General features: G+C 39.0%; 26 protein-coding genes, 1 non-coding gene and 1 pseudogene across 56 annotated transcripts; 17 read left to right on the forward strand and 11 right to left on the reverse strand.

Annotated features, from left to right (window-relative positions):
• The first annotated feature begins 886 nt into the window (after positions 1 to 886).
• laptm4b (lysosomal protein transmembrane 4 beta) lies at positions 887 to 19,032 on the forward strand. Its single transcript, XM_047384662.1, has 7 exons — positions 887 to 1,175; positions 4,521 to 4,638; positions 6,957 to 7,030; positions 7,104 to 7,226; positions 7,482 to 7,580; positions 9,840 to 9,935; positions 16,630 to 19,032. Exons 1-7 carry the CDS (start codon positions 1,083 to 1,085, stop codon positions 16,702 to 16,704), a joined length of 678 nt encoding a protein of 225 aa, XP_047240618.1. The 5' UTR covers positions 887 to 1,082; the 3' UTR covers positions 16,705 to 19,032.
• A 4,735-nt stretch (positions 19,033 to 23,767) lies between these two features.
• On the reverse strand, positions 23,768 to 27,828 carry rpl30 (ribosomal protein L30). Its single transcript, XM_047382948.1, has 5 exons — positions 27,725 to 27,828; positions 27,569 to 27,617; positions 26,984 to 27,129; positions 25,387 to 25,517; positions 23,768 to 23,867 (listed from the first exon to the last, which is right to left on the reverse strand). Exons 2-5 carry the CDS (start codon positions 27,587 to 27,589, stop codon positions 23,815 to 23,817), a joined length of 351 nt encoding a protein of 116 aa, XP_047238904.1. The 5' UTR covers positions 27,590 to 27,617; positions 27,725 to 27,828; the 3' UTR covers positions 23,768 to 23,814.
• Positions 27,829 to 31,940: 4,112 nt separating this feature from the next.
• Positions 31,941 to 41,210, forward strand: si:dkey-284p5.3 (uncharacterized protein LOC557830 homolog). The gene is made up of 4 exons (XM_047383219.1): positions 31,941 to 32,148; positions 35,571 to 35,855; positions 40,962 to 41,003; positions 41,102 to 41,210. Exons 1-4 carry the CDS (start codon positions 32,058 to 32,060, stop codon positions 41,113 to 41,115), a joined length of 432 nt encoding a protein of 143 aa, XP_047239175.1. The 5' UTR covers positions 31,941 to 32,057; the 3' UTR covers positions 41,116 to 41,210.
• Positions 41,211 to 41,767: 557 nt separating this feature from the next.
• rida (reactive intermediate imine deaminase A homolog) lies at positions 41,768 to 49,907 on the reverse strand. 2 transcript variants are annotated; one of them, XM_047383218.1, is made up of 6 exons: positions 49,751 to 49,907; positions 46,252 to 46,357; positions 46,051 to 46,105; positions 45,875 to 45,943; positions 43,564 to 43,619; positions 41,768 to 42,067 (listed from the first exon to the last, which is right to left on the reverse strand). In XM_047383218.1, the coding sequence occupies exons 1-6, from the start codon at positions 49,813 to 49,815 to the stop codon at positions 42,011 to 42,013; spliced, it is 408 nt and encodes a 135-aa protein (XP_047239174.1). In that variant the 5' UTR covers positions 49,816 to 49,907; the 3' UTR covers positions 41,768 to 42,010. The 2 variants fall into 2 exon arrangements, with proteins under 2 accessions (XP_047239174.1, XP_047239173.1); XM_047383217.1 differs by lacking the exon at positions 49,751 to 49,907 and adding an exon at positions 49,489 to 49,646.
• A 159-nt stretch (positions 49,908 to 50,066) lies between these two features.
• stk3 (serine/threonine kinase 3 (STE20 homolog, yeast)) lies at positions 50,067 to 59,920 on the reverse strand. The gene is made up of 11 exons (XM_047383216.1): positions 59,572 to 59,920; positions 58,868 to 58,948; positions 58,639 to 58,767; positions 58,348 to 58,462; positions 57,957 to 58,121; positions 57,298 to 57,465; positions 57,056 to 57,193; positions 56,843 to 56,968; positions 56,563 to 56,764; positions 54,400 to 54,593; positions 50,067 to 53,113 (listed from the first exon to the last, which is right to left on the reverse strand). Exons 1-11 carry the CDS (start codon positions 59,592 to 59,594, stop codon positions 52,955 to 52,957), a joined length of 1,500 nt encoding a protein of 499 aa, XP_047239172.1. The 5' UTR covers positions 59,595 to 59,920; the 3' UTR covers positions 50,067 to 52,954.
• Positions 59,921 to 63,301: 3,381 nt separating this feature from the next.
• On the forward strand, positions 63,302 to 65,076 carry polr2k (RNA polymerase II, I and III subunit K). Of its 3 annotated transcripts, none has more exons than XM_047383220.1 (4): positions 63,302 to 63,391; positions 63,630 to 63,696; positions 64,742 to 64,834; positions 64,952 to 65,076. In XM_047383220.1, exons 2-4 carry the CDS (start codon positions 63,636 to 63,638, stop codon positions 64,972 to 64,974), a joined length of 177 nt encoding a protein of 58 aa, XP_047239176.1. In that variant the 5' UTR covers positions 63,302 to 63,391; positions 63,630 to 63,635; the 3' UTR covers positions 64,975 to 65,076. The 3 variants fall into 3 exon arrangements, with proteins under 3 accessions (XP_047239176.1, XP_047239178.1, XP_047239177.1); XM_047383222.1 differs by having other exon boundaries at positions 63,362 to 63,414; XM_047383221.1 differs by having other exon boundaries at positions 63,363 to 63,487.
• Positions 65,077 to 67,014: 1,938 nt separating this feature from the next.
• Positions 67,015 to 81,734, forward strand: spag1a (sperm associated antigen 1a). The gene is made up of 7 exons (XM_047383261.1): positions 67,015 to 67,460; positions 69,162 to 69,261; positions 70,601 to 70,753; positions 71,865 to 72,022; positions 76,490 to 76,631; positions 77,354 to 77,480; positions 77,558 to 81,734. The coding sequence occupies exons 1-7, from the start codon at positions 67,139 to 67,141 to the stop codon at positions 77,690 to 77,692; spliced, it is 1,137 nt and encodes a 378-aa protein (XP_047239217.1). The 5' UTR covers positions 67,015 to 67,138; the 3' UTR covers positions 77,693 to 81,734.
• Positions 81,735 to 82,647: 913 nt separating this feature from the next.
• Positions 82,648 to 106,027, reverse strand: LOC124879009 (E3 ubiquitin-protein ligase RNF19A-like). Its single transcript, XM_047383260.1, has 10 exons — positions 105,872 to 106,027; positions 96,189 to 97,041; positions 91,934 to 92,142; positions 91,296 to 91,440; positions 90,434 to 90,596; positions 89,512 to 89,626; positions 89,146 to 89,304; positions 88,153 to 88,372; positions 87,750 to 87,893; positions 82,648 to 86,057 (listed from the first exon to the last, which is right to left on the reverse strand). Exons 2-10 carry the CDS (start codon positions 96,779 to 96,781, stop codon positions 85,286 to 85,288), a joined length of 2,520 nt encoding a protein of 839 aa, XP_047239216.1. The 5' UTR covers positions 96,782 to 97,041; positions 105,872 to 106,027; the 3' UTR covers positions 82,648 to 85,285.
• A 2,963-nt stretch (positions 106,028 to 108,990) lies between these two features.
• Positions 108,991 to 126,623, forward strand: ptpn2b (protein tyrosine phosphatase non-receptor type 2b). 3 transcript variants are annotated; one of them, XM_047384080.1, is made up of 11 exons: positions 108,991 to 109,244; positions 111,665 to 111,755; positions 111,858 to 111,958; positions 114,426 to 114,524; positions 115,705 to 115,842; positions 117,261 to 117,470; positions 118,689 to 118,850; positions 121,302 to 121,510; positions 122,990 to 123,085; positions 125,552 to 125,645; positions 125,880 to 126,623. In XM_047384080.1, exons 1-10 carry the CDS (start codon positions 109,158 to 109,160, stop codon positions 125,598 to 125,600), a joined length of 1,242 nt encoding a protein of 413 aa, XP_047240036.1. In that variant the 5' UTR covers positions 108,991 to 109,157; the 3' UTR covers positions 125,601 to 125,645; positions 125,880 to 126,623. The 3 variants fall into 3 exon arrangements, with proteins under 3 accessions (XP_047240036.1, XP_047240037.1, XP_047240038.1); XM_047384081.1 differs by lacking the exon at positions 125,552 to 125,645 and having other exon boundaries at positions 108,992 to 109,244; XM_047384082.1 differs by lacking the exon at positions 111,665 to 111,755 and having other exon boundaries at positions 108,994 to 109,244.
• Positions 126,624 to 127,022: 399 nt separating this feature from the next.
• Positions 127,023 to 133,555, reverse strand: psmg2 (proteasome (prosome, macropain) assembly chaperone 2). Its single transcript, XM_047384084.1, has 7 exons — positions 133,342 to 133,555; positions 131,078 to 131,249; positions 129,182 to 129,240; positions 128,353 to 128,471; positions 128,081 to 128,260; positions 127,459 to 127,579; positions 127,023 to 127,351 (listed from the first exon to the last, which is right to left on the reverse strand). Exons 1-7 carry the CDS (start codon positions 133,396 to 133,398, stop codon positions 127,268 to 127,270), a joined length of 792 nt encoding a protein of 263 aa, XP_047240040.1. The 5' UTR covers positions 133,399 to 133,555; the 3' UTR covers positions 127,023 to 127,267.
• A 1,534-nt stretch (positions 133,556 to 135,089) lies between these two features.
• On the reverse strand, positions 135,090 to 152,953 carry zgc:136493 (uncharacterized protein LOC692276 homolog). 7 transcript variants are annotated; one of them, XM_047384206.1, is made up of 7 exons: positions 152,815 to 152,953; positions 144,682 to 144,721; positions 137,656 to 138,034; positions 136,206 to 136,377; positions 135,954 to 136,132; positions 135,785 to 135,881; positions 135,090 to 135,661 (listed from the first exon to the last, which is right to left on the reverse strand). In XM_047384206.1, exons 3-7 carry the CDS (start codon positions 138,029 to 138,031, stop codon positions 135,505 to 135,507), a joined length of 981 nt encoding a protein of 326 aa, XP_047240162.1. In that variant the 5' UTR covers positions 138,032 to 138,034; positions 144,682 to 144,721; positions 152,815 to 152,953; the 3' UTR covers positions 135,090 to 135,504. The 7 variants fall into 7 exon arrangements, with proteins under 7 accessions (XP_047240162.1, XP_047240159.1, XP_047240163.1 ...); XM_047384203.1 differs by having other exon boundaries at positions 137,656 to 138,037; XM_047384207.1 differs by lacking the exon at positions 152,815 to 152,953 and having other exon boundaries at positions 144,682 to 144,982.
• Positions 152,908 to 166,482, forward strand: LOC124879563 (neurocalcin-delta B-like). Of its 6 annotated transcripts, XM_047384211.1 has the most exons (5): positions 152,926 to 153,111; positions 158,558 to 158,841; positions 164,393 to 164,824; positions 165,287 to 165,392; positions 165,500 to 166,482. In XM_047384211.1, the coding sequence occupies exons 2-5, from the start codon at positions 158,812 to 158,814 to the stop codon at positions 165,592 to 165,594; spliced, it is 663 nt and encodes a 220-aa protein (XP_047240167.1). In that variant the 5' UTR covers positions 152,926 to 153,111; positions 158,558 to 158,811; the 3' UTR covers positions 165,595 to 166,482. The 6 variants fall into 6 exon arrangements, with proteins under 6 accessions (XP_047240172.1, XP_047240171.1, XP_047240167.1 ...); XM_047384216.1 differs by lacking the exon at positions 158,558 to 158,841 and having other exon boundaries at positions 152,908 to 153,053; positions 164,396 to 164,824; XM_047384215.1 differs by lacking the exon at positions 158,558 to 158,841 and having other exon boundaries at positions 152,914 to 153,053.
• A 2,225-nt stretch (positions 166,483 to 168,707) lies between these two features.
• Positions 168,708 to 197,176, reverse strand: grhl2b (grainyhead-like transcription factor 2b). Its single transcript, XM_047382759.1, has 16 exons — positions 196,763 to 197,176; positions 195,200 to 195,389; positions 193,248 to 193,315; positions 188,813 to 189,185; positions 187,297 to 187,355; positions 186,956 to 187,112; positions 184,922 to 185,033; positions 180,091 to 180,185; positions 177,215 to 177,373; positions 175,113 to 175,170; positions 174,771 to 174,910; positions 173,095 to 173,132; positions 172,922 to 173,013; positions 172,482 to 172,567; positions 172,323 to 172,387; positions 168,708 to 169,520 (listed from the first exon to the last, which is right to left on the reverse strand). The coding sequence occupies exons 1-16, from the start codon at positions 196,780 to 196,782 to the stop codon at positions 169,406 to 169,408; spliced, it is 1,827 nt and encodes a 608-aa protein (XP_047238715.1). The 5' UTR covers positions 196,783 to 197,176; the 3' UTR covers positions 168,708 to 169,405.
• A 9,487-nt stretch (positions 197,177 to 206,663) lies between these two features.
• Positions 206,664 to 211,578, forward strand: znf706 (zinc finger protein 706). Of its 2 annotated transcripts, none has more exons than XM_047382934.1 (3): positions 206,664 to 206,818; positions 209,368 to 209,503; positions 210,839 to 211,578. In XM_047382934.1, the coding sequence occupies exons 2-3, from the start codon at positions 209,369 to 209,371 to the stop codon at positions 210,932 to 210,934; spliced, it is 231 nt and encodes a 76-aa protein (XP_047238890.1). In that variant the 5' UTR covers positions 206,664 to 206,818; position 209,368; the 3' UTR covers positions 210,935 to 211,578. The 2 variants fall into 2 exon arrangements, with proteins under 2 accessions (XP_047238890.1, XP_047238891.1); XM_047382935.1 differs by lacking the exon at positions 206,664 to 206,818 and adding an exon at positions 207,711 to 208,051.
• Positions 211,579 to 216,754: 5,176 nt separating this feature from the next.
• On the forward strand, positions 216,755 to 224,315 carry LOC124879492 (14-3-3 protein zeta/delta-like). 3 transcript variants are annotated; one of them, XM_047384105.1, is made up of 6 exons: positions 216,755 to 216,898; positions 218,735 to 219,030; positions 220,126 to 220,249; positions 221,900 to 222,063; positions 222,412 to 222,507; positions 222,940 to 224,315. In XM_047384105.1, the coding sequence occupies exons 2-6, from the start codon at positions 218,740 to 218,742 to the stop codon at positions 223,018 to 223,020; spliced, it is 756 nt and encodes a 251-aa protein (XP_047240061.1). In that variant the 5' UTR covers positions 216,755 to 216,898; positions 218,735 to 218,739; the 3' UTR covers positions 223,021 to 224,315. The 3 variants fall into 3 exon arrangements, with proteins under 3 accessions (XP_047240061.1, XP_047240062.1, XP_047240063.1); XM_047384106.1 differs by having other exon boundaries at positions 216,880 to 217,017; XM_047384107.1 differs by lacking the exon at positions 216,755 to 216,898 and adding an exon at positions 217,101 to 217,266.
• A 3,755-nt stretch (positions 224,316 to 228,070) lies between these two features.
• On the forward strand, positions 228,071 to 240,541 carry LOC124879404 (polyadenylate-binding protein 1). The gene is made up of 14 exons (XM_047383961.1): positions 228,071 to 228,789; positions 231,018 to 231,211; positions 232,958 to 233,073; positions 234,634 to 234,773; positions 234,871 to 234,965; positions 235,083 to 235,220; positions 235,489 to 235,584; positions 236,554 to 236,920; positions 237,012 to 237,122; positions 237,240 to 237,379; positions 237,465 to 237,549; positions 237,703 to 237,833; positions 239,962 to 240,061; positions 240,155 to 240,541. Exons 1-13 carry the CDS (start codon positions 228,597 to 228,599, stop codon positions 240,052 to 240,054), a joined length of 1,899 nt encoding a protein of 632 aa, XP_047239917.1. The 5' UTR covers positions 228,071 to 228,596; the 3' UTR covers positions 240,055 to 240,061; positions 240,155 to 240,541.
• LOC124880011 lies at positions 235,265 to 235,401 on the forward strand. Its single transcript, XR_007041207.1, has one exon. It is a non-coding gene; the product is annotated as a small nucleolar RNA SNORA5 (small nucleolar RNA).
• A 184-nt stretch (positions 240,542 to 240,725) lies between the features above and the next one.
• LOC124879405 (type-4 ice-structuring protein LS-12-like) lies at positions 240,726 to 244,762 on the reverse strand. Its single transcript, XM_047383962.1, has 4 exons — positions 244,698 to 244,762; positions 242,386 to 242,454; positions 241,360 to 241,477; positions 240,726 to 241,088 (listed from the first exon to the last, which is right to left on the reverse strand). The coding sequence occupies exons 2-4, from the start codon at positions 242,432 to 242,434 to the stop codon at positions 240,866 to 240,868; spliced, it is 390 nt and encodes a 129-aa protein (XP_047239918.1). The 5' UTR covers positions 242,435 to 242,454; positions 244,698 to 244,762; the 3' UTR covers positions 240,726 to 240,865.
• Positions 244,763 to 254,826: 10,064 nt separating this feature from the next.
• Positions 254,827 to 264,642, forward strand: lix1l (limb and CNS expressed 1 like). Its single transcript, XM_047384485.1, has 6 exons — positions 254,827 to 255,384; positions 258,748 to 258,911; positions 259,098 to 259,238; positions 260,553 to 260,648; positions 261,212 to 261,289; positions 262,466 to 264,642. Exons 1-6 carry the CDS (start codon positions 255,042 to 255,044, stop codon positions 262,715 to 262,717), a joined length of 1,074 nt encoding a protein of 357 aa, XP_047240441.1. The 5' UTR covers positions 254,827 to 255,041; the 3' UTR covers positions 262,718 to 264,642.
• A 1,486-nt stretch (positions 264,643 to 266,128) lies between these two features.
• Positions 266,129 to 273,661, forward strand: sf3b4 (splicing factor 3b, subunit 4). The gene is made up of 6 exons (XM_047383070.1): positions 266,129 to 266,246; positions 267,696 to 267,824; positions 268,649 to 269,191; positions 269,303 to 269,461; positions 270,917 to 271,066; positions 273,352 to 273,661. The coding sequence occupies exons 1-6, from the start codon at positions 266,213 to 266,215 to the stop codon at positions 273,492 to 273,494; spliced, it is 1,158 nt and encodes a 385-aa protein (XP_047239026.1). The 5' UTR covers positions 266,129 to 266,212; the 3' UTR covers positions 273,495 to 273,661.
• A 2,677-nt stretch (positions 273,662 to 276,338) lies between these two features.
• On the forward strand, positions 276,339 to 300,125 carry LOC124878844 (synaptic vesicle glycoprotein 2A-like). Its single transcript, XM_047382980.1, has 13 exons — positions 276,339 to 276,490; positions 283,460 to 284,192; positions 285,853 to 286,033; positions 287,372 to 287,523; positions 288,404 to 288,537; positions 288,669 to 288,758; positions 290,242 to 290,349; positions 290,802 to 290,890; positions 290,993 to 291,157; positions 292,390 to 292,523; positions 296,207 to 296,413; positions 296,496 to 296,655; positions 298,050 to 300,125. Exons 2-13 carry the CDS (start codon positions 283,586 to 283,588, stop codon positions 298,231 to 298,233), a joined length of 2,211 nt encoding a protein of 736 aa, XP_047238936.1. The 5' UTR covers positions 276,339 to 276,490; positions 283,460 to 283,585; the 3' UTR covers positions 298,234 to 300,125.
• Positions 300,126 to 307,020: 6,895 nt separating this feature from the next.
• LOC124878702 lies at positions 307,021 to 310,772 on the reverse strand (annotated as a pseudogene).
• A 3,206-nt stretch (positions 310,773 to 313,978) lies between these two features.
• Positions 313,979 to 332,843, reverse strand: LOC124879804 (procathepsin L-like). Of its 5 annotated transcripts, XM_047384547.1 has the most exons (9): positions 327,573 to 327,600; positions 327,325 to 327,454; positions 320,001 to 320,124; positions 319,795 to 319,917; positions 317,025 to 317,177; positions 316,714 to 316,938; positions 316,229 to 316,394; positions 314,705 to 314,810; positions 313,979 to 314,623 (listed from the first exon to the last, which is right to left on the reverse strand). In XM_047384547.1, the coding sequence occupies exons 3-9, from the start codon at positions 320,121 to 320,123 to the stop codon at positions 314,524 to 314,526; spliced, it is 996 nt and encodes a 331-aa protein (XP_047240503.1). In that variant the 5' UTR covers position 320,124; positions 327,325 to 327,454; positions 327,573 to 327,600; the 3' UTR covers positions 313,979 to 314,523. The 5 variants fall into 5 exon arrangements, with proteins under 5 accessions (XP_047240503.1, XP_047240502.1, XP_047240504.1 ...); XM_047384546.1 differs by having other exon boundaries at positions 327,325 to 332,843; XM_047384548.1 differs by lacking the exons at positions 327,325 to 327,454; positions 327,573 to 327,600 and adding an exon at positions 324,827 to 324,945.
• Positions 326,939 to 336,697, forward strand: LOC124879803 (leucine-rich repeat and immunoglobulin-like domain-containing nogo receptor-interacting protein 1). Its single transcript, XM_047384543.1, has 2 exons — positions 326,939 to 327,211; positions 332,850 to 336,697. Exon 2 carries the CDS (start codon positions 332,862 to 332,864, stop codon positions 334,689 to 334,691), a length of 1,830 nt encoding a protein of 609 aa, XP_047240499.1. The 5' UTR covers positions 326,939 to 327,211; positions 332,850 to 332,861; the 3' UTR covers positions 334,692 to 336,697.
• A 1,909-nt stretch (positions 336,698 to 338,606) lies between these two features.
• Positions 338,607 to 345,075, forward strand: vps72a (vacuolar protein sorting 72 homolog a). The gene is made up of 6 exons (XM_047382932.1): positions 338,607 to 338,960; positions 340,821 to 340,973; positions 341,552 to 341,672; positions 341,819 to 341,995; positions 343,452 to 343,596; positions 343,936 to 345,075. Exons 1-6 carry the CDS (start codon positions 338,844 to 338,846, stop codon positions 344,324 to 344,326), a joined length of 1,104 nt encoding a protein of 367 aa, XP_047238888.1. The 5' UTR covers positions 338,607 to 338,843; the 3' UTR covers positions 344,327 to 345,075.
• A 12,286-nt stretch (positions 345,076 to 357,361) lies between these two features.
• LOC124879749 (ras/Rap GTPase-activating protein SynGAP-like) lies at positions 357,362 to 449,052 on the forward strand. 4 transcript variants are annotated; one of them, XM_047384475.1, is made up of 21 exons: positions 357,362 to 358,236; positions 358,412 to 358,489; positions 371,869 to 371,972; positions 400,505 to 400,593; positions 400,681 to 400,802; positions 408,980 to 409,133; positions 412,013 to 412,111; positions 412,186 to 412,437; positions 412,520 to 412,855; positions 414,116 to 414,260; positions 415,799 to 415,943; positions 417,263 to 417,499; positions 420,226 to 420,427; positions 421,139 to 421,329; positions 423,106 to 423,313; positions 425,080 to 425,670; positions 431,392 to 431,901; positions 432,049 to 432,195; positions 432,871 to 433,082; positions 440,929 to 441,001; positions 445,083 to 449,052. In XM_047384475.1, exons 1-21 carry the CDS (start codon positions 358,217 to 358,219, stop codon positions 445,119 to 445,121), a joined length of 3,954 nt encoding a protein of 1,317 aa, XP_047240431.1. In that variant the 5' UTR covers positions 357,362 to 358,216; the 3' UTR covers positions 445,122 to 449,052. The 4 variants fall into 4 exon arrangements, with proteins under 4 accessions (XP_047240431.1, XP_047240432.1, XP_047240433.1 ...); XM_047384476.1 differs by having other exon boundaries at positions 412,198 to 412,437; XM_047384477.1 differs by lacking the exon at positions 440,929 to 441,001.
• A 4,885-nt stretch (positions 449,053 to 453,937) lies between these two features.
• Positions 453,938 to 458,886, reverse strand: LOC124879631 (relaxin-3 receptor 1-like). Its single transcript, XM_047384320.1, has 2 exons — positions 458,807 to 458,886; positions 453,938 to 458,020 (listed from the first exon to the last, which is right to left on the reverse strand). Exon 2 carries the CDS (start codon positions 457,879 to 457,881, stop codon positions 456,667 to 456,669), a length of 1,215 nt encoding a protein of 404 aa, XP_047240276.1. The 5' UTR covers positions 457,882 to 458,020; positions 458,807 to 458,886; the 3' UTR covers positions 453,938 to 456,666.
• Positions 458,887 to 474,386: 15,500 nt separating this feature from the next.
• LOC124879554 (zinc finger protein 516-like) lies at positions 474,387 to 512,086 on the forward strand. Of its 4 annotated transcripts, XR_007041049.1 has the most exons (7): positions 474,387 to 474,674; positions 498,855 to 500,334; positions 502,479 to 503,741; positions 504,575 to 504,626; positions 505,084 to 505,126; positions 505,278 to 505,342; positions 510,340 to 512,086. XR_007041049.1 is itself a non-coding variant. In XM_047384185.1 (5 exons), exons 2-5 carry the CDS (start codon positions 499,029 to 499,031, stop codon positions 510,388 to 510,390), a joined length of 2,685 nt encoding a protein of 894 aa, XP_047240141.1. In that variant the 5' UTR covers positions 474,389 to 474,674; positions 498,855 to 499,028; the 3' UTR covers positions 510,391 to 512,086. The 4 variants fall into 4 exon arrangements, 2 of the variants coding, with proteins under 2 accessions (XP_047240141.1, XP_047240142.1); XR_007041048.1 differs by having other exon boundaries at positions 504,575 to 505,126; XM_047384185.1 differs by lacking the exons at positions 504,575 to 504,626; positions 505,084 to 505,126 and having other exon boundaries at positions 474,389 to 474,674.
• Positions 512,087 to 576,716: the final 64,630 nt, after the last annotated feature.

A 576,716-nucleotide genomic window follows, 5' to 3' on the forward strand; every position in this document is an offset into this window, starting at 1 on the left:
GAGTTAAGCAGCAGGACAATGATCCACAGCACAAGAACAAGTCCACCTTTAAATACCTCAAACCAAACAAAGTTAAGGTTTTAGAGTGGCCTAGTCAAAGTCCGCACTTAAATTTGATTAACATTTGTGTCATGGTCTTAAAGAGGCTATTCATAATTAAAATCACTCTGATAACTGCATTTTATATTTACTCATGTTATTCTTGACTGATATTAAAAATTATTTGATGATGTTAAAAACAAAAATGGGAGAAATCTGTAACGGGACAAATATCCTTCCATAGTACTGTATGTTTTTATTGCTGTTAAAAAAAAAAGTTGTTTTATGTCTGTTATTTTATGTTTGTAGTTTATTGCACTAATTCCCCCAGAGACATGAAAGCTGATCGGAGTTTATGGAAAGATGGATGGAGCTAAATACAGGATGGAGTACAGAAAGATGGAGTCTGCAAATGGCTTGAGACCAGGGTAGAGGTTCAACAGCAGAATGGTTTGGATCAAAGAATATTTATCTGTTAAAATGACCCAGTCAAAGCCCAGACCTACAATAAATCCAGCTATGAGTCTGTGGCAAGACTTGAAAATAGATGTTCACAGTTGCTGTCAATCAAAGTCTGATAGTTTTTAAGCTATTTTTGCAAAGGGGCGTGGGTTTATCACCACATCCCAATAAAATACATTTAAATTCGTGTTTGTAATGTGACTAATGTGGAAAAAGTTTAAGAGGTACGGAAGCTTTTGCAGGACACTGTATTAAAAAAGGAAAGGGCAAAAAAAAAAAAAAGGATATTTGTGTGATTTTAGTACATCATCATCATCTTTCCTCTCATTTTGGCCCTAGAAAAAAAAAAATCCTCGGCTGATCACGTGACCGGAGGATAAAGCAGATTAACGGTTCCCTCTTCCTCTGCCTCTCCGCTCGAACGACTCTCCTCTCTGGAAGAAAAACACTTCAAACGTCCGCTGGATGCTGTGTCTGCCGCTTCACCTGATTCTGTCGCTGTAGCCTCGGCGGTCCCTAATAATTTAGAAGGGGGTGGGGGGCGCAGTATTCATGAAATAAACTCCAAACGTTAGTAAAAGATGATTTCGCCGTGGGATCGGTGGTACTCGACGAGCTGCTGCCTCTGCTGCCATGTACGGACGGGCACCATTATTCTGGGCATATGGTACATGGTAAGGTCCAGTTTCTTTCTTCTCTCTCTCCATGTCAGCACCGAATGTGTAGCACAATTTGTAGTAAAAATGTTTCACAAGTAGGGTAGTAGCTGCCAACCGCACTTGCTGATAAGTTTTCTTTTTTCTTTTTTTTTTTACTTTGAATATTTTCGGATGCCTTCGGTTTAATGAGCCGAAACGCCCGTTAGACGCCGAAGTTAGCCGAAGGTATTTCCCTCCATTGAACGAATCTGGGCTATCTTTGATCCAGACTAGCCCGAAATTTAAAATAATTTCAATGGACCAACTTGAGCTGGAATATCTTATAGTCACTACAGATTCTATATAACGCTTTGTTTGTTATATGTGTTTATTTGTTAAACCTTTGTTCAATTTGTGGTGATTTTACATCTTTCTTTTAAGCTTCACCACATTAGATGGGGTCCTATAAAACCTAGAGATGTGAGACACGGACACAATTTTTATATTCTAATGACAGATACTGTTTTTGGTTTTTGTAAACTTTACTCAATTTGTACAAAATGTAAAACAAAATTGTAAAAAGTGTGATTTTAAGACATTTTTTTTTTTGTGTGGCTTCTTCACATTAAATGGGATGCAGCTTGAAAACTACCTAGACAAATCAAACCTGGACAATTATGTTCTACATTAATAATAATAGGTTTGATCAAATACAGCTTGTGGTTTATAAAACCCATTTTCAATGTGTGAAAACTCAAACCAGTCGATTTTATGTCTTTTTTTTTTTTTTTGGCTTCCTGGCCACATCAGACGTTTTCAGGCTAAATAACTACACTGGTTGAACCTGGACATAAATTCTGATGACACACTATAAAATACAGTTTGTGAAAGCTTTATTCTATTTGTGAAAATTGTGATTTTCTTATGCGTTTTTCTGGCTTTTTCCCCACGTTTGGGGCCTATCTTGAAGACTACGTGGTGGGAAAGCGAAAAAAGGGCTTAAAGCTGAACATTTCCTGTTCAAGCTTCACCTATGCTTAGGGAATCAGCTAAAATGTCACCTTTCCAGTAGGGTTAGGATATGAACTTAAAATTTTATCACGATAGTTTCTTGTGACGGTAAAAAAAAGTATTTACAACACCCCACAGCGTGATTATCCTCACTAAACTGCACACAGTACCTGCTTTTAATTATATTGTCAAATTTATTGAAATTTATTGATGCTCTCATATTCTCAGTAGAGAAAATAATTAAAATTAAAATCCTGACCATACAGCTAGTGTTTGGGGTTTTCAAACATCATTAATTGGAATTTATTGTTGTTACAATAAATCATATTTGTTATCATGATAAGAAAATCTTCACAATAACGATAAACAATATGGCCAATGGCCACTTCTACTTTCATGTCTGATTACTTGGCCTTTTAAGTATTTAACTCTGGTTAGTTTCGTCAGAAACTTTAAGCTGGTTTGGTTGTTTTTAGAAATCACGTTGCCAGTTTTTAATTTGTCCTACATTTATAACAAGTTAAATATAGTTTTTACTCCTAGGATAACCTGTAGTTTTAAACATAGTTCAGTAAGCTCTGCAAATCCTTGACCTTTGGAAAGCCTCTTTCCCTCATTCAGTTTGACCCTACCATAGTTAACAATGCCTTAATATAGAACCAGGGGTATAAAAAGAAGTAATTACTTCCTATGAGTACTTTTACTATTTGAGCGTCTTCAGAAGTTTATTATTAATAAATAAAGTACCTTTCACAGATTGTAATCAAACAGTTCTTCACAATGTAAGACAATAAAATAAATGTAAGAAAATTAATCAGAAATAACCTACAAAATACCATAATGTAAAAATATTTATTTATTAAGGCAATCTAAGTTTATTTGTGCAGCATCATTCATACACAAGGTAATTCAGAGTGCTGTACAGGAAAATAAAGGAACAGGAAATCACATTTAAATCACAAAATACATCAAAAGGACGAAAGTAAAAAATTAAGCATCATACAAAAAGATAAACAACACTTAAAATGCAACTTTAAAATAAACAAACAGCCAAGACTTGATAGAAATGAGCAGGTAAATCAATCTTTGATCCTTATGGGAAAGCTGCAGTACACAGTTTTCAGTCTTGATTTAATGGACACACTTATAAGAACCAACAGTTGACCAAAGTGTCGTACAATTCATAAAACATAAAAACATATATCAAATTTAGTCACACATAAAAAAAAACACAATTAACAAGCATTTAGTTAGGTTTAGAAGTTAATGAATTAAAACAGATTTAATTCAATGACTTCAAAGTGTTTTAAGAAACGTTGTTGAGATCCTTATGAGTAGAAGCATTTATTATTATTTATGAGCAGCTACTGCAAAGGCGTAGGTTCCTCTATTCTTTGACCGGTATCTGGACCTGGGAACAGCAAGAAGCATTTGTTCTGCAAACCTCTGTGATTTGGTTGGAATACATACAGTTAAAGGATAACTGGAGCAGTGAACAAGCAATAACATTTTAAACCTAATTTCTACAATGGGCCGCGTGGCATCATAGCCCTGCTGCCCTGTAGCAAGAAGGTCCTGGTCCTGAATTTCGGCCGGGCCCTTTCATAATTGAGTTTGGGGTTTGCATGTTCTGTCTGCGACAGCCCTTCTCTAACCTAAAGACCTTTACAGTAATCCATGCAGAAGGAAAATAAGTTAACCTTTTCAAAGTTACTAGAAGAGAGAAATGGCATTTTAAAAAAACTAAGAGCTTGACACAGTAAGAAAAGCAAAAATCTGCATTTGTTATTTTTAAACTTTAATGGTCTCATTGGGTTAGATAAAGTCTATCTGGTCAAGTTTCTTATTGACCAATGAATGTGTACATATGAAAAGCTTTGCATTATGCCTCTGCTCTTCGGGTACAAAAAATATGTGTAAATTTGTATCAACAGTCCTCAAAAATGAGTCTGGAAATATAAGGTATTAATCACAATTCAAACTATCTCCAATTTTTTCTCTAACATTTGCTAAGAAAATTAAAGAACAGATCTAAAACATAACTCTCGAAAACTAATCTTGGTATTTCTTTAGTCCTAAAGGTGAAATATATGAATGCACAGTTTCAGACGGTCTCTACAGTTTGTTCATCAAGCCAGATGGTACATGCTTGCACCGTATTATTACAATGAAAATATTTCTTATTGTGAGTTCAAATTAAAGCAATGACTTAGAATAGTAAAATAAATTTTTAAATGTTATTTGAAATTTCACCCAACTTACTGAAAAAGTCATGTTTTTTCTACCTGTACCGTACCAGGCTTGATGAGCTCCCACGTTGCCTAAAGATTTACCCACATCATTGTTATTTGTTTTTCTTTCCGCCCTCAGATAATCAACGCGGTGGTCCTACTCATTTTGTTGTCAGCTCTCTATGATCCAGTTCAGTACCGGTACCATCTTACCAGCTCCGAGTTGGGAACTGACATCGACGTCATGGATGATGCTAGTAAGTGCCATGAGTTTGCTTTGTTTTTGAGTCGAATGAGATTATGAGACTCACATGATGTGTCCAACTGCCAGACTTCTGTGAGAGTGCTGCCCTCGGCACAGACGTAGCTGAGTTAGCTGCGCAGCACAGAGACCAAATCAGTGTGCATGATGTGTATTTTCAGTGCTCTCCCTGCAGCAGCCGTCATCATGACAGTCGCCTCTTGAAGATTTCAGAAACTGTCCCAGGCAGCTGATTAAAAATGACTGCTTTAATTCTCAGATTAAAACGGCCATCTTGACTAACTGCTGCCCCGACATGTTTGTTCTGCATTGGGCAAAGACTGAGGGCCAGCCGGGGTGTGTGGACAAAAGCTTCTGATATTGTTTTGTTTTCTTTTACCAGATAGATGGACATTTCTGATGGTTGGGTGACATTTTTCCTTTCTGTTTTTAATACAAAATTTGGGAGCTTGTTGGTAGGTGTGTGTGTGTGTGTGTGTTTGTGTGTGTGTGTTCTTGTACTTGTTGCTGAGTGAGAACCATTTTTCGTATTTGTATCGCAAAGTGAGGACATTTTGACAAAGTGAGGACATTTTGACAAAGTGAGGACATTTTGACAAAGTGAGGACATTTTGACAAAGTGAGGACATTTTGACAAAGTGAGGACATTTTGACAAAGTGAGGACATTTTCCTGGTCCTCACTTTTTCAAATTCCGTTCTTGGGACAGGGGTTAGGTTTAGGACTAGGGTATGAATTGAGTTATTGTTAGGGTTAGTGTTAGGCACTAAAAATCAAGGAAAATGAATGGAAGTCAATGGAAGTAACCGAAAAGTTCTCATAACAATAGTAAAACACGGATGCGTGTGTGTGTGTGTGTGTGTGTGTGTGTGTGTGTGTGGATCTGCATGTATGCAGTGATAGATTTGAAACCAAAAAGACTGTGATGGATTTTAGAAACACTTTTTATTATTATTGCAATAAGCACCACCAAACATGGTAATAAAATGTTAAGTTCACATCGTCCTTGTTGGTCATTCTTGGGGGAAAAGGCTAAATAGAGTTATTTAAGCTAAGGGGGTTATATGCTTCAGTTGTGTCATTTATTTATAACAGTTCACATGGTTTTTGAAGTCATTCAGAAAAATCCATTTCAAAATGACTAGATATAAATCTGGATTTAGGCCTTTATCTAACACAGTTTTACAGACATGAAGTGATGCTGTGTCTAATGTGACAAGACAGGCAAAAATGTCCCGAACACACGGATATATTTGGACATTTAGGTGTGGAACAGAATGGAAACTTGACACAGAGAATATGTAGGAACTCTGTCAGTGGGTGGTTTTAGTACATAACTGAGTGCTACACTGACAAGTGTAGGGGTTCATCAGTGAGACCTGAGAGGGTGTTAGATTTAGGTACACTTAGCACCTCTTACATAATGTTGGTTATAGACTGAGCATAGCAGACCAAGGACAGCAACTCCTTAAGGTGTTTTGTTTTGTGGCAAGCTTTCTTCCTGTGGGGTTGCACATGTTAATGGAACAAATGGACTGATTCTAATAGCGCTTTTCTGGACCACGCAAGGCGCTTTTACACCAGACTCATCCACTCCAATGCTTATACAGACGCAGATTGGTAGGTAACACGGTTCAGTGTCTTGAAATGTTGCCATGTGGCAGGGGGAAGCTGGAATCAAACCTGCAACCATTCAGTTAACTTTTTACTTTTCAAACTACAGTTTAGGGAAAAAATTGACATTCTTGTTTTCAACCTTGGTAAATGTCCTTGTAAGTGCAAACCTTGGTTTTAGGCGTTTTGCATAACAAGGCAGGGCTCATTTAGGAAAATACTGATTTGAGAAAAACATACTTGACAACCTCTGTTTTTTGTAAAGCTTTGACCTGCTGATGCAGATTTTAGCCGATTATGATTTCTGATCAGCACCGGTATTTTAGGCAGAAATAAAAACAGTTTTGGAAATAGCCTTCCTGTTTGCACTGGTCTTTAATTCACAGGCAACATCACACTACCTGTGCTGTAAAACAGTTTCAATAGTATAAAAATAAAGGTTACAGAGTGAATTTTTAAACTCGCTTTAAGTCTTAGCAGCTAGCGTGTGCTAGTACACTAAACAGCAATCTGTGATTTGTAAAGAGGTCGCTAGCATTTTCAAACCCAACATGTTCCAATGCAGAAAGCATCTAAAAGCTTTACAAGATAAAACAGAGCAACTTTGCTGTAATACATACTTAGGAAAGTATGAATTTCTTATTTTTTCACTTGTAAACTATACATCTAATGCTGTTTTGTCTTTTGTCTTCCCCTGCAGATATCTGCATTGCAACTGCAATATCCCTTCTCATGATTCTTATATGTGGCATGGCAACATATGGTGCTTACAAGGTAAACACGCAGTCATCAGTTTGGATTTGATGAAAATGACTTTCTCTATTTAATCCTAATCTCTCCCCTGTAGCAACACGCTGCTTGGATCATTCCATTCTTCTGCTACCAGATCTTCGACTTTGCCCTTAACACACTGGTGGCCATTAGTGTGGTGGTTTATCCCAACACGGTGCAGGACTACCTTCAGCAGCTGGTGAGCAGATTTTCATCGAATCTTAAACACCTGCTGTACATATTGACGTGGTTTTGGATGTTCTTGTATTATGTTTTTAATCAATAAAAGGCTCATTGCTGTCGGGTTGCAGTTTAACTGCTTAACACGCTGCTCTGATTTTATCGCTTCAGGAAACATCTGAATAATTTAGAAACAACTTTTTTTGTTCTTTTTCTTCTAGATTTATTTTTCTGTTTAAACATTTATTGATCTTTCTCTGTTCCTCCTTTCCAGCCGGGGACATTCCCTTACAAGGAGGACATCATGTCCACAAACAATATGTGCCTAGTCTTTGCAGTCCTGCTCTTCATTGGCTGCATCCTCTCCTTCAAGGTAGGAGGTCTTTGAATCTAAAATAATCTGCCTGAAAAAAGATAATGCACATAAAGCACCCCTGAAATCCCTTAAACTTTTTTAGTTTTGGTCACGTTACAGCCGCATGCTTCAGTGTATTTTATTGGGATGTTATTGGATAGACCAACACGGAAAAGTAACAAATAAATGTAAAGTGGAAGTAAAGTGATCCGTCCATGCAGCCATTTTCTATCCTCGTTTAATTATGGAAATAGGACAAGAAAGAAGGTACCGTTTAAAGGAAGCAATTAAAAGTACCTTTGGCAGTTTGCCAAAAGCCGTTTAGAGGACACAGCAAACATGTGGAATGTGCTCTGGTCAGTTTGTCCACACCATATAAGTGGCAAAAGGTCATACTGCATTTCACCCTTAACATACAATCATCTCTGTGAAACATGGTGGTGGTAGGATCATGCTGTGGGGTTGTGTTTATTCTTTAGGGACAGGTGAAGTGCTCAGAGTTGGAAGATAGATGCAGCTAAATGCAGGATGAAGCCTGGAATAAAACGTTGTGGAGTATATTTATGGGTTATAATGGTTCTAATCTTTGGCTTGAAAACTGATGTTCAGAGATGCTCTCAATCCAACCTGACTGAGCTTGAGCTATTTTACAAAGAAAACATGTAAAAAAAAAAAAAAAGCCTTGCAGCAAAGGTTAGTTCTTCTCATGGGGGCTGATTGTAAATGCTGGCCACACTTTTCAGGTACCTGTTTGAAAACCACATCTCCTTGTGCTCCCACATCACAGTTCTATTGGTATAAAATTCTAATAAAAATCCTTGGAAGTGTGTGGTTGTAACGTGACAATGTGAACAGATTTAAGGGGTATGGATACTTTGGCATAGGCACTTTAGGATGTTCATTTGGCATGCAATAGAAAGAAATTAAGTCTCACACACTGTTCACCTCTCATAGCAGTTTGAAGTATATCACCTTTATGTAACCTGTCACTGTGGAGGTTCTGATTGTCAGGGTTCTTTGTGAGGCGGTCATTCAGTCAAAGAGCAGAGGGTCACGCATGTCAGGAATCCGACTCTTGTCAAACCAATTGTCCCTTAATGCATGGATGACTCTCTAGGCGCAGCTACACTCCCAAGGCTCTTGGATGAGATGGGGCAGAAAGTTGCAGTCATCTGTACAATCAAATCAAGTTGTTTCTCCTCTAAGCTCAGATTAGAATTGTTCTCGGCAGATATCCAAAGCCGGAGCCCTGGTTTTTATGACAGGAAGCAGCCGCTGGAAAACAGCCCACAGTCGAAACAGTCATACATTTCGTGTCTTTGACAGGGAACTTTGTTTAGTTTATGGAGTTGAGGCTCAATAATTATGCAGTTATGCCATTGACCACAGGATAATCGCTGCCGTTCTTTAAACAGAGCATCACTGAGACCCCCAGAAAGCACCAGATGTTAATGCTCAAGGACTCCTTCGTCTCTCAGGATGGAGTGAACACCTGCTGACATTACTCGTCAAGCCAACATCCTTCACTTCACTGCACTTGGCACAGATGATACAGGCAGATGGGGAAAAGAGAGAACTGGGTAGAACAGATTAAATAAAAGACAATTTGGGATAGAAGAAGATTTAAATGGCTGAGTGATTTGGCTGAAAAGAGTTACAGATATAGAAACTAGAGAAGATTATTTAGAGTGATGCATGCCCAGCTCATGAGAAATTTATCAAATGCAAGCCAAAGGAAAGCAAATTTACATTTGTATTGTGTATAAAATATTCTTTAAATAAAAAATAATGAATGGTGGAGAGCAAAGCAATGCAAGGAATAATAAAGTGGTGATCAGCAAGGCAACATTTCATAAATGTGCAAACTGATGCTTGACTTGATGATTAAGCTGACCTTCCACTTGTGATGCACAGAGGAGGAGGTCAGCTCAGCAGATGGTAAAGTGATTGGCTTGCACTCTGCCTGGCTTCCTGGTTGATTGCTCGAGCTGCTGGCAGGGGCACTGACTCAGCAGGCTAATCACACACAAACACACACACAATGGAGCTCCTCTTCTTTTGCCAAGTCAGCGACCACCCTTTCATGCAGGCGTTGCCTCGGTGAATTAAGAGATGCCTGTTAAGTTGCCTCTGGTAAAATGGAGAAGGCTCAAAAAGAAGAACAAAATTGTCCTGAATGTCCTTATAGCTGTGTTACACAGTACAGTATGACTGAAGTATTTAAAGCTCACTGTGTTAAAACTTTATTTCATATATCTTTCCACTTCCTGTGGACAGGCCTACCTGATTGGCTGTGTGTGGAACTGCTACAGATATGTGAGTGGCAGAGGCACCACAGAAGTCCTGGTTTACGTCACCACAAACGACACCACGGTGAGTCCTCCTATTCCCTCACCTTAACAACAGTCTGGCAATGCCTTCACCGTCTCAACGTGTTGGGATTACATTTGTGCAGTAAGAGCGTTTACTCTTTTGCCTGAAAGGGCCTTCAGTTTATTGTGTAATCTGTGATTATTTTTCAGTAGGATTCAGATGCAGTGCTCGGTTTAGTGGGGTTATGATGAAAATACACGAGTAAACTGAATGTATTTTCAGAATTTAAAGCACTACTAATACCTCCTCTGGTAGGGATGTGTAAAGAGCTCAGAAATAATTTCATCTTTGGTAAAGCTGGTATTATCTCACACAAAAAATTATGACATGATAAAATACAATGTTTAATTTCAGCACATTAATTCAGAAATGAAAAATATCCCCTAAGAAAGACACTGTTTACCAAAATAATAGGTGGCATAATTATTGGCCACCGTAAAAATCTCCTGTCAGGTAAATGTAACTGAAGCTTTTTCTGTTTAAGCTTTATGAATTATTGTTTTTGCATGAGATTTTTCCCCACTGAAGGAATGTACTTATGTTAAATGTCTGATTTTATCTACATGTTTTCCATGTGATTTCTGATCTTTATCAGAGGTTCTAGTAAATGTGTCCAGCACTCTATATTCCAGGACTTGCTTTTTCTTTTTCTTTTATTCTATCTGCTCAATAAGGCTTTATTGCTCAGACAATTATATTTCCCCTGTTGTTAATAATAATTTCATCTTTCACTTCTAGGAATAACAATGTATGCTTTGGTTGATTTCCTGCTCATTATTAAACATTAAAAGCCAAATTATTCAGCCATCCAGATCCTATTTCCTTTAAAACAAATCTACAGTCCATGTTTTAAATAATAACCCAACAGTAAAATGGTGTTTTCTTATTAATTCACTTTGGTGCAGTTTTATGAACTTCAGACCAGGGTTGTCCAAAAACTTTGAACTTAACAATACTCCTTTAAAACTTTGACAACAGATGGGTAACTAATTTATTTATTAAAACCAGGAACATAAATCACTAAGAATTGTTGTTTTATTTGAAAAAAACAATAAACTCTAATTACTGATGTTTGCCAACTTAAAAGTCAACATTTTATTCACTGTTGGTTCTTTGAGAACATCAATAAATGCAGTTATTTTGCGTTGTTTAGTGTTGTACTGAAGTAGAACATATAATGGATAAGTTTTATTTTTAACATTTGTGTTTAGGGGAGCGTATGTAGTGATGGATTTAAAGCCAAACAGATTGACGAATGTCTAAATACCCTATAATCACTTTTATAGTTACCCCAAATTAACACCACAAGATATCTCAATAAAGTTTTTAATCCACACCATCCATCCCTAGTGGCAACTTTACATGACGTTTGATTCGGTGCTGAATGGCTGCTGTAAGCTGAGGGATATTTTGGGACAAAATATGCAGAAACAGTCATCAAAATGCCATGCCCTCTTCATTCTGCCACTAGCAATTTCTTAGAACGTCAAGCATAGTGTGAGTACAGCCAAATTAACACTGCAAATGTTGTTAAACTGCAAAAACGAAGGTTTTATTAAAGACAGCAAATACACAAACACATATACAGGTCCTTCTCAAAATATTAGCATATTGTGATAAAGTTCATTATTTTCCATAATGTCATGATGAAAATTTAACATTCATATATTTTAGATTCATTGCACACTAACTGAAATAATTCAGGTCTTTTATTGTCTTAATACGGATGATTTTGGCATACAGCTCATGAAAACCCAAAATTCCTATCTCATAAAATTAGCATATCATTAAAAGGGTCTCTAAACGAGCTATGAACCTAATCATCTGAATCAACGAGTTAACTCTAAACACCTGCAAAAGATTCCTGAGGCCTTTAAAACTCCCAGCCTGGTTCATCACTCAAAACCCCAATCATGGGTAAGACTGCTGACCTGACTGCTGTCCAGAAGGCCACTATTGACACCCTCAAGCAAGAGGGTAAAACACAGAATGAAATTTCTGAACGAATAGGCTGTTCCCAGAGTGCTGTATCAAGGCACCTCAGTGGGAAGTCTGTGGGAAGGAAAAAGTGTGGCAGAAAACGCTGCACAACGAGAAGAGGTGACCGGACCCTGAGGAAGTTTGTGGAGAAGGGCCGATTCCAGACCTTGGGGGACCTGCGGAAGCAGTGGACTGAGTCTGGAGTAGAAACATCCAGAGCCACCGTGCACAGGCGTGTGCAGGAAATGGGCTACAGGTGCTGCATTCCCCAGGTCAAGCCACTTTTGAACCAGAAACAGCAGCAGAAGCGCCTGACCTGGGCTACAGAGAAGCAGCACTGGACTGTTGCTCAGTGGTTCAAAGTACTTTTTTCGGATGAAAGCAAATTCTGCATGTCATTCAGAAATCAAGGTGCCAGAGTCTGGAGGAAGACTGGGGAGAAGGAAATGCCAAACTGCCAGAAGTCCAGTGTCAAGTACCCACAGTCAGTGATGGTCTGGGGTGCCGTGTCAGCTGCTGGTGTTGGTCCACTGTGTTTTATCAAGGGCAGGGTCAATGCAGCTAGCTATCAGGAGATTTTGGAGCACTTCATGCTTCCATCTGCTGAAAAGCTTTATGGAGATGAAGATTTCATTTTTCAGCACGACCTGGCACCTGCTCACAGTGCCAAAACCACTGGTAAATGGTTTACTGACCATGGTATCACTGTGCTCAATTGGCCTGCCAACTCTCCTGACCTGAACCCCATAGAGAATCTGTGGGATATTGTGAAGAGAATGTTGAGAGACTCAAGACCCAACACTCTGGATGAGCTAAAGGCCGCTATCGAAGCATCCTGGGCCTCCATAAGACCTCAGCAGTGCCACAGGCTGATTGCCTCCATGCCACGCCGCATTGAAGCAAGTCATTTCTGCAAAAGGATTCCCGACCAAGTATTGAGTAGCATAACTGTACATGATTATTTGAAGGTTGACGTTTTTTGTATTAAAAACACTTTTCTTTTATTGGTCGGATGAAATATGCTAATTTTGTGAGATAGGAATTTTGGGTTTTCATGAGCTGTATGCCAAAATCATCCGTATTAAGACAATAAAAGACCTGAAATATTTCAGTTAGTGTGCAATGAATCTAAAATATATGAATGTTAAATTTTCATCATGACATTATGGAAAATAATGAACTTTATCACAATATGCAAATATTTTGAGAAGGACCTGTATATGGACAAGAGCAGCTTTACTGTAAATGTAATCGTATTTAAATAGGATGAATGTGGGCAAAGAAAACAGAAACTTTTCACCCATAAATAAGCTGGTTCAGACCAGACACAAACGTTACGTGATGATTCCGTTATTATGCTAACATTGTTTTTAAATGAACGTCAATGTGCGTATTCCGTCTATAAATATTAAACAGTGGCGTCTGAACAGAAATTTGTTTTAGGTTTAACTCAGGCTGGAATTTATAACTAGATCTAGTTGTGAAAGAGGTGAAAACTACAAATAAACAAACAATATCTTCTAACCGTTCTCCTTGTCACCAAAACAGCTCCTGAAAGGTGTTCTTTGGGACGTTGGCAGCAGGTTCTCTTGAGTCTGTGACTTTGTTAATCTCCTCCAGTTGTTTAATGGGAGCTTAAACTGGAGACTTTGGAGAACTTGTCAAAATTTCTTGCATATTAGGGTTTATTTAATATGTAAGGAAGCTTTTTGTTGTATGTCTCCCCCAGCAGCAGTATTTAAAGCCATAGTGATTTAAATAGTATGTTGTGTTTCAGATGAAATGTGTTGGATGATTATATCGAGTTCCTTCCTGTAAATAGTAGCGCAGCACTGTGCACTGGAAGCTGAAACTGTGGTACAGTTGGGCTCAGTGATCTAACATTAGTTGAAGCGTTTCTGTAGGTTTATTCAGCTGAACCGACCCCGGTGCCGTCAGTTCCCTGAAGTGTTAACTCTATTTGTTTCTAAGAGGCTTTAGCAGAGTCATGGTTTCCATGTGTCTGTCGTGTTTATAATCCTCCATCCCAATAGGAAAGACATTAATCTGCCTCACACCTCCTGTCGACCTCATGCGCAGCACTTCATCTGTCACTTTGTCCTTGTGCTCCGGTGGCCACCCTTCATGCTGATGACGCTTTTCCTCTTACCTACGAGACTCCGTTTACAGCCGCTTACCCAGCAGGCTCTGATGTCACACTGTGCATCATATGGCCCTGCAGCTAACGTTCGAAATGTGACGTTTACTTTCTTCACTCCGGTGTCAAAGAAGAAACGCAGTTGGTCTTTCAGAAACTCATTTTTGATTATTGTATGGAGCAAATCCACACATCACATGCAAAGCATCTTCTGTGCAGTAGACAGTCACAGTAAACAGTGAAGATGGCAACAGGGATGCCTGAGACCCAATGAAACTAATAGACTAGATAAAAACTAGTTGTTATAGATTTGTTTATTAGATAGGGACTATCGACAGTGTTAGTGTGTGATAATCCAGCCCAGATTTGACTAGCCCTAGCATAGATTACAAACTAAACTGAGCAAATCTAAGATGGTCGAGATGCGAAGAAAACTGTGAAATTTACCATTAACACACTTATCAGCTCGTATCTCCTGGCCATAAAAAGGATCAAATAATGTGCATAATTTAATACGGTCAGATTTTCTTTTTTTGAAAATGTTATTATACGCCTGATTTATATTGGTTCCGGTTCTGATCCCAGTTAGATGTGACCCTAATCTAAGCCGAATCACAGAACCACATTTCCTTACACTAGACAATGAGTATATTACAGAAAATAACTTCAAATAAATAAAACTTGGCTACTCAAATAAAAACAAATTGCAAAAGTATCCCGATGTGATTAAGGTGTGTTTTTAAAGTGCATTGTTTTCAACATACTGATGATCCTTTCTAACTTTGCTTGGGATTTTTATTTGTGAAACCTTCTTTTGCACAAGAAGGGAGGAAATGCATATAATTGAATCATTTAAATGCATTTATTTTAAAAAGAAAGTCGGTTTGTTAAATGTATTAAAAAGAGTTTTTAACTGCTGGAGTAACCGGGCCAAATGAAGGCCGGAGCATCTGCTGCTTGCATTTTTATCACAGAGGTATGAAAGAGCCGTTAGTTTTCGAATGCAGCAGATATCTGTGGCAAACCGCAAGGTCAAACCTGTTTTAGACTGGACAAAAAAAACATGCTTTTATCACTGCATTAAATCTGTCCACTGATAAACAGAGCGCTCTGTCTTTACCATTAAAAAGCAAAGAATGCGTTCAAAAGGCTTTTTGCAGCCTTCGGACATTAAGTGCCCAGCTGCTTCCTCCTATCTGTTGTGCTTTTCTATAAATGCCATGAAAATACACCAGGGTCACCCCCCCACCCCCCTCTTTTTTCCCCTCCCTCCTCTTCTTTCTACATATCTCTTTCTGCGCTCCCTTCTTCTGGAAACGTTACATAACCTGTCTGCTTCATTTCAAATCCTAGCTGTGATGCGTTCGCAGGGCCGCTCTGGCTGTTTCACAATTTCATCCCCTCTGAGAGCATACTTTCTCACTCACTGAATGAGTGCTGGTTTTATAACTTCGCTTATAGAGAAAGACCTCTGACGGAGTCTGTGTGTGAGCGTTCCCTGGAGCTTGTCATGCTGTTTGTAGGGATGGAATAAGGGGAAAAAAGATGGGAAGAAGAACTATATGAGGTTCTGGAAAAAGTTTGGAATCTGAATTTTGTTTTAGGATTTGAAAATTTGTATTTCCAGACTGTTTCCTTCCCCATTGTCTAAATGTTGTGTCCTTCCTTCTGTTTGTTCTCCTTATTTCTCTTCCTTCTGTCCTTCTTTTTTCCTTCCTTCCTTGTGTCCTAAAGTGTCCAAAGTGTGTAATGCAGGTCATTTGTAACACTAGGAATCAGGGGTGCACTGATTGCAGTTTGCTGGCCAGTCACCGATTACAGATCTTTGAAAAGCCTGACCTGCCAATACTGATTTTGGCCGATACCAAAAACATTGAACGATACCCGTGAAACAATACAAGCCTGTTTTACCTGCACATGAGGCAGTGCTATAAATAAATGAAACATTTGGACCATTGCAGTTCCTTTAGTCTTTTATTTTTCACATTTAAAAAAAGAACAAAACTAGACAAGTAGATAAGATCGGTGGATAAGATCGGTTTCACGTGTAAGTGTCGGCCGATCTCCCAAAATTAAGTAAATCGGGGCCGATTAATCGGTGCACCCCTACTAGGAATGGCCCAGAACTTAAATTCAAGTAATCTGCCAGCACAAGTGGTTGATCCAGGTCGACAACTTTTTCTAGCACAAGATCTTCCAATTGCAATATTCTTAAAATGGAAAATGTTAGGTACAGCACAAAACAATCATCTCTTCACTATTCTGGCCCGCATTGGTCTGGAGGAATCAAATAACACCATCGCTTTAGGCAAGCGATGCTCATGTTTTTTGTCCAGAGGCTGGGTCTCAAATCTTCTAGAAATTTTCCTATAAATGAATTTCTGTGAAGGTGATTTTGGTAAGAATCAAAACTCAATACCTTGGTAAAAAAAACAGCTTTGTAGGATGGATTTAGTCTCTAATCAAAGCAAAAAGTTATTTTTTACTTACAGTTTATAATGTCTAACTAGATTAAATATAAGGGTTTCTTTTAAACTGAGTCACTGAGCTACATTTTGGTTCTTTGTTGCAATGCAGGTTCTGCTGCCACCATACGAGGAAGCAGTTGCCATCCCACCGAAGGACCCACCTCCCCAGTACTTGGAGGCATGAGACACGGCCTCACTGCTGAATTATACACACCAACTCCTTCCACATCTACTTCTCAACAGTAGAATCCCAACTCAGGCTGCAGTAACAAGTCAAGCCCGTGTTTGTAGATGCAGGTTTCAGCCTGGACTCCTGTCAAGTTTAGATTAGATTAAGGTGACCCTGGGGTAACTCTGGTCCCCCTCCACTTCCTCCTGCCACCCAGTTTGTTGTGATGCATCGTCCTCTCCAACGACAGTGTGACCATCCCCACCAGCGCTCCCTATAGGCAGCTGCTCTTCGCTTGAAGCGCCTGAACTCTTGGCACGCCCAGATCGCTCTGACCCAATTTAATGTGAACTCCTTTGTTTTTGCTTTAATTAAAAACTGCATCCGTTTGGCCACCAACTGTTAAGCCCCAATGCTGTGAATTAACCCTGGTGTCTTTGAATGGAGACAAACTACATGAAGGTCAATGAAGCAAAGAAGAGTGTGAATGAAAAAGCAACAAATGTTATCAGTAAAATAGCACTTTTTAGGAACAAATTGACAAATTTTCTTCAATGAATGTAATGTTGAGGTATTTTTGTATGACTTTTTGTATTATGGTAAAAAACCGATTGGGGAAACGTGAGAAGTGTTGTGTTGGATTATTAACATGTATCACTCATCCTGTGGGAAGGGATACAGAAGAAAATACACCTTGACTAATAAAAAAAAAGAAATGTCTTCTATGTGTCTACCCATCAACTGCCAGTGAAACCATCATTCAAGCCACTTATTTCTGTCCCGATATTCCAGTTTGCCTTCCTATCTTTTTTCCGAGATCTAACATGATCATCCAGTAAAGCCTGCATCCGAAAAGCTGTTTACAGACTGACCCCTTACAGGTCCACATCCAAACAGGGAGTAGAATAAGAAACTAAAGTGAGTGCATGTGGTAAACCGCTGTCTTTCCATTGCAGCAGCATTAACTGGGTCTCTATAGCTCGACTTTTGTGTTCCCGAGAATCAGTGAATAATTTGACCTTTTTAATCAACATGGCTTAGCTGGACCGAGGGTATTTTCCTGTAAAGACCGCATGACGTGCTGCTGTACATGCATCCTTGTTTTTCTTTGCGCGCTGCACATGTGATGTAATTTCCCTGTCTTCAGTACATAGTAATATTTCTGTTGCACATCCTGCAAAATGCAAAATGAGATGTTGAAGTCAGCTCAGCATCAATGTATCTGGTTTGTTCCCTTGTGTAGATGTTTAACTGTTGCGACAGACAATTGGGAGGCAAAAAGTAATGTGCAGTAAATAATATAGTCCTTTTTGTCTGAATTACAGATATTTATAAGTGCATCTCAATAAATTAGAGCATTGGCAAAATGTAATTCATTTGTAAATCAATTTAAAAAAGAATTTTTAGTAAAGTTAAACAGTTATCTTATGACCTACACAATCATGAGGAAGAATGCTGCACTGACATTTTGTGAAGCTAGCAACAGGTCAATGCTAAAGAAGCTGGTTGTATCCAAACAAATAAGCGGAAGGTTAAGTGAAAGGAAAAAGTGTGGTACGTATAGGGCAAACGGTTCTGATAACCACAGCCTTAAGGAGCATTGTGAAGCAAAGTCCATTCAAGAGTTTGTGGATTATTCTGAATTAAAAATATATTTATTTGTCTAATCTAATGTTATGTTTTGAGAAATTACATTTTGGGATTTTATTAGCGATATTTCAGTCATTATAATGAACAGAAATAAACACTCACTCAGTCTGTAATGAATCTATATGATATAGAATTTCACTTTTTTTATCAAATTACTGAATTAACTTTTCAGGCATATTCTAATTTATTGACATGCAACTAACTGTATCACGCAGACTATGCAACTGTGTGTTCATCAGCTCATTAGTCTAGTTTTATTCCATTTGATACTTGAACCCTGTTCTTATTATTGCTGTCCTCCCACCATCATTTATTCCAGTATGTAAAATCTGACCAATGCCTCTGCAAACCCTACAGTACTCCGAATAGAAATGCACTTTAAAGTCAGCTTCAGGCCACTGGAAACTGATCTATGTGGTTTAGCTTGTTTTACCTTACTATGCTGTAGCTAGGTGTCTCCTAATGTGACCCAGTTACAGTTTTCTGAACTGTACAGGCTTATTGTTGGAGATACCATAAATCAGCGTTTGCATTGTGGGAAAGTTGCAGAAACGACAGATTTTCAGAGGGATCTGAACCACTTCAATGCGGATGCTAGTGGCTCATTTATCCTGTCAGGACGTCTGCCTCCCCTTTTGTTGGATCTGCATGAGCTCATGTTATCAATTATAAAGAATAAAAGTTTAAATCACTTGTGTTGATTATTATTTATTGATTTATTACACCTGTTTATAGATTATAGAGTACAAACGCTGTGGTTGGAGGTTCATATGGTACTGGGAATGTGACTTTCATTTTTATACCAATAACTGCAACCTCCAACAGACTGCCCCAGATATTAGAAAAGCAAAACAAAATAAATATCCACTTTTTAAAAAGAAATCAAGGTGTTTTTTTTTTAAACTCCTTTTAATTCACAATTGTGCCCAAACGTTTTGACCCAGACAGAATTGTTTTTTGTTAATAATTTTGCTGGTTCAGTGCCATTAGATCTGTTTGTTCTCTGTTTCTATGGTAAACTGAAGTTCCATTAAACACATTTCATACGTTTCAAAGGCCATTAGGAAATACCTCAGGTCTATGCAAAGCATCAATATATATAGCATGAAACTTTTGTTTTCAACACTTCTGCAATTTCTCCCAGCATACCGGAGGCAGGGATGTCTCCAGAAGATTTTTCAATGGGTGGCCAACCTTACTGGCATCCATTTATAGAATACCAGGGGGTTTTATTATATTGCTGCCACATACCGTATGGGGTGGAGCAATAGACATTCAAAGTGACTCTAAAGGGGCTGTAAAGGACTAAAATGATATGAATAAATCAATATTCTATTATTGAAACTTGCCTTCTGCTCTCTTAAATTCATATTGATACAAATATGCACATGGTTGGAGGAATCAAATTTATAGAGGCAACCATTGCCCCTCCTGGTACCAGCTTGGTGGTGATATGATTTTCTGAGATGAATTCTAAATGATGTTGACCCATTATTTCCTTACTAGTGTTTGTCACATTGAATATAAAAAGCATTTCTCTTCTTTTCCAATAGTTTTTTCAATAGGGGTGAGATTACTTAGTTTATCCCTCTGATATTGTACTGCTTTCACTTAAAACTCTGTTCTCACACGCTTTGCTTGCGTACAAACATGCTCTCCAACCTCAAAAGTACTTTTTTACACTTAGATTTCATGCCTTTTGAGCAAGTATCGCCTGCTCCTGTTTGACCCCTGGGCCTCACTCTTTAACTTCCTCTGTTGGGATGAAACCAGCGCTCTAGAGTCTATTCTTTGCTCGTTCTTAGAACAAAGAGTGGTGGTGTGACCACTACCGTTATCTGGGTGTACCTGTCGCTCTGAAAGAGATCACTCCAGAGAGATCCATGAACACAGAACAGAGCACAGGTTTTACCCAGGAGCAGAGGAAGTGTGAGCGTGATTTAACCAGCAGCAGAAGATATTTGTGCACGAGGCATTCAATCAGAAACAGTCTTGAGAGTTGGCAAAATATATTTGTAATCGATCAAACTTTTTTTGAGTGTAAGAGCTGAGCTTTGTGGGAGAGTTAACAAACCTGTTAACTCATTAGCTTTGAGGGACTGATCCTGGAAACAGTGCTTGCACCCTTCTCTAAACTGAGTCAGCTGAATGGAAGTGCTTGAGTTACAGTATCTTTTTATAGCGAGGATATCATGGGAAACATTGCTCAGCAAAAATGAAAATGCACCAAAAGCCTAATTCGAGCACAAAAGGCCTTAGATCCATTTTGGCCCCAAAAAAGGTCATTTGGGGGTTTTCCCTCAGATTGTTCTGGGGAACAGCAACAGGTTACCGCTCTAATATTGCTTATGGAACATAATGATTCAAAAACTACCCTGTTGCCTTTATGGTTTTCATAACTCGTATTTCAGAATAAGTGTTGATGAAAACTGCTTGGTTAAAAGACCAGGATTTAAAGTGCTGCATCACAGAACGACAGCTTAAACCCAGACAGATCTACTTTCTCCCAGTGGGACGGGTCAGGAAAAAAATGGGTCACATTCTGTCTCTTCTTGCTGAGATGGTTGTCAGGAAAAGAAACAAGATTACAGGATAATACTAGCTTTAAACCACTGGATTTCAAGGGAGGACACTTCTATCTGTATTCCTCTGAAATTAAAATGAAAGCTTGGGATCTGGTGATTTCTGTGTAATATTCAGATTAAACACGTGTGATAAAGGAATTTTGTTTAACCATCAAGTCTGCTTGAATATTTTTTAAGTAAAAACACAGTTTTACCTAATAGTTTTATGAAAAGCTGCATAATAGCAGCAGAACAAGCTTTCTATTTATGGGCAATGAGACTGTTTGCACTGGTTAATTCCGATGCTTTTACAGAACTTCTGCAGATATTGTCCTGATTTCCCGCAGGGATTCTGTTGTACCTGAATCAGATTAGCAGAAATGATTTGAATGTAATTGGAAATCCAGGAAGCAGCTTAGGGATGTAATGGGTGGAAAAACTGGGCCAAACTGCCCAATGCATGATGAGGTTTGTCTGCCCGATGGCTCCAACTGCTGAGGGCTTCTCTGTGTTCATGAGTTTGTCGGGTTACAACCACAAACTTAAATGTGGATTTTTCTTCATAGACAAATACAAAGTAGCAAAATTGAATACATCATCAGAAAATGGAAAGAGTATGACACAACTGCAGACATACCAAGACCATCCATCTAACCTAATGGGTCAGGTAACTTCACACCGGACCACAACCTGGTTTCTGTTTCACCTCAAGTTCCTTTCATTTAAAAATAGGATCTCGGACTGCTGAGCATCAGTCCAGTCTTTTTACTTGCTACTCCAGGTGTGTTGCTTCTGATGTGTCTGGTACAGGGACGGCTTAAAACAAAGATAAATCTGGGTGCTAGATCTTGAAGCTTTGACTCCAGCTAAAGTCCACAGTTTGTAAATCTCTCCCAAATTTTTTAATGGGTTCCTTTTTAAGGCTACCAATATGCCTGTTGATTGAGCATGTTTTCTGCCACACTTTTTCCTTCCACTCAACTTCCTATTAATAGGCTTGAATACATCACTGAACATGCAGCTTCTTTAGCAACGACCTTGTTTGACTTACCCTCCTTGTGGACTGTCGGTGACTATCTGCTGGACAACGCTTAAATCAGCAGTTTTCCCATGACTCTGTATAACATTGGAATAGCATAACATTTCTGAAACAAAAATCGTTTTTTGTTGCTCTTAATCATCCATAATCATAAAAATGAACAGAAACTACTAAGATATATCGATTTTTAATAAAACATAGATTTCAGTTTCTGAATGGAATTACTGTAATCAGCTTTTAGAAAACTCATTTAAGATTTAATTGTATACTGGAAAGTTTAGATCAGGTAGTGGCCAAAGTGCGGCCTTCGCATTGATTGTGTACAGCCCATTTTTATTGCCGAGAGCATTTAAAATTTTGCTCCAGATAGAGAAAATCAACAATAAAAAGCTAGAAAACCATAAGATTTTCCCTTAATAAGGCAACAGTGCAAAACCCTTTATGTTACAGATCTACAATGATGTATATATCCCTATTAGAAATTTTTTTTAAATAACGAGGTAAATATATTCTACAGTAATTTGTTCATGTTTTTATAAAAAAAAAAAAATCTTTGGTCCACTAGTACTCTTACTGACAATGTTGGCATGCCTTTCAAAAAGTCTGGACAACACTGGTCTAGATCTAAGCATATCTATGTATTAGAATGGCCCAGATAAAATCCAGATGTAGACTTGAGAACTGATGATGAAATTAAACATCTAGTTTACCTGATCTTGAGCTCATTTGCAACTAATTGGCCAAATTTGCAGTTCCTAGATGTGCAGTTTGAGACATCAGAGGCCAGAATAAAAGTCCCCACATTTGTTTTATTTATAAGATTTTGATAAGCATTGATCCATCGCACAAAAATAGAGGTTTGTTAAATTATTGTTAAAAGATGATGAAATAGACACTATTTTGCATTTCTGTTAAAAATCAAGATCATTGCATTTGATATTAGTGCTGTTTTTTTCGGCGACTTCATAAACCTTTACATACGAGTATCTGCAAGGGCTCCACATTAAGCCACTAAATGGTTGATTTCATGAGAACCGGCTGCAATGAGGATTTTATTATTTAGCCAAACTTTCCACATGTCCAGACCTGCCCCCCCTAATCCAACCTGCTGGCTGACCAGCCGCAGCAGATTGGCAGCTGTACTGAAAAAAAAAATAATGCTTTGAGGCCAAGTTGATGGCATTTATTGCACTCAGCAGTAGTTTTGCCCCTTTTTCAGTCACATCTGGTTAAACAGCTTCTTTCACAGATAAACAAATGGCAAACTATGCTGCTTAGTAAGGACATTCATGCTGCTAGCTTTAAAGTTGAACAAAACAGAACCAGCATTTGTAACAGAAGCTTCGAGGGATCTAAGGTCAACACTGACCTGTCTACATTTTACGTGACGGATCAGCACTCTGTAAAGCCCGACTGTGTCTTTATACGACTGCAAGCACCAAATGTACACAACACATCCAGTTTTATAGTTTATGTAAGTGTTTGGAGGAAGGAGGGGGCACGGCGTACTGAGATTAATAGTTGCATCATTCGGAGCCGTTACATCCCCATGGTTAACACTGAAAGCACTAATCCACTTGTGATGCTGTTACACAAGTTTCTAAAAATAAAATTACATCTTTGAGGGATTGTATAAGGATATTTCAGCTCAACATTTCTGCTGGCCACATTCAAACAACCCCACATAAATACCTCACAGAAAATATTCCTTGAGTCATGCTGGGAAGAAATAAAGGAGTACGGTGTTCTCTAGGAGTCCTTAAAAGTGCTAATATAGAAGTTATGCTGTTTTTATTCGATAAAAAAACCCAAACACACGAAAAAATTGTTATTCTCTCTTTTTATTTATAACAACATGGGTGGGGGACAGATCTACTGGGGCTGCTGCTGCTGATCCGGCATGCTCCTGATGATGTCAGAATCGCCTGAAGACAGAAAGCAGAGCAAAGTCAGGAAAACAAATAAATGTCACATCTCATACAGTTCAAAAACCATGCAGTAAACTCATTGCTGCTAATCTGCAGAAAAAAACTAGAGAGTAGGAGGAGAAATGTTACTTGCAAAGCATTTTGTGAACTGGCCAAAAGGCAGGGGCAGTTCACTCAAGTGCTCCACATAGCTTTGATCTAGCGAACCACTAGTCCTGAACTGGACCACTTTGGCACCCAGGTCCATCAGGGGCAAAAAACTTTACTTTTAAAAGGCAAACAAGTCAGTAGTCAGCTCGTTGACGGTGCTCATGTAAATTCAGACATTTACAGCAGCCTGAGCCAACTTTATCTGGCTACTTTGTAGAGACACTTGGACTAAATTCATATTCACAGATGTAGTGACTAGTTTTCCAATTCTTTACACCAAATAGAAAAAGAAGAACCAAGTCACACCTGGAAGACCAATATTGCAAAAACAGGAGAATGTTTAGAAATACAATGCATTTAAATTTCTGTTCAAAAATAACAGTCCAACATCTCTAAGTCATTCAAGTCATCATTCAGATGAACAGTGAACCTTGATTAGAAAGCTGAGCGGAGCCTTAAAAAAGGAAAACTATCCGTCCAGTGGTTAGAAGCAGGAAAAGCTATTTTAAGCTTTGATGAGCTGCAGGCCGGACCTACAGTTACCTGTGAGTACTGTAACAACAAACATCCAAATAAAGACAAGTCTTCGGCGCAAACTCCCTTTGTTTGAAAATAAAATGACATACTGCGGAGAGGTTAGTACTGGCCAAAAACACACTGACTGGTCTAGAGAGAAAGGGGAGAAACATTTTGTTCAGTGATGAAAGAAATACTGTTCTTTTATGGGATTTTTTTGGACCCCAAACACAACAGCAAATGAGCTGCATTCTGGTTCAAGATCAACAAGATTAATCCTATAGAGTAGTCAGCCCAAACCTGAGGCCCTCTAATAGCGGAGACAACTTGTGGGGTGATAAACACGCCGTTTCTGAGGCAAAACCAAAAAAGAAAATGCAGAGCAAATGAAGTCTTTTCGTTCTGTTCTGGAATAGCTATTCACATGGGCCAGAGGTTGGTCAACTCCATGTAACAAAGCAACTAATTAGTTCAGTGTTTCACAGGAAGATTAAATGTTCAAACATGTTCCGGTTTAATTTGTGAAGAGAAACGGAGAAGTTTTTTTTTAAACTATATTCATTGTTCCTCACTTTCTGTAAACTGTTCTTCATGTTTCGCTTTGGAGAAAAACAGACCATGTTCCTAATGTATTTGCAAGTATGCAAATAACTGATACACAGATTTTGAACTTTACCAACTTCTATAAAAACCCAATTATAAGAACACAACAGTACATTTTATCGCCAGGTGATGACCAGAGCTATCGACTCCTCAGTTACATATCTGACCCAAGACCAGTGTGAGTTAGCTGCACAGAACAAGCTTTTGCTCATCTGCACAGAGCAGATGAGAAGATGCAGGTTCTTACCGGGGTCAATGATGGCCAGTGTGCACACCCTGTAGTACTTTCCGCAGGCGGTGCCAAGCTCAATGTTGTTTCCACTGTAGTGGTGAACGCCGGTCTTGGCCAGCATGGCGTAGTACTCTATCTCAGATTTCCTGAAGATGAAAGAGAAAAAAGCAAAGTGAGTCAAAGCAGCCGACATTCAATGCAAATAATGCAAAACTGACGAGTGTAACTCACACGCAACATAAACAAGTCCTTTCACAACTGAAGATAAATCGTTTGTGCAGACTTTAATTACTAAAAAAAAAACAATCATATCACTGGACCTTTATTTAAATGATATTGGTAATCTAAATAAAATTCAAATATTCAACAAAAATTTTTTATATCTTCATATCTTTACATGATATGAAAATTAAGGTTTTAGCGGTTTAAATTTTGATTATTGGAGGGTTTGTTCTGGGAGATTTCTGTCTGTATTAGCAGTTCACTGGAGCATTTACAGAAACCAAGAGCAAAAAGATAAAAAAAAAATATATCCACAAACAGTGAATATGCAAAAGGGGCAACTTCAGGTGCAGAAAATGACAAAAGTGACTATCATTTCAGGTGTGTTTATATGGCCCGGTGCTTTCCCTAATATGATCAGGGTAAAAAAAAAAAGAAAAAATAACTAAAAGACACCAAAATGTTTACCCCACAATGCACTTAAACAAGCTCCATTCTGTATCACAATGCCAGTTCCTAGCCCTGCTGCTATTGAGTACTTGCATTTAATTTTTACTTTGCCATCCTATGGTTCCTATTCATTGATGGATTACTGATAGCCGTTCCTGTATTTTTACAGCACTTTGAACAACTGATGCTGATTATACTTCTAAACACGGTCACATTTATCTGAAACAACAGAAGGTGTGCACGTGTATGTTTTTACACTATAAATTCAAGAACAAGATGATACCCCCTTAAAAGGTATAAGGCAACCTGGTGTTCACTGATGCCATTTTATGTCACCTCTCATTAGCATTTCAAATGTGTTGGGACAGCTACCTTAAAAGCAAATTTTTCCACTGGATTCACCAGCGTTTTTCAGCGTTAAGAAAATGCTATGTAATAAAATAAATATATTTGCTTCACTGCATTCAAATGTCTAGGATTGTACTGAGTTTGTCCAAGCAGCTATGCACGTCTTGGATAGTGAGAATAACTTTACGTATTACAAACTTGTGAATACATTAAGAGAAGCATCAATAAATCACTTACAGATCAGAATCGAACAAATTTCCTTGGATCGGCTGACATTGGTGATCTGTAGATCTTGCAGCGAAAAATCTGATTTATTCCCTCTTATTTATTAAATGCATCTAAACTAATAACCCCCACCATTATCAGTAGACCTTGTAGTGCATTTTTCACTCTATGTGTAAAGTCAAACATATATTGATATTTGTGCAATAAAGGGGAATAACTTCAACAATTTAAAAACACTATCCCACTAGGACTCTGTGCTGGCCTATGCCTATTCAATGACTTGGAATAGAGTACTGTAATGCTATGCTATTCTATAATTGACATGTCATCAATCGCAACATATTCTCAAATCTATTGAGTTATGTACCTAAGAGCAGGGCAGTTGTTGGCCAGAATAACCAGCTTGGCTTTTCCCTGACGGATCATCTTCTGGGACTGCTTGTAGCCCAAAACATACTTTCCACTCTTCATCACCAGTTGGAGACGAGAGTTTATAGACTCCATGGATTTTTTCTGAACAGAAAACCAAAAACAAAAAAAAGAAGAAGTCAAAAGGGATGGCACAGCGATAACTAAATTAAACATCAAAACGATTACAAAAATGAGATATCACAATCCAATGGGCTAACGTAGATTAATGTAAACAAGTGTCCACGTTTAAGCAGTTTTCTCGTGTTGCATTTAGCTAACTAGCATCAGTACCGCTGCAGATTGAATCGGGTTTTCGGGACACAACCCGAGTCATGTGAATAAAGCTGAATGGACAGCTAAAAGAAAAAGCATATGCGCAATGTTATATCTAAATCAAGCAGTGACAATCCAACTAAATTCCACAAAAATTCAAACATTTCAGTTTGTTAGCCACGATGCTAGCTAGTAGGCCACGACGGAAACAGGTCTCCACGTGAAGCAGCCGCTTAGCCTGCCGCAGCGCGAGAGCAACACCACTCACCGTCTTCTTTGCGGCAACCATATTTGCGGTTTAGTCCGGACCGGCCAACCTGCGTACGAATAAGAAGCGGGAGAGGAATACAGTTATGGCTTTATCTGTGTAATAACGTTCGGAAAATGTGAACAATTTAGTGTTAAAAGTCGGAGCTCGACCTACAGTGAAATCACTCCAATATGGCCTCGGAGAAAAAGGAAGTTACGTAGTTTGTTGCGTTGGTTTGTTCTGTTCGGTGTGCGCCAGCAGTTACTGCGCAGACCGCTTTTCTGTTCTGTAGGGAAATAAAATAGTAAAAATAAAAAAAATAATATAAATATATATTTTTTTAATTTAGCTAATATATGATGTTTGACGAAATTATATAAAAGCTTGCGTAGCCTTTAACAATTAGCAGATCACACTGGGTTTATGGCTTGGAATCATTGGGAGAAACACCTTTCCTATATCCAAGTTTCAAATTTTAAGCTAAATAAAATGCAGCACAAGGTTTATCAACAATCCCAACGTCAAAATCCAATATGGCTGCCACTCTTCGAATGTAATGAATTTAGGAACAAACTGTTTATTTAAACTTCTACGGCAACCTGGAACTGACATTGGGGAAAAACCCATATAGCGTCCACACAAAATACTAATTTGTCCCCACGAAATACTAATTTGTCCCCACGAAATACTAATTCGTTCCCACGACATAGGTATAATGTGATAACGAAATACTTAAACAGCGCGCTTTCTCAAACATACAGAGTAACAAGGCAACGACTGGATGGACAGGGATAGTCTGCTCGAGTTTTATTTTGGGCAGGGGAGGAGCTACAAAGAGATTCTGAAAAGTCTGGCATCTCAATGAATTCTCAGAAGTAAGAGGCATTTAAACAGAATATTGAAACCCAGGTGTTAACCCTTCCTGCTTCCATTTCCTGACCGTGGTCGGGAAACACAGGGGAGATGCTTCCTCTAGGGCCGAAATGGTTGCTCACTTCAGGGTTAACTCCCTGTACCTGCGTGTCATGGGGGGGTGAGACTTCTATGTTAACGAAGGGACCGGATTGCTGAAGCTGGCTGAACTTCCTCCCCGGTCACCGTCGTGAATACTGCCAAACCACACAACCGCATGCACACTCCTCTTCTCTCTCTGCACTCTTCGTGGTCCCAGTCTGACAGCGCACAGCACAACCTCACATATGCACATGTACACTTTTACACACCCACCGTATATTGAGCTCCATCACCTCTGAGTTACACATCTCCAGCAACACAGGTCACTTGATGCCTACTTTGTGGGAATGAATCAGTACTTTGTGGGCACACATTAGTATTTCGTGGGAATTAATTAGCATTTTGTGGGCACAAATTTGTATTTCGTGGGAACGAATTGGTATTTTGTGCGCACACTATATATTTTTTACCCCATGTCAGTTTCAGGGCTCCGTAAACTTCAGATAGGCTGTAGCTTAATATATCAGTCATTTACATACAGTATAACCTTCATTACTGAACCTATAAATAGGTTCAGTAATGTATGAAATACTGAGAAATGCATTATTTACTTGCATTGCTAACTGTTAGCCTGATTACTAAGTACATTCATTTCCAAATCCTACTTTTTGTTCATTTGCAGCAGAGTTGAGTGTCATAATATCAAGCTCACAGTTCTAGTTTTCCTGACAGAAATGCAGCTGGAAGATACCAATCAACCCCAACCTCAAAATCCAATGTGGCTGTTGTGCTAATAAAACTTTTTAGAAGTTGCAATAAGACTTTATTTGCACTTCTAACTGTTTGCCTCAGTATCATACATGGTTCCTGTTCAGACCTCGTATTAATATGCATTTCTGGCTGGGCCAAATGAAAGTAGGCTTCACTGATCATGAACTACATGTAGCCATGTCACACATAAGCAGTCAGCAACAATCAGGACAATAACAGGTTTGCTGATGTTTCTGTAACATTACATGGAACACTCAGTCCCGTATTTAGACATTAATACAGATGAGATTCACCTCAGTCACAATTTTGTAGAGTTTAAGTGTCAAAACCCTTGATTTGTTTAATTATGCGGCTTAACAGCGATATGAGAGGACTGCAGGAATTAAAAAATTGTGAGACTTCGAAAAGCTCACCAACAACACACAGACACTAAGGATATAAAGCCCTAAAACAGGAGTACAGTAAAACACTTTTGCCTTCAGCAGCTCTACAACCATTTATAGTAGACACGTAAACCACTGAATCAAAGTGAGTGGACATTTCGCACACCTCTGTTGACAGATTATGTGACTGGCAAGATACATTTATTAATACAGAGTCAACGACATGTACAATTAGCTCGAAAACGATCAAGTCAAATTATATAGCACAGAGAAAAAAATTAATAAATCACCCACCTACTCTGCTTAATGCTATCCACTTATCAACAAACTAAGTAAAAGTTGTGACTTCTTAATTAAAGAGATTTCCAACATCGAGTTTATTAAAACTGAACAGAAAAATGTTGGATTTTTAGAACATTCCCTCAGACAGCTATGTATTGTTTTAATTAGCTGTCAGCAGTATCTGAGTTTAACAAGGCTGTTTTTTTCCCAGATTAATAACTGCTCTGCTTGAAGGGATTCATGTCAGGGGATACTTTTTGTGTGCTTTATTTATACTGTGTTCAGTAAAGCAGATGCAAAAGTCCAGACCAATTCTGAATGTGGTGTGCAGAAAACGGTCCTCTAAACACTCATTCACACCCGTATGTAGTGCTGTCCAGATGTAATTGGACCACCCAGCACAGACATTAATGTCAGATGTGAATGAGGTCATGGATCAATTTGTGTATAAGCTCCTTTGTTTCTGAATGTATAGAGGGGAGAAGAATGTGATAGTCAGTCTGGTCATTGAGCAGAATAAATCAGCGAATTACATTGGTTTTCCAACTTGCACACGTAACATGGTTGGATTAAACATTGCATCACTTTAAGGTCTGACCTCTACTTATGCAAATTGCACATGGCCTGTGATCCATGCCTTCCATATTCCTCTTCCTGCTAACACCATCCCTCACACTGTTTTTCAAATTACTTTTTTACATTTTTGTGTGGGTGGGATTTATATTCCTATTTTCAAAACCAATTTTTGTCCAAATTACACTTGAAAACATTTTATTGCAACATGCAGGTTCTATGCAATATTGTCTCAGTTCAATCAAGCATACCATTAAATAAAAACAGAAGATATTTTATTAAAAGGTAAAATAGATTTTTAAATGTAATCACTCAAAGGACTTCAGTCTATTACTAAATATAAATCTAAATTCTTAAAAGTGTTTATGCCGCTTGAACCTTCTCACATTTTGTCACGTTTCAACTGTGTATTTTTCGGGATTTTACGTGATAGACCATCACAAAGTAGTGTATAATTGTGAAGTGGAAGAAAAATTATACTATGTTCTAAAGCCTTGTTACTAAAAACAATCTGAAATGTGTTCATCAAATTCTGATACTTCCAAATAATTTGGTGCAGCCAACTGCCTTCTCATATAAACTACAAAATAATCAACTTATATGTATTTGAATGACTACTACAAAAACCAACAACTTGAAATCATAAGGAGTGATGTTGCAAAGAGATAATTATATCATGTAGGCCATTCCAAGATTAAATATTATGATACTAATTGAAAAATTGATACAAAAAAGTGCATGGGGTGAACAATGTGTTATTTCTCTTTACGTCTATACAAGAATTATACACTTTTTGTTTCAGTAGAACAGCGCGGTCCCAAGGCACAAGCAGACTAAGCTGCTGCTTAGAGCCTCCAAACCATCAGGGGCCCTCTAATAAGTGCTTAAATTTCATCACAGACAATGGAAAATGAGAACGCTACTTAAATTTGACTTTCAGCATAGATTAATCAAAATATTTTAAATTGTTTAAAATTACTTTTTTAGATCCAGTGAATAATAACTAATTATCTGTGATTGCTTTAAAGTTTAGTCAATTATATCTGAGCCTCTATTCTTCATTCCACCAATCTGTATTTAAAAAGCTGAATGGTGGAGATGATCTCAACGGGAAGAGGGGCCCCAAATTCTGTTTAAGGCCCCATACAACCTCGGGCCAGCCCTGCAGTAGAAACAGCGACAGTCTCCCTGATTCACCTTCCCTCATTTGGTGCCTCTGAATAAAATATGTTCCTCTCAGCAGTCTGCTAGAAACACAAAAACTAAAAATAAAATTTTACTTCAACTACGTCGAAGCTTGAACATACCACTGAAGGAACCTAAAAACCCAATTTCTCAAACAGGAAGCATTTGCGCCACTGCGCACGGCACCGGAGAACCGATATCAGCAGCTTGTCTTTTGGCCTCTCCCACCAGCCGGTGTTTTGAATTTCCCCATTTAGACAAGGAGACGAAACAATGAGCGCAGCGTCATCGCCGCAGCTACAGCCCGTTTGCACCTTCTTAGCGCGAACTCCTCCATTCTTCAGTGCGCACTTTGCAGGATGGGATGCTCCACCAGCTCTCAAACTTCAGCGGTAGACACGACTCGACCCAACAGCAAGCCCGAGGAGAGTAACGGAACCAGCACCAAAGGTGATTAAATAAAGAGAAGTTATTAAAGCTTATTAAGACATGTATAAATGCAGAAGACACGAGTTGAGTGTGCAGATAGTTTTGACATAAATTTTTTAAGGAGCTGGTATATCAAATTCATAATAATTTACTTTAATCAGTACTAACAAAGAAGTATAAAGGTAATAACTTAAAAATAATTCTGGGATGAGCATGTATTACCCATAACATTTATGTACGCCTTAAAACCAGTTGTCCTCCTCAAATCAAATGTATAAATCAATAATAAAACTTCAATTAAAGAAATGCCATAAATAGCCCTGAGTGTGTCTGTGGGAATGGTGTCAGGTTAGAAGTTCCCCACCTTCTCCATATAGAGGTCAATCATATCATCTAAAACTGCAGTGAATATAGTTTAGATAAGGGATGCAAATTGCTGTCAATGTTATTTATCTGGCTCCAGCCGGTGCCTTTTGTGTTCACTAGGAGTGAGCCACATCTGAACAGGGACAAGGATAAGAAAGTTTATTGCCATTAGTTAACAGTGGCTTCTGGCTATGTCCTCCCAGAGAGTGACACCAGAGCAGATTTGATGACAGTCTACGGTTTCAGAAGGAAATGGAGAAGCAGAGCTGGGCAGGATTTTGTTGTGGGTCAGAGGGGGCACCTGCTTTGGTGTAAGTTAACACTCCTGTCACGGTGGAAAACAACCTGGCTCCAGATTGTGCATTTTTTTTTGGAATGAGGGGAAGTTATGCTATTAGGAAAGCTATGTGTTTGAATAGAACGTGTGCAGTTCGTCAAAGCAGCTCAGACAAGGTAAAATATTCACTAAGTGGGACCTCCTCTGAGCTGAAAGCATGCAGACACAACACTTTAAAGAGCACACAATGTCACATAGGAAGCTGGGAAAGTGTCTCTGACCTCTCTGTGGAGGTCGCAATCAAAATGACATCCGTCAGCATAATCAGAATCAGAATCAGAAAAGCTTTATTGCTAAGTACGTTTTTGGACATACAAGGAATTTGTTTTGGCGTAGTCGGTGCAATACAATACAAATTAAACAGTATAAACATATCTACAATATAATATAAATATATGTGCACAGTTTTAAGTGAGTGAGAATAAATGTAGAGCAGTATAAGATGCCAGAGCGGTACAACAGTGCAGGTGATCATTGTGCAAGTATGGTAGTGCAAGTAAAGCAGGAGTCCAAGCTGAGCGTTAATGTAACAATGTAACACACCAGTTAATGTAATGTCATAAAGGTCTTTCTTTTCTTACTGGCTCTAGGTTTGAGTTTATCCCTGTCTTCTTGTTATAACTATCTTGAAGGTCAGATGAAAATTTGTCAGGATGTCTCCATATTTTTGCATGCATCTTATTTTACTTCTCCGGATGCCTGAGAAAGATAAAAAGAAACACTTTTTAACCCAAGGCTCGCCCTTCTTTAAGATACATTACCCTAATGCCAAATCTTTTAGTCAAGTCCTTTTAATATGACATATTTAGTCTTGATTAAAAACATCTCTGTGGTTTTTGGTTGTCAATCAGCTTTGTTTCAGCTAACCCTTATAATACTGAAACCTGAGACTTAGGACTTATGTGATCCATGCAAATTACATTAATGCAAACCATTCCGCCCCAGAAAGTCTACAAGGAAGTGATACAACGTATCAGCAAGATATACAGCATCTTGTCCATGGCGCAGTCAACTGTGCTGTTAGTGTTCCTAAACAACAGTCCTCATAAACATTAACTTAGGTTTATGTGTGAACAGAGGTCCTTTAAAAGACATCATCTCGCTTTTGATCTAAAATCTAACAAGTGTAGCAAATGTTAGGAAGAGGAAAAGGTCCAAACAACGCTTTGCTTTCCTTGGATTTGTTTGTTTTATTGGCTTTTATCATTTTGGTGAAAGGGGGATTTTTAACTGGTTTCATGCTCAGAGTTTGCTTCGCAGAATCTGGCCCGATTTCAGCAGCCGTCACGATTCTTTAAAAGTTAATATTGTTCTTATATATCAACAACAAATCAATGCATTTTCAAATCATATGTGTGGAAAGTCTTTGATCCATTGAAATACAATGCAGCTACAACATGTTAGTAACAGAAACTGGGCATATTTTAACTCTTCCTTCTGGTTTTGTATTAAGTGAGACCAGTAGCTTCTACGTGGGCAACACAAACATGAAGAACACACAAGCAAGCAACATTACTGTTGCTTTTTCATGCAGACACCTAGAGCCTAGGCCCTTAGTGTTTCTGTTTGTGCTGGTAGGTGGTCCAAGGAACCACAGGTTCTACCACTTACCTGTGTTGCTGTGGTTCAGGACATCAGTTTGTTGAAACAGGAAACTGTAGTGTTCCTCTTCATGGGGATATCCGTTAATGAATTTAAAGTCGTAGAAACATGTTAACCCCTGACCCCTGCTGTATTATAGTTTATTATGACAAAAGACTTTCGGATTTACTCTGCATCTTATCTGCACTTTGATGACACTGGAGGTTAAATTACTTTAGGGACATCAACTTTGTTTGATAGTCCACACTTCTAGACATACTGTAACTGTCATAATATAGGCATTGCATTTAAGGACATAGATCGTATAAACATGCAAGCAGAAATATAAAGGAGGAATTATTTTGAATTAAAACACAAAAATATGACTACATATTATCCTGGACACATCATTCCCACAGTGAAACACGGTGGTGACAGCTTCATGCCGTAGTGATGCCTTTCTTAAGTAGGAACAAGAAAGCTGGTTTAAAGTTGGAAGGTAGATGGAGCTAAATACAAAGCAATCATAGAAGAACAACCTGTTAGAGGATCCAAAAAACCAAGACTGGGGCTGAGATTGAACTTCAAGCAGGACTACAAACCTGAATCATACAGGCAAAGCTACAATGAAATGGTTTAGAGCAAAGCATATTTATCTGGATGGTCCATTCAAAGCCCAGACATAAATCGAATTACAAATATGTGATAAATGGTGTTGACAGACGGCGTCCATGCAGTCCTCAGCTATTTCGCAAAGAAGTATGGGCAAACTGTTAGTCTTTAAAAGTACAAAGTTGGTAAAGAAATATCCAAAAGACCTGCAGCTGTAATAATATGTAATGGTGGTGGTACAAAGTAGACTCAGAGGGGCTCGACAGAAATGGACGCAAAACTGATATTTTTATTTTTACAACTGATGTTAGAATTGTGAAAGTCTGTCATTTTCTTTCCACATCAGCTATGCACTACTTTGTGTTGTCTTTCACATAAATCCCATGTAAAATATGTTGAAGTTGACAAAGTGTGAAAAACTTTAGGAGTATAAAGGCATTGTATTTTGTGATACAGCACTCCCAATTATTGAATATAATGTATACACTGCGGATCTACTAAGATATTCTTTGATTCTGTGCTGAGTCATTATACATGTGCCTAACAGGGGCGGCCGAGGAGAATGGAACGGTAGCCGAGGACAGTGAGACCATTCCAGACCAAGCACCAGCTGAAGGCAGCAATGCTAAACCTGAGAGCAAAGCTACTGCAGCAGCTACATCTACAGAAAGCTCTCCTGCAAGCCTCCCAGCAGGGCAGGAGTCCCCGCCTTCAGCAGACACCAAACCGGCAACAGCAGGAGGAGCAGAAGATGCACCAGTGGAGGGACCGCCTGCAGACAGCTCTGCTAAAGCAGAACCTAGCTCCCCAGAAGTTGCAGCTCCAGAGCAAGGTGGGTTAGAGTTAAAAATAATAAGCAGCGACATGCACAGGGACTTACTGAGAGTTGCTATATTGTGCTACAAACATTTCAGCAGAGTGTAAGCTGCAGAAAGCTCACTTATATTTGGATTCAGCTTAAATTCTTCTGAAAATTTTCATCTAAACCTTCTCTATATTCACTCTTCAAATTGAAGATAACTTCCTTAACAGATTCTCTTTTTTTTAATGCAAATTACTCCTGATATGCAAATCTCCTTAGACAGAGTGACTGATTACAGCCTTGAGACAAGTGTCAGGCTGACTTCTTGAAGTTGTGAAACAGATGAAATTGTGGGCAAATCATGCACCCATGTGCTTTTTTTCTTTGAGAACTCAGAGCAAAATTTAATATTTGAATAGCTTGACTTCGGTGCCACTTGTCACAAAGTACGCTCAGAGTTTTTGCTTCCCAGTGGAAGGAAGAGATGTGCAGATTTTTCCGCTGGGCAGGTGTAACCGTGTCTTTTATATGTCCTTGTGGAGGTACATAATGTCCCATCTATGTTTCCCCAGACCATCCCCATTCCCTGTGCATTTCCTGTAACCAGGTAGTATCCAACAACAGACCGATACAGTTTCAGCTTTAATAAAAACACCAAGTTGGCTGCAGGAATGTGTTTCCAGGCCGCACTTCTAATTATTTTGCTTGAGCTAAAGAAACTGACCCGGTGTCAGTTTGCTGGATCCCATTTCAGTGATCGGTGGAAATGCTTTCATTTTTATTATGTACATTTTTGACCTTTGACCATAAATAGGGTTTTATTGGAGGCTTTAGGTTTGGTAGCGACACAAAGCAATGCATAGCTAATTGTGAAGAGGAAGGGTAATTATATATGGTTTTAAATTACATTTTTAATCTCGGTATAAATCTCAGCTGTTCTGAAAAGGCCGGCAGAGGATTCTCAGAGAACAATCCAGTACAAAGGTATCAGGAAGACTAATGAACACAGCAGACAGGACAAAGATGACGTTGTGGATAAGCTTAAAGCAGAGTTAGGTTAGGAAGCAATTTCTCAATCTTTTTGAACATCTTGTAGAGTTCAAAACATCATCTGAAAATGAAAAGAGAATGGCACAACTGCAAATCCACCAAGACATGGCCATCCACCTAAGCTGACAAGCGGGGCACAGAGAGTGCTAATCAGAAAAGCTGCCAAGAGGTCTATGGTATATCTGGAGGAGCTGGAGAAATCCACAGCTCAGCTGGGAGAATCTGTTGATAGAACAACTATTAGTTGTTCGCTCCACATATCTGGCACAAACTGAAGAGTGTCGAGAAGAAAATTTGCCACAAGTCCTGTAGGGGACACACCAAACACTTGATTTGGTCAGATGAAACGAGAATTGAACTTTAAGGCCTACAGGCAAAACCATTATTGCACAGCATCCTAAACATATAGTGAAACATGGCAGTGACTGCATCAGGCTGTGGGAATGCTTTTCCTTAGCAAGGACTTGAAGCTTGTCAGAGATGATGGAAATATGGATGGAACTAAATACAGGGCAACCATGGAAAACAACCTGTTAGAGGCTACAAAAGCGACTGGAGCTGAGGTTCATCCTCCAGCAGGACAACAACCATAAATACAGAGACAGAGATACAACGGTATAGTTTAGATCATTGGCATCTTGAAATCCTGAGGAAATACTTTAAGATTTGTGGTTATAATGTGGCAAAATGGGAAAACTTCAAGCGCTATGAATACTTTATTATTCTTTATCATCTGACTATAGCCATATGTTAAATGCTAATTGCAAAATGACAAACCTTTGTGTAGGACGAGTATTTTATCAGATGTTTTTATTCTAGATATTTTATCTTAAATAGCAGATCTGGGATCAGAAATTGATGGGTGTAACCAGACTTTTGAGATTAAAAAGATACCTTTAAAATCAACATATTTTAACACTACAGAGTTATAACTTTGACACAGACTTAGTTTCTAGAGAACATTTCAGGTTTGTGCAGAGATGATTTCCCTGCTCTTATGTCCACATGTGTACACTGAGCTGCATGATACAGTGCAGTTTTCACTGCTATCAGCTCTCAGTGATGCAAATAACATGTAGCGAGGTCGTTTGCTCAACAGGTCAACGCTTCATTTGTCCTCTTTGCTGAATGCAAAGCATCCAGCTCTGTAACAACACAGGCCAGTGAGGTGAAAGCTTTTAAAGAGCAACACAAAAGGTTTACTCTTCAAAAAAAATAAAGAAAAAGAAAAATTTAAGTATTGGCCTGAAAAAATTATTGAATATATTTTGAGATTATCTTCAAATCTGTTATATTTCCAAGTGGTGCTGAAAAAACATAACAGAAATGAAAACAAGGCTCATCAGCAGGCATATCTTCAAGGAAAGGTTGGGGGGAAAAGGGCATCCACAAATCAGAGACTTACATGCTTTACACAAAGCACACCTCCACCACTTTTAAACAGCACCACATTTTTTTGTTTTCACCCTCTATGGTGTCCAACTTGACTCGTGCTCAGATCCGGCTGGACCACAGCTCTGATCAGATGTTCGGCAAATGTGATTTCAGCACTTTGTTGTCAATGCGGCTCCATTAAATTGCAATGTGAGTCCACAGAGAAACCGGAGCACTTTAAGGGGCTTCCACTATGTCGGGCAGCAGAATGAATCTTATTTTCACAGCCAACGCAGAGATGATAGTGTGTCGCACAAGCAGAGCAAACTGAGAAACTCAACCATCTCTGAGTCTGTTAGAGCACAATTTTAGGGCTCATTTGTTGGAAATCTTCAAACAGAAGCCTTTAAAGAGAAACAAATGAAATGAAGCAAGTAACCAGGTGATGCATGTTGCCATTCATGGGATTTCGCACTTACACTATTACAAATATTAGCATTCATGTTGGAATTTATCTTTATTGTACTCTAATTTCTATGTAGAAAACAATGTTAATTTATATTTGGTGAAAAAGGGACTAAACTTGTAAAAATGATTAGAAAATGATTTGCCTTCCACTTCACAATTATGGACCGCTTTGTGTTGGTCTGTTACATAAAACCCCTCAAGAATATGTTAAGATTTGTAATCGTAACATGAAAAATGTTAAAAAGGCGCCATATAGTATGTCCAAATCTGGATCATCCTTAAACAGTAGTGTCGCAACTCTGGCTCGGGGCCATTTGTGGCCCTTGTTTTTCTGCAGCCCCCTGACCCAAACCCAAAAATGACACAAATTGTTGCACCGGCACAAGCAGTTCTGCAGAGTTGAGACTTACCTATTAAAATCTGCTCAAAATGGAAATTACTAAGTAAAACACAAAATGTTGTTCTTGTAATAACCATGTTTCTTTTGCTTTTATTTTAATTTCAAACATCCCGCTAAATTTGCTCAAAAGCAGACATGGACACCCCCCTTGATAAAACTCGGTAAAATACATTGAATGCTTTCAGAGAAAGCATGACCCTTATATCGCCCTAGTTGCTGAGAATAGGCAATTAATTATCCAAAGAAGTAGGAAACTGTAAGACCCTTTCCATGTTTCACATCTACAATGATTTATAGATCTGTTTTCTTCAAAAATCGGACTTGTTTTAATAAAATATAGCATGTTTAGTTTATTGTTGAGGAGGCTAAAATAAAACATGTTTTTAAGTTATTAATCCATGTGCCTGTGGAGACATCCAAACAGAGGACTGGCAGCACTCATGGTTTATATTTGGATCCTCCAGTTGACATGCAAACTCTTGTAAATCAGGGCTTGTATTCACAAATATTCTCAGAGTCCTCTCAGAGAGCTCCTATCTTAGCCTAAAAAGTCCTGCCAAGGAGTCTTAGCTTAAGAGTGATTCAGTTCGCTGCTAAGGGGGACTCTGAGCAAGGAGACCACAGAAATTCTGATCTTAGTGAGGAGGTGTGGTTGACCTTGTTGCTAGGTGTGACGCTGTCTTCTAAGAGCCGTAATTGGTTATTACACACCCCCCCCCCCCCCCCACACACACACACACAAGAAAGACTAATGCGTTCCTATTAATCAATGGAGAGAACTTAATTAAGAAATGTATTAAAATATTAAAATTCAGTATTTTACTGTGATCTTCTTGTATAATGAGGTTTAGTTTGGTAAAATGACCAAAACAAAATGGAGAAAGAAAGGTGGAGAAAACCAAACTGAACAGAGGAGCAGAGCCTGCTGGTGGAGGAGAATAGAGGAGTGTTGAAAGGTAGATTTGGTCCTGGGATCACGGTGCGAACAATCAGGCACTCCTGATCAGATCAATGCGTCGTTCCCTCTGCTTTCAGCATCAGCCTGGAATGTGAGCAGCTCTGGTTCCTGCTGCAGTCAGAAGCTAGAGAGGAGATAGCAGCAGACCAGAGAACTTCTCCACAGACGGGGAGCATTGCAGATGACCATTTAGACTCAGGCTACTGACATCATCATGTACTATACAGCAAATACTTATTCACCTCATTTACATCTTTCTTCTATTTGTATAGCGCTTAGACTATTGTATTGTATCTGATCTAGAGTGTATGTATTTTTTTGTTTTTGTTTTTCCAATTCTTTCCAAATTTAGTTTTTTTAAAAGCATTTTAGTCTGTAAATATTTAAATAATTCGATTTTGTTTGTAATTTTGTTCACTCTTTATTCATGGTTATTTATTATTGTATCTAATATTTTTTTATTATTCCTAATATTTCATTACTAGAGGTGCACCTTTAATCTCTCTAATTTCCCCCTAGGGGGATGATAAAGTTTATCTTATCAATGTATTAATAATTGTATGATTGATATAAAAGTTTGTGTTCGTTTATTTATTTGTTTAGTGGGTAGATCCCTGCTTGATGGAGCCAGTAGCGTTTTAATAATTTGCTGTTGTATGGAAGTATCTCTCCTTTCTCTCTATCTTTCCTTCTTAAGACACTCTGAGGCTCACTTAAAGTCCTCTTCACTACTCTTAACATTTCCTCATGTTAGAAGCTCTCTTAAGGCCCACGATGCTTCGTGAATAACCTATCTTACCGAGGGAGTCTAGTCTTAGGATTCTTTGTAAATACAGGCCCAGATTATAATGTGGTTGCTTAAATTCGTTGTCTTTGTCTCCACAAGGCACAACGACTGATTCAGAGCCCCAACCAGAGGTGGCACTGGGTGAGCAAACCTGCATTTTTATTACTTTTCTTTTATATGATATACAAAACAATACAGCATGCGCTCCATTCTTACATGCTTTTCCTCTGTGTTTCCAGCACCCAGCGAGTGAAGCATGACATGCTTGACCACACAGATGGGTTTGCTGGAAGAGTCGCTCCCTGTCTGTATGCATGAGTGAAAGTATGTCTTAGTGGGAGTTTGAGGGAGTGTGTGGAAAAAATATTGCTTTGTTGCCAAGATGCTGAACTTAATGACCACTTTTATTCAGGGTTCCTCTGTCACCATCCTTGATGACGTACAACTACAGTTTTTACTGTACATACTGTAGATGGAGGATATTATCACTGGAGAGATATTTAGATTATTAATTCAAATCAATATTTATTATCTGTATAGAAATATGTTTAACTTAAACTTAGGGTAAGGATCAATTCAGATTTTTTTCTACAAACTATGTTCTGACAAAAACCAAAGTTTATTTTAAGCTAGCCTGCTGTAATTTGATTTACTGTAGTTGTTATGAGGTGCTGCCTTGCAGAGTTAAATAAGAATATTCTTATGTGTCATGATGATGAAAGCCTGAAATCTGTTATAAGCTGTGAACTGTCACATAAACTAAAAAGGCAGCATTAAAAAAATGACACCTAAGGCGTTTTTCTTTTAATCAGTATATAGTGACAATTAATGGGGAATAGCTGATTTATTAGTTGCTTCTGTAAATAATTTTAGGTGCAAAAATGACAAACAAAAAGTAACAAAGAGCCAATCCAGAAACTGCTTTAATCAATCAACACTTGTGGGACTGGAATATATCACACCGACAGATTTATGCCATGGTTACACTTTGCATGATTTAAGCTTTTCAGCATACTGAGCAGCAGCAACCACAACCCATTGAAGCGCTGCTTTAAACGTCGGGAGACATGACGACACCTCCACAGGTAAACATGAAGCAGGGTCACCTTGTCGTTTCGCTACAACTTGTTTGGGACGTGCTCGGCCAGTCAGGAGTCGGAAAGAGGGCCAAGGACGGCGACGGCCTCGATTTCCACCAGCGCGTCCTGAGGAGGCAAGACCATCCAATCAGGATTCCATGAATTCAAACATTTCTAAAGGATAAAAGTAATTTAGAACTGATTTAAACTAAGTTTGATCAAATCTTGCAGCTCGGATGATTTATGTTTAAGCTTTGTTTAAAAGATTCACTCTAACACTTATCAAACAGCTAAAACATATACTTATGAGTACATAAGTTTGTAGTGCAGACTTTTTCAATTAAGCCAGTATATTGTTTTAATAACACATAAGTTTGGGTCAGCACTATTAGGAACCATTAAGGAACTGATTTAATTTAGCGCAACACTGGTTGACATTATTTCACATTTAAAATCTTGGTCCACAAGGAAAAAAAAAAGTCGTCTTCTCAAAAACTGCTGAAAAAAATATTTCACATATATTTTTTCCACATTTCAAAAACGTTTGGCCTAAAATATTCATATTAACAATATTTTGGGTTTTTTAACCCTTTAGAGGCAATATATTTACATAGTTCCACTGTTTATTTTCATAATAAAATACTATTATCTCCATAAAATACAGTTCAGGGTAGATTTGATATGAGATTTGATATAGATTTGTTATTAGTCTCTGAGATGGGTCAATATTTGGCAGAAACATTTCTTTTGATGCATCATTCATTATTTGTTAAATTGAAAATCTTGAGGTTCTTTTGACAAAAACCACAATCTTCCTAAAATATGCTGTAAAAATGAGTTAGATTTATGTTCTGCTTTAAAACAAGTCAGTGTGTTATAACTAATTTAGCCTGAAATATACATCTCAAAACTTAATTTTAGTTTCGGGATTTTAAAGCTTTAAAAGCCTGTATATTCAGATGGCTCAACAGTTTAAAATAATAACATACAAAAAAGTTCAAACTAATTAAAATAGCTAGTACTCCAAAATCCTATAAATGTAGGATCAAAAATGATGTTTTAATGGTTTTCAATGGGTTTGCAATGCAGTGTTGCCATTTCAAGCTAAATAAAGGAACGGACACAATTCAAAAATAAAAAAAAGTAGAAAACCATAACATATCGGGCAGATTTGAGCCATATTCTTTAAACATACTATAAATGGCTGGAAAATGTAAAAAGGAGTGGCATAAAATGCCTCCTGAAGGCTAAAATGACTTGTTAAATGAACAGTTTTTTCTCCATCCAGGGGTCTCAGGTTATTCAGCAAGACTGGCAAAGGAAATCCACATTTTAATCTAAAACACCTACTACTCATGAAAATTTGAATCTTCACACACATCCCCTCGAAAGTCAATGTTTGGGTTAGTTTTAATCATCTTCAGAAAAAAGAACAGCTTAAATGAGCGTCTCTAAAGCTGCTGCGGTACTCTGAATAAAGATCATTTTGTTAAGAAACCAGTTAAAGAGGTTTAAAGGAAGGTAATGGCGGAGATGAATAAACAAGCCAGACCGTTAACTCTGCTATTGCAGTGATATTTAAAAATAAACCACAAATGTCTGCTGGTTTTGTCAGTACTCACTCTGGGCAGAGCAGCAACCTGGTAGGCAGCCCTGGCAGGGAACTTGGTGCTAAAAACTGGAAGAAAGGAAGGGAGGGAAAAAAGAGCCTAGAGTTGCTTGTTAGGGATGTTTTGTGTCTCCCAAAAAAGTTAGTTTGTGGGATTTCCTGAAGTTGCAGGTGTCTTTGAATACAAGACCAGATTTTCCTAATAATCATTTAATTACGCTACCAATAATCCATACTTCAGCCTTTAGCTGTACGTGTTTCACTGTGAACTCAGATTACCAGTTTGGCTGATGTACAACGCTAGATTAAGGCTGTTAAACACATTCCTATATGTTTCATAGGATAGCGAGGCTAAAATGTTTAGGCTGCCTCCATACTGGAGGAAAATACTAATATAATTTAATATACATTTAATATACATTTTTTACTGCAGCTTTTTGTTTGCTTCCCTATAATATTTTTAAGGAGTTGTTCAGATTATTATAACTTTGATCAATATTGGAGTATTTGTTGGCAACTTTGAGTCACACTGGATGCTTATCTCCCGCCTCCTGCCAGCGGGGTCAGGGAAAGTTGCCCGGTTTGTAGGGTTGAATAGCATCTGCAGGGACGCAGGAGCTCAGACGCGTAGAGTCAGCGTCCTGAGGAGCAGTGGTTGCTGGGAAAGGTTGGGATACATCAGCGTGCCTATGCAGCGGTGTCCACTTACAGCTCTGTGGACTCTGCAGGTTAAATTACAGCAGATTGTTGTAATCCAGGAGGAAAAGCCCAAACACCTTCACCGCACTGACACAGCAGAGGAGGAGCTGAAGCAGCCTGTTTGCAGGGTCATCCTCTGACTCAGGAGTCACTCTTCAGCTTTATTGAAACCTTTTCATGGATTTAGTGATGGATCATGAGATGGAAAAGCAGTAATTAAGTGTGCCACTCACATAAATAAAATACTATCAACTCTTTACAGTTAAATATTACCAGCAATAAAGACAGTTTGACAAGAGTGTTTTTTTTCATATTTCTGATGCCATTTACACAAAAACTTGAGCTTTCAAAACAAAAAAAACAAAAAAACTGCTGTCATGGTTTTAGCGGACACTTTGACCCACCCCTGAAAACATGTTTGGGTTTGGATTAAATCTTCCTCCCCATTAAAGCCGTTTCCCTTCACAAAACAGCCTTTAATTCAGCAAACAGCATCAATTTCTTGGATGTTAATCTTTGTCTAATAATAATAATAATAACAGCATATTGGCCCAGTTGCTAACACTAATGCCTTGTAGCAAGAAGGTCCTGGCTTCATATCCTTGCCTTAAGTGGAGCTTGCATCTTCTCCCCGTGCACGTGTGGCTTCCTCCCAATGTCCCGAAAAATAAAAATTGGTTATGTTAAAACGTTGTGTGCATGGTTGTTTGTTCTGTGGTGCCATGTGAAAGACTGTCCAGGGTGTACGTACCTCCTACCCAATGTCCACTGGAGATAGACACCCCCCCCCCCACACGCAACCCAGCAAGGACAAGTGGGTACTGATGATGCATTGATGGAATAATACCACTAACAACATATTAAACATACATTAATAATAGTAATTATTATTTTTGGTATTATAATAAAAATGAATGTGCAATAAATACATTTTAAAAATGCTGTTAGACGAGTTAAAGCCTAGTTTATATTATGAACATTATTACTAACTGAAAATAAACGTAATACCTAAATAAAGTAAATAACATGCTGGCTGTGTGAAGGTTTTAAAAGACAAGAAATACATTTCATCAGTCTTCATCGTTTTGGCTAAAAACTGCCCCCTTGTGGCGTATTTCAGACACAACATGCGTCTGTCCTCAGAAAGGTTGCGTTGAAACAGAATTTGATCCCATTTACACAATAATTATTCAATCATTTTTAAGAAATTGGGTTCTTTTATCAAAATGAACAAAACAAAACAATATTTTTTAATAAAATTTGAAAATAACACAAAAAAAATTATTGGTGTGTAGTGGAATGACTCCAAGCCTCTTGGTATTAAATAATGGGTCTGTGACATCTGATTGTAATAACATCTTGTGTTAAAAACAGAGTTAAACAGATATAAGTATATTTTTCACAGCTCATCCTTAAGGCATTTCTTATTTTGGTTTTTTTAATGTAAATGTTCAGAATTGACCAGAACCAACAATAACTACAATTTAGGTATTAAGCAGAGCTTTTTCCATTTTAATGGATTCCTTATATGCATTCTAAGTTTTCAGACAAAGAGTTAGTTGTCAGGAGATGAAGTTATTAATGGGATCTAAATGTCGCATCAATAGTGTAAAGTACTGACTCACATGTCTTGTAGACATCGTTGACAGAGTTGAAGTCGTTAATATCCTTCAGCAGCACGGTGGTCTTCACCACTGAAGTGAAACAATTTGAGTTCAACATTTAAGTTTAATATTCAAAACAAGCAATAAAAGTAAGAAGCAGGCAACTAACTGATCAGCCTGAATGTGTGAATTTTCACCGTTACTGTAGTCACACCCTGCGCCTTTAAGGATCTCCCCCATGTTGCTCAGAGCCTGAATAAAAGGGAGAAAAAAAGACTGAACAGGACTTATGTGTGGATTGTTAAACCAGGGGTCTGCTCAACATATTTTTCTGTTAAACACTTTGGAAGTAAAAGTCAAAAGGGGGTTTGAAAGAGTTCAGCTCCTGTATGGGTCACCTGTTTAGTCTGAGCCTGAACTCCTCCGTCCACCAGCTGACCAGAGGCCACGTCCATCCCAATCTGACCAGAGATGTACATAGTTCTGTCCACCACCACTGCCTGGCTGCGAGGGACACACAAACACAGATACACATGCAGAAAGTATGCAAGGATATAAACATTTTAGCAGAGAAAAGGTTAGATAGACAACCACTGTTACGCCAGTATTTCGTATTTTTGCAGAGTACTACCAGTTTGTTTTTTTTCTTCTTTCTGCAGCTTCAGCAGATGAGTACTGGGAAACTCACTGCCATAGGAGCTTTTATAATCTTTATTTAGGTCATATTAGTCTTTCAGGAGGACAAGCAAAAGGCAACATGGTAAACCGGACAATACGTATCAACACAGTTCTGTGAAAAAGTATTTTTTTGCCTTCCAGGTGTCTTTTGTTTTTGCAAATGTTTCAGATCAGACTCATTTTAATGTCAGACAAATATAATCTAGGGTTCCTGAACCCCTCAGCAGATCCACTGACTGATCTCCATGCCACACTGCACTGATGCAGTAATTCATGCAAAAACAGCCCCAACCAGGTACCAGTGGCATGTACTGTACACTATGTGGACATACGTTTCAGTTAGCCAGCATTTGTACAATAAAAGACCTTTTATTATTGACCTTATGTAAAATTAATATTTTCTGAGAGTTTTTAATACCTGTAAGCCCAATTAACAGAAAAGAATGTTTGAAATATACCACTGTGTGTGATGAAACTACAGGGGTTGGACAATGAAACTGAAACACCTGGTTTTAGACCACAATAATTTATTAGTATGGTATAGGGCCTCCTTTTACGACCAATACAGCATCAATTCGTCTTGGGAATGACATATACAAGTCCTGCTCAGTGGTCAGAGGGATTTTAAGCCATTCTTCTTGCAGGATAGTGGCCAGGTCACTACGTGATACTGGTGGAGGAAAACGTTTCCTGACTCGCTCCTCCAAAACACCCCAAAGTGGCTCAATAATATTTAGATCTGGTGACTGTGCAGGCCATGGGAGATGTTCAACTTCACTTTCATGTTCATCAAACCAATCTTTCACCAGTCTTGTTGTGTGTATTGGTGCATTGTCATCCTGATACATGGCACCGCCTTCAAGATACAATGTTTGAACCATTGGATGCACATGGTCCTCAAGAATGGTTCGGTAGTCGTTGGCAGTGACGTGCCCATCTAGCACAAGTATTGGGCCAAGGGAATGTCATGATATGGCAGCCAAACCATCACTGATCCACCCCCATGCTTCACTCTGGGCATGCAACAGTCTGGGTGGTACGCTTCTTTGGGGCTTCTCCACACCGTAACTCTCCTGGATGTGGGGAAAACAGTAAAGGTGGACTCATCAGAGAACAATACATGTTTCACATTGTCCGCAGCCCAAGATTTGCGCTCCTTGCACCATTGAAACCGACGTTTGGCATTGGCATGAGGGACCAAAGGTTTGGCTATAGTAGCCCGGCCGTGTATATTGACCCTGTAGAGCTCCTGACGGACAGTTCTGGTGGAAACAGGAGAGTTGAGGTGCACATTTAATTCTACCATGATCTGGGCAGCCGTGGTTTTATGTTTTTTGGATACAATCCGGGTTAGCACCCGAACATCCCTTTCAGACAACTTCCTCTTGCGTCCACAGTTAATCCTGTTAGATGTGGTTCGTCCTTCTTGGTGGTATGCTGACATTACCCTGGATACCGTGGCTCTTGATACATCACAAAGACTTGCTGTCTTGGTCACAGATGCGCCAGCAAGACGTGCACCAACAATTTGTCCTCTTTTGAACTCTGGTATGTCACCCATAATGTTGTGTGCATTTAAATATTTTGAACAAAACTGTGCTCTTACCCTGCTAATTGAACCTTCACACTCTGCTCTTACTGGTGCAATGTGCAATCAATGAAGACTGGTTACCAGGCTGGTCCAATTTAGCCATGAAACCTCCCACACTAAAATGACAAGTGTTTCAGTTTCATTGTCCAACCCCTGTATTTATTGTAGCATAATGGGTGTGATGTTATTCTCCTTTTAGATCATACACAGAGTAACCTGCAGCACTTTGTGTTGCTAAAGAAAAGTTTTATTTCTCTACAGACTAAGAGCATGACCAGTTGACAAAGTTAGACTCATTACTTTTATGACAGGTTAAAGCTCAATTAGACACTGAATCATGGTGATGTTTTATTTAATGTGATTTTAAACTAAAAGATTCTTTTTATAACAAAATGTTTATTTGCTATGGCAGTTTTCACTGCTGGCTTCTGCCAATGAATTCTGTGAAATGATTGACCACTGTGACACTGAAGGTCACAGATCTACAGATGAACCAGGTACCTATCCTCTAAGAGCTACGTAGAATACCAGAAAAGATGAGGGGAGTTTATACTTATGTTTCTTGATAGTAAATACTTGAAAATATAGATTAGTGTGATTAATAATAAAATGAAACTTTGAATCAAGCAGTAGCTTCAGGGGATTTATTTTCTAAGAGCTGGGTTGACGTGTCCTTATCTCTGACCGAGACATATTGCAATGCTGAGAAACGGATTGACTGCTGGGCTTTTAAATTGAGAACATATAAGAATCAGACTGACAATGAGATTGTTTAATTATTGGTGAAATTTATACAAGTTATTCACCCATTTATATTACAGTGTGATGCGATTTAAAATAGTGCTAATCCACGCTGCATTGTGAATTTCAGTTTTTCAAATTAAATTACTTGAGATAATCAACTTTTTAAATTTGTTGTATTAAGAATAACCTTTATAGTTGAATTAAGTTGCGATGATTTGCACTCGCCACAAGGGGGCGGTACAGCAAATGTTTGCAAATTCAAACACGACTAAAGAATGAAATGAATCAAGCCAAGTTTGAACATTTTCCACAACTACAGTTCAAACTGGGCTCAGATCTGATATTATATTTAGCTTCATCATAAAAAAATAACTTCTGCCATCAAAAAAAAGCACCTGATTTAATCTGACATATTTACAGGTCTGCCAGTCCACCCACTAACAGCTGATTGGTCAGAGAAGGAACACCCTTCAGTTTATTCAAGCGCAACTAAAAAGTATTTGTTCTATTCACTATTTTTTTTTTTATTGTAAACATTAATTAAAAACATAAAAGAGTTGCGTTTTAAGCTTTTTTTCCCAGGTAAAACATACTAAAGTCCAATCAGGGGACAAGGCCTTACCTATAAATGCCCTGTCTCACCGGGGCTTTCGGTGTGTAAATGATTTTCCGAGGAGTTGCTGCCATTTCAAGCGTGTCTCTCAGATTTTTCTCTACAAAGTTAAACTTTTGCACCTTGAGCCCCATCTACAGGTGGGTTCACTGGACAGGAAGTCCCGCCCCTGAACAAACACGTGGCTGTCCTAATTTTCTACACTAAACCCCTCCACATCCTGCAGGAAGACATGAAACGGTGCAGATTTCTTGTTTTGGACTCGCCTTACCTGTACGGACCGATGGCAGCTGGAGCTGATGTGGTGTAAACGATCTTTCTGCTGAGTGAGGACATGGTTTTCTCTTTGTAGTGCAAATCAGAGCAGCTGTGGTTGAATAAAATGGCTGCGCAACAGCTTTTGGGAGGACGTCGGCTGTAAAATATGCCGTAGAACCCAAATTAGCAGCGCAGCGAGGGAGTTTATAATGGATGAAAGGCATGCATGAAATGGCTTTGCGCCTTTAGAATAATGGTTACTGTATTAGAAATAGGTCGCAAAGGTCAAGTTCAAAGTTCCTTGTAGACAGTCATAGAACAATCCAAGGTCTGAGTTCCTATATGTAACTTTTAATAATTATTGCAGGTTCTCAAAGGGTTACAAACAAAAAATAATAAATTAAAAAGGTTTAATGCTTACATTCCACTCTGCATCAAGTCAAAACAAAGGAGAAATAATAACGAAAAATAAACACAAACTTGATTTTAGAATCGCACAAATGAGGGGGAAAGCCAAATCAGTTTCCTATTTGAGATTTTACAAAGTTTTTAATGAAATCAAACATATAATAATCCATCTTACATATTAACCGTGCGCCTACTAGAATAACCTCTCTAAAATGCAAACATACATAGTCAAAAAAGACAGATCAAAACGTGTTTGGCCCAAGGGGAGAAAGTGTCAACAGCCAAGATCACATTTAATAAAAGCTCTTAACTCAGAATAATCATATTCCTATGCACTTTATTGCAGTCCAAACCGAAGGCGTTAAAATTAAAGGTGATATTTTGCAAATGACATGATTCTCTTCAATTAGAAGGGGAAAAAAACTGAATAGATGCAGCTCTGATTTACATGATGCAGTACTGATCCTGTTTAAACTGCTTATTCCAGATAAGTCAGTGAGACTCTGAACAGATCCCTTCATTTAAAATAAATAGGCGATCCACATTCATATGTAACAGAAACCTGACAACACGCATGTACTAGATATGAAGACGGTCATTATCAGGAATAATTGAGAATCTCAAACTTAACAAAAGGCAAATATCAACAGCTTCTTGTTGAAAGGACCAAGCTTTCAAATCACTATATATGCTTGTAGTTTTGATATCGTTTTGAGAGTTTAGCCTGAAAATTTTAACAAAACCTTAAATTTTTAGAAATGCACCAATCAGGCCTTTCCAGAGCCGATACTGATCACTGGTTTTCTTTAAGCTCCGACCTGCAAATTAACCTTTTTGTTTTCGTGACGACTAGATGGCATTTAGGAAGAAAAACTAAGCTGCAGCTTCTTTGAGAGATCGAATGGAAACAAACAGAAAATTAAAGAATATCACCAGTATTTATGCATTATGGGGCACTAACAGAGTTAAAAAAAGGCTTGTTTCTAATTCAATATTTGTTGGCTATGTTCATGATAGGTGTAAGGAATTCATATTTTGCATGCTAATAAGATATTCAGCCTGATGTAGTCTCACTGCAGTTGATGACACAGATGGTGACTAAAAGGTTCTGGTCCTGGACCGGCAAACAGGAAACAGAAGAGGGAGGAGAGGGGCAGCTGATATCATTGGAATATCAACATAATTTCCTAATATTGTGCAACCCTAGTTCCTTATCTTTATTTGATTTTATTAAAAATATTTAATAAATGCACATCAAAGTACATGCTATTGGTTGATGCAATTTATGAACTGAAAGAAAATGGGAGTCTGGGGTTTTAATGCATTTAATGAATATAGGGGATCATTTTTCTGTTGGCAAATGATTGATTCTGATCTCTAATCTTGATCATTTACCATCAATCCAGTTTTTAAAGCGGTGTTGTAACTCATTGTCACTCCAGGAGGGTTAACACTGACCCTTACAGATTAACTTTGAATGTATCTCTCCCCTCTGGCTTAATAACAGCAAAAGAAGAATATCTGCTGCTGCATTGCAGTTTCAATTTTTCCAGCATTAAATTATCTATCTGTGACTCTTAAGCACAGAAGCTGCTACTGTTCTACTAAAAAGGGAGTCCAACACGTGTGCAAACAGGTTTGCACATGTGTATTTTATCCCAAAACACAGTTTCCTTCATGGAAAGCAGAACTCTAAATACAAAGACGCATTAAGCACAGTTATGCACCACTGCTGCAGGGAGAATATGGAAAATACAGCATCAAAGAGCCAATTAAAGTTTAACCACTGTGGTTAGATGTGATGCATCTGACAACTTGCTTTTAACAGTTTAGCTTAATGTGTAGCAGTTCAAGAAAACCTTTTTTTTAATTATAATATTTTTTATAAACCTCAGAAGATTTTCAACAAATAAGAATCAGGAATAGCTTTTGGTTTAGTTTTACTACTTGGTATTCCATTTCTGTGCAATCCGTTTTCATCTGGATCAGTTAGCCGAATCAAGGCTCTAATTTTGAATGCAAATCGCCACTCTCGGCTAACGGGATGGCGTGTTTGTAATTGACCTAAGAGGCACTACGATACATGAGGTCTGTCAATGCAGACGGTGAAGCAAAACTCAAAAACCAATCCCAGTTTGTGGTCCGTGTGAAAACATCCATAGTCCAACCACATTGTTTCCGTTGCAGCTTCTATAGTTTTCCTCCAACCGGTCTCGATGTTACAGAACAAGGTGCAAACGTCCAGTTACTTGGTGGTTTTATTACATTGCTCATTATTTTAAGGCATTCTCAATGTCAGCATAATTCTGATTGTCTTTGGTCATGGACGAACCTCCACAGCATCGGATGGAGGTTATTTTTAAACTAGGCTCTGTGCTATATTTACATTACAAGTAAAAAGTCTGAAGGGAAAAAAGCACTTCATTAAATCTGCTGCACCTACAGCTGCTCCCGCTGGAGGACTGACTTCCTTATGTGCTGATGGTGACTCCCAGCGGGTGCTAAGAATGAGATGGCAAGCAGTTCACTGAGAAAAGAGGAAATTCCTTTTTTTAAGATGGCCTCGGGGGTTACTTCTCCTTTTTTGCCCACAGTCCTGAGCGGCGTTTACCAGAAAACGACTTCGCTGCAACTGCAGAGAGATCGTCATCCAGGAAAGAAAGCATTCAACTTCATTCAGAGGCCAGTTAGCAGTTATTCAGGACATTAGAGAGGATTTAGATAAGAACAACATGGTGGTCTTGTTCTCCTGCTGAGACCTAAGTTTGCTGCTGGCTTTGGGAAAAGGAAGAGGTGATTGGAGGAGCCCTTAAAAGTTCTGTTGTCTTCGCTTTTTAGCATCCATTGCATCCAGGATGGGTTGCCTCTTGGCAGTGTAGCGCTGCCTGAGATCCTCAATCTCCCGCTCCATCATGGGATCCAAGGCACTAAGGCGCAACTGCAGCTCCTCAAAGTCCAGTTTCTTCAACTGAAAACACATAAAAAAAAATAGATGAACCCCAAACTTTACCACTCTTTTTTAAGGGTTCTCAGTCCTTTTAAAAAGGCAATCCAAAAGTTCACTGAATATATGACAGATATTTCGACGGTGATCAAGCTTTAAAGATGGAGGTTGAACAAAACATGATCTGAAGGGATGGATGGGCGAACAAAGACTGACAAATGGACGGTCGAGTGGCTAATGGACAAACGGAAAGGCTGACAATGGAAAAACAGACTGAAAGAATGGAGGACAAATTGATATATGGACTGATGGACAAACAGAGGAACAGGCAAATAGACTGATGGATGGACTGTCAAGAAATGTTAACATACCGTAAATTCCAGATTATAAGCCGCTACTTTTTTCACACGCTTTGAACACTGCGGCCTATACAACGGTGCGGCTAATGCATGTTTTTTTTTTCATGCCGCCAAAAACATTTTGCCTGGTAACAGTAGACCAATCAAATTGATGAGTAGTTCAAAGATGTCCAATGAACTTGTGCGATAAATCAAGAGCACTTTCACAATTCAATTACCGGTATTGTAAATCAGATATTTATATTCACCCTCATCAACAAGGAAAATCACCAACGGGTTTCGAAAGACTAGACTGCTGCGTGATTAAGGGGACCGGGTTTGCTCAAGTGAGAGCGTCAACGAAGAGGTTGAAGTGAGTGACGAGATCCTGAGGCTCGTCAATTCAGACTGAAGAAATGGACTTTGATGGTTTCAGTGCGCAGGAAGAAGATGAAGAAGGCGATCAATGACTTTTGACCCGGTAGGCTGCAGTGTATATCAGTTAGGAGATATTGGAATGTTGTTTTTAAACTGTTCAGTAAAAAAGTATCAGCAACGAAGTTTGTGTGTTACTGATAACGTATGTATATTTAAAGGTAGCCGTGTTATCCACTGTTTGAAAAAAAGCATTTGCAATATGCATTTGTTTATAATTACCATACGGGTTAAAAAATCCTCACATGTAATATCTTTCTGTGTAAATATTTCATATTACAAAGTGGGACACCCGCAGCTTAACATCTGGTGCGTCCTATACAAGTATAAAATTGGTTTTCTTTCTAAAATTAGAGGATGCAGCTTTTAATCAGGTGTGCTCTGTAGTCCGGAATTTACGGTACTTTGTTTCTCCCCTGATACTCATCAAAAACTTGAAAATGCTCAAATCATATTCCATGCCTCCCCAGCCTCTGAAGGAACCCTGAGAGAACACAACTTCTGCCATATCATGTCTACCAGCACCCAGACACTCACAAAGTCAAAGTCTCCATCCTGCGGGACCTTCCAGTTATCAGGAAAGACACTTTTGGACTGGATGTGGTAGCCGGGCTGCTCCGGCGGCTGGTTGCGGTTGTAGTTTTCCTGCTGCTGAGCTGCCTTGTTGGAGTCCTGCTTATCAAAGTAGTCCATAAAGGAAGGGCGCATGGGCTGCTGGGGGGTGGCGTTCCCTGTGAATGAAAAAGAGGATCTAGTATAACGTCTTAGAAAACAAAAATTTACAATAAAATCTCAAACAAGCCAAACCTTTGTAAACAGTGCCTTTCTATCCATGTACTGCCAATGCATAAACACACAAGATCCAATGTACAACACCAAAATGTGGATGATTTATCTTTTCGCTTCATGTTAGGGTGACTTTTTGATATAAAATTTTGTAAGAGGTTGAGCAGTTTAGTTTCTGAATGCAGAAGAAGCCACTGATGACGACAGAATGACCTGAGAGGTTATATTGAATGTAAACACAGCTAAATCTATGGCACATGTGTTCAAACTATGAATTATGATTCTATCATACCATCATGTTAGGTAAAACAAGACAATAATGTGCAAAAATGGTATCTTGAAAACATTACTTCCTTGTAGGTTTTTGGAGACAGCGTTTGGCATTCCCAGAACATGTAAGGACTTGTAAATGAAAGCTGATAATTGAAGACTCGTTTACAGAACCATGCGACTACCCACCACTTACATGGTTTAAACTGGGACCATGAGATAATCTAACGCCCTGCTCGGTCCCCGTGCTGTGCACAAACACACAGATGTTCGTCTAACTGTAATAGCTGTCAGCTTCCACCAGAGGGCAAAAGCCAACGGAAAAACCTCAAATGTGAGCTAAACCCCAGGAGCTGCTTTACAGAGGAGTACAGCGAAAAGCAACAAACTGGTCTCAAAGGGACATGTTTGTTGCGTCAGTGGACACAAGCTGGATTTATAAAGCCATGCATGGTGCTTTGCTAGTCTTATCTTGCTGAGGGGTGGCTAATTCAAAGGTTTAATGGACATACAAAAGCCAGTACAACCAACTTCACTAAAACATCACCTAACTGGTAAATAGAGTCCACCTGTGTCTAATTTATTCTCCAGATGTTGTGAAGATGCATCATGGAGACCAAGGAACACATCAGACAGGAGAAGGAGGAAGTTCTGGAGAAGTTTAAAGCAGAGTTAGGTTATAAAACAACTCAGACTGTTCAACCCATCATCCAAAAACAGAAAGGTATGGAAGAACATCCACCTAAACTGACAAGATGGCCAAGGAGAAAATTAATCTGAGAAGCAACCAAAAGGCCCACGGTAACTCTGGACAAGCTGCAGAGATCCACAGCTCAGGTGGGAGAAATTGTCAACAGGATCACTATTATTCATGCATTTCATAAATCTGGGGGAGGCAGCATGAAGCTGCTGTGTTGCCATTATTCAGCTGGGACAGCGAAGCTGGTTAGAGTTGGTGACAACCCTGGAGGAAAACAACCGTCTACACACCTGAGACGAGGATGGAAGTTGATGTTCCAGACAACGACTCTAAATCTACAGCCAGAGCTAAAATGGAATGATTCAGATCAAAGCATATTCAAGTGCTAGAATGGCCCAGTCAAAGTCCAGACATAAATCCAAAGAGCAAGGTTCTCGCCAGCGTATTTCAGCATAGCCATTTATAATGTGCATTTTCCATGGAAATGCCTACATTACATAGAACATAACATAAATGCACATGAAAACATACAAAATGCACATTACATAAAATATATTGAAAAACATACCATCTGATATTCAGCTATATAAATGTTCATAAATAAGTATGTTAAAAAGTACTACCTGGAAAAAAAAAGCTAAGCAAAGCTTGTAGAAACATAACTAAAATAACTTGGAGCTGCAAATCACCATTATTGTTTTGTTTTTCTAAAAAATAAAAACCATGTTTTACTCCCACTTTACAACTATGCACTACTGTGTGTTGGTCTAATACATAAATCCTAACTAAACACACTCAATGCCACAAAAACTGACAACAACCAACAGAAATCGGCTTTTAAACTGAACACTGGCTGAATCTGACCGGTTTCTAAACAGAGTCTTGGAGAAATAAAGTGCCCCCCCCCACATGAATTCTTTAATAAACAAACCATGTCATCTTACTTCTCATTGACCCTTGGTCCTCCTCATCCTCTTCATCATCACTATTGATGACCATAGTCCCCAGATCTGATTCTAGCATGGTGCTGCCATGTTCGATCATGGTCTGCGCCCCGTCGCTCATAGTGCTAGTGGCCCGCATGGTCCCAGCACCCTCGGGGCCGGACTTCACCATCGTGTGGGAGTCCACCTCTGTCTCCTCCTCCTAGGAGAAAAAATAAAAACATGACGGATTATTATTATTCTGGAAATATGATGTCTCATTCGGACTCGGCACACATACAGAGTTGTCATCCTCCTCCTCCAGCTCTCTCTGCTGCTCCTGCTGCCTCTTGGCTTTCATCTCCATGGCTTCGGTTATCAGATCTCTGAGGATTGTGACAGGTTTCGCCTGGCTGATGAATGGATGCTGCATAAGAAAAACAAAAAAAGAATTATTTTTAATTTATAAATATGTTCTTGTACAGTTGTGTTCATTTTTGTCTTCTGCTCCAACCTGTAGAAGCTGTGTTGCAGTTGCTCTCTGCTCAGGGTTTTTGACCAAACATTTCTTGACAAAGTCCGTGAATTCATCTGACCAATGCTCCGGCTTCCTGAACGTAGGAGGTGGGTTGGTGGGAATCATAAATATAGCCTGTAGGGTAAGATGCAGGATTGCAGAGAACAAAGAATTATAACAGCAACCAGGTGCAAGCAACAACTTATAAAAAAAAAATAAAAAAAAACTGTGACACTCACTCTCATTGGGTGGATGTCAGCATAAGGAGGTTTACCCTCTGCCATTTCTATAGAAGTGATGCCCAGAGACCAGATGTCAGCTACACAGTTGTAGCCGATCTCCTGGATCACTTCTGGAGCCATCCAGAACGGAGTACCAATCACAGTGTTTCTTTTCGCCATTGTGTCCTTTGGAACAAATATATAGCTATCAATCACTATCATTTGCATTGATAAAAGCTGGCAAAAGACTAAAAGAGTCTAATCAAAGTTGTGACACATTTGCAATGAAACTAAAGCTGTGTTTACCTTGAATTAAAACAGACGGCAATTACAGTACCCGGCTAAAGCGTTCATACCTCAAACCTCTTCTCATATTAACAATTTACAACCAGAAACTTCAATGTATTTTTTTGCAGCAATAGAGCCCTTATTTTTTGATAGTAGGTAGACAGGAAAGAGAGGGACACATTCTGCAAACATCGCCGGGTCCGGGGCTGGAACCCGGGACAGCCGCACCACAGACTATAGCCTCTGCACGTGGTCACACGCTTAACCCCTACGCCACCACCGCCGCGCCCAACGTCAATGTATGCTATTGGGATTTCATGTGATAGACATGACAAAAAACGATCAGCTATCCTGCAATTAATGAATCTCTTTCAGTTGTTTTGTTTTACCGTTAACTGCCCCGCAACTCCAAAGTCAGCCAGTTTGGCATGACCCTCCGTGTTGAGAAGGATGTTTCCTGCCTTGATGTCACGATGGATCTTTCTCATAAAATGAAGATATTCAAGACCCTTGAGAGTTGACTTCAGGATGGTGGCAATCTCATCTTCTGTCAGCTGGGGTGAGAGAAAACCAAAACCAGTGTAGGAATGATAAGATAAACGTAGAGAAGCATTAAAATGAAGCCCAACTAGAGCAGAGACACATCTGTTCATACATTTATTAAATGAGACGATGGTGTGCCAATAAATAAGGGATTTGTTTAAAAATTATTTTAAATCACACAACAGATCAACTACATAAACTGCTATGTGGAGCAACTATAACTTTTTGTAAACACACAGTTTTGTTTCGCAGTCTGATGATGTCTGAAACAGATCCAGCTCCACAGTACTCCATGACAATCCACAGGTCTGTGTTCTTGAAGTAACTGCCGTAGTATTTTACAACATAGGGACTGCAAGGAGAAAGGAAATGGGGTCAAAAACAGCTTCATTTTGAACAGTAAGAGCATTAGTTAAAGAAATTCTATCCCTGATTAGACCGTTGGCTGCTAAAACGTTGTGTGCAATATTGATGATTTGTTTCAGCTACATATTGGATATGTTTAGGTAAGCTGTGACGTTGCACCACCTGTCACACTGCTGCATAATGGAGATCTCCTTGATGATTTCCTGCAGATCAGACTCCACAGGAACCTGCTTGATAGCCACCACCTGTCCCGACTCCTTATGAATGGCCTTAAATACGCTGCCATAGGAGCTAAACACACACAAACATTTTAGAATTGAAACTAGTAAACATGCAACAACCAGAAGTGAAAATAGAAGTTAAAAAAAGTGGAAAGCAGAACACTTCTTACCCTTCACCAAGTTTCTCCAGAACGTCAAACACTTCCTCTGGTTGTTTGGTCAAACTGTCCTCACTCAGCTTTTTCAACTTACTGCAAAATGAAGCAGGTCATCTTATGATCTCAGAAATCTTGGTGCCATTTACTTCATTAACGACAAATCTGAACTGTTCGGGTTGATACAATACCTTAATGACAACTAAAACCGTACATCTTTATTATAGCATTTTTACTTATTCTACTGGGGAAAAGTCTAACTGAAAATATGAAGATGGTAATGGTTAACGACCAGATTTGTGAGAAGCCCAAAAAGCCTGACTAAAAAGATGTAATGAAAGCAAACCTTATTAAAGCAACACATAAAATCTGTTGCAACCGACTATGGTCTCCACAACTTTAAACAAAATGTAATGACAAATAACGTGACATTTTGATTGCGCTTCAGTAAATGTATTTTCCTCGAATAAAAACGAAAATGAAAATCCTACAAACGACCTCACCTTCGATCCTTATTTTAAAAAAATTAACGGGAAGCACATTAACCGTTTAAAAGTGGCATCTGTGTTGCATTTCTGATCTTTTGTTGTTTTTCCGAGTTGAGACTTTCAAATAAGAGTGAGGCTAACTAAGATAGCTTAGCACCAGCTAGCCGAGCTACCGCGTACATTAGACAAATTTAACAGCTTTTAATTAAGGTTTCGGAAATGTCTACAAACCTTTTCGGTGCGGACGACTCCATGACGTTCAGACTTTAAAAAAAATAAAGCACAACAATAAATGAACTTATGAGGCCGGTTAAGTCAGAAACAGCCAAGATACGGACATCGTCGGTAAAGCAGCCTGTTTGTTACAAACTAGTGAAGGGCCAGCTGAGGGGGAGCTCGTTAGATGATGGACACCTTTGCGGTTTTAACGGCACCACATCGCCCCCTTTCGGAAAGGAATGCAACAACAGACTCACCAGGGGACACGCACACTTCGAAAACACTGATAATTTGATTATAACAATAAAAACCCTGAATTGTTTGCTTATATCTGCTATCTAGTGAAAATATAAGAATGTTTATCCAGGTCAACCGCAAACCAACTTCCTTCCATCTTCTGTTGAGAAGCATTAACTGTACAGGGGTCTGAAAGAATCCAGAGCCTTCCGCGATGGCTCTTAATAACTTTGGGTAAAAATGATAAACAAACAACTAATGTTATTAAATATAGGTATAATAACAAATGCAGGTTTAAGCATTTTTTGTGTGAAAATAATTGCATTCAATTTCCACAACAGAATGGCACTCACAATACTAATAACATTTTTTAGATTTATTGTCCTTGTCATTAGGTTGGAAACTATGTGCCTTTCTTTAAATCGTTTTCTATAAATATGAACATTTCATTTTAAAATTAGAAATAAAGTGTTGTTCTTTTTATATGACAGCTAATTTCCTATAGTAGGAAATAATTTGATCAAAAATTATAAGCTCTTTTCATAAGGTCATGTAACAACTGCTGCTGTAATGAAGTTTTATTTAACTGGACTGAGGGCAAAAATGGCTCTTTGGACTGTAAAGGTTGTAGACCCCTCCATTAACAATATTTCACAATCAGAACCGTGCCTGGAAAAAGAAGGACAAAAGCAGTGCTTGCATACTGTTTTAGTTACCGTAGGTCTTATAACTGATTGGAGTGAATTATTACTGTATCATTTTAACCAGAAACTTTGGGTCTTTAAACAGTACCTTGTAAAAGTATTCACAACCTTTTACTTTTTGTTTTTTGTTTTGTGTTTTTCCATCCTTTTACAACATGTATTAACATACTTCATTGAGTTCTTTTGGTGTAGACCAACACAAAGTAGTGCAAAATTGTAAGGCAAGAAACAAAAATGTATATTTTTTATAAATATTTTACAAATAAAAGTTTAAAACATGTTGCATACACTTGTAGTCAGCCTAGTCAATACTTTATAGAATAACACATAGCTTCACGCACAAATGCTAGCCTTTTATAGTATGTCTTGTGTGTTCTTTGTTCTTCATGATGCTGTTTATTCACAGATGTTCTCCACCAAACCACTGAGTCCTGCACAGAACAGCTGTATTTATACTAACAATAAATTACACACATGTGGACTCCATTTAGGTGACCTCTGAACACAAATGGAATTTATTTAGGGGTCAGTCAGTCATTTTCTACCGCTTATTCCATAGTGGGTCACGGGGGAGCTGGTGCCTATCTCCAGCAGTCTATGGGCGAGAGGCAGGGTACACCCTGGACAGGTCGCCAGTTCATCGCAGGGCAACACACATACAACCATACACACACTCATTCATACACCTAAGGGCAATTTAGAGAGACCAATTAACCTAACAGGCATGTTTTTGGACTGTGGGAGGAAGCCGGAGTACCCGGTGAGAACCCACACATGCACGGGGAGAACATGCAAACTTGTCACAGTAAAAACGATTGAATCAGAATCAGTTTTATTGCCAAGTTCGTACATACAAACAAGGAATTTGACTCCGGTACACTTTGCCCTTTGGTTTTGTTTTTGCATTACAGAATATACATATTTACAATGTACAATATACACATATATAATTAAAAAGGTGCATTTGCAACATCTGTATGCTGTTGTTTTGTACTCTATTAAATGTTCAACAGAGAAACAGCCTGGGGGAAGAAACTGTCTCTGTGGTGCCTGGTTTTAGTGAACAGTGCTCTGTAGCGGCAGCCTGAAGGTAAAGCTCTGAACAGTTTATGTGCAGGGTATGTGGGGTCTGCAGAGATTTTAGCAGCTCTTTTCCTGACCCTAGACCTGTATAAGTCCTGGATGGAGGGAAGGTCAGCTCTGATTATTCTCTCTGCAGTCCTGATTATTCGTTGCAGTCTGGACCTGTCCTGTTTTGTGGATGAGCCAAACCACACTGAGATGGATGAAGACAGGACAGACTGAATGATGGCAATGTAGAAGATGACCAGCAGCTCCTGTGGAAGGTTGAACTTCTTGAGTTGCCTCAGGACGTACAGTCTCTGCTGGGCCTTCTTTCAAACAGTGTCTATGTGTGAAGACCATCTCAGGTCCTCAGAGATGGTGGTTCCTAAGAACCTGAAGTGGTCCACAGCTGACACGGTGTTGTTGAGGATGGTGAGGGGGGTGTATGGGGGTGATGTTCTCCGAAAGTCCACCACCATTTCCACAGTCTTGAGTGGGTTCAGTTCAAGGTAGTTCTGACTGCACCAGTGTACCAGCTGATCCACCTGCTGTCTGTATGCAGACTCATTACTGTCCTGGATCAGTCCAATCACAGTGGTGTCATCTGCAAACTTAAGGAGTTTCACGGACGAGTCCGATGAGGTGCAGTCATTTGTGTACAGAGAGAAGAGGAGTGGGGATAGAACGCACCCTGTGGGGCACCAGTACTTATTGATCTGGATCGGGAGAGGATGCTCCCCAGTCTCACCTGCTGCTGTCAGTCCGTCAGGAAGCTGTTGATCCACTGACAGGTGGAGGCTGGGACGTTGAGCTGGTTGAGCTTCTGGTGGAGGATGTCTGGTATGATGGTGTTGAAGGCCGAGCTGAAGTCTACAAACAGGATCCTGGCGTACATCCCTGGGTGGTCGAGGTGTTGCAGGATGAAGAGTAGACCTAAGTTAACAGCATCATCTGCCGACCTGTTTGCTTGGTAAGCAAACTGCAGGGGGTCCAGCAGGGGGCCTGTGATGTCTTTCAGGTGCTTCAACACCAGCCGCTCAAAGGATTTCATGACCACAGACGTCAGAACTACAGACCTGTAGTCATTTAAACCTAGTATGGTGGGTTTCCTGGGAACCGGGATGATGGTGGATCGTTTGAGGCAGGAGGGGACCTCACATTTCTCCAGTGATTTGTTGAAGATCCTTGTGAAGATCGGAGCAAGTTGATTTGCACAGGCTTTCAGGCATGAAGGGGAGACGTTATCAGGTCCTCCAGCTTTCTTTGTTTTCATGCGCTGAAAGAGCCTGTTTACATCTTCCTCGGAGATCTTTAGTGCAGGCAGAGGATCTGAAGGTAGGGGATTGGTTACTTTAGTACATACTGAGTACATATGCATGCCACACTTTTTAGAGTTACATTTCAAACTATCTTTATTATATATGTATATTTATAATACATATGTAACTTTATACAATTTTCATTTCCAATTCAACTGTGTGTACCACTTTCTTTTTGGTCAGTCACCTAAAATCCCAATAGTTTGTATCCCAATTGTATGAATAATTATGTCCCACCAAGTGAGATATTATTAAAATAAAGCTGTCTGGTGTTTTATCTGTGTACTCAAAAGAATAATTAGGATATACACCATTTGTGTCCTCTAGCTTCACTGCTGGAAAAATATAAAATTTAGCAAAAAAACAAATTCTGTTAAACTCCTTTTCTACTGTCTGTACCAGTTGGTGGCGCAAATGCCTCTCCAAGATAATTTGCCGAAAAGGGCGAAGAAGAAGACCGGAAACTACTGTGACGTCACTTGTGCGCATGGAGTGAGGAAAACAGGGGTAAACAGTTAGCATATGTTGAAGTAAACCGAGATTTTGTGTCATTATTATGATTTCTTTTGTCTTTTAAAGGTGTACTTCGTTATTATTTCTTTAGTAAGTCCATATAAATAATTGTGCAGTTTAATAAATGAGCGAAGACTGACCCTATCGGCAGCACCTCGCTGTTTCTGTTAGCATGCTTCGCTAAATCAGTTGGTATAAGGTGATATTAGCAGGTTTCCTCCCTGTTTTGCAGGATAAAATGGACGCACAGAAAGATCTGCAGCCGCCTAAACAACAACCGATGATCTACATCTGTGGAGGTAATAAGCTGTCGGTAGAGGCTGCTATCACAACTACTGCTAACAATAAACGCTGTTCACTTATATATAGTTGTACATAAAAGTGTTGTGAGATACAGTTACATCTACAAGAATTAGAATATCGTCCAAATTTGTTTGTCACTCATTTCAGAAAGTGAAACTCGTATATAGATTTATTACACATAAAGTGAAATATTTCAGCCTTTATTTCGTGTGGTTTTGATTATGATCTGCAGACAATGAAAACCCCAAATTCAGTGTCTCAGAAATTTTTTATATTACATAGAGTCAATAAACAAAGGAAAATGTAAACAAAAACGTCCTTCTTCTAAAAAGAATGTCGGTGTAAATGCACTCAATACTTGGTCGGACCTCCCTTTGCATGAATTACTGCATCAGTGTGGCGTGGCATGGAGGTGATTAGCCTGTACTACTGAGGTGTAATAGTAGCCCAGGTGGCTTGATTGCAACCTTCATGCCATCTGCATTGGTGGGACTGATATCTCTCATCTTCCTCTTGACAATACCCCATAGATTCTCTATGGGGTTCAGGTTAGGCCAGTTTGCTGGCTGGTCATTAAACCAGCTATTGGTACCTATAGCAGTGTGGGCAGGTGCCACATCCTTCTAGAAAATACAGTCAGCATCTCCATTAAGCTTGTCAGCAGGAGGAAGCATGGATTGCTCCAAAAGGTCCATGTACCATGGGACTGTTGTCTGATGGTACATCCAGTCCTTGTTGGAAATTCCTTCAGCTCCTTCAGTGTTGATGTCAAGTTCTTGGCAGGCTCCCAAACCAGTCCTCAAAAATCCCCAGTTTTTTTGTTATGGAGACCGTTGTCCTACTAAAATTACCCTTTACTGTCCTTAACAGACCTTGGTTTTTGCACTGTTGCAAAACCAAGTTAGTTTCATTTATTATCATTTATTAGCGTTGAATGCATCAATTGAGTGTTCGGTGTTCACAGTGATGATTGATGTTTTTGTGTCATGCCTCAGGGCATGCTGGAGGATCTGACCAGACTTTTTCTGTATTTTCTTGCAGAATGTCACACTGAGAATGAAATTAAAGCTCGTGATCCCATCAGATGCAGAGAGTGTGGCTACAGAATCATGTACAAGAAGAGAACGAAGAGATGTATCCTTTTAGTGTGTGTGAGACCAAGCCACATGATATCTCTTTCTTCATTTTAAAGTCAAATGTGTAAATCTAATGCTACTCTGTTTGCACATTTCCTTAACTCTCTGATCACAGTGGTTGTTTTTGATGCCCGATGAAGAAGAGCAGAGCGACAGATTTGACTTCAGTTGTTGTTTACTGTTTTTGTAGTGTATCGCCATGTAAATAAACAGTCTTTCAGGCTTGGCTTCAACTTTCAATGTTTTATTTGTCTGCTATGAATTTCTTTTTTTTTTTTTTTTTTTTTTCAGAAGTTGATAAAATGATTTTATTAAAAGTCACAAATTGTACTTTGTTGTTCTCATAATGTAAAGTGCAATGGCTTTTCTAGTCTTTTTAATAGGAGATTTCTTATGGGCACATTTAAAACGGTTACAGATACACATATAGGAGCATTTCAATACCTTAGAATAACAGACATTTTTATTTGAGTAAATAATTTTAAAAAATGAAACTTGTATAGATGCACAGTATTACAAAGTGATTTCATGTGAATTTGATTTAAATTTTATTGTAATAATTATGGCTAACTGATAATGAAAATCTAAAAGTCATTGTTTTAAAAAATAAAGGAAAATTACACAACAATTAAGAAGAAAACAAATGCCAATGATGGTTCAGGTCAGGCAAGTTTATTGAGTTTATTGTTAAATGAAGCTTATTAACACCTTTTGGTACCTTCGGCAGTGTGGGCAGGTGCCTAGTTCTGCTGGAAATTGAAATCAGTATCTCCATAAAGCCTTTCAGGAGAGGGAAACATGAAGTGCTCTGAAACGTTCTGATAGATGACTGCACTGACTTTGGACTTGATAAAGCACAGTGGACTAACACCAGCAGGTGGCATAGTAATAATATTAACAAATTTTATTTATAATACACTTTCCAGCAAATCTCAAAAGTGCTACATGATAAAACAAATGCTAAAAAAAAAAAAAAAACAGCATAAAAACAAGTGGCTCAAATCATCCTTGACTTTGGAAACTTCCTGCTGGATCTCAAGCAACTTGGATTTTGTACCTCTCCTTTCTGAGTGCTTTATGTCACAATCATCTCTAGGCTGCATGTGCACATTTTTCTAACAGAGTTTTTCCTTCCACTCACCTTTCCATTACTATGCTTTTATTTGGCACTTTGTGAACAGTCCACATCTTTCGCAATGACGGTTCTGTGGCTAACCTTCCTTGTGGATGATGTCAGTAACTGTATGCTGGACAACTGTCATGCCAGCAGTCTTCCCCACAACAGTGTTGTAAAAATCCGCTTTTAAAATTTGTTTTGTATAAAATTCTTATTTTTATGTTGGGTTTTCATTAGCTATACGTTTTATTTTTTTAAATATATAACTGATTAATCTACATAGTATACATGTCTCACTTTTTGAATTTAATTGCAGAAATAACTTTATGATGACATTTGTGTTATTGAGATCCAATAGTATATGACATAATAATGCCAAAAAACTATATTTTGCATTTCTCTTTCATAAACTACATAACTATAATATCTGATTTTACCTCTAAAATGTTTTGAAAAGTGGTTGCCCAGATGGTGCCCATTGATAAAAACCAACAGTTTTATTAGGCTACAAGTGCCACACAATAAAAAACAAAATCAGATAGATTAAATATTCTATAAAGAAATACATTTCATAAATCCTCTGCAACTAGGTTAAGCAGTTGGTGAATCCTTGGCAGTTGGGTTGGATGATTTGGTGCAGAATTCAAGGACTCTTTTGGCCTTTTAAGAAATCTAATCTGCATTTGAGTAAAATATTTCATGTTTAACTGTTCAACTCTGTTTTCTTTTACTAAACAAACCTTAAAAAAATGATTGAGATTTATGAAACATTGATTCTATTTGTGAAAACACAAAGACAGAATTTTCCCTGCTTTTCTGCCATCTGTCTTCTCAACATTTATTGTATTTCTTCATGTTTCTAATTAGATGTATAATAAAGAGCTTTGGTTGCTAAGTGAGTTTCCTCTGCGGGGTGATCCTGTGTTGACAGAGGGGCGCGGATAGGGCCCCGTACGTGCTAGAACCGCCCCTGCCGTCAGCTCTGAGGTCCAAGCTGTCTTCCTGCTGCAGCAGCTCTGCGCCGCTGTGGCTCTTCCCCCCACTGTGACATCACTTCTGACGCCTCAGACTGGAGGTGTGTCCAGCAGAAAACCCCCATCACGGATGTAGCTGCGGTGCGGAGGTAGACCGAGAAGCGCAGGGAGGGAGGAAGAGTTTGGACGCACTGCGGAGGGGAGTGCAGCCATGGGGAACGCGCAGGAGAAATCCCCCGGAAGCAGCGGAGGAGAGAAGGCGAGACGGGGTCAATCCGGCGGTAAGGAGAGAGCTCCAGGACAGAGAGGTGCAAACGGCGCTCCGAGAGAAAACAGCCCTGCAGGTAAGGAAGAGGAGCAGCAGCAGCCGGATAGTTCTGGGGTGGATAGGAGTTACCTGGATGCTCCGGCTGGAGCTTTGCCTCCTCACCTGGGCCGGCTGAAGAATGAAGGGAACTACCTCTTTAAAAATGGCCAGTTTGGAGACGCGCTGGAGAAGTACTCCCAGGCTATAAATGGATGTTGTGAGGCAGGTGAGGAACAGCTGAACCCCAGATTTCAACTCTTCATCACCTTGATTAATTGTTCTTATTTGGACTTTTAATAGCCCCAAGTCTGAACACAAGTGTTCAAAAAGGCCTAAATTGCCTTAAATGGTTTAACAATTCAGATATTTTTTTATTATTATTAAAAGGAGATTGACATTTCTGCCGTTTCTTCTTGAAAATTACTATATATTTTTTTTGCTGTAACAGTTTAGGTTGCGTTTTAAAACAAGTCTATTTTCATGCAGTGCTATTTATTGCAATTACATAAAAAGCATCCTGCCACGGAGTCAGTAACAGCAGCAGATGGGTAGCTCACTAAAACGCTGAAAACATCTTGTAACCTCCCAATGGCAATGAGATAAGTGTTGGCTCTCACTATAATTTGGCTCCCCTAACTCACTGTATAAAACATTAGTTTTGCTTGTATTGTATGACGCTGCTTGTCTTAACAAAGCTGCTCCACCCTGCATTTAAATACAGAGTAAAAAGGACTCTGTGGTCACGAGGACTTATCAATGCAGATGATTGTGGCTGCTGATAGAAACCATGAGATGATGGATCTGGGCTTTTAGCAATGACCATAGACTTTATACACAATGCCTTCCAAAAAAATGTTCTGCCTCTTGAACATTTTCATATTGTGTCATGTTAAAACTAGGAACAGTATACGGTTTTAAAACCGCTGGAAAAGATTGGTCTGCATTCTAATTTATCCCCCTTTACCTCTTTATAAAATCCAGGTAAACCAGTTGCCATCACGTCACTTAGCATTAACTCTGCCGGGGCTACAGAGATACACAACTCAAATGAGAATAGGTCCGCAGCACAGCTATTGGTCATTGCTCTACATTCTTTTGCAGACACAACAAACATGTGGGAGAATGTCCTCTGGTCAGATTAGATAAAAACTGAATGCTTTGCACTGCACACAAAGGCCTAATGCTGCACATCACCCTAAAAATACCATCCACATTATGAAATATGGTGGTGGCACCATCATGTGGTGGGGATGCCTTTCTTCAGCAAGGGCAGGGAAGCTCATCAGAGTTGATTGAAAGATGGATGGAGATGCAAGCCTGAATGAAAAACTGTTGGAGAGCATGTCAAAGCAGATTCATGCATTAGAATGGTTGAGTCAAAGTCCAGACCTAAATCCAGTTGAGAATCAGTGGCAAGAGTTAAACATTGTTGCCTCTTTCAGAGTTTCAGCTATTCTGAAAAGAAAAATTGTTAAAAATGTCAGTGTACATGTAAAAAGTTGGTAGAGACAAACCCCAAAAGACTTGCAACTGTAACTGTAGCCAAACATGGTTCTACAAAGTACTGTACTTAAGGTGGCTGAGCAGAAATACACGCCTCACTTTTAAGATTTTAATGCTTAAAAATGTGAAAGCCATGCATCATTTTTCTTCCATGACACAATGATGTACTACTTTGTGTTGGTCCACAAAAACCTTAATTAAATACTTTAATTACTTTTGGTTGTAGCGAGACACAATGTAAAACAGTTCAAGGGCTATCAATACTTTTGCAAATCTCTGTGTTTACTGTGAACACTCCTGTGGCTGTTACTGGAACATTTAGAAGAAAAGATAGTGTTTTTATTCCCAGTTTTATCCTTGCTTATAAGAACAAAGACATAAGTCTGGTTTGTCAAATGAGTTGTTTTGACTCTCCTCCTTGCAGGCATTGATAGTCCAGAAGATCTGAGTATCCTCTACTCCAACAGAGCTGCCTGTAACCTGAAGGATGGAAACAGCAGTGCCTGCATAGAAGACTGCAACAAGTGCGTGACCAAATCTACATGGTTTTTATAGTTCTGTTATCATTAAAGGACAATTCTCTTATATAACCTCACGCTAATAGGACAGAGTAATTAGGTAGTTATTAAAATTTTTTTTTTTTACAATGCTGTGAAACAGTGTTTGCCCCTCACACATTTCTATAGTTTTTGCTTTTTTAACACAATTAAATGTTTCAAATAATAAAAAAAATTAAAAATCTAACAAAAATAACCCTTCACAGTACTTTTCTAGGCATAAAATCATAAAGTACTGAGCAACACGCCATGGCAACAGGAAAAAAAACCATTAACATTACTCAGGAACTGGCATCGATGATTCCCAGAAACCTGGTGAGAACCTTAAAGGAATGTATGATTGATTATCATCTGCATAGAAGTGATGGGAAATGCCAGTAAAAAGAGTTTAAAATGTAACAAAAAGGTAACACGTACAGCAGAAACTCTAGTGGCCCAAATACAGAACCTGGAGGTAGACCATAGCTGAGTGGACTTTTATAGAACCTGTGATTTTACAGAAAAGGATTGGTTGGGTATAAATAACATTAACCTGTTTTAGAAGATACTGATACACCCATCAAATCAAAAAGTCATTCAAAGTTTGACTTTTGAAAATAACAACTGTAGGCGCGGCCCTGATGGTGTAGGGGTTAAGGGTGCGACCATATACGGAGGCTACAGTCCTCGAGGTGGCCGTCCCGGGTTCGAGTCCCGGACCTGGTGACATTTGCCGAATGTCTCCCCCTCTCTCTACCCCTCTTTCCTGTCTGCCTACTGCCAAAAAATAAAAATAAAGGCCACTAGTGCTGAAAAAATATCTTTAAAAATAAAAACTGTAGAGTTAAGTATTTTTTTACCACACTGAAATTTCAGCAATTTTGGCTTGATATCTCTTAACCATGGAAAACAATCTATAATTTAAAATAGAAGATGAGAACCTCGGTTGCCTCTGGATTATTTTTTTAACCAGTTTGCTTGCATGTCAGTGATTTTTTTTGTATTCATCTTTTGGTCTGTTATTTTCAGTGCTCTTAACTCATTTTTCTGATTAAATCTGGATTTAACCGATTAGGTTTGAACCTGAATTTTGTTTGAACTAATACAACACTATCTCTGGCAAAATACTCATATTGTTTGTACTGCTTTCTAGAGGCATAATTTACAATTTTGGGTTAGGTTCCAGATTAAGTATTTATTTAGGGTAAAGGTATGCTTTTGCTCATGAATAAAAATCACCATCAAGTTACACCTTTGACACGAACACAATCACACACAGTGAAGCACTTGATGTGATTCGGTCTGTGCATTTCTCTAATCCTCTTAGGGCTTTAGAGCTACAGCCCTTCTCCTTGAAGCCCTTGTTGCGCAGAGCCATAGCTAATGAGTCACTGGAGCGCTACGGGAAGGCCTACGTGGATTACAAGACGGTGCTGCAGATCGACACCGGGGTCCAGGCGGCTCATGACAGCGTCCACAGGTTGGATGAACATAGACGCAAACATTTCTGAGTCTGTTATGTTTTAACAGGAGGTTTGAGGTTCAGAATTAATTAATTCTGTATTTTTCCATTTTACATCTGGTTTTAATAGGTAAAAACTCACAGTTTTTAATAGTTGTTTTAAACGGAACTAAAGAACGCATCTAATCAGCTTTAAATGTATTATGTGGTCAATTCAGAGCATCTTTTCAGTTCATCAATAACTAAAAATGCTGATTTCAGTCTTCGGCATTTACTGAAACAGGCAGTCGGCACAACACAGAGCTATGCTGCTGTTGGACACCAATGGGTCCTTTGGCAAAATAACCAGTGGCCTTCAGGCTGCAGCTTTGGGAAGATGCATTTGCAATAGAGGTCCTGAACTTAGCCCATGTGAACTCTTCTTGTGGTGTTAGTAGAAGATCTCTTGAACAGGGTTCTCTGCCAGACATTGTCCTCAATACTTGTTAAGATTGACAAGATCCTCCTAGAAGCTTCTCCTCATACCAACTCACCAATCACCGTTCTTTCCAGTCACAGCTGCATTAAAACGATGGGTTTTCCAGTTGACACCTCTTCCAGAACATTGTTTTTGAAACCCTAAAAAGGCTGCACACTCTGAACTGCTGTTTGATGTATAATCACAAAAGAACAGTAAGAGGTTTCCCTTTTGAAAATTAAACCAGTAAAGAAGCAAACCTCTCACTCACCTGGGAGAACCTCAACCCCAAGGCACTTACAGGGCACCTCCAGGGAGGGAGAAAGTCAAGTCCACTCTTCAGGAATTAGTTACCAAAGCTAAAGACTGTGTGGCTGAGTCCAACTCTAGTTGTTATCACTCAGACTCACACAACAGCTCTGTTTACATCCCTGATAGTGAGGTGACATACCACAACTTTAGAGTCAATTTATGACACCACCCCTGGCCGGACACCTGACTTACATGGAACCCTACCAGGAACTAAAGCGTGCCGTGGAAGACCATACCAGACCCAAATGCCAGCTATGAAAGTTCCTGCATTTATCAATGCTGATCCTATAAACCCAGTTTCAGTGTTTGTCTACTAAAGGAAAACACTTATGTGGCGTTGCTCTCCTTGTTATCTGCCAGGATCACAAAGGTGCTGATCGAGCAGGACGGGCCTGAATGGAGAGAAAAGCTACCGGAGATTCCTGTTGTCCCTCGGTCCGTCCAGCAGCAGCACAGGGAGAAACCCGTCAGCATTGAGCTGGCACAGGTGCGAGTTGCCAGGGCTGCACAGGAGGAAGGTTGGTTACATCACTTTATCCCTGCCTGGATCTTACAGTTAATATTGTGTAAATATGATCAGCAGGTACTAACCTCCATTAATTTGGCCCTGAAGAAATAAAGCACCTGCAGTAAAGTGGAATGAAATTTACAAAAAGAATCTATTGAATCATGAGATTAGAAAGCAGCATTTACAGAGAATGAGTGTGTAAATGCAGAAGGTGCTCCAGCTGACAGTGTGTGTGTTTAGAGTTGTATCAATAATGCAGAGAGAAGCCGATCCTCGACTGTAGTGCTGCTGTAATGGAACAATCCAGGTCAGGTTTCCTCAGGGTTCCGACTTTTCAAACAGCCCAGACGACTCCACACAGAAGCTGAATGAAACTGTATTTCAATATATTGTGTGTCTCTAACAGAACTTACACAAACATGCGAATAACTTGTGTTTTTTGTGCTCATTAAGAAAATAAAACTAAATCCTAAATGGAGGAAGTCCCTGAGACAGATGATTTCATGAACAGTTAATGAGTATCCTTCACAGAACAGCTGCTGCTGTTTCTGAAGAATCACTTTACTTTTCAGCCTTAAACAAAACTGGGTAGAAGTCTTGAATCGTCCTTTAGTACTGCATATTTTGCCTCAAAGTGTTTCAAAATTGAATCTAAGACACTTTGAGCTGCTTGACTGTGGATTGTTTAGGTACCAAGACTCAAGGTAGGAACCAGTGTTGTGTTTGCATCTAACAATCAACTTACAAAGGTCCAACTAAATAAGACCTTTTATATCTAAGATCAAATTGGAATCTATGTCTATATGACTGGATTGAACTGACTGTATATTTCTGAATATAAACTGTATCTTTGTTTTTTGTAAAGTGCCTTGAGACAACATTTGCAGTGACACAACATACAGGTCCTTCTCAAAATATTAGCATATTGTGATAAAGTTCATTATTTTCCATAATGTAATGATGAAAATTTAACATTCATATATTTTAGATTCATTGCACACTAACTGAAATATTTCAGGTCTTTTATTGTCTTAATACGGATGATTTTGGCATACAGCTCATGAAAACCCAAAATTCCTATCTCACAAAATTAGCATATCATTAAAAGGGTCTCTAAACGAGCTATGAACCTAATCATCTGAATCAACGAGTTAACTCTAAACACCTGCAAAAGATTCCTGAGGCCTTTAAAACTCCCAGCCTGGTTCATCAGTCAAAACCCCAATCATGGGTAAGACTGCCGACCTGACTGCTGTCCAGAAGGCCACTATTGACACCCTCAAGCAAGAGGGTAAGACCCAGAAAGAAATTTCTGAACGAATAGGCTGTTCCCAGAGTGCTGTATCAAGGCACCTAAGTGGGAAGTCTGTGGGAAGGAAAAAGTGTGGCAGAAAACGCTGCACAACGAGAAGAGGTGACCGGACCCTGAGGAAGATTGTGGAGAAGGGCCGATTCCAGACCTTGGGGGACCTGCGGAAGCAGTGGACTGAGTCTGGAGTAGAAACATCCAGAGCCACCGTGCACAGGCGTGTGCAGGAAATGGGCTACAGGTGCCGCATTCCCCAGGTCAAGCCACTTTTGAACCAGAAACAGCGGCAGAAGCGCCTGACCTGGGCTACAGAGAAGCAGCACTGGACTGTTGCTCAGTGGTCCAAAGTACTTTTTTCGGATGAAAGCAAATTCTGCATGTCATTCGGGAATCAAGGTGCCAGAGTCTGGAGGAAGACTGGGGAGAAGGAAATGCCAAATGCCAGAAGTCCAGTGTCAAGTACCCACAGTCAGTGATGGTCTGGGGTGCCGTGTCAGCTGCTGGTGTTGGTCCACTGTGTTTTATCAAGGGCAGGGTCAATGCAGCTAGCTATCAGTAGATTTTGGAGCACTTCATGCTTCCATCTGCTGAAAAGCTTTATGGAGATGAAGATTTCATTTTTCAGCACGACCTTGCACCTGCTCACAGTGCCAAAACCACTGGTAAATGGTTTACTGACCATGGTATCACTGTGCTCAATTGGCCTGCCAACTCTCCTGACCTGAACCCCATAGAGAATCTGTGGGATATTGTGAAGAGAACGTTGAGAGACTCAAGACCCAACACTCGGGATGAGCTAAAGGCCGCTATCGAAGCATCCTGGGCCTCCATAAGACCTCAGCAGTGCCACAGGCTGATTGCCTCCATGCCACGCCGCATTGAAGCAGTCATTTCTGCCAAAGGATTCCCGACCAAGTATTGAGTGCATAACTGTACATGATTATTTGAAGGTTGACGTTTTTTGTATTAAAAACACTTTTCTTTTTTTGGTCGGATGAAATATGCTAATTTTGTGAGATAGGAATTTTGGGTTTTCATGAGCTGTATGCCAAAATCATCCGTATTAAGACAATAAAAGACCTGAAATATTTCAGTTAGTGTGCAATGAATCTAAAATATATGAATGTTATATTTTCATCATTACATTATGGAAAATAATGAACTTTATCACAATATGCTAATATTTTGAGAAGGACCTGTAAGTAAAATCCAGAATTCAATTTAAACAGCCTGTCACGTTTGCATATCTGCCTCAGATTTGAATACATGCAGCTTTAAGTACATAATGTTCCGGTGTCCGCGTGCTACACTGATGATATTGTAGCACACGCAATGCCATCTCCAGCTAAGCCAGAGTGCCGCTGATTTTTAAGACATCTCAAAAAATTCAGTGGTATGAGCATTGTAAATTAGAGATTACCATATATACCAAACACACGGACCCCCACAGCAGAATTTATGCAAATGCAACAGCAATGACTAGAGGATAACATTACTTAACCACATTCTACGATATTTGCATTCTTTCTCTGCACTGATGAAGATTCTCTCACCTCGGCATGCTGAATTCTTAAAGCGGCTCCAACTCCGACCTCTTTTTCTTATTAATTTATCTAATATTTATTTGACCTCTTTTGGGCGCTCATAGACTGGGTTGAAATTTCATCCCAAGATGGTCAGGCAATTTTTAAGTGTGAAAATATCCTAAGAGGTTAAGACCACAGCAAACGTAACTTACTATGTGCTGACGCAGTAGCAGGATTTTGACTTCATACCCTCCATCGCAAAACACGCACAAGACAAAATGATAGAAATGTTTCTTGTATGGACTATTGCTTTGCATGTAGGCAAGGTATGTTCATTTGTATAGCAGATTTATGACCAAAACACATTTTTCTTACTACACAAAGGAGCATGGCAAGATAAGAAACAATGTTAAAGCACGTTGTCACAAAGACACCATTTGATCCCATTTCTTTAGATAAATCTACAAAATTAGTAAAGATAAAACAGTCTGATGGACATATAATAATATTTTTTTACAACTAGGAAGGTGATTCTTACCTGAAAACTTGGCATACAGTGTATGATCAACTGAAGGATGACGCATCTCTCAGGTCCTGTATCAGGTCTTTGCTGAATTTCTTTGCACATAGCTGTCACATACTTTTCATCTGCTGTAAATAATTATTTTGCCTTTACACTGTTGTCCTCCAGTTGTCTACATTGCTCATTTTGAACACACTGCTCAACATGCTCTCATGATTAGCTACAAGGACTTAGAGCACATCGGGAAGCCCAGGGATCATGCTTAAACATTGATACAGGCTGTACTTTGTAAACACAAACATAGAAAACCATTGAAACCAATAAATTACAACCTACTATGGTTAGAGACTCACAAAATCTACTTCTGTAGCACGGGATTGTAATTGTATTTTTATGGACGATTGTTTTTAGAATTGCCTCAAATTTTGGAAAAACTGATTAGCTTCTCTATTATACTGTCACTGTTTGATGAATTTGTTTTATAAAATAATTAAATTGTTGGTCCTCTGTTTCATCTTATGTCCTTCAAATTTATTTGCAAGAATTGCAGAGGTAATAGAAGCTGCAGGGAGTTTTTACAAACAGTACATCTGAAGCTTTGTAGGCTCCTTTCAAATGTTCAAACTGGCTAGAAAAGCCTGCTTTTGAAATGTTTGCAAAAAAACATTTTTAAAAATCCAAAACTTCGATTTTAAATTGTCTTCAAACTCTGATGTGCTCTTGATACTTGAAAGTGGTTTTTCATAAAGAGTGATGAGTCATGTTGTTCTCTAACTACATGTGAGCCTGTGGCTGTTTTAGTGGCTGCGTTGAGGATTTTCATTAGTTGTAGCAGCTTTCTCAGCACAGCAGACAGCTAGCTCAGGAGGAATCGAACTCATCTGCTCTGCTCCATTTATTGATAAGACCTGAAATAGTCTAAACAGGCTTCTTAAGTGAAATCCATTAAATAAACTCATCTCCTGAAGTGTAGAAGAAAAAAAACAACCTTCAGTGATGAAAACGGACCCTTCATGAAACATACCTCTGTATTAATCAGTCATGGGAGTATTGATTGGCTTTTTATTTACTTGTTTATGTTTAAAGGTTTTCATAAATTTGCTATTTCTCTGTCTGCAGCCAGGAGAAAAGAGGCCCACTTTACTTTACTCAAACACGAAGGCAACAGTCTGGTGAAGAAGGGTGTCTTCCAGGAGGCTCTAGAGAAGTACAACGAATGTCTCTCAATAAAACCTGATGAATGCGCCGTTTACACAAACAGGTCAGTCCAAAACAACACAGAAATATTAATGCTTCTTATCTTAAAACATGTGTTTGAGAGACACAGTTACAGCTTGATTGCTGAAAATGTACACTCATCATGAACATGAATGACCTTATAATTTTAGACTTTTAATTATTTATTTCAGCAGTTCCTTCCCTTAATTTATTGAAGATTTTCTGCAATCTGCATAGGGTCAAATTTTAAACTGGTTTGTTTCCTTTAACAAACTTGGCTTTTAGGCAGAGTATATACATTTGTAACAGAGTTGACATCAGGTCAGCTGTTAATTTGAGGGGAAGTTGAAAATTTAGTAAGGATGTTCTTGGTGTTCATTATTCCTCCACTGTGAACAAGGCGTTTTAGGAGATTAAATGTTCTGCCACAAACAAATGCAGCTAGTTTTTCTGACATTTTCCTCTTCAGTAACTCTATTCCTAGACAAACAGTAGAGGGCACCACATTTTTATCAAGACAAGAGCAGTCTTATTTATAAACTTAAAATGTGACCGAAAACAGATAATAAAACTACAGCCCTTTACAAGAATTTAGCAATAGATACATGTAAATGAAGAAGTTAAAAAAGTTACATGGAAACTTCAGAGTTGAACCACAGTTTTGACCTTTTGTTAGCAATATGTATAAATACTGACGGAATGGAAAAAAATATTTTAATAAAACTGAGAATATTTGAAGCGGGAACATTTTTCCTCTCCCACTAGAGCCATTTGTTTCCTGAAACTGAATCAGTTCGAAGAGGCCAAACAGGACTGCGACTCGGCGCTGCAGCTGGATCCAGCAAACAAGAAAGCCTTCTACAGACGGGCCCTGGCTTTTAAGGGATTACAGGTGCCGAACACACTACTACCACTGATTTATTTGTTTCTGCTGTTTTACTGATGTTGTGTCTGTGTGATCACATCCAGGATTACCTGTCGGCCAGCAGCGACCTCCAGGAGGTCCTCCAGCTGGACCCCAAAGTCCATGAGGCTGAGCAGGAGCTTGAGGAGGTTACCTGTCTTCTGAGGCAAAGCTTGATAGATAAGGCAGCACACACATGAAGTGGAAGGGTAGAACATATTTTTAATAGCACCAACACAGCTCCACACATTTGCTGATGGGTGTGTAGTATAATGAATAGAAATAAGTTTATACATCAAACAAAAGAAAAGAAAGGTAACATTTGATTAACTCCCGCAGGGTGGAGACTGCACAGTGGCATGCTAAATGTTGGGTTCTTCAGGTAGATTTCTATTTTCTGTATTTAGCTGACCAAGTGGAGGATAAACTGATCTTCAACTCAAATATAGTTTAATATTCAGCATTCTGTTCAACAGTTTCATGAAAATAAGCAGTATATTTCTTTTTACATTTCTAAAGTAAGAAAAGAAAGAATCACAATGAAACATTGCTGCAACACCTTTACCACAGCCTCAAACATTTGTTATCTTGTTAGCGCTTACAGTTGAAACCAGATATTAATACAAATAAATATATATATATATATATATATATAATATAAATACGCTTCATAAAAAGACACGGGAAATTTTCCTCTCCGTCTGACATTAAATAAGACTAAGGTTTTTTGTTTTAGGTCATTTCTGATTATCATTATTGCTATTCGCTAAACTCTAAAATGACCAGAGAGATTTCTTTTACATATATTTCTTTGATACTTGCTTAAATTACCTTGTATTGTATGACTTAAACATGTTGCGTATCCCTTCAGAAGGTTCTCACAATAATTTTCTGGAAGTTTGGCCCATTCCTTCTGACAGAGCTGGTGTACTTGAGTGAGGTTGGTAGGCCGCCTTACTCACACACCTTGTCAACTCTGTCCACAAATTTTGTTTGAGACTGAGGGCTTTGTGATGGCCACACCAAAAAAAATGTTTTGCTGCATGCTTAGGGTCTTTGTCCACTGTGAAGACTAATATGCGCCTAGCAGGCACTTCAAAATGCAGAAGCACTTAAAAGTAGAAAGTTAATGGCAGTAGTAACTCCTTTAGTGACTTCATCTAGGAGAGAAACATCAAAACAGATACGCTTTGAGCCAGTTTTCAAGTATATAGGCTAAAAGAGAGCATACACAGTCACAGCAATAGCTCATTGAATTGCTTTGTCTAGGGGAGAGACAGTGTTAAATACTGAAAGACAGGACTAAGTGTATCATCTATAGGAGTACATGAAAGATGTAACTTATATGAAGAGAAAAAGCAAAGAGAGAACATAAAGTTAAAACCTGAAAAAATGGCAAATAATGCAAAATTGGAGAGTAGTAGGAGAATGTAGCAGAGTGTAGAAATGTGATTATTATGTCCTCCAGCAGCCTAAACCTATAGCAGCATAACTACTGAGGATAACCTAAGCCACTCTAAGTTTTATTATAAAGGAAAGTTTTAAGCTTAGTCTTAAAAGTAGACAGTGTCTGCCTCACGGACTAAAACTGGGAATTGGTTTCCCAGGAGGGGAGCTCGATAACTAAAGGATCTGCCTCCCATTCTACTTTTAGAGACTCTAGGAACCACCAGTAAACCTGCAGTCTGAGGAAGAAGAGCTTGATTGAGAACATTTGGAACAATTAGATCCCTGATGTATGATGGAGCTTGATCATTAAGCACTTTATATGTGTGGATATTCCATCTTTGAAGTCAGTTAATGTTTTGTTCTGGAGCTGTGAGCTATATAAAGTACCAGACATTTGGCCCCAGTTTTGTATGCCACACTGCAGCAGCCCTTTTCTGTTCATCAGTGGTGTAAAAGGGGAAAATGACAGACGTTTACCCCTGACTGGAGCACCTTGAAAAACCAGCTTTTCAGCTCCGTACCATGAAGTGTGTCTGGTAAACCACTGCTGCTCTGCAGAAAACCCTATGTAACAATATGCTTCATTTAAAAAGGCAAATGTCAAGGTACATGTAACTTGCTGGCAGTAATAATAATTATGCCCATTGTGATGTCATATATTGTAAATAGAGTTACCTGTGATGAAATAAGGAAGGACAGAGTGGATAATGTGTGCCTTATTGAGATTTCTACCGCGCTTAGAAAGATATATGCCAAGATTAAAATTTCGAAGTCTGTTTGGTTTTTGGTTTTAAAGATGTTTGATTCCAAACTGAGCTGGGAATTAAAACAATGTATTGAAACTAATCTGACATATTTTTATGTTTAAGATGCATATTGTTTTTGGCACAACAAGACAACTGAACAACTGCATTTCATTCGGCAATGTTAGAGAAAGGGATTTTTACTGCTTTTCCTTGAAATTTTGGTTACAGGTCACCCGACAGATTTTAGACCTTCAACTATTATGAGTTTGTTTTAGATAGATGCACCATCAACATTATGGTAAATGTTCACTAGTTTTTCCTCATGCAGATTGCCATAAAGACATCGGATATCATTTAAATCATTTGGTGTGGCTTTTACAGCCACCTGTGAAACATCATGGAAATTGTAGACTACATATGTTTTTTTTTTTTTTTTTTCATCTTGCGATCCTGCCTTTGTGTCATTATGGAAGAAATATGCCCCTGAGGACTCAAGTTGGCTGGTTTTTTATATTTTGCCAGGTGAATTTGTTAATGTATTCGTGACAACTGAATGTGGGTGCATTGAGAAAACGCACAGGTATGCAGATGACAAAAAGAATGCTTAGTATTTAGGTACTAAAAATGTTTCAATGAGACTAGTGTCACCAGTTAAGCCCAAACGTTTTCATACCCCTTGCATGATTTTCATTCAAGATAATTTTGTTTTGCACTGAAAATTCAGTAACATGCAAAACATAATTTGGACAACCATCTTTGTCGTTTAAAAGACCCAAAACCTACCACCATTAATCAAACAATTGACAAGCTTTAGAGCTTTTACATCTCATGTGAAAAAATGGCTCGAACACAGAAAAATTCGGGAACCCTGAAACTTCTGAACTGCTGAACAAGTTTTATGCATTATTTGAATCAAAGTTGTGGGTGTTTTTTCATTGAAGTCTTATTTTACTGGTAATTTTAAATACATTTTTTTGCAATATGAGTTTGATAGGTTAACTTCTGGATTGCAGGGAAGTTTGTTTTACTGTGGGCCTGCGAATTAGCCTTTGGCTAGAGGGCAAATAGGACAATGGTTTATTTTAACATGTGACGTCTTACCCCTGATCAAATAAATTTTAATAAAAAAATGACATAGAGAAAGATAAAAAAGGTGCATTAATTTTGGGAAAATAAGTGAATTTGCTTTTTTGGCATGTTGGAAATTATGTATACCCTTATTTATACCCTTTTCATTGGTATTGCAGCAACCACACCGTTCTTATCTCTCATGTTTCCACAGGTATTTTGACAATTGATCTTTGATGATGAACTCTTAAGTCTTTGTCATCTCCCAAATCTTAAGCTCCCTCCACAGATTCTCTAACACATCCTTTCTGTCACTGTCATCATTCTGGACCTGAAAGTCACAATATATAAATTAAGTTTCAATCACCCTGTGGGAACCTTGGGACCCACTTGTAGCCACCTTTTAAATTTTTAATATAAGGCAAATGGCATGACATTTTCCCATAGTTAATGGTCTGGATCCATGTTAAAAATTGGCACCTCTCTTCTCATCCCACCTTCACTGTTTAAATGTTACTCGTACACTGGCCCAAACAGGTCCCCATTGACAGCCATTCAAACAATACTTTTGCATATACTTTAATGAATCACATAAAGCTTTTCAAACGTCTGCTGAAGTCGATTAAAAGATTTAAGCTTTAAAAGTACACCCCAGAGGACTAAAGTGGACCCAGAATTTGACTTCTTTAAATCGCATCTCATTTCTGAGCACGGAATATCTCTTAGTGGACTAACATGTACTTAAAACAGTACCAGGGGTGTAAAATCTATGAGAATATATGTAAACTCTATACAACACAATGTGCCACTTGTTTTATTTCATTAGGTTTTTCTTTGATGAATCCCTTCCAATAAAAATGAACAAAGCTCAGCTCTTTCTGGAAATGTTTTTTTTTTATTGCATCATGGAATGTAAAAGCATGTACTGTATGTAAATAACCTAAAATTAATGTAAATAAATGACAGTTTGAATGCTGAATTTTTTGATGTAATTTGTTAGGGTTATTCATGTTATGTTATTGTGGCGTAGGCCTCCCTGGTAAGGCCTACGCCACGGTATTGGAGAGGAGAGTCCAGCCGATAGTCGAACCTCGGCTTCTGGAGGAGCAGTGAAGTTTTCGTTCCGGCCGTGGATAGACAGACGGATCGGTGCGGCTGCCTCAGTAATGGGGACACTGTGCCGGTCCATTGTGGTATAGAGAGCTGAGCCGAAAAGCGAAGCCCTCACCTATGGCCATCTGGGAGGGGCTCGGAATAGAGCTGCTGCTCCTCTACATCGACAGGAGCCAGTTGAGGTGGCTCGGGCATTTATACTGGATGTCTCCTGGGCGCCTTCCTCGGGAGGTGTTCCAGGCCCGTCCCACCGGGAGGAGGCCCAGGACACCCAAGAGGAACTATATCTCTCGGAGGGCTTGGGAACGCCTTGGGCTCCCCCCGGAGGAGCTGGAGGAGGTGTATTTTGAACATGTTGAAAAATTACAAATATGACATCAAAACTATTACCATTTAATCTGTTCAAAAAGCAACACAAGTGAGGCAAGAAACTAAATGTATATTTCCATATCCGAGTTAATTGGCCTATTGGCCCCGTCCGCATGGAGACAAGCTCAGGTGCATCCACGGAGATATCATCATTCAGGCGTTACGTCCACATGGATCCGGCACTTTGGGAAACCAAAAACCATGATTTTTTTTAAACCGGATAAATATTTCAAAACATGTGTTGTTTCTAGTGTGTACATGTGAAATGCATGTCGTAGCTCCATCCCACATGCCTCTTTGCCACCATGTTGCTGTGTTTACCTCGGATGAGATGTCTGCCCAGCCAATCGATGTATTGGAATGGTTTGCTGGAAAACCTGAAAATGTTCTCCCAATAAACTGACACAAACTGCTTGATTGCGAGCTTTATTGAAGGATATGCATTTACATGCACATTCAGACACAAGGAATCAAAATACACAAGTTTCTAGATAGCATAAGCCTCTTTTCACCAAAATTAGAGAACAAATATGACACCAACCATCAAATAAAAAGAGGAATTAAATATGGAGTTCTGACATGTAGAAAATAAACTGTGGGGTTTATTTAAAATAGAGAGATAGAAAATCCAACTTCAGCTGTTATTGAGCAGTTCAGAAAGCAGCTGGTTGATGTCATCTATAAGTGTCCAAGCTGCAAAACTCCAGATGCAGCTTTAGTGTCACGGCAGTCTGGCACCATTGATGCAAACTCCTTTGGAGAAACATACATTTTACCGCCAACCTGTGCTGATTATTCTTCACAAACTTTGGCGGCTTCAGGGGAACATTTTAAAACCTCAAACCAAACGAAAAATTTGGTTTAATCGTGGTTAATATGGAAAGTACGAGCAACTCCCGAACAAACAGGACCTGAAAGTAGTCTTTGGTAGGCCAAAACAGCTCATAACTCATAAGGTGGTTTATCCTGAACATTTTGTCTATCTGGTGCATTGTTTTTGAATAGGTAGAAAATTATCCAACAATATCACACCAAGACAGAATGAAATATAATAAAAAAACACTATACACACAGGAAAATCTTCCAAGGCACTGTAGGTTTGTCAAATATAAAATTATCTGCATCAATCATTTGCAAAAAGGGGAAAAAAAAAAAAACAAGAAAAATGTCTGCTGTTAAAGAACGCCCAAAGTTTAAATTCAGAAAGTTTCATTTAGATTTATACAACAAAAACAGTTTATTATCATTACTGTACAGTCACTGCTTAATATTGAATGGGATAAATGTGCTTGGATACAGAAGCAGGCTCTCATTGCACAACATAGTTTCAAATAAAGTTGACACGTTTCCAGAGAAGAGAGATCATCTCATATTGTATAGTCTCCTTTAAGCTTATTTTATCATTGCAAACACATTGTTTGGTTGAATTTCTGCCATTTTATTACCATAAGCCCTGTTTTTGTAAGAAGTGCTACACATTTGTATTTAGAAACAGGGCTCTGTTCCTATGATTTAAGTAACTGCGTTAAATTAACCTTTCATGCTTCAACTGCACTCTGAAGACGAAGTGAAATCTAATAAATCAGCAGACACAATCGTCCTGTTTACCAGTGCAGGTAGAAGATGGTGGCTTCGATCCAGAACATTTAAACGTAAAAATCAGTATTCATTTGCTTAGACCAAACACAGAGCTTCAACATTTTAAACGGTCTCCCTCAAAGTTTTATAGACAAATAAGCAAATATGTAGGACAGAAACACGAGTCACAACTTAAACTAAATATATCATTTGTTTCTATGTCTGATTACGGAAAATCTAAGAAGCTTCTGTATCATGTGGTCCCAATATTACAGTCGAGGGTCATTTTGACAATCCAGAGGGAATCTGAGAGTAAACTGGCGACACAGTGGTGATACCAGATCATTCCTTGATTACCACTAAACAAGAAAGACTACATGTCTACAGATTAAATGAGAAAAGATTTATGTTTTATGATAGCAGCTTATATTATTTACTCCAAACCAGCATGAGGAAAACCATGAGAACTCGGGATGTCCCAATCAAGGCGTTTTGAAATAATCGGCAGGCCATGCACTCGAATCTGGGTTCCCCCAACAATCGAAACGTTTTTCACCATTTAGCTTCCCATCTTTTACAACTTCTCTGTGCTCAACGGACCGATGTCTGTGTAAGAAAAGCGGCACAGAAAGCAGCTGAAACACTGCTCATTTTATTTTATAACGTTCAAAGCAAATCGCTACATCAATCAAGAGCCACTTTTTCAGCAGGTTTGTCTGCTTGATTGAACCGAAAAGTCACTGAAATGAAATACGCCGGGTTATCACCAATTGGAAATATCAAAACAAAGTAAATATGCTAGCGTTAGCCAAGCACTTCAGCAAACTCGGTATTAAAACACCCTTAGCCCGACCAATGCTGGGAAAAACTGTTATTGTCAGAAAGGATGAAGCAGTGCCCTGACGTCATTGGGAAGTAAGTTAAATGGGGGACAATCACAACACTAACATAAACCATAGTGTGTTTTCTTACTGTTTGCGAAAGCTGTAGTATTTCAGGAACACACAAAGCAATAACATTTAATAACTTATCCATCTGGGACATTCCTAAATGACTCGGATTGCCATTTAGGACAAAAGAATCCCGATCGGGACATCCCTAAACACTGGTTTCAACTGGGTTCTGTAGGATACTGTCTACACTGTGCAGATCATCACAGCTCAAGCAGAATCTCAGCAAGCTCAAAAACTGCTCCAAACATGTCCATTCAAAGCTAATGGCAAACAAACACACTGCCCTTCTAACAGACTGAAACTCGACAAAACCAGGGATCCAAATGATTTTCTATCCTGCGTATAAACATATCCATAAATCTCCAGCGTACTTCCACCTCACCTTCTGTTACTGAACAGCTTAACTTCGCATCCATAACCCTGATCTTCAGCTTCCCAACTTTAATGAAGTCGAAGTTTGATAATAAAGCTAACAGAGCTTGCAGCAGTAACACAGCACAAGGACAGGAGGGAACCGTCAGATATCTGTCTGTATGCAGCGCTTCCTCGTGGGGCTCACAGGCTGTGCGGCAGTGTTTCTGGTGGTTTCTTTAACAAACCTCTCTGGCTCTGCGTTTTCACCAGCGCTCTCCTCGCTGATGTGCAGGAACGTCCCGCTGCTTCTCTCTCTCGGTGAAGCGGGTGGGGATGAAGACAGCAGGCGGTGGGTGAAGGCTGCGTGGCCACTCTGAGGCGGGAGATGCTCGAGGCGGTCGTGCTCTACCTCAGGCAAAGGTGTGATGGTGGGCTGATGGGCAGGAGGGTCCATCTGGGCAGAACTGGGCGAATGATTAGGTTTTAAGGTTTCGGGGTCGGAGCAGCTGAGCTCAGATGAGAAGTGGCTACAGTGTGAGTCGGCCACTGAGGGGAGGCTGCCGCTCAGAGACGGCGATTCAAGCTCGGAGCAGTTAGCACTCCGCTGCTCAGGAAGCTGAGCATCAATGTCGCCTTGTGCTTCGTTTGTTCTACTTTCTCCTTTGCCGCTGCTGCTACTTGCTCTTCTCCAAAGCTTACTTTTACACTTTTTGCCCACAGTAGTGATAGGGTCCTTAGACCAAGAGGACTGGTTGTTGGGCTGCCCACAGCTGCATGTGGAGGGACACGAGCATAAACCTCCATCATCGCTTGCTCCTTTGAAGCCGGCTGAACTGCTGCTGCAGCTGGCCTCATCCATGCTGCTGCTGGCGCTGCTGTGTCTCACCTTGTCCTGTTTGGGCTCAGAGTCTGCAGGAACCTCCAGGCTGCTGTCTCTGCAAAATAACGTTACACCAACTGATTTGTAAGTTTTTCAATGGGAACTTTAAAACACATTTCAGGCATTTTTAACGGTTACTTTAAAAAAAATACACATACTGTGCTGAAGTGCATATCGTTGCTCAATTTGATGGTTTCACTTCCTTTTCTTGCTAAATGAGATGTTTTTGTGATGTCAAGATCCAAATTTTTGTTTTATATATTTTGGTTCTTTCTTCCTATTTTATTTGCTTAAGAAAAGTATTTGTTGAATAACCTGGGGAGTACTTTTGGTATTTTTACTTAACAGTTAAATCTTTTCTTTGATTTTATTTGAGTCGGACCATTTTGATCCTTAGTAATTAAGAGTTGTCGAAAGTAAATCTCTTTCCTTTCTTTAGGAATAAAGTAAATAAAAAGAACAAGCTTTTACAAAATGTGTTCAAGTTATTCTCTTCAGATGAAACCCTCATTCTTCTCTTTTTGTTCTATCATATGATCAATATGAAAACTGCAGACTTTAAGCGTTTTATTTAAAACGTAAGCGCACTTTTAAAACACTGAAAACCTTGTTAAATTCAAAAGACATTTTTTAAGATTTCATGAGTAAATTTTTAAATGTATAGTCTAAATTACTTTTAATGATAATCTTTAATTATCATCTCTCTTCTGGAGCTAATTTTTACATTATTCTGCACAATCAACAATGGGTACATTGGGTCATTACCTCAATGACCACTTAATTAGTCATACCCAGATTATTCCTTGTCAACATAATCAGCCAATCACATGGCAGCAAATCAGTGCATTCAGACTTGGTGGAAACGACTGGCCGAAGTTCCCACCGAGCATCAGAACGGGGAAGAAAGGGGATTCAAGTAAAGCTGAAAGTGGCGTGGTTGTTTGTGGAAGATAGGCTGGTCTGAGTATTTCAGGAACTCCTGATCTCCTGGACTTTCCCACACATCTTTCAGGTTTATAGAAAATGTTTCAAAAAGCAGAAAACATCCAGTAAGCAGCAGCAGCAGCAGCTGTGTGGATGAATATGCTTGTTGACGACTGATTTGTGATCACAGAAATCAACAGTAGCTCAAATAACCACTCGTTACAACCAAACTGGGCTAAAACTAATGATTATTTTGCTAATTGATTCATCTGTCGAATATTTTTTCGATTAATCAATTCTTTTTCGGTTAACAAAAGATGAAGAACAGAATTTGAACCAGTTGAAGCTAAACTTATGCAACTTGAGGAGTTCTGGATAGAGCATATTTACAAAGAAGGTTTTTCATCTTAAATGCAAAAGTTATATACTTTTTGTACAATTTTGGCCCGGGTTACTGCTCTGAGTGGGCTGTTCTTTCAGCAAATGGCATGTTTTAGAGTCTCTATACTCCAGTTAATGATTAATCGATTACTAAATTAGTTGAATATTTCAAAAATCGATTAAACAAATTAACTGTTTCAGCCCTACAACCAAGTTATTAAGAATATAATCACTAAACACATCAAATCTTGAATCTAGTCCCGCATGATGTTATCATCTTGACATGGACCAAAATCTCTTACGAATGTTTCCAACAAGTTGTTAAAGCAGTTCTAAACTAAAAGGAGCTCAAAGTCAGTACTAGCAGGGTGTACCTAATAAAGTGGCCGGTGAGTGTGTGAGAAGCAATTGCCTGCAGGATGGGTGTGATGTGAACGCTAACCTTTCCAGCGGCATGTAGGCATTGAGAATGGAGCCCGCCATGGCCTTGGTGCTGGCGTTGTCACTGATCGTCCCCAGACTGACGGTGGCCGACTCGCCGCTTAAACTGCAGCGTTCCTTCTGGACATCCGCCTGCACCTCCATCCTTCAGGAAACAATAAATAATTAGTTAAAACTTGTTAATAGTCAAACGCAACTGTGTAAAATAATTCAAGAACCCCAATTACAGTTTAAAACCCCCCCAGAAAATCTTGTTACATCATTTTGGCTATTATTGAAATATAAGAGCTGGAAGTTGAAAAACAAGATGCATTCCTTCCAAGCCATAAGGTATGGTTTATAAACCATTGTTAAGAGTACTAAGGTCGCCATTTTAACAATGCAGGGACCATCCAGTGTTTTACCGGTTGTAGCAGCTGCCGGAGAGGCTGCCAGTTATGCTGGTCCCAGCGAGCGCCGTGGTGCTGGCGTTGTCGCTCATGTTGTCACGCTGAGCGGAGCTCACGCCGCAGCGCTCCATGTGGGTGCCGCTGACGCTGAGGCTCAGGCCGGTCAAGCCACCGACGCTCGCTCCGTCTCCGAGGCTCGGGTTGTTGAGGCGAGTCTCCGCCACAGAGGTCGTGTCTGGGAGGGAGATCGGGAAAAGGAAATTTTATGTCACACGAAAAGCTTTGGCTACAGTAATAGAAATTACTCTGTTACTGGGTGGGCGAAATAAAAAAGTGAAAAAAACAGTACCGATAAGATACTATGATGGCCATGTAAAAAAAAAAGTAAAATAAAGGTATACAAAATGAAAATATATATCAAAACTATTCAAAATAAAATCATATGAGAATATGTCAAACACATGCAGGGTTAAATAGATTAGACAGAAAATCTTAGATCTATAATCAAACACGATTGTCTCATCCTGTTTTTAACTTCGTGTACCCAGGACGGTTGGAGTATCTGCTGTCATTGTGGTCTTTCATCTTAACTCTCACTGTTGACAGCTGCTGAGAAAAACATGTTGTCTCTCTCCCGCTCAACAGCTCCAAGGAAACCTAAGCAAGCTCGACCTCACACACACCCAAATATTTGTCCTGGGTCTGGCCACAGCCTTTTGCAACACGTAAGTAATCAACCGCGTTACAACAGCAGCTGATGTAGGTATGCTCCTGCGAACCAAATACACTCGAACATTATGCTTCTTCTTCCTCAGAAGAACGCAGCCGTTTCACTACTATGCTTCTTTCGGGAACGAAAGACTGAAAACAACTTACAGTAGCTGAAGATTATCTTTAGAAAAACAAGATAATCTGGAAATTTGTGCCCTGTAATTTCCTGGCTTATGGCGTTCACAGATGTTCTTTATCTCTGGTTGAACTTTGCTGTGTTACTTAGGAGATTCTCACCTGTGGCTACAGCCCCAGTACCTATGTTGTCATTTTCGTCATCAAACTCGATTCGCACCCCTTTTCCGTTGCCAGTGGAAACTCCACAGCCTCCACTCCGACATAGAGAGATTGGGACTACTCCGTAGACGTAGGCGAGCATGATGGGAACACCGATACCTAAGACACGCAGGAAACAGGTTACGCTCGATGCAATTAACATTTCCATCCTATGTCACATAAAATAAAGCAGGATTCAGGAAAGAATAAATAAATATAATTTCCCCCCGTCGTACTGGAAGCTCTTGACATATTACAAATGTCGTTAAGAGACAGTTTGTGAAATAAAGGCAAAGATAAGGAAAGGAAAGAGACATGATCTCTTACCAACAGTGACTGCAGCAACCACAGGAGACACCATGATAGACAGTGTCACGCCACCAGCGATCACCAAGTTCCTCTTGTGTTTCGAAATGTCCTTCCCTTCGTAGCGATTATGAATCTGATGAAACAAGTTGTTGGGTAGAACAAATTTATTGTTTGGTGCAAAAGTACGGTATAACTATCTTAATAAAAGAGAAATAAAATGTAAAAAGGTATTTTAGTGAAGAAATTTGATTCAAAAAGGAAACACACACACATATATATATATATATATATATATATATATATATATAAAATTTAGATTGTTTACACATAGTAATATTTACAGTGTTTATTTAGGAAATTGTGGTTTGCTGATATTAACAACCCAAAATTCAGTTTCACAGAAATTTAGGCAGTATTGTATATTATAATATAGTACAAGAAATAGGATAATAAAAAATATATTTTTATTAAAGAAAATGAATAAAATGTAGGGAAGACGGTTGCTTCCAAGTCCTCTAAAGCTGCCATTTTTCTAGTTGCTTTTGCTTGTTTTACTACCATACTTTTTCCTTCCACTCCACTTTCCATTAATATGCTTGCAAACAACACTCTAAGCAAATATCTTCTTCAGCAATGACTTTTTGAATTGATCTAAAGTACTAAAATAAATGATCTTTCTGATGATATCTATTTTATTGACATGTATCAGTATTCCTATAAACATAAATAAACCTTCCTACAACAGTTTCTGCGTGGTTTCTTATGTATTCTGTAACACAGATTAGGATATAATCATCTCTTTCTCCATCCAGATAACCCTTTAGGTTGTCTAGTGATCAAACACACTATTTTTCTAGTTCAGGCATAAAACAACCACTACTACATTAGAGATCTTTGAATAAAGACAAACAAGAATTAGTTGTGTGATGGGAATTCTCACCCTTCTGCCCACATAGACCGGGATCCCGATGATCATTGCTGGGATGGCAATGCCAGCAATGAGAGCGATGCCCACAGGCGCTCCCACCAACGTTCCGAGCTGCCAGAGGATCTTTTTTTTCCTGCTCCAGGGCTTCTTCCCCCAGAATGTGCAGCCGGATGGACTGAGAAGATAGCAAAGAGAAAAAGGTCCTCAAACAGAAAAACTGTACAAATTATTACTGTAAACTAAAACATATTATCTATCCCTGTGAATTCCTGTTGAAGGGAATAACTAAAATGTCGCTGTTGTGGAAAATTCCTTCAAGGTGCAAGATAACCAAAAACTCTAGTGTTGACTTGCATGTACATAAACTTGAGGACATTTGAAAGGAAGGAGGTCAACAAGTTCTGAAGAAGCCTGTTAATGATCCATTACTTTAAACCAGGTGCTTTGAAACAAGCAAACGTCTTAAAAACGCAGGGCCGTGTGCCCTGAGGACCAGGATGAGAAACACTGCCTTGAAGGCCAATCCGTATCAGAGCAGCTGAGTTTTTTTTTTTTTATCTTTCTCTGTTAACCACTAAATGCAGGACCAATGATTTTGTTTTCACTGAAGGTTGAATAACTAGAAAATATTTTCAATACAACACAGAGGAAAAGACGAGCAAAACTAACAGATCTTTTGCTTGATAACATACATACTAAGATGACTGACGAGGTGACAGGACCGTCTTTTGTGTTGATGAATACATCAGATTATAAAAATAGGAAACCGTTTACTGGAGAGCACTGAAATCAAACGAGAAACTAAACTAACAATGCGCAAACTTGATATCAAAACCGTGAATAATAAAAATGATGTCCAGCATGTTTGTCTCACCTTAAGTAGTGCAGGTCAGAAATCTCCTTCATGCACAGCCAACAGAACTCACAGCCGCAGACGGCGCAGGTCATATGGTTACAGCTCCCATCGTTCATCTTAATGATATATGCAGAGCAGCGAGGGCACGGCTTGATGTCATCACCTACAACAGGTTATTAAAGGCAAAATAAAAAGTTATGTGATGAAGGTTAGAGACCACTGTTCTCACTGGGGATTTACGTTTTGTTTAAATAAAAAAAATGGCATTGAAGGCATGTGTTTATGTGTAATATTTGAGAAGGAATTTAACAATATGGGTGATTTTATCAAGAAAGAAAATGAAACAACCTCAGCAAAAAGGTGGGAGACAGTTGGGTGGAATGGCAACAAATACTGCAAACAAAAACCAGGACTGACTAAATAGAGACAGAAGCTCATTGTCTGTTCTGGTGTGATCTCTGACTTCAGGCCTTAACGATGAGCTCAGGTGGGTTAAACGCCCTTTAAGATCTCCTTTGGACTAATAAAACATAAGTTCATGAGAGAATGGGTCAGTGAAGGAACAGTAAAACCCAGTTAAGGGGAAATGTTGAGTGATACCGAGGACTTAGAAACCAAAGAACAGGTCAGAGCAGTGCATTTGTGATCAGTGTTACCTGCTGCTCCGCTCTCCTGGCTGTAGCTGAGGGACGACGACCTGAAACTCCTCAGCCGGAGGCTCTGGGCCCTTTGCTGCCGCGCCGTGTCACATGTCTGGTTGGGATGCCACAGCTGTTTGCAGTGGTAGCAGAACTCTGTACCGCAGCCATCACGGCCACAAGTGATCTTTGGACAGCTGGCACAGCCAAAAGCAATGACCGCGTACCTGGGGGAGAGAAAATACGTTGGTTTAGAGCTCTGAACCAACAAGCATGGTACTGGACTATATTTAAAGAGCACGGTTTATTCACACACTCTTATGATAATTCAAAAAATAAAAGTTAAATGGAAATAAAAGTAAAAGCAGCCTGCAGTTGGTGCTGCCTGAAATAAATAACATTTCCATCAATGACAAGCGGACTGGTTTATGAGTAAATAAATCCTGCTGGGTTGACGCATTAATAATGGTTCAGATAAAAAGAAATCCTCAGACAACACAGATAATAGAAAAATGTCGCTTCACTGCAGAAATAAAGTTGTTGCTAAGATCTACCACTTCACATCAGGTGCGTCTCAGGAACAGACGGAAAAGGAGAAAACAAACGCCGACATGAAAACCTGATAGATGCACACGTATTGTGAAAAGTATTTGCTACATCAGCTGCTATGGGCCGATGAAAAAGCTGTTTGAAGTGATCTCGTATCAAATCAAATCTTGAAGTATTTACTGTAATACGCATGCTACACGCATACAATATCTGCAAAGACAAATGGAATAAAGACAGACTTCGTCTGTGACAAAAATATTAAATCAGAGGGGTTTTATTTGGAAATTGCCCATTAAAATAATGAAAGGCATAGTAAACATTCAACCAGTGTTCCTAAAACAAAGCTCTAAAGGTAAGTTTTGAAAAGAACGTCAGGAGTTAAGAGTCTCAGCTTTCCATGTTAAATACAATTAGGAACAAAGTATTCTCGGGTGACTCATCTATTTAACTTGCGTATTCGAGCTCACAGTTTTCATCACTATGGTTAAATAGGACCCCAGAGATCCTCAGTTTTAGTTTCATTTCTCCTCAGAGGAAATTTAAAAGAAACTTACAGAGGAAACAGAACCGAGAGTGTTGAAAATTTAAATATTTTGTTATACTGGGTTTTTTTTTTTTTTTTTACTTAAAAACCCTCATTGCATACATGTTTAACAGCTGAATGGCAGAGGTTGCCTGTGGCTACAATAAAAGTCAGTCTAGACATCTGGACTAACACTTCTGTGTGCAAACTAATGATGTTTTGTGTAAAAGTTGAACACACAGATTCCAAATGGACATTATGACCAGTTCACTCCCCCGTGTTTCCTCACACCCGAGCAGCACACTAGCAACATATTAACAGCTACAGAGTGACAACGTGGGGGCAGTCATATGCAATAAAGTAAAAGTGATTTTTAAAGCTCATATAGTTGTAGTCGATAGTGCAGTGATTGAAACTAAACATCTGGATGCACATCGCACTCCAGTTGCAGGTGTGCTCATGTCCTAATTTACAGTCCGAAACGTCTCAAATGTACACTGGATGTGATCATGGTACTACTGGCAATGAAAAAAGATTTAAACATAATCTTGTACAAAAGCGCATTTTTAAATCTTCTATTTTTTCATAAGAGAAACCTAAATGCTGAGAGACGATGCTCTCTGTTTTCAGGACTACGTTTTGGGCTTGATTGACTAAAAAATCCTGACATTTTTTGTTTTTTTATTTTAGAAAACAGCTCCTTTATCTCTGCTTCTATGACCAGTCTTAGGTCTGGTCTCTATAATTATTAATGTCATGAAACAAAACGGCACTAATAACAGAAGAGACATTTACAATAAGCAGGGCTTGGCAGATACCACTGCACTTTTTTGACGTATATCAACAATGCTGCTAAAGGGGTTACTGATTATTTGATAAAAAGGATATTTGCGCCAATTAATAATTCTATCTAATGGTACGCTAAAATAATAAAACCTTACTTTTTGCCAAACAGAAAATGTACATTGATCACAAGAGGGTTATACGGGCCAACACTGCAGCAAAACAACGGTGGAAGCACTTCATACTCTGAGATCAGTCAAACATTAACCCTGGCACAAAGAATTATTCTGTTTATGCAACACAAACAATTTATTACTCGACCAACTTGTCCTACTAAGAAACAACGCCTAACTTAAAAACCACAGATATGCAGCAACAAAAACAAAGAGAGAGAGTTTTACCCAGGGAATAGTTTGGCAGTGAGTCAAAGAAGAGTTATTTAGGGCCTGAGAGCAAGACGATTTGTGGCAAGCTAACGATGGAGTCATTATTGCAGCAGACAAGGGTCAGCAGTGTTGATGCAAAAAAATCCAGGACAGAAAATTTAGGTTATGGGGAAAATAACCAGAAAGACGTGAACTTTCTGAACGAATTTGACCAAGACTGTTTCGTAGGTGCATAGTGTGGTGGAGCAGTACGAGTGCATTGTGTATAGAGTGCTTGTTGTGGCCAAACAGTATGGTCTGTTGTGGTGAAACCAAGAAAGCAAGTACGCAGGGTCAGCACTGTGTTAGTCACAATCTGGCTCCCTGTGAGCAAACCGCTGAATCCCTCAAGGCTGTAAACAAACAAGTCCCCAAACTGACCTGGACCTGGTTATCTCACCACCATGTAAAGCAGAAAATACTACAGCTAATGAAAGCCAGCAAAGCTTCATCTGACAACAACCTCATAATTTAATTGGTAAATTCTGAAATGTTGAGTTAATCATTGTTTTTTGATTTTATAACTATTTTAGTACGTCCTTTATATTTTTTCTCTTCAAGAACTGGTTAAAACTGAAGTTATCATTCTGGAGGTCCTATGTAAAATCTGTTTAAAGTTATCTTTATAAGACTATCAACTTTGGTCATATTAAACAACTTTTAACTCCAGTTAAATACCTAACAGTGGACTTTAACTTTCAGTAGATTAGTGACAATAACAAAGAGCCACAAACATTACCATCTTCGATTAATTTAACGCCGATTCATGACGCCTATTTTTACCTTTTTTTATGTTTGGCATGACAAAACGTTTAACGCTGAATTATTTTCCAACAATTTACAATTGGACAGACTCATCAGAATGTGAACACATCCTGCTCACATCTTTTTTGGGTGACTCATTAGATCTACAAAAATAAAACAGCTGCATTGAAACTCTGAGTTATTTTTAACCTAAGTATGAGTGCCATACTGGGGCTGATTTTACAGAGCCAAATCACAGCCCTGACATCTTGTTTGTAGCTTTTTTTTGGTATATATTTCAGAAAAACTGAATTTCTATACAGGTAAAATGAGTACAATGTTACTTTGTTAATAAGGATGTAAAATATTCATGCACCTTAAACTTTTTCACATTTTGTCCCTTTACAGCCACAGACTAAAATGTATCCATTAGGGATTTTATGTGATAGAACAACACAAAGTAATGCATAATTATGATGTAAAAGGAAAAAAACAAAATTTATGGTTCTTAAATTGTTTTTATAAAATCTCAAAGTTGTGGGATGCATTGGTAATCAGTGGAGCTGCACAACATATCAAATTGCGATAGCTGTTGTAATATCTATGTGTGAAATTCCAGCTCTGCAAAGGACTGCTCGGATGCAATAGTTGATATGATATATTTCCAGTGCCATGCATGTAAATTCTGCATACCAATAATTAAATTAATCAAATTTTGAGCATAGCCTTCAGAGGTCAATTCATAAATAAAGCCAAATGTGTGCAATTTGGTCTCAATACAAATCTAGATTTGTTAAGGGTTGTTGTCCTGCAGGAAGGTAAACCTCTGACCCAGTCTTAGGTCTTTGATCCAGACCTGCCCTTTATTTTGCCCCTTCTGTTCTGACCTTTTTCATGGTGGGTTCAGGGTGATGTGCCGTTAAGTTTCCCACCGCACAGTTTTGCACACGGAGGCACATTTTTCAGTTTTTTTTCTTATTAAATGGTAAAGCTTTTTGAAAATAACGCATCGTTTTGCTTTCACTTCACAATTCTGTACTAAGTGCTTGTCAATCACATAAAATCCTGATTAAACAGAATGAAGTGTGTGGTTATAACATGACAAATAGTGGAAAAGTTCAATACTTTTTTTCCATTTCTTGTTTAATGGAAAACTTGTGTTTTGGAGACTGAAAAACAGTTTGTTTGAAGAGCTGTTGATTGATATTTTTCTGAGGAGACTATATGATCTCACCGCACTAACTCTTACCCGCAGTCAGGGGCAGGACACCAGCGACAGTCTGACTCGGACACCAGCCACCTCCTCAGCATGAACTCCTCATATTTCTCCATGAGGGCTCGGTCTCCCAGGATCATCTGGATGTCGTGGGGATTGAAGCGCTCTGAGCACTCAGGGCAGGTGATGTTGACGCGGGACTCTGAGATCTCAATGCGCAGATACTGTCGCAGGCAATCTGCGCAGGAGCGGTGGTGGCAGGTCATGATGTCTGGGAAGCGATCCCGTGTCTGGCGAAGCAGGCACAGAGGGCATTCCAGCAGCTCTGACAAAGACGCCATCCCCGTTGATGTTGACGCTACATCCGATGGCGGCTGGGTGGAAGTTTTGTCAAGGCTGGTCTCAGTCTGCACACTTTCAACGCTGACGATGCCGTCCACTCCAGAGGACAGAGTCCTGGACGTCCGTCTGGAGTCCCGTTCAGGTCTGAGTCTCCGTCCGAAGAATGAGTGGAGAGACAGACGGTGCTTTTTAGGGTTATTTCTAACTGAGGGGAGGCTAACAGATGATGCAGCAGAATGAAGGTCTCGCTCTGAGCCTGTGCTGCCATGCTGCAGGCTGCTCATTACGCCAGAAGAGGCGCTACCGGTGCTTAAGTTAGAAGTTACCGCATGGGGTGAGGAGATGGAGGAACGATAAATGGAAAAAGGGAATGAGATCCAACAGACAGGATTCCCAAGGATGGGAGTGAGTCGACTTTCAGCTACAACATGTTGGCAGAAATCTAAAGACAGAATTCAACAAATCAGTAAGAAGGTCGATTCCTTTAGATCGCAGCAGACTTCTGGTGAGGCTGAGGTGATGAGGTTGTGATGTGCACACGGGCCTGGAGGAAAGAAAAAAAAAATCATGATGACAAAACAACAACAAATAAAAACACAATATCTGAAACTAATTGTAGAAATTTTACTAGGTCACCAGGTAGAATGAGTCTTATGTCTGCAGTTAGCTGTCCTTTCTATAGCAATATCATTTATCCTAAAGCATGATGGGACAAAGGGGGAAGAAAGACAAAAGGGTATTTTTGAGGCAGCGTCACCAGGTAAATCTGTGTTTTCTTTTTCCGTGACGGATCATTCTGGAGAAAAATCCAAAGAGAACCAAGAGGTGACTAATTAACTGCTGCAAACCCAAATTGAAGCAGCAGTTTTACACGCCTAAAAACCTCATTCTGACTGGCTGTGGTTTTTCAGCCCTTGCAAGGGTTTTTCTAAGTAGAAGTGAGCTGTCTGCCTTCTGCTTTATAGCTGCAAAACAATTATAACCCCCCCCCCAAAAAAAAACACATTTTCAGCTGCACAGCCTCAAGCCACATTCAGTTGCGCCATGGCTCTTCATTTCGGTGCTGACTCACCTTTCTCCAGCTTATGAGGGGGCATCTGGGTCATATAACATAATGCACTGGATTGTCTCTGTAAAAAACACTTAGAAGCAAGTACACTAAAAGTTTACAGTGTGGAGTTTTAATGGAAAAAAGCACGAAGGCATCCAACTCTGCTCACATTTCGGAGATGGAGTACTGTAGTCAGAGATTTCTTTTAGCTGCATCATTGTTCCCTTCCTGCTGTACTTACCTCTAAAGAAAAGGTTGAAAACCGAGCAAAGATAAAAAAATTTAAAAAATCACATTGGAGTCTCTTTTTATACAGATATATAAAACAGGTAACGATCGTGGGAAAAACAAACGAAGACAATATTACCATCATACACAGAGAAATCAGCTAGTGATTTTCTGCCTGAATGGTAAGCGACCAGTTGGATAATCAAAAATACGACCTTTATTGCTAACATCTGCACTCCTTGATGTGAAGCATCTCACTGAGGGTGAAAGAGTCAAGTTAGCTATTTACAGAATCTGTTAGGTGCTTTAAAAAGGACATCAGAGGAAGTGTAGGGAGTGTAAGAAGCTATTTAAAAAAGGAAACTGCATTTTCTACGGAGCCATGTTAGCATTTCACTCTGGCTGCTACAGAAGACTTTAATTCCTACCCGCCGTGGAGACTTCATCAAATTGGCAAACACACTGAACCCAACATTAGAACAAACCAAAAAGGCCTTATGTTTTACCGCAAAATTTATCCTTTTTGTTTTTTCAACCTTTGTCTGTCATGGGATATGAAGAATTCAGAGAGGTTGGCAGCCTTTTGGAAATTTCTGTTAAAGTAAAGCTCAAATGCTTACTCTACTAATGCTAAAGACAGCTTAAAACGTCAACTCTGCAATCATTTGGTCTTTGTTTTTATAGAATACTTTTAACATAAAATTATTAATGATCGCTCACAGCAGACATGCCAGTAATAAAATTTTTGAATTATTGCACTTAAACACAAATTAGAACTAGCTAAAAATCAGTAAAGATTGGTTCAAGTTTAAGAAAAACTGGAAATCAAAAATCAGCCCCAAATCTTTGATCTATCTCTAATAAATACAGGAAACTTCCCAAACAAAATGGCACATATACCCGCGATATCTGAATATTTCTCCAAGTCATTATGCTATTATAATTGGAAAATTAAAAATATCCACTAATTATCAATAAGATCTAAAAACCTGCATCACATTTGCAGTGACTGTTTTTTTTCTCAAACATTCCCTGCGGGATCGGATAAAGTTTCCCCCTAACATTTCAAATTATTACCAGCCTGTTACTTTATGGTATCTTACAGTAAATATGACGTATTTTGGCAGAAGTAATCAATTTCAAGATGCATCGCTGAGATTAAAAGCACTGAAACAGAACAAATCTCCCTTTGAAAACATCGTCCACCACAGTGTTCAACAGCAACACTTTTAAAATACAACTAAAAATATAGTGTCTTGGTAAAAAGGAAAAGAAAGGACAAAAAACTAACTAGCCTAAGGGATGCTATAACCCTATTATTCAACTTTATAACAAGGCAGGTTGATTAGTGGAATGAACTGACCAACCAACCTACAAGTTTATGTGAAATTACCAGGCAGTGGCGTGATTAAACTGGAAAATCCTGCCTATGTGATGTAGAAAGACTGAGTGGGACTTTCCATGTGGCTGAGGTCAGAGCATGTCTGTGTTTCCCGTTCTGTGGCTCAGGGGGAACCACAAACAAATACACTTCATACACTGGGATGGTGTCCCAGTTCTTCCGACAAGCCCCCGGGGAAGAAGCTTGCAGTAGCAGAATAAACACTTTCAATCTTCTGCCAGCTCTTAAAGGACATCACACAGGTTACCTCAGCTTTTTCTATACAGCGGAATGACTGACGCCGTTTCCAACCAAAATGTTTCTGCTGGGGAGACAAGTCATAGTAAGATCACACTATAATTTGAGTCAAAATGGAAGGGGAAAATAGTAATAAAATAAGTCATGTGGAGCAGCAGAGGTAATGGTTTTAACAACTATAGGATATAGCACCAGATAGCAATAACACACAGGCACACAGGAAGTAATAAACAAAATATTCCCGTTTTTTTCTTGCATGTAATTCTGCAAACAGACAATTAGATTCACAACAAACCGGCAGGGAAACATTTAACATCAAACATGGTGCCCTAAAAATTTCTGATCCTATTACTAAACCCTAAAAACAATTGTGACCATACCCAGTTAAAAAACCATTACTGAATGTTAATATTCTTCCACAGTTTTTCTTCTACTTCCCACTTCCAAAGCAAATACAAGCAGGCAACAATAAACCTGTCCTCACTGAGGTTTCAAACAACTATTGGAGCTAATTTTGAAAAATGTCAGGAACATTAATTGAACAATTACTGTATGCATCTTGCCAAGTCTCCATGGGCAGGGAAACTATTCCAGTGCTGCTGTGATTTGCTGGTAACCGTATTTGTCAGATTTTCCAGTTGATCAGCACTGACCAGTACTCAGCTACTGGAAACTGAAAAATCGAACCGGTTAAGACACCACACTAAGCTCTACCAGAACGCGCTGACAGTAACACTGTTTGGTGTGGATGCTGTCACTAAGGGAAGAGAATGCGATGTTAGCTTCTTTTAGTACAGGTAAGAGGTTCAAAACAAAGTCAAAGGCAGCACAGAGATATAAAAAGCTATTTCAAAAGGAAAGCAGTTTTTCCAACAAGGAGACATCTGCGGTTCTTTCAGGCTGCAAAAAAGCAAGCAAGAGCAAGACTTTCAGCAGAACACAGGAAGGCTGAATGGAGTGCAGAAATGTTGCTCTGTTTTATCATTTTGACCTTTCAACCTCTTTCAGTCAAGGAACATCCTTGATGTGGAAATGTTGGCAGCCTTTTGGAAATCTCCGAGTTAAGATAGGGCTCTACATTCTCCAGGGAAGACACATGGAGACGAGCCATACTAAATTCCCTAATCAATATTATAGGAATCTAGTTAACATTGTCAACTTCTTGATAATTTATTTTGCTTTAAAATATTAATAAAACCCTGTCAGAGTTTGGTTTTTCATATAGCGGCATGATGTCGCCTCTAATCCCAATATAAACAGATAAACACTTACGTAGCCGAATGCTGTTAAATCTTCTCATAATATAGTTCTTACAGAAAAAACAGAGTCCTCACATTTTAATTGTGCTGGTTACAACTTTTAAAGCCACTTTGTCATAAGCAGGAGGTAGATACGTAGACAGCTGGGGCAATTAAAGAATGTAAAAAAAAAAATAAAATCAGCTGCAATAACGACAAGCAGCAGAATGTCAATACTGTCACAATAAGTAACTGCGACACTATTAGTATGTACTAGTAAATGTAAAACTGACTTCCTTCAACCTTAACCTATTCAGTTCTGTGGCAAAGAAATTTACTGAACATTAGATGAATGTCACAATAGTTGTGGAGTTTCAATAGACACAACGATCATCATAGTTATGTCATTTCCTGTATGATAAATTCGGTCTTCCTCAATTCACTTCTCAGTTTATGAAGAAATCCCCCACTTGCGTGGCCTTGAAAATACACCATTTAGGGCTATATATTCAGTCACTTAAACCTGTGAATTTTTTTAATTAAAGACCAGATTTAAGTCATAAAACATTGAATGTTTCTTCAGTTGTCCTCCATCCCACCAAGATCAATTTTCTATGACTGGAAATGGCTGTCTAAAAATGTTCTTTAGCTGCGTTCATCACGTACGCTAATTTCCGGTGGCATTCCATGTTGAGGACAGATTTCCTGATTATGACAATGCTTTCAGTTCTTATGGCTTCAGACCAAGGGACAGCCTTGACAAACCTTAGCAAAAAGGTCTTTTTTTTAATATAGCTTTGTTTACTAAGCATGTTGAACCGTTGGTCCTTTCTACTGCAGGATGTTCACTTAAGAATGCTTCCCCCCCCCCCAAAAAAAAGGAAAAGTAATCCAGGACTCATCAGCCAGCTACATTTCCATGTAACTTGATGTATCTTTAGCTTGAGTATTTTCAGTAATAGTGACAATAAACAAACGATACAGAAACGAAGGCCTCAGATGCTCCTCTGAGTAATGTTTACTAAACAGGAACATAGCAGCCAGGAGAGTTAGGTACTTTTCCACTTCGAGCCACAAAGTCGGTGTAATAAAAAGGTGCAAAAATGACTTGTCTATAATAAGAGTTTATCACATGATCAATAATTTAAACATCTCCATTTAGCCACACCGAGACAACAAATAAATAAATACAATTCTGGTATGTGTTTGAAGGTGAGGGAGCGTAAAGAGAAACGGTTTATGTAGATGAGCGTGATTCAGAAAAGAATGAAAAGGTACTAAAAGCTTCATAACAGTAATAATCTTTTTTATTACAATCTTATCATTTTGATTATTTCTCTCTTTATTTGTGTTCATTAATTATTTAATTACCTTTATTCCACTGTAATGTACTTTTCCTATTATGTCCCTTTTTCATGTACAGCATTTTGAATTGTCTTGCTACTGAAATGTGCTATTTAAATAAACTTGCCTCGTCTTACTAAAATCCCTGATTTCAAGCGAAAACTTGTTAAATACACACTTTCTTGTGACCTAGTAAAAGATAATGTAACAAAAGCGTAATTGTCCAAACATACCAGAAACCAGTTTCAACAGAAAGCGCCTTTAAATATCAAAAGAACTGATAGAAGCAGAATTTGAATGAAAAACTCAATTTAAGATGTAACTAAATGTCATTTAGGCCCTCGTGTGGAAAATCTTGACTTTTTCAGACATATAATTAGAATAAATAGAAGACTTTCTACGACTCTGCAAAAACATTGTTATTTCAAGGCAGCATTCACGCTGAAGGCATGTTATAAAGAAAATTCCAAATAGGACTGTTCAAAAGACGTGTTATTAAGAGTTCCCATGCAAAGCAAAAACAGGAGAGTAGGAGCCACACATTTACTGCTGACACTCCCAGTTGCTAAAAAGGATGCCAACTACAGATAATTTTCTGGCTTCCATCTGATGAGATCTGATAAAGTTGACCTCTTTAAACAAAACTGAGCACAAGCACGTGTTTAAAACCAGCTATTTTATCATTTCTGTACTGTAATCTGTCTTTAACATTTTTTAATATTCTCTACGGCAGATGTTTTGCTTTCTTCTCCTTTCAGGGTCCATGATCTCCCCCCCCGCTCTGCTTCTAATTTATTAGTTTTTGTGCTTTGTTGATTACGAGCCAGCAAACCAAATTCTTTTTAGAGCGGAAAAAATGTTGCCAATCGATCAAAGTAGGGCTGGTCTTTTCTGGAACAAAAGGATGATGAAAACATATTTGGAACAACTTCCATGAGGCCTGTACTTACTGCTAAACACATAGTCTATCATGTTTAAAAAAGGGGGGATATGTATTGGGCAAAACTACTGAAAAACTGAGGCACCATGGATACAAAAAAGAAATGGTTTAAAACCTTTGCACAATGTTTTTTGGACACATTAAAACATAGACAAGATAGCATAATAGATAAGACTCAGATGTTGCACAAAAAGCACTAGGAGTCAACGATTTATTAATATAAGGCAGCGGGGGATGCAGCAGGACACACAGACTTCAATGAAAGCAGCCTCTTAAGAACGCTTAAGATAATACAATGTTTCTGGGAACTGGGAGTTAGAAACCCACACAAGTTGAAAAACAAAAGTTGAACAAGGTAAAAGTCAAGTTGCAGATTAATTGATGCCATCTTCTAAAGAGCTTTTAAATTGTGAAAGGTGAAAAAGACAAATGTTGTCATTTATGATGAAAAAAGTCATAACTCAGCTGTAGAATGGTACAAGTTGAGGAACTCTAGTTTAAAGAATTAAAATGTCTTTTAGTCAGAGATCCTCACCACGATTATAGCAGATACTGCAGCACTTAAATGGTCTGCCATATTTTGAAGAAATATGCAGAACATTAGCATGACAGGCTAACAATTACAGTACTTTAGTTATATGGATACTGCTGGTCTATTTTAATAATCAATTGGGTACAGGAGTAGGTAGTTTCTATTGAAGATCTAAAATATGATGGAACAAACCCCAGAAACATCTTCATGTTAGCTGAAATTAGGGCTTTGCAATTTATCGAATTTTTGTCCCAATCCTGATTTTGGCGCCATCGCATAGCAAAGGCAATGTAACTAACAAAAAAATCATTGTTGCTGCAACTGCAACGTGCTTCCAAAATCAATGTGTAATATAGAGTTCAATAATGTTGATTTTATGTGGACCAAAATAACCATAGAGATTATTTTCTCCTTAAATGAGCAACAATAGCAAAAGAGGTTGCAATAGGGGTGGGTAACACATCCCTACCACATCTCAGGTCCTAAATAAACACTTTATACTTTAGACAAAACACTGCTTGAGCTATAAACTGTATGAAGAAAATATCTTAGTAACATCTGCCTTCAAAAATGCTGCCATGTACACAAAGGGGAAACAGCCCAGTTGCGTTTCGAGTCCTAATGTCAGACACATCAAGAGCTATTCACAATGTGTGAATGGCTGAGGCTCGAACCAAATATTTATATTGATTCTGTTGAAAAATGACTTGGGCAATGTGAAAACCTCTTTAAAACATTCTCCTCACAATAGATGTTTTTGTATCTACAACTCTAGTTAGGGATCTCAATTATATATTTTATATTTATTTGAACCTCTAGACTTCAGTATAACCTATTTGAGATGTATGATCTTTAAAGTTATGGAAACTGACAGAGGTCAGCTGAAGACACAGAAAATCTGGAGAAACTGGTAATTGTGGACAAGCAATAATAAAGTCTGTTTGCTTGCAGATAAAAGGAAATGATGCAGAAGAGTGAGTTTTGTTTCTTTTCACAGCTCAGGGATCTGCAACAGGACTGCTTTCTCCCTTTTCAATTACAGTAATGGTTAAAGGACTGATGATCACTGTGTTGTAAAACTCTGGCACAAAATAAAATGTTTACTTAGACTGTGCCCCAGAAATCGAACAAACAAATCACATGTTTAACTTGATAGGGAACATGAAAAGACACATAATGTGGCTTTTCATGTTCCCATTCAAGTTCAATGGGAACGACTTTTGTTCAAAAATAAATAAAACAGAAATGATTAACAATGTATTTTTATACAAGCAATGTTAATTACCAAACTATTGGTTTATTTTATGTTTTAAACCAAAAAGGGACTAAGATATGAGTTTACCAGTCCCTTTGACCACCATCATATTTTTGCAAACAAGACAAGCGTTCTCCAAGACAGCAGAAAACAGCTAAAGTCAAAATGTGCTATTTGGGTAGCAAATACAATCAGTCACAATCAGCCATTTCCCCATTGATCAGCTCTGATGGGTAATTGTCAACTAAAATGCTGCAAAATTGGACTTTTAGAAAATCCGTTAGTGTCACAATTAAGAATCAAGAAACCTGCAGCACATATTTTACTCTTTTAAATGTTCTAGTCATAAGAAAATGTAAACAGGCCCCTTGAAATGATCATGCAAACGGACCATGGTCATGTTATATTTGGTCTATTTTGTAATGAAGGACATTATGTAATTTTGACACAGAGAAGATGGTTTAGATTACTTCTGAATGCTGAAAAAGGAAGGGCAACAAAACTGATATTTATCTAATGATTGAAATATTGACTTAACGTAAAACTACAGGATGTGTGTTTTAAGTGAGATGGTAGGTCAATATGCTTTCAAAAGTAGCTTTTATCTATTTTGTCCGAATTTACAGTTGGAATAATGTGTCTCTGAAACCTTAACAGTGTGAGAACTGGAAATGATAAAAAGCTACAACAAAATGGCTAAATAGCAAGAGAATGACTACAACAGTATTAAAATAGTTCAAACAAATATCAAAACCTAACATAGGAAATAAAAATGAACAACTGTTTACACCTCCCAGCCTGCTGTTAGCTTCGACATTAGATTCGTAGCAGGAAGCTAATGCTGACTAACTTTGACCGTGCCTAAGAGTTGCTGCTGCTAAACAGCTTTGTGGCGAACAGCTTTCACCACCAGCTTTTACCACTAAAAGACTAAATTCAGTAAACAATTGAATCGTGTCATTCCGAACTACAATAAAAATATAGAGAGTATGAGAACGTGTTTTGTTTTTTTTTGTTTTTTTGTTGTTGCGGAGACAGAGTTGAGTTTGAAGAAAACGGACCTGCTAACTAAGCTAGCTTCTAAACAGCCCCAGAGAGAAGGAAGTTGTTATTTAGACCTTAAAATCCATTTTGATCAGATACTTACTGGGTTTTTTTCGTCCAGTTTCAAATTACTTCACGACAGAGGAGCGTCCTGCGGTCGCCATTACACAGAGAGTCGTGGTAGAAAATGTGTAACACAAAACTTCAGCCAAGGTACATTCCCCGAGTCCGCCGTCATCAAGCAACGTACGAGACTAAAATAACAAGTACACTTCCGGTTGAAAATTGCATTATTCTTTCAAAATAAAAGCCAAAACAAGCTCCGTTTTAAGGAAATCGGTCAGTCATTTTCTACCGCTTATTCCATAGTGGGTCGCGGGGGAGCTGGTGCCTATCTCCAGCAGTCTATGGGTGAGAGGCAGGGTAAACCCTGGACAGGTCGCAGTCCATTGCAGGGCAACACACAAACAATCATGCACACCCTCATTCATACACCTAAGGGCAATTTAGAGTGACCAATTAACCTAACAGGCATGTCTTTGGACTGTGGGAGGAAGCCGGAGTACCCGGTGAGAACCCACGCATGCACGGGGAGAACATGCAAACTCCATGCAGAAAAACCCCAGGCCGGGAATCGAACCCAGGACCTTCTTGCTGCAAGGCAACAGTCCGACGCGCTCTTCATAGAAAAAAAAAAAAAAGAATCCACTAAGGTCGAAAGTAAATGCATTTTAATTACGGTATTAAGGAAAAACGATCAACTCAGAATAACGTGTCCAAAAATATGACTTAACATATACAAATCTCAAAGATCTCGATTGTTAGCGGTCAACAAAAAATACAGAGGCCCACACACCCCCTCTCCTCCCTCTTGACACTCAGGCAGGTGTGTTAATATGGCCAATCACCTGAACTCCGCCCATCTCCAGTTGACCCACGCATTAACAAACAAACAGCAACAAAAAATATAAACAACAATTCCAAATCCAAACAATTAAACATCTTACAAAGCAGCCCAATTTCATTTATGGCTCCTACAATATATATATATATATATATATATATATATATATATATATATATATATATATATATATATATATATAGATGTATCCCCCACTGCCAGCCATAAGAGGGTATAGCAAATAGATGGATTGTATAATGTAGTATAAACATTGCCAAAACTTTTGATATTTGTATGTAACAAAGAAATAAAAGGCTATCGATATTTAAAAAATTAAACATGATTTATTTTGAAATTAAATGTATGTGTGAAAATCTTTGACTTTGATTACCCCCTTCCAACTTCCAAGACAAAAATAACTAATTAATGAAAAATGCATTTGAGGTTTCTGACAAGGATAAAAAAAAAAAAACTGAAGCAAAATGTGCGCTTTTATTTGTGAGACAACTTGTTAAAGCGGAGCACGTTTTCCTGCTAGTAGTCATTGGCTTGACCCTTGCTGATGTTTATGCGGTGACAAAGCCTCCTAGCGGTCCCTGGAGAATATAGTTTCCCCGAGCCTTTATTTAGGATTAATCCTTAAGTAACCTTTAACCTCTGCTCAATCCAGAAGATTGTAGCATTTTATATGTCTGGTAAGGGATTTTAAAGAAGGTTCAAAAGAATAAAAAATCAGCAAATGCTCTGGACAGAATATAGTGTACAAGTGGGGGATATTTGAAACTACTAACAATAATATAAATACATTTTAAAGTAAAACAAAAGAATTTAGCAGATTTGATACAATTATATTTCTCTTTTTTACTATGTTTTGGATTTTCAGAATAAGGTTTCTGAAATAAAAACCTAGAAATCAAATCAGTTATTATCAAAATACGACTCTGTTAATAGTCCGCTATGATTGCAAATCAACAGCCAGGTTTGACCCTAAACTTTCAGGTCTCTGATCTAGAAAGCTGAATATCAAGAGAAATCTTATTTGTAAGCATATATGAATTAATCTGTGCAGACATCCAAATAAACAAAAGAATGACTTTAAGATAAAAAAAAAAATCAAATTTTGGAATGGGCTCATCAAAATACAGAGCTAAATTAGCTAGAAAATCTGTGGGATCTCCTGAAGAGGACTTTGGACAAGAAATGTCTTCACAATCTAAAAGATTTACATGAGGTAAGCAACTACTGCCAAATAAAAATGTGGGATGCTGACAGATTCCTACCAAAGCAGACTGAAACACTTTTTGGAATGATAACTAACATTTTTTATTTTTTTACATTTTTAAATATTTTTACCCCTAAGAGGTTTATTTGTTTTTCAGTTAAATTATAGAAAATAAATGTCAAATTAAAGGCAAAAAATGTTTTCAAAACAATATATCATAATTTTATTTGTATACATAACAAAACCCTGTCGTTTTAACAAAGTCTGTAGACTTTTGAGAGCCAGTCGATGTTGATTTTTTGCTGGGTCTCAATAGATATTGTAGGGCAATTACCTTGGAGTCATCGCGTTACTTCCAGACAATCATATCTGGGACCATTTCCTGCTGTGCCCAGTTTGAACATGTCAGTTGGCTGGTGCATTTGTAAATGTGTCATGTCATTCAAGTCTCTTGGGGCCCTCTGAACAGCAGGGAGTCCTAAGCAATCACAAAGTTGGCTTGTACTTTGGGCTGGCTTTGACACACAGTATATTAATGGACTTAATCTGCAAGATTAACCGGAATAATTTTCTTTGCTTTTATTTGGGTGTTATATTACACAATTGTCAGGCACATACTATTTTAGCTGTATGTCAGTCTCTACAGCACAAACTAACAAAGTGAGTAGCAGATCAAGCAAATTAAAGGCACTGATAGTAAATGATAGCTTCTTTGCTGAAGTTTCAACAAGCTTCTGTAATTTTATAGAAGATATCTCCAAACAATACAAGAAAAGTTATTCGTACATTTACATTTATATATAAAAATCTTTATAAAACCATTCCAAGAAGCAATTTTTTCAGTTAGATACAGGTTTGATAAGTGGATTTTTTTTACATATAAATCTTTATCTTTACCCCATAGTTTTAAACAATATGACCCAAACTAACATAATTACCTCAACAAAAAAGTTTAATACAAACCCTTTAAGCCATCCAAACTGAAGACAGTCGAAAGAACACACTCTTGTTGGTGAACGGAGCCAAATGAATTGAATCCCGGAAATTAAACGCAATTCCAAGTGACAGCCAGAAAGACACTTTTAGCAGCGCATGCGCACGGGGCTGTTCCCGAATGACAACTTCACCACATAACGGACAAACAGTCGGCACAGACAGAAGCCGCTGCTAAAGCACAGACACTCAAGTCTTAGATTAAAACTCGTCTTAATCGGGCAACGTTATGAGGTAGAAAGTTAAAAATTGAAACAAAACCAGCTTCGGATGGAACAGACAGGCGCTGCCACCGTGAAAATGGACCAAGAGTTTGAAGACATGGACTCTAAAGGCCGGTGGCAGAAGCTTTACTCAGTAAGTATGTTAGCATAGCTAGCACGGAGCTAGCAGTGAGTATTGAGAGCGCGCATTTTATTTTGCTGCCTACGCCGACTCTGACGCTGTTGTTTACTGTCATATTTTCACTTTTTGTTTGGTACATGTCTAACTTTGTGTGATGAGAAGATAAAGTCTCCCAAGACGCTGTACTATTAACTTAGTCTTTTGACACGAAGCTCAAACTCGGCATATGGGGTTTAGGTCTTTGTATTCAACTGCATTATGTTTCCCCTTCTAGACTCTACACGTTTAACGTTGATATGACGTCGTTTGTTTATCTCTGTTAATTAGAATTAATATTTCCTCCTCGTTATTGTACTCATTTCCCATTTTGTTTACAATTTCATCGTTGACTAATGGATTATTTATATTTATCAAGATTATTAAGCAACCACCTTAGGTTCAAAATATAGCCTGAAAATGAAGAGATTAAAAGTTGCATTTGGGTTTCCAGTTTTTCTGGGTTACTAATGGCATAATTTAGTTTAAGTTTAGTTTATTTATATTGCGCCGATTCACAACAAATGTCATTTCAAGGCAATCTACGAGTTAAACAGGCCCAATGTACATCCAGTTATATAGAATCCAAATTGGTTTAAATTAAGTTTATCTTAATTTAACTCAATATGACACAGTCCAAAAGTGGAGTGACATCCAGATCCCAGGAAATGTATTGTAGTTTGATCCTAATTATAGAAAAGATTAATCCTTTATTTGTCCCTGTGGGGAACTTCAAGTACAGTACTGTAAAGGTTTAGGGATTCATATTAGGAAAAAACATTATTGTTAAATAATGAGATGGTGAATATTAGTTGTGGTTAAAAGCCATTTTTCCCACTGTTGTCTCTTTTTTTTCTGTGTTCATGTTTATTCAGTTGTCAGACTTACAAATGAGGGTGTAACAATGCAGTTAACATCAAAGCTAATAAAGAGCATGGAACAACACATGAAGAGTCTGTATTGTCTTGAGCGTGGTGTAGACACTGCCAGGCAACAATCCCTTGACAACCGGAGTGACCGAGTCATTTTTATCAGTCCTCGCCAATCTCCTTGAGGTTTAAGGTCTTTATTACTAAGTTCTTTTACTCTCGTGAGCACAATGGACAGTAAAAATCCATTCAAGTGGTAAAATACATCAACAATCAGAGTTTAAACTCATGGCCTATCAAATACGGCTTTGCTATTTCAGTATTGCACACATCCACACTGCTGTAGCGATTGAGATGTGATATATTGTGCTACTGTAATGCTAACTGGTGAAAAGGTTGTCTGTCTAAGGAAGCCCAGACGATTTTGTCAAGTCATCTAATTGAGTTTACACAACAATGTGTGAACTTTGTTGAACCAGTGTGTGACATGTATAGTGACGTGTAGCAGCACAGCTTCAGATGGGGAAAAAGAAAACATGATTAAAAATAACATTACGGATCAGTGACTTGGGGCGTGGCGTAGTATTAGAGAGTGACGCATATACGGAGGCCTCAGTCCTTGACGCAGTCGTGCTGGGTTCAAACCCCGATCCCGGAGACCTGTGCTGCATGTCTTCCTCCTCTCTCCACCCCACTTCCTATCTGCTGACTTTGGAAAAAGAAGCAAAATGAAGGCCACTAGTGCTGCTAGTGCAAAAAAATGAAAGATCAGGGACTAAAAATTTATAAGTGTACAACAAACTGTAAATATTTAGATAGAATAGTATGTCCACACAATTTCATTTGAAAGAGCATTAAGAGATTTATGGTATGGTCTTGGCATGACCATTCAAATGTTCTACCATTTTCCTAGGTAAAATAAATGCCACTTAATTGATGTGTTATAACCCCTTTTTCAGTCAAATATTCCTGTTTGGTATTTTATAATATATGTATATCCTTTAAAAACAGCACAAGACAAAATGTGGCTTTTAAACTGCAACCCACAATAGAAAATAAAACCGTATTGTTAAGGGGGTAGCGCAGCTAGTAGTGTCATCACACATTCAGAAATTAGAGCAGAAATAGCAATCAGAGGCTCGCTGATGGTGACGTTTTCTTATATTATTTGATGGAGCCACGGGTGTTCATGGGAGGATGGGGTACTTTTCCTGTGCCGTGTGGTGAAAAAAGTGCCATAGAGAAGTCTGAAGAGTGAACATGAATACCACGAAAACCCATTTAATAAAAGCTCCTAACAGTAAAAGTTCACTAAAGTTTGTGTGGATATTTATCTTCATAAATGCTAGTTTAGAATGTCTGCCTGGTCTTATATTTGGCAGTGTTGCTTTGCATCTAAATAAACTGGGAAAAAATAAAGCTATTTCTAAAAGTAGTGGGACAAAACCCCCATTATTGATAAAGTAAATTATGGTGCCTTATTTGGTTTAGTGTTCCCCAGTTTTAAGCCATTGTTCTGCTTTCCAGGAAATCAGGAATCAGTCCCACGAGTGCTCTTACAAGGTGGCAAAATATCCAGAAAATCGCAACCGAAACAGATACAGAGATGTCAGTCCATGTGGGTAAACATTCGCGTTGCTTGTCCAAATCTCCAACTACATCTGTCAATTTACAACCTGTTGTAAGGTAATATTGTTTTTCTCTCCCCTCCTCCCTGCAGTCGATCACAGTCGGGTCAAGCTGGAGAACACAGAGAACGACTACATCAATGCAAGTCTGGTGTTGATGGAAGACGCCCAGAGAAGTTATATTTTAACACAGGCAAGTAAAATAATAGCACTGGTAACAGTTAAGCAAAAAAAAAAAAAAAATCTGTGTAGTTATCAAAGAACAGTTTATTACTAGAACAAAGGTTCAAATGTTCGGGCTTTTTTTTTTCAAAGCAGTAATCTCAAATTCTCTAACAATACAGTTACTTCACAGATTTGTAGACCTCTTTACACATATCTTCACTACTGACTGTTTTGCAGACCTTTTGAACAGCTATTCCAAAGAATCAGCAAAAAGACGTTTACCACGAAAGTTTCCCGTATGTTTGTGCCCCTGGCCTTTCCTTTCCCTTACACACACACTGTGCATTTGCAGAAATGACATAAGCATGCATTGTTTTGGTTAGTCCAAGAAAATAATGTAGCAGTAATGTTCTCATTTGGAAGCAATAAAATAGATTTTATGTTAAAGGTTGACTAACAAATGATAACTGCTGATTAGTTTTATGATAATTACTTATTTACTACATTAATGAACCAATTTATCAACCAAACAGAAAGATTTCCATTGACTGACTCTGATCAGTCAAAGGTCAAATATGTACAAATGTTTTTCATTTGTTTATTTATTTACTTTCTTTTTTTATCTCTCATTAAATGCATCAAAACTAATAACTCCCACCACCTTTTAGGCACTTTAACTATCAGCATGTACTTTAATTCACAGTTTAGAGTTTAACCAATCAAATAAAGGTTGGAGGCTTACACTTTGATGCATAAATAAAAGTCATCTTGTAAATTCATCACTTTATCTTGGATTCAAAACTGTAACCTCCAATATTGAATTTCCAGAAATGTATTTCTCTAATGCTTTTTAGACGTTTTATGGAGGGAGAAAAAAACCTTGGAATCGATGTGCGACATCAAGGAAAACCAGGAACCGTAATAGGCCACAAACAGGCTTATTGTTGCGTCTCTATTATTAATATATAACTTGAAAAATGCCCTGCATCAACCAGGAACAGTTAAAGTTGTGAACTGGAGATGGATAGATTAGCTTAACTGCAGCGCTGACCGACATTCAGCTTGTAGAATATAATCCTGGCAGCGAATCGGATATGATCAACAGTGGCAAAACGGATTTAATCGTTACTTAAGACTGAAGCGGAAAATAGAAATGGAAAACATTCGAACTTGACAGACGAGAAGATCTCTGTAATACTTTCTAATATGACTTATGTAGTTAACGTATTTCCATTATCCAACTCAGAAAGGATAAGAAACATTTAAATTGTAGCTTGGTGACCGTAGTACACTGAAACGAAGCTATTTGTTTTTTACTCCTCCAATCGCTTAATATTATCTCTACCTTTTTAATTTAAAGCTAAACATTTTTCAGATCAACTTTGTGAGACCAAGACGTCACGTTTCTGTCAGCTATTGTGGATTACATTCTTGTAAAACTATTTTGAATTAACGACGTCATTCAAATATCAGATCAATGTGAAATGCTTCATATAATGTCAGGAAACCCGACAAAGTTTGGTGGCTTTTTTTTTTTTTTTTTTTTTAGATGTTTTCAACATTTGTGCATTCTTCTGAGATGAGTCATTTGTGGTGTGTGAAAATGTGTTAAGAGTTCAGTACACACTGAAATTAAACACAATACAAGCTGTGAAAGGAAATAAAAAATGTTTCTCTTTTAGTAGAATCGTACAAAAATAAGGCAGTAATTTTCTATCTCCGTCGCTATCCTGCTGTGGAAAAAAGATTTCTTTAATACCTTTTTTCAAAACTAGGTTTAATGGTCATTTAGTAGAAGATATATTTGAACGATAGCATGTATTTTTAAGATAATATCTTGAGATGAATATTATTAATCTCAAGTGGTCTGAAGCTTCAGCTGTGGTGTGGTTCATGACCTTTCAGTAACTGTCTTTTTGCATAAGTCATCTTTCAACCGTGCTACTCTGAACCTTTATCCAGCAAAACCTAATTATCATGAACCATTAATCTTCACTGGGGGATGTGTTTGTTCATTTCTACTTCAGTGCGGTTTATGCAAATCCCTAAAATATTGCTTTGACCGCTAAAAGGTAAATTCTGCAATAAAAAAAAAAAAAAAAAATCTATTTCAGTTTAACAAAAAGTAATACTTCCATAGCTGGGTTTAAATTAGGATGGTTGAAATAAAATTCTCAGCCAATCTGAGCCGAATGTCTGAATATAAATTCAGCCATTGTAAAGTGCTTAGCAAGTTCCCTGGACAAAGCTCTTCTCTGATAGGCTCAGGGTAATAGTAGAAGTATGTATTTTTTGTCTGTACTTTTTTTTTTAGCTAAATGTCTGCCCAGGTAATCTATTTTTACCCTTGTATATGCAGTAGAAACAGAGAAGCTACTGAAAATGTGCATTAAGTGAAAAGGCTGCTGCTTCATGTTAAGCAGCTAACTAGTGGTTAATGATGTTGCTTATTGGAAACACAAATCCTGCAACTATGCTGTTTATTTTGTCCACAGGGTCCCCTCAGGAACACTTGCGGCCACTTTTGGCTCATGATCTGGGAGCAGAAGACAAAGGCGGTCATCATGCTCAACAGGGTCATAGAGAAAGGATCAGTGAGTACAGGATGAAAAAAAGAAAATGGCTTTGTCAGAGCAAAGTATTTAGCACCTATTCTCAGACACGTGCTGAAATGCTACATAGACCACAATATGGCTGGTCACACACTTTTCACTTTGTCCATGCTGGGATTCTGAAAACTGGAAGCTGCTATGATCCTGTTTTATGACATGGTTGCAAGCAGTAGTTCCTATCATGGCCAGGATCAGCTTCAGGTTACCGTCTCAGTGTTTTACCACCTGTATTACCCAGCTGTTTCTCTACTCTGATAGAGCTCATTATTGTTGTTTTGTGATGATAATAAACATGATTCATATAAACCTAGTTTACAACAGCTTTAAAAGTTAATGATCATGTTAAAGTTTTAGGGTGAAATAATCTTCCTTTAAAGTGCCACATATACAGACTACAACTCCATCCATCCATCCGTCCATCGCTTATTTCTCTACTATAAAATGGTCCAGAAATGGACTGAGATCTCACACTAGATTGTGGAAAAGTCTAGAATTTGTCAAAAAAGTGTAAAAGAATCATGTTTTTATGAACACTTTGTCAGATTATTGTGGTGAATCTGCAATGAAAGCTGACCTTTTAGCCCTGTAACTCCAGTGATCCTGCGTTGTGCAGATTAAATTCCCCAAAAAACCTCTTACAGGCAGCACAGCTGTGACCTCTCTTTCTCAGTAAAGCAGCTGAATTGGATCTCGCTGTATCATGAGATTTGCTTGCTGACTGTTTCTTGGAAGATAAAAAGCACCTAGTGAACCTATGAAAGCAAAAACAAGCTCTTTGTCGTCTCTGGTTTTTCAGCAACAAGGTTTCTTGAATAATGTAACCTTTTGAGTGTTCATATTCCTGTCACGTGTCTGATAAAAGCCATGAGTTTTTATTCCAACAAAAATGTTAAAAATGATTGCACATTTTCAGACCACCATCTGTTTGTGTCGAATAGTTTTATTTGTAGGTGTAGTTGGGTAGATGTAGGTTTGTGCAGATATCACAAAAAAGAACTTCTGTTGTTTTTGGCATTGCTTGATTTAATAGTTTTCTCTCTTTGCTAAAAGTTAAACCATCCTCCTGTTGGATGTCAGCATATATTTTAGTCAGGTGTTTACTTTTATTTTGCACAATTCCCAATTTTTTACCTCCTTTTTTTGTGTTTTCTTTCTGTAACAGGAGAAGTGTGCCCAGTACTGGCCGACGGCGGAGGAGAGAGAGATGGCCTTCAGGGACACGCGTTTCTTGGTCACGCTGTTGTCAGAAGACACCAAGTCTTACTACACCACCAGAGTGTTGCAGCTACAGAATATTAACGTAGGCTGCGGTTTTATTTAGCACACATTTTTAACTTGCATTAATCCAAGTATGAAAACACGGGCTGTGTTTTCCGAACCTTTTTAGGAGGGATTCATTGTTGTGCAATTGTCCTGTAGATAATAAAACAGTGCAGTTATGATTTAAGTGAAACATTTAAGTGGTCTAACCAGAAAGTTCTTAATAACTTTACGATATTTAATATTCTGTCCTACTTTTCCCCTGGTTTAGGTGCCATTGCATACGGGTTTTAACTATTTAAAATATCCATTCCTCTTTTTCACTTTGCTGCGTTAAAATAACTACCGTCAATGTGTTTTGTAGGGATTTTATGTGATGGACTAACAAAGCAGAAGGTGAACGTCTTCCCATGTTTTGAGCCTTTTTCAGCCTATAACAGGTTTCCTCCCTTATTTAGCTCCGTCCAGCTCTGACCAACTCCTCTGTACCTGCTGAGAAACACACGATGCTACCACCACCATGCTTTAAAGTGTGGATGGTGTGTTCGGAGTAATGATGTGCAGCGTTAGTTTTCTGGCAAACATCTTGCATGCTACCCAGAAGTTACAATTTTTGGTGTCATCTGACCAACATACTTTCTTCCACAGTGTCTCCTACATTGCTTGCTGCAGATTGTCCATCTTCCTTAAATGGCAGATTTCCCTTTTAACTGATTCCACTATCTGAGCTGTGGATCTCAGCAGCTCCTCCAGGGTTACCATGGGCATCTTTGGCTGCTTGTCTAAGAAATGTTCTCCTTGCCTGTCCTTTCAATTTAGATGGACAACTACGCTTTGGCAGGTTTGCAGTGATGCCGTTTTCTTCCCATTTTAAGATGAGGGATTGGAAAGTGCTCATGGGAAAGCTTGGGATTTGTTTTTTTTTACCCAGTTCTGCTTTAAACTTCTGCACAACCTTCTCCCTGACCTGTCTGTTTTGTTCCTCAGCCATTGAGATGCTGTTTGATCACTAATGCTCCTTAACAAATATTACACACAGGTGGACTCTATTTACTACCTAGATGGCATCTAAAGGCAGTTGGTTGCACTGGATTTTATTTAGGGGTGTCTGACTAATGGGGTTAAAATGCTAGGTGTACATTTGCTTTCACCTGTTCAGTTGACATCTATATTTGTCATAAATTCCCAATAAAAAGTAAATGGCTTGTGTTCAATGCTAGAGACACTAAGTTGATCACAGGGCCAACATTGAAGCAAACGTTTGTCTTGCCTTTTAAAACATTTTTGTAGTTCTTTGCCAGATGTTGGTTTTGTGAACAGAAACTGAAACATTTCTTCAGTTAAACACATTTCACACGTAGTGATGGGAAATTTAGCACCGGCAGAATCAGTGCAAATGTGCAGCAGTTTGTAATTTCCCTGCTTCTAACTTCAGCCACGTTTGTCTCCCTTTCTCAGACGGGGGAAAAGAGAGAGCTCTATCACTTTCACTACACCACGTGGCCCGATTTCGGTGTCCCCGAATCCCCGGCATCCTTCCTAAACTTCCTCTTCAAAGTGCGGGAATCCGGAGCTTTGGGGATGGATCATGGACCGTCTGTGGTGCACTGCAGTGCTGGGATTGGACGCTCCGGGACGTTCTCATTAGTAGACACATGCCTCGTCCTTGTAAGTACATGTGCTTGCCACTTCGTTCTAAAAGTCTTCTGAGGGTAAAAATGTGATGTTTTTATTTTATCCATCTTATAAAGTGTTGATTTGTTTTTTAATAGGAATATAAGGTGCCATGTGTGTCTTATGTGCTTGAAAACTGCCAGCAAAAAATATATTTTCCTAAATCAAGTTTTCCTAAATCATAAGAAGTTGGAAAACCAGACATTTATCTTTGTGTGGGAAGTTTTAACCCATAGCTGAAGTTTAACTTGGTAATAAAAGTTCAGAGTTCCTTCTTTAAATGTCAGTATTTGAGTTAATCTTTCCTGTTCTTTTAAAATGGAACAAACAGCCCGTTTTGTAATCGGTGTATTCAATATCAAGGCCAATCGGGCCTTTTCTGAACACATGGTCACACGCATGGAAATCAAGTAATTAAATATGCCATGCAATTGCCGGAAACACGCAAAGTTTTTATTCAGTTTGAAGTGTGAATTTGTACTCGAAGTACCTTAAACCAAATCTCAATCATACTTAGTAAAAACAAATGTGATTAAAGGTAGTGCTTAGAAAAACCTTTGCTTCAATTACCGCTGCAAGTGTTATGGGGTATTAGCTTTGCACATTCAGAGACTAAAATTCTCACTCATTCTACTATACAAAACATCTCCAGATCAGTCAGATTGGACGGAGAGCGCATATGAGCATCCAGTTCAAATTTAGGCTTGGATTTTGGGCCATTTTATAGATTTCATAACTACTATTTGTCAACAGCTTTGGCTCAATACAGCTCATCCAGCGTTATCATGGGCCTCTTGGATACTTATCCGATTACTGTTCTCCTTGCTAGGCCTGTTGATTCAGATGAACGGCCAAGTATAGGTTGGTTTGCTGTTGTGACATACTATTTCCATTTTCAGATGATGGATTAAACCGTGTCCAAAGCTTGGTATATTGTTTCCTAACCCAATCTTGGTTTAAATTTCTCTACAATTTTGTCCCTGACCTGTCTGGTGTGTTCGTTGGTCTCTATGTCATGTTTTTGTTTTGCATGGTTCTCTTATCAAGTTTCTGGTTCTGAGAAAAGCAAAGACAAATGAGAAATCCACATTCATCTGAGAGTTCCTGGTTAAACAATGAAGAGAAACGGAGAAGATCAGGAAATCACCAGAGAGAGTTCCTTCATCAAAGCTGAGCCAAGTTGTTTTGTTTTTTTCCCCCTCACTTTACTAGATGGACAAAAGGAAAGAGCCCTTATCAGTGGACATCAAAAACATCCTGTTGAAGATGAGGAAGTACCGCATGGGTCTGATCCAGACTCCCGAACAGCTGCGCTTTTCCTACATGGCTGTCCTTGAAGGAGCCAAATTCATCATGGGGGACTCGTCTGTGCAGGTAGGAGTAATGCTACCTCAACTCACAATCAGTTTCACTTTCAGGTTTTTGCTTTTAATCTGCCTTTTAATCATATGTAAAATTTGAGACATTTAGTTTTGATTTGCTGGTTTGCTGGAAGTTCTTTTAAAATGATAAATACTATCTTATATCAGTGCGTTTTAGTTTGAAGTACATATATAAACAGTTTGGTCAAATGTGTCAAGGTAGCCACGATGTGAACAATTCGGCAACATTTTTTTACCTCACCCGAAACATTACATTTGAAATCTCCTGCATCTTTGGCTTAGGCCCAATAGGATTTTTGGATCTTTTTATTATGTTTTACAGATTTTGTGGCACTAATGACCTTAATTATTTAGTAGCTTGACAAGACAAAGGGCAGAGAGAGAAGAGCATGACATGCAGCGAATGGCCCGTGGTCGGGAATCAAACTCAAACATCTGAGTCGAGGACTTTAGCCTGCATTTATGATCCAAAAAAAAGGTTCTCAATTCCTTACATGGAGCGCCCGCTTTTCCCACTGCAACGTCACCTTTAAAAGAGTAGAGAGTGTCTTTGAGGTCCACTGTGAAAGTCCAGCTATACAGGTCCTTCTCAAAATATTAGCATATTGTGATAAAGTTCATTATTTTCCATAATGTCATGATGAAAGTTTAACATTCATATATTTTAGATTCATTGCACACTAACTGAAATATTTCAGGTCTTTTATTGTCTTAATACGGATGATTTTGGCATACAGCTCATGAAAACCCAAAATTCCTATCTCACAAAATTAGCATATTTCATCCGACCAATAAAATAAAAGTGTTTTTAATACAAAAAACGTCAACCTTCAAATAATCATGTACAGTTATGCACTCAATACTTGGTCGGGAATCCTTTTGCAGAAATGACTGCTTCAATGCAGCGTGGCATGGAGGCTATCAGCCTGTGGCACTGCTGAGGTCTTATGGAGGCCCAGGATGCTTCGATAGCGGCCTTTAGCTCATCCAGAGTGTTGGGTCTTGAGTCTCTCAACGTTCTCTTCACAATATCCCACAGATTCTCTATGGGGTTCAGGTCAGGAGAGTTGGCAGGCCAATTGAGCACAGTGATACCATGGTCAGTAAACCATTTACCAGTGGTTTTGGCACTGTGAGCAGGTGCCAGGTCATGCTGAAAAATGAAATCTTCATCTCCATAAAGCTTTTCAGCAGATAGAAGCATGAAGTGCTCCAAAATCTCCTGATAGCTAGCTGCATTGACCCTGCCCTTGATAAAACACAGTGGACCAACACCAGCAGCTGACACGGCACCCCAGACCATCACTGACTGTGGGTACTTGACACTGGACTTCTGGCATTTTGGCATTTCCTTCTCCCCAGTCTTCCTCCAGACTCTGGCACCTTGATTTCTGAATGACATGCAGAATTTGCTTTCATCCGAAAAAAAGTACTTTGGACCACTGAGCAACAGTCCAGTGCTGCTTCTCTGTAGCCCAGGTCAGGCGCTTCTGCCGCTGTTTCTGGTTCAAAAGTGGCTTGACCTGGGGAATGCGGCACCTGTAGCCCTTTTCCTGCACACGCCTGTGCACGGTGGCTCTGGATGTTTCTACTCCAGACTCAGTCCACTGCTTCCGCAGGTCCCCCAAGGTCTGGAATCGGCTCTTCTCCACAATCTTCCTCAGGGTCCGGTCACCTCTTCTCGTTGTGCAGCGTTTTCTGCCACACTTTTTCCTTCCCACAGACTTCCCACTGAGGTACCTTGATACAGCACTCTGGGAACAGCCTATTCGTTCAGAAATGTCTTTCTGTGTCTTACCCTCTTGCTTGAGGGTGTCAATAGTGGCCTTCTGGACAGCAGTCAGGTCAGCAGTCTTACCCATGATTGGGGTTTTGAGTGATGAACCAGGCTGGGAGTTTTAAAGGCCTCAGGAATCTTTTGCAGGTGTTTAGAGTTAACTCGTTGATTCAGATGATTAGGTTCATAGCTCGTTTAGAGACCCTTTTAATGATATGCTAATTTTGTGAGATAGGAATTTTGGGTTTTCATGAGCTGTATGCCAAAATCATCCGTATTAAGATAATAAAAGACCTGAAATATTTCAGTTAGTGTGCAATGAATCTAAAATATATGAATGTTAAATTTTCATCATGACATTATGGAAAATAATGAACTTTATCACAATATGCTAATATTTTGAGAAGGACCTGTAGAACATGCAGTGACCCTGACCTAATAGGGAAGTTGTAGTACCTGACTTTCTCTCAATGCTAGCATGCAAAAATCATGCTAGCATTGCCAAGCAGAGCCTTGCTCTGTTGTCACTGCTGTGGCAGGAACCAAATGTAATGAAAAATAGCACCCATCTATGAGATCGTATCCTGATTTGTCACCTGGGTGCTTACAAATGCTATTTAAATGAATGCCTCTCCCTTTCTTGTTTCCATACTTCTCTACCGGTAGAACCGATGGCGTGAATTGTCTGAGGAAGATCAGGAACCATCCTTGGGAACTCCGCCCTCATCTGAGCCTCAGGCCCGGTGTCCTCCAGAGCGGTACAATGGGACCCAAAGAGGAGGTCAGCAGGAGGAGACAGAAGATTACAGACAGGACAGCAAAGTACCAACGCAGTCTTCCTGCAAGGAACAGGAGCTGGATGGCAGCACAACACAGTCAGTATAATAAGTCTGGCTATAGAAACTAACAGCGATCATTGACATTTAGTCCTTATCAAGTATTTAGTCATGAACTGTGTTAAAATATATTAATGGAAATAATACTTTAGGAAAAATCAGTCTGAAGGATCAACTTTAACTCCCTACTGAATGATCTTTAGTTTCTTAATTTAACAAATCAAATGGATTCTTTACATTTATTTCATAAAAATGTATTTAGAATCAATGGAATTTACCGCTCTTCAATTAAGGATTATTTGAAAAAACATCAGGAACTGGTAATAAACGTTATGAAGAACTATTTATAATTAAGCTGTCTACGCTCTAATATTTACTAATTAAAATTCAAAGAAGCGAAACTTGAAAGTAGAAAAAATATATACATCTCACTGAAAGATTGATGCAACATGGAAAATTTATAGTTTTCTGTTTAAGAAAGGAAAATTAAACTGATTAAAAGTTGAATCTTTTCTCCAAGGTTTACTTGTCTCTTATGAGTTTAGAGAAAGAGTTTTGCAGGCTAATTTTTGAGTTATATCTAATGTTATTTCAAGAATACAGAGTTTCGGGACCACCTTTGAAACATCAGCTTCTCCTACCAGTTACTACTATAAACCAGGAAATAAAAAGTGCCTCCTCTATGGTTCTGTATCAGGACTTTGACTGTGATTCAGTCGGTTTCCCCAGTCTCGTTTCTCGCCTCAACTAGGCTGGACTTGGTGTAAGAGCTGTTATTCTGGCTGAATGTAACTAAAAGACACAAAGGCTGTTGGTTCTGGTTTAGCTCATTGCAAACCCTGAGGGGTCTCCTCCTTTTGGATTCAGAACTGCGTGTTATGAAGGAAAAACAACAAACGAAACGTCGTTATTTTAATGTAGCAAAGCGTAAAATGCTAACTAAAATTATCACTCCCGAATCTCAAACTTAATCAGGCAGCTAAGTCAGACAAAACTGTTCTAGAGAAGGAGTCGTCAAGACGTGTTGATCAGCCAATTAGAAGCTGACTGGACAATGCGGGAGCCATAATAGACAACCTATAAGAAAAATGGATTTAGATATTTTCTTTTCTACCACATCCTTTTGACAAGAGACACACCAGTCTTTCCTTGTCGATAAAACTATCTCCAGGTTGAAGCTGTTTACACACTGAAGGTTTCAAACATGCAATCGATCTATTCAATAAAAAAACAGTTCACATTAAGATAAGAAATAATCATTGATCATTTTAAAAGGTTTCTGAATCTTTAAATTGGCTAAATAGGATCAGTTGTACAAAATACACATTGGCAATTATTCAAGGTACCCATACAGGACTCTGTGCGTAACACTTCCAAGTAATAAAAGAAAAAGGTCCATCTAGGATATTTTGAAGCTGTTAAAGCAGTTAAATGCATGTGAAAGCTCAGATCTGGTGTGTTCTGTGCATAAGTTACTAGAAAGATGGCGCTAAACAAATCTTTCATTTTTTTACGCAGCAAAAGACGCAGAGAAGACAGTATCTCCAAATCTGGCAACACCAAAACACCTCAAGGCAAGTCCAGGACAACTGACTCGGAGAGGAAGAGAAAAAGGTGATTACTTGTTGAGGTTTAAACTGCTTGTTATTTCTCACGCATATTCATTTATAACCCTGTGCAACTTCAGATGAATTTGCAGTGCAAAGTTAGATATACAAATATGTGGACTGTGAGATCCTGTCCATCATATCTGTTAAAAGAAGTGCATAATGTAAAATCTGCAACACTTTCTTGCCTTTTAGTTTGCAGGAAAACAGGAAAGGAGAATATATGTTGTGCAGATTTGTATTTTGTGAACACAAAATACTTTTTCAGTGAATTATTTGCTGAAGAAAGCATCCAGACATGATTTCTTCAGCCTAGTTTACTGGCGTCTTTGTCTTGTTGCCCTCTAAAGACTTACAGTTAGAACTGATGAAGCACTTTTCTCCGGTGACAGCACAGCTTCTAAGTCACTTCTGAGAAGCCTCCCTTTGTTGTGTGACATGTCAGCGGTGTTCCAGTAAGAACGACATGAAACTGCAGTCATTTCTGATCAGGTCTCACTCTCCTGTTGTGGTTTTCCTGGACAGTTTGGGGTGTATTTGCTGCACATGACAAGAGCCGGCCTGTCCGGTGGGGGGCAGCCTGTCTTTACTCCCCTCTGAGACAGAAACGGCCACGAAGAGCACATTTAGAGGAGGAACTTGTGAAAAAGATCGCCCACTTATGTACCTGGAGGTGTGTGTGTTGGTGTGACTTTGTGGTTTGGAGTTGATGATTGTGGCTGCACTTCAGCATGGTGTGTGTATTTGTGTTCACTTGTGGTTAATGCTGTTTGAAACTGAAATGTCAGGCTGAACTAAACCAATGAAAGATGTAAATATGTGTTCGGAGTCAAACGCAGGAATATTGTAATTGTGGTACAGCTTCTTATCAGAATTAATGTGAAAGAACAGGTTCAGTGCTGTGGCTGGCAGAGAATCTACAATATAGTTGTGGAAAAGACATAATTTGTAGAAGGAGGTCATTTTTTTAAAGAAATCACTTGTTTGTTTTTTTTTTCTTGTCTTTTCTGCTTCTGACTTTCAGAGATGTAGTTTGTTGAGTCTCGGCATTTTTAGCCTAAACTGCATCAGCTGCTTTCTGGAGTTACAAATGTATGATTTCAAAAAAATATATATTTTTAGATTCGTCTTTGTTTGTTAGCTCTGTTCTGAGTCCAAGTCCCTCTGTGCCTATTCAGACCTTCATTTCTTACCTTTGCATTGACATATTAGCCCTTCCTATTTCTACTTTGTATCCATCAAAGAACCTTAAAGCCTTTTCATAAATTATGGAAATAAATAATCATGTAAATGCTTAAATCTGAGATTTGATTTAGATGTATCTTATGATTTGAAATCCAATGTTTGGACCAGTTGGCTTTTATAGAAGTTATCTCCTGCTAGTAAGTATTCTTTACTGGAGTCATAAAATCACATTTTCTTACAGTTGACTGTGAGTGGCTTATAGAAAGTTATTTTAAATTGACTCATGGTCCGTATGAGACGTCCCTCAGTAGACGACTCCATTTTAGTTGGTAAAATTCAACCAAAATCAGAAAGAAGGGCAAAATGTTTAACATTTGTTAAAAAATTGCAAAACCAACCCCTCTTGTCATCCCATAATATTTCTCAGCTTTATTGTAATGTTTGAACATCAGTGATCCTACATTATAGGGCTTTAAAATCGACTACTAAAATCTGATTGCTGCGTATATTTTCACCCTCCAGGAGGTAAATAAGAGGCAGATTTTAAATCTTTGAATTATGCCGTTTTCTCTATTTACAAGTTGTTGTTTTTTTTTAAGTGCACATAAAAGTGTCAAAAATGCACATTTTATTTAATGCAGTTTCTCATTTAGCCATGTTTATAAAGTGGTTGCTGATCAGCTCAGTGAAGAGCAAAAACTCGACCAACAGAATAAAGGTTGTTTGAAATAATCCAAACAGCTTAGATTTAAATTTAGTAATCCACATCAGGCAATCTAAAGCTATTAGCCACCATACCAGCTATAATAAACAAAGTAGCGCATTACACCGACACTATCACATGCTTTACTAATATCATGCAGCCCTATTTGGCGCTACATAGAAAATACTAATACCGGTACATTCACATCAGTATTAATCTTTGAACTGTCCAGGCCTCTAAATGTCAATAATAAAGGTTGAAATGATAGTTTTAAGCAAGACTGCAGTTAGATTTCAGATCTCAGTTTTCAATAGATCTCAGTTAAAAAGACATTGAGCTTTTTATTAGTTAGGTTTTCACAAACAGATACCTGTAATGGTGCTCATCAGGGATTCCTGACAGATTTCTGTTCCTGGATTGTATCCTGTCTTCTGCTCTACATGCACGGGGTAACTAAAGGACAAAAGCATCTGTTTTTCTCTGGTAATCTCAAGCAAATGTGCCCATCTGTGTCTGAATATATGTACAACTACCTGAAAGGTGATCACTGTTTAAGCAGTTGTCACCTTTTTTCTCTTTGTTTAGAAGCTCTTTGCGGGCCTCACACAGTAGAAACCAACGCTACCGACGTTGATGCATCTGGCATAAAATACTGGGCTGAATACTAATGCAAAACCAGGTGTCCCATTTTCTTCACAATTATGCGCTACTTTGTGTCAGCCTGTCGTAGAAAATCCAAATGAACATGATAGGATAATCTGCAGCACTGGGTGGGTTTGCTTCTGTTTAAGCAGTGTGAAATGCTTCTTTTAATGCATTGATTTGTCTAATATGATAGCACAATTGATTCAACACAGAAATCGGAAACATCACTGTTTTCTGAATTTCTTTCCCATTTTGTGTCTCGTGACAGGGTGAAAACCAGTGACTGCTAACCAGCTCTATACCTGACTTCAGCTCCGGCAGCGAAGCCAGCCTCGGCAGGGAACTCCAGCGCTCGACCCTGCCAAACCTCTGTGCTCTTCCTCTTCGTGTTTTTTGATGGTTTTAGTCTAGCCAAGCACCATGTTTTCAGCAAAACTCGCCTTCAGCCAAAACCCACCTCAGGTTTTCCCCATTTCCTCTCTGAACTGTTTACAGCAGACACTTTGACATTCACACAGCAGCTTTAAACCCCCTCCTCAGACCTCACCTCAGCCTCTGTTAGTCCTGCTTTTTCTCTTGTTTTGCTTTTATTGTTGCATTCTGGCCTCTTGTAAGACAGAAAGTAGGGGGTACGCATTGCCAATTTGTAATGCTGTTCATACATGTATTTTTGGAGAAAAAACATTTTTCTGAGGCAAAAACGAGAGGTTCTATTTTTTATTAAAAAAATGAAAAACTACTTGAAGTTTTTAAGGTGACGTGGGGTTAGTTATGAGTACTGCCTACACCCACAATACAGTGGCATGAAGATATTTCAATGATGTACAAAGTACTGTTCTTTAAAGATGTGTATTAAAAGATATTTTTTGCTTGTAAAGAGAAATGAAGAGCTTATGTTACAGATCTTAATGCTGCAGAAAACACATGACTTGTTCTCCTTTTGAAAATGAATTTGTCTTAAATTTATTTAGAGTGTAAGCTCAAAATAAAACTGGTATTTAGTCTAACTACACATCTGCGTTTTTCTTTTATTTATTTTAAAGCAAAATATACATGCCTCAATTCCAGCCAAACAATTATTTTTGTCAGGAAACATTTAGGTTTTCCAACAATCAGTTCCCACCCCACACACCCCCTTTAAAACATTCCTTTCCCATAACTGGGCCCACACACAAGGCGACCAATACAATGATGCAAACAAACTGACAAAAACCGCAGACTTGGCAACCGGCTCGGCTGTTGAATAAGAGACTTGTTCTGTTACGACAGCGTGAGCTGCAGATCGAATTACATAGAGGCTGGGCTGCCAGGAATACACGATGGCACCGGGCCAAGCGATTTCAGTTAACAGGGTGGTGGTTGGATTTAGGGACAGTGAATCACGTCTTTATCACGTTAAACAAAACACGAGAATCTCTGACGATTTTATTGGAAAACACTCAAATGCTAGGAAAGTTCTACAGAAAGGCTTGTTTGAGTTGAATTCTTGTAATGTTGGCACATGGAATATCAAGAGGTTAATTAAAGTACTTTTTTTTTTTTTCTAACCAGACTAATTGTGATGCCAATAACAAGTATTTCACACTTTATGCATCTTTAAAGAATTAGCTTTCTTACATTTATTACAAGCTACTGTTTGGATCAAAATGTCAACAGTTAGAAAAGTGCAGGAGGGATACCGCTTCCATACAGCAGACTCCAGGAAGTCGGAACCTTCCACTTGCTGTTCGGTTCTTGGCTCTGGAAGGAAAATCGGACAGAACGACGAGAACAGAGGTGCAAACTTAAAACTTGAACTTCACGTCTGATGCCTGCAGACTTGCAGGAAAGTCTTGTTTCAGGATTACCTGACTGTCCAGCAGATGGAGCCAGTCGTTGAGGTGGTTGACGAGGGCGAACGCGTCGGGAATGTTGTCGCCTTCTGAGCAGAAGAGCAGCAGCACCACCAGCGGGAGATCCTCGTCGCAGCTAAACGCACGTCCAGCACAAAGATCATGTTATGCTGACATCAATGTAGAAATTCAATTATTACATGTGATGGTTGGATTGCACAGAATGACAAGTAATTCTGAGCCAAGGTTATACAGTTATTCACATGAGATGCAACAGTGCCTTGTTTAAGTATTCACACCCCTAAAACTTATCTATTGTCATGGCAACAAAAAAAAGTGTAGCATGCATTTGCCTTCACAGAACAGCTCTTTTTATACTTCATAAGACGATTTATGAAGGCAGTTGGTTGCACTGGATTTTATTTTGGCGTATCAGAGCAAAGGGGGCTGAAACAAATACACACCACACCAAAACAATTCTGAAAACCATCCTTCCATTTACTTTCCCTTCACATTACTCACTACTTCGTGTTGGTCTTTCGAACAATGTCACAGTAAAAAACATTAAAGGTGGTGGTTGGGACACTTTTGCAAGGCCCCATTAGTTTTTCTTTTCTTTATGATTGTACTTCTCTACCTGTCTGTGTAAAGCCCTTTGGTGATGCCTCCTCCTGGGATGCAGAGTCTCGGCTCTGCGTCTGCGTCCTTCACTCCAGGAAATGCAGGTATTCGCTCCATCTCCCTCCAGCCCAGCTCCTTTAGAGCGTCCGCACTAGCCGTCAGCAGGGACGGAGTGATCAGGTACCTCAAAGGAGTCCTTTAACAGGAAAAATCAATTAGCATTTAGACAGGAGTGTAAATAGCTTAAGCAAAAACAACACATGGGTGATGTCAGGTGAATATTCTTACCCTTGCAGCTGCTGGTCGTCCCTCTGGTAGGAATGGCTGCTGGACAGGACCACTGTCCTAGAGAAGCCGCTGGCTTTGATCCAAGAAACGAGTTGCTGACGAAACTTTTTAGACCTTGTCTGCAGTTAAAATAAAGTTTGGAGCAGTGAATATGATAGAATTAACAGAAACGACACACAAGTGTAGCTACACATATCATGGGCATGTAAGGCATATTAATTTGGGGCTTTTAGTGATTTGGTTGTGATAATTATTTGAATTTAGCGTAACCTTTCTCTATGGCAAAAATCATACATACAAGCTCCAACATATACATACAGTCCCATTAATATTTGGTTAAAAGTCCCTTAGCAAATTGTGTCTCGCACCATATATTTTTCTACCCAGCAACAAGCATTTGGCATAGTTCTGGCTGTATATTTGACCACAGGCTACTGCAGCAAACCAGACACACAGCGTGAAGCTACCCCCACCATACGGTACAGTTGGTAAAGGGTTTTTATGCAAACTGATGCTTAAAAATAGTAACAAAAGATCTTCAGTGAGTTCTTTTGACTTTTCTCATTGTTCCAGCTGCATTAAATCACAATCACTGATGTGAAGTTACCCAACATCCTCAGCCCTATCAAGGTAAACGACATTCCAGATCCTTCAGCATTACTTATTAAAAGATTTCAGAGGATCCATGTAAATACTGGAGTTAGTAGAGTTCATTGACATGATATCCATACCCATGATGACTGGAAATGGTTCAAGTGTTTATTTATCATATTACAGTTAAATATCTTGAAAAGAAAATAGAAGACAAAACATAATAGTGAGCGCTTACCTGAATAATTGGTGCTCTGATTTGAAGAACAGCCAGTTTCAGTTCTGCTGCTGTGTAAACTGAATAAAAGTCAGTCAGACAGATTTATATGATACAGGCAGGATTCCTGGTCACAAATAACTATTTACAGGTCCTTCTCAAAATATTAGCATATTGTGATAAAGTTCATTATTTTCCATAATGTCATGATGAAAATGTAACATTCATATATTTTAGATTCATTGCACACTAACTGAAATATTTCAGGTCTTTTATTGTCTTAATACGGATGATTTTGGCATACAGCTCATGAAAACCCAAAATTCCTATCTCACAAAATTAGCATATCATTAAAAGGGTCTCTAAACGAGCTATGAACCTAATCATCTGAATCAACAAGTTAACTCTAAACACCTGCAAAAGATTCCTGAGGCCTTTAAAACTCCCAGCCTGGTTCATCAGTCAAAACCCCAATCATGGGTAAGACTGCCGACCTGACTGCTGTCCAGAAGGCCACTATTGACACCCTCAAGCAAGAGGGTAAGACACAGAAAGACATTTCTGAACGAATAGGCTGTTCCCAGAGTGCTGTATCAAGGCACCTCAGTGGGAAGTCTGTGGGAAGGAAAAAGTGTGGCAGAAAACGCTGCACAACGAGAAGAGGTGACCGGACCCTGAGGAAGATTGTGGAGAAGGGCCGATTCCAGACCTTGGGGGACCTGCGGAAGCAGTGGACTGAGTCTGGAGTAGAAACATCCAGAGCCACCGTGCACAGGCGTGTGCAGGAAATGGGCTACAGGTGCCGCATTCCCCAGGTCAAGCCACTTTTGAACCAGAAACAGCGGCAGAAGCGCCTGACCTGGGCTACAGAGAAGCAGCACTGGACTGTTGCTCAGTGGTCCAAAGTACTTTTTTCGGATGAAAGCAAATTCTGCATGTCATTCGGAAATCAAGGTGCCAGAGTCTGGAGGAAGACTGGGGAGAAGGAAATGACAAAATGCCAGAAGTCCAGTGTCAAGTACCCACAGCCAGTGATGGTCTGGGGTGCCGTGTCAGCTGCTGGTGTTGGTCCACTGTGTTTTATCAAGGGCAGGGTCAATGCAGCTAGCTATCAGGAGATTTTGGAGCACTTCATTCTTCCATCTGCTGAAAAGCTTTATGGAGATGAAGATTTCATTTTTCAGCATGACCTGGCACCTGCTCACAGTGCCAAAACCACTGGTAAATGGTTTACTGACCATGGTATCACTGTGCTCAATTGGCCTGCCAACTCTCCTGACCTGAACCCCATAGAGAATCTGTGGGATATTGTGAAGAGAACGTTGAGAGACTCAAGACCCAACACTCTGGATGAGCTAAAGGCCGCTATCGAAGCATCCTGGGCCTCCATAAGACCTCAGCAGTGCCACAGGCTGATTGCCTCCATGCCACGCCGCATTGAAGCAGTCATTTCTGCCAAAGGATTCCCGACCAAGTATTGAGTGCATAACTGTACATGATTATTTGAAGGTTGACGTTTTTTGTATTAAAAACACTTTTCTTTTATTGGTCGGATGAAATATGCTAATTTTGTGAGATAGGAATTTTGGGTTTTCATGAGCTATATGCCACAATCATCTGTATTAAGACAATAAAAGACCTGAAATATTTCAGTTAGTGTGCAATGAATCTAAAATATATGAATGTTAAATTTTCATCATGACATTATGGAAAATAATGAACTTTATTGCAATATGCTAATATTTTGAGAAGGACCTGTATACTGTTGATAAGCTGATTGGTTTGACCTCTCGGAATAAGATAAGAGGTTAAAAATAACACTTTGTCAACATCTTCATAAAAGCACAAATAATATTGGGAAAGTATGACATGTACCAACCCAGTGGATTGAAAATGAACTCTGAGATCTGGTGCTACCTTCTGCAGGAGTGTGCAGCTCCTCGGCGTCCTCTTTGCAGCTGGCGTACGGGTTGTTCCCAGCCATCGGGATCAGGCAGTCTGTGTGGAAGTAGCCCGCTCTGCTCATGTTGAGAGTGGACACAAGGAGGTCAACGGCCAGCTGACCCACGTTACCGACGGCGACTGCAGGCTGTGAAGGCAAAAAAAACGAAAAAAAAAAACAAATGCATGTTTTTTCATATTCTATGTGGAAAAACTGAGCCCGACCAAAAAAAATAAAATAATAAAATGTAATAAGTGTTACTTTCCATAGTTGATTTCAAATCTGACATGAGAAGAAAACTTAAATATGTCAACTGAGGACCACATAATGATTCTGTAGTTCAACACAATGCTCACTTCTACTTCCTAGCAAAAAATTTGTACTTTATAGTTTTTAGCATTTGAAACATAAAACATTTAAATTGTTTTTAAAAGGTTTGATGTTTTGTTACAGAATTTAAAAAAAACACTGACTCGGTCAACAGCCTGGAAACATTTTTTAAATAACTCACACACTTTTGATGGAACTTTTTTACCTCTACAAACCTAAAAATAAAATCATAAATAACATAATTTATTGTTATCAGAATCAGCTTTATTGCCAAGTTCGTACATACAAACAAGGAATTTGACTTAACAAGGAATTATTTCATGTATATGATGACTGCTTTAAATTAGAATACATAAATTGGTATTTTTATAGGTAAGTAAGAAATAAACACATTCTCTGCTGTACACTGAGTAAATCACAGTAAACGTTAGTAAAGTGTAGAGTTCGGCAAGTGTTTTAGTTTATTCTTATAATGAAAGAAATTGATCATGATTCATGATTTGTTGTTTTAACATTTTTTATTGTGTTAGTTTCATGGGATCATCAATAAATCCTCTGTGTACGCTTTATAATATGGTTGAATGCTATTATTTGGTACCTTTTAGCAATATAGTTGCTTTACAGAATGCAAATGTTATAGTGAGGAGGCTGCTTGCTGTATGCAATGTCAGATTCATCATCATCACATTTAATGTTTGAATTAAAACAGTTTAAACTAATGACTTTGTACATAATATAGTTGTTCCAAATAAAACTGGAATTGGGTCAAACCTAAAGAAAAGAAAGAATCTGTATAGCCAGAAAAATCTGTGCTTTGTAATTATTAGTTTATTAAATGATCGGGTTTTCTGCAACTTTCAGAGACAATTAAGTTTTTAACTGTTTTTCTTTACCTCAGTTCAGAAGTTTACATACATTTTCTTAGTGTTTGGTAAAGTTGACATTTAAACAGTTTGACTTGGTTCAAACCTTTTTGTGTCTCTCCTCAAGCTTCTTAACATGGCTTACTGGAGTTTTGACCCTCCGATGAAATAAAATTGAGGATACATTTTAGTTTCATTAGACTGCAGGTGGCATCTAAGGTCTGTGTCCCTGAACGCCTTTGTAAACTATAATCTGGCTTGTATGTTGATTTTGGAGAAATGGCTTCTTTCTCCCTGGGTGGCCTTTCTTTATATATCTAATTATGTGTACAGGTCTCACTTTACTGTAGATAATGACACTCTCTTTCCAGCTTCAGCCCTCACATTTCCAGGGCTCTTTGCCTTTGTCCTAGTGTTGAAATGAACATTTTGCACCAAACATGTTCATCTCTGGGACACAGAACCAGACTCCTTCCTGAAGGGATTGCTGTTGTTTAGTAGTTTGTGAAGAATGAACAAGGTCCATAATTCATAACTCTTCGTGACATCTTGGCTGATTTAACCTCGTCTTCAAAGAAACGTAACAATCACAGAAAAAATGATATTTCTGTCCATCTTCTGACATTTCAATTCGGAAAACTTAATTGACTAAAACAGGAAAGGGCTGTTGCACATTTGACACCATTTAATACCGAAAGATAAACAAAAATTCGCTAGCATATTTTTGCGTTTATAACTCTGCTATTCCATCTCGTAGTTTTAGCGATTTATGCTTCACTCATTCGTAGATCAGTGTTACTGTAGGCGTCTTAAATTATACCTAACCAGCTCCAATGACTGGACCTAGCATGAGTAAACTGTAAAAACGCTGCCAAATAATCATAGCTACTCTAAATTAAAACAAATCATTTGTTACATTTGTATTAGATTATTTTATACGTTTAAACGTGACAAAAGGCTTTCTACTTTAGAAACGACTTCAGATTTCACTGCCTAGACACATTACAGACACGAGAAGCTCCTGCTGGATTAACCGTCAAACTCACCATGACGAGGGTAAAACCTTTGAAGGCAGCCGGAGAGCTTTGTGAGGAGATAAACATGGTGCTCTTGGGTCAAAAAAAAAAACACAAAACCAGACAGGTGAGTAGAAAGTGTGTTTAAATGTGGCTGAATGAGATAAAACTTTGGTTTACAGCAGGTTTCAATTCAACTTTCATGCCTGCTAGTGTTATGGACCGTTTTGGACCCCTAACTGTCGATGACTGATGACTAAAACGCTAGTAGGGCGACCTGGGAATGCCTGATGAAAAAGCAACAATAAAACTTTCCTCAACAACAAAAAATCAAACAAAAAAAACATTAGTGGTAAAGTTTGTACCTAGGATTGTTATTTAATCAATCTGGTTAATACGCTTAATATGGACTGATACCCTTTTTAACTAGGAGCTCGTATTCTATTCAGGCAAATCAATAGGGACAATAAACTAATGATGGCTCCGCACCATTTTTTAGCCGGCGAGACAAGCGACATGCTGGGAAAGCGGGGTTTTAACGCCAATTAAACCAGTGTAAGAGATCAGGCAGCCTCCAAAAGGTTTTTAATAAGCGGGCAGATGTTGAGCCCTGATAATGTTTGAGAGTGGCTCACAAAAAAACAAGTTTAGCTGACTTGGCAGGATTTTCCTGACATTTACAGATTTGAGTAAAAAAAGCTAACATAGTTTGCAGAGAGGTTGGAAAGGATCAGATCTCACTGCGAAAGTGTATCAACCAGAAGAGTATAAGGAATTCCACAGTATTATATATACAACAAGGTAAAGACATCAATAATTGGAAAAAAAAACATGGTAAAATAGTCACATTACCAAAACTGGATGCTTCTCCATTTTTGATAGAAATACAAGAAGGAAACTGGCCGAGGAAGTTGGAAAAAGGCTGCCACAACACTGAAAGACCACCATGATTCCAAAAGATAAGTTTGGAACAAACCGAGCAACTTAGTATGACCAAAAGAACACTACGCCACTGTGAAACATGGTGGTGGCTGCATAATGCTCTTGGGTTACGTTTTCAGACGGATCTATGATTTTCATTAAAGTTGAAGAACTTGTGAACATTTCCAAATACCAGACACAAACCATTTAAATTTCTGCTAAGAAGAAGAGGATGAATTTATCAGTTTGAGTCAAAACATACACCCAAATCCTTATAGGAATACCTTCATGAGAGTAAAACATACTGGCCAGAGTCCAGAACAAAATTTATCATTAAACATTTGTAGAACTTTTACAAAGTAGAGTTGCTCCATATTAGAAAGATGTGGGATCCTGATAGACTCATACCAAAAAGGTTTGATTCTGAAATTGTGTCAAATCATGTTTTACAAACCTGCACTCTCTTACAACCAATTTGTTGTGGCTTTATTTATTATTTTTCTAAGATGCTTGATATTTTTATGTTAAATTGTACCAGATAAATGTAACCTTACAGGTGGAAACACTTTCAAAGTTATTTATCAGGGTCTCATTTTTTATATCACAAGACAAAACATATTAATAGTGTTGTGCTGACTTTTGAGAGCCAATGTGTAGATCTCAGAGGGTTCTTCAAAGACTTCAATATGTACATCATCATCACTACCATCATCTTCATCCCTGTTTATATGATGACATTATTGATTAAGGACAAAAACACCTTAAAAGAATATAAAGGTTATAGATGAATAGATATAGATTATATATTATGGATTCAGATGAATCCCTTGACAAACGACAAATAAAACACAGGAAAAGAAAAGTATAGATTTAATGATAGTATTACCGGTAATTCAACAAAACCTGGAACACCAATGTGCACTCACTTAAATCACATTGCAAGGGAAATGCTATGCATTGAAATAGTAAAATGAAGACCTTTGATGTTGTTTGACATTAAAGTTAATGATTAAAAGACTATAAAAGAAAATACAGTAGAATTACTGTGCCTGCTTTATGGAGCACAAGTTACTAAGTTAACTAAGTTAAGTATAAGAGTAGTAATGCTTGCTACCCATAAATGTCTTCCAGGGTATCTACAGGGCTTAAACTGACAGGATGTTGAAGTGGTTGCAGCTCAAAACGTCCAAGAATCGATGTCAACGTGTGAAAGTTGCAAGTGAAGAGGAAAGAAAAACAATACTTCCTTCATCCTGTTGCCAGAAGAGAAAGTTATTTTGTTTTAACTTCATTAGGAAGAGGTAACCCTTTTACTGCTGCTAAAGCGTTGTCTACCATCAGGTGCACCATCTTTCTTATCGTTGCATGAGTGTTGGTCCCAGTGTGGGGTGTTATCAGCACATTCGGGAGGCTGAGGAGCGGATGATCCCTGCACAAACCAAGCAGATGATGTTCATTTTTGCGTTCTCTAACTGTTAACACTTTGGTCATTTGTAAGAAAGAACCAAGAAAATATGTGTAAACAGAAGAAGAGGGGTGTTTAAGAGGGTACCTGGGTAAAGGTTCAGGGTGAGTCACATCTAAAGCTGCAGCTCGGATCGTTCCAGACTTCAGAGCTTTGACAAGAGCGTCCTGATCCACAACCAGACCTGAAGCATAAAATGACTTAATATTATAGGAGAGCTTATGAATTAAAGTCTAGGAAAAGGGTGTTTCCATACCTCTGCTGACATTTATGAGTGTTGCTGTGGGTTTCATGAGTGACAGCTCTCTGTGGCTTATAAGGCCAGTGGTCTCGGGGGTCAGGTTCACCACCAGCACGACAAAGTCGGACTCATTCAGCAGGTCATCCAGTTTCTCACAGTAACTTGCCCCGACTGCCTGCTCATCTTCAACACTCCTAAAAAACAGGGATCTTACTACATGAACTATCTCCATTTCTTGGGGTACCATATTGCAGGTCAAAAGGTAACCTTCTGTTTCTGTTGTGGTAAAGGATCCTCATGTTGAAACCTTTGCTTCTCTGCGCAACTTTGTACCCAATGTGTCCCATTCCAATGATCCCCAGAGTCGACCCTGTGACTTCAACTCCCATAAGGCTTTGTGGTACTTGGGTGGTCTTAGAATCAACTGATATCAGGTGACCTATAAAGACAGAAACAAAACAAAAAAAACGTTCCCAAATTCTCAGATTATCTTTGAATAAAGGAGGGATTGGCAGAAACAAACAGTTGTGGTCAGAAGTTTAAGTTTGATTTTGGGCTTTTAATTATTTAACATAATTATCTAATTAGGATAATTAGATAATTATCATTAGATAATTAGATTGTGGATTGTTGGTAGAGCAAATATCTCCAATAAATAATAATCCAGATAAGGTAAAAATTATACATACTACCATTAATGTTTGGGTAAATGTCCATTGACAAGTTATCTATTGTAGCCATCAACAAGCTTCTGACACAACTGGCTGAATGTTTGACCAATATTCTTGGCAGGGTTGGGCCATGGCCATTTTTAAAAGCTTATACTCACACCTTTAGACAAGCTAGTTTTGATGAGTATTTCGGATGATTGCCCTGTTGGAACACCCAGTTTTGCCCAGGTTTCATCCATCAAGCTCATCTACAGTATTTTATTCACTGTACAATACACCTGTTGGTAGTGAGACCACCACACAGCATGATGCAGCCACTATCATTCTTCATTGTTGGTACAGTGTTCCTTCAACTGAAATCCAAGCCTTGATTTCTACATAGACATTGTATCCAAACAGCTCAATTTTATTCCCTCCGGCACATAAAACCTTTCTCTAGATCAATAGATTGTCTGAAAACCTTAAATGAGATTGAGGGAGCTGAGCTAGACTGTAAGCCACTTACTTGGGCTAGACCCTCCTAGTTATTGACAACTTAACTGTGGAGAGTGAGACTGGTGTTCTAGCAGTTTTCTGTTAATGGCAGGCTTGAACCTTTTCCTTTCTACCATGGATGACAGTTTGGGTCAGATGATTAAACCCAGGACCCTATTTATGCTTTAACAGGACATTTACCCCAAATATATACCCAAATATATATCTTAAGAGCATAGTTAGTTATATATCTATATATTTAAATCTGTTTTTGTATCATTCTGACCCTGTGTGATTTAGAGATCTGGCAATTATTTCAGATTCGTGCACTCAGGTCTTGCTGTTAAAATCCATTGAAGATATTTACTCTACAGTCATCCCATCCTGGAAAAAAATGGCTAAACAAATCATTACAAGTCCATAATTATTATGATATTCTTGCCCATGATGAGTGGATCTATCTGCCCTGGACTAAAGTAAGCTGTACAGCAGGAAGTATATTACCAGTGAGATAATGATAAGTGGGGAATGTGTTTAAAATAACTTTACAGTTTTAGTCCAGCTGGTCTCACCCTCCACAATCATCCGTGCTGAAGCCAGAAGGAGAGCCATGGCCATATCTGCAGTGGCATCGCTCACCACACCAGGAGTGTTGGCGACCTTCACACCGAGGCTGTTGATGTACGGCACATCCAGGTGGTCGATGCCCACTCCTCCGTTGGCGACCACCTTCAGCGAAGGCAGGCAGCTCAGCAGGGAAGGCTCGGGTGCAGGACTGCAGTTCCACATAAGCATGGCTTGGATTTTAGGGCCATGCAGGACCGGGTTTTTTAAAAATTCCTTGAGGCAGATGAGGTGGAAGTGCTGTTTCAAGATGTCGACAACGTCCTCATGAAAACCCTCGCCTCCCACCTCAGAGATCAGTACCCATGGTTTGTCCTCTGCCATCACCTGCTGAGATAAGCAAACATTTAAAAATATTCTGACCATGACCTCTGGTATTTAAACATCCCAAAGAATGATGCTGCCACCACCATGCTTTGACAACTCCCACTTACACAGACTGTTTCAGTCAGACAGTTGGAAGAGAAAATTATATCTTTTTTATTTAATGCAAAGGTTAAAAAAATTAAAACCACTCCTTGTGAGACCAAGAGACGAGCAGAGACATGACAAAGGACTCAGACCATCATCCCTCCTGTACCTGAAGGCGGAAACCATGATTCCTTTACTTTCCTTGACGACAACAAACATTGTAGTCGTTAAATGCATTGAACGGCTCATCCTAAAGCATATAAAGGATGGCCTCCTACAGAACCTGGACCCTTATTAGTTTGACTACAGGGCAAACAAATTGACAGAAGACACCAGCGCCACACCTCTTCACACAATTAGGCACCTCGAATAGCCAGGAAGGGACATCAGGATTATTAATTACAGTTCAGCATTCAGCACCATTCTTCCTAGAATCAAGTTGATCAACATTAGGCCACCCCACCAGTGTCTTGATCAGGGATTTTTTTTGTCCACAGGTAACAAGAAACTGTTGGTGGCTTTCTATCCCAGCACCACATAGGGAGTCCTCACAAACAGACGGGCAGTGGGTCATTTAGACGGCACAAAAGATCATCGGCTGCCCCCTACCTACTCTGGAGGACGTCGTGAGCAGGCAGTGTCTGCAGCTGTTCTACCTCATGCCCTGAAGTTGAACACCTGTGCCTCAAATGCAGGAGGTACATATGTTTAAAAACCAGGTTGAGAAACAGCTTTCTTTCCTTGGGCTGTCAGAACACCGAATGCTAGTATTAGGTAGTAAACATGATGAGCTCTGAAACGAAATCTCTAGCACAGTTATCAGTTATTTAAATGTATAGTATTTTCAGTGAAAGTTAACATTTAAATTTCTCAATAGTAATAAAAGTATATCTCGGTAATCTGGTGCTTTTTTAAAATTTTGGTAAATCTAGCTGAACAGAGATAGGAAATGAGTAGTCTGAATGAATGCCGGACAGTGTTTTCTCAGTGTATAACAACATCTGGTTCCAGCTGTGGATTGGTGGGTCATTCACATCATAAGGATCTGAGCAACAATGATAAAGACTAACCAGTAAGGCTTATAAAACACTGTACATAAACCTGAAAGATTCTCAGGGTATTGTGATGTGCTGGTAAACAGAAGGCTGGACCACTCTGTCTCAGTGAAGACATATCCAGCATAAACAGCTGATGTCTTGATGTTGACAATGACGGAAAAGTGTTGGGGTTTTTATGCATATGCAGCTTCAGGCCTATAAAATTGCTGAACCACACTGACCTCCAACCTGAACTGACATATAGCTCGATAGAAAGTTGTAAAGTCAACCCAGAACATGTTTGTGATATGCATGCCTGAACAGATCTGAGCTGGTTTAATGGTAAGAATGTAATCTTCATAATACAAGGAAGGTAATCCTTAAATATCAGAGCCTTTTAAGACATAAGTGTATCTATGCATGATGAAGCAACTAATCATTAATAATTATTAGTGCCTATATAATGTACATGAGGCCAAAATAGATTCTCTCAGCTCTCATTAATTTATAATTAATCTCTATACCTGCACTGAATGAAATAATATGAGTTAATCTTTCTTCTTCCTTGATGTAAAAATAATAACTGGTGACATATACTTGAGTGCTGATGAGAAAACTAAATAACAAAACTGAGAACAGCCAGAACATACTCACAAGTGACTACTGTTCTGACTTCCTGTCTGCCCTTTAACCAGGAAGAACTATCAAATAAGTTTTTAAAGGGCTTCAAAATAAAAGCTTTAAAACAAACCATAGTAGAAACAATACAAGTATTTCTTCTAATACAACTAACTTTTGCCAATTTTGCATGACCAGTGATTAGATTCAAAGTGAATTTTATTGTCATTGTGCAGCTACACCGTGGAAGCTCATTTCGACTCTATTCTTAGAAACAGTCTAAAAGTAGGTGAGAAATAAATGACCGATCTAATTGACAATAATAAAACAAGCTGTTATTTTTAATAGAGTTTAAAACAGTATTTGTTGTGGTGATAGCCCCTGTGTAACTGCAGAGTCTGTTTCAACAGTCTTGTATTGTCTGCCTGAATTCAAAGAGTTGGTGCACATATTGATGTCTGATCTTGGTTTTATGTATCTCAAAAAAGGGAGGTGATTTGGATTAAAGTACACAAAAAAATAACCTTTGTTAACTCAGTAAACAAAATTTATCAACAAAATGTGATTCAGGACACCCTTCCACCTAATAGCTAATGTTGCTCGCTTTTGGTTGCAATAACCCCAGTGACATCCTTCTTGTAGTCCTCTACCAGTCTCTGACATCGATCGGAGGAAGATTTGCCCTTCTCTTCACTTTCAGCTGTAAGATGTTTGAAGGGTTTTGTGCAGGAAAAGTCACATTTCAGCTCTGGGCTTTGACTTGGCCATTCCAGAACTTTCCATTTCTTAACCTTCAGCCAGCCCATGGTGGATTTACTGGTCATTTATTTGTCACCCTCTGAAACAAGGTATAATCATTGTGGACTCTTTAGCGGTAAGCTTACCAGATCCTGCTACAGCAAAACATCCCCAGGCCATGACACCTGCAGCTCTACATTTTGGTTTATGCTAAACATGTATTCTGTTCTAATGTTCAGATATTTCAGTTGTAGACTCATCTGTACAAAGAACATCATTCCAGAAATCCTGTACTTAGACAGCTATCGGGATCTCACCAAGGTGTTCACTCTAACTTTAATAGGAGGGAGCGCACCAAACTTAATGTCTGAAGTATAACAGTGTGCATCTGATACGATATGCCTGTTAAATATTAACCATTTGAAGTGGAAATCCTTTTGGGTGTGTGTTAATGTTTTCATCATTCAAAATCACATGTTTTTTAAATAACATTGTATTTTCTTATGCTTTGGTTATTTAGTTACATAACTTGAATCTCAGTTTTTATTTTATTTCACATGAAATAGTGTCCATAGGGGCCATATATAAATTACTTTAAATTTTTCAAATGATACATTACTAAGAGCTCAAAAGAGCAGTAAATGAATCTTTTGGGCATAATTTAATTGTAGGTTAGGATTTAAATTGCCACGCTTTGTAAAACTGGATCATTATTCATTAACATCAGATGAATATCTCAAAATAATAGTTGACCTATGATCTCGGTGTTGGACCAGGGAGCTGTATCCCATTTCAACCCAAGACTCTGAACAGGAGAAAGTGGGTTGACTGAATTACATTACTGGGCTAACCTGAGTTTACCATTTAAAACACTAAACTTACTTGGATGCCATCCTTGTAGTCTTTGAAACAAGGCCAGTGTTTTTCAGGACACTTTGCTCCTGAAATTGAAAAGTTTTCAGCAAACTTCAGTTTTTGTAGCTTAATGTTTTCGGTAAATGAGTGCAGATGCCCTTCATGTGTAAAATAATTTCAATTCAATTCACTTCAAAAATACTTTATTAATCCCAAAGTGAAATTAAATGTTGTTATAGCTCATATTATGTAGATTTCCTCAAAGAGCCGTTGTAGATGCTGATGGCTGTGGGCAGGAAGGATCTCCTGTAGCGCTCCGTCTTACAGCAGATCTGAAGAAGCCTCTGACTGAAGACACTCTGTTGTTGTAGGACAGTCTCACGAAGAGGATGCTCAGGGTTCTCCATAATGTTCTTCATTTTATGAAGAATCCTTCTTTCCACAATAATCTCCAGAGGTTCTAGAGGAGTCCCCAGAACAGAGCCAGCCTTCTTTATCAGCTTGTTGAGCTTTTTTAAGTCCCTGGCTCTGATGCTGCTTCCCCAGCAGATGATGGTAGAAGAGATCACACTCTCCACAACAGACTTATAGAAGATATGCAGCATCTTGCTGCAAACACCAAAGGACCTAAGCTTCCTCAAGAAGTACAGTCTGCTCTGTCCCTTCTTGTAGATGGCTTCACAGTTGCATCTCCACTCTAGTCTGTTGTCCAGGTGAACACTGAGGTATTTATACTCCTCCACCACCTCCACTTCTTCTCCCATGATGAAAATAGTTTTTGACTTATTCCTGTTTCTATTAAAATCTACAATCATCTCCTTTATACTCTGAGTTATTTTCACATTTTCTCACATTGGAACCATATACTACAGGGGTTGGACAATGAAACTGAAACACCTGGTTTTAGACCACAATAATTTATTAGTATGGTGTAGGGCCTCCTTTTGCAGCCAATACAGCGTCAATGCGTCTTGGGAATAACATATACAAGTCCTGTACAGTGGTCAGAGGGATTTTAAGCCATTTTTCTTGCAGGATAGTGGCCAGGTCACTACGTGATACTGGTGGAGGAAATCTTTTCCTGATTCGCTCCTCCAAAACACCCCAAAGTGGCTCAATAATATTTAGATCTGGTGACTGTGCAGATTTGCACTCCTTGCACCATTGAAACCGACGTTTGGCATTGGCATGAGTGACCAAAGGTTTGGCTATAGCAGCCTGGCCGTGTATATTGACCCTGTGGAGTTCCTGACGGACAGTTCTGGTGGAAACTGGAGAGTTGAGGTGCACATTTAATTCTGCCGTGATTTGGGCAGCCGTGGTTTTATGTTTTTTGGATACAATCCGGGTTAGCACCCGAAAATCCCTTTCAGACAGCTTCCTCTTGCGTCCACAGTTAATCCTGTTGGATGTGGTTCGTCCTTCTTGGTGGTATGCTGACATTACCCTGGATACCGTGGCTCTTGATACATCACAAAGACTGGCTGTCTTGGTCACAGATGCGCCAGCAAGACGTGCACCAACAATTTGTCCTCTTTTGAACTCTGGTATGTCACCCATAATGTTGTGTGCATTTCAATATTTTGAGCAAAACTGTGCTCTTACCCTGCTAATTGAACCTTCACACTCTGCTCTTACTGGTGCAATGTGCAATCAATGAAGACTGGCTACCAGGCTGGTCCAATTTAGCCATGAAACCTCCCTCACTAAAATGACAGGTGTTTCAGTGTCATTGTCCAACCCCTGTATAATCCCCTTTATTTGGATTTTATGTCATAGACAAACACAAAGTAGTGCATATCTGTGAAGTGGAAAAATAGCATCGATATATGGTTTGAAATTGTTTTACATATAAAACAATTAAAATAATTGTGTCATGCATTTGTATTAATCTCCCTATACTCTGATAGGTCTAAATAAAATATAGTGTGACCCATTACCTTGGGAAGACATTATTTAAAAAACTGACTCCACCTATGTGTAATTTATATTCAGCATAAATCCTGCCATTCTGTGAAGGCCTCAGTGATTTGTCAGAGAACATTAGTGAACAAGGTGCTTTCAAAACATTATGAGTGGTAGAAACCCAATACTGGACATCATCCTGAACACATTACCCCCTTCCTTTTCAGCAGGGGCAGGAAAGCACAGGGATGGAGCTACAGGGCAATGCTGGAAGAAAAATCTGTTGACGGCTGTAAAAACCTAATAGTACTGAAGATGTTCAATTTACTGGTGGACAAAACTCCCTAGATATAGAGCCAGTGCTACATTAGACTGATTTAGATCAAAGCATTTGTATGTGTTAGAGCTGCCCAGTCAAACGCCAGAATTGAATCCAATTCAGAATTTGTGGCAAAACTTTAAAATGTAAGTTCACAGACGTGCTCCGTCTAGTCTGACAGATCAAAAAATTTCAGTCTCCAGATGTGCAAAGCTAGCAGAGACTAACAGTACAAGATTTGCAGCTGCAACGAAATGTGGTTCTATAAAGTATTGACTCTCTATCAAAATAAATGTTAATAAAATAAAACTAGTTTGTGGTTGTAACGTGGTAAAATGCAAAAAAATTCAAGAGGTATGAATACTTTGCAACACACGACATATGAAGAACACAATTAGTTATTTGTCATTGTCGTAGGCAAAGACATGTTTCTTACAGTACAATCAATGGAGATAATAGTAGTTAAGGGGTTAATCAACAATAATAATAATAATAGAATCCATATAACTGATTTAGTAGAAAATCATAAAAAAAATAAATTTTAAGATTTATATCGTGTCTAAATCTGACTCAAATAGGTACTCTCTCTAATTATGATATATAAAAAAAAAACCTGAAATACTGAAAATATAAATCCTGCATGTTTAAGAGAAAGAGAAATACCTATTTTTTTTGCTGTGTGTTCTCAGATCTGTGCAGCTTTATTGCTTAAAGAAGCCTAGATGTTGGTGCTGCAGCCCAGAGTTTTGTTACACACCGTAGTTCTTGGAGACATTGCATTCTAACTGGTTAGTATTGATAAAATAAAATAGTAATTAATAAGCAGGCCTAATGGAAAAACTAAAGACAAATGATGTGCAAAAGACAAGCATGGCTATGTGTGCAGTGCACATTAAATTAAAAAAATGCATTCAAATAAAATCCCCAGATCACATGTAGTAGAATGAACAACTCCTCTGGTATGATATTTATTCACAGTCCACATCCTGATCTTCAAAGAGAAAATACATGAGCACATACTGTATAACTAATATACTTCGAGAAGGTTAAAAAATATATATCAGTTCTTGTAGAGTCAGCGCTGCTCTCACCTTTTCAGAAGGAGTTGCTCTCAGCTCTGCTGATTTCTGACTGTGGAGAACAAAGAGGCATTAGTTAAAAGATCTGAGATAAAATGTAACCTGATTTTGAGAATGTGTAAGTTGTATCTTTAACTGGGCTGGGGCTGGAGGCCACAGAGTGAACTATCTCCTCCTTGGAATAGGAACAGAAAGAACCCATTAAACTCAGTGACTGAACAAACAGAAGCTTCAGGGTGGTTGTAGGAGAACAAAAAAAATGATCAAAGGTCATCAGCTAACTCACTGTCTTTAAAGAGACAGTACTCACGCCTTATTACACTTCTTTTAAGGTTGTTAGTTTTTTATGTTTTCTAGTAAGTCAGTTTCTTCAAGCTAGGAATCAATTATCCGCATTGGAGAAATGTAGCAGTAAAGCAGCTGGCTTTGACAGAGTCAATATGTTTAAAGGATTGAGGTGTCAAAAACAGGCATCAAAAGGACAAGAATTGAATTCCATTATTATAACAATGAAGAGGCATTAAAGCAAATTCTAATTATAATCACAAGCTGCATAATAACTATGCTGTAACAGATAATACCTGCTTAGTATTTAGCCATTGCAGATTTTGCAAAACCAAAATAAAAACAAAACACTTGTGTTGTTGAATGTGCAGTAAGAAAAAGAAGCTAATAAATGATTAGGAGAAATCAGCAAAATGTCCTCCTTAAAAATAATTCTCACTTCCCACTAGGTGGCAGTAACACATTATCTTGGGGACAGCACAATCTCTACCTTGGCCTTTTTCTTTATATTAATGAAACTCTAAAAGACTTGTGTGTTACATTTACAAGAGTAGTATTATTCAACATAATAATTTATTTTGCTCTTTATGCTTGTTTCAGTCTAAGGTGGACCTAATGCTAAAAAAGAACATTCAACATGCTTTATTTTGTGTGTTTTTACTTATAAAAATAATGACCTGAACATACAAATAAGCAAAAGAAAACACATTTGACAACTAACTAGTTTTTTTGTGCTCATAGCGTCCCTTAGGCAATGTTGCCCAACGCACTGAGCCATATTGCACATATCAGAATTGGCTGACTAAGGCCGTGAAAAGGTTTGTTATCTTAAATTTAATGTTAAGTGTGTTTATTGAAATGAAACTTTATAAATGCAAATGAAGTCTTGGTGTTAAAAATGCATGGCAGCATTTTTGGATAAAATGTCAACGTGTGCATGTTCAGTCTTTGAAAATGAGATCAATAAAGCTTATGCTGTATACTAAATAAGAGGTTACTGAAAACCACAGAACAGCAAAAATAGGCTTTTAGTAGTCAGAATTAAATTTGATTTCTGTAGATTGTGTTTAAACCCCTTGCTTGGTGTTTAATGACCCACATTGAGGCTCTAGTTGGAGAAGCTTCTGTAGGGTCACAGCACCAATTCTTTTATAAGAAGTTGCATATACTGAGTCCATTGTGCACAGTGGGTGGAAATATGATAGAGGAGTCAATGTTGATGTGATTCCCTGAGTGTGCATGCATGTGTTAGAGCATTAAGGAAGGCCATGTGTGCTGATCGATGGCTTACCTGCTTTTAACTGTTGCATAATCCCTCCACCTCCCTTCTCCTTTTTACTCATCTCCATTTTTTCTCCTCTCATCCCACTCTTCTCTATCTCCACCTCCCTCCACCTCACTTGTCCTCACCTTCTATTTTAGCTCTTTAAGTATCTCCAGCGGCTCCTCATCTCAAGATGTACCGCCCCGTGACAAAGGCTATAAACTTGAACTGGCCAGGAGTCATTAATGCGTTCACTAAGCCAATTCAGATCTCCACCCAAGCCTCCATCTGCTGCAGCCTGCAACAGCAGGGAGTGTTTGAGCAAAGAGCTGACTCATCTAGTACATGCAACAATGATATCTCTGTTTCATTACACTGCATTTTGAGATCTAATGAAGAAAGAATTGCTGTGCCACATCTGGAACAGATTGTAGAGTTTTTATTTAAAAGATGATTAAAGCACCAGTTTATTGCTGTCTGTCCAAAGAACCACTCTGTGACTTGAAATATGAGAATACTGCTCATATTTTGGTATGAATCATCTCATCTCCTGAGGTGTAACAATTCTATAGGTAACGACTGTAATAGTCCTTGAATAAACTCTGTAATGGACTGCTGACGTGAGTTCACAGGCCCTTCCTGACTCAGCTTAACTGCACCATGAAGCCAACCTTCCAAGCAACCTCTGAGCAAATAACAATAAAACAATGCAAAATTCTACACACAATAACCCAGTATGACACTGGCGGACAGGATAGAGAGAAAGATCAATGCAGCAATCTACTGAGACATCCTGGGTGAAAACCTGCTCCAAAGCACTTTTGACCTCATACTGGGGCAACGGTCCATTTTTCAGCAGGACAACAACCCAAACCACACGGCCAAGATCTCAAAGGAGTGGCTTCAGAACCACTGAGATGTACTGGAATGGCCAAGCCAGAGTCCACACTTGAATCCGATTGAACATCTCTGTAGAGATGTCGAAAATGGCTGTGCACAGATGTCTCCCATCCAACCTCGTGAAACCTGAGATGTACTGCAAAGAAGAATGGGTGAAACTGCCTAAGGATATCTGTGCTAAGCTTGTGGCATCATATTCAATAAAACTTGAGGCTGTAATTGCTGCCAAAGGTGGATCAATAAAGTAAAGGCTGTGAATACTTACATAAATGTGATTTCTTAGTTTTCTATTTGTAATAAATTTGCAACAATCTCAAACATCGCCATAAAGGGGTGTTGTGTGGAGAACTTAGAGGAAAGAGATGATTTTAATACGATTTGGAACAAGGCTGTAACATAACTAAATGTGGAACAAGTTTCCGGATGCACTGAATATACTGATTTTGTGGTGTATTATCTGCTTAACTAAGCCTCGGTTTCAGGACACAACAGATAACATTCTCTTTTTTTCAAAAAGACTAGAATCTCTTCTTTTCCAATACATAATAATAAATAGAAGTTTGCTTTTAATATAGTCCCTTTTTATCTTGTTCTTTTCTCTAAAGTAAATAAGTATTTCAGAATATTTATTTTTTTCTTCCAACATTAAATCAGTTAATTTTATATTTTTATATTTTACCATAAGAAGAGTGTCCTAAATATTAAAAGGTGCGATATAACACCTTTTGTAAAAAATGTAATGTGTTCAAAATCATTACTAAAAATGTGTGCAAGCACCAGATAATAAAATATTACTTATCTGTCAGTTTGGCTCTAAACAAGTTTTCCTTTGTTTTCAATGGTGTGCAGTAAAGCATGCTTCCCCTGCTTGTTGCTGTAAATAGCAAGACTACGGTATGTGCTATCTGTGGGACTGCATCCTCTCCCACTGAGAATCTCAGATAATTGCTTGTGTTTTAATTGGTTTCAGGGTGGCACAAGGAGGGGCTTGCCCAGGGCACCATTCCTTCAAGAACTGTTTCTTAATTAGAACAAATGTAGGACCACTTGGACATTACAAAAATGGTAGCTTTCTCTAAAATTGATTAAAAGATGAATGTGAAACAGATAGAGGAGGCCAAAAGGCTGTCAGCAATACTGAAGGAGCTGCAGTATCTTCAGGTTAGTACTGGTTGTATTCTACAAACACTGCCAGTGTGATTGGATCACTGTTGAATAACTGAGGCTACAGTTAAACAGGCTCACCAAAATATTACAAAAATAGACTGGAAAATCATTCCCACGTCCAAAAATTCCCAAATTCAGCTGTGACATTCAAATGGTAGAAACTGAGTTAGTGTAAACATCACGAAAGCATGGCTCCATCCTGTCTGGCTGCTGGTGGTGGTGATGCAATGGTGTGGGGACTATTCACTTGGCACACTTTAGGCTTCTGAACACCAATTGAGCTGTGTTTAAATGCCTACCTGAGTATTGTTACTGACCATGCCCAATCCATTATGACCACAGTTGACCCATCTTCTGCTAGATGCTTCCAGTAGGCACATTTAGGATGTGGTGGAACAGAAGATTCAGATCATAGTTGTACAATTGACAAATCTGCAGCAACTGTGTGATCATGTGAATATGAACCGAACCTTTACCAGCAAGGTGTACCTAATAAAATGGCCTTAAAGTTTAATTGTTTCGGCCAAGTTTCTGTTAGAAAGAAAAATCTGTAACTCATCTAGCAGTCAACACCAACAATGCATCATGGTACACCTTAATTTTATGTTTTATTTAGCAGTCGGAAAGTTGAATGATACCAAGCAAATTCAATATGGCCACCAAGCATATAAAACACTGATAATTGGAAGACTTAACTGCTTATTTGTACTTTTTATGATTTGCATCTCATTAAACCAATGGTACAGAAAGTAATTTTAAGTCTCCATTTGTGATAATGTTCTTTTAGTGTTTAAATCCAAAGGTAAAGAAATGTATTGCTATTGGCTTTGCGTAAAGAGGTTAGCAGCACAAAAATGGGCAAATCCCACTGGTTTTCTGACTTACATCTAGAATTTGCTTCACCTTGGTGTGATGGCGGTTCCACATTCAACTTCTGAGACAAATCAAACACAGCACTACCCATGAATTTCACTGTGGCTAATGTGCGATGTTTGCCACAAATGTCATGTTGGGGTTTGTAAAGGATCCAAGTGCAGAGACTGACTGTGGCAAACAGAGTTCTTTAATAATGAACAAAAGAGGAACTTTCAGGGGGAATCACAAAAAGAACAGGTCATGGAGTACAGGCAATGTAATGGACAGAGTAACAGGAGAATCCAGAAAATGAAAAACCAGGAGTTTAAATACTGAGGGAAGAGTGGAGAATGACACAGAATGCAAGTGAATTAATCAGGGAATTAGGAACAGCTATGGAGGAAAGCAAACAGGCAGACTGAGGAAAGTTAAATAATTAACACAAAGTAAGCTAAACTAGACACAAAGAAACTACAAACCAAGAAGGAGAAGACTGACAATAATCTAAGAGAAATAAATCCAAATGCAAAAAGAACACAACACAAGAATAAACTAAAAACCTCAACACAAAGGAACAAATACGGCAACACATTTCTAGCAAAAATGAACACAGAGAAATTAACTGTATACTGCAAATACTTAAGAAATCAGAAGTGGTCAAAACACAAATACAAATTAAAACCAAAACCCAAACACCCAAGGATCATAACAAAGAAGGGCTTTTCCCTCAATAAGATAACAATGCTCACACATGGAGAGGACTGCTTAAGGACGTAGCTCACCTCAAAACTCTGTTCTCTCCAGCATAGGTTGACTTTGTCTGATTAAGTAAGAGATTATCATTGAGAAGAGACCGTTGGTTCTAAACCTTCCAGTTCAGTGAGTTCTCCAGTCTTTACCTACCACCCAGCTTCGCCTCTAAATCTGCTGTTACCTAATGACAGAGCCCATGCAGAGCCATGGGCTCTCCAGTTTAAAGACTGAGCTGTGACACACCAGGCCTCACAACTATGTGTGTGTGTGTGTGTCGGAGTGTAGAGTTGGGGTTTACTCTTAACTTGACAGCCAATCAAATCAATGTTATGCAAACCTATCAGTCAGAGGTTGCAGCACTCAGGGCCTCTCCCTCAGGGTCAAACTCACTGATGAGCTCTCACCTCTGTTAGGACTGAATAGATTATCAACTTGATAAAACTCCCTGAAAGATAATTGAATCATTATACTTTAAAATACTGACACAAATGTGGTCTGCTCAGACATATTTAATCCATTCAAAACAATATTATGTGTAATTTTTCAAAATATTGTCTTGAATTTGCACCAAAATTAAGCTAGAGTATTTACACCTATTTAGCCTGTTCACATTTTGACACATTGCAACCACAGATGTCAATGTATTGATGGCACATTATGCAACACAAAGCAGTGCATATTTGTTAAATGAAAAGTTCATACATGTTCTATTCAAATACTTCCAAAAAACCCTAAAAAGTGTGGCAAGTGTTTGTGATCAGTCACATCAATGTTTAGGTCTCACCAAAGATTCTCAATAAGATTTAGGTCTGGACTTTGACTGGGCGATTCTGTGCATAGTTGGATTTGCAGGTGCTCACTATAAATCTTTTCTGAATTTTATACATTCAGAAACTGAATGCAAACTAACTTCTACAACTAATTTTACAGTATTTGGTTGCCATATTATGCATAATTAATGTGCAGTTATTTGTACTTCCTAAATGTTTTTTTTGTTGAACTATCAACATAGAATCTGGCAACCCTTTCAAGGAGAAGTGCTTCAACTTACATAGACCCACATATCTGTAAAATTCACTGGGACTGTAATACTATGCTTTTTGCATGCATTGGATTAACTGTACCTGTGTGACCAGGGTTTTGCTGAGGGAAGGGTTCTCAGTGTACCTCCTAAGGCCATTAAGAAAACGCTCCTTGGAACAGCGGCAGAATAAGCTCATCATGGCTTTGACTTCCACTAATCATCTTAGCCGAGGCATGCTGCCTCTCAATGTGCTTGCATAGGAACACCTGTACAGACCAACACTGACTGCGTGGTGGTTATCATCAATGAGCCCTCTCATCTTCATCATTTGCAACAGCAGCATCTTGCAATACTCTGAAATAAGTAAGCTCATTTCACAGATGGTGCAGCAGAACATAAAGGCTGCAAGTACAAATGATTGAAATGGCAACCTTAGACTGACTGTAACTGGAGTCCATACTAAAGATCTGCCTTTTATTAAGACATTCATAATACATACTAAACTAATGTTTAAAAAAATGTTTAATAATGTTAGCATGAAAGGGTGCAAATCTAGTAAATTATCCTGTACTGTATAACTTTCTAGCTAAGGGATGGTTTTCAAATGGCAAAGCAAGTTATTATTGCATAATCAATAACCATCTTAATGTGCACATAAAATTCCCCAGTAAATAATAACACACAGGACTGCATAGAAAGATATACAGTAAACTTTAGAAGGAGAGGCTCCTAACATCAATGTGCATATATAGAATTTGCATGCCAACAAATTTGCTTAGACATATCGCCTGGAAAGCACTGACTGTCATTACTATCACAGGCATCATATGAACTAGAGCTGCACAATATATCCAAACTTAATCATCATTGCATTATTAATTTGTGCAATAACACAGTCACGTAGGACAATGGGATGCATTATATAATTTGCTATCAGAATTCAAGTGTTATGCATTAATGATCTACAAGCCAAAAATATCTTTGACCAGATGGATTGACTGTCCCTGACCTTGAGGTCCCCACCTCATAAAGATTTCAGTGAACAATTCAATTCAGTTTATTTATACAGTGCCAATTCACAACACATGTTGTCTCAAGGCACTTCACAAAAGTCAGGTACATACATTCCAATTAATCCTAACAATTGAACAGTGGAGTCAGTGCAACAAAATGCTAAAGGTCATTGAGAGTGGTGGGGACCTTGTGATGCCAAAAAAACGGAGCTGTGGGGAAAATGAGGGTTAACTGCAAGGCAAATTATCATGACAATAATCAACAGTAATATAATGATTGCATGTTTACATCATGATGTCATTTACGATCCTGCTTACCAACCATGACACTTTTCACAGAGTTGGAGAGAAACACAAAGTCATACTAAACTCTGTAACATCTTAATGCTTTCACAAACATCAATAATAGCCAAACGACAGTACCATTATCCACCATACAAATTTAAAGCAGGTGACAGTATTCCACCATGTTTAACCTCGTTTGATTGTAAACAATCTTAAATATTTCTTTAACACCTTAATTAAATTATTTAGGATTACCTGAAATGTTTCAGATAATTTATATTAGGACATCCTTTTTGCATAGGCTTTTGAGAATTTTGTATTAAAGTGCTGCTACTTTTATCTGAAAACCTCAAACTACACCTCCAAAGTCATAATTTCGATTTTCAAATTAAAATTTCGAGTTAAAAACTCAACATTTCTCAAAAAACTGAACTAATTTCAACCTTCAAACATTCTTAAAGTCATAATCTAAGTATCTCATGTACCACAGATATGACACCAGTTTTGGTTTTTTACGTACGACTTCAATAAAACAAAGATTTTTGACAGAAAACCCACCAACTTTCTGTAAAAAGTGACAAACTGCTCAAGTTAATCACCATTAATGCGCCGTCTCCTGTTGCCAAGACAACGCCGCCTCCCATTGGTCGCCGCTGGCCCACGTGACGCCGCTGTGACGAGCTGCGGGGCTGAGCAGAGCCTGAGTGAGCGGCGGTTGAGAAAACAGTCAGCCTCGCTTTGGAGTTTGGACCGTGAGCAGCCGGGTATTGCAGCTCCCTTGTAGCTTCAGCTTCACCCCGCTGGGTTTTCCGACTCTGCCACCGCTCCCTGACTCGAGGTAATGGACTATTAAGGAATTGTTTTAAGAGGTCCTCAACGAAAACTGAAAAAGCGAGGTAAGTTGTTGCTTTGCTCCACCCTCTTCCTGATACTTTTATTTACTCACAGCTCAGCTGAAATAAGCTTACAAACCGAACAAAATAAATTTTTGCGTCGTTCCATCACTGTTTAAAAGTCTAGTGTACATTTTATTAAGTACACCTTACAGTTTCTTCCATAACTTTGCCCTGCTGCAGCATTATAAGTCGCTAGGCGCTGTTCAGCCTTCACCTACATTTCTAATCGGATGAAGCTGCTCCTCCAGAGAAGTCCTCATACATAGGTGCCCGTTGCATTTGCATTTAAATAGTGAACCCAGGAGGTGGAGAGTATCTCATTTCAGCTAACAGCCCATCAGTCAAGTACGTGGAATAAAGCTGGAGAAAGATGGTAGCTTTTACTGCACTGGTTTCACCTTGACAAGTGAGTGGAAATATTTGCTTTCCTGCAAATGAATGTCTCTGGTAAATTGTGTATGCATTCAGTCAATAGAGTTGCAGCAATCACTCTGTTTTCACTCTACAGGGTGCAAGTTAAAGCAGATAGTTGTTTACACAAATTAAACACTTCAGGTGCCTAAGACAGATGGGAGAAGAATAAGAACATACATTTCCAATATTATACATTTTCATTCTCAATATTTTACTGATTCTCTTCAAAAGTATCTTTCTGTGCTCAGATTTAATGCACGAATATATGTTTTTGTTCCTTTTTCACTCATCTTGCACTTTGACCTCCTCTATGGGATGAAACCTGTGCTCTCAGGTGTGTTTCCTCTGCTTGCCAATTTTCATTGCACTCCCTCGAAATGAAGAATACGACTGTGACTTTGTCATCCACCCAGAAGAAGAGTAATTTTGAGTACGAGGAGCAGGATTTAAACAGGAGATGTTTGTGCAAGAGGCATTAAATCTGACTTTAGTTGTGAGATTGTATTTGTAAAATATTCTTTTTAAATTAAGATTAGCATAACATCTGAGGGTATAAATGTAATCTTCCTGTAGTATGAATTGATATAAGCTATTTTTTTAGTCATACTTACCACTCAAAGCGTTTTACACTGGAGCCACATTTACCCATTTGTAATGCCGCTTTGCCCAGGAGCACATGTGACAGGAGCACATTGGAATCGAACCTACAACCTTCTGTTTGCAAGACAACTGCGCCACCCACTAAAGCACAGTTGCCCAAATGAGAAATGCATGTCCCCCAAAAGAAAATTCTGGCTGAATTTTTTTAAAACTAAATATTCCAGTCAAATTATGAAATTAGGAAATGTTTTTCCCCCACTAATGAATATCTGGTAAATTGTGTGTGCTCTAAACTGACAGAATGCAGTCGCAGCAAATGAATGTCACTTTATTTGTAATCTACTGGATTCTGAGTCTTTAGTTCTGTTGTAAGTTGGCACATTCAGTCATTCACTCAAATCTGGTTTCTAAATGCTCCTTTAGATAAGATTTCAAACATTTGCAGGTGAGGCTTAGCAGCTTCTACAAGGTTTATTAAAAAAAGTGTAAATTAAAGGATTATTAAAAGAGCTTTCAACCCATACCAGGATGATTTCTGTAGGTTAGAAATTAAGACTGATGCTGCTTTTTCAAAGCCTAAATTCTGCGGTAATGTATGTCCTTTAACCTGCATTTAAACATGAAAAAATGACTCAAATTAAATTATTTCAATTATTGAAATTTGTTTTTTAGATATTTCCATTAAACCAGGATGATCTTTATATTTCAGTGGTTAGAATAATTTTATTAACTTGTAATAATACCTTATTCTGCCAAGAAACCATGTTTGGTAATTTACAATATAAGGTTTTATCAATAAAAACAGCAATGCATAACATTCTGCCTTAAGGTAAAAATAGAGTCTACTTCTAATCTAAGTAAACATACTTACATTACTTAGAATTCTGGTAAATGTATGTTTGGAAACATTAACTAAAACTATTTGGTCTGAAATAATAAAAATATGCAGAATTTGCTCCTGTCAGATCTATGGTTCTTAAACTCTGAAAACAAGTACCACTGATTGTACCGTAGCTGCCTTTAGTGGCACTTAGAAGAAATGTCCGTACCAGTTAAAGTAAATAAAAACAAATGAACTCCGATACAGAGCTAATAAACACTAACAGGCAGTTGTTCAAGCACATTCACTATTACTTCATATAAAGTCAGAACATCGAACTGGAGATGATGATTTCAACGTAACCATGTTCCCGATTGGCTAACTGATTTCTTCAGTGACCCGGCTAACTACTGCTAGCAATGCTAATGCTTTATGGTACTGGGTCTGCAGAAGTGCAAATAAACTCCTCCTGTAGCTATTACTAAGGTTTATATGAACCGTAGCCATATTGGATTTTGAGTTGAGGGTTGCTGGTAATTTCTGACTTTCCCACTTGGATTTTGGACTTTACAGGATGTTTTGTTTATTCTTTCCAACTTGCAAGCTTCAAGAGCTATGAACATCATTTCTTATTTTTGTATTATACGACATAACACAACAAACTGAAAAGGTACTCAGGTAATACTAATTATAAAAAAGTCTTGATGGAGAATGCTAAGTCTTGGTCAAAGTACCTTTGTCTTCTGGCTGGCATTACCTATTATAAACTATGGTTTTAAAAATGAATGTTTTTAAACATTGATATTCCTATGGTCTAAAATCCTTCCTCTGGGGTGCATACTAACTCTTTGCATGTGTTGCTGGGCACTAATGACCAGCTGGCTTAAAGAAGGCTACTGCACCTTTTTCTTTACTTTTAATAATGAAAAATCTGAGTTTCTAACCCTAGCAGTCTTATTTACAATTGCAGCTGGTGTATGTATGTATATATATATATATATATATATATATGTGTGTGTGTGTGTATATATATATATATATATATAGAGAGAGAGAGAGATAGATAGATATACACACTGAAATAGACAGAAATGTTACAGTTGGAAGAGGATGAGGTTTAGTCATCTTGATGAAACCTTTAGCTGCAGGAAACGAGAAGAAAGAGGCTCTGTTATACAGAGGAAACAAACAAAAGAAAAACGTCCACAGGCACACAGCTGTGTGACATCTGAACTTAATTTTTTTAAATGCAATTTTAGTAATTCAGCAACTCGAGGTGCCAATAAAACAGAAGTAAACTTGGAAGGCCTGCGGAGGTGTTGACACAAGGTTGGAGTGGAGATAATGGGCGTTGTGGTGTTGAATGCTTCTCTCCAAACATTTCAAGATGCTGAGCTCCTACAGATGTTTGCTAAATTTGAACAGATTTTCTATTTTTGTCTGCCTGGGCGTGTTTTCCATTTGGTTTTTGGCCAGATTGGCGGCACAGTCTGTAGTTTGGCTTGTCAATGAGGCAGTCGGGGCTCTTTTAATCGTATTATTACTTAAAAAAAAAAAAAAGACACAGATGGAGTGAGTGATTTGGGTTAAAGCCAGCAATAGTGGAGTATTAAAAGAAGAAATTAGGAACTGATAAGATACAGAATGTTTTGGATTGGAAGCTGGAGGGTCTTCTCTCATACTCTGCAGGAGATGACTGAAAGCAAGGGTAGATGTTCAATTGTCACATTGACATTTCCGTCTCCGCTGCTTTTGATTCTATTCTGCAGAGAAACACATTTAGATGTTCAGTGAAAAATGAGCGGCGCTCTCGGCATATAATCAGCAACAATTTTCTCTGGGTGTTTGTCCAATGCTCAGTCTGTTTTGCAGCTCCTCCCTCCTCTTGCTGCCGTCAGTGACATTTTTTTGTATCTTGTTCTCATCCACTCCTCATAATGGCTTCAGTGTCAGGATTGTGGTTTTCTGCAGCGCTTTGACGCAAAGAGCTCTCCGACTCACAATGGGAGCTGATGTGTGCTGAATTGTGATGAAGTTTCTCCCTCGGGTTTCGCACACAAAGAGGAGATTCCATTTTTGTCATTTCTTTAACAAACTGAGGAAAGTAATAATTAGGAAATAAAACAGTGAAAGTTGTTAGTATGTGATTAGAAATACTGTTAATTGTCCAAAGAATGAGCGATGTTTAGGTCTCGTCAGTGATTCCCAAGTTTATTTTAATAATTGACAGCGATAGATAAAAGATGTCCAGTATCCACAAATACCCTCTAAAACTTTTCATTTTTCGTTTGGAAAAGATATTTCCTTGATCGTCCTCTATGCAAACTGTGAAGAAGTAGTATATAGTTTCTATTTATTTTCAGTCTAACTGGATGCAATTTGCAGTTTTGCCAGATTTTGTTTCAGTTCAATTTGACTTAAAATTAGAGATGCACTGATAGACTCCATCCTGGCTGATATCAGTATCTGGTTTTCTTCTAGATTTTGACCTTTTTATTTATTTCTTTGTTTATTTATTCTCTGCAGACTAAAACAAATAAAAGATAGATCAGCTGGTGGGTCATTGATAGAACTAGTCTACAGTTCTTTACCAAATCGATTGCAATCTCTGGTCAGTCGATCGGTGCACCTCTGTTGTCTTGCATGCAACCACTGAACTGCGAAAGTGGAAGAAATGTCCTCTTTTATTTACATTTTATCTTACTTGCAAGTGTTGGACTTAAACTCCTTTCACTTAAAGCTCGACTTGTTTCAGTTGCTGTAACGTTTGTGATTCTCACTTCAGAAAGCTTTTACAGAAACCGGTTTCCTACCACTCTGTGGTACGGATCGGACCAACAGTGGTCTCACTCTGACCTCACACCAAATAACACGGTGGATGGAGTTACTCTCAGACATTCAAGAAGCCGCTGAAGCTCACTTCAGTGAACACATGCTGCCACAGAGCTTGTAATGTGAGCACTCCTTGCTTCAAAAGCTATGCTGGGTAGCAGCTGCTCTTTTAATGGTGGTTTGACTGCAATTGGGCCGGAGCCAGAACTTGTTCTTTCTGAGAGAGATGCAGTTTTTAAAACCCTTTTTAAAATTTGAGCCAAATCGTTAAATGTGCCAGGTTTTACCAAGTATGAACATTTCAACCATGTGTATCGAGTCAGTTTGAATTAAAGCTGCACCGACATCCTCGGTTCTTTGCACACACCTTGAGATGAAACCACAGTGAGATCAAATATGTGGTTTTAGGGTAAAAGTGGTTCCTGTTCACTTGTTTCTGTCTCTTGACATGGCAGTTAACTGAACTGATGTTAATTCTTTGATTACAACAATAAAGGCTGTCCTTGTGATGTCGACTCAGATTTCCGTCATCTGCAACAGTGTTTAAAGGGAGAAACGGTAGAAAAGATTAGATTTCAATATAGTATTTTAACACATTATCAAACTAAATTTTGCAAACTTTGAACCCAAATGAAAAGGAAAGACTTACAACGTATTTTCCAAACCTTTTATCTGACATTTCTTCAGCTCAGTAAACATAATCAAAGTGCATGCTGTTGGTTTATGTAGATTCGATAAATAGGACAAGAGCAAAAATAGGGATTTTTTTTTTTTTTTTAGTATTTGACCTGCCAATCATAGATCAAGATCTGCAACCTGGTGAGGGAGGCATCATTCCTTACTGTGGACACCTCCTTCATACGGCCAGTAAATCTGGTCCTTTTCAGTCCTTTTGGCTCTAAGGCGGTCTCCTTCACCTCCCTCTGTTCTTGGATTATCTGTTGGATCCTGGCGACGAGGCTTACCTGCAGGATATAAATGGAGACCTGTGTCCGTTACATAAGTGGACAACAAGATGTTCTGAGACGAATGCCATGCGGAGGGCCTTGAACAACAAGAACAAGGTAACTTAAGTACACTAAAAAGACCCCAGCTGCTCATGGTTGTTGAGTTAAATGTTTAGATTGTAGCAGATTTAGAACTTAAAGTTGGTTATCTTTATTTGAACATCAATGCAAACATTTCTTTAGTTTCAAAGGTTTTTTTATGGCGATGCAATAATCGATGTCTTGCAGGTCCAAGATTGAAAAATAGAATTAGTTTTTTAAATGCATAAGAGAGCAACTTCTTTCATGCATTTTGTGTGCAGTTTAAAAAAAAAGTAAAATGCGTTTCAGACACATGCTGTGATGCATAAATGAGGATAAACTTATTTATTTCTTGGATTCAAACTTGCTACCCCTAACTCTGAATCTACTGCACATTTATTATTTTAATATCAACACTTGTTTCATTGAATTAAATCAAAAGTTTCCTAATACGGGTTTTGTGTGTGTCATAGTCCTTGGAAAGAAAATTCAAAATAGTCCATCTTGGGATTTGTATATAAGATCTGAGCCAAAACCAGAAATCTGTAGCTGTCAGTAATTCCTGATCAGTGCGTCTAAAACCCCAGCATTTAATCCAAGATTTCTTTAAATAACATACGTGTTACTATCATGGGGCGAAAAAATCTAGACTGTGAGTTGAGTCAGGTAAATCAGATTTATTTTGATAGACGTTCTAGGGATGCATAACATATGAGGGCTGCACATTATATCAGATGACAATGGTCATCGCAACATCGTTTAATGCAGCGTTGCAATAATAAAGGACAACTTTATGACAATATTTGGTAGGATATTATTGATTTTGCATGGCAGTAAATTGTTGCACTTGCCCTGCGTTTGCTGCCAACACTCCGTATATATATTTCATGGGTTAGATGTTAAAGGTCACAAAGGGACCTGGATTAATCGATGCAGTCATCTCAATGTTCAGCAATAGTGTTACCGTTGCATGTTTTCCTGATGTCATACAGCCCTATTAGGATGTCAAAGGACTGCTTGGCCTGCAGCAAATGGGTTGATATTACATTTAGTAAATGTGAGCAGGCAGTTTGAGCTTACACACCAGAGATGACCACACCAAATGTTGATGATATTTGGGAAAGATGCTAAAACAAATGAAAAAAGAGAATAACAGCTTTTTTTAACCGTTAATCATCCCATCTTTCTACTTACTGATAATGCATAACTGTTTTCTGAAAATCCCGCAGTATTACAGCTTTCTGTTTTGGTTTCATTGAATAAAAAACCTTGTTGAAAGGGGAACTAAGACAGCAAGGAGGTTCGTTCGTTTGTTTGTTCAAAAACTCATACCAAACGTGATGAAATCTAAAAATCAAGTTTTAACTTGAACATCAGATATATCATCAGATGTTTGATGCAACGGATCGCCTTGTTGATATGCTGCTTCCTCAGTTACATTTCTTAGGCCTGTATGGGAAGTGTTGTCTTGGGCTCAAGTTGTTAAGCTATGCTTGGTGTTGGTGTTGCTAGAAACTGAAAGTGATAGCCTGTTCTGCTCAGATTGACTCACTCCGTTTAGCTTAGGTCAGCAGTTCTATCTCTGGCCTGTTCTCAGCTCAGAAGGTTAAACTAGCTTTCACTCACTTGTTCTGACCTCTGGGGAAGGGAGAATCTGCCTCAACCACGTGAACTCAGCACTTGTTAAAGGCCCGGTTATGTAAGCCTGTCGGCACCAGTCTGCCGGGAGCAGCAGGTAAGAGCCTTGATGGTTAATTGTGGGCAGTGATCTCACACAGCCAGAAATAGAGGAGATTTTAGGGTGACTGGCTGATGGGATGTTCAATTGGAGTTCTCACCCCATAATTTCATCTTGTTTTAAAATAAAGAAAGATAATCAGCCATTGAGAATGCTGTGTTGTTGCTGTGGGGGGAAGCACATAGTTGAAACATAATATTTGGGCACATTTTGCATAAAGGTGTTTGCTCAAAAAATTGCCCTTTGGTATTTCTTCATGTGAAGTTACTTTGGTGGTTTGGCAGTTTGATAAAAAAGAATAAATTTTTTGAAATTGTTTACCATGTATTTTCTCATTGTTAATTTTTTTTGTCTATTAAAACTTAGATCAAGATTACAAAAGTGAAAAGTTGAACCAACAGAAGGTTGCATATTGCTCCTTTTATTAAATAATATTTTTGCTGGAAATGTAGATCACTTGCATTTCTGCAGACCGGTGGAGATAATCGGATATCATTGGGATCATTGGGAATCTGTTGCAGTTGCACGCAAACAGCAGATAGAACAATGATTAGTCTGCAGCTTTTCGGCTTTACTGGGCCTGATTGGTCACTAGGCAGTTAAAAACTGAACAATCCAATCTTTAATCAATCAGTGAAAGCACCATAAGTGCAACCAAGTTGATGACAGCAGTCTTCATCATGAGAGCTGTTCCTAAATGAAGAAGACTCAGTGAGGTGTTCCCTCTTCAGACTATAGTTATATAAAGGCCACCTGGAATAATTTAGATTTGTATGGCTGTACAATTGTCAATAAACAGTATGCAATAAGTAATTGCCCCATCCCATCTTTTAAAAACAGCTTTAAAGTTCGGTGTGAGACAGTTCTTTGAAAGGAAATGCAAGAAACACACGCTAAACCCTGTCTGTGCTGACCAGGAGAGACACTGAGAAGGAAGAAGCAGCTTAAAAGAAAGATAAATTTGAGTACATGTAAAGATATTTCTGTGGGTTACTCAGGCTGCGAGAGAGTGAGAGAGAGCAAGACTTGGCTTGGAACAAACTTGCTCCACTTTATCCTTTTTAAATGTTCTGTCTCCATCTTTTATGGAATATGCTAAACGTAGGAATGATGGCAGCCTTTTGGAAATCTCACAGTTAAGGTTTTCTCTGGGGAATCCAAACAATTTTAGTAATGCTAGCCATGCTAATTGCTAATATAATATTCTAAAGACAGTTTAAAATGAAGCCTCGCACCAATTTGTCTTAATAATGATTTTTTCATTTTTCATTTATTCTTTCCATAAATTAAAAAAAACGAATAAAATGTCTAACTCAAAAATGGTAAATTTGTTTCCATATAAAGAAAATATAGATTTGCATCATAACATAGATGCTTTTGTTAAAATGTCTGACATAAATGGTATTATTAAAGTTGTTTCAGAGTGAAATGTTGATATGAATAATTTTTGTTTTGCAGAGATGCGTCTGAAGAAAGACAGAAAAAATGGTTTCTTTTTGTCTCTCTTGTATAAACAAAATCCAGTTTGTGACATTACCTGCAATCAATCTGATGTTGAAAGCATTTATTGTTTTGCCAAAGTGTGCCATTTCTCTTTAGTAAATAGTTTAAATTAGAGATTTTGTTTTAACATTATAGTTTCACAGTAGATGAATTGTTAGTAAAATAATGTCGACCATATAAATGCACCCTGCTGACTGTTCCTGTAGCTCCTGCTGTTGTTTTTATGAAACTCTCAGGAGTAACACTAATTAACCTTATCAGTCCAGTTTGTAATAACGGCGGGCCAAACATTTAAGTTGTCTTGGAAACGGTCTGACTTGATGGATGCCGCATATTTCCGACTAAAACTAAAAGCAAGCCATTAGGCTTTCCAGAGAGCATTATTAATTCATAATGTGAGTCAAAAGCATTCTGTAAAGTAATTTTTTATCTGAGTGACTGCATGCCTTGTTGTTTCTCCTCTGCCTCAAGAGCCATTTTTATTATGCACCACAATCTATCAAGCAATTAAAATGCAAATTTGAGAAAATTGGTGGTTCAGGCTTCTCCATCAGACGGAGAATAACATTAAATTTAAAGGGCAAATAATTTCTTTTTTGGGCAGGCGGCATCTTTTAGCAAGATGCCTCCGGTTAAAAGTGTTTTATTCATATAGAGCAGTTCTGAGCATAGATTTGGGATAGATTGGTAGATTAGTCCTGCTGGGATAATAATCATAAACTCGGATGGTTTTTATGAAACCCAAAAGGTTTGGCATTCCTTAATGTAGCCGTACATTATAATCTAAAGGTTTTATATTTCTTTGAAGTTCCAGACTGTCTGTAGTGATACATTCATTCCCAAAATCGCTGTTAAAATAAAAAGCTTTTTGTTGTAACTTTACACACACACCTGATTATTTGGTCTTTTATAGTGGCGTTCAGTGGATATTATAGAAACATTTTACTTCTGCCTGAAATAAATGGCAGACAAACTTTCAGTCTGTTTATTAAAAATTCCACTTTTTCCCCGGTATGACGTGTAAACTCGTGTTAATCCCCTGCTGCCGCAGCGTTAGGGTGAAGTTTCGGTAACAGCCGTAAACAATCAGCTGCACATCATTGTTTACTCTTAAGTTAACTAAAGGACTAAAGCTGGCTGTTTGTGGAACATTTATGAACATGTATAAGCAGGTAAAATAAGGTTAGATGACAGATGAGTTTTACAACTGCGTAAAATTGATTAGAAACACAGTTTTCCTCTTCAGTAGACTTCAGTTTAGTATTCTAGCTGTGATAAATGTCAACTTTTATATAGGCTAGATGTTAACAAGGTGGCAGTTCTTGTCAATCAGCGTAAACCAAGCCACATTTTGACGTTATGCAATGTTTAATGATGCTAAAATTATTTATCTGTGTCTTATTAATTGTTTTAAGATGCCCTACAATAAAGCATAGTGTCGGTAAAGTTTTTTTTTCCTCTTTGAGTCTATACTTTTATTAAAATGACAATTTCACATTTCAGATGCAAAGAAACAAAAACATTAAATGGAATCTGTAATGCGGTGGGCAGACCAAATGATTGTACTTCGTTTTGACCCGATATTTCTGGTTTTAGCTGCAATAATCAGTCAGCTTTTCACAGCCTCTCACTTGTCTTTATCTTGGAGAGTTGAGGAAGGAAGGTTCCTCTGTTGTCTTCTTATAAAACAAACACTTTTTTCTGCAGAAAACTGTTTTTTAATAAAACAGTATACAACCTTTAAATTTCTAATATAACTCAAAGCAGTTTAGTCTACATCTCAACTAATATTGGTGAAGCAGAAAGGTTGTGTGTCTGCGATGAGCCTCAAAGTTCTTGCAGGAAATGTAAGTTGCATCTGCAGAGATGCATGCACCAGTGCATTATTGTGCAGGTGGTTATCAACAGGTGTGGTTGGTACATCTACAGATGTTCGGCTCCCTTTGTCTTGCATATCATTCACTGCCGTTGAGATAACGTTTCTTTGCATTCCATATGAAACAGAAACTTTGAAATGGAAATTTTTTCTTTTTACTAAATTCTGAATTGTTTTGTAGAAATGCACAGTCAGAAAGCCGAATAGAGTTTCGCTGATATTGAAAAACAAAAATCTGGACTTTTCTATCCTATTAACCAAGTATGCAATCAAATGTTGATTTCTAAGATGGACTTTGAGCATCGGTAACGAATAAAAATACTGTAGAAGACTTTCATCCTGCCAGTTAATGTAGTTGAGATGTGGGACTCTATAAAGCGTTCAAATAAGCTTTTTCTTACCTATAAGCTTCTTACGCCGTTGTGCTTCGCCTGATTGATTTGTAATATTTTCTTGTGTCTTTTGCTTAGCAGTCTAAAGCGCCGCTGCCCTCAACATCCAGCACCACCTCCAGAGAAGCAGCCATGGGCAAACAGAACAGCAAACTCCGTCCTGACGTCATGCAGGACCTGATGGAGAACACGGACTTCACCGAGCACGAGATCACAGAGTGGTACAAGGGCTTCCTGCGGGACTGTCCCAACGGCGCCCTCAACATGGAAGAGTTCAAGAAGATCTACGCCAACTTCTTCCCCTATGGAGACGCCTCAAAGTTCGCCGAGCACGTCTTCCGCACCTTTGACGCCAACGCCGACGGGACTATAGACTTCAGGGAGTTCATCATCGCCCTCAGTGTCACCTCCCGTGGCCGACTCGACCAGAAGCTCAAGTGGGCGTTTAGTATGTACGACCTGGATGGGAACGGATACATTAGCAAGGCAGAGATGCTGGAGATTGTAACGGTAAGAGATGATCTTAAAGGTTTTTGGAGTGTTTTTAATGTAAAGCCATTCTGTCTGCTTAGGCATTCATACCAGCTGGGGGGAAAAAATTCCAGTAAATTACACTCAAAGCCAACAGAGGTCCTGTAAATCAATTCTCCCACCTGAGTTGTGGATCTTCGCAGGCCCTCCAAAGTTACTAGGGGCCTCTTGGCTGTTTGTCTGATCAGGGCTCCCGTCACTCTTCCTCTCAATTTTGGTGGACGGCCATGTCTTGGTAGTTGTGCAGGCAGATGATGGATTGAGCAGAGCTCTGTGAGATGCTCAAACCTTGATGTTCTTTTATAACCTAAAAATTGTTTGGTTACATATTTGGTAACTCTGCAGTTGTGCTTTTGATTCTCTCTGTGCTTGCTCTTATGGTTGGTTTTAAAGCTGCACAGTTAAACTGAACGTTTCTTTACTGGTTCAATGGTTTTCCAGGCCATTTACAAGATGGTCTCCTCTGTGATGAAAATGCCCGAGGATGAATCCACACCTGAGAAACGCACAGATAAAATCTTCAGGCAGATGGACACAAATCGAGACGGTAAGACTGCCCAGAATCCTTTTTGTTACACACCAGCAGCGGAAAGCCACTTCAGTAGTCTTTAGAAAAACCCATTTAATTTATTTTTAAAACTTTGTCTCTTTCAGGTAAACTGTCTCTGGAGGAGTTTGTGGAGGGAGCAAAGAGCGACCCCTCCATTGTGCGACTGTTGCAGTGTGATCCCAGCAGTGCTGGGCAGTAGACTGGACTGATACGTTAGCACATGTTCGAAATTTCTCCCGTTTGACCCACCTGAGACTCTTGAAATTTAATACTTTGACCTATAGAGGCACATGAACACACACAGACACATACTGTACTGAAGCCTGACACATATATATTATAAATAATCTCTCACACCCCCAGATGCACAGACTGTTCACGGGCCTCTATGTTTGGTCAAAGGTTCTGCACAAACACGGGTCTAATCAACGGTACAGAAATGACTTCAAGGACTGAAATACCATCAAAGACTTGTTGAAATGAAAGAGATATCCCTGCCCTGTGTGAGTTCCCAGTCGGCAGGGATAACGCAGCTGATCCATGAGGTACACTGAAGCAAATCCAAGTTTGTTTTTATCCTTTTTTTATTTTTAAAAGCAGAATTCCCTATTTAAAAAGAACAATGCTCGTTTTATCTGTGTGACTGACATGGTTGCCGAGTGACGTCAAACAGGTCTTCATCCAAGTATCGCTACGTTGCTTACGGTCAACACTGGGGACAAACACGAAGCATGTCAGATTGGGACTACGGAGTGGTTGTTTAAACAGACGATCTGGGGATTGTTGTTAAAATGTTGAATATTTTTATGTACTGTATTATTTTGAAAGAAAGTTGCGGAAGAACCAAAACAGACTCTTAAGATTTCTAAATGAAGTTGAATTGTCTTGAGCACAGATTATATCTACGTGGTGTTTGGAAAGTGACTCTACATGCATAAACTGAGCTGTGATTGTACATCTGTACCACCGCAGTTTACATGTGAAAAGAGGAAAATATACATGAATATATAGTATGCTATACATATATTTCACCTTTAAATTTTCATGCATAAAATTCTGGAATGTGACGACAGATGTTTTAATTTCTTTTACGTCACAAATATGTAACAAACTTGTACAGTGTATTCGATCACATTTATGCTAGAAACGTTTTAAGTGGGGCTGCACGGTGGCGCAGTTGGTAGCACTGTTGCCTTGCAGCAAGAAGGTCCTGGGTTCGATTCCCAGCCGGGGGTCTTTCTGCATGGAGTTTGCATGTTCTCCCCGTGCATGCGTGGGTTCTCACCGGGTACTCCGGCTTCCTCCCACAGTCCAAAGACATGCCTGTTAGGTTAATTGGTCACTCTAAATTGCCCTTAGGTGTATGATTGAGTGTGTGCATGGTTGTTTGTGTGTTGCCCTGCGATGGACTGGCGATCTGTCCAGGGTGTAACCCGCCTCTCGCCCATAGACTGCTGGAGATAGGCACCAGCTCCCCCGCGACACACTATGGAATAAGCGGTAGAAAATGACTGACTGACTGACGTTTTAAGCGAAAGGAGAGGACCACGTGTAATTTTACGCGTTTGGCTTCGTTACAGTTAGTTTCAAGCATCTTAATTTCCCGTTAAGGAAAAAGATGTCAGCAGATTTAAGTTCAAAGCCGTTCTCCCTAATTTATTTCATTAAGCGATAAGTGCTGGAACATTTTCTGTGCAAGAAAAATAAAGAAAATGTTCTGTATGAGTGACGATGTTCATTCTGAGTTAATACTACTGTGACAACAGCAGTTTTGTGTTTCTAGCTTCTGCACATAGACTGAACATTGATTGCAGGAGCAGATCTCACTGGGATTTTCCACCATCTCTCCAATACTTGCATCAGAATTATCAACTGTATTCAGATGTGTAGGAATGTAACTATCGGGTAAAGAATTTAAAAAAGAAAAAATCGAAGTGTGATAATAACTTGGCCGTTTTGCTCCTTTCAACGAGACAATCAGGTACTTCCACTCCTTTATTTCATTTCAGTAGCATCCTGTGGTCAAGTGCCAAATATAGAAGAATTAAATGAAAGGAAAAAAGCACAGTATTGTATCCGTTTATTCTGTACAGGTAACTGTCGAACGAAAAGAAAAAAAAAATTCACTATATAATTTTCTAGATTTTGTATCGTTAATTTGCATTATGTATTCTGTGTAGGATGTCCATTTTGTTCAAATAAAAGCAAAACGGGGGACAAAGATTTTGTTTCTGTCTTTTGTGATCTAAACAGTATATAACTGTTTTTTTAATGCTAAAAAGAACAGGGGCATCTTAATAAAACATTTTGTAAAGTGTAGTTTTTAAATTATTTCAGGAAAAATGGCAATCCAGTCATACCTGACCCCATGTGAAGAGTAATTGACCACTGAATCTGATAATTGGTTGTGCCACAGTTGTGATCAAACATTTTATATATCTGGCAAAACCTTTTTTTACATCACTGCAGAGTCATTTTAGCAGGAGGGGTTACATTCAACCACATAAGAGTTTAGGTTTGCTTTGACTAGGCCACTCTAAAGCCTTCCTTTTGGTTTTTTTCCAGCCATTCAGAGGTAGACTTTCTGATGTGCTCTGCAGCCTAACCCAAGGGCACTTAAGGTCAAGAACCCTTTCAGGATTTTTTGGTAGAGAGCAAAATTAATGGTTCCATCAATGACAGCAATTTGTCCAGATCCTAAAGAAGAAAAGCAGCCTCACACTATTATAGTTCCACCAGCGTGTCCGATGCAATGCTGTGGTTATTCACATGTAACTGGACTCACATCTTCCAAAGAGTTCAGCTTTTGTCCTGTCAGACCACGGCATGTCTTCCTACAGGTCTTATGGATCATCAAGATGGGGTTTTTAAATGTGAGACAGACTTGTGTTCTCTTGGGTCTGGTTTTCTTCACAAAATTCACCCATGTAATGGATCTCACTGCCGATCACTGGAGGCCCAGCGACTTAGAAAATGCTTTGTAACCCTTACCAGTATCAGGTTCTGTTCCTTGATTCTTCAGGTCGGGTAGCATTCATGCCCAGGTTTGACTAGTCACATTGCACCAACAAATGTGGTTAATAGTTAATTTATGATTTCACAAGGGGGGCAATTATATTTTTAAAGAGAAAAAGATTTGGTTATATCACTTAATATTTCAATGAATATTTTGAAAACAGGTCACTGATTTAAGCATGATTTAAAAAAAAAAAAAAACAGAAGAAATCGGTACTTTTTCACACCCCTGTATGAGTAGCAATTACTTTTTTTGATACTGACGTTACAATAAATCAAAGCTTTTTACAAAAACAATTATTTTTTATCTTTTTTTTTATTATATTTTCAAAACATCTGAGTACTTGACATTTAAGTTACAACTGGGCTTCATTTACACAAATTAAATATTTAATTAGTATTTTTTTATGAAGACCATACTAAAAAAAGTTTGTTATTACCACATGGCTGAAAGATAAGGGCATTAAGCAATTTTAAAACTCATTAAGTATGATGATTTTGAGAAAAGAATCCTTTTAAATCTACTTGAAAATTCTTGGATCAAGTGGTAATGAAAAACGAAACAAAATTAATAAATAATGACACGTCTAACAATAGCAAAAACAAAATTTGGCATGCAAATAAGCTGCTAAGTTATACTTGGAATCAACTTAGTAAAGCTGCAGCTACATACAGCACATCAGATGTCTTTATGTAGCTACTTCAAAAACACACATCTGTACATAATTATTTTTTACAAAGAGTTTATACAGTAAAAATATTCAGTAAAACAGAAGTATGTGGGTATGCCGTCCAACCTTTCAGTTCACAAGAATGTCCTTTTTTTTGGTCATTCTGCATAGGAAAGATGAATTGCTTCACAGAGGTAAGTGTAGTAAAGGGATCAGGGGTGTTAACGGCAACTTCAGAGGTGAATTCATCCAATGAAGTAAAGTCCATCAACTTATCAAAGGTCGCAGTTTATCCTGCAGTCTCAGAGATCTGAGGGCAAACTGTCAGATCTCCGTCAGAATGATCTTGCAGGTATCTGCGCAGTTCTCGATGTTCAGGATGAAAGTGTCTTCGTTGGAGTAGTGCTCGATGATGTTGTCGTCCATGTTCACCAGGATTCTGGGCCAAAAAACATAAATAATGTTAGAAAATGTTATATAGAATCGAACATTTGGATTTTAATGTTTTTGTTTCATAGGTAAACTTTTAGTTCGTTTAGATGGGCAGAAAATGCATTTGCAAAAATTTAAATGATGAAATATTGGAGGCTTTTTTAAAAGGTATCTGTAAGCTTTATTTTGAAAGGCCAACGTCATCTGTTTTTATTACAAATTTAGTTCTGTTAGATTTTGTTGTTTTAAACGTATAAGGAATTTGGATCCTTCCTTAGTTAAATGTCATTTGTGGAATCGTATGCCTCTTATTTTGAAAAGTATCTGTGAGCCTTATGGTCAATGTCCCTTTTTTAACCCTCTCCTCATGAGGTTGGCCAGGTTGCCATGGCGATTCATGCCTTTCCTAGGCAGAAGGACCACACACGATGCACAAGCATCAACCGGGCGCGGTTCAAAATCGTAGGTGCTATTGGAGAATTTTATTACCCTGAAGGACAACAATGTTTGATGCTCCTTTATGCTGATTTTTATATTTTCTACTTTGGTTTTTGTAGAAGAAATGGCGATTTAAAAATACCTTTTAAATCCAGACTTAAGGATGGAAGTCTGAGTCAAATAACATAACTAAGGAAAGAGTTTTTCAATTTTACTGTACTCTAGAGGGATTTGTCTTTAAGATCTTCAGCATTGATGGACATACTGTATGGAACCAGACAATGTTTCCTACAAAAGTATTGAAAATAATGTATGTAGGTTGAAATTTGTGGCAATGTAGGCAAGTTAAACAAAAATGTTTTTCACTGTGAGGGGATTCCAAACAGCAACAGAGGGCATTTTCTCAAAACTTTACTGACTTAAACAATAAATTTGCAAAAACTGTAAAAGATACTCAAACGCTGTCTTTAAAAGACTTAGTAAGTAAGTAAATAAAATTTTATTTATATAGCACCTCTCAAGACACAGATCACAAACTGCTTCACAACACTAAAACAAATTACAATTAGAATATTATATTTATATATATAAAATAAAAAAAGATAAGATAAAATCGAAAATAAACTAACCAAACGCAAGCCTAAAAAGATGAGTTTTTAGCTGTTTTTTAAAAGACACCACCGAATCCGCAGTCCTTATACACAAGGGGATAGAGTTCCAGAGTCGGGGAGCTACTGTTGCAAAAGCTCTATCAGCCTTAGTTTTCAGCCTTGTGTGATGTACCGCCAGTAGGACTTTATTACATGACCTCAGAGACCTGGGGGGAATGTACGGATATAAGAGTTCACTGATATAAGTTGGGGCTCGACCATGAAGACCTCTATAAGTCAGGACCAGAATCTTAAACTGAGCTCTGAAAATAATGGGGAGCCAGTGCAGCTGGATGAGTAACGGTGTGGAGTGGGAATACTTAGAAGATTTTGTCAGAAGTCTAGCAGCAGCGTTCTGAACAACCTGGAGACATTCCAGGGAGTTTTTGCTAAGACAGGTAATTAAAGCATTACAGTAATCCAAACGTGAGGAAATGAATGCATGGATAGCGATCTCAAGTTCAGAAGGTGACACAATGGGACTTAACTTAGCAAGGTTCCGTAAATGATAAAAAACAAGAGTGAACCAGAGATTTGACGTGAGTATCTAATGAGAAAGCAGAGTCAAAGGTTACACCAAGGTTCCTGATGGAAGATTTAGCAAATTTGCCAAGAGGACCAAGAGCTTCCATTATCCAGGGTATAAATCTATCAGGGGCACAGACAAGTTATCAGCCATCCAACTTTTGATAGATTCAAAACATACAATCAGCAACTGTAACTTAAAGACATGTTCAGGCTTAAAGGAAATATACAGCTGAATATCGTTGGCATAACAGTGATAAGAAATGCCCTCAAAAGTGCTCAGGATATGCTGTAAAGGAAGCAAATACAATACGACTTAGCGTCTTATTTGTCTACAATCAGAAAATTGAGCTTGGTCTAGATGTGGCAACAGACAGGAAATGGGCAGAGAGACAAAGAGGGAAGACATGCAGCAAAGGTCTCAAGGTCAAGAACTGAACACAGGACGGCTGGGCCGAGGACCATAGCCTCTGTATTTGGGGCGCCCGCTCTACCGCTAGACCACGCAATGCCCCTAAGTTAGACGAGTTTTAATCAGTCTACTTGATCTCTCTCCAATAAATCCTATGGGATTTGTTGGTGTGGTTTATCGCTGATCACATTGCCATGGTAGGTTAAAACACTACCAAAAGTAACAGGACACTTCATGTTTGGGCTTCACAATGCAATGTAGTTATATTATATAGTTATATTAATAAAAAAATGATAAATGTAATACCTAAATTATTCCTACCCCAGGTACATTTAGATTTTTTAATTTAACCAAAAACTTTCTGATAAGAAGATACAAGTAGTATGTAAATGTACAATGTAAAAGTAGTATTGCATTTGAATTTTTTGTTTTGTTTTCATTCAAATACTATTAAACTGTGTGTAAAATTATTCATAAGCCTCTCAATAAGAAAAAAAAATAACTCGGCATTACAGCAGTCAAACCCTGCTATTTTGATGATTTATATTTTGCGATGAGCTCCAAGTCTCTGAGGCTGGAAGACCTCCTTGCCATCACCTTAATCTTTAGCTGATATTAACATTGTGAAGTGGCTGCATAACCTCACAATGTTAATATCACTTCCAATCAGAAGAAACATGTTGGTAAAATGAAAACATTACTTTAAACCTAAATCTGTCACGGGTATGAATAATTCTGGACCAAACTGTATACCTAAAAAAGTTCTACTTTGATACTAGCTCACCCTTTTTTACTTTTCTTGTACACTTTGGCTATCCTCTCTGTGGGCACGCCGTACTTCTCTGATATCTGTCAAGGAAAAAGATGAAGGAGTCTGTGAGGGGAAGCTCTGCTGGAAAGATATTCTCTATTTGACACAAGCAGACAGAAAGACTGCACTCACAGCGTCCATCAGTCCTCTGAGGGTTGGAGACTTCAGCATCAGAGCATCAAACACTTCATCTGTCTCCTTCCTGACGTACAGCAGCACTGCAGAGGAGTGGGAGAACACGTCTTTTAGTTTGGAAACAAATAAATTAATGCAACCTGACTGATAATATCAACGCAACTGAAATTTATTTTATTTTTCATGAAGTGTCAAGAGTCTCAAAGTTTTCTTATTGCACAGTGAGACGATTGGCATCACAAATAACATTGGGCTGGTATTAGAAATAAAATATAAATTATCTTTCCATATGCTATTTTTCTTTTCTAGACTTAATATCCAGATCTGGAAAATACCCAAATTCTACTTTTCCAGACTTTGCAGGAACCCTGTTAAAAAGGAAGGAAAATAAAAAGCACGCCCCGTGCTTGTAAGCACAGTTTGAAGTGTGCTGGCACCTCTTTTGTTTGTTTCCTCCCGGATCTGTTTGTGTGGTGACGGGCACAGGTCTTCATCAGACGGCCTGAACATCCTCTTCACCAGCACGCTCCTTAAAAACACACACACATAAGCTTTGTCATTGCTTTGAGGTGTGTATGAACGCCCTTATTTCCTGTTGATGCACACTCACCCTTCTCTGTCAATCTCTTCCGTGTTGAAGGTAAACACCTAAACACAAATCAAGAATTAGAGATTAAATTAAAGATGAACTGGAAGCGTTAGGTAAAATGTTTAATATTCAAAATAAAGTCTTGGGTCACACCAGGAAAATCTGTGCCAGGGAAATGCAATTATTTAAAATGCCACAGTTTGCTTAGACTTTTCTTCCATGGAAGATTTTCCTCTAATCTTGTCAAAAGCACCAGAACATTTTTAAAGAGCCCTCACCAAAACCCCTTTATGGATTACAACAAACTCCAGCTCCTTGGAAGCAAAATGTCAAGTAATTTGAGTGGGTTACACATTTTTCCACAGAACTGTACTTTTCTGAACTCAGGTTTCTAGATGTTTTTCTGCAGTTTTGAGAACATTACAGACATACGAGTACAGAACATATACCTTATAGCTGCACATATAGTTCTCAGTCCTCTTATCTGTATGGTCCACAAATGATGGGACAACACAAGAGTTCTTCTGATTTGGGAGAAAGGAAAAGGGCCATTCGACATCTTTTCTTTCTGACACCACATCTCAAATGGATTATCCTACAGTAAATATAAATCGTTTTAATTTTATTTATTATTAATTCTATTCTGTTTGTGAAAATTCTGTATTTTGTTTAGCACTGACCCGATATAAAAGGTCACTTTGAAAACCAGATGTAAAATTGCTTTGACAACAAAAAGGAAGTGAAATGGTATTATTATTATTTTTGGCTTCAAATTTGTGTGGATTCTCATTTTGTACCAAAAATATAACAAAGATGATTTAAGTCTTAAAATCAAGGTTTGGTGGCCGGTTGGTGGCGCAGAGGTAAGACGCGCAACCCATGAGGCTTAAATCCTGAACACAGCCATCTTGGGTTCGAGTCCCAGGCCATTGACCTTTACTGCATGTCTTCCCCTCTCTCTCTACCCCATTTCCTGTTGGTCAACTTACAAAAATAAAGGCCACTAGTGCCATAAAAATAAAAAATCAAGGTTTGATTTGGCAACTCAAAGGGACATAAAACAATGCAAAAAAAGGTCTGCATTTTCAGAAATTACAACTTTTTCTTTCAGAAAATGAAATGAGGAATTGTGTGGAAAATCCAACATGTTCCCATGCTCATTTGTCCCAAACTTATCCAGACCTGGAATATGATTAAAGCAATTTCCAGACTTTTCCAGATTGCATTTGAACACTGTAATTTTAAGAGCATGTGATGAATCCTGCAACATTCAGAGTATTGAGAAACCAACTTTAGAAACAGACCAGTGTGTTCTAGCTTGTGACTTCCCTGTCCCTCTCTGTTCACCTTATAAGTGGGTGAAATTGTACCAGAAACTTATAGTTTTTAAAACATTTTACACATACAAATCGGAAAAGTGTGGCATGCAATTTTATTCAGCCCCCTTTACTCTGATGAAACTGCTTTCAGAAGTAAAAATCTTCACAGATAAAGAACAGATAAATTCACCCAAAAAAACACACGGAAAGTTGTGGTTGTAATGTGGCAAAACAGGGGATATGAACACAGTGGCAAAGCACTGGAAAAACCTAAACCAGAAAAGTTCATATTCAGTAAAATAACGTTATAAGTAGAGCCTCAGCTGCACCTTTTAGTCAAATGATTGTTTAAAGGGTTTTGTTTAACAGGACGCCTACCTGTCCGGCCCTCTGCAGGTTGCCAAAGTGAACGTCAGGGATGAAAAGGACCGGCTGGGCCTCCAAGTCGGTTATGGTCTTGAAGTAAGTGACGTCTGACTTTTTGGAAATGGTTATCACCCCGACACCTCCGTCTTTACCTAAACACAAGGAAAAAGAAATTACTTCACTCATAAAAATTCATTTGTTTACTATTAAAACAAAAACAATTATACTTATTACAGTATTTAAAATGTATAAATAGCACTCTATTTGTGCTTCTATGTACTTTTATAATACACACAATAAGAGCTACTCTTAATTTTTGTTTTATTTGACTTTCTTATTATGAACATCTCAAACCTTTTGACTTCTTGCGCAGTAATTTCCTCTCTTCATCCCTTATTTTTCTCTCAGCTCCCTGCAGAAAAAATAATCAGGTGGTAAAAATAATGCAAGTCTAAAGAAACAGTTAAAAGGCCAGGAGTGCATGGCATGACTTATTAATGCTCAGGTTTACTTTGACCTCTAGAGGGAGTACTGACGTCAGGATTCAGCCTCCTTGCTGCAGTTATGAGTCTGAAAACTGCAGAGAATGAGGCACTTCACATCGTTCTCTTCACTTCAGCCTTACTAACCTTAACTGACAGTATTTGGCAGCCTAAAACCAAACGAACTTCTAAACCCAACTCAGACAAATCCAGAGAACCTTAAATAAATGAAATAACTTTACCTAGCTGTAGATGTGGGTGCAGCCTTCATCATTTAAGTCAAAGTTTCATATTTACAAAAACAGCTAACATCGGATGAATCTCTAGGAGACACTAAAACATTACTAAAATCTTTCCTGATGGGAGAAATCGTCATCCTGACAGTCATCCATTATGGTAGCTGAATACTTGAGTTAGGCAGACAAAACATGAAGCCTAATTACAAACAATTCTATAAAAATTGTTAAAGATGTAAAAAGAAAAAGAAAAAAAAAGTCAAGTATGTGCAAAGAGATAAAGTATAGACATTTGGAGGTTAACTTTTACAACCCAGATTTTATGCTAATAGCTCCTTGTTTTGTAGAGAGAACCTCCACACACTATGAAGCTGTACGTTATTAGCTTTTCTGTCCTCTGCAGCATCGTGCATGCTGTTACTGACGTCAACACAAGAGTCCAGCAAACAGCAGGTCTACAGCAGCCTCCATGTTTATCTGCACCGCATCTGCAAGATGTGTAAAAAACCTTAAAATGAATGTTGATTTTGTTGCAGCGGCACAAACTCGCACTTTAAAAATGTTTTAGAACAATCCAATCTTTATTTTTAGTAAGCTGATTTAGTTGGGAACAAAATAATGGTATAAAAAAGTAAAAATAATATAAATAAAGTCAGTTTTTTAAGCCATTAGCAGAATCTCACAGGGGAAAAAGTAAAGTCCAACCTTTAATTTGAGTAAATGTATTATGTAGGGAAAAAGAAATCAGACTGTAAGATTTCTATTTTACAAAATCACTGTTACCACAATAAATTATCCCCCCAAAATAGTTTCTGTAAAGTTTATGTAACCGAAAAGATTTTTTTTTAAGTATTGAGGAACCCTGAAATCATAATCCATAAGAGCTGAAACAATTAATCAAATTAATCGTGATTAATCGATTATTTAAATAATCGTCAACTAATTTAGCAATTTAATAATCCTTAACTGGAGTATAGACTCTAAAACATACCATTTGCAGAAAGAACAGCCCACTGAGAGCAATAAGTAGGCCAAGATGTTCCCGAAAATATATACATTATGCATTTAAGATGAAAAACTTTCTTTGTCTGTAAATATGCTCTATCCAGAACACCTTAAGTGGTATAGTTGTAGCTTCACCTGGTTCAAATTCTTTAAAAAATCTCCTATTAAGCACCTCTTGCTATCTGATCATTAATCGAATAATTGAAAAAATGGTCCACAGATTGTTCGATTAGCAAAATAATTGTTAGTTGCAGCCCTATAATCCATAGTAATCTGTTTATCTGGTGAATAAATATTACAGGATACCAGGGCTTTTTTCTCTTGGCCACTCTTCAAAATGGGAAAGACGGGTGAATATGCCGTTCAAGTGCGGCACGTGTGTCGTTCTTCATAAGTCAGGAAAAGGCTACAAGAAAATAGCAACCCACCTAAACTTGCACATATCTACAGTTGATTAAAAAATAAAAACAGCTGGAAGTGAGGACCCAAATTTATATTGTAACCCCGAACAGTAAGAAGGATTGTTAGAAATCTCAAAAATACGTTTTCGGTATGAGATTATGCTACCACCATAAAATCTGAATCAATTTGAAGGCTTTCTACACATCTTTACCAGGGGTGCCAATTAATTTGGTGCTGTATGTTTATAGCCTTCCTAGTAAAGTAGGGTTTTAGTAACTTGTTCCTGCAGAGCGTTCCAGATGTTAACAGAAGCTTATCAGTGATTGGTCACCTTGTCACAGAAGACCTTGATCTGCGAGTAGGCCCTGTGGAGTGGCTTGTTGCTGCGGTTGTTGTAGCTGTACGTGTCAATCTGGATCATGAGAGGAAGACCCTTCACCCCCTTCTGAGAGGAGAAGTCTGTGCTCAGACAGTTGACGGTGATGAAGATCTAAAGAGAAAAAAGAAAGATGCTTCCAGCTTGAGTACTTATACATATAAAACCTACTTTAGACAAGGAGGAATTATTGTCAGAAACATGCCGACTCCTAATTCAAACCATAATCTGTTCCTGTCTACAGAAATCTTCAAGGACTGATTGTTGAGTGCCTCGTTTGTTTTATTCTCCAGAGCGATACAAAACAAATTCCTTTCAACTCGCCTGGGTTTTGCGTTGCAGGAATCTCAGATAAAAATCAAAACATGATAACCGCAACCCAAGAGTTAAGCAAGTTATTGCTACATTCTCTGTGTCGTGTTTTATGATGCGTTTCTTGTCCCTTGAGTCTCACCGTCTCGACCAATCTGGTTTGGTTCTTCATACTAATCTGAAATAAACGTCCAGCTGATGAATCGATCATTTGATCCATTACGTTTTTAGTTACAGCAACAAAATGTTTTTTTCCTCTGTTCTTTAAATCCATCAACACTAAAAGCTCATACTACTATAAATTGTACAATGCCTTGCAAAAGTACCCAATAAATGTTCTCTCAATTTGTCAAGTTGCAAACAATAACTTCACTGCATTTTATTGGGGTTTTAAGTGATAGAAGACAAAGAAGTGAATAATTGTGAAGTGATAGGAAAATCATATACGGTCTTCAAGTAAAGAGACAACATTTTTCTCTATTCTTCTTGCCAAAATATCTCAATTTCTGTCAGATTAGATGGAAAACATCTGTAAACATCGATTTTAAATTTTGAGTCTACTACTGGGTCTCATTTGGATTTAGGTCTGGACTTTGACTGGGCCACTCTGACACATGAATATGCTTAGATCTAAACCAGAGTTGAAAAAAGCTGGTCCTTGAGGTTGGAGTCCTACATGTTTTAGATGTTTCCCTCCTTTAGCACACCTGATTTCCATTGATGGCTGATTACCAGGCTTTTACTGAACTCCAATCACCTGAATCGGGTGTGTTAAAGCAAAGAAACATCTAAAACATGCAGGACACTGGCCCTCGAGGACCAGCTTTGGACGACCCTGATCTAAACCATCAAATTCACTGTTTCACTAGAAGGTGAACCTCCACCCCAACCTCCGACAGGTTGCTAAAGATGATGATGCCAAACATGACGCTGCCACCACCATGTTTTACCGTGGGATGGGGATAGATTCTCCAACCTGAGCTGTGGATCTCAGCAGCACCTCCAGAGTTACCTTGGGCCTCGAGGGCCTGTCAGTTTAGTTGGACGGCCATGTGTTGGTAAGTGTGTAGTTGTGTCATACTCTTTCTACGTTCAGTGCCCTCTGAGATGTTGGAAAACAATGTATCTTCCCTACTATGTGCTATTTTGTGTTGGCCTATCTCTAAGTCCAAAAAAATAAATTAAAGTTTGCGTTTGTGATGTGAATAAATGAGCAAAAGTTCTAGGGTTATGAGTACTGCTGCAAGGCTCTGTTAATTCAACAACAAATAACACTGGAAATTTATTTGACTAAAAATCAGCCATAAATGCTTTGGTGCATAGATGAGGAACATTTCATTTTAACTGAAAATGCTAGTGAACTGTTAATGCTTTGAATAGTTGGAAGTTACAACCTGTTTCAAGGATTATTTTGCTTCTTTCCAACGCATGGATGCTCAGTGTGAGGGACTGTTGAAAAGTTACCAACTCAATAGAATCAACTGTCATCGGCACATGCTTGTTCAGGAGGAGGGATTACTGCAAAGTCAATCACTTGATGCAATCAGCAGGGTTTCCTCAGATAGAAAACTTTTAAACAGTTGGCATAATAAACTGGACTTGACTGCAGCATTTTATAACTGGGACTGAATAAAAATTACAACTGAATTTCCCTGTGTGGTGTGTTTCTGTATATGAACAGAATGTTCTTGTTTTGTAAAATGTGTTGAGATGACATTTGTTTAGAATCTGTGCTATATATAAATAACATTTGTGCCAAAATATCAAATATAAGAAAAAAAATGTAAAAAAAAAATAAAAAGAAAGAAAAAAAAAAAGTAAGGTAGAGCAAGTCAGAACTAGCAAAGAGATGTTTGGTTTGATTTTTTTCAAACGTCTTTGTCCACATGCTGCTTTTGCAATATAAAGGTCTCTTGACACACAACACAGAAACAAACCAAACGCACACACAGATTCACTCAGAAATAAGGGCAAAACAAATAAGAGAGGGTGGGGACAGGCACTATTGTGTGTTGGCTCTTGGGGGCACTCTGAAGTTTAAACACTGATGGGGCTGCATTTAAGGAGTGGTCACAAAGGAGTGGGCTTCACGGAAATAAAGAGAACAAACAGAGCAAAAGTACGAGGCTCTGCCCATCGGTTTTATGACACAGAGCTGAAAACATGCCAGCTAAAGGGAAGATACAGCTTTCGGTGCTCAGATCCTGACTGACTGCAGCATTATAGGATTTAATTTTAAATATTACATTAAGCTCCTAAGCGTTTGCGGTGTCTACGGGTCAGACGGTTGCATCACTTTTGAAAAACCGGTTAATTTGTCAAGTGAGAGCATTGGTTTGCCAACATCTGAATCAGCACAAAATAAAAGAAAACCTGTCCAGCTGCTTTTTTTTTTTTAGATCCACAACACGCCTTCAGTGAGAGTAAATAGAGTAGAGTGGTTTCTGGGAAACTTACTATGCCATTTAATTCCTCAATGCACAAGAAGAAAGAAAAACTGTAATATTAGTCTTCTGTACCTTGGCCTCTTCGTTCACGTCCCAGGTGAAGGAGATGGCATTGTAGGCGATTTCTTCGATATTCCTGATTGTGTTGAAGCTCTCCTTGTAATCAGCTGTTAGAAAACAACACAGTACATGGTTTATTCGTTCCAACATATTAAAAGTGCTTTCAAATACAAAGTTCTTCCCAGCCATCAGGCCTCCCTTCAGGAACCCCACAAATTGGAAGCACAAACCTTTCAATAAAGGCAAAAACTGGTAGCTATAAAATATATTGATATATATCGCTATATTGTTAAGATAAGCAATCATATGGCACGCTTCAGTTTTAGAACACGAAGCCTTATCTGCTTGAGCAAACAGAGAGTCTGGCTTCAAAGGGTCCGAGAGGAAGCAAAGAAAGGCTATTCAGCTGGGCTGGGGGGCAGAAAAAAAGGGCAGGCAAATGAGTGCATCAGTTTGCTTTAGGTTGACCTCTGACCACAAGCGGGGGTGATAGAAATTGGGATCATGATAACAATGGTCTGCAGCCAAGCACTCAATCCCAGAAACATGTTAAAGAAACAAGCAAACCAACAAATAAATAAAAATATAGGCCTACAAGAAAATAAAAAGCAAGTCTGTTTTTGGGAGGTAGTTCTTTCATTTTCAGAGGCTTTCGAGGTGTTACAAGAAATACTGGATCTACTGTATCCATAAGAAAAGCTTAAGCTCTACAAAATATACCTGGCTAGTTTATCCTGAGCCTAAGATTAAGTTAAATTCTGGATAAGCTAGGCAGCAATCTTATGTAGAGCTGAAAATAGGCATGAATTCTAGATAGTAAGATAAAATAAACTTGAGCTCCAGATAAGCTTGCTAGCTATCTCATCTAGAGTACAATATAAGCAAAAATCTTGATAAGTAACTAGTTATCCTAGTTATTTAATGTTAGGCAGTACATAAACTAGCTAGCATGTCTAGAGCTTAAGATAAGCTTAAATTCTAGATAGGTTTGCTAGTGTAAGATAAAAGAATAATCTAGATAAGTTAGCTACAGTAAGACAACCTTTAACTCAAGAAAACTTAGTATTAAAGATAAGCTTAAACTCTATGTGAGCTAGTGAAAGATAAGCAAAATCTATATGTAAATAATATAAGGTAAAACCCTAGAAAAGTTAATTAGCTACCTTACGTACAAGCTAAGGTAAGAAAAACTAGCTAGTTAAGTTATGAAAGAGACAGACAGACAAACAGACAGACAGATAGATAGATAGATAGATAGATAGATAGATAGATAGATAGATAGATAGATAGATAGATAGATAGATAGATAGATAGATAGATAGATAGATAGATAGATAGATAGATAGATAGATAGATAGATAGATAGATAGATAGATAGATAGATAGATAGATAGATAGATAGATAGATATGCAAAGTTAATGAGAAAGAGAAACATTAGAAATGGTAATTTTGAAATAAGTTTAAAATACACAGCTAAATTTGTCAAAATAAATTACTGGGAAAAAAACATTAAAATAAATAAATGGACAACTAGTCATACACAGACTGCAGATTGTGTAATGAATCTGCTAAGATTTGTTTTAACTGTTTGAGAACACATTAATTAAAAAGATATTAAGATTAGATTTGCAAAAATAATCATTCTCCAAATGTTCATCGGTAAGGTCCTCCATTATCCTAACTGCCATCACATCAACACTTCCTGGTCTCTGCGCAGGTGCACAAAGCGCCTCCCCCCGGTAAATAACCTCATTCAAATGATCAAATGACCCATTCTCTGTAGCAACCCAGGGGTGTAATACACCTTGTCTCAACCCCTATAGCTCTGCTGCTATTCATATCAGATCTTGAATTTACATCCAGCTAGGACTGATTTTTACAGCATTGTTATAAATAGGTGGTCTCTTAGCAAGCAATGTTTCTAAAACCTTGCGTGCAACTATGTGCAGATATGTTTCTGCAAGGGCATCTGTTGATATAATGGAAAACTATTTTACCCCTCCAGGTTAAGCTGTTGATGCGTCCGATCTGTATCTGTATCTCACACATGAACATGAAAACAGACTCATTACACTTGCAAACATCAAAAAGGACGCCTGAGGTATTCGTTCTAAAAAAAGAGATTACACTTCCTCATAGCAGCTGCACTGGTGAATATTTGGAGGGAACTTAGAAATATAATTTGAAGCTCAGTAAGATCAGAAGGTTAATCTAAAGGAAATGGGATTTAAACATTACTGCCAAACTGCTGCTAACATGCTAAAGTTTAACAATGCCCCTTTGCAAAACATAGTCTATGAATCCTTTTAAAATACAAGTCATTTTACATTACTGCCCAAAAGTTGTGTTTTAAGCTTAATCTAAGTCAATAAAACTTAAAGATTTACACTTTTTATCTCTATAAAGATCACACCGTCAGGTCATTTGAGTTTGGCTTCATTTTTTTCTAGAAGCATCTTTTGCATCAAACACAGCATTGGACAAATTCTACAACTACAGTACAGTCAGGAATCTCACTTATCTATTCCAAAACATAGATGTCTTTTCTTTATTAGATTTACTTGATGCATTAGGTCTTAAAACCACATTGAGAAGCAGAACCAAACAATTACAGTTGTGCCTTAGAGGTTTTTATAACATTTTGCGGTTGACTTAAAGCACAATGCTTTCCCAAACAAATGGAAGAAAAGAAAAACCTAATTTGTCCATGCAACATTGTCTTGAATACCTTAAATTATTGAGGTGATATACAACACAATTTAGATATGCTACAATGCGATGTTTTGGGTTCTTTTGGAGAGTGCTGTTTTTCAGTTTGTTGTGCTCATATTACAGAATATCACCTAAGATATGGACATTTTCTGTAGGTATCTCAAAGTGACTCAAGCTCATCTTGTTCATCAAACTTTTAAGCTTTTCATCTCCTTCCCTGTGTGCCTTTCACAATTTTTACAGCGGCTTTTTTTTTGTTAAAGAAAGACGACTGATGCATGATCAAGAGATGAGGAAAAGTTTTGTTAAGATCAAATTTAGCCTAAATAAAGAGGTTTGTAGTCTGACTTGGTTGGCGCACTTTTCAAGCTTATTTCACATTAATAGGCACCACCTTGTAGACCTCATGTAGTTTAGACAGAGGTTCATTTTCTACATATTCTACTAAATTTTGCCCATGGGAATCTTTCAGATTTTCCTGATTATTTTGTTTTCTTTGTGTGTAAGTATGGTGTAACAATCTCTTTCAAATAATTCTTTTCAGATAACCAAAGTTCCTTGTTTACATCTTATGACTATGACTCTGGCTCGGATAAAGATCAAATAACCAATATTTTTTCAGTTATCATTGTATAAACTCTAATACCTTCATACAACTTTAAAGTCAGCTAATCACCTGAAACAATTAGGATTCATGTACGGGGACAATTATTTGCTCGGACAAGTTCAGCTGTGATCTGTCCAAGAATTTTGACATTTCTTGGCGTAACCCAAATCTTGTTTGGCATGAGATCTTTAGTCTAAGTATTTCACTTAAATTCATGCTGGGCTGCCATGAAAGGTTTCAAATGTTCCCAGAGATATAAAGATGCGTGTGAATTGAAGGCTGATTGTGACTCATCTTGGTTGGTGTAAACACAAGAATTAAGATGAAAATCTGCACTAAGGAAAAAATTACTTTCAACAGACCAAGACCAGTTGAGGTAACAGTGTGGCTAGCATTCCTCTCCCTGTCCCAACAAGCAGTATAGAGGTGTGTATGTGTCTGTTTGTGTGCATCTAGACCCAGAGTCTCCCACATACCTCTGAATTTTTCCCTGGTTAGCAGGCCCAAGCTTGTCGCGCAAACTGCCTCAGAACTTCTCACATGAATTCACTCAACAAGGTGTAGAAAAGACAGTTAAGATTGAAATTCACCAACTGAGCTTAAAGGGAAAGCAAATGCCACAGTGTGGAGATTGAGCGCTTTTCGGATCGGTACACGTACACCCGTGGGAAATGCTGTGAAAAAGAAAGTTTGACTTCTCATGTTTGGAACAGATGAGCTTTAAGATCAGTCACCCGGGGAATCTTGGGAAGATTAGAGGATTTATGTTGGGTGTCCGTGCAACACCTTCACAGGTGTATGTGTGTGTGTGTCTGCACAGGTTAGCCTTATCGACTGTCTGACGGGGGGATCATGGAAGGCAGCTGAATAGCCACAGGCAGCGGGGTGGAGGCTAGTTTGCCTTCAGTTTGGTGATGATTTCTTTACTTGCTGAGCACATTCCGGCATTCTCGACAGCAAATAAATAAAAATTACTGGCGACCTGTCCAGGGTGTAACCCGCCTCTCGCCCATAGACTGCTGGAGATAGGCACCAGCTTCCCTGCGTCCCACTATGGAATAAGCGGTAGAAAATGACTGACTGACCTTTCCAGGTGTTTCAAAACTGCATATTAACCCTGGTATGAAGACAATATAAAGGGATAATATTCTGTACAAAAAGCACTTAAACTACTATATAAACTACCATATTTAAACATTTCAGTTAAAATGTAAAACTACTACATTTAACTGGTTTATTCTATAATTTCGCTTAAGTGTTCAAATCAAAACAAGAGATGTTATTGTAATTCTAATAATAAAAATGGATTATTTTAGCAGTTGCAGGAATAATTTTGTTTCTTCTTCAGATTAAAAGCAATTAGACGCATGCAGTTTTATACGATGATACCATGAACTCATGATATTTTTACTCAAAGTTATCATACCATGAGACTCTCATATTGGCCTTTACCTCAGTCAGGGCTGCATTGAGATGTGTAAAAGTTTGACAAATTAAAAAAGGCCAGCTGGAGAAAGTCTTACCGATGTCCAGGACTCGCTGTTTGGCCGTGTGCTGACGTGAGTGCCAGTACTTCCAGTATTTAAGCTGCTCGTCTCGGTTCTTGTCCTCGCTGAACACCACCATGATTACACTCTGAGAAAGAGAAGAGGGAAGGAAAATATCTAAATGAATGATAACTCCGAGAAAATATCAGACGTTGGTTGGTACTCAGGGCATTAGAACATCTTGGTACACACACACGGATTAGAGTTGTACGAGTCAGGCTTCATTTTTGGGTTGCTGTTTAGGTGGAAGAAAACCTTCATGAGCTACAATAATCTGATGATGACAAAGTCAAAACCCAACGGTTTAAAGGTTTATTTAAACCTATAATGATAAGAGGTTTTATCCTCACTTTAATGCCACATTGTCATTAAAATACATGCATTTCAAAGAAAGAAAGGAAACCCTCTTTGAACTTTTTATTCTTTATTCAAAACTTTGGAGACTAAGTTTCCATCTCTTTTACTATGTTACTTTTAATGCCATAAAAATCCATAATCTAATTAATATTTGGGAAATGTTGAACCCAAACATCCTTAAATCAGGGGAAAATCTCTAAACTAACAGTTTATTTTAGTCAAGAGACGTAACCTTTGATACAGTTAAGTTCAAAATTATTCACACTTCTGACAGATTTAAAATAATGTTTTTATTCATCCCAACATGTTCCTTCTCACTGGAAGTAATATTACCTTTTTGGGGCCCAGTTCGAGTCCCAAATTGAATCTGCTAAGGGTGTCAAAGTCCAGTCCTCAAGGGCTCGTGTCCTCTAACATGTAGATGTGTCCATGGTCCACCACACCTGAATCAAGTGGTTGAATTGCCTTCTCAGCAGACAATCAGGTTCTACAGAGTCCTGCTGATGAGCTAATTATTTAATTCAGGTATGTTGAAACAGAGACACACCTAAATGCTGCAGGACAACGGCCCTCGAGGACTGGAGTTCTTGGAGTTTGGCACCAGTGTGCTAGAGAATCTGTGGAGGGAGCTAAAGATTAGGGTCACGGCAAGGAGGCCTTCCAGCCTTAAAGTTTTGGAGCTCATTGCAAAGGAAAAATCATCACTATACCAGGGGAAACATGTAAAAAGCCGGTCAGTAAAAAAATTGATGTGATTGCTTTAACAGCAAGAAAGATTTTTCCATTGATTATTGAAAAGGGTATAAATAGGTTTTGTTATGGCATTTTTATATGTATAGATTCATTACACATAGAGTGAAAAAAGAACTGGACTGTTGCTCAGTGTACCAATGTCTTCTTTTCAGATGAAAGTAAAGTTTGCATATATATAATTTGGAAATCAAGGTTCCAGAGTCTGGAGAGGCACAGAATCCACGTTGCTTGAAGTCCAGTGTTAGGTTTCCGCAGTCGGTGATGATTTAGGGTGGCATGTCATCTGCTGGTGTTGGTCCACTCTGAAGTCTACAGTCAACACAGCCATTGACCAGGATATTTTAGAGCACTTCATACCTTCTTCTGCTGGCAAGCTTCATGGAGATGCTGATTTCATTTTCCAGCAGGAATTGGCATCTGCCCACACTGCCAAAGGTACCAAAAGCTGGTCCAATGACCATGGTGTTACTCTGCTTGATTGGCCAGCACACTGGCCTAACCAGAACCCAGTTTAGGGTATTGTCAAAAGGAAGATGGGAGCACCAGACCAAACAATGCAGATGACCTGAAGGACGCTATCAATGCAACCTGGGCTTCCATTACACCTCAGCAGTGCTACAGGCTGAAAACAAAGATGAAAACTGCAAAGCTGTAGGCTGTAACATAAGAGGAAGCAGCTTAATTATGCTTAAATATTCAAAAGAGCCGACCAGAACAAACTGTAATCCTTTCATGCCAGTTATCTACAGCAGTTACTGCACCAAAAGGACAGCCTTTAAAAAAAAGTGAAATTACAGATGATGTCAATTATTGAAAGTATGAAAGATTATTTTTGATTTACAAAAAGTGGGAAATTCACCAAAAGAGAATGAAGACACTGGAGAGAAATAAGTCACTCACCCGGACTTTGCTGATGGGGTGACGGAGGCGCTTGTTTGCGCTGAGCTCGCTGAGCGTCACGGCGTAAAACTGGCCTTTATTGAGGTAAGTCATGGGTCCCTCGGCCTGCTTCTGACGCAGCGAGCGCGTGGCATCCAACGTATACTGAAAGCTGCCACTGCATACACATACATTAAGAAAGACGTGATGATAAATAACAAGGTCTGATCGGAAGAACATTAACACAGCTCATTCATGCATGCCTTTATAATTCATTTTCAGTCTGATGGGTTTGAAATACCACTTGCAACACCTTATTTATAGACTCATCTGTTTTGCAATAAGAGACTGCAGGGACTTACACTCCCTCCTGATGAAATAAGAAGTCGTCTGTAGCGAGAGAGGAAGGTGAGTGGTACTTCTGTTCCAAATACAGGCAAACAAAAATACACAGAAAGAGGAAATCAGCCCTGAAAAGTTCATTCAGACAGAGAGGAACTCATCAAACAATGCAGCAAATGAAACAAAAACAGAAACTCCTCACCAGAAGTTTTCTCATAAACTGACTGGAGATTAACAGCAGCAAAAGGAAACAGATAATCAAACCTCTAGCTACATTTACAGTTTAACTCTGCTGCAGATCATCAGCATATGATATTCAGGATTACTGACCTGCTTTTCCTACATACGGCTAATGTATTTCTTCTTTTGCAACATTTTCCAACATGAATTTCTAACAGCAAACAGTTGATGGTGACTTACTGGCAACCTGAGCACTCAGCTTATTTGCCCACAAAGGATCTCCATTGTTAAGTTTAAAGTTTTGGGATTTAAATGAAGTGTACCACCATCAAACAACACATTAATTCATATGAAAGTTGTAACAAGCAACATCATTGTATTTTTTTCCTTTTTCATCTTTTTCCATGTAACTATCAGGCATCAGGCATGCGTTTTTCAAGGTACACTTCACCGCAAACATTTTTCTGTCAAACCTTTTCTACTGTTTGAAGCCGTTTTATAGCGGGAGAAGGTACTGGATCGACTGCAGCTTTCTCCAGCTGGTTGGAAGGCAGAGCAGCGCAGAGCAGTCCCTCGCCCACCCGTTTCTGGCGCCACACACAAAAGACAAACTCGGCTGTTTGAAGATATTTCCAGCCACGAAAACAATTGAGGCGTGTTAATTAAAGAATAATCCCTCTTTTTAAGGTAACACTGTCTTATAAATTATTAAAGTATATCTGTCAGCACTTTTACAAAATGCATAGCATATTAGGTAAGGATATGTTACCAGTATCAAGATATACTAGGTTTAAAAAAGCTACCATTTCAAAACGGACATTATTTTACTTTACATTACAGTTTAAGGTTCTTTTGATGAGATGCCAGGGTAAAAACTAAAGAAGCGCCACCAACACTGCTACAAAGGTGGCCTACGCCCAGCATGTGTACTCAGCAACCGACAAGAGGCTCTAACTGAACAGGTCAACTAATTAACCAGCTAAAATCTGCTTGTTAGACTTGTGCTACTTCTTTAAACAGCAAAACTATGATATTCGGCACGACAAGCAATAGGAAACTACTACTAAGTTTGCCAGGTATTTATTTTGAACGCATTCAAATCAACATAATGAAATACCAATATGATTCTAACTGCACTAATGGCTATACTGTTTTAGCAGCAGTAGGAATGTTTGTTGTTCTTCTGTTTTAAATAAAAACAATTAAACCATTTTTGTTTTAAAACCTAGTAGAAATACCCTGATCCTGTGATACCATGGAGTCTTTACTCAGGGTTATCATGTCATACCGGCTCATCCCTACTATCTCTATTTCTTAAAGCTACAGTATTTTTATGTACACTTGCTTCTTTCTCACCCCGTCTGTCTCCTCCTCATATGGACTGTCAGGCGGACTCTGCTGGTTCTCTTTTACGTATGAGCTGTGGCTGACAGTGGTCACCTCGTACGGGCTCTGGTCGTAGACCACCCGCTCCTCTCCATCCACCCTGTAGTGGTGCCCGTGTCCCGCCATGAAGACGGGGGCGTACACTTCAGCTTTGACTATGGTCATGGCTGGGGGGGCTCCGTCCGCTGGGGCCTCCCCCGTTGAGTTGCACAGCTGCTCCCGTTTGGGCTCCTGGTGATCGGTGCTGAGAGAAAGATTGACTGGGACAGATTTCAGGACCTGGACATGGTTGTCCACTGTTTCCATCTCATTTTGGCTGGTGGGGTTGTTTGGCAACAGTGGCCTGAGAAAAAAATATAATCATGGTTTAAACTGGATTCATGGTGTTCTTTTTTTTAAAGTGACCAATATGGTTACTGGTTGAAGTAAAAATTCCCTGTAGTCCTCAATGAAAGCGTTTTCTTCTGCCACGAGAAACAATAACGGAAAAAACTTAATTTCATAAAGCAGGAGTTTGAATTCTGTTTAAAACATAAAGTTTCGTTGTAAAGTTTTATGACTTTAAGATGGAACATGGACCAGGTTTTTAATAGAGTCCGGGTTAATTTAGCTCAAATCGCAACCCCGTTGCTTACCCACATGTTGCTTTTTTGGTGCAACCCACTCCCATTTTGCACCATAAATAAATAAAAAAATTAAAATGTGTTTATTATATTGTATAATGCTTTTTTTCTTCCTTTGTTCTTTGAATAAATTACTTGTATCCTATGGAGTTACTATTTTATATCCATTGGTGTATATATGAAATAGCAACATCACTTAGCCTTGCAAGCTCCCCCCTTCATGTCCAAACAGGACATGTCTATAAAAGCTGAGCGCTTGGTTCCTGACTGTATTTACATCAGTATTGTAATCAGTATTTTTACGTTGCTTTCAGAGTAATGGCTTCTTCCTCTCTGAGTGGCCATGCCTCAACAGAACTGGTTTCACTGTGGAAAATGATGGTCTTTTACCAGTTTTTCCAGCAGCTTCACAAGGTTTTTTGCTCTTGTTTTTGGGTTGATACGCACAGTTTGCACCAAAACCCGTTCTAGGACATAAAAGGTGTCTCCTTCTTGAACGGTATAATGGCAGGACATCCCCTTGCTTTTTAACCCACTATTATCTTTATAGTATGGATTTTATTTATGCGATATATAAATGGGCTGGACAGTGAGTAGACTGAATTTATATACTTATATACAGTCACTAGAGCCACACTCACCCAGTCACACTGACAAATGTTCACATCAATCACATCAATAACACATCAATGTGCAGATCAGTAACTTGGGGTTAAGCACATTGCCCAGAGGCAAATTGACATGTGGTACCAGGAAGCTAGAATCAAACACTCAACCATTAAATTGAAAGGTCACTACTCAACCCACTGAGCCACAGTCACACCTCGATGTATACAATAGGATTACAATCTGACTACTTACAGTATGTTAAAAATACACACCTAAATAACCATAAAACACCCACATTTTCAGTAGAATTGAATTCATTATGTAATATTTTGGCATAGTTGACGCCTACAACATATGACAGATTATGACCCCTGATAAATCAACTAAGGGACAACTTTTAGCAGCCTCCTGCTGGGTTATATGATTTATTTGAGTCACATTTTCTTACAGAACACCACAAGTTGATCATAGGAATTGACTTTAACAGTTCTTAAAGAGTAAATAAACACCCTGAGGCAGACAGCTCCTTCTGGTACCTGATAAAGTTGGGCACAACCCAACGTTCAAATTACAAAAGCAGAAAGCTGCAAAACAGCGACTTTTTTATAAGTTGCTTCCTGTGTCGTTTGTCAATGTTTTGTTTGTCCTCTTGATTAGAAATGAATGGTTTATGCATGCTTAGATGCACATACAGGTCCTTCTCAAAATATTAGCATATTGTGATAAAGTTCATTATTTTCCATAATGTCATGATGAAAATTTAACATTCATATATTTTAGATTCATTGCACACTAACTGAAATATTTCAGGTCTTTTATTGTCTTAATACGGATGATTTTGGCATACAGCTCATGAAAACCCAAAATTCCTATCTCATAAAATTAGCATATCATTAAAAGGGTCTCTAAACGAGCTATGAACCTAATCATCTGAATCAACGAGTTAACTCTAAACACCTGCAAAAGATTCCTGAGGCCTTTAAAACTCCCAGCCTGGTTCATCACTCAAAACCCCAATCATGGGTAAGACTGCCGACCCGACTGCTGTCCAGAAGGCCACTATTGACACCCTCAAGCAAGAGGGTAAGACACAGAAAGAAATTTCTGAACGAATAGGCTGTTCCCAGAGTGCTGTATCAAGGCACCTCAGTGAGAAGTCTGTGGGAAGGAAAAAGTGTGGCAGAAAACGCTGCACAACGAGAAGAGGTGACCGGACCCTGAGGAAGATTGTGGAGAAGGGCCGATTCCAGACCTTGGGGGACCTGCGGAAGCAGTGGACTGAGTCTGGAGTAGAAACATCCAGAGCCACCGTGCACAGGTGTGTGCAGGAAATGGGCTACAGGTGCCGCATTCCCCAGGTCAAGCCACTTTTGAACCAGAAACAGCGGCAGAAGCGCCTGACCTGGGCTACAGAGAAGCAGCACTGGACTGTTGCTCAGTGGTCCAAAGTACTTTTTTCGGATGAAAGCAAATTCTGCATGTCATTCAGAAATCAAGGTGCCAGAGTCTGGAGGAAGACTGGGGAGAAGGAAATGCCAAAATGCCAGAAAGTCCAGTGTCAAGTACCCACAGTCAGTGATGGTCTGGGGTACCGTGTCAGCTGCTGGTGTTGGTCCACTGTGTTTTATCAAGGGCAGGGTCAATGCAGCTAGCTATCAGGAGATTTTGGAGCACTTCATGCTTCCATCTGCTGAAAAGCTTTATGGAGATGAAGATTCATTTTCAGCACGACCTGGCACCTGCTCACAGTGCCAAAACCACTGGTAAATGGTTTACTGACCATGGTATCACTGTGCTCAATTGGCCTGCCAACTCTCCTGACCTGAACCCCATAGAGAATCTGTGGGATATTGTGAAGAGAACGTTGAGAGACTCAAGACCCAACACTCTGGATGAGCTAAAGGCCGCTATTGAAGCATCCTGGGCCTCCATAAGACCTCAGCAGTGCCACAGGCTGATTGCCTCCATGCCACGCCGCATTGAAGCAGTCATTTCTGCCAAAGGATTCCCGACCAAGTATTGAGTGCATAATTGTACATGATTATTTGAAGGTTGACGTTTTTTGTATTAAAAACACTTTTCTTTTATTGGTCGGATAAAATATGCAAATTTTGTGAGATAGGAATTTTGGGTTTTCATGAGCTGTATGCCAAAATCATCCGTATTAAGACAATAAAAGACCTGAAATATTTCAGTTAGTGTACAATGAATCTAAAATATATGAATGTTAAATTTTCATCATGACATTATGGAAAATAATGAACTTTATCACAATATGCTAATATTTTGAGAAGGACCTGAAGGTTCAGTCATCCATGCCTGAGACAGTAATTTACCAAGAAAGAAAAGAGGAAAAAGGGGCAGCAAGGCCAAATTTTGATTGGTTTAGCAGCAGGGATTCTGCTAACAAGATCTACCACTGTAATTCTTAGTGAGTAGTATGGGTTTACTATTTGTACCTGGTCATTTGGATGTAGTGCAGATTACAATTGGCAAATCATAGGTGACATGTCAAGAAATGCAAAGTTGTTTTATGGTAAACTCTTATTTATGAAAATTATTAAAAACTACAACTTTTGTTTGTTTTTTTTAGAGAGTAGTGGCCTTTAGTTTTCTCATTTTTTTCTAAAAGGGAGACAACGGAAATGGGGTAGAAAGAGCCGGAGAACATGCAGCAAACGTCAACGGGCCAGGAGTCAAACCCCTGACATCCACATCGAGGACTAAGGCTGATAAAGACTGATAAAGGGGTTTGTTACATTATAAAAATGTACCCCTTTTTTCACAGTGTAGATAGCAGGATTTTGTGCAGGTTCTTTCATGCAGAAAGCTGCAAACATGCCGCGTCATACGGTGTGAAAATCTTTTGCTTGCTTGCTACATTGCTTGCTCTGTATTTGTCTCTGAAAAGTCGAGTTGAAAATCAATTAGACATCAGGGGATGAATTAAAACAAGAATCACTCATCTGTGAGATTTTCTCTCATACTATCATGTTTGAATATAATCTTTAGGATCTATTTGCATTAGTCCTTAGAAAAACCCAAAGCTTTTTTATGAAACTATTTTATATGTCGCCATGTTAGCTTGTACTTTTATTATAATTACTGAGGCCCAGGATTTTATGGCAAATACAGCAAAAATTGTGAGATTTTGTGACACAAAATTTACTAACCTTTTCTCCAGGTCTTCTGGAATTTCAGCAACTTTAGGAATTGCCGAAACTCTCTTTTCTTTTGGCACCTGAAAGGACACAATACAGGAACAATAGTCAACAGCTGAAGATACTAACCATCTGTGTATTTCCTGTTAATAACAAGTGTACTATGATAGTAAAAACACAGCTGGGTAATAAAGCCTGGATTTCCATTGTGGGACTTTACCAAAAAAGGATATTTGTTAGAAAAAAAAAACTCTAATCAATCTTTGTTTGTGTTTTTATTTTATTTTGTTTATTTATTTTATTTAAATTAGGACATTGCACATACATAAATAACATATTAGTTTTAAGCATCAACGTAAATATGCCGGAATTAGCACAAGAGCTAGTTTTCATCCGCTGTCCTTAGGCAGGTAAGGACAATAAACATTAAATAAAACAATATATAGAGAACACAGGTGACACATACAGACAAGATATTAATAACATGAATTTACAATAAACTCTGATTAACAGGCCCAGGGATTAGGTTGGATTCTGAAGCGTTTTCATTTGCTCTTTCATTGTATTTCTGCCTTAAGGAATATAGCTCTAAGAAGAATGCAACAATGACCAAACGTATGATCAACAGTTCATGAGGTTCAAACCTTATTGCCTGAGTCAGAGTTTGACTCGTATGATCCCAAAGTAATAATGGATTCTGTCAAGGAGGCCAAAACTGAAGCAATAATGAGATGAAAAAATTGTTTACAGATCCTCAGTTTGGTCAAATCAATGATCCCATTTAAATGTTGCCATTTTATTGTTTTCTGTGCATGCTTGTCAATCCCAAATGTCATCCACATGAAGATGTCTAAATGTTTTTGATTATATTGCATTATAACTAGGATTGGATATATGACTGGATAATATTGGTGTGATTCATTCTGGATGAATTGGACGTGTATGGCTGTTTTGGATTTGTGCTTTGTACAAAGAAATGGAATTGAAATTAATTAAATAGGGTTGAAATGTGGTTGGGGTTAACCAAATAACCCAACCAAAAGCTGAGGTTTCATTGTGTTTAGGGTAGATTTGGGATCTATGGGGAAAAGGGTCATATTTTCATTATTTTCTAGTCTAAATAAAGACAAGAATGTCCAGTGTTTGGATGGATTCTGCTTGTAATGCCTGAACTAGTTATGGGACATGCCCATACTTGGGAAGTCCACATAGCTCTTGAGTATCTAGAATGGAACAAAATCACTTAAAGTTCTTCCTTATTGGCTGGAGAGCCTTACATTTTATTTAAAACAGCAATATAAATAACAGAGGTAGGTTTTTATTTAGTTGATTGATAAATTTGATTTGATTTTCGCCCTAGCTTTAAAGGTTTCTGGTATTCCACCAGCCTTATTGTTTAGGCAAGGCAAGTTAATTTATATAACACATTTCAGCAACGCAACCATTCAAAGTGCTTTACATGAGGAAGAAAAATACATTGCGGTGACATGATAAGGAAAAGTAAAGAAAAGTTGGACTACAGACTGAAATTAATGAATGCACGTGATGTTTTTAGGCCCATATTTTCTTAACATAAAATCAAACACTTCTTCCTGGGAAGGAGGCAACTCCTTAGAACTGTTCTGACCCAATATGCGTCTCGATTCCTTTAAAAACTGGTCAACGTCCAAGTGTCATAAACTTCCTGGCGTTGGAATGAAATGATTATTAGGATTGTATTGTAACTAAATTTGAATTGAACTGGACCCTGGAAGAGAATCTGACTACGTTAGTAGAGTGTACTGGATTAATTTGGATTGATATGAATTTGGATCAAATTGGATTCGATATTACTGTAAATGAATTAAAGCTGTTTTGTCTTGTAAAGCGCTTTGAGGTGGCATTTGTTGTTAAACTAAACTAAATAAATCACCAGGATGATATGCTAGAAACCTGAAATCACTATCCTCCACTGAGGTCTGTACCTTGTAGTAGTCGTACAGCAGCCCCAGGGCATTGGCGCTGTCCTCGTCCCCGTTGATGCTCATCATGGCCTTGGTGGCGGCTGTCAGTGGGTTCTCCAGGTACGACCTCCACGCCTCATCCTCGCTGGTGTAAGCACGCCGCACGGCAGGGAAGGAGCTCTCGTTAGGAACAACCACCACCAAACGCTTACTGGAGGCAAATTAAACAAAGCCCTTGAGTTCTTGTTGATTCACTGGTGTACATCTGCTGCTTTTAGCTATTTTCATCCAATGTTTTTGAAAGTCTTTATCTGAAATGATTCATTTCAAAAGAATTCAAAGAATAATCTATAGCTGTCAGTTGGGTGTGTGTATGTGTGTGTGTGTGTTTGTCTTGCTGCTCTTTAGTCCCACTTAAGTGCAGATCACAGACTAGTCAAACACACAGTGTTGCCACAACATCTCTCTCGCCTCAGCCAATCAGAGGATAAAGCTCAGAGTGTGTCAACTTGAACTGGTACCATAAACAACACAACCCTGTACACATTCATTATTTTAAAGCTCATAGATGCAACACAAATAAAATTTAATCAGCGATATAGAATGGCCATGAAATCTGAGATTTTTTCTAACTGAAATGATTATTAACCAAATAAAACATCTAAATCTCTAATTTATATTTACTTTACAAGAAGAATACTAGAAGGGGCTAGATGAGGCAGCTACTCTGTATCGCATCTTTGAATTTTGAGATTATATCCCGGCAAATAAATCTATTTCTTAATGTGAGATTCATCAGAGAGGTTTTTGTTATCGCACTCACGTAACATGTAAACATCTGTGTAAAAATAACTGATCATTATCTGTCCACTGCGCTCCGTTGGATTTTTGCAGAAACTATTGAGCACTGCGTGCCAAAATAATGAGACACCTGTTATCGCCACTGACAAAAAATTTTTACATATTAAGGTGTACAAGAAAAAAACTACAAAATATTCACTGCATAATTGATTTATATTTTAAGCGTCAAATTGAGTATTAGGGAATTTAAAAGAATAACTAAAAAATATTAAGTTATAATAGGACTGAAATTTCTGAAATTGAGCTTAGATGTTTTACCAAGTGAGCACTTGACAGTTACTTTGATTAATAGTTTGTGAATAAAACTCTTTATGCTATAAAACACAAGTACGAGGGGGAAAAAAAGTCCTAATTTACAAATTAACCCAAGAAATATTCTAATTGAAGCCAAGAACGACAGAAATATTCATAAATAAGAATTAGAGCAAATATTTATACAAAAATCTGTAAATAGAAAATGTAAAAAACAAAAACTGTCCTGGCACAGTCAAAAATGGCGAATTGCCCTCTAATGAAATCCAGGGGGCCAAAAATTGGCGTGAAAACCTTCCCCCAGATCTGCACTCGTCAGAACATATATGAAATAAATATCCACGGGTGATGTGTGATCGGTGAGTGAGCGCTTTATTTCGCCACTCAGCCAACAAAGCGAGGTCTGGAAAACAAGTGTCTCCCAACGTCCAGAACCCATCTAAGCTCCTCTCCTCGGGCTCGATCACTTACTTGTCTGTCTCCTGTGACATATTTTTTGCTTCCTCTACGGTTCTTCCTTGTGAAACTGGACTTTCAAGTCGGAGCAGGTAGCAGAGTGAGTTTACCAGAGGTTGGGCTACAGGTAAGTCGACTTTTCTCGCCCCGCGTCTTTTCTCCCTGCCCCTCTCCGGGACGGTCTCTGCCCTCCCCGCTCCTGTCCTCTTCTACCTGGCAGGTAAAAAAAGCCCTTCCCACATGAACCGACAGCTTTGCTCTGTCTCTTCTTCAGTTTGCATGCAGTTTAGGACAAACATCGACAAACATCCTGCTGCCATACGCTCTAATATTTGCCTTTTTATGTCCGCTTTAGACGAAATTCTTTCACTGAGAAGAATTAAAAGGAACGACCATAGTCAGCTCCTGATTGGCTAATGCTGAGCAGAACGGGGCTCTGATTGGCTGTCAGTGGCGGGGCGGGATAGGTTTACCTGCATGCAAAATAAAAGACAATGGGTTAGGCCTCTTTCAAATTCAACTTTTCATCACAAACTACTTTAATTTCGTTCCTGTAATAAAATCCTTTTGTACCAATGTAGGTAATTAGGCAAATGAACACATTTAATTCATGTGAAATAAAAGGTAAAAATCTGAGAGCTTAACAGCAAAACAAGAAAAATACACACAAAGAAAATATGGAAAGTAAAATAAAAGTAATAAAACACTAATATACAATCAAGTAAACCCACATAAGTTACAACGGGTCATTTTATACTTTTTTCGGGTAGGAAATGGTCCCCTCCACTTTGACAAGAAAATAAATTTTCTATAAGTGCTAATAGCCTACTGTAGGCATGTGGAGTTTTATGACTACAATAATTAATATTTAACCAACAGGAGGTCTCAGAGTTACTTGGGATTAAACAGCGGACCTGATTTGTAATATTTTAAAAGAATCAGTGGGGCCAAACAAGTATGTGATAAATTAGATAGGTATTAATAGGTATTAACAAAACATTAAATGATTTGGCCTACCATAGATTATAAGTGACATCTGAATTTTTTTTTACTATCTCCATAATTTGTGACCCTAACCCTGATCAGTCGACCTCAGGGTCCTGGTGGGTTACAGAAGGCTGGAATAGACCAGAAATGTATGATGGTGCTTCATCAGAGTAGCCAGTGTAGGTGAGACTGGGAGGATTTAGTGGAAAACTTAGTAGCTCCATTTTGGACAGCTGTAGACAAGTTTTGCTGAGAGAAGAAATAGCTTGGTTTATGTAAGCAGAAAGCAGTTTTCCAAGGGACCAAGCTATCTGGAGCACAAACAAGAATCTCTGTTTCATCATTGTTCAACTAGAAAAAATGATATGGAAAATCTGGATTTTATTTATTTCAAGCACTTCTGTGTGACTGAAACTTTCGAGATTCAACACTGGGGTTTAAAAATAATTTAATCCTGAATATCATCTGCATAGCAGTGATAGAAGATATTACTAAAGAATCTTAAAAAGAAGCAAATGAGGCAAAAATAGAATAGAACCAAGTCCAGAACCCTGTGGAACTCCGTGCTGAAGAGTAACCAAAACTGGGGTGAGTTGACCCAGAGCTAGTATGACAGGTAACCTGATTATCAAACCAACATAACCATGAGCCCCCACATATTAATAGGTATTATTTATAGCTGTCACATGACCACAATTGTATTTGTAAAAGCATGTGCAAAACCTTCCCCTTTTGTGTACAAATCGCCACATGGTCTGTACGTAGACTGCTCGTTTTTGTGGCCGAAAGAGTCAGGTAGCACCTCTATGTCCAGATAGATCAATTTCAACAAGTTAGATATGAAAATACCAAAATGTTCAGATGTACAAAGTGGCAAAAGGTCAAAATGACCACCACCCTATGCATAGTCAATATGAAACATCACATGGCAGATGACTCCTTTTCAAACCAAAAAGTCAGGTAAGACATAGAAAAAACCATAAAACATTCAAATTAGTAAATGGGTGAAGTTAACATACACAGATTATTCATACAACTATTTTGACTATTTCTGATTTTGTGAATAAAAGAATAAAATGCAACAATAACCTATATTCATTTCCAGACATCTGAACGCTTATAAGAAAATTTCACTTTTCTAATAAAATCTTTTAATTTATTTACTTCTACTGATTTCACCTTTTAACCCTCAGATTTGTTGAATGACTGACCTGTGTGTTTAGGTAGTTTCGGAGCCGACCCCAGGCAGGCAGGCAAGCAGGCAGGAGCCCTGTCATTATCTCACACAATGCCATTGTCCTCTTAATGAAGCTTTTGTATGAGGAGATCCCAGTGCTTGGGATTACCCTGAGCAAACAAGACTGAATGTGTGTTTGTGTGATGCATTGATATACATCTGAGGTGGGGTTCAACAATTTGTGATCACTTATGCTAAATTGGGAATTTTAGCCCTTTTTGATATCATGTAACGTTCTTTATGGCAATAATTTTTTTATGGTAGACTGATTTTTACTGAATTTACAGGTGTATTTGATCAAATAGTCCTGTACAAATGGCACAGAAAAAAAGATCTGGAGTTTGGGAAAATGCTGCGATGCACTTTTCAAACAGTTTTTTATGAAAGTGTTTGCATGACAAAATGACAGCTTTTTGCTTATGAAAGCCTTAAGTCTCAGTCGTATGGAAATACACAAAATTATGTTTTAGATTCGGTTTAACCGTCAGCGGGAGTGAGAGCGTGTGTGTGTTTGCATGCTTTGCAGATGATCACCCACTATCCTCCCTTGTCCAATTTGCTTTCCAGAGCACCTGAGCTCTTTCTGTAAGAGTGTGTATTAGTGAGGGACTGCTAGATAAATACAGGTGTGGTTCTTTTCTTCCCGCGGCACCGAGCCAAAGCGAGCTCAACAACACAGACAAAAGAAGGAAAATCAACTGCTCTATTCAGCTTTTTAATTTTTATCTCTGCTCACCTTTAGGTAACAGTTTTCTAGTTAACCCAGATACAGTGACCTGTCAAGGTCTGTGCTTGAAATTATTTATTGGAAATTCCTAAAAAAGAAACACGAAGAAGTAAAAACTTTATCAATTGAGATATAAAAACAACTATTCCAAAACAATTGAAACAACTAACTACCTCCTGTTGGCAAATGTAAACAAATGCAAAAAAATGGCAAAGACATTAAAAACTACTGTCAAAACATAAACATAGTTCTCACTGGCACTAGCAAGGAGGGACTGGGCAAACGATCCCAAAAACAAAATATTTTGTATTAATATAATTACAAGACTTTATGTATTTTAATTTACACGTATGTGTTTTTTTTTTTTTATTAAGGCTCTTATGGTGTTTGGTTTTGGGGGTGCCACCAAAAGTTTTTCTTTTTGTGTTTTATAGATTTCATAACTTTTATCCATTTAGTTTAGTTAGCCTATATTTTGGCTCAAGTAATCTGGCTTTTCAGAGAGATTGGTAAGAAGAAAGGCATTGTTGAAAGATGCCATAAGAAGTTCCATTTGCATTTTGGCGCAAGTCATGTAGAGGCCACAGAAATTATAAAAATATGAAAAGGGTGTTCTGTTAAAGATCAAAATATAACCTGTGTAACAAAAAACTAACAATTTACATCACTGAACATAAAGGATTATCCCCACAGTGTAGCATGGTGGTGGCTGCATCATGTTGTGGGGACAAGTTTCTTCAGTAGAAACAGATAATTTGTTTATAGATGGATGGAGTCTAATACAGGGCAATCCTGGACAAAAACCTCTTACTCATGTGTAAGAATGGCCCAGTCCACACTTAGACCTGATTAAGAATCTGTAGCAGGTCTTAAAAACTGATGGTCTATATCTACTCTGACTGAGCTAGAGCAGTTTTTTAAAGATAAATGGGCCATAAATGTCAGTCTCTAGATGTGCAAAGCTTTTGGACAAACCCCAAAACCCCAACAAATGCTGGAAAATCTTTTGAAACTGGCTACTGAAAACACAAAGCAGTACTGAGCTTGCATGACGGAGGCTGTGTCATTAATACTGAAAAGTCTGTTTGCTGTTCACATGATTACACCAAGAACTACATTTTAAAAGCATTTTTTTGAAAATCAAAAGCCCTGTTTGGTTTTGGATCATGTGTGCAAATGACACAGAAAAGCTTGTGTTTAATTCACAAAACATCTGTTTTATTGTGGCTATGGTGTTCATTTCATTTAATAAAATATGAAAACATATGTAATTGAGTATAATTTAAAAAGAAATTTTGATATTTGGAGATTTTCTTAACACCCCAGCATTGTTTATATAGATCAAAAGTGGGGCCCTGACCCTCATTTGGGAAACATTGCATGGTATGCTGTATTTGTGATGAAGCACGCAAGCTTTTTCAGTGCATGTAGATCATTGGCTATGTAGTCCATATTTTCTTTACCTTAGAGGGCACCTCAATGTTTAAAAATGTATCTGTCAGTCCATCCATCCATTTTCTATACCTGCTTCTTCAGGGTCGCAGGGGAGCTGGAGCCCATCTCCAGTGGTCCACAGGTGAGTGGCTTAAAAAAATAATAATAATGAATGTTTGAGACGACTTGACAGTGTTTCACTGCACCTCAGGAGAATGAGTTTTGATATAGTTTGGTATTGTTTGTCCCTTCCCTTCATTGTTTTACCTGAAATGCATAAATACAGAGATGCATTGTTTAAACTGTTCTCAGAAGGAAAAAAAGAGAAGCATTGCGGTTAAACTTTTCCCCTTATCTCCTTTCCCTGCATCTCCTCTCTCTGCAGGAATGCCCGCCATGTGGCGACAGGACAGCTGAAAGAGCGAAAGTGTCTGCCGTACAAGCTGTCACAGGCAGGCATGGGCAAGACGTGAGAGCGAGCGGCCACGAGGCCTCCGAATACCTTCCTCTGTGTGGTAGTGTGTGTGAGCGGAGACTCGCTCTGTCACAGAGGTGAAAGGTGTATCCTACATACCAGGAGTTTTTTTCACAGTGGGAACAGCTTGTCTGGACTTGGCCAGGATTAGGTTTCTGAATCTGTGTTTCAGAAACTCACAGCTGTGACGGAGATGTGTTGTGAGTAGTGACGGGTGGAGAGTTCGCTCAGATGAAGGAAAATAAGTTTGACTATAAATATTATATTTGATTATAAATAAGCACCTTATTTATAAGTCCAGATGACTGCAGGGAATTTGATGAAACATGAAACATGCTTTTCATGTTTCTCAGAAAAATGAGCCCTGTTTCATTACCTGCCTATAACTTCAATCATCTCTAATGATTTGGTCAAACAAGGCCATCATTACTCAAGTCTCAACTTCTGTTAAACCATTTTATTCATTTCTTCCTACAGTTATATATATATATAACAAACTATTTTTCATATTAAAGCTAATTTTTATACTGTTAATTTGGATGTTTTATTCTATCTAATGTGATTTTAATATTTTTCATTTATCAAATAGCACCTAGTACACTACTGGTATAGTGCATACCTTTGCAAGTGTATTGTAGATTGCAGGAGCAATCTACAATGGGATGGTTTAGATAAAAAAAAACATTGTTAGAATGGCCTAGTTAAAGTCTAGACCTAAATCCAATTAAGAATCTGTGGCAAGACTTGAAAAGTCTGTTCACAAGAAACCCTCGATGCAGTTTGACCACTGATTAGAATGGGCAACGTTCTGAAAACTATGGACCATTTTCCTTCCACATTGCAATTATTCTGTTTTACCTTGGTCACATAAAATCTCTATAAAATACAGTATGTTGTAGTTTGTGATGGTAAAGTGACAAATTGTGAGAAGTGTTAAAGGGTTATGACTATTTTCACAAGACACTATGCACAGCAGATAGGATATTAACTACTTGTAACATCTCAACAGAACCACACTTGAAAAAATCTCTAAGCGTTTTATTATGAAATATGAAACTATTATTTGCAAAATGATATCTTACTTCCAAATTTGGTTAAATCCATTAAGGTAGTTTTGGATAGTATAGATGAAACTCAGTGGTTTGATCACGCCGAACCTTTCTCACAGTTGTGTTTAACCTATCTGGAAGATTCAAATCCTGCTGACTTTACCCACTAACAGTCCCGGCTTACCCGAAAATTCGAGCGCCGCTGCTGTGGGTGAGCTGTCACCACCCTCACAATCAGCCTCTGTCCCACCAGCTTACGTCTGGCTGACCTAAAACCTCACCTCTCCCTCTGTTTCACTGCCTGTGACTGAGTGTTGAGGTAAGGAATTAACTTTTTCTCCGCCTGAAAGCACAGCTCACCCTCTCTGGGTTGGCTATAATGAGACCAAATCACTCAGAGGTCATCCACTCAGATCCACGCGGTTTAATCATTAATTTAATTTTGTTTCTACTCCTCCACGGGGTGCACGCCCATCACAATCAGGCCTCTGAAGGCTTGTGTACAGCCTGACTGGTCGGGCAGCATTGAGTGATGTTGCAGCAGCAACAGCAGCAAAACTCTGGCAAAACCTGTTGGTTTGGAAAACAAGGGAAAGCGGGAGCCTAGAGAGAAAGGGAGAGAGGAAGTGGCTGATGGGGAAGATGAAATCCGACTTCCTATTCGTTCAACAGCCTGCAGAGAAGCAGAGAGGTCACATTCAGCCCTGACAGACACTGTTTAGTCTCTGCGGCCTCCTGAAAAACTCATAAAGCAACTCCAACTTGGAACCAAATAGGAGAAAAAAGAATCTGGTTGTCTGTGGCAAACCCCTGCTCATTCATAACCACAAAGCCCAGCCAGATAATATTCTCCTACTCAATAGCTGACACCTGCAAGATTTGTTTTCACACAGGCCCTAAGGCTGGACAACCCCACCCCAAACCTGTAAGCCAGCAAGTCCCTGCACAACATCCTGCAGGGTGGTGGAGGGGGAACCTGAGCAACGTGTGGCTTTTGTCATCTTTCCACCCATTCCCTTCATTCTTTTTATACTTTTGGCTCTATTATTTAAAGCATAATCACATCCTTCTCTCCTGAGAGATATTTCCGCCCTCGTTGACAAAAGGAGTGAAAAAGCAGAAAGGTGGAGGGGGGGTGTACTCAGAGGCTGGCTGGAGAGTTTTCTCACAATGATAAGATTTCCCCTGTAAGGAAGTCATGACACCTATCTGTCAAGAAGATCCACTGACTGGTCTTAAATAATAAAAATAAGAATATACTCTGAATGAGTATTTCTGATGTTTATCCAAACAGCTTGTCTCTGTTTGACTCATGTGATAACTGGAGCTGCGCTTTATTTACATATTAGCTGAATTTAATCAAATGCAGAGAGATGGTGAAGAGCTCCACTGTTTCAACCCACAGACCAAAACCACAGTCACACAGAGAGGTGAGATAAATATCTAATTCAGTCCTTTGAGATACATTATGTTCAGTTTGTGCCGCTGCAATTCAAAACAAAGGTTGTCACCAGGTTAGCAGTGCTGGACTGTTTTTATTATTATTGTGAGGATTTCAAATACTAGGAACCTTTGTGCCAGTGGTCCACTTGCGCCGCTGCCCTCTAGTGCTGTCCTTGGAGAGCTCAGGTGTATCAGTCATGCAAATGTATACAAAGAAAAATCTGGAAACTGTAAGGCTCACATGAGTCAATACTTTGACAAACTATCTATAGCTGCAGTTACAGCTGCAAGTTTTTGGAGTATGTCTTTACCAGCCTTTTACCAGCAACTGATATTTTTGCCCATTCTTCTTTGCAAAATGTCGCTCACTCTTTCAGACTGGCAGGACAGCATCAAGTGAGCATCAAATTTTGATCTTGTCTCAGTTTCTCAGTTGGAATTAGATCTGGACTTTGACTGGGCCGTTGTAACATAAAAATGTGCTTTGATCTTAGCTCATATTCTGCAAACTTTTTTCTCAGCTTGTTTTTTTATTTTGTTTTACCTGCTCAACAATAAATGTATTTTTGAATATTTTAATGAAAAGAACAAAGTAGTCAGATTTTTATTAAAACATTTAGATCCAAAATATAAATAGGGTCTTGCATGATTGCCCTGTTGAAAGAAAGACAGTCTAGAAAATTGTTTAGTGTATTTTTAGCAACAAGGACAAGATATGGGTCACCTTTTCTTTGAAAATGCTTGCTGTATCTGGCCAAATTTAATGAATGGATGAGCCAATTAAAGGAAGATTTATTTGTCAGCGAAAATCCTGGCCTAAAATCATTTTTTTTAATTATTAAATAGTAGTGAGGTGCCACACAATATCATTCCTAGGTACACAAGTGTCCCATGGGCCACGCTTTGGACACCCTTGATCTGAACCATTCCATTATAGCTCTGGCTGTATGTTTAGGGTTGGTGTGCCTCTGTTCCAGTCTCTAGTCATTTTCAACCAGTAACAGTTTTTCCTTCCTTGATTAACTTACATTTAGGTCCATGCATCTTCCCATTAACTCTGAGCAACTTCTCTGTTCCTGCTGAAGAACACCATCCCCATAGCATGATGCTGCCACCACCATGTTTCATAGTGAGGGTGATGGGGAGTTTTGTTTTGCATGCAGGCCAGAAAGTTTAGTTCTGGTCTCATTTGACCAGAGTACCCTTTTCCATGTTTTTGCAGTACTTTAAACTTCTTAGCAGTTTCAGAGGGGCTGAATACGAACTCACACCACACTTTTCAGAGTTTAAGTTGCAAAATTTGTTTAAGTGATGCATCATTTTCTTTCCACTTCACAATTATATACTGATTTGTGTTGTCCTTTCCCATAAAATCCCAATAAATTACATTGATGTCTGTGGTTGTAATGTGTGTGACAAAAGGTGAAGAAGTTTGAGGGGAATTCATATTTCTACATAGCACCAAAGGCACCCATAAGACTGAGGAGTTCTGACTAATAAATTGAAGAAATATAGGTATTAGTGCATGAATGTATAAACTAATAGTATATGATTACAAAGAAACGCTATTTCAAGCATTACCAAATGAATACAGTCTGGAGTTTTGTCATCTAATTTATCTAAAAATAACAAAAGAAAACATTTGCAGTACTTACAAAAATTACACATTTAGATTCACAGTGATGGGACAAAAAAATGAATATGTTTTATGATGTGCAACTGACACAGAAAGAGTGTGTGATTAGACACAGTAAATACAATCCACAAAAATAACGGCATTAATAATAATAATAATAATAATAATAGCATTGAAAAGCATCTGCTCAGTTTTTTAAACCTTACATAAAAGAAAATAGATGCTTAAAGAGGATATCAACGAAAGACAATCACGTGTAAACACAATTGTACTACTATAAAAAATTATATAAGTTTTTATTTTGTTAGAAGTAGTATGTAATATTATAAGATTGTGGTGGAATATTCGTTGTACTCATCTGGCATAAAACATTTTTTATTGTATTAATTTCTAAGAAGGTCATATTTAATTCTTCCCCAAAAAAGTCTTCCATTTAAGTATTTAGTGAAATTATTTATTCCATTATTTATTTCCACTCAATAATATATTTATGGAAAAAATGTTTTGGGGAGAGTTGGTTTGTAACTATATGCTTTAAGAAGAAAAACCTCTTAAAAAATATGAAAAAGAAAGAAAGAAAGAAACACGATCTTGTATGAAAGAAAACTATTTCTTCCTCTTCCGCTCAATTTATTGTTCTTTTTTATAGACCAATTCAAAGGTGGTGTAGAATGAAGAAATGAACCAACCAAAGTCTGCCACCAGGGGGCAACATTGCCTCTGCTTTGTATCTCTACCCAGGATGGCGATTTCCATTGAAAAGCTTTGCGCTGCTTTCACAGTCTCGTCCAAAAATCGAAAAAATAACACCCCACATTAGAATCTCTGTTATGAATCACATCGATCGTTTACCTTCCTCAGTATAGTTTAGACACACTGATTTTTTTGAGAGAAAGAAAGCTACGATGAAAGCTTTTTCATCTTCGTCGTGCGATCACAAGTCGTGGAAAGTGTGAGGTTAACATTCCTGAGTCTTGTGAGAGTCTTTAAACGCAGCACTGACGTTTACTCCTTGCCCCTGGGAAATCAGCAGCTGTCACATTTCTGAGTTACAAACGACACGTACTCTTATTTTTTTAAGAGGTAAGGTGTTCTGTCTTTATAAATAATCAAGTCTTTCAGTGTTAAGGTGATAACGGAAGCTTTGGGTTCAGTTAAATCTCCATGTGGTTACCAGGTTTTCACACATGAAGCTAATAACTGACACTGAACTGCTAACAGCTCGATTTAACGCCGACACAAATATAATTGGTGTTAACTTCCTGGTATTTCAGGCCTGCAAGAGCTCTCAGAAGCCACATGCGGGGACATTTTCTGTTGGTGCTTAAAACATGTTGTAGTGTGGTAAAATATGAAACACCGCTATTAGCTAATGTTTGCTAAGTCAAATGCAGAACGCTAAATAGTTACTGTACTGATACAGTACTAAGTCACCGACACCATCCTGTTACACATGTATCCGTTATCGTCGAGCACCGAGGAACTATACATATTTGATTAAATAAGCTATTTATCGTATGGTGCTGAGTAATTTTCAAACGTGTGTCCCAATACGTACCTTGAGTAAACCAATAGAAGAAGAATAGAGGTTGCTATGAAGAGGACTAGTTTACTACTGGTTAAAGTCGCTTCATGTCTGCTAAACCTGCAGGAGTCTCTATGTGTTTACAGTTTGTCAGTCTGGATGTGGTTGCGGGTTTAAATGCAGGCTGCATTTTTCAAAACAACTTTTAAGTTGCACTTTTAGGTGCACCTCAGGAAATTAGAATATAATCGAAAAGCTAATTCGTATCAGCAATTTAGTTCAGAGAGTGAAACTCATTTATTATGTAGATTTATTTTACACAGAAATATGTATTATGAATTAAGTAAAAACAATTATTTGAATATTTAAGGCTTACAGATAAAGAAAACCAAAAAATTCAGCTTGATTCAAATAATTGTGATACAATTGTAGTATTATAGACCGAACTTCCTCCGCAGGGTGGCCGGACACTCCCTTAGAGGTAGGGTGAGGGGCTCGGAGTAGAGCCGCTGTTCCTCCACATCGAGAGGAGTCAGCTGAGGTGGCTCGGGCATTTGTTTCGAATGCCCCCTGGACACCTTCCTCCGAAGGTGCTTTAGGAATGTCCCAACGGGAGGAGGCCCAGGGGACGGCCCAGGACACGCTGGAGAGACTATGTCTTCCGACGAGTCTGGGAACTCCTGGCTCCCCACAGAAGAGCTGGAGGAATTATCTGGGGACAGGAAAGTCTCGGGGTCTCTGCTGAGACTGCTGCCCCTGTGACCCGGTCCCGGATAAGAGGAAGATGACGAGTGAGTGTACATATGTCTCTGTGTTGCCCTGTGATGGACTGGCGACGTATGTAGTATTGAGTAAAGGTTTCAAGTCATTGCTCATCAGCGTGGTAGCAAAAAACGAGAAAACTGGGTGTGCACCCTTGAGCTCTGTGGACTCAATGCTCCCCTCCAGTTGAGCTGTGGATGGACACACTAATAATAAACTGATTGCATTGTAGTCGTTTTTGCTTCATGTCCTAATCCTAAAATTCACTCAAGGATGTTATCAAGGGCAAAACTAACTGAGACTAATCTCCACTATGAACAAGTTGGATGGGAATAGCTGACTTCACTGGGCATTCCAATAATGCCTCAGAGGACAAGCCAGAACCCGTTCCTCTTATATAATCCATTCACAGAATCCATTTGTTAGAAATGTGTGACCAGCCAAACCTGGTTCTGGTTGAGAAGGCTTGTCCCTGTTATCTTTGTGAATTAAAACCATTGTTTATTTTTTATTTATTTCACAATTTTAAATTTAAAGAAGAAACAGACAAATGTCTTGCTCTGGGATTCAGTCCGTTTATTCAGGGTTAGGCTCCATAAAGACGTGCTTCAGAGTGAGAAGAAGGCTAAAGAAATGATAAACAAACTAGTATTTACATTGGCTTGACATGGGTACAGCTTGTGACGTAATTTCCAGAAAACACAGAAGCCAAAACAAGATATAGCATAAGATAAGATCAACTCATTTGTTTTTGCAACACTGTGCACATGTAGCGTCAAGAAATGCAGCTTAAACAGCACAATGGACAAGAAGAGGTGTTTGCACGCTTCACTTTCCACGCTTCTTACAGAAGCCAACCCATCAGTATAATCTTCATACAGGACAATATCTCCTGGCCCTATGATTAACCCAGAGCCTCCGCTCAGGTCAGACTGGTGCTGTGTTTCCCACTTTTTGGTACATCTGGCACCACAGAGGCCATCAATTAATCAGTCAAGCTTTATTTGTAGAGCACTCTTAATACAAACAAGTATAAAGCAAAGTGCTCCACATGTTGAAAAAACCGACAGATAAAAAATTGTCAACCTTATGTAAATGGAAAATATTTAAGGTCCACAAATCAGTTGGTAGACACGCCGAGATCGCAGCAGAGTGTTCTTAGTGGAGGAACAACCTGCCCTTGTACCGTATGTTAGAGCTGCACAGACTGCTCATCCTTTCATTACTCAGTTCAGGAGAATATTTGAGCTTTTTCTATGCTAATTTTCACATTTACTGTTTTTTTTTTTTTTTTTTCTGCGTCTCTCATTGATCCCCTTTACTCCTCTCTGTCTGTTTTCCATAGCATGGCACGCGGGCACCAGAAAATTCAGTCGCAGCAGAAAAATGCCAAGAAGCAGGCCGAAATGAAGAAGTCCAAAGGTCACGATCAGAAGACGGCAGCCAAGGCCGCACTAGTGTTCACCTGCAGCGTCTGCAAGGTACGTCTAGCACCACGGAGGCCATTAAATATTCAGTCAGGCAAGCTCTGTTTGTAGAGCGGGTTTAATATAAACGAGTGTAAAGCAAAGGGCTCTGCACATGTAAAAATAGATACAAATATTCAAACTTAAGTGAATAGAAATCATTATCAGACAAAAAATAGAGGATGAGAAACTAAGGAAATAAAATTAGGTACGGTGAAAAAAAATGTATGTTTGTTGACAAATTTATAATGACAAATATTCTACAACATAAAGCATAAATAGTAAACAGAAATATAAATAAATGTGAAAGATCCAAATATTTGTGTTTTAAAGTTTTAAATGATGGCAAGTACAAGTAATAATAATTTAATATTATGATATATATGTTTTGAACATTTAATAGAATATTTTTCCTGACATTAAGTCCGTCGTAGCTTGTTATGAATATGAGTTGCAGCCCTACTCTCCAGGTAGACGTCCATGCAAAGTTGTAAACCTTACATTATTATTATTATTATTGCTATCATTATTATTACAAACACAGATGCAAATAAACGTCCCTAACCTGAAAAAAATTGAAATTCCTGTTGGGCCACTTTGATCCTGTGTGTAGTTTTAACATTGTCTTATTAAATTGCTACTCTTTTTCCAGGCAAGGCTCTCCAGTAAAGTCCTACATTTCATCGAAGGACTTTGAAAACGTTATTTGTGCTTTTATGACATCTTGGTTGGCCTGTACGCTGGTCGTAATAAATCTGCTCTTCTGCGAGCTGTAGAAAATGTTGCAGCATGTTTTCTGACAAGCTCCAAGCGCTGTGATCACGTCGCACCTCGGCTGGACTTTCTGAACTGTCTTCCTTATTTTAGGATCCAATTCAAGCTTTTCCTGCTTGTTTTGAAGAGGCTTTATGGCGTGACACCACCATATTCTCAGATCTTTAAGGTCCACAAATCAGTTGTTGTTGGACACTCTCGTATCACAGATGCTAATATTCATACTTAATTGATTTATTTTATAGCTTTTTAATATCTGGTTGTGTTTTATTGTACTTATAAATAAGTTATAGATGATTTTTATACCCTGAGCAGCATGTTGGCCATGTTTTAAAAACATCAACACTCCAAGCCGATCCTGAAGTCTTCAGAAGGGCTGTTTAAGACCATTAATAGTCTTAAATACCAAATACCATTGTTCTAAAATGCTATGTGAGCTTGCTTTTTGGTTCTCTTCAGTTGAACCCGACTGACAGAATATATTTTTTTTTAAAAGAGAAATAAAAAAAGTTGTTTTTATCCGTTCGAAGCAACTTTCCCTTAATTTGCATGTCATTTTTGGATGTCTTCCCACAGTCCCAGATGCCTGACCCAAAAACCTTCAAGCAGCACTTCGAGAGCAAGCACCCCAAATCCCCTCTGCCTCCAGAGTTAGAGGGGGTGGAGGCATAAATGACCTGGATATACCTCACTCAAAGCCCTGATCCAGCTCTGAACACGACAGCAAAGAATGATTTAATGTACCCAACATGAAAACCTCCTCGCAGTCCACTGCTACCTGTGTGTGCTTGTTTAAATACATGCACGACTAAATCCAATCACAATATTGTCTTCAGAACCAATGTAGACCTGTACGACCAATGGGCCCAGACTCACTGCCTTCATGTTTTGTACGTATAGCTCTTACTTTGAAGAGTTGATGAATTATTAACTACATCCCAGATGAGAAAAAGTGAGTATCCTAACAAAGTAAATGGATATTTGGCTTGAGTGGAAAATTCGGATGTTTGTCTTTGCTGCTGTTAAAAGTGACCTAGTTTGTTTTAATTGTACCCCGAGTGTTCTAATCAAAAGGAGGCCTGCACACTACTTCCTCCAACAGTTCTGTGTGCCCTGCTGTACTGCGATCTTTCATCCAGCTAATTAGAATTTCATGTTTTGTTGTAAAATGTGAAACTTCGCCAGCTGCCCAAGCTGCTACACAGATTGTTAGTAACTGAAACTATATTGGAGACTGCCTTTGTGTCTGTAAAATAAATGTATGTTCCAATAATGTATCATACCATTTTATTAAAACTTACTTTGTTATATATGTACCTTTTGGAGTTTCCTTTATTACAGCTCTGGTCAGAGGTTTGCATCCATTCATCATGGCCATTAATCACATATTAATAAAAGTATTTTAATGTTTTGTTTGTACTATTATTATTATGAGTTTTCTCTAAAACGGGAAAGAATACATTCAGATTCCTTTAATAATTGCACCAATGTCCCTTAGCAAACTGCAGGAAAATCACACTTATTGCATCTGTTAATATGCTTCTGGCTGTATATTAAGCCCTCTTCCTATCAGAATTGATAGAGCTAATTTAAATTGGCACCCTTAAAAACGTGGTCCTTATGTTAATGTTGATGGTCAGGGTCAGACCAGAAGCTTATTCTTTTCTTGCTTTACCCAATCCAGTTCTGATGTGTGTTTTCTATTGTTCTCTTGGACCACCTAAGTGTGAAAAACCATTAACTAAATATAGGGAAATTGTATGCATATATGTGAGCTTGTATGTATAATTTAGACCCTGTGTGGATTAGAGAAAATCCACAATAAATTCAAACTTTTGCACAGAAATCTTATTTTAAAAAATCACTGAAGTTTGTTTTTTCATAATTTTTATTCTGGACAAAGAATAAATTATTAACAGCCCAAAATGAATAAAACCATAATGAAACGATTAGTGCATGCCAGCTTTGCACCACAGCGGCCACTGCTGTGTTCTGACCACATACTATTGCTGCATGGTGGCGCAGTTTTTAGTGTTGTTGCCTTTCAGCAAGAAGGTCCTGGGTCGATTCCCTCCCTGGGGTTTTTCAGCATGGATGATCCACGTTCATGTGCATGCATTGGTTGTCTCTGGGTACTATGGCTTTCTCTCACAATCCAAAAACATGACCCTTTGGTAACTTGGTCTATGTAAACTGTCCTTGGGTATGAGTCGCAGCATGGTTGTGTGTCCTGTGTGTCTCTGTTGGCATGTGATGGACTGGCACCCTGTCCAAGATGTACCCCACCTCACCTAATAATCGCTGAAGATAGTCACCAGTGACCCTGCAAGGATAAGTTGGTCTAGACAGTGGATAGATGGATCATGCATTTCAGCAGGAAAAGTTGTTGCAGAATCCACTCTTTCCCACCTCAGAGAGTATATTACAAATCTAAATGATACTGTGTGTGTGTGTGTTGCTTTTTTTCTGCCTGAAATATGCTGTTTTTTTCTCAACAATACAAAATGTCCTAAAAATGAAACAATATTTCTTTGTTGTCGAGGCCCTTCCTGAACACCAGCTTTCCATTGTCCTTGTTCGTAAATTGTTAAATATATCTGTGAACAGAGACCAGCATTGCATTTATGGTCTTGACTGTCAGGCAGAGAGAAATGCATAAAGGCTGTGGCATTTTGAAATCAGTATATAGGTCCTTCTCAAAATATTAGCATATTGTGATAAAGTTCATTATTTTCCATAATGTCATGATGAAAATTTAACATTCATATATTTTAGATTCATTGCACACTAACTGAAATATTTCAGGTCTTTTATTGTCTTAATACGGATGATTTTGGCATACAGCTCATGAAAACCCAAAATTCCTATCTCACAAAATTAGCATATCATTAAAAGGGTCTCTAAACGAGCTATGAACCTAATCATCTGAATCAACAAGTTAACTGTAAACACCTGCAAAAGATTCCTGAGGCCTTTAAAACTCCCAGCCTGGTTCATCACTCAAAACCCCAATCATGGGTAAGACTGCCGACCTGACTGCTGTCCAGAAGGCCACTATTGACACCCTCAAGCAAGAGGGTAAGACACAGAAAGAAATTTCTGAACGAATAGGCTGTTCCCAGAGTGCTGTATCAAGGCACCTCAGTGGGAAGTCTGTGGGAAGGAAAAAGTGTGGCAGAAAACGCTGCACAACGAGAAGAGGTGACCGGACCCTGAGGAAGATTGTGGAGAAGGGCCGATTCCAGACCTTGGGGGACCTGCGGAAGCAGTGGACTGAGTCTGGAGTAGAAACATCCAGAGCCACCGTGCACAGGCGTGTGCAAGAAATGGGCTACAGGTGCCGCATTCCCCAGGTCAAGCCACTTTTGAACCAGAAACAGCGGCAGAAGCGCCTGACCTGGGCTACAGAGAAGCAGCACTGGACTGTTGCTCAGTGGTCCAAAGTACTTTTTTCGGATGAAAGCAAATTCTGCATGTCATTCGGAAATCAAGGTGCCAGAGTCTGGAGGAAGACTGGGGAGAAGGAAATGCCAAAATGCCAGAAGTCCAGTGTCAAGTACACACAGTCAGTGATGGTCTGGGGTGCCGTGTCAGCTGCTGGTGTTGGTCCACTGTGTTTTATCAAGGGCAGGGTCAATGCAGCTAGCTATCAGGAGATTTTGGAGCACTTCATGCTTCCATCTGCTGAAAAGCTTTATGGAGATGAAGATTTCATTTTTCAGCACGACCTGGCACCTGCTCACAGTGCCAAAACCACTGGTAAATGGTTTACTGACCATGGTATCACTGTGCTCAATTGGCCTGCCAACTCTCCTGACCTGAACCCCATAGAGAATCTGTGGGATATTGTGAAGAGAACGTTGAGAGACTCAAGACCCAACACTCTGGATGAGCTAAAGGCCGCTATCGAAGCATCCTGGGCCTCCATAAGACCTCAGCAGTGCCACAGGCTGATTGCCTCCATGCCACGCCTGCATTGAAGCAGTCATTTCTGCAAAAGGATTCCCGACCAAGTATTGAGTGCATAACTGTACATGATTATTTGAAGGTTGACGTTTTTTGTATTAAAAACACTTTTCTTTTATTGGTCGGATGAAATATGCTAATTTTGTGAGATAGGAATTTTGGGTTTTCATGAGCTGTATGCCACAATCATCCGTATTAAGACAATAAAAGACCTGAAATATTTCAGTTAGTGTTCAATGAATCTAAAATATATGAATGTTAAATTTTCATCATGACATTATGGAAAATAATGAACTTTATCACAATATGCTAATATTTTGAGAAGGACCTGTATTAGTTTAATCAGGCCATCCTGCAGCTAATACAAGTTTTATGTTTTGTACTTGAACATTTAAAAACTTAATTCGCAGCTCAGGTGGGAGAACAACAACAGGGCACTCCATTTGTCTGGTCTTTATAAAGTAAGAAGAAAACTGGGTGAAAGCTTTGCTGCCTGTAGCTTTAAGGGTTTGATGGACTTGACTCTGTGAGTCATTGCCCGCATTGTTTCAAGCATAATTCACATCCTTCCTTCCTGTCTCCAAACTTGTCAATGAAAGAATCCCACACCTGGTCATTCATACAAACATGGGACAAAACTGAATGTGAGTGTTGTGGTTTGTCAAGCAGGATGTAATGGAGGAAAAAAGGGCCACTTGGGCAAAAAATAAAAATAGCTGACATAATTAGGTGAAGCAATTCTCCCAGGCTATAAAGCGCCTATTTTCAACCATTGGTCTCTGTGCTTATAATGAAGAAAAACATCTGTTACTGTGCTTTAAGGAAAGCAACTCAATAGTCAGAGACACTGCTCCATGATGGCAATAATCTTCCTCTTTGTGTTGTTTTGGAATGATCTTGTTTTAATGTCGGCACATTTGTAATTTTCCAGCTACTTCTTGCCTGCCTCAGCAAACCTCAAAATCCAAGACACACCCTGTGGAAAACTTAAGGACAAACCACTATTTCACTGTTGAGTGTTACTTAAAGCTAAATTAGTTATTGGTCCAGTCAGAAGCCCAGCTGATGACCCTGAGACTTATCCTCACTGATCTTTTACACTTACAGAGAACTGAGTGTCTGTAATTACACCCATGCACCCCTCTCTACATAATAACAAAGCTCAGGCATGACTGGTAGAACTGGATGAACAGGCACTGTAAATTCCCATAAGGGCAAAAAGGGAAAATCATTTTAACACATACAAAGAATAGGATTTTACAATAGATTTTTGGCCTTAAATTGCAATGGAGAAATTTGATTGTACAGCAGATATAAATTTTTATTTCTGTGAAAGAAGAGGAACTTTGTTTTCCTTTCAAATGGAGCATTTTTTTCACACATTTACTTGACTTTTTTCTGAATGGGATGTACATATGTTTTTCATTTTTGAGCGACTTTGCCAGTGTTATCTTTAATCATGGTCATAAATGAACTGTTATTAACTTTTTATTTTTGGTTCAGTTTCACTAGCCACACCCATTATTGCTTAACATGTAGAATAAAGAAATCACCTAAATCAAACCTGTCTGACAACATGAAATAGGCTAAAGGAGCTCAGAAAGCAAGCAGCCACTAACTTAATAAATTTAAGAACATAAAATAAATATGAGTCATGACATCTATAATTCTGGAAAGCGTTACAAAGTCATTTTAATGCTTTTGGACTCCAGCAAACACCCATGAGAGCCTTTGTCCACAAATGGAGAAAACATGGAACAGTAATGAACCTTCTCAGGAGTGGGCAGCTTACCAAAAAACTACTCCAAAAAAAAAAAAAAAAAAACAATTTAAAAGGAAAATGAAAGAGGGCAAATACTTCGGCAAGACACTTTATTCGTAGATATAGCTACAAGTATTTAAAGTTAAATTGTTTTTGTCAAATCATATCCAATCAACACTGCGTTTTTGAGCTAGCTCCTGTAAAAATGTATTGTCTAATAATAAGTAGTTCAAGTTAGTGCAGCCCTACTAATGGGCGGCCTAGGTTTTTACAATGTTTAAGTTTTATAAAAAATGTAACATATTTCAAATGTTTCTGTTCTATTTTCTTCTCCCTTTACTTTATATTTGTATAAACAGCAAAATATTTAATTCTAGTTTTAAATAAGAAAAATTAGGAACTCAGGAGTTATGATACAAACACATTTGCAAAAGATAGAGAGAGAAAATTTGACAGAATTTGTAATTTTACATTTACAATTACATTTTTCGTTAGTACAATAATAGTAAAAATAATAATACCACATGCTACTATTATTATTGTGTAAACATAATTTATACTTATTGTCCTTTTTGTATTTATATACAACTTATAACTTTATTATTATTAATATTGTTTCTGACCACTCTACCCCCACAAAATTACGATTATAATTGTACAGATTTAGGCGTAAAAAAAAAAAAAAAAAAAAAAACAACCTTTAAGGCAAAGACAACTCACAGACGAACCGCGCTAAAAGATTTGCCCTGTAAATTTGGTCGCCTAGTAACGCGGGTCTGACGTCATCCGTCCCGGTGCGACCCTGCTGCTATGCGTCTGATTGGAGGGAAACCCCGTGGATGAGCGGGAGAGATCATCAGCTGTGCAGCCGTGGCATCAGGGGCGACATTGTTTAACGACTTTCACAGGTCAGTCTTACATCTTCAGGCTTTTACAACTGATTTACGTTTCCCAAGATATCGGTGAATTTGCCTTTTGAATTCGCTCTCGGCTCTCCGTTGGTCGCCGTTTTTTGTGGGGCGTGTAGGTAGGTGGAAGTCATTGATGCTCCACTGCTCAGTCATTGTTTGTCCGGCGTCTGGTGAATGAGATGCGCCAACTTGCTGCTCGTTAACGCGTCTATTCTTGCATTTTGAGTTTTTAAGAGGGCAGCTTGTGGGTGTGTTGAATCCGTGTTTGTGAATGAAGTGACTTAAAACCGAACGCTTAATAGGAGTAAAGCCAACAGATCCGTTGTTTTCCGGAAGGCGAAAAAGGGCGTTCACTGTGAACTGAAGTAAGCTAGGCTCCTTCTAGTCTCATCGTCTAATGCATTCAGTGAAACTGTCTTTAAGTTCCGTTGTCGTGTGTAGCATTGTTAAGCAGTGAAAAAACGACTGTTTTTCCTTTTAGGAGAGTCAACACAAATCTTACCGGTCATGGATCGGCCTCAGTGGGCAGGTGTGTGTGTGTGTGTGTGTGTGTGTGTGTGTGTGTGTGTGTGAGAGAGAGACTGAGAGTGAGATTAAACTGGGCGGGCGACATTCCTCAGTAGGGTGCAGGTGTGTACTGGGAATTCTCCCTTACTGGTCGTATGATTTTTAGAGAGCTTGAATGAGTTGTGTGATTAAAACCTTCTTACACAACAGATAATATGAAGTCTTTTAAATGAAACGCCATTGTCATCCACAGAACAAGTTGCCTACATGTTAAATAATCAAGGATCTAGTGCCATAAATCAGTTGGCATTTTAGCAGGGCAATAGGACCACTGTTGTTTGGGTTACTGTACTTGTTATTCCTGTCCAATGTTAGATTGGACTTGCTTAAGCCCCTTTGGAGACTCATACACCCCTTTCTCATATTGGTTAATAGAATGGGTTGCGCAGTATGTTTTTCATATTGACTTTGTTAAAGAAGTCGATTGGTCACATATTGGCTTGCTAAATCGTCACACTGCTACAGTTTTTATAATGCATCATAATACATCCAGAAGAATGCTTTCTCTCTGGCCATACGTTTAGCAGCATTAACTGTTGACTGATCAGACAGAAAATAAACCAGTAGTTCCAAACCCAGCATGTTCTGTTACATAAGCTTAGCAATCTCGACTCTAATGTGGATACAAATCGACAATTTTTTTTTTTCCCATACCTGAAAATTCAGGTATAACTTGACAAAAACTGCATGGTGAAGGAGCAAAGTGACCAGCGGTGACCAAAGTCCAACTCCCTTTATTAGCAGCCTGAATGAGCAACCTTTGCAGAAAATGCACTTTCCTTTTTAAATTGCATCTTGCATCTCCATGCTTCCATGTGTTAATCTGTAACAAGACAATGGAGGTGAGTCAATGTGAATAATAATAATTATAAACTCTGAAGAAGCTGTTGTGTACACACACACACACACAAATTACCTCGCAAAAGAGATCGACACACTGATGGGTTTGGAGCCAATGTCAACAAATTAATGCAACATGGATTTTATTTCTGTAAAGATATGGGAGACGGCAGATTAGAAATATCCTTTATTGTTCCTCAGTGGGGAAATTAATGTGTAATAAATAACTACCTTACTACTGTGCATGATCTACCAGATTTGTAAATGGAGTGTTCTGTTAATTATTTGTAAAAGAAGAAGGACAAAGTGTACATCTATTGTAGTTCTCCCTAGTTCATGCATCAAATCCAGCACACTCTCACCTCTCTGGTTCCTGTTTTGTCCCTGACTTCCTCTCCTCTGTCCTTCCTTCCTCGGGCCACACAGAAGCCATGGCAGACAAGGGGGAGATGGTACAGAAGGCCAAACTGGCCGAGCAGGCTGAGCGCTACGACGACATGGCCGCCGCCATGAAGGCCGTCACAGAGGAGGGCTCGGAGCTCAACAACGAGGAGCGCAACCTGCTCTCGGTGGCCTACAAGAACGTGGTGGGAGCCAGGAGGTCCTCATGGAGGGTGGTGTCCAGCATGGAGCAGAAGTCAGACAGCACCAAGACTGCGCTTGCAAAGGAGTACAGGGAGAAAATTGAGAAGGAGTTGAATGACATCTGCAAGGAAGTTCTGGTAAGAGCAGAAATGAGAAGGTTAAAGGCTGTAGAAGAAAGAAAAAGAAGTCAATTTTTCTCATATTGTAGGAAATTTTAGGTGATGCACAGAATGTATTTGTATGCAATTCAAAGGATGGATGGGTGGGGCAAGTTAGCATATTCCCACTATTGGACATATCAGGGTTTTAAAGGACTTTAAGCACTTGGATTATCTCAGTGATGAGAATTTTATTTTCTGTTCTTACTCAGTTTTCAGATTAGTTTTTGTCAACAAGACATGTAGCAGTATTCCTCAGTGGACACTGCGGTGACATCTACTGGCTGCCTGTGGTACTTAAACAATGCAGGCAATTATTATGGAGGGTAAAATGAAGAGGACATCAGCATGTCAGTTTTACTTTGTGGCATTTTCCTCCTGAAAAATGTTTCACAAGGCTTTTCAGTCCCTATTTAAATTTATTGATTGCTTCTAAATCTATCAGGAATATATTTTTAGGCTTATTGCTTTTTTTTGGGGGGGATTTGTAATGGAGACCAGCTTTTTTTTTTTTAGTATATTGGCAGGGATGTTTTAGGACTAGGATTCTAAAAAATACTTCCTGTCCTTACTGATTTTTCTTGAAAGATTCTGTGTGTGTATATACATATTCCGGGTACATTTACAGTGCAAGTTGAATATGATTACTTTTTGCATGTCACAATCACAAATTATTGAATATTTTAAGATTTGGGTGCGAAGTATTGCATACTTATGATGTGGAAGGAAAAGGACTATGGTTTTCAAAGTTTTTTTCACAAATTAAAAACTGAAAAGGGTGGCCTATTTTCCTACTACACCCCTTTTGACTATCAAACAGCTAAATAGTTCAGTTTTATTTATATGTAACGACGGTGGAGAGGAAAACTCCCTTTTAACAGGAAGAAACCTCCAGCCGAATAAAATCCAATTCCTTTAGAAGAGGTGAGAGATTTGACATGAGGGAACATGTGGAAGGAGGAGCTCGGATCAAATTAAATTTCTTGGGGCATGCTTTTTTAATTTATTTTTTTAAGTGATACTTTAAAGATTTCTGTTTTTTTGGCTTTAAAGTTTTTACCCTTTGTCCTGCAGGACTTACTAGACAAACATCTTATCCCCAAAGCTACGCCCGCTGACAGCAAAGTCTTCTACCTAAAGATGAAGGGAGACTACTACCGATACCTGGCTGAGGTGGCAACTGGGGAGGACAAGGAAAGTAAGCAAAGCACAACTTTATGCAGTGCGTTATCTCTATGTAGATTATGCAGGCTGTCCTTGTGTTAAAACCTAGATCTGCTGTGTGTTTCAGTCTGTTTTGGTGCAGTGGTCTGTAACGCATGTGTTGGATTGCTGGATTAAATCTGTGCTGATCAGAGATCCTGTAAATCCTTTTTAGTAACATAGTGTGAAGAATCTTGGCATGTTTCAGGTGTTTGTGGGCAGAATACTGACATCCTCTTTGTCCTTGACTTACATCTGTCAGCCATAGTGCAGGGATGGGCTGCTGCAACAAGAGCAGCAGCATGCTGTTGGCTGCTTTTAATTGCCAAGACATTTTCTTGACTTTCTATGGCAATATGAACTAGAAGGGTTCAAGTTGTATCATTTGTTTAGTAAAGCATAGTTTATATGTAAATGCCCCATGAAATGTCAGGGTTATTAGGGTTATTTTCTCTGAAAATCTATAACAATGCTTTTGGGTGGGTGTAAACGCGTTTTAGTCATTGATCTATATTTCGCCGATCTGGCTTTTTCCTGTTGGAAATCACTGGTGTTATTTTCCACTGAGACACTGGACTCTTGTTTCCAAACAGTTTCAGAGCTAAACCAGTGCAGGTGATGAAGCCAGTTCTTAACTGCTTCCAGGTCTTTGTCACATTTACGTCACCTCAAACATCTCAACAACCTAAATGTTCGATCTACCTCCTGGTAAACTCAGGATCACATAGAAGGGAGTAAAAGTGCCAACACAGAATACATTATTTTGCAAAAAGATGTCCCAATATCACGAATTTATTCAGTTTAAATGTGACCACCTGCTCTCTGATCAGTGTTTACCAGCAGCAATGCAGATACGTTTCAAACATTTATCAAACATCCTTGTGATATTTAAAGTTGACGGGATTGAAATTCCAGCATGGTAGACGTGGCCCTCATAGTTTGACTGGTTGTTGGTTTCCATGAGCCCAACCCCACCTCCTCAGGAAAGCAGTTATTTCCTCTGGCATCATCCTGGTGCTGATGGAACCAGTTCATCAGTCTCATTCAAAAACATTAAGAACTGGTGCCAAACAGTAGCACCAGTTTTGGACTTAAATCAGTTTGGTGAAAACCCCCGGTTATCAGCTAAAATGGGCTTTCCTGTCTTTACAACTATTACCAATACTTTATGTGCAGCAGAAATGCATCATAACAGAAGAACCAAAACATGTCGGAGGGTTCTGAACTGGTCTCAAACTCCAATCTTTTTTCTGGTGTCCTCCGATGTCTTGGTCCACCACACCTGAGTAGAATAGTTGAACTACCTCCTCAGCATTCATTCACGTTCTACTGAGGTCTAATGACCCAATTATCTGATACAACTGTGTTAAACCAGAAACACATCTAAAAGGGCCACTAAAGACTGGAGTACCATCTTACTGTTAAGGATATCCGGTTTTCCTTTACACTGTTTTATGATGAATTTGGTCACGGTTAAACTTTGTTGCCTCTCCAATTTTGGCATCACCAAATGATGTAAATTCTGTAGCATTGATTTGATTATGCATATTAATATGAAGATGTTGTAGGCATGCAGTTATGTTGCCTAACTTCCTTCCTTTTGAATATGTGCATCCTCACCCGACTAATCTTTCTCTTTATGAAGCCATCATCAATAGTTCACAAGAGGCCTACCAGAAGGCATTGGATATCAGCATCAAAGAAATGCCTCCCACACATCCTATCCGCCTGGGCCTCGCTCTCAACTTCTCTGTCTTCTACTATGAGATTGTCAACTCGCCTGATAAGGCCTGCCAACTGGCCAAATCGGTAAGAATCTCTGCCCCGGTCTGGTTTCGCTTTTGTTAAACCACTCAGCTTTTGGGTTTTGTAAAGGCAAATGTTAAAAACTGCTGCTCACATGGCTCACAGTTGCATTTGTTTGAAAACATGTTGACACAATGAAGCTGAAAATTGTCCGATTCTTGTCCCCAGCTGATTTAGTTTTCTGAATGTGAAGTCTGAAGTTTGTGCCTCCGTGAACCAGAATTGAACTGACTTTTAGGTCAAATCTTACAAAGCTTGTGTATATTACGGTGTAAAGTAATTTGATCATTTATTTAGATTCCCGTTTATCTGTTTACTGTTACTCTAAATTAGTTTCTCCATCTCCTGCAGGCCTTTGACGAAGCCATAGCCATGTTGGACACCCTCAACAGTGACTCGTACAAAGACAGCACCTTGATCATGCAGCTGCTCCGTGACAATCTGACAGTGAGTGACTTCATGTTGCCTTGTAGTGTCTTGCACCTTGAGCCTTTAACATTAAAACCTCCAACTTCTGTGTATTTTATTGGGATTTTATGTACTAGATCAACCAAGTCGTCTCTGTGTATTCAGGCCTCCTGAATCAATCATTTCTAGATCTGATCAGGGCTCCTACACGATTTGTGTCGAACCACCAGATGTCTTGTGGCTTTCATAGCGGCTTTTATTTGCAACTCTTCTTCATGAGCTGTTGTTCCCTGCAGCTCCTCCAGAGATACCACCTTGTTTCATCTTCTTTCAACTTTGCAGTTGTGTTCTGCTTTGTTGGTCTGTTGAATAAAATCCCAATAAAATGGAAGTTTGTGGTTCTAAAGTGAAAGAATGTGGAACAAGGACAGTGCTCTCTAAATGCTTATTTCCTTCATTGCCTTGTTGCAGCTGTGGATGTCGGACGCGCAGGGAGACGGTGAAGAGGAAGGAAAGGAGACTGAGCAGGAGCCGGCAGCCGAGAAGAACTGAATCACAGAGAAAACGGGAGAAAAACTTAAACAACACATTTTTTACCTCTCACCAGCCTATGTTGAGTGCTTGGTTGTGTGTGTGCGCACATACATGCACAGACGTGTATGTTTACACTCCACTGACAGTGTGTAAAAGTACAGGATGTGTGTGCAGATGCATTGAGGTGTGTGTGTGCGTGAGAGTATGGTAATTATATGAGCACCTCCACAGAGAAAAGAATGGAATAGACTTGATTTCCTTTTGAACATTATTATTCTGTAAACCAGTGTATTTTCTTTGTTTTGTCGACTTTAGATCTCTCCTTTAGATCTGCACCTATGATCTGTAACATCCATCAGTGTAGCAAACTACTGCTGTTGCAGGAAAACAAACAAGACAACCTCTAATCCGTCTCTCTGGAGAATTTCTATGTTTTTACTTGAACTAAACAACCTTTGTGACACTTTAGTCCATTAAACTTTCTCCGAAGCCACTGTAAAGAGAGGACAAGGTCTTTAAATGGTCCATCTGACAGTAAGCAGTGATTGTACATTATTCCAGGTAAAGATCCCTCTCCATAGTGCTTGTATCCATCCCGCCCTGTGTATCCAGTAGTGTGTTAATGGATGATACATGTTTCAGGAAGTATTTTCTGTTTGAACAACCACTTACACTTTGGTCCATTTGTTCAGCGACCTATTATCAACAGTGGAATGTGTAATCTTTGATTACCTGCAGTTTTGCATACCACATAATAAAGTTAACATCCTAAGATAATGACAACTTGATTTAAAATGGCTTGATACTGTAACCTTTTGATATTTTAACTCTTCAGTGGTGCAGATGATACTTTATGCCATGCGCTTTTATGTGGCTCTCTACTCTTTTTCTATTCTGGTATTATGTTTTTTCTATTTCAATTTCCTGTATTTTATTCCATTTGGTTCCTGGAGAATGTATGTGGTTCTCGGTAGTATGGTGTGGGGGTTAGGCATGCTTCAAAACCGTCAGTTTTTGGTTTAGGATTTAGTTTTAACCTGGTGTTTTAATGTAACCTTTACCTTTTTTTTTTTTTTTTTTTTATGGGAGTAAATCTTGAAATGTGGAGTAAAAAGTGAGCATCAAAGTAATGTTGTAGAAAGCTTCATTAAAGCCATTTTGTAGTTACAAAGTAGTGCCAGTTTCTTCTAATTACAGTATCTTGGTTTATTAAAAAAAGGTGGGTTACAAGATTCAGAATTTGCAAGTAACACAATGAGTGCATTATTTGGTTATGTGCTTTCATGTATGTGGAAATAAAACATTCAAACGAAGTTTTGTGTTGCTTTTCTGTATTAATGTATCAGTTTGTTTTTAATCCCTTTATTCCAGCCACATTTACCATTTGTATGTAAGGGTCTTCAAATAAAATTCATGTATCTTTGCAGAAAAACTTAATGTTTTATACTACATTCATTCAATGGGGAACAAATCTCATTAAAAGGAATAATTGTTTTAAACAAAATAACATTGAAAATATGCTTAAGGAAATATTCAATGCTAAAATGAATTTTAAATATGGCAGACCATATATAATTATCTTTTGTTTTCTTATATAACTTTCTGGACTGCACTGCCCAGTAAAATATTTTAAACTGCCACCAGACCATAATAATTGATTGATTGTTATGCACAGCTAGTTAACTTCAGGACAATTATAGTGATGAGCAGTGGTTGTTGAGTCTGATGGTTAAGGCTGACAGATAAAGACCTAGGATGTTACAGACTGAAATCACAATATTAAATAGTAATCAGCAGTTTTACTAACATTAATTTAGGCTGCATTTAGTTTTCCTATGTAATTGACAATTTAATGATTTATCACTTACTGAATTGCACTTTTGGACCCCTGTACATTTATTGGTACCCCTACAAGTCAGTATTTTATCTATTGGATAGAATTTAGCGTTCAAGCACTTTATCAACAACAAAAGAGATTCAGAACCTGCTTCGTTAGAAGAACTTCGCCTTTAGTCCTCCACCATCATCCCACAACCAGAGGTCTGTACGACTACTGCCCAGTAGCACTTAATCCCGTTATAATGAAATGCTTTGAAAAGCTGGGTCATGCCCACGTCACTTTGTGGCTCCCACCGGGTTTGACCCTTACCAGTTTGCTTACCGCTCTAGGAGGTCCACAGACAATGCCAACGCCACAGCTCTCCATACAGCTCTGTCCCAGCTTGAGCAGCAGGGGAGATACACTAGACTGCTCTTCGTGGACTTTAGCTAAAGTCTGCTGATGGCTGACTTACTGTCTATGCGTGTGGTTTTCCAGCTTTTTCACATTTTCCCGATTTCCACGGGTGCAAACAGGAAAGCGCTCCAGAGGGTCATCACCACAGCCCAGAATATTACCAGCTGTCCCCTGCCGTCACTGGAAGAAATGTATGCCTGTTGTTGTCACAGGAGGACAATGAACATCGTCAGAGAGCCCTCCCTCCCTGGACATTACTTGTTTGAACTTCTGCCATCAGGTAGAAGGTACAGGACACTTATAACAAAACAAGCAGACTGAAAAACAGTTTCTACCCTAGAGCCATATACGCACTAAACTCTGGACAAGGTCTTCAGCAACTATACTGTGTATTGATTGGATACATGAACGTTTGATGTTTTAGTTATTAATTGCTTTTTTATGACATTTTTATTATCTGTGTTTTACTTTTGTTTATGCACCTTGAGTTCTGCACTTTCAATTTTGTTGTACTTCTGCAATGACAATAAAGACTTTAATTCATTTAATTTATTCATTTCAAGAAGTACAGCATCTTTAGTCATTCCTCTTTGCAAAGGCTCTCTAGGTCCTCTCTTATGTTCTTTTCAGGTCAGCAGGTGTTCTACTAGATTTAGTCTGCAGACAGAGGGGCCCATGAAAGAATACTGGATTTGTGTCTGGTGAACCATGTATGCATTGGTTTGGATCATCACCCAGTTGAAAGACCCAGTGATGATAGTCCATTTTCACATTACTGAGAGTTCACCAGAGTTTCAAATAATTCATGATGCACATAATCTATTAAGGTTCCCAGGGTCTTTGGAAGTGAGGCAAGCCCACAGGATTACACAACCTCCACCATGCTTAACATTGGACATGAGTTGCCAATACACAAATTCATCCTTTGTTTTATTGCAAATCTCACCAGGCACATGGTTACAGTTACAGTCCTAGGAGAGGGGAACAAACTTTACATGTTTATGTTTATAACAGTGGAACAGAAAAGTTTTTTTTTTTTTCCAGCATCACTTTCAAACAGCAGGCTGGCATGTAGAGAGAGAGTCTAATGGTTGTTATGGAGACATAGTGACCCCAGAATCACTGGGTGTTGAAGCTATTAACCATATGTGGTAAATGTGTGTCAAAAGTCTTCAAATAAATTAATCTTTTTTTGCATTTGGGCAATCCAACCTTGAGTAAATTTTATTCAGTGGGGCAAATCAATCCAATTTTAAGATGTAGTTGTTTTTTTTAAACAAAATTACTCCTGGCTCAACGATTGGAATCCATAACAACCCCATTAAAATAAAAGATGAAGCAATTTCAACAAATAAACTGAAGCAATTGCTTTTTAAAGTTGATCAGTTTTCAACTAGTAACCCAGCAGGTTTGTTATAAAGGAGAAAACAATTCAGAAATTTGCGTAGATTCAAATTGATAATTAATGGCATATTTTACCATAATAGTTACAAAAAAATATGAAGTTACAGATAAAATGGTTTTTAGATAATGTTTTGCCATCATTCCCTTTGACACTGCACTGTTTAAACACTTTTAATAATAATAACCAGGGCTACAAGCCTCCTGCATTGTTAGTGTGAGTCTGAAACAGAAAAGGTTTTGGAAACACACATATAAGCTAACAAAAGGGACGAAACCTCCTTCATGCACAATGAAGTAAAATTCAATTAAAGATGTAATTGAAAGCCTGTAATACTGCAGCATCTAGGGCAGATTCATTTAGAAAGAAGGTTGTTTTTTACCAACAATGCTGCCCTCTGCTGATAGTTGTTGATAGCTGTAGATGTTATGAGCCAGTGGAAAATACTGCCTGCCTTCGTCATCAAGCAGTTGTGGAGTCTAACCTATCTTTCTTTGTGTAATAGGTTGGGTACACCCTGATTCAATCACAGGAAAGACAATCATACACGGCGGCAGGCCTGTTAACTTATTATTTAAGAGCAAAAGCATATATTTCATTATTCTGGATGACAATGCAGTCTATGTTTAACATTTGCTTTTAATAGCTGTATAAGTATGACGAAAAGATGACAGATTGTGGAGACCTTTTGTACTTTCTCCATATTTCATACTCTATATTATCGAAATCTGGCATCATTTCCTGATTGATTACAGAAAGATTGGCATAGTTTAGTCTTAGGGTTGCTACTTTAGCCATCTGTATCTTGGTGTCTCTCTTACTCACTTAGAAATAATTCATTATATAATTTTAGGCATTTTGAACCCCTTTATTTATTGATTTTTATGAATACATCTATATCTAATGAATGCCTCACTCCTTTAAGTCCAAATGTGTGAAAAAAAGGAAATTGTGTGTTTTTTAGAATCAATTCTTATCTTTGGTTGGTTTGCTAATGAAGCTGTTTCTCAGCACTTCAAGTGTTGCTGGAGTCTTTACCTCACCCGATTTTTGACCCTCTCTTTACCTAAAATTTTAAATGAGAGTTTTAAGTTTTGGTTTTGTAAAGACATGAATTAAAATAAAAAGATAAGTTAAGAAATTTATATTTTTAAGTGTTTGTAACGTTTGGGACTTTATATGTGTATCTACAGGTACTGCCTGGTAACCGAGAAATATTCAATCACTTCATCAGTTTTACTCTACACCAGAGTATTGTTGCTGTAACAGGAAATCAGTATGCGCCTTTTAACAACACGTTTTTTAGGATTCCACCATCATCATGCGTACCCCCTCCGGGTGACGCCCCTTTCCTCCTCAGCGAAACTGCAAGATGATTGGTCCATTTCTGTGACGCATGCGTCCTTATATAAGCAAGCAACATCCCCTCCGCTTCCTTCCCTTCAAACCCGGCTGTTAGTGCTGTGTGAGTGCGTGTGTGCTCTGAGCTCGCTCATCACACATTCTATAAAAAAAAAAAAATAAAAAAAAAAATTCAAAACGTGAAAACAAATACAAAAAATCTTTTTTTTTTCTTCTTTTTTTTTGTAACAAGTCAGTGAAGAAGGAGTAAAGACGGTCGAAGACTGACGGTAACGTACCCAAACGTGTCGGATTTTTTTTTCAGTCGTCAGCTTTTTTCCCCCCCTTACTCCGTTTGTCAGATTTTAACGGCTGTTTTAACATAAACTGAAGTCGACGTCGTGTCGTTTTAAAACACTCGAATTAGACATTCGGGCTCCAACTGACAAGTCAACAGTTGTATAACGTTTGCAGGTCGGTATCCAAGCCCCTACCGACGACACTGACCGTTAGCGAACCAGGCATTCGCAACTTTTCTTCGTCTTCTTTTCCGTTAACAAACTCAAGCGTAGTCCGTTTATAACCGCTAGTCTCGAGGGAAAAAAAAAAAAAAAGATGAACCCCAGCGCTCCCAGTTACCCCATGGCCTCCCTCTATGTCGGGGACCTGCATCAAGATGTGACCGAGGCCATGCTGTATGAGAAATTCAGCCCAGCCGGAGCAATCCTCTCGATCCGGGTCTGTAGGGACATGATCACCCGGCGTTCCCTCGGATACGCCTATGTCAACTTCCAACAGCCAGCGGACGGTAAGTCATTTATTACTAAAACATTCAGATAAAATGTCAAATAAATGGCATATCAGTCAGAGAGAAGGGGCCAGGCTGTGGGAGCTACATGTGACTGCGGTGGGGTCTGTTCCAGTGGCGTAGCAGAGCAGCACTATGGCCTGCCTGCCCTGCCCACCTCCACAAAGTAGCAGGGCCCTGATAGCTGCCAAAAAATGTCTTTTTATCTGTCCAGTCCGGGCAGCACCCCAACTGTAGTGCTGAAATCCATAAAAATGATGGCCAGTTGTTTTAAGTTGTTGAATAGATTTTTGTCTGTATGAATAAAGGCAACACAAACAAAACCGATCATTTTGTTCCATAGAGGTTTGATGATAGGTGCTGGTCAGCAAACATTTTCTGCATGTCAGTGATAAGAGGGTGGGTTTGCCTTCGCCCTTTTGCTCCCATGGGTGTATTTTTACACACACAGCTGTAAAACTTGTAATCTACCATCGCACCTGAGAAGAATTGATGTTGTTGACAATGAATAGGCTTGATATTCTTTTTCAGGAAAGAATTTATGTAGGGATGGGGTGACTGTCTTTTTATTTTTATTTTTGCTTAAAATCTATTGCTATGTGCATTTGAGAGCAGGGGAGTCTGCCGTGAATTTAGTTTTTTTTGTTTAGGCATTTATAAAATGGTAAATGTTTGACGCAACACTAAGTATTTATCTTTTATTAAACACTTGTTTCACTTTCATTTTAATGTAATATTTGCTTTCATTTCATTTTCACAGTAGATACAACCACAATCATCCAGCAAGTTTAACGGAAAAAAACCAGACATGGGCGCCTTTATGTTACACTCGGGTAAATACAGAAGACGCGACCCAAATCCCATTGTTGCTGGGAATAAACAAAAAAAATTCCAGAACAAGAAAATAAAATAAGGTTAATTCCAAAGAAATTAGGATGAAGATTCTCTTTATTTCATTTATAATAATGTGTCTAGTTTTTTGTAGAGCAGGTAAAATGGGAAAAAACCCAAAGTTTTGCCTTTTTTTTTTATTGTAAACATTTTTTTGTGGCCCCTTAAAACTTACTTACTAAATGGCTTCTCAACTTCACCAATTACATTAAGATCTGCAGCGGTGCTGCTAGATTAGACATAATTGCATTCAGTAATTGTGAAATATGAATTTGGCATTTTTTGTGCTTCATCAAACCAACAGTGGATAAATAGTAGAAGTATTTATACTACAAATTTATGGGAATGGAAAACATCACCCAGGTTATTATTGAAAATGGTTGTGAGTGTGTGTGTTTTTTAAATGGGTTTTATGTAAATCTTGCAATATTTTCCATCTCTTTCTATTCCACAATACAGTTGTTTGGTAATCAGGAAGCTGAAAGCTCGATTCCACGTTCCACCCACCTTGTTTAAAAAAAATGGCACCAAGAGTTCTGAATTTAAAAAAAACAAAACGTTTTTTTCTAATTTATACTTTCTTTTTTTTAAGTTGGTGTCCTTTTTCACTTGGGTGTAATATTGACAAGACAAAGAGGCCCGCTTTTGCTCAGTGTCTCTTCAAAATGGGAAAGACTAGAGAACATGCCATTAAAGTAAGGTGTGTGTGTTTTTTTTTTTTTTTTCTTTCACAAGTCACAAAATGGGTACAAGAAAATAGATTCTTTCCAGAACTTTCCCGCATCAACATCTTGGATGAGGCTCCGTATTTATCTTGCCATCCAGCAAATTCTTAAAAACTCTACCATGAGTATTGAGATAAATATCCCTGAGTGATGTCAAAATAAGTAAATGAAATATTTCCAAAATGCAGCCTGAAAAGTAAGTCTATCCTCCAGGTTATAAAATACCCTTCTCACTCTACCATGGTGTAATGTTTGCTCTAGTAGCAGTTTGTTGGTTGAGCTCTTGCAGCAACACCTACTTCTAAGCTCGTGTCATTTTTGTGGGGGTTTTTCTAGAGGAAAAACAAGATGAGCTGTAAGGCCAGCGGCATGCCTAACCAAACCAAATGAACCAGATTAAAACAAGTTGTTCAACACGTCCCTTGAGCCGGTTTGATTTGTTTTGAAACAAAATTCATGTTTAAGTCGTGTAAAAGGACCGGAGTAAAAAGCTTGAACACCAGTTGCTGTTGCTGGTTTGTCTATTTCATCATCACATCAACGAATGGTCCACATGCCAAGTATTGAATGTTAAGAGAAACAAAACAAAAACCAATCTGTTTTTACTTTCAGCTGAGCGGGCACTGGACACCATGAACTTCGACGTGATCAAAGGGCGGCCCGTACGCATCATGTGGTCGCAGCGTGATCCGTCTTTGAGAAAAAGTGGTGTGGGAAACATCTTCATCAAGAATCTTGATAAGTCTATCGACAACAAGGCTCTTTATGACACCTTCTCTGCTTTTGGGAACATCCTGTCCTGCAAGGTAAGGTACCGGTATTTTTCTTTTTTTGTGTCTCTGGTTGTAGCTTTTACAGACGTGACTGGTGATGTTCACTCATTAAACTGTTGGAGAACAAATCTATTCCCTGCTACTTTGACCTCACATCGGTGTTGATGTTCAGTTTTTCATTATTCACTCTGAAAAGAAGCAAAGACAAAACTGCTACCCTTCCCTTGATTTTTTTTTTTTTTGGCCAGTCTCTGATCTGAGCTGTTCTTTATTCAGGCCCAACAAAGAGTTGGTTCTGTGTTTGGTACCGGTACCAAACAAAGGGATTTAAAGAGAAAAGGTTGGTGCTCATGGGGTGGGGTTTATAATGGTCATTTTGGTGAAAATGGTGCCATGACAGATGAGCCAGGGTGTCCTCTAACAGCTACAGGGGTTGGACAATGAAACTGAAACACCTGTCATTTTAGTGTGGGAGGTTTCATGGCTAAATTGGACCAGCCTGGTAACCAGTCTTCATTGATTGCACATTGCACCAGTAAGAGCAGAATGTGAAGGTTCAATTAGCAGGGTAAGAGCACAGTTTTGCTCAAAATATTGAAATGCACACAACATTATGGGTGACATACCAGAGTTCAAAAGAGGACAAATTGTTGGTGCACGTCTTGCTGGCGCATCTGTGACCAAGACAGCAAGTCTTTGTGATGCATCAAGAGCCACGGTATCCAGGGTAATGTCAGCATACCACCAAGAAGGACGAACCGCATCCAACAGGATTAACTGTGGACGCAAGAGGAAGCTGTCTGAAAGGGATGTTCGGGTGCTAACCCGGATTGTATCCAAAAAAACATAAAACCACGGCTGCCCAGATCATGGTAGAATTAAATGTGCACCTCAACTCTCCTGTTTCCACCAGAATTGTCCGTCGGGAGCTCCACAGGGTCAATATACACGGCCGGGCTGCTATAGCCAAACCTTTGGTCACTCATGCCAATGCCTAGCGTCAGTTTCAATGGTGCAAGGAGCGCAAATCTTGGGCTGTGGACAATGTGAAACATGTATTGTTCTCTGATGAGTCCACCTTTACTGTTTTCCCCACATCCGGGAGAGTTACGGTGTGGAGAAGCCCCAAAGAAGCGTACCACCCAGACTGTTGCATGCCCAGAGTGAAGCATGGGGGTGGATCAGTGATGGTTTGGGCTGCCATATCATGGCATTCCCTTGGCCCAGTACTTGTGCTAGATGGGTGCGTCACTGCCAAGGACTACCAAACCATTCTTGAGGACCATGTGCATCCAATGGTTCAAACATTGTATCCTGAAGGTGGTGCCGTGTATCAGGATGACAATGCACCAATACACACAGCAAGACTGGTGAAAGATTGGTTTGATGAACATGAAAGTGAAGTTGAACATCTCCCATGGCCTGCACAGTCACCAGATCTAAATATTATTGAGCCACTTTGGGGTGTTTTGGAGGAGCGAGTCAGGAAACGTTTTCCTCCACCAGTATCACGTAGTGACCTGGCCACTATCCTGCAAGAAGAATGGCTTAAAATCCCTCTGACCACTGTGCAGGACTTGTATATGTCATTCCCAAGACCAAGTGACGCTGTATTGGCCGTAAAAGGAGGCCCTACACCATACTAATAAATTATTGTGGTCTAAAACCAGGTGTTTCAGTTTCATTGTCCAACCCCTGTAGTTTATGTTTGTGCCAGCATGTCCCTGTGTGTGTAACTTCAAGCAGCACGTGTCCTCTCTGTCCCTGTTTCTGTCTTAGGTGGTTTGTGACGAGAATGGCTCTAAAGGCTACGGCTTTGTTCATTTTGAGACCCAGGAAGCTGCTGAACGAGCAATTGAAAAAATGAACGGCATGCTGCTTAATGACAGAAAAGTGTAAGTGGATGTTTTTAACTAGCGCTGAACTTTGGTTGGCATCAACGAGCTTCGAGGCAGAATTGGGAGAATTGTTACGATTATTCGTTGATGCTGACAATAATAATGTGGACTGTTCATTTTTTAAATAATTTTATGTTTTTTATTTTTTTTGAAGTGTTGATCTAAAATTGCAACAAATTTTCTCTAACTTGCTGTGTGAGTAGAGCCCTCTCTGTTTGGTTGTACCTGTTTAAGCAGAGTTCAGCTCCAGTCATTGGCTGGCTCTGTCTAAGCTACTCTTGCAAAACTAACACGGCGCCTCAACCATGTGTTTGCTCCCTATTGAACAAAGTTATAAAAGTTTATCAGTCTTTAAAAGCCAAAAATGATTTCAATTATACAAATTTCAAATGAATAACAATTAAACAAGACGAACTCCTAAATAAATCAAATCAAATTTATTTATAAAGTTCTTTTTAAAGTGCTGTGCAGTAAAGCCCTAAAATATTGGGACATATAAAGAGAAATATAAATAGTTTAAAACAATGTATGTAACTAATGCATACATTAAGAAAAAAGCCCTTTATTTTAAGCTTAACATCTGCAATTACATCCATACATTTATATATCTATAAAAAGTGCAATAGAGCGAGATTATTTTCCTCTGGAGTTGCACTCATGACTGAACTGAGACCTACTTTGGTTTATTTCCAGTTCAGTCTCATCATACTTAACATCCTGAATACTCTAGCCTTTTATTTGTCAATAAATACCTAATAATTGCTTTTTTTTAATTTAATTTGGTCATGCTGGAGATGCCACTTAATTAATAAATTCATTTGTTTATGTAGTTCAATGTCTGTTTGCTGCCTTTTCCAGGTTTTTCTCAGCCCCTTTGACTGATTAGCTGCCCGCGTGGTTTAATGTTCCGAAACCCGAATTAATGTAACTTTGTGGTATGCAATAATGCAAAAGTGTATTATAAATGTTAAATACCTAAAATTTCTAGTTTTAGGAAAAATACATTTTTCAAATAATTGATGAACTGAAAAATTAGTTGGTAAATTATTTAGAGAAAAAGGTTCTTATACCATAAATAGTTATAGGTCTTTAATTCGGTCCCATTTCTAATCCTCCTAATGTTGCTCTGCTTCATCCATTCCAGAACCGGCCTTGCTGCGTGTTTGGATTATTTTATTATTAGAACATTTGGGCCAAGTGTCAACCAGGTGTTTTGACGTCATCCGCATTATTTCAACCAGTTTGTCCTCTACACCAGTGCGATCAGCAGTAAAACAGACCCGTAGCATACTGCTGCCACTACCATGCTTGACAGTTGGTACAGCATTTTTAGGGATCAGTTTTCTTTCTTTTTTTTTTTTTTTTTTTTAAGAACAGGTTTGACCAAAAATGGTAAAACGCATTTTAGGAGCTTGTTGATGAGTACAAAAGCAGGTGGTCGAGATGTAAAAAAAAATGGTTAAAATCTATTATTATAAGACCAAAATCAATGATATTAGTCCTGAGTGTCTGTGCACTTCTCAGTGGACTTAAATGTGTTTTTGTTTTTTAACGCAGATTCGTTGGCCGCTTCAAATCTCGTAAAGAGCGGGAGGCTGAGCTGGGCGCCCGGGCAAAAGAGTTTACTAATGTTTACATTAAAAACTTTGGTGATGACATGGATGATGAGAAGTTGAGGGAGCTCTTCAGTAAATACGGTCAGTGAGCTTATGCCAGTTTTCCAACAACCCCTCAGAAGAGGCTCCTTCAGATGTTTTAGTTTTGGTCGTCAGCTTTGTTGTCTTTGCTGCTTAGGAAATGCGCTGAGTACCCGGGTCATGACTGATGAGAGCGGAAAGTCCAGAGGCTTTGGCTTCATCAGCTTTGAAAGACATGAAGACGCACAGAAGGTGTTACTTGAGCCAAAAACAATTCTTTCTTTATTTATGTTTGGTTTGTTTTTAGCAAATACAGCTGAATCGTGTTTCGGGCAAGCAATGTTTACCATTCATTACTTCTAATTGCAGGCAGTGGATGAAATGAATGGAAAGGACCTGAACGGGAAGCCCATCTATGTCGGCCGCGCTCAGAAGAAGGTGGAACGACAGACGGAGCTAAAGCGCAAATTTGAGCAAATGAAACAAGACCGTATGACTCGCTACCAGGTCTGCTTTAATATTTCCAGTATAAGGCGCCCACAGAAAGAAACTGCAGCTTTGTCAAATTCAGTGCTCCCTCTGTAGTGGGGTCCACTGGCCAAAATGGCTGCAACAGTAACTCTGTAGTTCATGGGCCCCACTTCCCTTTACCTTGGGTCTTGGGGATAAATATGTACTGCAGACAGAAATTTTAAACTTTCCTGCTGCATATTATTGCTGTCTTGCTTTTGTTTTCAAAACAAACAGGAGTTTATTTTTTTCTGTTTATTCATAGGGCGTCAACTTGTACGTCAAGAACCTTGATGATGGGATTGATGATGAACGCCTGCGGAAGGAGTTCTCCCCGTTTGGCACCATAACCAGTGCCAAGGTAAGACCTTTAATCTCTCACCTATAGTCGGACTTCAGCAGTTTTCTTTTCTAAAGCCTTCTGTCCCATTGAAATGTTTCCACATTTTGTCTGATCACAACCACAAACGTTAATGTGTTTCTTGGAGCTCTTAAGGTGATAGGCCAATATAAAGTAATGCATAATTGTGAAGTGAAATAAAAAGGGTACAAGGTTTTCAAAATATTTTCAAAGTACTAATCTGAAAATTGTGTTGCGCATTTGTATTAAGCCCCTCTGAGTTGATACTTTCTAGAACCACCTTTTTGCTGCAATTATTGCTGCAAGTATCTTGTGCTATATCTTGTCTGAAATAATTGCCCTGTCAGATTAGATGGAGACCATCCCTTGGACATGCATTATGCCAAATTCTCAACTGGATTTAGCTGTGGACTTTGACTGGGCCATTCTAACACACATAAATATGCTTTGATCTAGACCATTCAGTCATACCTCTGTCTGGATTATGAGGGTTGTTGTCCAGAACCTCTACCCCTGTCTCAGGCCTTTTGCAGCCCCTCTAACAGCTTCTCTTCCAGAAATGTCTCATGTGTAACCTCCATTGATTTTTCCATCATTTCTGACCATCTTGGGCCACAATGTTGAATTTTGGTCTTCTCTGACTAGAACATGACATGGGAATCTGTACGCTGGACTTCTTATGATTTTCTTCTTCCCACTCTTCCATGACGGTCCGGCTTGCGTGGTGGCCAACTAATACTTGTCCTGTCAGCAGTTTCTTCCATCTGACCTTTGGGCGTTTTGTATTTCCTTCCACTTCATAAATATGCACCACAACATGAGAAAATATGGAAAACTTTAAGGTGCACAGATCATTTTGGAATGAAAGAAGTGAGCATAGGAACAGGTTTATTTCTCTAACTACTACTTATGGACATTAATTGAGGATTGTTTCTGGAGTATCATGTTCATTGACTCTTTCTTTACCAGGTCATGATGGAAGGCGGCCGCAGCAAAGGCTTTGGATTTGTCTGCTTCTCGTCCCCAGAAGAGGCGACTAAAGCCGTCACAGAGATGAATGGACGCATCGTGGCCACCAAGCCACTGTATGTGGCTCTGGCCCAGAGAAAAGAGGAGCGTCAAGCCCATCTGACCAACCAGTACATGCAGCGCATGGCCAGTGTGCGTGCCGTGCCAAATCCTGTCATCAACCCTTACCAGCCCGCCCCACCCTCTGGGTATTTCATGGCTGCAATACCTCAGGCCCAGAATCGTGCTGCTTACTACCCAGCTGCTGGCCAGATGGCTCAGCTCCGCCCAAGTCCACGCTGGACAACCCAGGGCGTCCGGCCCCAACGTGAGTGTTTTAAATTCACTTCAATTCTTCTTGGCTCAGGTTGTCTAAATTATAACTAGTTCATTAAAGGTTGATGTTTCTGTGCTTTCAGACTTTCCGAACATGACAGGTGCCATGCGTGCGTCAGCTCCACGCCCTCAGAACTTTGGTACCATGCGGCCTACTTCTCAGGTCCCCCGCATGATGTCCACCCAGCGTGTCGGTCAGTCCATCTGGCACTGTGCCTGCTCTTTGTTTCTACACATCAAGCAAACATGTCATCTGTAATGTCTATGTTCAGTATCTTGATGTTTCTCGCTCCATTTGGCTCCTCTTGCAGCCGCTCAGACCGTGGCTCCCCGACTGGCCAATGCAGCAACAACCGCTCCGGTGCGCGGAGTGCCTCAGTACAAGTACGCTGCAGGAGTCCGCAACCCTCAGCAGCACATTACCTCCCAGTCTCAAGTCACTCTGCAGCAGGTAGGAATGCTGCTTTCTCTGTAATGGCAAAATCCCAGTGAAGAGTAAAGCTGTAGCTGTATTACATTTGTGTCCCACACCTTAGCCGGCGGTTCACGTTCAAGGACAGGAGCCTCTGACCGCTTCCATGTTGGCTGCTGCTCCACCACAGGAGCAAAAGCAGATGCTGGGTAAGCTTTACTGACAGCATCCATCTACTATAACACTAACTCACTGGGTCCAGTTTGGATATTGGAATTTCTCTGAGTAAAAACATGTTTGTCCCAGGGTCTCACTCGGGGTTAATTACATTTGGTTCTAAATCCTCTCCATCACTCCTGTAGGTGAGCGTCTGTTTCCACTGATCCAGAACATGCATCCCAGCCTGGCAGGCAAGATTACTGGCATGCTGCTGGAGATTGACAACTCAGAGCTGCTTCACATGCTGGAGTCCCCAGAGTCTCTCCGCTCCAAGGTAACTATTTAAGTTTTCTAATACAGAAAGCTTGTAGTTATGAAGCCTCGGCACATTGCACCAGAGCTTCACTGCTGTAACATTAGATTTATCTGCAGCGGAAATACCATGAAAATGAAGCGTTGGATCTGCAGTGTTTGTGTTCTAGATTCAGGTAAAATGTGTAAAAACATCTGGTAAGTTGCAAAAGTATTAATTTCCCTTGAGAATTTTAGATTTCTCATGTTGAAACCACAAATTTCCATGTATTTTATTAGGATTTTATTTGATGAAGCAGAACAAAGTTGTGTATAATTATTAAGTGGAAGAAAAACGATGCATGGTTTCCAATTACCCTTTTACTCTTGCACCCCTAAATACAATCACCCTGAACACACTGTCCCCATTGTAAAACACTGTGGTGTCAGCATCATGCTACGGGGGATGCTTTTCTTTCGTATGGAGATCGAAGCTGGTCTGAGTTGGTGGGAAGAAGAGTGGCGCTACATCCAGACAAAGCATGGAAGAAAACCTGTTGGGGGCTGCAAGAGTTGAGGCTGGGGAAAGGAGGTTTACCTTCCAGCAGTTCAATGAGCTAAATATACAGTCAGCTCCAATTCTACAGTTTAGTAAAGTATCAGCTCAAGGGGACTACGCTCACCAGCCACTTTATTAGGTACACCTTGCTAATACCGTGTTGGACCCCTTTTGCCTTCACAACTGCCTTAATGCTTCGTGGCATAGATTCAACAAGGTACTGGAAACATTCCTCAGAAAGTTTGGTCCATATTGACAAGATAGCATCACACAGATGCTACAGATTTGTAGGCTGCACATCCATGATGCGAATCTCCCGTTCCACCTCATCCCAAAGGTGCTCTATAGGATTGAGATCTGGTGACTGTGAAGGACATTTGAGTCCAGTGAACTCATTGCCAAGTTCAAGAAACCAGTCTGAGATGATTCGTGCTTTATGACATGGCGCGTTATCCTGCTGGAAGTAACCATCAGAAGATGGATACACTGTGGTCATAAAGGGATGGACATGGTCAGCAACAATACTCAGGTAGGCTGTGGCGTTGACATGATCAGTTGGTACTAAGGGGCCCAAAGTGTGCTAAGAAAATATCCCCCACACCATTACACCACCACTACCAGCTTGAACTGTTGATACAAGGCAGGATGGATCCATGCTTTCATGTTGTTGACGCCTAATTCTGACCCTAACATCCGAATGTCGCAGCAGAAATTGAGACTCATCAGACCAGGCAACATTTTTCCAATCTTCTGTTGTCCAATTTTGGTGAGCCTGTGCAAATTGTAGCCTCAGTTTCCTGTTCTTAGCTGAAAGCAGTGGCACCCGGTGGGGTCTTCTGCTGCTGTAGCCCATCTGCTTCAAGGTTCAACGTGTTGTGTGTTCAGAGTTGCTCTTCTGCATGCCTTGGTTGTAAAGAGTGGTTATTTGAGTTACTGTTGACTTTCTATCAGCTCGAAACAGTCTTGCCATTCTCCTCTGACCTCTGGCATCAACAAGGCATTTGCGCCCACAGAACTGCCGCTCACTGGATATTTTCTCTTTTTTGGACTATTCTCTGTAAACCCTAGAGATGGTAGTGCGTGAAAATCCCAGCAGATCAGCAGTTTCTGAAATACTCAGAGCAGCCCGTCTGGCACCAACAACCATGCCACGTTCAAAGTCACTTAAATCACCTTTCTTCCCCATTCTGATGCTTGGTTTGAACTGCAGCAGATCGTCTTGACCATGTCTACATGGCTAAATGCATTGAGTTGCTGCCATGTGATTGGCTGATTAGAAATTTGCGTTAATGAGCAGTTGAACAGGTGTACCTAATAAAGTGGCAGGTGAGTGTATGTAAAAGAATATTTGGTTATATGGAAATGTATGTAGGGCTATCAGAGTACATTTCATATTTTTATTATGTGTTTTTTTTTTCCTTCCACTTATCAATTATATACTAATATGTATTGGTCAGTCACATAAACACAGTCAGGTTGAAGTTTGTGGACAAAACGGATAAACGTTCACGGGGCATCAATACTTCAGCCAGGTGTTGTGTATAAATTACTGCATAACACATTAAAGTGATCCTGGGGTTTTTCTAATATCATACACCCAATATCTGTCCAGGTGGACGAGGCTGTGGCTGTGTTACAGGCCCACCAGGCCAAGGAAGCCGCTCAGAAGACTGTGACAAACTCAGCTGGTGTCCCAAGTGTCTGAACCCAAGGTACATTTAAGATCATACACCTTGTGTTTTCTAGGCCGATAACTGTGTGAAAATGTAGTATATCTAATTGTAATTGTTTTTCCTCCTCCACAGGAGTGGGCAACCTTGAGATGAGCTTCACAGACAGGCGGTGGGGGGGGGGAGAGGCTTGAAAAAATACACAAAACAAAGTAAAAAGCTGTCAAATACAAAGTTTTAAAAAAAGAAAACGATGGAAACAAGTCTCCAGCCAGTCCTGTAACAAACACAAATACTGCTTTGCCGAGCTTAAAAAAAAAAGCAAAAAAAGAGAAAAAGAATTAAAACCAAAAAATGCTCCGTTTGAGGTGTTTTAGAGGAAAAATATATGAAAAATGTAAGTGAAAGCATTCCTTTCTGCCATTTTATCCATTTTAAATGTTTGAATGTATGAGCTCCTGAAGCCTGTTATTGTGAAATTTCTCTTTATCTTTGCTTGCTTGAATAAACATTCTAAAGTAATCGTCGTCTGTTATTGGAGGCTGCCGTTCAAGGTCCGAGTCGTGCAAACTTTCTCATACAAAACTGGATTGGATACATTGTAAAATTTAAAAAAACTGATCTTCCAAAAATGCTGTTCTCTTGTCTTTCTCATTTTGAAGCGTGGATCAGAGAAGTGGTTAATAACATCCACAAAATACAGATATAGAAGTAATGTTTTATATTTTTAATAGTTTGAAAGGGTCACAGGATATTTAAATATGTTTGTGAAGCTGGTGTGGGTTAAATGCAATTCAACTTGACATCTATGACTAGAAATTGATGTGACATTAAAGACTGGTTGGGTTATTTGCGGTCGGTCTTGGTATGCTTTGCCAGTGTCTGCAGCATGGCCTCCATTTTCTCCTGCAGACTGTAGATTAATGGGTTCACCTGCTCCCTTACTTTGGCAGTCAGGGGTTTGATCTGGTCCTCCATGTTGGCGGCCACGGCCTTCAGGTCCTGCAGCTGATCCTGGAATTTAGCGGCCAAGGGCTCGAGGTCCATTTGCCGGTCCTCCAAGAAGGATCTGAGAAATGAACAAATACAACAAAGAGTTTGTAGTTTGCTTGTTTAAGGGTAACATTGACCCAACACAATAGATGAAGATGTGTATCTAAGGTACGTTAGGGTGGTGATGTTAGCACTGGTATTAATAAAGTGATAAATGTTTCTTGTTAGTGCTCCACAGAAGTGATGTAGGTAATTTATTTTTGAGGAATGATAGAAAAAAGTCTTAACTTATTCAGTATTTGGAACAAATAGTTGCGAGGAGATGTCAGAGATCAGTTTTTACTCACTCAGCCTGGTCCTTCAGCTCTTGGTGGCCCACAAACTCTTGAAAGTCCTGATTGATCTTCGCTTTTATGTTCTGAAGGTACTGGTTCATCTGTTCAGCTCCATCTTGGGCGAAGCTTCCTGTGGATTTGAATAGAGCCATTAAAGTTTTTATTTTGAACTTGCAGCACCTTCCAAAGTTACTGATACCTCTGGTAAATCTGTATAAAAATCACAAAAACAATTTTTAGAAAAGAAATCACTTTCATTGCGTAAATAGTGTGTTGGAATAATTGAATAAAGATTTGTCTTATATGTTCTACTATTCTTTAACTTGGCTATTTGATCTTATAACTTTTCATGATGTTTGTGTGAGTAAGGATGTGATGAGTTTGTCTGCAGGCAAAGATCATAAATGGAGCTGAGCTTGCTAGGAGGAAGCAGTCCAGTTGAGGAGGTCATAAAGATGAAGGCTGAACATATGACAACGCACTGATCCTAAGATTGGAGGAGACTGTGGGAAGTGTGTTGTTAAAAGATAAAGGAGTTTATGACCTGTTTACGATGCAGCTGTTGTTTCCCATCCTTTAGAGAACAATGTTTTTGTAAATAGGGACCCCCAAAGATAATAAAAAGAGAGGTGCGGGCAGATGCTGTTCAGAACGGTGTGAGATTTGTAACTGAACACATCTTGACCGTTTCTCCTCGCTGCGAGTAAAATAACTAATTCTTTGTCTCTCTCTTCTTTTTGTGTTATAAGTATTGTAGGTTGTTTAAACCTGACATAGTGTGTACTTATATAGAGCAGGTGAATTAAATAGGGCTGCGTTTGTCACTGATGAACATTTACACTGGAAAACCCCTTTGCTTAAATTTATTTTAAAATAATTGTTCAATGGAAACACTTAAACAAAAGGCTGGATTTTTGTAATTTTTTCCAGTGTGAGCTTTATGCGGCTGCAGGAAATTATGAATGAATTTTTTAAACATCTTTATCAGAAATGCAAATTAATGTGGGCTAGGTATTTTTGAACATGGAAAATCTTTACCGTGTGTCAGAGCAAGAACAAGAAGAGCTGCAATCAGAAACAGTTTCATGGCTGTTGACTTGAATAGACCTAGGATAAAAAAAAAAAACATTATTCACAATCTTATGTTTGCAGTTTAACAATAAAATAAACATTTTATAAACTTGCAGTTCAAATTAGATGTATATATAGTTTCTAAAAATACATAACCTTTTTTCTTACTGCAAGACATTAAATGAGATTAAAAACTCCCTGTTTTAGGTCCGCAAGGATTACTAACATTTCCATTATTCTGGGATTAAGCAAAGTGATAATTTTTTGAAACAGCTGGTGGCTAGCATATGATAAAGTCTTTGCTCCAGCCCAACAAGATGTTCAATTCATACAGTCAGCCAGAGGTATTTGGACATATAGTTCAATTTCAGAGGCAGGGGAGTTATAGTCTTGAAACACTAAAGGACAAAAATGACTAGCAAAAGCAAGATTTTTTCTGAAAAGTTAGATTCCACTTTACCAGCAACATAAAACCTAGCGATGTAAGCACCAATGACCGAATTACCTTTCTAAATGATGAAAACAAAACTGATTGGCAAAATATACTCATACCTACAAACATTTAAGGACCAATCAACAATCTATGTTAAAATGAAGCAAATATATCAGAGGAAGACTGGCTTAACATCTGCAGAACACAACTAGAGACATCTAGTTCAGGTTATTAAAGGGAGTTCAATGGAAAAATGTGGTTTAATTTTTGTTACTCCAAAAATTAAATAAAAGCAAAGGGGTCAATCTAAGTCTGCTCGTTGCTGGAGACAGTGGAGAATTGGCGGCTGATCACTTTCACTGATATTCCACCATATTGGAGTGCAGTTGTAGAAGTAATTACACGTGATACGTTTTGAATTGAAGTACGATTTCAGTACCATCTACTAAGGAAATATTGCGATATCCATTCCCTACAGCAACCGATACTTAATTAATATTCTGCTGGCAGCTGGTAAAAAAGCTGTTACCAGAAGATTGTCAATGAAAGAACCTCAGGTTTAAAAAAATGAATGGATAGAACTAGTAAAGGAAAAATATAAAATTGAGAACATAACATTTTCCTTGAACCTTAAAATGGAACCGTTTAAGAAACATTGGAAGAAATTGGAAAATTATTTTGAACATGGGTGCAGTATGATAGAGAACATGTACTATCTGAAGCCAGATGTTAAGGCGGAAAGACACTGTTTGGCAGAAGGATGGGGTAGAAGGGTATGTGTAGGATGTAACAGTCCTTTCTTCTGACCATGCGAGATTCAGAAAACATCTTAAAACCCATTCCATCATTTAATGGACGGCTGCATTGTAGATACATTTTGAGGGGATAACTCTTTGAAAACGGGATTTATCTCTTGGGGGAATGTATTCATATTACTCAGATGTCAAAGACACATTGATTTCTTCTGACCTACCTGGAGATTTTGATTCTGATTTGCCAGATGTTGAACCTAGTTGCTTTTAAATGTGTTAAAGCCAGAATACTAAGGATATGTTTGTAAACATCTAAGAAAAAGAAAAATCTCTGATTATTTGGCATTTACCGTATAGCAATAATTTTAGTAATCTTAAATAACCTGAAAAGAAAAACCTTGGTCTAATCTAATGTGAAACTGTAAAATTTTAGATGTCTGTATATAGCACAAGTAAACATCAGTCCTCAGCTGTATTTGTAATATTATCCTTCATTTTGGGAGCTTATGATCAACCTCCAACAATCTGAACTTTGAAGAGCAACACTACGTAGCTCTGTTTACCTTCATCAAAGCCTGTGTGAAGGAAAGCTTCTTGCAGCTTGATCAGATGAGTCACCGATAATACTTTCCTGGAAATGTCCGTCAGGCTTCTTGCCATAGGAGAAATATTTAGAGACGTGTTGCACTTGAACTTGTAAACGTAATCAGCTGAGCTGTAAGTGCTCGCCAAACTCAATAATTCAGTTATGAACTTTGGGATTTTAGGACCAGAAGAGATGAAAATTTTGTTTTATTTGTAGGTTCTTAGTTACCTTGTTTTGTTTAAGTTCTGGTGGTTTGGTCCTAAAATTTAAATACAAATAAACAAAACGCAAGCCTAAAATAACATCCACTTTGACAGCTCCTTTAAGATAAATCTTTCTTTCTTTACATAACGCTGTGTCAGCTCTGAGAAAAATGCCCCAGCAGACTAAATGTAAATTTAAATCCTCATCACCACTACAATGAAATAAAATAGCAAACAAATTGGTATTATCGTAACAAAATGTGAAATAAAATAGTTTTTTTTCTCCAGGAGAAAGTGAGACTCACCTGTTCTGCAGATGGTGGGGTTTGGACCAGATGGTGCCTCTGGGCTGGACTCTCACACCTATTATAGCGCAGCGTGCTGATGCAGCTCCGTCGTCATGTGAAGCTGATTGGATGAGATAAGCAGATAAAGAGGAAACAGGGTACTCACAGTGCTGACCCATGCTGCAGTGTGTGCCAGCCGGGCCAAGCAGAATCAAGGTCCAGCAGTCCCTGCCCTGACTGACCAACATTGTGCATGAGTCTTATCATATAGATTAAATTAAACTGAGACTCATCAGCATACAGACACCGAGACGCTGTCTCAGAGATGTTTCGCCACTGTCCATTTGATAACAGATAAACAGCAGAATATCTTGTTTTTATTTTGGGTTTCTCTGACGTCATGCTGATTTTGTCAGGATGTGAAGTTTCCTTTGCTTCTGTAAGGAAAGCTTGAAAACATAAATCATTTTGACTTCAGAATTTTTATTTTCTGTCACTGGATGCTTGTTTAGTTGTATTTGTTTCATTTTTAGAGTAAAAATCATCAACTGCAAAATTTGAAATCCTCTCAGTAACCAAAAGCTACGGTAGTTCAAAATGAAACTTTCAATGGATTAGCTAAATAACCTAATCATTTCAGTTTTAACAGACTGAAGATTATTATCATTATTTTGTTTTAGAAAACTGATTATACATAGTTATGTGAAGAAATTAGGACACCCCATTAAATATACATCCTGATGTCTGTTCCAATATTTTTAATAACTGGAAAAGAAAGGGACTTAATTTCTGTTAAAAAACAAGAAATAACCTTGTTTTACTCATTAAACAAAACATATGCAGTACAGACCAAAAGTTTGGACACACCTTCTCATTCAAAGAGTTTTCTTTATTTTCATGACTATGAATATTGTAGCTTCACACTGAAGGCATCAAAACTATGAATTAACACATGTGGAATTATATACTGAACAAAAAAGTTTGAAACAACTGAAAATATGTCTTATATTCTAGATTCTTCAAAGTAGCCACCTTTTGCTTTGATTACTGCTCCTCACACTCTTGGCATTCTGTTGATGAGCTTCAAGAGGTAGTCACCTGAAATGGTTTTCCAACAGTCTTGAAGGAGTTCCCAGAGATGCTCAGCACTTGTTGGCCCTTTTGGCTTCACTCTGCGGTCCAGCTCACCCCAAACCATCTCGATTGGGTTCAGGTCCGGTGACTGTGGAGGCCAGGTCATCTTACTTAGCTGCTTTTTTCTTGTCATAATACAAATTCTATTCATATTCAGTAGGACTATCAGCTGTGTACTGTATCCACCTCCTGCACAACACAACTGATAGTCCCAACCCCATTTATAAGGCTTGAAATCCCACTTATTAAACCTGACGGGGCACACCTGTGAAGTGAAAACCATTTCAGGTGACTACCTCTTGAAGCTCATCAACAGAATGCCAAGAGTGTGCGGAGCAGTAATCAAAGCAAAAGGTGGCTACTTTGAAGAACCTAGAATATAAGACATGTCTTCAGTTGTTTCACACTTTTTTGTTCAGTATATAATTCCACATGTGTTAATTCATAGTTTTGATGCCCTCAGTGTGAAGCTACAATATTCATAATCATGAAAATAAAGAGAACTCTTTGAATGAGAAGGTGTGTCCAAACTTTTGGTCTGTACTGTAAATGAAAATGTGTTTTCAACCTCAAATGTTAAGACATTCCACCCCCTAATAGTTCATGTTACTCCCTTTGGTTGAAATAATTTCAGTGAGATACTTTTAGTTTCTAACATCAGTCTGAGGAAAGTCACCCCACAGCATCATTGTGTGATGAAGAGCTGGGCTTTGACTCAGCCCCAGACTTTCTATAGTTTAATTCTTTCCTGTCCTTGGTGGATTTCCTGGTGTGTTTTGGTTCAATTCCTGCTTTGGGTTGAGTTTCTTTCACAGGTTTTCCTCAAATACCCTCTGGTACATGGTTCACTGTGTATTTTATGAAGGTGAGCTGACCAGGTCCTACTGTAACAAAGCATCTCCAAACCATGACAGTTCCACCTCTATGCTTCACAATTGGTATGTGGTTGTTTTCCTGATAGAATGGCAGACTTCAGACTCTTTTGAGACCTCTCTAAACCCTTTACCAGAGTCATAGGCTGCTATCTTCTTTTTAAAGGCATCAGACAGGTTCATCTCACCATGGTTCAGCTTTTAGGAGCCAACCTTCAAAATGCAGAAGAGTGATGTGAAGAGGATAATCTTAGCCATTTTAAGTTGAAATAAATGTGGGTTTGTTCTAATTTATTTTTCACCAGAAATTGCATTTTTATTAACTTTTTTTTTAAAAAAAGGGAAAATGTATTTTCTACAGCTGCTATTTTTTATTTATATTCCTTGAAACTTTCTGTATTTTTAGCATTTATATTAAATATCCAGATTTTTAATAGGTAAAAAAATCAAAAAACAAACGCACACAGGCTAAAATAAAGTAAGGTTTTACTGTCAAGCTTAATTTTTTTTTTTTTTAAGAACCATCTGGTAACATTATCTGAATACATCCTGCACAACACATTTTGAATTATGTTACTTTTATAATAAAATTGGAGCAACAACTTCTGAGTCAAAGAGGAATAAAGCAGGTGCATCTGGGGATTTAAAAGCTAATACAGCCACTTTCAGCAGAAATAAACATTTTCACCTTATTTCATGGAAATCTTCTGCAGTTTGTTGGAGCTGTTTTTAAGATCTTGCTGTTTTTGTTGCTCTGGACCAATATCCTGTCTCTTGACCAAATTTCTACCAAAGCTTGTTGTTGACACCAAACTGGCTACAGATGTCACTCAGATGTTGTAGTTACAATTTATTGTGTTTATTTTCTTCTTTACCAAAGCTTGGGTTCGCATGACACTAAAATATTTTGGTACACAGAAGCAATCGGAGTCAACTCATTGATGCCCACTCCCCTATTTCTTTTTAGCAAGCCCAAATCATCAACCTTCCACCACCGTGCCTGACAGCTGAAATTAGCTTTTTACGATGGCCTTTTTGGAGCCCTCAGAATCCTTGCAAGAGATGATGGTGTACTTACTGTTTCACACTCTGATTCTGCATTTTCCTTAGCAACTAAACAACGACACACATTTACTGCTATGCCAATGATACTAAAATCCCTACTTACCTGTTTCCAAAGATTCCTGTTTCCAATTATTTCCTAGGCAATAATGCAATGAGGCTAACGATTTTTGGCAATTATAGCTTTAGAGATGGGGATGGAGCATTCCCTTGTGGTGGCTCATGGTCACACCAGCTGGTCATTTTACAACTTTGCCAGTGCACAGGTTTGTAGTTGTAGCACTTGCGTAGGATATAAAATTATTTTATATCATCGACTCATAGTTTTCTACAAGGAAATGTGGGTATGGGACACACCAGTAAATAATATATACCAGCTGCTCAGAGGGTTTCTCATTTGATCAGGGGGTCATAATCTGTCATGTTTCATCTGTGTCAACTATCCTGAAAGGGAATCAGAGCCATAATTAATGGGACTGGACATCACATATAAAACTTTAAGAAAATAACACACAATTACAATAAATTAAAGGAAATGTTTGAGCATTTTTATGATTATTTACTACCACAGTGCATCAAAATATATTACTACTGAGAGAAATTAACTACTACAAAATGCATACAAGGGTAAAATGTTAGCATCGTGTGTGTTTGAAAGGCCCCTCCGCCACGAATTGGTAACAGCATAAAGTGAATTATTTTAAAGCCTAGCTGTATGAAGCTTTGTTTTCTGTAGCAATTTTATAGTCAAGGACATAATAGGACAAAATACATTTAGGTTTACACAATTTTTTCTAATTTCTGATAAAATACAAAATAGATTTAGCACTGTAGAAAAGCTAATTGCTACAAAAGTTTAGAAAAATGTCATTTAAAAACTCTTATGAGCCATAATTCTTTTAGTCAGTGTTTTCATTAGTTTTCAGCATTAGCTTTAATTCTAGCAATTAACAAAACACCATTATAAGATTTTTTTCAACATTATACAGCTGGTATTAGTAAATTTATCTAAGCCTAATTAAGGCTTTTGTCCCTGAGTGCTGAGTGGTCCTTATGCCCATATTGGTACAGGAATACTCTCACCATGGATAATGACCCAGCTTCAGCAAGCATCTACACAAGGTCTTTTACTTTTGTTCTAGGGTTGATTTACACATTTGTGCCAAAATGGCGCAAAATCTCTGCAAATATGGAAGCCATCTCCTTCCTGAATGGTATAATGGCTGGGCATTCCCATGTTGCTCATAATACTCAAGGATGAACTCGACTTGTGCACAATTCTCATCCTGATGTCTTGCCGGATTTGTAAAAAATATTTTCCAATGATGATCTCACAAGGAAGCATTGTGTTTGAAGCATTGCCTTAAAACACTTTTATTTAACTCAAATATTATGAAATTACCTACCAAAAATCTTACAAAGCTATGATATCATACTGTGGACAAATTGTTAAAAGATATAGTAATCCCTTGCATGCTGATGCAAACTTCTACCTTTGGGTTACAACGCACATTTTTTGCCGTCTTTCCTAATAGTTGCTGTAAATACTTCATGCTCAGCTGTTCTACTCATATGTTCAGATTAAAGTATGTGACACAGGACCAAACAGCACAAGCTGCCTAAGTACCCCAACCATCTTAAGCTATTCTTCTGCAGGAAGAAAAAAAAAACATGTGCTGAAGTTTCAAGAATCTGATTTCTGCTTTGATGGAAACCAGATGTGGGAACGAGGAGCATGTTTTCAGCCTGATATTATTCATTGGGTCTAAGGGGGCTGCTCACCACCACTCCTGCCTGACTGACGATTTTGCTGGAAGCGTAAAAGGCTTTTGGCTGTTTTTGTCTCTTGAAAACATTAGCTCATAAAAAGTTGTGGCGACAGAAGGATCTCTTCAGTTGTAATGCAAGGCATGTGAGGCGGCCCTGACCCGATTAAAGCATGAACGTGTTTGGAGCAGAAAGAGGTGGTCAGACCAGAGAAAAAGAATACTGTTAAAATCATACGACTTTAGAATATCAGTTGAGATGTCAGTATCTTAACAAGAATAAGACGTAAAAATCAGGCCTTGAGTTTTTCCTGCTATAAAGCTTTCTACGAAACATATCTTTGACCTGGAGAGACATCCAAACATGTAACAGAAAAAGCGTATAGGTTAATCACACTGAGATAAGTCCAGATATATCCTGTAAAAACAGTATCAGCATCCATTTGTAATGAAAAGTTTGTCCTGTTTTCCAGAGATTATGTTTCGTAAATAATTGAAAGCAACAGCTGACAGGCACATGCTTTGTCTCTAAACGAGTTGCAAAACTGGCCTCCCTAACACTCCCTTTCTTTTCTAAAGTAAAACTACTTTAATGGTACAGTGCACAAACTATTCACATCTTTAACTTATTGTCACAATTTATAAAACATATTTGATATATCAACACAAAATAGTGCATATTTTGAGATGGATGAAAAATGATACTTGTGTTTTTCTACTAGGAAAAATCTAAAACGTGTGGCATGGATTCAACATTGTAGAACTATTGTTTGCTGCAAGTCTTTTTAATTATGTGTCTACCAGCTTTGCATATCCAGCACCTGGATTTGTCTTTTAATCCACTTAGGAAAATAGCTCAAACTTGGTCACATCGGATGGAGAATATAGATTTTCAAGGTTTAGTTGTCAACTTTGACTAGGCTATTCTAACTTTTAAATATGCTTTGATCTGAACAGCAACTTTAACAGGACTAAACTTTAAACAGAGATAATGTCCTCTAAAAATGCCTTTACAGAACAGCTATTGTGAGATTTAATTACACAGGTGGACTTTATTTACCAATATACTGACTTCTGAAGGCAATTATTCGCTCTGGATTATATTTCACATTAAAAAGGGGTGAATACAATGCACACCACATGTTTCAGATGTTTTATTTATAAGATATTTTGAAAACTACTCTTTTCCTTCCTCATTACAATCAGGCACAACTTTCTGTGGGCGTATGACATAAAATCCCAAATAATACATTCAAGTTTATGGTGGTAAAATGATAAAATGTCTCAATGTCTGTTTCTGTCTAAAAAAGAAATTTGATAAGTAAACATTTTTGGGGAATAAAACCAGAAAGCCTGAGAACTGCTGCGATGACCAAACATCAGAGGAAATGAACATAAGACAGCAAGCTGCATTGCTGAGGTTATTAAATGATGTCATGAAATGTGAGTCTAAAAAACTCATTGTAGAGATGACATGAGTTCTTTTTTTTTTTACTATTACTGACTTTTGGATGGGTGATTTAAATCTGAGATGTGTTTTATATGGAAAGAGATGATTTGAAATCTTTAATTTAACGTTGAATCATCTTAGAGAAGATTTAATCAGTTGCTCCTCTTTTTCCTCCTCTGGGCCTCTTCCCAAGGCGCTGAGAGGATGAAAAATTAAACAAAATCCACAAAGGCACAAGAGGAGGTCCCATTTCCTCTTCAAGTTGGTGGTCCACCAGCTGAGTTACACCCAGGTGCTTCAGACAAGGATCATATTTTACTGGTTCAAAGAAGAAGCCTATTGTTTTTTTTTTGCCCTCTTATCAAGCAAACTATGTTGCTTTGCTTCCAAGTTTAACCACATGCTTCAGGCAGCGGAGTTGGAGCTGCAAAACCACACTGTAGGTTGTTCACAGTTGCTGCCAGAGGAGAACAGGGGGAGGCTCAGATTTCTTGGCCTGAGATTTTTCTCTGATTCTCTAGAGCTGCGTTCAGGGCCTGCAGAAAGCGTCGGAATCACAGAATATGGTTGAATATGGGTCAACATAGCATACACAAAGTTGAGGTTTCTCACCGAGGCTGATAAAATCCATAATTTCTACCTTGCAGATTGGATGTAGGGATCGAAGAGGTAACAATCTGTTTGTTAGTACAGGTCCTTCTCAAAAAATTAGCATATTGTGATAAAGTTCATTATTTTCCATAATGTCATGATGAAAATTTAACATTCATATATTTTAGATTCATTGCACACTAACTGAAATATTTCAGGTCTTTTATTGTCTTAATATGGATGATTTTGGCATACAGCTCATGAAAACCCAAAATTCCTATCTCACAAAATTAGCATATCATTAAAAGGGTCTCTAAATGAGCTATGAACCTAATCATCTGAATCAACGAGTTAACTCTAAACACCTGCAAAAGATTCCTGAGGCCTTTAAAACTCTCAGCCTGGTTCATCACTCAAAACCCCAATCATGGGTAAGACTGCCGACCTGACTGCTGTCCAGAAGGCCACTATTGACACCCTCAAGCAAGAGGGTAAGACACAGAAAGAAATTTCTGAACGAATAGGCTGTTCCCAGAGTGCTGTATCAAGGCACCTCAGTGGGAAGTCTGTGGGAAGGAAAATGTGTGGCAGAAAACGCTGCACAACGAGAAGAGGTGACCGGACCCTGAGGAAGATTGTGGAGAAGGGCCGATTCCAGACCTTGGGGGACCTGCGGAAGCAGTGGACTGAGTCTGGAGTAGAAACATCCAGAGCCACCGTGCACAGGCGTGTGCAGGAAATGGGCTACAGGTGCCGCATTCCCCAGACCTGGGCTACAGAGAAGCAGCACTGGACTGTTGCTCAGTGGTCCAAAGTACTTTTTTCGGATGAAAGCAAATTCTGCATGTAATTCGGAAATCAAGGTGCCAGAGTCCAGAGGAAGACTGGGGAGAAGGAAATGCCAAAAGGCCAGAAGTCCAGTGTCAAGTACCCACAGTCAGTGATGGTCTGGGGTGCTGTGCCAGCTGCTGGTGTTGGTCCACTGTGTTTTATCAAGGGCAGGGTCAATGCAGCTAGCTATCAGGAGATTTTGGAGCACTTCATGCTTCCATCTGCTGAAAAGCTTTATGGAGATGAAGATTTCATTTTTCAGCATGACCTGGCACCTGCTCACAGTGCCAAAACCACTGGTAAATGGTTTACTGACCATGGTATCACTGTGCTCAATTGGCCTGCCAACTCTCCTGACCTGAACCCCATAGAGAATCTGTGGGATATTGTGAAGAGAACGTTGAGAGACTCAAGACCCAACACTCTGGATGAGCTAAAGGCCGCTATCAAAGCATCCTGGGCCTCCATAAGACCTCAGTGCCACAGGCTGATTGCCTCCATGCCACGCCGCATTGAAGCAGTCATTTCTGCAAAAGGATTCCCGACCAAGTATTGAGTGCATAACTGTACATGATTATTTGAAGGTTGACGTTTTTTGTATTAAAAACACTTTTTTTTTATTGGTCGGATGAAATATGCTAATTTTGTGAGATAGGAATTTGGGGTTTTCATGAGCTGTATGCCAAAATCATCCGTATTAAGACAATAAAAGACCTGAAATATTTCAGTTAGTGTGCAATGAATCTAAAATATATGAATGTTAAATTTTCATCATTACATTATAGAAAATAATGAACTTTATCACAATATGCTAATTTTTTGAGAAGGACCTGTATTTGTAGTGGTTCATTTTACCTACCAGATCTCAAAAACTGCCATGTACAAACAATGTGTTGTGAACATGTTCCATTTAGTTTGTGAATGTACAAAATGCTATGAAATGCATTGTTGTTGGCAGTACTGTTAATAGCAGTTTGCCAAGTTACTCAGCATACAGTTAAAGTTCTGATTTCTAATTGTAAATGAAATGCAGCGTAGCAGCCATGTTGGATTTTGAAGTAAGGGTTGGTGAGAAACGCCCTTCCAAAGTTGCAATTCTGAATTCAGGAGGGGTGATTAAGTTGAGTTTCTTCTGACAGGGAGCTTGGAAACTCTGACCTCCAAGTACAAGTGGAAGTCAGATCTAGGAATAATTTTACCCAGCTGGGATTTCTGACTTCCAGGTGGGAGATGTTGAATAGAACACCCTTTGTCCACTGGGTCCACATGTTTTCTTAAGATGAGAAATTGCTGTAAAGCAAATGATGCAAACACTGGACTTCCATGCATATTTGTTTATCAACTGGTATTAATGATGAACTTACGCTGACTCTACTATATTGTAATAAAGACTGAATTGCACTGTGTGTAAATGGACTAGAAGATTTGACTGTTAAAAACTGAATTGATCTGGACTGAACTGGAGCAAAGTGGAAGATATTAAGTGATGTGATAAACAAAGTAATCTGACTAAATACAGTTTTCAGATAACAAAAGCTATCCAGATTAATCTAGCCTTACATGTGGAATCAGTAAATTCCTTGTATAGACCCTGTTTGACAACATGAAGTAGGCTAAAAGATCTCAAAAGCAGCACATTATGCCCCTGTCTAAAGAAACAGATAAGAAAACAAAGTCATTGGCATCTATCCATCTGAAGAGGGTTTCAAAGCCATTTCTAAAGGTTTGGTACTCCATTGAACCAAAGTGAGAGGCATCAGTTAAAGATCTTCTCAGGAGTGGCCAGCCTACCAAAATTACTCCAAGAGCGCATCTACAACTCTTCAGCAGGTTTAAAAAGGGCCCTGAACAACATAAAACACTGCAGACCTCGCTGGCCTCAGTTAAGGATCTTCTAAATGGAGGTTCAGGTGTGGCCTAGTCAAACTCCAAAGTTAAATCCAATTCAAAACTTGTGGCCTGACCTTAAACAGGCTGTTTATGCTTAGAACCCATTGAATGTGGCTGAATTAAAACAATTCTAAAAGAAAAGTGGGCCAGGATTATTCCATGGTGATGTGAAAGGCTCACTACCAGCTATCACAAATGCCCAATGACAGTTGTTGCCAACAAGGGCTGCACAACCTTTTGCACAAATCAATTAAATTATCATTTGGAAATGGCTTTTTCTATTTACTTTTTGTGTACTGTTTGTATAGTATTTTTTAGATTGCATCTGTTGTGATAACCTGATAGTTGTAAATACAAATGGAGCTCACTTTTATTTTGACTGTCAAAATGAGGGGAGAATCCATTGACTGAACAAGATTTCTGGGATTTTTTTTCGTTAAAAAAAAAAAAAAAACCTTTTGGAAAATAAAGCAATGTGGCATCTAACGTGGAATGGCAAAAAATCTGACTAGCTGAAGAAAGCAGAACGTCCGAGGGATCCATGAACGCGTCGTTGAGTGACACTCCAGCAGCCTAATCCAGAGAGTGAGGATGCAGAGCGGCGCTCTGGGTCGATTCAGCGACCTTTAACTTTTTGTTTCAGGGCTGACTGAGGAAACCCTGCCGACACTTTGTCACTGGACGCTTCAAATCGCACCCTTTCAGTACCAGCTGCGGGTTTCATCGGCCTCCTGAACCGGACTTTCGTAGACGTTACGTGGGGACAATGGAATCCAACGTTATCCCGGACAGTATCCGCCCTCAGAGGCTGCAGCCAGGGATTGGCTTCGGATCGGGACCGACGGGGACCCTCCGCTCCTCCTCTCTCCGACCCGGAGTCACGGTCCCGGTCGCGCCGCTGCTTCCCTCCCCGGCCTCACTGTCTGCTTCGTCCGGGCCTCCTCCTCCTCCGCCGCCGCTGCAGCTCCACAGCCTGTACGGAGGAGTGGGAGCGGGGCTGGGGCCGGGGGCCGGCGGCCACTGCAACCCGGGGAACCCGGCGGTGTTGAAGGAGGCGGTGGAGGCTGTGGTCCGCAGCTTCGCCAAACACACGCAGGGTTACGGCAGAGGTAATGTTCTGTAAGAGATCAGTACACATCAGTGTTTATTGAGTACTAGTTTTAAACCTGGAGAGGGGAGCTTGAAGGACAAGAAAACCAGACATTCCTGTTATAAATCCATATCCACACTTGGCCACATGTTCTATGGTGATCTTCCTCATATATATTCCCATTGATTACTAACTTTCAGATCTGACCTACAGTAAACTGTAGTCCATTTGTTGTAACATTCCTCAGGTAGGAAACTAAACTGTTTCCATAACTTTGCCTCTTTCTGGCAGTAGCCCACCAACTGGGGCCAACTCAGACCCAGTGGTGGGTTTAGCGGATTGTGGTTGTGAAGATTTGGGCCAAGTTGTAAAAAAAAAAAATCAGATCGATCTTAATGTGGATGAGACACAGATGATGTTCAGCAAACATCTCCAAAACCAGAGCTCATACTCTTCATCTGAGCCAACCTATTTCCATTGAAATGATCTGATGTTTTCCTTCCAAGGGGACAGTTTTTTGGTTCTCTTTTGAAACGGTCTAGATCAGTAGTTTTTGAGGCTTTCTAGAGATCATCAGCAGAACCTGAAGTTTTTCAGATGACATTTTCTTGTCTGTTAAATCATTTAAGCTCTGGCCTAGGAATCATTAAAACAATACAGGCTCCTAAACTCAATGGACAAATTGTGATTGGGACAGCTTTCTACTAGTACTACAGAAAATAGTAACGTAGCACCAAGAATGAGATTCCTGAAGAACTGCTGTTTGGAAAAGTCTAGAAGAAGAAACAGAGTTAGGGAAATATTTGTTTTCCCAGACTATATTCCCTATTCTTTTGTTTAATGGTTCTGTCATCCACCAGTCTATCAGTTAGCTTATCCATCCATCCATCCACCCACCCATCCATCCATCCATCCATCCATCCATCCATCCATCCATCCATCCATCCATCCATCCACCCACCCACCCATCCATCCATCCACCCATCCATCCATCCACCCATCCATCCATCCATCCATCCATCCACTCTGCCCCCCACTCTTTAGGAACCCTGACCAGCTAAAACTTGACTTACAGCAGATGATCAACTGAACAATTTCTCTTCACCTAAGGTCTTTTTCCCTTGGCAGATGGCATCTGCTTTGAAAATTTTCAGGGATTGGCCTGAAAATGAGTAAAAACAAAGAGCAGCCAAGGTCCAAAGATAAGAATCTTCAGAAATCATGAATAACATTAATTAAGATTGCTTAAACTTAAACACTTAAACTAGACTTAAATGTGAAGCAGTGTTGACTGTTGAAGCGACTCTTGTCTTACTTTGTACTAATAGGATTAAATTCCAGTAGATTGTCCCAGTGATCCCTGAATGACAGCCTTGTCCCTCCTCTGTCCCACTAATGCTTCTTAACACCTTCAGCATTAGCATGAGACTATTGAGGGAGGATTGGCTGGAACACACTGCCTTTAATTCAAAAATCTGCTGGTTTTTAACTTACAAACACACAATTTTTAAGTGTTATGATATTTATGTTATTTGCATTGAACTGCTGAGTATATTTCTTAGAGTAACTGTTGCTCTGTGGCTCTTTCTCACTGTATTTCCTGTTTCTTTCCGCTTTTATTCCTAAGGAAAGCCTCAGACAAAAGGACCGCATCTTATCAACATGTGCCCCCCTTTGACCTTCAGCTGCTGGAAACTTTCATAAGATACAAATCATCTGTCATAGCTTGTTAACCGATAGAAAAATAAACTGGAATTTATAATTTGATGTACAAAACCGTGATTTAGCCAAGAAGAAAATCACTGAACATCCTTTCAGGGTTGCTATGCAGCCTGGAGAAGTATGTGGAAGTAGAGAATTTGATTTTCCAGGGTTTTCCAGCTCTGGATAAGTACACTAAAAGAACATTTTCTTTTTCACAACTATTTGGCTTTGGAAAAGTGAAAAATGTAGGAACCTTGAGATTATTGTTATTTTTAATTTAAACCTTTATTTAAAGAAGCAAGGACTCATTAAGATCAAATGTCTCTAGGCAAGAGCATTGAGACAGGCAACAGAACAGTTTTAGTTGTAAAACATTTGACATGTAACAATCAAGACAGTCCTATCATAAAAACATGAAAGACAATAAATTAAGACTAAAAACAGCTTAATGGTCCTAAAGAGTAATAGACCCTAAAACTAACTAACGCACCTGCAACCAGATGTGGATGCGTCTAAGTTTTTAAGAAAACATTTAAACATTCCTCCGTCCATAAATAAGTATCTTCACAGTTTCCCAAGCGTTTATTTAAACTTTACTTCTTTCATGCTCGGTAATCCCAGACTCAGTCCGTGATTCTCAGATCCAAACTCTGTGGGGGGTCAGACCATCTGTCGCAGGAATCCATCTCTCTCCTGAAGTTTGCTCCTTTGAAATCTGCCATCATGTTTTGGACTCGCCGCATAAAGATTTTGGGACCAAGCTTCTCCCTGAAGGCGATCTTGGATGGATGAGTCTATAAACATCTCAAAAAGCACATAAACTTTATTTTACAGCCAATCAACAACAAGATGAGAGCGTGCGCTGGGTGTTTTACAGCCCACTTCAGTGGGAGTATTAAAAATATTATTTGGATTGCAGTGTGGGGGATTTACATTTCTGAAATCACGGAGTGCTTTTTAGTGTGTTGACAGAGAAAGTTGTGATTCCTGTTGAAATGCAGATCTAAAACACACTAATGAGACTCCAGCAGTCAGAGCCCAACAGTCTGAGCTGAGAGTTTAATAATCCTGCTCTCACATCTCCCTGCAGACCCGAATGTACATAACTAGAGGTCCTTACAAAAGTATTCCCACCCCTAAAACCTTTTCAAAATTTTCCATGTCGTAACCACAAGAATCTCTCACAGGTTTTTTTCCAGGATATTGTCCTTTATTTAGCTTTGTCCATCTTCTCATTTGCTTTGACTTGCTTCTCTGTCCCTGCTGAAGAAAAGCATCCCCACAGGATGGCCCTGCCATCACCATGCCATCAGTGATCATCCACTTACCTTTAACTTCACACTTCTGCTCTACTTTGTGTTGGTCTGTCACCTTAAATTCCCAATTAAATACTCTTGAAGTTTGTGGTGGTGTCGTGAGAAAATAAGAGAAAGGTCAAGGGTGAAGAAATACTTTGAGAATGTGCTGTATGACTTCCTCGAATGCCTCTCCTTTGCGGCTGTTCTTCCCTAACCAAGGACAGAAATTTCATAAAGATTAGAATCTGACCTGAAATAATTTGTCCTTCTCCAAAAATGATGCAGTTTCCTTCATGAAATCACCTAAATTTGTTTTGTGTGTGTTTTTTTTTTGTTGAAATGAGCTTTAATGCAGGTTTTTGTCCTTCCCCTCCCTTCAGTGAATGTGGTGGAAGCGCTGCAGGAGTTTTGGCAAATGAAGCTGACCAGAGGCGCCGACTTAAGAAACGGAGCTCTGGTCGTTTATGAAATGGTCCCATCAAACAGCCCTCCGTACGTCTGCTACGTCAGCCTTCCAGGCGGCAGCTGCTTCGGAAGCTTCCAGGTGCAACATCTGCATTTTGTTATTACGGTTACTATTAAGATTTTAAAAAATGGAATCCTTTTTTGTTTAGGAACATCTGGGAATGTGCTGCATCTTGGAGAAGCTCCTCTGTATCGTACTGTTCTGCCTCCGTCTCTGGCTCTCATTATTGCCCTGACTCTGCATGTTTTCCTCACTGTTTGACAGTTCTGTCCAGCGAAGGCGGAGGCGAGGCGCAGCGCCGCCAAGATCGCCCTGATGAACTCGGTTTTTAACGAGCACCCCTCCCGCCGGATCACGGACGACTTTATTGAGAAGAGTGTGAATGAAGCGCTGGCCTCCTTCAATGTAAGTTCAAATAAATGCAGAGATTTGTGCTGATAGTGCTGTAAGTACGTCCGCAGTTTAGTGAATTTAACTATGCCCACACTGATGACAGGAACATGCTGAATGAGCTAATTGCAGTAATGGGGTGTTCATGCAGCAAATGTCAACGGGCCGGGACTCAAACCCATTCAAGGGTCTTGTGCTTCTACCTTTGTGCCACTACCACATCCCGAATAGATTTAGTGGCGCACTAATGCCGTTCATTTTTCTTATTCTTTCTGAAAGTGAGCTGACAGGAAATGGGCTGGGACTCGAACGCATGACAGCTTGCGTCAAGGACTAAGGCCTCTGTACATGGTTGCACGCTTTTATCCTTGCGCCACTGCCGCGCCCAGCCAATAACTGCTTTTAACAAAATAACAGGTGGCCAATGATTGGTACCCCCTGCTGGGGGGGTACAAATATTTTGTACAATCCTGTTTTTGACAATAGGGCAACACCTAGTCTCTTATAACATTCTGGTATGTTAATGCATACAGAGTGAGAGATCTTTAACCATCGATCTTTGGACAACCTCACAGGATTTAGGTCTGGAGACTAAGGTGGCCTTGGATTAAAGTTGATCTTGTGTCTTGTGAACTGTTTCTGTGTTGATTAGGGCACATGTTTTGGATTATGCTTTTGAAAGACTCATCACCGATCCATTTTCATTTGTCTAGCTGTGTCCACCAGAGTTTTGTCTTTAAAACGTACTGGTATTTTAAAAAAATCCTTACACCCTGAGGTGCTTTTCCACATATTTATCATTTGCTTTACACCAGAGTCAACCTGGAGTGTTTGTTCCCGGAAAGCTAAATCATAGCGTCATCCGACCACGACTCCAGTTAGACTCGCAGTTTAGCATAATCAGTATGTTTATATTTGTGATGGTAGGACAGGTGGCATCTAATCACTGTTTTGATGTCTTGGTGGCCCCAAGATGTTTTTTACCTTCCTCAGCCTTGGCCCTTGTCCAACCTTGTTTGTCACAGTTTTTAACTGTTTTTAACAGTTTTTAGTTATTTCTGACAGTAAATGTGAGCAAGTTTATGTGAGAAGCTATTTTCTTGTAGCCATTTTCTGACTAATGATGATCAACATCCGTCTATCTTACTTACAGTAAATGATGTGTTCTATTGTCTTTCCCATTTTGAGTAGTGACTTAGAGAAATTGGCCTGGGAGAAAAAGTTATGAAGAGTTTTCTTTTTGCATGATTTGCGTCTTTATTCTGACACTATTATGTTTGGAGCAACGTTTGTTTATTCTGGAGTGAGACTGTTGCTGTGTGTTCACAGGGAAACAGAGAAGAGGCTGACAATCCCAACACAGGGATCGGGGCATTTCGCTTCATGCTGGAGTCCAACAAAGGAAAATCCATGCTGGAGTTCCAGGTGGGGAAAAAATATCAAAAGGGATTTTTTTTAAATGTTCACCTGTACCTGTAAAAATGTTGATATGCCTGGATGGATGCTGATGTTCAGTAAACTAAAGGACATTTAGAGAATGGAAAAATCTGTGCATCCAAACATTATTCCCTATCCCATCATCTACATGTTGTGTGCCCTCTCATTTGTATTTTTCCTTTTCTCCCTCATATAATTCTTCTTTCCTTCCTTCCTTTCAATCCTTCTTTCCAGATTTAGTATTTTGATTCTAATGAACTGTAATATTTTACATTTTAAACATAAAGGACAGGGAGCTCTTGTTGAGTCTGGCGAAAACGTGGATATTTTTCCAGAAAGATGTGTAGGAACTCTGATATTTAAAATGATGAGCATCAGTTCTACCAGCAGAGTCATTTAGTGCAGTGGAGAAAATATGAGTTTTTATCGTTTAGTAAAAGAGGGAACTTTGAAGCCAGTAAATGGACTCTCACTACAAACTGGAATCTGAAAATCAGCGACAGTGTATAAAATGTTCGGTGAGTAAATTTTTAATATGTTTTGAACTGCAGGAGCTGATGACCGTGTTCCAGCTGCTGCACTGGAACGGGAGCCTCAAAGCCATGAGAGAGCGACAGTGTTCCCGACAGGTACTCGTCTCACACATGGCTTCAATTATACAAGCGCAGGGCTGGGTTTTAGCTGTCACATAATTTATTTTTTACACTGGACAAATTATACATCTTACTTTAAATGAAGGGTCTGTTCCAGGTATGGTTGAACTCTCACAGCATTGACAGCAGCTGTGTCGCTGGAGAGGTACAACTAAAGGTGACATAAAGGTCAGAATAAACAACTTTTAAAATACAGGGTTGTGTAAAACAAACATGAGAAAATTATTTAATAACTTTAAATAAGAAACTTTATAAGCAGGAAGAACTTGAAAGAAGAGATACTACAAGAACGGTGCCTATTAATACTGTTATTGTTGACGGTTATTTTTTAAAGGTTTTGAGAACAGTTCAGTTTCCAGTGTGGAATGATTATACAACATACAGTTTCAGTGATTTAAAAACAGAGTTTGGTGGAGAGATTTTAATTTATTCTTTAATTTACACGGGGTCAAAGTTTTCATACAGGCTCTAGTGTCTACATAAGCCCCCATTAATATTTGGTGAAAAGTCCCCCAGCTGGTTCCAGATAAACCACACACTTTTTAAACCCCTCAGCAATCTTCTGGCGTAATTCTGGCTGGATTTGTGATCACTTCCTTAATCACAAATGGTGGAGCTCATTTAAACTGGTTACTTTTCTGTCACAGAGCTGAACTTTAAGTATAGAACATTTTCACTATGATTGAGCTTGGGGCTACTCCAAAGACCTCCTGCTTTATCCATTACAGAACCAGTTTTGATGTGTGTCTGGGGTTATTGGCCTGTTCAGACACCTGAATATGTTTACATTTTTAACCATGTGGGTGTCATCGTAACTATAAACACTGACAGATGGTCACTAATGTGAATTTTTTCAATCACGGTATTATTCTCAAGAGTATTAATGAAAATATGATCTATCAGTGTTGCACAACTAGAAGTAATCCTGACCTCTGTTTTTATGCTGAGGATATAGGCTAACACCGCACATGACATTTATCAGCTCTGTCAGCTTTCGATTATTTGGATTATTTTGAAGTGAAGACTGAAATCACCACAGATAAACATTGATGTAGATTGTTCAAATAGTTCAAATACATAATTTAAAGCCACGAAATAATAGTATGTGTTGGCAAACTTCTGACCGGGACCATATAATGCCCACACTTGCAGGAGGTGCTGGCTCACTACTCTCACCGGGCCTTGGACGACGACATGCGCACCCAGATGGCAGCCGACTGGGTGAACCGGGAGCAGAGCGTGGCGGGAACCATTGCTCAGGAGCTGGCCTCGACAGAGCGGGAGCTGGAGGACGCCAGGCTGGCGGGTAGAGAACTGCGGTTTTACAAAGAAAAGAAGGACATCCTGATGTTGGCTGTGGGTCAACTCAGTGCAGCCAACGCGGCGACTCTGCCCTCGCACTAAAACAAACCCCTCACAACGCCGCAGGATTCCTTGGAAACAGTGTTGATCACTTTTTAAGATGTGTTTTGTAACGAGGATCAGGTAATCGGCTTTCAGCTTACTTTTTGTTAAGGAAAGAAAAACTTGTATCTAAACTCTTTGTGCCTAGTGATCACAGGTTGCTTTTATTTTATTTGTCTGTTTAGAAAACCTGCATGGCATAAGAGTGTGAATAGGGGGTTTTACATTTTTTTTTAACGTTTTTATATTTTAAAGGCCATCAATTGCCAAAAACAGAGGTCAGGAAAATACATTCCCTCAATTCAGGAAACCGTGCGCTTGGATTTGTTAAAAATGTTGATCTCCATGCCTAGCAGATGTGTTATGTTGGTTTCCAGCGTGGATTTGATAGAGTGAATAAAAGTCACAAGTGTCAGATTGAGACTCAGTATCAGCAAGTAAAAGATTTGGATCAGGAGCATAGAAAATAACTTTCATATGCCTAGTTTGACTTGTTAATTAGTTGGTAATTCTTGAGTTTTCAAACTCCACTAAACAATGATGTTCTCAAACAGTATGATTTCTGATGGAAAATCTGTGCACCAAGTTTTCCGAACTGAAGACATTTCTGATTTCTGAAGATGAAACCTGTTTCCAGAGCACTTTTTTAATGGAACCAGGGCAGTTTTCCGAGGTCACATTTCACCCATCTCTGTCTCCACTGCATTTACAAGAGTAAAACCAGCTTATCAAGGTGCTTTTGATATTACCCTGAACCTTCTGGGTGGACCTTTTTGGCAGAAGGATGTTAATTAGTTCAAAGAATCGATTATAATTTCAGATTTTTTTTTTTTCTTGCAAAGGTGGACCTTTTTCTCCTCTCTCTCCCACTCAGGTGGCTGAGCAGTTTCAAATTTCCCCCAAGTTTGACAGTTTTTATTTTTTACGTTTAGAACATAACCGCTGTGATGCAGTATGTAATTAATGCCCTGAAATCGCTGTGTCCTACTGCAGTCTGGAGCAGCCTCTCCCAATGTTGAAGCGAGTTTTAAAATTACGTTGGCAAACATCTGTACACCCGGAAGTTGACAGATTTATCTGGTTATACATCCATATAATTGTGGTTGTGACAACGCTCCGGTAAGCAGTAGCTGCTGAGGTTGAGTGACAATGTTGGCATCGGTGGGCATGTTTTACATAAACAGCCTGGCAGTCAAAAGGCAGATGAAAAACAGCTCATTGGAGATTGAGGGTTCAGGGTAACTAGGTTCTGAGTGATAAAGGTTCAGGGTAGCATCATTCAAGCAAGCCTTAAAGGAACAGATTTTTTCAACAGCTGTTTTTTTATTTCAACCCCTGACACCTGGCGGGCTGTGTAGCATTTACTCAAAGTGAACATAGAGAAACAAAATCTTGTGATTGATCAGTGAATGTAAGGGTCTCAGATTACCCATAAACCCCACCATACATGATACCTGGATCCAGCCAGTTCTTGAATACCGTAAATGTGATCTGTATCGTAAACACAACCATAGAGAGGACCACATTATCTAAACAATTTTCTCAAACTAAAGTTTTAAAAATTAATTATTAGCATATGAGGAAACCTCAGTATATGGGTACTTTTGACTCTGACAGCACAGTTTTTACAAAAATCACACAGAGAAGCAAGTCTTTGTTGTGTTTTGGTGTTTTTGTGTGTGAACAATTTTGGTTGTTTTAGAGCTTTTTATATGATTTGTTGGCCTGACACTAGCCGAATGTATATTATAGCGTGCTATCAACTTTATAACTGGCAAAGCAATGCTGTTACAATATAATAGGTCATTTTTACAGCAATGCAAAGTTTAAAAAGTCAGTGCTCAGCAAGTGTAAAATAAAAATGGATTGTCTTGCCATGTTTGGGACGTAGAAAATAAAAGTCAGAATATTAGCTTGGACCTGAATATTTTTGTTTGTTTTTCTGTTTATGTTGAAGATACTCGAAGCAGAATTTATATTTTAGACCATTTGAAGCCAGTAGATGATAATTAAGTTGACCTCTTTATATATTTTTGTTTCTGAAATATATATCTACATGCTAGAAAGATGAAGACATTTCAACGCATGTAAACAAGGAGAGTGTTTAGGTGATAAATTGTGGCTCAAGCTTAAGAAAAATGTGGTTCAGAAGCAAGCAACGTAAAACAGGAGGGATTCACAGTTTCGGCTGCTGAATGCTAAATCACCAACAGCTGAAACTTGTTAGCTTAATTTTTTTAGGTGACGGCAAATTAAAAACATAAGAAGAAAAGTGTTTTTAAAGTCTGAGTGGTTGTTATTCGGTTTGCCTTTCCTCTGAGATTATTTTTCTTTTATTAAATTGGAAACATTTGTGTTAAGACCTGTAAAACACTAAAACGTTTAATAAAAATTAATGACACCAACCTAGAGCCAGAGGCCAGCAAGCCTACTTTAGGCTACAAGGTAGAATTAGTTTGAACACAAAGGTAAAGCTGAAAAATACAATGTATATATAATTTCCTTGTTTGAATTGGTAACTTCCTGTAGTCTTTGTTTATTGCCTGACGGCTGGTCCTGTTTGCCTTTACAGAAACATAGTATTTTCTACATCCTTCCATTGGATTACGAGGGATTTTTTAAAGCATTTTCAGTATTGTATTCATTAGAGTAAAATAAAAACATTTAACTCTATGTGCCGAATTCCATTTTATATGCCACAGTTTTAGTTTTATTAGGTTTTTGGTTCTGTAAATTTCCACGTTTGCTTAAGCGATATTCAGTGTGTGGGTTTTCAATGATTTGTTCAAAAAAGAGAAAGGTTAATTATAAGTGAAAAAAACAAACTGTTTCATGGAGCTCTTAAATGAATGAGACCTTGATTTATTTTTCTTCCTTTTGTTTTTGTAAAGAAGATGCCCATTAAACGTTGTCTTTTATACGAGCCAATACAAAATATCGTCATACAAAGGCCTGTTATTTCACTTTTTTTATACTCATTCAAGATTTTTTTGAAGTTAATATTCCGTTCATACGCATTTTATAAATGAAAGAACTATTTTTTGGTGTTTTTATGTCTTGGGTTTCATGCATGATGTTTTAGGTTTTGTTTTTGTATGTTTCATGTTCTATATTCAGTATTGTTTTATAAAAATTGTTCTTTGAGGCCTAATTGTGTGTATTTTATATGAACTTTTGGTATTCCGTGTTTATACTTTTAGTAGATTTATATCAATACATAATAAATCAGTTAATAAAAAAAAGTTGTGGCTTTGTCCTTTTTTCTGTTATCTCCCAAAAAGCTGGGTGTAAACCCAGTACAATTAGATAATTGTAGTATCTTCACAACAAATTTTTTGAAGCCGTAAATAGTTTGTTACATGGATAATTTATATTTATAAATCCTTGTTTCTTTACATTTTATTTTATTTTATTTTATTTTGAAGTTTTCTCCGCACATCAGCGGAAGTGGCGGGGCTTCCGCTTTCGACGCGTTACCGGCATTGGTCATTCAACATGGCGGCGGGACCAATTTCGGAAAGAAATCAAGGTAATTTTACCATTTAGAGATGTTTTTGATACATATCGCTTCCCTGTATTGAAATGTCCGTATGGTTAAATCTTTTAACTGTTGCTTTGCTGATTTTTTTATCATCGTTTTTCTCAGCAGTTAATGGAAAACAATCGCTCGAACACATGGAGGTGTTTAAGTCTTGTTAGCTTAGCTTTTCCTTGTTGGCTTTTGTATCCAGAGTAAGAAATGCAATTAAATGTTACTTCGAACTTAAGCGTACTGGAGTTTCAGGTGATAATGTACGTTGTGGAAACATTAGACCTTACTGCTTTTTGGCATATAAAGTTAGCTTAGAGAGCTAGCAACGTGATAGCAGTTAGCACAACTCGGCAGCCTTGGTAGGTAAACAATCTTTAGCTTATGTACAGTATGTTACTAAATGATGAATTATACTGCTTGTAATTTAATAAAAAATATGTTCAGATTACTTTTAAAGTCCTATGTCGAGTAAAATTTATTTAAAAGAGCACGGACAATACTTTTCCTCATGTATGTTTTGAAGTGAAGATAGTTACTGCATATTAAAAGCAGAAATTGTGTTGGTAAAGATTTGAAAAGTTGTAACCCAAAACAGAATATTGATCACTAAACAGGATTGCAACACTTAATTTGAAAAATTGTGCTGTGGAACTTTAGAAAATCCTGTTTGAATTTTTGTCCTTTTTAAAAGAAAATTTAGTTACACTTAGAAATGAAGATACAATTTTGTTCGGTTCTTTTATGGACACCCAATGTTTCCTGGAGCTTTAGAGGCATTTCAAATCAGTTGGTTTTTGTATAAAATACTTGAAAACAGTAACAGACTTTATGTTTAATGTAAACAATTCTTCTAATCTTCAAGTCAATGAAACACACGTTTCTGGATCAAAAGTTTAGTATTTTCCTCAGGCTATGATACCTACAGGAATGAAAAAAGTACACAATCTATCATCAAATCACAATTGTGCAATATCGTGATTGCAAATGACTCCAAAATTTGATAGGCTAAATCCCAACAGCAGACAACAGGATGGTTTTAATTGGACTCCATGGCCAGTATTGTAATAGAAAATCCAGAAATTATTGCCAAAACTGCAGCAGTGGATCATTTTTGTAATTTCTAAAACTAATTACGTGTTTTTTTTAGCTCTTGATGGCAGTGGGGTTTTTTAATCTCTTACACAAAGAACAATAGTATTTTTATTTCATTTTAATTTGTCCTAAATCCCTTTGGTATGTGACTACGAGACATTTGTTTTCTGAGATGTGTGATAAAGCTTAAAACTGTGATTGGTGCCAAGCTAGCAGGAAAGGCTTTTTTTGGTGAAAGAAAGAAGAGTCCCATTCAAAATAAAAATAAAAAGTACAACCAAAATAAACAAAAGTCTAAATGCAATACTGTCTTTCTGTAAGATGTTTGACCTAAAAATGTTTATCAATTTTCAGATGCAACTGTGTATGTCGGCGGCTTGGATGAGAAGGTGTCAGAGCCGTTACTGTGGGAGCTCTTCCTGCAGGCTGGTCCTGTGGTCAACACACACATGCCCAAAGACAGGGTCACTGGCCAACATCAAGGTCGGTGTCAGCTTGCAGTCTTTTTTTTTTTCCAGTGGAGATTAAAACATGTGAAAAGTTAATTCATTAGCGTGTATATATGATTTCTATGTCTAGAATATAGAAATATATATTTGGTAATATTGTGGATGAAAAGAATATGATCTCAGTGCAGCCGAGAAAGCATCTGAAAGCTGCTGAAGAGCATTGATGGTTTGAACATGTAATGCATGGGACCGAATTAAGTTTTCCAAGAGTGTCTATGTTCTCTTTGGGTTCATAAGGTGATTAGTATTCCAGTGAGGAGAACTAAGTGAAGAGAAATATTGTCTGAGAATAGTAGCTTACAAGTATAACAAACCAGCAACCTACCCATGTGTTTTAAAAGTGCTCTGTGGTGAGTCCAGTCTGCCTGTATTTTACCACAAAGATGAAGAAACATTTACTTTAATGAAGCTCATGCAATTTGTCTCTATAAAGAATCTTTGGGGAAAGTCTAAGTGCCCATTCGATCCATTTTCTGTGTTGCGATTAAGAGGATACACATCCACATTGTCGCTATTGTCAAACACAATCTTCTGTCTGTGTAAAACAATAGACCATTGCACTCTCTGGTTCCAGACGTCATGTTATCCATATGTTAATGGTTTTTGCATTTAAGAGAGGTCTAGCTCCAAAGGCTCTTTTTGTGTCACAAAAGTGAATTTTAACATAATACATCTTCCTTGTTTTAACAACAGAAAGGCTGGTTGTGAGTTTTCTGTGTTTTTTGGCTCTGAACTATATTTTTTACCTTTCAGAATGACTGTGTCATTAAGAAATTTAACTGTTTTTATTTTTCCCAGGTTATGGCTTTGTGGAGTTCCTTAGTGAAGAGGATGCTGATTATGCCATAAAAATCATGAATATGATAAAGCTCTATGGCAAACCAATTAGGGTCAATAAGGCCTCAGCACACAACAAAAACCTAGATGTTGGTGCAAACATCTTCATTGGTAATTTGGACCCGGAAATAGATGAAAAACTTCTCTACGACACATTCAGTGCGTTTGGTGTGATCCTGCAAACGCCAAAGATCATGCGAGACCCAGACACGGGCAACTCTAAGGGTTACGCTTTCATCAATTTTGCCAGTTTTGATGCATCGGATGCAGCCATCGAGGCCATGAACGGCCAGTACCTCTGCAACAGACCCATCACAGTGTCATACGCCTTTAAAAAGGATTCCAAAGGAGAACGCCACGGCTCAGCCGCAGAGCGACTACTGGCTGCACAGAACCCCCTCTCCCAGGCGGACAGGCCGCACCAGCTGTTTGCGGATGCTCCGCCACCACAGTCTGCACCAACACCAGTGCTGACTGCGATGGGAGCAGCAATGCCCATTCCAGGTATGACTCATGACCAAACTTTAGTGTTGAATTAAACCATTTGTAGTGTTTTGCACAACGTTTTTAGCCGAACATTTGTCCATCATTCACTTTGACTTTGTTTGGGTGCAGGTCTACCGCCTCCTGGTGCATTTCCTCCTCTTCCTCCCCCTGGGACAATGCCCCCTGCTATGGCCATGCCTCCAACAGCAGGAGTACCGGGTCCACCGGTTTCTGCTGGTGGACCTCCACCCGGACCACCACCGTTCCCTCATGCCAACATGCCTCCGGGTAAGACGTGGGGGTGGTTTGTTTATTAGCTACAGTAAATCCATGTAGAAATGTAAAAAAAAACAAAAAACGTTTTCTCGCTGGGTTGTGCCAGTCAGGATTCATGCGCTAGATTTGTAAAGAATGCATTACATAAAATCCCGCTTAAGCATTAAATGTTAGTAAAGCTCTATATGATGTACAGGTACACATCAGAAAATTAAAATACTGCCTAAAATTGCAATATTTTTTGCCAGTCAACTCACGGAGTGAAACTTGTATATTATATAGAATCATTATAGTTAGAGCAATATATTTAAAGCCTTTGTTTCTTGTCTTGTTTTGATGATTATGGCTTACAGGTAAAGAAAACCCAAAATTCAGTGTCTCAGAAAATTGGAATATCACATTAGCCCAATCAAAAAATGGTGTTTTAAGCACCAAAGTCAGACTTCTGAAAAGTATGCCAATTTTTATGCACTCAGAACTTGGTTGGGCGTCCGCTTGCATTAATAAGTTCATCAATACTTTGAGGCACAGAGGCTGTCAGCCTGTGGTTCTGAGTTGGTGTAATGGAAGCCCAGGTTGCTTTGATAGCGGCCTTCAGGTCATCTAGCTTGTTGGGTCTGGTGTCTCTCAGTCCATACATTTTCTATGGGGTTCAGGTCAGAGGAGTTTGCTGGTCAATCAAGCACAGTAACACCATGGTCACTGAACCAGCTTTTCACACTGGACTTCAAGCAAGGTGGATTCGGTGCCTCTCCACTCTTCCTCCAGACTTTGGGACCTTGATTTAATTAAAATGCAGAATTTACTTCAATCTGAAAACCAGACTTTGGACCATTGAGCCAACAGTCCAGTTCCTTTTCTCCTTAGCCCAGGTAAGACGCTTCTGACATTGTGTGTAGTTCAGGAGTGGCTTGACACGAGGAATGCGGTATTTGTTGCCCAAGCCTAGCATTCATCTGTGTGTGGTTGCTCCTGATGCACTGACTTCACCCCCAAATTTTGAATGAATTTCACTTGACAATCCTCTAAAGGCTGCGACTCTCCCTGACTGAGATCATTTAGAGGCTCAGAAAACTTTTGCAGGTGTTTTGAGTTAATTAGCTAATTAGGGTGTGACACCACAAGTGTCAATAATAAACTTTTTTCGCAGTGTTCTAATTTTCTGAGACACTGAATTTTGGGTTTGCCACAATCATCAAAATTACAAGAAAGTCTTGGAATATATCACTCTATAAGTAATAATTTTATATAATATGAGTTTTACTTTCTGAGATGACTGGGAAAAATGTTGCACTTTATGGAATATTATAACTTTCTGAGATTTGCTTTTTGAGATGTTTCCATGCCTTTAAACCTTGGTTAATATCCCCCTTATAAATAGCAACCATGACTTTCTGCTACTAAAGGTATTTGGTTCCATATCAAGTAAATTAAACTAAAACATCATGTTTTGATTGTGTTCCACAGGTATGCCTCAGATGCCCATGCCGCCTCCTGCTCCTCCTGGCATGGTGCACCCTGCTCCTCCAGGGTCGGCCCAGCGAGCCCCGCTGCCCCCCAACATGCCCCCACCTCCAATGGGCATGCCTCCCAGAGCACCCTATGGACCTCCCATGGGTGAGCACTGTTGCCTCATCTCAAATCTTTGCTGCAAAATGTTTGGCATGCCATCGAGAGAAAAGGCTCTTAAAGTAGAAATAAATATAAAACTCACAGGGTCCTGGTTTTCTTTGCCTTAACACACCTGGCTGATATATTAGCTCATTAGCAGACTTCTGCAAAACTTGACTTCCTGCTAGTGTTGCAGTTTAGCCATTTGATTCAAGGATGGGGTTTGAGAGCACTGCTTTAAACCATCCTCGTGTGTTCGTTGAGTGGTAATTTACAGTGAAACCTGTGGTTATTTATGCTGGGTGTAGATGGAGTTGGTGGTACTCCATCTGCTTACTTCAACAGAACCTGTTTAGCATATCTGACCAGAGTAACCTTGAATAGTAAGGAAATTGAATAACAAGCTGCCATAAATCTTGATTGCCTTTTGCAGGGGTCTCCAGCTTTAGTCCTTAAGAGCCGTGGTCCTGGAGGCTTTAGATGTATCCCTGGTCCAAAACACCTAAACAAGATGTTTGAGTTCCCTCCTCAGCATTGAACAGGGATACATCTGAAGGTCGCAGGACAGTGGCTTTCCAGGGCTGGAGATGGAGACCATCTCCGTGGGATTATTTTAATATGTGCGGTTGAGATTAAAACCTTTATGACTCAAAACCTCAAGGTAGAAAAGATGCTAAGAAGTGGGATTAGGACGTGTAAAATAGATTTATAGATCTTTTTTTTTCTCTCTTACATTTCTTGAAACACTCATGTAGAATTTCATACCTTTTCATAGTTAGACAGCTGTGGATAAATTGATATACATGACAGCATGCTCTTGTTTTATTAGATAGGTGGTCCCTTTTTTTCAGAGCTGAGCCAGGCACATTTTTCAACATTCTTCTTCAGATAATGGCTTCCTGCTGCTCATTTTGGTTTTGTTTTGATGTGTAGTTCAGAGGTTAATACTCATTTGCTCACACACAGAACCCTAATCTGGTTCAGAAGAAATACTAAAGTCTTATGATAGTGGAGTGACCTGCAGATTAGAGCCTCAGTCAACAAGATTGTTTATTTCCAGCTAATTGGTTTATTTCTAAAGTTTTTAAATGCAGGATTATATTTGCACTTATGAACTTGGCTCAGATAAAAAGAAATTATTACTCACCAAAACGTTGTGTTTTCTAATGCATTGGGTGGAATAATGGCAAGACAAGAAAATGAAAACATAAAAATAAATAAACACCTCAAAGCTTTCAAAAGGATTATTGAAAAAGAAACAAATTCAAGCTTCAGTCGCCCATTAGTGACCGGGAAAACATCTCAGGTGTTCAGGAGGTTTTTCCAGAGCGGAGGAGCATAGAAAACTAAATGCTGATGACGTGAGGGGTCTACATAGTCGATATTTCAGAAGCAACTCAGAAATGTATTTTGGTCCAAGACCATGTTGTGCTTTGTAGACCAGTAGCAGAATGTTGAAATCTATCCTTTTACAAACGGGGAACCAGTCCAATGACTTACAAACTGGTGGAAGGTGTTACACTCTCCTGATGTTGGTCAGAACTCTGGCACCATGATAGATGTTGTTTTACAGACACTAGTAGAGACACCATTACATTAGTCTAGCCTACTAAAAATAAATGCACAGCTGTTTTTTTGTCACCTTTTTTGAAGTCTTCATTCCTGCAATATTTTGAAGATAATTGTAAGCGGATTTATTAACAGACTTCATGTGATTGTTAAATATGATATTGGCCATACAATGACAGAGATATAAAGTTGAGTGCTGTCAACGTGTGTTTGGTAAGAGATGTTGTAGTAATAATCGGAGCTAGACCGGTCTTAGTGATGTTGAATAAAAGTGACCCAAGAATGGACCCTTAAGGAACCCCACAGTTGATTTTTGTTTTCTCATTTTTATAATTGCCAAATGATGCAAAGTAGTTGTTTGATAAAATAAAATCTGAACCACATAAGCACAGTTCCAGAAAATAACCTTGATTGAAGGGAAGTATTTATTATCTACAGTATTTAATGAGCAACATAGCTAAAGAACCGTTTTAAAAACATCAAGAAAGTTTCTGCCAAAGAGACATGAAACTCGTTAAGATGCTGTGATGATTCTGGGGACACAGCTGACTTGACTGCATTATTGGAGGACTAACCATGTACTGTTGGTCCCTTTCTCTGAATTTTCTTTCAAAATGTCTGAAAAGACTAAATTAACTGAGCTACAGCTCAGAACCACAGATGCTCTCACACCTTTAATGCTGCATGTTTTGACCACTCTTTGTCTCCCCCTGTGCCTCCAGGTATGAGAGGGCCTCCTCCTCCGATGCCTCCGCCTGGCTACGGTGCCGCTCCTCCCGGTCCTCCTCGTCCACCTCCTTTTGGTTTTCAGAGAGCGCCTCCCATGCCACCGAGGCCCCCGGGTGCCCCTCCTCGGGTGCCTTAAGAGCACGATGATCCATGTTAGACGGCGTAAACCAGCTGCCGTTTAGCTCTCTTTAAAACACGTTTAGGGTTACTGCTGTAGTTTCAGTCTCTTATTTGTTTGTTTTTTCCCTTTTTTTTGATCATTGTACAGATAAACGCAACTTGGCAAATACATTTTTATTACAATTCTCTTGTTTTTTGTGTGTTTTCTTTGAATGAGCGCTTTTCATTATTAGAATGCTGATTACTCAGCACGACTATTCGAGTTTGAAATGATTGGATATTTAAGGCACTTCAAAAGAGTAAATACATTTTTTATAAATGGTTTTTGTATCAATTTTGTTTTTGCAATGATTTAGAGCTAAAATTGAAAAATAATTTGGATTAATTGCACACCCCACGGTGTAATTATGTTAATCTTTGATCTTTTTTTGTTTTTTAACAACTAAAGACTCTGGCCTTCATTTGTTCTTCATGTGAATCTGTTCACATTAATACGGTTTTGTTCTGAGATGAGGATTAATGAGCTCGTTGTTTTCAGTCGCATCCTGCTGTGACATTTTGCTGGGTCATGGAGAGAAAGGAAAGGTGTTAACGATAAAAGCAAAAGTCCATTAAGCAAGAGTAGTGAAGACGGGAACAAATTATTAAAATGTGGAAGTGATTTAAAATTAATGCGGTTATTAAACTCATTGCATGGAGTAGACTCCCATTAAATATGTCAAGTTTTGTAATAAATTCAGTTTATCTTTTCATAATTGCTTCATATTAAGGGTTATGTTTGTTGGTGGGTCTTTTTGGAATACCACAAATCACTTTTTTTTTTTTTTTATGGCACTATGGTGGCAGGGGAGAGATGCAGCACAGGTCTCCAGGGTCAGGATTCAAACCTGGGACGGCTCAGTTGAGGACTAATATGTGTATATCTATTAAATATCAGTTTGAGGTAATTTGTGTTTAATGAGTCTCTCTCCAGCCCAAACAAAAAAGGCAACAGTTGAACTCAAAGCAGTTCAGGAGGGTGGCTGGTCAAATGGCCAATCACACACATATAGAAAGAAGTAAAAAAGAAACATGAAGCATAAAAGATCTTTGTGAGAACTGGACCAGTTAGTGACATTAAATACAGTAGAGGTTCTATCATGGTGTGGATTAGACACAGTCTTTGTTTCTTAGACTCTAATATTAAAGCTGTTAGATTCCTAAAATTTGGTTTCATATGTTAGTCTAACAGCATTACTAACATTATATGGCATATCAATGAAGGTGCTAATAAATACTTCGACTTTGCTGTGTGTAGTGTGAAGACAAACGGGAAGAAAAACCTTGTAAGTCCTATTTGGAGGTCCCCAGTCTCCATATTTCTCCTAATGTACCATAGAAGTACATTTAAAAGTGCCTTTTTTGTAGGACTGTGAAAGTCTGTTTTGTGGTTCTTAACATGGAGTAAATGTACACTAAAACTTTATATGAAAGTCTGAGCTCTAAATATGTCCAAAGTTGCTTTACAAATGACAAAATAAGGAATGAGATGCAATGAAGTGACTAAAAGAGAGAACTTTTTGAAAACTTTTTCTTTTGTATTTGTCTTATAATTAAGACAATAATTCCTCTGTTGGAGTTTTTGGAAAATTTACTTGATGCTGATTTTTATATTTCTTCAGAAGGTGTTACACAATTAATCAGATGCTAACATTTGATGGTAAAGCAAAATTTTATTCTAATTCTAAATGATGCCTAGTTTCTGCCCAAACAGTTTTAAGGGGTGAGGGATTATTAAATGAAGATATATGATGTTTTGTAATCCTCCAGATCAAATACGAATCTATCCATCCATCACTTATCTGGGATCGGGTAATGTAACAAGTCCAGGAGGGACACCTAGAAATCATCTAACCAGTAACACACTTCAACTCACTCTGGCGGATCCTAAGGCTTTCCCAGTCCAGAAGGGAAATGCAATCTCTTTAGAATGTTCTGGTTCTGTCAGGGGTCCTCTCCCACTGGGATCTTCCCTGGATACGTGTCCATCAGATGCCTGAATGCTTTCTGCTGACTTGTTTCTGCACAGTCATCTAACTCCAGGTCAATCCCCTGGTCTGGAATGACGTTAGCCCCACAGACTGACTGACTAGTAAGGCTCACAGATATATTTATGATGTCCTGGAGAAATGGAGAATAACATTATTATTCCTACTTTTGACATAAAATGCACTCAATGTTAATAATTCAATTATGTTTCATAAGGATTTTATTTATTGAATTTTGGCACATGGTCCTGAATAGCATTTGACCATGAAATAATTAAATTCTGTTAATAGCATATTTTATAATTTACACACTAATTAAAATGTTTTTTTTTTTTCGAATTATTTAATTAGCAAAAAAAAAAAAAAAAACTTACAGTAATCAATTACAACTATATACTTTTTGTTAGTTCCCAGCAACATTAGTGGAAATATGTTTTTGTCCCCAGAAGTAAAACTACCAGACTGTTCTCAGAGGAGGGTTCATATTTCTCATATGGCGCATCGTCTTGTGCAGACTGAGGAATAGCGAAGTGGTTGGCATGGTAACAGAAGTCAGGTGCGCATGCACGTGCGTGCTGTGAGAGCACGTATTTACGATGATGATGTTAATGTCTGGCGATAATGGTGTGTTTAGAAAAAAAAAAGGCAGATGCGTGGCAATGCGCTGCAAACACACAGCTGAGTCTGAAAAAAATGATATGCATCAAGATGCATTATTGAAAAAAAGGTGCAACAGCCGGCGACAATATTGCGCAGATCTGCGCCAAAAAAACCTTTAACTAAATATGAAGTGCGCAAGTGATGGACTTGTAATGGAGGGGAGGGGAGGGGAGTGCAGGGGAGCCCTATGCATCACCCGAGTGTGCGTGGACAGCGTGGGCTTCTCTCTCCTCCAGAGCGCACACACGAAGCAGCATCCTCTTCCTCCTTCATCCTCATCCTCACCATCTACAGGCTGAAGAGAGCGACGCTCGCAGGATTTACGGTGAGCATTAATTTAACACTAATTAAACCTTCGACCGCTCATGGCGTCTTGAAGCTGCGGATATTTCTCCTCGCTGTGTGTGTGTTTTATTTTGCGCATTAAGACATCATGTGAAAAGCGCGTTGGGCGTGCTCACCAGCAGTTCGCTGCACGCTAAAATTAGGATCGATTTTGTGAATCGAGATAATCTAATCCAGGTCGTGACGAGCTGCTGCACGGCCGTGTGATTTCTAAGAATGAGCGCATCTGTCAGGAATTATTTGGCCGCTTTTGGTATACAGGCACTGTTAACTGGCCATGTCAGCGACGTACGGCGGCCTTTTTTTTTATTATTATCTTGTTGCACACATTTAGTCTTTATTTCACCCTGTTGCTGTCCTTAAAGACGGAATATATTCTATACGGAGCCAAAGCAGCGCAATACAGCCGTTTTCAAGGGAAATATTAGAGCAGATAGAGCTTTCCAGGAATATTTGAGTGGTTTCTTTGGCTGATGTGATGTTATCAGGTGTCCAGATGATTTATTTCCACAAAGCGGATAGGAATCTCTGTACTATAAATAAGATGGTGAGGTGAGGACAGGTTGTTCTGCTTGGCCTTGCAGGGAAACTATGAAGCTGCTATTGATTGAATATTTTAATGGAGGAGAAGGGGGGAAAACTAACGGGGGCTTCTCGGTTTAAGGAAGCGAAATATCATCACTCCTCATCCTAAGGCCTTCCTCGTCTCATCCTATCTCTGCTAAGTGTTTGTGGCTGTGTGGAGAGGCCCTCAGCGCAGGAGTGATGAAGTGAGAGATCTATCTATCTATCTATCTATCTATCTATCTATCTATCTATCTATCTGCATTTATTCCCCCCTTGAGTGGACTTTTACAACAGACACAGCTGCAAGGATTTAACTAGAACATCTCAGCTTTGCATATCTATACACTGAGATTTTGCCTATTCTTTGCAAAAACATCTCCAACTCAGTGAGACTGGATCTAAACCATACCATTTTAGCACTGGCTGGTTGTTGTCCTGCTTGGAAGGTGAACCTTTGCTACAGTTTTAAGTTTGTTGCAGCTGAGTTTCCATGCCTCCAGGACTCAGAGGCGAGCAGGGAAGATTGCAGCTGACCCCTCCCACCCTGGACACAAACTGTTTCAGACTCTCCCCTCTGGCAGGAGGCTGCGGTCCATCAGGACCAAAACCACTCGCCACAAAAACAGCTTCTTCTTGTCTGCAGCTAGCCTCATTAACAAGGCCCGGGTCCACTGACACTTTCCCCTTGTAAATGACACGAATATCTCAGCACATGTAAATACTATTTCATTTAATTGTATATTGTTGTTATTGTATATTTTTGATATTCGCCACTGTGCTCTATTTTTTTCATACCATTCCTGCACAACTTGTTTTCGTTTTTAACTACATATTTCCAAATTTATTTATGTCATCTCTATGTTTGTCTATGTGCAACGCCTTACTACCAAAGCAAATTCCTCGAACATGTGAAACACTACTTGGCAATAAAGTTTTTTCTGATTCTGATTCAAAATCACCCTTTATTTAGCTCCATCCATTTTGTCATCAACTCTGATCCCACTCCCTGCTGAAGGAAGGCAGTCCCTCATCATGATCACTGTGCTTCACGGTGGAGATAGTGTGTTCAGGGTGCTGTGTAGTTTTAGTTGTCCTCTACATATAATGTGTCACAGCATCCCAAAAAGTTAAATTTTGGTCTCTAATGGACCAGAGCACCTTCTTCCACAAGTTTACTGTTTCCTCTACATGGCTTGTGGCAAACTGCAAACAGGACTTTTTAGGACTTTCTTTCAATAAATGGCTTTCTTCTTGTCATTCTTGCATAAAGATTTTTGGCATGTGTGACTAATAGCTTTCTTGTCAACAGATTCTCCCACCTGACCTGATGTACTCTGCAGCTCCTTCAGAGTTACCAAAGGTCCCTTGGCTGCATTTCTGATTATTGCTGTCCTTACTCTTTCTTTCTGTATAGTCAGTCTGTCAATCTATTTATCGGTCTGTAAAATGTGTGCTGCTTGCGTTCTTGTTCTTTTCCTTGTATTAGCTGCCTGGCAGGTTCATTTGCTTTATAAAGCAGCAGTCAAGAGTATAATATTTCCAAAAGTTTAATTGCTAAAAGCTGGTTTTTAGCTGTGTTTTTGTTACAGGTTTGCTTTCCCCTCTTGCCAATTCATTCTTTGGCAGCGTGCAAGAAGAAAATCAAGGTACAAATGGGACATAATAAAATAATCAGGAGCCATTGCTATTGACTACTACAGACAGATACCAAAGATGAAACCAAATCTCCACTTGGTGATCCTGTTTATTGACGGGCGTTAGCATTAGCATTGCAGCACAGCACACTGGTACAGGAAGTTAGAAGCACTCCACAAGCACATGAGCTGTTGTGCTAATGATCTGTTTCTTGATTTTAACTATGTGGTAACCATGGCAACAATAAATGTAGTGAGTTGTGTAGGCTTCAGTATTTGGTTTCTTAATAACCCTGTTTTAAAATTCGATGGAAGAAGCTGTGTTTGTTTGCCTCTTGTGTTAATAATTAGCATTAAAATAAAAAAAAAGTGGATTATTGCTTGACCCCTTTGAAACTTAAAATTAATATAATATAAAAAATATCCAACTACTGTTACCAGAAACTTGGCTTCATGGTAACAGTAAAATAAACATATAAAATCACCTGCATAAGTGGATTTTGACTGTACAAGAGCTTTAAATAAAGCACTGCCAATGTTGTTTAAGCAACACACTCTTTGGATTGGGGAATTGGATATAATAGGGCTGCGATTACGTCCATCTGGGATATTATTAGGTTTGAGTCCTACAGTTTAGCCTGGCTGACCAGGCCTGGTTGGGTTCCTTTGATCTGTTCTCTTCATGCTGACAGGGAAAATCTGCTGCCTCATGACTGGAAACGATACCCTGGAAAAAACTGCAGGTTTGCCCTGTAAACACAAACAGAAGCTAACATAAAGGGAGTGGGATAATATATTCACTGTATAATTCTTTCTTAAATACTTCTTGTGTGCTATGACCTAAGCAGAAACATGAGGAGAAGGAGCCTCTCTCTAGAGAAGTTTGTAAACTTACAAACACTCAACATCGGCATAAATGTCAAATATTTTTTAATGTTAAATGATTCATTTTAACAATTTGTTTGCCTGGGTGGAATGATCATGTTCAAAATATTAAAAAGTAGTACTGAATGTGTCTAGCAGGTTTTGCACACTTTTTTGTAGCCGTTTAAAAGCTTCTGGCTTAATTCTGACTTTTAAGCACAGTTCATAAATGAAGATGACTTTATTGAGGCTATTCTAAAAGTTTATTGTTGACCTGCTTCATCCTTTTCAAAACTAGTTTTGTTGTGGGTTTGCATTTCCTCCTGGAACACTCGGTTGTGTCTAATTTTAATTTTCAAAAGCCAAGTTGTTGATTTCAGATAGTGAGAATCTGGAGTTATTCCCCAGTTTTCATTACTCTATCCCCTTTACACAGTGCACCCATACCACTAAACACTAAAGCAGCCCCTCAGCATGATGCTACTACCACCATGCTTGACAGTTGGTACAATGTTCTCAGGTCTGGAAGAGTCCAACTTTCTAACACAAACTGTCACCTTATGATGAAAGGAAATACGCCTGGATGTTATGGATCTATTTTACAGAGACAGACACTGCTTTCTTCTAGCAAATATGAATTTTGTGTTTGATGTAACTGGAAGTTTCTATCATTTGTCAGAAGTTGTATCATCTGGGTATTTCATAGCACTTTCATTATTAGTAATAGCAGTTTTTTTGTGATGTATTGTCCCCATATGTTGAGGAGTTTTTTAGTCTGAAAGTGCTATAGGGAGTTTTCGTTATTTTTATGCATAAAGATTTGCACTCTTTTTGTACTCTTGCATTATTTTGTGGGTTATAGTAATTGTGTTTTTGAGAGGGCATATCCAGCAACGTTTGCTGAAACTTCTGATGAAGACGTTACATTGGTGCCATATCATGGTGCAACTTTGTGGGGGGTAACTGGGTTACGTTTTTTTGCCTGCTTTAGGACTATGGATGAAATTCCGCTTTTATGCTAATTCTCTCAGAGTTATATTGAGGGATGTTGGCGATGTTGTTGATTGATGTGCACTGTCATAAATAAATAATTACTTTTAGTAACAAGAAGAATACTGGTAGTTGTCAAGCTGAGGCTTTCAGACCAAAGATCAGTGTGCCAACTTTCAAGCACGGTGGTGGCAGCATCAGCCTGAGGGGCTGTTTTTGAGCTGCCAGTGATACTGGTGCATTGAATGAAGCAGATTGAATAATGAAGTAGTAGACTACATCTGAATTCCTCAACTTTACCTCACATTACCAGGTAAAAACTTTGACAGAACCAGAGACAGACACTGCTTTCTTCTAGCAAATATGAATTTTGATAGAAATTTTAGATAGAAAACTTTTTATCCAATTTGAATAAAAAGCTAACTCCTACTGCACTGTTCAATTGTTAGGATTAATTGGAATGTATGTACCTGACTGTTGTGAAGTGCCTTGAGACAACATGTGTTGTGAATTGGCGCTATATAAATAAAACTGAATTGAATTGAATTGAACCAGGGGTTCCAACAGGACAATGACCTGACCTGATCTTGACCCTGTTGAACATCTATGGACTATGTTCAACAGCCAGGTCTGTGCCAAGGTAACAACCAATTAAAAATGTGCCAGGACCCTTTGAATGAATACTAATGTGGTTTCTGTGCAGTTTGCAGTTAGAGAGGTACACATTCAAGACTATTTGTATGGTTCAGACCCTGTGTGGGTTTGTGAAAATACACAATCAATTCAAGAAAAAAAAATTTTAAATGTTGGTTGTAGTATAATCATTTTATTCTTGGAAACGAGGGGTTTGCATAAATGATTTTAAACCCAAAATAAATGGAGTGTTTATACCAATCATGAATGGATCTGACTAATCTTACATGGGAGTTTGTTGAGTTGCTGGATTTATGAGACATTATACCCACTCACTGAAATCTTTGAGAACTTGCAAATATTTTACAGATTTCAGTCCAACTTGTAAAATAAACTGAAGACATTACATAGAGTGGAGAAGCCTGCATGCCTTTTTATAGCCAGTCAGTGGCACTATCCTACATCATCAGTAATTTGTAGGATCCTCTGTCTGGTTCAGTGTGTTCTTTATACCTGCGTACTATTGAGAAGCACTGTTAGGACTGTCGTTACTTGTCAGAGTCTGTTTCTGAAGCGCTGGTGAAAACGCAGCGACGTCTCATCATCGTCTGCCTGCTGTTTCACTGCAGCACAAATTCAAAGTGACATCGTTTCTTATTGCACAGTCACCTGAGGCTCAGGGAGCTAATACAGAAACATATTGACGTGGGTCTCATCTTGCAAATGCAAGAACGAGTCAGTGACTAAAAAACGTTCATAACACTGCAAAATGTGTCGGAGATGTGATCCTACAGCAGTTTGAGAAATCAGCCGTTCCTTTTCTTAATTTCAAGGATCATTTGCTGTTACACACGGCTTTAGCGGATGTATTAGTTTGCATTTGTGCTGCTAATTAATTATTGTCAAACATGATATTTAACCGACAAAACAAAGTCATGCTCTGCTGGCTTATTCTGACTGATTTCTTGAGGTTTCTTTCCTCAACCATGTGGAAAACCAGTGCTTTCAGTGCTAGATTTGGAGATTTTATTGTTTCAAATCACAGTACAGTCAGGTTCATTGAATCCCATACTGTTGCTCGTCACCATGAATTGAGGCACTCAACACATTTTTGCACCATGAAATTTCCATTAGAAACTGTCCGATGCTGCACGTTTTGCCTTCCAGTTACAGCTCAGACCTTTCAGTGACTCAGCAGAGGACACACATTGGCTGGACAGGGAAAGGGAACAGATTTAATCTGGAAGGAAACCATTAAAAGTGGTTTCAAATGTAAAAGTAAAAAAATAAAGAAAAAAAGTTAAGTCAACCAAAAGTGCTTTTTCTAGCATTGCTTGATAATGAACAAAGATATTTCAGCATGCAAACATCCAGATTATTTTTGAACTATGCAGCTTTTTGTCTGGGGGACTTGTGGAGCAAAATGTTTTTGCACATTTCTGACCAGATGACTAAAGAAAAAACATCTGTACAAACTATTTTGTGTTCAGTAACCAATATTTGTTGATTTTGAAGAAAGTTGTATAAAATTATCTAAAAAATGTCTTCCTCATCACACAGGCTTTTAACAAATAGAAAAAAGTGGTAATCCCAACTGACCTAAACCAGGAGTGATGATAAAGTGAGGTTACATAAAGAATAATAATAATGCCAATTAAACAGAATCCAATTGGATCCAAATTCAGTTAATTTGAGTCCAGTTCATTTCAACGCAATTCACTCTTGGCCACAGTCAGATCTAATTACATATAATCCAATTCATTGCAATTTTCCAGCACATAGAAATATGGTTGATCGATTAAAGCCAATTGATATAAAGTTGTGTTGATTGCATCTAGTAATTCACATGTCAGCAGTCTTTCATTCTAACACTGGGTCTCCAAATATTTTGTGCCTTCGGTCCAAGTCAACACTGTCCAGCTCAATGCCCACTGACATCCTTTTATTCTTTATTATTTCAGGTCTGCCAGGCATTATCCTCATTCACATTTAGCCGAGAACAACTGGCAAAACATTGGATTTGTATAGCCTGTATGTCCAGATTTAGACTAAAACAAAGGTGTTGAAGCTTAGTTGGACAGAGGTCTTTTCGAGCTTTCCAGTAACAAGCAAGTCATTTACTAATACGTTGTTTGTGTAGAATAAAGGTTAGAAGCTGATGGCTGTGAAGTTTAGATTTAATCATGGTTTTTGTGAGCACAACCTGGACTGCAAAGAAACTTTGGAATACCTTTTTCACTGTATATCTGTTGTCTCCTTAGGAGTAAGCCAAGTCAACTGGGAGTCTGCTGCTCTATCCTGACTACAGGGAAAAAAGGCCCCATCATCTTCAAAGGCCTCTCAGCAAGACCTTTGTCCTCTATTGAATCTTCTGAAACATCTTAAAAATGGAGGACAGCTACCAAAACCGGACTGCTTTTATAAAAGGTGCAAAAGACATTGCGAAAGAAGTTAAGCGGCAAGCTTCCAAGAAGGTGGGCCGTTCGGTGGATCGAATGAGTGACGAGTACAGCAAGCGCTCCTACAACCGCTTCGAAGAGGATGATGATGACCACCCTATGCAGGGGAGTCAAGATGGAGGCTACTACCGCAGTGACAGCCAGGCGGCCAACGATGACGATGGCGGCCACAGTGACTCCACTGAGGGCCATGACGAGGATGACGAGATCTATGAGGGCGAGTACCAAGGAATCCCCAGGGCTGATTCCGGGAAAGGCGACTTGGCTGGAGGTCCTGGATCAATAACAGCTGGGGCTCAACAGTTCAGAGATATTGGTGTGTCCGAGGCTGAGAGGCGGAAAGACCAGGAGGAGTTGGCTCAGCAGTATGAGACCATTTTACAGGAATGTGGCCACGGGAGGTTCCAGTGGACCCTGTACTTCGTGCTCGGGCTGGCACTCATGGCTGATGGCGTAGAAATATTTGTGGTGGGGTTTGTCCTCCCCAGTGCAGAGAAGGATATGTGTCTGTCTGAACCCAGCAAAAGCATGCTTGGTAAGATTCTAATGGTGATAATCTCTAATGGACCATACTGCTGTGCCTCAGAGACCTACGTAGGTGCTTGTTCAAGCTTTATTTAAACCACATCAATTAGTCACTGTTGCTCTTTGCGACATGTTCCTTCATCACACAGATCACACGTGTGCTGATTTTTTTCAGTCAGTTCCACATACGCCAGTAGAGCCTGTGGGCATTTTCAACACTAGCTGTAGCAGAGGTCTTAGTTTTATTTATTTATAATTGTTTAGCGACTTACATGCTCAGGAGTGATGCAGCACACATTCCTGCTAATAGATTGCAAGAGACTCATCTCTGCTAATGTCCCATAAAACATGTAGAGAAGTAATCTAGAGAAGAAGCAAGTAAGCATGATAACAAACATTGCAGATGTGAAAGATTAGTCTAGAACATATTTTTTCAAAAGCTGGTTGAGGAACTGTTTGCTGAAACCCATGTGTAACATTTGGAATTGAAAAGTGAAAATGAAAAACCCTTTCAAAAACTGCACCTTTTCACCAGAAGTTATTCACTTTGATGTGGTTTTGTTGAGATTGGGAGTTGACATATTTGGTATTTAGATATAAACAAGATTGCCAGAACAGCTTGAACTCGTTAGTAGGATGACTGTTCTGATTTCTGATAAAGAAAGAGCTCTTTTGTTTCATTTTCTAGTAACAAGTAACAAAAGGCAATTGTTGCCAATGGCTAAACAGATCAAAGCCTGTACTTTTTTCTAGAGCTCACTAGGTATTTTCCTTACTGGTTACTTTCTGTAATTCAAAATATAATTTTCTGAAGCTTACATGATTCTTTCTGGAATCTCCTGATTATTTTCCTTATAGTATACCTTCTAGAAACTTAGAGTTAATTAGCTTAAACCTACTGGTCTATAAGCAGGGTCATGCTTATCCAACTCTATTAGCTAATATTACTTGACATGACTTACTGGTTAAACTCTTGAACGTACTCCTGAATGTACAAGAAGCCTCAAGGTTATTTTTAAAATCTTTCTCAGAGCTTTTCTGTGGAACTAACTGCCTCATAAGTTACTTTTGTGAATTTATATAAAACTTTTCCAAAACTTACTAGATACTTTTGGGATTTTACTTGGTACTTTCCTGAATGCACGATACTTGTCTGGAACCTGTATTCTGTTTCATAGGATCTTCAGGGAACTTAAAGAGTACTTTCCGGAAATGTCTTTGGACGTACTGGTTACTTTCTTGAACTTACAGAATACATCTGCAGAACATTCTCAACAGTTAGTGTTTGTTTTCTTACCAAACTAAGTTTGACAATTTGTGTATTTAATACTAAACAATACACTACCAAGGGCACATATCTTGCCCCTATATCAGGACAGCAGAAAAAGAAAGAACGTAAAACTCACCCTAACTTATCAACACGTTAGTCAAACAAATTACACTGGTTGACGCAGAGAGTTCTAGTCTAGAACCGTGGCTTGCATGATAATGTTAAGACATGTCAAAAGCACAATTCAAGCAAGGGTCATAATCTCAAAGATGGAACCCACCAGCCAAGAAAAAGACAATGAGTTAATATTTTCCCAGTGCACATAGGGTTGGCTGTTAGAAAAGAAGTCTCTAAACGTCAAATGTTAAAAACTGACACATTTTGTTTGCTCTCCTGACAGGTCTCATCGTATACTTTGGGATGATGGTTGGGGCTTTCCTCTGGGGGGCTATGGCAGACCGGATAGGCCGCCGGCAGTCCCTTATCATCTCTCTGTCCATCAACAGTATCTTCTCCTTCTTCTCATCCTTCGTTCAGGGTTACAGCACTTTTCTGTTTTGCCGCCTCCTCTCAGGTGTTGGGTAATTGCACCTTTAGCTCTTATTGTGAATTCCTCTGTCCAATACTGGTGTAGCGTTCATCCTGTTAATACACTGCTTCTCTCTGAACCACTAACTGTAAATATTGTTTCTTCCCCTCACTTGTTAGAGCTTTGATGTTGGGAGTGACCAGCTTATAACATAAAATCAATGTACAGCTCTCGTACAATACCCAGTTATAATGTAAATAAGACAGTTACTGTCATGTTAGGTTTTATTGTTGTTATTGCAGTATGTTTCCACTTTATTGAACTGGTAAATTGAAAGGCCAACATCATTACCAGTGAGTTACAAGCAATCACCAGCCAACTGAGGACACAGAGATATACAGGACTGTGGAAGAGCTCGAGTCATGCCTTGTTTCTTTATATTTTCTTTCCAAGGCCCCAGACATTCTAATTTTTCAAAGTTATCTTCACCATTCATTTTTTATACTCTCTGAAGTTGTTTAAAACCTGCTGTAAAGTTATTAAAATACGTTTTTTTTTTTCCATAAATCAGGCATAAGAAGGGCCTTAAACTCAGAGGAGCACTGTTGTGTTACACATAACAGACAACTTAGTGAGAAATTAATTTGAAAGATTAAGCATTTCCTTTGTTTATGGTTTTTGCTTCTCTTTTTATTTCTTTCTTTGTTGAAGAAACCCAAAACAACCCACACACGCTGGGAATATTCTGTCGTTGCATCAAGCCTCCTGTAACCAAGTGCCGGAAGATCACTGACAGAAATGGTTCCTTGCTGAGTTGTTTATTACGAGTATTTTCGTCACTGGTTCATCCCTTGAGTTGTTTAGATGACATATGGCTTAGGGTAAATTAGTTGAAAACAAACTTTTCAAGACACTCAGAAAGTCAGGAAAACCTTTACTCTGCAGCACCTTAAATAATACCAGGAAGGTCTGTGTATATAAGACGATGGGGGATGATTCAAAACAATAATAGCAGTATAGATTTTTTGTAACCAAACGAGACAGCAAAACCAAGACACTGTCTCTGTCCTCTGTCACTGGTCTAGATAATGTCCTTGGTTTTAGATGACTCCATGCTCCAACATACCTGATTCAAATTACTAGCTTACTTCATTAACCTGCCGGCAAGTTCTACAGAACTAGATTGATGATCCATTCATTAGAAGCAAGTTCGTTGAAGAAAAAATTCTAAAAACACACAGGACAGTGTTCCCTGAAGACCAGGGTTGACGACCACTGCTCTATGTCTTCTTATGAATTTATCTATAGTCTGTATTCATGCATTTTTGGTTATTTTGAAAGTGAAAAAAAGAAAGAATTAAATTTGACCTTTGGACTCTGCATTTTACAGAATCGGTGGCTCAATTCCCATCGTATTCTCCTACTACTCTGAATTTCTGTCTCAAGAGAAGCGCGGCGAGCACCTCAGCTGGCTCTGCATGTTCTGGATGATTGGAGGAATTTATGCGTCCGCCATGGCCTGGGCTATCATTCCACACTATGGTGAGCCTGGAAATCCGATTTATCAAGGCACAGGAATATTAACAACCATTGCGGCCAACAGGTTGTCCTAAAATATATGAACGAATATAATGTTAAGTTTTGTGAGTTTAGTGTTTGGTTAGTCTTCCTTCTCAGCCCGTCTTAGTCTAAGCCTCTGCCTGCAAATGTGTTCCCCCTGTAAATATACAGGTGTTCTCCCCAATTTAATCACTGGGCTGCCCTGCAATCACCTTTTAAATTTTTTTTTCTAAAATTTCTTTGGACTTTCACTGCAGTCTTGCAATGCTTTTTGTTTTTTGAGAAATCAATTACCTTCATGTCTTAAAAGGATCTTTCTGGTTCCCTCTGGTCAGTTCTGCATTTCTACTACTGTAAAACTATTCCTCTAAAATCTAGTCTAATTAAAAAAAACATAAATAGATTGGAGGTTTTAACAATGTACAATTTTGTGCTAACAACGTAGGCACTTATAGCGCCCACTAACTGAGTGATTCAGTAACATGGACATATATCATGACCATGTGAAGCTGCTATATCTGATTTATTTTCAGCAAATAATACAAAACATGGGGGCGGTATCTTGCATAAATCCAGTTTTGCCAAACACCATCTGGTTAATTAGTGGATGTTACACAGAGTCACTGAAAAGACATTGTTTGTGAGCTCAAACTGACATAAATGTGAAACCCCTTTGTGCAAATATGTAACTTATTTTGATAATAAAGAGAAGGTATGTTGTATCTATGTTATGTTTCATCAAGTTAACACATCAAATAGGTTTTGAATGCTGGACCACACCGTGTCAACTTATGTTTGAATGTAATTTCCTTGTTTCTGTTTGGTAAAATATCTTTAGTTGTCTTTTGTTTTTACTTCTAAGGCTGGAGTTTCCAGATGGGCTCAGCGTATCAGTTCCACAGCTGGCGGGTGTTTGTGTTGGTCTGTGCTTTTCCTTCTGTTGCAGCCATTGCTGCGCTCAACGCCATGCCTGAGAGCCCACGCTTCTACTTAGAGGTGTGCATATCAGCTAGTTGACAGTCAGTCTTAGTCTTCGTTTGAGTTATTACCAATATAAACTAGGTGGGATTTTTTTTGTCTGTTTTTCTTATTTAGAAATAAAACCTTTATTTTCTTTTTCAAAACAGAATGGCAAGCATGATGAAGGCTGGATGATTCTGAAGCAAGTTCACGATACAAACATGAGAGCTAAAGGATACCCGGAGAGGGTATTCACTGTGAGTATCACAGAGGAAGTAGTAGTTGCAAGGGTGCAAAGGTGACACACAACACACATCACATGATAAATGCTAGTTGGGAAAAAAAACACTTTTTGTAATCCTGTATTAACTGTACCCCACCACACTCACTTTGTAATATATTGTATTATGTCAGCAAATACACCTGTTTGATTTACCATTAGAGCACTGCCAAAAACATCTAGGATATCCTGGATAGTTGAGACTATGAGACAGAAATAACCTGAGTTCTTATAAAAAGGCAGTTTCCAAAAGTCTATTTAATTCTTTATCCAAACCAATATACCCGTTGTGAAAATGTTGTTGCCCTATGAGTTAACTGTGATTAACCAAATTGTCGGGTTAGTTTTGCTAGCCGCATCCAGGTCTTGTTCCTGTCTGACTTGTGGAATCAAGAAATCACTTTAACAGAACCAGTTTGACAACATCAAGTAGGCTAAAAAAGGAGTAGCCTGCCTACCAAAATTACTGAAAGAGCGAATCTATGACTCGTCCAGGAGGTCACAAAAGAAAACTAAACAACTAAAGTCTCACTTCCTTAAGGTTAGTGTTCTTTATTCAAGAATAAAAAAAGATATTGGGCATCTATGTTAGAGTTCCGAGGCCAAAACCACTGCTGACCCAAAAGAGTATAAAGGCCAGTTTCAAATTTCTGCCCCAAAATCCTAATGGTTCAGAAATATTTAAGGGACTAATGAAACATAAGTGGAACATTTCAGAAAGTGTGTGCATCCTGTTACATCTGGCATTGAGCTAACCCAGCATTTCAGAAAAAGAACATCAGACTGACAGTTCGACATGCTGCTGGTAGTGTGATGGTCTGGGGTTGTTTTGCTTCTGCACGACCTGAGAAAGAATTTTGCTCTCTATGAGAAAATCCTGAAGAAGAACATCTGGACCAAAATTCACGAACTTAAGCTAAAGCGACTTGAGTTACACAGCAGCACAATGATCTGAAGCACACCATCAAATCCACCACTGGATGGCTTAAAATGACCTATTCAGTCTAAACTTAAATCCAACTGAGACACTGTGGCTTGACCTTTAACAGGCTTCATTGTTGCTCAAAAATATATAATGATGCTACAAAGAAGAGTGGATCAAAATTTCCACACAGTGGTCACAAGGAGTTATTAGGTTTAGGGGGCAATTGCCTTTTCACACAGGCCTAGATGTGTTTGCAAAGGGTTTTTCCTTAATAAATGGTAAGCCATCATTTCAAAAATAAATTTTGTTTACTCAGGTTATTTTTGTCTTTAAATATCAGAAGCATTTAACTGTGGCAAAAAGCAAAAAATGAAGAAAAATATAAGGGGGCAAATACTTTTTCCACTGCACTGCATTTTATAACATTAAGTTAAGGCAGCAAGGTTTTCAATGATTATTTCCAGAAATCCATGGAGTGTATTTCCATTACTGGCTACTATTAAAGCCTCTGAATTTCTTGTGTGATTACTCCAAGGTCACCACAATAAAGACTGTGAAGCAGATTGATGAGTTGGTGGAGATTGGCATCGACACCCCCGTCTGGCACCGCTACAGACTGAAGATTATGAGTCTTTCCCAACAGGTCAGTAAAAATGTCAGAGCTACAAATATGGGTTATGAAAGCAATGTTTTAGAGGCAGTCTTCAGGAAGCATTTAACTAATCAGAACTATGTGTAAAGACATCTGTGGAGCTGGCATTAATGGAAACATTGCATTTTATCAGACTTTAATAAGGTTAAACCTGTTTTTTGTGTTACACTCTGTGGCATAATCACAACTCTGTGCATGGAGCTTGACACAATTCTGTTAGATTTTGACACATTCAGCCTACTTTCTGCTAAATGCACACGCCTACACCCTCCATCCACCCACCTCCTTAATACCTACTGAACAATATACTTGACAACAAGGGTTTGTTCTGATACTCAGATTTCGATCTCACTCTTGTAGAAGCTTGAAAAACTAATTACATAAAGCTTATGTTAGATAAAGACTCCTAAAATAAACTTGTTGTTTTTTCTCACATGCTGCAGATACGGAACAACATTCTTGCCTGCTTCAGCCCCGAATATAAAAGGACCACCTTAATGCTCATGGCTGTTTGGTTCAGCATGTCTTTCAGGTAAAAAAAAATCCCTCTCCATGGTTCCTGTGGGAGCTCATATTTGTCAAGCTCAATTTTGGTTCTTCTTCCATTTGTCTTGTCTTCAAAAAAACCTTGCAGCTACTACGGGCTGACAGTATGGTTCCCTGACATGATCAAGTACATCCAGAAGCAGGAATATGATTCACGGACAAAGACCTTCACTAAGGAGCGAGTGGAGCACGTAACGTTTAACTTCACCCTGGAAAACCAAGTCCATCGTGAAGGACACTATTTCAATGACAAGTAAGGCTTTCTTCTTTTTCTAATGTGTTATCAATGTATGATATGACAACCTATGTTAGATGAAGCATTATATTTGCATATGATAGAAATGTTTTTTTTAAGAATCACAATATTGATACTTCAGTTGAAAACAAAAGATTGGATTGGAACTAGTCTGATTAGAAATTGCACTAATTTATTTTATTGATTAATTAGGCAAAGAAGCAAAAACAGAACTTAAGATAAACATAAAACTAGCATTACTTAAAAGATAAAAGTATATGAACTGAAGGTTCAAAATATCAATTAAACTAACTAAAACCTAACTTTATCAAAAGTCCATGAAGGTCTCTTGCTCGGAAATTTAAACGAAAGGTTTCACACGTAATTTTGAATCATGTTACCTGACTTCTGGGGGAAATGTTTGGAAGGAGAAAAGGGAATGAATGAATTTCAATTAGGAAGACCTTTTGGGGTTCTGACACCAGAAAACAGCTACAGTTAAATTGATGGGGACTCCTTACTTTGGTCTGGCTCTAGTCTTGCCACCTCTCAAAGAATGTAAGTTCTGAGAGTCAGGCAGAACTTCTTCTTGGCCCTGAAAGTTTCTTAGTCTTTCTCATTTAAATTAGTGTTGAGCTCAGCTGTAGGAGCTGCCCATTGTCTTGATAGGGTCATCATGATCATGATGACCCCACCAAGAAGAGGAGAAGTTTGGAAATTTTTGGGTCATGTCATGAGATATGCCGGTGATGATACTCAGTCATCCAGGACATAATAAATTAGAAAAAGGTTAAAAAAAACAAGAACTGAAGTCCAGTTGTTTTGGTTTTTTCTTTTTTTTTACCTTTTTTTGGAGTCACATGAGATAAACATTAATAAAAGTAACTTATACTTTAAGAGTCAGTGGAGAGACAATCTTGAGACACTAGATAAAATATCTCATCTGACCATGCTATCTCCAGCTCTGAGCGCCTCTTCTAAGTCACACCGTACTCTTCTTAGAAGAAAAAGACAAGTAAGAATTTAAACCCATTGGATCGATCTGTAAATGTTATAACAGGTCATAAATTAATTGTGGATCATTTGAAAACCTTACGGAGTTCTAAAACATGAAAAATATCATTCCCTTTTGAACTGACGGGGACAATATACAAAACTGTCACTATGAAGGCCATTTCAAAAGTCCTTGTCAGATTAGTAATCATGTACAAGTCTACAGTACAGCTCAGCAATCTAAAACATATGCACAGGTTCCTCAACCTGAAGATGAAGTCCATGGTGTTTGAAGACTCAGTGTTTGAGGAGTGCTACTTTGAGGACATCACCTCCACTCACACATTCTTCAGGAACTGCACCTTCATTGCCAGTTTGTTTTACAACACAGGTAAATATTGTTATAAAAATACTGTTAAAATGCAATGGGGTCGTTAGTGAGATTTTATTTTCAAACTGTTGTCCTGTTTATGCTGTAGGTTCATTTTTAATGACTGTGATATTTTGTTTTTACCCCTTGAATGTCAGCTACAAAGAAAACTTGCTGGAAAGACGATCCTAAAGATAGCCCAATCACCAGTACAAATAGATGTCTCTTTGGAGGAATACCCAAACCACCAAGCCATACCCTTACATTTTGCACACTCAGATCAAAGACTGGTGGTGTCCCAAATCTTTTTGTAATGTACAATTAGGGTCAATGGGAAGCATTATCTGACTTTTTAAAATAGGATTTCTCAGAGACACATAAAACCAAGGGGAAATAACCTAGCAAACCCATGTATTTTCTATATAATAAATATAAAATTTTCACTACTGTTCATAATGTTTAATTTCATGTATTTCAACATATTACATGTAGGCGTTCCGTGGCAAAAAACACTTTTGACCAAAAACAACATAACGACCTGTCTCAGATATCCCCCAAAACATCTTGATGGTCCCCAAGATTTTATTCTGTGGACTGATGAAAGTAAAAAATAATCCAGGAGGTAGTGTGATGGACTGGGGCCACCTGACTTCTGCAGGACCTTTAAGACTTGGTGCAACTGATGGAACTATGACTCCAGCATAATAAAGCTGGTGACTATTGTCCGGCCATCAGTTTGTGACATTAGGCTGAAACACATTTGGGTTATGTGGGAGGGAAATGATCCAAAGGGCACTACTAAATCCACCTCTGAATGGCTCAACAACAACAAAAACTTGATTCATATGCTGTGTTATGACCTTAAACAGGTTGTTCTTGCTCATAAACACTCCAATCTGACTGAATTAAAACAGTTCCGCGAAAAATAGTGGACCAAAATTCCTCCACAGTGATGTAAAATACTAATTGCCAGGGTTTGCAAATGCTTGATCGCAGTTGCCACCATGAATGGCACAACCAGGTTTTAGGTTTAGGGGGAAATTACTTTTTCCTCATAGGGCTGGACTGGTGTGGCAAAGAAAAGCAAAAACAGAAGAAATCTGTACTATTTCACCACACTGGATGTGTAGTTTTGATATTTCTGTGGTTCACTGTGATGCAATTTAGAATAGAAAAGAAGATCTGAGAAAACATTTATTCGGGAATGACTGGCTAATGAGCGGATTATCACCACACACAGATGACAGCTTTAGTGAGAATGAGATGACGCCACTGGAAAGTGTGATTGATGAGGGTAACACAGCAGCAAGAATAATGCACAAATAAAGAATGATAGAAATGGATAATGAGGAAAACCAGTCCTATTGAAGCCAGTAAATAGTGTTTTAATTTGTGACAAATAAAACATTAGAGCCACCAAATCTTACATTTAATATCTTTAAGAAATGTGTTTGTTTTAAATCAATGCTGGTCATCACATAAAAAATAATAATTCGATATTACCGTTGAATACCAAAAATAAAAGACCAGTGACGGCAACAGCAGAAACCCTGTGATGTCTGTAACCCTGGGTTACTCTTTAGCAGCACAAACAGTAACCACAGCAACACAAACACATCCAGCACAGAAGCAGCTTGATAGAATTAGGTGAGAAGCATTGCTTTGAGATTTTGAGAACATGAATTGAATGGGGAACAACAGAGACAAACTTATCCGTGTGTGTGGAGACAGACAAATTTAAAGGCTCCTGTGACAATCCTCTGCTTGTGGTTTGGATTCCTACTAGAGGTCTAAATCAGACGCGTCAGAGTCGGAGTTGGGAAGCACATCTGAGAGTCAGAAGCGCTTTCCTTGCTGACATTTTATAGGCTCCCATTCACAGCGGTGACAGATTTATTTAGGCCTATTTTTCTCAGGGAAAGAAGAAACCTCTTTACTCTCACGCCTGAAGCCAACAACATATTCTTTTATTTCCATCACTCATCCATAAAACAGTTAAAAAAAGATTGGTATAACTGTAGTTTTTACATTGTCTTTAGGAAATGTACAAGCAAAAAAATCATAAGTAGCTCCAGCAGGAACATATATAGATAAACTTGAGCTAGAGGAATTGTAATCATAAGGAGAATCATTTGATCCCTCCTTAGTAGCTTTGTAGTTTTTTTTTTCATTTCCAATGTGATACAATTACATTTCAGCATGATGTTTACATTTAATTTGTGCCTTATGTATAATATGAATATACTGAAGCTTACTTATAGTCATATAACAAATATACCTATTACAGGAAAACATTGATCGTCTACAGGACAGGAGGAGCACGTGCTGAAGGGCAATAACAGAAAATTAATTGATGAAGTTAATTCGTAATGCTGTTAACAATAGCAGCAACACATGTATAGTTTGTAACGATTACATGCAGAAGCTCGAAGCATGAAGAAGTATGCACAAGTTTAAGGCTTCTAGTGATACAGAGATAGCAGTGATGAGTATAAGGCAAGCCATTGCATCATATATTGGTCCAGTCATGGGAGCAGGGCTAGGAGAATCAAAAGGAAGTACTATTTTATGGGGTTTCTCTAGAAATGGTTTTATTTTGTATGTCATTAATTATCTTGATGAATAAAGGAGTGATCTAGATTTGTTTTATGTATCCACATAGTACTTTACAAATGTATCTGAACCCCTAGAACCTTTTTACAATTTGTCACATTACAATCACAAACTTTGGGAGAATTATTTTGAGATAGACCAATTAAAACATAATGCATAATTGTGAAGTGGAAGGAAAAAGATGCATGTATTTAAAAGATTTTTTACAAAACAATTTGGAAAAGTGTGGCATGCATTTTTTGTTCAGCCTCCTTACTGTGATATGGTTTAACAAAATGCAGAGCAACTGTGTGCCTTCAGAAATCACCTAATTACCAGTGCAACCTCAGTATGAAGCCAGCTGGCCTGTGAACACTTCAGTGGTTTGTTGATGAACAAACCAAGGAAAAGATCAGACAGGGTGGGGATAAAGTTGTGAAAATGTTTAAAGTAAGGCTGCGTTATAAAACAATATCTCACAGGGATATCCCATTTAGCCTCTCACAGAGCAACTGTTTAGGCTGCTATATTTTCCATAAAAAAGTTATTTACACTCAACACACTTAACAGAGTGTGTTTTGCAACACGTGTTTCCAAGGTTTTATGAAAAAAAAACTGCAGATCTCCTCTGTCTTCAGTATAAATCTATCAGTTTTGGGACTGTAGCAGTAGTAAGTCTACTTTGTAGCTGTCTCCCCTTCAAATATCTGTTTACATGGCTCTCTGGTGAGAACTCTGATTCTCCAAACTGAGGCTGTTGAGATGGATGTCTGTTTCAGGTGAGATACTGACTGCATATAAAAGCACATGAGAACCCCACACCTGACTACACATTAAAAGCAATGAGAAGCAGCTTATTGCATTGGGTTATAAAACTGCTGCTGCTAAAACAAATCAAAACCTGCCCTTTTGTTTAAATAGAATGCTAATTACAGTTTGTTTTAGTAAATCAATGTGGTACGGAGTGTGTCACTGTGTATATTTGCAATATTCTTAGTTTTGACTGTATTCTTCTTTTTCATTTTATCTGAATCTCATGGACGTTCCTCGGTGGGAACAATCCTTCAACTTTTTTCAGTTTTGTAAAGAAAAAAACGTCTTTTTCTCTTCAGATTTGTTCAAGTACAGGTTTGTCAACTGTAAGCTGATCAACAGTACATTCCTCCACAACAAAGAGGGATGCATGCTGGACTTCAGTGATGACTTCAACAACGCCTACATGATTTACTTCGTCAACTTCCTTGGTACACTCGCTGTGCTCCCCGGGAACATCGTGTCTGCTCTTTTAATGGACAAAATCGGCCGTTTGAGGATGCTGGGTAGGTAAATTCAATCAGTTTGGAATATTAACTTATGAGTGCAATTCATTTAAAATGGACTTTAAATTTTCCTCTTCCCCAGCTGGATCTAGCGTCATATCCTGTGTCAGCTGCTTCTTCCTGATGTTCGGCAACAGTGAGTCGGGGATGATCGCCCTCTTGTGTCTGTTTGGTGGGATCAGCATTGCCTCGTGGAATGCCCTAGATGTGATAACTGTGGAGCTGTACCCATCTGATAAAAGGTAGCAAAAGAAGAGCTGCTTTCTTCAGGTTCAGCACAGAATAGCTTTGTAGGTAATACTTTCTGTATCTATACCCAAGGAGTACCACTGATTCAGGTCCTCCTGGGTGCCAGTGGTAAAACTCTAAAATTATTTAATTTAGCACATTTCATTGTTTTCTGTTGGAGTTAATAGTCATCCTGCAGTTTTTTAGGGTTTCCCAAGAGCTTCTATGACAATGTTCAACAAATGTTTTGAAATCTAAAAGGTTTTGGCTGATTTTTGCTACATCATGATGACACCGATCTCCCTTTTGTTGCTAAAGAATGCAGAAATCTCCTTGTGTGTCTTTAAATGACTTCACTTCTGATTAAGTTTGTTTTAATGCTTTGTCTGCAGAGGGACATGTTTAGCATATTGAATCCATGCATGTTAATAACATGTTTGCAACCATGAAGTGACTTTCTTTATGTTTTATTGATTTAATTACCCAACCTTGTTGGGACAATCAGGAGGCAGTTAAAGTTCTAGTGGGAAAGACTTTGAGCCAGAGCTCCATTTTTAACCCAGGCTTCCCACACTGAGCCTGGCTTGGATGTTGGAGACAGATATACAATATTAATACAATATTTTGCATTAATTTTTAAAGAATTATTCAAATTTCAGGATGGTAAATGTTTAACCTTATTGATATGTCCAGAGGACATAAGAATACTCTCCTTGTTTTACTATAGTTGTTCAAAGAAACTACTAGCTATAGAGGAAACTTTCATGACAGGCTGAGTAATATAGTTGTTTGAACTTTTCACTTATTTTGTCGCATTACAACAGGAAAACCATGCATTTTATTGGGATTTTATGCGATAGAGAACATCTGTAAACATCTACTTTCGACTGTTGCCACAGACTTAAATTTATACCTAGAGTTTGACTGGGCCACATCTTGGTAAATGGGGCAGAATACAAATGCATACCAAACTTTTCAGATTCTTATTGGTAAAAAAATAAATAAATGAAATTTCTAAACTTTTTTCTGCTTCATAATTCTGCACTACTTTGTGTTGGTCATTCACATGAAATCCCAATAAAATACATAAAAGTTAGTGGTTAATCTGAAAAATATTCTTGTTGAATTTCCCGTCATGTGTAGACAAAACAAAATGGCTAAGGTTTTGAATGTAGGAGCTTTTTTATACCTGAATAGGTCATAGCACTCAGTCATGTGCAAAAAAAAATCTCTAAATGGCTTTCAGAAAACTTAAAGAAATTCATCTGAGGAGATGACAAGAAAGCATCGGTACTCAGAATCAAAGCGAGGGATGATTCAGGACTTTTGCACATTACTTTATGCTAATATATTCTACATTTTAGAACTATAACCACCAGTTATAGTTGCATTCTGTTCTTGTCCTCAGGACCACAGCATTTGGCTTCCTGAACGCCCTCTGCAAACTGGCAGCAGTTCTGGGCATCAGCATCTTCCAGTCATTAGTGGGCATCACCAAGGCTGTACCCATCCTATTCGCTGCTGGCGCACTCGCTGCTGGCAGTTTCCTCGCAACAAAGCTGCCCGAGACGAGAGGCCAGGTGCTGCAGTAAGACAGACGACCAGCCGTGGGCAGCAGAGTTCAGCCGGAGTGAGTAGGTGACAGGCCTGAACATCCCTGAGAGCTTCAGCGCTGCCCGTCCGTTTCACTGCAACAGTAGAGAATGCCTTCCCCCTTCTTCTAAGCCCAGAATCCTTTGAAATGTGGATTGTATCATTCAGTGTCAGATATTAAAGGAGAGCAAACATTTTTGAAAACCTGCACCATCGCTACACCTGAGGCCTAGTTTCAGCAGTTCTGTCAGGTTTCATAAAAGTCTAATCCTACAGTGGTTGTTATGTGGTACAAATGGAAATATGCATTTATTATAAAACACATTCTTAGTGGAACGGCAGAAGAAACTGAAAAGAAGAAATTTTTGGGGGAAAGATTTAGCTACATAAAATTGCAGTGTTCTTCTTTACTCGTGTGTCTTAATCTCCATGGCTGGTTTACAGAGCTGTTACTTATTTTACTTCTAACTTCAGTTCACCACTGCCAGACCTGCTGACGCTGGTACTACCAACCAAAACCCACTAAAAGATCACTGTAAAGCTGATTTACACAGACAGCTGAAGATGCATTTCACAGGATTCTTTGATGTCCATGGGAATAGTTGGACCCAGTGTTAAACCGATGTTTAACCTCCCTGTTGTGTGACAGTTTGTGGATGTTCATGGGTGAGACAGGGGAATATCTATGGGATGGATTTTGGTCAAGTGTTAATGTGTGAGAGGAAACTATAGTGTTCTTTTTGTCTGTATTAGTTGTTAGCCAGTTGTACTTGAGGTTTTGTGGATGGACAAACTGCTGAAATTGAAAAAACTGAAATATCTGTTCTAGATGAAAATCAGGTTTTGGGGTTAGCTTCACAAAAGTTGATGTACAACAATCTAAATGATTGCTTGTGTTTATGTCAGTTTCTAGATTTAGATTTTTTTCCCCCAGGCACCAGAATGTTTTCATAGTTTAAAGCTAATTTTTTTAAGTCAGACAAATGGACCAGGACTCATGCAGTAGGTCTGGTCTCTCTGCCATCCTGTGTCCTCATACTCAGAGGGAAATCCCAGACCTTAAACAGGTCTAGTTAGTTTACCTTAAAGTTGTATCATTTTTTATTGTATTCAGTCCCTCAAATTATCATGATTGGGATGTCCCAATCTGAATTTTCTTTTTGTCCTTGAAGCCAATCTGAGTGATTTGCAAATACAGAGTCTAATTGTGATATTAAAATCAGTGCTATACGTATGGTTTAAAATGCTGTAGCTTTTAATTTCAGTTAAAACACACCCTACATTTTGCCAGTATTACTTACTAGCTCACCAGTCCCGATGCTGTAGTATCTGTTTGCTCTTGACATCAACAGATATCTTCTCCCAACCACAGTTTCTGCTGGGCAGCCTAAAAGCCAGGAATTTGTTTTATCTCACTGCCTTTCAGCAAAATGCATAGTGTGATTTAGACACCAATTGGCTCACTACAGAAGTGCATTCCGCATTATTATCCAACTCCAACTAGGGGCTTGCTAGGTTAGACAAACCACTATATTTTTACATAAAACATGGATAGCTTTAGTATGTTCCTAAAGTTATATGATATATAGGAATACCATAGCTGTAGGTGTGGAGTCAGACATATATGACTGCACACCTACAGCTACAGTTTTTAAAACCACAAATTGGCCCTGCTGATGATGATTTTCATGTGAAGACGTTTACTGAAGTACAAGGCTAACTTTGGCATGTTTATTCTTTGTTTTGATATAACTCATGAATAATTTGGCTCATAATATACAGGTCCTTCTCAAAATATTAGCATATTGTGATAAAGTTCATTATTTTCCATAATGTCATGATGAAAATTTAACATTCATATATTTTAGATTCATTGCACACTAACTGAAATATTTCAGGTCTTTTATTGTCTTAATACGGATGATTGTGGCATACAGCTCATGAAAACCCAAAATTCCTATCTCACAAAATTAGCATATTTCATCCGACCAATAAAAGAAAAGTGTTTTTAATACAAAAAACGTCAACCTTCAAATAATCATGTACAGTTATGCACTCAATACTTGGTCAGGAATCCTTTTGCAGAAATGACTGCTTCAATGCAGCGTGGCATGGAGGCAATCAGCCTGTGGCACTGCTGAGGTCTTATGGAGGCCCAGGATGCTTCGATAGCGGCCTTTAGCTCATCCAGAGTGTTGGGTCTTGAGTCTCTCAACGTTCTCTTCACAATATCCCACAGATTCTCTATGGGGTTCAGGTCAGGAGAGTTGGCAGACCAATTGAGCACAGTGATACCATGGTCAGTAAACCATTTACCAGTGGTTTTGGCACTGTGAGCAGGTGCCAAGTCGTGCTGAAAAATGAAATCTTCATCTCCATAAAGCTTTTCAGCAGATGGAAGCATGAAGTGCTCCAAAATCTCCTGATAGCTAGCTGCATTGACCCTGCCCTTGATAAAACACAGTGGACCAACACCAGCAGCTGACACGGCACCCCAGACCATCACTGACTGTGGGTACTTGACACTGGACTTCTGGCATTTTGGCATTTCCTTCTCCCCAATCTTCCTCCAGACTCTGGCACCTTGATTTCTGAATGACATGCAGAATTTGCTTTCATCCGAAAAAAGTACTTTGGACCACTGAGCAACAGTCCAGTGCTGCTTCTCTGTAGCCCAGGTCAGGCGCTTCTGCCGCTGTTTCTGGTTCAAAAGTGGCTTGACCTGGGGAATGCGGCACCTGTAGCCCATTTCCTGCACACGCCTGTGCACGGTGGCTCTGGATGTTTCTACTCCAGACTCAGTCCACTGCTTCCGCAGGTCCCCCAAGGTCTAGAATCGGCCCTTCTCCACAATCTTCCTCAGGGTCCGGTCACCTCTTCTCGTTGTGCAGCGTTTTCTGCCACACTTTTTCCTTCCCACAGACTTCCCACTGAGGTGCCTTGATACAGCACTCTGGGAACAGCCTATTCGTTCAGAAATTTCTTTCTGTGTCTTACCCTCTTGCTTGAGGGTGTCAATAGTGGCCTTCTGGACAGCAGTCAGGTCGGCAGTCTTACCCATGATTGGGGTTTTGAGTGATGAACCAGGCTGGGAGTTTTAAAGGCCTCAGGAATCTTTTGCAGGTGTTTAGAGTTAACTCGTTGATTCAGATGATTAGGTTCATAGCTCGTTTAGAGACCCTTTTAATGATGTGCTAATTTTGTGAGATAGGAATTTTGGGTTTTCATGAGCTGTATGCCAAAATCATCCGTATTAAGACAATAAAAGACCTGAAATATTTCAGTTAGTGTGCAATGAATCTAAAATATACGAATGTTAAATTTTCATCATGACATGGAAAATAATGAACTTTATCACAATATGCTAATATTTTGAGAAGGACCTGTATTTAGGTGCGGTTCCAGTTAAGTTTGCGCATAAAATATTTACAGAAAAAGCTGCTTTTCTACTTCATAATTGTGATGCTTTGCTTTGAGCATCATAAAATGTAATGACTAATGTTTCTGCTGCTTTCTGCACAACTTTTTCTTCAACACTGACAGCTGTCTGGGAATATCTGAGCGTACAGTGTAGAGCAGCCAGTACAACAGCTGCAGGAGCCAATGCTTTAAGTTTTAGGCAAAACTCAGACAAAATGCCTTGTTCAGGACCCCAAGCTTTTATTTGGTAGTGGATCGAATCCTTTCTAATCCTGATCATGATATAACTTCATTACAGCCAGAAGCACAAATAGGACCAAAAGTAAAAAGCAGAAAGAGCAGCTCATAAAGAACGTATGAGTTAATGGTGAGGGCTTCTGTTTAGTAATTTCTCACTGCATTAATTCTTATTGAAAAATGATTGCTCACTGCACTGCTCTTCAACTTAATACTTAAACATTCTGAATACAAAGTGGATTATACTTACTAATGTTTCTATAATCATCATCGTGTGTGCTGACAATCAGTGAGTGAGTGTGAGACTTTGACCTAAAAACATCCTCTAAATTGTGTACATGTGTTTTACTAGTAGCGTACTGTTATTTTATAGTTGTGGACGGCATAAAATTAAATCTGCAGAAGAATAACGAGATGAATTTCTAAAAGAATAGCTTGTTAAACTCCTATTAGGAATAAAGATAAATAATTACTTTCACATATTTGTTTGTTACTATACATATTTTTAAAGTTAAAAAAAATCATAAGTCTGTTTTTAAACTGCTCTATTTTTTCTATATATAGTTGCATTAATAAAGTATTTGATTGCATACTTTTTTCTATTAGTGTAATTGGCCCAAAACCAAAAACAATCTTTGAAACATAACATAAGAACAAGTTTTTAAAAAAGATTAGAGATTAAAGGAAAAGAAATGATTGCACATTTTTAAGTTAAACACTACAGACTTGTTCTTTTTGATGTTATTCCTATGACACTAATGTCCCAAGACATTAAGTGGCAATGACACAGTCCACGTTGCTTAATCATTCACTTCTCTTAGTTTCGTTTAGCATATTAACTGTGGAGCAAACATATTAACACTGGAAGTGCAAGGCTGCTAGATTTACAGTAACTTTACACAACCAAATTTTATTCTTTACCATGTTGAGATATGAACAAAAAATGTTGTTTATGTACAAGCTAGCATTAGCCGCCTAGCTAGCTAATACAGTAAGTTGGGAAAGCAGCAGTTTACTCTTAAATGAGTTATTACCTACAAGTTATTGGGTTATTCATGATCCAATCATTGATTTTTCTCCACCTTCTACACCTCCCATAAAAAAAACTGGTATTTCTACACACATTGGTTCAAATATTTTTGCCACAACTATTTTGCTAACTGGAGCTATCTGTTTATTAAATCAAATATTGGAACTTGAACTCCATGCACGTTTAGCCAATTAGATTTTCTCATCTTAACCAACAATAAAAACAAATAAAGTGTTTATTTTAATTTTGTTTTAAAATGCAAAATATTTAATTGAAATTTAATCAATTTGACAAGAAATTATTTTTTGATTTTTATTTTCACGAAAAAACAAACTACAAGGAAGGATAATTTTTTATTTTACATAATCCTACACAGGTACATAAGAGGATACTGTTATTTTTAACCATTTGTTCACCACAAAACAAATATAGATGAAAATAGATCAGCTAAATTAAACAAATGATTAATCTACCTAAAATATGGGGGAGTTGAAATAATTTTTTAAATAAAAACTTTGCAAAATATTTTGGTGGTAAATCCCCACCCCCACCATATATTTGCAGTGACATCACGTGGTGAAGCATATGCATTGCTAACAAATATCAAGGTGTCTAATTTTTGTCCTTTATTCATTTTTCTTTTCTAGCTAGTTTATATTATTTGAAACATTAAGAGAAAATCAAACCAAATTTAAATGTCTTATTTATATTTGACCACAAAAAAAAAAAAAAAAAAAAAGACAAATGGCTTGTTTTTCATGTAATTATTTTGAATTTTACAATAAAAATCAGATAAGCTTTTGTTTTTGGTGAATTAGAAAATCCATTAACTTAAACATTCACAGACCTTCAGTGTCACCATCTCCAGATCAAGCCTTTACTGTTTGTGCATGAATCTGTTTAACCTTATTTCTCCCTCATGTTGCAAAGTGTTCAAATGTGTGTTGGTGCATACCAAACTGTAACATTTTAAAAAAACTACTTTTTTCTTTACTCTTTTTTTCATCTATGAGATGAAAAAATTTAAATGACAAGAGAGACTAATGAAATATGCAGTGTAGATTTGAATGTTTTCAGACTTGGATGCTGTTTTGCACATGCAACTGAGTCTTTGAAAGGTGTATTTAAAGCCTAACTCAAAGTCAAGATCTGACAGCTCCTCTGTTTAAACACATGGGAGAAGCCTACCTGAAATCCACAAACATGACTTTTTTTACCCGTCAAACCTCTGTATTCAGCCGAACCTGACGCATGTTTGTATCGTATTGTCTGATCTCTTGGCGTCCTGTATGCCAGTTGTTTTTGTCTAAAGAGAACCAGTGTTTTTCAATGTTGTATAATGACAGATATGTTGCTTGCAATGATTGTTGTTTATCAAAGTGGGGTTAAAGTCAGTAAAACTGGAGTATGTGACAGGAAAGTTAGTTATTGGTGACTGTGCTCCATGTTTAGCTTGGACCCAGGTTACCTTTATACATTCATGTAGTTTATAAATTTTAGAGGATGCTTAAAACCCTTCAAGTATATCTTTTCAGAGATGTACAAAATAGGGAAGGTCGGGAAGAGGCAATCGTAATGGGAGCCAAATATGTGCATACATGATGTACGAAAGTGAAATATCATATAAACCTGCTTGTTTGAGTTTATAGAAAAAGAGGACAGGTAAGCAATATTTGAGTTTCCTCAAGTCTGAGGATGGAATAGGCTAGTTTTAAACTCATAAGGACCATGACTTATCAATAAAGTTTCCTGCTTAAAGTTCAAGCTCCAGTCCAAAATGTAAACCTTTACCAATTAATGTTATGTGTAAAATCTACATCTGCTCAAATGCAAAACTTCTTGCTGGTTTAAGCTGCATGGCAGCGTACAGCACGAGAAAAGCTTCCTTTGACTATGGTGGTCTGTTTTATGGCATGATTTCTGCCTGATCAACTCCTAAGAACATACAGATGAGTTCTGGTTAAATTGTTTAACACCCCCCTGCCCCCTAAAAAAAAAAAAAGGATCGACCCATACCGTAATGACACTCACCTGCAGAGAACAGCAAGAATCCTTCATTGTATGTAGGATAGGAGTTTAATTTTGTTTTCTTCAGTTTGACTGATCTGTTTATAAACTGATAAAGGTTCTTCTCTAAATGTAAATTCACTTCAAAATTCAATGTATCGTGTGTGGAAACTGTAAATGTTTCTATGTGAAAGTATGGAATTTGTGGAAAAAAAGGATCACGGAAAACGATTCCTAAAAAGTTATATATTAAAAAAAATATATATGTTGTCTTTGTGTTTTGTAAATGAAGACTTAAAATCTTGGTAAATATAGTATCATGGATATTGGGATTATTTTAGTGATGCTGGAAAGGTGCTGTATGTATTTTCTGTGAGAATTGTTCATTATGCTGGGTTTTGCACTTTTGTGCCAGTTATACAGTTCTAAGAAGAAAATTATAAATCATAATGGAAATAAAACTTGAAAAAAAAATGTCTTGCATATCATTGCAGTTAAAGGAATTGAATTTTTTTTAAATCTAATTTTGATTTGACATTTTTCTGTTGAAAATTTGCCTTTTACAACAGTCCTTACTGAATTATTTTCAGTTGAAGTGTGTTTGGTGAATAAATACTTGACTGAGTAGTTTCACCTCCTATGGTATTGCATTATATCTTTATTGTATTTCCCCTGTCACATTGTTGCACATCTGCTGCCTTATGCAGAAAAAAGCTCCAGTATCATCATTCCATGCATGTAACAATATTGCATAAATTATCTTATCTTGTAAATATCAGAAAAAAATAAATAAAAATGGAGCAGCATACAGGTCTCATGCCCTGTATACCACAAATGTTGAAGCGATGGCCAGATATCACTAAGACATCATGCAAACACAATGTGCTGATGAAGTCTGATTTACTTTAGGATGAACAGCATGACCCATTTTCTGATTCAGCAGAAACTTTGAACTAACTACTCGGAGCATATAATTTGATTTCTACACACCCAGTTGATCACTTAGTATGGAAAAAAAGAAAATAAAAAAAACCCATACTCCTTAATTCAAATACAAACGTACCATTTAGTGTGGGAGTGCATCAAATGTGACATACTCCAAAGATGTGACAGGAATTGGAATATCTGGTTCATCTCCTCACATTTAGACCTGCATAAGATAGGAAACAATGTAATAGTTTTGAACCTAAAGTAAAACCTTTCCAGGGATCTAGTTCGAGTGATACTGGAATTCTGCATTTACTGATCTGGCATTTTAATAGCCTTGTGCTATTGTTTTGATGCTATTACTGCTCTAACACATTAGGATATATTTAGGATGTTTTAAACAACTACAATACAAAACCTAAAGACTTTGACCACCTGAAACCTCCCTTAGTGTACAGGTTGCCATTCAAGTCTGAAATAAGCTCAGGGAATGCTGTTACACAAGAATAAGTGTTTAAGTTACAAGTTAGAAAGCCTGTGATTATCATGGTGCCAATTACAATTAGCAATACAAGCCAGTAATGTATTCCATTTAAGCACTGAAGGAACATGCTTAGACAGTTTATTCCTGCCACCCTTTAACTTATAAACCATTAGTGTAAATAAAGCTTCTACAAATGGTTTTCAAATGAACGGTGGACCATATTGGATACTGGACTCTGGGTAGCTTGAGAACAGCCCTTCCATGTCTGAATTCTGACTTAAATGACCAATCAAACCTGGAGTTTTTGAAGTTATTTTATGTTCAAACTGAGAGCACATCTCAGCCATCAACCAAAGTGTACAGTTTAGCTTTCTGTTTGACAAATATCTAGCTGGGATTTTTCCAAATGAGAGATCATTGGGTGGGGAAAGACTAGTAAGGTTTGAAGTTTACTGCAATATAAGTAGCCTCTTTTGCTCAGCTTCTCACCCACCCCTGGTCCCCCTTCAAAAATTACTTCCTTTTAAAATAAAGTTCTGCAGAAGCCCATTGACGTCTTGTTAAAATGCCTGCTGGACCACTTCAAGATACAGCTTGCCAACTCATGCAATTTCACAAGAAAATTGTGAAACCAAATTAAACTTTATATATACCAAGTTTTATTTATGAACAGCCTTTTGGTCACATAATGGGAAAACAAGCATAGAGAGCAACACCACACTCGTATCTGTTACGAGCCATTTTGATGTATCCTTCGTCTCCATAGTACTCGCCCCAACTGCAAATAAGGAGTCATTACCAGGCAAAGTTTTTGATTAAAATCCAGGCGAACCTCTTACAAACCTGTTTTTGATCAACCAGTAGTCCTCTCCTTTTTCAGTACCATACCCCACAGCCAACACTCCATGGTTTATGTTGTGAGAACATGTATGGTCTTTATATACACCTTTTAGGACACCAGAAAATTGTCACACATGCTATCACAAGATCAATCATTTAAGAATGGTACAAAGCCAGTGATTTACCATGATGGTAGAAAAGAAACTTTAGCTTGGAAGCATCAACTGCAACAGAAATGGGGCCAATGTTTGCCAGGCCTAGCTTTAAGGCAAACTCATCCGTTTTGGCAAGAAGCCATACCCTGAGCAGTTAGCTGCCTGATATTCTGGGTTGTACTTGCATCGGCCACGCTCAAAGAGTTAAGCAGAGATATTTTCAGACAGTCTAATCTCACAGGGAAATGAAAAAAAAAAAGAGTTAATAAAGTCACTCCCTTTACCAGTGTAGGGATAAGCAGCATCAGAGTTAATGCCACGGTTGTTAATAACATACTTGAAGGCATGTGCCATGAAGCAACCTCAGCAACCATAGTTGCCATATTTTGAGGAACAGTCCACAAGATTCTGAGGACTGAGGGACATCAAGACACCTGTAGTCTTCTTAAGTTGTCCCTCCAAGGCTCCAACTGCACTAAATGCCCAGCAAGAACCACAAGAACCCTAAAAGACTCAATAGTTAGAGGTAACGCATGGAGAAGCACATACAGTCTTGGTTCTTATATTATGGATGAGCTCACCTGTGATTTTACTGATGTTACCAGCCCTTCATCTCTCCAATCCAGTGAAGCTGGCAGAGATTTGTTAATTTTGAGGAATTCATAAGGAACCCTCTCTAGCTCTGATGGTACAATGGTGCCTACAAAAGACGAAGTGATCTCCTTAGTTGTCTGAGAACAGATTGGACGTCAGATTGGAGTTTAAAGCCAAACCATTAGGTAACATACTCATCAAAAATACTCACTAGGTCCCCCAGATGGTTCATTGCCAGCTCATAGGTGTGCAATCCAAGGGAAGCCTCCAAGTTATGGTTATTAATCATTTCCAGGTTCTGTTCCAATAACCGTCTGCGACCAAACTCCTCAACCTCAAATGCAACATGGCGAAACTTTGTGGAACACACAACACAATATTTTTTCCCCTCAGAAACTTACTCTTATTACCTGATGAGCATACAGTTTGTTATGGGTCTTCTTCCACAGCTCCCAGTGCTGGTTCAAATGTGAGCTTGTAGCGGCCACTGCAATACCACACAGCACTGCGAAAAGCAGGCTCCGAAGATCTGAAAGAGGTAAGAAGAAGCAAGTTTTAAAGATTTTACATCAACCGTTTTCAAACCCATCATCACCTTAAATGATGCTGTTCTAGCAAGAGACCTCACTGCTGCAGTTATGCTACTGAATTTAACAATTGTAAATTCAGTGAAAAGATGTAAAATATGGAAAAGGTGAATGCATGCATAATGCACAAATCAAAATTATTTTAAAACTCTTCATAGTGACAGTTTAAATCTTAACCCACTTGCATAGCTGTCCAGGGGAGAAACCGGATTCAGCAGTTCCAGGTTGAATCAGTATGTTTTTATCCCCATGCTTACACACCTGCAACTAATCAGACTTTCGCCAACAGGCTCTTTCTTATCCACTTGGTGGCAGCAAAAACAAGCCATGAACACAGCCCAGATCAGAACTCGGCCACAGAGCAACATGAGATGGAGGCTTCAGTGAGCTTTGCTTTAATCCATTAGCTATGTTTTATTTAGATTTTCAGACACAATTTGAAATAAAATAAACAACACCGTAGCTCCGGTGACTCTAACACCCAGGTACATTTACATAAGTCTGTTTATCCTTTAGCTCCATGGTACTAAGCAAGATAGGAGTAGTAGGATTTTAGATCCTTTTTCCTCCTTCCTCAAAAATGGCTCTTTTTTTGTCAGAGATTAAAAACACACCACAACATCAGTCAGTCAGTCATTTTCTACTGCTTATTCCATAGTGGGTCATGGGGGAGCTGGTGCCTATCTCCAGCAGTCTATGGGCGAGAGGCAGGGTACACCCTGGACAGGTCGCCAGTCCATCGCAGGGCAACACACAAACAAACATGCACACACTCATTCATACACCTAAGGGCAATTTAGAGAGACCAATTAACCTAACAGGCATGTCTTTGGACTGTGGGAGGAAGCCGGAGTACCTGGTGAGAACCTACACATGCACAGGGAGAACATGCAAACTCCATGCAGAAAGACCCCAGGCTGGGAATTGAACCCAGGACCTTCTTGCTGCAAGGCAACAGTGCTACCAACTGCGCCACCGTGCAGCACATGCACCACAACATATGTGAGAATAAAACTTTTATTCTCATATGTGAGAATAAAAGTTTGTCTCAACAACTTTGGCTGTTGAGACAAAGTTGTGTCTCAAGAGCCAAAGACCAAATAATGAACTGAAATTATGAGGCTTTATGAGATTAATTCAATTAATTCAGTTTATTTATATTTATATAGCGCCAATTCACAACACATGTTGTCTCAAGGCACTTCACAAAGTCAGGAACATACATTCCAATTAATCCTAACCATTGAACAGTGCAGTCAGATTCAGTTATTTATTCAAATTGAATAAAACATTTTTCTATCTAATGAAACCCAGCAGGTTTTACATTAGATTTTCAGTAATTTTATTTTGTTGTTTTAACAGTCAAGAGCTTTCTTCCCTATTGTTTTAGTTGGTAAATTGCACTTCTAATTAGGTTGGCATTTCTAAAAGCAGTGATTGCATGAGGATCTATAAAGGCCTAGCAAAAAATGGAGACTAAATATGTGCCTTATGTCTCTACCCTTCTTCCATTTAACATAAAAATTTAGCACAGCAAAAACATGCCTGATTAATTAAATCTGCTTTACTAAAACGCTCATGGAGAACAAATAATACTTACTTTAACAGATGAAAATTAGTTGTCATTTAAAGGTTTTTTTTTCAAAATCTGTAAACTTTATTGATGAAATAAAAAATAAACAAAAAAAAAAAATCCCCACCAACCTAAGCCTAATAAGGAATAAATGAATGATCTAATTTGGACCTAATTTAATACACATGAAGACCAGTATGAGGTTGTAAGTCCCTGCAAATGCATAAGAGGATAATGAGTTGACCAGTAGTGCTACAGGCAGTTGCTTCCAGCAACCAGTGTAAACAGTAACTGAAGGTGATCAGACAACGAGAATATGCCTTGTAGACCATTCAGTGAGCATTACCAGAACTCAATTATTTCATAGAAACCACTATAGATCATTTTGTCCAATATTTTGGTATATGGGAGGTACTCTTTACTAGATGATGCAGTTTGAGATGTTTTCCTTATTGAACTGAACCCTGAATCAATTCAGTGGTTCATTATCTAGACTCTGCTGTGGAGGCCATTTGTAATTGAAAATCCTCTCTCTCTGATGACCTTTACATATTGTTTTGACTGACTGTTGGATGCTCCTGAATCGTCTGACAACACAGTCAACATGTCACGCCACCACTTACGCTTTCTAGTGCTCTCTTTTAGACCTTCCAGCTCTTGGTGCTTAGCTTGTTTCAGACACATAACTTTTTTCTGACATTAAATCTGACCAAACCTTTCCAGTTTTATGTCATTTAGAATTACAAAAAGTATTTCTTGTTGCTACGCATCACATTAGTAACATTACAGTGTGGTTGACAACCTGTTAGCTCGTCAACACTAATGACTTAGAGAAAACAAGAACACACAGACTGATAAAAAGATCAAAGTTAATCTTCTGGTTTTACAAATGCAGTATGTGTTTTTTTGCTATTGTTTTGTAATAACTGCATAAAATTCAGTCAAAGGACATCAAGCATGAAATAATCATGGAAATCTAAATACGTTTATGAACTCATGCAGTAATAATGCAAAACGTTGACGCCAATGGAATAAAAATACATAATACTGAATAGATAGGACATACTATTGCTATTTAAGAAAATAAATCATTAAAAAGTACCTGCCACAGTTACATTAAAAAACACAACGTTTTGGTACTGAATCTTTGTTAAAAAATCCCAGATTAACCAAATCACCTCCGAAGGCAAATGCAGCAGAAAGAATGCTCTTCTGAAGAGAATGCAGCCTCAGAGAGTTGGAGGCAGAGGTGGTGAGTAAGCCCTCAGTCACCACCCACAACAGAGGCAGACCTGTTTTTCATTTAGAAAGTTAAAATAGCAGGAGATAACCAGAATCACAACACACACGTTTTCTGTTTTATTTGGACAAATTATCATTAGTGCAATTTATATTTTAAAGACAATATGTTAAAATAGCACAATCTGATACATTTCTAGCCTCCCTCAATGGTTTTTATCTTTGAATGGGACAGTTAAAGAGATGAATCCTTCCACATATAGTCTATAGTGCTGTCTTAAAAACATCCACATCCTTTAATAATTCAAAAGCTCCAATCTGAGCACGATTCTTTCCTGATTCAGTCCGATTTTGTTCTTAACGTTTTGAGAAATGCCCCGATGTTGTCAGAACCTTGCACTCTCTGTGGAGAGGAAATATTTCTCCATCTCTTTAGTTAATTCAACAGCTGTTGTGTTTTTGGCTAAAGAAAGAACAAATGCAACCTGTAAAGCTGGATATAGTATCAGATTTAATGTTTGTCTGATTTGCTTGCAGCATTTAGAGGTTCTATCTTCTGCACAAGTCCCCAAGTACTTTAATTCCTCTTTAAGCACAGTCCTACCAATAGAAATAGGATTTACTAATACGTAAGCAGGGATTATACCATATACTTAAAGTCACGTTTAGGAAAGGGTCAAAATGATCATTCTGGCGGTTATCTTTAAAACTCTCTGAAGGCATGATAGTGCAGAGTATGTGTGTGCAGGGAGGCAGAGATATGGACAGCTGAAAGAAAAAACTAATTTAAGCTTTTTTCCTCCACTTTCAGGGCGGAGAACATGATGTGCAATGCTACACAGGCAGGCCTATTGGTATAGAAGCAGCTTTGATAAACTTTACCGAACCACTTTAATCCAAGTGGTTCGGTAGGGAATAAAGTTTTGCAGGAAAAAATTTAATTTTGAGCAGGGTTTACCCTGCCTCTCGCCCATAGACTGCTGGAGATAGGCACCAGCTCCCCCGCGACCCACTATGGAATAAGCGGTAGAAAATGACTGACTGACTGACTGACATTTGACCCAACATTTTGATCAACTTTTAAAAGACAGAGGGTATTCCAGCAGCGATATTGGTTCAATGTGACCATTCTGACATATGCATCTGCTTTGATCTAAACCATTTCATTGGAACTCCGCTTGTATGTTTGGGGCCGTTGTCCTGCTGGGTGGTGAACATTCATCGCAGTCTAATGTCATTTACAATCTCAAACAGGTTTTCTTGCAGAATTGCCCTGTATTTAGCTTCATCCATCTTCCTATCTGAATAGCATCAAATCCCTGCTGAAGGAAAGAGTCCTCACAGCAGCCACCCCGTGGATAGAGCAGGATAGAACAACTTCTGCTTCTTGCAGACTAACTCTCAGTGGAAATACAACAGGGTAAAAATCTAATGTTTGAGGATTAATATTCATGTTCCTGTTTTATTTTCTCCAACAATTTAATTTATGATAAATGCTTCCTATAAACTGAAGCTTATTTTTAAAGTTTTGACAGTGAACTGTTTGCATTCTGAGCAAAATGTTTTGGCAAATATTTGAAAACCATTTTAAAACATCCCTCTGTTAGCATATAAATCTTAAAGCCAGCTTTAACTTTAGACTTTAACCGTTTTTACATGACCATACTTCAACCTGGGAATTTTATGAACTAATTTACCCTTACTTTGTACAACCATAAATGTTAACATCAGGACTAAAGTTTATTTATTGAATAAAAACAAACAGGGAAGTCGAGTCTACCTGTCAACACAACTGGGAAGGCCACTGATAGGAGAAGGGACATTTTTTGGTCAACCTAAAGTAGTGGGTTCCTTGTAAGCAGAGTAGTTTAATAAAACATTAAACTTGATAAAAACATCCACAGAAGCTCAAATGTTTGCTCTGTATTCAAAGACAGACCGGTGCTAAGAAAATTGTTATTCCTGAAAGCCCACAACTATTAACTGGTAAGATTTGGATTCAAAAACTGTAAAATAGCAGCACTGTTTCAGGGGCCAGGAACCTTTTCCCACTGGTAAAATTACAGGTACATCTAAAAAATCTTATTTTTTGTCACTCTTAGAAAGTGAAATTTATATATTAGAGCGAACTGTTTTGAGCCTTTATTTCTTGTCATTTTGATGATTACGGCTTACAGATGATGAGTGAAGTCATGAAAGTGAAGTTTGCATTTCATTTAAAATCAAGGCCCCAGAGATTGGAGGAAGAGTGGAGAGACCATAATCCAAGTTGCTTGAAATCCAGTGTAAAATTTTCACAATCACTGATGATTTGGAGTTCCATGTCATCTGCTGGTGTTGGTCCACTGTGTTTTGGACGTCCACAGTCAACGCAGCCATCTACCAGGACATTTTAGAGCACTACATGCTTCTTTATGCTGACAAGCTTTATGGAGATGGTGAATTCATTTACCAGCAGATCTTGGTACTTGCTCACATTGTCAAAGGTATCAAAAGCTGGTTCAATGACCATGGTGTTTCTGTGCTTGACCAGCCAGCAAACTGGCTTGACCTGAACCCCATAGAGAATCTATGAGGTATTGTCAAGAGAAGATAAGAAACATCAGATCCAACAATGCAGATGAACTGAAGGCCGCTACCAAACCGCTACCCCGCCACATTGATGCAGTAATTCATGCAAATGGAGGCCCAACAAAGTATTGAGTGTATAGAAATTAACATACATTAGAAGCCTGATATTTCTGTTTAAAATATATTTTTTTATTGATCTTATGTAATATTCTAGTTTTCAACAGTCCATCACAGGGCAACACAGAGACACACAACCATGCAGACACACTGATACACAAACTCATACCTAAGGGCAATTTAGAGAGACCACTTCACCTAACAAGTAGTTGGACAGTGGAAGGCAGTCAGAGTACCTGAAGAGAATCCGCACATGAACGTGGACAACATGTAAACTCCATGCTAAAAGACCCCGGGCTGATATTCGAACCCTTCTTGCTGCAAGGCAACAGTACTACCAACTGCGCCAACGCTCAGCCCCCATAAAGCTCACAAAATATCTTATTATATTGGGCCTCTAGAACCTCTTTGACCAACAGTGTGTCTTTAGTAAACCCTGTTAATCGCGTAGTGCTCTGACAGCACAGTGTGTTTGTTTAAAAAAACAACAAAGAAATCTAAGTTGACTTCACAGCATTGGGTAGACTGCTAATGTCGCAATACCACAGAGGTTTTTCTTGTTCCTTGCTATCCGGATAAAGCCTCCTTCTCCCCACTCCGTTCCCCAGCTGAAAACACAGAAACATCACATTCAATAGTTTCATTACTTATCAAATGTTAAAAAACATGCTAAGAAAAAACAACTCTACCTGTTTTTCACAAGCCAGTAGTCCTGTCCTTTGTCTGCGCCGTAGCCCACAACCAGAGCAGCGTGATTTATTAACTTTGGGTTACAGTCAGGCGCGTTGTATAAACCTGCAAGAATAATGAGTTAGTTAAATAACTGTCAACTTTACATAACAGCAGAAATATTAAATATTAATTTATCTTACAGAACATTTACTTGTATATGGATTCCTGCAAAAAGAAAACTTACTATACAGCTAGTTTTCCTCTTACATTTTTACACAGAACAGAGGAGCCTAAAGTATCCCAGAAATGATTTTCTATTTAAGAAACAAGGTAAAAAACTATAGTATGTTGTCATTTACCTCCTTCCATATTTATTTATCTCATTAAAGATGTTAAAAAACCCTGAAATTCAGTTATTCTTTAATTGCAGTAGCATAATCTCCCCCTGAAAATCTAACCTTTGATTTGAGTACTTTGTTGTTTTCCTTATACAAATTTCCTGAGGCCACGTTTATCAAGATCTGTGACCATTTCTAAAAACTAAATTCATCTGAGACATTTTAAATGTGTACTTTGCCTTTCTGGGTCGATCAGAGTGTCTAGAAAGTTTTTATGCGTAATCCATGAAGTTATGTTTCCCTGGGGTCTAAATACAGAACAAAGATGCCCATTTCTCCTAGCCACTTGTCAAAATGGGAAAGACAGGAGAGCTTTAAAGTAACATAGACATATGTTCATCTTCACATGTCAAAACATAGCACCAAGAATTAAGTGGTGTTGTAACAAGCAAGCCTGAATGAGGACCCATGTTTATCTTGCCCCAATCAATGCCTTGTCCGTGAGATGGTAAGGGAGGTAAAAAAGCTAATAGAAATAAAGAATGGCATCGTGGGTTCACTAAATCGCCATAACAACCATTACATACATCTACATACAGTACCAATGGGTTGTTTGGGAGTGATACCAGGAAGTTTGTTTTGGTCCAATCCAACAAATATTGAGCATTTCAGCAACAAACACTCAAGTTGGGTTATGCCTAAAACAAATGGCGAATGCATAAAAAAAAAACCTCATACCCTCTGGTAATTATGGAAGGACTCCAGGAAGGTTGTGCACAGAGGAATAGCCCCTCTCTGTTTGCCCCAACCTTGTGAAGTGCTATAGGAGAAGACTCTGTGCTGTTCCACAAGCACAAGGGGATTGTACAAGGGAATAAAAGGAGTGCCAATGAAAAAGACAACTATTCATTTTTCTGCATGAAATTATGATCCTGCAATAAAAGATTAGTTAATTGTAATCATTTTTAACAGGGGTGAACATATGTGAGGGAGCTACTAAGTTTTCACAACTGTATAATCTTTCACCTTCTATGAAATATGAAAATGTATACATTGTATGCAGTGTTATCTCACAAATCTACTCTTAATAATTGATTATAAATCAGATTTTTTCAGAAAATAAGTGATTTTAAAAGTAGTAAGTTGATTTGCAAATACAAGCCCTGGCAAAATCTCTCATTTCAGAGCCGTCAGCAGCCTCACCTCCTTTGTACATATGGAAGGAGGGCAGCATGGCGTTAACAGCTACAGCAACTGGTCCAACTGATGCCACTGCAGCCTGCAAAGCCAACTCATCTCCTTGTGGAAGGACGTGAAAGCTGGAGCAGTAGGCAGCCCTGCCTTTTAGCGAGTAGCGGCATTTTCCGTTCTGCAAATGAAACGGAAAATATTGAAATATGGAAAAGATATTAATTCATTAAACATCAAGAGCGTTGTTGAAGCAGCTGCGGATCATCATCATATCTTTCCTTTTAGTTTATTTTATGCCTTTGCCTCAAACGTTGTATATAAAATAAATGTGACACTATGTGATTCATGTTTGAAAAAGGGAAATATTTAATTAACAGGACATTATGCTGTCCTATTTGTGAAGGATATAATGTATAAAGTAGGCAGTTAAAACCAAAAAGAAAAGAAAAAATGTATGTATGTTCAGTTTTCTGCAGGGTCATCATTTAGAGGATGACCTGGTGCTCGTAGGGGTATGAGTTCTCCGAGTCGACACCTCCGTTGTGGATGATGTAGCTGTAGGCCTTCGTGATGTATCCTCCTGTGCAGCCGAGGTTTCCCTCCTTAGTGCCGCAGTCCACTAGGTTCTGTGGACTCAGCATAACGAGGCTGCCTTTTCTCTTCTTCATCTGCCCCTCAAGAGCTCCAAGAGAGCTGAAAGCCCAGCAAGAGCCACATAAACCCTTAAAAAACAAACCAGAAAAACATATTTAGAGGAGCTGTTATATTTCAGATTTTGCTAATCTCCTTTTAGTAGTTCATTTAATACCTGGTTTCTGACAGGACCGACCAGCCCGCTTATCCTCCAATCAACACTAGTAGGAAGTGATAAGTCATTCATGTCCATAAAGGTGTCATTTCTGAGATGAAGCGGCTCCTCCATCTTCAAACCGTTCAGCCTCTCATTGATCTCCTCCGCTGTCTTAAAGCAGAAAGACAAAAACAGCACAACAAAATGCACATGAACAGTGCTTATCAAAATTAGTGGCAACATCTGCACCTTAGTGTTTAGACCCTGGGTGAGTAATTTAGCAAAGAATAAGCTCTACATTAAATTATACATTAATGTACAAATCCTTCCCACGCATTGAAAAAATTTACACATCATAAACTGATTTTTACTATTTTGGAAACATGTAGAAGGAATAGTGCTAAATATGTGGTTTTTTACTTGAAAGCATTCAAGGTGGAGCATTCGACACTAGCATTCCTGATAAAGTTCAGTTAATCAGAAGATCTTTGCAGAGGTGTTTGTATTGCAGGTAAGAATATCCCAGCTTCAGTGTTGCACTTGAATGTCTTTATGAATGTAGTTCCCTTTTCTGAGAACTTTGAATTGAACAATGTTGTTTTTTACATGAAAAAATAAAAAATGAGCAATACAATAAATACTGTAATTGTTCACTCTTTGGTGCATTTTCCTGAACAGTGATGGTACTTTCCAATGCAACTGTAGTGCTGTCCTCTGACAGCGAGCCAAAAGCTTATGTGAGTGTCCCAAACACTTGTGCCAGATTCCTGCAGAGCAATGACATGCTATACCCATCCAGGCTTTTCTGAACAGCCTTTCTCAGCCAAATAAAAACCACCTTGTGATATTCTTTAAAAAAAGGCCCCCCATATTCAGTTTCTTCATGTTCATCATTGAAAATCTGTTTATGCTTTAAGTTTCTTATGTCTTTGGAAAAACAATCCACTTTTCTCTTTCATGGAGTGTGTTTTTTTGCAAATGCTTTTCTATCTTTTTAATGTTTCTTCTTCCAAGAAGAACCCACCAGAAGTGTAACCTTTTAGACACGCTTTGAATTTACAGGAATCTGCAATTCCTGTTATGTTTTGTGATATTTGGGCAAATAATGTTAATTTCAGATGTATATTTTAAAAATTTTACTGTAAAAGAAGTAAACAACAAAACTATGTGCTGATTTACAGAAGGGTTGCCATATTACTATCTATTTTAAAGGCATTTTAAAGCAATAACTTTCCAAATTTTAGCTTGTATGTGTTCTGTGATATCTTAGTGTGACAGTCTAGGCTGGTATGGATTAAATTAATCAAGCCTGTATGGAGGGAGATTAGAGTAACTCCATATGCCAAAGATTTAAGTTAAGATTGCATGGTGAATGTTCCTTCCTATGGTTTTATTCTTGTCACTTTTCCATAAGAACCAGATTTGTGGAGATCAAGACTAATTGCTGTGATGTAAACAGATTCATCTACCTGAGCTGTGGATCTCTGCAGCTCCTTTAGATTTACGATTAATGCTTTCTTTGCCAAGCCTGTTAACTTAGGTGAATGACCACGCCTTGGTGGGCTTGTAGTTGTGCCATAATCTTTTTTTTACTTTCAGACTGGAGCTTGAAGAGAAAACCTTCCTCTGATAAAAAATATAGGTCTTTTAGCCTTTTCCAACCAACCCTGTGTGCAAAACCATCCAGTGATGTCCGTGGATCATCTTGTCAAACAGTTGATGAAAAACAATTTTTTTCATCCTTGGAACATCTCTAAAATGTAAACTCTTTAGAGATGATCATTTAAGTTTTTATATCCTCACGTTTGCTTTATTGTAACTACTTTTTTTTACCTGCTTAAATAAGAAGGAGCTTAAACGCTTTTTGGTCGTCCAGAAATCTGCAGCAAGGCTTTTGACTGGAACACACAAATGGGTTCATATGATGCCTGTTTTAACCTCTTTGACCTCTCAATGGTTATCAGTAAAGTCAAGAATACATTTTCAAATCCTGACTCTATCCTTTGGTGCCACCTCATCAAGTTCCTCCTTAAATCTTTGACAGCCTTCAGCTTTACTCTTCAACAAATAGCTTGAAGTCAGATACAAGATGATCGAACCATTGAAGCAGTGACACCAAAACTTTAGAACACCTCACTTCTCTCCATTCAGTACCTAGCTGCTGTCGATGAATTGTAAAAGCAGCTTAAGATTTAGTTAGACATGGAGCTTTGCTGAGTTTTACTGTTTTTCTCTGCCAAATTTTTATTTGCTTTGAGGTCAGCTGTCTTGCAGTCTTTGTACAGATCACTATTCTCCTACTACACTACAAAAAGGATGCAAAGCTCTTGTACTTTATGCAGAAAATAATAATTTAAGATTTATCTGACAGAAACATCACACATTAAATGTATTTCTTTTCACTGAGTTTGACTGCTATAAGGATTAGTTATGCTCACCAGTAGAGGTTTCTGATATGGACCATAAGGGCAGTAACCCAGAGTAGCACTGGAAACGGGGTCATACGAGCACCAGATAATAAAAGCAAGTTTTTCTGTCAGTTGCTGTCTGATTTAATATTCTATTGCTCTAATTTCATGAGCAGTCAATGGGGAGTTGGATTCCACTGCTTGATGGTGAGAATAGTGATGTTATGTGATTTTTGCGTAACTACAGTACATTGCAGTTTATCCCACCCCAGAATCTCAGCTGACTTGCAGAACTGTGGTTGGTTGGAGGGGTGGCCGAAGCAGGGGCTCACCCAGGGCGCATTTCATTCAAGAACAACCACTAAATCCCATCATCCTACCATGTCAGCTAGGTGGTTCAGTCCCAGAATGAAGCTGTGTTTTCCTGCTGAAGCCTCCTGGTTGTGTCTCAGCAACATAAGCAGGTTTTTGTCCCACACTGTTCTTCTGAAGATCAGCTCAGTCTGAAACAATCACATTATATAAGTTTGCAGATTTATATGACAGAAAAAATAAATTTAGTTTAAAGCTTTTTTAAAACTCATACTTGATTATCATAAACTTTGCCATGTTGATTTTTCCAGTCCTCCCACAATACGTTTGTGGCCAATGAAGAACAGCTGAGGATCACAGCTGCCAAGAGCAACACAGCACTCAACCTAAGGTGCATCCTACAAAGAAAAACAAACCTTTTAGAGCAACATGTCTCATCTGAGACTTAGTTGGGGAATAACATGAGTAATTGGATATTTTTATTTGATATTAGCACCTCAACATTGTGGTTTGGATATTACCTGCTAATTGTTTGGTGTGTAAATAATGTTTATATTGGTGAGTAAAATGTATTTGTCTTATTATATATACTGACTGTTGAATCCATATATTTCAAAATACTGTACAATAATATATACATAAAAGTTGTATTCTCATTGGCATTAAATCCGGCTTAACTTGTTTTCTGTTTTGGGTCACCTAGGATTACTGACGTTATTCTTATTTGCAAAATGCCAGACTGATAACAGAGAGGATTTTCTAAATTGAAATAATACACAATTTGAGAAATCCCGGGTAATGATGTAATGGATTTCTAAGCTTCTGTTACAATAATTCACATTATTTTAGTTTAATGGAGGCACATAAGTGAACGTATTTAAGGCAACACCTCAAACAGACTCCTTCCTTTTGTGACATCATTGTAAAAAAAATTAACCAAGATTGGAAGAGAAATGTGGATCTCACCAATCTTAATAATACTTGGGTACAATTTGTCACATGCAGTTGTTGAATTACATGCAAGTATAAACACCATCGGAGTCCTTCTATTATACTGTTTAAGAAGGAAGGAAACAGTACTTTGGTGCAAAATGTGTGTATCGACCTCAGAACAAAAACAAGAGACCTTGTAAGGATGCTAGCTAAATCTAATAAGACAGTGTCATTATCCACACTAAAACGAGTTCAATACTGACATGGGCAGAACAGCCACTCTGCGAAGAAGAACCCATTGTCCCAAAAACAACATTAAAACCTAGGTTAATTGACGAATGCGCTCAGGGAAAAAGACCTTAGTTGTTGGAGACACGCCCTGTAGTCTGATGAAACCAAGATCGAAGTGTTTTGCCTCAACGACCATCATAGGAAAAAGTGGGAAGCTTGCAAGCTTGAATAAAAAACATCCCAACTGGGACTTATGAGGGTGGTAGCATCATGCTCTATGTGTTATGGGGGACAGAGTATTGCTCCGGGCCTGGGTTGCTGCCGGAAGGACAGCAACCTGAGGAAAGAACATTATATGGAAATATTGAATATTGATTTCTTAAGACATCAGTCAGGAAGTTAAGGTTGGTAACAAGTTGGTCTTCCAATTGAACAGTAACCCTTATCATGCTGCCAAATTAATTACAAGGTGCAGAAGAACTGGTGAAGGTGGAGAAGCTTGTGAAAGAATACCCAAAATGTTTGACCAAATTTATACTGTTTAGAATGCAATTAAGGAAACATAGGTGAACTTTCGAATTTAAAGAAAGTAACAAAAAAAAAAAATCCACCTTTTTATTCTGGCTTTTAGCAAATAGAAATAACTTTAATAATCCAAACTGGCCTAAACAGAAATGGTTTTGTCTGATTTAATGTCAGACAGTAAAGAATAAGGATTATTTGTTCCAGGCGATATCAAAGTGCAAAATAAGGATCATAAAAGTAAAATAAAAACATCTTTGCCATTAAAATGTCCATTTTAATATGAACATTTTTGCAAACAGCAGAATGTGTAAGATAGCAACAACACAAAGAAAGCATCCACCATAGTGTATAAATATTACAATAAATAATGCGGTGGAAATGTTTGTACCTTTCTCTTCTTGACCTAGATTATTCTGAATATTTTTACCCTCTATGACAATAATGGCTTTAGCTAAACAATAAGGGAAGGTCAAGAAAAAGAAACAGGATTGCTAAAGTTATTTTAGTCTAATTCAGATTCACTGTAATAAACAGATGGTGTGAACTCATCAAGACTGATGCTCAAATTGGATCAAAAAGTGTTACAACACAGTATTGGTTAAGTGTGTGCACACTTGTGGAACGACACTATTGCACATTTTAATGTTTCTACATTCCTCTTCTAACAGATTTCTTTGTTTCCCTTTGAATTGCACAGAAAATATTTCACATTATGTATGAAAAAAGCTTTGAAACAGTGCATTGTCTTGTTTTTTATAGATCACAAAATGTGCTATTTTTATTGGGGAGGGCAGACCTTTGAGATCCACTGTTTAGTTTAAGGTGCAAATAAAACAAAAAACTATTCAAAACCTGAAATGAAACATCACAAGTAAAATTACAAATTACAAGTGCTTGTGCACAAGAACTTATCAAAGAAGGTAATAAAGGTGTGCGAAAAATTTCTGTAAATGATCATAAAGAAGTGTATATTTTTACGTTTTTACACATGCCCGCAAAGGGGAAGTTTAAACTGGTTTCACAAGCATCTCTAAGCTACTATGTTCGGCAATTTTGTTGTTCTTGCAGAATGATTTAATTTGTTTGCAAGGTTTACCAAGCAACTTATCTCTTCATTGCCCAAAATACAAAAACAGGGTTTGCACTCACCTCAACAGGAACAGTGAGCAGGCTTATAACGTCCCGGTAAGAAATGAAACACTTTAATAAAGCAGACCAACTCTCTATCAAAGAGGAAGTTTAGTTTCTGACATCTGCTCTGCGGCTCGTCATGTGAGTCTCATTTACTACCAGCTGCATTTGGCCCAATATAACCTTCCAGTATCACTGCTGTAGCTGAGAAATATGAAAGCATTCAGATACGTGTGAATAAAACCACTTGTGGCGGGAAATACTGAGAATGCAGAAGTTTAGGAATTAATTTAAAATGAAACCAGTAGTTTTATTAGTACATGACGTTTGTTCCTGGCTTACTGACTCATGTTTTCATATTGTATGTCTAGGTAAAAGAAGAGGGAAATTACACAGTTACACACAGTCACAGGTTTAGATGTACTTATTAAGACCATGAATGTTAGATTAAACTTATGCATTTAATGATGCAAACAACTGAAATTAAGTTTTTTAGCTGTCCAAGTAGACATGCCAAATACTTTTTGATGAAGAGATTTATGGTCAGAAAAGAAATTCTGAGCTATTTGGTCTCAAAGACATGAACTATGTTTATAGGAGTCTGGTTGAGGCTTTCAAACCTCTGAACACTGTACGAACTGAGTGGTGGTGGCAGCAGTATGTGGTGGGTCTGCTTTGCTGCCAGTGGTACTGCTCCATCATAGACAGTGGTTGATAAAATCATCTTAGACATCATATAAAAAAATTCAGAAACAGCAGAAAAATTAAAGTTACTGAAATTCATCAGTCTGGAAAGGGTTACAAAGCCATTTCTAAGACACTGGGACACCAGTGAACCAAACTGAGAGGCATAATCCACAACTGGAGAAAACATGCAGCAGTGGTGAACTTTCCCAGTAGAGGCCAGTCAGCCAAAATTACTCCAAGGGAAAATCGACGATTCAACCAGGAGGTCCCAAAACACACAAGAACAACATCTAAAGCACTACAGACCCCTCTTGCCACAGTTAAGGCCAGTGTTCCAGATTAAAAAAATAAGAAAGAGATAATGGGCAAAATGACATCCACAGGAGAGTTTCAAGGCCTAAACCACTGCTGGCCCTGAGAGACACAAAGACCAATCACACATCAACCAAAAACCACCTTGATGATCCCCAAAACTTTTGGAAAATTATTCTATGGACTGACGAGACAAAAGTGGAACTTCTTGAAAGGTGTGTGTCATGTTATATCTGACCTAAAACTATCACAGCATTCAGAAACAGACCATGATCAATCAAACACGGTGGTGATAGTAAGATGGTCTCGGAATTGCTTCCGCAAGACCTGGACAACTTAAACTAATGTAATTGCTCTGTACCAGAACATCCTGCAGAATGTCCAACCATCAGTACAGGATGTTAAGCCTAATCACTCTTTGGTTCTGCAATAGAACCGAATTGTTATTGGTTCACAGAGCTACTGTGGTCCACAGCACAGTAGCAAGGCCACGTCTGAACAACTTAATAAAAATAAAATTACGTTTTGGACTGGCCCAGCCAGTCTGGACTTAAATCCAATGCAGATATTGTAGTATAACCTTAAACAGGCTGCTCATACTGTAAAACCCTCCAATGTGCCTGAATTACAACATTTCTGCAAAGGAGAGTGGGTCAAAATTCCCCAGTGGTGATGCTAAAGACTGATGTCAGTTTTTGCTGCTACAGGTGGCATAATTAGTAGGTTTAACTTTTTCACATAGGGCCAGGCTGGTCTGTATGGCTGTTTTTCCCTTAATAAATGAAATCATTCAACAACTGCTTTTTGTATTTATTCAGTTTTTTTTATCTGATAAAGAAAATTGCTTTTGGGTGACAAAAAAGCTAAAGCAGGAAAACATTGTAAGGGGCAAATACTTTTTCATACCACTGTACATTTGTGAACCTTAATTTTAACTTTGTGTGTTTCCTTTTAGAAATCACTGAATGTATTTGTTAGTTTATTAATCCGCTCAACCGTTTGAATAAATCTTCAAAAGTCCCACTGTAATATAGTGTATAAAGTAAAAATGATCCTTCAGTATTTATCTTTTATGGAACAAAAACAGAGTAAAATGGACTAAAGGGATGTTTTTTTGGCTGCCTATGAAGTTATGATTAAGACTGTAGAAGTTGGTAAAAACAAGATTTTCATTTAGATCAGGTTGGTTATGTATGTAACTGGACACACAATAAGAGACAGCACATATAACTTTCGTGTATTGTCACAAAGAGAAAAGCCGAGAAAAGCCGAGAAAATTACCTTTAAAACTCGAGTTTGAAGACAAAAGATGTTGTGAGAGACTCAGCATCAAAATACTGTGGTATTCTGTTAGAGTCCAGTTTACGTTGTTCTAAAACACTTCTCCTTTTACACGTTTTACTTCGCTGTTTACCGGGTTATGTGTAACAAAGACCATAAGAAATCCAGCCACAACACTGCGGTCAGGATCAACAGGAAGTAGATATGACGAAACAAACGTTATCATGATATTATACAATGCTAAACTTTGATTTGGCTTGCACTGCTGCAGGAGTTCACCTCTGATCTTCCCCCCTTCCTGAATCCGGGTTTGGAAAGAGATTTGCTGATGAGTGCAGGTTCCCTGAGGTATGGCAGCAGATGGTAAGTTTCTGACTCAGCACAAGCTCTTATTGTGCAGAAATCCCTGATAGTCTGTGCGTCAACACACCTCGGGATCCTGCATCTGAGCATAGAGGCAGGTGGATCTATTAACACTTTCATGAAGTTGATGTCTGGCAACTGTTGTGACCATCTCTGAAGTTGTGTTTTTCTAGACTACACAGAGATAACCTTCACTTGAGGGAATATGAAGTCATCTTTGCACAACTCTTAAGATATTGCAGAAAAGAGCTCAGTTTTCAATGGTCTCACCTTGAAGTTGATTCGCGGATGTCTCAGGGCATATAGTTGATAGTGAAGGTCATGTTAGTCTGAACCGATTCCCTTTTCGGATTATTTACTTGCCTCCTGGCTGCTGACCTCAATTCATTAATCCACCAAAGCTTTACTTGTCCTTGTAGGTCTGCACTCTGGCTATTTATTTAAGCGTTTGAATCATTTAAGTTAAACTGTTCAGAATGTGGATGTAATAAAAGCAAAAATCTAAAGATATCTGATAATCATTTATACAGATATGGCCATTCCCAGGCCATAGGTATATAGTGCCTCCAGCTGGTTCTGGGTCTCCCCTGGGGTCTTTCTCCAGTGGGATTGGAAGGACAAAAATCCAAAGGGAGGCATCTTGATCAGATGCACGAACCAACTCAGTTGAGGCGTTTGGATGTGAAGGAGCAGCCAGTCTACTTTGAACTCTCCCAGTATGACAGAGCTCCCCATTCTACCATATCTCTAAGGCAGAGGTCATCCACCGTACAGAGTACAGGTGAGTGTTGGAACATAGACAGACTGATAACAACCTTTCTATCCATCTCTCACTCAATCCCACCATTACTCCTGAGTCAGACACCGAGATACTTTACTATTCTGCTTGGGGCAGAGACTTACACTTGATTTGGGAAGAGAAATCCACCGTTTTCCATTGGAGAACAATGGCCTCGAGTACTGTAAACTGCTTCAGTGCATACTGAAGCTCCTAAATGGAGGACACTGACTGAACCCCATCATCTCATTTGGAATATGCAACAGAGACATTGAGGTTTCCAATCCAGACACTATCTTCTCCATGACTTCACCTTTGGATCCTGTCCTTAAACACAACAAACAGGATCGGTGAAAACGCCTTTGAGGGGTCCACCTGTACTGGAGCAAGCTCGATATGTTGCAGAGATTGTGGACAAAGTAAAGGTCTCGCCCACTGTTACAAGACCAGGATGAATTCAAGGTTTACAATAAGTTAAAACCTTCTTTCTAACACCCTAGTGTAACCTTTCCTAGGGAGGCAGTAGGTAAGTTTCTCTTAAAGATTAAGATTCCTGTTTCTTTCCACCCCCCTGTGCACTGCACTTCCCAAAACCTTTATATTAGAAAGATTTTATTAGACTTGTTTGGCGTTTAAAAGGATTTATAGTTAACTAAAATATTAGTCAGCATAGTTTGCAACTAATTCCATATCCCCAAATTGTAGCTCAGACTGAACGAAATGCATTTGACAAAAACACAATTTCAAAGCTCAAACATTCCTTAGTTTTCTAAAGGTTGTGACAGATCAAAGAGCTGTCAGGATTCCCTAATGTGCCTGTTGCTCAAATTCACTCCCATCAGGTGATGCTCCTCCATCCCAGCATTGTGCAGACCTGCATCCTGTCATCCAAGTGCTGTGTGTTGGAGGGAGTCCAAGAACTATTGCATATAATCCCCCTGCATGCTCTCCACACCACATCCATAGCCGGGTTGTTGTTGCCATGAGGACGGCCAAGTAGCAGAGGGAACTGAGCTGCAGCATCGCGCTTCCTCGGGAGCTTGCATTCTCACAATGGGGGGGAGGAGGAGGATGAAGCTTTCTTGTTGCTTCTTGCTTGTTTGCTCTCTCAAACTGCTTGATTTACTTGGATGCAGTGTCTGAATCATCTCTGCTCATATTCACACCAGAGCAATAGCAAGGAAACATACTTGCATTTGAAAAGTGAGCGATCTGAATGACAAGCCCCTCATTTTGAAGAAAAGGTGAGTTGCCATATTTCTATTTTTCTTTTCTTCCTTCAAAAATCATTGTAATTATTTGAACTTCTGACTGTTTTAGAGTCAGAAGCTGCAGCAACAGAAAGCAAATATTTTACCTCTAATCACTGTTTTCAAATAGTCTTATGGGTTCTGAGCTGTGCAGAGCTGCTGTCTTCATCATCATCATCGCGTGCTTCTTCCAAACAATGAACTGCCTCAAGATTGTTTCAGCATCCTGGAAAGTATCTTACAAGACAGAAAAGCAGCACAGGTTTTAAATTAGATGCTTTTGGAAGAAGTGGCATTGCACATGTAACAGTTAATGCAAAACAGAGCCATCTAAAAGAGAGATAAAATGCACAACATGTACTTTGAGATGCTCTTCTTCTGACGTGCTGCATGCTCTGAAGAGTTGTATGTTGTGAGCAGAGCTGCCAACACCGATCACACTTGTAGGTGTTGTTTTTTCTCTCTTTCTTGGCAGTTTAAAGCAATTTTACCAGCAAGTCCAACATTTTCTGATGAGCTGAATCCTCACACACCTGCAGTGGGTTTGCTGTATGAGACAGTTATTTTTAGATAGTGAAGAGATTGTTGTTTTCTTCATAATCACACACACAGACAGTAGGGATAACTCACTGGGTACGTGTTTGTGACAGAAACTGGGCGTTTTTCCCAGTAACAGATCATCTCAGCTGTTGATATAAACTAGCATATAAATTTGCTTCTTTTTCTGCCCCCTGCTGGTGGGTTTCGCAACTGCCCGACCATATAGAAATGAATGAATGAAAAGTGCTTAGAAAAATTCAAAGGTTGAGGAAAAAAATGTTAGTACCTCTAAGTGGCTTTCGTTACATTACAGGACATATTTAGCTGTTATGTAATCATAGTTCTAGGAATAATAAAGCCCTGATTCCTGTGCTCTAAACTTCAGTCCTGTCACTGCTTTAATATCTCTCTGATATTTGGTGTCAGGAGGATTATATTACAGTTGTATAAATTGTACTTTTTTAGAGCCTTCTACTCAGATTTTATGGATAACAAAAAGTCAATGTAGCCTTTTCTGAAGCGATTTTAGCAACATGGTCTTATGAAGGAAAATATGAGATTAAATCAAACTTTTTGAGATTAACCATTGAACAAATTAGGTATATTTTGATTTGTTCCTAACCAGGCCTGCACTCGGTACACTATAAATTTTTATATATTTTTTTTATCTGACAAAATGTTCTATTTTGTAATCTTGGTGTTCTTAGAGTTTTCGAAAGGCTATTTGTTGAGCAATCAGAAACACCTAAGTTTTAAAGATTTTCATTAGAAAACACATTCAATTTATATAAAAAGTTGACATTTAAAGCATTTTCTTTGTAAGAAAAGAAAGATTTCTTCACCATGGCACCAAAACTATGACCTTTTAATATTTGAAGCACTTCTTTATAACATTTGCCTTGTAAAATTGTATTCCATCATGCTGGATAATTCTCAGATCATCCGTAAATTGTTTTTGGACAAAGATTTCATTTCACTTCTCATGAAAGGCAGTGATTTTGGATAAAACTGTGAGTAGCTATACAAGGTCGTTATCCAAACGTCTTCACTGTTGGAGCAGAAATAATGACATCTCCCTGCTGCCAGTTTCAAGCAAGCCCTGCGCTATTTTTTTTAAAGTATGTTTAATTAGTATTTCACATTTTTCTTTTTAGTATTTTATATTTTGTTTTGTCTTCAGTATTTTATGCTTTTTAGTATTTTACGTTTTCTTTTTTAGTATGTAACAATTCTTTTGTGTCTGTGTAATTGGCTTTTTGGAATTTTAATGCCTCATGTTTTCTCTGCAGCACTTTGTTCCTTGTGATAACTGCTTTATAAGTGCTTTATAAATAAGGCTGGATTGGACTAGATTGGTGGCATGACAGTAGCTTTCAGAAAGGGTATGCACCCCTGTTAACATGAGAGGTTTTTGTATTATGTAGAAAATTTCACTGTGATAAATAATTTAGAAACCATTTACACATATGTGACATTTATTCTTTAAAATTCAATTAAAAGTCTAACAAATTTATTAAGATAAAGAAAATAAAAAGCTGCAGTAACAATGTTGCATAAGTGAGTACACCCTCTACCACTCACACTTTGTTGAAGCACCTTTTTATTCAGTCTTCTTGAGCTAACACTTAAGATCAATTATGGTAAATCTGATGAAATAAAGGTCAGCTGTCCTTGCTGGACCTTCTTGACATTTGCTCATTTACATCATAAAGCCATTATCTGCATAGAGGTTTTAATGGATCAGAGAAAGGTATCAATTAGGACAATGGTACAAAATATACAGCATTTTATACACAATGCCACTAAGAAGGCAGTCGATAATAATTTGAGAAAATGTTGCCCATGCCATTACAGAAACTTGATGTTTCTCCAAACTGGAGGAAAAGACAAGACTAAAACAGATCAGGGAGGCCACCAAGCGGCAGACAGCAACATTGAAGGAGCGTTGGGAATTTCTGACAATTGTTGGTTTTGTTCATGTGACAACAATATCCTGCTTTCCATAGGTCTGGACTGTGACGTCAGGTGACTAGAAAGAACGTTTCTTTCAAATAAGACATCTAAGCCGGTCTTAAGTCTTCTAAAAACTTTGGGATAATGTGTTACGGTGCCCACAGTGAAAAATGGTGGCGGCAGCATCATGTTCTGGAGTTAGTCTTCTTCATGTAGAACTGGGTTTTTTGTCACGGTGGACAAAAATGTAAATAGTCCAAAATTCCTGTCAGTTTTAATCCAAAATGTACAGGTGTCTGTCGGAAAGCAAATGATGAATAGGGGTTTCAATTCTCAGCACCGTCTGAAGTGGGCATTGAACAAGGTTAAAACTTAATATTCTGACATTGGCCTACACTTTAAAGGCCACTGCGTGTGGTGCGCTCCTCAGGAGGAGACCTTCCTGGCACTAAAAGCAAAGGCTTTTTCAGTGCAACTAAACCTCTCATCCTTAATTTTCCTGATGATCCATAAAACATTTTTACATGCAGGACCATGTGGGAAAACAGTGTTTTAAAGTACATCTTCCCTACTGTTAAAACAGTTTTAAACTGGAAGAAATGTCAGCTTTTGCAGCTTAACATAATAATAATATGTTAGCTGATAATTAAGCGCTATGAGAATATGCTGTGAAAATGGGGTTTGTTTTAATCTAGAGCTTTTAAATAAAGCTCTTTGCAATGAATTAATATGCACTTGATCTCAATAATTTACCAACACAGAGCAAAATCTCAAGCTGCATAATTAGCATTTGTGTTGCAGGAATAAAAAAAAAAACCCACACAAAAGCACTAAAAGATATAAATGGCTAAAGAGATGAAACAAACCCTCGATGTGAAGCTTCCTGTGGTGCCTGTTTACTCTCTTTATCGCTCTATCTGCAAACATCAAACAAGAGCACAGCCTGCTCTTTGTTTTAGGCGATTTCTTTTATAAATCCAGCAAGAGCTGTCAAGCTAAAATAAAACCGTCCTTTGGACTGCAGCATCCAAGGGCCTCAATCCGTGTTGCTAAGGTTACATCGCCAACCATCAATTGTAGCAAAAACAATCTTTTTTTCATCTGCTTTGACTTGAGGCTGTCATCATCCCCCTCCAACACTAGCAAAGATATCTGGTGTGTGTGACTAGAGGTGACTTCCTCAGATCTTCTTTCTCACGTCGACTCTTGGACTTTATAGAGTGAAATACATAATATATCTTGCCTTTTGTTTTGTCTTCTCATCATTAACCATGCATACGAAGGATTGAGTTTGAAAACGAAGGCAGATGACCAATCTACAGCTGTCTGAGGGTTGTTAAGTCTCAAATGACCTGCTTGCTGTGGCGATTTTTGCATCAAATCCATTTCTGCTCTAAAAACAGAATAAAAATTAATTCTCGGCATGTAATGCTTTACTTGCTTGTTAAAATGTGCTTTTGACAATCAAACATTCAGGAAAAAGATCATGCAGTAACTTGCAAAAGTCTTGAGTCCTTTATTTCTTTATGGTTTGTTTCCAAGGAGACGGACTTTCTTGTACTTTATTGAAATAGTCTTCATAAATCTAGCACTGTGAAATTTGCCCCCTATATAGATTTTCCTTCTTGCTTTTTTGCCACTCTTAGATTTTTTTAGATCATCAAGCAAACTTTAAAATCCAACAAAAACAACCCACGTTAATACAAAATGTAGTTTTCAAGTATTGATTTGATATATTAATGGAATCTAAGCTATACATTTGAATTGTTTTAATTTAGTACCTGGTATTACCTTTCGAGGTGGACAGAAATAAGTAAACAATGGATGCAACTAAAGAACACTAACAGGGAGAAACAGATCTAAAAGGAAAATAAAATATCTAACCTAGGAATCCAGGAAATTAACAAAAACCTAAACACCAGAATAGATCTAATTAACCTGAATGAACTGAAATAAAGCAAGTGAAGAACATGGTAGAACTCAGAACCTCAAACACAGACAGATTATGACGTATGCCTGAGCAGAAGGTCACAAACTAATGGTCACACATTTTCCTTCAGGATTTTCTGCTTGAGAGCAGAAATCCTGGTTCCATCAATTATGATAAGTCATCCGGGGCCTGAAACAGCAAAACAGCCGCTGACCACCACCATGTTCAACTTCCAGAATAATGTTTTTAACTCTAATAATAATTCTGAAATGTAGTGTTAGTTTTATGTCAGATTTAACAGAACACATTCCTCCTACTTTTCTCTTATCAGTTCACAGAATATTCAGTCTTGGAGATCTTCACAGTGTTCTTTCTAAATGTGAGATGAGTCTTTGTGGGATTCTTTGGTCAGCAGTGGTTTTAGTATACAATTTTTGCATAGTCTCTTTCTCATGAACTCTGACCTTAACTGAGGCAAGTAAGGCCTGGGGTGCACTAGATATTGATCTTGAATTTCTGTAGATTCTGTAGATGTGTTGCCTTTCAAGATATTTTAGCCTACTTCTTGTTCTTTGACAGGTTCTATTTAAATTATTTGTTGATTTTCAGTTCAAGCAGTTATCAGATGTAGGTGTGGCTGCTGAAACTAAACAGAAAAAAAAGTTAATCACAGGGGTGGTTTAATTTAATAATATTTTCACATTGGGCTTGGGTGGTTTAGATATTATTTAATTTAACAAATAAAATCCTAATTTGAAATCTGCTTTTTGTAGTTATTTCAGTTATCTTATAATATAAAAATTAGTTTGATGATCTGAAACATCGGTGTGACATTTAATGTGAGAAAAAAGCAGAGGCAGAAGACATCGGTAAGGTGACAGGTTCTTTTTCATAGCTTTCTAGTTCCTAAGGAAAATCAGAATCGACCATAATCTCTTAAATATAATGAAGAAATTGCAGGTAACCAGCAGTAATACAACTCAATGATTCGCATTTAGCTAAAAGACATTTATCATTTACTTCAAAGAGGTGGATCCTTCACGTCCTGAGTAAATAAAGCTACACCATTTTATTCAAAATGAAATACTTGATATTTAGTTCCTCTTGAATATTTCCAAAAGGTATTGAAGACCTATTTTCATGCTGACATGTATTAAACAAACTTCACTGTGTGTCAGATTTCATGCTGTCTTTTGTTCTCACACGCAGGCAGGTCTCCAGATGTTTAAGGGGACTGCAGCCCATCTATGTTTGTACTGGAGAGCTGTGTACCTGCTGGCTGCAGGGGTGGCGTTACCGTCTGAAACGCTCTGGATGTGTCCACCTCCCTGCCGTTGCAACGCCGCTGTTCTGGATGCAAACTGCTCCGGTGCTCAGCTTAGCTCCGTGCCCGATGTTCTTCCTCAACATGCCGAGCTGCTCAATCTAACCCACAACATGATCAAGACTCTAGTAAATCGGCAGTTTCATACACTAACACAGCTTTTACACCTCGATTTAAGTGACAATCTTTTGGCGCTGGTCGAAGTGGAAGCCTTCCTCGGCCTGCAAAGCCTGCTGACGCTGCGTCTTTCTCACAATAACCTCAGGATTTTTTCAGTGGGAGTGTTCGCTGGTTTGACAAACTTGCAATTACTAGATATAAGCAGTAATAAAATTCTTGTACTCTTAGACTTTACTTTCCGGGACTTAGCATCTCTGCAGGTTTTCCTAGCAGACAATAACGACTTTGTTTTTATCTCTAATCAAGCCTTGACTGGACTGAGTAGCCTACAAAGCCTGATCCTTGACGGCTGTAATCTCACTGCTGTGCCAACTGAGGCGCTCACTCAGCTGAGTGTGTTAAAAAGCCTTCACATTTACCAGCTTGGCCTTAACACAATGCCAAACTACTCTTTCCATCCTTTGCTGCACCTAAAGGAGCTCGTCATTGCACATTTCCCCAGGCTGGAGACTCTTTCAGGAAACAGTCTTTTTGGCCTTAATCTTACATCCTTATCCATCAAACACTGCAACCTTAATGAGGTACCTTACACTGCTTTGCATCACCTTGTGTACCTCATGTCTCTTGACCTTTCTTTTAATCCTATCACCTACATCCATGGGAAGCTGCTTGGAGACTTACTCCGGCTCCAGGAGTTTAATCTGGTCGGCGGCTTGCTGGTAAGCATTGAAATTGGAGCATTTAAAGGTTTGGGATATTTAAGAATGCTGAATATTTCAAGTAATCTTCTCACCACACTTGAGGCAGGATCTTTTCATTCAGTGGACACCTTAAAAAGCCTGGGGCTAGAAAACAACCCCCTTGCTTGTGACTGCCGCCTGCTTTGGGTGGCTCGAAGGCGACTGTATGTGAATTTTGGCAGGCATCCACCGACCTGCAAAACCTCCACCCAGCTGCAGGGCTGGAATTTTCTGGAGTTCTCCGAGGATGACCTACTGAATGTGCTCACCTGCCGGCAGGCTCGAATAGTGGACCGAAGGTCCCAAGATGTGAGAGTTGATCAAGGACACTCTGTGATGTTTTACTGCAGCGCCGAAGGTGACCCCCAGCCATCTGTCAGCTGGCTTAATCCGCAGCTAAGGCAGGTTTCGCCTGTTGGCAGGATACGGGCCCTCTCCAACGGCTCCCTGGAGGTCCGCTATGCTCAGTCACATGATAGCGGCACTTATATCTGCTTGGTGTCTAATGCAGCAGGAAATGAAAGCCTGCGTGTCAGCCTTCATGTCAAAGCCTTGCCACCACCTTCTAAAATACATTATAGTCTTAAAAGCTGGCCTGTCTTTCCTTCTTCTCCCCCAGGAGTTGATGGAAATGAGAATCTTCCGTTTGATGTGAAGACTCTTCTGATAGCAGCAACGATTGGATTCCTTTCATTCTTCGGCTCGGTGTCCGTGTGTTTTATTTTCATGTTCATCTGGAGCAAAGGAAAAGGGCAAATCAAGCACACGGCAACAATTGCATACGTGCCACGCAGCGCCATGTCTAACAGTAACACTGGGACATCTAACTACATGGAGACAAGCAGGTTCACCATGAAGCTTATATGAGGTGGTTTGATAAATGGAACAACATTTTTGATGACGTGTGGCCTGCTAAGAAAAAGTACATAGTAAAGCATATAGGACTCTTTTTAATTTTTGAATTGTATGTAATTATTACCTTCTACTAACTACAATATACTTCTAGCAGTCTGATTATTTAAATGAATGCAAGCATGTCATATTCCAGACGTTATGAGGATTTTAGGTTATCTACTGTACATTAACTGGGATTATTTTCTTGCTTGTTTCTTGTAGAACAAACAGTCTGCACATCTTTAAGAGGTAACACTTCTGACAGGATATCACATGAATAAAATGTGGAGAGATTAAGACATTAAAGCTAAAGATGCACTGATCAGATTTTTCCTGGCTGATACTGATTTCTAGTTTACTTTCAGGCCTGAGCTGCCTTTTCTGATTTTGACAGATTGCATTTTCATTAGGCTAGTGATTTGCTAGAGAAACAGTTGAAATGAAGGAATTACAAGACTATTTAAGTCGCCATTTTGATAAAATCAAAATAGTTTGTCGAAGTACATTCTGTAGGGACAAGTAAAAGTATAAGGGACTTTATTTTTCAGCATCAAAACAAGTTCAAGAACACCCACATCAACAAAAGAATGACTTGTCCTGAAGAAAGTTAAAGTTTTTGAATTGCCTAGTCACATTCCAGCACTAAATTCAATATGGTGTCCTTGCAATCTGATGGATTTAAGGAACCTTTGCAAGGTAAAGGGACTAAATACTGCCACTGCTGACATACCGAATGCTGAAATTGAACTAAAAGTTGTTTCAAATATGTAACCAGGTTTTTGCAGCCTTTTTAGCTTTTACATTCTTGCCCCTACAGATGTTTTTGTTTTTCATTGAATTTCTAGAGAATAACTGTCACATTAAATGTGGAACAAAAAAATTGTCTAGCGTGGTTTGATTTTTTTCTACATCACAGAATCCTGGCATTTTAACAGAAGTATGTGGACTTTCAAATCTACATTCCTATTAAGTCACTTTAACTTTATCACGTCACTGGATCCTACAGTTTGTGTCTGAATGTACGAATTGTACAAAAGGAACCACTGAAGCCTTTTTAATGCATATTTTACTTTTAAATTAATCAGAATGCTCATTAACTTTTTATCAAGGCTCCATGACCTTTTGTTTCCAATTTGTGAGAATATGAATTAAAACAGATGCCCATTACTCTTATCCGCTATTCAAAATGGGAAAGAGAGAAGAACATGCCATTCAAATGAGTCATACGGTCGGATCTTAATAAATCAGGAAAATGCTTAATCCTGCAAATATCTACAGCTAGAGCGATAATTAATGTTTGGATAACTGGAACTGTGACATTTTGGTGCAATCAGAGAGGACTTTATTTCAAGGCTTTTCACACATCTTCACCAAGGTGCAAATAATTGTATAGGTTGTCATAAAAAATAAATAAATCCAGAATCAAGAGGAAACAGACTTGGCAGATTAAATAACCGTGTAGTCTGCTTACCTGTCGTTTTATTTGTTATGTGGAGGAAGAGTTTAATAGCCAATAATATAACACTTGTTTTTTTATTTTACCTTGGATAATACACCAACAGGGATCTAAGCCTTATATTAAGATTATGGTAAGCCAATACCTTCGGCATAGCCTCCTATTTCTTATTAATTATGATTTCTTTAATTTTCTAAAATTGCACTGTATATTATTCAATATCTTTATAGAGGAAGGTTTTTTTTATATTCTGAGAGCATAAACTAAAATGTATGATCTTTGAAAACTGTTAATTTGGGTCTACTTCATTGTGGGACATTTGAGTTTCATTGTGAGTGCTGTGAGAATGAAGACATCTTCTTGGACAGCAACCAAAGTGAAGTTTGAAGGGTTGACAAATGGTTTTGCGCTTTCAACTTTCAGTTTCTGCTCCCATTTTGAGGACAAGTTTACCACACTACAGCAGTGATCTGAGACCTCCACCAGAGAGTGGAGCTAGCTGCACATGCTGTGAACACAGAAACAGTCAGTGAAAGAAATACATGTGTTTGAGAAGCACTGTTGAAATAAATGACTGCTTTTAACAACTGGCTGATAATGGCATTCATTTACCACCACAATCACAGCAGCCGTTGTAACTGTGATGTTGGGAAAGTGATGTTGTTGCCACGACAACACAATAGCTCTGACAGTGTCAAGCAGCCACTGAGAGAGAAGAACCAACTTGTTTCCAGAGCAACACAGGCCTCCAGTACAGTAAAGGGGAGAGAGGACAGGTGGAAGGAAGAGTTTTCAAATGAAAGATAAAATGATAAACCTGGTCAGATACCTTTGCAGCTTGGTTTAGGTCATTTATATATATAAAAAAGACAACTTAATATTTAGTTTCAGAACATTACTAAAACTGAATGAGGCTATGTTCAAAATGGTTATTACTCTTTATTCTGAAATTACAGCCCAATGTTTAGTTGATTTTTTCTTTTTTCATATATGGCCTTTTGATCAACATTTTTAACCCCTTTAAAATCTGTTAAGCTTAAGCTGGGAAGCATCGTCTCCTACACAAGAACCATCAGCAGAAGTGTGTTCTTTCACTTGTCCTCCCTGTACACAAATGACTGCATCTCAGCGGACCCGTCTTTGAAACTCCTGAAGTCAGCTGGTTCACCGGTGCGGTCAGAACCAACTCAAACCTACCTGCTTACGACTGTGGGGATGATGGCAGACTTCCAGAAACAGGACAGGTCTGGACTGCAACAAACAAGTAGGTCTGCAGAAAGGATCATCAGGGCTGACTTTCCTATCATTTAGGACCTGTACAGGTTTAGGGCCAGGAAAAGGGCAGTTAACATCTCTGCAGACCCCTTACATCCTGGTCACAGTATATTTAGACTTTTACTTTAAGATCAGTCCTACAGAGGCTATTAGCAAAAACCATCCACCACAGAGACAGTTTCCATCCGCTTGGTTTCCCTCTAATGAACAAAATGAACACCTTACAGCCAGGGTTGTCAGCTACTCTGCTGTGAAACTAACTAACTAACTAACTAACTAACTAACTAACTAAATAAATAAATAAATAAATAAACATAGTTAATTTAATTTAAAAGATATTGATAGGACATTAATCATCTATTCATGTGAGGAGGATTTAGAGCTGAATCTTGTAGTGAAAGTTTCTATGTTGATTACCTTAATAAAATTAATAACTCATAAATATAACAAAAAATATGTTAATACTACATTTCTATGGTTTTCAGAGTGGATTACATTAATATAAATAAATAAATGTATTTTCCAACTTCTAAGCTGGAGACCAAGGGTTTGGAGCTGAAAAAAAGCATCCAGCAGGGCAAGTTTCGTATATTTCATAAAACAAATCTGAAAAATTCAAATGGAATAACAGTTTATTTTATTTTGGCTTAATTTTTGTTTTCCTTTTGACATTCACTGCCACAATAGACACTTATTTATTGATTAAATGTATTGATGTAATCAATCAAAACCGTTTACATTGTCCAGACTTTAACAGAACAGTGTCAAAACTTTAAAATCATATTGAATAAATTAGAATATTATTGAAAAGTTTTTTATTTTTAATTATCCACAGACTGATGTCTTAAATCCTTTTATTTGTGTTAATTATGATGATTTACAGATGACGGAAACGATATTTAATGTTAGAATCAGATCAATGATAAAACATTTTTAATGTTTAATGTTAAATTTGGGCTTAATGAAACGTATGTTTACTATTTTCTTAAAGGTTGTTAGTTTCAAAAAGGTAATTTTAGTCTGATAAACGAGCCTCGTTGGAACGCATATATTAATTTATTGAATATAACTTTTTGGTCAAAATCAACCGACCCGGTTCAGAATTCTTTTATTTTGAAAATCCATTGATGTGGTACCCCTGAAGTATATCAAATGACCCGGAAGTAAAAGCTTCCTTACCGTCCACGGTTGGGGTTAGCGGTTAGCTCCCTTTTTCGACTGTGTTTTTCTGTTGAATAAATTTACTTATTTGGTTGGGTGGACCTAGTGTGCTAGTTTATGATGAACTAAACATAATAAGAAATAGACAAATGTAGTTTATCAAAAGCAATAACGACCGCAAAACAGCAAGCAGCACAGACAAAAGCTAAGGTTGGTTAGCGTCGCTCAGAACTATGAGCCTGGCAGTTGGACGGGAACCGAGGAAGACTGCGGGAAACCGCATGTCTAAACTCCTGGATGCTGAGGAAGAGGATGAGTTCTACAAAACAACATATGGAGGCTTTAATGATGTGAGTAATTACACTTGACCCCCTCCCCAAAAAAAAAAAAAAAAACAAACCGAAACATCTTTGTAGGTTAGCATTAACCAGCCTAAGGTGAGGTAAACATTCAGCTGAAGCCTTTTTTTTTTTTTACTATTTTGTTTCGAACAATTGAAAGATCTTATTGTCTTCTATTCATGATATTGTAGTAAATAATTAATTGGGAAATTATTGATATTTAGTACATTTTACACAGATTATTTACGGAATGTACACAAAATCTAAACAAAGTGTACAATTATCAAAATCTAAATAGGAAACCGTGTTTTGCTACTGCTGCTGTACATATCGTAACATTGATTATTACAGTTCCAATAATGTTACATTGTTCAGCTATCATTGTGCCAAAAATGTAGAACAACAGCAAAATTCAGAAGTTTTCAAATGCCTATTATGCAGAGTATTATCTCTTTTTTTTTTTTTTTTTTTACTGGTCTGCTCTTTATAGAGTATCTCAAGTATAACAGGCCAATATTATCTGGTTAATTAGTCAGGCTGTCTTTGGTAGACTTCCACCAGTTGTTGTTGAAAGTAGTCCTGGCTTAATAAGATAAATCAGTGCCTCGGGTTTAGTTTCCGTACCATGACTGTTCATGTTTCAATGTTTTAAAACAGGCCAAATATGTCTTTCTTGTAAGAGAGAAAAAAAGTTTAGTATCTTTAATTTAGCCAGCTGACTGGCAGTGTGCAAGAATTGATGGGAAAGTAGGAGTGCTGTTACTTTATGTTCTACACAGCCAGAGAAAACTCCTTGCTCCTGCCGTTTTGGTGAAAATTTGTATTAAAAGGACTTTAAACTGTAGGACCAGCAGGACACTAAATTATACTGTAATTGCTGTACTGAAGGAGTAACTGTTTAAAACCTCCATGTACATTGATTGTTGTGCCCATGCCTATTTCCTTCTGCCTTTTCATTTTTCCTGGTGATCAGAGTTTTTTCCTGTATCTTCGACCAGGACACATCTACGTTCTAGCGGTGTGAAGCATGCTAGCTGAAGCAGCCACTTTTCTTTTCTTCTGTGCCTCCAGAAATCTGGTAGCCGAGACATTTTAGAGGACTCACATGCATCATGTTTACAGAGCTGCTCCTCTTCTTCGCACACAGCCTCTGAAGAGTGGGCCCTTACTATAAATTATAACATTGGAGCTGCTTGTTCTGAGACCTACTGAATCAGAATCTGCTTTCTTTGCCAAGTTTGTGAAGACAAACAAGGAATTTGACTTTGGTTGCACTTTGCTACTGGTAGTTTGGAACTTATGTCCCTCTAAACTACAGCTGATTGAAGGCTCTATTAATCCCGGAGCCCAGATAGCAGTGTCCTGCTGACCGTCATCTGGGATCTGTCTCTTCCTGTTGGATTTATCGGAGGCTGTAGTGCCAGCTGTTCCTCAGTTTTACTGTCTGCATAACCACAGGTACGCTGTGCTGCTCACAGATACTCCTCTGTGTTTATTGGATAAACATTCTCAGGTCTGGCTGTTGTGCAAAAAAAGGGAAATATTTGCTTAATTTATTAGCAAGTTGATTATTCACCCTACCTTTTAATCTGTACATACTGAGAAATGCTAAAAGCAATGATTGCTTTGAGTTAGGGCTATAGTTGCTTTGTTTAATTTAACATATATGAATATGAATCTCGGAGCTCCATATTGAACATCTCTAGTTGTTTCATTTAGTAATTAATTGTTTTGCATTATTCTGACCACATTTTAATTGTATCGTCACTCAAAACCTTGGTGAAGCTCAACTAACCTGAATGAGCAATATTTACTCCCATTATTACTTCATCTTATGTTATCTGAATTGTTCCATTTGTTTTCACTCAGGAATCGGGAGATGACGAATATCACGGAGAGCACTCGGACACAGAGGACGAGGTGGACAGTGACTTCGATATCGACGAGGGTGACGAGCCAGACAGCGACCAGGAGGAAGATGCTCCTCGGAGGAAGAGTCGGGTCGTCACAAAAGCTTATAAGGTATTTTATCAGCTTTCTACATTAAGTCTATTAGTCTTAAAACTATTCAAATCCATCAGAAATGACCTTATAGCATTCCTAAAACAAAGACATTTCCCTCACATTTTCATGAACATCAATTAAAAGAATAACCTGGATATCAAAACTGTCTTCATCAAACATATTTCTTGTTATGTCACGTGAATAAGTATTGACACAGCATCCCATCTGACCAAAGGTTAATTTCTATTTCAAATCAAATTAAATCAGTAATTTTATTGTATAGCTTATAGCATTCCACAAAAGGGGATAGCATCCCCTATGAATCTTTAACAGATTACTGTGAAAAATCAGGAGTATATGGGAAACATGTATAAGTGCAATAATATGAAGAGCTTATTCTTACATTAGATCATGGCTCATATGCTTCAATCCGCTCCCGTCACTATCACCTGCAGGGTCATCTTGTCTGGTGAAATCCTTAGCTGGGATGCAGTAATTTCTGGATTCACTGCTTTAGTTTGAACAAGCGATGTGATTTACATCTGCACGTTAGTAAGTAGTTCACTGTTTATGCTATTTTTGTTATTTAATCCAAGGAGCCCATTAAGGTGGCAAAACCCAAACCTAAAAAACCCAACGAGGAGCAGAAGAGAACTGAGAAAATCAAAGTGGAGCTTAAAAGGAGGATTCCTCAAGAATTTCAAGATTTTGCTGAAAGTAAGTCATAACTATTTTTTTTTCTCCTCAAATTATGTGCAAAAGTTCCAATAATCACAATAAGCACATGATTATTAGTATTGTTTTGAGTTCGGTCAGTTTTAGGTTTATAATTGAATGGCCTCTCCTCATATGTTGTTCTGTAGCTCGGAAGTCTGTGCGACAGTCCACCAGCGAACACACGAGGAAAACCAACCTGCGCTTACAGGAGCGTCAGGATGCTCCTCGGAGACGGAGAGGCGCTCACCGGGACCGACCTCTGACTCAGGAAGAACTGCTGGCGGAGGCTAAAATCACTGCTGAGATCAACATTCGATCTCTGGGTGAGAACCTATCCAAACATGGATCATAGCTGATGAAACTCTGCAGGAGTAATAATGCATACGGATGAAAGTAATGACGACAGAAACGCTGCGTAATAAATTGGATTAAATGTTTTCCTTTGAACTTTACATGAAACAGATGCTTACTCATCCAGCCAAACATCTGGACTTTTTATAAAAAAGATACATTCAGCATATGTTATGCTGCAATCTACTTTTATGTGAAAAGATGGCTATGGACCACTAAGCAACAGTTCAGTCCTTTTTTCCCATTAGCTCTTGATGTTGTGTGTGGTTCAGGATGGCTCACACAAGGAATGGGTCAGTTTTAGTCCCTGTTCTGGAAACGTTTGTGTGTGATGGCTCTTGACGCAATGCCTTGAGGTGTTTTCCCAAACCGTTGAGTTTGGGGGATTGCTGTTATCTCTACTGTTTGTGATGTGTGTGTGTGTATATATATATATATATATATTTTTTTTTTTTTTATGTTTTTCTTCCACCCAACTTTCCATTGATATTCTTGGACACAGCACTCTGTGAACAGCTAACTTATGTGTAGGGTCATTGATTGAAGGGTTGACATTGATTGTTCGCTAAGACTGCTGATATGACAACTGTCAAGTGGTCGTTGAGATAGCGTGGGCAAGAACATACTCGGTTTCTGTCTGTAAAAAAGTCATAAAAAGTCTAAAATTAAATAACCTAGATTTTAAATAATGTAAGTATATATCTTAATGTAAATTTTGTTCAATTTGTCCCTGTGTTCAATCGTTGCTTACCGTTTCTGTCTGTCTTACTTTAAATGTTGTCTTGAGAAATGCATGGCGGGTTATTCTTCAGTCTTTGTTTCATTTCTGGCTGAGAAATGTCGATGTTACTGCAAGGTCCGGACTCCTGAAACTATATGTAGTTTGTTTAGGGAATTAAAATAAAAACATTCCTATTACATTATCTAACGTCACACATTAGTTATCGATTAAGTAAGTTATTAGGCAAAAGCACTTTTTAAATTATCTGCTGTAATCCTGTTTGGTCCTAAATTACCATCAGATGGGCGTTTTTAAACGGTATTTAATTAAACTCATTGAAAATGGCAGAAACCTACCAGGACATAACCGTTCTGTTAGAAATCTCCAAATTTTCCGGGTTTTATGTAATATTTAAATTATGTGCGAAATTTTATTTAGGGTTTTCATCAGCGGTAAGCCACAATCATCAAAACCAAAAGAGATAAAATATATGAAACACAAAACAATGTAAATCTATAAAATATATTTGTTTCACATGTTAAAATAACCATTTCATTATTTTAAATTTTCCTTTAGGATTAATGACTTCTTTCAGTTGAATTGAATATTCTTAGTAATTAAGATGCATGTATTTTGTTTATATTATCCACATGTTTTATGTAATATCTATTCAATCACTAAATGTGTTGCCGGTTTCTCTTTTGTAGAGAACTACGAACGTTTGGAGGCAGACAAGAAGAAACAGGTCCACAAGAAGCGACGTTTTGAGGGGCCGACCATCCGCTACCATTCGGTCCTGATGCCCCTGGTTTCTCACTCGCTCCTTAAAGAAGAAAATGTTGACGTGGAGGGGTATGTGTTGTCACAAGTCACACTTATTTAATATTTATTTCTTCTTTCATATATGTATTATTTGTCTGCAACTAGTATAATCTGCTTCATGAATATTTAATCCTTTCTAGGTTAACGTATGCCAAAATTTTATATCATGTTTAGCTGTTATGCAATTTAGTAAGAAGGTTTATTATGTTTTCAAATCTCCGGCAGAGGTATCTGTTGGGCTTCCCTGGGCTTTCATCAAAGCAAGAGATTAAATAAAAACTTGATGAGGAAAATATTAAAGTAAATCCTCTTCTTTTTAAATAAAGTGCAAACAACAGTTATTGATGGTCCTAATCCCATTTTCCACAGGCTGGATCAGGACATCTCTCAGACAGCACCACAGAATCCTGCCACACCTTCCCATCTTCCCACCGGAGGCCTTTGCTCCCGGACTTACATAACGTTCAGCGATGACGAAGCCTTTGATGCGGCCTTTCCTCCCAGCGGCCGGTTGGGCCCTCAGTTTCCGGTCCAGGAGATTTGCCCCGTCACGCACAAGACGGCGCTGTACCGAGACCCGGTCACGGACATACCCTACGCCAACGCACGAGCCTTCCGCATTATCCGAGAGGCCTACCGCAAATATGTGGCGGCTCACGGGTTTCCGAGCAGCTCAGGAGGAGGCGCAGGAGGGGACTGCTCTGTGATGAAGGGGGTCCGCCAGAAAATGGTCGTCAAACAAAGTGGAGTTACCACATAGAGTGTGTCTTCCTTTTTTCATCTGTTTAAAGTGTATGTTTTTACTGGACAATCTGCAGATGCACGGATTGAACAGAAGTGTTTCATGCAATCTAAACTGTCTTCATACAATAAAATGAGCTCTTTGGATTGAAGCCCCTCTTTAAAAGCAACATCGACTCAATCAAGCTGTTGCTGTTTGGCCTAATGGGTCCCTGTAGGAAGAATTGCATTTCAGTGATATTCTTGATTGAAGGATGAATGATTAAAAATAGTATACAGAATCCCTGCACAGTCTGGAATGGTATGGAATGTGATTTCAGTGTTTTTCCAATTCTAGATAAGTATTGAAAAGGAAAAATGTAGTTTGGAAAAATATATGTACTTCCAGACATTCCCTATTATCTTCTCTTTCTTGCTTGTTCTAGTTCATGTCCGTCATTTTTCCTTTGTGCTCTTACTTCCTTCCCAACTTGCATCTCTCCTTTCTTTCTCGATTACTTGTGTGCTTCCTTTTTGCATTCTTTGTATCCTTCTCATTTCTTTCCTTGTGGCCTTTGGAAAGTTCACTCTGGAAAAGTCTGGATTTTTAAAAGAAAAATGTGAATGCAGTTTGTTTTAATCAATTTCAAGTTGATTTGTGTCTTCATACCTGCAATTTGAATTTGCTTTTGTTTGACTTCAAAATTCACCTTTTTTTACAGGTAATTATTTTGTACCTCGTATAAGTGATTACATAAAAAAATTAAAAATAAACATTTGAAACTATGATTTAATTGTTTGCCTTGGTATTTATCAAATGTAGCAGTGAATGAATTTGGATACCAAAGAAACCTGAAATGCATCTTTTACTGGTTTTAAAAAACCCAAATATGTTATATGCAGACCCCAACTGATCTTTGTTATCAAACAGTCCAGTCAAATTCAGTTTATTTTTGAAATTGATTAAAAGATTTTCTATTTAAGGAAACCCAGCAGATTGCATTGGGTCAGTGACTTGCAACATTCATTCCTCCTGGGTGAGCATGTAGTGACAGCGGAGAGGAAAACTCCCCTTTAACAGGAAGAAACCTCCAGCAGAACCAGGCTCAGTGTAAGCGGCCATCTGCCACATATGAAGGATGCTACAAAGTCAACAACACAATACAAGCAACTGTCCACTGTTTGTACATTCTCGCCCAGGAGGAGTGATTGTTGCAAGTTGGTGGCTTGATCCAATCTACTGGGTTTCCTCAGGTAGAAAACCTTATAACCAATTTAAATATGACTGAATTTGACAGCATTGTTTGCTAACTTGACTGAACGATTGGATTAAATTGACCTTTTAGGTGAAGTGCCTTGAGACGATGTGTGAATCTGTGCTATAAAAATAAACTGAAATGAATTAAACTGTTATATGTTCAAAGCTTGGGAGGTTGCTTTATAATCCAATCCTGGTTTAAGGTTCTCCACCAAAACTTTCTCCTTGACCTGTCTGCTGTGCTCGTCGACTTTATGCAGCTTTTTTTGCTCTAATGTTCTTTAACAAACCTCTGAGGCCTTCGCAGAACATCTGGATTTACAGGTCCTTCTCAAAATATTAGCATATTGTGATAAAGTTCATTATTTTCCATAATGTCATGATGAAAATTTAACATTCATATATTTTAGATTCATTGCACACTAACTGAAATATTTCAGGTCTTTTATTGTCTTAATACGGATGGTTTTGGCATACAGCTCATGAAAACCCAAAATTCCTATCTCACAAAATTAGCATATCATTAAAAGGGTCTCTAAACGAGCTATGAACCTAATCATCTGAATCAACGAGTTAACTCTAAACACCTGCAAAAGATTCCTGAGGCCTTTAAAACTCCCAGCCTGGTTCATCACTCAAAACCCCAATCATGGGTAAGACTGCCGACCTGACTGCTGTCCAGAAGGCCACTATTGACACCCTCAAGCAAGAGGGTAAGACACAGAAAGAAATTTCTGAACGAATAGGCTGTTCCCAGAGTGCTGTATCAAGGCACCTCAGTGGGAAGTCTGTGGGAAGGAAAAAGTGTGGCAGAAAACGCTGCACAACGAGAAGAGGTGACCGGACCCTGAGGAAGATTGTGGAGAAGGGCCGATTCCAGACCTTGGGGGACCTGCGGAAGCAGTGGACTGAGTCTGGAGTAGAAACATCCAGAGCCACCGTGCACAGGCGTGTGCAGGAAATGGGCTACAGGTGCCGCATTCCCCTGACCTGGGCTACAGAGAAGCAGCACTGGACTGTTGCTCAGTGGTCCAAAGTACTTTTTTCGGATGAAAGCAAATTCTGCATGTCATTCGGAAATCAAGGTGCCAGAGTCTGGAGGAAGACTGGGGAGAAGGAAATGCCAAAATGCCAGAAGTCCAGTGTCAAGTACCCACAGTCAGTGATGGTCTGGGGTGCCGTGTCAGCTGCTGGTGTTGGTCCACTGTGTTTTATCAAGGGCAGAGTCAATGCAGCTAGCTATCAGGAGATTTTGGAGCACTTCATGCTTCCATCTGCTGAAAAGCTTTATGGAGATGAAGATTTCCTTTTTCAGCACGACCTGGCACCTGCTCACAGTGCCAAAACCACTGGTAAATGGTTTACTGACCATGGTATCACTGTGCTCAATTGGCCTGCCAACTCTCCTGACCTGAACCCCATAGAGAATCTGTGGGATATTGTGAAGAGAACGTTGAGAGACTCAAGACCCAACACTCTGGATGAGCTAAAGGCCGCTATCGAAGCATCCTGGGCCTCCATAAGACCTCAGCAGTGCCACAGGCTGATTGCCTCCATGCCACGCCGCATTGAAGCAGTCATTTCTGCCAAAGGATTCCCGACCAAGTATTGAGTGCATAACTGTACATGATTATTTGAAGGTTGACGTTTTTTGTATTAAAAACACTTTTCTTTTATTGGTCGGATGAAATATGCTAATTTTGTGAGATAGGAATTTTGGGTTTTCATGAGCTGTATGCCAAAATCATCCGTATTAAGACAATAAAAGACCTGAAATATTTCAGTTAGTGTGCAATGAATCTAAAATATATGAATGTTAAATTTTCATCATGACATTATGGAAAATAATGAACTTTATCACAATATGCTAATATTTTGAGAAGGACCTGTATACTCAGGTTACGTTTACAGATAGATTGACACCTTTTACTAATTTGGTGATGTCTGAATTGTTAATTGTTTGTGCTGGATTTTATTTAGGGATATCAGAGTAAGGTGAGCTGAATACAAATGCACGCCACAATTATTAGATTTGTGAAAAATTCCGAAAACTACATATCCATTTTCTTCCAGTTCACAATAATACACTACTTTCTGTTGATCGAATCCCCTAAAGACAAATATGGTGGTGCATCTTTAAGAACCACAATGAAATACCAGACAAAACCTATTATTAGATGTTTGGATCTTCATTAAATGTTTAAATTAAAACATTTTATTCTGCAGTCTGCAGCTGAAATTATTCAGAGAGCCAACTGAAACTTTGTTGAGTGTTTATCCTCATAATTGATCTCAAATTATAGTGCTTTTCTGACTAAATGTTGGGATTTACTTTATTGCTGTGTCTGAATATTTGTGTGAATTTTACATTACAAATTTAACTGATCAGTAAATAAACCCAGACTTCTATCAACACATTGACAGTGTTAAAGAAATAAGGATAATACTTCATCAAAGTTGAACCGCTCGCTGTCTTGCCCTGCAGAACTCTGTATTTAAATGAAGCAGACAGCGAGCAAACATTTTAAAAGTGCGTTTGCTTTATGGTTAATAGCAGATAATTGCCTGAGCTTCAGCCCTGAACAATGGAGCTATGCTGATCCCTTAGGGGCTTTAGATTAGCTTTTCTATTTTTATTCTCAGTGTACAATGACCAAATAAGAAAGTCGCCCCTCAGCATTTCAGTAATGTGGAACCTTTGCCCTCCCATGTTGCTAACTAAGAATCATTCCTGCAGCTTTTCACCATCTAGACCAGCTTTAGCCTTCAGAGAAGGTCGACCTTGAAAAGGTTTTTTTGTAATTTTGCACTCTTATCGGCTTGGACCAAAGCAGATCGATCAGAGGAAGATGTTAACTTTTCTTTGAAAGATCCATTAATTCTGAACTGATGCTGCTGTCAACATTATCATAATCCTCTCTAACAGATTTTCTTCTGTTTTCATTTTTGCGACGTGAGAATCAGGTTTTATGATAACTTAACTTTGGGTTATTTTAAACCTGTTTTGGTGGATTTTACCCATATATTACATTATAATTAAACTAAGAATATAGAGCTTAACAAGTAGAAAAACATTACTTTTAGTCAATCAATCATCAACCAATCAAGATGAAACCCCTCTCCTCGGCACTCATCTTCAACTTATTTTGGTGGATCTCACAGCGATCCCACCCCAGAGGGGACACACAGTCCCTCCATCATCTTCTGGATCTGCTCTGGGGTCTCCTTCCAGTAGGACATGCCTGGAAAACCCCTAAAGGTAGGTGTCCACAAGTCACCTTGATTATATGCTTGAACCTCCTCAACCGATTCCTTTTGATGCAGAGGAGCAGCGGCTTTACTCAGACTTTCCCTTGAATGACAGAGCACCACGCCTTATCTCTAAGAGTGAGCCCAGTCACCCTTGGGCCATGATGCTGAAGGTCTTGACTCCAACAGAACCGCATCATCGAAAAATAGCAAAGCGGAGACCTTGAGGTTTCCAAACCAGACAGCCTGGTAACAGGAGGCAGCCTGGGCGTAGTCCAACATGCACCTGGGAGGAAAATCAACTTTGTGGCAAGCATGTTGAGACCTCTTGCTTTGGGTACCCTCCCTCAACACCCATTATAATCTACCTTGAGAGTCCTAAACCTTTTCCAGATCCACAAAATACATGTAGACTGGACAACCAAACTTCCCGCAGCAATGCCTTGAGGATAATGATCTGGTTCAAAGGTCCACAGCCAGGAAGGAAATCACACTGCTCCTCCTGAATCCAAGATTGAACCATTCCTCGGTGGCTCCTTTTCAACACATTGGAGAAGATTTTTGCAGGGATGCTTTGAAGCATGATCCCCCTGTAGATGGAACACTCAAGGTCCCATTCTCAAAGACAGGGTCCACAACTCTGGTTCTCCACTCCACATGCGTTGTCCCAATCCTGCATTTGGTGCTGAAGAGGCCTGCTAACCACAAAAGGTCAACAGCGTCTGCTGGGGATATTTTTAGCTACCTCTGCAACCTCTGCCATGGTGATGGACTTACCATTCTTAGAGATAGACAGGTCCATTTATCTCTCCTCAATATTTTGCAGAAAAACAGGTTGGGTTCATTCTGGTGGTGTCTTTTTGCTTTCAGGTAACGGAATCAGGCAAAAAAGAGCAGTTGGATTTTCTGAATGGTATAGGAAATACAGAAAACATTCCAATTTTGACATACAGTCATCCAATATTTGTTTCTGTAGAGCCTAAGGCCCAAATCTCACAACCATAGGTAAGAGGTGGAACATAGACCAGTAAACCAAGAGCTGTGCTTTTTGGCTCAGCGCTTTCTTCAGAAAAACAGGCATGGAGGCACTTTTTGTTCTCACCACAGGATTTTAATTGGGTCAAGGTCTGTACTTTGACTGCGTCATGACAATGCCTTGATTATTTGGATTTTTCTGCCATTCTGGTGTAAATTTACTGGTATGAGATGATGTCTTGTTGAAGACCCAATTTTCAGGTGCCAATCAATTCCGAACACAATGAAACTGACACCAGTGAAAGTTACAAAAATTCAAAGATGTTTTATCCTAAATTTCAAAGCATATCTTAGCACACATTGGATCCACATTGCATACTTTGTGTCACTATTATTAATTCTTCACAGTAATACATCAAACCAGGCTATATTAGCTGAAAGCTGACGCATAGCTGACAGTGAAGGAACTATTACACCAAACAGTGTTATTGTGGTGTCACTTTACACTTGTACCAATAAACAGAGACTGCACTGAAAAAAAAAGATTTTATTGTGCTGTTTAAACTCCACCAACCTCAACACCAGTTATTTGAAAGCAGCTGCCTCCCACACACTTTGTCACTTGCTTTGGTGAGGAATAAAAAAGACCAAACGTCCTAATTCAAAAATAACAAGCCATCCCTTCAAGCACTGATGATGAATTCAGCGTCAAGCTGGGCCAACATCTCTGCCGGATCGACAACCGCATATATATTTACATATATGCATTTAAACATTCAGCCAGTAGTGTTTTTGTATCATAGATCCTTCACACATTCCTCCAATCCTCTCCTACAACAGGGCGGTGAATGCTTTGTCTCCCACATACTGCACTCTGCATATGGCACCAAATGAACAGTTTACACAATAGGAAGAGAGCGAGCTGCATTATGGCTCGTTCTAGTGTGGTAGTTGCCATGGAGAGGAGTGTAGGTGGTGTACTCCGTGCTGTACTCCTTCTCGGTGTCCTCTCCCCCCTTTTCTCTGTTGCCCACCCTCTCTGTTCTGCTATGTGCAACATTCGTGCAACTTTCAATCCTTGGTATTTACTTAGAGGTCGCTGCTGGGATGCTAAATCGAATGCACCGAGCTGTTTTAACCGTGAGGTAATACTGACATAAAATGTAGGAAAAATGCACTTAAAAAAGGCTAACATTAGTAGTTCCATTTCCTGTTTTGTTAATTTAAAATATAAAATACCATAACTATAATGTATATGATTTTTGTGTTGTGTTGCCATCTTTTCCCTGAAATCCCCATAAAAAACATCCTAACAAATAGTTTTTCCCCAGATTTATTTTACCTGTTTGTTTCTTGTTGACTACCCAAGTCCTCCTGTATGTTGTGATTTATCAGTCCTTTCCTTTCTGCGCAAAGGCTATTCTTTTATCTGTTTCCATGGAGATTTTTAGTGTGTGTGCATTTATGGTGACTGAGATTTGTGAGTGAAAAGAGTAAGGATGTTTCATTTCCAGTTTGGCGGACGGCATCAACCAGTCGAGTGTACCAAGATAGGTTTTACTTTTTTGTGTTTGGTGTAAGAATTACAAACAATACATACATGCATTGTATCTCCCTTATTTTGCAGATTTTTTCCCCTGTGTTTTACAAATATATGAAAATGTCTAGTTAATTTTAATATCTGACAAAAAAACATTTTTTTTAATTTTTATTCTTTTTTAAAGAAACCGTATTAGAAACTGCTTTGGGATTATTTTGATTGTTATGGACACGGAGATGGAAACGAAAAGGAAAAAATAAGAGACAAGAAGGAAAGAGAGGTGGGGCAAAAAGGAAAAAGGGAGAGAAGGAGAAAAGAATGGAAGAGAGAAAGAAGGATGAAGATAACACCCTGCTTGCTTCTACACCTGGAGAAACATATATAATAACAGCATTGTTACCAAAAAGTGCACGGTACTAATGAATGCAAGATGTATATAGTGGTAACCTCAATCTAAACACATGTAGGTTTGAGTGTGAACATGCTTGTGTATGCAAGATTTCTCTATAAAAATATGCAATAGCGAGAGTGAGGAGCAACAGACCTGCCCCCCTGGACCTGAGACAGACACGGAGGAGATCCGAACCACAAAATTCCAAAGGCTGCCCAGAGTATGGGAACTGTAGGAGAACCACTGCCGGGATTACCACAACCCCCTAAACTGGGCCTAAACTGACCCAGGAGAGGGAGGAGCCCAAGACCTAACCTGACACAAAAACAGGTACACACAGTCACACTCACACATTCCTACCCTCATGCTTACACATAAAAACACTCACACCCATGCACCCAACATAACGACACACAACAATGGATGCCGTACACTCACTCACACGCCCCCATACATACTCTGTACTCCCAGGTCCAGAGTATGACCCCGACCCGCCACCCTGACCCCAGTCCCCAACGTCCCCCATCACCATCCGGAGAGGGGACCATTACAAAAGAGGAGACTTCCTGGTCCAAATGAGCCTACCAACCAGAGCCGCCACAGGAGGAAACAGTCCCAACCCCCCAGTGAATTCAACCCCATGAGCCCCCAACCCCCCCATGAACCCCAACATGAATCTCTCTACAGGGCCACCCCCAACCGGGATAAAGATAGCGAACACATGGCCCTGAACCCAAATGCCATGAATTCCCTCCCCACAGGGACACACCCCACAGATGAGCTCCATCCCCAAAATGCCAACGAATATACACCCACACAGCGTAACCTCCACACACAGCCCTGCTCCAAGAACCACACATACTGCCCCCACCACACAATGGACCGCAACGGCAAGGTAAGGGGCCTGCACAATGCCACCCCGGCCTCCGCCCACAGGCACAACAGAGCAGACACCACCGAGCACCGTGCTCACAATGGAACCCCCGATCCCACACCAAGGCGGGACAAACTCACCCTGCAAGAGGTCCCTGGCCAGCGGCATGTGAACCGGGGCCGGTGGCCCCCACCACATCCCCTGCAACCACACAAACACACCACATCACTGCCACAGCATAGATAGCCTAGGGAGAAACATTAACCAGCTCAGCTCCACCATCACCGCTCAGCCAATTCAAATGCCGGTTACCCCACATCCAAAACGAGGACATAACCCCACCACCCCACACGCTGCAACCCCTCCACACCACTCTCCAAACCCCCCCCCGGGACACAACCGCCAAGCCCGCCCAACCATCCGGCCAATGCCAGCAGCCCCAGCCTGCCAGTCCATGAGAGAGAAACATGTGCCAGCAGGGTAATTGGGCGGGGCAGCCCAACCGCTCCAGGCAGAGCATGATTTCAGGCCTAACAGTTTCTAAATTTTTTCATTCACAGAAATGTCCATAATTATTGGCTACCTTGGTAAAAATTTTTATAAAAGGCTTAAATTTAATCCATCTTTTACTCCAGAATGATCTCAGTGAAAAACAACTGCAGCCATCTGCCGGGCCAGAGGCACTGTCACCGACCGCCACACAATATTGAAGAGGCGTGTCAGCCACAATAGTTCCACAACATTCAGAGACTTGAGGTTCTCAGGGCAGGCCTCATCCACTCCTAAAGCATGCCACCGTGGAGCTTTTTAACCACCTCGGTGACTTACGCCTGGGCGATGAAAGAGCAAACCCACCCCAGCCCACAGCCTCTCCCCACAGGCCACTCCAGAGTAGAAGAGAGTCCAACCTCTCTCAAGTAGCTGGGTTCCAGAGCCCATGCTGTGTGTAGAGGTAAGCCTGACTATTTCTAGCCGACATCTCTCGACCTCCCGCACAAGCTCAGGTTCCTTTCCCCCAAGCGAGGTGACATTAAATGTCCCTATTCTATTCTATTCTATTCTATTCTATTCTATTCTATTCTAAAATAGAGACAATTTGTCAATTTTGTTGTTTCATTAGTTTGAAACATCTATTTATAAACTGTCAACAATTAGTTTTTTCAATTAGTTTTCTATTAATAGCCTTATACAAGGTCAACAAACACAACTTGATGACATGAAAACACTAACACGTGACATGGGTTTTCATTAAATATCAGCTCTGCAATGCACAAATTTCACAAATTTTTGTTTTATTTTTTCCAGATTCAGCCTTAATTCATTAATTCTGACCCTCCTAACGTTTGCAAATAAAGAGTGTCATTATTGTCTCAGATCCACAATTATAAGCCACATTTTGTTTGTGATATAAAGGAGGTTAAAAAAGCCCTAATGGGGTTACAAATTGTTTTCCAGGGATTTATAAAACATCATCTTTACATATACCCATGAACTGATCTATAACACATTGAGGATGTGACATAGGTATTATGTAACATGTTTACATAGCAGGTGTCAAAATCAACAACAGAACAATCGCTGTTGCCTCCACACATCTGGACCCAAATGGAGAGCTTTTTTCTTTCAGTGATGAGAAGAAAAACCCATTAGACTTTTAAAATGAGTCACCCGCAGATATGCATTAGTAGTCTGTGTTTGGGCCACTGGGATTCTTTGAACAACAAAAAGTGAGTACTTAAGAGTACTTAAGAGTGAGTCCTTATATTTACTTCCAAGCTCATCCTTTTTTAGTAAAGATGTGAAAACATTTCTTAAGTGGTGTTTATTCAAATGAGTCCTTGCATTTGCTACGTCTGATTGGCTTTTTGTGTTATATGCATTTACTGCTGTTCAAGAAGGAATAAAACAGGAAAGTCTCATTTTATTTTATTTAATTAGACTTCAACAGCCTCACAATATTTTTTGCCCCTGAGGTTAAAGGAGTCGACTTGGGGACTTTTTGCATGGAGTTTGCTTGTTCTCCGCATGCATACAAGGATTCTCTCCGGGTACTCCAGCTTGTTTGTTTGGAACACAAACAACTGCAACCTCTGGTGTAATTGACCTCAAAGGTGTTCAAGAAGGTTGAGGTCAGGCCAGTCAAGTTTCTCCACACCAAACTTTATACGACGATGGCAGCAGTGGCAGAGGTTCGTCCTGTAACCAGTGGGTTGCTGGATCCCCCACTCCGTCTGTCTGTCTCCGTTGTTGTGTTCTTGGGCAGGACACGTCACCTGCCTTGCCTGTCGATGGTTGATCAGAGGGCTCAGTGGTGCCGATTGTACGGCAGCCTCACTTCTGTCAGTCTGCCCCAGGGAAGCTGTGGCTACAATGTAACTTACCACTGGCATTGTGTGAATGGGTGGATGATTAGTGTAAACCGCTTTGGGGTTTCTGGGGACTTGATAAATTGCTATACAAGTGCAGACCATTTAGCATATACCATTTTAATGTGTCCCCTACATGGTTTGTGGTGAATAGCTTTGTTTCAACAACAACCTTCTTCTTGCCACTCTTCCACCAATTTGTGAATTCCATATTTTGGAGAGTACATGGCCAGTAGTTGTTCTATCAACTTATTAACCCACCTGAGCTGTGGATCTCTGCAGTTCCTACACAGTTACCATGGGTCTACTGGCCTCCTCTCTGAATAATGTTTGTCAAACTTGTCCTCTTGGATGAACGTCCATTTCTCTGTATGTTTCTAACTACCCTCTGAGGCCTTCACAGAACAGCTGAGATTAAATTACATACAGGCAGACTCTATTTATTAATTAGATGACTTCTTCAGGCACTTGGTTGCATTGAATCATGTTTTTGGACATTAAAGCAAGAAGGTCTGGAAAACATTCTCACCACACTTTTCAGTTTTTTATATGTAAACAATCTGGAAAGCCATGTTTTAAATCATTTACACATCACAATTATGCACTACTTTGTCTTAGGCCATCACTGGATTTTTAGATTAGGTAAAGAGAGTTTTTCGGTTTATCCTATTAAATGATAGAATTTTACTGGAATTTGTTGCATTTAAACAGCATAATAGAACACAATAAACCAATCTGAAAGTGTACACTGAAGCTAAATGCAGGAGTCTTGTAGCTGAGTCCATTTGCTTTAATTACAAACTTGAGATGAACTCACGACAAACCAGGTTTTTTTTTTAACACAGTGAGCCTGGGGCTTTTCAGCACCCTGGGGATCTTGTTATCAGAAATCGGAAGTGTCTGCTGACACAGAATGGGTTGTTTAAGTTTGGTTATTTCCCATTTTGTCGCAAGTACACTTTCGGCTGCCGATGGCATGGACTTGTTGAACTAAGGGGAGCTTACAAGAAGATTTGTGCAAGGGGACAAGTTCTGCTTATAGCAAGCACCAGTTTTTTAAAAGCATGTCTTTTTTTTTATTTATAAACTGATACTTACTTTAGGTGATGGGGTCTACAGGTGTATTTCCACACATGAAACATTTGATTTAGTCAGACAGTCACTCAATCAGTCATTTTCTATACTGCTCCTTCCATATTGTGTCGCGGGGAAGCTGGTGCCTACCTCCAGCAGTCTATGGGCGGGAGGAGGGGTAAACCCTGGACAGGTCGCCAATCCATTGCAGGGCAACACACAAACAACCAAGCACACACTCATTCACACACCTAAGGGCAATAAGAGAGACCAATTAACCTAACAGGCATGTCTTTGGACTGTGGGAGGAAACCGGAGTATCCAGAGAGAACCCACACATGCACGGGGAGAACATGCAAACTCCATGCAGAAAGAGCCCTGACCAGGAATCGAACCCAGGACTTTCTTGCTGCAAGGCAACAGTGCTACCAACTGCATCACCGTGCAGCCTCATTTGATTTAGTTCATTAATAAAATTTAAAAAAATGAAACCCATATCAAATAAATTAATCACACAGAGTGATATATATTAAACATTTACTTCTGTGAGTTTTGTTGATTATGACTTACAGCTGATTAAGTATCTTCAAATTCCAAATTCACCCACAACAAAACAATTAGTTTGTAGAAGCCATGTACTATATATTAGAGGGACAACTGATAATTTCAAGTTATTGCCGGTGTGTGTGTGCTTCCAATTAACTGAAAACATAATAATAGCATTGATATAATAACCACGATTGATAATAGTCATCATCATCATCATCATCATTTACATCAGTTTAGAATAGAACAATAAAACAAATTAACAGCTAAGGGTTAGGTAAAAGTAAAAGTAAGCAACTGAGTAAAATTCCTGTACTATTCTGGCTACTACCACACCACCACCATTACTACTACTACTACTTTCCTTCCACTCAACTTTCCATTAACGCGCCTGGATACAGCATTTAGCGGTTGCCTTTTGTGGCTCACCCTCCTAGTGGAGGGTTTCAATGACGGTCTTCCACATTTTGTTTATTAAATATACTATATTTGTTATGCAATATCCATTTTTTGAAGAAACTCGATTTTGGGATTTTTTCGTTAGCTGTAAGTCATAATCATCGAAATGAACAGACAATGCTTTACATTTGTAATTGAAACAGATGAACTTTCATTTATTTTCTAATTGATTGAGATGCCCCTGTGTTTCCACTGACGTTGGCTCATGTAAACGTTAGTTCTTCTTTCTATCATACATGTATGTTGTGCTTTGAAAATAATTTAAAGAATCTCTCTAGAGCTGGTTCTTAGTCGGGTGGACTCGGTTTCTTTTGGAGGCGTTGCATGGTTCCTGCTCACTATCTCCGCCCTCCGGGGGTAGAGACTTCTCCGCGCACCGAGCAATTTTTTACCTCCGAGCACCGCCGTTAAATCTAAATTAGGTGTTACTGCAAGCGCTCAAAAGGCCAATTCGGCATCACTTAAGAGCAAGATTCAGACCTCTTCGTTATTGCAGTTTTTTTGGATTATGGGGACGTCACTGTGTGCCAACTGCAGACGCTTGCCAAGATTAAACCATCATCCGAGGTAGAAGAAAGGATCACGATTTAGGAAAAAAAAAATACGTGCATGAATGCGATTTAATTTAATTTACTGATGCACGTATTTCTGTGACTAATCTCGTATTTGGACGCTTTTGGGGGGATTGGAGTGCGCAGTGAGCAGCAGAAGGGCTGTTTACAGCCCAGAGTTATTGGCATACTCTGCAATCATCATCATCATCATCATCATCACCATCTGATTGGTAACATTCATTCTAATATAACTGGCAAAAGCAGCTGTTACAGCTTCCTGCTGCTTTTAAAGCTAAGGTGTGTGAGAAACGATGAACCCGTCTGCTGCTGTGTAACGAGATAATTCCCAGATATAGGGGGGCAGTTTGGAGACTCATGCGCCCAGATCAAACAATTAAGATGACAAAAAGGGGTGATTGTCTCCATTACCGAGCTGGCTGCGTTGGGATTGCGTTGCATTTCGTCGGGGAACAGAGAGTAGAGGAAGAAGAGAGGAAGGAGAAGCAGAGGAGAGCAGCTGAGCCGCCTCTGACGGGCAAGCTGTGGCTTCAGTGATGGACTGAGCTGGAGTTGAAGGGATCACTGTCACAGCATCAGCATCATTTTTTTCCCCTCAGAAGCCTTCACTCTTAACAAAAACACCTATGGACACTCTGCAGCACAGGTGAGGATGAAGAGTTCCTGCCAGCAGTGAAATCCGACCAATTGGGCTAATGAATGAAATACTTAAAGCTTTTAGAGATTATACCTGGATCACCATCTCTGTAATGCCTTCACAAACGGATTTCTTCCGTGCACTGAGAAGGAATTAAGCCTCACAACCCTCCTCTTACCCTAAGTGCCCTGGAGACCCACCTGGATCCAGTCTGCACCCACAGATGTTCTGATTTCTTCTCCAGAAAGTCCTGTATTTTTGGGTAAGTGCCAACAAACGTGGGTGTATTGAGAGAAAAAAAAAAGTGGCTTGCAGGAATGCTTAATCTCACTGTGAAGTGTTTAAGGAGTGTTGAATTCAGCAGCACTAAGGAAGGTGTTAAACAAACCTTTACAGCCCGTATGTGAACAGAATAGATAGATAGTCCCGAAACTACAGGTCAGTGTATATATATATATACATATATATATATATTTCTTATGGCTGACACAAATTTATTTGCCTTTCATGTACAAGTTAGCGTCGGAACTGCAGCACGGCTAGCTGCTACAGGAAGTTAAAAGAGTAAACACACATGCACTGTTCAAATTTAACTTACATTATAGAATAATTTCACCCTGACCACTAACTCTAGCATTATCATGCCAATATTAACATTAGCATGTTGGTTATTTTGAATGTTGGGTAATCCGTTTCCTCTTGTCTATCTTATACCGATACCGCAACCCATGAATCTTTACGTGAATTGGGGTCATGACATCCGGACCCGCTTTGTTAAATATAAGCAAAGGGCCCCTACGGATTAGGGATTTGGGAATATCAACTTTACAGTTTGTTTGGGGTAATATAACCATGGCTACATCTTTATTTTTCAAAGATTGAGAGGATGACCTAAAGAAATTGTCTCGAATTATTCATTTCAACATATTTTCTGCTTGTCAATTTCATTGTTACTAACAAAGAACAAATGTAAAAAATAATATTTAATTAGATAATGACATTTTTAAATTCCTGTGAGCATATTAATTGTTTATTTGACTGGCAATTTTCTGCTGTAATGGGACAATGTGGTCAGGGATAAAAAGACCAGGAATTCGTGCACCATTGAATTATGATTAATTCAAAAAACAAACACTACATCATTCATTATTTCTTAAACCGAAATTTAGAACTGATCTGCTCTCAGCAATATGTTATTCTTTTAAAAAGCCAATGTATCTTTCTCTGCTGGTTGGTTGTACCCCAAGCATAGTGCCGGGTAAGGATTTTCCTCCACTGGAGAAAGGTTTTTCTGTAGTCGCCTACAGTTTAGATGCCGGTTAAACTCTGTTCCTTGTCTGTTGGTAGCAGATGGAAAAAAATCGACTGATCGCAGGAATTATCCCTTTCACTTTGCTTGGTCGCATCTGCTGAAGTTCATGCAGCAATGAGTGATATACTACCAGTCTTCATAGTAGGAAACCTCTAAAAAAAGTCGTTAGTCCCAGAATAGGCCACCGTTAGCTGTAGTGGAGAGATTCATGACTAAGGTCGACCGTGTGAGTTAGGCCTTTACCCCATTCATGGAACAATGCAAAGAGAAGGAAACTGAACAGCTCAGAAGGTTTATTTTTCTTCTGGGAGCAGGGATAGACAAGTGCAGCTTCCTGGCAACTAGATGATCTGTGAAATAATCTTATGTCTGTAGTCTAGGTCAGGTAGGTTTGTTCTCTGGTTGCATCCACCGTTACCCTCTGTCTCTATGTAAAACAAAAAATATCACTCAGCACTGCCCCCCTTTGCCTAAAAGAAGAAAAGCTGGGCCTGTAACGCATGTATACTCTACCAGTATCTATTTTATAAATTTATAAAGCACTTGGCTTCCTAGGTGTTAAAGTGCTATTGTATTTCATGCAAAATGAAACAATTTATATGTATGATGTAATGCATGATGCCTAAGCATGAATACCAATGCCAGGATAATTCCTTGATACTTTACTAATTAGTTTCTCAGGGGGCTCCACTGACACCTGTATGGACAACAGGGGGCCCTCTGCCAGCTTTATAATCTGTGAATTAGCTGACTCAATCAAAACAACAAAATGCGGGTGTTTCAGAGTTATAGTTGTCCAGTAAGCAGCTCATATGTTGTGAAAATGTTTAGCCAGGAAAGCTCCTTGCAAAACTAGCTGAAAAATATTACAGATATCTATTCAGTGAATTATTTATTTACTGCCGTGACAGTGTTCCTCCATCTCAGCTGGCATTCGATGTAGTTAATGTTTGGGTTTTCTGGATGGCCACAATCTTAATGGCCCATTATGTAGAGTCATTTTTGTACACAGTGGGCTTTCCCATCTTAACCAAAAACAATGCAGAGGGGTAAAAAGGGCTTGTGTTAATAAAACATCTGTGGTTCCACTTTTGATGGACTCCTGATCGCTCAGAGTGGACTTCCTCCTCCTCCACATAACACCGCTATTTGCATCTCATGCATCTTTTCATACAGTAATTTTGTTGGTTTAGCTGTAATAAAAAGGCATGAATCACTGACATCAATTAGTTTCTCTCAATTTATTGCAAACTGTTGAGAATCTGGACTGTTAGCTGCTCTGTCGCAGTTGTCAACTGAGAGTCTGACAGCCGGCAAGCGTTTACTTTCCTCCAGCACTGAGTTTCCGTCATAATTCTCCCCTTTTTCAGCCATTGTCAGTGCAACGCATGGATGGAGCTTTATCGCTCTACCAAGAACAGAAAGGATCTGTCAGTCTGCTTGAATTTTCGCTAAAAATGAAAATGTAAAAAGCTATCTGAGCAAACTTCTGTCCTGGAGTTTCCTCAAATTGTTTTCTTTTGCTTTGGGCCATGAATATCCAGGCGTCATTTTGTGAAAAACACAAGATACATTTGTCTTCCTACTTATTCTCAAACTAATTTTCTAGCCAATTGTACTGCCTTATTAAATTATCTATGCCTATTGCTGACCATCCAAAAAAGCCTGCTGCTCTTAATTGACAAATTTATCTTAGATTAAAGATTTATTAATTATTAATAAAGACAATCACACATAATCATGGATTAGATTTCTTATTTATCACATTGAGGTGCATTTTTAATGATCAACTAAAAAGAATAAACAAGATGAAATAGTATGTGTTTTGATTAAGGAACTATTGTTCAAAAATGATATAAGATAATTAAAGGTTTAGCTTTTATCAAACATTAACAGGTCTCATGAGTTTAAGGAAGAGGCTTCATGACCTAATAATAATTTGAGTCTGGGAGAAGAAAAAACAGGAGGGAGGAGTTTTTGATTCACCTTTGACACATCAGTTTCGCTGAAACCAGAAAACCACCTTAGCAGAAGAAACAGAATGCCTTACTGTCATAATGGTTTTTTTGTGGTGGACCAGAGGCAGACAAGTACGGAGGAAGCAGAGTGGGATCAAAAAAACTCGTCTTTATTTATAGAGTTCACTCACTTACAGGTGAGGAGTGGGGGGTACAGATATCCTCCAAAACAGAACCCAACAAGATCTGGAGCAGGGCGAGTATCCAAAGGACACGACAAAAAGACACAACGACACCGTGTGGAACAAAGGGCAAGACAGACCTAAATAAGGACGAAGGTGAACATGAAACAAGAGGGCAGGTGATCAGGAAAACAGGGAACAGGTGAGACGTGGAGGCAGGGAGGCAGAGGGAGCAGGTGGAAGCAGACAGAGACAAATGAGGACATGGAGGAGCTAGACCAAGAAACAAACTGTAAAAGCACACCCAGGGAACCAGAACACGGGGAGAACAACAGATCTAAAAAAATACAATAAAACGACACAGTCGACAGAATAGAACCTAGGAAATAAAACACCAGAAACAAGAACTCAAAGACATCAAAACATCTGATTAAACATAAACAAATACAGAACCAAAAACACACTGTGACATTACCTCCCCCTCAAGGTCGGATTCCAGACGACCATAAAAGTCCAAAACAAAACAACCCACCCAGGGTGGGTGGAGGGCCAAAGTCCAAAACAAAACAACCCATTAGGGCGAGACACGGGTACCCAAGTCTATGAGGCTGGCAGTGAAGATGCAGGCTGTCTGGAGGCCGGCAGCGAAGATGCATGCTGTCTGGAGGTCTGCGGCGTGGCCAGAGGAGGCTCTGTGTGGCTGTGGTGTGTCTGGCTGTGGAGTGTCTGGCTGTGGTGTGTCTGGCTGTGGTGTGTCTGGCTGTGGTGTGTCTGGCTGTGGTGTGTCTGGCTGTGATGTGTCAGGCTTGGAGTATGGCTGTGGAGTGTCCTGCATGATTTCAGTGAGAACCCCCCAGAGAAAACCGAGAAGGTGCTCGGGACCTGGAATTGGAGGCAGCCCGTCCATGGGCCCCTCCAGAACATGGCGAGGAAGTGGAGGCAGCCTGCCAACGGGCCCCTCCGGAACATGGCAATGAGGTGAAGGCAGCCCGCCCTCGGGCCCCTCCGGAACATGGCGAGGAAGTGGAGGCAGCCCGCACTCGGGCTCCTCCGGAACATGGCGTGGCGGCCCGACGGCGGCGGGCTGAGGCTCTGTAGACCCAAGGTGGCCGGCTGAGGCCCCATAGACTCGGCGGCAACCGGCTGAGGCCCTGTAGACCCAGCGGCGGCCGGCTGAAGCCCTGAAGATCCGGCGGCGGCACTCACGGCCCCGAGAAGGGGCGCGAAGGGACTTCCAGCTGAGAGTGGTGCTGGAGCGTCAAGCCACCCCCTTCCCAGAAACTCCGCCTCTTGGACTTGGTGCACGAAGCTCAGATCCTCTGGAAAAATCTTCAGGTACTCAGCAAAGCCCATTACCCGCAGCCTCATGAGTTCCGACTGTGGCGTCTCCGGTCCGTACTGGACCCACGCCGGAGAAAACAGATGCGAGGAAGCCGTGGCGGGTGGACCCTCCGTGGAAGCATAGGAGGCGCCCACCTGAATCTTCCCGGTGGCGGCTGCCCTCCGGCGACGACGTCGTCCTGGGCAGGAGGAAAACCCAGCCGGAAACTCTGCTGGGGCTGGTGGAGACGTTTCGGCTGGAGCGGCTGTGGGCGGGCCGAGCTCAGGCGAAACCGCTGCTGACGTGGACTGCTCCGCTGTGCGCTCCTCCGGAGTGAAACTAGCCAGCGGGAGCGATCGAGCTCCAGAACCCTTTGTTGCGACGTCGTGTGGACCCCCAGTAGAGCAAGGAGCTGGGGCATCCCCTTGACCCGCCACGGAGTCTGGGACTGGGGCTCTACGCCTCCGATGCTGCCTGCGGCTGGTGGAGGAGGCAGGTGCTGACCCGCAGCGTAACGGGCCAGTCCCAGGGAGAGGCACCGCCAGTCTGGTGCCCCAGAATGGCGACAGCTGCTCCGAGTCTTGTCCCGGCTGGCATGAGGACCTCTCAGCGGTTCGCCGGAGATACTCCCAAAGAGTGATCTGGTTCTCTCCATCTGCTTGGTCCTTGTGGCGGTGTCGTACTGTCTTAATGGTTTCTTTGTGGTGGACCAGAGGCAGACAAGTACGGAGGAAGCAGAGTGGGATCAAAAAAACTCGTCTTTATTTACAGAGTTCACTCACTTACAGGCGAGGAGTGGGGGGTACAGATATCCTCCAAAACAGAACCCAACAAGATCTGGAGCAGGGCGAGTATCCAAAGGACACGACAAAAAGACATAACGACACCGTGTGGAACAAAGGGCAAGACAGACCTAAATAGGGACGAAGGTGAACATGAAACAAGAGGGCAGGTGATCAGGAAAACAGGGAACAGGTGAGAAGTGGAGGCAGGGAGGCAGAGGGAGCAGGTGAAGCTGACCGAGACAAATGAGGATATGGAGGAGCTAGACGAAGAAACAAACTGTAAAACACACCCAGGGAACCAGATCACGGGGAGAACAACAGATCTAAAAAAAGTACAATAAAACAGTCAACAAAACAGAACCTAGGAAATAAAACACCAGAAAGGGAAACACACTGTGACACACACTGTGACATTTACTTTGGTCTGAATCTTATTGTATCACCACTCAATAATCCAGACTGGGTCTCTGTCCATCAGATTCTGAAGCTGGTGTCCCAGCTTGGCTGATGGAGAAAAAAATCTCTACACAACAGCTGTTTGAACCAGCCTAGGGGTCAGTGGCTCTTTGTCTGGCCCAGGCCACTAGATGTTGAGGATGATGTTGATGTTGGGATGGTTTACCGCTTTGGACCATCTCTGAACTAATTTGGACATAAACAATACCAGAAGTACTCTGATATGTCCATGAGTGACTCTGAGCCCGTTGGAAGTGTGGAGTAAAAATAAAATAAAATTTTGGAATATAAGAACATTTTGTAAAAAATTGATTAAATTAACAAAGCGTACCATACAAACAAATCATTTATCCTAAGCTAATCAGGCTTGGTTCTGGCTCATTTTGGCAGCTCCTTGCTTGTTATGTTTTTCTGTGTTTGAGTCTCAGAACTTAGCTACATCAAGAGCCAACAACTTTAGGGAGAATGAGTTATCATGGGGGTCTGGTAAGCCAATCAGAGCAGACTTTGGACAATGTATGGCCATGTTGCAAGAGTCATCCAATAAGAGAAATATAATCTATTACTTTTTGAATACATTCTTTCGACAAGAGAGAGAAGCAAAAATAAACAATCTCTCAATATAGCAAATTGAATCTCATTAAATGTGAGAGAATCAATCTAGTTGGTCTCTCATTGTCTTCAACGCATAATTATTCTATCAATTTTATCATATGAATTATGTCAAGGTATGACCAATCATGGATCATTTTAAAAGGTTTATTAATTTCTAAATTAGCAACCTAAGATAATGAGATACTCTGACATATAGACATTAAGACAAGCCTTTTTGAACATAGCACTTCTGAATCATCATCAAATTCATGTTAAATTTTCAGGACACCATCAGGGTGTGATAAGAGGTTGTTCTGGCTAAATGTATAAGGGCATTTTATAGGCCCTTGATAAACAGTTAATCTGTGTAAGAGGTCCAATCTGGTGTATTCATGAACATTGCAGGGTACACTTTTGTCAAGCTCCATTCAGACACCTGCTTTTTTACACTTGAATTAGAACAGTTCACCTATCAATGATAAGCGAAAATACTATCAATGATAAGCGAAAATACTACACTTAAGCTGGAAAAAATGTTTGCTGGATTTATATAAAGGCTTCTTAGTTGCAATGCAGATGTTTGCATTTCATCATCAAAAGATGCAGTATGTCATGGCCAAAATGAATGTTTTAATATTTGAAAAGAAGTACAAGGAACACAATGCAGGGACACAATGAGAAAATAACTAGTTTTCCAGTGAAGTACAATCCTATTTTTAACTGCCAACATGTCCACTACTGTGCAGGTAAAATTCTAATTGTTTGATGTAAGTTTGTGCCAATGCATTCAAACTTAAATGTGGAAAGGCAAAACCAGAGCAACAAAAAATGTGATTTCAGTTATTTGTACTTTTTTCTGTGTTTTACAGGTCAAACCCAGTGTACTTCACATTCTGTCTCACAAACTTCAATAGTTTGCTAATCTACTTCAACTTCTAAATATTTGGCTTGCACAAAATCTTGATAAAAATTAAGGTTAAACTTTACCATGAGATTTCTCCCATAAAATGTTTTCTCCCAAAAGATGTTCTGGTATTGTAAGATGAATTTCAACATTTTTTTGCATCTTTCATTGTGGTAATGTGTGCAATAAAATCAATAAAACAAGGTTTTTTTTAATGTAATGTATAGGCGCATTCTGTGGAAGGAACAGTTCAGGAGAGCAGGAAGGGACATACGGTACTATCTACATGTTCTTTGTGCCTTTCAGCAAAGAGTGACAAAAGTACTTTTTTAAGGGACCTGATGTAATCTCACAAAGCTTGGCATTTAGACTAGTTGATGATAACAGTCCAAATGGTCCATTTTATTTTCAGTCTGGAGAATTTTCTGTCCATGTCCTGCTAAAACGATACAAAATACAGATTTTCCTTCTTTTTCACGGTGCCCAAGAGAAGTCAATGACACCCTCTAAACAAGGTTAACACGATACTTATTTACATTGTTCACCTGTAGCTGATTTATGTAAATGTGCCTGATGAAGATTTCATAATTAAATCCCACACTAATGTAGTTCTCTCTGAAGTAACGAATGTCCTTGATGTAGTACAATCTAGAGGATTGGAAATGATGAGTGTTTGTTTCTTACTTTTATTCTTCATTAAACTTAATAAAAATAAAAAAAAATTGCCTTGGGTCAAACTTCTAACCAGTTCATAAATCTATTTACTCCCTGCAGGGCTCCATTTTATCTCAACTTGCTTCCTTTTCTAATCTGTAAACCAACTATTTCAAACCCATCTAATTAAACCAAAGAGTGCCACTTTTTTCATTCTGTAGTTATTTATTTTATTGAACTATGAGGACAAATAAATATAAAAATGCTAGAAGCTCACTAATAATTAATTAATTTCTAGATATTTTATCTTATACTATATTTATTGTGATCCGATTCTCATTTGGGTCAGTTGAGCTATGTGAAATATGACACATTTTGACCCCTGATCAAACCAAAATAACTTTGAGTGATCTCACACTGTTATGTATTACCTATTCAAATTTAGTACGAGGTGCTGCAAGTTGATGCATGGTCAGTAAGAACTCTTCCGTGGCAGACAGCTTCCCTGAAATGACCGGCACCTTTAAGAGATTTCATAGACGATTTTGAAATCTTTGAGGGCTATTTTTTAAACAGTTTGCTATTATGTTCATCGGTGTGTTCAGAAAAATCTAGATTTTTGCTGTTCACAGGCGAAATCTGAGTCAATTCCTTTCTCTATATCTTAGTCCAAGATGGTAGGGATAGTAAAAGCATCAATATTACTTCGGAGGGGTATAGTTAATTCGGAATGCTTCTTGCACGTTTACATAGAGAATTTTTTAAAGCCCAACTTCAATTTAAGAACTATGAGCTGTGCTGACCAATTACCTCACAAATCCAATTATTTTACCAGTTACTAAATTAATGAAACCAAGTATTATGTGTTCCTATGTGTTACAGTTGGCATTAAAGCTCATATTCCAAAAAGGCATTAAAACATAGTATGCTATTGTATGTCTCATTTTGTTGTTAAAAATTTAAGCAACACTCACTGTCCTTAAAAGTCTAGATATATAGATAAAGAGCTAAAGACTCTTTTTGTGTTTTTTGCCAATCTGTGTTTGGAGTCAGCCGGGACATGATATTAATTATTTCAATAATATTATTTATTTATTTATTGTTGTTTTGATTTTGTTTTATTGCACCTAAAATAACCTGAATAAACACTTACTAAAATTAGTAGTAGTTTTCAATAAGTCTCCTGAATATTATATTATAACTTTTTTTGTTCTGCCCTTTTAAGAGTAACACCAGTATAACAAGCTGGTTAGTTAGTCAAGCTATCTGCTCCGTTATCCAGCCCACAGTTGGTTGTTTAACCAACAAGCTGCTCATAATTTGCCTGCTGTTGTGAAACTGCAGTAAGAGTAATGTGGCGATGCTATAGTATGTAATCAGTCAGTAAGTCATGACTGTGGAAATATTTACAGGCTATCTAATTTGTTATTCCTGCAGGCAAAGGATAGGTGCTGCACCATTTTACTCTGCCAGTTGTACAGCAGTGTGCTGCAAATGGTTGGTGGAGCGGACATTACTTTTGTATTTATTATTTATTTTTATGCGTTTATGAGAAAATCCTGGTCACTCCAACACTTTGTCTTGGATTATTAATACAGTATAGCCAAGTACAGCTGGGTTATGTGGACAAACAAATTACATTATTATTATTTTCTGTATTGACTGGTTTAAAGAATTATCATATGTCTTCAAATTGTTAGTCTAATTTCCTAAGATAGTATCTGTTTCAACACAAACTTAAAGTTAAAATAGGTATAAAACACTCATACTAACTAATAAGCCTTTTATTCAAACTTGTCATAAACTAAACACAGAATTCCCTTAAAAATGTCAGGATTAATGGATTAATAATCACACTTTCTCAAATAGCAAGATACACAAATCCCAGTGGCAGTACTATTTAAAAGTGCAAATATGTTTGAGTAAAACCAGAAAACACTGCTTATCCAGTTCACACTACTATTTGCTATCTCTTCACCATCCTGTAAAAATGCTTCAATAATGGGAACCTCATGATCTACCTGTTGGGTCAAATGCATTAGTGCACCTTTATAATGGTTATTGACTTTTTCTGTTTCTTGATAAATTAATACAATTATTTAATTGCCCAGCATTAATTACTAATTAAATGAAGGCCAGTTTTGGCCTATATTTGTTCTAATGAGTTTTGAAACTGCTTAAATGTACCAGTATGACTTTTTTGTGATGACCTGGGTTGTAGTTTAAAAACAAAGATTTTAAAACTTTTGTTTCATTGCATTCATGTTTTTTTTCTTTCTGTTGAATGTTTCACCTTCACTGTGGACAATCTGAACCCCTTTACAATGATATTAGTGAGAATTTTCACAGTGGAAAGTTCTCACCTAAAAGCTCACAGCTATGCCAGACAGTTTTGGTCCAATGAAATAGTTTCACTCAGTGCAGTTTAGAGATTTGAAGCCTGCATTTTGGAAAGCCACTCTAGACAGGAGATATTCAACATCTAATAAATGTATCATGTTTAAGGATTTTGGATTTATCAGTAGGCAAAAGAGAAGTATATAGCATTTTGTGAGCAGGTAATTGAACTGTTTTTAAAGCAAAAATCATACCAGATATAGGTGAAATTTAAAGGCAGAGTGTTTTCCAGCACCTGCTAACATAACTAGGGGTAATCTCAGAATGCTGATGTGTTATCAAAAATGCTTATCAATTAATCATGGTAGCAGCTTGTGCTAGCTTGGTGACATTTAGCTTGGAAAGGGCAACTAAAGGCTATATGAAGAAAAACATCCTGCACAAAAACATCATGTTTCAGGATGCAATCAAGACTGATTATACCTCCAATATGTTATTTTACCCGACTTATTCTGATAAACGTTGGGTTTTCTGAGAGGAATTTACTGCTCACCAGAATCAACAGATCAACTTGTAACTGTATATAGTGCTCTGCAAAAATATTCAAACCATTTGAAAATGTTTCACACTTCGTCCATGTTACAATCACAAACTTCGATGTTTTTAGAGGATTTTATGTGAGAGAACAGAAAGTTATGCATGATTGTGAAGACGAAGACAAATGATAAATGGTTTTCAGGATTTTTCACTATTACAAATCTGAAAAAATGTACTGTGGGTTTCAATTAGTTTTCTTTGCAAAATAGCTCATGTTCAGACAGACTGGAATGAGACGTTCAGTGCAATCAATTTTTAGATGTCACAGATTCTTGTCTGAAAATACAATATTTACCGCTGCAAACCCTTTAACTTCTCTCATTTTGCTGTTTAGATTCAAATGTGTTTGAGTAAAATAAACACTTTTTTCCCCCTCTTTTAACAACTGACAACGTTTCTCCAAAGTAAAAAAAAAAAGCTGTTTTTTTACACCTCAAAACAAAGAAATCATGTTAATTTCCATCTTTAAACCACACAATATATTAATGTTTCACCTAAGGAGAGTTCATAACCTTCATTTTTGATCAAGGCTTCCATATGTCTTGACATGCTCTGTGCTAGTCAAGGGGTCTCCAACTCTAGTCCTTGAGAGCTACTGTCCTGCATCTTTTAGATGCATTTCTGTTCCAATATCTGAATCAAACCAATAAATTGTTATTCGGCCTCTGGAATACTTGTTAACATGTAAATCAGCCATTTGATTCAGGTGTGAGAGCAGGGATTCATTGAAAAGTTGCAGGACAGTGGCTCTTAGGAATGGAGTTGGAGACCCTTGGACTAGCCTTACACATTGCTGTTGGGTTCAGGTGATGAGCTAATCCAGATGTGTCAAATTCCATTCCTCCAGGGTTGGTGTCCTTCAAATGTTAGATGTTCTCTGCTATAACACACTTGAAGCTAATAATAAGGTAATTAGCAGGACTTTTTTAGAACTTGATTTAATGGTTCAGCCATTTGTTTCTGGTGTGTTGAACCAGGGACCAGTGTCCTCCAACCACTGAGGACAGGAGTCTGACACCTCCATGGCTAATCAGCACATCTTTAAACTGCATGATGTGTCCATGACGTGTTGGAAATTCAAGCGACACTGTAATGGAAGGCATTAAGAATCACCACAGTTTCCAAACGAATAAGGTAGACTGGCTTTGCTCCTCAGAGGTAGAACTCTTACAAAAACAGGCCATTTTGAATTAAAAGTCCAGTTTTCCATGACAACCTTTCTGGTTTTAGAGAAGGCTATGGCAACTTTCCAAACTCACTCATATAGGTATAATTTGGTCAAACTAGTATATCTTCACTTCCCTGCTTGTTGAGTTTTCTCTCCCTGTGTGTATGTGCGGTACACCGAGCACAACGCCATAACAATGCTGTCAAGGCAATATCTGCGCAGCTTGAAATAAACTTCCTAAAATATTAAAAAAGTGTAAAGGGGAATTAGAACCCCTCCATCAAAATGTAGTCGTTGGCCAGGGTGACTGTTGGAAAAATGTATATAAGTTATCATTGTTTAGTTTAAATCATGTTTATGTCTGAAGTTCTACTTTAGTTAAGATGATTCCTATGATTGCTTTTTTAGTGTGAAAAAGTGTTTGTGGAAGGTTTAGGAATGCGGTCTGGAGTGGATCACTCTCTGGACATGACAAGCTTATACCATATATGGGAATGACTACTCTTTTAGGTTGAAATCTCTGTAAGAATTGGCTGAACCAATTCCTGCTTTTTGCTTGTAGGAATGTGAGTTGTAAATAAAAGGCTAGTGCAAGGATATTTCCCTTTGTGAGAAGGAAGTTACTGTTCTGGCAGAGGACTGTCTCACCCTTGCAAGTCAAACTTACTTGGTTCACATTGTGTCTTATTTTACACTTGTCTGTGTTTATCAGCTTTCTAACTCTATCAGTGACCTTTGACCCAAACCAGTTTATTTTAGCTTTTGTTATCTGCTCAAGACTTAATACAAAATTTTCTTCCAGACTTGCCATGTATTTACAATAGCTCCGTCCACATTTCCCTTAATTATGAACAGCTTCCAATCCCTCCTAAAAGAAAGAATTCCCACACCATGATGCTGCCACCACCACCATGTTTAATGATGGGGATGGTGTGTTCAGAGTGATGTGTGGTGTTAGTTTTCCACCTCATATAGTATTTTGCATGCGGGCCAAAAAGTCAAATTATGGTAACATCTTACCAGAGCCCTACATGGCTTTGGACAAGTTGCATACAGAATTTCTTATTACGTTCTCTCAATAATGTTGTTCCTCACAGCTTTATCCTTGAACTGTCTGGTGTGTTCCTTATTGGAGAAAAGATGGGGGGGCAAATGTGCTTTTGAGAAAAAAAACTGTGAAAACCATTTATTATTTTCCTTTATCATTTTTTACATTTTGTTAAACAATTTTCCTTCTTAATTTTAGCAATTTGAAACTTTTTTTTTTTTTTACATTTTATGTGTTAATTATTACATAATATCACTGTCACTGTTGAGATTTTTGGTTCATTAAAACTAAAAGTCCAAACTCTACTTGTGTCTGTGCCATATAGCTGCATGGACACTTCTTCAAAGACGTGGCTGCCGCATCAGGGTCAGTTTGGCTTGGTTGGTCAAGCGGAGGTTTGCTGTGGTGGACCTGGAGTTTTAACGCCAAGTGAGTCAGTCTAGACACGAACCGTGTGCTTCTCTGCTCCTGTCAGCTTTGTGTCGTTCCCCAGCCTCGTCCTCCAGTCCGTCCGTTGTGGTCCGCTGAGGTTTTTTTCTCTGTCTGTGTTATCTGTGTTTTTATATGTACCTGCCAGGCTGCTGTTTGCTCTGTTTACAGTGGTGAAAGGTTCTTAATGCCCGTCTGACTTCTGCTTTTTATGTCGTGACTTTCCAGTCCTTCTTTTGAGCATCAACAAAAAATTCCTGTGTATTGAAGGTTTTTTTGTTCCCCTGTATCCTCCATTGGAGCATCACTCTCCTTCTGAGCACCACATTGACACACACCCTTCTGTTTTATGTTGCCATCCTCTGGGCTTGATAGCACCATTCTCCTTTTACACCGCCTTTGATAGACTCCAAGTCTTCCTCCTCTCTTCTTCTGTGGATCAAAGCATCTCCTCCTATTGGCTCCAGGATAGTCAACACAACGAATAAACCTGTTGTTTTTTAATTTCAAACATTAAAACAACAAAGTAAAGAAAATGCAAGGGGGAAACAAACAGGCTATTTGGGATTGTACCTTATTTGAGCTGTGTTTCAGTGACATAATACAGTTGCATTTCAGTATAGGATGGATGTCAGGAAGGATTTTCGGAATCTCATCACCAGTTGTGCACCACTGGTGGAGCAACAGGCAACCTTTACAAATGTTTAGCCCCCCAAACACCAAACCCTCACTATGCCTCCAGCCAAAGCGTATTACTGGAATTAAAAAAAGTATTGATTTAATTAAATATTTATTTCAATCATATAGACGAAACATGTTTTTACTTATGTGTTGTATGGACCTGGGCCTGAGGTTTGGGATGGGTTCTGTTAGCTCACTGCATCCTTACTGTTCCTCCCTCCCTTAATTCCTCCTAAAAAGAAGAGATTTGTTAAATTATTGATCAATTAATCAGATATAAAAAATATATATATTTGTATTTTAATCTACTATTTTTATTTAAACCACTAATTTTCAAATCATATTTTTTTTCTTGAACTCTATATTTTTCCTTTGTTTATTTAATACAAGTGGATTTCTTGTTGTTTTATTTTTCCTACCCCTTTCATTTGTTTCAAATTTATTACCTCTCTAATATATTTAAAATGTTTTTTTCCTTAAAAATATATTATTTTTCAAATTATTTTACTATCCTTTTATTTGTTAAGCACTGATATATTTCCCCCTCTAATATACCCCTATTGTATTTTTTTACCCAGCAGATTTCCTTGAGCCCATTTATTTCCATCTTTCTTTTTTACCTTACTTGGTCGCTGGATTGTCTTTTCCTCGTCAACATAAGGAAGAAATGTAAATGCGAACGGGACGGGACAGAGACAGAGGGGGCGGTCTTTGGACCAGCCTGCCTGGTTCTGAAAAGGCAGAAATGGCAAACTTAACTTTTGTCATGTTGCTAAAGAAGTCAGGAGCATTGTGGATTTGGTGGTAGAGCGCTGTTAGTCGGGATAATTTCCTGATACTTCTTGACTGTAACTGAGAAAATACTTCAGTTTGTCGAAGTAGTTTAGAAATTTAGATCATTTAAATCATTTAGAAATGCCACATGAAATATAAATAAAACAGTGACATTTATAGAAACTCTTAATCATCCTTGAATGACAGTTTACTTTAAAAGGTTAATATGTTGAATAACATTGGCCATATTTACTGGGGATTTATTGTTGAAAAGTGTGTATCTTACTATTATTCAGAAAGTATCATTGTAAATGTTTAAAGATGCTAATTTAACGTTGATGTTCTTGTAGTATGTTTCCCCTAGTTTGTGAAAAGTCTGTCATTGAGTGATGCTTTTGTTTTGAAAGTGCGTCCGAAAACATGACTTCATCTTAGTACTTCGGCAAACTGAAGTATTCTCCCAGTTACAGTCAACAGGATACAGTAAACTATCCCGACCAACAGCGCTATCGACCACCAAATCCACAATGCTCCTGACTTCTTTAGGAACATGACAGAAGTTAAGTAAGCCGTTACTGCTAGCTCCTTTTCAGACCCAGGCAGAGGCTCAGCTGCTACTTTGTAGAGGCTTGACCTCAGCCAATAGGAGAGAAAGTGAGGCGGTGACGCTGGTCCAAAGACCGCCCCCTCTGTCTCAGTCCCGCCCCTGTTCATAATTACGTTTGTTCCTCATGTTGAGGAGGAAAAGACAATACAGCGAAGTAATGTGAAAAAGAAAGATGGAAATAAATGGGCTCAGGGAAATCCATCGGGTAAAAAAATACAATAGGGGTACATTAGAAGGGAAATACACTGCTGAAAAAAATAAAGGGAACACTTAACACAATATAACTCCAAGTAAATCAAACTTCTGTGAAATCAAACTGTCCACTTAGGAAGCAACACTGATTGACAATCAATTTCACAGCTGTTGATCAAATGGAATAGACAACAGGGGGAAATCTTTGGCGATTAGCAAGACACTCAATAAAGGAGTGGTTCTGCAGGTGGGGACCACAGACCACTTCACAGTACCTATGCTTTCTGGCTGATGTTTTGGTCACTTTTGAATGTTGGTGGTGCTTTCACACCCGCGGTAGCATGAGACGGACTCTACAACCCACACAAGAGGCTCAGGTAGTGCAGCTCATCCAGGATGGCACATCAATGCGAGCTGTGGCAAGAAGGTTTGCTGTGTCTGTCAGCGTAGTGTCCAGAGCCTGGAGGTGCTACCAGGATACAGGCCAGTACACCAGGAGACGTGGAGGAGGCCGTAGGAGGGCAACAACCCAGCAGCAGTACCCCTACCTCCGCCTTTGTGCAAGGAGGAACAGGAGGAGCACTGCCAGAGTCCTGCAAAATGACCTCCAGCAGGCCACAAATGTGCATGTGTCTGCACAAACGGTTAGAAACCGACTCCATGAGGATGGTATGAGGGCCTGATGTCCACAATGGGGGTTGTGCTCACAGCCCAACACCGTGCAGGACGCTTGGCATTTGCCAGAGAACACCAGGATTGGCAAATTCGCCACTGGCACCCTGTGCTCTTCACAGATGAAAGCAGGTTCACGCTGAGTACAAGTGACAGACGAGACAGAGTCTGGAGACACCGTGGAGAGCGATCTGCCGCCTGCAACATCCTTCAGCAGGACCGGTTTGGCAGTGGGTCAGTAATGGTGTGGGGTGGCACATCTCACCGAGATGAGATCCTCAGACCCCTTGTGAGACCATATGCAGGTGCGGTTGGCCCTGGGTTCCTCCTAATGCAGGACAATGCTAGACCTCTTGTGGCTGGAATGTGTCAGCAGGTCCTGCAAGATGAAGACATTGAAGCTATGGACTGGCCCGCCCATTCCCCAGACCTGAATCCGATTGAGCACATCTGGGACATTGTGTCTCGCTCCATCCACCGACGTCACGTTGCACCACAGACTGTCCAGGAGTTGGTGGATGCTTTAGTCCAGGTCTGGGAGGAGATCCCTCAGGAGACCATCCGCCGTCTCATCAGGAGCATGCCCAGGTGTTGTAGGGAGGTCATACAGACACGTTGAGGCCACACACAATACTGAACCTCATTTTGACTTGTTTTAAGGACATTACATCAAAGTTGGATCAGCCTGTAGTGTATTTTTCCACTTTAATTTTGTGTGTGAATCCAAATCCAGGCCTTCATTGGTTAATAAATTTGATTTCCATTGATGATTTGTGTGATTTTGTTGTCAGCACATTCAACTTTGTACAGAACAAAGTATTCAATGAGAATATTTCATTCATTCAGATCTAGGATGTGTTATTTGAGTGTTCCCTTTATTTTGTTGAGCTGTGTATATCGGTGCTTAACAAATAAAAGGATAGTAAAATATTTGAAAAATAATATATTTTTAAGTAAAAAAAAACATGTTTTAAATATATTTGAGTGGTCTTAAATTTGAAAGAAATAAATGGGTTAGGAAAAATAAAACGACAAGAAATCCACTTGTATTATATAAACAAAAGAAAAATATAGAGTTAAAAAAAATATATGATTTGAAAAGTAGTGTTTTTAATACAAATAGTAGATAGTTGAGTAAAATACTCGTACTCGTCGTACTCGTCGTCTTCCGCTTTATCCAGGACCGGGTTGCGGGGGCAGCAGACTCAGCAGAGACGCCCAGACGTCCCTCTCCCCAGACACCTCCTCCAGCCCAAGGCGTTCCCAGGCCAGCCGAGAGACACAGTCCCTCCAGCGTGTCCTGGGCCGTCCCCTGGGCCTCCTCCCGGTGGGACGTGCCTGGAACACCTCCCGAGGAAGGCGTCCAGGAGGTATCCGGTATAGATGCCCGAGCCACCTCAACTGGCTCCTCTCGATGTGGAGGAGTAGTGGCTCTACTTCGAACCCCTCCCGGATGGCCGAGCTCCTCACCCTATCTCTAAGGGAGTGCCCGGCCACCCTACGGAGGAAGCTCATTTCCGCTGCTTGTATCCGGGATCTCGTTCTTTCGGTCATGACCCAAAGTTCATGGCCATAGGTGAGGGTAGGAACGTAGACCGACCGGTAAATCGAGAGCTTCGCTTTTCGGCTCAGCTCTCTTCACCACAACGAACCGGCACAGCGCCCCTATTACTGTGGCAGCCGCACCGATCCGTCTGTCGATCTCCCGCTCCATTCTTCCCTCACTTGTGAACAAGACCCCGAGATACTTAAACTCCTCCACTTGAGGCAGGAACTCCCCTTCAACTTGAAGAGGACAAGCCACCCTTTTCCGGTCGAGAACCATGGCCTTGGACTTGGAGGAGCTGATCTTCATCCCAACCACTTCACACTCGGCTGCGAACCGCCCCAGTGCATGCTGTAGGTCTTGACTAGAGGGGACCAGCAGGACCACGTCATCTGCAAAAAGAAGAGACGAATCCTCTGGTCCCCAAACCAGAGGAAAATAGAAATATATATATTTTTATATCCGATTAATTAATCAATAATTTAATAAATCTCTTCTTTTTATTATATAATTTATATTTTTAGCCACTTTTTGGCCCAGCATATTTTTTATTGATTCATTTATTTATTTCTGTATTTATTCTTAATTATGGCGGGATCGGTCCTCCATAGTCACCCCCTTGAAACCTTACTCGAGCTACCCCTGCTAAACACTAGTTCTTTATTTTAGATCTATCCATTCACAAGCACGGTAGTGAGACTTCTTAATAAATTAGTAGAAATGAAGGTAGTTTGATGGAGAGCAGTGCACAGGCTAGCAAACATGTTCCTATGGTAACTAGGCCACACTCCCCTTTGGCTAGAGCTCACAGATGAGCAGAGAGACGGGCAGGAGAAAGACAGGAATGCTGGAAAGAAAAACACACATGTTGGAGAACAACTTCTGTTTATTTAGTTAGGTTGTTGCTGTTGTTGAGCAACATTAGCTCTCCCTTAGGAAATGCTAGTCACAAAATGCTGCAAGTCAACTTGTTTGTGACTGAGTTTAGCTGTCTTTCTCAAAATGTTTATCAGGATTTAGGCTGATTGCAGTTTTTTTCCAGTGAACCTCTGCCGCCCACAGTGCCCCCTCTTCCTGAACCCCTCCACCCACCACTTCTTTTAAATCCCGCAGCTCTGCCTCTTCTGTGCAGTGTGCATTTACCTCGTTACGGTGTTGTTTCTAAACATAGTGCCAGGATGGCTCTGAATGCAGTCAAAGGTGAAGCTCTCTCTCTCTCTATTTTTTTATTTTTTTTACATAAACATGATTGTCCACCTTGCTGTTTTTAAAAATCAGTTTTTTGACATACAACAGTATGCTCCACACTCATTGGTACCACTGCTGTCAATACTGTGTCCAACCCCCTTTTTGCCAATAATTAGCACTTTGCTTTCACCTTGGTTGGACCATACAGAGAAAGGGATCAATGGCCATTCCTCTTTTCATAATCTCTTTTGATTTTCCAGAATACTGGGTCCTTCCTTATGCCCTCTTCTTTTCAGCTGATCTCATATGTTTTCTAAATGATTTAAGTCCGCAAACTCTGCTTATCCTGTAAAAAAAAAAGAGTTAATTTTGTTTGCTGGTGAACCATTTCTATGACATTTGATCATATGTTCTGTATCCTTATTCTGCTAAAATACCCCAGCATGATCCAATTTCACTTTGCTGCTACAATCCATGAATGTTTTATTCAAATCTCCTGGTATTCTAAAAATTTCATGATGCCATGCACTATAACAAGGATCCAACAGGCTCACGACATCATATATCCTCCGCCATACTTGACAATGAGCAGGAGATGTGTTTTTCTTGAAATTGTCCTGTTTTTTTTCACATCAGATCCACCTGGAATGTTTGTTGCTAAAAGGTTTTATATTTTGTAAAATCACATTATTGCATGTATGTGTTTCATTTTAATCATGTAGGATGACACAATGCCACAGGAAAATAATGCATTTGAACTGCTGCCCTGTGCATTGGTAGTACACACAAGATAAACCAAACTCCCGTGTCTTCTGACCACTTGTGAGCTGTCATAGACCATTGAAATTTCATTCCAAAAACCTACCTCAACCAGATGCAGCTGAACATGGTTATTTCCACACCCTGGATCCCAGTACACATTCATTATTCAGATCACATCCAAAGTGACACATATACTTTAAAGAAGTGACAGGACTTGATGTTCCACACAATCTGATTTCTGCTGCTAATTCTGTTTTAACAGAATTTCTTTACGTTTTGCGAGATTATGATGGTGCAATCAAAATTCATTTATTTGACACCTTTAAATGTAGAGGTGGCTGTGAATAATGCAGTGTAAAGGTCCTGACGTCTTCTTTATATTCTATATAAATATAGATTCTATATATATATAGAATCTATATTCTATATATATATTCTATATAAATATTGAATATTGTATTCAACTTCCAAAGAAATCTAACTTTCTTTTAAACCTTTGATATAATCCTTAAAAACGTTAGATCAATCTTGGCTTCTTCGTCTTCATATTTTCAGTCCTTTCAAAGAAGAAAGTTTTTTGGTCAGTTGAGTCACTTAACTCTAACCTGTGAATCCTTCAGACATAAAAGCACTCCTAAACTCAATGGATGAACCAATGCTACATGTCTACACATAAATCCTAGAAAAGCTTCGGCAGTTTTAAATTTAAACTTATTTAAATTTAAACCTACTTAAGCTTCAGCAGTTTTATATCTGACCTTTTTGCACCTTATGCTGCGTTCAGACCAAACGCGGTATGTGCGTCAAAAAGGCGTCCAACGCCTCAAGTTGGACGCTTGTGCACTTGAACTCTCGACGCGCGTCAAAAAACTGTGTTGGGAGGAGCTTCCTTTCCCTGTCTCTTGTGTACAATGGCAGATGCAATCGAGAGAGTGGCTTGGCTTTATTTGCTGAATAAAGCAAGAGAACGTCGTCGTCTGGCGCCTCCGCACCGTGTCAGGATTCTCCAGACAATTCAGAGGCGTTCAGAGTTCGGTGAATTTCACCACTTGCTCCAGGAGCTGCGCGCAGAGGACGATCACTTTCAGCGCTATTTTTGTCTGTCCCTGGCCCAGTTTGACAACCTTCTGACCCGCATCGGCGCCCGCATCTCATACCAGGACACCAACTACAGGCGCTCGATTTCAACTGAAGAGCGCCTATCCATATGTATATGGTTAGTTGGCATCTTTCATCAATGATTATTAATGGTAATTATCGTAATGGTTATATATTATTATAAAAAAAAATAATTCTTCTCTGAGAACAAAGTGTAACAGAGTCAAATTCCTTGTTTCTTGTGTGCACAAACTTGGCAATAAAGCAGATTCTGATTATATTTATCCTTTTAAAATGTACTTCTTGAATGTAACATCACAATACTGTGTCAAAACATATTTTATATATTTATATACATATTTTAATAAACACATTGATTCGTCAGCGTGAAACTAGTAGTGGCTGAACATTGCTGGACAGATTTGGCTAGCTAAGAGCCAGGAAAATATTTACCGTGATCAAAGTTTTATTAACTTACCCGAGATACCGACCTCCTCACTGATTGTCCTCCAAGCAAGGTCCTTCCTGTTTCTGTCTCTGTAGTGGTAGTTGGATGTATCATAAATAATTGGATGGGCACAAACCGCAACGATAAGTTTATCCTCCATTGTCTTTGTGAGATTTCCCGGGATCTTTGTGGTCTTTCCGTCACATGATAACAGATTTCCCAACTCAAGCGTCGGACGCTTTGGATGTGCGTAACGTGAGTCAGAGGTTTGAAACGCTCGAAACGCGTCAAGATGCGCCGCGCTGGACTCGTGAGACGCGCCGCAGGACCTCTCGCCGCTCCAAGAGGCGTATCTACATAGATGCCCCTAATGCTCAAACCACATTTGGTCTGAACGCAGCATAAATGATTTATTCATCTTTTATCAAGAAACAAAAACCATTGTAAACACAGTTTGATGGACATAAACAGTACTTATTATAGAGCTAATAGGTGAAAACCTGACACACAGGCAATGCTCACCTTAAGAATGATGGATCTTTCAGAACTTTGCTGTACTTTAAAAAAACATGGCTTTAGGATGGTGTTTATCTGTTGCAGATAATGTTTTAGGCCTGATATTTCTTTTGTACACACGTAGCTATCTGAAAATTAAATTAAAAAGCAGCCAAGGTCCCAAGAAATATATTCAGAAAGCTTGTTTAGAAGGTAAGAAGAGAGTGTGACTACTTGGAACTTTTTGCACATTAGTATTTCGTTCTTCACAGCTGGTTATTTCCATTAAGGATCTGTCACCCTACCATTTGAGTTTATTTCTTAATCTTAAAGGCATTACGATATGAAATCCCTTCGCATTTATTTCTCTAAACTGTACAGCATGTTTGGCATCCACAATTTTAGTCTGTGTTTTGTAAATCACAGCTCATACTAAAACCTCCTGGGGTGTTGCTGCCGGCTTGTCAAAGAGCCACTAAGTGGTTGCAAGGCGCATGTCCTCCTGTCAATCATGCTGATTGTTTGGACAGCTCTGTTCATGATGTGGTTTTAACTTTCAACACACATTTGACCTATTCAGTGCTTTTAGGTTGTGAAACTGGTTGTGTTTCTTATGCAGGAGAGCCACTTTTGTCTGTGAGTTCTTCAAGATTAGAGTTCAGGGTAAATATCCCACATAAATAAAAAACACTTTTATTCTTTGTTTTGGAAGAACTTTGTGGTATCCATCTCTAAAACCTCTGCAGCAAAAGTGAATGTTTAACACTTTCACTTTGCTTAAGCAAATTTATTTGGATACCTGCAGTGACTACCCATTCAAACTGAAACTTAACACCAACCTGTCACTTTGAATGGACTAACTATGTGCAAAAATATTGCTTTCAGTGAGCCATTCAGATTTGAAGCGGCTCAGAGTTTTGACAGGCAGAGCTCAGACAGGAAATCTTCAGCCTTAGTTTTTTATGTCTAACCATAGCTTTGACATCATGATGCACCTGTGTAACTCATTCGGAAGTAGGAACTTTTAATCATTTCTAGTCTCCACACCTTGTAAATTAACAAACTGCCTCCAGGTTTGAGCAACTATTTTTCTACTATAACAATTTTACTGGTTAGGAGATACCCTAACCATAACCCTAATAACCATTAAATCTGTTCAGGGGAAATCTATTACAATAGAACATATTTACAAAGCCCTTACATTAAAAAACACATAAAATGATTCCCAACATGAAATTTGGCCTTCAAATTCTAGAGCTTGGCATGTTTCTGAAGTCAATTTTGGCTGTATCTGTTTAAAATATGTTTATCATCTGTTTAAAAAAAATAATCACAGCATAAAATCTTTGGTGTGTTTTTGTAGACCTGAGTTTATATTTAAATAACTTTAGATCCTAGTAAAGCCCAAAACATTTAAACGTTAACAGTAGAATAAAAAGAGGGTTTGCTTTCTATTTACCATGAAGGTATGAAAAACACCAAATCCCTAATATATCACTTATCACTGACTCAGTAATGTGGTAGACCACATTATCATAATATCATCATTGCTAGTTTAGACTAGATTTAGAATTTCTATGAACTTTATGTCTTCAGGGCATTAGATACATTTCTTATGAACTTACATTACTACATCAGTCATTTGATCATTGTGCTCAAAGAAGAACATGGCTCATCTTTGATAATAAATAAAGCTCAATGCACTTAAAGCCTAATAGTTCTTTCTTTTAGATGTTTTTCTGTTTGTTCTTCTTCTTTAGCCTCGATTCCTGAGCTGAGCATAAGATGTGGTCGATATTGCACCTGCTCATTATACCTACTCCTGCTAAACATTATCTAATCAAGACAAAGTATTTTGATTGATCACTGGACAATGTGACAGTAGGCAATAAAAACTAAATGCCAGGCATATTCATTCATAATTCCAGTCTGGTCACAGCTTTTGTTACATTTTGATTGATTAAGTTTTTTTAAGTTTACATCACTCACTTTTTTTTATTCGCCCCTATGAGAATGGCCCCTGGGCACGTGCCCACATTGCCTTTTGTTAGATTGGGGCTATATATCAGCGTTTATATAGAATTTTGGATTATCTGAGTTTGGTTTTCAGTTTTGTTTTGTCATAAAATGCAGCATAATTTAGCCATTACCAAGCAGTGAACTTAACCCAAAACCAGCAGTGATTTTAGCACCTTAGGATGTTGACACATTTTTGGTTTAGTAGGATTTTTCTGGTGACAGTTAAGTTCTTCTAACTGTTTTTGTTAGACTTTTTTGGCATAGCTGATGACAAGATTCTGCCTTGAAGAAAGATAGGAAGCTGTTATGCTTTACGTAACTGCAATGACTCTGAAATGGATTTGATAAATAAGTTGGCTATGTGCTTTCTTATTTTATCTTGGCCATTGCCAAATTTATTATGTTAATATACTAAAGCACTATTTATCTTGACACATATGCTAAGCATATTATTAGCTGAATTTCTAAGAACACAGGGCTAACACCTCTGTCATATCAAACATTTGGCATGCCAAAGTGAGTGAATCTTCATCAGTATGTCTGCATAAATTGGAAGAAGTGAGATTAGGTCATCTTATTATCAGGTAATTGAATTATCACTCACTTACAGCCATTCATACACCAGTAAACACAAGGCCGTATAATTGCTTTACTATCTGGTTTGCGTTTGGCTGCATAAGCTCCCTCCAGAGTAAATGGACTGAACTTATATAGCGTCTTTCCAGTCATACAGACCACTCAAAGTGCTTTACACTAGAGCCATATTCACGCTCACACATTCATACACCGATACGCAGATCGGTAGGCAACTTGAGGTTAAGTGCCTTTCCCAGGGGCACATCGACATATGGCAGGAGGAAGCTGGAATTGAACCCACAACCTTCTGATTGCAAAATGACTACTCTTCCTACTGAGCCAAAGTCACCTCACTCAATACTCACCTTGAAGCATTACAGACCAGGCACAAAATATTTGCGCTATTTTAAGGCACGATATTATTACTGACTGCAGTGAACTACAAGACAGTCTATGGTCACCAAGTAGGTGTTTTTTTATTTTTTAAATCTCAGCAGAAAATTTGTCAAACTTCCCGGACGTGGGTGTTGCTTGAGATTCACATCCTAAACAGTCCAGCATCATTATCAAATGATAACAATTCCCTGATTCTTGGCTTTTGTGCAAATTTGGGCATCTGGAGAAGATGTGTGGAAGTCACAAATGCAGCAAACTATATGTGGGCGGTTTTAGTCGGCGTTGGTCACAATGGAGTGTAAAAACTACTGATAATTATGATTTGGTCTATTATAATTAATGTATGGATCATGTTGTCATTCAATATTTTTGTCCTAGTCAATTAATTCAGACACAAAAATGTGTAATGTATATGATTCCAACATTGATGAGTGAAAAAAGTAAAAAAAAACAGCAAAACTGTTGCATCTCGCGACACTGAGGTTAATAATAATCAAGAATTAAACGCAGTAACATTTTCTTCAGGTAGTTGGAAATTCACAACTGCCTGAACCACAGCATTTATTGTTTTTCTAAATCTGGCTCCCCATTGAGGCCTTGGCAACTTCTGCTAACTGGCTATCGACAAAATATCTCCTGGATGTTATATAAACAGGACGCTCTTCCCCAGCACTCCCCTACCAGCTGTGTGCTGATAGGACTATGCGGCCAATTGATAAAACTTCCACCTCTCTTCTCAAGGACAATGGCGCTTCTGTCAGTGTTGACAGTCTAATTCTTGCAAACACACTCAGACTTACATTCGCACCCTCAAGATTCCACCGTACCCTTGCTAAATCTTTTCTTATGTGTGTGTTGCTTTCCCCTGCTGAGGTTTTTTGTACTATTTCAGACTCTATTCTGCTCAGAATAGAGTCTGAAATATGATTTTTTTCCCCTCCTATTTTACTTTACCTAAATGTGTGATTTCATTACTTTTCATAGATTTTCAGATTTCAGGACTAACAGCAAAAACCAATTATTACTAGTATTTCATTACTTTTTCATTGATTTTTAGTTTTATCAGAAGGATTACCAGCAAAAACCAAATATTATTAGTAATTTGGACTTTAGCTGCTCTTACACCAATGACCCAGCTTTCTTAATTAGACTACAAGGGACTGTTATTACTTAGTTCAACTTCAGTACCAGTAAAAGCAATATATCCTTAGCACCTGAAAATGTGGATTAAAGCTGTTTTGTACCAGTGACTCCGTGTTAGAACAGTTAGAACTCAGTGGAAAGATGAGACTATTACATTTTTCAGAAGGATTCATAGATTTCTTAGAAGGATTGTAGTATCATTTGATTTGTTTTTCTGTGTCTGTATCTGTTTATTTTCTTTGTAATTGTATTGTAATTGTATGTACAGCGCTTCGAGTGTCTCGTTACTGAAAAGCGCTATATAAATAAACTTACCTTACCTTACCTTCAGCAGTGGAGTCATGCGCTGTGAGTGTGCATTTAGGTTGTAATCAGTAAGTAGCTCACGTTTCATGGAAAACTTTACCTGATAATTCCAGGTCTTTCTAAAGCTCTCTGTGATTGGTCTTTAGCTCTTTAACAATGTGACTGTCATTTTTAGACTCCTCTGTCAGAAACCTTGTGACGAGCCCCCGATCATAGCTGGTTTATGGTGAAATGATGCTCTGTCCATTTCCTGATTATTGCCTCAAAGGTGTTCACTGGAACATTCAAAAGTTTAGAAATATCTCGAAGACCAATGCCAGCAGCATGTTTTGCAACAACAAGGTTGCAAAGGTCTTGAGAGAGGTCTTTGCTTTTATCCATAATGAAATGTTCCTTTGTGAAACCATGGAAATCATTTCATAGGCCAGATTGGACTAAACAACATTACTCTGGAGATGGGAGCAGAAATACTTTATAAAAACTAACAGATTTCAGCTATTTTCTTGGCTTTCTATGCCTTTTTTGACTGTACTTCGTTTAATATCTCCTGTGTCATTCCACTTTATTAAACCTAAATTAACCTATAGATGTAAATGTTTTTATGTCTTTGCATGCACAGACTTTCACTTGGGTAGTTACTAACATCTGGCTTCAATTTCATGTCATTATTGTCACAACAAACATATTTACTAGCACAATTGTTGGCATGTTCAGTACTTATTTTTTTTCCCTGTAATTTTAATTCAAAACCTATTTTACCAAAAGTAAATGTAATGTTCATTCTGATTTAGATAGAACAATATAGTAAAAGGAGCTTTGAACCTTTTAAGGTAACCATATTGACCTACACTATAGACGTTTGGTCCTATAAGAAAAAGAGCAAATTTTCTTCTTCTTGCTGGTTAGCTGTGGTCATGAACTGTATTTACTAGATGGAATATGGCAATTACAGACACTTCCATATGACATGAATGTAATATCTACCCCATCAGGCCTGTCTGTGAGTCACTGGAGACTTGTTGTTGTCAGATGCTACCGGCCAGCCATACTGGGATCCTATATGTTTGTGTCCTGTGACTGGAAATACCTCATCTCTTCAAACTAGAGTGCTGCATCAACAATAAAGCCAGCCAAAATAAAATCTATTTTAGTCAGTCTTGCTCAAGTCTTTTTACCTGAATGGCATCTATCAAAGCATTATTTTTTATTTTTAGAATTAAAGACATGTAGTTGCTTGATTTCATCTATTGCTACCACTTTGCTAAAATGGACACATTCAGTTTTCTGCATTGTGTCTGTTATAACTGAACCAAACTGAAACCTGTCTATATTTTTGTCTGTGGGAATTTGGGCCAGAATGTGTTTTAGGCATCAGTGTTCTCCAGTAGCACCTAATGATGCCATTAGCAAATGAAACTGTGAGAAACTGTTAACACCTTCTATAATACGTGAAAAAACTTGATGCCATTGAAACTTGTTTTTATCAAGTATATCTGCAAATCTGGGACTACCTTGGGTGCTTTTACGGTTTAAAGCCCCACTTCTCTCTATCGATGCTCACTAAAGATCTGATTTATATTTTAATATGTCCTTTTTTTTTGGAATAGCTGTTTAGTATGGGAAGAAACGTTTGCCATTAGAAACTGAATTTGAATTGCTCAGACTGAACCTGTATTTGCGTAATTTAAAATTAAATGCATTGGTTTCACTAAACTGAATCTGAATTTAATGGTTTGAAACTGAATTTATTTGTTTTGAAACTTAATTTGTTTGCTTTGCTTTGTATTGAAAATTCAGTTTGATTACTTTCACTTTATTTTCTATTATTCAATTTCAGTCCCAAAATTCAGTTTTTTGTGTGACACATCCAGATTAATCAAACACAGATTTACAGATTTACAGATGTCATTCACTATTGCTGTGTCCAAATTCAGGGGCTGCATCCTTTGAAGATCGCATTTGTAGGCTGATTATGTCATGGTGAGGCGACAAAGGCTATCCAACTTCCAAGGCTCCTTCAAATGCAGCCAACAAATGCGTCCTTCTTTTCCCCAGATTTGAAGGACGGGTCCGGTGCATCCTCCGTGTTCCACCCTATCCCATGATTACTTGCGGGTTGAAGTAGACTGTTAAACGGAAGTAGCAAAGGCCGGATGAAAGAGCAAAGCTGTGACTAAAATGGGATACATTGCACATTCTGTGACACAAAGTAAACTTTTACAATGATTTAGATGAGAATGTAGTTGTGTAAACCTAAAATATTTGCTCGGTTTGTCAAGATATTGCTTAACTGCACAAGTGCGCTGACGTGTTCGGAGATGTCTGCTGTCCTAACAGCTGTCAGCTGACCGGGTGGTTAAGGTGCGCTAACCCTGAGATAACGGCTGGCTCCTGGCACATTGTTTTCAAAATCCTGCACGGTTTGGCCAATGGGTGGAAGTTAAACAGATATAATTCAGTCAGATGAAATCTAATATTAATGTTTGGTTTAATTATTATTATTATTATTATTATTATGCTCTACAAATAAACTGATTTAAACCAAACTTGGTTCCTAAATTTAAGATGTCAGTGTTTAAGTTGTTAAAAGCTTTACAAATAAATTAAACAAATGGTATTTGTCATGTCAGTCAGTCAGTCAGTCAGTCTGAATAAATAAAAACCATGTAATTATTTACAGTGGAGACAGCGGTATTAACCTTCAGGCTCCATTTGTTTGGCTTCACGCTAACATCGTTGCTAGGCAGCATAAGCTAAGCTGAGGTAAGGGCGGAGGAATTGCAGACCGTCGTAACATCGGTGGCACACTATGCTAATCTGGCATGTTTAGCTAATATCTACAGGTAGCATAAATGTTACTGTTTGCCCATCAGTTGTTTACATGACGCTTCTTATAGATGCTCATTTGACTTGGTGATTGACATCCGCTAACCTCATGTAGTTGCACTGCTCCAGCTCAACATTCCGTAAAGGAAGTTTAACACAGCTACAGGGTGCAGCAGCGTTTTGGAACATGGCGGAGAGAGCTTATTACTCCCGTTTTATCCTCTCCGGACTGGCTTCCTGTCCATTTCAGAGTTCATTTTAAAACTCTTTTATTGGTTTTTAAGGCCTTAAATGGTCTTGCCCCTCCCTATCTCTCTGAGTTACTGCACCTGCACTCCCCTTGTGTCACTGAGGTCGTTAGTTATGTACTGTAACCCCAGATTCTATTAGTATAGGCGCAGCCCTTTAAGGCTATCGCTAGTGGGTTTATCCCTTCGCGTGCAGTGCAGCACTGAAAACTTTAGTCCACCCCCACCTGCTGTGTGGGCCCCACGCCGGTCCGTATAAATTACAGTGAGACCGGACAAACGGCTCCCAAATAGCTTTTTTTCTTCAGCCATACAGGAACCAGTGAGGCCCAGAGCTTAAAGGGCTGCGCCTATACTCATAGAATCTGGGGTTACAGTACAGAACCAACGTTCGATTTCGTATAGGCTTCGCCCTTTAAGGCTATTGCTAGTGGGTTAAAGACGAAGCAGGATGTAGTCTATGCCTCACTGGGTCCATCCAGACCACAACTGAAGCATCTGCTCGCATGAGTGAAACCAAACTCAGCCTTCTGAATGCGTCATGACGCACTCCAAGCGTCCTGCGCATCACAATGAACAGAGAGAATATCTGGCCAGAGAAAGGCTGAGATAACGGACCTGCTGCTGTAAATAGGAAAACGAAGGTTGCGAACTGTAACAGTGTAACGATGAGCAGAGCAGGTCAAAAAATCTCCAGGAGGGAACGTGGAGACAGATCAGCAACTGGATCATGCGTAATGATGCAGCATAACAACCTCATGTGTCACAGACAACACAACAGAGGAGAATAACCTCTGTTCACACGGAGGCTTAATAAATTACAGCCGCAGTGACAATAACAGCAGAAGTCACAAAACCGTGGCTGATGATAATATTAAGGCATCCTGCGTCAGCATGCAGGAAGGGTGACTCAATAATAAATGCAATGAAATAATAATAATTCTGTCAAAACCCTGAGAACAGAATGAGTCATGGAGAAACCTGAAACATCTTGCAGGTAAAAACGAATAAATGAACAAGGAGGTGACCATGAGGCTGCTGTGCAAATGTCTTCCACCATCATTCCTCCATGCAGAGCCGTGGAGGAGGAAATTCCCCTGATTGAATGAGCTCTGAGATTCTCTGGAGGATCCAGTCCAGAAGAAATATAAGCGTGTGAAATAGCCTCACACAGCCAATGTGAGAGGTGCTGGACAGATAGAGGACGTCCTGTAGAGTTTTCTCTGTAATGCACGAACAGACGCTGGGAGCGGCGCAGTGCAGCCGTGCGCGCTACGTAACATGAAAGCGCATGCACGGGACAGAGGAGATGAGAGGTGGCCTCCTCTTCAGAGTTATGAGGAGGAGGATAAAAGCCATCCAGAGTTATCACTCTCAATCTGAACAAACTCGTGATGCTTTTAGGTGTAAAATCAGGGTTAGGAAACAGCACAGCTGAGCTGCCGTCGGCTCGTATCCTGAGACATGAGGGAGCGATGGAGAGCGCAGATAAATCGCTCACTCTCTTTGCAGATGTCAGAGCTAACAGCAGGGCTGTTTTAAAAGACAGAAATTTAAGTGGAGCCTGATCTAAGGGCTCAAATGTGGTTTTAACCAGTGCGTGCAGGATGAGCCCTAAATCCCACTGAGGGACTAGGGGGCGTCACACGGGTCTGTGTCTACGTACACCCCGCAGAAAACGCTTCATCAGCGGGTGGTTAAAAACCGTTCTGTCACCAAAACCCTCATGACAGGAGGAAATAGCTGCAGCATAAGTTTTAATGGTGCTGGAAGCAAAATTCCTGTTCATCAGCTGCTGGAGGAATGACAGCACGCAGCCTAATGGACATGAAAAAGGATCCACGTCTTTCTCTGCGCACCAGCGCTGAAAAGCTGCCCACTTTGATGCATATGACGCTGTGGTAGAGGCGGCTCGTGTGCCCTGAATGGCACGCAACACATCGTGTGGGAGACCCAGCCTCTCTAAGCGCTCCCGTTCAGCGGGCAGACCCAGAGATGCTGACCTAACTCTGGGACGCTCCTGATCGCCCCTCCCACCTGGAGAAGTGCATCCTCTCTCCACGGCAGCTGCCACGGGCGACCTGACACCAGCTGCTGCAGGCTCGGAAACCATGGCGCACTTTTGCACTCGGGGGCTACGAGAATCACTGAGAGCTGTTCCTCTCAGACTCAATCCAGGAGCCGCGGATCAGGGATCAGCGGAACTGGTGGAAAAACATAAAGGAGTGTTTTCGTCCATGGGCTGTGAGCAAAGGCGTCCACTCCTAACAGTGGATCCTTCTGTGGGCTCAGTGAGAACCACAACTGGCATTGTGCGTTTTCCCGTGTGGCGAAAAGATCCACTGCTGCTTTCGCGAATCTGCTCCAGATCTGAACAATCAGCTTGGGGTGGAGACTCCAGTCCCCGGGACGAGGACCACCTCTGGACATGATGTCCGCTCCTCTGTTCAAGACGCCGGGGATGTACACTGCTCTGATGGAGAGCAGGTTCATGCACGCCCAGCACAGCAGCCGCCTGGAAATGTTTAGCAGCTGAGCCGAGCGCACACCTCCCTAGCGATTTATGTATGCTGCTGCCACTCTGTTGTCTGTGTGGATCAGAACATGCTGATCCCGCAGCAGAGGAGCAAAAAGCTGTGTCACCTTCCACACTGTGAGAAGCTCCAGCACGTTTATGTGGAGAGACATGTGGTCTGGCCACTGTGCTCCCACCGCCTGAGACTGACACGTTCCTCCCCATCCCGACAGGGATGCGTCTGTGAACACTGAGACGTGTGATGCAGGTCTGCTGAGGGGAACTCCCTCTGACAGGATGTAAGGATTTCCCCAATGGGCCAGGTCAGGTCCCACTGAAGGAGGGACCGAGATCATCCGCCTTTTGTGACGTACAGGATCTATGTGCAGGCGGATGAACCATCTCTGAAGACGTCTCATGTGAAGCAGACCCGGCGGAACAACCACGTGAGCCGCTGACATCATTCCCAGTAAGTGGGACAGAACTGTCACTACGCTGTGAGGTTTGACACGGAGGAGAAGCGCTGTTCTCGGCTGAGAGAGCCGGGCTCTCATTGTGACTGAGTTTAGCTCCACACCCAGATAAACGATCAGGAACTGCAGCATGTAACCTCTGCTGATCAGTCTGTCCATCCACCTGTTGAGGGAACATACGCGCCGCCACTCTGAGTAGTGCTCTGAAAGCAGGCGTGCATTTATCTGTGGTGCCATAGTGCTCATGGATACGAGCCAGGCTAGAGCCCCTACCGCCGTTACCCAACTCGGATTCTGATCGGAGGTAACCCATGGGGGGCTCAGATCGAAAGGGCTGTGAACCAGCCTCTCCAGGGGGGTATCACCCAGGCTCGCAGCTTGGTGTTGAGCGGGGGCATCACTGGTGCGCCGCTTCGTAGGGAGCTGCTGTTGTGCATCCTCTGTGATCTCACCCGCTGACAGCTGGGGAGGACAGGAGGGAGAAAGCAGCATAGGATGCTCTCGTGGAGTCATGCTTAGAAACTGTGAGATCGTGGGGCCTCTTAAACGGCCGTTTAAAAGGGGCCATCTCATTTGGAGTGGAGGATGTGCGTGAGGAAAGCACAGCGGGATCGTTCGATCTGGCTGAGCTGGAATAAACCGGAAACTTGCTCTTAGAGAAAATTACGTGTTTTATTTCAAAACAATCAGCAGTTTTACACACCCCCAAACTGGATCTCGGCGAGTTAGATGAGCCGGGCGAATTTTCCGCCGGGTCATCAGTCGGGAGCTGGGCTAAAGGCGCGGGAACAGGGACACCTTTAGCTTCAGCTACTTCAGCGATGATATCCGGCAGCGCGCTAACAAGTGCGCCCATCGCCGGAAATGGGGTAGCCGCCAACATCGGGATGCCCTGAGCCTGGACTGGTTTGGCATCTGCCTCCGCGTCCTTCTTCCGGAGGAAGGGAGTGGAGATATCAGTCGCTATTTCCGGGGCGGAATCGTCCGATTCCCGCCCAGCACCGAAGATACCCAATGCCTCATCGAGGTAGCATTGGTCTGCTACGGGGAATTCCGCTTCTAGCGGGGAGAAAATGGTTAGCCGCCGTTGCTTCTCCCCCAAAGGAAGACGCCTGCAGGAAGGGCAGGTGGACTGCGGGGTCAAGGCCAGGTTAGCATGATCAGGACCGAGGCAGCCCTCGCAGATGACATGCAGGTCATAGCTCATGATGTAGCCAGTATTACAAGCCGGGCAAAGGCGGATAGTGCCGACGCTAGCCATAGTCTTCTAGAATCAGGGCTCTTAAGCTGTCGCTGGAGAAAAAATGGGAGCCGTTTGTCCGGTCTCACCGTAATTTATATGGACCGGCGTGGGGCCCACACAGCAGGTGGGCGTGGACTAAAATTTTCAGTGCTGCGCTGCGTGCGAAGGGATAAACCCACTAGCGATAACCTTGAAGGGCCGCTCAGGGGAGATCGATCTTTTGCTGTTGCAGCCCCCAAACTTTGGAACGCTTTGCCGCTGTAAATTAGAAAAGCCTCTTCAGTAGCCCTTTTTAAATCTGCTCTAAAAACCCACCTCTTCTCCTTGCTGTTTGACCCAAGCTGTTTATTTTTTTTGTCACTGTTTATGTCGTATTTTCTAGTTGCTACGTTTACTTAGATTTTATTTGTTTTAAAATCTTGTTTTAGTTCATTTCTTGCTGTTCAGCACTTTGTTAATTACCTGCTGTTTGGCTTGGCTTGGCAGTGTGGAGTCTAATGCTAGTTTTCTTCCACGCAAACCATTTTGCATATAATGTAGGCCCAGTAATTCTCATCTGGCCAGATCACCTACTGCCACATGTTTGCTGTGTCCCGTACATGACCTGTGGTAAAGTACAAATAGGACTACTTATTACGTTTTTTCAGCAGTGGCTTTATTTTGACCACTCCTCCATAAAGGCCAGATTTGGTGGAGTACACAGATAATAGTTCTCCTATCAAAAGGCTCGCTCACCTGAGCTGTGGCTCTTTGCAGCTACCCCAGAATTATCATGAACCTCTTGGCTGCTTGACTGATTGATGGTGGTTGCATGTTTCTGGATTAGGTTGTACTGGATTTTTTTAGTGTTATCAGATTAGAGGATATGAATACTTTTGCAAGGCACTGGAGAATCCATCTTGGTCCAAATTGAATTCAGATTTGATCCTTTCATTCATATCCAATAATATAGTCACATTCAAATCCAGATAGAATAAAAACAATTCTTAGACTTCATATCATAGTATCTAAAGTTCTTATGCCTTATATCCTATTAAAAACTGTGGATATCATATCTGTTTATACACTATCTTAGGTACAATAGTGTCAAAAATGCAAAGTTTCCCAACATTTATTAATAGATACGATAAAGGTTGACTATGTTTCTCTAACACCCACTCTTAGTCTTTCTCTCTCTGTCTTTCTCTCACTGTATCACAGATAGCTAGAGGCTGTTGCCACCCACACGCTCCGTCTTGAGAGCAATTTACATTCAGAATGGCCCAACTGAACACATCCATGTGTTCTTATATGTCCGCAACTGAAATCGCTCCTCATTGCAAGTGACTGTTTTAGGGGTTGATGGATATATGCAAAATATTTTTCTGCAAGGTCATTCAATTGATTTACTGTGTTCTAAATGAACCCCATGTGAGACACAATTGTAAAAATTTTAAGTATTTCCTCCAGCTGGGGGTGATTGCCCTCATGGCCTGCTGATATGTCCTGTTACAGAGCAGAAGTGCAATGATTTTGTGTTGCTTAGTGTTTTTCTTTCATCCTTGCTGTGCAGTTTTGGTGCCAATATCTTTTACACTTCAAGTATAAGCCCTTGGAGTTGTTTCCATGGGTACCAAACAATTAGCTGTGATTCAGAATAGAACCTGGAGAGTAGCCTACTTACAGGCACTGAGAGGGAGAAACTCAAAATCATAGGATGACAGGGTGTCTTGATTCTCTTTGCAAGAAAAAAAGGATGAAACAACTCCTGAGGGTAATGGGTAAGTTCTAACGAAACCCCAACAGATCAGTCATAGACAAAAATAGAACTACAAAGTGAAAAACAACATAAAACATGCTTCTAGATTAAAAAAATGACACATCACCGATCAGTCTGAATGTTTTATTACACAACCAGAATGATCCAGGTGTAGAACCGTTTAACTAATCTGAACTGAAACTATCTGTGTAGTTATGCTGCTATAGGCTTAGGCTACTGGAGGACATAACGACCACTTTCACCCTCTTCGCTACATTCTCACACTACTCTCCAATTTTGTATTATTTGCTGTTATTTCAGCTTTTAACCTTGTTCTCTCTTTTCTCTTCCTAGAAGCTACACCTGGACTGGATCTGTGTCTGCCTGTGACACTTCTGCTGGCAACAACTTAATGCTCACCCTCTACCGATGATCCACATAGCCCTGTCTTTTAGTGTTTAACCCTTTCTCTCTCCTAGACATGGAAATTGACTGAGCTTTTACTGTAACTAATTATATGTGCTCTCTTTCAGACTCTTACCTTGAAAACTGGCTCAGAGTTTATCTGTCTTTTCTTTCTAGGTGAAACGACTAAAGGAGCTACATCCATTAACATTTACTTTTCCTTCCCATAGAAAGTACTTCTGGATCAGTGCTTCTGTGTTCTTTTTGTGTCTCTGCTCTGTTCTCTCAAACCCCCAGTCGGTCGTGGCAGATGGCCGCTCACACTGAGCCTGGTTCTACTGAAGGTTTCTTCCTGTTAAAAGGGAGTTTTTCCTCTCCACTGTCGCTACATGCATGCTCAGTATGAGGGATTGCTGCAAAGTCAACGCCAGTGACTGTCCACTGTCTCTACATGCTCATCCAGGAGGAGTGAATGCTACAAGTCACTGACTGGATGCAATCTGCTGGGTTTCCTTAGATAGAAAAACTTTTTATTCAATTTGAATAAAAAGCTAACTCCGACTGCACTGTTCAATTGTTAGGATTAATAGGAATGTATGTACCTGACTGTTGTGAAGTGCCTTGAGACAACATGTGTTGTGAATTGGCGCTATATAAATAAAACTGAATTGAATTGAATTAAAACTGCAAAAATAAAAAATGCATCCCTTTAAAAGAATTTCAACCGTTACCAACATTTTTACTCTATAAGGCTTATTGCTGTATTTTGGCAGAGGCTGAACTGTTATTAGTTGGGTGAAGATGCTAAGTAGGATGAAAGATGTCAGCTTTTTGGTTTTGAAGTTGTAGAAAATCAATCCATCAATTTGTTTTTACCACAGCCTATAATGCAGGTCTAGCTGTATCCATTCTGTTCAATCACTAATGGCTGGTGCACCGTGAGATTTGGTGTTGATTGAGCTTGTGATATATATATTTTTTTGGCTTGTGAAAATCACTTTTTATATAACTGTACAGAATGTAAATTTCTTAGACAACTAATAAAAGCAGAAACATGCAGACATGTTTCTGCTTTTAACCAGTCCTGTTGAACATCAATGGTCTTGATGTGTTTTTCCACCAAGTGGGTACCTGTATGAAACCGGTGGTAGTGATTACTGACTGACCTGCTGAATTGAGAAATCACCTAAATAGAACTTGTCTGACAACATGAAGTAGGCTAAAAGATTTCCAAAAACAATAAATCATGCATTGATTTAAAGAATTTCAGAAATAGAATAGAAACAAAGTCAAAATCTAAGGCTTTAGGTCTCAAATGAACCACAGTGAAGCCTTTATCCACAAATGGAAACATCTTAAAATAGTGGTGTTCCTTTCCAGGAGGTACAAAGCAACCAAATCCATTTTAGGAGTGCATTGATCCTTCACAGATGTTTAAATAGAATACAATAAAAGGAGAAGGCAACATTTACTGATAGAGCTGTTTAAAGTCACATAATGAACTACTTCCTTGCAGTTTTTTTTAAATAAACCTAATAAGAACGTTTTCCAGTACCGGTAGGGTCTCAATTCTCTCTGGTGGAAAATCCCTATCTGTTTCTCTACTTTATTGATAAAATTTTTACAGCGTATAAATATTACTGCCTCCGTCCTCTTTTGGGACTTTCTGCTGTCAAACTCTAATCGTGCAGATCATTCCTTAAATGGGTTTTGCTCAAATAAAAGAATACACAGATTTTGAAGTTGGAGTTTCATGTTTCACTTATTGCCTTTTGATACATCTTAAAGACCTAATGTCAGATATTAACTTAAGAAGAGGAGACAATAGATAATCTTAGGAATCAGAATTGTTTGTTATCCCATATTAAGTCTGACTTATTGTCACTTTACATGATAAGAACAAAACCCAGTTTCTCACTCTTTGGTGTGTGCAACAAAAATAACTAGAGACATCAATATCTCTGGAATAAACAAACAGTATTGCACAATACATGGTGGAAAAAACAGCATCTTAAAGTGATAAGTTCACAGTGCAGCAATAACACATATTATCTTTGCTTACAGCTTTAGTAGGAATGAGACGTGTCCAGTAATGTACTGTTTTTTTAACTCCTTAAGTAAGTGTCTGGAGAACATGGAGAAGAAAAATGTATTAGGTTATATGTGAACAGGATTTGCACCCTCCTCATTCTGGTTTCTGTTGACATCCTCTTTCTTAGTCATAGAGAAAGTGACAGCTGAGATTCCGTAAATATAGTTGTTCATACTTTCATAGATCCATCACCATGCTGCTGAGCTGTACAACCCTAAAGACATACTAAAGCTATAGGTATCTAGATGAGTCATCATGGAGTGTGGGCCTTACTTCCGATATCGCTCTTGCATCAAGTTTTCTTTTGCATAATTAATTTTCCATTGAGTTGAAATTCAAAACGTTTTCCACCACAAGCTGTTGATAATTTTCTCACAGTCAGCATATATAAACAGCTTTTGACTGTTACAGTTTGGTTTTTGTGTGTTTGAGAAGGTTCTAGCTGTATGTTCTTGCTGATGTTCTTCATAATGAGCTTTTTCTTACTCGTGAGATGTCTGTTCTGTTGTGTGTTCATGGTGCCAGTTGTCTTCTTTATGTTGCTAAAGCAACAGCCAAAAGGAACTGAATAAAACCATGTAAAAAAATTAGGACACCCCATTAAAAGTTCAGTGTTTTATTAATAACTGTTTACATATCAATGTCTAATCTAATTTTTGTTTTATCTCTTTTATTAAATAAAAGAGATTAAACAAAATTTGTTTCTTAGCTGAGGAAAATGTTAGGACACCCTTAAGACCCCCCTAGTAGTTAATGCTACCCACTTTGGCTGAAACTACTTCACTGAGATGCTTCTTGTAACCATCTACCAGCCTCTGACATCAGGCCCCACTCCTCACTTTCAGCTGTGAGATGTTTGAAGGGTTTCTTGCATGTGCATCCTATTTCAACTCCCTCCACAGCATCTCAATGAGATCAAGATCTAGACTTTGACTAGGTCTTGGGCTTTTTATTTCTTAATACTCAGACAGTGAATGATGGATGACTGATTGTAGTGTAAAGACTTGGGGTCCTCGGATTACATAAAGCGCTAGAATACTATCTAACAGTGGAATGCTTGATGCCAAATTGTTTTGAGACTTCTTTAAAATCCTTCCCAGACTTTTATGTTTTACTGTTATCATGTTCTTTCTGAAGGCCTCAGACAGCTCTTTGGATCTGCAGAATGCTGCGTGATGATGTTCTAATTATGTGCACCTGGGGTGATAAGCCATTCTGGGATTTTAGCCTTTTTAAGTGGTAAATAAATATGGGGGTGTCTGTATTTATTCCTTACCAGAAATTACATTTTTTATAGAATTTTTCACAATTGATATTAAAAATGTATGTTAAGTTGCTTTTAGTGGATATAAACTAAAGATTAATATAATATAATATAATATAATATAATATAATATAATATAATATAATATATAATAATAATAAATCAATAAATATAATAATATGATAATAGCGGAACACAGTGTGCTCCTAGCTTCTTGGCGCTCCCTAGGAAAGATGTGTAAAAGGGACCCAATAATTGTTGAGGATGCGTTTTAAATAAATTGTATTAAATTAATGTATAAACTAAATATTATAATTTATGAATTATGGAAATCATGACCACTCTGTGATAAATAGTTAAAAATGTAAAAATGTTTGAAAGGTTCAAAATTTTTTTGAAAAACGTTTCACTATACATATTGAACAAGAGCAATGCATTCTGGGTTTATGATACCATCTGACCATGACTAACCATGAGTTTCTATAATGTACAGTTTTACAATGTAAGTTTTTCACAAAAGTATCCTGACTTTGATGGGAGAATTAAGTAAAATATCTACTCTTTTACTTTTTTACTCTTTTTTGGTTTTGATTTAAGTCTGAGACATGAGACAGACCTTTATGCTTCCTGTTAGTCGGCCGGAGCTGTTGTCCTGTTGTTGAATCATGAGCTCATGTTGTTCTAGGTTCTTTTGTGGCCTACTGGATGATTCATGGATAGCCTCTTGCAATAAATTTGGTATGCCTACCACTCCTGGGAAGGTTCACCACTGTTCCATGTTTTCTCAATTTGTGGATGATGGCTCTCACTCTGTTTGGCTGAAGATCCAGTGACCAAGAAATAGATCTTCTAGACTGATAGACGTTTCTGACTTTGTTTTTAATTTGCACTTGAATTCATTTAAACCTGGTTATTATGTGTTGCTTCTTAGGGTCTGTTGGCCTACTTCATGATATCATAAATGTTCTGTTTAAGTGATTTCTTTATTCTTTATTTATTAGTTCTGGCAGGAATCAGACCTGGTTATGGCTTGTAAAAGTTTACTTACGTTTCCCAAAAATATGGCTTGTCACAACTACTTGTAATTACTTTTTCAAATACTGACTGATTATTTTGAAAAGCTTTTTTTCCCTTTGTAGAGAAAATTATCTTTAGGAAATAAATAATTTTATTCTATGCCTGTATTTCAAAAATACAGGCATAGATACATAGATGCTTTGTTGAGTTCATTGTATTGAACAATTACCGTATTTTCCGCACTATAAGGCGCACTTAAAAACCTTTAATTTTTTTTTAAAATGACAGTGCGCCTTGTAATCTGGAGCGCCTTATATATGGATCAATTGGTTAATTGGTTGATCCATACTGGTTGTACACGGCGCTCTGTCAAAATGTTTCAGTACGACTGGTAAACTACAAAGCCGCACCGCTTGCAGCATTACGGCTACCGTAGTCAGGGGCATCGCCGAAGTAATAGCGGTAAACACCTGTACTGTGCTTACTCCTAGTCCAACACCACTTGTGTGTGTATAACGTTTGAATGTACTGTTGCAGGAATTGCCTGAACTATATGTGATTAGAAGCTCAGTGTGTGGGGTGTATGTTTCGTGTGTGTGTATGGAAGATGTTGACATTACTCCTCCGGACAGAGGTGGCGCTGTGTGCTGCCGTAGCTGAGAATCAAGAGTGAAGGAGTGACGTCGGGATTATTGTGTGTGTGGGGTGGGTAGAGACGGCGACCGGAGCAGCGGTGTATGAGTCTGTAAGCCCTGTGTTTTTATGTGCTGCAAAGTTATTAAAAAGAACCCCGAATCTCGTCAACAACTCAGTGTTTTGATGCTGTTTCTTCATGCTCAACTCAGCAACGTATGAGTGAGGGAGTTAACCCCGAGGAAACTAGTAACTTCGGCCCTGGAGAAAGCGTCTCCCCTGTGTCATCAGACTACAGTCAGGGGACAGAAACAGGAAAGGTTAACAGTACTAACGTTTGATTTAGTGCATCAAACTGTTTCTTTTACGTGTTTACTGAATCAGGGAAAAGTTCCCTTTCACGTTTTAACTAACGTTTGATGTTAACTTCAACTTCATAGACTCCAATGCATTCCTAACGTGCGGTTGGCTCTATTCAATAGAATTCTATGTAGGGGAGACCTTACCATGAGAGTGAATGGAGTTATCAGAACGCTGGTTTGTAGTGTATTAATAAAGTTTGACTGACTGACTTATCTGTTTTGTTGACATTCTCTTTAGCACAGCTCCATCTAGTGGATGCATAACGCAACCCCAGTCAAACGTTTGACTGCAGTAGCTTCTATTCTATGCGCCTTATAATCCGGTGCGCCCTATATATGAAAAAAGATCTAAAATAGGCCATTCATTGAAGGTGCGCCTTATAATCCGGTGCGCCTTATAGTGCGGAAACTAGTAGAAACCTGACCCAAGCAATGTTGAAAAACTGTGTTTTGACAGCGTTGATTAATAACCTTTGCCAGTAATTAGTAAAAACCAAAGTCTTGCAGTTTGGCATTGATTAAAAATGGACAAAAACCCACTGTCTAAATTTAGTTTTTCTGACCATAATAATGCACTGAAATCATGCCACCATATTGACCAGGACTACCTGAATGAAGATATTCTGTAGCTCAATAGCACCTTCATGTCTAAATAAAGTAGCTATTTATTATTGTAATAATAAGATAATTTAGAAAAAAAAACACATTAAAGACATCTTGTTTGCAAGTTAGGAAACTGATTTATTAGATAATGCATTTCTTATTCATGACTTTTTTTTCTTGCTTCCTATTTATGACATCGTCTTCTTGTAGACCAATCCCGCAGGGCAAGTTTTGCCTCTGTAAGACAGTCGAGTATGGAGACCCCTCCTAACACGACTCCTCAGCCCTTCAGGCAACCGGTGAGTACAGTAAAACCACTAGAAGAAGTTTTATTTCTACAGAATCATTGTGACGTGTTTGGGATCTTTGTTATGTTCAATCTTTAGAGTTTTCTCAATCGAAGACTGAAGGGTTCCATCAAGAGGGCAAAAAGTCAGCCCAAACTGGACCGGACAAGCAGTTTCAAACAGATGATTCTGCCCCGGTTTCGTAGCGCTGACCAAGAGAGGTAAGTTATGGAACGAAAGCCGTGAAACTCTACTTTCTTCAAATGCTTACCCTGTTTCCATATGTAATGCTGCCCTGTATAAACTCTATTTTCTTAAGGCCTCTAGGCCAGCAGGCGGCCCTAAGACTTTCCTTTGTTTACCTCAATCCTCCAACCCAGCTTCCCCTGCAGAAATAAATTAATTCTTTCCTTTATTGGAAATCTGGAGGAGCTGGCGAGATCCACAGTTCAGGTGGAAGTATCTGTAAACAGTTTAACTGTCAGCTGGGGGCACTCTACATGATTTCTGCCCATTTTTACCGCCGATTTCCAGTTGAGGAAAATCTGCTTCAGTCTGTTGTCTGCTTGTCATTTGGCAGGGAGTCTGCACCCTTGGTCACAGTCAAACATGTTTGAATATTTTCAGGCGGATCTGGACGCAGTTAGGCAGTGTGAACTGATAACTGACGAGGGGCTGGGACAAAGCACCAGCTACGAGATAACCTTTGTTTTAAATTAATGATACATTCTTAATTTGTATTTGGTCTGTCCACACCAAACATGATCTTATCTGTTAAGATAGAAATAATAACATTTTTCAATTACATCCAATATTTAAAGTCACTCCAAACTCAACAAACAAACAAACTCACAACCACAAATACATATTTCAAACTCTCAATATGAGTATAACAAAGAATACATTCAACACTATCCAAATCATATTTACTTGAGTTTGAACTGGGGTTGACCCTATTTAAAATTGCATCTCTTTCAGTTTAATTGGGGAGTTGCACAGAAATGTAAACCATCCCAATTCTGAGAATATCTTCTATTAGCTCCACCTATTGGTATATTTGCACCTTAAAGGTGTCGCTCTCGCGAGAGATTGCATGAACGTTTGATGGGTTTAGTTGACTTTACCTGGTCAGAAAAATCCTGTAGTCTGTGTGAACAAGCAGTAGGTACAGTTAAGTGGGTGATCCCATCTTTCAGTCATGAAACAAGAAACTGTCTGTTAGCTTAATTATATGCAATTTGTGTTTGTGGTTGTAAAAAGTGGAAACAGTGCAAAGGTTGTGAATACTTTTGAAAGCCCGCATTTGTAATGGCACATAAGGGTTTAGACCCCACTGCAGGTTTTTGGTCAAAATATATTAACTAGAATCAGTCTGCAATAAACAAATAAAAAGAAAAATAAATACTCAAAGGCGTTTCTCCAAGTTAAACACATAATACCACTTTTAACTACTACTCCAGCCTTAAAACTAATGAACATCCTTATGACTGGCATATTTAATACTTAACAGAGCACGTTACTACTCTTTTGACCTGCTGCACAGGTGATACATAACTGGACACCACCCTCAAGCAGTGTCCGTGAGGAATCTAAGCCCATTACATATGGGTAAATGGACTCAGTTCATTCATATGCTTCGTTTTGTGTGCTGTAACCACCTTTTTAAATTCCCAACAGAAATGTTCAAGTCAGACGACTATGGTGGGCACGCTAATATTTTCTTGGACGTATTCTGAAACCAAGCCTTTGTGGACTTTGAGATATGCTTGGCATCCCTGCCCTGTTCAAAGCTCCAAAGATGTCCAAGCTCCAGCTCCCTCACAGATGGCATAGCATTTTCTCTCAGGACTCCCTGATATTTGTTGGATTCATCTTCCATCCACCCACTGCAGGTTACCAGTGCCAGATGAAGCAAAACAACCACAGACCATCACTGAGCCACTGTCATGCTTTACATTAATTTTTTTCAATGTACGCCTCATTCTTCTGACATTTTAGTGACCCATAGACTTGAGAAGCTCAGGTTTTGATTCAAGGTGGAGCTGACTCTTTTCGTGTTTTTGGGTCAGTATTGGTGCATGTCTCATGGTTCAGACATCGATTCCTTCAGTATTTTGCTTGTGCCTTATAGTGGAATCTGTAACCTCAGTGACCTCTGCCACCAGGTCTTTCTACAGGTCTTCTGCAGTAAGTCAAGGGGTTTTTAACCATCTGCCTTTATCAGGACTCTGGGGACAATTATTGATAGCTTTATCTTTCTGGCACACCGTGCTGGGGTAGCCTCTTTTCCTTTTTATTTGTGAATGATGCATCCAGGTGTATCTGTCCTTTCTAGCTTTTTCCTTATTCGTGCAAGGCAGTGATCTTTTCTCTGAACCTTTATACACAGTAATTAGGCCTGAAATGGGCAGAGAAAGAAGTGGTGGAAAGTGGTGGAAACCTTACTTTCTACAGACCAGATATATGAGATTTTTTACCTCAAGCACTACTGATGCTACCATTGCACGCATTGATGGTCTTGTCTTGTCATGTATGCTTGAGACCACACCTTAATTACAAATGTGTGCTCTGATGTAACATTGAGAGATGGGTAGCCACTGAAAGGAAAATTTAGAGTTAAGTTTGGCTAACATCTCTCGAAATGTTTTAAACTGTTCTTATGTAATTTATTTATTGCAAAAACCTGAACAAATTGTGAACCTAAAGCTAATTTTCAGTGGGGGGTTGAATACGTTTTTGTGCAACTGTGATACGTTTTGTCTTGACAAAAGACTTTTAAACAATTATGCTTTCATAGGGTAATAGTAATTTAATAGAAAGTAAAGAAAAACAAAGTGAAATTAATGATTCCAGAGGAGTAGCTTTCACTCTGTGCTTACATTTATCTTGTCTGAGAGTGTTTTTATGTAGTCTTTTTTTTTCACGTCTCATCAGGAGGCAGCAGCTCGCTGCTTTGGAGCGTCTCATGACAGGCTTCTTTTCTTGTTTTGTATTCTGAAGTTGGGAGGGGTCAAATCCCCGGATGGATCTCGCTCTTCAAACTTTTATGCAACCTTCACACAATCCAGTCAGGAAGCCCTTATGGGAAATACAAAGATGTCGAGAGGGAGTAAAAATGTAGTGCTGACTGCACACTTTCCTGTCACAACAGGAAACGCTCTACAGACATATTTGGGGCTGGTGTGGCTGTCCAACGGGAAAATGAGGAAAGTATTATTTAGCAGAGGATGTGGGAAAATCTTTTGTTCTAAAATGTTATGCTTTACATGTTGAAATTAATGCTAAATTAACCCAGTGGATTGTGTTGGGGGGCAGCAGCTAAATGTGTGAGCGAAAGCTAAATAATGTTGGGGTTTAAGTCAGAGCTCCCGTCTCACCGCTGCCTCTGACAGCTGCCTGCCCAGCTCGCTCTGAGTCCTGCCCACACACGCTGAATTCACTTAGTGTTAAGTTGACTTTGCTGTAAACCCTCTGCATCCAACTTCACACTCAAGCTTTTTGACGCAGCTGCTCTGTCTCAGCTGCCAAGTCTGTGGTTTTATGAGAGCGTTCTTCATGTGCTGCAGTCATTATTCAGTGATGATCAACATTAAATCCACATTGCTGCATAACTATCAACTGATTTGTTAGGTCTTCTTTTTTTACTGTCAGTCACACTGCCTTGTAGAAATACTTCATCTTAAATTTTACATTTTTATTTCTGGCTCTCAAATAAGAAAACACGCCAGCGGAGAGAAACCTTCACGTATCACAAACTTGGTGAGAGAGAATTGAATTTCCTAAAACTGACCAGCCCTGGTTGTTTTTATTTTTTTGGCATCGAACTTATATCTCTGTGTGCCAGCAAATCAATTTACTGCTTCTTATTCAGTCTCAATTTGATTCACCTGATCCTACAATGGTGAAGCGGAGACTGAAGATCAGGCACTCTGTCATTGGCAGAGATGATAACGCTCCCATCCTGTCACAACTATAAGGTTGTGCTTCAGTTTGGTTCACCTTTCTGCATCCATTTCCACCACTTTCTCCTTAAGAGGTTATTTTATACCAGACCAGATTTTATGGCACACATGCCACAGATATCATCTGGGCACCAGTAAAAGTTCCTAAATAATTTGCAACAAAAGGTTTCCAGTTTGAAAACAAAGTGCCCAAATGTCTATTTTAAAGGGGACATATCACACTTTTAAATTCCTTCTATTTAAACATAAATTATTGAGTTGTGGTCTATGTAAAGTGGAACTGCAATGCTTTGGTCTTAATTTCTTGTTATTGTAGCTTCACAGGCCCCTTTTTTACTCCTGTTCTGAGGTGTATCTGAGAGCAACTCATTTTGGTGCGGTCTCTTTAAATGCTGTTGAGGCACTTCACCCCCCACCCACCTGGAGGTCAAAGTGCACCGCACTTTAAACCGTTTGGCCATTTGTGTAGTTTGATAACAATTATCTAGCGCCGCAGAAACAAGACAAAAATGGCAAAAACAATGCAAAACTCTTTATGTATTAATACTATTCAAACACGCAGTGCAGCTCTGTCCTCAAGGAGCTACAAGCAGCACACCGCACTAAAATAAGCAGAAGGCACAATGGTACAGCTATCAAAACAATGGCCAGGATGTCATATCAACCCGATAAATTCATGTCTAAATCAAAGTTTCTTGTGATTTTTGCGTTATTTTCAGCTTACCACTTTGCTGTGTCCATCGTTTCCATAGACAGAAGGAACTGACTCCTTAATCAGATGAAGTCTTTCAGCAAATCCTTCTTGATACTGGAGGAGGTTGCTGAAGAACTCATCCTTGAAGTAGGGGAAATAAGAATTTTCCCACTAATGTGGGTAGATTTCCATGAAAAATAAAATTTAACCAGGCACTTTGAAGAGGATCTGATGCTGAGGGACGGTGTAATGAATTGTGTGGGTTAACACACCCAACAATCGAACATTTAGACTTATCCACTTGCAGCATCAGCATACTTACATAAAATCTCAGTGAGAAATAAAAATGGCGGATACACAAAATTGATCAGCCAGAAGTCCATGACCTTGTTTAGCTGTTCTGCAGCAAATACTTTGACGTAATTGTCATGATGTAGGGTTGTTTGGTTTTTGGTTTTGGGGTTTTTTCTTATGTTTTTCACTGTTCAAGTTTTGAATCATGTTTCTGTTTATTTTCCTGGTCATGCTTTTGTTTTGTCGTCTTGTTCATGTTTTGTCAAGTTTGGTTTTCGGATCTGGTTATGCTTTTGCTTCATGTTTTTCTAGTTTGTGTTCAAGAGTCTCTGTTTTGCTCCAGTCACGTTTTGTTCTGTTAATTAAGTTTATTCAGTTCACCCGCTTCAAGTTTATCTGTCTCCTTGCTCCACCTGGTTTTCATGCCATATATTTACACCTGTTCAGTTAGTCATGGCAAAAACCTACCAGTTAGTAGATGTCCAGCATTCCTTCCTGCCTGACCACGTTTTTGACCACTTTTTGCATCTTGAATTTCCCTGCCTTGCCTGACCCTCATTGGATGTCTCTCGCCTCTGGACCACGACCTTGTTTCTGCCTCTCGACCAAAGCCTCCTGCCTCACCCCTGGATTTGTCTGCCTGAGTCTGCCTCCCTGGTTTCACCCAGTTACTGCCCCCCCCTTGACCACCGAGCCTTGGATCTTTCCCCCTGTCGGCAATCCGACTTCTGGCTGCGGCGTGTTCTGCACCGATCCTCCCGGTCTGGAGACTGCCAGGACCGCACCCGCAAAGGAGCCTATTCTGATTTCTCCGCCCTACACGGACTCTGTTAAGTGATCCCGGGTTCCCGGTTGGTCGCCCGCCTGAACTCTGTGCCTGCTTGGGACGACCTCCTGGTCGCCCGCCTGAACTCTGTTTTTGTTTTTGGCCCTCCTACCAAGGCCCCCACCGCCTTGTGGATAGTACTGTGCAGTTGAGGTTGTACAGCGAAATCAGTTATACCTGAAATGGTCAGTTAGGATGGACCTTAGTATTTGTTAGAATTGCCTTTGAAACTGTTTGACTTGGTTCACATGTTTTGGGCATCCTTCCACAAGCTTCCCACCACAGTTTGCTGGAATTTTGGCTGATTCCTCCAGACAAAAGTGTTAACTAAGTCAGGTTTGTGGGCTGCCTTACTCACACACATATTTTCAGCTCTACCCACAAATATTCTATGAGACTGAGTTTAGGACGGCCACTCCGAAATATTGAGTTGGGCATAAAAGCTGTAGCTTTCTGTTTGGTCTCTTGAGATGTTGCTTCAATATTTCCACATAATTGCCTTTCCACTTGATGCCATCTATTTTGTTAAGTGCACTAGTCCCTCCTGCAACAAAACACCATGAAAATAAAATGCTGCCACTCCCGTACTTTAAGTTTAGGATGGTGTTCTCAGATTTGCAAGCTTACCCCTTTTTCATCCCCTTTGGCCATAATGACCTAAGTGGTCATTATGGCCGAACACTTTGACAGGACATGACCACAAAATCCAAGATCTTGGTCTCTGATTGCAAAATCTCATTTGCAAAATCTACTTTTTCATGTTTCGTTTGGAGTAAAGACCGTTGCATCACTAAGTGACCTTTGTTGATACAGGAGTCAAATTTTCCCATTTTGTACCAAGAATAAACCAGACTAGTGGAGGTGCAAAATTGTCTTCCTGATATCTTGCCTGATTTATTTTGATTTTCCCATGATGTCACACAAGGAAATAGTCTGTTTGACATGTTGCCTTAAAAACATCCAGACATGTGACTCAATTTCCCTCAAATGTGGTAAATTAAGCTCTCAGAAGCTTAAAAAGTCCTGACATCATCATCAGCTTTATGTCTAACACAACTATCTCCTTGTTTCATGTTTTTTTGCAGCTTTAAGAATTCTGAGATAATATTTTGCTGATATACATTGCTCAATACAAACATTACGTTTGCCCTTTACAAAAAAAAAGCGAAAGCAAATCAAAGAACTTTGTTTTCCTAACATCAGCACTGTAGCAGCCACTCTGGGCTATTTTCTAACACATTGCAACAGCCACAACAATAACTCATTCTGCCTGTTATTATGTAGCCCTGCCTCGAGACACCTCTTACTTATCAGGGCATCCTGCAGTGGTGCCATCTTCTGTGTGAAATTGAGGCTTTGTTATAATTCTGCTACTACTTCCTGGTCTTTTTATGATGTTAGAATAGTACATTGTCCTGCTGCGGATATGGAGCGATTGTAAAACCAAGCACAAGTGTATAAAAGACCTCTGGCTTACCTTACCAAGGACACACAACCACAAACACTGCAGTTAAAGTTTGTTGTTGAGTTTCTCTACCATTTCATGTCGCATTATATGTTTCTTTATTTCTGATTTTGCTTTTTGGTCTATCTGTATTTTGGTAATTTGTTCTTAAACTGCACAATCTATTCAGTCACAATAATGTATGCATTATAACCGTCTCAAAAGACTGCTTTCAGTTACTGGTAGGATAATATAATGTATTTTCTAATGACTCAATCTGCTGGCTAAAAATACCTTTGGCCACTTGGATGGACTTTTATTGTCTTCTGCCCACACCCAGTTTATTTTAGGTTAACAAGAAGTCACATTATCTATTTTAATGTCTGAGTTTTGGTTGTTTTGCATCTGTTTAATATTGTTGTTGTTTTCATGCATTTCCTCACAATTCTGCTCTCCAAAACCCTGCTTAGTTTATTGTTTATCAGGTGTAAATAGTAGTTTAGATAGCTTAATTTGTAAGAGGCTCATATTGCGTATTTTGTGTCTGTTTGTTGTGTTAAATCTCTTCATAAAGTCCTTTCTGATTATATTTTGATGGTAATTTATTTATTTTTACTGTCCCCAGTAAGGCGGACCTGTTCAAGGTACACGATAAGAGAAAGCGGTCTTACCAGGAGGAAGTAGCTTGGTTAAATATAGTGTATTGACTAGGTCATTTTAACATGTGATTATGTTTTGATCTAAGCCATTTGATTAATGTAGCTCTGGCTATACAGGTCCTTCTCAAAATATTAGCATATTGTGATAAAGTTCATTATTTTCCACAATGTCATGATGAAAATTTAACATTCATATATTTTAGATTCATTGCACACTAACTGAAATATTTCAGGTATCCAAAGTTTTCTCAGCAGGTAATTTCATTGATATATTATGATTATTGTTTATTTATGATAACAGTTTTAAATGTTATCACTGAATAGGTCGACTGATACAACTCAAACACCAAAAACATAGATTTCTGCCAGCGTTGAGCTCATAAAGACACAATAAAGGGACAGTTTCTGGGAAATTCTCTGGAATAGATGCTGGCACTTAATGATTTTCCTCTGCTGTGACTCAGGATATAAAAACATCTATATGAATTCTGAATATAAGTCGATGTCTCCTCTCACCAGGAATCGCTTGATGCAAAGCTTCAAAGAATCCCACTCCCACGAATCCCTGCTTTCCCCCAGCAGTGCTGCAGAGGCTCTAGACCTAGTTCTGGATGAAGATGCCATTATCAAGCCTGTCCACTCTAGCATTTTAGGACAAGAGTACTGCTTTGAGGTGTGTTAATTTGTTTAACCTTTTCCTTTTTCCTGTTTTTGCCTGTCTGTCACATTTTCTTTCTCTAACTGAAATTATGTAACATTTGAAGTACAACTGCAAAGCCACTTCATTTCTCTCGAGTCTTTGATAAATACATTGACCTATTAGTTAATTACACCTTATACAATGTAACAGATTATCCAATATACAGGTTTTATTAAGCAGAAATTCAAAGATATTTACCAGTTAAGACTCAAACCTGCAGGTTTTAGGGGTCTGTGTAGTACGTCCTCTTCATGAAAAACTTTACAAAACAAACATGCAAATTCCCGCAGAAACATAATCAGATCGGTCATGTCGATAAATTCACATTTAATCCATCCTCTATCTATACCTGCGTAATCCATGTGGATTTAGGGGTGTTTTCTGGTTGCCAGTCCATCACAGGGCAACACAGAAACACACTGGATCATTTAGAGTGTTTTAATTAACCTAGCATGCATATTTATGGACACTAGGAGGAACCCACCCAGAGAGAACATGCAAAGCATTATTCAGAAAGGCCCTGACTGGGATTTAAACCCAGGACCTTGTTACGGCAAGGCAACTGTGCTGACATCTAGTCAAGTCAAGTCAAATTCATTTATATAGCGTTTTCAGCAACAAGGCACTCAAAGCGCTGTTGATTAGGAAAAAGATTACAATGATACAGAACACAGAAAAACAAATCAAATGACACTAATAATCCTTGGGAGTAATAATAATTAATAATCCTTCCGGGTCTACTGGTAGAAATTGGTTCCAAGCCACTCTTAATAATAAAGCATCTTATGGTAAAAGAAGATAATATTGATACGCTCATCATTCCACTGAATTCTAACTAGGGAAGCTGAGTCACTGGTACAAAACAGCTTTAATCCACATTTTCAGGTGCTAATAATATATTGCTTTTACTGGTACTGAAGTTGAACTAAGTAATAACAGTCCATTGTAGTCTAATTAAGAAAGCTGTGTCATTGGTGTAAGAGCAGCTGTAGTCCAGATTTTCTGTTACTAATGTTTGCTTTTCGCTGGTAATCCTTCTGATAAAACTGAAAATCTATGAAAAAGTTATGAAATCACACATTCGGTGCAGGGTTAAGCAACACACAGGAAGAAAGGATTTTGCAAGAGTGCCGTGGAATCCTGGGGGTGCGAATATATAACAGTGAGTGTGTGCAAGAATTAACACAGATGGAGCGCCATTGTCCTTGAGGAGAGAGATGAAAGTTTTCTCAATCGGCCGCAAAGTCTTATCTGGATCACAGCTGTTCGGGGGTGCTGGGAAAGAGCGCCATGTTTACATAACATCCAGGAGATATTTTGTCGATAGCCAGTTAGCAGAAGCTGCCGAGGCCACGTTGGGGCACCAGATTTAGAAAGACAATAAGTGTTCTGGTTCAAGCAGTTGTGTGGATTTCTAACCACTTTAAGAGTTTTTACTGTTACCTCTCAATTGCGAATCCAAATATCCAAATTTCTGGGACTTTCCGCAGTTCTAGAGCAAACAACCTTCCCCATGATTAAATCCTTTCACCTCTGATTCCAAAAGCCGCTTCCAGGCTACGATTCTGTTCAAGAACCGTATCCAGCTTGCTGCTTAGCTCTCTTAACAATTCGGTCTGAGCATTGATCGCTCTGCAGATTCCATCCAGCATCGCAACGTGGGCAGCTGTTGAACAGCTGCCCACGTTGCGATGCTGGATGGAATGTTTTGCTAATCACTTGATAAGTCAGGTAACCGCCGGGTCCAAAAAGCAGAAATCCTGTTATCAAAAATCCAAATATATAAACGTCTTCTGCGTCCTCAACCGACATTGTAGACAAGCACACAATCTTCCACTGTTGCCAGGAATCCATTGTATATCTAGAGAAGAATGTACCGGCTGGACAAGAGGGTTCTCCTTTACCCTGTTTTCCGGTGGAGAAAATTTGATCAATTGCGTTGAGAGACCAGCTGACGAAATCCATAATTTGCAAGTTTGGAAGATATGTAAAGTGAGGCTCAGACAAAAGCAGATGCAGAAGCAGGCAAGAGGGAGGGAGAGAAAACATGTGCGTCCTCCACCGAGAGCAGAGCAAGAAAACCTGTGCACCTGTGCAGCCTAGTTGCGATACAATACAGTAAAATTCAGTTTATTATGCCAATTAATGATGTTTTGTATCTCAGCAAGCCTACTGCATTGAGTCACTGACTTTGCAGCAACATTTTGCCCAGATCTAGGATGTGTTGAGACGTGGCTAGTATTGAGCAAGCAATAAAGGCATAATTAATCTCAGATTATGTGGTAGAAAGTTTCACTCCTGATCAGTTAAGTTACCAGTATAAGTGCTTTATATTTTGGAAATGAGATCGTCAAATGTTGTCCAGGGTCCTTAAAAAAGATAATAGCCCTTTTATCAACACTAAAAAGAAATGTACAACTCAGAGGCCAACTTTAGGGTCATTAATACCTTCACATTCAGTACTTATCTGTGTTGATAAACACGAGCAACTCTTACCTTGGGGACAAACACAGATTTGTGCTTGTCTCCAAGGTCCCCTGTTTATACTGTTTGTAGCTCAGCTGAACAACCAAGTTTCACTAGGAGGCAAAAAACTTTGCTTAACATATTGTATACTCAGAGAAGGAGAAGAAAAGAATTTAAACAAAGGAAACAAGTGAAAACGAATCAGCCCTTTCGTGATGGAGTACTAATTTAGTTGTAATCTGCATCTTCACCACTAGTCACTGAATCAATCACATAAATCTACTTAGATTACAAAAAAAGAGATCACTTGCAAAAGTAAATAAAAGTTTTGCTCTACAGGGAAGATCTCTATCAATGTTGTAAAAAAACGTGTGTTTTGTCTGCAGGTAACCACCAATTCAGGGACAAAATGTTTTGCCTGCCGATCAGCTTCAGAAAGAGACAAATGGATTGAAAATCTGCAACGAGCTATAAAACCTAACAAGGTATTCTCAGTGGATTGTTTTTGTTCAATTAAGTTTAACATTTAACCATCCAGGTTTGTTTAACGCAGTAATAGCACTCTTTTCAGGACAACAGCAGGCGGGTGGAGAATGTGCTCAAGTTGTGGATAATTGAGGCCCGAGATCTTCCAGCTAAGAAACGCTACTATTGCGAGCTGTGTCTGGATGACATGCTGTATGCACGCACCACCAGCAAACCCCGCACCGATACAGTCTTCTGGGGAGAACATTTTGAATTTAACAATTTGCCAACCATTCGTAGCCTTCGTTTGCACCTCTACAAAGAGACAGACAAAAAGAGACGCAAGGTAAACATTACATTTTGGTACTTTTTTATGGTTATTCTAAAAAAAACATGAAAAGTTTAAATTAATGTTATTTGCAATGTAGGAGAAAAGCACATACATTGGCCTTGTCAGCATCCCAATATCCAGCATCACAGGCCGGCAGTTCGTGGAGCAGTGGTACCCGGTGATACAGTCCAGTGTTTTAGCCAAAAGTGGTGGCGTTGGAGGTACCAAAGTGATCAATGCTTCACTGCGTCTCAAGTCTCGCTACCAGACGATGAATATTCTCCCAATGGAGCTATATAAGGAGTTCGCTGAGTACATCACCAACAACTACCGAACACTGTGCGCAGTACTGGAGCCGCTGCTGAGCGTGAAGAGTAAAGAAGAGGTGGCATTTGCTCTGGTCCACATTCTTCAGAGCACAGGGAAAACAAAGGTAATTAAAGTATCACATTTACTCCAACCAAATAATTGGCCTGGTCTTTAATGCTTCCCAGTCAGGGTTGGACAACATCACAGCATGTATATTGCATGGGTAAAGGTTTTAAAGAAAATATATCTTAACAAAGCTACTCTCCTGTCTTGGTATTGCTGGATCTCTGTGCTACGTTTAACTCAGTTAATCACAACAGATTGATTTACAGACTGGAAAACTCTGTGGGATTGTCTGATACTGTGCTAAATTGCTTTATTACTGAGCATGCCACAGTTTTTTGTCATTTGGCAATGATAAACCCGAGTGAATAAAGATCCCATGTGAGGTCCGTCAAGGCTGTATTCTTGGCCCACATTTATTCAACATTCAAATGCTACCCCTAGCTCAGATTTTGAAGAATTAACACATCTCTTATGAAATAAATGCTAAAGACTCGAACATTTTTCTGTCTCCACTTGACCACAGTGCATTATAGTCACTGAGTCATTTTGCTTACAAAACCAATGAGTGGATGGGTAAAAATCCCTTCCACTGCAAAAAGACAGAAGTAATTACTTTTGGTCCTGATATGCGAGGTTAGAGATCTCAATTCAGCTAGAGTAAATGATGCTAAAAACCACAGAGCATTCAAGAAACCTAGGAGTTGTCATCTAGTCAGACCGAACTTTTGAGGTGTATTACTAAATAGGCCTGCTGCCGTCTTAAAACCTTTGTCAGAATGCAGGGTGTATGCTTTAAACAATCAGGCAGTTGCAGCTTATCCAAAATGTTGCTGACAGAGTCCTGACCCGCACCAGAAAAATTGATCATATCACACCAGTCCATAAATCACAGAGTTGCATGTCAGGTATAAACCACTTAGACTCCTCAGTCAAACCAGAACTAAATAAAGGGATGCAGATTTACTCTCTATGGTCCTCAGCTTTGGAAAAACCTACTGAAACCTGGAATGTTCAGAAACTGTTGGATCATTCAGATTAGGACCGAAAACATTACTGTTTACTGCAGCTTTTCCAAAAGGACAAGATTACTTCATCAGTTCAGTTTTATCATGTCTTAGTCATTTATTTGTTTGAAGTTAGCATTTAAATGTGATCTTTAGATTTTAATTTTAGTTTTACAAACTACATCTGGTTTTAAATTTAATTTCCAATAAAGCTGTTACCTTTAAACAGTTGGAAATACTAATATTAATGGTCCTGTACAGACCAACTTGCAACTTTTGGATTTCATTAACTTTCACGTTGTGTCTACTCATAGGAGTTTCTGTCTGACATGGCGATGTGTGAGGTGGATCGATTTATGGACCGGGAGCACTTGATCTTCCGAGAGAACACACTCGCTACAAAGGCTGTGGAAGAGTACCTCAAACTAATAGGTCACAGATACCTCAAGGAAGCTATCGGTAAGACTGCAAGTAGCTCAGGAGTTAGATATATCTAAATTAAAATATCCCAAAAATAAAAGGCAACTTGCCACATGGTGGCGCCTTCCCCTTGGTTGATTAAGTTGCCATTTGTGTTAAAAAGCAAATAAAAAGGTGTACCTCATAAAATGGCAGTAGTAGATTTTTCAAGGCTATTGCAAATTTCTGCAAATGGTTTCCAAAAATGAGAAACTGGATTTTTACAACTTCTACTTTTATGTGCCACCCTAGCACATGCTGGACTCTGTAATGGGGAATTTAGTAGTTGTTTGACAAACCTCATACAAGTTTACTCCTTGGCTATTTTGCTAATGCTAATACTAAAAGTAATACTAATGTTCCATGTTACTTGCCTCTAGTAAGAGGTATTGTTCTCATGTTATATCATGAATATTACTTCCTATGTTCAGAATATTATTCTTGCTACTATTACTATGAATGAAGGTTTTTCATGCTATCGTGAATTACACTTTCTCAAAACCTTACCATGATTTTGTTTTGTTTACAGACTAGATAAAGCTCATTTAACTTTTCTTGGTCAATATTGTACTGAGGTTCCAGTTATTGAAGCATCCATCTGTCCATCCATTATCAATCCACCTATTTCCTAGTTCAGGATTGCAGGAGCAAAATGGCACGTTTGTATTTGGAAGTTGTTTTTTCTAAATTCCCAGTTCGTCTCTCTGAAGTCATAATTCTGACTTGGAAATTGGAGGCCATCAAGCAACCCCATTTCAGTATCCATTATGGCTGCCATGCATATAAGAAATTGTAAAAGGTGCAGATATTAACCTGTGTTTGATGGTTTGTATCTCATTACAGCAGAGGCACAAACAGCACTCTACAATATTTTTTGTAAACATTTGTGTTGTACAGATGAAACGGAGAAAAATACATTCTTATTAGTTAGTAAAGCTATTAACGGTTGGCACCCCAAAGTCAGCAAATGCTGCTACTTTTATGACCTTTGCTTCTGGAACGCTTTGGCCTTGGTTGTGAAATAATTCCCAAATCCAACATCTGAGGGAAAAAAAAGCAGTGGTCACATTTTGTTATAACTAAAGAATTTATCATTTTTCTATGCCTAGTTACACCGTATGTGGTATTCTGAACAGTTTTAGCCTTAGTGATAAATTGGTAATTGTAGATTTGCTGATCAGTAAAAGGTGACATAGGGAAGAAAGGAGATTACTGCTGACTTCTACCTGGAGTTTAGGCATGTTTTCCATAAAAGTTGGACAAGCCTGGACCCTTTGGTTATTAAGGAGAGATTGATGAAAGTGAAATGGAGGAGGAGGGTGTGAGAATTTGACATGTAGGAGATATGGAATAGGGTGCTTTTACTTTGTGGCGTAGTGTAGTTGGGAGTAGTCAATGTGTGATCTTTCACATGAATTCTAATTATTTCATAACTTACTTTAAAAACCAACATGTTTTACCCTAATAATATGTGTATTTAAATTACAGGAAGGTTTTTTTTCCAGAAATATACAAACACTGTGTTGTCCAACCGTTAGGTGATTTCATTCGAGCCTTATATGAGTCTGAGGAGAACTGTGAGGTGGACCCAATGCGTGTCCCGCCATCAGTCCTTGCTGACCACCAAGCCAACCTCCGCATGTGCTGCGAGCTTTTACTGTGCAAGATCATCAACTCCCTCTGGTCAGTTTTTTATTCCACATTCATTGCCAAGAATGATTTTACGTTTATCAGTTTTGCATGTGAACACTCTGTGACCAGGTACTACACCCTCCACAAGTATTGACACCCCTGGGCAAAATGCGTAAGAAGCCTAAAACCAGATTAATCTTTTATCATATATCTATTTAATGTAATATGTATTTTATATGAGATTGTATGTATGGAACTTATTGACTCCCATGCTGTTAATACTTTTTACAACCCTACAGCATATAGTCTAGCAGTGGGCATGAGGTGCTTTTGCATATGTGAATGTTAATTTTCTGAGAGGTTCAGGCATGGTCTTGTCTAAGAAAGATGTTCCATTTAAAGTATGTAAGTACGATTTATTTATATAGCACCTTCACAGAGATAAAAAGGCTCCTGGTGATCCCAAGATGCCACTCTTTTCTGCGGTTCTCTAACACTGCAGAAAAGAGGTGTGCAGATGTTTTTGCCTCCCTTACCATCTTCCTCATAGTGCAGGGTGGCAAAATAACTAGCTGAGTAGCTGTTTTCCTGTAGCCATTCCCCAATTTATGATGATCAACACACATCTGTCTTTACTTGAATGACATGTGCGACTGTCTTCCCTTTATTGTGGAGTAGACTGCCATGAAGAGTATTGGATGTGATTTTTATTGAGATTTTTACCCTGCTTCATGTTGTCAGACAGGTTCTGTTTCAGAGAATTCTTGATTCTTGATACTGTTGTCAAGAGAAACCACTTATCGACACGGCAAGGAAATAAGTCATGGATTACTGGTTAAAAGTTCACTCCGCTCAACCTGAAAAATAAAGTGTACATTAAACAAATGCTTCAGTTACATTAATTCTACCGGATAGTTATGGGTGCCAGTTAATGTGTTACCTTTTATTACAATTTAAAATAGTGTTATATCCACCCACAATATATGTATTCGGATTAATGGTTTTATTTTTCAATATTTTTCAACGTGGGATTATGCTACTGTAAAAATACATTTATTTGAGTTTTTTTTACATGTTTAAATGGGGTGACATTGGTTAAGCTTTCTTACTTGATCCTGTTTTTGATCATGTTGCTTCTGGAGTCTGTCTGATTTCCCAATTTAAAGAGAAAGGATTCAGCTGTGGAGGAGAAATGTATGAAAAAACAACAGAACATGAAACTTCACTGTAAGAAAATATTAAACAGAAATATTTATGCTTTGACGAGATCAACGTGGTTGGGTAACTTTTCATAAGTTTCAGTCTCCTGGTGTTTTCTTCTCGTTGTTCTCCCTGACAGTTGCTGTAATAAGAACAAAATTTTTGTTTAGCATTTTTCCCCGGGAGCTGAAGGAAGTTTTCGCCTCATGGAGAGCCAGATGCGCCGAGCGAGGAAGAGAGGATCTCGCCGACAGCCTCATCAGCTCCTCCCTCTTCCTCCGCTTCATGTGCCCAGCCATCATGTCGCCGTCACTGTTCAACCTGATGCAGGAGTACCCGGCAGAGCGCACCTCCCGCACGTTCACTCTCATCGCCAAGGTGATGCAGAACCTGGCCAGCTTCACCAAGTGAGTGTCTCCTCAGCTCTCAGATCTGCAGATGCTTGGCGCTCTTGTCGGGTGGGATGACCTTACAACACGGAAATAGAGGATTGCAGTTTTGCCTTCGAGGGTTTAAGCTGTTACTCACACACAGTGAGCTCAGAGCCTCACTGCAGTGACACATCTTTCAGTCTGCACTTTCCACTGACACTGATTAAAATTACTGATGTGTTTATTTAAACCAGAGGTTTAAATAAACACTGGTGATTAAAACTTCAAAAGTTTAGTTGTTGGTCATCAGTAGGATTTATCTAACTCTGTCAAAGAACGTTTGATCCTGTACTCAAGCTTATGTTATTGATATTTTATTGTGACTGACTAGATATTTTCTAAACTAAACTTGATTTTAAAGCTGCAGTTCAGTGAAAACGTATTTGCTCCCTTAAAGATTTGTTCAGTTCTTATGTTTTTGTTGCACTTAAATGTTTCAGATATTCAAACAAATTTTTATGTCAGATAAAGATAACCTGAGTAAAAAAAACCTGTAAATAAATCCAAGACAAAATGCAGTGTTCAGATGATGATTTCATTTATTAAGGGTAAAAAAACTATCCAAAACAAGCAAAAAAATTGTGTCCTGAACTTAATAACTGATTGTGCAGCAACAGCTACCATAAAATGTATTATGCAATAAGTTCTTTACATCAATGTGGAGAAAATTTGGTGTGCTCTTCTGAGTATTGCATTAATTCATCCACATCGGAGGATTTTTGAGCCATTTTGAACACTTCATAGATAGACTTTCAGGTGTGCTTCGAATCTTGCTGTGCTTGAGCCTATGGCCACAAGCTAAAATATGGGCATTCGCCTTCAGGATTTTATGCTAGAGAGCAGAATTCCAGTCTTTTATGGAAAGTGGGCCGAGTCCTGAAGCAGCAAAGCAGCCCGAGATCATCGCAATACCTCTTTCATGTTTGACTGTTGGTATGATGTTTTTTTCTGAAAAGCTGTTGGTTTTAGACCGGATGAAGCTCTCAGCTGTTTCACATTTCCACTGTTTTGTGGATAATGGCTTTGTAACCTTTTCCAGACATATAGGTGGTGATTTAGTTTCTGATCTGTTTTTGTATGTTTTTTAGATTGGGTTATGACGTGTTGCATTTTTAGATCATTTGCCTAGTTCATGTTGTCAAGCAGGTTCTATTTAAGTGATTTCCTTGTTCTGCAGATCAGGCACTAGTGAGGCCAGGGTCTGGTTAGTGAAACTACAACCAAATCCCAGTTTTCAATTTCACCAATTTACTTTTTCACCAATGACTCTATCAAATGATGTCAATGAGTCATCATGTGAAAACTGCTTTTTTCATTTCACTTTGGTTATCTTTGTTTGATATTAAAGATAGTAAAAACAAAAGAAGTCTATAAAGGACCCAATGCTTTACTTTATACACACCCTACATATCTTTGAAGTTCTTAAAAAAAATGTAAATATGTCGAAGCAGCTCTGACATAAAACTACTGCAGTCGTTTACTACTGTCGTTTGTACTGCAGTACTCTGCAGTACAATATATAATGCAGTATTTAGGTGTGAGTTTGTTTGTGCCTCAACAGTCAATGCCAACCTTCAGTTGAAGTCTGTTTAGTTTGTTAATAGAGTTTTCTAATTTAAAAAAGATTAATCTGTAGATGAGTTACTTAAGAAGTAAACAGACATGATTCAAATCCAGTTATGTACAGTCTAATTGAATTGATTTGTAATCCTGTTCAGGTAAGCGCAGCCTGATTCAATGGATTGCTTCAGTATAATTATAAATTGTCCTTTTAAAAGCTGATGGAATGCATGAATCATTCCTTCGATTTAATATCTCATCCTGAGGGTGCACAGCGAGGCGGGGGAGAGTAGGAAGGAGAAACTTGCTTCAGAAGAATCAGAAATAGCCTCTGACTGTCTTGTCCACCTGGGAGGTGAGGGGACAGAAAAGAGAAACAAACAAAAACAAAAGCACCAGGCTAGAAATATCTGGTTGTTCCCCAGCAAAACTGCAGAAAATTGAGGGAAATGCACTGTATTGTCACTCTAAACCTTAAACTTTATGAAGGTTTTCAGTCTCTTCTTAAACAGAAACGTAACTGCCTTTCTAATTAAAGCCGGTAGCCAGTTCATAGCCTAAGGAAAAACTAGTCATTTAGAATTATTTATTTGCTGATAGTGATTCTCATTCTGATATGTCACTAAAATCAGAGACATGTACGTGCAGGAAAATAACAAACTGCATTTCATCAGATCTATATTAGTATTGATGTGTAGCACTGAAGTCATGTACCAATGATGCTGAGATTTTCTAGATAACCTCATTTATTTTGTCCCAACTAGAGTATATGCAGGACAGCTATGTTATTGGACTGGATGGACCGTATATTTTTGCATAGAAATTTGATTTTGTTTTGTTTTTGCTTTGAAATAAACATTTTTGTGTAAAGATAATAAATTGAAAATAAGGATGTTAAATAAAAATAAGGCACAACTGATATGTAATCATACAATTTTAAGGCGTGTGATAAATACCACAAAAGATTTAGTTCTTTAATAAAGATCAGATTCAGATCTGAGAATTAGCTTCTCATAGTTGCCTTCTGTAAATCTCTCTGGCATGTTCATTTGTGGAGTGCTGCATTCATTGCAGCCAACAACTACCGATGTAAAGACTCCCATTTCTTTTCTTCACATTCCTGGTAATTATCACCTTTTCAGATTTGGACCCAAGGAGGAATACATGTATTTCATGAATGAGTTCCTGGAGATGGAGTGGGGCTCCATGCAGCAGTTCCTCTATGAGATTTCCAATATGGACACCGGAGGAAACGCCGGAGGCTTTGAGGGCTACATCGACCTTGGCAGGGAGCTGTCAATGCTGCATAGTTTGTTGTGGGAAGTCATGGGACAGCTCAGTAAGGTGGGTCAGATTTCATTATTCGATCAATTAGGCCATTACTCTGGTTTTAGAATTTAAATTCAAGACAGATTAGATGTGGAATCCATTGTTTGCTACTGAAACTGATACTACTGGTACTGGTACTGATAAATCTCTTTTATCAGTACCTACTGCTGCTTTTCTGCGTGAATAAATCTAGGAATCTAGGAATCATTCATGTTAGGTAATCCCCAGCTAGCTCCTTCATCATATGAAAGTTTATATTTCAGGACGTTTGGCTTAAAAATAACAATTTAATTAGCTTAAACCCACCATACACATATAATCTCTCTTGAGTGACCTACTTGATGTGTCGCTGATGTACTCTTATTTTGGTAGCACAGCTACTCCTGGGAAGGTTCACCACTGTTCCATGTTTCCAACCTAAGACATTTTTTGTTTTGTGCAGAAATGTGAAAAAAAAAAAAAAATAGCACAAAATGACTCTAAAAACAGCCCACTCTAAAAATTACTTAAAAAATCAACAAAATATGTTTAGCATGTTTTGTCTTGTTTAGCATATTGTGAAAGCAACTAAGAATATTTTTCTTATTAGAATGCTTTCTCAAACTAAAAACAGCATCATATTTACTTATTCTTATCTAGTTATGCCTGTCTACATTTGTGATGACAGCAGAAGGTGAAGGACTTCATCTTCTTGATTTTTTATTCTTTTAAAAATCCTTCCTGCAGGATGCCATCCTCAAACTTGGACCCCTGCCGCGACTGCTGAACGACATCAGTGTTGCCCTGAGGAATCCACAGCTCCACATGCCCACAAACCACCAGCCGGAGAGACCGAAGGACAGACTCTTCTCCCGCCCATCCTTCAATCGCCTTATGTCCTCCGATTTCCAAAGCCTTATGATGCGTGATTTAAACAGGTATCACTGTTGTTTTTCTACATTTTCTGTTGTCGTTACTTCTGGGCACGAAACTGCATTTGCATGTCCCTGAATAGAAAAAAGTGCCAGCAGGATTCGTCCCCTCTGTGGCTCTATAAAGACCCCGTGCGTGGCTGTGATTGTAAATGTGCACCTAGGCTGCATAAAGAGAGGATTTGCAGCTCCACAAGGGTGTTATTAAAAAGGACACATAAAAAGGCCAAGTGTACACAGGAAGTGAGAGGTCTGCAGCTTGTAACAACCCCGGTGTATTTCTAAAAGCTCATAATGCTAAAGCTAATGCTCCTCAACAGGCTTTGAGAGTGAATTATCAATCCCTAATTGCCAGCACCATCTGTTTTCCCGGAGTCTTTTCTAACTTTGTTTTTAATTCTTTGTAGCTCTCCAGGGTTGTCAGGAGACAGTTTCTGCATTCCACTGGGTTTTAATAGGAATAATAAGGAAGATCATGTGGAGGGTCAGTATCAGAGGATTACACAACACTTTAGTAAAGGGAAGCTGCAGGTGGCTCTGAGAGCTCAAATATCTGGAAATGTGACTAGTGATTCACGAGTGATACACAGCATCCCAGTCCATGTTCTGCATTCAGAGTTCCTACAGAGTCTGGAAAACTATGGCAAAGTATAGGATTTGATTGCAGTAATTTCCAGGTTTGCAAAAATAAAAAAATTAAAAACAATTTTCAAAAATAATTCTTTGTATTTCCAGCCTTTATTTTTAGTCCCATTGTCTTCCTTTCTTGTGTCCCTCTTTTATTCTCATTCTTTCCTTCCTTCCTTTGTTCCGTTTTCCCACCCTTTTGTCTTTCCTTCAATTCCTTTCTTGCTAGTGCCCTTTCTTTGTATTCTTTCTAGTGTTCCATCTTCCTTTATTTTTTCCTAATCTTCTATCCTTCCTTTCTTCCGTCCTTCCTTCTTCTCTTGTGTCCTACCTCCTTCTTTCCGTCCTTTTTTCTTTTTTCTTTCTTTTTAACCTCCTTTGTGTCCTTCCCTTTTTTCTTGCGTAATTCTCTCTTCCCTTTCTTCCCTCCTTTTGTGTGTCCTACCTCACTTATTTCTTATTTTTCCTTCCTTCTTTGTGTCATTCTTCCTCTAATTCCTTCAATTCTTTCTGGTGTCCTAACTCCCTTTATTCTGCCTGTCCCTTTTTCCTACTTTTTGTCCTCTCTTCCTTCCTTTGCTTCTTACTTTCTCTTTTTTCCTTTCCTTCTTCATATTTTTGTCTTTACCTTTTTTCTTTCTTTTTTCTTCTTGTACTTCTTCTTTTCCTGCCTACCATTCTTTCTTGTTTCCTACTGCTAATCCTTCTGTTTGTCCTTTCTTTCCTTGGTTCCTTGTGTCCTTCTGTCCTTTTTCTTTTCCTACTTTTTTCAGTTTTTCCAGGTTCCATAGTTAAAGCTTTCCCAATCTGTAGAAACATCTGATATCCATTCATAGTGAACTTTTGCAGTTCACATTTCAAAATAAATATATCAAGAACCAAAAACCTTTAAGTTGGGTTTTGAAGATATTAAATATTTACATGAGAAGTTGTGTAGGAACCCTGTTTATTATGCAACAGTTAGTGTTTTTCATGCATATTGTGAAGTCATACAGACATGTGTGTGGGATCAAACCAAGCAATTCTGTAACCTCAGTCCTAAAACAAGTGAATAACATCAAGCTGCAATTGATAGCAAATACATAATCCATCAGAGCTGTGGAACATCCTTCCACAGTATAGAATTCTGTTATATCTTCTTCTGCCTGTCTGCAGCTCTATAGACATCTCCCGCCTCCCTTCGCCCACAACCGGAGTCTCAGCTGTAGAATCCCTCTCCTCCAATCTAAATATGAGGCGTCAGGCCGAACGAGACCTCCGCTCTTCGTCTAGGGAAGTGTTTTACGTCACCCGCCCACCTCTGGCTCGTTCCAGCCCCGCATACTGCACCAGCAGCTCGGACATCACGGAACCCGATCCAAAGGTAGAACGCCTTAGATCCTAGCATGTTTATTTCCTCATCTAATGTCATGACCATTTTTAAACACTGTCTCAAATTTAAATAAAAAATGCCAATATTTTCTAATGTATAAATATTAAGCTTTAAAAGATTTAAAATGCTAAAGAGTCATTGAAAATCAAGATTTTTCTTAGTTAACTTGTGTTTAAATATTTTCTCCATTTTAATTCGGTGCCAGCCATGTAGGCTGTCTGAAAATCCGCAGTTGCCTTTAAAACATTGTAGATAAAAAAAAATTGCTTCAGAGTACAGTGGCTTTCTAAATCATTCATAGCACTGGCACATTTACAGTTTGTCACGACACAACCACTAGCTTCACTGAATTTTATTTGGATATTATGTCAATGACCTACACAAAGTAAAAGTTTTGTGTAAGAGGTCTGGAATAAATGTGCACAGCAAGAAATAAAGATTTAGTCAATTCTTCTTTGCAAAATAGTTCAAGCTCAGTCAGATTGGAGGAAGAGCGTCTGTGAACCCCAAATTTCCAGTCTTGCCACAGATTCTCAGTTGGATTTAGCTCTAGACTTTGACTGGGCCATTCTTACAAAAACACAATTTAAACCATTTCATTATAGCTAAGGCTGTATGTCTAGGGTCATGGTCGCACTGGAAGGAGAACATTCACCTTAGACAAACCTGTAGCCTCTAACATAAACTCTGACAAGAGCTTGTTTGTTCCAGCTGAACAAAAGCATTCCTGCAGCATGATGCCGCCAACACCGTGAGGGTGGGAACAGTTATTCTTTTGCCACACTTATTATTTTGACTGTAGGTCAAATGTCCATTTTTGGTGTCATGTGACCAGGGCCTCTTCCACAGATTAATTGTGTCCCTTACATGGCTTGCGGCAAACTGCAGACTCGACTTGTTATGGCTTTCATTCAAGCCATTCTTCCATAGTGATCTGATATTTGGAGTGGATGACAAGTCATTGCCCTTTCAACAGATTCTCACACTTGGTTTTCACAGTACATGCACTCTAACAACAAATTGGAGAGGAGGGGCTTATCCAGAGCACCAGTCATGCAACAATTGCCCCTGGTTGGTCTGTCACATAAAATCTTAATAAAACACAATTATGAAGAAACATTTCCTCATTTGGAAACTAGAAAACAGTATCATAAGAAATTCCTAGGCCTTTCTTAATTGTTGTTCAATATGGCAGCAGTTTATTTTCCAAGTGAAGAGCTGAACTAGTGCCTGAGAGGTTTCAACACTGCAGTGTTTGCGACCGGCACAGTTTCCATGTATTAACTGGAGTTTTCTCTTCAGACTACAAGATTCTGAAGAAAAGAGTATTTCAATAATTCAATTAGCTTAGTGATCCAAGGTAAAGGACAGAAATGATAATAAAGGATGGTTTATAGGTATGGTCAAATTGAAATTTAATTCAACAAACAAGAATTATTTGTGTCAAAATGTTATAATTTATTTGAAAGATGAAGATTTATTGTTTTCATTTCATTTATTAATTTATTTGAATATGGGAAAGTGTTCAGTTTCATTAATATTAATGCATTCACATGTCTCTCCCTAGTTATGATTCTGGTTACATAAAAGCAAAGAATATTAAGTTTTATAACTGAAGTTTGAAATTTAAAAGCTTTAATTACCTTTCTGTTCCTTTATTGACATGGTTCATATTAATAAGCACCTCAGAGTTACTAGAGAATATTTTGATCTACCGATGATAGGAGAGTTGAGTAATAATTTTGTTTCTCTCTCAGGTCCACAGTGTGAACAAAAGTGTCTCCATGATGGACCTTCAGGACTCTCGAATGAACAGCATCTCCAACCTAAACTCTGTTGGAGACATGCTAGCCTCCTCTCAGGCCTCCATTGCTGGCCTCGGCCACAGCTTCGGGAACCTGGGCGCACCCCTGCGTATGGGGGGCCACTTGCCCCCGGGTTCATCCGGTTCTGGCCTCAGACTGAGCCAGATGGGCCATGTAGGGGCACCCACAGAATCCATTTCCCAGCAACAACAGCAGGCAGCCGCAGCGATGCATTTCCCCCTGTCTTTCCAGAATCCGCTATTCCATCTGGCTGCCCAGAACTCCCCTGCTCAGTCCCAGGCTCCTCCTCCTGCTGCCGGTCCTCCTCCCCTGCTGCTCACCTCGGAGGCTGAGAACGGCCACCCCGACTACCCACCAGCCTTTGGCAACAGCGCTTTCTCCCGCAGCGAGGACCTTTCTGCCCTGCAGTCTCAGAGCAGCTTGGTGCAGCCCAGCATCGTACACTCCCACAGCTACAGCGACGACTTCACCCGACAGAATCACAACGACTACGCCTGGCACCAGCTGTCTCTTCAGGTGCAGGTAGGAACCGCTCCTCTGGTTTCACACATACAGAAAGGTGGTTTAATGGTTTGAATGTGCACCTACATTCTGCTTTAATAATTTATTATAAGTGAAGAAACAAGTATATTAAGAATATCAGTTCAAGTTCTTAGAATTAGAACAAGTATTTACAGATGTAGCTACATGTGAATAAGCTACAGTTGAAACCAGATATTTATACAAACTGTTTTAAAATTCCCATTCTTTTTCTCACTGTGTGACATTAAATCAGCCTAACATTTTCTTGTTTGAGGTCAGTTAAGTTTACCAAACTTATTGCTATTTGCTAAATGTCAGAGTTATGAGAGATGTCTTTTTTACTTTAGTAAAATTCAGAAGTGTGCATACATTTATTTAGTATTTGGAAAAATTGCAACTTGAACTGAACGACTTGGGTCAAAGGTTTTGTGCATTGTTCCACTAGCTTCTTATAATAGTTTGCTGGAATTTTGGCCCATTCCTCATGACAGATCTGTTGGCCGCCTTTCTCATACACACCTTTTTAACTTTTCCCACACATTTTCTATGGGAGTGAGATCAAGGCTTTGTCATGGCTCTATAACATTGAATTAGTTGTCTTTGGGTTACTTTGGGTAACAGATACCCAGTCCCTCCTGCAGCCAATCACCCACAGAACATAATGCTGCCACCCATTACTTTACAGCTGCGACGGTATTCCCAGGCTCAAAAGCTTACATCCATTTCCTCTAAATTTAACTCTGCACATTTCATCAGATCACAGGACATGTCCTGAGGGCATTTGTGATGTGTTTTCTGCTTTTGGAGTAGTTGCTTCTTCCTCACTGAGAGGCCTTCAGGCCATGTTGTTATAGCACTTGTTTCACTGTGGATAATGACATTCTGTTAGCAGCTTCATCCTGCATCTTCTCAAGCTCTTTTTTATCTTTTGTTCTGGGATTGATGCGCACATGGCACCTAAACATGTTTATCTTGGAGGCACAGATCCTGTTTCCTTCCTGAATGGTGTGATGCTGTACACTTTATACTTGCACAGGATATAACAGATGATAATAGATGTTTTGTTTGAGAAATTGTATCCAAAGATGAACCAGACTTCTGAAGGTCCATAAATCTCTTCCAGATATCTTAACTCCATAGGTGAGCCTCAATTTAACTCAAATGTTGTAAACTAATTAATTATCAGAAGCCTATAAACACATCATTATCTGGGCTTTCCCATATACAGTAGTAAATGTAAACTGTGACATTTTATAATAATATATATAATTTTATACTATAGCCCCTTTTCCACCGAAAGCCCAGAATTTGTTTTACCCGGGTAATAGGAATCCCAGGAAATCTTGCAGGGTCTTTTTCAACAGCCTAGAGAGACCACTGTCACGGTGGGGTTTTGGGGTGGACCAAAGTGCAGACAAGAGCTTGGCAGCAGCATTGTGAATCGGTCTTCAGTTTATTTCCCAAGTTACAAGGCGAAGCAAAACATAGCAAACTCACTGCAGGTACAAGGCATGAGTAGAGTCCAAAAGTTACTCGAGTATTCACTGCAGGAACGTAGCAAAAACACTGAATTTAATCAGAGGTTGTGATCGGGGTGTGAACGAGGAACCAGCAAAGAACACATGAACCAGACTAACTAATATACAAAGGGAATACAAAGGGCAGGTAATCAAAGGAACAGGGAACAGATGTGACAAGAGGCAGGGAGGCAGAAGGAACAGGTGAACCTAATAAAACGAAAGCATGAGGAAAGGGACTAAATGACAAGACAGTGAGCAGACCTAAATTAAACTATAGACCAAGATAAATTAAAGCATAAGAATTAAGAATAAACATGAACTGAAGGAAACTGAGAAACTGGAGGGAGCACAACAACCTAAGAAAAATAGAAACCATAAGGAAACCCTGACTATAAAAGTAAACAAACCTAAACCAACACTGATAGAACAAACTGAGAATGAAGCAGAGGAAACTAGGACTAGAATAAAAGTAAACAATAACTAAAGTTAACCTATAAAGGAGGGACTGGAGAACAAAGAAACTAGAAGAACAAGGCTAATAGGAACTGGAGAATAAAGGGAACTAAAACCGAGTAATAAATAACTAAAAGAGGAAAACTAATGACGAGAGGAGTAACAGAAAATAAACTCATAAATAAGAGAGCGCAAGGGAACCAGAGAACTATAAATAATAATAGTAATAATAACAACAATGAAACCATTCTAAGAAAATGAACAGGAAAGCAACGCCAAAAGTTGATAAACCATTTTTTGTGTCAATTGATGATATGTGATGAGCAGCTTTAGAGTTATACATTTGATTAATTTCTTCCAGCACGAAAAAATCTAAGTCATTTTTTACCAACTTGCTTTAGGACAATTGATGCTTTACAACTGCCTGATTCATTTACAATAACTACTATATGCTGATTAACACAGTTATTTTAATTTTATTATCATCAGGTAAACTCATATCAGATAATTACCATTTATTAGAATAAAAAAAATGATAATCAGTCCAGAATTACATGGAAGTGATACATTGACAGTCTGATCATAAGCAAATATTTACATAAAGTAGAAGATGCATAGAGGGCAGAGCACAGGATGGCATGATCACTGAGCTTCTACATCCAAACCTGGAACAGTTGTCTCTCCTCCTGCATAGCACTCTGCATGAAACTATAAGAAATTTAAAAAGAGTTCATATTCCACTAAGTTTACATGAAAGGACAATCTTAGAGAAGTGTGTATTTTTTATGTACATGGAAAATTTTAAGTGCTCTGATCATCAGCACAAAAATCATTTGTCTTACAGAACTGTGGTGAAATAGTTTATAAATAATGCCAACAATAACTAAAAATGTCACATATTTCTGGTGAAAAATATTCCGTTTTATTTTCTGGTATTCACCACATACCTACTAAACGCTTTTAATTTGATTTTAGCCTCCACATAAAGATAACAGGTAGCGGGAAATCCCAGAGTGCCGGGCCAAGATCAGGCAGCCGTTTGTGGGGAAGTTCCAGTCCAGCCACCTGGTTAGCTTAGCTTAGCTTAGCAGCCAGACCAGCTAGTAAGTGAAGCTCTGCTACTCTGAAAACTCAGAAAAAACATTTAAATATAGGATCATTATTGTTGAACTGACTGCACAGAGGAAGTTTTGAAGTTTACTTTCTCGCTTAAAAACATTTTAAAACCACTTTTTGCGACAAATTAATGGTATAAGAACAATAAATTTGTACAGTAAATCTCTCCCATTACTGTAGCTCCTGGTAGCACGCCTTGCTGCACACAATTTGTATCGAAATGCAACCTGGGCTTTACAAAGCCAAGGGCTTTATACACTCAATGGAAAAGGGACCTATGGATGTTAAAATCTAGTTTCAAATGTATATAATACATGAAAGTAACTTTTTGAATGGAAAAATAGGAGAACGATAACCTTTTGATGATCTATTGAGATGAATCAGTATATGACTCATCTGTGAACTCTAGAGTACATGTTCAGCATAAAACTAAACAGTCCCAAAGTTATTGTTGTGATGAGCAAATAAAAGAGTCAAGAGATGCTACGTGGATTGAGAATAAAATCACAAACGTGCATGATGATGAACTGTGCTAATTGTTTCACTGGTGTTTGTTTTTGCTTTCATTCAAAAAAAAATTTTCATACAGTGAATCACTAAGTCCTTCAATTTTTGGTCAAACTCCCTTATTTGTTATGTGTCAATTGAGTTTTGTTTGGCCAAGCTCAGTCAGTGGGGACACAGAAACACTGTGCTTAACAATATCAATAGTCACTTTACCCTGAAAGCTGTTTTACTTTAAGACACTTTTTCTGCTTTTAACTATAGAAGCTATTGAAAACGATCAATGTACCACCTCTTTAAATGTTGGCTCCTCCAACAGGAGGTCAAAAAACCCCACTTTGGTTGTTCTAGTGGTGAGCATTGTAATATACAGAGAATATTACAGAGATGTAAATATTTTTGCTGTATCTCTTATAAATGAAACTGCTCACTCTACCCCAGAATTCAGCATTTATTCCTCAGTTATAAGTCAGCTTAATTTTGAGTCACTGAAGTCAGCAGGAACCATGTGAGCTGTTTGATCAAAGTTCCTTCGGTTGAGCAGCGTAATATGCAAATGCTACTGTAAAGTAAGGAGCACTCTTTCTGCAACAGACAACCTTCTGGATCCTGATAAGTCCCACGCCTGCTCGGCTGAACTCTGCGAGAATGCTTCAAGGCCGCCACGCTCTGCATCCTTCTTTCAACAGCGCTGGTTATTAGCTGTCGGCCAACAGGGCAGATAAAAGTGTCAGAGCTGCTGATGCTGCACATAATCGTTATCTTTCTAATCCACGTGTGTCCTACAGATGTAGTGCAATGCCTCTACTAAAGAGCAAAGACAGAAAAGTTTCAATCTGAACACATTTCCGTTTTAATTAAACTGTCTTATGGAGTCGAGAGAAGCTTGCACTTTCTGATGCATGTTTAAATGAACTTTGCGCTGCAGCTCGGTTTGTATGCACTCGGGCTGTTGATCCATCAGCTTGATAAGTTTACTATGAGGCGTGGTTGTAAAATTACAGTGTTTAATGATGCTGTCGTGTCGTCTTCAGCTATTTCTGTCTCTCTGCGTGGGCTTTAATGGAACAACATCACAAGCCACCTGCGTATTTATACAGATGGTGCATTCAGGACAGAGCTTTAGGATTTAATTATTAATCCATCCATCCATCCATCCCAAATAATTTTAGTTATTTAGGATGTTAATCAAAAGAAAATGTTGCAAAATGTTTTGCATTTACACAAAATATACAGAGGACATAAACTATGGGAGCAAAATTAAGATAATTATTAAGGGACATCATCTTAGAAATAAAATCAGGAATGTTGTGCCTCCATGAGCATCTGCTGACCTAGTTGTTGTCAACTGTGATTGTGGAACAGATGGAAGGTCTCAGTTGGAGGTACCTTAAGGTGTGACCAGCTTATAAACAGGTGAAAAATTTGAGATATGAAGAGATGTTGGATCACGTTTAACCATCCGGTGAAAGTATTTATTAAACTTATAACACTATTAATAAGATACACAGAAAGGCGAGGTGAAGACAACCAGGGTGTAGAAACAGAAGATGGTATTTTTTAGTCATACAGACATTGGAAAAAATTAGGACCACCAATTAAATATTAATTTCTTTCAAAAGAAATTTCACATATCAATATCTTATCTCGTTTTTTTTCTCTGTAAAAGAAAGTAATTTATTTTACAAATAAACACCTTCAATTAACTCTGTTTTACTCATTAAGAAAATATATTAAAAGTAATGTGTTTTCTAACAGAGAAAAAAGTTAGGAAACCAAATCTTGTAGTAGTTAAATAACTTGTGAGATGCTTTTTCAGCCCATCTACAGGTTTTTGACATCAGGCTGAGGAAAGGTTGCCCCACTTCTAACTTTCAGCTGTGAGATGTTTGAGGGGCTTCTTGTATGTTCAGCCATTTTAAGTAACTCATCCACATTTCAGTGAGATCAAGATCTGGGCTTTGGACTATAGCAAGTCTGTCTGAATTTCTTATCATAGCTGTAGGTTGGAGTCCAGCGTCACATAAAAAACGAAAAATGAACATTCCTCAGAAAATATCCAGCTAATTACCTGAAACGGCTTCACAATGTGACTCATACTGTTTCGTTGCAACTATTTCCCTCTTAGGAGTCTCTTCAGCAGCATCACCTGATTGGAGTTACATCTCAGACCGGCACTGGCACAGGGACTCCTGCTTCTCTGGCTACACCTCCAACAACAGTTCATCCATCCCGCCAGTCATCCATCGTGGCTCAGCACCTCAAGTCCCAGCGCTCAATCAACACTCCAGCCACTGCCACACCTCCGAAGGTTCGCCCGCAGAGCAGGAACCTCCTCCTCAACTCCTCGGACGCGAGCTTCAGCGGCAGTCAGCCAAAATCCCGCCCAACAAAGCAAACGACACAGCAGCAACAACAGCCGCAGCAGCCCCCGGTGCAGCAGGACGGGCAGCTGTCCGTCACAGACAGCCCAGCTCCAGGGCTTCCCTTCCAGACGAGTTCCGCTAAAGAAAACCAGGCTCCAGCAGCAGCTGCAGAGGAGTCCACAGACACGCCCACAAAAAGCACCAAGAAGCCTCAGCAGTCACAGCTGCAGCCGCCGCAGCAGCATCTGCTGAAACCGGTTCCAAACAAACAGGTGAATGCTGCAAATATCTTGACTCCAAATACAAACCCTAAGAAACTTGCATAATAAGATCCACATCCTCAAGAATGTTTGTAAACTGAGACTGTTTAGTTGGTAAACAAGATGTGAAACCATTTCTCACCTCTATTGCTGTTTCAGGGTAACAGCCAAGGAATGAACGAGAGGACAGTCGCCTGGGTGTCCAACATGCCACACCTCTCTGCCGACATTGAAAGCCTGCGGCCGGACCGCGAGGGCCAGCTGAAAGAGTACTCTAAGAGTATGGATGAGTCACGACTCGAAAGGGTCAGCATCTTTTTCACATGTCTAAACATCATATAATTGCTCATCTTATGTGATGAGTTCAGTGCAGGTTTAACAATTGTTTTTCCAGACCAGTAATGACGTCAGTAATTGCATTTTGATTAACCTTTCTCTTAGAAATTAAAGTCAAAGCAGCAGCCCTGAAGGATTTCAGTCAAATGTACAGCTGTACAGATTATTGACTCATTGGGTTTGAATATAATACCTGTGACACTTTTTGATTATCATTTGTAAACATATTGAAAATTATAAACAATTTTCCTTTCACTTCAAAATTATACTTTTTCACTATGCTCTTGTGATGTGGTCACTTTTGGCCAAGGTAGAAGGTTGAGGAAAAAAGAAAACTAACGAGTTTGCCTCTACAAAATGTGCCCAAGGAGCATGAATACCTTTCAAATGCACTTCAGGTATTGTTGAAATCGAAAAACTATTTGTTTGGTGATGTGAGACAGACCATAAACTACTTACAACATTACAATGATTGGATTCAGAGAGGTGAGGTGGAATCCATGGATGAGGCTGATTGGTTTCCAGGGAGATGGGCAGTGAAGTCTGATGGGTCAGACATCAGGCCCTCCTTCACAGAGAAACCTCTTATTATCCAGGGATGTTTTGTAAAAGCATGACTGAAATAATATTTGGTTCACATTTCAGGTCAGGGAATATGAGGAGGAAATTCACTCTCTGAAAGAGAGGCTGAAGATGTCGCATCGCAAACTGGAAGAGTATGAGCAGAGACTCCAGAGCCAGGAGCAGCAGACCAGCAAGATCCTGCAGCAGTACCAGTGCCGCCTAGACGACAGCGAGCGACGCCTGAAGCAGCAGCAGCTGGAGAAGGATTCTCAAATCAAAGGCATCATCAACAGGTGATTAGTTTTCAGTTTGAGCAAGACAGTAATGCCTAGCTTCCTCTTTTTCATCATGTTTGTCACACAAAACAGACAGGTTCAGGTGAGTGTCACACATTCTTTAGTAAAGATAAAATTCACTAAATATCCATATCTACAATGAGGAGTATTAAAAATAAAAGTTGTTTTAATTAGGGATGCACCGATATCAAAACTTTGGTCGATGTCGATATCCAATATTATATATGTTGGTGATGATAAGCGATATTTACCAATATTATTAATATTATATATAATTCTCTACACTTTCGACTCCCTGAGAAAACACACACCACTGACATCGCTTCTCTGCTTCAGTAAACACCTTACAATCCTGCGCTGCATCGCTATAAGTCACATGACCTGACAAATACCACATCCGCGTTCAAAACACATACAACCCAAGATGAGAAGAAACATTAGTTGTTAACATTGACCCGATTTATGTAAAAAAATTTCTTGGATCAGCTGATAATACCGGTATATTGTGCATCCCTAATTTTTATCCTGCCTAAACGTATTCCTTTGTTATCACTGCTTATAATCATTCAAGAAGAAATAAATAAAACACAAAACCTTCTTTGTGAATTTAACTTTGCACCACAAAATTTAAATGTTCCATTTAAATGTGATGCTTACATACATTCAAACATCATTTAGAATATGCATACACAAAAAAGAGACATAATTATACATAAATGAGCCGATATTAGATAGAGAAAAAAATTACAGATGTCACAGTTCAGTGTGGTTAAAGTGCCTTTATTGAACCCCGGTACTGTTTGCCCGTGAGAGATGGGACACCATATGTAAGTGTGCTCTGTTGAGACAGAGAAGGGAAGGCTGGAATGTGATCCTCTGAAGCCACCTGCTTTCTACTTCAGTGCAGCTGAAGGTCATCACTGCACTCTTGGTGCAGAAGCAGTGGAGCGCCATCAGCAGTTGTCTTCAGGTGTTTTTAATAGAAATCTGTGTGGAACTATATGGAATGTCCTATTAAAGGCTACTGTTATGTGTTCAGTCCAGGAGAGGTCAGCAGAGATGAACAAACCTAGGAAGGTTTTGACTTGATATAAGCTGGAACAAGAATCTGAGGGCATCATCTGCCCTCTTACAAAAGTTTTGTTGTGTGATAGTTTTAAAGAATTATAAATAAAAATATACAATCATATCCAATAAATTAAAATATTATTCATTTTTACACATTATTATATATTATTATTTTAAAGTAATGAAAAAAATGGCTTTTTGTTGGTTATTGCAAATGCTGTATGGCAGTTGTAGCCACCAAGGTGGGTACAGTCAGTTATTTATTGGTGTAAATTCTCAGTCATCCAGTATACGACAATCCCAAGCACTTACACTCAAATGAAACTGGATTTCCTCTCTCTTTTCCCTTCTGATCTAGAACCACTACTTATTAGATTTGGAACAATTGCTTTTTGACATAGAGCAAGGTTGGTTTGGATATCTTCTTTCTCTCCTTAAATGAAATAATCCAAACTGCTTTTTGTATTTTAGGTTTTATTTTAGGTTTTATCTATCTAATATTTAAATGTATGGGATCATCTGAAATGATTAGTTGTATTAAATATTGCTTTTCATGGCATTGTAGATTAAGGAAGGAGATTTGCTTCATGATTTCTTAAATCAGAAATGAGCTCCTTTAGGAAGTATCAGTTGAGAACTGGGACATTTGATTCAGGACCTCATTTCTGTAAGAAGAATTTTGTCACTTCGATGGGCTGGACTCTAGGTATAGAAGCAGCACATGGAAGGACTCAGCTACTTTGTTGTGGAGACCTAGTGCCGCGCAGGCTGATAAAGGAAAATTAAGAACCTCTTTAACCAGTGGCAGGGGACTATCCTTCAGTTTACCCACAAGAATACACTGTCTGGCCAAAAAAAAAGTCGCCACCTCAATTTAACCAAGCAAATAGGTATGAGCCTCCCATTGGATACTTACAACATGAGTGATTATGTTTCAGCTGGCAATACGTTACTTAACCTCAACTGGTGCAATGAGTTGTTTCTCATTTCTTAAACAACCATGTTGAAAGACACATCCCGTGGTCGTGGAAAAGTCGTCTTCGAGGAAGAAATGTGGCCGGAAAAAAATCCTGAATGATCATGATTGGCAATCCCTTAAACGTTTGGTGGAATCAAATCTAAGAAAAACAACAGTAGAACTCCAGGTTATGTTTATTAGTGAAAGTAAGAGCATTTCCACACACACAATGCGAAGGGAACGCAAGGGATTGGGACTGAACAGCTGTGTAGCCTTAAGAAAACCACTAATCGGTGAGGCTAGCCAGAAAAAAGGCTTCAATTTGCTAGGGAGCATAAAGATTGTACTCTGGAGCAATGGAAGATGGTCACATGGTCTGATGAGTCCAGATTTACCCTGTTCCAGAGTGATTGGTAAGAAGTCCACATCAGGGTAAGAAGAGAGGCAGGTGAAGTGATGCACCCATCATGCCTAGTGCCTACTGTACAAGCCTATGGGGGCAGTGCTATGATCTGGGGTTGCTGCAGTTGGTCAGGTCTGGGTTCAGTAACAGTATGTGTTCAAAGAATGAGGTCAGCTGAATATACTGAACGATCAGGTTATTCCATCAATGGATATTTTCCTCCCTGATGCCACGGACATATTCCAAGATGACAATGACAGGATTCATCGCGATCGAATTGTGAAAGAGTGGTTCAGGGAGCATGAGACATCATTCTCACACATGGTTTGGCCACCAAAGAGTCCAGACCTTAACCCCATTGAGAATCTTTGGGATGTGCTGGAGAAGGCTTTGCGCAGCGGTCAGACTCTACCATCATCAATGCAAGATCTTGGTGAAAAATGAATGCAACACTGGGTGGAAATAAATCTTGTGACATTGCAGAAGCTTATTGAAACAATGCCACAGAGAATGCGTGCCGTAATCAAAACTGAAGGCGGTCCAACCAAATATTAGAGTGTGTGACCTTTTTCTTGGTGCCTACTATTTTTTTGGCCAGGCAGTGTATTTCAGATTATGGTGTGAAATGTTGAGCTCCAGTCATTTCAAAGCATTCATAGCAACCAAACTCCCATAACAGTCAGCACAGCTTGATACGCTTTAGATACGACTTCTTCAGAGAATTTGTTTGTCCTCTTCGAAAAATAATGAGAATAAAATGTGGGAGGGAGGCTGACTTTGATGTGATGAAGAACCAGACTCTAAAGGCACTTTATATGATGGATGTAAGTGCTATTTGTTGTCATTTCAACAAAGCTGGCAGACTTAAGGCAGTCTGAAATGGAGCCTTGTCTCAAGGATGAATTAAAGATAGATATCTAAACCTGAGAAAGCTTGTGTACAGGAACAAGGTGCCAGCTGTGATAGTGTGACTCAGGACTGCTGTGGAGCCTAATGTCCAGGCCAGTTGGGTGAAAGCGTGGTGTACAGCAGCTTTGCAGAAGTAATTAAACCTCTAGAACTCAGATTTTGTCATGTTAAAAACACAAACTTTAATGTTCCTTGTTGGGATAGAGCAACACAAAGTAGTGCACAATTTTTCACAGATTCTATGCTGGATTTTAGTATAAACTTTGACTGGACCATTTTAACACATGAATATGCTTTGAATGAAAAGACTATTGTAGCTCAGGTTGTAGGCTTAGTGTTATGAGCCTCATCCCCAGACTCTTGACTTTTGGAGGCTTTAACCTTGTTTCTTTCAGGATTAACCCCATATCTAACTCCATCCAGATTACCATCAACTCTGACCAGTGTCCCTGCTCTGCAGAGAAATGCTTCTCTACAGCATGATGCTGCCACCACCATGTTTCGTCAGGGGAACAGTGTTTTCATTCTTATGTACATTATTCTTTTTATAGTTATGTGCCACACATAGTGTTTTGCAAGTAAGTTTTGTCTGATTTTTCTCCTTTCACATGTTTACTGTGTCCCATACATGGGTTGTGGAAAACAGAGGACAAGACTATCACTTTCTTTCAGCATTTGTGTTCGTTTTGCTACTCCATAAAGGCCTGAAGTGAGTTGCATGCCTAATAGTTGTCTTGTCAACATGTTCTTCCACCTGAGCTAAGGATCTCTGCAGCTTCTCCAGAGTTGCCATTGGCCTCTTCTCTAGATAATGTACAACATTTTAGATTGTACTTACAAGTTGTGTGATTTAAGAAAGCAGTGATTTGTGCTGGATTTTATTTAGGGTATCAGACTGAAGGGATCTGAAAGGAAACGCACACCACACTTCTCACATTTTTGTTTGTAAAACACAATTAAAGCCATGCATTGTTTTCCTTCCCCCTCACAGTTATGCACTGTGTTCTTTCAGTTTATTACTTAAAATCCCAATAAAATGCATTGCGGTTTTTGGTTTTAACATGACAAAACATGGCAAAGATAAAGCGGCTTGAATGCATTCGCAAGGCATCTGATTGTACTTTATGCTAAGAGGTCATGAGCATTCATTATCTTACCTGAGCTGAGTTTTGGAGTGAATGGCTAGTCAGAGAAGCCCGTATTTATTTAAACAGTTTCTGCACATTGTATCTTTTAAAAGTACAGCTTAAAAATCAGGAAAAGTTCAATATTTTTGTCTCTCACTTCAAAAAATGAAACTCACATATTACACAGATTCATTAAACACAGGTGTTTAAATACATACAAATGCAGCTCAAAAATCTAAATACAATGAAAAGGTTTAACATTTTTGTCACTTTTTTCACAACTATATAGATACATTAAAAAGTGAAATATTTCCAGCCTTTACTCTTTCAATTTTGATGATTATGGCCTACAGATGATGAAAACCCCAAATTCAATATATTGGAAAATTAGAATAATACATAAGATCAATAAAAAAGGGAAATTTTAAATAAAAATATTAGTTTCTTGAAATTGATGGTTATTTCTATACACCTAATACTTGGTTGGGCCTCCTTTGCATGACTAACTGCATCAGTGGATCAGCCTGCAATTCTGCTGTGGTGTTCAGGTAGCCCGGATTGCTTTGATAGCGGCCTTCAGGTCATCTGCATTGTTGGGTCTGGTATCTCGTCTTCCTCTTGCCAATACTCCATAGTTTCTCTATGGAGTTCAAGTCAGGCCAGTTTGCTGGCCAATCAAGCACAGTAACACCATGGTCACTGATCCAGCTTTTGGCACCTTCGGCATTGTGGCCAGGTGTCAAGCCCTGCTGGTACATGAAATCAGCATCTCAATAAAGCTTTTCAAAAGAGGGAAGCATCAAAGTGCTCTAAAATGTTCTTATAGATACACGCATTGACTGTGGACTTCAGAAATTGAATGCAACATTTGTTGCCCTTGTATAGGATTCATTTCTGAGTGTTGGCTCTTGATGCACTGACTTCAGCCACTCCTTATGAAGAATATTAAATGGATTTTGCTTGACAATCCTTTCAACGCTGCGATTATCCCTGTTGCTGGTGCACTTTTTCTTGTCACACAACTTTCTATAAAGATGCTATATAATTATATTCTATAAATATTCTAATTGTGAATATTGTCATCTAGGAGAGACTGAATTTTGGGTTTTCACTATCTAAAAGCCTTAATCATCAAAATTACAGTAAAGAAAGACATGAAATATTTCACTCTATGTTTAATGAATCTATATGTTTCTGAAATAAGCGACAAAGAAAGTTGAACGTTTTCACGATATCTTAAATTTTTGAGCTGTACTTGTATATCCTTAAACACCTGTCATGTTTACATACTGGTTATTGACAAACATTTGAGGTTATTCACACTATAGAAAGCATTGGCCTGCCAAATGTAATGACCTTCCCATGTGAAGCAAATACCATAAAATGGATGTGTTAAGCGCTTTATTCAGAATAACTATCTGTTACAAAAGTAATAAAACATAGGTATTACACCATTTTAAATGTAAGAATGAAAATATCTAGAATATCTTGCAGAAGTTCCTCTAAAAGTTTTTTCACAATTTGTTATGTTACATTCACAAACATCAGTAAATTTTATTAGGATTTTATGTGATAAACCAACACGATTTAGTACATAATTTTGAAGTGGAAGGAAATCATACTGACTTTTCAAATGTATTTTTCAAATACAAGCCTGCAAAGTGTGACATATAACATGTAAAGCAGCTTTAGGTGATAAAATAATACCCCAAGCGTTGAACATCTTACAGAGCTCTGTTCAACCCATCATCTGAAAATCAAAGAGTATGGCACAACTGCAGACCTTCTAAGGCATGGTCATCCACTGACAGGATGAATGAGGAAAGCATTAACCAAATAACCATGGTAACTCTTGAGGAGCTGCAGCGATGCACAGCTCAGGTGGGAGAATCTGTTGACAGGAATACTATTGGTTAGTCACTCCACAAATCTATCTGGCCTTTAGGGAAGAGTAACAAGAAAAAAAGCCACTCCCCTGCTAACTGAACAAAGGTGGTCTGGTTACATGACCCCAAAACTGAACATTTGGCCTATATGCAAAATGCTGCGTGTTGTGGCAAACACTGTGGGGGATGATTTTCTTCAGTCGGGACAGAAAAGCTGGTTAGAACTGATGGGAGATGGATGGAGCTAAATACTGAGGAATCCTAGAAGAAAACCTGTTACAGGCTGCAGGACTTGTGACTGTGTGACTGGGGCAAAGGTTTAACCAGCAGGACAATGGCCCCTAAGCATCCAGCCAGAGCTACAATGGAATGATTTAGATCAAACATCCCTTGTCCAATGCATCTGAATCAAATGGCTAAAGCACCTCATCAGCTATTGACCTACTTATTTGATTCAGCTGTATTGCAACAGAGCCACAGCTAGAAGCAGATTTAGATCATGTGTTAGAATGGCCCAGTCAAAGTCCAAACCTAAATCAAGTTGTGAATCTGTGACCAGACACGATAATAGATTTTCAGAGACATTCTCCATTCAACCTGCTATTTAGCAAAGACAAATAAGCAAAAACATCAAAGTTCTAAATGCACCAAGGTGGTTCTACAAAGTAATGACTCAAGGGGATTGAACACAAGTGCACCCAACACTTTTCAGATTTTTATTTGTAGTAAAATGTAAAAAACATGTTTCAATTTCCTTCCACTTCACTGTTACTTCTTTGTGCGCAAAAAAGTTCAAGGGTTGTGAAAACTTTAGTGTGGCCTGAGGTGCCATCCATAAAGACTTTTTCGGCATCCTGGTAATCAGACCAGCAAAAACATGCTAGAGAAAATCTGTTTTGTTTTCCTTTTAAGTAACATGTTCATTCATTTTTTACATGATGATTTAAATTACTTTCATATTTTGTCAGTTCATTAACTTTAGTATGTCTGTGTTGGTTTTGTACTGCCATAAAATGAAGACATAGAACATTCTGTAACATCTGTGGGGCTCACTTTAATAGTTTTCAATCGATTTCTGTTGTAATATTCAAACAGAATAATCCGTTTAAAGCAACTAATAAAGCTAGAACTATGCTTAAGTCTCTAATGTTTACTTGGAAATAAAGATGAACTTAATTTAGACAGGCTAATTGTGATCATAGCAATCAATATCCGAAATAAATATAACTTTAAATAATCACAATGTTATTGCAACCATATACCCAACAAGTACATGACTGTACACTTCACTCATTCACACTTTCATTTTACATTTTCTGCACCTGAACAAATCTCAGATTCACCTTCAGGCATCTCAAAGGATACCCAGAAACATTTCAGGACCTTAATATCATCATATGGCTGCACAATCTCACAGTACATCTGAAGAACGCCGGCTTCATAACTTTACTTTTGTCAACCGGTTTGTTTGTTTCTATTTCCCTGTTGTCAGACTCATGGCTGTGGAAGATGAGCTGAGAGGGGGTGCCATTCCTGATATTAAGCCTCGAATCCTCACAGACCAGGTTTGTGCCTGTGTCTACACCACCAGTCATGTCCTAAATAAGTTTGCCTCATTATTGCATCACGTCCAAGAGCATTTTTTGCTGAAGCCAGCGCAGGTTGAGACGTTTGCAGCTGCCACACACGTCAGTCACCTCCATCGTTCAATCCACGCTTTTTGTCGCATTAAAAAGCAACATTTCACCACATCTTGCACACACTTCGTGGAGGGGGGTAGAGGGGTTGGGAGAAGTACAAATCATGCATCATAAAAACTACATAAATAATCTTGTCTATGTTAAGGAACAGCAAATCCTGAAAGCAGAAATTAGACATTATTTACCTCAAAAATATAATTATTCTATGGAATGCCTTTATCATTGAGGAACTGTGACTCACCAGCAACGTCAGTGCAATTCAAGTTGCTGAATGCATCATGTGGGATGATCGGTGACGCGGGTGAAGAGGCTGTTTGTGCTTAAATAACTTAGAGGAGACAATGTTTGTTTACCTTGAAATATACCATCACCTTCTCTCTAACTACCTCTGATCACAAGTAAACCAATCAAATTGTGTCTTGAAAGAAGGCCAAATATAGAAATGTTTCAGCACCAGGCCTGCTGGGAAACTGTTTTTACACCGAAAACCTAAAATAAATAAAATGTGATGGGATTAAATGTCCAAACTGTGCAATCTAATTTAGAGTCTGGCGAGATAGTTTAGTTATGGCTCTGCAGGATTAGCCTCTAATCTTTGGTTTAAAGGCCTGTCAGAAGTATAGTTCTGTGGAAAATAAAGTCATCCCTGAATTCTCTGTATTTTTCTTCTAAGAAGCCAGACTTTAGTAGTTTTCCAAGACTCCTGGGGATTTTTCCGGGTAGTTCCCAAAAGTTCTAATTTTTTATATTAGGTTCTTTTTATATTATTTTTTTTGTTAAAATTCTGTTTACTAACCATCAAATTCAAGACACCCCTTGGTCATTAGTTTGAAGTCACAAGATTATTGTTTAAAATGGTGTACTATAAAAATGGGTCACCACTTCATTAATTCATTACACCCATTAGGCATAAAACTATGACAGGGGAATGGAAAACACTTCATCATGGCACTTAATAGAGCGTTGTATGTACAGCTGAAACTAGATGTTTACTCACACTGTGTAAATTTAATTATTTTTAGGTAAATGGGGGCTCAGCTGTAAATAGATTTTAAGCCCAAATCACAAACATGCTGCTTACTTGTGTGACATCATGGAAAAATCAAAACAAATGAGCAAATATATTAAGAAGAACATTGTGGATCTTCACAATTCTGGTTCAACTTTGGGTACTATTTCCAGATGCCTGAAGGTGGCACATCCATCTGTTCAAATAAATATATGGCAGTATGCAAAAGACCTTATGAAGATGCTGGTTAAAGTTTGTAAGAGAGGGTCATTTTCCACAGTGAAACAAGTCCTATACTGACACGGGTGGAATGGCTAGTTCCTTAATTTCTGGAGATGTGTGCTGGTCCCAAATACCACAGCACACCTCAGGGGTCTAGTGAAGTCATTGCAGTTCAAGATTTGTTTATTTCAACAAAAAAATATTTTTATGGAAGGAAATACTTGCATTTAGGAATATCCTTACAAGCATAACACTCAAAACACCAAATTTTAAGTGTCTGTTTGAAAATGTCTCCATTATTTGGGCCAGAAGGTTCCACATTATGTTACCAAAATTATTTGCCCCTCTGTCTTTACACATATATAATCTTGGGTGACCTCCCATTCTTAATCCTTTAGGTTTATTATGAAGCTTTAACAACTTTATGTCTTCTGCGAGGGCGTACCACAAGGTTTAGGAGAACATTAATGGGAAAGGGGCCATCCCCAAACTGTTCACACAAAGTTGGGAGCATGAAGTTTTCCATAATGACTTTGGTTCCAGAGGCATTAAGCATTTATTTCAGTAGAACTAGGGGGACGAGCCCCACTTCTGCAAAATAGCTCCACACTATAAATCCTCTCTGCAAACATTACACTTGATCCAATGGAAACAGACACGTGCTGTCTTCCTGATAACTGCCAAACATTACCAGACAGAAGACACAAATTCCCTGCTGTAGAGTCCTGTGAATGCAGCTGCTCAGCGATGGAACCTATTCCATGATGCTATCTACACAATGTTCTGGAGCTAATTTGAACTCTGCCTAATGTGTGCAAGTCTGTACCTAGTGACTCCGTAGAAGTCAACGCACTTTGCACCTCAGCGTCTTCTGACTTCTGGCTGAGTTACTGTCGTACAATCACTTCCCTTTGTTATTATACCACTATTGCACAGTTAATTGTGGAATATGTAGTAGTGAGGAAATATTACAATTAAACGTATTGGACACAGCTCCACGCTAGGATTCACTGAGCTCCATTCTTTAACAAATGAAAGTAGAAGCATCCTGCATGCCTGGGTGCTGGGTGTTATCCACCTGTGGTCATGGGAGTGGTTGGAATACCTAATCCCAATCATTTAAAACAGTGGGCAAATACTTTTGGCAGTACTGTATTCCTCTTAGCCTTCCCTCTCCATAATCAATAAAACTGAGACATGTTTACCATTTAACATGAATGAATGAATTTTTTCTTTTATGACAATCCAGTAAAATTATAAGTTTAACACATACAACAAGCATTTTGTATAATTAATTATGTATATATAATTATCTGAGCGAATTATCTGGGATATGTTTAAAATATGAGCAATGCATTTTTGAAAAATGATATAATTAAACTGTTCAAGTGGAGAAGGAAACTAGTGACCTGCCATTAGAAAGATCAGGGCATTTTGTTTTTGAGAATTATGAAAAATTAATCCAAGACAGGATCTGAAATTTGCCTCATCCTTCTATTGATGAATGACTTTATGCATACTTTTTATCAGATAGCTCTTTGAGAGTCATTTTGTTATTGTAAAAATTGTATTTTTAAGGATACAGTAAAAACAGTACAAATGTGAAAAGTTAACCAAAGCTGATAGAAAAGCTTGTTAGATGTTAAGAAAAACAATTATTTATTGTTGCTAAACCCCTGCTGAAAAATGAACAATGTCTGGTTCCTTTGAAGCAAATATAACATAGATAATGCTAAATTTCCTGTTTTCTATTAAGCATCTCCAGTGATGTTATCTAGTTTGAATTTTCATGGAATTGTATTTGACTTTGAAGTCCTGAGACTGTGGCGAATCTACCGTTGTTTTTCAATGGTAGACCTTCCTTTACCCTTGCCTATTCCTCCCCAATTTTCCCAGCAAAAAACAATCCATATCTGCTGCTATTTCGTATTAGTTCAAGATTTTATTCATTCCCTAAGAAATTTCCCATTTGAAATCATAGCACAGCACATTTCTTGTCATATCAAAACCATTTTTAATTTATTTTTCATCATGTCACTTCACTTTGTCCTCAGTCTAAGTTGTCTGATGAGAGGTTATGTTATTGGGCATTAGTCCAAGATTTTCCAGATAGTAAAATGTTTTTTTTCATGTCACGTTAAAATATTCATGGACACTAACCCTGTAAATGAATTTGATCACTTGATCATAGCTGATGTGGACTGGTGGATAGTGTTTGTCCAATGCTAGAACTGCAAAGGAGAAGCCACCTCTGCTTCCCTGCTTTTGAAAGAAATAATCCTCAGGGCAATACAATAACTTTAACAGTATGGCTAAGTGTAGTACACATTTAAATGTAACTTAAGATTAAGTATTTATGTACCTCTTATTTAAATATTATTTTCTAAATGTATCCCTTTTCGCTTTATTCATATTTACAAAATTAAAAAAGACGAACATTTTTAAGTATCTCGGTCAAACTGGTGGCACCATTAGGTCTGGATAATAGTCAGTAACTCCCTGAAGTTTCCCATATGTTAAATTGAGTTAACCAGATGCTATGTCTTAGCATCACACTTATCCTACATATAGCTAAGTTACAGCAGTCCTTTCATTTAACTCATTGTAAAGGAAGAACTCAGTTTTAAAGAAACCTAAACTAGGATGCTAAATGTTTATTCCCATTAACCTGTGAATGGAGAAAAATTAAGAATGTATCTGTTTTGTCTTCTGTAGTCTCTCAGCCAGGTCTATGGGGGCTTCCCTGGATCCTGACTGCCATTTCCAAAGTGACCAGAATTCATGATGGTCACTCGAGTGTAAGAAGGTGGATTAAACGGGCTCCTACAGAATGACTGTCAAGTGAAAGCTCTACAAAGGACTACCGATGATGTCATCTCCCAACATTATCCATTACAAAGTATTTTGAAAATTGTTGCACATATTAAAACTTAGCCTGTAACAGAACTTGACAATCAACTCAACAAGAGGACCAACGTGTGCAGCAAATCTTTTGCACAGTTTGGTTGAAATATAAGCCAGTGCCACAATAACGGAAATACTGTTACTAAAGAGTTTCTGTAACTGTGGTGGAAAAGGTTGGTGGAGTGGTGGAAAACAGTGGGATGAAGAAGGGATGACGATGAAGATTATTTTCCCCCTACTACAAGACGTTTTTCACTCCAGTGGCTGAGGATAAAATCTATAAAAGAAGCTTTTACCAAGCACAATAATTGTTCATGACGCCTTCAACAAGCAACAAGCATATTGTTGAATTATTAAATATTTTCTACTTTAGGTTTGGTAAAATTTAATTTTTCTTTTATTTTGCTTCTTTATATTACAGCCATCGCATTTGAACAAAGCCAGGCAAGTCCTACAATCAGCTGATTTGAGTACAATCTGAATCCTCTGATTTTATTTTTTAACTTTAGAAAATATTGCAAATGCTTGATTTTCATTATGTAAAAAACGTTATTAGTAAATCTCTTAAATCTATTTAATAAAGGGGGTTCTTAAATCAATCTTGTTTTATGTGTTAGAAAGTGTAAATAAAGAGGGATATTATGATGAGAAATGGTAATTTTCAAAGCAGTGATACAGATTACTATTTTCTTATGGAAAAGGTCACCGAGCAGCTCCGAGTTCATTATCCAACATGGCTGTAGTGCTCATAAACCATGTGAAAGTTGCAGTTGCATAAACTATTTATTAGCATTTCTGACAAATTGTATCTCATCAAACCAGTAGCACACATAGCATTCACTGTACAATATCTTCTTTTTAACCTATACAAAACGGTCAACTTGAGTGTGATATCATTTTCCTGAACTGAGCTTCGACTTCCAAAATGAATAAAACAAAGCATGAAAAGCCGTTAGCTTGACTCCCAGTAGCTGCTAGCTTGACTCAGCGTAGCTGCTAGTTTGACTGTGCTAGCTTAATTTTGAATGGTTGTTAGTTTGATTCTAGCTTTTAGTTTGACTCACCTATTAGAATTTCTCCATGGTTCTCATTCCATCACTGACTACTCATAACTAGGTCAGACAATCCCTCTTTAAAAACCCCAGAAATATAACTTTTAATAAAATCTTTAGTCTTATCTTTTTATGCCAGTTACTCTGTAATACTGTTTTGAAAATGTGCCATAAGAATGAATGTTAATAGTTTTGACAATAAACTAGCTGGGTCCCTGCTAACAATTATCACATTAACAAGCATAGGAATACTCATATTTTTTTGTTTGTTTTTTAAATGTTTCTAAAGCATACATCTGCAACAGTTCTGCATGTGCTTCTGGTGGCAAGAATAAGTAAGTCTGTAAGTCTATGAATTTGCTACAATTACCATGCTTTGAGCCAGCTTTCTCATGGTAAGGCATATGTTTTGAGCTAACCTGCCGGCTCCTCCGGTTTTTATTCGGAAGAACGCGGTACTGAGCCTTTTGCATTACACGACATGAATGGAGAGAAATGGACTGATTAAAACATCAAAGGACTACGAAACAGGGATATGTAGTATGTGTGCATAGGATTTGACTGCCTTACAGTCTGTAACACAGGGCCCAAAAATAACAATAACAATACAAAGAAAAAAACTGTAAACTTTGTATATTAAATGTACTTTTTGTAGTCAGGTGATGAATTAATAAGCAGTGTGTTGGTTAACTCTATTAGAATCATTTACATTACAAATTTCATGGTTGATATATTTTATCTTAACCTCTTGCCTTTGAAAATACATTTTACTTCAAAATAAATTATAAAAAGTTAAATGTTTATGTTAACAGAAATGTATAAAATAGCTTAATGTATATCTATTCTTATATGTAAAATGTATTAAAATCAAGGGTAGGCCCTCAGGCATGTTAAAGTTGTGGCAAAAACTAATTCTTATATTATATGATGACTCTTAATGCTGCAATCCAGAAACAACAATTGCCGGCGGAGTGTTTCTTTTATCGGATGAATTGATGATCGACTATTATACTAGCTCGCCTGTGTTGTGTAACCAAAACAGTTGTGGTGCTTTCAACAATGCTGGATTGCAGTTTTAAGTTATTTTTGAAATATGTATCTATTTATTTACTTGGCCTGCATTGCAATACAGTATTCTGAAATGTTATATTTCACATCTGTTTTTATTTTTCTGGACACTGCAATCCTTGGTCTGTGAGAAATGTTTTCAAAGAAAGGAAATATAAACTATTAATATAAACTATTATATTAACCTATATATTATTGAAGGTTTATCTGTGTTTACTGCAGTGGGCTACCTCTAAAATGATGCCCTCTCCAGTTGTCTGCTTTATACAATACAACCTAAACGATACTTTATCTGATTTGATTAGAAAAGCTTCTTTCTTGAAATGACCCGACTACAAATTAGGTTAAAAATTGCAGTTAACGAAATGGGAAGATAAATCAGGTTCAGATCTTGATTACCTGTTCATTGCTATTTCTGGATGTTCTGCATTTTCTGAGGTTTCTCATATTTAAGTGGTGTTACCATCACAATCAAACTAATGTTATTATTTGCATTCCAGAAATACGTCAGACTCTCAGGTGTTATGAGCACAGAGGAAACAAAATAAATGTTGCATTTCTGTCTGATGAACCAAGAGGGATGCACTTATTGCACATTTAAGGGCCAGGAAAGATTGACTTTTAGTCACTGATCTGAAGCTCAAAGGTTTGAATTTGTTGTTAAGTGGGTAACCTGGACTTGCAAAAGCATGTCTGTAAGGTCAGAGGAGGCACCAGAACGATAAGAGACACAGATAAACTTTATTTTCAGTCAAAATGTCTGTTTTCATGTGTGCTTAGTTATGGCAGGTCAAAGCTTTTAAACACCGGAAAAGGTAATCGGCCCAAAAAAACTGCAGTTGGTGTACCGCTACAGAATGTTCAAAGAGAGATTTTAGGCAGATGAGCATTTCAGTTAATCCAGATACCCATGAATATGAAACCCTCCTTTTTTCCGTCGCTCTTGGTCTCTATTAATACTTCAGTCTGATGGACCAGCAGTTGAATTTATCACTTTTACTATTTGACACACAAGAGGAACAATACCTGAAGAAAGGCCCACTGTAATAACATATTATAAGAACTCATTTGAAGAAATCTATTGATAAGTGTTTGTTTATAAAATTGTGACATTTTAGATAATTTATGAAACTTTGTTAAATGAAAGGTAGGGGAGGGAGACTGCCACATTCCTGAAGGCAAAGCAGGACCTAACAGAGTAAGTTTATCTTATATATTTTAAGAAATAATATACAACATCACTCAACCTATTTATGTTTCTAAAATGGATGTATAGCATTATGGAATGGAAAAAATATATTTTTTTCTTGGCAGCTATTACTCTGCACAATTGATCTTCTGTGTCACAAATATATTGTTGGAGGGATTTCTGACTTGAATTAGGCCTCCTGGATGTAATACCTTAATTTACTTGAGGTTTCTTTTGAAAAAAGCCATGCCCCATTGATAAGCCATACCCTCCAGACCCCTGATGTTGTGTGGTGGATGTTTAACGTTGGTAGTTTTATTTATAATGGTAGTTATCGTAGGTATGATTGCACTTGTAATTATTATTAGTGTAAGTATACTTGATTGATATGACTTGTTTTGAACAAAGGGAATGTATTCATATTTCAGGTGATTTTTTTTCGAGTGATTTAAATAAATTATTAAATCCCCAATTCTTGATCATGTCTTGTTGTTGTTTTACAAGACAAGTATCTGGATCTTGGCCATTTCCCCCCTGGTAAATTTATTTCTGTATTTTGTACCTATGTGTTGCCATTTTTTCCCTTCCTACTTCCATTTCATACTTAACCATAGCCTATTACGTTAATGCTTGTTATTTTCTAAAAGGGTTGTATTACACGCCATTTCTATTTAATTTTGTTTCTGATCTCCTTTTATGCCAGTTGACTCTGATGAAATATGACAGACTAGGAGTCCTGATCAAACCAAGATAAGTGTAAGTAAATTCCTGCTGGTAGATACTAAATAATGGTGTATGCCTTTATTTCATACCCTAAAATGTTGGGTACAAATGACCAGAATCACAAAGGTTGAAAATGGTGAAGGAGCAACATGACCAGCACCTCAAATAATTCTAATCTCTTAATGGTTCAGGTAAGGTTCTCAAAATGTGGTGCAAGTGCCACTGGTGATATTCGAGCTGACTTTAGAAGAGGTTTTGCCAACCTATCTCTTGCCTCTCACTCATTGATCGTTGGCGAGGACTTCACTCGATCCTGCGAGGATTGAGCAAACAAAGACAATGGATAGATGAAAGGTAGTTAGCAACTATTGTTATGAATCAGAAAACATTTTGAAGAAGTTTAAACTATTGTGGTCATTTTTGACCTTAATTTTAACATTGCCAGTTGCAAGTCCCCATATTCCAGTCGTTAATCAAAGTTCTATAAATTCTCACAATTCTAACATCAACATTTATTTCTTGCAAAGCAAGTCAGCAACTTGCATTATGAGTCAGTGTCAGTGGTTGTGGTAGTTTTAGCTTTTTTGTCCTTGTTCTGGACTTTGACAGTTCTGGTCCTCATTATTGTCATGAGATGAAAAGTCTTGATTCTCGCCATTAATTCTCGCACCAACATTTTTTTTTAAAGCAAACCAGCAACTGGCTTTATTAATCCTCAAACAGTCATTTAAAAACAGTTGGAATCTTTATTGCCATTATTGCTTTTTGTCCTTATTCTTTTACTTTGTATTGGTCTTCTATATTCTAATCATGAGAACAAAGGTCTAATATTTTTAATCACGTCTTACAATACCATAATTTTTTTTATCAATTCAGCAACTAGGTATATGAATCAACAAACAGATTTGATGAATTGCTGTAATGCAAATGGAGATTTGTGTACTGATCATAAAGAATGGAATTGTTGTGATCCACAGGTGTTTGGGTTTTGGTTTTCTTTTATGTTTGTGTTTTCATAATTTCCTTATTTATAATGTTATTATATGTCTTGCCATATTCATTTGTTAATTTTGCCTTTAGGTTGTTGCCATATTTCTCCATTCCTTTATTTTCTTATTTTATTCTTGTGTTCTATTCTTTATATATTTAGATGTATTTCTCTTAGATCTCTGTTAGCCTTTTTTCCGTGGTTTAGTAGTTTCTTTATGTCCTAGTTCAGCCCCATTTGTGTTTGTGTTTATTAGTCTCCCCACTTTCCTTATGCCTCATCTGCTCCACATTATCCCCAATTAACTCACCTGTATTCTATGTTGTTCTCCACTCTTCCCTCAGTGGTTGTCATTGTTCCTTGCTGGTTCCTGTCGTTTCATTGCCTGGTTCTCTGTCCGTGCTCCATGTGTTTTTCTCCTTGTGCCTTGCTGCAAGTTAAGTCTTTTTGTTGTAATAAATCCTTCAATTCACCATTCTGCACCATTAACAAATAAATAAGTTTTGACATGCAGTTTTTAAAAATATGTAAATATATAGTTGTTTTTTCTTCCATTTACCTTGTTTTTTATCTTTTGAGAGATGCCTGTCTCATTTCCTGTCAGAGACAAACAGACAGACTGATTTTTTTCCTTTGATAAATAGTTTTGGACTTAATGAGAGGCAGCTCTTCCTTGCAGTATTGGCCAGTGCATATTTTTAGGTTTTGTAATGAACTAAAGTCACCAGTAAGGGACGGTTTTATCAGTGTAATGCAAAAAGCAAACATTTGTGTTTCCTATGATAGTGAATATTTATCTTATGTAAAAAGGTGGGTGTTGTGATACCTTGTAATGTTGACGTTGACTGTTCTTTGCTGTTTGCAGATGAAGACTATACACATATACAAGAGAAATGGGTCCCAATGCAACCCTAAAACAGCCTATGTCCACTGCAGTATCAACACACCTCCAGTAATTCCTTGTTTTACTGCTAGAACCCTGAACAGCCTCTTTATAATGAATAGAAAATGATGAAACTAAACCAACTGTTTTTCCGCTATCAGCTCACAGCTTTCTCCTTTGTCGCAGCTAATCAGAGACCGCAAGAGTCATTCATCCAAACGTGGCTTAGCATTCAATCACATCATCTCAGTGACTGAAGAAGTAATGAGATGTCAGCTGTTCTCCTTTGGAGATTTGTATGGAGAGAAATGATGAACACCTGCCAGGTCCGCGACAGGCTGCAAGAGTATGAAGGAGGATCAGTTTCAATCACACAATATGTGTGCTGTAGAATATTTAGGCTTATTAGGACACCATTTATACCATTTGTTTACATAACATGTAGAAATAAATCAGTGTGGTGCCTTTAAACCTCTATAAAACCAACAATGCTGCACAATTTTAAACATACTTAAAAGCTTGTGCAGTTTCTTTTTAAACAGTTTTATCTAAACCCGTAAGGTAAATTTCAACTGATATGCAGTGTTCGGTTTCTGCCACACATTTTCCCTTCACTTCAGTTATGCTGTTGATTGTGCTTGTTTAGCATAATCCCCACGAAATACAATAAATACATTTTAGAAGCAATACTATGTTTACAATGAACTTTTAAGAAATGACAGATCTTTTGTTTTGGAAAAACTGTTTGTTTGGACCTTAGATGTGATGTCTGAACAAACAGGTACAATGAGCTGCAATATAACCAATATTGTGGGGAAAAAAGGTATTAAATCTCTTATTAACCTTTTTCTTAGTAAAAAAATATTGCTAATTCTTTTACTGACGTGAAATTCACACATGTTCATTACAACTATAGACAAATATCACGAAATCAGCGCAAGCTAGTTTATAAATTACAGTCGTGTGCAATAAACTGGAATTGCAGAGAGAATAAATATTTACCACATGATAAGAATAAGCCGTGAAAAAGTTAAGAAAATGAATGGTCAGAATATATATTGCAACCCTGCCCCCTATTGGTCACAAATAATATTGCCTGGTATAGTTCTAATTGATGGCTTGTAAAAAGGTTTTTCCTGACCAAAATAGCACATAAAAAGAATCTTGTAGTGGACAAAAACAGAAATCTCTTTGAAAACATGTGCAACCTTATTTTTGTAAAACATACTGATGGTTTTGGTTACCAATGTTGAATGTTCTGAGCATGGTTGGGGGTGCTGGGAAGAATATTATCTCACTATAAATGACCAATCATCAAGTACTTCCCACAAGATTTTTGAGTAAAAAAATAAAATACCACAAGAGATGTGCGAGAGCCAACGTCCACTTGATGAGAAAATATCTGGATTAACAGGGAGAGTTTATTTTTTCCATGAAAATCAAACGCAGAGAACTCAGTTGTAATGGTCTCAATGCACACTCACTTTGAAAGACTCTAATGCTAAAAAAAAAGTGGTTTACCTTTGTCTGCAATGCATTTGGACAAGTCAATGAAATACTGGGAAAATAGTCTGGTCAGAGGAGATCGAATTCAAACTTTTTGGATGTGATTGGACACAAAATGTTTGGAAGATAAATTGCATCACTCCAAAAACACCATGGTGACTATCAAGTTTGGAGGTGTGGGGCAGGTTTTCAGCATATGGTACTGGCAGTCTGCAAATGACTGGAGAGAACCACGTCAGAAAACAAAGAGAATAAAATGTGAGAATAAAAAGTGTAAAATTTCGTGTCAATATCCTGGGAAAATGTTTACAAGTTAAATACTCATGTTCTCTACTGTATTGCTGCAAAAAGGGTCAAAGTTCAGAAAAACTGATCAACAAACAAACAAAATCCACACAAATGTGAGAAAAATAAACTGAATACATATAAATACAATGTACAAACACAGAGTAAACAGTGCGGTTCACAAAAGCATTTAGGAAATGGTTTGACCACAAAGTTAAAAAGATGACCTGCTCATTTTCCACAAAAGACACAAACAGGAATTAAAAAAAAGACACTAGGACACAAAATGGTCTTAAAGAGACACAGCCTAAGACTAGAATCAGCAATAAATACACTCCTAAATCCACATACGTACCTGTAAAATTAGTAACAACACAACAATGCAGATTCTCTAATGCAAATATAAGCACACAGAGAAGCAAAACAACAGAGGTGGAACACACAGACACCCTATGTAAGATGAGAAAATCCATTAAAGACCCATTTCTTTGTAGTATAGATCTCCCCAGACTAAGAAAGGAACATCTCAAACATCTTGTGCTGCATTAGAAAATATAAAAAATGGCTGAACTAATTTTTAATAATATTAGTTTTAAAATATTTCTTATCGTGGAACTCAGTGAGACTCGTTAGAGAACTAAAACCCAAATTTGTGCAATTAATATTCAGTTTAGCTGTGCAAAAATGCATTGCAACTAATATTTTAATTATTCGCACAGTCTCTGAATGACCAGTGTCTTTTTTTATTAAAAGTTGCCAAAAGTTATGAAAAGTTGGGCGCGGCATGTATAGAGGCTACAGTCCTTGAAGCGGCCATCCCGGGTTCGAGTCCCGTTTCCGGAGACCTTTGCCGAATGTCTTCCCTCTCTGTCTCCCTCTATTTCCTGTCTCCCTACTGTTGGAAAAATTGAGAAATAAAGGCCTCTACTGCTGCAAAAAAAGAAACGGAGCTGATGCAAAACAAAGAACAAATTGTAGTTTAATTGTTTTTATTTCTGGATTTCCATGCAACAAAATGACTAGAACATTTTCACACATTACAGCAGTAGAATAATAAAGATGACAGTAAATCTGTCCACAAAAGCTATGACGAATAACTGTTATATATTGTTTTCACTTTTCCATCCAAATAATAAAGAAGAAAAGATGCTAGAAGTGAAGTAGTACAGTCTCTTCAAGCAATATATTAGCAAATGCAGCTTTGCAAGATGTCAAAACACTTGAATTTTTAGGCAGAACTAAAAAAGCTTAGGAGCTGTTTCAAGATGAGCCTTCTCAAATAGTCAGGACTGACCATTAAAGGGAAATGTTAAAAGTAAGCAGAGCATGCTGTCAGAAATTTTAAAGGAACAGCCTGAATTCCTTCGAGTGAGGATTTATGGTGTTCATATCAGCAGTCAGTATCTTACCTGCGGTGGTTAGCTGAACAGTCTTAGTTCTAAAGAAGGAGCTCAGCGGGAGGTAGAGCTAAATGCTAGTCAGAACAGGTTTAAGCTCAAAGTGGATCCTAAAACAACTTCAGATTCAAAGAGTTTGCTTTGGATATTTCTTTATATGGGATTAAAAAGTCATTTATAATAACAACCGGGTTGGAACAGGCCTAACTCTGAGTAGACGTAAGCTTGAATCTTCTGTGAGAACTAATGCTGCATCCAATTTACCTCACAGGTTAAAAGTCAAATCTGATACTGATTGTTCGAAATCATCTCTGAGCAATTTGTGCATTCAAAGACAGAAGCAACATGTTTCCCAAAATTTGTTACACAGTATAACATTTAATGCACCTGACAGCCATTTTGGGCTTTTAGGTTGAGGTTGGTGAGAAACCTACAACTTTCAAGCAGTATTCCAACAACAGGGCTAACATAAAATGATACTTTAGGATTTTTGGAAATAGATGTAGGAGACAGTGTGACACCAGTGATCTTCCAAAGTGAGACATACTGAGAATGGAACATGTGAAGTGTTTCTGGTCAGAATAACGGTCCTAAAGAAAGGGCAGTGTAATTATGTCAGGCAGTGTGAAAAGCAAAAATATCATAGAGTTAACAATGTTATATTGATTTTTACACTAACTTTTATATCACTTACTCTCTACATGTTTTGTTCTCAGTAAACATTTCACATAGGAAGATCATCAGTAGCCTCCACCTCCTGCATGTATCTCCCATGGAAATAATTCTTGGTTTTTGAATTTTTTTTCAAAGTTTTCTTGATTCATAAAATAGCATTTGTGTGAACCACTGAAATTTTTCAGACTAGTTGTTTTAAGATGGCAGAAGTCTGCTTTGGTATAACTTAATAGCATTTCAACAAAATCTCACTTCACAAAATCTCACTTCCTGAACTACCTCTTAATTTTTTCCAGTTTGTCCACTTACAAGATAGCAGCTTGATCTCTGTTTCACCAATCTAAGGTCATTCAGGGTTCCGCTGCAAAATACATCGAATACATATTGCACATTTGTTGGTTGGTATATCCCAACTCTAAGTGTTCAGTTTGAGGTTTTGTTTTCTATTTTGCAGTTTACATGTGCTAATTTGGATTCTTTTTTTATTTAAAAGTTTGATTTTTCTAATGCCCCTTCTTCTGTTTGCTTTCTGCTTTCCCTGTTACACCTTTTTCCGGGTTGTTTTGTCACTTTTGGCCTTGTTTTTCTTGTTTCTCTGGTGTCTAGTCATTATCAGTATAGATATTGATTACCAGATGACCATATTCTCCTTGTGTTTATTAGTGTTTTTCATTTCTCAGCTCCCTTAGTTATTGCTCCCCTACAACTGTTCCACATTCAGTTAATCACCCTCACCTGTTCCCACTCCACTAATCACTGCTCCCAGTATGTATGTTATTTCTGTAATTGATTCCTTGCTAGACTCTTTTGGTGTTATTGTAATGTTCCTGTGTCCTCGGTACCTCTCCTGCAATTTATGTTGATCTCTTGCCTTGTTTTTGTAAGTTTTGGACTAAGTTCTTATCATTAAACTATAATTTAGGGATTATTCTGGTTAACTCCTGCCTGCGATTGGGGGCTGCACCACCTCATCTCTTGACAGTAGATACTTACAGCGGACATACACTATATTGCCAAAAGTAGTTGTCTGTCTACTTTTACATGTACATGAATGACATCCTATTCTTAATCACAAGGTCCAATTTGTTGATGGACCTAGCAAGAGCAACAAGCAATCCCAACTCTAACTATTCTGTAAACATCTTCAACAAGGTTTAGGAGTGTGTTCATAGTTACATGAGAAAACCAGAATTGGAGCCTAAATCCTAATTCATCCCAAAGGAGTTCACAGATGAGGTCAGAACTCTGTGCAGACCAATCAAGTTTTTCCTCACTAAACGTTGCAGTCATGGAAGTGATTGTAACACTGGAATTCATTGATTATATTGATTATTGATAATAGTGCAGTGGATTCTAGAGATCACAGACTGATGGAGGCATCATGATGACAGGTGAGAAAAATCAATGCAGATTTTTCAGTACGGATGTCATTGTTGCAATTCTCAAAAATAATAATTGCAACTGTTTGATTTTCAAATGTATGCAGCTCGGTCTCAGCCTGCTGTCGCAGGTAAGATACTATCTGATCCTAATGTCCTCACAGAACACCAAGAAATGCAGACTCTCTCTGTCTCAACTGCTTGACACGGGTATTTTATATTAAGACTGAATGACCACTGTGCTGAGGCTTTACAGCGGTGATGTTTCAGCTGGAAATGTTGTCAGCGGTGTGTAGCCTCTTGAGTCAGTTTGGCATGTCTGGCTGTAGACATTGCTGATAGGAATACCAAGCTGACCGCCCTGCCCCAAAACCTCCTCGGAGTTTAGCGCATAGGGCATCTTGGACATGAAGGCCAGACTCATCTTGAAAAAACAATTACGCAAAGCTGAGCGGTATTCCTTCCTCACCAGGCAGTAGATGACAGGGTTAAAGCAGCTGCTGGTGAAAGCCAAACAGTTGGCCAGAGGGAAGAAGTACGTCTGAGCTGAGTAGAATGATTTGCTGATATCAATGACATCCAGCTGTATTAGGATGCTCCAGAGAGTGAGGACATTGTAGGGAAACCAGCAGGCGCAGAAGCACAGCACCACCACGGCCACAGACTTTGAGACGTTGGCTTTTCGTCGAGTGTTGCTGCTTCCTTTCAGTTTATGCCTGCAGAGGAATCGCAGCAGGAGCAAATAGGACAGGATGATGATGGTGTAGGGCAGCAGAAATCCCAGAACCACTCGCAGGAGTTGGTTAATTCCAAGCCAGGCCGTGCCATCTGGGAAGCGAAGCAAGCATGCTGTGTCATTGCCACTGCCTACGCGGGTGAGGTCGGCGAACACAGCCCTAGGCACAGCCACGATGAGAGCCCCGACCCAGATGATAGCTGTGGTCACTGGGAAAGTACAAGATCTGTTGCACAGGGAAGATCCAGGTTTGAGAGCTGTTGCCACATAGCAGTAGCGGGTCAGACTCATAGCTGTCAGAAAAAAGCAACTGGCAAAGAAATTCAGTCCGGTTAGTAGGGACACAGCCTTGCAAGTGGCTAAGCCAAAAGGCCAACTGTAGTCCAGTGCAATATCCACGGCCCAAAACGGTAAGGCAAGAGAAAACAGTAAGTCGGCCAAGGCTAGGTTGAAAACAAAGAAATTGATGGTCCCTGTGGTGATGGTGTGAGTGGAATAAAGTAGGAACATGACCAGCAAGTTGCCCAAAACTCCAGCTGTAGCCACAATAAAGTACACCACAGAGATGAATACCCTCAGCCAGGGCATTCCATCATCCATACTCTCCATCCCACTCTCATTGTTTGAGTTGTGAAAGGACAGGAGAGAGTTATTGCAGAATGCACTTACACTGCAAACATTCAGGAGATTGTTGAAGAACTCAAACCTCTTTAAATCACTATTTGACATCTCAACCTCAAAAACTGGCTTGTTTAGGGTACGCTTGTCCTTTAGAGTTTGAGATGTTTCCACTTGCCCTCTTTGAGTCAATTATAAATCAGATATGCAAGTTCCGGCTGCAGGTTTATTAGATGACAATCACCTGCCCCTGCGAGGGAAGAGGAAATTATAATTACATCATAGCCACAGCAGTCCATGAGCTTGGTCAGATAAACGAATTATACTGAAGTGTCAGCCACAGGGTCAGATAATGCTGCCCAGATCTTAAGAAAATATTTAAATTTTGCTTAAAGTCTTGCCAATAAAAAACATTTCAAGATTTTTAATGATACTTGGTTTAAAAATGCACTACCACACATCATAAACAAACATCCATCCTAGACTAACTGATCATGAAGTTCGAATTCTAACTAATCACATTACATAGACAGGACATGCCAAATAACCCACATGGGTTGTTCTCAAAGATCTGCCAGATACAGCAATGCTCAATTTTACTTGAAGATGTTAAGGATGAAACATTAAATTAAAAATATTAATATATTAAATTCACTAATAAACCGATCAAAAATATTCTTAGTGAGATTATAGGCAAGCAAGTGTACTCGCAACTATCTGCTTAACCCTCTAATATTATTTTACTGAATAATTTATTTATCCATAGATACAGCATTGTTTTTTTTTTTTTTAAATCCGCTCAATTTTAAATATACCAGCTTTAAGTCATTGCATACAAAAAACAATTAATCAGGAACATAAATCTGTCACATATCTGCTATATGCTTTCATTTATTTCTAACCATTTCAGTGAAAATGAAAATGATCACATTTGAATTATATAAAACAACTTTAGATTTAAAGGACCCACATCAAAGCACAAACTTCATGTAGTTGCTATACATATTTTCCATTAAATAAACAAAACAAATCCTACCTGCAAGATGAATGATGGGAAACCTTCAACTGGGCTTATTTTTATCGCTACGAGCTCTGCTGAAGAACACGGAAAACAACAGCAATGTTCATTGTTCCCCACCCTTGTCTTAGGCTCCACCTTCTAGAGAAAGACAAGGGTCCCATAAACGGTTGATCATTAACTGTAGGAACCTACTAATATCTACATATCAACAATCATATCAGTCTTCTTAACTAAACTACACAAAACCATTTAAAAATCAATCGGTGGGGTAAATTCCTTTGTCAAGGAGCTCTAATGACATACTTTATAGAAAGGAATGAGAGGAATGTATTATAAAATATAGATTTGTTCTTCTAATCACAACATTGACAATTCAACTGGAAGTACATTTTCTGCTGGATCTAGTCTCTAATAGAATCAAATATGTTTCAATGATTAAGTAAAGAAACAACAATATAACATAAACAAACATGGAACCTTATTTCTTAGAGAGAAATTCTAAAAGAAACTGAGAATAAAGGCTCAGAATATTTCTAATTAAAGATTTTACTAAATGTTCTCACTCTCTCCCTCTCTGAAAAGAAAATCCAAGGTTTCTGTGCATAATGTGGAGTTAGAAATACCTGACCTAACATTACGGAAAGGTTGGAGAGGAAAGACGAGGGAGATGTTATCCTCTCACTCACTGCTAGACTGATATCCTGTAGCAAATATGTACACATACGTATGTACATGTGTGCTGTACTGCTCTGTATGCACTTCATTGTCCTAGATACTCTATTATGCAGTAGTTTTTATGTATATGTAAATATGTCAAATGCACTGAATCTACTTTTTAGTACTTTGCCACACAACTTTATGTGCGAAATGATGTTATTGTATGCATGTGTGGGGCGTGTATTGTTGTTAGTGAAGGGATCAATGCTTGAATTAGCTCCAAGCGCCAGGATTGGTCTGATTCGCTGAATTCATTGTCTTTTTCATTTCATTTCACTTCATATAATCAAAGGGCTATGCACCAGGCTTTTTACCACATGTACTTTATTCTACTGCATCATTTAACTCTTGTATGATTGTATGTATGTATGTATTATGTTTGTAGTAATTGTATTTGTTATATCTTACTTACTAAGGGACAACAGATGAAAATTTGCTATTTTCTATATTCACATCTATGCCTGTTACTGATGTTTTTCATTGTGCATGTTCCTTTCAAATAAATTAAACTGCACACTGGGAACTATATTTAGACCTCAGCAGGTACAGTTCTAACACTCCCATATCGTAGCTTGCTATGTTGGTGATGTGACTCTGTACTCAGGGCGCATCTGTGTCAGGGGGAGGCACAAATGCTGAAAAAAAAAGAAAGAAAATTATCAACTTGTGCAGCAAACAAATTTTCTATTGCTTATTGGCATGTCCATTTAGAGGAGAGGGCACCCCCCTGTGTAGAGCACAGTGTAAGCATTGTAAGCTATCCACCAAAACCAGCAAATAATGTTGAATTTCTGATTCAAGTTTCCAAATCAAAGCTAAAACAGAAGTAAATTGAACTGCTTTTAATAATTTATTTCTTCATCTGGCAGATGTTTTTGTAGCTCTTTTGGTGTAAAGACAGCCTTAGATTGAAACTTGAACTGAATTATTCTAGGCTGATCACAGATTCTCATGAACACTATTTGAGTATGTGAAATCTATGGGGAAACAGCATTTCTCAAGAAAAAAATAAACATATAAATTAATGAAACAATGAAATGTCTTCTGGGACCCAGAAGGAGGGGCTTGCCCAGAGTAATATTCATTCAAGAGCCACCACTCCTCCCATCTCTAATGCTGCTGGCGGGGACTATCATGACATACAGCTGTTTACACCGGTAATCTTTCTCTAGCAACCCTCCTCTGAGTGTCTTTGTGGATTTCTCACTTGGACTTTCCAATTTAATGGTGAACAAGATAAGCTGGACTGGGTCTCTGTTACGGTGCATGAAAGCTAAACAAACAAAGCTTGTTGAGGCGCATCTTCTTTGATGGTTCTCTTTTTATCAGTCCATCAATGTCTGACTTTCTTCTAACTCTGACTTAGCACTAAGCAGCACATAGAGGTTACTACACCATGAGGCCATCAGGAGCTGATCATGAAGGAATTTAGTACTACTGTTCTGTCAAACTTTTTTTTTTAAATATAAGAAAGTTTCCTATTAAAGATAAAAATCTCATTGGCTGGAGCAGCAAAAATCTAACTTCAGTTTACCAACACGCATTAAGAAGAAAAAGGCTTAATTCGGTTTAACAGCCTAAAATATATAACTGGTCATGAATTAGTCAATTTAAAAGTATTTGTGCTCTAAACATTAGAAAAATACTTTAAAAAAAACTTTATTAGACATCAATTTGCATGCATACAAATAAAAGTTTTACCACAACAATAGCATTGCATTTGGACATGGTTATATTGCCCTGATCATCACCTGCAAAAATCATCTCAGTCAAATGTCCTGATGAAGATGTTTTTCCAGGTTATTGGCAGTGTGTGATATGTCTGCAAAAATGTCAAAATCCTGAGTGTCAGCAAAGCCATACTGGTCTTTGCAATATTGTCCAGTTGTCAATATCACAAAAACTAACACCCATGAAACGCAATTCAATGAACAGAATTAGATTTTTAAATGGTGAAATAATGGGCCCTTTAATAAGGTATTTGAGAAAAGTAATCTTAACTTTCATTTTAATAGCGTTTTTTGCCTTTTGATGTATTTGTTTTAGGCGTGATACATTGACCTCTTTACAAAGCATTCTTCTAAGAAAAAAAGAAAACCTTATAGTATGGTTCAATTTATTGCCACTGACATATTACTGAAAATTGCAGCTTCAAAAGGAACAATATAGATCATGATTTGTGTTTAGTCTGTTTATGTTTGTGGTTTATGTATTTCCAGCAAATTTTGACTTTACCTAAATCATCAACTTGCCTTCCAATACCTATTTCAGCAGGTTTTTATCTCCTTAATTGTTGCCTCGATTTTACTTTACTTTACTTTAATCAATGTGTTTTCAGTCAATAACTATGGACTACAATTGTTTATGGTAGCTGGATGAAAATAAATTTTTTTAAGTAAGAATTTGTTTTTACCAAAAGTCACATGCAGAAATTATCTTTTGAGTGTGAGAAAATCTTTGAGAGACTCAACTAACTCTGCCTATTTCATACATAAAACAGCTTCTGTAAATTTCAAAAACAATATGTTGATTTATAAGTTTGAATTCACTGTGGATTTTCTCTAATCCACAGGGTAAAAACTATACATATAGGCTCATAAACCTACATACTCCGAGCAATATTTGATTAGATGTTCCTTAGCAAGTTGCACCTCAACCACATGTTTTTGTTGCCACTAACAAGTGACATGATTCTGGGTGGATGCATGATAGCTCTTTTAGAACTGGAGGAGTTGGCACAACCCAGTTTTAGAACAGAGTTAAAGGGTTGAGGTCAGAACCCTTTCCAGCAAGTTAATGTTAGCCTGCTTTATCTATTACAAAATCAGTTCTGGTTCATGTTTTAAATCACTCATCTGTGCTCCAACATGTAACTACAGCCCCTCAGTATGATGCGTTCACTACTGTGCTTGTCAGCGGGTACAGTGTTCTTAGGTTTGCCACCTCATCTTAATGTAACAAACAATATTCTTGTAATTTCGCCCAACTAGTTCAGTCTTTGTTTTCTTTTCTTGACAATTTTCTCTCAAAGGTATTTCGCTTGTCGAGCAACTTCTAGTTCATGGATTGCTTGAACTATGGTGGTTCCAAGACTGTGTGTCCCTTAACATCCTAATCAATTTCTATTCATCTGGGCATGACGGCTTCGATCAAATTTTTAAACCTGGATATGATTAGGTGTTCTAGCAGGAGAATGTTTCCAAGCAAACATCTAATTGGATATTTTTAGACTACCGTTATGTTTAAAATATGTGTGTACCTGAGGAAATTATTTAATTTGAATTAACTCAAAAAGAGTGGTCAAATATCCCAGAATTATGCAAGAAGGTTGTTGACGACTAGAAAGAAAGAGTGATTTATAAGTACCAGTAACACTTTAAAGACACAAGGTTAAACACAAAAGCAGGAAACAAACGGATTTTACAATGTAATTGCTTTTTTTTATTCTCGCATATTTGTAGTTCTGTTAACCAAAACCTCGTCTTATTATTAATGCCAAAAATGTTGTTCCATATGACTCATTCATTCATTTTAAAAAGCTGATAGTGGAAAGAACATCAGCAGTGAATTGCTAAATGAGATTAGGATGCAAAAGGCGGAAGAGTGAATAGCCTGATTTATGCTGGTCTGTATAAATGGAGTTGTCATCAGTGGACTGAAGAAAACACGCCACTCCCTGAGTTTTCAGCCAGCCACATCCTACAGAAACATGTTCACTGTACATTCTAAGCAACAGCTGAAACCACTGCTAGATATTTAGGCATCCTGTGTAAGAAGACACAAACATTGTTTTTGTACTGTCTGACAATAAATCAGTCTAAACTTTCTGTTTTATGCTGAAATATTCTGAGAGAATTTTTTTTAGACATTTTTTCCTTCAAATTCAAAAATTCAGGAGAACACATGCTGAGATTATTACACCTTAAAAAAAATTGTAAAGACTCAGATGACAAAGCCATTGCTTTGTAAGGTTCTGATGGACCAAACCTGTGGATGTATTTTAAAGCAACACCTCAAACACCCTGCTTCCTTGTGTGACATCATGGAAAAATTAAATGAAACAAAAGTTAAAATACAGTACAGTCCAAACGTTTGGACACACCTTTTCATTCAAAGAGTTGTCTTTATTTTCATGACTATGAATATTGTAGCTTCACACTGAAGGCATCAAAACTATGAATTAACACATGTGGAATTATATACTGAACAAAAAAGTGTGAAACAACTGAAAATATGTCTTATATTTTAGGTTCTTCAAAGTAGCCACCTTTTGCTTTGATTACTGCTCCGCACACGCTTGGCATTCTGTTGATGAGCTTCAAGAGGTAGTCACCTGAAATGGTTTTCACTTCACAGGTGTGCCCTGTCAGGTTTAATAAGTGGGATTTCAAGCCTTATAAATGGGGTTGGGACCATCAGTTGTGTTGTGCAGGAGGTGGATACAGTACACAGCTGATAGTCCTACTGAATAGACTGTTAGAATTGGTATTATGGCAAGAAAAAAGCAGTTAAGTAAAGAAAAACGAGTGGCCATCATTACTTCAAGAAATGAAGGTCAGTCAGTCCGAACAATTGGGAAAACTTTGAAAGTGTCTCCAAGTGCAGTCGCAAAAACCATCAAGCGCTACAAAGAAACTGGCTCACATGAGGACTGCCCCAGGAAAAGAAGACCAAGAGTCACCTCTGCTGCGGACGATAAGTTCATCCGAGTCACCAGCCTCAGAAATCGCAGGTTTACAGCAGCTCAGATAAGAGAACAGGTCAGTGTCACACAGAGTTCTAGCAGCAGACACATCTCTAGAACAACTGTTAAGAGGAGACTGTGTGAATCAGGCCTTCATGGTATAATAGCTGCTAGGAAACCACTGCTGAGGACAGGCAACAAGCAGAAGAGACTTGTTTGGGCTAAAGAACACAAGGAATGGACATTAGACCAGTGGAAATCTGTGCTTTGGTCTGATGAGTCCAAGTTTGAGATCTTTGGTTCCAACCACCGTGTCTTTGTGCGGCGCAGAAGAGGTGAACGGATGGACTTTACATGCCTGGTTCCCACCATGAAGCATGGAGGAGGAGGTGTGATGGTGTGGGGGTGCTTTGCTGGTGACACTGTTGGGGATTTATTCAAAATTGAAGGCATACTGAACCAGCATGGCTACCACAGCATCTTGCAGCGGCATGCTATTCCATCCGGTTTGCGTTTAGTTGGACCATCATTTATTTTTCAACAGGACAATGACCCCAAACACACCTCCAGGCTGTGTAAGGGCTATTTGACCAAGAAGGAGAGTGATGGGGTGCTGCGCCAGATGACCTGGCCTCCACAGTCACCGGACCTGAACCCAATCGAGATGGTTTGGGGTGAGCTGGACCGCAGAGTGAAGGCAAAAGGGCCAACAAGTGCTAAGCATCTCTGGGAACTCCTTCAAGACTGTTGGAAAACCATTTCAGGTGACTACCTCTTGAAGCTCATCAACAGAATGCCAAGAGTGTACGGAGCAGTAATCAAAGCAAAAGGTGGCTACTTTGAAGAACCTAGAATATAAGACATGTTTTCAGTTGTTTCACACTTTTTTGTTCAGTATATAATTCCACATGTGTTAATTCATAGTTTTGATGCCTTCAGTGTGAAGCAACAATATTCATAGTCATGAAAATAAAGAAAACTCTTTGAATGAGAAGGTGTGTCCAAACTTTTGGTCTGTACTGTATCTGGAGGACAATTGCGGAGTCTGGTTCACCCTTGGTGCAATTTCCAGATGTCTAAAGGTGCCAAGTTCTTCTGCTCAAGCAATTACATGCAAATGGGCATTGTCCATTGAATGGTCCCAAGGTATACCCCAGTTTTATAAAGTTGCTGTTTACAAAACAAAATTTTATATCAAACAATCAAACAATATCTCGGGATGTTGTTCACAAGTGAAGGGAGAATAGTAGAAGAGTAGAGCAGCTGCTCCTTCACATCGAGAGGAGCCAGTTGAGGTGGCTTGGGCATCTATATCGGATGCTTCCTGGATGCCTTCCTCGGGAGGTGTTCCAGGCACGTCCCACCGGAAGGAGGCCCAGGAGATTGCCCAAGACAAGCTGGAGGGACTATGTCTCTCGGCTGTCTTGGGAGAGGGAAGTCTGGGTGTCTCTACTGAGTGTGCTGCCCCTGTGACCCGGTCCTGGATGAAGCGGAAGATGACGAGGAGAATTGAATAGAAAGACTTGGTGGAAGTACCTAATTTGAGTATATTAAAATGCTAGAAAATAATAAAGCGGGTAATAAATAGTTTAAAAATAAAGAGAATATTGTGATCAACTGGATCAAATGCAGCACTGAGATCTAACAGGTACAGACACAAGTCCATTATCTGAGGCTAGGAGAATGTTCCTAGTGACTTTCAGCAGAGCTGTTTCTGTGCTATGATGAGCTCTGAAACTTAACTGAAACTCTTCAAACAGATCATTGCTGTGTAAATGCTCACATACTTGATTAACAACCATTTTCTCAAGAATTTTAAATGAAAACAGGATATAGGTCTGTAATTTATCAAATCACCTTGATCAAGCGAAGGTTTCTGAAGCAAGGATTTAATTACAGCTACCTTAAAAGCCTGTGGTACATGACTCGGAGAGAGAAACAGCAGAGCGGGTATGGTGGAGCAACTCTAAGCTAGCAACCCCTTACCACTACGAGAAAAAAACGTGTTATATGTGTTAACGTGCTTATGTACTAGAACAAGTAAGAGATGTCACAGTAAAGAGAAATCAGATCAATCGAAAGAGCCAAACAATCATCCGAGTGCAACAGTGAAAACAGGAAATGACGAATACGCCTTACCACGACAGATCTGTTTCATCCCAAAGCAATCCCAAATACAGTATATATATCAAGCAGAGCTTTAAAGCATTAGTTGTAATGCTCCACTAGTGAAAGTAAATCTGTTGGGCCTTTTTTTGGCATTCAGATAACAATTCTGAGGCCTACTCTGCCGGACAGGACACATAAAAAAAAAAAAGTGGAACCCAGAATAAAAACAACAAAACAAGGAAGAAAAACTGTCACAGTCGACTAGAAGCGTTCTTGTTAATTTGAGAAATTATTCTTTCAATGAGCATAAAAAAAACCAACAAGTGTAAAACTGCTTTGTTTTAAGAAATAGTTTGTCCTGATCTAATTGGAAATGTCTTGTAATAATTCTGACCGAAAAAAAGATCACCAACCCATCATAAAATGTGTCAACATCTAGCATTTTGGTTCCAATATAAGCCTACAGACTCAGTATGTATGTTAGAATTGAATAGAATAGAATTAAATAGAAAGACTTGGTAGCAATGGAAGTACCTAATTTGAGTATATTAAATTGCTAAAAAATGATAAAGAGGGTAATAAATAGTTTAAAAATAAAGCCCGAATTGCACTGACATGCTTGAATTTGATAGCTTGATGGCTCACAAACCAAAACTGCTTTTCATTGTGTTTGATCTTCACTTTAAGCTTCTGTATGTCCTTCCGGAGAGCAGGAAAGAGGGTCCATTTCTGACCTGGATGGGAGGAGTTCCTGAGGATATTTGATTGTTTTTCTGAGACACCAGGAGCTGGATATCTCCTCTAGTAAGAGCAGAGGGCAGCTGATGATTTTCTCTGCTGTTTTTATCACCCTCTGCAGAGCCTTCCTGTATTCACCACAGCTGACTTTACTAAATTAATGGGATGACAGGCCAAATCTGGTTCAGGCAGCAGATTGGAGAGGCCATGGCAGTTTTATAAAAAGAATGAGCACAAAGACAGACAGGAAAATTCAAAAGGATTAAGTGGAACCAAGAGGAGGAGAGGGATGACAAACAAAACGGAAAAAAAGACATGAAGAATAAAATACATCTGCTGCGTCACACAGAGAGACAGTACATTTCTAAGCTGCTGTATGATACTGACAGTGTACATTTTAATTGACTTGAAGTCCAGACTTTGCCTGAATCACTCCAAAACTTTCATTTTGATGTTTTTGAGTCATTTAGAGGTAGACTTGTTTGTGTGCTTTGGATAATTTATCCTGCTGCGTAACCCAGGCTTCATCTTAAGATCATAAACTGATGGCTGAATATTGTTTTTCAGGATTTTCTGGTAGAGAGCTGAATTCATGGTTCCATCAATTACAGCAATTGTTTCGATGCAGCCCCAGATCACCACACAACCACCAAATTGACAATAGAAATTATGTTCTTCTTCTGAAATACTTTGTTAATGGGATGTGCAGTTTTCAAAAAGTAAAAAAGTTTTTTTGACAAAAGAATGAGTTTTTTCTCGGAAGTCGTGGATAGTTTTTGACAAATATGTGAGATGGGCTTTTGTGTTCTTTATAGTTTGCAGTGGCTGTTGCTTTGGAAATCTCTATGCCATTTCTGTCTAGTCATTTTTTTACTGTTGAAACATAAACTCTGACTTTAATTCATTTAGATCACGGCATGATGTGTTGCCTTTTAAAATCTTTCGGCCTACTTCATGTTGTCAGACAGGTTTTATTAAAATGACTTTTTGAATTTACGAGTAAGGCAGTATCTATGCCCGGGTATGGATAGTGAAACCGTACCAAACGATGAAGTTAATAAAAGGTATTTCATTATTTAAAATGGGGGGCAATTATCGTTTCATTTTTTCAAGTTATCTTTATACTAAAAATGTTTGCTAATTTAAATCATTTAAGTGTGGCAAATAGACAAATAGAAGAAATCTATAACGGAAGCAAATACTTTTTGGCACTGTTGTTCAATACAACCAAATGTCTTTGTGGCGTCCAATAACTGCTTTGTGTTTGTGAAGGACAGTAAAGTGGCTATTCTATTCTATGGAAAACATTTTGAGCAAAACAACAAAATAGATTTAAAAAATAAGTTTAAAAAATGTTTTAAAGAGCTCCAGCCTTGAGGTCTGTCTTTATTAATCTAAACAATTAGCACAAATTCTCATAATAGAATTGGTCACCTGACCAGAGGAGTTATTATTTTAAACAATATTGTATCTAAATTGAAAAAGGACATGGATACATCTCCTAAATAACTTCCTAAATAATTTCTATAAATATTCTGCACTAACTCCATTCATACTTATCTGTATTTGAGTGACAATCTTGATAGGTCTTTAACTTTTTATAAATTTCATAAATGTTTTAAAGGCCTAAACTCTGTCACCCTGCCGTTTGTTTGTAAATAGTATTGTGTACAGAATTAGTGCTATCTCTGTTATAATCTTTGAGACTTTGGTCCTGTGTTTTGCTTTATTTTAGGATTTGTCAGTTTTTGCTTTTCATATTCAGTTCATTCCTTAGTTTTGAGAGTCCTTGTGGTTTTGTTCTGTACTTTGGTATTTTTTTATTTTGTGGCACTAGTAGCCAATATTTTTCCAAGGTAGATAAATGAGACGTTGGCTGGGAGGGGGGGAAGACATGTAGCAAAGAATTTGAACCCATTAATGGAGGCCTCCATATATGGGGTCAAGTGCTCTACCATTGCACCACACTTAGTATTTCGGATATATTTTTATTCTGCTCTGAGTTGCAGTCTTTAGTGACATCACCTGATTTTCTGTTTCTTTGTTAGCTCTTGATTCATAATCTGTAGTATTTGAGTTTCTCTGTACACCTATGCTTGTATCTCTGCTAGTGTTTACTTCCATGATCCTGGATCTGTCCAGTAGCTTCCTTCAGTGTCTCGGCTGCCTGCGTTTAGAAGCTGTCTCCCACCTGCTCGGTAACTCACCTGTCTAGCATCCCAGTAATCACGCAGGAGATTTTGCACAAACCAGACTTGTTCGTCCCCCTTCAGACCTATTTATAGATCAGCATTTTAACCTGCGTGGGTTCTCACCGGGTACTCCGGCTTCCTCCCACAGTCCAAAGACATGCCTGTTAGGTTAATTGGTCTCTCTAAATTGCCCTTAGGTGTATGAATGAGTGTGTGGTTGTTTGTGTGTTGCCCTGCGATGGACTGGCGACCTGTCCAGGGTGTACCCTGCCTCTCGCCCATAGACTGCTGGAGATAGGCACCAGCTCCCCCGCGACCCACTATGGAATAAGCGGTAGAAAATGACTGACTGACATTTTAACCTGTCAGAAGGTAGTAGACTGCCCTCTAGTGTCGAATTTCTGAATTAAAAACAAATGCAAACATTACCTATACTGTGGATTTTTACTATTACAATTAAATTGAGTACTATTATAATCATTTGGACTACTTAAAAAACAAGAAAACATTTTTTTTAGCAAAGATGGGAAAACCTCTTTTTTTTGCAAAAGCAAAAAAAATAATTATGAGTTGAGACATACCCAACCTACTGATAGTTGTTTTGGCAAATATTTGTTATGTTACTGTCCATAATTGTATTATTAGCTGTGACATCTAAAAAAAAAAAAAGGGTTTCTGTGCCTCCTTGTTCTCTAATCTTTTGCCTGTGACCCAGAAATTTATTTCAGCACATGATCATTATTGTTGCTGTCCCAAAAAAACAGAGAAAGGCTAGCAGCACTGTATCTTTTGTGCAAATCTTTTCAGCACCTTTGACACATAAAATACACATTACAACCTTCTGTGGATTGAATTAAAATGTATAGCTTCTCACTAACACACTTATAGGCTCAGCTGATAGGCCAATGGGCCATATGGGGCATTAAAAAACAATGGGCAGATGAAGCAGCTGGGACACACATAAAATGACAGCTCTGACATGAGGGTCTCATTTTGTTATATTGGCTCTAATCCTCTCGCCTTGTGCCCCCTCTTCAAATCACAGTTCAAGAGGGAGAAACCAGAACACGCGAAGGTGTCAGCCAAGGAACTACAAACAGAAAACTGTGGCTTATATTTAATAATAATACATTTTATTTATCCTGTCCAGGGTGTACCCCGCCTCTCGCCCATAGACTGCTGGGGATAGGCACCAGCTCCCCCGCGACCCACTATGGAATAAGCGGTAGAAAATGACTGACTGACATTTTATTTGTATAATGCTTTTCTATGAACTCAAAGACGCTTTACAAAGGTACAACAATAAGAGCAGTACAACATTACACATAAAAAAAAAAGCAGATTTAGAGATTAAAATTTTAAACAGATGGGTTTTGAGTTCTTTCTTGAAGGTAGGGAGGTCGGAACAGTCATGGAGTGGTTGTGGCAATGAGTTCCAGAGGGTGGGAGCTGTTATGGAAAAAGCTCTTTTGCCCCAGGTTCGAAGCTTGGTCCTACAAGGGAGGGACAGAGGGTTGGCATCGGAGGACTGGAGGGAGCAAGATGTAGTGTGATGGTGGAGTAAGTCAGTGAGGTATGGCGGGACGAAATTAAGGAAGGCTTTGAATGTAATGAGGAGGATCTTAAAAACGGATGTGCTGAGTGACAGGGAGCTAGTGGAGGGTCTGCAAGACTGGGTTGATGTGTTGCGGGTGGGGTGGCGAGCAGCAGAGTTTTGGATGCATTGTAGTTTGTTGAGTGTTTCGGATGGTATACCATAGAGAACGCTATTGCAGTAATCAACTCTGGGTGTGAATTTGCATCAATTCTACTAGGTATATCTAACAAACAGACAAGTGAGTCCATTTTATGTATTATATGTTGAGTCATCTGCAACAGTTAGTTGATAAACATCAGGTAATGCAGCCCATAATTTATTGGATGACGATAGCTAGATGTCCGAAGAGTCCCAAGACAACTTGAATTTGCACAGGACATGTTGAAAAGCATATTAGTTAGGTATACCAAGGAAAGTCCTACTAGATAACATTAAACCTGGCCCTTCTTCCCCAACTCCAGCATGACTGTACTGAAGTCTGTAAAGCCAAACCAACTAGCAAATGACAAATTTAAAACAAACCTCCTTGTTTATTCACCAAAGTTGCCTTAGAAAACATAAAGGGACACATCTGCATACAGTGGAGTAACTGTGCAGTGGAAGGAAAATGGTACATGGTTTTCACATTTTTTTTTTTTACAAATAAAAATCTGAAAAGTGTGGAGTGTATTTGGATTCAGTACTTTCAGTCTGTTATGGCTTGCGAGATATAGGACCCCAGAATGCAGACGAGCAGGCAGCGTGATGGTAAGTGAAAAAGGTTTAATAACAAAAACTCACTCTCAACAGGAGGCAGGAACAAAACAACAAACGGGCAGGCGAGGCAGGCATGGCATGATCAAAAATCAAGACATGATCTAAGAAAAATGTTTCCGCAATGAATGACAGAACAGGTGTGTATTTATGGAGTGTGACCAGGTGAAACAAGACAGATTAATAGGTGCAGGTGATCCAAATTAACAGAACAAAACGTGGCTGGAGCAAAACAGAGACTCTTGAACACAAATTAGAAAAACATGAAGCAAAAGCATAACCAGATCCGAAAACCAAACTTGACAAAACATGAACAAGACGACAAAACAAAAGCATGACCAGGAAAATAAACAGAAACATGATTCAAAACTTGAACTGTGAATAAGACAAACAAAAACCCAGAAACCAAAAACCAAACAACCCCAAAACACAGTCAATACTTTGTAGAATCCCCTTTTGCTTGAATAACAAAGGCAAGTCATTTGTTGTGTGTCTGTATTAGCTTTGCACATCAACAGACCTACATGTTTGCCTACTGTTCTTTTCAAAAAAGTTCAAGGTTAGTTAGATTGGCTGGAGAGCAATCCATGAACATAAACTTTCAGGTCTTGCCACAGACTACTGATTGCATTTAGGAAAGGACTTTGACTGGGCCATTCAGCATACAAGTATTCTGCAAATTAAACCTTTCTATTGTACCTTCAACTTTATGTTTAGTGTCATTATACTGAAATCTCAAGTCTTTTGCAGCTTCTAAGAGGTTTTCATCAATACTTTGTGTTACTTTACCAAGCAGCTGGGTTAAAGCCTGTTAATTTCTTGTAAATTTTTTCACATTTGACTGGTATAATAGGCATAAGTCCTAAAGTTGTTAGTGATAAAAAAGATAAAATGCATTAATCTAACTAGCAGGGGTGTCTGCTTTTGGGAGGCCTCTATTTTTTTAAATAATCCACTTTTTTAGAGTTGGTTAAAAGCTGGTGGTGTTTTGTTTAGCTTCAATAAATGTTGTTAATTTTTAATAAATGTTATTCCAATTGCTATTTATTCAGTACGTGTAAAGTTAATGAGTTGCTGAAGTCGGGGGGTTGGCATAAACAAATCTTTAATGATCACTTCTTCTGCTCTTGACTAGGCCCACTTAGAGTTTATCATTTGACAACAGCTTTTATATCAGATTCACAGTCCAGTTTGTACCCAACAGCAACGGTGAAAAACTGTTTGATTCATCAGACAACCAACACCTGTTACATGGATGATACTTCCTCTATTTTTTAAACGCACAACAAAAGTTGCGTTTCCATTGACCATCAAATTGCGCAAATTGTAATTACGAAAAAGAAATTACTTAATGGAAACACAGCAATTTCGAAATTGTGTTTTTTCAACACTGGCAGAATATTGACAAAGGTTTTTGCACATTTGTAATGGAAACACAGCTAGTGACACCCACTGGCTTTATTTGGGTCTTTTACAGAACTGAAATATGGCTTCTTCAAATGAAGTACGTTTCCTTGTCTGTTTATTGAAGACGAAGACTTGCTGAAGGAGAGTTAGTTTAATGCATTATTGGCTCTCTTGTTTTTTCTGTTTTTTGTTAAACATAAACAAGAATATGACTGACAAACCACTGTGCCCTGATTTTGATCAGTTGAGTTGTGTAGCTAGCTAGAAAATTTTTGCTTTTTAAATTCACAAAATAATTAGCTAAATAACAATGATGAGGGCTGCACGGTGGTGCAGTTGGTAGCACTGTTGCCTTGCAGCAAGAAGGTCCTGGGTTCGATTCCCGGCCTGGGGTCTTTTTGCATGGAGTTTGCATGTTCTCCCCGTGCATGCGTGGGTTCTCACCGGGTACTCCGGCTTCCTCCCACAGTCCAAAGACATGCCTGTTAGGTTAATTGGTCACTCTAAATTGCCCTTAGGTGTATGAATGAGTGTTTGTGTGTTGCCCTGTGATGGACTGGTGACCTGTCCAGGGTGTACCCCGCCTCTCACCCATAGACTGCTGGAGATTGGCACCAGCTCCCCCGTGACCCACTATGGAATAAGCGGTAGAAAATGATTGACTGAACAATGATAGGCAAAGCTCTTTTAGTTTTCTTGCCATGACTTTCCAAACTTTTCTCTTGTAAATGAGAGAACTGTGTAACAGCCGCTGGTAGCGCTCAAAATACTTGGAAAAGGGAAGGAAAATGCAGAATTACTTTTCTCATAAAAAAGCTCCTGAACTTTATCTGCAATCTTTTTAAAAGTGTGAATATGATATATAACATAAGATTCTTTGGTATGTTTAGTAAAAATATGAAAACAAACAATAACAGATCTGTTTTTTTAAGAAAGTTTAATTATGTCTGTTCTGACATGGCACTATATATGAACAGATTAACCTGACTCCTCCGGGAGTAGGGTGCCCCCTTAAAATATAATCTTATAGGGAACACAATTTATTAAATTAATAAAACAGTAAGAAATAAATTATTGATACTCTTAAAATTATATAAAATGTATTTATCTATTTTTGTTTTAATTGTAGTATAGCTGATCCTCAATAGTTAGGAACATTCTTTAAATTTGTTATTTTGAGATTACATCCATGACCTCCTAATTGATGGCTGACGAACCACAGTTGGGTCCCGACCCACATGTTTTAGAACCGCTGCTTTAAAACTACCTTAATCTGATCTGAATGTCCGCTCACGCGCCCACCCTTTACCTCTCAGCGACCAGGACAGAGCCGCGCGCTCGCGCACACATCACTGCTGCTCGTTATTAACGTTAATAACGTTATCTCTCGCGTCACCGACGTCCTCCCCCCCCCACCATTCATCGTCCCCCGAACAACAACGGTCTGCCGCTGCGGACCCTCCTGAGGACCGAACTGCGGTTCAGGTGCGCCGCTGTGATTTAAATAACAACTCAAGTTTATTTTAGCGCTGCGCGAAGAGAAGGAGAGATTAGCACACCGCTGAAGGACAGTGTCCTGATTTGTCGACAAGTGTTTATCCGCGGAACGGAGCTCGCCATTGTTTTATCTGTGACGGGATTCCTTCAGGAACAACCTGCCGCCTGACGTTAACTCCCCTGCTGGAGGTAAGGGCTGAGGCCAGGCGACAGTTTACTGACAAAAAAAAAAAAACGGTGTTTCTGAGAGGTGCAGGTGGATGTGGTGGCTGGGACGCTTTGTTATTAGAGTTTGTGTTGGTGAAACTTAACCACAACATCCCGTCTAACTATTATGGGCGATATAGTTCTAGGTGAAGTCCCATCGTAACCCACTAAAACAGCCGTTGTAGAAAACCTCCGCATCAATCACACGTTTAAATTAGCTATAAGAGAACATGTTCAACGGTGCTTAACTTGTGTTAGGTGAGCGCTAACGGGACAGACAACAAGGCTGCCATTGTACCGGATCAGAGTCGGATTAACGGAATTCCTTTTCTCTGTACCGTTTGAACGGCCCCCAGCTCCTCTCTCTAGTTCCAGTTCAAAAGGCTGTTTTAGAAACCTTTTGAACTTGTTACAAACTAAACTTGAAATCTCGCAGCAGGTATGCACGCACTAAACCGTTGGTAGATGTCAAACTGAAGATGTTGGGAAACATGTGGATGGGGACGATGCTTTTAAAATGCATTAGCTTCCTGGATTATCATCCAGACAGGACTCAAAGCTGAGGATTAATAGTTTTCTTATAAACACAGGACCAAAGCAGAATGTAATACTATTGATAATGCTCTTAATGTTAGGTAGTTTAATAAAGTTTTCTACATTTTTGAGGATTTTGCCATGAAGCCTTCATCAAATGTTCCTTGATCAGCGTTCTACTTTTTCAATGGTCCTACCCACTGATTAGCCTATTACTGATGCGAAAGTCAGTTTGTTACATTGAAAAATTTTATTTTCACATTAAAAAAAAAAAAAAACTGAATTTGTGGTAAGAGGACAAATATGTGTTCTGCTTGAATCTTTATATAAGAGCAAACATTTTAAATTATTACCATAACAGTTAGTGTCGGATGCATTTACAAAAGGACTTTGAAAGACTAGCATGCAATCCTACTCACACTTTCGACATGGAGAGCAGTTTTTGCTCAGGTTTGAAAAGTTTGCACTAAAGCATCAAATCAGTTGATTTTTGGTACTTAGGACCATTAACTGTTAGACTATAAGTGTGATTTTAAAAGGTTTGACATTGTGCCCCAGCAATTTCATTAACAGAATCTTAAAACTGCAACCTAATTAGCATTTTTCATACTTAACAGTTTGCTTATTTTCACTTTACATGCTCAGTTCTAAGTTCATGTTTAAGACAGGAATATCATTGGTGGCACATTGCCTCCTATCTTTATTTCCTGTGTCAACAAAAATCTGTTTCTCTGTAAATAACTGCCATATGCAAACAGTTTAGTGTTTAAATTTAACCAAATATAGTTTGCATTGCCAACTATGAGTATTTTTAGATTGGAATTTAAGACGGTTGATGTCCACCTTGGTGTGGACTAGCTGTTAGCTTCAGCCTCCTGGACCAACTAATCTGGATTTAGACCAAATGAAAATGCCAAGAGAGTTATCTACAGTAGGTCAGATATTAACTGCTCAAAACCTGGCTTCAAAAATCTGAAACTATCCCTTTAATGTAAAAGTTTAATTTGGCTTTATGCTCGGGTTCATTTAAAAAAAAAAAAAAAAGGTTTCAGTATTTTTTTGTTGTTGCTATTGCTGTTTTTCTTGTTGCTTTAAGACCTTTATCCCACATAATCATGAGCAATCTCTTCAAAAGAGGGTAAATACTGTCATTAAGGGCTGCAAACTTTATTTATACCCGAAAACCATCCAGATGCTATATTAGTTGTGGCCTTTTATCATCCGCTACTCAATGGAAATAAACAAATAGGCCCAGATTTTTCATTTCTTACTCCCCCTCCCCTCCCCTGCATAAACTTGCACATCATGCACAACATGCACCATCCCCTGCTCACCCCTCCTCCCCTGCAGTATGTGGCTGACCAACATGTGGGGAAGTAATCCCAGCTATTAGGGTAATCTCCTCAGCATGACGATCAATAGGAGAGGATGTGCGGCCCGACTACCAGACAAGAGTAGTGGTGTGGGGAGGGGGACAAAATTTGTGCTAAAGAAAAATTATTTAATCATCTAGATTAGGTCAGGAGACGGAGGGGCTTGACAGAGGGGGAGGGTGCAGACTGAGGCGACAGGAGGATGTGAGGGGTGAGTCCATCGTGACTTTAGAAAAATGAACTGGCAGTATGATGCTTGAGATAGGACTGCTGCTGCAGTGTCTGTTCAGAAAGTTAAGGGAGAATTATCTACGTATCAGTTTTTAAACGTCTACCTTAAAGCCAGGGTTCGAAAAGGAGACAGCCACAATAGAAGTAGATTGAAACGCTGGTGGAGGAAACTTAAATATTCTTTTAAATCAGTTTCTTTGTTGTGCAAATACACGCTGTACTTTTAGTCAATTTACAGTGTAAATTGACATCAGACAAGAACAACACCGTAGCTTGTGATTCTAAAGAGTTTGATCTGAAAAAGCCATCAATAACATTTTTTTAATTCTCAACATGGCTCTATGTTGTTTTGCAAATGCAGCTGCACCATTACTAAGCAGGCATGGACCCACCAAAATATACCAGGGTTTTAAAATGGTAAAAACCGCCAAAAATAGAATATTAAAAGACCAAAAAAATGCCTTTTAATGAGATGCCAGAGAAAGTGCTGGAGTGACTGTTGTTTTCTTCAAACTGTATGGAGCATAGCATGAAGGAGTTCTGCCCCTCCCACACCTCCTGCTGCACACTGCTGAGTCAGCTGGCTGGAAGAAGGCTATTACACCTTTCCCATGCTTACAAGAAAGACAAATTTGGCTGTTTGGAAATATTTAGTTGTTAAAAATATGGACAGTCATATTTTGGAATAGGAGGACAGTGTAAGGATGTGACATTTTGGACTTTGTTTATGGTTTTGTGTTTTGTTTTGCTAGATGTTTTTTGTTTGAGGGTTTGTATTCATGTTTATTGCTTTCTGTGTTCTGACAATTCTGGTTTCCTTTTGCCTCCCGGTGTGTTCTCCTCTCGTCATTAGTTTTCCTCTTTCAGTTGTTAATTACTCAGTTTTTGTCCCCTTTACATTCATTGTCCCTCTTAGCTCTGTTTCCTCTAATTTATTTTTATTCTCCAGTCCCTCCTTTTATTGGTTAGCTTTAGTTAATGTTTAGTTTTATTCTAGTCATCATTTCTTCTGCTTCATTCTCAGTTTGTTCTATCAGTGTTTTCTTTTGTAGTCAGGGTTTCTTTATGGTCTCCTTTTGCTTAGACCTTAGGTTCTTGTTATTTTTCTGTTCCTTCCAGTTCCTCTGTTTCCTTTACCTCTTGGTTATTCTAGATTTCTTATGTTTTGGTTATTTTATCTTAGTCCATTGTTCTGCTTAGGTCTATGTTTCTCTTTATTGGTTAATCAGTTCCACCTGTCCCTTCAGCCTCCCTGTCTCCTTGCCACACCTGTTCTGTGTCTTTTGATTATCTGTCCTTTGTTCTCCTCTCACATCTCCCTGTATATTAGTTGGTCTGTGCTCTTTGTTCCCTGCTGGTTCCTCTGTTTGTTCACACTCTGTTCTGCCTGCTCGTTGCACAACTCGGGTCCACCCGCTACTGCCATGTTTACCATGTTCCTGCAGATGTAAGTTTTGGATCTCTGGTTTACCTGCACTGATTTTGTTACGCTTGTACCCTTGAATAAAGCTGAAGATTATTCGGATTATGCTGCTGCCAAGCTCTTGTCTGCGCTTTGGTCCAACCCAAAACCACACTTTGACAGACGGAGCATTTTTAAAAGTGGAGAGGAACACCTCCCATTTTTTGACACTAAAATATCTTACCTCTCCCCACAGTGAGACACATTTCTAAAGTTTTTATTAATTGACATATTTTTTTAAAGTAAAAACTAAAATTAAATATTAGGAATAATTATGCAATTTTAGTGTCACCTCATTTTTCCCTCTGAGTTGATTCAGTCCAACTTCACACTAATTGTGAAGTACTTTGCAGTTTTAATCTGTGATTGGTGCTATATAAACACATTTTTCTCACTCAACGTATTAACTTATTCTTCAGCACACGCAGGTGGGATGCAGGTGTGTCTATTGCAATTAAGCTCACCATCTTGCTAATTATCATTTATCTAATCAATTAATGGCTATGGACTTGACAATTTTTTTGATTAATAATCAGATAGCAAAAGGTACTTAATAGGTTTCTTACAGAATTTGAACCAGGTGAAGCTAAAACCATGCCATTTGTGGAGTTCTGGATAGAGCATATTTACAGAGAAAGTTTTAATCTTAAATGCAAAATGTTTATATTTTTGGTACAGTTTTGGCCTAATTACTGCTCTGAGTGGTTTGTTCTTTCAATAAATGACATGTTTTAGAGTCTGTATAATCAAGTTGCAATTATTTGATTACTAAATTAGTTGACGATTACATCAATAATCGATTAATTACGAATAATCCTATAACAGCATCCGAGTGACTGTTATCTAACTATTGTCTAACTTAGCTATAAACTGTTTAGCTAGGCTTATATCATGTAGCAAAAACTAAGAAAAAAACGTTTTCAAAATGTTTGTTAGTAGTTCACTATCAGGGAGCACATCTCCGGTGCTGAAGTCCAGTCCTGGAGAGCTACTATCCTTCAATTTTCAGACTCATCCCACACCTAAATCCCTCAGCAGAGTTAAATGACATGCTGATGAGGAAATTCAGCCATTTGATTCTGGTGTGTTGGAACAGGGATGCAGGATAGAAGCTCTTGATGATTGGACTTGGATTGGACCGCTAAAATAAATTGTTATTCCTTTCTTTATGATGTTTTTTTTTTTTTTTTGGTGGTTGGGGGTGGGGAGGAGTTAATGTCCATATTTATATATTTATAACTTTACTCCTCCATTTTATGACATAATCAGGTACCCATGATTAGCTCGTTATACTGATGTCACTGTGTAACAAGCTAATCTGTGCAATAGAAACTTGAAAACTATAACTGACATTATCATGTTTATTCAGCATTCTTTTGCTTAAGTCTATCAAAAATAATGGTAAATAAATGTTATAGATAACATTATTATTACTTGAATAATCTCTATGTAAAATTTTTTCAGCAGATATAGGAACAATTGTTGCTTTTTCTTTATACAATAAATTGTTGCTGAGGAGGTAAATCAGCTTTTTGATTCAGGTGTGTTGGACCAGGGACACATCTAAAAGTTGGAGGACGATGGACCTTGAGAACTATAGTTTGAGGCACTTATCTGTTTCTTTTTTTTCAGGTTCCAAAGCCCGACCACTGTAAATTAATCTGCTGTGAATTCTTACTGAATGTCTGGATTACTTTGGAAATTTGACATGAAAAATATGTAGGAACCTTGTGATAGCCTCAGAATTGCATTGTGTCACTGGCTTTAGACCATTCATAGTTAAGTTTAGGGTGTACAACACCACACAACACCATATCAAAGGTCTATTTAGAAAGAGTTAATGCTGTTTCCAGTTGCCTCTGATTTTTCTTTTATTTCAATGACATCAAATCTAGCTTAGACCTGTTTCCTTTGGATAGCTATTTAGATTTTTTTAGCTATTGAGCTGTGCTCATTGACTAGGTAAGCAAAGGTTAGCAATATAAGAATCTGGAAATTCATTAATTCAAACACTAAAGGAACACATCCTTTATTAGAGGCTGACTAGCACCACGCGTTCTACTCATTCAAGGTGATACTAACTAACAGAAGGTACAATTATTAAGGAAGCATATGTCACAAAGTCAAGAGTCAACTTTGCCTTTTTAACATCTTCTTCAAAGACATAAAAACTGGTGGAATCAATAATCTGGCAGAGAACATTTCCAGTTTGTCAAGAGTCAGGTGGGTTCCTGTAAAAAAGAACTTGCCCTTTAGGTTTCCAGCGGAGGAACTGGAGTTCAAACACTGGCATAATGTCCAGATGGAAGATGGGAGGGACGAGGAAGGCGTTCATAGATCCCTTCTGTTTGGTCCCATTGAGACAGAGGGAGACGAGATTGGATGGGTTTGAGGGAATCAGGTTACTATCGGCCCATAGAAGCGCTGGTGTAAAAGATGCAATACCCCTATGGGAAACCTAATCCAGACCCTCCTGCCAGCTGTCATTCTTTTGCTCTTGGGTAAAATCGCAAAGCAGCTATCGCCTTACCTTTCTTCAAACCTTACCTTAATCATGAGAGGAAATTACTCACATGTTCTTACAGATCAGCATTTATTTCGTAACTTGAGAGTTTTTGTGAGGGCAATTTGTTTTATACCAGAAGAACAGCAACGCTAAAGTTATTATAATCCTCTTAAAACACAAGCATGGGACACTAAGTTGCTTTTCATCTATGAAGGAACTGTGTGAAGGAGCACAGTTAAAATATAGCATTGATTTACATTTTGGTTTATTAAAGTTAAAGAGAACCATATATGGCTGGAAAAAAATAAGTAAAAATGTTGAGTTAAAATGAATACTAAAAATAAAGTCTGGATAGTAAAGCTTGAATTAACAATAGTAAAGTGTTTGGAACAGATTTAGTGTAAAAAATGTTCTGTCTGTAGAAAAATGCTCCAAAATGAGGCACTGCAATTATTAAGCATTTTAATATTTTGATGTCTGTTTTCTCGTATTGTCACTGTTCTGGTTTCAGTGCTGGGTTTGGGGTTCAGGGTCGCAGAGGTCGTAGTTTTTAATAATCTGCATGTTTTTTGCATGTACTTAATCTTAGTATAAAACTGAAATCAGTGGCACAAAAAAGAGCAATACTTAAAAAATGAGGTTTAGGAACCTGCAAAGTGAAAGTCAGTTACTACTGGTGAACATCAGACCTGGCTGGGGGAGGTTAGACATACAGGAATTCTAGACAATCACATTTTAACCCCAGCTCCTCCTAAAAGCCTCACCTGGAGTTAAAACTGAAGCTGCCATAATTAATGAAAACTTTAAATTAAAAGACATACACAAGGTCATTATTAGGGAAGTTCCTTTCAAGAGATTTGTTAGTTATTAGTATCAGAGTCCCTGGTTATACTGAAACCCTAATACATGTTGGTATACGGTCTGTGATTTTTATGTAGACCCTTTCAAAAACACCTGTTTTCATGTCTTCATTGTGCAAAACTGTATTTTAGCTAGTTCATACTATTTTGTTGATCTCAGTTTTTCCTACGAATCAAAATGTTTTTCAACACATTTAAAGCTAAACAGACTGAATTGGCTGCTTCAGTTTCTTGTCTGTCTGTGCTCACTTGGTGCGGTGAGAGAGCTGCACAGAGAGCAGCTGAAACACTGGTCTTTAAATTTTATGATGTTCAAAGGAAAGTGCTAGGTTGTCAAAGCAGGACAAGGTTTTTTTTTTCAAATATTATTAACTGAGAATATGTTAACTGAAATGTCAACAGACAATGTCTCTCAAAACAGAGAATAAACCTATTTATGTCAGATCAATGTTGTAGTTTTTTAACTGAGTCATTATGTTGGATCAGTATATTAAAGCTGTCCTGTAAATTACGAAAAAAAATCTTTCCCTTCCAAGAAAAAATAGGATACTGCAGCTTTGTTAACTTAATTTGTGATTGTATTCTGTGGGACAAAATCACAATACTAATGTAATAGTAGAAAATGTAATAGTGATAACATCTAGTACATCTAGTATTTAACTGCACTTGAAAACTACTGAAGCTCCAAGTATATGCACGGCTTTGATTTTGGCCACTTTAATGTAGTACTAAATTGGGACATAACTTAAATAAGTGACAAACCTAGGTTACTATTGCATTATTTTGCCAGTATATATTTTTTGCTTTCCTTATTTATTATTGTTTACTAAGATTTTTATTTTAAGTGCAAGCTTTGTTATTCAGTGCCATATTCTATTTTCTTAATACAGGAGTTTTTTTTTTTTTTAAATCACCCAAATTAGTCAAAAATAATTTTATCCCGAAACTATAGATGGTGCTATAACTGTCATCGTTTTAACGGCCGACTTAACCCACATGCGGAAGAACACTCAGAGAACAGTAAACAGTTTTGGAAGTTTATTGCTAGAATTCTGGAACAGATAACGATCAGGGCTAGCCACGCAGACAGGAACCGGAGCACTGCAAAAAAGACGGAAACAGGACAGGTAAGTACTTGGTGAGTGACAGCTAACAGTCTCTGTTTCAGAAGGCTTACGGTGTGCAGGGAGGACTAGATTCGCCAGGGAGATGGGAAATGAGTCTGGAGATCCAGGGGGGCCTCTTCTGGGAATCCACCAGGAACTTCTGTGGTCCAAGTAAGTGGAACGTTGGAGGGTGGAGTGGGTGCGTGGAGGCGAGGAAAGAGTATCAGAGAATGGACAGCCAGCTGGAACTTGATCCGGGTTCTTCTGAAGCAGGGTGCGATAAACCATCAGACTGAGTCAAAAGACTGAATATGGAACCTGGAAGGAGCGAGACAGAAACGGTGAGTAATCTCTCTTAATCAAAGAGACACAAGATTTTCAAAATACAAGATCTGGCCAGGTGATGTTACCGCTGTAGGCAAAACACTCAGGCAAAGAAGTGCTGGCGATCCGTCCCCTATATACTCCTCCAGATGATCATCAAAATGAGGAACACCTGTCGCACCCAGAGACGCAGCCCTCAGCAGCACCTGATGATGGAAGAAGGTAAGCAGGAGAGGCAGAGACCGCAAACTCTGACACAACCTCCCCCTCAACGGCCGCCACCTGGCAGCCCAGAAGGCCCACCTTGCGACCACAAATACGTCTGAATTAGAGACGGGTCCAAGATGAAGGACCCGGGAACCCAGGAACAATCCTCCGGACCATAACCAGCCCAATCGACCAGGTATTGCCAACCCCGCCCACGTCGACGAGAGGCCACGATCCGACGGACCGTGTAGGCTGGATGACCCTGGAAGTCCCGGACGGGAGGAGGGGGCTCGACTGAAGGGCAGAGCATGCTGGTACAGACAGGCTTGAGCTGGGAAACATGATAAACGGGGTGAATACGGAAATGAACTGGCAACCTGAGACGAACTGAAGCAGGACCAACCAGAGACTCGACAAGGTAGGGACCGATGAACCTGGGAGACAACTTTTTGGACAGGAGCTTGAAAGGCACATTCCGTGCGGCAAGCCAAACCTTCTGACCGGGGCGGTACTCAGGAGCTGGAATGCGGCGCCTATCCGCATAACGTCTGTTCTGCTGCGATGTCCTCTGGAGAGCCCGGACAGTCAAATCCCAAACCCGCCGACATCTCCGAACATGATGCTGCAAAGACACCGAGGCTGCCTCCTTCTCATCTGACGGAAACAACGAAGGCTGGTAACCAAGAGAGACCTGAAACGAAGTGAGGCCAGTAGCTGCACATACATGGGAGTTATGAGAGTACTTTATCCACAGCAGGTGGCTGCTCCATTCGGTTGGTTCGGCTGATGTGACACAGTAAAGGGCTGCCTATAACTCCTGGTTCATCCGTTTGACCTGGCCGTTAGACTGCGGGTGGTAACCCAAGGTCAGAGACACCTTAGCTTCCAGCACCGTGCAAAACTGTGCATGAGCACTGGAGCCTGGGAGAAGCTCCCCTTTAACCTATTAAAAGGCTGCTTCGGCTTCCGGGCTCCAGGCAAAGATGGTCTTAGTTGAGGCCAGGGCTGTGAGCGGGCTGGCCATCTGGCTGTAGTTGCGGGTGAACTTGCGGTAGAAGTTGGCAAAGCCCAAAAATCGCTGTAACTGCTTCTGGGTATGTGGAGTGGGCCAGTCCTCCACAGCTTAGACCTTCTGCGGGTTGGCACAAACCTGTCCACCCTCTAGGATGAATCCGAGGAAACTGACCGATGGCTGGTTGAATTCGCACTTTTCAGCTTTAACATAAAGCTGGTTCTCCAGCAGCCTCTGTAGCACCAGGCGGACATGACGGTGATGTTCAGAAAGCGTTCTGGAATAAATCAGAATGTCATCTAGATAGACGAACACAAACAAATTAAGAAAGTCTCTCAGGATGTCGTTAACTAGAGTCTGAAAAACTGCGGGAGCGTTGCATAATCCAAAGGGCATGACCAAATATTCAAAATGTCCAAGCGGTGTCTTGAATGCTGTCTTCCACTCATCTCCCTGGAAGGTCCGGACTAAATGATATGCATTGCGGAGATCTAACTTAGTGAAAACTGTAGCACCGTGGACTGGTTCAAAAGCTGAGGAAGGAAATGGTAAGGGCTACTTATTTTTAACTGTGATTGCATTTAACCCCCTATAATCAATGCAAGGCTGAAGAGACCCGTCCTTCTTCCCAACAACAACAAAAAAAAACCCAGCCGCGAGTGGTGACGATGAAGGCTGTATTATACCGGCAGCTAGCGACTCAGTAATATATTTTTCCATAGCCTGTCTCTCAGGCTGTGAGATTTTATAAAGTCGGCTGGAGGGCAACGGGGCTCCGGGTAACAGATCTATTGCGCAATCGTATGGACGGTGGGCTGGTAGGGACAGGGCTCGTGACTTACTAACGACTGCCTTAAGATCATGATAATCTGGGGGAACAAAGTGAAGGTCCGACGGCTCGACCTCCACCTCCTCCTGTACCGGAGATCTAGGGGAGACAGCAGATTGCAGGCAGGTGAGCATACACTGTGTGGATCAGGCCTCTATTCTTAGCTTGGCCCGATCTAAATGTGGATTGTGGGTCCGCAACCATGGAAATCCCAAGACTACTGGGTTCTGGGAAATGGAAAAAATAAAGAAATAATCTGTTCCCAGTGATTTCCTGATAACTCTAACTCAAGTGGCTCAGTTCTGTGAGTAATCTGGCAGAGAGGCTGACCATCTAGTGCCAACACCTGACGTGGGGTGGTCAGTGGCTCAATTCTAATATGCTCCTGCTCCACTAAAGCTGGGTCTATTAAGTTGAGTTCACAGCCGAAATCTATGAGGGCTTTAAGACTGACTGCCGTCTGGCAAATTAAAATAGTGGCAGACAAAACTAGTGGCGGGGTCTTGAATCTGAATTCGGGTCCGCCGGGTGCCCCTTTACAGTCGACGGACTTACCCTTTTGGCCGGACTGGACAGGCGGAAATTTGATGATCGGACGCCCCACAGTAGAAACAGCTGTTCGTCGCCGCTGTTTCTCATTAGACGAAAGTCGCGCTCTACCCAGCTGCATGGGCTCAAGCTCGCCTGGGCTGGGAACAGACCTAGACTGTGGCTGAGACTGGGGCGAGGAAGCGGACTGAAATCGGGGCATACAGGTCCTTCTCAAAAAATTAGCATATTGTGATAAAGTTCATTATTTTCCATAATGTCATGAAGAAAATTTAACATTCATATATTTTAGATTCATTGCACACTAACTGAAATATTTCAGGTCTTTTATTGTCTTAATATGGATGATTTTGGCATACAGCTCATGAAAACCCAAAATTCCTGTCTCACAAAATTAGCATATCATTAAAAGGGTCTCTAAACGAGCTATGAACCTAATCATCTGAATCAACGAGTTAACTCTAAACACCTGCAAAAGATTCCTGAGGCCTTTAAAACTCCCAGCCTGGTTCATCACTCAAAACCCCAATCATGGGTAAGACTGCCCACCTGACTGCTGTCCAGAAGGCCACTATTGACACCCTCAAGCAAGAGGGTAAGACACAGAAAGAAATTTCTGAACGAATAGGCTGTTCCCAGAGTGCTGTATCAAGGCACCTCAATGGGAAGTCTGTGGGAAGGAAAAAGTGGCAGAAAACGCTGCACAACGAGAAGAGGTGACCGGACCCTGAGGAATATTGTGGTGAAGGGCCGATTCCAGACCTTGGGAGACCTGCGGAAGCAGTGGACTGAGTCTGGAGTAGAAACATCCAGAGCCACCGTGCACAGGCGTGTGCAGGAAATGGGCTACAGGTGCCGCATTCCCCAGACCTGGGCTACAGAGAAGCAGCACTGGACTGTTGCTCAGTGGTCCAAAGTACTTTTTTCAGATGAAAGCAAATTCTGCATGTCATTCGGAAATCAAGGTGCCAGAGTCTGGAGGAAGACTGGGGAGAAGGAAATGCCAGAAGTCCAGTGTCAAGTACCCACAGTCAGTGATGGTCTGGGTGCCGTGTCAGCTGCTGGTGTTGGTCCACTGTGTTTTATCAAGGGCAGGGTCAATGCAGCTAGCTATCAGGAGATTTTGGAGCACTTCATGCTTCCATCTGCTGAAAAGCTTTATGGAGATGAAGATTTCATTTTTCAGCACAACCTGGCACCTGCTCACAGTGCCAAAACCACTGGTAAATGGTTTACTGACCATGGTATCACTGTGTTCAATTGGCCTGCCAACTCTCCTGACCTGAACCCCATAGAGAATCTGTGGGATATTGTGAAGAGAACGTTGAGAGACTCAAGACCCAACACTCTGGATGAGCTAAAGGCCGCCATCGAAGCATCCTGGGCCTCCATAAGACCTCAGCAGTGCCACAGGCTGATTGCCTCCATGCCACGCCGCATTGAAGCAGTCATTTCTGCAAAAGGATTCCCGACCAAGTATTGAGTGCATAACTGTACATGATTATTTGAAGGTTGACGTTTTTTGTATTAAAAACACTTTTCTTTCATTGGTCGGATGAAATATGCTAATTTTGTGAGATAGGAATTTTGGGTTTTCATGAGCTGTATGCCAAAATCATCCGTATTAAGACAATAAAGGACCTGAAATATTTCAGTTAGTGTGCAATGAATCTAAAATATATGAATATTAAATTTTCATCATTACATTATAGAAAATAATTAACTTTATCACAATATGCTAATTTTTTGAGAAGGACCTGTACATTGCTCAGAACGGACTCGCCTTCTCTCTCTCATGCGTGTATCAAGCCTGATAGCCAGGTTGATGTACCCATCTAATCCCTCTGGCTCGTCTAGTAGCGATAATTCATCCTTTACAGCCTCATCTAAACACTGGGAAAATATGGACTTCAGAGCGCTCGAATTCCAGCCAGAAGCCACAGCTAAGGTATGGAATTCAATGGAGAAATCATTTAAAAGCTGACCTCGCTATCTTAATGCCCGTAGGTGGCGAGCCACACCGGAGGGACCTGAATCTAAATCAAAAGTTAGTCTGAACTCCTTTATGAACTCCTCGTATGTACATCCAAACTGATTAGGGTTGATAAACCTAGCCTCAGCCTTGCCGGTAAGTAATCCGACAATGTATGAGATCTTACAATCAGGATGGGGAAAACTCTGTGGGGAACGGTTAAACACTAAACCACACTGCAACAATAAACCACGACAACTCCTGACCTCACCCGAGAACGTCTCGGGATTGGGGGAGGTAACCTCTCTGCTATCTGGAAGCTGGTGAGAAGCAGCGGGCCCTGCAGCGCTGCCTGAAAGCTGGGCGGTCACATTACCCAACCTCTGCTGAAGCATTGCTTCTAGTTGTCCCAACTGCTGATTTGTCTCCTGCTGCTGCTCTAAAAGTGATCTAAGGGTTGTACCATGGGTATGAATCTGATGACTATGCTCAGATACTGTTCTCTGAAGTTCCTCCGCTGGGTTCGGCTGGCCGGAGTGTTCTGTCATCGTTTTAATGGCCGACTTAACCCACATGCCGAAGAACACTCAGAGAACAGTAAACAGTTTTGGAAGTTTATTGCTAGAATTCTGGAACAGATAATGATCAGGGCTAGCCACGCAGACAGGAACCAGAGGACTGCGAAAAAGAGGGAAACAGGACAGGTAAGTACTTGGTGAGTGACAGCTAACAGTCTCTGTTTCAGAAGGCTTACGGTGTGCAGGGAGGACTAGATCCACCAGGGAGATGGCAAATGAGTCTGGAGATCCAAGGGGTTCTCTTCTGGGAATCCACCAGGAACTTCCGTGGTCCAAGTAAGCGGATCGTTGGAGGGTGGACTGGGTGCGGGGAGGCGAGGAAAGAGTATCAGAGAACGGACAGCCAGCTGGAACTTGATCTGGGTTCTTCTGAAGCAGGGTGCGGTAAACCATCAGACTGAGTCAAAAGACTGAATATGGAACCTGGAAGGAGCGAGACAGAAACGGTGAGTAATCTCTCTTAATCAAAGAGACACAAGATTTTCAAAATACAAGATCTGGCCAGGTGATGTTACCGCTGTAGGCAAAACACTCAGGCAAAGAAGTGCTGGTGATCCGTCCCCTATATACTCCTCCAGATGATCATCAAAATGAGGAACACCTGTCGCACCCAGAGACGCAGCCCTCAGCAGCACCTGGTGGTGGAAGAAGGTAAGCAGGAGAGGCAGAGACTGCAGACTCTGACAATAACATTATCAGCAGTAAATATTCCAACATGAATGAGTTAAATCTCTAACCTCCAGGTCAGATTAAAATATTCAGTAACTGATGGTAAACGAAGTTGCAACACTAATCTGTATATTTGATAACTGAACAAAAACTAGACAATAAAAAAGACAATCAAATTGTAGTTTTGTTGGCAGGTTCAAGGATAAATCCTGCGAACGTTGTGATATTCTGTAATTTTGATCTCTGGTAGTCTATTTTGTTTCCTTAACATTAGCAGCATGATCTTAAATGCTAAACCTCATCCCCTCAGACAGATGATTGTGCGTGTGTGTAGAGGGTGGCATGCTGTAAAAAGACACAAACCAGAGTGACAGAGACACATAAAGGGAGACAGTGTGAGTCTGAGCTGACCTTGGCATGATAATCTAATCCCTGACGAGAGTGCTTTTTTTAGAGAGCAACTTAATGCCAGCAGATTATACTCCAGTGTCTCCCACACTAGCCAATCCACGCAGAAAACAGAGTGGGTCCACAGTGGATCCCCAGACCCGCCACAGCATATAAATCCCCTCTGATATTTGAAAATACCCTTAAATATGTCATCCAGTCACCTTAGCTTTTCTGTTTTTAGAGGCAGTCTTTAGTTACTCTCAAAGGTCTGTGGCATGCCTTGCATCAGATATTTGGCTATCCGGTCAAACCTTTGCACTGATTCTTTTCTATCTTTTCTTTGTCCTGTTATGGATACCTCTTGATGTACTAAGAGGGCATCCACGATAAAAGGCCACTCATGGAGCAGCTCATGTCATGCAGGGAGGAGTAATCCCTATATATGTTGTGTAACCGAGCGTAGCATGAGAAGGGGGATGGGCTCCATGGTTGTCCGTGCCTGTGACTGCTGAGCTCATGGCTGTCTAATCTTTTAGGTACATTTAGGTTCAACAACAGTAGAGTGCTACTTCAATGTTTTCCTTTGAATTAAGTCACTCTAAGGACTCTGTAGGTCATGAATAGCTCCACAAGTTATTAAGTTCCAAACCAACACTGTGATCGGAATGTTTGAATTGTGCCTGCTCAAATGCGTTTTCCCTGTGCTCCCCTGGATATTGCAAGCTGGGATGCTGCACTGCCAGCATGCTGCCTGAACGCACAAAGTATCCTGTTACTACAATTTTAAGCAGGTATACAGACTGCAGGCAACATAGGTCCTGTAGAAATCTTTGGAAAGCCATGATTAAGCTGGCTGTCATATAAACGTTTTTATCCATTACTCACTCATTAGAATCCTATTTATAGTTGTTCCTTGTGGAAAGTGCCTGACATGTAGTGTTTGTTGTGAACGGCCAAGAAAAACACCAGACAGGAGACTTTCAGGATTCTTCATATGCTTTTTTTCTCACACTTTCTTGATTCAGCTTATCCATCAAACTTTATTATCGGACAAATATTACTTGAGTAAAACAACAAGCAGATTTTTCTGGCCATAGTGACCATTATTGACTGTTACCAGAAAGGAAATGGGCACAGAGAGAAGGGGGGAAGAGATGCAGCAAAGGTCTCAAAGTCAGGAATCAAACCCAGGATGGCTGCGACGAGGACTATAGCCTCTGTATGTGGGGGGGCGCCTGCTCTATTGCCACACCACGCAATACCCCGTGATTTCATTTTTGTTAACTTTGGCACACTTTTTATGTTGAAAAAAATCCTGCGGCACACCACCAACCAAAAACTTACAAAATGACACAGATATGTTGTGGAAAATAAGAACATTGAAATCACTTTGTTGGCCAGAATGGGAAACTCCTTGGCAGCGGTCAACCAAAAACTGTCCAAAGGTAGATCAGCAAACCTTAGCTTTAAACCATCTTGATTCAATTCAATTTCATTTCAGTTCCATTTATTTCAGTTCAGTTTTATTTATACAGCTCCAATTCATAACACGTCGTCTCAAGGCACTTTACAAAGTCAATTTATTCGAATCATACAAATTTGATATCGAGTACATACATTTCAATTCATCCTAATTATCAAACAGTAGAGTCAAATTCAGTTTATTTTTCAAATTGGTTAAAAAGATTTTCTATCTACTGAAACCCAGCAGATTGCATCGAGTCAGTGACTTGCAGCATTCACTCCTCCTGGATGAGCATGTAGATATAGTGGACAGTCACTTGCATTGACTTGGCAGCAATCCCTCATACTGAGCATGCATGTAGTGACGGTGGAGAGGCAAACTCCCTTTAACAGGAAGAAACCTCCTGCAGAACCAGGCTCGGTGTGAGCGGCCATCTGCCACGACCGACTGGGGGTTTGAGAGAACAGAATGGAAAAAGAACAGCTTCAGTTCAGTTAGTTCCTCTTGCGCCTGTAAAGTAATATTCTTTCCAGCAGCTGATACTGAGTATTATGAGTCCCCAACCCAGTCAAGGAATTCAGTGAGGGTATTTAGTGTGAAATAAAATTACAACTTCTCCTCAAAAGTCTTAAAATGTTTGCCTATTACCTAACACAGTGCAGCAGTGTTGACATCTTGCCTTTTCTTGGTAAGTGGGAACATATCAAGGTTGGCACTTTGCACGTGTTGTTGCCAGAGGAGCACCTTCAAATGAAATCCATTTATTTTATCTGAGGTTTTTATTCCAGCCTTGCATTCATGTCATCCATCATTCAGATGATAAAATAATTGCCATTTATGCCAACTTTGCACACCTCTCATCACTTTAGATTTAAGTAATCAGACCCATCATTTGTAAGACACACTTTTAAGTTCCTATTTCGAGCGGGACAGTACCTTGCTGCCCGACAGCCATCAGACGTCTGTATGGAGCAATAAGGCCTTATGCTCTGCTCCCATTTCCTCACACAAACTTGCAAATATGGGACTTTTTACAGGTCGCATTGTAACAAAGTTCACAATGTGCACAACATCCTCCAATGCAGGAACTAGTTCTGCTGATAAAGTCTTACCACGAGGGCCTCACGTTGCAAAAAAACTATCTGTAGCCTTTGGTGCGCCCGACCATGGCTGTGGCTCCATTAGTGCAAAAACGTATGAAGTCATCCTTGGTCAAGATATTGCGATATGACCCCAAAAAAGTCCTCGCCTGTTGTTTTTTTCTGGTAGTGCCCTGCAAAATAGGAAGTTTTCTCTTATAGCAACGCCATCTACAAAACGTATACAGGGGCCAAGAGCTGAGAATGTCTACTAAACACCAAAGACTCATCAAGTTGCCCTAACCCTAATAACACTTTCAATGTCTGCAGACATGTCATCAGTACATCTGGCAATGGTGTTATCTGAGAGAGGGACTTTAACTATGTCTTTAACCTTACCAGGGCCGAGCATCTCATTTACAATGACTTTGCATTCAGGTAGTATTAACTACTTTTTTGATGCACTATGACTTTTTTGATTTGGCTATGAGTTCAGCAACAGGGTAGCTAGCTGTGAGGGCTCTCTCATTCAGCTTTGTGGTTTTTCTCATAAAAGTTGCCTGTTTCTCATGTAGACGAACAAAGTAGTCCATCGGTTTGTTCTGAAGTGACGGGTGTTTTTTCTGGAGATGCCGTTTATGCTTGCAAAGCACCATGGAGCTGTTGTATAGCTTTTTCCCACACAACAGATTTGGTGCCGTTGCATCCCTGGTGAAAGTAAATAGGTGAATGAGTATTACATTTAGGGATGGATAGTGAATTCGGTACTTTTATAGGTACCGACGAATTCCATCGGTACTACTGAGTACCTATTCACGTAAATTCAAATGGTACCGGAACACCGGTTCCCCCCAAGGCTGTGTTCTCTCTCCTCTGCTCTTCTCCCTGTACACCAACAGCTGCACCTCCAGTCACCAGTCTGTCAAGCTTCTGAAGTTTGCGGACGACACCACCCTGATCGGACTCATCTCTGATGGTGACGAGTCCGCGTATAGATGGGAGGTGGACCATCTGTTCGACTGGTGCAGCCAGAACAACCTTGAGCTCAACGCTCTAAAGACAGTGGAGATGGTTGTGGACTTCAGGCAGAACCCAGCCCCACCTGCCCCCATCACCCTCTGTGACTCCACAATTGACACTGTGGAATCTTTCCGCTTCCTGGGAACCATCATCTCCCAGGATCTCAAGTGGGAGCCAAACATCAGCTCCCTCATCAAGAAAGCCCAGCAGAGGATGTTCTTCCTGCGGCAGCTGAAGAAATTCAACCTGCCAAAGACTATGATGGTGCACTTCTACACAGCCATCATTGAGTCCATCCTCACCTCCTCCATCACCATCTGGTACGCTGCTGCTACAGCCAAGGATAAGGGCAGGCTGCAGCGTGTCATTCAGTCTGCTGAGAAGGTGATTGGCTGCAGTCTACTGTCGCTCCAGGAACTGTACACCTCCAGGACCCTGAAGCGGGCAGGGAAGATTCTGGCTGATCCCTCCCACCCCGGTCACAGACTCTTTGAAACTCTCCCCTCTGGCAGGAGGCTGCGGTCCATCCGGACCAAAACCTCACGCCACAAGAACAGTTTTTTCCCATCTGCCACCAGCCTTGTTAACAAAGCCCGGAAACCACACTGACACTCCCCCCCCCCCCCCCCTTTTTTTTTTTTGCTGACAGGACACCTGTAACCTGTAACTCTATGCGTTACATTAACGCTCAGCTTGGACTCCTGCTTTACTCGCACTGCCATACTTGCACAATGATCACCTGCACTGTTGTATTGCTCTGGCATCTTATACTGCTCTATACTTACTCTCACTCACTTAAAACTGTGCACATATATTTATATTATATTGTAGATATGTTTATACTGTTTAATTTGTACTGTATTGCACCGACTACGCCAAAACAAATTCCTTGTATGTCCAAAAACGTACTTGGCAATGAAGCTTTTCTGATTCTGATTCTGATTCTGATTCTTTCGGTACTGAGGGAGTGGAAGAGTGGGTGATTTTCCATGCGGGACATGAACACAGCATTGTACGCACAAGAGCGTAATGAAGTCAGTAGCTGCTGGTACCGTCAACAAAACAAGCATGGCTCCAGTATGGCTCCACTTTTCAAAACGTGGTGCAGATTACGGTCGCCACAATATTTTTGACGCGAAGTACAAGCCCAGCGGCGGGAATACTTCTAATCTGAGGAAGCACCTGGTTAAGCACAAGATTTTTCTTGAGGCTAAGGAGTGCACATTTTTCGTCAGTCTCACATATACGGCTACAACTCCTGCATTTGGCACCGTTGGCATGCCTGTATCTGTTAGCAACACGTCGTCTGCAGCCAGCAACATGGGAGAAAAAATGTTGGACACAACTGAGGTGTTACAATTCAAACAGCTGGATGTTGTTGATATATTCATTAAAGTTTATATACTGAAAAATAAATGTTAAATGTCAAATTGAAAAATTGCAAGATTTTATTATTAAATTAATAACATTTAGGGCTGCACGGTGCAGTTCGTAGCACTGTTGCCTTGCAGCAAGAAGGTCCTGAGTTCGACTTCGCTGGACGTCTTTCTGCATGGAGTTTGCATGTTCTCCCCGTGCATGTGTGGGTTCTCACCGGGTACTCCGGCTTCCTCCCACAGTCCAAAGACATGCCTGTTCGCTCTGGTCTCTCTAAATTGCCCATAGGTGTGTGAATGAGTGTGTGCATGGTTGTTTGCGTGTTGCCCTGCGATGGAATGGCGACCTGTCCAGGGTGTACCCCACCTCCGGCCCATAGACTGCTGGAGATAGGCACCAGCTTCCCTGCCACCCACTATGAAAGAAGAGGTATAGAAAATGACTGATTGAATAACATTTATTACCACATAAAATAAATACACACAAAAGTACCAAAGGCTGGTAATGTTGATTACCAAAACCGATTCCCAGGTACCGGGATACCGTATCGGTTAAAATGTAAAAGGTACCCATCCCTAATTACATTACTCTGCCAGAAAGGTGCAGGTGCCAGGCAATGGCATATTTCTAGCAGATAATTAATTATTTTCAAATGTTTTAAGACTAATTAAGTAAAATTGGGTAATTTTCTACAATACACCTGACAATCTGTCATGGCAAAAATTGTTTGCCCTGCAAAGTTGTTGAAAATCACTGTTTTAGCCTACTTCATGTTGTCAACAGATTCTGGAAGTGATTTCTTTATTCTACAAGTCTGGCAGTAATAAATCATGGATTGTGCTGGTAAAATCAAAGTTAATAAATAAAAGGGTCATGATTTGAAAACTGCTTTTTGTATTTGATGAGGTTGTCTTTGATATTAACCCTAACCCTAACCCTAACCCTAACCTTCCCAGCAGTTTCTCATGAGGGTGGACTGAGCCATTTAAAGTGTCAAATTTGAAAAAGTGGAACTTAAAGTTGGATAAATAAATATAATCTTCACTCTGAGACTGCATTTGGCAAGGTACTCGCCCTCACTTTCTGCTGGTTGTTTTTTGCTTCAGCTATGTTTGTGGAAACATGCAGGATTATTGGACACAAAAGCATAGATGTAGAGGTAAGGCTTAGTGAGCGACGAAGGCTTTTGAACACTAGCATAAGGACAGTCACATGCTATCTCCAGTCAGGGGTATGTTGGCACAGGATTGTGGATGTGAATATTTGGACGACGTCAGCGCTAACATGCAGGCACTGAGAACTGAGAAAGGCTAATTTTGGGGGGATTTAAGCAAACATTTGTATGTTTTCTTTTTTGCCAACCCTGGTTTCAATAAAACAGACTTTTTTATTGTGAAACCAAAGTAAAATATGATTCATGAAGTACTTGGGTGTATTATGCGGTAAAATGGAGATGCTATTTCCTATCCCCAGCAGCAACCGGGGCACACAGGCGGCGCACAAACATACGACCCACCGATAGCGGATATTTTCACACACATCACAGCACACAGGCTCTCAGCATCCATGCCCTGACCATAGGGAGTTTGTGCTGAGCTGGTTTGGATGTCAGGATGAATCAATGTGAGGACAGCTGAGTGGACATGCCTATTCATCTGCCAAAGAAAAGAGAGAGGAAAAAAGGGGAGCGAGAGATTCTAAAAGAAATGAGCCAAGCCCTGAAGCAACACGTTTGGCTGTGCGCGTTACTTATTTTATCCTTCAGAAAACATTGAATGTTTAAGGGATGGAAGCAGAGGAAGTGGATAGTTGAATAGATTTTTTTTATATATAGAAGTGGGCTGCTCTGACAAAGACATAAGGTCCTAATGCTATACTGTCAAGGCGCCTAACTCCATACCAATGGGCCGTTTATACCCATCTGTTACCATTGCCCCTCTGACTTTATCCCCATTGTGTTAACTCATTACATTCGCCTTAACATTAAATCCTTAATTGCCACCCTCCAGTTTCTCCTGCACACCCCTCCCTCACCCCCGTATAGACAGTGCCACATTGCCTGTGCACTAATCTGGTAGCGTCTGCCTACAAAACACCTGCCATACCCGGAAAGACCCTCTGAACCCCTCAATACACCCATGCCAGCGTGAACAGATCAGTGTAGATGACAACATGCTTGCAGGCAGATGCAGTGGATGCAGATAATAAGGCAGCCTCACGCCTTATAAATCATAAATGCATACCTTGTTTTTCTCACATTTGTGAACTGAGAGTCGCTTTCTGTCCCGTCTATTTGCTCAGACTTGTATTGGAAGAGAGTGACGTAGAGGCCCAGGCCTCTTCATTTAACAATAACTCCTTCGACCCCCTAATGAGGGCTGGAGGTCCAGACGTAAGGCGATGTGACAGTTTTGGTGCTGCCAACACAATAGCAGGTTTCTCTTATGACTGCCTGGTTGACTATACATCACAGAGTACCTTCTTTTACTAAAACAAATGGTCACATTTGCATAAAATACATGTTTAACCACGTCTTTACCATATAGTAGTCTTGCATAGTATGATACCTGGTCTGTTCCACTGTTCTGTGATTGGAGGATTTTCTAAAGGCCTTATGTTTTTTGCTTTATTTCTTTGTGATAAAGATGTTTAATAAATAATAAAACCAACTTAATAAAGTTAACAAAGGTCTTCGTGAGCAAGGCGAGTCTCACAGCATTTACTCCATAACCACGCTCTGTCTCTGCCTGTGCCAGTCTGTGAGTTTCTGAAATGAAGTTTGTTGATCGCGCTTTATTGATTGGGAATTAGAGTGGATGGCCCCTAAGGGTTCATCCTGGTTGGGCCAGGAATGAATACAACTCTTCATGCTTCACCTCACACACTCATTTTAGGCATAGCAAAGCAAAGGACTGACAGACATGCCTGTTGAGACGCTTTAATATGTACAGACAGGCATCGTTCTTCTACTGTGGGACAAAAGCTCTGTTCCAAAATCTGTGGGATGCAGATGCGGGGGTTGTTTTTGTTACTGTTAGTGTGTATATCCCTAAAAAAGAGCTTTACAATTTTGGGAAAACATTTATTTGCAATAATGTTGCTGATAATTATATTGATCATGATTCACTCCAATTTTCTGGACACTTTTCTTTCTTTACCATAAGACAATGTCCCTACAACTCTCCATGAACCCTAGTATCTCATCGAGTAAAGGAACATTCCTGTTGTGGGCATTAAAGAGATTTTAGAGTCCATTCAACTGGCTAAATATACTGTAGATATGCAGAGAATAAATGCAAAATACAACAATTATTGGATCCGAACAGTCCTTTGTGATTGCGATATTTCAAACACAGCTATTGTAATGACGATATATTGTGCAGCTCTACCCTAAAATACCGTGTGCAAGCCAAAGGAGACAACTGACAATGTTTGATCCCCCCCAGATAAAATCCATACATTGGTAAATGGACTGAACTTATTATATAGCACTCTTTCCAGCCATACAGACCACTCAAAGCGCTTTACACTAGAGCCACATTCACCCAATCACACTCACTCACACATTCATACACCGATATGCAGATCGGTAGGCAACTTGAGGTGGAAATGAACCCCCAAAACAACTACTCTTCCTACTGAGCCACAGTTGCCATTGCCTCCTGAAATCACCTAATTAGTAAAAAGAGTACACCTGCACATCATATAATCTCAGTGTAAATACAGCATTTCTCTAACGTTTGTTATAAAGCATTAGTGAAAAACAACAGCAAGCATCATGAAGACAAAGGAACAGAGCAGATAGCTCAGAAATAACGTAGGGAAATTTAAAGCTTGGTTAGGTTATAAATCAATATTTTAAGCTTTGGACATCTCACAGAGCCTTTTCAGTTAATCTTTCAAACACTGAAATACTCTGGCACAACCTATTTTGACAGGTAACTTTTGAGGAGCTGTATAGATATCAGCTCAGGTGGTAGAATCTGTTGACAGCTGTTTGTCAGGCACTCCTAAAATTTAGCCTTCAAATTTGCAGTTTGTCATCCATGTTGGGGACACAGCAAGCCCTGGGGCAAACTGACAGAAGTGAGGCTGCCATACACTGGCGCCACTGCATCCTCTGACCACCATCAGCAGGCAAAGTGTCTTGCCCAAGGACACAACAACTGAAACAGACAGAGCAGGGGTTTGAACCGGCAATCCACCGGTTACAGGACGAACCCCTACCACTGCCGCTACCATCGCTCTAGATGTACGAAGCTGGTTCAGAGCTGATAACCCTAAAGACCAGCCGGTGTTGCTGTAATAACAGGTTGTTCTATAAAGTGTTATCTGTTATATGCCATGTATCATTTTTCATCTACTTCACAATCACCTGCTACTTTGTGTTTTTCTATCAAATAAAATCATTATAGAAAACACTGAAGTTAGTTTGTGCTTGTAAGATGACAAAATGTAGAAATGTTCAAGGGCTATAAATAATTTTGCAAAGCACTGTATGTTTGTATAATGCTGTCAAAAACAATTTAATCTTTTAATGAAGTATTTTGTTGAACCTTAAGGTCTGTCAATTTGGTATCAATAATCATCTCAGACCTAATTTTGAGTTCTATTTTCAGGTAAACTTCTGGAACCTTTTTATCTTCAAAAGGTCAAGATGGAACCTAACGTGGTGACTTTTTTCAGAGTTGTGGTGCCTGCTTCAAGAACTTAATAACTTTTTGGGCCTAAACTTTGGATATTCATCAGATTATCTACGCAGCTGTTAACCCGTGAGATCTCCACGAAAAATAATGGAGACGGAGGAGAAAGAGGATGTATCACAAAGACAAACTGCTATTATAAAAGAGGCAGAGGAAGATGCAGCGTCGTGCCACACATGTGGTGTGTGTGGTCGTAGTTTTCCTCTGCTCAGCTCTCTCTCTCAGCACATGAGAAGGCACACGCGGGAAAAGCCGTACAAGTGTCCCTACTGTGAGCACCGGACAGCTCAGAAAGGTAGCCTTAAGGCTCATATCCGAAGCCATAAACTGGGTCTACTCAGCAAGAACCCTGGAGAAAATAAGGTGGAGGGAAACCAGGGACAAAAAGATGAGCCTGACATGCTTGACCTCCCTGAAATCATCAACATACCTGACAAAGCTCATTACATCAATGGGAAGGTGAAGAAGAAAGTAACTAAGAAAAAAGTTAAAAGTAAAAATAGTGTCGAGGTTGGGGATGGGCCTTTCTCCTGCATAATTTGCGGCCAGGTTTTCCCTCAGGTATTGCTCCTTAAATCTCACTTGAAACGGCACCACAGCTCCCAAGATCACGGGTGTCGCATTTGTGGACGTCGTTTCCGCCAAGCATGGTTCCTCCAAAGCCACATGCGCATCCATCGGGTCAAAGCACAACTCCAAGGGGTAAAAAGCAATGAGCCGCCTACCATGATTAACGGGACACCTCAGGACCCAACGTCACTGATAAACGAAGAGTGCCTCTACGAGCTCTGCGCCGGCTGCGGTAACTTCTTTTATGACCGTACAACCTTGCAGATTCATGAAAAGCTGCACAAAATGAACCCAAATCCTAAAAATGAAAACATGAAACCCTCTGAGTTGCAAGTTGATAAGAAGCATTTTTTAGAAATTCTGAACCTCAAAAGTACTGACCCTAAGGGAACACCTAAAGAAAACATTCAGGGTAAGAGAATTCCAGAACTAGACCCAGTTTGTAGTTACCAAGCATGGCAGTTAGCCACAAGGGGACGACTAGTGGAGTCCTCAGAAAAATGTCTGGGCTGGGAGGAGAGGCTGGCTGATGCAGAGGTGGCATATGACATGGAGAAAGGAGAATATGTGCCCCTGAAGCAGGAAAAGAAGAGGAAACAAACTGACAGCTCCAACTCTAGTGTCAAGAAGAAGAAGGGTGACACAAGCCACGATCACACACCCAGCTCCCTAAGTCACGCTAAAGGTGGAGACAAAAAGATTTTCCAGAAGGACCGCATCATTTTGAATGGACTTGGTCACGCGTTTTATGAGGCACTGCAGACAAAGAAGGCAAGAGAACTCTCATCTAAGCCGAGTAAGAACATCAGGAGCCAAGAGCAGGAAGGTGAGCCTAGAAAAACACTCAGTGTCATTCTTCAAACATGCAATGGGTTTACCAGGTTAAATTTGAGATAAGGACAGTTGCTTAAAGGTAATGTCTTTCATTACGTTGGTCTCTGTAAGGTTTGATTACATGGAGAAATCCATCAAGGTGACGTTTTAAAAAATTGGTCAACCATTGTGAAGTCTTGTCACTGAAGGGGTAGACAGAGCCCTCTAGTGGATTTCTAATTAAATTACACCAACCGAAACTACATGAACAGTGATGGTGCATAGATGCATTTGAACCTTTCTTTTTTGAGAGGGGAGTGATGATACAACACTAATAATATTAACATTATCTAGCATAATTCTAGCAGGATGTTTGACCACTTTATTATCTGAAACAGGAGTCTATATAAATTCATTGGTTTCATGGAACTGATCTGGCTTCTAAAGTCTATGCACACACACACACACACACACAATTATATATATATATATGTACAGGTCCTTCTAAAAATATTAGCATATTGTGATAAAGTTCATTATTTTCCATAATGTCATCATGAAAATTAAACATTCATATATTTTAGATTCATTGCACACTAACTGAAATATTTCAGGTCTTTTATTGTCTTAATACGGATGATTTTGGCATACAGCTCATGAAAACCCAAAATTCCTATCTCACAAAATTACGATCTATGAACCTAATCATCTGAATCAACGAGTTAACTCTAAACACCTGCAAAAGATTTTTGAGGCCTTTAAAACTCCCAGCCTGGTTCATCACTAAAAACCCCAATCATGGGTAAGACTGCCGACCTGACTGCTGTCCAGAAAGCCACTATTGACACCCTCAAGCAAGAGGTTAAGACACAGAAAGAAATTTCTGAACGAATAGGCTGTTCCCAGAGTGCTGTATCAAGGCACCTCAGTGGGAAGTCTGTGGGAAGGAAAAAGTGTGGCAGAAAACACTGCACAACGAGAAGAGGTGACCAGACCCTGAGGAAGATTGTGGAGAAGGGCTGATTCCAGACCTTGGGGGACCTGCGGAAGCAGTGGACTGAGTCTGGAGTAGAAACATCCAGAGCCACCGTGCACAGGCGTGTGCAGGAAATGGGCTACAGGTGCTACATTCCCCAGGTCAAGCCACTTTTGAACCAGAAACAGCGGCAGAAGCGCCTGACCTGGGCTACAGAGAAGCAGCACTGGACTGTTGCTCAGTGGTCCAAAGTACTTTTTTCGGATGAAAGCAAATTCTGCATGTCATTCAGAAATCAAGGTGCCAGAGTCTGGAGGAAGACTGGGGAGAAGGAAATGCCAAAATGCCAGAAGTCCAGTGTCAAGTACCCACAGTCAGTGATGGTCTGGGTGCCGTGTCAGCTGCTGGTGTTGGTCCACTGTGTTTTATCAAGGGCAGGGTCAATGCAGCTAGCTATCAGGAGATTTTGGAGCACTTCATGCTTCCATCTGCTGAAAAGCTTTATGGAGATGAAGATTTCATTTTTCAGCACGACCTGGCACCTGCTCACAGTGCCAAAACCACTGGTAAATGGTTTACTGACCATGGTATCACTGTGCTCAATTGGCATGCCAACTCTCCTGACCTGAACCCCATAGAGAATCTGTGGGATATTGTGAAGAGAACGTTGAGAGACTCAAGACCCAACACTCTGGATGAGCTAAAGGCCGCTATCGAAGCATCCTGGGCCTCCATAAGACCTCAGCAGTGCCACAGGCTGATTGCCTCCATGCCACGCCACATTGAAGCAGTCATTTCTGCAAAAGGATTCATAACTGTACATGAACTGTATTTGAAGGTTGACGTTTTTTGTATTAAAAACACTTTTCTTTTATTGGTCGGATGAAATATGCTAATTTTCTGAGATAGGAATTTTGGGTTTTCATGAGCTGTATGCCACAATCATCCGTATTAAGACAATAAAAGACCTGAAATATTTCAGTTAGTGTGCAATGAATCTAAAATATATGAATGTTAAATTTTCATCATTACATTATGGAAAATAATGAACTTTATCACAATATGCTAATATTTTGAGAAGGACCTGTATATATATATATATATATATATATATATATATATATATATATATTACAGACCTAACAGTTTTAACATTACTCTTCTTACTCTTGTGTTTGCAGATAAAGAGTCCTACTCTTGTGAGTACTGTGATTTCTACACTGTTGACTCCTCGCTGCTCAGATCCCACCTGCACAGCCTTCATCCCGGTCCCTACTGCAAACAGAGCACCAAGGTGGGCAACATCAGCAAAAGTGGTTCTTCGAGATACATGGACTACCTCAGGAGCAGGAGTGTGTTGCTCAGTCAGCCATACTGGAATCACTACACATATCCTCCAGGTCAGGAGTTTGCAGAGGGATACAATAAGATGGAAAAATCAAACGGGAGCGAGGTGAAAGAGGAGGTACATTCTGGTGGTGAAACTGGCAGTCTTCTCAATCTTTCTTCACCCTCCGCTACTGTTGAAAATGCTAATTATCCAGTCAAAACAGACAGTCCGGTGCAACATCAGTGTCTATACTGCTCCCACACTAGCAATTACCCAGAAGTCCTGTGGATTCATCAGCGAGTCACACACAGGGTGGATGGCAGCAGCTCTGTAGCACCAAAGTGGGCACCCTGCATAAGCATTTTAAAGAGCTTAAAAGCAGGGGCTTCTCAGTGGAGACGCACAGGACCACCACCGTTCCTGGAAGGCAAGGACTGCCCAACTTTACCCATCCCACGAACACAGCGCACACAGCCTCCAGGTTTCACCACCCAAAGCAGCAGTAAGCTCTCACTCCCAAAGACCCAGTCAAGCATCCCAAGACCCAAGCATCAGCCAAAGGACTCAAAATCCTCAGATGCAACACATTCTCGTGGGAAAGTGGTGTTCAAGCCTCAAAGGAAGTCTGCTGAACATAAACGAGTAGTAGATGTTGCAGGTAAAGCCTCCAGTTCCCAGCCTACTTCAATAAACAGTTCTTTGCACTCCAAGAGTCTCCTGAGCTTACAGCCTTCAAGCAGTCCCAAACACAGAAGAAACAGAGCTACTGTAGAGGGAGTCTTTCCACAGGAGGGTTTGGGTTTTATGTTAGCAAGAAATCAAAGTGGGACTTCTTCTAACGCAGTAGCTGATAGACCCCACTCCCGAAGGTACTCATGGGATTTTTCCTCTGGTCTTAAGGGTCCTGATCTTTGGGCATCCATAAATATGTGGGGGCTACATGGTGGGAAAGCATATTTAGATCCACACGTTTTTGCTCAGGAAAAAAGTGACTCAACAGGAGACACCTCAAAGGAGACGGACCTTTTAAGTCTCTTGAAGAGCTACAGTCCCCATGAGTTGGCAGCTTTTTATCAGCACTGGGGATATGTTGATCCAACACTGGATCCACAAGGTAAAGAGGATTTTATGAGCCAAATCTAACTTTAAATATTGAAAGCTGTAACAGGAAAAAACTGAGATTTATTTGGAAATTTACAGTGCCTTATAAAAACATTCACAGTAATTTCATCACATTAACAAGCTTCAGTGTGTTTTACTGGGATTTCATGTCACAGACCAACACAAAGTAATGTGGGGTGGATGGAAATGACAGATGGTCTCAACATTTTTTTTAAATCTGAAAAGCGAGGTGTTGATGATATGTATTCAGCCCAGTACTTCTATTATCTAGTATCTTTTCTTGCAGTTATAACTGCAGGTCTTTCGAGTTATGTCCTAGCTCTAGCCGTATATTTAGGGTAGGTTTCTTTCAGAAGATGGACGTCCACCCCAGCCTCTAAAATGTGCCCATGAGGATTGCCTTGTATTTAGCACCACCCATCTTCCAATCACATTTGATCAGCTTCCCTTTCCAACGTCATGGTGTGTCTGCACCATGAGAGTGTTTTTCAACCTAGACCAAAAAGGTTTTTTGTTTTTTTTCACATCTGACCAGAGCGCATTCAGCCACACATTTGCCTACACGGCTTTTGCTTTCTGTCAACAATATTGTTTTGCCACTCTTCCAAAAACACCAGTTTTGTGGGGTGTTCAACTAGTAGTTATCCTGACAACACATTCTCTCACCTGAGCTGTGGCTCTCTGCAGCTTCTCCAGAGTTACCACGGGACTGTTAACCTGCCAGTGGGTTTCACGGTATTTTATTTTGGGCTATCAGAGTAAATGGACCTGCATATAACACTTTTTTTAGATGTTTATTAAAATTTCTGATCTTTTTTATTCCAGATCTAACAAACTCCCAGTCGGTCACAACAGATGGCTGCTCACACTGAGCCAGGTTCTGCAGGAGGTTTCTTCTTGTTAAAGAGGGGTTCTCCTCACCACTGTCGCTACAGCGTCTTTAGTTTGAGGGATTGCTGCAAAGTTAACAGCTAAATGTCCACATTTAGTAGTAGCTGAAAGTCAGTGACTCGATGGAATTGGTTGGGTTTCTTTAGATGGAAAGCATTTTACCAGTTTAATAATTAGCTGAACTAGACCGCATTGTTTAATAACTACAATCAAACTGGAATTCACGTAACTAATGTTATTGTTATGATTGGATTCTGTATAAAAATAGTTTTTTCTGTATAGTGCCTTGACACGGCATTTGTTGTGAAATGGCACTATATAGTAAACTTAATTTAACAAAATGTATTTGTAAAAAATTTTGAAACCCATCACTTTTTTCCCTTCCACTTCCCAATGTTGCACTTCTTTGTGTGGTTCTATCTCACAAAACCCCAATAAAACAGGGCGAGGCTTGTGACTGTAAGACGACAAAATGTGTTTTACAAGGTAGGAATACTTTTGCAAGGCACAGTCTGTTCAAATCACTGTTACTGTCGTATGTATTGGTAACATGAGGCATTGCTCTCTTGATGAAACATAAAGGGATTAGAGATACAGTATTTATGTTTAAATGCTGTTTAAAATCCCTATTTTACAGCAACACTGCAGTTAAACGGAAGCTTTGGAAATGAAGTTCATTCTTCCTCTGAATCCTCCAAACAGGTATGCTTTCTACACCTATTGGAAAACAAAAACTAGAGAATAGAATAGAATAAACTTTATTGTTCCCAGAGGGAAATTTGGTGAGGACTACGAACTGGAGCTTTCCAACGCTTTAGCATCACTTACTTGCTGTATGTCAGTTGTATTCAAGAAGCGCCTTTTGGGCTTAGTCACAATGTCACAATTAATACATACATATTATTCCTGTTAAATACTCAAAAATTTTGTAAGACACTTTTAAAAATGTTTTATTGAAAAAAACTGATATGGTAATGTTTTCCTTAGTCGATACTGTAAATGAAATGTAACACAGTGACTCTGGCAGAGGAACGCTGCTGGTGGTTCTGCGGCCGTGGAGACTGGAGACTGGGTCGGTCTTAATGTGGTGGGAGAAAGCTTTAATAACCCGGTTTAGAATAACAAGTCACTCCAGAAAGATTGGTGGTTCTGGTCTGAGTCAACATATTTGTGCTGAGTGTTTAAAACAATATGTAGTTAATTTTAAGTTATTTCTTGCTAAAATGATTAAATTCATCATAATGAACTTTTTTTTTTTTACTTTAAATGAATATCAGATCTGGACTTGCTCTAATCAGGCAGAGCTTTTTAGGACTGAGTTAAAAAGGTAATTTGCTGGTATTGATGTTGATTATTTGCATGAGGAAGTAGCTGGTTTCGAGTAGCGCAGTCCTTTTTCCAGATAAGATAATATTGCCTGTTTATCCTTTGGCTTTTTTCCCTTTTTCCATCATCCCGTGCACATTAGAAACCTTGCTTGTCACTCAGAGTCAACAACTTGTGTTTTAGAAATTTATGTAGAAAATCCAAATAAATAAGCAGTTATGAAATCCACATAATCCATGTAAAAAAAAACATTGTTTTTACTGTTTTATCAATTAGAAATAAAGCTGGAACACCTGACGTTTTGACATAATCAACCTCACCTGATATTACACCTTCTGTACTGTGAATAGCCTCAGTGTATAAGGACGACACCCAGATTACATATTGTGTATTGCTGAGTTAAACTGATGATTATCACCAAGTATCAAACCAGGTCAGATACGTTGTCTTTTTAGTGTCACATGTTTTTGCTTTAATTCTTAGAAATCCCAATCATTTGGGTAAGATAACAGCACAGAAATCCCTTATTTCCTCGCGCAGGTCTCTGGCAACACTGTGTGCCTGCTCTCCTGTCTGTACCTCGTCTCTGTCCAAGTACAGCCTGTCATCCCCGCGCACACGCGTGTCTGCAGACGCACTCCTGTCTGCGTACGTAGCTGTCAGCTCTTGCAACCTGGCTGCCGCTTTCTTTCACTATTTGTAACGGAGGCTGACAGGGACGAGGCAAACAAATAATAAAAAGACATTGTTGGTCCCCCCTCAGGGTAAAACTCACCCGGCGTCTCCATATGTTGTGTCAGTTAGGCCTGTCACTCAGGCCTACCGTTGTGACACCTACAACTGCTTCCTTTCTCCTCTTCTCCTTCCTGAAATCAGTTTGTCTCAAAACTTTCCAGCCTGCGCCTCCATTTAAAAGAAGGAACATTTCCATACTGCCTTGCCTTAACAAGACCATTCAGATGGGTCAGGTTTCATTTTATTTAGAAAAGAATAAATAAATAAATTCTCTATGTCTTTTTGTTTTGGGGCAACAGATGTGAACAACTTGGGGTGGAGCGTTTTTCCAAGATGAGAACAACTGAATAGAAACTTCATTACAAAGATATAAATAAAGTATAGTGCTGCAGATTTCTACAAAGCTTGTTTTTTTGTCACGCTTAAATGTTTCCGATCATAAAACCAATTATAATATCACAAAAGAATATAATGAGTCAAGACAAAATGTAGTTTTCAAATAATCATTTAATTTATTAAGGGAGAAAAGCTCCCGAAACCAACCTGGTTCTATGTGAAATAGTAATTGCCCCCTAAACCTAATACTGATTATGAAACCATGGCAGTGTTGGTGGCGTGAACTCCAATGAAGTGTTTGTTATAACTGGCAATGAATCATTTACATCACTTTGGAGGAGTTTTGGTCCAGTCTTCTTTACAAATTGTATTTTAATCGGGCCCCATTGGAGGGGTTAAAGTTTTAACAGTCTGTTTAAACTTATAAAACAGGCTTTGAATCATATTTAGTCCAGACTTTGACTAGGCCAATCCATTACCTTCATTTTGGCCTTTGAGCCACTCGGAGGTGGACTATGCTGCTTTGCTTTGGATCATTGTCCTGCTGCATAAGTGCGCTTGAGCTTAAGGTCACCAACTGATCACCCAACATTCTGCTTCAGGATTGTCTGGTAGAGAGCTGAATTTATACTTCCATCAATGACGACAGGTCATTTAGGTCCAGAAGCAGCAGAGCAGTCCCAGAGCATCACACTAACACCACCATGTTTGACTGTCTGTATGATCCTTTACAGAGAGGCTGTTTCCAAAAGTCTCGGGAATCATCATGATGTTTTTTGGCAAATATGAGACGTGTTTTTGTATTATTTTTAGTCAGATGTGTTTTTGGTCATGGAACTCTCCTATGGATGTCATTTTTGCATTCTGTCTCTCAGTTATTAATGAATCTTGAACACCTTTCTTAACTGAGGCAAGCGAACCTTGCAGTGCTTTAGATGGTGCTCTAGGTTCTTTTGCCTCTTCCTCCAACATCGTTTTTGATGCACGCTAGGAGTAATTATGGTAGGCCAGTTACTCCTGGGAATGTTCACCACTGTTCCATGGATAATGGGCCTCACTGGAGTCCCAAAGCCTTAGAAATGGCTTTGTCACCCTCCAGACAGATAGATGTCTTTTTCTTATTAGTTCCTGGATTTCTTTAGATTAGGACATTACTTTACTACTTCATGTTGTCAGAAAGCTTCTATTCAAGTACTTGATTTTAGGGGTCACACGGCCCCTGGATGTGGCTAGTGAAATTAAGCCAGGATTTCATGATTTAAAAATGGAGAAATATTATTTTTGCATAGAGCCAGGTTGATATAATACCTTTTTTTTTACCATAATAAATAAATACATCATCTAAGAAGTTCTCACTTTCTGTGCTGCCTGATTTAAGGTAACACTTTCTTCTCTGCAGAGAAAGTGTTACCTTAAGAGTTAGACCTCTCCCTCGCCACTTGCCATGACTTATACGTGTGTTTTACACCAGCAGACCAATAAGGAGGAGAGCGTATAGACTCAAGCAATGTTGCCCATCACCATAGAAACCCTTGATTTGCTCTGACATACTGAAGGCCTTGTCCATACTTAGGAAAAACAGATTTTCTACTCTCTTTGTACCTCTGTTACACATATGGTTACAGCTCATGAAAACCCAAAATTCCTATCTCACAAAATTAGCATATTTCATCCGACCAATAAAAGAAAAGTGTTTTTAATACAAAAAACGTCAACCTTCAAATAATCATGTACAGTTATGCATTCAATACTTGGTCGGGAATCCTTTTGCAGAAATGACTGCTTCAATGCGGCGTGGCATGGAGGCAATCAGCCTGTGGCACTGCTGAGGTCTTATGGAGGCCCAGGATGCTTCGATAGCAGCCTTTAGCTCATCCAGAGTGTTGGGTCTTGAGTCTCTCAACGTTCTCTTCACAATATCCCACAGATTCTCTATGGGGTTCAGGTCAGGAGAGTTGGCAGGCCAATTGAGCACAGTGATACCATGGTCAGTAAACCATTTACCAGTGGTTTTGGCACTGTGAGCAGGTGCCAGGTCGTGCTGAGAAATGAAATCTTCATCTCCATAAAGCTTTTCAGCAGATGGAAGCATGAAGTGCTCCAAAATCTCCTGATAGCTAGCTGCATTGACCCTGCCCTTGATAAAACACAGTGGACCAACACCAGCAGCTGACACGGCACCCCAGACCATCACTGACTGTGGGTACTTGACACTGGACTTCTGGCATTTTGGCATTTCCTTCTCCCCAGTCTTCCTCCAGACTCTGGCACCTTGATTTCTGAATGACATGCAGAATTTGCTTTCATCCGATAAAAAGTACTTTGGACCACTTGAGCAACAGTCCAGTGCTGCTTCTCTGTAGCCCAGGTCAGGCGCTTCTGCCGCTGTTTCTGGATTCAAAAGTGGCTTGACCTGGGGAATGCGGCACCTGTAGCCCATTTCCTGCACACGCCTGTGCACGGTGGCTCTGGATGTTTCTACTCCAGACTCAGTCCACTGCTTCCGCAGGTCCCCCAAGGTCTGGAATCGGCCCTTCTCCACAATATTCCTCAGGGTCCGGTCACCTCTTCTCGTTGTGCAGCGTTTTCTGCCACACCTTTTCCTTCCCACAGACTTCCCACTGAGGTGCCTTGATACAGCACTCTGGGAACAGCCTATTCGTTCAGAAATTTCTTTCTGTGTCTTACCCTCTTGCTTGAGGGTGTCAATAGTGGCCTTCTGGACAGCAGTCAGGTCGGCAGTCTTACCCATGATTGGGGTTTTGAGTGATGAACCAGGCTGGGAGTTTTAAAGGCCTCAGGAATCTTTTGCAGGTGTTTAGAGTTAACTCGTTGATTCAGATGATTAGGTTCATAGCTCGTTTAGAGACCCTTTTAATGATATGCTAATTTTGTGAGATAGGAATTTTGGGTTTTCATGAGCTGTATGACAAAATCATCCGTATTAAGACAATAAAAGACCTGAAATATTTCAGTTAGTGTGCAATGAATCTAAAATATATGAATGTTAAATTTTCATCATGACATTATGGAAAATAATGAACTTTATCACAATATGCTAATTTTTTGAGAAGGACCTGTATATAAGTAAGGACAGTGCTTCCAGTGACAATATGGAGATTAGGTTTTTATGCCATTCTCTAAATTTGATTTTGAAGCATATTTTGAAAAAAAAAAATCGGTGTGTTTATTCAGTGGAACCTCAAACAATTGTGGTGTTGTTGCAAACCTAATTTAATGCAATAGTTATTGAAACATGGCTGTGTGGTGTAACCTTTGAGCCGTATGTTTGTCTTCGGCAGAAGAGCAGCCGCTCCACCCCATCTTCAGGATCTCTGCATAAAGGAACGTGAGGTGTCGCTGTTGGTCCCAGCTGCCACAATCCTACCTGCTGGAATGAAGCAGCCATTACTCCAAAATGAAATAATAAAACACAGAGGCTAAAGTGAAAAATGCACATTATATTTGAAACAATGAGGTCAACTCTTTATTTTATGTTATGGTTATTTAATTTGATTTGATTTTTCTTTGCTTATTGAACGTTGACATGGTGACAGCTGATGCAGCAGACACGGTAAGGTGTTTGGAAACTGGAAATAATACTGTAGTCCAGATGGAAATAAAATATGTTGCTTCAGTCTCCTAGCTACAAAGGATATGTTTTTAGTTGTAGGAAAACTGTAAAATGGATCCATCAAAACAACAGAAAAAGCTTAATACCATAAAAGAATTCAGAAACTTAAATATGACATTCATCAATGTCATGTTTAAGTTGTTTCATCTCTTGTAAATGTTTTGCTTTTTAACTTTATTCTTGTTGTTTTTGGTAAGGTTGTTATTGTTAAGACATTCAGAATTACAGATAAACTAACATCACTTCAGTTTTGAGCCCAAATTGAACGGATAATCTCCAACATCAGAGCAGGGATGTACAACTCAAGGTGCCAGTTTATGTTTCAATCACTTATATTAAGAATAGTCATAGCGCTGTTAGTTTCCGTGGGTAAAATACTGTTCACATTAAAACTTTAGTTTATTTTTAGTCACAGTTGAGGTAGATAAGGTGCACTTTTTGGTCATTAATAAGAAAAAGAATACTGTAAATCAGTGTGTTGAACTATTTTTGTCTAATTAGTTTACAGCCTCAGAAAGTTGCACTGAAGGACCGGGGGCAGAACGATCAAACGTCTCTAAGCAGTTTTAGACCCTGGCTGTTTAGTTCATACCCATACATTGTTTCCCATCATGCAGCTAGTCTGTAGCGTCCAAAAAGGTGACCTGCTTTATTAATTCAGATTTAAAATACAAATGCAGTATATGCCTCTGTTTCAGTTAGATTTATTCTGTGAACATCTAGTCGTCTTTCACACTTTGCGATGTAGCAACTGAAAGCTGTGATTTGTTTTTTCTTTTTTTCTTTAGAAGTTAAAAATGGTAGCGATAACAGTTTGTACTGATGTAGCCCCTACAAACCCATGCTAGTCAAGTTACTGAAAAAAAAATGTATGTTTTGATTTATAATTATTCACTTTAATATCCTTTTGTTTTCATGTGTACTTTGTTGCAGGTCTCTTTTAGTATGTTTACATTTTAGTACATCATCCTCTCCCATAGATAAAATGCCTATGCACGTGACATGAAGCCATAAGCGTATGATTGTTGGGAGATCCAAAGAGCATACAACTATTAAATCGAGTGTTAACAATAAATGTCTTTCCTTGTTGACAAATAATGTTCATGTAATTTTATTTCAGGGGCTTGTTTTCTAAAAATGAAATTTAAGAACCCAGAGATACTTGATATTTGTAGAGAGGAAAATAGCGGCATGCTGCTCTCTGAAACAACAGAAAATGGTCCAAACGTTTTGTAAACATCAATTTTTAAATTGAGTTCCCAGTGGTTTCATTTTTTTGACTGTAAACAAGTTTCGTAGTTAACAATTATGTTGGTATCAGAAGTTGTTTTTTCAACAGCTCCAGTGTGTTTGTAAAATTATTTGAATAAAATTGATACATGTTGATTTATATTAAAAGTGTTTTTGCTACATTGTATAATAGAAGTGTGACCTTATTTGCACAATTTGATATTGAGAATCAGGATTCCTATCAGGTTTGTGCAATATTATAAAAGTAAGAGCAGTGTTTTTGTTTTTATGATGCAATGTCAATATATTACGACAATAACTTCTGCACTTAATCCTTATTTACTCTAATCTTCTGAACTTTAGGATCTTGGAAACTAAATCATTTTAAATCTATGTGTCCATCCAACAAGTCACATATGTTTTTGGCAAAGTGGGAATAAATGCAACTTGAAATATAACAGCTTAAGGAATATTGCACTGCATAACTTGTGCTATCTTGTCCTAAAATATTATGTTGGCAGATTAAAGAGTTTTGGTTGGACCAACGTGCAGATCACTCTTGGGAGCAGCATGGTGAGTTGCATAGTTAATTTATTAATAATAAATATTAAGCTGGTAACTTACAGAGAATGTCCAAAGATGGAAACAGGCAGATATAAAACAGGTAGTAGCCACGAGGTGATAAACCAGTGATGAACAATAAAAATCATAGAGTATAAATACTGAAGTAGGGAGGTGAATGAACCAATAAACAAAGGCAGCTAATCGGGAAATCTGGAGCAGCTGGTGAGAGGGAGAACGCAGAGCAGCAGAAGGAGCGAGGCTAATTAACACAGGTGAGCAGGAAGTCCAGGGAAGTAGCAAAAATTAAACACATGAATAAATAATGAATCTAAACTACAATGAATGGACTAAAATAACAGCAACAAACGGAAGAGCAGAGAAACAGATCAGAACTCAAAACACAAACCCCTAACATAGGCAGGTCCTGACCGTGAGAACAATAAAAAAAAACAGCGTTTATAAATAACTAAGCAGTCAGATTCATGGATCTATTTGATGAACATATTCATGGGCTTGAACAGGTCATAAAGGTAAATCATGTGGTTTTTGAAACTGAAATCTTAACGGAGGTGACAGATTTTACATGTATTATTATATCCAGATGCCATTGTTTTATGTCTGGGGTTTACTATAAAAAGCTTCATGACGGCAAAATGATGTTTACTTCCAGAAAAACCTTTCTATATCGACAGTAGAAATTGAAAAAAAATCTGAAACAGGAAAAGCAGGGAAATTAGTTGTTAAACATTTGCAGAAACTCTTGAACAGAGCTGATTCGATGGAGACGTTAAATTTCAATTTATAATCAGATCATCTGACCCTGTAACTGGCTGGAAATGAAACTTTTCTGCTTTATTAGACATGCATCTAATGCACAAACATTAAACAAACAGTTTTTACAAGGATCGGTTTATTGATTAAAAAAGGTCTAGTCAGTAGAAAATGTAACGAAAAGCAATATGAATGTTGAGAAGTAATAGGAAAATACTTTTCACATCATTATCAGAGAACTAGATACTGAATAACGAAATTAATTCTTATTTAACACATAATTATGTTCACTGATCATTTTGTACCAACTTTCCCTTTTAAATCTGCCGTGTTTGGCTCTCAAGAGCTCTGTTCATTTAAAATGTCCGAAGTTGAGAAATATGTGAAAAAACATTCAGGAAAGAACACAGTCGAGAGTGGCCAAAGAGAAATGATATTAATGCAAATCCAAGACGAAGGTAGCAGCTAAAATATGACCTCATATGGTAGATTTGTCAATTTGTCCAGTCTGGAAGAGAAAGATTAATAATTACTCACTTGTTTCTACTAATAATTGTCAACAGTTTTAAATAAACATATATATATATATATATATATATATATATTTAGATTACTGTTTATTTTGTTTACTATCTTGCTGTGTGTCATATTTTTATTCTCTGAGATAAAAGGATCTGAAGGACCAAAGAAAGATGTTAGTAAAGATAACAGTAACTATTAGGGTAGGGGGTTCATCTTTGTTGCAGTTTTACTTTTACCAGCAGGTGGCAGGCTACATCAACAAACGATGGAGGGAAAAGCTTTTTGTTTCACATAAAAAAATTCACGTTCACAATAAAACATTCTGTTTTATTATCCTTTTTTAATCCTAACTTGGTGAATTGTTTCACCTTAAACTTCATCCATGACCGGAGACCTTCTTGAGCTACAGTTTGGTGATACAATAAAACCTCATCCTAAACTTCAGGCCTTTAACTACATCAATATCCAGTCAATAATAACCTCCCAAAAATTGCTCGAAAGTGTACTTTTTACATTTATCTGGTGCTAAGGTCACCTGTAGTTGCAGTTCCTATTAAGCACGTTCATGGGACATGATCGCATACATGACTCACATCCAAGTGTGTCTCTGAGCACACTGGTGAGCCCACATGTCCTTGTCACAATGCATTTGCCAGCGAGTTGTGTTATATCTTGGTGCAGTGACAGCATCAGTTATGCTGCCTGCGAGACATCACGGATCATGTTTGCCATGCCACCAGCAAGATGGCTGAGAGTCGGTGCCGGGCCACAGGGTCTCGGAGTAGATAATGTCAGGCGACTCGGAGTGGGTAGAGCTGCTGTGGCATATGCTGTCTGACAGGGAAATGCCTGCATGTCGCTGAGCAGAGCGGGGAGTTGTTCTGATGGCCGATGGGACTGACAGCCGTCTCAATCCATCTTTTGTATTTGTGTTTCTGTATAAATGAGACTTAGTTCCAGATTCAGTGATCTCCTCCATATTGAAAGTCATTTTTAACATTTATTCTTTGAAGTTCAGGGGTCAGTTTAGGCTAAATGTTATTTGGTCAATCAATATTTCTAGGAGAATTTTTATCAGATTTGCTTCTCAGACGTTTTGAATTTGCTTTAAACCGAGAGAGTGAGATGAAATGTCACTAAAGCTCTAATAACTAGCCAACATGCTGAAACATAGAGCGTCTCCTCAGACAGATGGACAGCAGGAAACAGATTTGACCAACCATGGCAGGTAACTGAAATTTTTATTCTTTAACACCCTGATTGTTTGAGCAATACAACACACATTAATAAAGCATTAATAAGATTGTTTTTTACACTTAAGAAACTATATTTCTATATCTCAGTAGCGGCTATAATAGCGGCTTGCACATTGAGTTGAAATAAAAAGAAAAAAAAGATGATTTGACCAGATCACCTTCTTCCACATGTTCGCCATGTCTCCCTTGGCTTTTGTTGAACAAAAAGTGAAACATTAAGTGGCTTCCTTCTAGCCACCATTGCGTAATGGCCAGATTTGTGGAGTGCACAACTAATTGTTCTCTCAACAGATCATCAAGAGCAACCAAGAGCCCCTTGGTTTCTTCTCCAATCAACGAATTCCTTCCCAGTCCTGTTAGTTTAGGTGAAAAGCAATTTCTCAGAAGCTTTGCAGTTGTGTCATACTCTTTCTATTTTTTATTTTCAGATGAAGGATTAAACAGAGCTCTGTGAGATGTTCAACATTTGTTTTCTAAACTGACCCTACTATAAACCTCTCCAACATTTTATCCCTGTGCTGTCTGCTGTGTGTCTTGGTTTTCATGATGTTGTTTGTTCAGTAATGTTCTTTAACAAACGCCTGAAGCCTTTACAGGACAGCTGAATTTATACTGGGATTAAATGACACACACCTGAACTATATTTTCTAACATCTGGTTGCATTAGGTTGCATTAGAGCAATATGCACACTTTTTGACCTTTATTTGTAAAAGAAAATAAAAAGCATTCACCATTTTCCATACACTTCATGATTATGCACTGCTTAACGTTGATCCATCATGTAAATTACTGCAAGTACAATTAATGTAAAAAAATACAGCATAGATGAAGATATAAGAATTATTTTTATCAATAGGTTTGAGCAAAAGATTAGAGCCTTTTTTCAGTTGTTAATGCAGACAAAAACCAAAACACAAACAAATCCAACTCAAAAGCTGCAATTAATTTAGAAAATGTAAGAAACACAATATAAACTCACAAATGACCAGGATTTTCTGACAAACACATGGCACATTTTGATTAGCATTAAAAATTCAACTACAGTTTCTTTAATTGTTTAGATTAGATAAATAAAAAAATACTTTTAAAGAATAGCTTGACCAAGGCTACAATTAGTGAAGGTATTGTTATGAAAGACATCTATCTATATGCAGCAACAACTGAAACTGTGGCAGCTCGATCAGAGCCAAGCAGGAAGAAGCAGGTATATCCATCAGATTAACACACAGTAATGTCTTCCTGCTCTGGCCTCCAGCATCAGTAATTTATCAATACAAAGCTAATAGCATCAATATGAATCTAACTAAAAATCAATATTTCATTATCTAATTGTTAGTGGGAATGAAGAGTGATGATTGTGGGAGAAAGCGTCAGAGAGCATCTGGAGTTCACAGAGACATCTGGAGGACAAACTCGTGCTGGAGCTACACTCTGTGTGAGGCAAGGGAGAAAGGGGATACATTACTTTTCTTTTCCAAAAAAAAAGTCTGAAAATAACATGAAATATTTAGTTGTACAATTCTCTAAAAACCTTAAAGAAATGCTAGTGAATATGCTAAACAAACAATAGTGCAGAGTCTGAACTAACACATCAAAAATAAAGACACATGAAAGAGGCACAATCAACCCAGGTCCCAACCATCGATAACTTATATGTTGGGAAAAGTCAATATGATCCAATCTGGGAAAAAAACTAGCATAAAAACCTTTCTGCCTCATCTTTTTCGCAGCTTTTACTTAGAACATTGGCAACCTGAAGCAAACACTATATATTTTTATTCATCACATTTTCCAGAAAGGAAAGTGTTCCATATTCATCTTCTACTCTTTCAGCCTTTGTCATGTTGTACTCTCCAAATTGGGTTATTTTGCACCTAAGATAAGAAGCAGGAGGCAAACTCAGCGCATGTAATTAAACACAAAATGGGGAAATGTCAGATCAATTACTGCTTTAATGATTTGGCAATGATAAGATCACTGATGAGATTATTAACTTAGATATAGTGCTGGCCTTTTTTCCTTGCTAATCTTTCGTTATGAACCATCCTCTGATTCCACTTTACATACACTTAGCCATGCGATGGCAACCATTAACAGAGAACCAGTAAGTGGGATCTTTAATGTTAAGGTGAGTTGTCTGTATGTCTTTTGGTGTATTTCTAAACCGGTTTTGCGCATCTAGAGTGAAATATGTTCCTATTCTTCTTTGGAAAATAGTAAGTATTGTCACAGATTCATAAGTTTTAGGTCTGGACTTTGACTAGGTCATTCTAAAATCAGAATAGGCTTTGATCTAAGCATTTCCACTGTAGCTCTGTCTGGGTTTTTGGTGTTGCTACCCTGCTGTAAGGTGAACCTCTAGTGTTTTGTGGCCTCTAACAGGTTTTCCTCCAGGATTCCCTTTTATTTATTTGTAGCTCCACTTTTATGGACTTCTTTGTTTTGGTCTATCACATGAAATCCCAGTAAAATAAAATAAAATAAAGTTTTTCTTGTAGAGTGACAAAATGTGCACAAGTTCAAGGGATACTAGATGTTTTGTAAGGCACTGTAAGTAAGATCAGATGAGCTGACAAGGAATACAGACCAGGCAATGAAATGAGAAGCGGGAGCAAGAGCAGCTGAGGACATCCACAGGCTAGAACAAAGATGACAAGAACAAGGCGTTGAAATCAGAAACTACCAGATACAGAAAATAATAGATACCAAAAACACAAAGAGGGCTACCTTAAACCGTAATGCAAATTAAATAGTTTTTCACAGTTTGTGGAGATCAAAATGAAGCATAATGTATTTAAGAGAAAATTTCTGCAGTATTTTTGTGGCTTATAAAATGACAGACTCCCAAAGACCAGTGCTCTTTGTCTCACAGAATTAGAGCAAAATAAAGATGTGCAAATCTTGTTCAAAATGTTCAGCTAATAACAGGTACCACACAAAGTTCCTGAACATAACTCAAAGATTGATTAAAGTGGTAAAACGTCCTTACTGACAAATATCTGAGAATATTTGTTTGCTTAAATAAAATGGTTAAAAATGGAAAAAAGAACATTTGCTGAAAAAAACAAAAGAAATGCAATTAAAAGGTTTATTCCATCAACATGTAAACTAGTGGGCCAAACAAATGAGCTTCTTCAGAAACAAAATCCTATATTTTAGACTGTCAGGCATCTTTTATTTGTAACACCCTTCTTCTACATGCTTTACATTTCAGGGACCAGGACGTTATACTTCCACTCTTGTAATATTAGCTGATCAAGCAAAGATCTCCCCAGCACATCAGGTCATGAAACTTTACAGTTGAGACTGCAGTTCATTGAAAGTTTAAACACAGGTTGTCCTCTGTTCAATTTGCAGAGACGCTGTGTGATTAAGTCATCCAAAGATTATATTTCTGTTTTTAGCTCCTATACTTACAGTGCAGTTACACTATTAATACAGTGAGAACAATCAATACAAACATGTTTTAATCATTGACATTGATTCATCAACTTAAATTCTTTAACCTCACTTTGCATCCTGCAGAAATTTCCAAAATAATTTAACACTTAGAGGTATGACTGACATAAACTAAAATCAACTTTTGACCATGGTTACATATTTTAACCAGTCAAACAGGGCAGCAGGTTTAAGGCTTTATGGTTAAGCTTAGAAATGAGAATATAGCAGAGCTTCCTGAGGCGCTTGCTGTTGTCACTCGAAACAGTATTCATGAAAAGCTTCTTGATACCTCAGGGTATGCTGTAGCATCATTTGGTTCTTAAAGGTGGGAGAAGACATTAAAATCCTGACTGTGAGTTTGGTTGCGGGAGAACGAGAATATCTGCATTATACAAGACCTTGGAGGCATCACAGCTGTATACTGCAGTTGTTCGAAAGACTGAGAGCATATATCTCGGAGGTAAAGGTGCTATTTGTTGTGCTAGGGGAGCCCATCATGCTCCAACACTTGTTAATGTGTGTTGTAATTTATGAAATGGTTATTTGCAGGCTTTGAATATGGGGTTTAAAGAGGGAAAAGGGGCTTCTGGTATAATTGCTGTGGAGCAAAATACGTGACAAAGCCCTGGAACTGGAAGGAAGCCAGATCGTTCTTCTGTCAGGGACTAATAACACATCACAGTGATAGAGACAGGGCCTCCTCTCTACCTTGCTGTATTGATCTCCCATCTCGCTGTTAATAGTCCTGTTAAACACCGGCTCTCAGCTCTTAGCTGTATCCAAGCCCATTTAACAATGTAATTCCCTTCCCCCTCACATCTCGCAGTTTAAAATGTCTCTGAGGCAGATACAACAGCCAGGGGCAAAACTGTTGGATTTCAGGCTTAGAAATTTACCTTTTACCGCAGTATAATACGCTTTGCTGTCTCTATAAGTCTGTCTTAATTCTAAGGTGGATCACTTGCAGGAAAACCAGACATTTTATAACAATACAACCGCAAACAAATGAGAAACAAAAGAGCAGACGTGTTAACTGTGTCTACAGACAGGAGAATGATCGCTGAACCTGTTGGAGAAAAGTCATCATGATTTACTAAGTTTACATTCAAATTTGAAGCCGTATAAAGGATGTGAAGCTGGAATAAAACACCGATTTATCACCTGTTTAAATGAAATCTCAACTACTGGATAAACCACGAAGGTTTTTAAACAGTGTAAAAACAGTTCTAAACAGATTATAACCCATATTAACATTCTATTTTGTGTTTCTATAAATTCTATATTAACAGTGGGATAACCATTCATTGAATAAACAAAGTTTTTACTACTAAAAAAGTAGAATTAAAAGTGCTGATAATAATTTGGCTGATTTAAAACCATTGAATTGCTTCAGATCACACAGTCTAATTGTATGTCTGACTTATATAGGGGTTGTTCACTAAAACAGTGCATAACGTACTGATAGATATGTGTGTTTAGGGGAGGAATTGTGTAGCACTGTGCTAAATTTGTGGGTCATGTGATAATATTAAACATGAGCAAAAAGGATAATGTGAGGGGTTTCTCAAGGCTCCAGTCTTGAGCCAATTTCATTCAATATCTATCTATGAGAAAGTTTTGAATGCCGCCCCTCCGTTTCATTGTCTGTCAAACATATCACGAAAAAATATTATTCGCTGTGGAACATTCTTGCACATTCGACAAGCCCTTTCGTTTGAAAACTTACTTTTATTCCCTGGCCTTCAACCCAACTGAGATTTGATTTTACTTAATTTTGTACTGGTATTGTTATCTGTTTTTGCATTGTTTTATTGTGTTTTGTAGCGAGTTTCTTAATTTGTTATTGTGTGCTTAGTATTGTATTATATACTAATACTTAGTATTATGTGTGGGTTCTCACCGGGTACTCCGGCTTCCTCCCACAGTCCAAAGACATGCCTGTTAGGTTAATTGGTCACTCTAAATTGACCGTAGGTGAATGAATGAGTGTGTGTATGGTTGTTTGTGTGTTGCCCTGTGATGGACTGGCGATCTGTCCAGGGTGTACCCTGCCTCTCGCCCATAGACTGCTGGAGATAGGCACCAGCTCCCCCGTGACCCACTATGGAATAAGCGGTAGAAAATGACTGACTGACTGACTGACTGACTGACTTAGTATTATAATATATGCTTATTGTTTACTATTTAATTCCTCATTGTTATTTTATTGCTTTTGATGTTCAGCACTTTGTTTCAGCTGTGGCTGGTGTGAAAGTACTTTATAAATAAATTTGATGATGATGATGATGATTATTAACTGAAATGTTGAATATATTAACACTGGACAAAAGCATGGATAACCTAACTCAAAGGACAAAAACAGCACTTTCAATGCACAAACTTAAGTTATTTCAGAACCTTCATGCTGCAAGGCAACAGTGCTACCAAGTGTGCCGCTGTGCAGCCCTTCAGTTCATGTTAGTGTAATTATTGTCTATGAAGGTTTGTGTGAAAAACAAAAATCAGTCAGACAGCAGCAGTCCTTAAATCACTGAATGGCTCCAATGTTTTGAAAAGGACATAATTTCTTGTTGATGGTCTATAAGGCACTATATGGTCTTGGTACTAAAGTAAATTCATTTCAACCTGGAAAGACTCACATAATGGAGAAACAACAAGAAGACGGTTAAAGAGTTTATTAATGAAAGATTATTTCTTTGGCGCTCGGACCCCTGAGGAAGCCATGAACGCTGAGGATGAAATGAGTTTGAATAAACATCTTAGGATTATGATTAGGTACGTCTTCCTCCCCTGGGATCCAATCCTGGTGGTGGTGTGGGCCTTGGTATGGAAGGAGTTGGGAGCCTATGGTGGAGAAGGGGTGGAGGAGGGTCGAAGCTCAGCAGAAGAGCGGTGTCTTCCATGCAGATGGTCTTTAAAAGTGATGCCCTGGGAGATGATTGGCCAAGGAGGAGTGCGGACCTGCCGTTGATTGGAGCAGCTAGTGAGGAGTGATTGGACGAGATGGGGTGGTGAGTCTTCCATGTTGAATTTTCGTTTAAACTCCATTTCAGTGTTGCTGGACAAGTATGTACCATGTAGACCCCTTAGGTCATCTGAGAGCTGTTCACTCAATATTCCCAGGATCAGAGCTAAGCAAAGGGAAGCGGCATTTGGTTCCTTTGCTACTCAGTCCTGGAACCTAATCCCTGAAAACCTGAGATCTACAGGAACTATTGGCTCTATTAAATCAGAACTGAAAACATTACAGTTTTTATTGCAGTTTACCAGTAACAGTCAAAGACTGCTTTCTCAATGATTTGTTATCACATCTGAACACAGAATTGTTTTTACTGTATTTCTTATATCTAATGTAATTTTCTTTACCCTTGTTCCATCATTTTCCCCTCTATGCCTTAAAGAAGCTACAATACAACTCTCACAATGCTGATTGTCACTTAAGAATTGGTTATAGGTTTGTTTTATGTTTTTTGAGCAGAACGACTTTGAAGCTGAACTTTATAAAAGCAATGACACAAATTCTCTCCGGCATAGATTTAAATCAGTCCTCTCATAAGCATCAATGTTGTCTAATGTACAGCAAATTAATATGTTTTAGCAGTAAACTTTGCATCAGACATTTGCAGATGTCAGATGAGGGAGCATATCTGAGAATAATCGAAGACATCCATACAGAGCAGAGTCCAGAGGGAGTCCAAGTCTTTAGTCAACTACTTGTGTTTTATTAGTTGAATGATATAAAACACGACAAAATGCCTGTTCAAAGAGAATCGAATATTCTCAGCCCTTCCCATGGGGGCATCTATATAGGCCAAAAGCTCCTCCTGGTCCTCCCTGCTTTTCTGTTTCTCTCCTGTGGGCAGTGGAAGCATCTTTAAAAAAAACTAACTAAAAGCCTCTTCCAACAACAAGCTTTTATCATCACTAGTTCTAACATAGCTGCAAAGAACATTTAAAAAAATCCTCTTTTGAACCATGGTTCAATCTGTTTAGCTGCACAGGATTTTGTTTTTTATTCTAGGATTTTAATTATCAAAGATCACAATTAGAATCCACTTAACAGTGCCAACCTTTGAAAATGAGTACAGAAATTATGAGAAAGTAATTGGTCACAATTTGCAAAGCTTTTATTACAAATCAACAACACGAAAACAGTCTGTAAAACACTTGAAACAAAGAAAAAAACAGATTTTAACTTTGTGTCTGTAGTTTGAAACTTTTTTGATAATGTGTTTGCTCTCCGACAGCAGCAAGTATTTTTTGAGAATAAACCCCCCACACATCTGTGTAACTAAACAGGAGCATAAATGTGATGTTGGTTGTTTTTGATTTCACTGATGCCTCAAGAAGGAAATTTTGGCTTTGGTTGAGGGGCTTTGAAGAGAGCTTTCTTAAAGGTGTGCAATGTTTTTCTCATCTCAAAGCAGCATTTGATTTTTATTTATCTTGCCAATGTCAGACAAACACGCACACACATCCACACACTGAGATCAGAGAAATGTTAAGACACAGAATGTGATACTCCAGACTTTCAGACTAGAAATCTTCCTACACAACAGATGGAAAAGGCAACTAATATTTAACATTTATAGATTGCTTGTATGTTTGCTTTTGCCTTTATTTCATACTGGGAACAATGTTTCTTAAATCTCTTAAAAATGAGCACATTGGAATGATCTATGTGGGGATTTTGAACAGCAGCTGAGCAACCGCTAGTCATAAAATGAAGGGCTGAATGACAGAAGTTACATACCATACAGTAAAGGCCACATTTATTCCCCCCCCCCCCATCATAAAAAAAATTGCAAAAAGCCTTAAAATAAATTCATTTTATATGGGAAAAGCTTAATGTCACACCAAAATGTTTAGAAAGGAAAAAAAAAACAAGGTTCTTTTGGAAAATAATAGGACCACAGCATCACAAGTCCTCCACCATACCCAACAGTGGACATAAAGTGCTTTCTCACGTAAAGTATGAATAATATAAACTCAATTGAAATTATGGTACTGCATTAAAAGGCTATGTTTTAAAGGAAAATACCTTTTTTTAAATTCTCACGGAGGAGGAAAATCCTTATCCCATTTTGTTGTTGAGTTGCAACTCATTACCCAAAAAGAAACATTGACTTTTATAAAAGATTGTCAGAACTCCTGAGTCCAGATCAGGTATGATTTTAGGTTTAAGAAATTGTGAGAAATGGTGTTACATTCTTATATGGTAATAATTTAGTGTATGAACTCTCAGTCTTTAAATCTCCAAACACAATCTTCTCCCACTGCGGAAAAGTGACCTCTTAAATATAGTCGTATACACAACTGATGAGCTCTCAGCTATTTAAAAGCATAGCAAATGTCAGCTCATTGCTTACTAAATAATTTCAATTCAATTCAATTCAGTTTATTTATATAGCGCCAATTCACAACACATGTTGTCTCAAGGCACTTCACAAAAGTCAGGTAAATACATTCCAATTAATCCTAACCATTGAACAGTGCAGTCAGAGTTAGTTATTTATTCAAATTGGATAAAAAGTTTTTCTGTTTAAGGAAACCCAGCAGATTGCATCCAGTCAGTGACTTGCAGCATTCACTCCTCCTGGATGAGCATGTAGCGACAGTGGAGAGGAAAAACTCCCTTTTAACAGGAAGAAACCTCCAGCAGAACCAGGCTCAGTGTGAGCGGCCATCTGCCACGACCGACTGGGGGTTTGAGAGAACAGAGCAGAGACACAAAGAGAACAAAGAAGCACTGATCCAGGAGTCTTTTCTATGGGAAGGAAAAGTAAATGTTAATGGATGTAGCTCCTTTAGTCATTTCACCTAGAAAGAAAGAACAGATAAACTCTGAGCCAGTTTTCAAGGTTAAAGTCTGAAAGAGAGCACATAGAGTTAGTCACAGTAAAGCTCAGTCAATTGCCATGTCTAGGAGAGAGAAAGGGTTAAACATTAAAAGGAAGAGAAAAAAGAGAACAAAGTTAAAAGCTGAAATAACAGCAAATAATGGAGAGTAGTGTGAGAATGTAGCAAAGAGGGAGAAAGTGGTCAATATGTCCTCCAGCAGCTTAAGCCTATAGCAGCATAACTACACAGATAGTTTCAGTTCAGATTATTTGGTTAAACGGCGCTTATTTACAACAATGTCGTCTCAAGGAACCCCACAAAGGGTCCTACTGATGGTCATTGTTATACTAAAAACCACAAGGATTGGGGGTACCTCTCTCTGTCAGACTGATTATAACCATTGGAAAAGAGAAGGGGTCATACAGGTAGCAGAAATGGAGGGTGTGTTTGCACCTCAACCATAACTGAGCCGGTTTAGGCTAAACCTGACTCCCCCTTACTCCAACCAACAAGGAGGGAGGAAGGTTCCCTCCCTGATAAACTAAGCCACTCTAACTATAAGCTTTATCAAAAAGGAAAGTTTTAAGCCTAGCCTTAAAAGTAGACAGGGTGTCTGCCTCACGGACTAAACCTGGGAGCTGCTTCCACAGGAGAGGAGCCTGATAACTAAAGGATCTGCCTCTCATTCTACTTCTAGAGACTCTAGGAACCACCAGTAAACCTGCAGTCTGAGAACAAAGTGATCTGTTAGGAACGTATGGAACAATCAGGTCTCTGATGTATGATGGAGCTAGATCATTAAGGGCTTTATATGTGAGGAGGAGAATTTTAAATTCTATTCTGGATTTAACAGGGAGCCAATGAAGGGACCCTAAAATAGGAGAAATATGATCTATCTTTTTAATTTTCATCAGAACTCTTGCTGCAGCATTTTGAATCAGCTGAAGGCTTTTAACTGCATTTTGTGGACATCCTGATAGTAAAGAATTACAATAGTCCAGCCTTGAAGTAACAAATACATGGACTAGTTTTTCAGCATCACTCCTGGATAGAATATTTCTAATTTTGGCAATGTTCTGGAGATGAAAGAAGGAAATCCTAGAAACCTGTTTAATATGGGATTAAATGACAAGTCCTGGTCAAAAGTAACACCAAGGTTTTACACTACTAAACTATATTTTTACCTCAGTTCTTACTAGGCAGATAAATCAGGTGGTAAACTTAATCAGAGTCCATTTCTTCTGGTCATTCCCCTTATCCTTAAATGATAAAGGTGAAGCAATGATTAAATAATCACATTTAGTATAAAAGTGGGTCATGAGTTTGTATCTATATTTGCTCCATAAGAGACTATTCATTTTATGTAAAAGTGGTGGTCCAGAAGCTGCTAAAATAATTCACGTGAAAAAAGGTGGATAAACACGTTCTGGCTGAATTGTTTTCGGATTTCGCCATTTTTCAACAAACTCATGATGATGTACCATCTTTCTCCTACAGCTAAAGGAACTATTACTGATAATAACCCAGCCGAATCCACTTCAAAATAATCCAAATGCCAATAAGGCTTTGTTGATTTGATGGGACACAGAGAATCTTTGTGTCTATGGAGAGAAGCATTCTTAAGACTTTCCAGCACCGGTACAAAACAAATATGAAAAGAATAGTTTCAAATCTAAATTTTAATAAGCTCTAAACATACATTACAACTCATGAAAAAGTAAGAGTTTATTTAATAAATAATGTAGCACTTTAACAGGCTATTAAATGTGACATATTTCAAGAAGGCTTGCTGTGCTTTAGCTGGTGCTCATATGCACTGTTTAGTATATCTGGTCCTACTGCAAACATTGTTGGTGCTAACTGTGTTATGTGCAAACACTCTGCATATGTAATCACGGTGGTTAATTTGGTTGTAATTTAAGTGGTAAAAGATCATTTTTCTTTTTCTCTCTTTAACTATTCAAGCAAAGAGCAGATCATTTCCCTTTTTGAGCTGCAAAGACATTACAGCATATGGAAGTTATCTCCAATTTGTGTGCAAAACATTTGTTTGATTTATCTTGTGTTTTATGATAGGAGATACTTATTCACATGAAAACCAGCAGACAGAATCCATCTAAGTTTGGCTGCCAGCTTCCAGACGACTGTAATTCAAACCCTCATTTTCCCAGTAGATTTTGTGCCCACTGGCATCCAGCATTGTGTGGTTAAAGCCAGGTTTTTCAGGAGCCATTCTAAAAGCAGATGGTCTCATTATTTTAAGACCTTTGCATTGTGCAATCAACATTTATGACAAGTTAAAGGAAAAGAAAATCTGTCCTTTAACTGCAGAAAACACACAAATACAGGAGTTTAAAACATCTCCAGCCCCGCCTTTGCTTTTAAATGCTTTTCTTCTTAAAGCATTGCACAATACGATGACATTTCTCCCACTGATGTGAGGTATTCATCACGGTGGCTGTAAAACTCCGGCGCTCTGATTCTGTTCCTGTCGTGTTGCCAAATGATTCATAAACTCTGCTGAGCCGGCAATTTGCTGCAGCGTGAACAATTTTTTTTTTTGCTCCTGAAATGTGCAGCATAACAGCCACAATCTGAATTATGGCATTGCTGAACGTGGCAATCATGTTGCCGAATTACTCATACCTGTTTGAATAAAAGAGAATTAAAGGACAGAGAAAGACAATGCACGTCTCAGGTTTGCAGGATTGCTGCAGCTGCTGCCTCCTAACTCTTCTTTATGAATTTTCTAGCTCTGGAACTAAAAGATTTTGTGCACATCTTTCCCTTTGTCTCATGGCAAAAATCTGTGAACCATTTTTCAGAGGAACAGCAGATCAATATCTTTGGCTGAAAAAAAACTATCAATACCAAAAGCTCCAGCAGCTGTAGATTATCTTTTTCTTTCTTTATAGAGTTATTTGAAAGGATAAAAGATAAAAAAAAGGGGTTTCTCACAGAGAGGGACCCTGAGGCTTGGTGTTCGGATCCTTTGGCTCTGCTGAGGACTCGTCATGCTTGTCATGTTGATGTTCCTGAAGGTGGCCTCATTGGAAGTGCTGGGAGGGAAAAGGAGAATAAATATTCACTGATAAAGTTCTTGCTTTAAAACAGGCTTGGATCACAAAATACAGTGCTCTGCAAAAGTATTAATACGCTTTGAATCTTTCCACATTTTGTCTTCTCACAACTGCAAATTCTCAAAGCAGTTGATTGGGATTTTATGTGGAAGATAATGATGTGAGTAATTGTGAAATGGATAGGAATTGATGTATTGTTTTCCACATTAAAAAAAAAATCATAAAATCTAAAAAATGTGGCATGAATATGTATTCAGCCCCCATTTACTCGAATTCCCACAAATTAAATCCTAGGCAACCAATTGCCTTCAAAGCAGACCAAAACCGTAATTAGAATCCCCCTGCGGGTATTTTTCAGAAAAGCTGATGATGTCCACTGTAACTTTGGAGGAGCTGCAGAGATCTACATCTCAGATTAGGGAATCTGTTGACAAGATAGCTACTAGTTGCGCTCTATGCAACTCTGACCATGCAGGAATGGCAAAATTGTCTTAAAAAAGTATTTATTCCTGCGCTTTCAGCCGATCAGAAAGCTGATTGCTAACTATGTTGCTCTTCTTTCCTTTCAGATTAGCAATAATTTGGTGTATGTGTCACTTAGTTTCACATTCAGCTCTTCATATTGCTACTGTGTTTTTCTATTATTCAAAATGATCTAAAAGCCAACAAATAATGCACTTAAATTCACATAAGCATTTTACTGGTATATGAGAAGATAGCAGATAGGAGACAAACGTGAACAAAACTGACGTGTATCTTTTGCTCTAAATTTTAAATGACATCTGAGTCATGCAGCTTTCACTAACCGAGAGTGATGTTGGCCAGTCGAAACCATCTGTCTTTAATAATGCTGTTTTTTGTCTCATGTGGATTGTAATATGAAGTGTCCTTTACTTACTAAAGTCTAAAAAGCATGCTTTATTCATCCTTTAAGCTTTCAATTACAACGTACTAAAATACTCTGGGCCAAATACCAAATAGGAATTCTTTTATCATTTACTTTTTTCAAAGCAGTAGGACATTACTTTAATTTCTTCTCATTGTCATGTTGCTGTAATGTAAAAACTGAATAAAAACCATAACATTTAAAAAATGCTCTGTGTTGCTGTTGTTTTAGTGCTCCATTTTAGGAGGTTCTTGTATTTTTTCAACCAAACTTAATCAGATTTAAGATGCAACATTATTATTCTAACCTAATCCCAATTTACCATTGAATAAATACAGTGCAATGAAAAAGTAATAACCCCACACTTAACTGTTTCAGATCAAACACATTTCAACATCACTCCAAGCCTCTAGAATCAATCAATCATCAATCTGAAGAAACTCAGATTGGGTCTCAGATCAATACAAAATCATTGACAACCATCTGTCTAGAAAGGATTGCAAAGCCATTTCTACTGTTTTGAGAATTCAGTGTACCACAGTGAGAGTCATTATAACTAAATGAAGAAAACATGGAACAGCAGTGATTCTTCCTAGAAATGGTTGGTGTACCAAAAGTATTCCAAGAGCTTGTTCATGTCTTGTCCAAGAGTTCACACAAGATCCTGGTAAAACACCTTAAGCACTGCAGGCCTCACTTGGCACAGTTAGGTTCAGCGTTCATGATTAAAAAATAAGAAAACAAGCTGGAAAGAAAATGAATCAGTGCAAGATTACGAAGGCAAAATCACGGCTGACCAAAAATAACACAAAGACCAGTCTAAATGTGCCAGAAATGCTTCATGAATCCCCAAAAGTATTTGGAAAATATTCTGTGTACTGACGAGACAAAAGTAGAAGGTAAGTATCCTTTTGCATCTTGTGGGAAACTAAGCATTTCAGTAACAGGAAATAATCCTTACATTCAAACATGGTGCTGGTAGCATGATGGTCTGCTGCTTCAGAATGTAGACAACATGTAACTGATGGAACCATGAATTCTGCTCTCTAGCAGAAAATCCTGATGGAGAATGTCCGGCCCTCGGATTGTGACCTTAAGTTCAGTCATGGGTTATGCAGCTAGACAAAACGAAAGTATTGGAGTGACCTAATCAGTAAATCAATAGAAAAATTATATTCTCATATAAGCCATGCAATTAATAATTTAAAACATTGTTGAAAATTGCATTTTGTATTCACTTCCATTTATTTCTAAGGCTGAGCTTGACCAACCTCTACAGGAATCTTATTTGAGCTTCTTGTATCCAGAATCTTGTTCTTTTGGTCATGAATAATATCTCATAACCATAGGTAATGTCTAAAAGATATACAAACCAGTAAATCGAGAGCTGTGCTTTTTATTTCAGCTATTTCTTCACCATGACAGCCAAGTGTAGCGCCCGCATTGCTGTAGACGAGGCCTCAATCCATCTATCTGCCTCCCGCTCCATCCAACCATCAGTGAGGAACAATACATACATGCATATTGATAGATGAACTCCCCTCTTAAGGCAGAGACTGACACCCCCCACCTGGATGGAGCAGTTCTGTTCAGTGTCACACAAAAGCACAGTATGTTTAATTATTGTTGAGCCAACTTCATATCACATATCACAGTTGCCTTTTAATCCGTCTTTGTAGGAACGTCCGAAAACGTTTTTGGTAATTTCCAATCTCCTCAGTCACAACCTGATGGAAACATTACAAAACATTGCCCCACAGCTGTTGCTGCAGTTCCTGCTGGTTACCAACAGAGGACGATAACAGGGCTTAATACCCTGTGCAGCACATACTGACATAGTACGAGAAACAGGGCAAAGTAATGTGATATTTACAGTCTGTTATGTGTGCTGCACTGGTTCCAGTCTTTCCCCAGCTTTCTTTAATTGTCTCCGTTTTAATTGCTCCCTTGACTTCCCCCGTGCTTTTTTTTTTCTTTGCCTCTGTCTTTTTTCCTTTCTCCTCAGCTCACTCCACCCAGTCCACATTTCCTTTGGCCTCGAGTCAGGCAGGGCAGCTGCAAAAGGCCTCACCAATGCAGGCTGATGAGAAGTGACAGCTCTCTGTATCACTCCCTGGCACTGACAACTGACAGATGGATAGCACTCACACACACTGCAGGGGGAGAGGGAGGGAAAGAGGAAAGCACCGCAGAGGATGGTTCTCCAGCTTTATTCTCTTTTCTTGTGGAGCTGCTGCGTGACTGAGCGCCGGGTAGAATAACAAGCCATGCCAAACCTTAAGCTCTTTTATCCTCACAGGCACAAACAGAAATGGGCTGAAGCACAATGGAAACGCTCGCATTGTACAAAGGAAGGGAACACCTTCACTAAAATCCTGACAAAAGTAAACAAATTGTCATATATCCTGTAATTTCAATTAAAAATATAAAACTCCAGATATTTTTTCAACTCTAAGGTATCTTTTTCTGTGAATGCTTGCTTTCTCAGAGACGCCTTTTGTTTTTCTGATCACTCACATGCCAGATGTTTAACACGTAGTCACTCCTGTGAATATGCTGCCTGACGCATGTCATCGCATCCGACTTGTGAATGTGCAGATATTTAAGTTTCTGACACGTTTATGAAGTATGATAACCCACTACGGCTATGTAATTTTACTCCTCAAAATTATTTGATATATTCAGTTTTTGGTTACGTTTGGTTCTATTTTCTTTTTCAACTTGATTTACATGGGAAAGTAAAAAAACAAGTGGAAAGACAGACTTTTGTCCATCTTGTGACGAATTTTTCTCTTTATATGTGAGTGTGTCTAAGCAGCTGGTTTGCGAGGCATGCATGATGCATGAATGGACAAGTAGTTTTTTGATATGGAATGAATTTATTGTCTACTAAATTATGACCCATATCATTATATCATACGCTGTACACTGAATAAATGTGGTCACTACAATGGACAGCTTTTCAAAAACCATCTATTTACTCTAATGTGTGGGGGTGTTAATGAACGAGTGTATGTGTTAGACTTGCATAAGGAACTTCATTGTGATCTGGTGTGTCCTCCATTCACTCCCACCTAATGGGCAGTCAGTGTAAGTACATAAAATGTTTTTTTTTATTCTTCAAATACACGTGGCCTGCAGTCAGTCAGAAACAGTGGTGGCTCTTGCATGAATGGCGCCCTGGGCAAAACAGTTTGTCACTAGCCAAACAAAGCTCTTTCTGCAAAGAAAATAAACTTAAAAAAATTTGATCTGATATAACCAAGACAGATAGATAGATATAGGTCCTCAGTTGTTCAGATGAGACCAAAAATGTAACATTTTTAAATATATCTACATTACCCTGAGCACACAATCTCAACAGTTTGGTTCAGGTTTTACTGACTTTATCATAATCTGTAATCTATGTAGAATAACTCCTTCCAGGTTTGACCAGTATATAAAGTACTACTGAACTCGATCTCTGGTGATTGACTCCAAGAAAGCTTTGAAAATATTTTTATTTAGTATGTTTTTACAAATAGAGTAATTGTTTCATGAATCTCAGATGGTGTACTAAATAATCTCTGTCCAGTGTAGTATGATCCTAATAAGGTCTAACCAGTTTAAATATGTAGGATCTTAAGATAGTGATAGTCAAATGCATTCTGAACTACAAATCCAAAACAACCTTTTAATTTTGTTTTGATTCATAAGATACAAAACAAGCACTAAAATCAGCATAACTAGCTCCCAATGCTGTACACTTACTTTTCTTTCCTTGTTTGTACTGTGATTTACTTGACATGCAAACAAAAAAAAATAATAATAATAAATGTGATGCCTGAGCTCAAAGGCCTTTCGATCATAGTAAAAACCACCACTGGTCAGCTAAGCTCAAACCATGGAGAACAGGTGGCAGTCCTTGTATGTTATGACATTGATGCAGATAAAAAATATATATCCTCAATATCAGAAAACAATTAAGCACCTGTATAATTGTTTATTAATATTAATTTATTATTATCATTATTTTCATTATCCTTATTGATATTTTTATGATTTATTTCTATTTAGATGAGATCATAAGGATTTTTCTGCCCATTAGTGTGGACATCATTCTTCACTGACTATATTTTCTATAAAAGATTTAACATTACTACATTGTTCCTGAAAATGCATAGTTTTGTAACTATGAGAATATTTTTGGGAGATTAGTCCAGTTGTGTGAGTTACAGTTATTGTCTTTTTATTATTAAAGACTCATGTAGAGTACCTAAATAACTGGTACTGGCTAATATGTTTATTGCCAACATTGAAAATGATAAAATATGTGGCTATTCAGAGGGAGGCTATCCCTCCCTCTTTCATGCATGAAGAGGTTAAAGCGCTACTTATTTTCACTAATTAGAATAGACTAGAAATATGGTTTATAATGGGACATTCTGGTGTGTCAGCAGCAACGTAAATGCCAAATGGAAGCATACGGATACTCACAAATGATAAAAACTCTGAAAATCAAAAGATAAGAACAGACTGTACAGTAAAGGAAAAAGATACAACATAAGAATAACTTTACAGTTAATAAATGTCGCTCAATCAGATTATTGAAATGTGCAACTAAGTAAGGTGATTTAAAATGTACAAAAAGTGCATTTGTAATTGTGCATGAGCAAAAAACAGCTCCCTATTTACAAAGAATGGAAAAACTGCAAATAACAGCAGGGAAACAGCTGCTGGGGAGGAAGGATCTGTGATAATGCTCCTTTGTGCACCTAGGGTGGAGCAGTCTGTCACTAAAGGAGCTATCCAGTTCTGCAACAGCTTCATTCATGGGGTGGGCGACATTGTTCAACAGTGATTTTATTTTGATAGAACCCTTCTCTCTCCCTTTTAACAAGAAAAAGTAATTCAATTCAATTCAGTTTTATTTATATAGCGCCAATTCACAACACATGTTGTCTCAAGGCACTTCACAAAAGTCAGATACATACATTCCAATTAATCCTAATCATTGAACAGTGCAGTCAAAGTTAGTTATTTATTTAAATTGGATAAAAAGTTTTTCTGTCTAAGGAAACCCAGCAGATCGCATCCAGTCAGTGACTTGCAGCATTCCCTCCTCCCGGATGAGCATGTAGAGACAGTGGACAGTCACTGGCATTGACCTTGCAGCAATCCCTCATACTGAGCATGCATGTAGCGACAGTGGAGAGGAAAAACTCCCTTTTAACAGGAAGAAACCTCCAGCAGAACCAGGCTCAGTGTGAGCGGCCATCTGCCACGACCGACTGGGGGTTAGAGAGAACAGAGCAGAGACACAAAAAGAACACAGAAGCACTGATCCAGGAGAACTTATTATGGGAAGGAAAAGTAAATGTTAATGGATGTAGCTCCTAGAAAGAAAGAATAGATCAACTCTGAGCCAGTTTTCAACGTTAGAGTCTGAAAGAGAGCACATAGAGTTAATTACAGTTAATCTCAGTCGATCGCCATGTCTAGAAGAGAGAAAGGGTTAAACACTAAAAGACAGGGCCATGTGGATCATCTGTAGAGGCTGAGCATTAAGTTGTTGCCAGCAGAAGCTCGGACGATGCCCCCCTCCAGAAAGGTGTCACAGGTAGATACAGAGTCAGGCCAGGTGTAGCTTCTAGGAAGAGAAAAGAGAGAGAATATAAAGTTAAAAACTGAAATAACAGCAAATAGTGCAAAAGAGTAGTATGAGAATGTAGGCGGAGAGGGTGAAAGTGGTCATTATGTCCTCCCGCAGCCTAAGCCTATAGCAGCATAACTACACAGAAAGTTTCAGTTCAGATTATTTAGTTAAACGGCGCTTATTTTCAACAATGTCATCTCAAGGCACCCCACAAAGGGTCCCACTGATGGTCATTGTTATACTAAAAACCACAAGGATTGGGATACCTCTCTGTCAGATTGACCATAACCATTGGAAAAGAGAGGGGGTCATACAGGTAACAGAAATGGAGGGTGTGTTTGCACCTCAACCATAACTGAGCCGGTTTAGGCTAAACCTGACTCCCCCTTACTCCATCCAAAAGGGAGGGAGGAAGGCTCCCTCCCTGATAAACTAAGCCACTCTAACTATAAGCTTTATCAAAAAGGAAAGTTTTAAGCCTAGCCTTAAAAGTAGACAGAGTGTCCGCCTCACGGACTAAAACTGGGAGCTAGTTCCACAGGAAAGGAGCCTGATAACTAAAGGATCTGCCTCCCATTCTACTTCTAGAGACTCTAGGAACCACAAGTAAACCTGCAGTCTGAGAACGAAGTGCTCTGTTAGGAACCTATGGAACAATCAGATCTCTGATGTATGATGGAGCTAGATCATTAAGGGCTTTATATGTGAGGAGGAGAATTTTAAATTCTATTCTGAATTTAACAGGGAGCCATTGAAGGGAAGATAAAATAGGAGAAATATGATCTCTCTTTTTAATTTCATCAGAACTCTTGCTGCAGCATTTTGAATCAGCTGAAGGCTTTTAACTGCATTTTGTAGAGATCCTGATAGTAAAGAATTACAATAGTCCAGCCTTGAAGTAACAAATGCATGGACTAGTTTTTCAGCGTCAATCCTGGTCAGGATATTTCTAATTTTGGCAATGTTCCAGAGGTGAAAGAAGGAAATCCTAGAAACCTGTTTAATATGGGATTAAATGACATGTCCTGGTCAAAAGTAACACCAAGGTTTTTTACTTTATTACCGGAGGTCAATTTAATGCCATCCAGGTTAAGTGATTGACTAAGCAGTTTCTTTTTTAAAGACTCCGGTCTAAAGACAACAACTTCTGTCTTGTCTGAATTTAGAAGCAAAACATTTTAAGTCATGCAAGTTTTTATATCTTCAAGACATGCTTGTAGTCCATCTAACTGGTTGGGTTCATCAGGATTTATGGATAAGTAAAGCTGAGTATCATCAGCGTAACAGTGAAAATTGATCCTATGCTGCCTGATCATTTGACCTATTGGAAGCATATATATAGTAAAAGGAGTTGGCCCAAGTACTGAACCCTGTGGTACTCCACAATTAACCCTGGAGTTTAAAGATGATTTATCATTTACATGAACAAACTGGAATCTGTCAGACAGATAAGATTTAAACCAGCCTAGCACTGTTCCCCTGATCCCTACAGCATATTCCAGCCTTTTTAAGAGAATATTATGGTTGACTGTATCAAATGCAGCACTGAGATCTATCAGAACCAGTACAGACACAAGTCCATTATCTGAGGCCATAAGAATATCATTAGTGACTTTCAGCAGAGCTGTTTCAGTGCTATGATGAGCTCTGAAGCCTGACTGAAACTCTTCAAACAGGTCATTGCTGTGTAAATGCTCATACATTTGATTAGCAACTATTTTCTCAAGAATTTTAGATAAGAATGGAAGATTTGATATAGGTCTATAATTTTTCAAGTCATCTCGATCAAGCGAAGGTTTCTTAAGTAAAGGTTTAATTACAGCTACCTTAAAAGCTTGTGGTAAATATCCATTTACTAAAGATAGATTAATCATATCTAAATGGGGCTGGTAATCAGAGGGAACACTTCCTTAAATAATTTGGTTGGGATCAGGTCTAACATACAAGTTGAAGGTTTAGATGAAGCTAATATTTCTGATAACTCAGGAAGCTCCACAGGATCAAAACAGTCCAAACACAGAATAAGTTCTACAGTTATTTCCAATGTTGTCTCACTTGCTGAGGATGAAGTAATCATCTTCGGGAGTATGTCAAAGATTTTATTTTGAATAGAATCAATTTTATTTAAGAAGAATCCCATAAAGTCATGGCTGCTAAGAGCTAAGGGAATGGATGGCTCAACAGAGCTATGACTCTGTGTAAGTTTAGCAACTGTACTAAAGAGAAACCTAGGATTATTCTTGTTCTCTTCTATTAATGATGAGAAATAAACTGTTCTGGCTTGGCGAATTGTCTTTTTATACAACAGTAGACTATTTTTCCAGTTCTAGTTGTGTAGAGTGCAATTTTCTCTCCAATTTTCTAACATTGTGCTTTAAAGTACGCAGATCTAAATTAAACCAAGCAACCTGCCTCCTATGAATAATTACCTTCTTTTTCAAGGGGGTTGCATTGTCTAATGCACCACGCAATGATGAAGTAACACTATGAACAAGAGAATCAATTTGTGAAGGAGAAGAAACAAAATTATTGCCCTCCACTGTGCTTTTCTGTGATATTGAGGAGATTAAAAGTGGAACAGATTATTTAAAGGTTGTTACAGCATCGTCTGATAATGATCTACTATAATGACATTTTCTTTCAGGTGTGGAGTACTCGGTTAAATTAAACTCAAAGGTTATTAAGAAACGGTCAGACAGGACAGGATTATGAGAAAATATTATGTCTTTACACTCAATGCCATATGTCAGCACAAGGTCCAGAGAATGAAGACAAAAGTGGATAGGTTTGTTAATGTTTTGAGCAAAGCCAATTGAGTCTAAGATAGCATTAAACCCTATATTTAGGCTATCACTTTCAGTGACAACATGAATGTTAAAATCCCCCACTATAATAACTTTATCTGTATTTAACACTAAATCAGATAAAAGGTCTGAAAACTGATCTAAAAATTGAGAGTAAGGGCCTGGTGGATGGTACAAAACAACAAGCAGAAGTGGTTTTAGTGCTTTGCAATTTGGATGAGGAAAACTAAGGATTAAATATTCAAAAGAGTTGTAGCTATTGATTGGTCTGGGACTAATCAATAAATCGGACTGAAAGATGGTTGCTACTCCTCCTCGCCCAGTATTTCGAGAAATGTGAAAATTTAAATAATTAGTAGGAGTTGTCTCATTTATAGTCACATAATCCTCTTCCTGCAGCCAGGTTTCTGTGAGGCAAAATAAATCAATCTGATTGTCACAAATCAGGTCACTAACTAACAATGTCTTTGAAGAGAGAAATCTTATGTTCAGTAAGCCACATTTAATTGTTTTATTTTTCTTTTCTGTCTGAGGTGTTTTTATTTTTATGAGATTTTCCTGATTTCCTCCTTTTAGATTATTTTTTAACCTATTCAATTTTAGCCGTGGGCGAGACACTGTCTTCATAGGGGGCTGGGTAGCAGTACAGAAGCTGCAGAGTGTTAAACTACAACCCTGCTTCCTGGTCTGAACCCTGGGTTATCAGAGTTTTGGAGAACTAATAAATTCGGCCAGATTCCTAGAAAGAAGAGCTGCTCCATCCAAAGTGGAATGGATGCCATCTCTCCGGATAAGACCAGGTTTTCCCCAAAATGTTCGCCAGTTATTAATGTAACCCACATCATTTTCTGGACACCACCTAGACAGCCAGCGGTTGAATGACAGCATGAAGCTAAACATGTCATCACTGGTTAAGTCGGGGAGGGGACCAGAGAAAATTACGGAGTCCGACATTGTTTTGGCAAACACACCGAAGCAACACTAACTTTGGTGACCTCCGATTGACGTAACCGGGTGTCATTACCGCCAGCATGAATAACAATCTTACTATATTTACGCTATCCTTAGCCAGCAGTTTCAGGTATGATTTGATGATGCCCGTTCTGGCCCCTGGCAGACATTTGACAATGGTCGCTGGTGTCTCTAGTGCCACGTTTCTGACTATAGAGCTGCCAATTACCAGAATTGGCTTCTCAGCGGGTGTGTCGCTGAGCAGGGAAAATGTGTTAGAAACGCAGGGTTGGTGGTGACCTGTGGGCTGGGATCTAGGACTATGCTTTCTACGTACCGTCACCCAGCCGGCCTGAGGCCCCGGCTGCGCGGGCTCTGCTGAAGGACTGCTACGGGGAGCTACCATCGGTGGCTCCACGCTGGCAAAGGGGCCTCGGCTATCTGCTGGTTTTTCAACAGCGCGGAGCCGGGCCTCCAATTCCGACACCCTCGCCCCCAAAGCTACAAAAATGCTACATTTATTACACGTACCATTATCACTAAAGGAGACAGAGGAGTAACTGAACATCTGACACAGAGAGCAGGAGAGAGGAGACTCAGAGAGAGAAACAGCAGAACGGGTAGCCATGGTGGAGCTAAAGCTAACGCTAAGCTAGCGACCCCTTACCACTACTAGAAAAACCGTGTAAGACACGGAGAGTCCCCAAACGTTAAATATAGCAACAGAAAGTATGTGTTTTAATGTGCTTATGAATTATAACAAGTAAGAGATATCACAGTAGAGAGAAATAAGATCAAACGAGAGAGCCATCACACACCAAACAATTCACCAAGTGCAACAGCGAAAACAGGAAGTGACTTTACCCAGAGCTCTAGCTGGAACAGGTAGTTTGTCACCAGTGCCCTTGAGCTTTCTTTCTGTGGCGACGTAGTAACTGATGGCACTGTATTAGTAATTTTACTCTGAAAAGCATAGTTCATAAAAACAAAACTAAAAAGAACACAAAGTCTTATATATATTATACAGTCTCTGTAACATGAACAAAGAATAACCTAGGTGCAGACCACATAGTCTGAAGAGAAGAAAGTCCCTTTACATCAGACACTTCACATTCGACATGCACGTAATGGGAAGGTCTCTGTTCAGCCCACTTTCATTATAAGACCAGAACCATAAGATTATAGGTTGACTAATCCAAGTAGACCTTATTATTGGCGAGAGTGTTTAACAAGCTATTCTTTGGAGATCCTTTGCAGATAAAAGATCCTTGTATTGGCATGGAAACTCAGTTTTCTCCAACGAGAGCTCATTGGCTTTGGTCTGTCAGTTGTACAAAGGAAAATAAAAAAGGTACAGAAAAAAAAAAAGATGAAAAGGATGACGTAAAGGTCATTCAGTCAGTCATTTTCTACTGCTACTTCCATAGTGGGTCATGGGGAAGCTGGTACCTACCTCAAGCAGTCTATGGGTGGGAGGCTGGGTACACCCTGGACAGGTCACCAGTCCATCCCTGGGCAACACAGACACACACACAAAAAACACGTATTCATGCCTAAGAGCAATTGAGAGAGACCAGTTAACCTAACAGTCATGTTTTTGGACTGTGGGAAGAAACCGGCGTTCTCGGAGAGAACCCACGTATAGGGAGAACATGCAAACTCTATTCAGAAAGACCCCCGGCCAGGAGTCGAAACCCAGGAGCTTCTTGCTGCGAGGTAACAGTGCTTTTGTAAAGGTTAAAGGTTAAAAAACAATATTACCTAAGCACAAGATCCATGTTTTTTGTTGCTATTAATCATACGGTGACAACTTTCTATGACAACTTATGTCTTTAGAGTAGAATTCAACCTGGGAGCATTCCAGAGGCCCAGTAGCTGACAGGGAGGCATTTGTAAAGATCCCCTAGCCCCATTTTGGACACTATATTATCTGATTCTTCAGGAGAAACTAATCATTAAGACTAAGTACCACATAAAAAGTTTAAGCCTTCAAGGGGGGGTCCTTTTTAAGGAATAATGTTGACCCTGCGGATGATTCCCACAGAAGTCCAACAGAGGACCATACAGACAGTTCAACCACATAGCTTGATGTAGGCTTGGGGTGAAGACCTCACGTTGGTCATCAAAGATGATGCCATTAAGTCTCATTTTGAGTGAAAGACACAGAAACTGGTAAAAAACACACTGACATTGATAGTTCATGTTTAGCCAGAAACAATATCAACCTGAGTAAATCTTATTTTTCCAAAATAGAAAGGAAGTGTAAAAATAGATTTTTTTTAATGAGATAAAAATCCATTCACACAAAGACATAAACTGCCTACCATCATTTTCCAATCGGTTTTCTTATTTTATGCCCATGTTCTGCTCTACATAGTCACATAATTAATGTGTCAGCCTGTCCCATCAGAACCAGTGGGCAGGGTTAGTGCTAGCTCTGGTTAGGGAATGCTTTTAAAACACGGTGGATCCGTTTATAGGAAATAAAACCGCTCTCTCTGTTTTACTCTTTGTCTAAAATAAAGAAGCAGCAGTAATTAATACACAACAAATGATGCAGCAAAACATCAAACAATGTCAATTTGCACATTTGAATAATGTAAGTTTGACCCAAGTGCATTAAAACACTTAATTACAGTAAAAAGTCAAACAAAAAAACAATTAACAAACTGAGCCAGCGTTACTTTTGTTTAATTTCTATTTTTTCCTACATGCTTAAATAGATTTGTATTTACAGTTTCCTATCAAAAACTGTTTAGTACCTGTGTTGTGCCACCAGGTGGCGATAATGTTGACATTATGAATATCAAACTAGATGATATTCAGATTGACTAAAGCAGTGCTGGGCTAAATATTATCGCCACAACAATTGTGGCTCATGTGCTCTATTATCTATGACACTGATTATTCTTTGTCCTCAATCATTCAATTCAGTTTCAATTCAGTTTTATTTATATAGCACCAATTCACAACACATGTTGTCTCAAGCCACTTCACAAAGTCAGGTACATTCAAATTAATCCTAACCATTGAACAGTGCAGTCAGATTCAGTTATTTGTTGAAATTGGATAAAAAGTTTTTCTATCTAAGTAAACCCAGCAGATTGCATTGAGTCAGAGATTTGTAGCATTCACTCCTCCTGGATGAGCATGTAGAGACAGTGGACAGTCACTGGCATTGACTTTGCAGCAATCCCTCATACTGAGCATGCATGTAGCAACAATGGAGAGGAAAAACTCCCTTTTTGACAGGAAGAAACCTCCAGTAGACATTTGATGTTGAAAATAGAGTCAGAACAAATTGAGACAGGTGTGGAGTAAAACCATACAAGCACTGATGCTGTGGTTTCTTGCACAGAAAACAAGAATGGACACGTGGAAATTGGGTGTTTATGTCCAGTTCAATTCTACAGCACAGTTCACCATGGTTTTTAAAACAATCTCCAGATAGGGATGCACAAATCAGTCTTTTTCCGGTCGATACAAAAGAAACCAATTAAATCAGATGTAATAGTCTGTTGTGAGCAGCAGGAACAGTTTATATTTTTGTCATGATGGACCATATTAGTGTTTTCTAACATTAATGTGTTTGGACTGCAGGAGGAAACTGGTGTTCCCAGGGAAAACTGAGGTGTGCAAGAAGAGTACATGCAAACTCCACTCAAAAAAGGTCCTGGGATGTCCCTTTAATTCTTATAAGTAGAAGACTTTTCAGCAAGGACAGCATGGTAAGGTTGCCGTCTTGATCAGATTTAAGTCTGGACTTTGACTAGACGCCTCCAAAACTTTCAAACAGTTATTTTAGGCATTCAGTGGTGGTCTTGCTGGTGTTCTTCAGAAGCTTAAGGCACAAACCGATGGCTAGGCATTGTCCTTCAGGGTTCTCTGGCAGAAAGCAGAATTCATGGTTCTATCAATTACATTAAATAGTAAAATTCCCACCCCATACCATCATACTTACACTCGAAATGTTCCTTTTCTGAATTTCTATGTTGGCTTCATGCTAGATGTCACTGGACGCACACCTTCCACATTTGTCTCATTAGTCCAAATAATATTTTGCCAAAAGTCTTGCCAATCGTCAAGATGTTTTTTTAGGAAATGTGGGTCTCGTGTTCTTACTGGTCAGCAGTATATGTTGTCATGGAACTCTCCCATTGGTTAAAATTTATCCCCTTTTTCTTAGTTTTGAATCATGAAAACTGACCCTAAAAAACACCAAGTAAGGCATGGAGGTCTTTAGATACGGTTCTGAGTCCTTTTGTGACCTCCTGGAAGAGTCATTAATATGCTTGTGGAGTAATTTTGTTAGGACAGGCCACTCCTGGGAAGCTTCCTCATTGTTCCATGTTTTTTTCCATTTGTGGAAAACGACTCTCATTATGGTTAAATTAAGTTCCAAAACCTTAGAAATGATTTTATTCCCCTCACAGACGGACATACTGTATTGTGAGTGAGTTAGGTTCCAATCTGTTCTTAGATTGGGCCATGATGTATTGCAATAGGGTTCTTTTACTCTACTTCATGTTGTCAGACTTGTTCTGTTTTAATAATGTATTGATTCCACAGGTCTGGCTGTTATTAGGCCTGAATGTGGATAGTGAAATTGAATGAAGAAAACGTGGTTAATCACAGTTAATTCATGATATAACAATGAAGACTGACTCACACAGAGACACACTGTTTTCTTTATATGACGACAGTGGCTGATAATGACTCTCTAATGGCTGCTTGTGTTGATATTAATATGACATGCATCTAAACGTATTCACAGTGGTGAGGTGTGAGAGCAAAGCAAATTTCAGCTCAGCAGAGAAGAGTTTGAAGCAGTAATCTAACCACATGCACGCATACACACACACACACACACACACATACTCGCTGGCTGCTCGCTTTAAGAAATCAAATTTTACACTTAACAGACTCACACGGAGATTTGGCAAAGTTGGCTTTCGAATACAGCGAGCCCACACTTGATTTTAAGTTGGCACTCACTAAGCATCCATGCTGAGTGTGATTGAACTAATAAGCTCATGCCTGAAACCACAAGTGACACTCTAAAACAGCAATAGTGTCATGTCTGAAACGGGCGGCGCCACACCGAGGCAGCGATGACACAAGCATTGTGTACAGGGGGGTGAGGAGTATGGTAATGTTGTCAGAGGACCCGGAGGCTTCAGACCCATCATACAACAAAACAAGAAGCCTGGCAATATGCTGTCTTGTTACTGGCTGGCACATATTCTGTCAGTCTTCCCAACTACAGCCTGCTCCCCGATTACTTCCTCTCCACTTCCTGCATCTCTCTCAGACTGTTTGACCTTTTCTAATTATGCAAAAAGGTATCTATTTCTCTCTTTCTGGAGGGCAAAACCCCTATACAATCGTCATAAATCATAATCTATTCTAAAAGTTGATCACTTTAGGCAGATTGTTTTCTTGGAACAGAGGCCAGATTTGGTGAGTTTGAATCTCAGCCAGGAGGGCTACTTTGGAGCGTGGGGCCTCATGGACTGGCAGGAAAACCTGAGAACAGACAGTTTGAACTGCCACTGCAGCTTGTTATTTCCTCTTCTGCCAGAGATAGAGCTGGGCTTTCTTTAACATCTTCTACATTATAAACTCAACTAAGGGCATGGATGGTATCAAAATGCTGAAGCAATAAACCCACATAATTTAAAGCTGCAACATATAGAAAACCCCAGTGTCTCAAATGACACCCCTAGTAAAGATGTGTAATTTTTTACAAAATCACAAAAGTTGGGACCCTTCACTGTTAATGCTTTATGACCCTCCGTTGACAGCACTTAGTCTTCTACACCACTTCACAAGAAAGGTACACACAGAGAGAGGGATCTCTGACCTTTTGTCTATGCACAGTCTCCTAATTATCCAGGTCACCCAGAGCTCTTGGTCTCTTATGCTCTTTCCTATGTGTTTCACGTTTTCTGTAGGATTTAGGTCTAGGGACAGAGATGATCATGGAAGAAGTTTGATTCTGTGTTTTCTGAATATTTTCAAGGTTGTTGAGCCATATTCTTAGGATCATCATATTACAACATACTATACATACTAAAACATGCCATAAAACCTAGTGACCCCCCTTTTTCTGTTTACTAATAGAGTCCACCAGATTTTTATTTAAAATCTCCTGATAAAGAGTGAGAATTTGAAGAAGGTTCCCAGGGCCTTAGGTTGAGAAACAGGTCCACAGTATCACAGATCCTTTTCTGTACTTAACAGAGGGTATGAGCTGCTTTCCCATAATGTTTAAATGACACCAAACCCACCTGGAGTGTTTTTTTGGAGTAAAGATCAATCTTAGTCTCATCTGACAGAAGCACATGGTTTAAGTTGAAGTCTCAGTGAAGTGTAGCAAAATCCATATGTTTAGGTTTGTGAAGGTAGGAAAGAAAATGGTTAATTATTCTGTAATTAGTCCTGAACAACTGGCTGGCATGCAGATGGCATCTAATCGTGGGCTTGGTTACCATAAGATGCCCTTTTTTGCTGAATTTATTTCACAGAAAGTGTTGGAGATTTTGCTCATCTTTTATACTATCATCCTTTCTGTGGGTGGCAGTTATCTGCCTAGAAGCCAGTGGGTAATAAAATGTGCCTCTGATTAACATCATATTTATGTCCTAGGGAAACAGTAGGTCAAGTATTTCAACGCAAAAAAATACTGGATGCTTTGATCAACTTAAAAAGTGAAGTAAAAAGGTATCCTTTTATATACTATATCAAAATATCTGGTTACATTATTTATTTTGTATATACTCAGAGAATATACAACAATACAACAAACACACTTTGGTCCATAAATTCCTGATCCTTGTCTGGGGTAAAACACAAGTGTTCACATTTAAGTTCTTTAATGAATTTTCTAGTGTGTTCAAACCACACAAATGTGAACAAAGCATAAATCTCCTTTAAAGCGTAATCAGAAAAGGTCAGGTTGTGGAGTGAGAAACAGATTAAATTAGCATAGTATTAGACAAGTAAAATGATTCCTGTCGAATCAAAGTACTGCAAAAGTATAATATGTTAATTACCTATTTCATTAAGGGAGCTGATTGCAGAGCGCAGAGGAAATCATGCAGCCAGAGACACCTGGAAAAAAGGTGACAGCGCTCGAAACATACTCTTCCTCTTTAGTTCCTCCTCTCTGACGGATTCACACTTTGGCTTTACGTGTACAATCATTAATCGACTAACTGTGCTACACAAAAATTTTTCACAGGGTGAAGGACTTCTCATTTGTTCATCAAAGGGGAGCTGATGAGAAGTGCGCGATTATATGACCTATCCACAAGTATCCTCAAGGGAACCAAGCCGCAAAAATCAGAGAAAACACAAAGCAGGAAAATCTCTGCAGAGGATTTTTTTTAACAGTGAAAATAGAATCAGACTTACCAGTGGGTAAAATCAGTCTCTCTCTCTCTCTCTCTCTGGCATAAAACATAGTTGTGGCAGCATCATGCAGTGGGAACGTTTTTCTCCTGCAGAGACAGGGAATGGTTGATGGGATATGGATGAAGCTAAATGCAGGGCAATCTTGAAAGAAAACCTGAATACTTTAGATCATTTTTTGCATAAACTGCTTGTGCTGGTGGACCAAATTTCTGTAATTCTTGAATTGTGGTTGAGGGCCACACAAAATTATTCCAAAGGCCACAAATAGCCACAGGCCACACTTGCCTGGTTTGATGAAGGCTTATTCATGTGTCTGAATGAACTAGGCCTAAATCTAATGGAGAATATGTGGAATTACTTTATAAATGCTGCTCAAATACACTCTTCACCCAGTCTGACTGAGCTTTAGCTACCTTGTAAATAGGAATTTTGGAATAACTTCAGTCTCTAGATGTGCAAAGCTGGCAGAGACAAAGTCCAAAAGACAGTGTAAGACCTCCAACAAAAGCTGCTTTAACAAAGTAATCTAGAGTTTTGAGGACCACATATTGGCTTTCTTTCACTCAACAATTATGCTTTACTTTATGTTAGCCTACACCATAAAATTACTCCCCCAAAAAATTTAAGTCTCTTGCTGTCGATGGAGGGAAAGTTGTCTTTTTATTATTCAATCAAACAAAAAAGTAATTTCAACCAAAAAATGCTATTCAAGCAATCAAAAAAAAATTGGGAACTTTTCAAAACCTTTAAAAATGCAATGAAATTATTTATTTTTAAAAGTAAAGTTTTGTCTGCAAAACATGTCAGAAATCTTTGGTTATGAATCTCAAACCTTTGAAGCTCCTTTTTGTTTTGGTTGAAGCTCCCAGTTTTTGATTGAAATCAACAAATTTTGTGTGCTGGGAACATGAACATCCAGGACAGGGCCTAAGGAGGAACGATGTAAGATTTCTCCCTATTGGTTAGTGCTGACTGAAGCAACAGTGTCTGTTTGCACTGCAGGTCAAGGCTTCAGTCAGTGGACATACCAGGAAAGAGCAGGCTACAAAGACAGTGAGTGGTAAGTAATCTTCACTAAAGCGTTCAACAGCTAAAGTGTCTGTCATTTTTTAAAGAATATCCTTACACACCTCATGAGGACAAAGTCTTAATTTACTTCTCTGAAGCTGTTGATATATGTTGCACGTCATGGTCCTGCCGGTTAGCATAGCATGCCAGTTAGCATCTGGTAAAGTAGAGAAACTACTACTGTGTGTAATGTTCGTCTGACTTAATGTTTAATCTATTAATTAATTTAGCCTGAGGCAACATGTAATAAGTTGTTCTGTGATGCATCCATGTCTGCTAACTAGCAAGCAGTGATGCTGAAGCTGGAAAACACTGTAATGCTGCAGCACAGTGTGTCATTGGGACCACGTTAATTTACACCTCAGATGCTGAAGTGACTGTAATAACAAGTTATTTTAGTCTTTCTCAACCACATAATCAATGCAGTGAAATATGTGAGTCTTAAATATATATATTTTCTTCCCGATACAGAATGGAAAACCAAGGTGGCAGATTACAGGCTGAGGTAGGATTTTGACACAATTTTCCAAATTTTTGTGTTATGATCAGTAATGAAACATATTAGTAAAAAGTAAAATAACATGTTTTCAGTAACATAGTACATAGCAGAGTAAATATTCCAATATCTGCTAAATGTTTTTCAATATTCAATTTGTGATGTAATTCAGGGATCGATAACTGCTTTGGAAAAGATCATTGCACTAACCAGCTCTGAAGCAGTGAAACACATTGAGAATAGCCAGATGGAGGATAGGTATGAACATGGGAGCATCATAATCATTAAATTTAAAAAAAAAAAAAAATGAGAATAATTCATAGATGAATGCCTTTCTTTGCAGTGACACAGGAGCTTCTAATGCACAGGTGTCAAACTCTGGTCCTCAAGGACCAGTGTCCTGCAACCTTTAGGTGTGCCTCTGCTTCAACAGACCTGAATCTAATAATTAGGTCATTAGCAGGATTTTGGAGAACTTGACTGCATACTGAGGAGGTAATTCGGCATAGATTCAGGTGTATTGGACCAGGGACACATCTAAAAGTTTGAGGACACCGGCCCTCGAGGACTGGAGTTTGACATTCCAGTTCTAATGCAACTGAGAGATGAGAGAATGTCAAAATCTGTTTAACAAAGTACCACTATATTAATAAAAATGTTTACAAGTATAAAGCTATACATTTTTACTTAAACTAGGGCCTATTTTATTATAGAGTCCCCAAACCTACACGTTTTAGCCAGTTTTTGAGTTTTCTTCAAATTCAGCTCTATGTGTGCTATTAGTTTAGAACAATCTAGTTCAGGTTTGGAGAGTTTCACAATTATAGTGTTTGAGCAAAACCAATTCTAATGTGGGCTAGAAGGAAATAAAGCACAAACATGACCCTTTATTGAACTTGCACAAATCAAATAAAGCTTATATAAATCACAAACAGGGTTAAAAAAATTATGCTATTAGTGTAAAATAATCTTTTATTGATATATTAGAACACATAACTTCAATGACCTTTAAAAACAAAAATTGTGTGCAAAGGTTTAAATTTATTTTGGAATTGAATATTGTGCACACAACCACAAATACAGTACATCCATTCGTCTTGGCAGAATTGGTTACATTTATTCTCATTGGTTTGTTTACTGACACGGACCCAACTTTCAGAAATACTCTCTAACATTTCAGTTGGGTTTAAGACCGAACTTAAGGTCATTACAGGAACTTATTGTTAGCCTGCTTTATCCAATCCAAAATAAGCTTTGAAGTGACTTTTGGACTGTTGCTCGGGTGAAACACCCAATTAAACATTTTCACAGGTTTTCATGTTGAGATGTTTTGTTATAGAACAACACAAAGCTGAACATAATTGTGAATTAGATGAATTTAATAGTTTTAATAATGTTATAAAATATACAGCTCAAACGCATGGCAGACATCTGCATTTAGTCCTCCCTCTTACTCTGATACCACTAAATAAAGTCCAGTGCAACCAACTGCCTTCAAATATTTAATAAGTAATATGTGCAGTTTAACGTCAGTATAACAACAGTTGTCCTGTGAAGCCATTGCAGGTTTGTTAGAAACATAGTGGTCACAGCATCATAGTGTGGGAATGTTTTTTCATCAGCAGGGACAGAGAAGCTGGTCAAAGTTGATCCGGTGCTGGATGGACTAAATACAGGGCGATCTTGGAAGAAAACCTAGGATTGAGGTTCACTTTCCAGTAGGTAGATAACTTGAAACATACAGTCAGACCTACAGTGGAATGGTTAACATGGTGTATGCATGGAGTCCAGCCTGTATGTATAATTTTGACTTTGTGTTGATTAGGGAAAAATCCACAAGAAAATCAAACTTGTGCACCCAAATATTGTTTATAAAAATTATTGATATTGTGTACTTTATCAGTTCGCAACCTAAAAACGTGACCCATTTAAGTGCATCTTTAAAAACTGATGATATTTATGACCACCTTAAAGTGTCACTTGCATACAACTATAGTGTCATTTAACAAAAGCAGCAAAAAAACTGAATGTATTACAGATTGTTTAATTAGTTAAGACAAGATCCATGCAACCTAGTTGTAGCAAAACTCTCTGAGTTGTAGCAGTGCTGAGGGGAATGGACTATCCAAATATCGAACACAGCTGTGGAGGAAAACCTGAAGCTGCAGCCTTCAGGAGACTTGGAAAGTGACAGTCACATTTATGAACTGTACAAACATGCATGAAATTGGCAACAAAAGTGATCTCAGCCACTTGAAAAATACATCATCTCTGAATACCAGCATGTTCATTGGATTAACTGCTGGTCAGAAATGAAACACAGACTTCAACTATTCCAGCAACTTCTACTGACAGCCGATAACCTCTCAAACATCCCGGCAGACATTAACCTCGCTTCTCCAAATGACACATTTCATTATGTTCTAATCTTGCCTCAAAAACCTAATAGGAAAGGCTAATTTGAGTGGTGATGGAGCCAAGACTACAGCTGAAGCTCCAGAATAGATGCAGATATGGTATCATAATCACAAAGCGGCCTGACGGCGTACATTTAGAAACAAATTGGTCTCTTCACAAGTCCAATCACACTTTTGGAGCGTCGATGCCAGCAGATTGAATTCTCTCTAAATTGGCATGGCAATGTCACAGATGCCACTTTAAATGAGGTTTGAACATATATTCATTCTGTAGCTCATTGGCTTATGTTAATCCTCCCTATTTGCCACTTGTCAGAGGCAAGTGTCATTTAGTGTTGCCATCATCTCACAGCCTCTTATTGACTTACACAAGACAAGTCAGTCTTTCAATCAAGAAAAAGAGGACTACGATCGTCTTAAAGTTTTCGGGCTGCTGATTAGATAATAAATTACACCAGAAATGCTTCCCATTTTGAATAATTTGAAGACTTTGTGGAATGATTTATAGCTGTGAGGATGAGAAAGTGGCTGTAGTGGATAAGTCCACCCAGCACTTAGTACTTACAGACCAAATACTGTGAGCATTTACAGGTTTTACAGGAAGTGGAGCCCAGAAGGAGAGCATGCTGCCGTCTTGTTTTATCCCATGCATCTTCATTTAACTATGATGTGACCTCCTGGAGTTGGGATGAGGGCAAATATACTCTTTATTTTCAAGCATCAGTAGCTCGTCAGTGTCATGTAGTGTTGACACCTGATATTTACATAAACTGTATAGATAAACAGACATAACATTTTTGGCATTAAACCAGGACACATTTGTCTGGTTTCGGTCTGTTAGGATTAACAAAAATATTTATGTTTGCTGTAATTTTGGCCCATTTCTCCAAACAGAATTGATGTATCTGGGTCAGGTTTATGGGCTGTCTTGCTTACACAAACCCTTTAAGCTCTGTCCACAAATTATCGATAGGACCCAGATCAGAGCTTTGTCATGGCCACTCCAAATCCTTGACCTTATTTTCCTTGAGCCACGTTGGAACTCATTTGGTATGTTAAGCATAAATGTTCATCAGCAGACATGGGTGATGTCTTGAGATGTTGCCTCAAAATTTCCTATAATGTATCATTTTGAGGCTATGCATCTAGTTTGTGAAGAGCAACAGTCCCACTTGCAGAAAACGCCCTACAACGTGTTGCTGCCACCCCCATTCACCCCATTCATCATGGGCAAACATTTTAATTTTAGTTTCATCTGAAGACAAGACAGGACATGGAGGAATAAAGATCCCAAAAGTGTGTTTGCAAACTGTTATTTGGCATTTGTTGCTGTTTGAGTAATATCTTCTTCAAGCCCTTTCAGTATATCTCAAAACAAAACTCATGTTACTGTGTATAATGAAAAACTCTTATGAGCTTGAGCCAGCATCTTAACAAGGTCTTTAGCTTTTTTTTCTGGGGTTGATATACCCATTCCACACGTCTCTGGAACACAGAACCAATCTCCTTCCTTAACAGATCGACGTTTGGACATACTGATGGTGTTTATACATAATTGTTTAAAAAGGTGAACATGACACCTTCAGGCATCTGGAAAGTGTACCCAAAGATGAAGCAGACTTGTGGAGGTCCATAATTCTTTCTGATATCTCGGCTGATTTCTTTTCCATGATGTCACACAAGGATGTATGTTTGAGGTGATAGCTTTAAAATGCTATGGAGAACTTTGAAGCTTTCTCAAACAACATCTGTTGATGCCAAAGAGCATAGAAAATTGTTTAAGATAATTTATTTTTATTTTTTTTTAATCATAAACATCTGCAGTTTCATGCCTCCAAGCACAGTTCCATCTGCTAACAAATTATAAAATGACTGAAAGCTGTAGGAGCTCAAGTGTTTTTTCTGTTCTATCACTTTCCTGTTATGACGGTCTTTGCATCACCTACACCTTCTGTTTATCTCCACATTGAAAGATTCAGGAAACAAAGCCTTTAAACAAAATTAAATAATTTGTATTATTATTATTTGTAAACCCTTATAAAATCCGTAGCTCCTCAGGCACAAAGCTCAGTAGATCATCCCAGTTACATAAGTAGGTGTTGAACTTCAGATAAATTACCTGAACTGAACAGATCCTGCACAAGGACAAGTTTTGCTGGCTTTGACATACAATGAAACCCAAACATCTTGTTCTTGATTCTATTAAAAATAAGTTAAAGAGCACATTTTATGAGAATAGTAGTTTTTTCTGTGGGTCATATAATATGTTTAAGTGTTTAAGCTTTGGCTTTTTTAATATTTTCCTTATAGCTTCTCAGTCAGCAGTTTAGATTTGCAGGGTGAAATTTGCTCACTTTTCCTGCTTAGAGTAGATGAAATCCAGCCCTGTCATTTGTTTTTCCTTGCAACGATAGCTTCAAATAATTCTGCTTTCAATGTACAATGAAAAACTTCATGGTGGAAAGCTTAAATGCCAATAATTTTAAACGTCCAACTGGATCAGCGTGTACCAAAGTTCTATCATATGCATACTAATAAAGTATTGACAAAGCATAACAACACTTCTAATTTTCGCTGATCTATATCCAAAGATGTGACTTTACCAGACCATAATTCAGCAGGTTGCCAGTGGCCGCATAAAAGCCTGCAAGACATTTTTAAACTCTAATTATTTGGTTGTTTTTGATCAGTTTTATGCAAATCTTTTAAGTTCTGTGAGTTCTGGTTGATCAATTTTATTAGTCAAGTTTGTTTAAATCATTTTTACGTCACTCACCATGATATTGTTTTAAATGCACCTATTTTCTACAGCAGGAAACAACACATGAACATTTACATCTGATTTGGTATCGGTTTTTAAAGACATCTCACTCAGAAAAACAAATTTTAAAATGTAACAAAGACAAGCAAAAATAAAAGTGCTCAGAATTAGGGTTGCGACTGAATAAAACATCCAAAAATGATCAAGTGTCAAGATCTGCACCTGTTTTGTGTTTCTGTTTGATTGCATTAACCTGATTTCTGTCTGTTAATCCTGTTGTTCTGTCAAACCTGCGGTCCATTTTCAATACAGCAGAATTACATTTTATGGCATGGGATTCATAGTTTAATTGTTTTAAATAGTGGAAAACCAAAAGGTAGGCAATGCAGCAGTCATAAAAAATGCTTCTCTTTATGGAAAAGACAATTGAAAAGACAGTGTAAAATCAAATAATTTTTTTTTAGGTACTGTTTACATTTTAAATATTGACTTTTTGACAGCCCTAGATTGAAAATATATGCCATTTTAGTGGTGGTAATAACCACCTTGTGCTGCACGATATAAATATAATTTAGCTTACCCTAAGTGATATAAATGAGGTTAATGAAAGAACTAAAAACACAGAAAGGGAAAACATAAATTAAGTTAAATAATTAACTCTTAAATTAAATAACGCTGTAATTAGCCAAACACAAAGTCTGGGGTTAAATGTTAGAGGAACATGTATAACCCTTTGTGTGTGTGTTGGTGGTTAGTGTGTGTGTGTGTGTGTTTGTGTTTGGTGGTTTGATTATTATGATGGATTATTATCATCTTTCTGGCTCTCTGAGGCCAGCAGTGTATAGAAATGGCCAGTTTCTTAGACTATTATCACTCATCAGTTTGTGTAAATGGCACTTTAATGCTTCAGAGATATGTGATTAAAATTAGAATAAGTGGATGTGAAAGAGGAGGTCCACTCTGGTGAGGTCTGCTTTTAAAAGAAATTGTGTGTACATGATTTTGTGAGAGTGTGTGTGTTTTTAGGAACCTGTAGTATTTCTGTGTGTTGTGTGTGCAGGAGAGCTTGTGTTTGGCCCTGTCATATGATAAATGTTCTCTCTCCTATAATCTATGTGCTTCAAAATATGATGTATGTGAGGATGAACTTTGAATTATAACCTAAAGAGTGACTCATTAATCATCTGACTTTGGTGGGGAGTGGACCAGAGGAATCCATTTTGCTTGTTTATGTTTTATAAATAATGCAATATTGCAGCTGGCCAGCTGGATCCAGGCAACGATGTCCAGACATACAGAAGACAACATGCAAGCTAACAGCTCTGTTTCCTGGAATGTAAAGGAGGGAACTCCCTGTTGGCATTCACAAAGAAGGTCAACAAATCTTATTTAGGTTTCACTGGATGGTGATACATGACCAGTGTCTTCTGGAATTATGTTTGCGATCAAGGTGCCGTTTCTTTATTCTTCAGAGTTAACTTTATAACTCTGTACAATCCTTCATGTGTTCCCTCCCCAGCACCCTGCCATTTCTATTGAGACTCAGCATTGGGATCTATCGCGTCCTGCTGCCAAGAGCACTTACTTCCAGTTGAAACCAGATATTTACAGATAGTGTAGAAAAAGGACATTTAGCCTATTTGTCCCTCACTGCCTGACATTACCTCAGACTAAAATGTCTTGTTTTAGATCATTTAGGATGACAAAAATTATTTCTATTTGCTAAGTGCCAGAACAATAATAAAAAGAAGATTTTTTATTACTTTCTTTACATTGAGAGGTTTTCATACAGTAAGATCTTTATGGCTTTAAACACTTCAAATCCGATGATTATATCATATCTTAGAAATTGTGGACATTAAATCAGGACTTAAAACAATTGATTACTGCAGTTTTCACATAAATTTCAAATAACTTTTCTGGTCTTAGCTTGTTATCCTTTTAAAATTAGCAAAATATTACTTTCTTTTTATGTGACACAATTGACTATTAATGAATGAACGTGTTTCATTTTGGATGTAATTACCACTGGTTCTTTATTTTAGAGTAAAGCACTTTGCTTTACAAATGCAACACAATATTAACTGTTTTTATGGGTTAATATGAGGCTTTCAAATCTTAAAATACTGTACCAGGTGTCCAACCTGCTAGTGGTGGCACCATGCTGTGGGGCTCTTTCACCCACAAATTCTTGAACTTCACTTCAAATCAACAGCTAGAATGTTTAAACTTAGAAACAAATTGGTGCTCTAGCAGGACAAAGTTCTCAAACCTTAAAAAATTGGTTTGATCTGGAATGGATAAAGCAGCTTTTAAGCTAATGGAATAACCCTGACCTCAACCCTGTGGAAAATCTATGGACTATGCTTAAAGATCAGATCCATGCCAGGAAATGAACTCTACCGTTTCTGCCATAAATTTTAATGTTAAAATATAATATCAGAATTATTGTAGTACCTTATTGATGGCTGCAAAAAAGTGTGAGGGCAAGGTCCAACTTACTGACATTTAATCAAATATTATTAGGGATGTATGTACATATTTGAGCCAGACGAGAAAAAAAGACGAGGTATGAAAATCTGTGAAGGTTTTATATTGTCTATTTCTTCCCCTTGTAAAAAGAACCGTTCAAGTAAAACACATAGAGACTGCATTTAACACAACCTTAATGTCAGTGATAGGTGTATGTTTATTTTATCTTAACATTCCCTTACCGTTAGTCTGCCCAGTCAATCTTGATTGTCAAATTCGATTTTGAAAACTGTAAGATATTTTAAAGAATTTCTCAACAGTTTATTCCTGTATATACTCTATGATAAGAAACAGGAGCCATCTATTTGTTTAGCAAGCATTTTCAGTTAAATTGTGGTATAAAGAGTCCATATGAGCTCTGCAAAGCTCATTTTTAACAGGAATAGGGTTTGCCACAGTTTTACAGGCAGATGTGCATCTTCTTAGTCAATTATTGTTTTCCACAGGGATCCATGATTGTCTGCGCTGCTATTCCAAATAGTCATTAAAGGTCCTGAGTCCCTGGTGGGGTCCTCAACTAGAGTGACAAAATCCTCTTCACAAGGAAATGTAAAAGCCTAACAACTCATCAGGTGAATGCAGACACAATGTAAGAGGTGATTTACTCCGAGCAGGCTACATGTCACCAGGGCTTTCTTTGTGTCCCTCAGGTCTGATTTGAACTTAAATTGCCTATGTAAGGACCTGGGTTTGCTTCACATTATCTTACCTCTCCTTCTGCTCAATTATTAAGGAGCCCCATGTGTTGTATTGCAGCATATTTGTAACTGGTAATGCCCTTATTCTGCACCTTTTCCAACTTTATAACATCTGCCAACCTGTTGTGGAAGTGTTGCTCTCTAGTTAATCAAAAAACAAAATTTAAAGAAAATCATAAAAAAAGGTTTTGAGATGGAGAAAGATGTTTAGATTTTACAGTTTTTTTTCTCGTGTGCGTGGTTGTTTGTCATGTGTGTCTCTGTGTTGCCCTGCGATGGACTGGCGACCTGTCCAGGGTGTACTCCGCCTCCTGCCCATAGACTAGCTTCCCCGCGACCCACTGTGGAAGAAGCGGTAGAAAATGACTGACTGACTGATTGTTTTTTTTCTCTTTTTTCTGACCTTCTGATCAATCAATCCAATCCAGTCTAATCCAATCTATTTTGAAAGCACGTTCAAAAATAACAAATGGCTGACCAAATGCTGTAGATTACGCGAATAGGTAGAAATAGCGAAGTAAAAGCAGACATAAAAGAATGTTAGACAACAACAAAAAAATTACAAAAAAGAACAAACAACTCATGCTGTGTTAAACTCCAGGGAGCCTTTAAAAGGATTTAAAAGAAGACAGTGAAGGAGCCTGCCTAACAACTAGAGGAAGTCCATTTCATAACTTAGGGTTTAGCAACCCCAAAAGCCCGATCACCTCTGAGCTTCAACCTCTTCTTTGAAACGGCCAGAACAGCTGGTCAGCTGTTTTAAAATCAATTCTGTAGCACACGAGGAGCAAGTGAAGAGCAGCCAGCACAGGAGTGATGTGTTCTCGTATGTGTGATTGGGTTAGAAGAGGAGCAGCTGCATTTTGAACAAGCTGAAGAACCCTGTCTGATCCCAATATACTGCTCAATCCAGTAATCAAGGTGTGAGATAATAAAGGCATGAATAATCCTTTCAAATTCTTCCTGGACAAAATGGTGTTTATTTTAGTAATTTGTCGCAGCAGGTGAAAAGCTTGTTTTTACAACAGAGCTGTCTTGTATGTCAATATGGTCATCGTCTAATTTCACCTCCAGATTGGTGGTTGTGTATGACCCCAATTCGGATGAAGTTGGGAAATTGTGTGAAACGTACATAAAAACAGAATACTTTAATTTGTAAATCCTGTTCAACCTATATGCCATTAACTACACTACAAAGACAAGAACTTTAATGTTCGAACTGATAAACTTTATTGTTTTTTTTGTAAACATTGACTCATCTTCAATATGCTGCTTTGACACATTCCAACATAGCTGGCACAGGGGCATCTGTTACATTACCTTTTCTTGTAACATCACTCAATAAGCGTTTGGGAACTGAGGGCACTAATTGTTGAAGCTTTGGTGGAATTATTTTCCTTTTTTTTTGATGGACAATTGTCATATTATGGGCTTCATTAAATGCCACACATGTTCATTGGGAGACAGGTCTGGAATGCAGGCAGGCCAGTCTAGCACTCTTTTACAATGAAGCCACGGTGTTGTAACACATACAGAATGCCCTGGCATAGTCTTGCAGAAATAAGCAGGAACGTCCCAGAAGAAGTCTTTGGATGGAGGCATATGTTGCTCCAAAACCTGTGTGTTCTTTTCAGCATTAATGGTGCCTTCACAGATGTGCAAGTTACCCATGCCATGGACACTAACACCCCCCTCCCATCCCATCACAGATACTGGCTTTGAACTTTGCGCTGATAACAATAGTCCTTTTCCTCTCTGGGCCCGGAAGACACAACGTCCATGATTTCTAAAAACAATTCAAAATGTGGACTCGTCAGACCACAGCACACTTTTGCACTTTGCGTCAGTACATCTCAGATGAGCTTGGGCCCAGAGAAGCTGATGGTGTTTCTGGGTGTTGTTGATATACGGCTTATGCTTTGCATGATAGTTTTAATTTGCACTTGCAGATGTAACAACGTACTGTGTTAACTGATAATGGTTTTCTGAAGTGTTCCTGAGCTCACATGGTAATCTCCATTACAAAATGATTTTAAATGAAGTGCCTCCTGAGGGATCCTGAGGGATTCCAGCTTCCCCCTGTCACATAACCCCAAGCTGCCTACTGATTGGGTGTACAGTGAACCCTCGCTATATTGTGGTTCACCTTTCATGGTCTCGCTGCTTCACGGATTTGCATCGTGCATTGTGTTCTGCATTCTGATTGGCTAAACAGTCTCTCCGCTTCTTCTCTACCTGTGTGTCAATAACTTTGCGGTTTAATATGTACACGTACGTAAAACAGCTTGCCAATTTTAAGTTTGCAAATTCTCTTGCAAACCCATAATGTCGACAAAACGTTCTGCACCGACAAAGGTACTTGCGGTCGGGCCCAAAAGACAGAGGAAGATGCTAACTATCGCAGAAAAAGTAAAACTTCTGGACATGCTGAAGGAAGGTAGAAGCTATTTGGCTGTAGGTCGCCATTACGGAATTAATGAATCTTTCGTTCGTTCCATAAAGAAGAAGGAAAATAACATAAGGACGACAGCAACAATAAGTTTTAATAAGGATGCAAAAAGGGTTGCAACTGTCCGCAACAAGACCATGGTAAGGATGGAGTCTTTATTAGCTTTGTGGATTAATGACTGCAGAAAAAAAAAAATACATTACGCTGCATACGAATGTTATCTGCACAAAAGCTAGAACACTGTATCAAACCTTTGCTGACAGCGACAGTGACAGGGAAGAGGAGGAGGATGCAGATGCCGGGCCATCATCAAGTGCTGTTCACGCAGTACCAAGCGCATTTAATGCTAGCAAGGGCTGGTTTGAAAAATTTAAGAAACGCTTTGGACTTAAAAATGTTTCTCTGCATGGAGAGATTGCCTCTGCAAATACCGCTGGAGCAGAAGTGTTCGTGAACAATAAATTTAAAGCCATCATTGAGGAAGGGGAATATAAGCCTGAACAAGTTTTTAATATAGATAAGACTGGCTTATTTTGGAAACAAATGCCCTCCCGCACCTTCATCATGCAGGAAGAAGCCAAAGCTACACGATTTAAAGCCCAAAAAGATCGTTTGACTCTGGTTATGTGCTGAAATGCTGCAGGTTTTATGATTAAAAAAAACGTTTATACAGTACTCTTATTTGTTAAATAAATGCTTGGGCCTGTAAAAAGAAGCACGAAAGGGAGAGAGGTGGGGCAAAAAGGAAAAGGAGAGAAGGACAAAATAATGGAGGAAGATAACACCCTGCTTGCTTCTACACCTGCAGAAACATTCATATTAACTGCTTCTTTACCAAAAAGTGCAGGGCACTTACGAATGCAAGATGTTGATATCTGTGTACGCATTTGTGTATCTGTTAACATGTGTGGGTCTGAGTGTGAGTGCGCTTGTGTTTACAAGGTTTCTCCATACAAATATGCAATAGTGAGTGTGAGGAGCCACAGACCTGCCCCCCTGGACCTGGGACAGATACAGAAGAGATCCAAGCCATAGCCATCCAAAAGCCCCCCAGAACACAGGAACCCCAGAAGAACCATCACTGGGTCCCAGGGGAACTACCCAGCAGCCACAGTGCATAAGCTCCAGGGAGCTGCAGCGACGAGGCCACAGGCCCCGCTGGCAGCCGTCAATGCCCGAGCAGATCCAGCCATGGACCCAGAGACCCAAGACCCTGGGACATATCACTCCCCAAGCAATGGTACTAATGATAAATTGTTAAAGTTTTTATAGCTTATGTATTAATATTATTATTACATTTCTTTTGATAATTAAATTGTTTATGTTCACATTACCCTGTGTTATTGTTTTGTTTCATTATTATTATTCAAGTACATGTTAAGAATCGTGTTTAAAAGTTTAATTGTCTACAAATTATCTGGTAACACTGATTTCAGTACCAATTAGAGTTGAAAGCTGAAAGGTTTTTCTCTTTATTCATTGGTGACAAATATGAAGTATAAATTTAGTGTTATTAAAGCTTTCCTGAGACCCTTATTTCAGTTTGGTTAAACCACTGCTGATGTTTCATCTGGCATGTGATTCTTGTCACCCCAATAGAAGTAACAACAGGTCTTGAACTGAAATAGGCGTCCTTTATTTATTTTTTATTTTTCGCTTGGAATAGGGTAACCTTACACCAAGCAGATGCTAACTTTAGTGTTGTTACACTAATGTCAACATCTGCTAACTTTGACAGTTTAACAGTTGTGTGTCACAGTTACGTTTTTGACCAGCTACCCAAAATACAGTCAAACAAACTCTACTTTTTAAATGTACAATTTGTTTTCTGCCAGCCTAACAGTGTTTTCATTTGTCGACTCTGTCATCACAACCTGTAAGCACAAGATCTATTTCCCCTCTTATGTCAAAATAAGAGTCTTAAACATAGAAACAGATTTTGGAGTTTAAACCACACACCTTTACATCCAGGGCCCATAACAAAGGCTTAAACTTACTTCATTAGACAAATAGTAATGCTGACAGCAACTGGATAGTACTTCACAAGACAGGTTTTATTTTGACAAGAATCATTGCTACTCCCCTCATTACGAAGCATGAAGGCAGGTTGAGAAGCCAAAAACAAAGCATTTCTATTTAAACAAAACTTTTCTTTTTCTTTTTTACACAAAAGCACAGGATGTGCTTTAACAGTTGCATGGTGCTCATTAGACAGGTTAAATCTTTATTTAGTCTGTATTAATTACCTTTTCATCAATTTCCAACCAGAGAAGACATCACAACCATGTGCAACAAGATGGAGAAGGATATAAGGGCAGGAAAGTCTACATTAACAAACTTCTAACTGCTGGCAGAGTGCCTTTTCACAATTTCTGCAAGCAGCAGGGCAGCCACAACCAGATGCATCAAGCACACATTACATCCCTGTTCCCTGTGTATTTACTCTGCCATCCAGTCAGAAAGATTAGTTTAGCTGCAGAGTTGATTTATGGATGACAGAAAGTAATCCCTTCTTGTCCTGCGTGCTGTAGCCAGGCCTCCTCCTTTGCCATTGCGCCAAGCATACACAGTCTGAAAGCCCTTGATACCGTGTTCGCCCTAAGGTGTAATGTTTGATAATATAACTAGTGCTTCTGTCATCCAGACGACCCAACACCCCCGTCTGCACCCACCCACAGCAGAACTCCCCAACGCCCCCCCTACCACCACAAATACATTACAGCCTCACAATACTTTAAGATTTATGAGGGAGTGGTGGAACAGGAGAGAGGAAGAGAGAGAATATGCATTGATTGAAAGCCAAAGATAGTCCCATCCAATCCCGCCCCAAAGAACATCAGTTATTTTGCATCCTGACACGGCGATTGATAACTCATAAATGTGTGCGGGGGGATGACGAATGCAGATGGAAACTGACTCTGACAAAAATGATAACGGCATCGTTCTCCTGGGGGGTGACAGAGGTGGAGGTGGGATGCTTCTTAAAATATTTAATAATTGATACGGGGGCTTTGAGATGTTGTTTGACCCTGGAGAAGTGTGAATGTCACAGAAAAAAACAAGAAGACTTTGAAGTGAAATACATTATTAGGGTGTGTATTTCTGTGTGTAATCACAAAAAGACCAGAATTTAAGGCTTAAATAGGCCACTACACTGTTTGCATTATAAATAAATAGGTTATGTTTTGATTAGCAAGACTTTCGCTTCTGTTTTTGCTCCTATTACTAAATTAACTAAGTAAAGAGATCCAGAATGAAATGCATCTGTTTTTTATTGTTTTTAATGACATAGCTGTTGCAAAACATAAAAGTTTTGGCCTGAGAAAACTGTTTAATATGAACAGTTTCATACTCTATATCAATCTTTCTCAACGGGTGTGTTCGGAGCCTTTGACGCAGAATACTAAGAAAGAAAACACAATGGACTCTCGTTTATTCACACTCTTTACAAATGGTGGTGATAATGCCCTATAATCCAGGTTGACACGCCTTTCTTTTTTGCCATAGAAGAAGACACAAAGTTTGTTTACATCAAGTATAGCAAATTGCAGGTAGGACACTGACTATATGGGTATAATTGTAATGAGAAACAATGAGATGATGACTAGACGCACGATTCCTTCAGGATCAGCATGGAAATCAACAACCTAGAGAGTCAGCTGGTGGGGCTATCATGTGACTGCACTTTAATTTTTTCACAGGTTACCCTCTCTTAGTTCTAGTACACTGCCTTTCCACACCACTTTAGGAAGAATAGTCTTCCTTTCATTCAGTACTATCCATCTCTATGAGTGTGGCTTCTCAGCTCTGGTCCAGCTCAAGATAAAACACAGAAAACAGACTGGACATTGAGCATGACCCCAACGTTGCTTTTGCTTACGCCAGAATTTGAGGCTCTTCTCTGGACCAAAGAACATTCTTCATTTTCCCATTTATTCTTAGAAATTGAGGTATTCGATGGAGTTACATGATTGGTTTATTAGGTTTATTCAAATCACAATAATTTTCAGTACTTAGCTACTGACAGGTAATCTCAAACATATTTAATTTTGTAAACTTAAATGCTTATGGGGGGCTGCACGGTAGCCATAGATAGGCACCGGCTTCCCCACGACCCACTATAGAAGAAGTGGTATAGAAAATGGCTGACTGACTAAATGCTTATGAACCGCAATTTTTCATTTTAATAGTGCAGTGTTGCTCATAGGTTCACATAGCAGATTCTCAGCTAAAGCTACATTTGTCATGGTGTGCTGGTTTTGGGTCGGACCAAAGTGCAGAGCAGAGCGAGGAAGTCGCATGGTGAGTAGAGAGGTTTTAATCATAATAATTAACAAAAAACTTACAGACTGGCTGGACACAAAACATGGCAGGGAGGATACAGCGTAGCATAGCAGGTAGGTATCAGGACAAACTGATGGTTACAATGAAACACAGAGAGTTTAAATACTGAGGGAAGTGGAGTATGGACCAATGAACTGAGGAGGATAATCAGGGAGAGAATCAGCTGCAGCTGGTGGAAGGGAGACTGAGGAATACTGAGGGAGAGTGACTAATTAACACTGATTAGCAGGCGAGCAGGGAGGAAACAGGAACCATATAAATGAACTGAAATAAGTAAACATCTAGACTGCAAAAGAACATAAACAGGAAAGAACTACATCTATAAGGAAATATAAACTAACATATCTAACAACGGAATCCAGGGAAGTAACCAAAGCTTAAACAGAAATAATCTAATAAACCTGAATGAACAGTTATAAAGCAAGAGACCTGGCTGTGCAGAGAAGGTAAACAGAACACAAACTCAAAAACTTAACACAGGCAGAGTTTTAACAAAATAAAAACTATTTGTTAAACATGATCAATGCTAATTGCTCCAGTTGTGATGTTAGCCTTATAATTAATTCTTTTATAAAATACTGAATTAAAAATATTTTCTTGACTTGCAGCTTGTCAAAAACAGGTTATAGTAGTTGCTGAACCATGACAAGTTGAAAACTTCTGCTCTACAGAAACACGTGATCTTTTTTGCTAAATAAAGGAGTATTAAAAGTCAGTTGAATTTTTTCTAACCCCTGAAAAAGGTGGTAGAATTATAAAAGACCATGTGAAATTAATTCCCTTCAGTGTCCCTTTAGAGGCTCCTTAATGGTTTTATGTTCTCTGGTGGCTGTTGATGTTCAGTTTTGTTTGTTTTAAAACATGCCACAATATTTAAGTTCAGTCATGGTGTTTTTTGTTTTGGTTTAATTTAATAAAAGTTTAAACAAAATGCACCCCTTAAATGGCTCATGAGAAATGGCTTTGAATCTGATTAGACCCGTGTCTGCAGTCCTACTGCATAAATCTGCAGACGTCTTTTTCCCCCACATTCATGGCAGTATTACGTTGTAGAACATGCAGCAGACAACTATAATCTACAGCACATTTTCATGATAGAACCACTCTTCCAGTGCAATCCAGACAACAGTGGTGTGCCATGGAGTGATGCTATGCTAGAATTATTCAGATGCAAGAGCATGCTCCATGAAATGTTTTTCTATAGGAGATATGACATGGCTTCTATTTGTCACTTGCTGCAAATCAGCTCTCAAAATGACATTGCTGGATAGATATTTTTCTACAATTTTTATTTCTTTGGACCAAAATTCATCATGCTCAATCAGACTGGATAGAGAGTTTCTGAATCATGGAATCTAAGTTGAATTTAGATCCAAACTTTGACTGAGGCATTTTAACACATACATATACTTTGATCTAAACTATTCATTTGTAGCTCTAACTGTATGTTTTGGGGTGTTGTCCTGCAGGAAGGTGAACCTCCATCCCAGTCCTAAATCGTCAGCAGCCTCTAATTGATTTTCTTTAAGGCTTGCTCTGTATTTAGCTACTTCCATCTTCACATCAACTCTGACCAGTTTCCCTGTTCCTGATGAAACAAGCAATTCACAAATCATGATACTCCCACCACCATGTTTCACAGTGAGGATGGTGTGTAGTGTAGGTCTCCTCCACATATAGTGTTTACATTTAGGTCAAAATGTTCAACTATGGTTTCATCTGGCCACACCCCTGACTTGTTCACATATTTGCCTCATGCCTACATGGCATGAAGAAAACTTTCAACAAAAGCTTTCTTCTTGCCACTTGTGGGACTTTGTGGAGTGTATGATGAATAATTGTCCTCTTGAAAGATTCTCACACCTGAGCTGTGAATCAACAACTCCTTAAGAGTCACAATGGCTGCTTCTCTGATTGCTGTTCTTCTTACGTGGCCTGTTAGATCAGGTGGATGGGCATGACTGCTTGCACTGTGATTTCCAATTGATTGATACTTCCTGCACTGATTCTTCATATAGAAACTGGAATACAGTTTCAAATAAATGTGTGTGCAAATGTAAATGAGAAAAATGTGCTTTATACATAAATCGATGTTTAAAGAGGCAGGTTTGCAAATTCTGATTTTCTTGGTCCACTGGTCTGTTTCTGTCCATCTTGCAGGTTGGCATTCTTTTTAATGTAGAACCAGAAACAGTGTTGAACTTCAGATTAAACAAAGAATCCAAAAATATCTCAGTAACATATCTAAATCCCTCCCCATATGGTAAGCGGTGGACCCCTGTGGTGGACACAGTGGGATGCTGAGCAGCCTAGATGCCATCTCGTCTCATACCTCCCAAACAAGACTCAAAAATCTTTCTTATGTCTAGTTTGAGACAAATCAGTCTCTAGCGTGCAGTTTGTGAAGCATTTCAATCCTCTTAGAGGAGTCTGAAATGTCAGACAGTTAAGAAGGCCCAATTAACAAATGCAGGAGATTAAGGATCACAGCTGAAAAAGTCTAATATCATTATGCAGCATCAACTGGAGGAAAAAATCTGCTTTAAATCTTTACTGAAAAAAGCTAGAAGTTTCATTTGATGTGGCTCAAGGATATATGGAGAATTAAAGCCATGATGCTATAAATCATTGGCTGTTTTTGCTGCAAAACAAAGTCAAGATATTAAAATACAACATAAATATTTGTTGCATCTCCTTCAGTTTGGTTTGTTGTAGGTGGTGAGGAACCTGCTTTTCTCATATTGCATCCATGCTGAATGCTTCTAATAGAGGAAAACTCAGAGTGAGTCGCTCTGCCGTCCTCTGGGAATTCAAGGTGTTAAAGCAGTTTCCTGCAAATGCCATCACTTTAATAAATGAACCCCTCCATAAAGCTGAAAAAATTCAGATTAAAGTTAGAATGATGTTCCCCAGAAGTTAGTTCAAGCACCCTTTTTTTCTGTAAGGCGCTTGACGACGCCTACCTACAAAGAGAAGGTGGAAGAGAGTGAAGAAGCCACATAGAGAAAAAAAAAAAAAAACGACGACAGGAGTAGAATGTGAAGAGACATTAAAACATTTCAAATGAAAGGTGCGTCAGAGGAGCTTGTCAGTGCATTACCGCCAAGATTAAAGGGGTCTTGGTGTCTTCTGTCGGGTTCAAGGGAGACTGCATAAGGATTTGGCTCAGACTCTTAAATACCTCTGTCGACTAAGATTCAAACAAACACTTCCACAATAATTACATGTTGACTTTTCTTCATTTCCACAGGAGATTTTTTTTATTAAAGTAAACTCCTACATTGTGATCATAAGCACTCAAGTTGATTCATTTTTTAAACACTGCTATTTACTGATTACAGCACACAGTATGGGAAATATAATAATGCTTACACTTTAAAAGCCTTTGAGGTTCAAGTGGAGTAAAGCATTTAGTTCAGGTATTAGTTAGGGAAATGAATATGTCATAGGTTGTTGTCAGAGTAAATTGGCAGCCGTGCCAAAATAGTTTCTTCAAAGTGTCAAGGCAACACTTTCTGCATATGTTGCACTTTTAGCTCTTAATGTAGAGCTTAACGTGTTTAAAAAAATTACTAAAAGTTACTAATACCTGAAGAAGCTGTCAAACCTGCTGCAACTTTTAACAAGGCCACAAAATTAAATGCTTCATCTCATTCTATGTTTTGATAGAAATGAAAAAATAATGCATAACTTTACTTGAAAATGTTGAAACCATAAATTTACCCGCTACTAATGCTGGTTTGTTTAAACACAATTTGAATGTTATAAACTACTGTGTCCTGAAAGTCAGCAGTTGTCAGAAGAGACATGGTGGCTGAACTATGAATGTGCTGTCATATGTCAGAGCATCTGCAACTGCTGATGTCCAGTCCAAACACAAATAGCCATTTGTATATACCCTACAGGTCCAAAGGTGACTGTCAGAATCGTGTTTGCCAGATTTTAAGCATTTTCTTACAGAAGTACTGCCAAATACCGTTGCTATTTCAAAGTATTTTCACACCATTGTGAAATTTATGTGCAATTTTGCAAAATGATAAAATGTTTGCTCAGAGTCTACTTTATAACTTGTCCCAGCATGTTGAAGCAGGTGAAGTCTGAAAGCAACAACCTGGTGGTTCTATGTAATTTGGGAACACCATTTCAAAAAACCTAAACCCTTACATACAAAATGCATACAATTTATTTTACAGATTTGTTGACTATTGTATTTTAAACTGTTAAGCCGCAAGGGTTTTAGAAGCTACTTCCGCCTGAAATTACATATCTGAAATAAATCAAGTATAGCTCCACAGTTATGAGGTCTACATGAAAACGTTAGGTACCTGTGTAAAGATAAGACATAAAATAATATTTTTTAAGTGGAAGTACTATTGCAACTGTTACTATGTCACTTATTTGTGATTACAGATAAAAAAAAATCAAACACCCCACACACAGCTTAACCCGTTCATGGAGCTTTACAGGAGGGAAAGTTAGAATGATGATAAGTAAAATGTAAGTCAGTCTAAATTGCCCTTAGGTATGAGTGTTTGCATGGATGGTTGTTTGTCTTGTGTGTCAGTGTTGTCCTGTGATGGACTGGCGACCTGGGTGTTTCCCGCCTCTTGGCCAGTGACTGGCAGAGATGGGCACCAGCCTCTACGCAACCCTGCAAGGAGTGTATACAATGGATGGATGGATGATAGATATATTGCTGTCATACTCTGGGCTTTTCTTTCCCTTTAAGAAAATACCCCTTGCTCAGGGATATTTTGTTAGTGACATGTTGTAATTCATAAAGATAGACCTTCTGTTATGTTGACTTGTTTTTCATTTAGATTTTCAATGGATATGGTAATAAATGTGTATATTTAACAGCTGAGGTTGTGAACAGTTTGGGGAGACTGGATGCTTTGCACATATAAAGAAGAAGGATGGTGTGCATATTGGACATAGGATGTTAAATTTTGAACAGTGAGTGTTGAGGAAAAGAGAAAGACAAGAGAAGGTTCATGGATGGATGTCTCCAGTGGAGTTAGAGATAAGCTGGGATGAAGGCAGATGATCTGCTGTGGCAACCTCTAAAGGAAGCAAGCACAAGAAGATTCTCAGGCAGTACTGTGGTACTGCATTAGCAGAACATTTACTGCCAAGACATGTTCAAAAGCAATACATATTACCAAGCTGCAGATGCATGTTACATATTTCTGACTGCAAAGTGTTACACAGCCTGAGTTATATTCGGTTTGACTTTCTTGTCTGCATTAAACAGAACCCTAGCTGTATGTATGATGCTAATAAAGCAAAGTGCAGTGTGTGAATAAATCCCCTGCAACTATTTCTCTGGGATACTTACATGCATTATTAAAAAAACAACAACAACAACAACAAAATACTTTAAATGTCAAGGTTAGCAAACGCCTTTCAAAACAAATGGACATATCTTTGTCAGAAGAAAAAAGAAACATGGCAACAAATAACCTACTGTGATGCTAAGCTACTTAAAGGAAATTCTGCCCTGAAGGAGAACAGTGTGCTCCCCTTATTTGTCCGGTCCATGTGCACACATCACAGAGAAAGACAAAGAGTGAATTTCTTAAAAAAATAACATGTAGACTGAAACAGAAAAGGATGAAAATTGATTTTAAGTTGTGTCAGTAGTGGTGAAGAAAACTGCTCACATAAAAACAAGCCTTCTCTCATCAGCTGCCTTGGGAAAACAAAACTGTGCCATTTAAAAAAAATAATAGGATTATCGTTTCTGTTTGTTTGTCACGGTGGATCAAGAAAATTACAGTTAAGAGTAGAGCTTAGAGCCACATTGTTATCACCACTTCAGAAGAGGAGGCACAGACTCACAACATTTGCATATTCATTTACCGCTTTTTGAAATGCACCTTTTTTTTAATTAGTATCCGCATAGCAAACATTTAATATCCACGAGCACCTTGACACAGCGAGATGCCACAAACAAAACGTCCTCAGCTGCTGCCGAGCACTTAACTCGGGGATCATCAAACAGCGTGAGGCTTGATGCATGTCGGAGAGACATTTGAGTGGGAGGAAGAGAAATGAAGAAGGAACGAAATGAAGGCTAACAGTCAGCCGCGAGGTTGTGGGAGCTGTGATTGCTTGTTTGTTTTCCTGTTAGTGCCAGGAACAAAAACAAACAAAAGAGCAAGACAAAAGCTTGTGAGTCTCTGATTCAGATCATAGCAGCAAGCTGTATTGCTGTTCTGTTTTATTGTAAGGTTGCTCATTTTTCAGAAGCCGGTTGCCTTAGAGGGTGACATCAACCAGAGGTGGCTTGTTCACATATCTTTCCCTGTAACACCAGTTGACCATCCACTCCTGCCTCTGCTCTGATGAGTGGCAGCTTGATGAGCACAACAAACAGAATGGTTATCACCCATAATAAGTACCTGCTCAATAAGAGCTGCATCTGCATTGAACTATAGTACCTAGACAGGCTGTACCTTGTTTCTATATGATGAGAGTTGTATAAGCTGTTTGCCCTGCCCCAGCTATGGGGTGAAACATGGTCTGTATTTTACACAAAGGTACTGGTAGGAAACCCTGCATCTTTAAATACAGCATCAACCTACTTTAAGTCCAGCCCAGGAAGGAGGAGTCACAGCTGGAATCCCTGTGATGTCATGCAGCCACTAATAAAACCATTTTCCCAGCTCTTCTTGGTTTTACCTACGCAACCCCCCAAGAGATGCGGACATGGGGGGAAACGTGTGTGAATGTCTGACTTGGTGGCAAGCTAGACTAAGTCTTCTGACTGGGATCCATAGTTGACTATGATCTGGTGATTGAGTACTTGTCGATCGAGGAAAACAAAGTTAAGTAACGATCTGCTGTTTGTGAATCCAGAGTTCATAAAAGAGGGTGAAGAGAGCTCCCAGAAGACACTGTGTCTCTAATTGAGAGAAGTTATTCTGAATTTATTTCATATGTGGGCAGTTTGCTGTTTGAGAATGCCAGTGCTTAAATCACTCTTTCCTCTGTTGTTCTGATACCGCCGCCTGTCAGTAAAGGGGTGAAGTTGTGGGAGAGAGTTGGAGCATTGGGTGAGTACAGCTCCTACACCGGACCAAGAACAGCTGATCTTGGTGGATGTGAGGGTAGTTATAGGTGCAGCTGTCTGACTATAGTTCTTGATAAATCTTCTGTAGAGGTTGACAAACCCCAAAAAGCGATGTAACTGTTTTCGATTCTCAGGTATGGGCCAATCCAGGAGTGCTTTGATCCTCTCTGGCTCTGCTCGGACCTGTCCGTCCTCAAAAATATATCCCAGGAAGGTTTCAGACTGGAGATGAAATCTACATTTCTCTGCTTTGACGTATAGCCGGTTCTCCGGGAGACGTTCACTGATTCCAAATAATCCTAATCATTAAACAGTGCAGTCAGATTCAGTTATTTATTCAAATTGGATAAAAGGTTTTTCTGCCTATGGAAACCCAGCAGATTGCATCGAGTCAGTGACTTGTAGCTGTCACTCCTCCCAGATGAGCATGTAGAGACAGTGGACAGTCACTGGCGTTGACTTTGCAGCAATCCCTCATACTGAAGAGACTAAAATACACCCTTCAATCAAACGTTTTGACAGGTGACCTTTGACCTTAAGAGGGGATGGGTGATGGGGGCGGGGAAGTCATGGGGTCAACAGGGGGTGTGTCCGAGGGGCGTAACCGTGGATGCTGATTGGTTGTCGTCATGTACCACCTTAAATGAACCAATTAAAACACAGGGGTGTATTTAAGGGTGTTACGGGGAAGGCCTTAAATGAACCAATTAAAAATAGAGGGGTGTGTTTGTAAGCCTCGTTAAACCTTGAATAACCCAATGAAAACAATGGGGCGTGCTTTAGTGTTTACTTTAAATACAGGGATAAAACTCTGCACTTTACATGCAGCATTCGTTGGAAAAGAACACCCGTTCAGCAATGGCTAGAGTTAAGAGAGTTTATCGTCAAGCGGAGGAGAAACGCAACGCGTGCCAAGATGATGATGATGAACAAGCAACTGCATCATCTATATCATCTACTTCCTCATCTGAGATATCTATCGGAATCCCCGTCATAACATACTTTACCGATGATGAGGATCCAACATCAACTTTAACAACCACGGTTGAAAATCAGACCTCGGGTCGGCCAAGAGGTATGTCAGTTCTGTGCGAAACCCCAGTGACTGTCTACCAGTATTCATCCCGTGAATTGAATGCTCCTAAGAAATCAACATACTACATCTGCAGGGTACAAAGACCCCCGTTCAACACGCTGCAGAAAGAATGATCTTTGGAGCCATATGGCCTGATTGGTAGATGGGGTTATATTTTCATGTATGAAATAGGAGAGCTTTGCCTGTATCAATTGGATCAAGACGAGGTATTTAATGGATCACTGGCTCTGTGTACTCTCACCCACAGCGACTGGGCTGTGTTAAGGCATGCAATCCCACACCTTAATGATAGCCCTGAAACAGTCTCAATGCAGGAGAGGGAGGAAGAAGAAGAACTGTCTCCTCGACTTGCAAAACGGGCGAGAATGTTTCATATGCCATCCAATGTTGAAATAGCTGAGAGAGAACCTCTCTTTAGCGCAGTGTGGGGGTCAAAAACCACAGCAAATGGTCGCTGGTCTTTTCGGGCAAGCAGACGCAGGAACAACCGGACGAACCCCTCAGATCTGTTTGTGTTGGAGGCTTTCAATCAGGACTGCGGCATATTCAAGACAATGCTGGCTCTGCTGTTTGAAGCTTGGGCAGAGAAGATGAGTGCAATTGGACAGCGTCTTTCCGACCTTTTCCACAACTCACGCAGTTGGATCGATGTCATGTCAGTGAAAAAAATGCTGACATTTTCCTGTTTTACGTCTAGAACAAACCCTCTTCTGAGGACACGCCCCTTCCTATGATATATATACGGGGGGATAACAGCAAGCTCACAGACACTCAGAATCGAATCTTGAGAATGAGTGAGCCAACACCATACAGGGATCTCTACAACCACCGAGCAGAGATCCACTTCTCTCCTGAGCACGATGAAAGCTTCAACATTGGACCATATCATCTGCCTTCCCTTGACCTCTTCTCACCATCCACCTCAACGTCCTCATTCTCAGAGAACCACTTCAGTCCTGCATCACCTACAGGATACAACATGAAAATGTATCAACCGCTTTCTCCAGACCTCTACTCACCATCGCCGCTATTCATGGCTGAGTCTGTAGACGCGATTGTCCTGCCTGAAGACAGGAAGGTGATCGTGGAGGATGAGGTAGCTACCAGCTACTCACCCTCTACCGAAGCCCCTACACAAACCTTGGAACCGATGGAGGACCCACAGCCTTCAGCGGAGGATGAGAGTAACCTCAAAAATATATCCCAGGAAGGTTTCAGACTGGAGATGAAATCTACATTTCTCTGCTTTGACGTATAGCCGGTTCTCCGGGAGACGTTGAAGAACAAGGCGAACATGTCTTTGGTGTTCCTGAAGGTTCTTGGAGATGATGAAGATGTCATTCAGATAGACAAAAACAAAGATGTCCAGGAAATCGCCAAGAACATCATTAACGAGTGCTTGGAAGACAGCAGAGCATTAGTGAGGCCGAATGGCAAGACCAAATATTCAAAATTGAACACTTCCTTCAAATAATGGTATTCTTCAGGGACTTAAGCGAGGTCAATAGGGTCTACCTCATCCCTGTCCACCGGTGGAGAACATGGTGGAATGGCAGACTGCAGGCAAGATGAAAGACACAGAATGGACCAGGATTCGATTGTGAGTTTAGTCTAGTTAATGTGAGGGTTATGATTCTGCAGCCAGCTAAAACTAAGGACTATGGGGATCGTCTGGGTGTAGAAGACATAAAAGTACACTAGTTTGCGATGATTTCCTGAAATGACAAGCTCCAGAGGAATGTGTGATACAGGGGATCGTCTGTCCACCCAGAGCTGAAACCTTAATAGGAGAAGGGAGAGAGACAGTTTTTATATTGTGCAAGGAAACCAATGAGGAGTCAATGATATTTTTATCACAGCCAGAATCAATGAGTGCAGAAAAGGGAATTGATTTCTGGCTGATAATGGTAGTGGCTGAAAGTGCGGGTCGGGATTTCTCACCTGTCTCTTTTTGGTCCACCAGAGCTCCCGGGTCTACTGGCGGACCATTCTTTTGGCCGAACTGGAGAGGTGACTTTAAAGTGTCCCTTAACACCACAGTATAAACATTAATTTCTTTCAAATCTTTGTTGTTGTTCCTTTGGAGTTAGTTGAGTACGTCCCACCTGCATGGGCTCAGGTTCTGGTTGTCCAAATGAAGAAGTAGAAGACCTGCTCAGAGGGTTATGAGGATGGGTTAGTATTCTCTGAATGCATCATGGGGGTGTTAAGCTTTCTTATCCCGTCTCTGTTCTTTTCCTTCAGTCGGTTCTCCAGCTCAATAGCTAGTTTAATTAGTTCATCAAGGGAATTGGGTTCATCTCTTAGGACCAGTTCAGCCTTTACAGATTCAATGAGTGCTCCTCTAAGGCTCCTCTAAGAGCGCTAGGCTTCCAACATGGACTTGCTGCTATGGTACGGAACTCAACAGAGAATTCAGAAACCGACTGCTGGCCATGTTTTAATTTCCAGATATTTCTGGAGACCTCTGAGTCACTTAGTTGATAATCAAAAGTGAGCTTCAGTTTTTCAATAAATTCTTGGAACGTGCATTCAATATGGGGATAATTCTGAAATCGGGCTTCAGCCCATCTTAGAGCCCTTCCTCATAACAACCCAATCATGTATGATATTTTAGTGTCATTATTAGGAAAGGAGTGAGGTGAACGGGTAATAACCAGAGTGCACTGTAGCAGAAACCCACCACAACGGCCTACCTTCGCTGAGAAGAGTTTGGGAGTGGGTGTGGTGACGTCACGAGAGGTCGAGGGAGGATGAATGGATGGAGCCGGAACTCTAGGGGTCACTGTAGGAGAAAGAGCAGGCTGAGGTTTACCGTGCAGGTTATTGAGAAGGGCTGCGATATTTTCCATATTGTGAGTCGTCTGATTTTGCTCCTCCGCCAGGATTCGAAGGACACTTTCATGAGTGAGTAATAAGGTTTTTTGTTTGTCAAAAGCCAACCGGAGAGTTTCTGCTAGGTCAGTTTGGCTTGAGTGTTCTGTCATCGTTTTAGGCAGTTTTGCTGAACCACATGCAAAAACTACCAGGAGACTAGTACGTTTTTAGGATGTTTATTTAAATCACAATTATAAGCTGCATCAGAAGAGAACCTCCACAGTTCAGTCAGGCGCGCCACTAGGAGAGAGAACAGAGAGGATGAGTAGGGGCTCAGTGTAAGGAGAAAATAACCAGGGGGCAAATGGCTTACAGATGTGAGCGGAGTTAGGTCCGGAGGGGATGTCGGATATAGGAAGGCCATCTTGTCTGTTTGATGGTGGAGGAAGCAGTTCATTGGAGGGCAGACAGGGTCTTGGAATGAGGAGTGAGAGAGCTCAGAGTAGCAAAGGAGTCAGGCTGAGATCTGAAAGCGTGGAATCCAGGCGATAGAGGAGATAGAGAGTAAATAATATCAGCATCCTAATTGCACAACAAAAATTAATGAGAGTCCTACACTGATTAAACCAAATGTTAAGGTTTAATATCTAACATTGCTAAAGCAATTTGCATACATTTTATTTGGCTAACTTTTAATCAATATTTCTGAGTAGAAATTAAGCACATTTAAGGATTAAATGATGCCAAAATAAGTTTAGAGTTCCAATTCTCATTCAAGCTAGTCAGACTAAAGGGTCTGTACGTAGTCCGCAACGTGTGAAACTTCAACCTTATCTTGACTGACGAATCACTCTTGAACAAAATAAACACAAAATGCCTTCTGTTTATCTATTGTCAAAATAAGGTGAGATCTTTCCATGTAATCCATGCAACATTTAGTAACTGCTCACAGTTAACTCCATAAAAGTTACAATAAATATCCTTATATCCTTATGTGTAATCCATGCAATAATTATTAAAACACACAGTTGAAGCAGTGGGGAATGAAACAAGCATGTTCTCATATTCTGGAGCTGAGAGACTGGAGAGGCCTGTGTGGAGCTACATATTATCTGCCACATGTTATCTATCTTATCTTTTGCAAAAATAAAAACAAGTATATCCAAATAAATTATGTATGATGATTTTATATTCTTTGACATGTATTGAATAAAATTAGTAGTCTTTGATTAACAAGTTAAAAGATGTATGATTGAAATGTGGTTAAGAACTGAGAATTAGAGGAAGAACATTAAGGTTTGACATTCTCAATCAGCTATATATGAAAGAAATATAACATTAATCATTTGTAAAGCATGAATAAAAAGAATGAAGTGATGGTTTTGCAACGGTGTTTTAAAGTGAATGCTGAAAGCTGAAGAATGAAATGTGTAATACTGTGTAAAGTTTAAAACTGAGCAGATTAGGGAAAGAACTGTAGGATGACTAGGAGTGACGAGAGCCAGCTGCATGCTGACAGCGACGGGAGGATGCAACTACAGACCAGCGTGGCTATTATTAGCATTTCCAAGGCTGAGAAAGAGAATCAGTAGGTCACAGTGACCATGACTAAAGTATTGAGCAATAATCAAGAAGCTGAGCTGAATAGGTTGCGCAATAACTAAGAAGCCTAATAAGGGCCTGACCGGTGAAGGCATCAAGCGCTATAAAAACAATGCTGAGAGCAGAAACGGGGTTGTTTCGTCGCAGAAGACCAGCGCACAAGTTCGGACGGAGAAAATAAGCTTGGATGGAAAAGGAACAGAGACACAGCCCCACTGATCGACTGCATTAAAAAAGAGGATCAACCCATGTGCCCAGAAAGGACTGTGCCTCAAAATTAAGAATCTGATTTCATCTAAAGCCTTTTTATCCAGACAACAGAAGTGAACTTGATCGGTGAACAGCTGATTGTTCTAAGTTTCAGGGTTCTGGAAGTCCTGAATCAACTTCATTTATGTCCCCAGGTTTCCTTCAACTCTTCAGCCTCTGGAAACTACTGTCTTTGGAGACAAATAACCACAAAGTTCCTGTTTAACCATCAAAGTCTGGAGCATCAGTGCCTGACACGTAAAGGAAGAAGACTGAAGATTAAGTCGTATTCCCTTCAAGAAATCACTCTTTGTTACCAGAAGAAACTTCTCCATCGGGTGCATGCATGAGCCTCCGTCTTCAAAGCCTCTTCAAACCCACTAGTTTCAGCATCAGGGAAAGACAGATTGAGTTGATTGATTCATTTCTATTATTGAAATTATTTTGTGTTGCTGAATTTAAGCTGTTACTGACCCCTGCAAAAGTGTTACTAATTAAAGAAAGCATATAAACTTCTAGTTAAATCGTGGACATTCAATTATTTGAGTCACCGTATTGTTGGTTTTTCATTGCTGGTAAAAAGTCTTGTTGCCTGGTTCTAAGATATTTTAGGAGGTTTTTATAGGTTGCCTTAGCCAAGTTTGTTAAAACAGCGCCCTTGGGGCTTGTGTGAGCTACTAAAATTAACCTAGCCCATATACCAAGAGCCAGCTGTAAATTAGGGAATGAGCAGCCGTGAACAAAAGTGACTGTCGAAGGTGTGGATGACTGCAATAGGCTACTCGGTCGCCCGGACCTCCAGTTGAAAAAGGGCGAGACTTTTGGATGAAGGCTGTCAGAGGCTAGGCGAGTCATTTCCCGACACCAGCTTAAACAGAACTTTCATTAAACCTTCTTAATAAGATCTTTCAGGTTTAGGGAAGTCCGGACCCGTTGGACGGAGAGCTGGATTGAGCAATCCCATTAGACATAGGGAAGTAGGAGGGGTTAGCTCATCGTACAACGAAAGGTGGCGCCCGAACATGGACCCTGACAGAGATAAAGGGGCCCCAGAAGAAGGATGCTCAGCAGAAGGACGTCTCTGCCTGAGTACCCCGGACCGACAGCCTGAAAGGGAGTAAGGTTGTCTTTGACTGATAAGGCCGTCATTCACAACCCTTGCAGTAACTGCATAAGCGGGCAGGTGAGGATAGGGCTTTATTGAAGGTAGAATGACCAAACCCAGACAATAAAGCTAGTAGCCAAATAGTCTTAATCCATCCCTACTCGAAGGATCCTCGAGACGAAAAAGACATAGTGATGGACGAAGAGAGTGAAGCGCAGGAATGGACGGAGCGGGGAGCTGAAGGATCACTCCCGTCAACAGAACAATCGACATCAACATAGTTAGAGTTACACCGCATACCTACCGAGGTGCTGTTAGGTGGGGACGGATGTTCAACATGGGTTCCATCAGTAAAGAAAATTTTCTTCAGTCTCAACAAAGAGCAATCGAAAGAAGCACTAGAGAGTGAGTTAAAAGATCACCTCCAAAGAGATGACATATTTTATTGTTCAGAGATAAAATATGGATATAGATTTGTCGTGGTACCATGCCCCAAGGCAGTCCAGAGGAAGGATGAAATTGGTCAATGGTTACGGTGGTGGACAGGGTTCATTGAACTATGGGGACTGGGGAAACTGATCTCACTGTACAGTCCATCCGAAAAATATGACCCGATCGTAAAGATGGTTTCTAGTGAATCTGGACTGAATGGACAAGCCCCAACACCAGAGCCACGGCAAGGTTAAAAGAGTATGAAATGGAGATCAGAAAAGTGAGCCAGTTCAAAGAAAGGCTCCGAGCCATCCAAGACGGCGACAAAGTGAGTTTACTTGAGGAGTGTTGTGAGTCTGGCAGACTGGATCCAAGAAAAGACCACATAGCTCACTTAGAGATACCAACTTATGATTTAACTGAAGAAACAGAGAGTGAAGAAGAGGGCATCGAGTCAGAACAAGAGCAAGACCAAAGAAAAGCTGAACCTTTTAATAATCTTCACC

Source organism: Girardinichthys multiradiatus, chromosome 13, assembly GCF_021462225.1.
Source record: "Girardinichthys multiradiatus isolate DD_20200921_A chromosome 13, DD_fGirMul_XY1, whole genome shotgun sequence".
NCBI classification, from domain to species: domain Eukaryota; kingdom Metazoa; phylum Chordata; class Actinopteri; order Cyprinodontiformes; family Goodeidae; genus Girardinichthys; species Girardinichthys multiradiatus.

Excerpts from the sequence above, each read along its gene's own strand:
- laptm4b (XM_047384662.1), top strand. The coding sequence starts at position 1,083 with ATGATTTCGCCGTGGGATCGGTGGTACTCGACGAGCTGCTGCCTCTGC. Across the intron at positions 7,031-7,103 it reads CAACATATGGTGCTTACAAG|CAACACGCTGCTTGGATCAT; the intron begins GTAAACACGCAG and ends TCTCCCCTGTAG. Across the intron at positions 7,581-9,839 it reads GCTGCATCCTCTCCTTCAAG|GCCTACCTGATTGGCTGTGT; the intron begins GTAGGAGGTCTT and ends TCCTGTGGACAG.
- rpl30 (XM_047382948.1), bottom strand. The coding sequence starts at position 27,589 with ATGGTTGCCGCAAAGAAGACG. Across the intron at positions 25,518-26,983 it reads AACAACTGCCCTGCTCTTAG|GAAATCTGAGATAGAGTACT; the intron begins GTACATAACTCA and ends TTTCATCTTCAG. Across the intron at positions 23,868-25,386 it reads ACTGGCCATCATTGACCCCG|GCGATTCTGACATCATCAGG; the intron begins GTAAGAACCTGC and ends TTCTGTCTTCAG.
- si:dkey-284p5.3 (XM_047383219.1), top strand. The coding sequence starts at position 32,058 with ATGGGATGCTCCACCAGCTCTCAAACTTCAGCGGTAGACACGACTCGA. Across the intron at positions 32,149-35,570 it reads TAACGGAACCAGCACCAAAG|GGGCGGCCGAGGAGAATGGA; the intron begins GTGATTAAATAA and ends TGTGCCTAACAG. Across the intron at positions 35,856-40,961 it reads AGTTGCAGCTCCAGAGCAAG|GCACAACGACTGATTCAGAG; the intron begins GTGGGTTAGAGT and ends TGTCTCCACAAG.
- rida (XM_047383217.1), bottom strand. The coding sequence starts at position 49,613 with ATGGGGCTCAAGGTGCAAAAGTTTAACTTTGTAGAGAAAAATCTGAGA. Across the intron at positions 46,358-49,488 it reads GTGAGACAGGGCATTTATAG|CCAGGCAGTGGTGGTGGACA; the intron begins GTAAGGCCTTGT and ends TGTCCCTCGCAG. Across the intron at positions 42,068-43,563 it reads AGGTTGCTGCTCTGCCCAGA|GACGCGCTGGTGGAAATCGA; the intron begins GTGAGTACTGAC and ends TTGCCTCCTCAG.
- stk3 (XM_047383216.1), bottom strand. The coding sequence starts at position 59,594 with ATGGAGTCGTCCGCACCGAAAAG. Across the intron at positions 58,463-58,638 it reads ATTATGCAGCAGTGTGACAG|TCCCTATGTTGTAAAATACT; the intron begins GTGGTGCAACGT and ends TTCTCCTTGCAG. Across the intron at positions 54,594-56,562 it reads GGACCAAGGGTCAATGAGAA|GGAACGCCACCCCCCAGCAG; the intron begins GTAAGATGACAT and ends TTTCATTCACAG.
- polr2k (XM_047383220.1), top strand. The coding sequence starts at position 63,636 with ATGGACGCACAGAAAGATCTGCAGCCGCCTAAACAACAACCGATGATC. Across the intron at positions 63,697-64,741 it reads GATGATCTACATCTGTGGAG|AATGTCACACTGAGAATGAA; the intron begins GTAATAAGCTGT and ends ATTTTCTTGCAG. Across the intron at positions 64,835-64,951 it reads CAAGAAGAGAACGAAGAGAT|TGGTTGTTTTTGATGCCCGA; the intron begins GTATCCTTTTAG and ends CTCTGATCACAG.
- spag1a (XM_047383261.1), top strand. The coding sequence starts at position 67,139 with ATGGGGAACGCGCAGGAGAAATCCCCCGGAAGCAGCGGAGGAGAGAAG. Across the intron at positions 69,262-70,600 it reads TGCATAGAAGACTGCAACAA|GGCTTTAGAGCTACAGCCCT; the intron begins GTGCGTGACCAA and ends TAATCCTCTTAG. Across the intron at positions 77,481-77,557 it reads TGGCTTTTAAGGGATTACAG|GATTACCTGTCGGCCAGCAG; the intron begins GTGCCGAACACA and ends GATCACATCCAG.
- LOC124879009 (XM_047383260.1), bottom strand. The coding sequence starts at position 96,781 with ATGAGCAGCCTGCAGCATGGCAGCACAGGCTCAGAGCGAGACCTTCAT. Across the intron at positions 88,373-89,145 it reads TACTGGGGCTGTAGCCACAG|ACACGACCTCTGTGGCGGAG; the intron begins GTGAGAATCTCC and ends TCTCCCTCCCAG. Across the intron at positions 86,058-87,749 it reads GCCTACATGCCGCTGGAAAG|AGACAGCAGCCTGGAGGTTC; the intron begins GTTAGCGTTCAC and ends GTTATTTTGCAG.
- ptpn2b (XM_047384080.1), top strand. The coding sequence starts at position 109,158 with ATGGAACAGACAGGCGCTGCCACCGTGAAAATGGACCAAGAGTTTGAA. Across the intron at positions 111,959-114,425 it reads GAAGTTATATTTTAACACAG|GGTCCCCTCAGGAACACTTG; the intron begins GCAAGTAAAATA and ends TTTTGTCCACAG. Across the intron at positions 117,471-118,688 it reads TAGACACATGCCTCGTCCTT|ATGGACAAAAGGAAAGAGCC; the intron begins GTAAGTACATGT and ends TCACTTTACTAG.
- psmg2 (XM_047384084.1), bottom strand. The coding sequence starts at position 133,398 with ATGTTTATCTCCTCACAAAGCTCTCCGGCTGCCTTCAAAGGTTTTACC. Across the intron at positions 131,250-133,341 it reads AAGGTTTTACCCTCGTCATG|CCTGCAGTCGCCGTCGGTAA; the intron begins GTGAGTTTGACG and ends TTGCCTTCACAG. Across the intron at positions 129,241-131,077 it reads GCTGCACACTCCTGCAGAAG|TTTACACAGCAGCAGAACTG; the intron begins GTAGCACCAGAT and ends ACTTTTATTCAG.
- zgc:136493 (XM_047384206.1), bottom strand. The coding sequence starts at position 138,031 with ATGGCAGAGGACAAACCATGGGTACTGATCTCTGAGGTGGGAGGCGAG. Across the intron at positions 136,378-137,655 it reads AGCACGGATGATTGTGGAGG|GTCACCTGATATCAGTTGAT; the intron begins GTGAGACCAGCT and ends CTGTCTTTATAG. Across the intron at positions 136,133-136,205 it reads TACCACAACAGAAACAGAAG|GAGTGTTGAAGATGAGCAGG; the intron begins GTTACCTTTTGA and ends CCTGTTTTTTAG.
- LOC124879563 (XM_047384211.1), top strand. The coding sequence starts at position 158,812 with ATGCGGAGGGCCTTGAACAACAAGAACAAG. Across the intron at positions 164,825-165,286 it reads AGATGCTGGAGATTGTAACG|GCCATTTACAAGATGGTCTC; the intron begins GTAAGAGATGAT and ends ATGGTTTTCCAG. Across the intron at positions 165,393-165,499 it reads GATGGACACAAATCGAGACG|GTAAACTGTCTCTGGAGGAG; the intron begins GTAAGACTGCCC and ends TGTCTCTTTCAG.
- grhl2b (XM_047382759.1), bottom strand. The coding sequence starts at position 196,782 with ATGTCACAGGAGACAGACAA. Across the intron at positions 187,356-188,812 it reads ATGAGGAGGAGACAGACGGG|AAGTACCACTCACCTTCCTC; the intron begins GTGAGAAAGAAG and ends TATTTGGAACAG. Across the intron at positions 180,186-184,921 it reads ACAGCGAGTCCTGGACATCG|CTGATTACAAGGAGAGCTTC; the intron begins GTAAGACTTTCT and ends GTTTTCTAACAG.
- znf706 (XM_047382934.1), top strand. The coding sequence starts at position 209,369 with ATGGCACGCGGGCACCAGAAAATTCAGTCGCAGCAGAAAAATGCCAAG. Across the intron at positions 209,504-210,838 it reads TCACCTGCAGCGTCTGCAAG|TCCCAGATGCCTGACCCAAA; the intron begins GTACGTCTAGCA and ends GTCTTCCCACAG.
- LOC124879492 (XM_047384105.1), top strand. The coding sequence starts at position 218,740 with ATGGCAGACAAGGGGGAGATGGTACAGAAGGCCAAACTGGCCGAGCAG. Across the intron at positions 222,064-222,411 it reads CCTGCCAACTGGCCAAATCG|GCCTTTGACGAAGCCATAGC; the intron begins GTAAGAATCTCT and ends CATCTCCTGCAG. Across the intron at positions 222,508-222,939 it reads TGCTCCGTGACAATCTGACA|CTGTGGATGTCGGACGCGCA; the intron begins GTGAGTGACTTC and ends GCCTTGTTGCAG.
- LOC124879404 (XM_047383961.1), top strand. The coding sequence starts at position 228,597 with ATGAACCCCAGCGCTCCCAGTTACCCCATGGCCTCCCTCTATGTCGGG. Across the intron at positions 234,966-235,082 it reads GACATGAAGACGCACAGAAG|GCAGTGGATGAAATGAATGG; the intron begins GTGTTACTTGAG and ends TTCTAATTGCAG. Across the intron at positions 237,123-237,239 it reads GATGTCCACCCAGCGTGTCG|CCGCTCAGACCGTGGCTCCC; the intron begins GTCAGTCCATCT and ends CTCCTCTTGCAG.
- LOC124879405 (XM_047383962.1), bottom strand. The coding sequence starts at position 242,434 with ATGAAACTGTTTCTGATTGCAGCTCTTCTTGTTCTTGCTCTGACACAC. Across the intron at positions 241,478-242,385 it reads TGTTCTTGCTCTGACACACG|GAAGCTTCGCCCAAGATGGA; the intron begins GTAAAGATTTTC and ends TCAAATCCACAG. Across the intron at positions 241,089-241,359 it reads GAGCTGAAGGACCAGGCTGA|ATCCTTCTTGGAGGACCGGC; the intron begins GTGAGTAAAAAC and ends TTCATTTCTCAG.
- lix1l (XM_047384485.1), top strand. The coding sequence starts at position 255,042 with ATGGAATCCAACGTTATCCCGGACAGTATCCGCCCTCAGAGGCTGCAG. Across the intron at positions 259,239-260,552 it reads AAGCGCTGGCCTCCTTCAAT|GGAAACAGAGAAGAGGCTGA; the intron begins GTAAGTTCAAAT and ends GTGTGTTCACAG. Across the intron at positions 260,649-261,211 it reads AATCCATGCTGGAGTTCCAG|GAGCTGATGACCGTGTTCCA; the intron begins GTGGGGAAAAAA and ends TTTGAACTGCAG.
- sf3b4 (XM_047383070.1), top strand. The coding sequence starts at position 266,213 with ATGGCGGCGGGACCAATTTCGGAAAGAAATCAAG. Across the intron at positions 267,825-268,648 it reads GGTCACTGGCCAACATCAAG|GTTATGGCTTTGTGGAGTTC; the intron begins GTCGGTGTCAGC and ends TATTTTTCCCAG. Across the intron at positions 269,192-269,302 it reads AGCAGCAATGCCCATTCCAG|GTCTACCGCCTCCTGGTGCA; the intron begins GTATGACTCATG and ends GTTTGGGTGCAG.
- LOC124878844 (XM_047382980.1), top strand. The coding sequence starts at position 283,586 with ATGGAGGACAGCTACCAAAACCGGACTGCTTTTATAAAAGGTGCAAAA. Across the intron at positions 284,193-285,852 it reads ACCCAGCAAAAGCATGCTTG|GTCTCATCGTATACTTTGGG; the intron begins GTAAGATTCTAA and ends CTCTCCTGACAG. Across the intron at positions 286,034-287,371 it reads CGCCTCCTCTCAGGTGTTGG|AATCGGTGGCTCAATTCCCA; the intron begins GTAATTGCACCT and ends TGCATTTTACAG.
- LOC124879804 (XM_047384546.1), bottom strand. The coding sequence starts at position 320,123 with ATGCACCTTAGGTTGAGTGCTGTGTTGCTCTTGGCAGCTGTGATCCTC. Across the intron at positions 319,918-320,000 it reads GCAAAGTTTATGATAATCAA|ACTGAGCTGATCTTCAGAAG; the intron begins GTATGAGTTTTA and ends TGATTGTTTCAG. Across the intron at positions 316,939-317,024 it reads TCGGTCCTGTCAGAAACCAG|GGTTTATGTGGCTCTTGCTG; the intron begins GTATTAAATGAA and ends TTGTTTTTTAAG.
- LOC124879803 (XM_047384543.1), top strand. The coding sequence starts at position 332,862 with ATGTTTAAGGGGACTGCAGCCCATCTATGTTTGTACTGGAGAGCTGTG.
- vps72a (XM_047382932.1), top strand. The coding sequence starts at position 338,844 with ATGAGCCTGGCAGTTGGACGGGAACCGAGGAAGACTGCGGGAAACCGC. Across the intron at positions 340,974-341,551 it reads TCGTCACAAAAGCTTATAAG|GAGCCCATTAAGGTGGCAAA; the intron begins GTATTTTATCAG and ends ATTTAATCCAAG. Across the intron at positions 343,597-343,935 it reads GAAAATGTTGACGTGGAGGG|GCTGGATCAGGACATCTCTC; the intron begins GTATGTGTTGTC and ends CATTTTCCACAG.
- LOC124879749 (XM_047384475.1), top strand. The coding sequence starts at position 358,217 with ATGGACACTCTGCAGCACAG. Across the intron at positions 358,237-358,411 it reads ATGGACACTCTGCAGCACAG|TGCCCTGGAGACCCACCTGG; the intron begins GTGAGGATGAAG and ends TCTTACCCTAAG. Across the intron at positions 441,002-445,082 it reads CTCGAATCCTCACAGACCAG|TCTCTCAGCCAGGTCTATGG; the intron begins GTTTGTGCCTGT and ends TGTCTTCTGTAG.
- LOC124879631 (XM_047384320.1), bottom strand. The coding sequence starts at position 457,881 with ATGTCAAATAGTGATTTAAAGAGGTTTGAGTTCTTCAACAATCTCCTG.
- LOC124879554 (XM_047384185.1), top strand. The coding sequence starts at position 499,029 with ATGGAGACGGAGGAGAAAGAGGATGTATCACAAAGACAAACTGCTATT. Across the intron at positions 500,335-502,478 it reads CAGGAGCCAAGAGCAGGAAG|ATAAAGAGTCCTACTCTTGT; the intron begins GTGAGCCTAGAA and ends TTGTGTTTGCAG. Across the intron at positions 505,343-510,339 it reads CCTCTGAATCCTCCAAACAG|AAGAGCAGCCGCTCCACCCC; the intron begins GTATGCTTTCTA and ends TGTCTTCGGCAG.